The sequence below is a fragment of the Mustela putorius genome, unplaced genomic scaffold (assembly GCF_011764305.1).
Source record: "Mustela putorius furo isolate JIRA1106 unplaced genomic scaffold, ASM1176430v1.1 tig00000407_pilon_pilon_pilon, whole genome shotgun sequence".
Classification (NCBI taxonomy): Eukaryota; Metazoa; Chordata; class Mammalia; order Carnivora; family Mustelidae; genus Mustela; species Mustela putorius.
The window spans coordinates 6,147,122-6,664,553 of NW_025421373.1; the positions used below are offsets into that span (position 1 = coordinate 6,147,122).

Sequence of the window (517,432 nt, forward strand, 5' to 3'; positions counted from 1 at the left end):
CCATTCTATATATGGACCACATCTTCATCCATTCATCTGTTAAAAGGCATCTCGACTCTTTCCACAGTTTGGCTATTGTGGACATTGCTGCTATGAACACTGGGGTACATACAGCCCTTCTTTTCACTACATCTGTATCTCTGGGATAAATACCCAGTAGTGCAATTGGTGCATCATAGGGTAGCTCTATTTTTAATTTTTTGAGGAACCTCCACACTGCTTTCTAAAGTGGCTGAACCAACTTGCATTCCCACAGTGTAAGCGGGTTCCGCTTTCACCACATCCTCTCCAACATTTGTTGTTTCCTGCCTTAACTTTTGCCATTCTAACTGGTGTAAGATGGTATCTCAATGCAGTTTTGATTTGAATTTCCCTGATGGCTAATAATGATGAACATTTTTTCATGTGTCTTTAGCCATTTTTATATCTTCATTGGAGAAGTGTCTCTGATGTCTCCAAGTGTTCATGTCTTCTTTCCATTTTTTGACATGATTATCTGTTTTTTGGGTGTTGAGTTTAAGAAGTTCTTTATAGATCTGGGATACCAGCCCTTTATCTGTAGTGTCATTTGTGAATATCTTCTCCCATTTCATGGGTTGCCTCTTTGTTTTGTTGACTGTTTCCTTTGCTGTGCAGAAGTTATTGATCTTTATGAAGTCCCTATTTCTTTCTGACAATATTGAGCAGCATGGATTGTGTTGCTGAAGGTGTGGACAAACAGCACACTCACATACAATTGTTGAGAATGTGTAGAGGCAGTTGGAAAGGAGCTAGCAATCCTGAAGATGCATATCTTTTTGATCCAGGCCTTGGGAATTTCAGTTCTAGGAATGGATCCTGCAGATATTTGTGCACAGACTTCCATACAAGTACTTTCACTGTCATAGTCAAAGGTTGGGTGAAGGGCTCCTCAGCAGGACATGGGAAATTCTCATAACGCTCACGCAATGTCACCCATAAGGAAAAGGAGGGTCCTCTCCTGGATGGGAGCAGAAAATATAAAATGATTAACAGCATATACAATATATTATCATATTGTACATCTTGGGAAAGGAAAAGTGTGGGTCTTTCATCATGGTATGGATTGTATTCTTTATATGACTTTCTTTTTGTTCCTAGGGATTTGGGATACAGATGGAGACTCTCACCAAATGATAGACTGTGAAAATGAATCTGATGAAAAGTGACAAATAATAACAGAGCACAGCAAAGTGACTAGATTGCAGCTAGACATCTACAAATCGGTAGTTTTCCTGTCTTCCAGCAATAGACATTAGAAAATGTAATGGAAAGAAATTCACAACAGAAACCTTAGGTGTAAAACACCTATGAATAAACATTCAAATATTCATTCAACATTGTATAATAAATATACAAGATCTTTACAGGAGAAAAGGTAAATGTTATAGTACATAGAAGAAACCCTAAATAAATGGAGAATATTATTATCCATAGATAGGAATCTCAAAATTTCATGATGCCAGATCTTTCAAAATTTATCCACAAAGACAGCACAATCCCCAAAATATCCCAATAATATTTAGTATATAGTTTGACAAGCTTATTCAAGAACTCATAAGAAAGGCTAGAAGTGTATGCATAACCTAGACAATTACAGGGAGGGGGGAAAATAATCAGGAATCTTTTAAATAAATGTTTATTTTCCCTAGTCATTACAGACATGTAAACAAAAATAAGATGTAGCTTTTCACTGCATTATTGACAAAAAATAAAAAATGTCAATAATACCAATCAAGTGTGTGAGGAAATGGTATTCTCCCACACAGCTAATGGAAATAAATTATTTCATGTTCTCTCAAAAACAACTTGGTGGTAGCCATGAAAATGTTAATTATTCATTTTCAGTGACCCAGTGACTCCATTTCTCTTTTTCTATCCTACGGAAACATTCAAGGTTACCTGAGTGGCTCAGTCAGTTAAGTGCCTTCAGTTCAGGTTGTGACCCCAGGGGCCTGGGATGGAGGCCATGTCACGCTCCCTGCTCAGTGGGGCGTCTGCTTCTCCCTCTGCCCCTCCTCCCTATGCTCTCCTCTCCTCTCACTCTCAAGTAAGTAAAATCTTAAAAAAAAAATCAAAACATTAAACATGTATTGGAAATGGCATGCACAAAGATGTTCTTACCTGCATAGTTCGTAGTTACAGGGGAAAAAAAAGATAAAAAGACAACACCCAAATATCCACCAATACAGTAATAAATGGCTAAATAAACCACAGTAAATCTGTCCTGTGAAATATTATGAAGTAATTTAAAAGAATGATACACGGATGCTTGGGTGGCTCAGTGGGTTAAGCCTTTACCTTTGGCTCAGGTCATGATCTCAGGGTCCTGGGATCGAGTCCCACTTTGGGCTCTCTGCTCAGCGGGAAGCCTGCTTCCCTGCTCTTCTCTCTCTGCCTGCCTCTCTGTCTACTTGTGATATGTCTGTCAAACAAATGAATTTAATAAATAAATAAATAATAAAAAAATAAAAGAATGATACAAATCGATATGTACTGATATGAAAATAACTCCAAGACATTAAGAATGAAATGTAAAGTTTAGAATAGTGTATTCAAATAACAGTCCATTTATGAAAATATAAAATTCCCCCAAATAATATTGTATACATGTACAGGTACAAGTACCTGATCATACCTTTATTTTAAAAAAAGGATATTCACTGTCCAAGACAGTAGCCACTAAACACATGTGGCTATTCAAATTTGCATTTAAATTAGGTTTCACTTAGAATTCAGTTCCTTAGTTTCCCCAGCCATAATCGAGTATCACAGATACAGACCACTTCCAGTATTGCAAAAGGTTCTATTGAAACACGTCTAGCCTCTTAATATCTCCAACCTTCCTCATCAAAGAGAGTCTATAAACCAGCATCAGCATCACCTTGTTAGAAATGCAGAAACTTGGATCCCTCCCTAGACTTGCTGAACCAAAATCTGCATTTTAGCTAGAACCCTGCATAATTTTATGCCTAATAGGGCTTAAAAGCTCTACACTAGACTTCAATAATCATCATTAGCATCATCATTCAAAAAGCATCATTATCACCAGTGTTGAGAAGCTCCTTTCACTATTCTCCCTTTGTACTCGGGGAGGACTTTTCTCGTATGTCTCTGGACACATTAGTTTTACTGTGACAAACGAACTTGTACACTTTTAATGTTCAAAACTGAGCATCATCTTTCCAGTGAAACAAAAAGAATTTAAAAATAAACAGGAACAAAATTATAAGAGAATGTCAATTCCAAATAAGACCTACAGGTTCTGCTGATTCTCGCATAGAGTGACAGGGTGCAAGACATCATTAAACAGAGAATTTTGTTTTAAAGGGGTCACCTTAAACTGCAAGGGTGTCCATTAAACATCACAGTAAACATGCCAAAGGAGAAGCCTCGTTGTCAAAATGCCCACTTAACCCACCCAAACATCTCAAATCCACCGTTTGCTGACCTTGATGAAGACTTTTCATTAACAGAAGCTGAGCCGTCACTCGCTGATTATCAAGCAGTGGCATTTTTGCTTGAATTTTCTTAGTTTGATGAGTTTGAATAATTTTAGGTGCTTATAGGATGAACCAATTTTTATTTTTAAAAAGGAGGTGAAGGACTGTACTCAGATTTACTAATTATTCCTACAGGATGGCTTCCCAATTGCAAGATATTATAAATAAGATTTTTAAAAATAAATGCAGTAAATAAGGAGGTGCTTGAGGTCATTGAAAAAGGTTGGGAAGATGTCAAGCTGATACAGGAGCCAACATAATTGTATAAATATGTAATTGGGAGAAACAATGTCTCTTCCTTACCAAAAAAATCCAACTAATAAACATAAAAGGAGTGAGAGAAATAAAAAAAAACCACCCACCACAAGGCAGACACCACCATATTGTTGCAGACTTGACCAACTGATGCTTGCAATTAGTCATAAGTATTTGAGGAGAAATAAGATATTTCATAGTCTCAAAGTATCTGTTAAGATATTTGTCCATTACATAGAGAAAAAATATACCCTTATTGTGGAGAATTACCACAGATACCACCTTAGCCAAGTGATCAAGTTTAACATTACCAATAATAAATCACATTGATCTCATTATGCACTGAGATGGACACATTACTTTTGTGGCTGATAATCTTCCTAAAAATGTGAACTCCTAATCTGATCACAAGAAAACAGATGAACCCAAGTTGAAAGACACTTCACAAAACAATTATCAAGATTCGGAAGACAAGGTCTGCACTTGGTTAATAGTATTTACTAATGCTGTTTTTCTAAGTTTGGTAATTGCATAATCGTTAATGGAATTGTGAAAATCAGAGGAAGCTAGGAGAAAGACATATGTGAACTCTTTGGACTATTTCTGCAACTTTCCTCAAGTGAAAAATTATTTCAACAGGAAGAAAGAAAGGAACATGTGAGAAAAGGCATTGTTTTCAATACTCTTCGTCTTTGTATTTGCTGTTTTCAACCATGCTAGGGTGCTTGCATCTTGCTGCTCTTCTTGGCAGCAGAAAATATGACATGCTGGGAAATTTTGCAGATGAGCCAATATAGTTCTCAGGCATACTGACCTCATTCCCCTACTTTCCAATCTCATCTGAGCTAATCCACCTTAAAGGATTCTAGCGGAATAGGTTAGGTTGAAGTTGCCCGTGAAATGTTTGATTAAAATGGAATCACAAAGCATAACAGTGAGGGAAATCAGTACTTAAACTTCAATTTAGGACTGAAATAGCCAAAACAATCCTGAAGAAGGACAGATACAGAAGATTCATACTTCCTGATTCCAAAACTTACTACAAAGCTATAGTCATCAAAACTGTGACACGGGCATTTAGTCAAGCATATAGACAAAAGGAATAGACGAGAGAACCCAGGAAAAAAGCCAAGCAAATATTGTCAGTTGATTTTTAGCAAGAGCGCCAAGACCATTAAATAGTGAAAGAGCCTTCTTTTCAGAAAAAGTTGCTGAGAAAACTGGACATCCACATACAAAAGAATGAAGTTGGACCCTTACCATGCCATACACACAAATTAACTCAAAGTAGATCAAAGACCTAAGCTTAAGAGCTATAACTATAAAACTCTTAGACAAAAATATTGGAGAAAATCTTTAAGACATTGCATTTGGCAGTAATTTCTTGCGTATGTCACCAAAAGCATAGGCCACAAAGGAAAAATAGATATACTGTACTTCATCAAAATTAAAACCTCTTGTGCATCAAAGAACATTTTCAAGGAAGTGAAAAGATAGCCCAACGAATAGAAGAAAATATTTGCAAATCATATATCTGATAAAGGATGAATATCTAGAATAAATAAATAATTCTCTGAAGAAGATATACAACTAGCCAATAAACACTTGAAAAGATGCTCAACATCGTCTGTCATTAGAGAAATGCAAATCAAAACCACAATGAGATAGCATTTCACAACCCTTAAGATGGCGACTGTTTTTTTAAAAAGGAAAACAAATGTTGGAAAGGCTTTGGAGAAATTGGATCCTTCATTATATTCCTGGTGGGAATGTAAAAGCGGTGCAGCCACTGTGGCAAACAGTTTGGCAGTTCCTCAAAAAGTTAAACATGGGATTATCATGTGGACCAGCAATTTCATTCCTATGGAGATACTCACTAGAACTGAAAGGAGAGACCCAGGCACTTGCACACCAATATTCATTCTAGTCTGTTCACTGTCATCAAAAAATGAAAACCGAAGTGTCCATCAATGATGACTGGATAAACAAAATGTGGTATATATGTATAATAGGATATTATCCATCCATAACAAGGAATGATGCATGCTACAACATGGATAAAACTTGAATATATTATACTAAATAAAATAAAACACGAAAGGACACATATTGCATGATCCTACTTCTATGAGGTACCTAGAATAGGCAAATTCTTAGAGACAGAAAGTAGAATAAAGGTTACTAGGGGCTGGAAGGAGGAGGCAAATAGGGAGCTGTTTAATGGGCACAAGAGTTTCTGTTTGGGGTGGTAAAAAAGAACTGGAAATGGATGGCCGGGATGGTTGCACAATATTGTGAACGCCCTTAGTAGCACAGAACTGTATCCTTAAAAATGGTCAAAATGGAAAGTTTTATGAGCCATTTATTTAAAAAAAAACTCAATAAAAGCATTTGATTTGAAAAATCTATGTATGGGGTGCCTGGGTGGCTCAGTTGGTTAAGTAAGTGGCTGACTCTCAGTTTCAGCTCAGGTCATAATCTCAGGATCATAGGATCAAGCCCCGCATAGGGCCCAGCACTCAGTGCAGAGTCTGCTTAAGACTCTCCCTCTGTCTCCCTCTTCTACTCCCCCTACTCACACACACACACTCTCTCTCTCTCTCTAAAATAAATATATAAATCTTTTTTAAAAAGAAGTATATATGTATAATCACAGTAATTAACAACTGTAAGTAGATATTTTTCTCTCTTGTCTACCTCTCCCAAAGTTTATATAGTCTAATTGTCAAAGAAACATTTTGACAACTTGTCATTGGGAAATGAGGGATCTCCTAGGTATAGTCAGTGTTACCTGTAACTGTGTGTATGTACAATGGGAAATGGAAGAATAAAGAAGAGGGTGCTACTTCTTCATACTGAAAGATCATCCTTTTGGCTTGCCCTAGAAAATCAACACTGCCATGAGATACTTTGGCTGCAGACTGACCAGGAGATTAAGTAGAGAAAGCCTACATTACCAACATCACAAATGAAGGCGAGGATATCATTGCAGATTCCTTAAAAAAAAAAAAAAAAAACTTACGAAATGATACATAAAGAAATAGAAATCTGAGTAACTCTATTTTTAAAGCTGAAATGGTAATCAAACATCTTCCTACAAAGAAAACTGCAAATCCAGATGGCTTCCTTTGGGAATTCTCTCAAACATTTAAGAAGGAAATAATACCAATCTTACATGAACTTTTTTATAAAATAGAAACTGTTTCCAACTCATTTAAGTCAGTTTAACCCTGTCAAAAATTTGACAAGAGACACTACAAGAAAATTAGAGACCAACGTCTCTCACGATGCAACAATCTTTCACAAAATATTAGCAACTTGAAAGCAGCAACATGAGCTACATCATAATTAAGTGGGATTATTCCAGGAATGCAAGGTTGCCTTAACATTTGAAAATATATTTATGTTATTTGCCACATTAACAGAACAAAGGAGAAAAGCTATATGACTATATCAATAAATGAAAAAAAAGTTGCCTCTTACAAAATCCAATAGCCATCATGATTTTAAAACAAAACTTCTCTGCAAACTAGGACTAGCAGGGGACTTCTTGTTAAAGGCATCTAGGAAGGACTTGAAGATAATACAGTACTTGCTGGTGGGATATTGAATACTTCTTCCCCCAAGAGAGTGAACAAGGATAAATATTTACTTGTACCACTTCCATCAATATTCTCCTGGAGGTCCTGTCCAGTGTGAAAGGGTAAGACAAAGATATAAAGGTCATGCATATTATAAAGGAAAAATAAAACCATCAGTATTATTTAAAAGCCTTAACTTTCGCAAAATTTGAGGAAATTTAACAAAAGCTATGTAAAGCTTCTACAATGAAAACTGTACTACATTACTGCCAAGACTTACACTGCAATTTAATGACTGCTAATTTATTGAAATACTTTATAAGGAGATTCTGCTGGAGGCGTTTTAATGTTTTGATAAAGCTTTCTTCAAGCCAGGCAGAAGCCTTATATGGGCCCTGGAAAGATTTGCATTACCACTGGTTAGTAAAAATTTTACAACAGAAAAATAAGTCTGCAATTACTGTGTTCTTCCTCATTCTACCTGGATAATATTGATGTACCATTCCCATAACACACTTCATGTGACATTTCAGAAAGGGCAGGTGGAAAGCGCTATTGAAAACCCAAATTTTTTTAAAAAATTTTATTTTATTTTATTTTTTCATTGTTCCAAGAGTCATTGTTTATGCACCACACCCAGTGTTCCATGAATACGTGTCCTCCGTAATACCCACGACCAGGCTCACCCAACCCCCCACCTCCCTCCAGTCCCAAACCCTCAGTTGTTTCTCAGAGTCCATAGTCTCTCATGGTTTGTCTCCCCTTCCACTGTGCGCCCCCACTGGCAGGATTTCTAATGCATTGTTTAGTTTGCAGACATTGGCAAAAGAGGTGTTTTGTTTTTGGTGTTTTTTTTCCTGTTTATCAATTCCAAGTTATGAACAAGGGCAGAGAAACAGTTCAATATCTTGACCATTTGACTGAAACGTAAAAAGGACCATATTTTCATCCCCCTCAAAAAATGAGATTCTGTGGTATACAGAGTAATGCCCCCCCCAAAGAGATTTTCATCCTAATCTCCAAACCCTGTGAATATATTACATAGAAACAGAGAAGTAAAATTGCTGATAGAATGAAGTTTGCTAATCAACTGATTTTGAGACGAGGAGACTATCCTGGAATATTCAGGCGGGCCCTATGTAATCACCAGGGTGCTTATAAGTGAAAGAGGAGAGGCAGTGTCAGATTTATAGTGAGAATACTCAAATGGCCTTTGCTGGCTCTGGAGTGGGAGGTGGCCACCAGCCAAGGAATTCAGGCAGCTTTCAGAGTGTGGAAAAGGTAAGAAAACAGAGAGTTCTCTAGGGATTTGAAGGAACACGGCCCAGCTGACACCTTGGTTTTAGCCCACTGAGATATGTTACAAACTCATGACCTCCAAGATTAGAAAATAACAAATGTGTGTTGTTTTTAAGCCACTGGATTTGTGGTAATTTGTGACAGAAGCGATATGAATGGACTACAGGCTCCTTCCTGTTAAGTCACGCAATTGAGCTATTGGGACACAAGGTGGCACTAGATCACCAGATTTATCAAAAAAGCCCTTCGTTTTGTAATTCTGTATTACTAAGGGCCATGGTAAAATTTTCTTGAAATAAATTTTTAAAAATCATCTCCTCACATTTGCATGGAAGTATATTAGATATTGTTAGTAAATCCAGTAAATTGGCTTTGGTGAATTTTTAAGTTGATTTCTGGCAACGATTTTTTTTTTAATCTAGAAAGATGAACTATAAATAAAAAGAAGTTCCTAGAACACGTTACAAACATGAGAACTTTTTTATTCCCAGCATCTTGAATATTGACAACAGCCCATAGCAGACACCCAATAAGTTATCATTAAATGAAAGAACATCTCACGTCCAAATTGCCTATATAAATTGTCAAGTCTTTTCTCACATTAACCTGAATAGTCTGGAACTTGAAGAAAATCCTTTTGTTGGAGAATTTCAAATGTAGTTCTATTCATAGAGCACTCCTTTATTCAAAGATGCTTACAATGCGTTCTTCTTTGTGCTAGAAATGAAACAGCCATTCCCTGTTCTATAAGCCCTCTCTGCCCTCCACCCTGGCTGAGCTGGCGTGTCCAGTTCGAACTCAACAGCCTCAGGCTTCTCATTTTCTGCCCAGTGTGTGCAGGTGACTTTAGGGGAATGAGTGGTCAGGGCAACAAGGGACCAGAAGTTAGTCACCTTGCGAGGCAGAGGTACTGGGTACTCCGCATCTTTCTGTGCCCTTGGAGGCTTTGTGCCTGCAGCTCCCTTTGCCGAGGGCATTAGACTCTCTCCTTCAGCTTGTCTGACCTCCCAAGTCAAAGCAAAGTGTTCTCTTTGGAGAGTTTTTCCCAGTGTATGTTGTGTCCAGACACCCTGCAAATTCTGAGTCCTCTCTATTCTCCTAACACTTTGCTCTTTCCCTTTTCATATTGTTTTATACCTCATTGTGTGAAGTGGCACCAGACTGTAATTTCCCTGTAGTAAAGGTTCTATTTTATTATGTTTTGTGTTCTCAACACCCAGCCAATATTGGTAACAAAGGAGATGGTTTTGGAAAGAGGAAAGAAGGAAGACCTCTCTTCCTTCTTTGAAGGAAAGAGAGAAGATAAGAAGGAAGGCTGCTCCATCATTGGGCTCAGACTGCAGACGGGTACAAGGTCTGTTGTTGATTTCTTAGCATTTAAATATGGGTGTGTGCACGTACGTTTAATCCAGAAGAAAGAAGTAATCAGGAGTACATTCATCCTTTGAGTATAATTTCCATTTGCCAACTCTTGGGGTAGTAACTATAATGAGGCCTAATATCAATGTTGTCTTTACTCTTTTTTGAGAGATAAGGAAGGAATTTGAATGGAAATTATAATGTTTTTCTTCAAAGGCAAATGATTTGCCACTCTTTAATTTGATAAAGTTCTTTATGCTTCAAATACAGACTTTTAAATATTAATAAACCTCAGAAAGCAGGAATCAAATCCTCAACCCTTCATGAATTAATTATCACAATTTTAAAAATCCAATTTTACAACGCAAATCATAAAGTGCAAAATGGATTTCCCAAATTATATCTTCTTTTTTGGTATTAATTCACATGATTAAATAAAATTTTATGCATGTTAAATCGAGTATTAATACTATAATTTGAAGTTTCCTATTTTTTGGTATTACCTATTTTCAAATACACATTTTTTTGCTTTCAATAAAATGACTATAATTATCATTAAATCAATTTTTATTGTTATCAGTATATTATGTTTGAATAGTATAAAAGATCAAATATTACTAAAAGTAATTTTTACAAAAGAGTCCCTTCTCTTTACCTTCCAATCCCATCATCCCTTAAGTACACAATTTCAATTTTTTTAGCTATTTTCTCTGATTTTTCCTCTTTATTTCTAAATAATATGTATATATTACTATCCATCAATTCATCTGATTAGACTTACCCATTGATTTACAACTACAGATAATAAGGATTTTAATTCATTTATATCTCCTCTTTCCCTTCATTATCATCTAGCTTTTCTGTCATTTTCTTTTTTTTTTTTTTAAGATTTTATTTATTTATTTGACACTCAGAGATCACAAGTAGACAGAGAGGCAGGCAGAGAGAGAGAGAGAGGAGGAAGCAGGCTCCCCGCTGAACAGAGAGCACGATGCGGGGCTTGATCCCAGGACCCTGGGATCATGACCTGAGCTGAAGGCAGAGACTTTAACCCACTGAGCCACTCAGGCACCCCTTTTCTGTCATTTTCAGTGTGAGTTTATTTTAAAAACATTTTTTAATTAACATATAATGTATTATTTGTTTCAGGGGCCTTCCAACATCTTCTCAATAAAATTATATCTCAAGTATCTGTTAAATCTATACTCAGTGTTTTCATAATTTTGACCATGTATATGTAGCATGTGGTTAAAACAGTGATTACATTCCTTTCTCTTTTTTTTTTAAGATTTTATTTATTTATTTATTTGACAGAGAGTGAGATCACAAGTAAGCAGAGAGGCAGGCAGAGAGTGAGAGAGGAGGAAGCAGGCTCCCTGCTGAGCAGAGAGCCCAATGTGGGGCTCGATCCCAAAACCTTGGGATCATGACCTGAGCCGAAGGCTTTAACCCACTGAATTACATTCCTGATTACATTCCTTTCTTACATAACTTTTTTTTTCTTAAAGTTACTAATTGCCTCATTTTAAGACCTTTTCTTAATTTTCTTTGAACAACTGACTAAATATTCCCACATTCTCAACAGCTCTATAAAATGTCTCTCAATCCAGTTTTATACAAAACATGTTAGGTGCTTGAAGAATTAGACCCTTGCCTTCTACCTCCCACACCTGCCCACTCCAGTCCCAGGTCCAGAGAGTCCCCGTAGTGTCTCACCCTACTGGTCCGGTCTGGATAGTTCCTCTGTGGGTGCTCGGCTCCTCTTCTGCTGGATCTTCCATTTGCCACCACCCTAGGAATTCTCTTTGTCTTCAGTGGATCCCGTCTGCTCAGTCCCGTGTATTCCCACATCCCCGTATCCTTTTTCTAAGTTGAGCTCTTTTGTGTGAGTGTGTGTTTGTGTCTTGCATTTATCCACACTTGAGCACATCCTCAGATAGCTTCCCAAGAAAGATGATTGGGAAGTACATTTTATGAGGCTCTGTGTGTGTCGAAATTGTCTCTTTTCTACCCTCACACTTGATGGAGAGTTTGGCTAAATATAGAATTCTTGGCTTAAAATAGCTTAAAAATAAATTTGAGGGTCTAGCTCGATTATCTTCTACCCCCCATTTGAGAAGTCTGATGCCATTCTTATTCACAGTCTTCTATCCATTATGTGTCTCACCATCCTCCCCACCCCCTCAATCCCTACCAGAGACTTCTAGAGTACTCTGTTTGTTACCAGTGTTTGAAATTTCACGATAATGAATCTTTTGTTGTTTTTTTTTTTTTTTTTTTATTGGTTGGGGGATTTGTTTGCTTTTGTTTTTTGTCTTTTATTCAATGGCTGGATACCCAAAGGGCCTTTCTGAGAAGAAGCTTGTGTTCTTCAGCTCTGGAAAATTCTTTTAGGTTATTTTGTTTATTTAGTCTTTTCTCATTCTTCTCTCTTCTTTCTAGAGATCCTATCGCTTAGCTGTTAGGCCTCCTCAACCAACTATCTAATTTCTTAGGTTTTCTTTCTTATTGTCCAGTTACTCACCATTTTACTCTACATTTTGGATTCCCTAACCATGTCCTCCACTTTTCTACTCAGTTTTTCATTTCTGCCCTCCAATTCTTATTTTTCTAGTGTTGTTGTTGTTGTTGTTCTCTTCCAAATATTCTTTTTAAAACTGTCACCTTGTTCCTCTTGGATGGATGTATACCATCTCTTATTTCTCTGAGGACAGTAATGACTTTTTTCATTTTTCTTCTCCCTCCATAGTTCGTTTCTCTGAGTTCCTTTTTTAAAACCAGTTTATTGGGATATAATTCTTCTGTCATTAAATTCCCCCAGGTTAAGGGTCTAATTCACTGATGTTGGGTGTATTCATTAAATCATTCCACCATCTCTACAATCCAGTTTTAGAATATTTCCACCACCCCGAACAGATCTCACGGACCCATTTGCAATTCATCTCCATTCCCAACTAGTCCCAATCAGCCAATAATCTGCCGTCTTTATACATTTGCTTTTTCTAGACATTTTGTATAAATAGAATTGTACAAGATACGATCTTCTGTGTCTGCTTTCTTTCACTGCACATGCCGGGTTTGAAGGTTACCCTTGCTGCAGCACGCATCCTCTGTCCATTCCTTTTTTTTTTATTGCTGAAGAGTACTCCGGGTATGAATGTACCCCCGTTTTGTCATTCACCCATTGACTATAATTTGGGTTGTTTCCACTAAAGGGGAATTATAAACATCCTCTTGTTATTTTAATATTTTATGTTGAGCTCCATGTTTCACCATTTAGAGGGGTTTTACCAAATAAATGCACTCCCTTGCAGTTTGTTCATCCTTAGGCCAAAAAAGTTATTTGGAAACTGTATGTGTCCATGAAGGGAGGTGGCACAGTGGGGGCTTCATTGTTAATTCTCGATTTTTAAAAAATTTATTTATCAGATAGAGATCACAAGTAGGCAGAGGCAGACAGAGAGAGAGGGGGAAAGCAGGCTCCCTGCTGAGCAGAGAGCCTGATGTGGGGCTCGATCCCAGGATGCTGGGATCATGACCTAAGCCAAAGGCAGAGGCTTTAACCCACTGAGCCACCCAGGTGCCCCAAAGATTTTATTTATTTATTTGACAGAGATCACAAGTAGGCAGAGAGGCAGGCAGGGAGAGAGAGGAAGGGAAGCAGAGAGCTGCTTGAGCAGAGACCCTGTTGTGGGGCTCGATTCCAGGACCCTGGGATCATGACCTGAGCCAAAGGCAGAGGCTTTAACCCACTGAGCCACCCAGGCACCCCATTCATTGTTAATTCTTTGAGGAAATTCTCTTGTCCGTGTTTTTCATTCCTTTCTCTTGGACTGATGGAATTTTTCAGAGGCGACGACTCTCCTCATGCCTTGGCTGGAGGATATAATCCTAGCTTCCAGCGTTTCAGGAATTGAGAGGAAGGAGAAGGCTTAGATGTCACAAATTTTAGGACAAAAACTTTTTTTGATGCCCCATTTTCAGTAAGAGATCCCGTGCCTCCTTTGACTGTGCTTTGTGTACCTGAGTCCCGAGACCCTTTGTTTTCTTTCTCTTCTGCGGGGCTGGCTGCTCAGAGCAGATGAGATCTGGAGATGCTAGTTTCTAAAAAGACTTTGAAACAATCTCTCTATTTTTAGCCCGACCATTATCTCTCCTTCTCGCCTATTTCCACAGCTAACCGGTGCCCATTTCTGAGCCTGGGGGTTTTACAGTGTAAAGTAGGTTACCTCTCTGCTTTACCCACTGGCCCGTTTAGGATTAGCTTTCCTGGCTCCACTAATCCATCGACCGCTTTTCCATTTACTTTGCAGCGTCCAAAATGTTACTGCTATTGTTTTTGTTCCTAGTCCCCTAGGTCTGTGCCTCTATAAAAATCCTTCTGTTCTCATTCTCAGAGCATTTTCGTTCTGAGTACTTATTCGACCAGCCATATTTAATGAGAATCTCCACTTAATTCGGTAATGAAAAATACAACTTCCAATTTCAAATAATGTATACATTGCCCTCAAAGAAGTGCAGCATGACCCACCACTCCTTCAATGTGCGTTCCACACAGTGACTTCTTTTCAAGAGTCCAGAATGCAAAGGGACGGGGAAGATTAGCCTCGTGATGGAGAAACCTGCCAAACACTTCCTCAGCCAGGTGACCAACATCAAGGTTAACAGTGTAAGTCGTGTTCGTAGTGTCTACCCTGCATACGATGTGAGGAGCATGGCACTTCACCTTTGTGGTCTCCCTTCCCTGAACCCATGATTCCAGTATAATCATGAGAAAAACGTGTGACAAATCCCAACAAAGGGACAATTACAAAATACATGACCAGTACTTCTCAAAACTGTTGAAGTCCCCCAAAATGAGGAAAGTCTGAAGAGCTGTCACAGCCAGGGGGCGCCTAAGGAAACATGACAAATGAATGGAATGAGGTAACCTGGACAGGATCTGGAAACAAAAAAAGAACATTGGGCAAAAACTAAGGCAATCTGAATATTGAATGAGCTTTAGGTAACAGGAATGTATCAATATTAGGTTAATTGTGACAAAAGTACTACACCAGTAGGGAAACCGGTGGGCTGTGGGGTCCATGGCAGCTCTCTACTATCTCCACAACTTCTCTGTAAATCTAAAATTATTCTTTTAAAAAGTTTTTTGAGGGTGCCTGGGTGGCTCAGTGGGTTAAGCCGCTGCCTTCGGCTCAGGTCATGATCTCAGGGTCCTGGGATCGAGTCCCGCATCGGGCTCTCTGCTCAGCAGGGAGCCTGCTTCCTTCTCTCTCTCTCTGCCTGCCTCTCCATCTACTTGTGATTTCTCTCTGTCAAATAAATAAATAAAATCTTTAAAAAAAAAAAAAAAAGTTTTTTGAAAAAAATTAAGCCTCTTTCATTTTTCCTTTGACTGTTTATTGATACCTTCATGCCAGCTGAAATGTGCCACGATTTGGCCCAATTCTACCTCCTACTAAAATTACCAGCCAGCTATTCTAACTTGTGTATTGGAATAGTTTGTTCATTCTCTTTTATAAATGTTTATTGACAACATACCATGTTGCAGGAAATATACGTGGTGCTGGGGCTACAGAGATTAATAAAATACGATTCCTGTCCCACAAGACATTCATGTCTTGGGAATACAGACTGACACAAAATATTTTTCATATTCTTCTTCCCAAGAAACATACCATGAATACATTTTGCTATTTGTATTAAGAATATGAAGAAAATAAAGCTGAAATTCTCTAGTTCTTAAAAACTTTGGTTTAGGTGAGATGTGGAATCTCTTAGAATTATATCATCAGTTAAGAAACATTCAAGAAGGAGCACTGGGTGGCTCAGTTGGTTAAGTGACTGCCTTCAGCTCAGATCATGATCCCAGGGTCCTGGGATCGAGCCCCACATCAGGCTCCCTGATGAGCAGGGAGCCTGCTTCTCCCTCTCCCTCTACCTGCTGCTCCCTGACCCCTTGTATTCTGTCAAATAAATAAAAAAAAAAATCTTTTTTTAAAAAACAGGAAAAAATGCAAGAATAATTAAATATCTGGTGGAGAAGGGCGTGTTGACAACGGAGAAGCAGGACTTGCTACTTTTTGACATGACCACACATCATCCCCTCACCAACAACAATATTAAGCAGCGCCTCATCAAGAAGGTTCAGGAAGCTGTTCTTGACAAATGGGTGAATGACCCTCACCGCATGGACAAGCGCTTGCTGGCCCTCATTTACCTAGCGCACGCCTCCGACGTCCTGGAGAATGCCTTCGCTCCCCTTCTGGACGAGCAGTACGATTTAGCCACCAAGAGAGTGTGGCAGCTCCTAGACTTAGATCCTGAAGTGGAATGTCGGAAGGCCAACCCCAGTGAGGTTCCGTGGCCAGTGGTGGCCACGTTCACCCAGTGACGGTGCAGAGTGAGGTATTCTCCTTTCAGGAAAGTCGCTGGCTTCAACTCCATTGACTACTGATTATTTGTAATTCGTACTTTACCACACTATAGTTGGTTTTTGTTTTATATAATAATGGGTAGATTTTCTGGGTTTGTGTGTGAATGCAAGAAACTGCTGGTATGAGACACCTTTCTGCTTAGGATTAGAGAAAGGAGTTTTACTGTAATTGGCATTTCATACCTTGTTGATTTCAAGAGCATTGCCATTCTCACCATAACACGTTGGATTTCTGTTATGTTTGCTTTCAAACTACCTCCAGTTCCACACGCATGTCTTTTTTGTTATTTTAATTTTGTTTGGTAAAATATTTATTGAAAAAATATACTCTGAAAGGAGACAAAAAGATATTGAGGATGTTTCCAGTAACTGTGCTGGTATAGTTTGTATATTCATTTGGATTTTTTACATAAAAACAGTTATTTTTATTTTTTCTTATACATTTTGTTTCTTTAAAAAATTTTTTAAGTTTATTTATGTGATAGTGCAAGCAGCCAAGAGAGAGGGAGAAGCAGACTCCCCGCTGAGCAGAGAGCCTGATTGATGCAGGGCTCAATCCCAGGACCCTGGGATCATGACCTGAGCCAAAGGCAGACGGTTCACTGACTGGGCCACCCAGGCATCCGCCTTCTGTTTCTTTTATTCTTTTTGCCTTATAGCACTAGTATCTCAGAAATGGTGATAGTGATTATTCCTGTTTCAATTTTAACTCAAGCAAATGTTCAAAATTCATTACTAAGTAAAATGTAGTTGTTGATTTTTTTGAAAAAATCCTCTTGATGAAATTAAGGTAGTCCTTTTCTTACAGCTGACCATTTAACAACATGGGTTTGAACTGCATGAATCCACTTATACACAGATTTTTTTTATAACTGTAGTATAGCACTATAAATGCATTTTCTCTTGTTATTTTCTTTTTATTTTATTTTATTTATTTATTTGACAGACAGAGATTACAAGTAGGCAGAGAGGCAGTCAGAGAGAGGAGGAAGCAGGCTCCCTGCTGAGCAGAGAGCCGATGCAGGGCTCAATCCCAGGACCCTGGGATCATGACCTGAGCCGAAGGCAGAGGCTTTAACCCACTGAGCCACCCAGGAGCCCCTCTTGTTATTTTCTTAACAATTTCTTTTCTCTAGTTTACTTTATTGTAGGAATCAACTGTGTTATTTGTAAAGCTCTGGTTAAGAGTAGGATATTAGTAGTTAAGTTTATGGAGATTCAAAAGTTATATGAGGATTTTTGAATGCAGAGGTGGGTGGGTCCCTTAAACCCTACATTGTTCAAAGGTCAACTGTACTTTGTTGAGAGACAATTCTCTTCTTGATCATACTTGTTCTACATCTGTTGAGATAACTATATGTTCTTTTCCAGTGAGTCACATTGATTGAATTTTTAAAAAAGAACTAAACTCCTTTATTAACATTTTTTTCAGTTTTATGTATAAAATACCGTTATTCAATCAACAGAGCTAGAATGATTGGGGTTTGATAGTTGGTTTCTTTCCTAATAGACATGGCACCTGGAAAACAATGTTTTATTTTTCTGCTAACTAGACAGACTGATAAAGCTGTCGGTCCCATGGCTACCAATCTTTGTTTAAAAGAAGTACTGAACGATACAGAAGATTGAGAAGTACTTTTGGAAACGGAGTCTATCCTCTCCTCTTCCTCTGGGTGATAGAGGAAGCAGTGGGACTGCAGTTTCAGGATATTGGTCTCTCTTTTATATTTTAATTCAATTAATTAGCAAACAATGTATTACTAGTTTTACTAGTTTTAGATGCAGAGTTCAGTGATTCATCAGTCTTATGTAATACCCGGTGCTCATTACATCATGTTCCCTCCTTAATGTCCATCACCCAGTTACCCTATCTCCCCCACCCTTCTCCCCTCCACATGCACTTCTTTAGCATCTCCTCAGTTGGAAACTTTCCACAAGTACAGGTGTGCCTGGCTGGCTCAGTCAGAAGAGCACATGACTCTTGATCTCAGGGTTGTGGGTTCAAGACCCATGTTGGATGAAGAGATTACTAAAAAAAAAAACCCACAAACTTCAAATTAAAACATAATAAAAAGTAACCTTTCCACAAGTGCAGATTCTTCTGTGCTTTTCAGAAATTGAGAGAGAAATCACAAATTCTTTAACTCACCCAAAGTGGACTCTGTAATTAAGGTATTTTCTAATAGAGACATGTACCTTAAAAATATATTTTGCTGGCATTATGCTAAGTGAAAGAGGAAAGAAAGAGAAAGAGAAATATTGTATTCACTTATTTGCAGAATCTAGAAAAGCCAAACTCATATCAATAGAAGTATATATCTGAAGAATACTCAAGGATAAGAAGGTTTTTGTGCTAAGTCTCAAAAATGATGGTTACTAGGCACCAGGATGTGGGGGCAATAGAGAAATGCTACTCAAAAAGTACAGACTTCCAGTCATAAGATGAAAGCGTTCTGGTGATCTAATGTACAGCATAGTGTTGTTAAATGATCACCACACTAAGTCTAGTTAACATCAGTCATGCGTATTTTCACTATCAAATCATACAGGTGAATTGTTCCATCAAGCCATCCCATTTATACTGCATACAGTGTGGGCTTCCCATGACTTGCTTGTTGCTCTGCACACCACTCAGGAGGTAGGAAGGTACCAAGGGAATAGCTCAAAGACATCCAGAATCCTCTCTCTTTCCTCATTTTCGCTCTGTAATTCTCGGCATGTCGCCTTTTGATTCCAATGTTTTCTCTATTGCAAAAAGGACAGTAATTCCAAGGATCCAACTGTTCTACAACAGTTTCCAAACCCTGGAAGGAGTAAAGAGGCCCTGTCCTTCCCTCCTGTGACTTTTAAAGAGGTATAAGACCTTATTCAGAACATTTAGCAGGTGCTCCCTCATGTCTCATTGGCTGGATTTGCATCACATGCTCATTTCTAAACCAATCATGAACTAATGAAGACTCACACTTTGTGGCTCTTAAGAAGGACTCCCACAGTTATTGGGTGTAGGGGGAAGAGGGACAGGATAATCGGTTCTTCCACAGGCAATGACAATGAACATTTTTTCACATGGTTAGCTATTTCCACTGGTCAATTTTTTAAAATTATTCTTATTAACATATAGTGTATTATTTGCCCCAGGGGTACAGGTCTGTGAATCATCAGGCTTACACATTTCACAGCACTCACCATAGCACATACCCTCCCCAATGTCCATGACCCAACCACACTCTCCCTCCCTCCCTCCCCTCAGCAACCCTCAGTTTGTTTTGTGAGATTTAGAATCTCTTATGGTTTGTCACCCTCCATCTTGTTTCATTTTTTCTTTCCCTACATCCAACCCCCCCCACTGCCTCTCAAGTTCCTCATATCAGAGAGAACATATGATAATTGTCTTTCTCTGATTAACTTATTTCGCTGAGTATAATACCCTCTAGTTCCATCCACATCATTGCAAATGGCAAGATTTCATTTCTTTTGATGGCTGCATAGTATTCCATTGTATATATGTGCTACCTCTTCTTTATCCATTCATCTGTTGATGGGCATCTAGGCTCTTTCCATAGTTTAGCTATTGTGGACATTGCTACTATAAACATTCAGGTGCATGTGCCCCTTTGGATCACTACATTTGTATCTTTAGGGTAAATACTCAGTAATGCAATTGCTGGGTCCTAGGGTAGCTCTATTTTCAACTTTTTGAGGAACCTCCAAACTGTTTCCACTGGTCGATTTTTGTATTGCTATATCAACAGCCTGCTGTTCAAATAGCTTTATAGTAAGCCTTGATATCTGTGAAGACCTGTCCTTCCTCAAAATTGGGTTGGTGATTCTGAGCTCTTTGCTTTTCCATATGAAGTTTAGAAACAACTTAACCAATTTTCCTGAAATAAGCTGTTGGGATTTTTGGTTGATATGACATCATGCAGATTTATTTGGAGGAACTGTCATCTTTATGATATTGGGGCTTCCATCTAGGAAAATGGCACAACTTTCTGTGGTAAATATGGCAACAGATTCTTTGCACCTCCTTCTAGGTGGACCCTTTTTCCACACCTCTTGTGTCTGGGCTGGCTTTGCTGTTTGCTTTACCCAGTAGAATGTGGCAAAAATGATGCTTTGCAAGCTCCAGAGCTTGGAGTACATGAAGTGATAAGGTTTCTGCTTTCACTCGCCTGGAATGCTGCCTTGAGACCACCAGACCATAATGAAGCCCACGATAAAAGAGCATATGGAAAGAGAAACCCAGCTGTCTCAGCTAAGTTCAGCCCCCAGCCAGCTGACCTGCCGGCTGAATGCAGCTGTGTAGATGAGCTCAAGCGAAAGCAGCAGAGAATTGCTTAGCCAACCCAGAGAATTCGATGAAATGATAAACTGTTGTTGATGTAAGCCATTAAGTTTGGGGGTATTTTATTCCACAACGAGAACACTAGCTGAATGGGAAATTGGTACCTAGAAGTGGGGTGCTGCTTGAGGAACAACATAATACATGTGGCCTGGCTTTGGGACTGTACAGTGGCCTGAGACTACCAAGGCAACAAGGAGACTGTTAGCGGAAGCTTGAAAAAGCAGTGGGGAAACTACTCTTGAAGTACAGAAGGATGGTAAACCATGTTTTGTGCTTGTGAAAAACTTGGCAAAAGTGTTGTCAGCACCACATGAAGCAAAGGAACCAGCTGCCTACATGTAGGATCATGAGAAATACTGACTTATTATTATTGCATTGAGATAATGAAACAAGTTTGGGGATGGTTTTATATAATGCATAATTGAAACACTAATGAACTAGTGAGTCTAACTGTTACAGACTTAATTTTTGTCCCCTCAAAAATGCGTCTGTTGAAGCCCTAATCCCCAGTATAACTGTATGTGGAGGTAAGGCCTTTAGGGAGGTGATTAAGGTTAAATGAGGTCTAAGAATGGGTCCTTAATAGAACAAAATTGGTTTCCTTACCAATTTTGTCTCTGGGGAAGAGACACCAGAAATCTAGTAGCCTGTCTATAGATATTCTGGGGTTATTTTTCAAAAGAATTTACTTATTTATTTGTCAGAGAGAGCGAGAACACATGCACAAAATAGGGGGTGCATGCAGAGGCAGAGGCAGACTCCCTACTGAGCAAGGAGCCGGAATCAGGGCTTGATCCCAGGACCCAGGGATCCTGACCTGAGCCAAAGGCAGACACTGAACTGACTGAGCCACCCAGGTGTCCCTTGGATTTTTTTTTTAAACAAATAATAACATTGTCAGAAAGGAATGATATTCATTTCAAATTATTATAGCTCATTTATTTTTTCCCTAGCTAAGGCGGCAATATTTATTTATGATATTTTCATGTAATTTTGTAAAAAGTATTATGTTCACATGCTTTAAGAAATAATAAAAGGACTGTAGTAGGGGCACCTGGGTGGCTAGGTTGGTTGGTTAAGTGCCTGTCTTCAGCTCAGGTCATGATCTCAGGATCCTGGGATCATGCCCCTGGTTGGGCTCCCTGTTCAGCGAGGAGTCTGCTTCTCCCTCTGCCCCTCCCCCACCGTTGCTTGTTCTTTCTCAAATAAATACATAAAATCTTAAAAAAAAAAAAAAAGGAACACCAATTTTTTTAAAAAGGTGTGTAGTAAAAAGTTATGCTATATCTGTCATTCTTTCGTTTTATTACAATGGTAAATACAGTGTTGACCAATATGGCTGTCAGCAGGTATCTCTGCCTTCTAACTGCCTTTGATTAAAATGTTTCTAAGTTTTGCACTAAAAAGTTGATGCTTTCTATAGGCTTTTTAAAGTAGGTTTTTGAGAGAGATACTTTATTCATCATGTTAAAGAAGTGATCTTCCATCTTTATATTGTTAGTAACTTATTTATCATGATTATGAGTGAAATTTTATCTAATCTTTTTGTTTTTTAATATGAGGTATAACTTATATACAGTAAAATGCGCGGATCTTAAGTGTGTATTTTAATGAGTTTTGATATGCATGTGCCCAGGTAACCCGTACCCCTCTCAAGACAGAGAACATTTTCTGGGGTGCCTGGGTGGTTCTGTTGGTCAAGCTTCCAATCTTGATTTAGGCTCAGGTCATGATCTCAGGGTCATGAGATTGATCCCCATGTCAGGCTCTACACTTAGCAGGGAGTCTGTTTCAGATTCTTTCCCTCTGCCCCTCTCCCCACTTGTGCACATGCTCTCTCTCCCTAAAAATAAATAAATCTAAAAAAATAAATACACAGAACATTCTCATAACCCTAGAAAATTCCTTTGTGACCTTTCTCAGTCAATCCCGCCACCCCACTCTCTTGGGACAATGAATTTTCTGATTTTTACATTAGATTGAGTATGTCATTCCTAGAACATGATTTAAATCGAATCATTGATATATATCATCAATGTTATAAATTGAATCAGCAGTTTATTTCTCTTCTTTCTCTCTCCGTTTTAAATTGTGGGTAATATTCCATTATATGAGCAGGTATTACTACCTTTGCTCTAAACAGTCAAAAATTATAAGGAAATTAAAAAGAAAAGTCATTTATATTTACCCATAATTTTTTTTTACCATTACTGTCACTCTATGTTCTTCTGTGTAGATCTGCGTTTCCAGATAGTATCATTTTCCTTTAGCCTAAAAAATACTTTCTTCAACCTGTCTTATCATTTGGAAATGCTGATGATGAATTCGCTCAGCTTTTCTTAACAGAAAAATGTCTTTAGTTTGCAGTCATTTTTGAAGAAGATTTTTTTCTGACTATAGAATTCCAAAATTATAAGGTTTTTTTTCTTTTAGCACTTACAGATGTTGATCCTCCGTACTATAGCTTTCATCACTTCTGATTGAGAATTCAGTGCCATGTCATCACTGTGTCCTATATGTGATGTGTCTTCCTTCTCTGGCTGCTTCTAAGATTTTCTTTCTATCTTTGGTTTTTTTTGTCAGTTGACTAATGTGATAATAATATGCCTACTACAGGTTTCTTTGTCCTTATTCTGCTCAGGCTTCACTGAAATTCTTGAATTCGTAAGCTGGTATTTTTCATCACATTTTATTCTTCAAATATTTCTTTCTGTGCCATACTCTGTCTTTTCCTTCTTGGTTTCCAGTGGTTATACAGGACTGTGAGACTACTCATTTTTTATAGCCTACTGATTTTTCTCTGTTTCTCTAGTTTAGAGAGTTCCTACTTTCCTCTCTTTAAATGCACTGATATTCTCCTCTACGGTGAGTACCTTCAACATGCCTAGTAGATACCTTGCTGTAGGCATTTTTCTTGAAGAGACAGTGACAGAGATCGAGACTTAAGTTGGAGTGGAAATAGTAGTAGGCATCCTTCTTCTTGACCACCTGACACAAGAGAAAACAACCCGTGCTGATAACAGACCCCGACTTCCTTAACATCTTTTTGATGCCTCGTTTAAAAACATGAAGCGATCATCGAGGACCACCCAGACATCTGCTTTTCCATCACTTCTCTTTTCAGCCCTATTTCTCATTCCTGCCCTTTGAAATATGTTTAGTCTTTTGTCTCAAAGTTCTCTAGTTCAGATCTTCCATCAGGGCTGCCACTGGTCAGTGAAAGCCAGTTGTCAGGGGGCCCTGGGAGACATGGTCATCCTCCCAGGAGCCTAGAGCAGGGTGGAGAGCACATCTGCAGAAAGCAAAAAAGGAGAAGGATCTGAAGATTTTGCGCACTGTCTGTTGCATAACTTGCGAGAAATCAGAATGTGCCAACTGTCTAACAATTCTCAAGTAGTTGAAACAAAACTGCAAGCCATCCTGTAGAAAATCAAAACCAAAACCAAAGAGCTTCTTCATTTTCTCTTTGATGCTGGTCATATGTGGAAATACACGAGGATGGAAGGGCAGGCGTTTCAGATCAGAAAACAAGATTGTTTCCTATTGCATGCTTTTGCCCTAATTTATCGCTTTGATGATAGAACCAATTGCTACTTGGGGGAGAAAAAAAAAAAAAGGAGCAAAATAATGGACTCTGACTCAGTGGAACTGTCCAGGCTAAGGCATCTAGCGACTATTTCTAATGGTTGCGATTTCAGGAAATGTCTCAGTCTTGTCATGGATGTCCCTAAGGATTTGTTTAAAAATTCAAATGTCACATATTTATTGTATGCTGAGAAATCCACTGTGCCTTCAGCTACATGTTCTAGAGGACAGTTCAACATGATCCCGGGAAGGGGACTATTTACTCCTTGCATATTACCTAAAGCCTAATGGTGTGCCAGGCTAGTTTCCCTTTGGTTAATAAAAAAGCCTAATCGGTCTTTGATCCAAAATTATGCTTTACTTGGCAAAGCTGTAGCTGACATTTTGATGCTTTGTATCCAGTGTAAGTACTTATCAAGTAGTATGTCCTATTTCAGGTTGAAGACTTTTCCTACTAGGAATCAGTGGATGGGATTCAGGAACCCATGAAACCCCTAAAATGGGTTGCAGAATGTTTGACATGCATACATTTTTCTGGGAAGATCTATTGTTTCCACAAATCCTCTGAAGCTAAGCCTTCCTGTGTCCTTCTAAATCAATTAGCACTCCTCTACCTAGTTTTCATCAACAGGCCCTTCCACTTTATCTCATTGTTTGGGCTTACATATTTTCATTTATTAGCTATTATTATAGGGGATTCTCAAGAGACAGAAAGATAAACAAATGTGATCAGCTATTTTTAATGTTGAGAAGCCATGGCTGAATACAAATGTATTGAAAAGGAAACTAGATGAAGGATGGGAGAGCCATAAAAAGGTTTTTTCAAAATAGAGATAAGAATTTATTACAAAGATGCCCTCCCTGACAGTCTTGTTGGCTTGCCTTATGGTGCTTTAGGTGAGAGAGTTCGGGGTATAAGCCATAAAAAGTAAGACCATCCTTTCCTTGAATTTAATGAATTGCCCCTCCATAGTATTAACCTCATGGTCCTGGGTTGGGACCCATTCTCTTTTTGAGAATTCCAATTTGGAGTTTTACAAGATGGTGGGATAATCTTCTTGAGCTTGGCAGAATGATTATAAGCAGCTCCATGATAAAATATTTGGTACTCCCTCCTAGGAATGGTACATTGATATAAAGGAATTTCTGCCTGCTTTGGCAAGTATTACATAGATATGGGATAAGAAAGGGGTCTTAAACTCAATGTTTTTTAGGAGCTGGGCCTGTATGAGGTAGACAAGTAGTACTGGACCAAAGAAATTGTGTTCTATATCCAAAGGGGGCAGCCTTTACTCAACTCCTTTTTTTTTTTTTTATTGGGGATTAAAAAAAAAAAAATACAATTGTAGAAGTTGGCAACTAATTCAAAACATTTTAAAACACTGTGTGGGATGCACATATGTTTTGAGGGTGTATTTGGCCCCAGGGCTGCTGGTTTGGGATCTCTGGTGTAAAGGAGTCGTTCCCAAGCCTGGCTGCAGATCCGAATCATCTGTGGAGCTTAAAAAACACAGATGCCCAGTCCCCTCCCCAGACTTGCTGACTCGCATCTCTGGGGTTGATCCTGATGCACAGCCAAGTTTAAGAACCGCAGAGCAAAGAATTGGTTGATGGAACAGCACTGACCATCCTTAAAGCTACAAAATTTTAAAAAGGATCATAATAAAGGAAGTCAAGATAAATGAATAAACTGTCACCTCCATAGGAGAGCCAAAATGGTGAAGACATATAAGAATCCCTTTAAATGTGTTCTCCCGTATCTCAAATTTTGTTTTTCTGATCTTTTTCTAGAGTCCTGCATTCCAATGTAGTTGCCACTAGCCACATGCGGCTACTTAGATTTTAATTAAAATTAAATAAAATTTAAAATTCAATTGATTCGTTGCACTAGCCATATTTCAAGTGCTAAGTAGCCACATGTGGCTTGTGGCTTCTGTAGTGGACAGAGCAAGCAGATCTAGTCCATTTCCAACATTACAGGAAGTGCTATTGGCCAGCCCAGATACTATACATGAAAATCAAGTGAACTTTGTAGGCCTTTTAAGCCATTCATGTGGGATTCTGGTATTTCAAGGAAGTGGTAATTATCACTATAGAATAAAACATTTCTGAATTGGCCACATGGGTTTATGCCTTTAAATTGTGTGATGCTTACCCAAATGGAAATTAATTCGTAAATATAGAGATTTATTTTTAAGTGCAGAAGTATTCATGCAATCATTGGATAAATATTTATCCTTTTTGTGCCAAGCACTCTGCTCTTTGTGTTTTTAAATTATTCATGGAATTGAGTAAGGTTAAAAAATGGGCTTAGGCAGCTTCTAAGAGTTATATTCTCCAGTAAATATATATTACTCATAGTTTTCAGTCTACTTTTCTCTTTCAATTTTATGGAATTCCCTTTAATGCAATAGTTACATTAGGTTGAAACATGTTATTTGGAATATGTAATGTAGTTTGATGGTTAGAAGGAAGAACAGAAAGGCAGCACTGCTACTAGAAAAGAAATATTCTCTTTGCTGAAAAAGTATAGATGGCAGGTGATGAGTTTTGATCTGACCACAACTAGGCAAGGATGTGACACTTACCCACCAGTGTGACACATCTAACCAGAGCAGCATTCTACAAAGCCATTCAACCCCAGTGAATGCATGCTTCTTACTCCTACTCGGGCAACATTCAGTGTGATAAAAATCCAGAGAGGCAGACAAGACAAGAAGGAATCCTAAAGTTAAAGGTCTTAACGCCTTGGGGTTAAGAACTAACTTTTAAATTTGTACAAAAATCTGAACTCTTGGGAATCATCATAAATAAAATAAAGTAGAGTTCAGTTACAAAAATCACAAAGTGATTTAGGAGCAAACACTGTTGGGTAATGTCAAGAGTTGTTTAATCCAGGTTTATGGAGATGTTGATTAAGATAAGACCAAGTGATAAATAGTCACCAGGCACAAGATGGGAGTAAAGGTGACCCCATAGAAGATGGAATGGCTTGGTGCCTGGAAGTCTCTTCTGTAGTCATGAACAGTTAATGAATTCCTCAGGGACACTTGGATTGGATTTTAAAATGGTCCAACAAGGTAACTTATATTTTGTGTGTGGTATAAACCTGAGTATTTTATAGTCTCCATGTGGCTCTTAGAAAAATAATAAAGGCTGGGACTGCCTTTGGAATGCAGTCAATACTTGAACCCTTATCTTTGTAGTGGTTACGTGTCTCTGATAGTGTTAAGGAGTCAGTAGAAACCCTGGTTACCTAATCTTATCTCATAGCATGAGCTACCTCCTTTATGAAAACATCAGCCAGGCCAGTTGGTTCACCATCAATGAATGATTTGCACGAAAGTACCACAGTGACTTGAGTTTCTCTCTCTCTCTCTCTCTCTCATTTTTTAAAAAAGATTTATTTGTTAGAGAGAAAGAGGGAGAGAGAGAGAGAGTGCAGGGATTCTTGGCAGAGAAAGAAGAAGAAATAAACCTCAGCAGACTCCACGCTGTGTAGCAAGCCTGTTGTGGAGGCTTGATCTCATGACCCAAGACCACGACCTAAGCTGAAACCAAGACTCAGGCACTCAAACAACTGTACCATCCAGGCACCCCAAGTTTCTCTCTTTCAAACACACACATATACACCCCCATATTTATAATTCATATGACATGCCAGGCCCTGTGTTATGTGGTGGGGGAAAACGGATCAGTATGACACATACCCTACCCTTAAGGAATTTGTATTCTGGAAGATGAACAAATAATTACCATGTGTTGTAAAAAATGCAATAACAGAGACACAAAATTGGAAGTGACATGAATACATATAAAAGGAGATTGTCTAGGGATTATGGGTAAGTTGTCTTTTATTTAATGTTGACTTTACAACAAAGAAAGAGCAACAAAAATATTTTGATATGTTATTAGATCCAAGGCTGTAATATTATTGTTTTAATCTTGGTCATCATCCTGTGTTGAAACAGCCCCTAAACTTCCTACTTCCAGACAAACCAGCTGAAGGAAGAACTTGAAGTAAGGACAAGAAAGAACTAAATACTAGATGGGAAGCAGATTCTTAAAAATCTGGAAACGTCTGGGATATGAAACACCAAATAGGTGAGTCAATCGTTTTGGCCCAGCAAAGAAGGGCAAAGGTTATGGCAAAAGAGAGCCTTGGCTCAATGTCAGGAAGAGTTTGATAGATTTGTCTTTCAAAAGAACTTGTGTGGAGCTGACTGGTTAATTGTGAGGACCAGTGATCTGGAACAAAATGCAACTAGATCCACTAAATGAAGTTTACACCCATGTAATTACTTAGAGAAATAGAAGCCACATCTTGGGTTTTGGCTAAATTGCTTAGTGAACATTTACATTAGGTAGACCTGCCTATGAGAGAACAGTCATCTTTGTATCAACATTATGAAAACCAGAGCCATGAACTATCATTGCAAAATTCATTATGGGTAGGGTAATAAGTTTAAATAAATCTATAATATCTGAAAAGATCCTAACCCCTCAGATTGAGTTTTCTCTGGATGGAAACAAGAACTCTCACTGGGAACTATTTGGTCCCCGAATGATCTTATCCCTGCCCCAGTTCATCTGAGTTTACTGTGTAGTTTAAGATCAAGAGTACTTGAAGATGAGATTTGTCCGCCATCTGTAGGACTAGGATTTAAATATTCCAGCCGACTCAAGGCATGTGAATCCTTTTATCTACTTCACTGCCTGAGAGCCAGCCAGCAACCCCTTGCACTGTCTTCTGGCTGGGTCTGTTCCAATTGGTGGGTGCACTGACTGTACCAATTGTTAAATATTTTGAATATTAACAAAAGACAGAGATGTACATGAGGCTGAAGAATAAAATAAGGTGACTGATTTTAATAGCCATACTCGAATTAGTACTTTCAAGCTGACAAACTTAAAAATAGCTTTCTTGGATGAGTCCTCTTCAGAACATTTTAAAAACAACATCAAAATTTTTCCCTTCAGATATTTCTGGAAGGAAAACATTCATTTGGATGTATAAATTATGGCCTGATTGTGAAGAAATCATTTATGGTATTTAAAGTTGTGCCTGTGTGTGCGATCTCATATTAGACCACCACGGTTGGCTGGTGTCATTGAACAATGCAAATACTTTTCTTTCGAGCCCTGCTCACCACCCCTCATTGAAGATGGAAAACAAATCACACAACGTGACAATCTTAAGTTGCACCTAAATACAAGCAGCGAAATAAAACAAAATACCAGGAGAGATGAAAGCATGTAATTCTATGTCTTTGTGCCTGCCAGGGGTGGGGGTGAGGAGGGGTGGGGGTGGGGAGGTGTGAGGGTGGGGTTATCTGTGACTGAGGAAAAAGATGTAAGAAGCTGCACTAAGTCACTGCATAAGGTCAGATCTCTGCTATGTCAGGTGAAAATGTACCCTGAGTATCTGTACTCACTTTGCTATCTGAGGAAGCAAGCGTGGGCCCCATTTAGATTAAGAGAGGGGCAAGAAGAGGGATATTCAAAACCCTCATAATGGGGCTCCCAATCTGTCTGCCCTTGGTATTCATCTGTGTGGAAAATGTTATAAAAAGTGCTTGCCCAGGGACCAGACATGTATTAAATGACAGGATCTATTCAAGTGATGAATCTAGATCATAAAACTGTAGTTATACTGAGCTTGCACCGTGTTAAAAACAGTTCTCCATACTCTGTCCTGGTATGGGGCCCTGGATATTTTTCACCTTCTTTTTATAGACGAAGAGCGGCTGGCTCAGGGAGAATAAGGGATTTTGCTCAAGACCACACGTTCAGTGGGGAGTTGGAGATTGCTCTGATCTCCGTCATTCTACACTGTTCTCTATCAGTGAGCGAAGACTTCGAGGATGGAGAAGTCTGCCCTCAGGGTTCATCAGGTAACACGGCCGCTTCTACACTTGGTCTGTGGCTACCCTTGCAACCCGCTGGGCTACCCTTTGGTATGGAAGAGTCCCATTTGTGCCTGTGGGACTACTACCTACCTTGTGGCAGAATCAGGACTTAGGGCCTTCTTGGTTTGCACCCTCATTCCTAGTTCAGTGCCAGGGCATATGCAAAGCACCTTGCAGAGGTTGGATTAAAGACCCTGAAATGCTCCCAGGACATAAAGGAGAAAGCTGGCCTAGCTACTTGGCTCACACACTGAGAGTGGGCGACAATGACCATGTTTAGCTATTAATACTCCATTGGAAGACCTACTTCTTGCCAACTCAAGAGGTCTCCCTCCTTGCACGTAGGGGCAGGAAAGAGAATTTTCCTATTTAACCAGATGGGAGTAATTTTGATGTGCCTAATCACTGCCTGAGTACTGCCAGCCACGTGGAAAATGAAGGACATTCATTAAGTTTTCCCTCATTTGGAAATTCGGCTCTGTTGAGTCAGTCCCAAGGTTCTTATGGCACGTAGGAGAGGAGGGAGTGAGGCATCTCCAGGAAGTTCTTGATTGACAGCTGGCTGCCTGTGTGTGTGTTTGTGAGGGAGCCTGGGAATTCGACCCCACCCTCTGTTTTAGGGGTGAGCCTGTCCTGGCGGCTTCAGGAGCATCTGCAGCACCCACCGGCTTCCACTTCCGCCAAACTAACTCAGCAAGGAATGTCAAGTTCAGGGAATTTGCTCGAGCCAATGGGGAGAATTAATTCCCCACGCTTTGTCACATAAGACTCCTCTTTTTAAATCACTGCTCTGGTTGACTAACGAGTCCTAGACCACTGACTACCAAGCCAACTTGATAAACTAAACAATACCTGTACCACTAACCCAGCTTCCCTCTGTATAAGTAGGAAATTGCCCTGGAAAAGGAGCTGAAGCAAAGGGGCCCATTCCAAGTTGCTGTGCGCTCTGACAACCTTTCTACAGCTCCAACATGGTACCCCCTCCCACCCTTTATGTAGCGTGGAAAACTCCTTCACAAGACCATTTTTGTTCACGAGGCATTACCATTTATATCTTCAGACTGCAATAATTCTTAGCAATTACCACTGGCCTACAATTATTGATTTGAGCATCTCCACATAGATTACTCATTTCCTCCTTTTCTGTGTGTGTTTTAAATCCCCTGAGATGTGGAAACAATGGGCACAGAAAACACTCTGAAAGACTGTTATAGGAAATGGACAGAGGAAGAAATTGCGCTTTTTTCCCCCACTGCGCTCGTCTTAGTTTCTGGGTCAGTAGTTTTCCTTGAGGGAGCCTTAATTTTTAATTAATAGACTAGTATTAGCCTCAGCCAAGGCCCTTAGTGCATGCATGATCCACTGTGGGACGATCTCACGAGCATCAGCATCAGTGAATGTTGTAAAGCACGTGACCACCCAAGCAAACAACACGCTGAGGGCCACCCCCCTATTCCCCCGGAAAGCCAGGATCCCTGCCTCCTGAAGGGGAGAGATGCAGCTTCAGCCTGGCCTGGGTCCTGCCGCCCTCCACGCCTCCAGCCGCAAATGCTGCTCCTTTGTCCCTTTCTAGGACGGCTCTCAGCCTTGGCAACATCCATCATTTCACTCTTCTTCTAGAAGCTCTCTCAAAGTTCAGGAGCAAGAAAATCCCAAGGTTATTTTTTGAGAGAACCAAGAGCAAGCTGCGGTGCTGTATTCCTTGGTCTTGGTGGGAGCTGTGGGCATGATTCTCCTGGCCTGGTGTGCTGGGCTCTTTGCAGCTGGGGGGCTGCCAGAGAGGCTGGGCTTGGCCTTGTGTAGCTCACAGGAAAACTCCTTGGGGCCCGCTAAGGCCCCTTGAGGAGTGGGAGACGTCTCTCTACTTCCAGCAGTGACAACGGAGCGTGTCAGGGCTCAGCATCTCGTATTTGAGACCATTGACACCCTGACAATTGGGTGACACGAGAAGGAGGCATCTTGGCTGAGGCTGTCAGTAACAAGCACCTTGTTTCGCATTTGGAAGGTCTGTGGAGTTCTTTGTATTTAGAGTGCCTCTGAGGAGTTGGGGCACCTAGCAGAATTCCTCAGAGGATTGGGGTTGGGGAGGGAGCAGAGAAAGAAAGAAACTCTGTTTTGTGGCTTTGGTTACCAAACCACCTGACCTAGCCCACATCTCATCTTACTGACCTACCCCCACCCACCCCCACCCCCCTCACCTGCCGCATTCTCTTCCCTACCTCTGTGCTCAGAGCTGCCCTCACCTCCCCTCTCTCTCAGAGGCTGCCCTGACGTCCTCTCTGCTCAGTGACAATCTAGCCTCTCCTGCTTCTTGAGTTCTGTTCTTGTATCCATGTCATTCTGAGTCCCAGAATTTCCACAGGGTAGAAGACTGAGAACATAGTTTCTCTGGCCCTGTTTGCTCTCTTTTATCCCCATTGGAACTGAGCCTCGCAAAGGCAACCCAGTTGCAAGGTTCTCCTCTGACACCACTCCAGGCACTAGCCCCTGCTACATTTAGGCAAGAACAGAGGACCCACGGCTCTGGTTTGCTGTGCTTACTTGACACTGTTGCTCAGGTGGGTAGGAAGGCATCTTAGCCAAATACATACAAGGGAAGTTGCCTAAGACTCTGTGAAACTTTGGCCCAGGAATGACTAGTCAGCATATCCTGCCTGACACTAAAGTGAGAGCTGTGGGACAGGTTGAGTCTCAAGAAAAACGAAGTTCACATTGGCTCCGGATGGCTATGTATGGTGACAGCAGACAAGATCTTTCTTCCCTTTGGCAGATTGAGGTGGCTAATCATGCCTAGAGGGATGGGGGACTTTTCCCTGGTAACTGGAGGCCACAGGGACCAAGTACTCAGGATCAGTGGTCCTGGGAAGTCAGTGTAGGGAGGAAATGTCAACAGAGTCAAGAATTGGTTGACAAGAGGGCCATGGTGGCAGGCAGGGGATGGTGAAACAGAGAAGGGAATGTGTTGTGAGTTGGGTCTCGTAGGAAGCAGACTCTGAGTTGGGGATTTGTGCATAGGGAGTGATGCTGAGATCAACATCTGCGGAAGGAAGGGGAGAAAGCACAACTGGGCAGAGGGCGGAGTTGGCCTGTGAGACAATTTTAACAGAGGCCTTGGCCAGACCCATGAGGAAATCAGAAACTGAAATGACTCTGCAGAGTTGTCCTGAATTGGGGCAAGGAGCCTGGATCTTTATTTGCCCTAAGGCAATTCCCAAGGAGGGTTAAGAGCTGAGCACTAGCCCTGAGGGGAGACTGTAGGAAGCGGTGCACTGAGGAATCCACTTACTGCACAGTTTGAGAGACCAGAGGCAGGATGCCCAGAGAAAGAAATCTCCTGAAGGTCTGTGAAGAATTAACGAAAGTTATGGGTGTTTCGAGGGCTAGATCAAGGAAGGGTCATCACCCCTCTCCCCACCCTGCCCTCGCCCATCCCTTCTTTACCTTGGTAAACTCACAGGAGCACTGTGGTTTGGATGAGAGAGGACCTACCAGGATTTCAGCCCACCGAGGGCCAACAGGAAGTGACCAGCTCTTTTTGCAAAGGACTGGACCGCAAAGGTTTTGACTTTGCTGATACGCTGATCAGGAAGCCACTCCTTACTGTCCCTGTCCCAGTCTCTGACATTGGCCTGGCCCAGGTGTGGCACCTCTCCAACTGTTAGCACAACAGGTTGCTAGAAGACTGGCCAATTTTCAATTGTCTTGACAGTCATTTCGGGATAAAGATGAATCCGCATGAATCTACATGTACCCGCATGTACACTTGGAGAAAATGGTCATGCCCTGTTTCATTCTTGGAGACTAAGAGCTTTTCTCCAAAAGAGCCTCAGGTGTGATGGGGGCCAGTGACAAACTGTTAACTTACTATATTGCATTTTAATAATGACCTCACTGATGTCATCTAAGCTTCCGTCATGTGGGAGTACCTGTGTGTGTGTGTGTGTGTGTGTGTGTGTACACACATGTGTGTGCGTTTCACTCTAAAGCAATGTTCGCTCCAGATATTAGGGGCCCATTATAGAATATTTTCTCACGTGGCTTCTCCGAATTTCTTCCACCCATTCTGCACTTGCATCCTCTTACCCTTCACTGTAACTTAGTCATCTTCTGTCCATACCATTTGCTATTGATAGATTCAAATGTAGGAAACTCTTTCTTGATGATATATATCTCCTTTCTTCAGTCTTTCTAGCCTCTTCCAGTCTCATTTTAAATATCACAGCCCATCATTTTGAATAGTGCAAGCACTTCGAATGATTTCATTGGCTATGGTTTAGTTTTTGTGTTAATAATTAGTGGGTTTATTTAAAAATAAGTGTCATCTTTAACAGGTTGACAGTTCTTGGAGATAAAAGGTAGATATTTCACAGATGGCACACAGACATGACTGATCAAGTTCATCTGCTCATTCACGTCCATTCTCTTCTTTGTCTTCTGTTTATTTATGGCATTGCCCCGTCCTCAATAAATTCATAAAGAGTGTTAGAAAATAGAACATTCCATGGTGCCTTGTCCTTACAGAGGTCATGAAACTTGTTTTGGATAACTTGGAGGAAGTTTGGTCAGGTAGTGGAAACAGAGAGCCCCTCCCTTTGGGACAATGCAGAATGCATATTGTTACCGCATGGATCACCTAGTAAATGATGAGTGCACATGATACAAGGATAATCGAAGCTAGAAGAGATCGAAGTCAAGCCATTTCAGATGAACTAAAAATTTAAGTGAGGCTTTTTTAATCTAAGAAAATAGAGCTACAAATTATAAAAATAAAATTTTGTCTTATTCAATAGAGCATAGGTTATAATTGCAACTATGTGTTCATTCTTAGAATGAACACGAATCAATTTCATGTGGATATTTTGGCATAATTTTTAAACTAAAATGATATGTGGCATGGTAAACAGCTTTCATTTAATGTATGATTTTATAGTAGAAATTTTTTGGCAAACATACTAGAAAGCTCCATTCGTTTTTCCAAGGATTCTTCATAATTCCTTGACATTTAAGTCATTGTTTTTTGAAACCCACATCCTGTTACCAACCTTGTTGATTTCTCTTCTCCAAATGTTAACTGTTTTACCTAGTTTGTTGATGGTTTTTCATGCATTTTTAAGCAATATTTCAATACTTTTATCAGCTTCATAGACTCTTGAATCTTTTGAAATAAGTTCAGGGGTATTTATATTTTTATTTGCAATACACTATATTCTCTTATTTTTTATTTTGAAATAGTTTTGGACTCATGGAAAAATTGCAGAAGGAGTACAGAGTTCCTGTATACCCTTTACCCAGATTCCTCCTGCTGTTAACAACTTACATAACTAGGATAAACAGTCAAAACCATGAAGTGAATAACACTGGCACATGATTTTTTTTTTAAGATTTTATTTATTTATTTGACAGAAATCACAAGTAAGCAGAGAAAGGGAGAAGTAGGCTCCCTACTGAGCAGACAGCCCTATTTGGGGCTCGATCCCAGGACCTTGAGATCATGACCTGAGCCGAAGGCAGAGACTTAACCCTCTGAGCCACTCAGGCACCCCGGTACATGATTTTTTAACTGAAGTACACACCTTATTCAAATCGTACCAGTTTTTTTTCACTGATGTCGTTTTTCTGCATCAGGATCTGATCCAGCCCTGCCCCCCTCCCATTGCACTGATCTTTTACCTCCTTGATCTCCCCCTCCCCCACCTGTGAAAGTTCCTTGGTCTTTCCTTGTCTTTTATGATCTTGACATTTTGGAAAAGTATTAACCAGTTATTTTATATGCTAATTCTCAATTTGAGACACTTCTGATGCTTTCCCACAATTATACTGAGGTTATAGATTTTTGGCAAGCTCTCAAAAGTGAGATCTTCTCTGAACATCCTATCTGGGGTACATGATATTGATATGTCCTATTGTGAGGATGTTAATACTGCTCACTGTGGAGATGATATTTGCAGAGTTTCTCCACTACAAAGTTACTGTTTCTTCCTTTGAGATTCATAAAATCTTGAGAGATAGTTCAGAGTTTGCAAATACCCCATTTTCCCTCAAATTCTCATTCTCCAATTTTAGCATTCATAGATGGAACTTGCATGCAACAGTTATTACTGTGCTGTCTGACATGATGATTTCCTATTCCCCTCATTCTTTCTACATTTATTAATTGGAATTTGGATTTTGAATACTTAGTACAAAAAGCAGAATGTAATATATCTCATTAATAGCTTTTATATGGATTACATGTCGAAATGCCAATTTTAAAATACATAGGGTTAAAACATATCATTAAAATGAGCTCCTCTTGTTTCTTTTTACTTTTTATAATGTGTCTACTAGAAAACTCAAAATGGCATGTGTGGCCACATTTGTGACTCATGTGACATTTCTATAGGACACTGCTGCTCCAGGGACTCAGATAATGAACTTTTGTGCTCTCTCATAGGATGATTCTGAGAATAAATGAGAATGTTATGTAAAGTGTTTGGCATAGTGCCTAGCAAACAGTGAGTACTCAGTAAAAATTGTCCAGTATTACTGAGCTCCGAAAGGACAGTCACCCTCACGAACTCTTGACTTCTCAGGGGAACTGAAATGGTTTCATTAAAGACATCACTCCATCAGGACTTCCCTAAGAGGAGGAGAACCTGCTATAGACACTGAGCTCCTCCTCAGGCCTAGAGGACCTGTGTTTTAGTTGGGAGCCAGTTGAGAAAACCATAGCTTACTTATGGAAAACTGGGCTGGTTGCTGACTTCCAACAGGAAATATAAGAAGACAGGAGAAGAACACACACGAATTCAACCATTGAGAAGTGCAAAAATGTGCTACCTTGTGGGATGGAGACCCCAAGGCTTTTTTGTGAATGATGGATAGGGACTCACATCAGGCCTTTGGTTATCAGTGATGGATGGCCTGCTTAAAAGACAACCCATCAGTCTTGCATCAGGTAAGGCTGGGCTCCCCCTTCTTCTGAGGGCATAACTGATGAGTTTGCCAGGCTGAGTCATGTATCAGAATGTGCTTTTCCAATTAGTAGCATCCCAGGTATATTCTCTTCCTGACAGAAGTTAAGACACAAGCCAAATTCCCTTGATTTAATGATTGGCACAGCTAGCCAGCTTCGCTAGGATCTGTTATTTCACCCTAGAAGTTATTTGGGCCCCAAGCAAAAAGTGATGAAAAATCATGGAACAGTTCAATACTTCAGACGTATCTGTCTAAAGAAACATGGATAATTCCTGAAACAACTTTATTCAACTACCTTATATAGGTAGTCTTACTAGGCTCTATGCAAAATGCTTTGCTTATAATCACTCAAATAATCTTCATGTAAACCATATGAGAGAGATACTACCATTATTCCCATTTTACAGACAAGGAAACAGAAGCACAGAGAAGTTCGGTTAAGTTACTTTCCCAAGATCACACAGCTAGTTAGTGGCAGAAGTGGGATACGAACCTAGGTAGTCTGGTTGCAGAGTCCATGCTTTAAACTATGACTCATACTGCCCGTCTATGGGAGCTGCCTTCTGCCCCTCACCAAAGAGGAAAGTCAATAGTAGTTTTGTATTTGAGGCTTTAAAATTAAGGCCCATGGAGGTTTTTGCTCATGTTAATAGGTAAGTGCTCTCCTTTCTACCAATTTTCCAGAGGAGGAAACTCCATTTTCTGGGGGAGGAAACTGAGAGGTAGAATGAAGGGTTGTCTGTGATTTGCTCAAAGCCTTGGGTACTTTCTTTTAAGAAGAGGATAGAGAATCTTCTATACTGGCTGCCCCTTAGCTCCAAAGGGTGAATTAGTTCAGCTGGGTAGCTATGTCTCTCTACTCCTTTGGCTTTCTGTTTGTGTGCTATCATTTGCTAAAGATACAACAATGTGCTCTTTGCTTGGGTTTGCAGCTAGGAGACCTATGTGTGTTTTCCCACCTCCCCCAGGAATGCAGCCAGAAAAAGTAATGGCATCCAAGAGCCATCTGGGAATGCGTCCCAGACCTGCTCCAAATTGGGGCACAGAGCCAACTGCACACCCACCAGCTTCAGAGTTCACCTGGATTAGACTCACTACAGAGAGGTTTGTCACCAAGAATGATTTATAAAGGATCCTAGCTGTTCAGATTCTGGCAGTAATCTGGGATGGAAGTAGCCAAGATATAGCTCTGAATTTGATGTGTAAGTTTCAGAATTGAGGTGTAGCTTTGACTCTGCCATCACCAAGCTTTGGAACTGTGGATACATCTCTTACTTTGAGTGCTTCCAGACTCCTGCTGTCTCCCTGAGAAATGGGGAAAATGGCACCTAAGCTCATATCAGCCGAGCACGCAGACTGTCTGAGAGGTAGCTGAGAGATCTAGAGGAGCACATGAGCACCTCTTGATGTGATTTCATTATATTTATTTAGGCAACGGAATTGTATGAGTCAGGGTCCTATCAGAAAACAGACAGCGCACTCACACAGGAATAATTGGGGAGATTTTAATTGACAGAGGTGTGGACAAGTTAAGCAAAACAAGAAGGGATAATGAAGCATGCCAAGGCTAGCAACTGCAGGGAGCTGGAATTACTGTAGGCCAGAATAAGCAAGAGAAAGGAGTCCCTACAGAGAAAGGGTCTGGTAAGAGTTATAGGTTAGAGCAGTTCCCTGATAGGAGCTAGGAGCTCAGGCAGAAGAGCAGAGTCACTGTCAAACCACAGCCCCAATGAGGAGCCAGAGAGATCAATGCCTTCTTGCTCTCCTGCTTCAGATCTCCCATTGGTGGTGCCCTAGCCAGAAGGCAAGAAACAAGGAGGAACACAATAGGAGGTCAGCTTCCTGAGGACAGAGCAGAATAAATGGTGGGAAGTAGCTCTGGAGGACAAGCAGGGACTATCTAGCCTAGGAAACACATGTTAGTGGATGTGACTTTGGGCTCCCAGGATTGGATGTATTGGTTTGTAGAGGTCTCACACTATGAAAAGTCAAATATGTTTGTTATAAACAGCCAACAGGAAATCCATTAAAGAACAATTCATGTTACATGTTACAGGAATACAATGCTTTTTAGGTATCTTTTCTGTTGTTGTTAAATCAAGCAGTCCAGCAGCAATGCAAAGTAAAAGCATAATAATACAAATTTGCCAGTATAAGGGTGATTAACTAAATGGTCTGTGTATATTACCTCCCAGTACCATGAGCACCTTATTATGCTTTTGCTATTCATCCAACAAATATTTCCTGAGTACTTATCTTGTGCCAGGCACTACGTCAAGAACTAAATATTACATTTCTGAATCAGATAGACAAAGATTTTCTACCAGAATACCCACAGTCTATATTTTTAAATAGTTTTTTTTTTAAAGAAAATGTTAAAAAAAATTCACAAAGAATGAAGAGCAATCAAGACAAATGCTTTAAAAGAAAAATGCATGGTGCCATGAAATAGGGCACTCAACCTGGGAGAAAGGGAAGGCTTCCTGGAGGAAGTGGCGACGAGACAGAAACCTGAGGAACAAGGATGAATGGGATGAGGGGCAAATCGTGGAAGAAAAAGAGCCTCCAAGGAGGAGGAAACAAAATTTTCCAGATTCTGTAGAATGAAAGCACAGTGCGTGAATCTGAAAGGCAGATAGCACTTCTGGGTTTGGCAAGCAAGAGGCAGAGTGGTACAAAATGAGAATGACCAGTAGAAAGGGCCAGTCACGTGGGGCCAAGCAAACCAGGCTAGACACACTGCATTTCATCCCAAGCATGATGTTCCTGCACTGAAAATTCCAGGCATAGTGATAGGGGACTTTTTTTTTTTAAGATTTTATTTATTTATTTGAGAGAGAGAGAGATCACAAGTAGGCAGAGAGACAGGCAGAGAGAGAGAGAGAGGGGAAAGCAGGCTCCCCGCTGAGCAGAGAGCCCAATGCGGGACTCGATCCCAGGACCCTGAGATCATGACCTGAGCCAAAGGCAGAGGCTTAACCCACTGAGCCACCCAGGAAGTACCCCAGTGATAGGAGACTTTTAAAGTATGACCAGTTATACTAAGGGGCATGAGCCTGAAAACAGAATACCAGGCTTGGTGTGGGGTGCTTTCAGGAGGTTCCGGCAATAGTGTAGAACAAGGGTCACATTGGCAAACTTCCTCTGTAAAGGACCAGAAGGTAAATATTTTTTGCTCTGTGGGCCGTATGGTTTTTGTGGCAACTGCTTGATTCTGCCCTTGAAGTGCAAGCAGCCACGGACAACCCATAAATGAATGATCATGGCTGTGTTCCAATAAAAACTAATTGCCAGCCCCTGGTGTAGACAAAAGATAAAGGTGGCATGGCCCAGAGTGACAGAGCCTACAGGTACTTGAAAAAGAATTGAAAGGATGTGCTTTTTGGAGACTAGAAGTGAGAGACACTGAGGCACTGGGTTTGTACAAGTGGGAATATTAGAGCTCTATTTACCAGGATGGTTAATAATAGAAGAGAATTTTGGGGGGGAAGAGCACAAATTCAGTTCATACTTACATAGTATGAGGCACCTGCAGGATATCCAAGTAGAGGGATGACCCCTGAAAGAAGGAAGAGTAAGGGGGATGTTGATTTGGGGAAAATCTCTTAATCTGAAAGTAGGGAGTTAAGAGAGCTCCTATCTCATAACTGATTTTATCTGAGAATTAGAAAGGAAGGTCATCTTAAGATAAAGAGAAGGTAAGACAAGGATAAGGCAGGAGGAGTCAGAAACTTAACATGGTGAGGAAGGTTTGAAACACTTAGTGCATAAATAGGGGAATGGGCTGGCTAGAGACATTGTTTAGAGCTGGTTGCGATAGTCAACCAGGAATTCACTGTCTACCCAGGTATGGTTTTGGGTTTGGTTTCCCATCAGTGCTTCAGCATCAGGCATTGGTGCAGGGAAAGGCCAGTTGCATCCTGGAATGTAGTTTTCAGGTGGTTCCAACCAAGGCACAAAATAGTTTAGATAGGAGAGTGATGGAAATGATAGGCCAAAGACCCAAAGCATGGGGGTCCTCACACCATTCCTGACCTTGAGCTGTAAGGTGATGTTTGTTGTAACCAAAGCCTCCACTGGAAAGAGCAGCAGGGGAAGCTGTGTCTTCACTGGAGGGTGAGAGTCTGAAGGAAAGCGTGTTAGCGAAGAGGGTGAGGAAGGGGGTGCTTGTTGATGATTGAGTTGGGAGAGCCCATTGTCTAGAGAGAGGAAACTGCATTGGAGTGGGGACAGAATATCATAGATCTGAGAGCATGGCAAGTGGCAGATCACTAAAAAAAGGCTCATAGTAGGAATGGACTAATGCAAAGGTGAAGAAGTCGCATTTACACCTCCAGTGTGTCTTGGAGGCTGCTGAGCATTCAAACTTACCCCAGTGCCGTTGAGGTGTAAAAAACAAAAAGCGGACATGGTGGGGCAAGGCCTGCCTCTGCTGATGGTCTGCGAAGTGTTGACCGTTCTGTTCCGCAGCATGTGTGTGGTCATCCATGAGGCAGGAGGCAGGGCAGCGAGCATAGGAACCATCGCCAGGGCTAGAACGAGACAAGAGTGGTACCTGGGGCACACAATTAAGGCGCGCCTGGGATACCTGGGTGGCTCGGTTGGTTGGGCATTTGCTCAGGTCATGATCCTGGGGTCCTGGGATCGAGTTACACATCGGGATCCTTGCTCAGCGGGGAACCTGCTTCTCCCTCTCCCTGCAGCTCCCCCTGCTTGTATATTCACTCTTTCTCTCTCACTCGCTCTCTGGCAAATAAATAAATAAAATCTTAAAAAAAAATTAAGCTGGTCCTCACTGCCAGGGTTAGGCGCAGCCCAGACAGTGAGTGCCCAACCCTAAGAGTGAGTGTTTCTCTATATTTTGTACCCTAGGCACCTCTCTGACCTCACCCTGGTGGGGCCCACCAGAAACCAGAAAAAAATCCAGAAAAAAACTCCAGGGAAAAAAAAAAAAAAAAAAAAACCTCCAGAAAAAAAAAAAAGTTCGGTTTTGGAATAGATTGTGAGTCCTTGTTAGAGAAATATGTGCATGCCAAAGGAGCAAATGTTGGGAAACCCTGGTATACGACGCTCTGTATTACTGCATTTTCTGTGAACTTTTTTGGTCTCTAGAAGCACTTTCTTGCAAATTCATGCTGGAGATACAATATTGATAAGCCCGTGACATTCTGACTGATGGTACAATCTCAAAAGACTTTAATAAGAAAAACATCATTCTTTAAGGAGCATTTGGAATTTATCATAAGGAATTAATTTATAGGTCTGCTGCCTTCTGTGGAGAATATTTCCTCTACTCTGGCACGAGACAGAGATCTGTGTGCACCCTTTGAAGGGTGCACGGATGCCCACTGAGGGAACGTGGATGCCCTCAGTCCTTGAAGTCGGGCTCTCCGTCCTCAGAGCCCATTATCCTGAGATGCATCATCTTGATTCTGAAAAACCAGGCATTCAATAGGCAGAATTAGCATTTCCAAAATGATGGACAGATTTCCAAAGTAGGACAAGTTGATTCCTAAGGAGTCTCCTTTGGGCTCTAGAATTCTGAGCTCTTGTCCGCTTGTGTTGGCTTTCATTCTTTTGTTTCTTCTCAATTTCCAGGTGGTCTGATCGTCTAAGTTGCAAAAACAAATTATTTAAAAGCAATTTAGGTTATTTGTTTTGTTGATAAGTACATAGTAAAGCAGAAAAGAGGATTCACTGCTCCCTGGATTAATGAAAAAAATTTAACAAATAGAGAAAATGAGCATTTAAATATTTTTTAATGGTTTTCTATTAACCAGAAATAAGAAGAACCTTGTGACTTAAATAAAGACCAACCAAGATCATGATTTCTGGGCTTCTTTTCAAGAGCAGACTTAGAGGAACCCACTCAGATGGGCAATTAGAAAGAAGGAGATCACTATTAGCATCTGCTAAAACAAACAAAAATAAGCTGTTCTTATGTATTTTCCAATAGACAATGACTGACTTTTTTCAAGCCCATGTATTGTTTATTCAAAGGTTCTGCTTTCTGTGGCTTTCATTGACCAGTATATCACTGCTGAACCCAGCAGAGAGGCAAGATGCATTTCTTGTGTTTGGCCCTACTAATTCATACATCATGCAAATAAGTTGTTAATGATGATTTATCGACTGCCTTATCTACTGCCCTTGGTGATTCTTACTGTATACTGAGATGAAATGCAAATCATCTCAGTCATGTATTTTCTGTGACAAACTGAAATTGCCATCCAAAAGCTATTGCTCTCAACTTTTCTCATTTGGAGAGAGCTTTGATTTTTTCCAAGTATTTTTGCATCTATGGTTTCATTGGGGATTCAAAAAACTAATGAGATCTTCAGAGGCAGGTATTATTTTCCCCACTTGAGAGAAGTTTGCCTTAGGTAACCCCGCACTTTACTGAGTTACTGTGATTGGCCGCAGAACACAGCACTGATCTGTGGCTTTGTAGGCTGGATATCATTGCCTGGCTTTTATTTCCGTGTCCATTTCAGCTGTCCCAGTAAGACAGGTGCTGAGATTGACAAAAGAGACAATAAGGAGTGAACATAAAATTAAGAAAAAGAAACAACAGCAACAATAATTAAAAAAAAAAAACAGAGAGAGAGACTAGTAATATGTTTATTTTTATAATTGCTTTTTTGGAGATTATTAAATGAAGATATCTGGAAGTGGAAGTATCTGATGAAGTAAAAATAGCATATGATTGACTTAGAATGATGCCTTTTCATTAGTAAGTAGAGCAGAACCGAACAAGGAGAATAATCAGCAGGGGAGATAGGAGTTAGGAATGAGAATGTGTTGTGCACAAAATGAGGAGTTAGGAAATATCTTACCTAAATGGTCTACCAATTTAGATGCACGGTGATTTGACTGAATTAGAAGAGCCACAGGGGAAGGATACAAGCTTCCCAACTTCTGGGAAGTGTTCCAATATGATCGAAGCCCCAAGCCCCAAGAAGCCCCAAGAAGATCTCCATGTCCTGTCTTGTGTAAATTAAAAAAAAAAAAAGTCACTGGACAACTAGAAAACAAAACCTATGCATATGTGGAACTAACATAGCTTCTCTTCTCTTTAGATATGCTGATAGCACAGTACTGGTTATGTTAATCAAAGCTGAACCTCTCTCTCTTTCTTCAGTAGCCTGGTTTTACTGGTGCCCTGAGCATATAGGGTAATTCAGCACTGGACAGAATTATTGCATCATCTATATAAATTGTGAAAATAATAAGCAATATCTGGTCTGTACTTGCTAGTGTATAATTCATTCTTTCCTGCCAAAAATTTTATTAAAAAAAATTACCCTGGCAACCATGCTTACATAGTATAAATGAAAGCCTGAGTCAAAGATAAAAAAAATAGACGATTTAGCTGCCTAAATAAATAGAAGGAGAGATAGTATACTCTGTATGGGGCAGTCCCCTAGGAGAAATTCATAAATTCTGCATGTGCCATAATATTGTACAACACTGAAAACAACAAAACACATTTGCATAAGTACCAATGTCATGCTCGTGGACACAGTGAAACTCATCTTTTTCAATATACACAGGATGAAAAGTATTTGAATCTTTCCCCTAAACAAGTAATTGAAAACAGGATACATCACCTGTAGGTCCATTTTGTATCCTGGCTAAAAAATATATGGTCTGAGATGGAATAAATATTACAAAATTTTCATCAAGGTTTAAAATAAAATCCATCAACACTATGACCAAACTCCAGAGTATGATCTAACTCGGGCTCCTTCCCATTTTTAAAGTCACTCTATTTCAATATTTCTTTGAATATGTTCTGTGGGCCGCCCAAGTCAATCACAGGGTGCAGGTTAAATGCGCAATAACCAGAGCTGTCCTGCAGATTCAGCACATGATGACCTCAGGGGATGATGGTATCTGAATTTTCAAATCTTCTGCTGATCTTTAAACACATTCCAAATTAGGATCTAATGTACAGATGCTTGACTGTCATTGTTCCTTATTTGCTCTTCTTAAACCCTTCCTTGGTCAGGGGATGATGGCTCATTCCAATGTGAGCTCCTGAATGGAAGAGTTAGTGGCCAGGAATTTCCAGAGGAGAAAAAGGGAGGCTAATTAGTTGGGTAAACGGGAAGCTAGAATCTGTTTTGGAGATAAAATGAACCCACAGAGGTTGGGAGGAGGAAGGGAATTGAGCCAGTTGTTGACGAAGACTCCTTCTCCTCCCAACACACTTGGAAGAGCAGCTGGAAAGATGGGAAGCAACCTTCGAGATTTCATCTGAGTTGGTGATGAAACTTCCAGTTCAGTTAGAGCTGCCTGGTGGGGGGTGTTTCTTCTTCACAGAGAGGGAAACCAAATGCCGCTGCAGCCCTTGGTACTCTCCTTGGACTCCCCTAAAGTACGCTGCATTCTTTTACCTATCATTGATAGATTATGGCCCAGAAGAATACATTTTTTTTTTCTTGGTTCATGAATTTAACCTCCTCATTTAAACCTTAGATTTTCTAAATCCAACCTCTTCCTCCAAATCATGTATATTATGAGCAATAAATTAAAATGGCAACCTGGATAGAAGTACTAATCTGTGACTAAATATTTAACAAGGGGGCAGGAAAAATTTACATTTTGATCTTCAAACACTGGAAAATAAATGCCCTCAGTTGTGAGCTTTCTAAACTGGCAAGACTGCAAGGGCAAAAGAAAATTTCCATGCATTTGATTGACCCTTGAGAGCTGAGCTATTTTTAGCAGCAAGAACTTGCCAAAAACTATCTGGAAAATATTGGATGAAAGTGATTGAAACTAGAAATATTTTAAGCTGGCCAGCACAGCCATGTTTGAAAGAGACAGATGAGAAAATATTATATATGCATAAATAATATTTATATATAATATTTATGCCTGCATATAACACATATAACATATATATCTGTATATTTAATGATTCCTTTTAATTTAGCAAATTTTTATTGAGTGGCCATTAGGGGTTGTGCACTATGCCATGCCAGATTTGGGAACATGAATAGTAAGACCTAGGTTCTCTTTCCTTCAGGAACTCACAAACTGGAAATGTGTGAGCAAACACTATGATTCCTACAACTTAATACAACCTGACAAGGGTTATATCAGCAACTTACAGAAAGATTAATGGAGGAGAAGAAACCTGATGTTGGTGCCAGTGATCAGAGAAGGCTTCCCAGAATGGGTGACATTTAACTCTTTGGGATTTCAACAGACACAGAAGTGTGAGAATGTCGTTCTGGCAGAGGAAACAATTTGCAGGTTAGGAATGCATGGCTGGAATGAAGGAGCTAGGGATGCACTGGGTAAGGAAGAGCCATGCTTACGGTTGGAATGAGAAGTTCATTTACATATTCATTTATTCAGCAAACTTTCAGTGGGTGCTGAAGGAGGTAGTGCTGGGTGCAGAGGCTGAGAAGACAGGTTTTGCCTTTTTATGGTTCATGTGATAGGAAGAGAGTGGTGGAATGTGGGACTGAGACTATGAAACAAACTGAAAGCCCCACCCCTGTTTGATTCCAGAGGATTTTTCTTTGGTGTCTCAGTGGTACCTTCCTGGGTAATGGTTGTCATTTCATCGAGCACCTCCTAAGTGCTGTGCTGATTAGCTGTGTCACTGCCAATCCCTACAATCCTGGGTGGTAGGTATTTTCTTTTTACAGATAGGAAGAGAGAAGTTCGGTGCCCAAGACTGTACAGCTTATACTATAGGAAGCTTGGATTTATGCAGACATTGATCAGTGGTCTGATAATTATAAAAGCTGAAGAACAGCGATCCAAGCACTCCCCCATGAAAATACCATCTTAGAATGCCTTGGGACTCCCCTGGCCTCTGATGTTGTGGGACAGCTCTGCACAATCTGTGCAAATGATTTATGTCTGTTTGTTCTTCTGAGAGACCAGAGCTTATTGCCTTGCTGGGCACAGCTGCAGCGGATCCCTGCCCCACCCCATGCCCATCCCCATCCCCCCAAAGCAAAGATTTCCAATTACTGCTCTGCAGAAAATGTCAAAAGCATTATTCAACTATTCATTATCCCAGGTTTTGTAATTTTTCATATGTTTTTAACTCTTATCTGCTAGCACTTGAAAAAGACCAGCTTTTTCCTCTTAAGAGAGCTTAATTTGCAGAGCTGTGCAGTCTCCCTATTATGTTCTTATCATCCTCTCCCTGTGGTAGGCAGAATGACAAGGATGACAAAAAAAGAACCAAAAATATTTGAAGGGCTTCCTGAAAATCCACGGGAATGAAGGATCCAAAAAGCCTGAGCTTCTGTTCCTCGACTGACCTGGAATAAGGCCAAGGGCGATTGGCATTAGCTCTCACAGTCCACTCAGGCAGGGGCTCGTGGCTAGTTGTCCCAGGGACCAAAACCACCACACCAAGGCCATAGGACTTCGTCTCTGAGAATTTCTCTCAGGAGCTTAACTGGGGGATTAAGCAGCTCTGAGGTGCCAAGAGGGTCCCCCCCCCAATTTCTTGAAATTCCCATACCAGTGTTAAATCAACTTGGGTATCAGAAGAACCAGAGGCCAAACGTTTCTTGATGTGGGTGGTTAGTCCTTCCCCCATCTCCTTTGGCCTCCCCACCCCATGCTGCGTAGGGCAACTGACATTTTTCTGGACGCAAGGCAAAGGCAACTTCAAGTCCCCTAGCTCTCTCTTTCTCCACCTAGATGGCGCCCCAGGCCCCGCCAGCTGGAAATTCTGAGCTGCCATCTCCCCGGATCCTTTCCTCCCAGGATCCCCAGGTTTCTGAAGACAGCGCACCGGGACTCCGGGCTCGCCCGGAGGGACGCGGCACGCGGCGCGCCTCGCCCGGGGGAATCCCCGCCCACCCTGTCATTCCTGCAGGGGAATCCCCGCCCCCCGTCCCTGTCACTCCGGGAAGGGAGTTCCCGCCCCTCGAAGCTGCCAGAGGGAGGGAATCCCCGCCCATCCTGGAGGCTCGGTGGATCCCCAGCGCCGCGCAGCTGGGAGAGCTGGGCGAGGAGCAGGCTCGCGGCGCCGGTGCGTGCCGGCCGCGGGCAGCGAGACGCGGTGGGGTGGCGGCTGCGGGGACCCGCCGAGCCGCGGGCGCCGGAGATTGCGCCTCCCGCCGCGGAGGGCGAACCGCGGCGCTGCAGCTCCGGGCAGGCGCGGCGGCGGCGGCACCGGCGGCACCGGCGGTGGAAGCAGCAGCGGCGGCGGCGGCGGCGGCAACGCGGGGACCCACGGGGCGGCGCCTGGGTCCGCGGACGCGCGAGGAGCGGCAGCGGAAGGCTCCGCGGAGCCGCGCACAGGTGAAGCGACCGTCCCGCAGGGGCGGGGACGCGGGGCTTCGGATGGGCGGGGGAGGGGCGGTGTGACACCCCCCCCCCCCCCCGAGACCGAGCGGGCCCGGGAAAGTTTAGTGACAAATCCCGGTGCGGGAACCCCAGCCCCGGCGAGGCGGTGTGTGGGGCGCCGAACCCGGGCTGGGGCGGCTCGAACTCCCCTCGTATCCGGCCGGGGGCGGTCAGGACGCGGCCGCGGGAAGAGGGCCAGCGACAGCGAGATGACCCGAGCCGCACTGCCGGGCACACTCAGGACAGGGCCAGGCGCCCCTGCCTGGGCCCGCGCCCTGGGTCCCCCGTACCTGGGCCGTCGCCTGGTCCTCTCCCCCAGGGCGGAGGTACTCAGGTGCTCTGGCCTCAGGTATTGCCGTGGGGTCCAGGCTCCCGCGCTTCCTCACCTCTCGCCCGGGGCTCTGCCCGCGGAAGGGACGCGCGCTCAAGGGAATGGAGGGGGCGCGCAAAAAGCAAGGACATCTTTGGGGGGCAGTGTTGGCATCTCCCAGGGAGATGGGGAAACGTACACATGAGGAAATCCTGGTTTCCCTGTGAAGTCGAGTTCCTCCTAAAAACCTGGCCTTCTCCTTTCTCTCTCTCTCTGGCTTCTCTTCCCTTACCCTCTCCCTCTCAGGTTTGATGTTTCAGGTCTTCGGGTTGCTCGTCTTCCGGCAATGGTAAATTGAGTAGGGGGAGGGTCCAGGGTCCGTGGCTGGAGTTTGCCAGAAGACTGTCCTCAGAGGCCTGGTCAACGCAGAGACCTTGATAAGAGACAGTGGAGTGTAAAGAGGGCAGGTCTGGCATGGGCTGGTCGCTGAGGCAGGAATGGCAGGCACGGGGGCGTTCCAGAGCAGCAGCCCTGCCACCGTGCACGGGGACTGGAGGTGGGGGACTGCTGGGGGGGAAGGAGCCACATCCATCTCCTGCAGCTGGCCTGGCCGCTGCCTCCCACAGAGGTAGGTGTTTTGGGTGGATGTGTTTTCCCTGACAAAGCCTGATGAAGCTGGAGGGGGTCCCTCCGTGGCTGCAGAGAGTGATACTGTGGATCTGCTTCTAGAGAGAGCTCCCCGGGACTTTCAGGGCTGCTAGTCCTTACCCAGTGGGGTCTCCCACATCCTGCCCTGGACTTGGGCTTCAGGAGCCTGCTGTTCCTACGGGGCCAGCTTTTCCCCTGTCTGTGGCTTCTGGGTGGGGGTCAAGTAGGTCCAGGTTGACAGGTGTGGTGTGGGAGGGTTGCTTGTGGGGGCAGAATAGAATGTCTCAGAACACACCCCTGGCTGTAGGTGGTTGTTCTAGCTTCGTCAACTCCTTCTTCCAGTGGATGGGCTAAGAACTGGTGCTCCACTAACAACCACATAGTGGTATGGGGGGTGGGCAGACGGCGGTGGGGGGGGAAGCAGGGGGATGCGCTGGGAGGGGAAGAATCAGAACCATGGAAAGCATATAAATGCACCTTCCCTTGACATAGTTAATATGCTCCTGGAAAAATATTGAATTATACTTTAAATCTTTGTCATTAAAATTGATTTTGCATGCACTTAAGGCAGTTTACTATTTAAGGATACTTACGATAATTTCTCTATTCATTTCAACCATTTTAGTTTTGGAGTACCTGTGGTTTGCCTTGCATGGGCCCTCAGAGGCTCCTGGGGATACGCAGAGGCCCCCTCCTTGCCAGAGTTTCAGTCTGTCAGGAGAAGTGAGAAGAGTCTACTGACAGCTGCGACCCGAACCCACACACCTGGGGCATGTCACAGGCACCCCGAACTTATTGGGTGAAGGGTTGATTTCATAAGTAAGGCACCTGGAGAGTGGTCCAAACAAAAACACTTTAGAAGGACAGAGGAGAAAGAAGTCACTTTTGACTGAGGAGATCTGAAAGGCTCTGTGGGGGAGCACTGAGGGGCGGAGGGCTTGATCCTGAGTGTGGATGTGGCCCCGGAGATAGGACGGAAGAAGAGGCTGGCCTGAGGTCTTGGGGGCTCTTAGTTCTGCCGCTGGTAGGGAAATATTTGGGATTTTTGAGCTAGGGACTGTTGCTTTGTGCTTTAGGGACATGAATCTGATCTCTGGTAGCAAGAAACTGGGAGAGGGAGGAGGTGAGTCGCCCAGGGAGGAGGTTATTGTCATAAGGTGGGCCCAGGAGGTCTGTGGGAAGAAGTCTGGCAGCAGGCAGTGGGAAGAAAAGAAGAGTTCTTTAGACACGGCCCTGAAGTAAGGGCGCTACTTGGACTTGAAGAAGAAGCGAAGATCACCTGGAGGGGGGGGCGTGGGAATACACAGGTGATCCAAGTAGGGTGCTTGGAGTTTAACATTCCGCAAACCTGCGACAACCTAGAGAAACCCTTGCGGACCTCTCCTCCCTCTTCCCACTTCTCCTCAGTCTCCCGGGCCTGTCAGTCTCCTCCCCTTGTGAAACCTATCTGTGGCTCCCAGGATGCAGAATAAATTCCAAATCCCATGTGCCTCCCCAGACTTCTTTCCTGCTATGTCCCCTAACACCTCCCCCCATGCCCCCCCCCCCACATACGCACAGGAGCTGTAGACCTCCTGACCTCTTGTACTCTCGCCTCTATAATGCTGATTTGCCGAGGATAGCAGTGGGAGGAGTGAGGTCCTGGAAGATCCTTTCTTCCCTGGTCTTCCTGGTGAACCACTTCTCACTCTTCAAGATCCAGCTCAAGGGTCTCGGCCTCTGTGATTCTCCATCTTTCTTTCCCAGGTTGAGCCATCCCACCTTTGGACTTGGCTCTACAGAACCTCTTGGCACACTCCTCACGCTGCCCTGGGCTTGTTTCTTTAGGACCATATCTTACTCATGCCCGGATAAAACCTGCACCAGCCGCCTGCTAGCTTCCTCAGGAAGAGAGGCAGAGGCCACACTCCATGACCTCCCTCTTCCCACCACCTGCTGATTGGACTCAGTGTTGTCCCAGACCTGGTAGGACAAGATAACACAGAGCTGCAGATACTCCCCTGGCCTAGGTCACGTGGGCCTAAGTAACTTAGACTATGGTGTGAGTGTGTCGGGGGTGGAGGAGGTGTCTCTGTTGGAATGTGGTCTCAGGGCCCTCTTACTGCACCAGTCAGAAGGGGAAGCATCCCAAGGAAGATGAATCCACAAAAGGTCAGTACCAAACCCAAAGAGAGGCTGAATTGCTAGCAAGACAGACTTGGAGACTGGAGAGTTTTTAATCTTTCTTTTGCCTTTAGAAGTGTCTTCATAGTACCATGTAGGATGCGGCAGGCAAGCCCCTAGGGAGGTAGGCAGACGGGTAGAGGCAGGAATGTCTGAGAAGGGCCAGCCTTCACAAAGACTGAGAACAGTGTCTGTCAAGGATGGTCATGGGAGCCAGGTTCAAGGGATGATGGAGAGAGTGATTGCCAAGACGATTGAAGTCAGGTGTTTAGACACTGGATCCAGAAATGTACCAGTTAAAAATAATCTGGTGGGTATTTTGAGGAGGTGGTAGTGTTGTGGGAAGGTTTATTCAGGAATGTCCCCCAAATCCCCTTCCCAGGCATGTATGCTAAATGAAAGAGCAGTGAGAGAGAACGAAGACAAGATAAGGGGTGTTGGGGAGGGAAGAAGCCAGAGGTAAACAGGAACAGGTGCAAGGAAAGAAAAAAGCTGGCATCTCCCTTCCTGGGACAGTAGGAGGGAAGCAGAGGTTAGGAGAGGGGGTGGAGAGGGAGTCTGCATGTGGTGGAGGGAAGTGTCGTCTTGGTCGCCCAGGAGAGGTGCCTGCTGCTGGCAGCGGGTCGTGAACCTGGTGCCTGGCAGAAGTGCTGCTGGCAGCGGGTCGTGAACCTGGTGCCTGGCGCCGGCCGAGGCAGCCAAGAGGGAAAAGAAGGTTTCTGGAATTGGGGTCAGAGGCTTTGGCTGGAGTCCTAGCCGTGCAGAAAACTCACTGGTCAGATCACTAGAAATATTGAAGCCTCGATTTCCTCTTCTACAAGATTGGAGGAATGAGAAAAGATCCTGAGGTATGTATGCAAACCCCTCAGTGACAATGTCTGCTACCAAGTAGCGGGTCCTTCGGTTAGTGTGTCGAGAAATGAATAAGCCTCTTGTCAAATTCTGTGACAGCCCAGTAGTGCACAAAGCAGGACTTTTTAGCCGACCCCGCCGAAGCTTGCATTCAGCTTTGGATGAAAAGCTCTGGACTGCTGGGAGCAGCCTCTCACCTCCCTGTTCCCACTTTAAGGAATCTTTCAGGATGTCTGCCTTTTCATCTGTTCACTTGTTTCAGGTGATACATCTGTAGTTCACATGCAAGGTCAAGTTGCCAGGGCGCAAAGGAAGGAGATCCTGCAGAGTCTCCCCTCCTCTATGTTCTGGAAGGAGTGATGCATTCAGACTTGCTAATTCCACACTGGGGGAACCTGAGGCCCAGAAAACTGGAGAACTTGCCTCTTTCTAGCACAACTGGAACTAGAATCACATCTGCAGTGGCTAGATTTGCAGGACTGTTGTCCTCAGTGGCAATGGTGTAAGACTCAGGCGGGTGAGGAGGAAGATCTGTGTACCCCCTTGGCTTTTTGAATGAATCATGATGTACCTAGAAAGGTTAAATAAATATTCTCCCCTATTAGTAAAGAACAGAGGAAAAGGAACACTTAATTTGATTTCCTCAACACTCATTAGGCGTGTGCCAAATTAAATGATAGTGGGGGAAAATGTGTATAATGTTCCTTTAAGGAAATCAAAGTGTAAAAGTATTTTCTCAGATTATTCCTGATTTATTTATTGATTTGACATCAATTGTGTTGTTCTTTGGGCCTACGCATAAGTTGCATATACAATGATGGATCCTTTTATGGGATTTAAAATTTTTAAATTCCCAATTTTATACTATGTGTATACTAGAAATGGGATAAAGAGAGAGTTGGGAAGGAATTCCTTTCCTGTGGTTCTGTAGTGCTGGGCAGAGACAGGACTGAAAGCCAGGTAGGCCATTGGATTATGCTCCGAATGCCCATGGTCTAAAGAGCTCTGCATTCTGTTTACAAATGTGTTCAAGAAAACACTGGGAGCATTTACGGTTTGAAAAGTCAGTCGTTGAAGAGACCCTTTGTGGTCCGATAAGGCCACTGAGCCTGGCGATGGCTTGTTGAGGCACTTAGTGTGCGGAGAAGACACATTTGTCTTTCAAGTCTCTCCAGCTCCGGGAAGAGGCCTGCCCCAGCTATGGCCTCTCTCCGATGCCACTGGAGTCCTCTCCATCCCACATTCTCAGTGGGGCAGCAAACAATCCCCTTTCTTTTCTTTTCTATTTTTTTTTTTAAAGATTTTATTTATTTACCTGACACAGAGAGAGAGATAACAAGCAGGAAGAGAGGCAGGCAGAGATGGGGGGGAAGCAGGCTCCCCACTGAGCAGAAAGCCCGATGCGGGGCTTGATCCCAGGACCCTGAGATCATGAACTGAACTGAAGGGAGAGGCTTAACCCACTGAGCCACCCAGGTGCCCCAACAATCCTTTTACTCAGAGCACCTGGCTCCTGGACGCACGCATTACCTATGTGAATACATTGAGCGAACAGTGACTGGGTTATTAACTTGCAGAAAGTCAGAAACTTAAGAATTAGCTCTCCTTATGAAGCAATCCAATGAAAGCAGATAGCATTGAACATCTGGCTGATTAAGTTATTCTTGGATTATTTGTTTTTAGGTTTTAAAGTGTTTCTGTGGTTCGTAAAGCACTCTAGGACACATGAAGAGGTTTTGGAGAAGCAAGGCGTGGGGAACTGACTTCACAGCACAGAGGACTAGTTTGGCACACACTGTTGTTACAGGCTTTTGGTGAAATAATAGCATGGGAGTGGGCAAGCAGCCTGAAATGCGTAGCTATTCACTTGAGGATAAAAAAATCACAAACTCCTAAGGACTTGCAAGTTCTTGAAAGACCACTACCCAATCCTTTGCCTCCAGGTTGAAAGCAAATTTAGCTCATTTTAGGTAAGATCTACAGTGTTTTAACATCCTCCTGGTGTTGGGGGCGGTGGCGGAGAGTTCCATGGTATATGTGGCTCTTAACAGAACGTTTCCCAGGCTGTGTCCTTTGAAGTTTTTAGCAAGAGTGGAATTGGATTTGAGCTGAGCCACCAGTGGTCTCCTTTTTATCAACATCTGGACAGTTCTAGTACTTGGCTTTGCATACACTAGACTAAGTCTGCTCCTGCCACCAAATTGTGTATACATGCTCTGTTGTTCTGGCCTCTGAAGAGTGATCATCTGCTTTGCTAAAAATAAAGACACATGGATACAATGCAGAATAGGACCCCTACCCTGAACAGGGGCCTCCATAGTGCTGTGCAAGTCCAAAGTCAACCCTCTGGCAGAGATTTGCCTGCTGAGGGAATAGAAGTTGTGCTGGGCAGAGTAGGAGAGGGGGTATCTTTGGAACATGGTATAGTCAGGAGACAGTGTGGGGACTAGGCTGCCTCATAGGGAGGCCTCTAGGCATCCAGAGAAAGGAGATGGGTGGGGGAGCAGGTGCCTGGGAGCTTTGCTCTCTTGGGGCCTGGTCTGGCTACCAGGCACTCCTGACAAGATCTTGGCATACCTAGGGATAAGGCAGAATTAACGCTGGCTTTTTTTGCCCCTTTCACCAAAGGCTAGCACTTTACAGATGCCTGTCTGATGTGAACCTCCTTGTCCTACATACGTGTCCTGGGGTGATACTGTAATCCCAGTATTCCTCAAGTCTCTTTCCAGAGAGTAGAGAGGCACGTGTGTTTCAGATTAGCCATAGTATCTTGGGTTGGTGCCTACAAGTTGCACACTCAGGGAGGTTCCTCACCCTGACACTCCTTGTATTTGCATATGCAGGTGCTCACTAACTCTCTTCAAGTATTTGAATGTTTTTTTTCCTCTACCTATGAAGATGAGAACGGAGCAGAGTTTAATAAAGCAAGATGTCAATAAGCTCTTCACATTTTTGTGTGTTGGCCAACGGACACTTATAAAATGTCTGATTTCAGCTGTGTTTCAGTTGGATTCCCCCTCACCCGCCTTTTGGCACAGTGTTATTTTATAGAGATTTGGGTAAAACTAGATTGTGCTATACGGGTCTCTTGGTGAAGAAAATTAACTTCCCAGGCTAAAGCAGCCATGCAAATATTATTACAAAATCACTCAGTGTACAAAATTGGCATCATTTTCCTCCACAGTTTTTCACTGCCCACTCTCTACCCCCACCCGGCCCTGGTCACCCCTATTCCCCATATCATTAGGCTAGAGGAAGAGACAGCTGTCCCCAGAAAATCTGCTCAGAGTGTCCTCATCAACATGGGTTCTCATGAGAGAGCAGGCAATGAGACGGCGCGGGCTGAGGAAGATACTGTAAAAAATTGCATTAACCCTTCTCCGGACCTACTACTCCTCTTCAGAAACCTGAGCAGTTATAAGGCTTATTGATTTCTTTATTGGGGAATGCTGGGAACAGTGTTCAGCAATTTGTGGCATCTCAGTACCCTTCCCCCTTCGGGTACCTCGCCTGCTCAGCTTCCGGGCGCCATCTTTATTTTCAGAGTCTCTCAGCATGTTCTGTCTTTCCCCCGTTCCTCAGGATCTTGCATTCTCCTTCCCAGTACATGGATATGTCCAGTACATGGATAAAATTTAAAATTTAAAATCATTTGAATGTTCCCTATTTGGCAGGCACTGTTCTAGATGCTTTACGTATGTTCTCTCATTTAATTCTCCTCACAAGTCAGTGAGGCACACACTGTTATGATTTCCCTATTCATTTCCTGGGGCTGCTATAACAAACTGCCACAGACTTGGTGGCTAAATGACAGAAACTTATTCTCTCATAGTTCTGGAGGCCAGAAGTCTGACATTTAGGTGTTGGCAGGGTCATGCTCCCTCTGGAGGCTCCTGGGGAGAATCCTTCCTTGCCTCTTCCAGCTTCTGGAAGCTGTTGACATTCCTTGTAGCTGTTTCACTCCAGTCTGTATCTCTGTCTTCCCAGCATCCTCTTCTCTGTGTGTTTGTGTCTTCGCTTATGTCTGCATGTCTCTCCTTTGTGTTTCTCTTATATGGACACTTGTCGTTTAGGCTACGCAGATAATCTAAGATGATCTCCTCTTGAGATCCTCCGTGTAATTACACCTGCAAAGACCCTTTTGCCAAAGAAGGTTACATTCACAGGTCTAGGACATGGACATGTCTTTTGGGGGTTGTTCAACACACTACATTCCCTTTTGTAGAGGGAGAAATGGTACAATGTGATTAATCAAATTCTCTAAGGTTCCAGATGGAGCTGGGGTTTAAAGAGAAAAGTCTGGCTCTAGAGCTCACATTTTGACCGATAATTACATTGTTTTCTCTACTGTCACTCACGAATGTGCTCAGTGAGCGTTTATGGTATGAATGGATGGAGAGATGCCTGGGTAGATGGATGGATAAAGCAATGCTTATAACAATGATTGGCCAACATCCTCCTTCCCAGTGTACTGAAAATAATAACAACGACTAATATTCAGTGTTTTATCATGTTGCCCCAGGCCTTGATCTTGAGTCTTCTTCTCTAGCTATTCTCCCTCCTGGGGAGATCTTATCTGGCTCCAGATAAGATCTGTGTGCTATCTCCTGAATTGATGTCTCCAGCCTTGCTCTCCACAGAGTTCCAGACTCACACACCCCACCTAAAGGCTCATTCCAAAAACCTCAAGACCTTCGTTCTTTCTTCCTCGCAACAGCAACTGAGTCTGTAAGTCCTATGCCCTCCGTCCACCTGTGCGGCAGCTGACTGGTGGGAGACTGCTTCCATTTATTTATTTATTTATTTATTTATTTATAAGTTTATTAAGTGATTTATAAATAAATAATAAAAAATAAATAAAGACACAAATCAAGTCATGTCACCTAACAGTTCGCAACTGGGGATTTCTCACTGCCATTTGAATGTAACCAGGCTCTTTGCCCCAACCTGCCTCTCAGATGACCTCCTCTGCTGCGACTCATCGCCCTCACTCTCTGTATGCAGACATACTATCCTTTCTGTTCTGGGACATGCCAAGCGGTAGCCCAGAGTAGGGCCTCCCCTCTGCCTGGAAGCTGCCTCCAGACCTGCATAGGCCCTCTCCTCCCTGACCATATAATCAAAAATGACCCCTCACTAGGCACTCTGTTGCATTACTCCCATTCTGTGTGAAATAGAGTTTTGATTTATTTTTTTATTGGTTGTCTCACCAGTTGGAATGCAAGCTTTATCTGAGCCAGGACCTTGTCTCATTCACTGTATCTCCAGGGCCAACAGCAGTGCCTGGTATATAGTAGACACTCAATAAACAGCCATTGAACAGACTTAGCACTGTTCCCAGTTATCCTTTCTTTACAGATGCCAAAAAGTAGGCTCAAAAAAGTTTAAATTATTTGCCCGAGTTTGCATGTCTATTAAGACTTGGAGCAATTTTGAATCTGGATTCAATTCTCTCTGTCCTGTAAGCCTGTGCTCTTAACCTTATTCCACATAGAATCTCTGAGAAGCAGGAACTTCCAGGATCCCTGAATTCCCCACAGGTCTCCGAGTTTTCTGATTCATTTTTCTGCTCATAAACACATGACATAGATGAATAAAACACAGGGGGAAAAATATACTTACTCGGATTCCAAATGTACTATTTCTCTGAAGAGTTGGCCCTGGATTTAAGCTTGAAAAGCTAAAATGTGATTTCTTTGTTCTCCATTTCGGCATTTAGGCTCACGACTTTTTCGGATCTATCTGGAGACTTAATGGTTTAAACTTTCTTCCTTAAACCCATAGAGGAAGGGAAGAAATGACTATGTCCTTTATGTGTCCTTTATGCAAGGGTGAGATTTGCAGTCCTAAAAGCCCTACAGTATTCGTCCTCCTGGACACCAGCGTTTCCTTACACACCACCATTTTCCTCAGTTTGGTATTTCTGCCTCTGCATCTCTTCCTAGTTGATAGGACCCTAGGGTGAGAACATGGACTCCATTTTTAGATTGGTGGATAGCAAAACCCTCTCTGTTGGGTCTTGCTAAGAAACTGGTTCACTTCTCTAGGCCAGTCATGGAAGAGGCCAAAGGACAGGTTTGTGCCAGATGAGGGACTCAAAGGAACTGCGGCTAATGTTGCAGAGCGGAGAGAATGAAAATGCAGCTATTGGTTTCCTTCCCTGGTGTTGGACCTCCTTTGAAAAATAAGTTCCATCTTGCGCATTACATCAGCATCCCAATAAGTAAACATCAGACAGAAACTACTATTTCAGGCAAATAGTAATTGTAAGAATAGCCAAGACCCACAAATGTAGGTTGGGCTTTTATTTGCAGAAAGGGCTGTAGTGGCTGATTAGTGCATCTGGCAAATATAACCGCTCTCCTGCAGGAAGGCAGAACTCTGGCTATTTGATATGTCATGAGCCTTTTCTCTGCTGTCTGTCAGGAGTGGGATTTGCTGTAGTAACCAGAACTTTGCCCAGAGGGTTGTGCGTGTAAAATGTCACCGATAGGCAGTCTCCTTTATTTTTATCAGAAGCCATAGAGGGACAGCTCACTGCTCTTGATAACAGGCAGATGGGTAGTCCCAGTGAAGTCCAGGTTGAATGCTAAGTGTCGTTCCGCTGTGGAACCTCACCACCCACCACAGTTCGCATTTGCTGGATCAAGGAGCGCTTCTGTATTTCCACTGATAAAATCCATTCTGGAACCTGCATGCTAGGATAATTGGGCTTATTTATTTTTTTGTTTATTTAATTTTTTAAAACGTTTATTTATTTATTTTTAAGTAATCCCTACACCCAATATGGGGCTTATACTCACAACCCTAAGATCAAGAGTTGCATGTTCTTCTGACTGAGCCAGCCCGGTGCCCCAGACTTACTTATTGTGTTATGACTTTCTCAACTGCTGTTCTCAATTTTCAATTTGACACAGTATATGAAGTTTGCTAACAATGGTGGCGCTGCAGATGGAGGTAGGCAGCTGCCCATAAAACCACTAAAAACTGGGAGTGCTCAGCAAACATTTGAAGGAGGTAGTATTGTCAGTTATACTCAGTCCTCTCCTAGAGCTAGAACTTTGTCCTTACTGCTGCAGATTTTTTTTCTTTTTCCATTCAACTAATATTTACTTAGCATGTGCCATATATAGAGAGAAAAGATATGTACATTTCATATTCTATATGTAGGGAATAAAAATAAAAATAAATAAAATTCAGATTGCCTTGAATTATCAATCCTATCAAACTATATAACTGTCTTTTGGGACGAGGGAGAAACAATGGAGAAAGCATTGCTTCAAGACCATGGTGAACCTCATGAACCCCTGTTGGAGACATGGAACTGGCTTTCAAGACTATCAGGAGCACTAATGAGGTCCACATTGCTGAATCCAAGGACCAGTTCTCAGTCTTTTTTTTGTTCCTTCCAAATATTTGAGGTACACAGTCAATCCTTTCTTGAAATGCTTCCTTCCCTTAACTCTCTGGATACCATCATCTATAGGCATTCCTCCTTGTTTACTAGTCTGCATTCCTTCCCAGTTTTCTTGGCTGCTTTCTTCTCCCTGACCTCTTAATGCTGGAGGGCCCAGGCATCATCACTTAGCTTCTTGTCTTTTCTTTCTACGATTGTTATCTGTGATGTCAGTCATTCTCATGGCTTTAAATGCTATCCATAAGCTCAGAATTTGTGCCAGTATGTCTTTATCTTGCATATATAATTATCAACTTGAATGTCCACTGTCATGCTCATCTCTAACATTAACATCTAAAACCAAATTCCAGATTCCCACCCCTACCCCTCCCAGATACTTTGTCTCTGGTTAGTTCTCCAAAAGAGACCCACAATCTGACCGTCGCATACTGCCTCTCTCCTCATCCCAGTCGTACTCATCTCTCAATTGGACTATTTTTGAGAATGGCTCAATTGCTATTTTGCCCCTTCCCCCATAGTCTGTTCTCAACAGGGCAGCCAGAATGATGACCATAAAACTTTAAATCAGATCGAGTCACTTCTCTGTTCTCTGGAGTGTCCCATCTCACTCAATGTAAAAGCCAGAGTCATTATTACATAGCCTACTAAGCCCTTCCCATTCTGACTCCTTCATCTCTATTACTTTCCCTCTCAGCTCCCGCCACACCAGCATGCTTCTGCCTCAGGGCCATTGCACCAGCTATGTCCTCTGCCTGGTCTGCCTGGTGCGTTCCTCTTTCATGTAGATGAGTTGTTCCCTCGCTTCCTTCCATTCTTGATTTAAATGTCGGCCTTCCATGGAGTCTTCCGTGCCACCCTGCTCCAGCCTGAGACGTCGTACGCCCCCCCTTCTCAGCTTTATTTTCTCCTTAGCACATTGTCAGTTTTTTAACATGTCATATATTTTACTGATTTAATTTGCTTTTTCTGCCTGCTCGATTTCATTATAATGTCAAATCGTAAGATCTATGAGGGTAGTTTTTTGAAAGGGGGGGGATCTGTTTGGTTCATTCTCATATCTTCAACTCTTAGAGCAGTGCTGGCATATAGTAGGCACTCAGAGCATAATTTGTGGAGAGAATGAAGTAGAATATCACTGTTATTTTAAATTTAAATGCTGATACCCCAGAGATTTTGATATAATGGTAGGAGGTCCAGTGTAAGCATTAGTCTCTTCTGAACATCACCCTTCCCCCCCAGGTGGTTCTAGTGTGGAGCCAGTGGTGCAAACCACTACTTGTTTTTCTCCTTCTTGGGATTTTACCTCTGTGGTGTATGTTGCTGCATTCTTAACAAATCCATTAGTCTCAAAACTTAAATTGCAGTGGAGGATTTTAATGAAATTTATGCTGTGTGTAATCGTTTATTAGGGGTTTTCATAGGAGCATCTTGTAAGAGTTAATGTAGGGGACTTCCATCCCTGCATGACCTTGGCCAAGCTTTGATGGGAGGCACAGACCCTGTAGGGCAGACTTAAGTGTCTCTTTGTTAAGGTGAGCATCAGACTTTTCTCTTTATATTTGAGAAGTGGGAGGGAATTTGGATCTGACTTAACTTCTTTCGTCTACATTAGCTGCACACATTTATTCCACACCTCCTGCCCAGAAGCCCATCTACCCATTGCTTAAATTCTGTTCATCCCTTATGGGCCGAGTGAAGTCTCTTTCCCTTTACAAAGTGTCCTCCCCTCCCGCTGGCTGGCAGCCTCTCCCAAAACGTCTGGCCCACCTACTGCCTGGCACTTCACTTGGCATCCGGTGTGTGCTGCTTTTGATTGGTAAGATTTTGGGTGAAAGTGGGTTTTTTGTTTGTTTGTTTTTTTAACTGCATCCCAAACTAGACTGCAAATTCTCTGAGGGCACCTGACCAATACTCTTCACATCTTTGCGTCCCCAGCAGTGGGCAGTAAACAGATGTTGATGGATTGGCAAAATTCTTTCTGTTGACTGCATTGGCAACTTCTAAGGAGTGTCGCATAGGGAAAGGGGTGTCATTCTCCGTGTAATTAGGGATTATACCCTTCAAAACCGCGGTGGCATTTTTTACTCTGATTTATTATTGATCTCTGAGTTATATGTTTCTCATCTTACCATTTTCTTTTAAGTGACTGAATACATAGCTTGTGAGATTTAAAATTCCAAGATTTCAGTACCCTCTTTGAAAATGATGTATTCAAGAAATCTCAGATACAACCATACTTGGCTTCACTTTCAAAATGAGATTCAAGGAAATAAAATTTAAACTGCCTTTTAGGGCAGCTGGGAGGAAACTCCAACACAGGACAAAGGGGGCTCCCGTATAAGGGCCCCCCCTTTATTTGAAGGAGTTACTTTTTTGTTATAGTCTCATTATTAGGCTTATGCTCTTCATTTCAACTGCCTGGGAAATCAGGTAACCTGATATACTGGAGGAGGAGGAGGGTTTAGAGACTGAGTTCTTAACACCTTTGTGGCCTTTTGAAGCTCTAGGCTTAGTGAAGAGTGATGTCATGGTGAGACAGGAAATGTTATAAAGTCGTAAAATGTCATAAACCAATTTCCATCTGGTCGTAGGTGTATAAGACACAGCAAAGAAAAGCGCATTGTGTTTTTATCCGGTGGGGATAAGGTTACTAGACCAGTCCATCATGGGAAAGCTGTTGACATAGTGTATCTGGACTTTTCAGCAAGGTGTTTGGGTGATCCCCTGTGAGATCTTTGTGGGCAAGATGGAGAAACGTGGACTGCACAGTAGCTGCATTTGGTGATTCGTAGCTGACTGGCTAAATGCTGTACAGAGTGCTTGATGGATTGGTGTCCATTTAGAGAGAGGGTTCTAGTAATGACAGTCAGACACAGTTCTGCTTTGGATTTATCCTTCTCCTGTTCAACATTTTTACTGCCAACTTGAATAAAGATATGGATGACATGTTTATCCCATTTGCTCATGACCCAGATCTGGGAAGCACAGTGACCTCATTTCACACCAGTATGAGAATCTTGACTTACAGGATAGGCCAGATCTTGCAAGAGTCAGCCAATGGGCTCAAGTGAAGGTCCTGTACTTATGTCTGAGAAAAACTGTTGCATTTATTATAGGATGGTCAGGAACCTGCTTTAACAGGGTCTCCGTGTAAAAGATTTAGGTAATTCGTTCGACTCTACCATCAATGTGCATCAACACTAGGGTGTGATTATTAAGTAGGCCCAGAAACAGATGGTGGACCCTTTGTACCAGACCCATACTTTAGACTATCATGTGCTGTTCTGGGCAACACGTAGTGCCAAGCATTGTATCCCAAAGTGAGGATCCAAGATGGGGAATTTAGTGGGAAAGATCTGCAAGGAAGACAGTAGTTACCTTCAAATCCTTCTCCTTCCAGCCCACACCCTATGGACCATAGCTTTATCCACTCCTTTGCCAATACTCTAAACTCCCTTACCTCCTTCCCTTTTGGTGTCCTTACCCTCCAAGGTCCTACTCTAAGTATGTTCAATCACCTGCATTTTCTACTTCCATCTCCTGGCTGCCAAGCATGTCTATGAAGGAAAAACCCCTACCCATCTATTTGGATGGAGATGCAGAAAAATGGTCTCTACACTTGTCAGCTAGGTGGGCTGGCAGATCGTCTCTTTACAGGATCCCGCTCGCCTTCCCCTGCCCTTCTCCCCAGCAGTGTCTAACTCTTCTCTTCTCTTCATGACTTTCTCCCTCTCTCGGCACTCAGGATCATAATCTTTTCTTCACAGAGAGAATCAGTGGCATCTCCCTCTGTCTTGCTCCCTCACAAACCACCTATTTCCACATCCAGCCTTCACCCTTTTCCTTCCTGCCTCTGAGAAAACTCCCCCTGGTCTCTTGCATCTTTAATGACCATTCTTGATCAGTAGACCCTTTCCCCTCTGTCTTAAACCACTTCCCGTGTCCATAAGTGTTTTGCCTCTCCATGTATTTACCGCACCCCTCTTTAATTAAGACCTCATTGCCCCCATATCCTTAACAACCAGATGGCCTGAACACTTGGTCTATATCAGCTGTTTTCATATATTTAATCTCTCATTAATTCTTCAGTAGACTGTGCAATCTGATTTCCATACCCAGCATTCCGCTGAAATTCCCTTGCCATGATCACCAAAGGGCCTCTGCATCTAAATTCAGTAGACGCCTTTCAATACTTAATTCAGTTGACACTCTGACCAGTTCTTCCTTTATGAAACACTGTTCTCCAGCTTTTCTGACATGACTTCTCTCCTGGTTTTCTTCCTACCTTTAAAATAACTCTTAGTTATATTTTCTCTCTGAGCTCCTCTCTGTGGAGCCCTTTCATAGATTTTGCAGCCATTTTTATCCCTCTTTCCTTTTTTGCCTCTTAACATTGATGTTCTCATTTTGGTCCATTTCAGCTGCATTTTCATTCTACCACTACCTACATTCTGATCACTTCCAGATCTGTACCTTTCGATCCAACCCTTCTCCTGAGCTCTGGACTCACATGTACACCATCAACCTACCATCTCCATCTGGGCAACCCTCAGCTGCTCCAAAGCAGTACCTCCCAAACTGAACCCATCACCTTCCTTCCCCATACAGACCTGCCCTTCCTCCTCTGTACCCTATCTTGGCCAATGGCACCCCTCTCAACCAGCCTCCCAAATAAGAAATCTGGACCCATCTCTCAACTTCTTTGTGGTTCTGTATATTTGTACACAGGATGTTTGCAATTACAATCCAGTAGATGGCCAAATAAATAAAGTATTTTAATGGTTTTCTTGTGTAGGACCACTAAGACTTATTCTTGTTTCTGGTGCAGAAGCCAAAAACAAGAGCTAGAGCATTGAAATTAAGGGGAAGAGATGCAGCTCCATGCCAGGAATATTTTTGCAACCCTTGCAGTCTCAAAGCATCATGGACTGCCTTGAGAGGTAGTCAGTTTCCCTGCACTGCAAACAGCAAACAGAAGCTAGAGATCTGATATTGTAAGATTGGGCTGGGTGGCTTCTGATGCTTCTACCAACCCTGAGATTTAGCTCAGCAGCTAATAAGCCCCTTCTATATACTTTGCCCACATCATCGCATTTATGCTTCCTAATAGGTTAGTAGCTTCATTTTATGGATGAGAAGCCAGGAGCATGGAGGGTCAAGTAACTTTCCTCTAATGATACAGTTAGTACTAAGGCCAGGCCTCCAAAGCAGCCCTGAAGTCCCTAAATCTCACGGTTTTTGTTAAATCCTGGCCTTCTATTTGACAGTGGAAACAGACTTCAGCTCAGCAGAGAACAGTATCATCTGCTGTGTACCTTTGCTGGTAGCAGTAGACCTTTGAGGCTAATAGAAAGGAATAATTCTTTGAAATGGAGCTTAAATAAAGAAATTTGGAGCTTAAGTTCTTAAATATGTCCCCATATTTATTGGTATCTTACCCTTTCCTTCCATTTTGACAGATACCTGATTATTATAACAAACAATTCTAATAACCAAATGTAATTTTCTTCATTGATCGCCATTTCCATTTCCCACAGGCTCGGAAAGGAGCTAGAAAGGGTTAACTCTTCCATTAGAATGGCTTTGAATGAAATGCAGGTCCAGGAGCAGAGGGTCCAGGTTGCTATGTATTAGAGACTGAAGACAAAATCCCGGATTTTCTTTTCCAAACTTGAGAGAAAAGGAGATACCCCATATTGCAGGGATGGGGCGGGGGCAGGGTTGGAGTGGCTTGAAGTTTACAAAGACTTTATAAGCAAATATGGACCTCATTTTCATTTTTGCTTCCAACACATTGTCCTGGAAGGAACCAGAAGTCTGATTAAAACAGCAGATCAGCATCAAAATGGGAGGCAGTCCATCTAGGGTGACCTCTGGAAGGGGTGTAGGGGGACAACTGAGTCCAGGACGTGCAGTCCGGGCTGGAGAGCCTGGACTTGTAGATAAGCTGTGAGTGGTTATTTTTACAGTCCTCCTTCGCTGCCATTCCCAGAACCCTAAGGAGCACTTATCCTCTTAGGTGCTCAGAGGTCTGTGGTACTTCTCCATCTTTCCCGTGATCCGAACCTTATTGTTTGAGTATGCAGAGAACATTCTTCATCTGTGGGCTTGAGGGTTAGGGAAGGCTTGAAGATGTAAAAGCCAACAATACTCCTCCAGCCGTAGGACAGAATAACCAGCTCCTCTACCCGTCTTCTTTTCAGAGAGGCAAAAATGTAAATGCTGTCACTGCAGCAGGTGCAGAGCTGGATTGGGAAGGAGGGGGACAGTAGTAGACAGTGACAGGTGAGCAGCCGACACTCCGTTCTGGTCTAGATACTGCCGCCATCCAGCTGTAGTAACTAGCGCCGCTAGGTCCCACTTTCTCTGCACTTAGAGCTAAGCAATTGCGTTTAATGATTCTGAACGTCTCTTTTATCTCTAAAAGAAGAAAATGTCCTGACACTCAGTCATGGCTCACTAATGCACACATTGCCTGTTGCTTGAGAACGGATCATCCCATTCTTGCCTCTCACTCCCAAAGACCAGCTCATGTCTGCTGTGCCTTGGACCTCACATTCTGTCCTAAATGAATAAATTCCTCTAAATTAAGCTACCCATAAAAAATACCCTGTTTCTCTTAAGAGTAGGTTCCATGAATATGAAGAGACTTGCAAGACATGAAAAATTCAGTTTTTCTTCCACTGACTGTTATTTCTTCTGTGGACTGTTCGAGATCATCTATTTTAATCTCCTGTTTTATGAAGGAATAGATCTAGGCCCAGAGAGGTGGGGCAGCTTTCTGAGTTCACACAGCAAAGACTCTTCTGTAGGACTTTTCCCCCACTGCCCAAAATGGCAAGATGCAGATACTTTAAAAGAAAAGTATCGTTTCCTGTCCAAGAAAGTTATTCTTAAACAGGAGGCTGTTTCACCTAGAACTTTTTGTAAGGAAAAAAAAATAATAAACAAGTGCACTAGATTTGTCCTTTTAAGCCAATTTAAGAAGTGTGCCTTCTCTGTGCTGTTGAAATTGGCAGGCCGACATCTTGTAGACAGACTGTTCTGGTCTACTCGGTTAGTTGTTATCCCAAATGCAAATCTGACTCATGGGTGAGATCATGAGAAATCTGGACTATTTTTCTTGATGACTTTTTCTTTCCTATTCCAATTTTCTTTTGCGGTCTTTGGCCTTATACGTTGCCCATGCTGGGGAACAGAATCTGGAAAGGGTTGTTCCTAGGATCGTCTCTGCTGTCATATGAATCTAAAAACAGCTGGAGCAGTCTTGGCCATGAAGTGTATGTGGCTTTGGTGTGGAAAATCAGGTCTCGTGTGTGTGTGTGTGTGTGTGTGTGTGTGTGTGTGTGTGTTGGCCTTATGGCAGAATAAGAAGATTTTTGTTTACTGGGATTTGAGGGATTCTGGGAAGACCCTCCTTCTAATCAAATGAATTATTTTCATTCAACCAATGTCTGTTAGATACCCACCTGTGGCTAGGTGCTGACATCTAGAGAAGGTTACCAATAATTAAATGAGTAAATATTACCTAGTCTGTGTATTAGGGCCATGCTAGCTGCTGTGACAGTCAAGTCCCCGAGATTCAGTGGCTTGACATAACACCAAATTATTTCTCTCTCCTATGAAAGCCTAGTGCAACAGCTCATGCTCTCCTCCACATGGTGATTTAGGGCTGTGTGCTCTTTCCATCTTGGGTCCCCACAATTTCCTAGGCTACAGGGTCATCTACCTCCCAGTGGTAGAAGGCAAAAGAGGGGAGAAGGCACATTTACTTCGGAAATGCCTTGGTTTGCTGGTGGCTCACATCGCTTAGCGTATTCCACTGGTGAGAAGTAACCCCAGGGCCCCGTTCGGAGGCAGAGGGGACTGGAAAGTGTAGCCCATGACAAGTCTATGCTTTGGAAGCTTATGGAAGTCTGGTGTGTGGTTCTCTGTCTCTGCTGTTGTCTGGTAAGAACTTTATGGGGCAGAGCGCTCAGGGTAGGGCACCTGGCTGCATGTGATGTGGGAGTCCGAGCCAAGCATCCTTTCCCTCCCGAGCTTGAGTTCAAGTCTGCAGCATGCCACTCTGTGTCTCTCACACAACTCCCTTCCTGTCTCTAGAACTTTCCCCCCACCTCTCCTTGCCCTTGCTCTGGCCAACTCACTTTTCCATTGGGTACAAACGTATAGTGCCTTTGCCCGACAAGCTTTCCCTGGACCCACAACCCAGCTTCCAGGTATGTTTTCTGGCCTTCTATGAAGAGAGAGCAAGAAGATGACTATTCATTGGAATTTGATCACCCCCAGAAAGGCACTCCTGCTAATCAACTGGAAGTTTTACTGAGCATAAACTTCAGGGGGTCAAGGAGCATTTAGGGAAAAGAGGGAGGTAAGAAAGACATCAGATGATGATGGGAGGGAGGAAGGGACCGTTACAACCTCCCAAGAGCCTGGAGGTGAGAACTCTCACCCTTTGGAGGTAGAGGGGCAGCATGGGGCACTCAGATCCTACTCAGATCCTTTGCCTTCAGATCCTACACTTCAAATAGCAGCTTTCAGGAGTTCTCAAAGTTCATTTCTGAAGCATAAAGGAGAAAACTTTGCAAATGTTGGTGATGAAAGAATGGAACCCCCAACCATACTCTCCCTGAGGAAGCCTCCTATGTGACCAGGAGGGGAGGAGACGGTTACCCAGCCAGCCTCGGTCTCCACATGGAAGCCAGAGGGCGTGCAGAAACCTCCAGGGTCAGAGCAATCATGGAACGTATCTTCCTGTTCCGACAGGCCCAGGATCTTATAAAGGAACACAGGGTCTTAATTTTTGGGATATAAGAAATGGGCATGTTTCTCCTGCAGCTGAACTTATCTCTTTATTCAAAAAGTATTTTCTTATTAATTATTTTTAATGATCTCAAGGAAAAGTGCCTTTTGTGATTATCTTGACAAGCTCAAACATGCGAGAGCCCTGCTGATCCTGCATTTATGAAGTGACGGCTGCTTTACTGTTTAGGTTATCATTAGAGTGACCTAAAAATAAACTGGTGAGCTGGGTGCTCAGAAAAATACTTGGCGGGTTGGTTTAGGAGGGATTAAACCTCCCGCCTCCTCCCCCCAGCTCTCCACAGAGTGCTCTCCTTTTCTCTGTTCTTCCCCCGCCATGACCCGAAGTCTTGGTTTCCAGAAACCTGGGGCTGGGAATACTATGGGTGAATAACCGCAGATGCAGAAACTGGAGGCAAAGAATCCGAGGGATGGGGCAGACGCTTGAGATCGACTGAGCAGTAGTGGACCAGAAGGCTCTCAGGCCCGGGGAGACTCTGGGCCTCCCCGGTGGCGCGCTCTCTGGTGCTTGTGATTGCTCAGCCCAAGAACGGACAAGCCCGCGTTCAGCACGTATTCGTGGAGCGTCTACTATGTCCTCTTCTAGGCAGTAGAGACGTGGTGCGGTGAGGAAGGTGCGAAACCTCAGCCCCACGTAGTGCTTCCATTTAGGAAGGGGCAAGGACAGGCAGGAAACTCGTAAACTAAGGCATATGTCATGTAACTTCGGGAACCACATGCCTCTTGTAGTAGAACAATACAGGTTAAAGGGCTACAGGGTCGTGGAGGGGCTTGGCTAGGTGGTGTGGCCGGGAAGCCCGATCTGGGAGAGGGGACTGGAGCAGAGGCCCGCAAAACGAGCCAGCCGGGTGCTGATGTGAAGGGAGAAGGAACAAGTGCGAGGACCCGGCGGGAGGAAGAGGGCGGCGGCCAGGGGCCTGGTGTGGCGCATGTGTGTGGCAGCCTCACCTGCGAAGGCCGTCTGTGTCACCAGAGGGCAAGAGCAGTGGGGGTGAGGCTACGTGAGGAAAGTTGGAAGGTGAGGGCAATCTGCAGAGATCAAGTTCTCCAGCAAACTGGCTCCTGGTCACCCCTACATTCTAGTATGTGCCGACGTGGAGGTCTAATTTCCAATCTGGACAGGAAATTGCTTTTTGGTAAAAAGGAAAGAGTTGAGAAACGCAGTCTGCCTAGTTGCCCTCTCTTGGGAGAAAGCCGTTTGGAAGTGGGTAGAATATAAAACAACTCCTTTCTGTCCCTCAAAACTGTGGTGCTGCCCCTGCCTGCCTCATAAGGGGGTCCCGAGGTGGAGCAGAGAACTTTGGGTCTAATTGGCCCATGGCAGAGCAACTTCGACCGTGGCCTGGAAAACTCCCCAGAGTCGTCTAGTTAACAACAGCTCTGTTACTAATAAATCCTTTGAAATCTTCTGCCGTTGTTGGGTTTTTATGACACATTTGCATGTCGAGATCATTTGGGTTTTGGAGTTTAGGTCCCCTGCTGTTCCTCATGTCATGAACGGACAGTAATAACTGAGCCGGGATTGCGTTCTGGGGTTGCAAGTAGATGAGTTTTAAAAAACATCAATCTTATTTTCAGGCAAATATAGCTAATGATAGGCTAGAGGAAAAATAATTCAAAATCTGCAATGAATGTTTGGTGATTTCCAGCGGCCCTGCTTCTTAATGAAGTGAGTGGAGAATGAAGGGTTAGAGGAAGAAAAGGTAGAAATAGCATCTTAGGAGTTTCTTGGGTATTGGAGGGGTTTGTTTTGTTTTGGGTTCTTTTGAATTAAAAATAAAAACAGCCCAGCCAAGGCAAGGGGACAGTGTTGGAACCCCCTAGCTTGTGGAGAGAGGGGGGAGCTGAGCCCACCTCCCCCTCCCTGCTTGCTCTCACCTCCGGGTGTGCAGTGAGTGGCTCCAGCCATCCTTTCCTGGGAGCTATTTCATCGCCAAGTGAAAGGACTGGAAAGGGCCTTGGAAATAATCTAATACTAATCCAGGTTTTATGCGTAAGGCGTGCGGGACGTCAGACAAATTGACTTTCCTAAGTTCCTCCAGCTTTTGAGCAACCGAGGTAGGATTAAAGAACAGGAAGAGTTGTTAGCAGCTTTTGCCAAGAGGAGTGTTTGCAGGCTTTTTACAGGTTGTCATTTCTTCATTCTGGCAGTAGTGGACTGTTGAGTGTCCGTTGTGTGTGCCTGGCCCTCCACTACCATCCAGCACCTGAAGAAACGTGAAGACAGCCTTAAACAGGCAATACAATCATAACGATAATTACAGTAAATGTCGAGAACATTTATTGAGGGTTTATGCTGGGCCAGGACTATACTAAATCCTTCAGTAAATCCTTTATCTTATGAAATCCTCCCCCACAAACCTGCAAGTGGGTCCTATTATTATTCCCCGTTAACAGGTGACAAGATTGAGGCCCAGGCCACTTAGCAGCTCTCCAGGCTAAGAATTTGAACCTAGTCTACCAGACACCAGGGTTAGAATTCCCACCTGCTGAGCTCTCCTCTTTTTTTACACGATGATGCAAGATTCAGTTGTTACTGTTAGGTGACTGTTGTTTCTCAGTTGTGGCCAAAACTCAAGGAGAAGAAATGTAGATGCATTCTTCTGGGTCATATCACCCAGGCCATCAGTGGGTTTCTTTTTTGTTTTGTTGCTGATTTTTGTTTGCTGTTGTTTTTGGAATTTTCCAGGTGTATCAAGACTTTGACCTCTGTAAAGACTTACTTTTGTGAGTGCTGACCATATTAGGGAGGTGGCTAAGTACTGGGGATTCAGCAGTGAGCAAAGTATTTGTTTTAGTTTGGGTTCCCCAGAAGCAGGCTTGGAGACAAGGATTTGGGTGCAGGAGCTTCATGTGGGTGCAGAAATGGTGGTGAGGCATGAGGAGAAAAGCTGATTAGAGGGGCACCTGTGAGGTTACTGGTATGACAAGGGCAATAGCAGCTCAGGCACTCTGTGGGTCTCTTTGAGATGGTGCAGGACATACCTCAGAATTCTCCCATGGGGCAATAAATAATGAGGATTATTTGTCTATCAGCTCCCACTCTTATTACTTCATTGGGCACAGGTTGCTTCTGGGAGAGTAAACTCCCTGGCACTTCCCTCAGGCAAAGAATCAGAAGAACCCTAGAGCAGGTTTAAGAACTACGTAGGTGATCTCCAGGAAGGGTGGGCCAGGGACTGTGTCCCCAGCTTCTGCTACAGTCTAATTCCTGTCCTCAAGGAGCCCATCTTGTTGTGGACAGGAGAATTAGCAGAATTCACAGCATAGGAAGACCATGAGAAGATGAGAACAATGAATGGAAAATAGCAAGGAAAACAGATGATGACTCTCTCAGGGGAAATCAGGGAAGGCTTTCCAGAGGAGGTGACACTGAAGGGCTGAGAACATACTAAATATAATTCCCTGTCACCAACATCCTCCTTATTCCCACTGCTAGGACATGGTGCAGGATTGCCACTTTGAGTGTTATCTGGCCTTTGTCATCTGAGAGCTCTGAATTCTCCTTTTCCTGTGTGCCATCTCACTGGGGTTCTCTTGTGATCAGCATCAGGACCATGAGCATCGCACATTGCTCACAGCAGTGGCCACAACCTCTAAGCCACTTGTGTACCCAAGAGGCTGGTGCCAACCGCATCGCCCTCCACCACCACCAGAGCTGGCCTTCCCTCAAATCCTGGCCACAGTTCTTACTCGTGAGAATCTTGGACCAGTAGAGAACCTGTCTGAGCTTACCTTTCCTGATGGCCATCCTGAGGGCAGGGGCCCATGGCCTATACTAATGTTTCTCAGTGCAAAATTTGAGAAGCAAAAAGCATGTGTCCAGTTCCTATGGAGAGCTTGTCAAAACACAGATTCCTGGGCTCTACCCCCTGGAGGTTCGGATGCCAATATGGTGGGGGTCTGGTCAGAGATATTTTCAGTTAACAGCCCCCTGCCCTACTGATGCTGCTGGTCTGCAGTCCATGCTTGGAGTGGCAAGGACCTCTCTTCTAACTCTCTCCTAGACATTTTCATCCAGATTGGGGTTTCTTGGTGTCAGGTCTGTTGACATTTGGGGCCAGATTATTCTTCTCTAGCAGCATCCTTGGCCTCTACCCACTAGATGCCAGTAATTCCTCCCAGTAGGGACAACCAAGAATGTTTTCAAATGTCACCAAATTACCCTAGATTGAGAACCACTGACCTAGATGTTCCAGAACACTGCTTCTCAGACGTTAATGTCGGAACGACTTTGCTAAAATGCAGATTCTTATTCAGTAGGTCTGGGGAGGAGCCCAAGAGTCTGTTTCTGTTAAGCTCTGGGGTAATGTTGATCATGCTGGTTGGGGGACCGCACTTTGAGTAGCGGCCATCCCCACCCGCAGTTGGACCCGAAGGCTGAAAGGTGTCCCTGCAATTTCTGGGTTCTGTCCCAGCAATTTTGGTCTGTCCCTGTTGTTCCTAGTTATGCCCTCAGGTTGATTAAAGGTGTGGCAGTTGCGTCCCCTCCCTCCCCAGTCCCTCTGCCAGCCCAGGGGCCTCCTGTCTGTCCTGCTTGTCCAAGGAGAGTGAGCCTTCCTCTGCAAGTGACAGCACACCTGAGTTTGCCTTTGATACGCACAAGGACCTCACCAGAGCCTTTCAGTGTTCAGAGAGCCCACTGTGCACTTCAGAGTCTTTATTTTTAAAATATGAGTTCACAGGTGTTGGAGGGGGGTTGTGGGAGGAAGAGTGTTCTGTATGGAAGGTAAGAAGTCCAGGTGTGCCAACCTGAAATTCTAGGAGCTCCAGAGAAGATAGTCTCTGGGGTTAGGGTTTAGGGAATGGGTTTCAGAGCCAAAGAAGTATCTGCAGATACAGAGCAGAGAAGGCCTAAGGCAGATGGGGCTGCGAGGTGGGGAGACCTGCCTCGTAGGTCCCACTGAGCGCAGGAGTTAAGCTGCCGGTGAACTCTTGATAGACTTCTGGAAATGCTGCCACCTTGCCTATTGTTATTTTTACCATAGTCCATTTCCTGTTGTTGGTGATGGTAACAATTCTTGGGAGACCATGTTTTCTCCATGTTTTAGTGAGAAGGTTTGAGATGGGGGAGGATGACAATATGGCTGCTGCACCAGAAAAGTCACCCAAAGCTGGTGTTCCAGGGTCGGGAAAGGAGCAGCAGGGAGCTGCCATCCTTGTCTCTAAATTGGTGTCACGGGGGATCCCCCGGGGGCATGTTATGCGGGAAAGCTGGCTCTTTCCCCAGAGTAGCTCTCTCACCTGTGGCTGCTGGTCCTGGAGGGCTGTGAGGACAGGGCTGTGCTCCCTTTCCTACAGACCCTGTTGGGATACAGGGGTCTCCCCACTGCATGTTTCCATGTTTCTGTGGGAGAATGCCTTCCAAGGTATAAAATGCAAACTGTTACCCTGGGGACACACTCTGACTGAGCCTGGGATGTTATGTTCCATGCGCCCTGCCCCACAACAGCAGGGTAGGATACACTGTGGGAGGATTTGTGTGGAATAGAGAAGAGAGAGGTCAGTCCGAGCGGGGGACTGAATGTTTGCCTGTCGTCCCCCACCGCAGATTCACGTGTTGAAGCCCTAATCCCTGCTGGGATTGTAACTGACAGGAGGGTCTGGGTTGGTAATTAGGTCCTAGGGGTGGAGCCCTCAGGATGGGATTAGAGCCCTTAAAAGAAGAGCCCTTACTGTCTCTGCTATGTGAGGACAGAACCCGGAGGGGAACTGAATCAGCAGGCACCTTGATCTTGGGGTTGTCAGCCTCCTGAATGTGGAAACTAACTTGTTTAAGCTGCCCGCTCTAGGGCAGTTTGTTGTAGCTGCCCGAACCCAGTAAACTACCCAAACCCAGTCAAGAAGATGACTTTGACCCCCCAGGTTTCCGAACTTGTTCTGAAAGGTTCTGAAGGGCTGGAGCTGCTGGCATGTGCCCCCCCCCCAACACCCACCCCGCCTGGGGCAACTGAGGGGAATGCACCCCAAACCGTGAGTTTTTCTTAAAGCTGAGCATACTCATTTTAAAAAACAGCTTTATGCTGCATTTGTGGCCGTTTTACTTCGGAAGAGATTAAACTGTCTTGCCATTAATGAAATTATGGTGTTTCTTAGTGATATTTATTTATTTAGTATCTTTATTGGCAAAAGAAAAGTTAGAAATACTTGAGTAGTTCCGAAAATAATTTGTAAGCTTTTTATTGGCCTGTCAAGATGTCTAGACATCTTCAGATGTCTAGAAACGCTGAACTGGGCAATTATAAAAGGGAAGGCAGGAGCTGGTAGCCGTCTGCATGAGGGCGGTGGCCATCGGACGGGCAAGGACGACAAGGCAGAGCGCTGTGGCTGGGGGCCTCGACACCGGGGGACTTAACCAGCGAGGGTGGGAACTTGTAGAGGAATGTGGGGGCTGGGGAGGGAAGGAGTCTGCGACAGCTGAAATGTTTGGGATGCATAATCCTAAAACATTAACGGATGCAGTTTGTCGAGGGCACAGCTCTGTGAGCTTCATTTCCAGTATTCATTTAATCAGTGCGACAGCCCTTCAAGGTTGGTGCTGTTGTGGCCTCAGTGTAATAAATGGAAGCAGAGAGAGGTCAAGGAGCACTGTCATCTGCCAGAAGCTGAAAGGTGTGGAGAATTAGAACTCAGGACTGTGGGATCCTAAGCCCAAGAAAGCACCAAGCTATGGTGTGTGGTACCATTATCGATGTGAAACCCATCATCTATGTGAGAATCATCTGAATTGTGATGTTGGTTTCATGGATATATATGTATGTTAAAAGCTATCAACCTGTGTGCTTTATTTTTTTTTTAAGATTTTATTTATTTGACTGAGAGAGAGACAGAGAGAGCACAAGCAGGCCACCCAGGCACCTCTAGTCTGGGCATTTTATTTTATTTTATTATTTTTTTAAGATTTCATTTATTTATTTGACGGATGGAGATCACAAGTAGGCAGAGAAGCAGGCAGAGAGAGAGGAGGAAGCAGGCTCCCCGCTGAGCCGAGAGCCCGATGCGGGGCTCGATCCCAGGGTCCTGGGATCATGACCTGAGCTGAAGGCAGAGGCTTTAACCCACTGAACCACCCAGGCGCCCCATAGTCTGGGCATTTTAAATCGTGTTTCTTAGTTTTGCTTTTCAGTTATGTCTTAGGGAGAGTTAGCTATCGTCATAGGGAGAGTTAGCTATCGTCCTGCCTCATTAGGGAACTCTTTTATTCCCCCCAGACACTTGGAGAGGTCCTACCACATTGTTTGAGGGGAAGAGAGGGGGCAAGGTAGTGGCCTCTGGTTACCAGCCACTGTCCATTGGATTAACCAAGGAGAAGGCTGTCTTGTCTTGTGTGGGAGACATGCTTATCAGAATGTTATCTTCCTGTGAAAATGACTTTCCAGGTGCTTCTTCTTTTCTTTGCACTTGACTGAAAGATCCATGCTGGACTGGCACAGATTCCAAGTTTTCTTGTGGAAATCAAAATATTTTTCCACTTCCACAAAGCAGCTTATGCTTAAAGGCATTTCTAGGAGCTTATGCTTTCAGAAGTTTTCCTCTTAAAAAATGAAGATTTTAAAGAGTGGGTTAAGGCATCTGCTCTTTCATCTTGAGAAGTGTTGTCTCTGAGGACACTGAAATTCATCACAGCTATTTTGTGGGGTGTTTGTGACCTGATAAGATACTTGTCATTGTATTGTGGTGTCCTGAATTGTGTTTTTTATAACAAACAAACAGTGCCTACTATGTGCCAGGCATTATTTCCATGCTTTGTAGATATTAGCTCATTTAATTTAGTCTGTAGCATCCCAGTGCAATAATCATACCTTTTTACAGATGAGAAAACAAACGTATTTCTGACCTCCAGCTAATGGACTGAAAATTCACAAATTTGCGTGTTTATATCTACTTATCCATTTTTAATTTACTTCCTTTCAGGAATGAATGTTAGATTTCTGAAGGTTCCTTTTTTTTTTTTTTTTAAGATTAGATCCTGTAGTACTGAGACTACATCAACCAAGGACTGCTAAACTCACCTTCTCAAGGGCTCCGTGGATTGCCTAAACTTAAATAAAAACTCAGAGTCTGTAGAATTTGATCAAATCCTTAAATAGCATTATTCCCAAAATATTCAGCTCTAAAGGTCTTAAATTCATTTAACATAGCATCTGGCTTAGATATCAGATATGGTATTATTTTATGTTTCTGATACGCTTTGGACTCATGAAATGACTGAGACAGCTTGCCAAGTCCCTAATCATTCATTCATTCGCAATTGCGATATATATCATGGAAAAGCTGAATGGAGGATGAGCTTAGAGAGGAAAAGACCCTGCACTGGCCCCTTCTCTCCAGAATTTGTCTGGATCCTAGGGGACAAGTATGATGATGACTCCTGCATCCCTTCGCAGCAAAGGCTCTTGTCAGAAGGAACTAGTATAGAGGAGATATTCGGAATCAGCAACACTTTTCCAATGCAATGGAAAATCTGCCACCCATCCCTCTAATCGGAGAGGAAGTCCGAATAGTGCTGGGTACAAATAAAATCCCTGAGGCAGCTGCTCATGGGAGGTACAGTGGGCTGGCTCCGGATTCAGCCTCCTGAGGATTGGGAGCAACTTTGCCCTTTGAAAGCCCATTTTAAAAAACATTCCTCAGGGTGCCTGGGTGGCTCAGTGGGTTAAAGCCTCTGTCTTCGGCTCAGGTCATGATCCCAGGGTCCTGGAATCGAGCCCCACGTTGGGCTCTCTGCTCAGCGGGGACCCTGCTTCCTCCTCTCTCTCTGCCTGCTTCCCTGCCTACTTGTGATCCCTGTCTATCAAATAAATAAATAAAATCTTAAAAAAAAAATTCCTCATTCATGTCAGTCTCAGGAAGAGAAGTCTTCCTGTGCTGCCTGGAATTGACCTGCATGTTGCGCCCGTGTTTGTGGCCAGAGTCTTGGTGGTGAACACACACAGGCAGCCAGAAGCAAGCCTGGGGCTCTGCGGCCCTGGGCCTGCCAGGCTCCTCATCTGGACATGTGAGCTTAATTACTCTGCTGCTCTCTGGAAACGCTGCTGGCTTGTCCTTGAAATCCCTGACCAGGCGCCAGGTCCTGCTGGGTTTGTAAATACTTCCTGCGGTGGGCGTAGGGAGCCTGTGCCCAGTCTGGCAGCGTGTCTCTGGCAGTTTGGAGAGAACCACTGCAGACACTGGTCTAGCGTGTGCTTCTCGAGCTGCTCTTGGCTTCTCGGACAATCACTGATGTCCACTGGGAGGTTCGGCCAACTCCGAACTCTTTCGCAGGATTGCCCCAGCCTTCTGGTCCTCAAGGTCGAGCACCTGCAGAATAATTACCACCATATATGTCACTGTTTTGGCTTTTCCCGTGAATGGAGACCTTTGCCGGATTATCACTAAATACTTCTAAATATGGAGCCACCACTTGGGTGGAAAATAACTTGTTTCCTTCCTTTAAAAAGTGTGATAAACGCTAAAGGTTTAAGACTGTTGGCTTATTGACACACACACACACACACACACACACATGTGTATATATATATATGTATATATATATATATATATATATATATATAGACAGACAGAGTGGCAGGCAGAGGCAGAGGGAGAAGCAGGCTCCCTGCTGAGCAAGGAGCCCGATGCGGGACTCCATCCCAGGAAGCTGGGATCATGACCTGAGCCGAAGGCAGCTGCTTAACCAACTGAGCCACCCAGGCGTCCCGTGACATGTATATTTTTAATGAGCTTTCTTTTCTGTAGTAATTTTAGACAAGCAGAAAAATTACCAAGATAGTAAGAAGTCCTTTTTCACTTTTCCCTCCCTTTCCCTCTTTGTTAGCATTTACCGCAGTGCATTTGTCGGAACCCAGAAGCCAACATGGCACGTTTCAATTAACGGAACTTCGCACTTCGTTCAGATTCAGTAATGTCCTTTCTCTGTCCTAGGATCCGATCCAGGAGGCCACAGTGCATTTAGTGACATCTCTGTTTCATATCAGAGTATCTTCACTCAGGGCATTAAAAAAGCAAGATAGTGAATTGCACCGACTGCAGGTTCTCTTATGGGAATACATTTTTCCTCTCTAATGACAACTAAAACTTGACTGTCATCTGTCTTCTTGGGTTGTGAACAACAGATGCTATCAACGTATTTGATATCACAGATAGCATAGATTTTCCACAGGATTCATTGTCCAGCTTGGGTTTGAATCTTAAGAAACTAAAACACTCTGAGGTTCATGTTTCTCATATAATACATATACAAAATGTGGGTATAATATATAATATGTATATGTTTAAAATAGTTATGTGTGTATATCTACCTGCCTATCAGTCTTGCCTTTCCTACCGTACTGGATTGTAAAATGCTATGTGGAAGCTTCTTAAAACTATAAAACCTTTTCAAAGGTAATCCTTAGATAAAAAGTTTACCCTAAAGGTGTTCCATTAGGAGCACCTGGCTAGATCAGTCGGTAGAGCCTGCGACACTTGATCTCAGAGTCGTGAGTTAGGTGTAGAGTTTACTTTAAAAAATAAGTGTTTGATTAGACATTGTTTTAAGGTATTTACAGACTAATTTTAACAACTGTTTGAATCAAAGGGTTTATATTTTCTTCAGCTTTCCATTTAATTTTAAGTTCATTAAACCTTAAATCCTTGTTTCCGGGTCATGGGACAGTGCGGGTAAGCTTGAGTTCATTAGTGTTTGGACAACCTCCTCTTCTAGAATCCAGCCTACAGCTCTTCTCTGTTGCTCTCGGACTGGTCATGCTTTTCATGACTATGGAAACTCCATTTAAAAATCCCCCCTCCCCTGGATTACAGTCTCTCCCAAGAAGGCAGTAGCAAGTTTTAAAGGAAGAGTGCTAAGGAAAGCTTCCTTCTCCTAAATATATTGGAGTGACATAGTTTAGATTCCTTTCCCAGGGGGCAAAAAGTACAGATGATAGGACCAAAAGAAGGGTGTAATTTTTTTTTTTTTTTTGGAGCACCATATTCTTTCTTCTCCCCGAGACCCACAGAGATAATTATATGGTTGGAAAATGAGACCCGAGAGGAAAGTTTAAAGGAGCTGGGACCGGCTCCACCAGAGGAGGTGAGGGAGAGTGTGGATCTGCTGACCTGGGCAGCGGTTCTGCATTTCCTGTAGGACCAGCGAGGAGGGGCAGAGCTGCTCAAGCTTTCCCGGGGAGGTATAGGGAGGTATAGGTTAGACTTGGCGAGGAGGGGGATCAGCATTGGAGTGGGAAGCTCTAACGTCTGTGATCACTTCTGAAGATGTAAGGCCAATGCAAGCCCAGGGTACCATGTCTGCCAAGGTACCATGTCCACAGGGCAGACTGCCCACGAGCAGGTCTCCGTGCCCTAGTGATAGCTTTGGGGTTTCCTGCAGCCTGGCTTCCCACCAAAGTGCTTATTTGGAAGAGGGGGAATGGGATACTCTTGCTTCCAGTTAAAAATAAGACTTTATCACAACAAATAAGCCTAGCACTAACTGATACTGTTAACTTTGCATTTAAATAAGGCATATCATTTGAAAGGTTAAAGAAAGGTTTTTTCAAAAGGGCTAATTGGGTACCTTCTTTCTTCACTTAAAATTCTTAATAACCATTGAATTGAATTCTGGGTTTTTTCTCCCTTCTTCGGGGTTAAATACAACTAGTGCATTTTCAATGTTTAGGGTGTGTGTGTGCACGTGCACGTGTGTACATGTACACACACATACATGGTTCAGACATTTGGGGATCTCAGAGCAACTGAACGTCAGAAGCCCTGCAGGTGGGTCACACAGGCCAAGACACTCCATTTCCACCAGCAGCTGCTTTATTCCCTCGAATCTTCAGCTCCTGCCTTTCCCATCCGGGAGCTGCAGGAGAACCCCTCCTGCACTTCCCGGAACTCCAGGAGTCCCGTGATAATCTCCTGCTCTCGGAATCAGATGGGAGTCGAATCAGATGGGAGTCGTTTATCTTCCTCCGGACCCGACCAGTGCTCTGACTTGATCTCTTGGAGGCCATCTCCAGCATGACCCCTGCCATCTGGTGTTTGTGAGCAATTTGCATCGACCCTTAAGTTTTGCTCATTAAACACCCCTGGTTGGCAGCTTTGTAGCTCCCCTGCAACTTTTACAGCTTGCTTTGGGTACAGGCTGCTTCCAACAGATCCCGAAGGTACAAAATCTCAGATCAGAATGCCAAAAATAAAGAAAGAAAGAAAATAAAAGAGAATTGGAAAAGAAGGTCTTAAGATTTTCATGGAGATTTCAAGTGATTTGACTACAGTCTTAGAGGGTATGATGTGGGACTCTATTATTTGATTTTTTTTTTAATAACACTTGCTAGGTTGCTTTTTAAAAAAATATACACTGAAGTATAATGAAAAAGGTAACTGATAATTTTACTGTTCACATAATCCTTTAATGATAGGAAAATTGTGCACACAAAATTCAAACAGGGCAGAATGATAAAAATGTAGTTGAAACCTTTGTACATAGACATACACATATTTACACAGAAGGATAATAAAACACAGAGGGGCTAGACTTTGCTGTTTTTCATTTAATGTGTCTGAGAGATCGTTTGATATCAGCGCATAAAGTTTTCCTTCACCTTCTGTATCAGCTACAGATCAGGCCGTCGTGTGGACATATGATCATTATTTGCCCAGTCCTCTGTTGAGACACACTGCCTGTTGATCATTTTTACTACAGTGAGTCTGCAGTAACCATTCTTGTACATACAGTTTCTTCCGTGTCTGTTATATAAATTACTACAGATAGTCGGCTTTCTGGAACAAAGCAAACGTGCATTCTAAGTTTGATAAACAATGCCATATTATACCTAAGAAAGATAGCACAAATTTACACTCCCAGCTCGAGCGCAGGAGGGCCATTTTTCTGTCTACTTAGCAATTAAAAAAATGTTTTTGACCAATTTGGAAATGGTTTCACTCTGAGCTTGAATTTGAAGCTTTTTTTACAATTCCCAAATGCAAAGTTGCTTGTCCCTACACCAGTTGCCAAACACTATTTTTTTCCCTGTAGATCTGAAATGGTGCCCTCATTATTTATGCTGGTGATGCTCAAATATATATTTCCAAGGTTGAGCTCTGTCCTCACAGGGCAGCTGCCTGCCCATTGCCAACTGTCCTTGCATGTCTCAAATGCTAGAGAGCATAATGATGATCGAGTCCTTGATTTGCTACCATCACTGCCAAACCTACTCGTGCTCATCCTCTTTCTCAGTTAATGGCACCATCATCTCTGCAGTGACTCAGTCCAAAACAGTAAGCATAATCCTTGATTCCTTTCTTTTTTCTTCCTTCATTTTTGACCCATCAGTAGACTGGCACTAGTTTAAGACTATATCCCAAGTCTGACCACTCGTAACCATTTCCACCACTTCTAGCTGGTTTATGCCAACAGGATTTCTTGGGTAGACCATTGCTGGGGAAAACTGAAGACTGCATCTCCATGCTTGTCTTCATGAAGTCCTTTCTCTACGTAGTTAGCCAGAGTGATTTTTTTTAAATGCTAAAAGGATCATATCTGCAAACTAAAACCCTCTACTGGCTTTCCATCTCAATTAGACTAAAATCCAAATTCCTCACCAGCCCCTGTGAGGTTTGTCTAATCTGGCCCCTGCTTATCTTCCTGGCCCTCCTCTCCTGTCATCCAGTCCTTTTTCTCTTGAACACATGAAGTTCATTTCAACCTCAGGCTTTTTGCTTTTGCTTTCCTTTTTGCCTGGAATGGGTCTCTCCTAGATCGTCTTTGTCCTGACAAGTTTCTCAGGTCTTAACTCAAATGTCACCCTGCTCACTCTTTTATCTCATTGACTTGCTTTCTATTCTCTGCCTCATTTATGATCAGATGAATTCTTTATTTAAGGTTTTTTGTCTGTTCTGTTGGGGGCCATTATCCAGCTTCCTAAGAGTGCTTGGCACAGAGTAGGCACCTAAACCTACTTCTGGAATTTTATTTGGCATCATTGTCTTACTTGTTCTCCATCACTAAGTTGCTTTGTTAAGTTTTAGTGCTTGTAAGGCCAGGTTTTCTCTGCCCTAAACCCTATCACTCTCTACACTTTCATAATTTTCCTAACTATTTTTCCAGAGGAACTTTATGAACTTTATGAAGTACTCCTTCTTGGTATTTTAATTAAGTTCATATTGACTTTATAGTAAATTTGGAGGAAAACAAAATTGCACCTTTTTATTTAAAAGCAAGCTAGGTCTTAAAAATGTCTTCCACTCCTTCAATAGATTTTTAAAAACCTTTTTAGTATGTGGAATTTAGAACATATATACAAAAGTAGTGAGAACACTAAAATGAGCCTTTCTGTACCCATTAAACATCTTCTACAACTCTCAACCTGTGGCTACAGTTATCTATCCACACCCACCCTTTCCCCATTTTCAAATAAATCCCGGACATCATTACTCCATCTCTAAGTGTTGCGCTATGTATGTCTAAAAGATGAAGCCTTCTTCTTTAAAAGACTTATTTACTTATTTTAGACAGAGAAGAGAGAGTGCGGTGGGAGGGGCAGAGGGAGAGAGAGAGAGAGTCTTAAATGGGTTCCATCTCCAGCGTGGAGCTCAATGCTGGGCTCCATCTCACTACCCTGAGATTGTGACCTGCGCCGAAATCAGGAGTCGGTTGCCCAATGGACTGTACCAACCAGATGCCACAAAGACTTTTTTGGAAAGCAGTTATGATGCCATCTGTAATTATACCAAAGCAAAAGAATAATGTTTATCAGTAGTTTGAAAGATACTTTCGAATAGGCCAGATGTCTTTTTATTTTTTATTAACTATCTATATAGATAATGTATTTCTTACAGAATATCAATGTACCAAGGTTTTAAAAGTCTTTTTCAGTTTCTGTTGAAAGTGGAGATACAGACAGTCCCCAAATGACAATGGTTGGATTTATGATTTTTCAACTTTATAATGGTGTAAAAGCAACACATATTCAGTAGGAACTGTACTCCCAGTTCTGGATTTTGACCTTTTCCCTGGTCAAGGCTCAAAGTACGAGCCTCTTTCACGATGCTGGGCCAAATGGCCATGGCCAGTGCTATTTTTTTTTTTTTGAGGGGATTAAATGAGCCTTTATTAGAATGTTGTAGCAGTGTGTTTTGAAGAAGGAGGCCCTACAAAATAAGGATTTTAAATTAAGTCCCTAACTGCATGGATAGGAAAACTAGGGCTGGGGCTGAAGTGGGGAGCAAGAGTACCCCATCTCCACGTCGACAAACATGTGCGTGCACACAGGACACCCACGTACCTGCACGGAGACAGCCCTGTGCAGAGCACACTCATGACAGCTTCTGCCTATCCTCATGGAACCGATTTTTAGGAAGTTGGATAAACCAAAATGAAACACAAATAAGAGCAGACCTGATCCTTTGCATAAGACATTTCTGTAGAGTCGAAAGAGAGTTAAAACAACAACAACAACAACAACAACAACAACAACAAAACAACAAAACAAAACAAAAAACCAAAACCAAAACAGTCTGAAGGCGAACCCTGGCAGCATGGCCCTGTTTTAAGGGAAAGTTCTAAACTAGACCCAAATGAAAACCCTGAAGTCTTGGAAGGGCAGGGGTACTTCCCCACCAGACACACCTGACAGTCACGAGGGTGGAAAACCCACACTCTTCCAACCATTCTTCCTCCTGCTTTCCTCCTGCAGTACAGTACCCCACAAATTACATGAGACAGTCAACACTAGTATAAAGTAGGCTTTGTGTTAGGTGATTTGGCCCCAATATATGCTAATGGAAGTGTTCTGAGCGTGTTTAAGGTCGGCTAAGCTAAGCTGTGGGTTACGTAGGTTAGGTGTATCAAATCCATTTTTGACTCAGGGTATGGGTTGATTGGGATATAAGTCCATCACAAGTTGAAGATTTGTCTTGGTTTCCACTGTGTTTTCCAAACTTATTTTTGGATGTATTCGAACCAACAGCTTTCATGTATTAATTTTGTAATCTGCCATCTTTTTGTATTTTCGTAGTTTTTCTAAACTCTTTTGTTCTTCTCATGCCTGGAGTTGCAGGGTTCTGCAATCAGTGTGTTAAGGGCCAAACACTGAGGATCTTTGTATACCTGACATAGGCAGGGCTTTGGAGTTGGTGCAATGAGGCTAAACCCAATCTGGTAATTAGATCACAGAGGGAATTTAATTGATTTGATGATTCATTTGAGACACAAAAATGGGCAAAATCATATATACAGACTCGCAAATGCATATGAAGTTCATCCGCAGGTCCTTACTAAGTCACTGAGCTTCAAGAAAGGTTTCTGAGGACGGGAAAGCTCACAGCAAGATTGGGTTCATCTGTAATGTCTTCCAGTAGGTGGGGATCCAGTCTGGCAGAGCAACACAGGAGCACACTGGAATCCTCAGGGCTAGATGTGTTTCAGAGCTCAGTTTTTTTTTTTTTTTTTTTTTTTTTTTTTATCCTTGGAATGGTCATTCAGTGCATATCATACGTTATATGCCACTTGCAAGGGGCTCTGGAGTAAGAGCTCATAATCAAATGGATTGATAATTTGGCAGCAAAATGTAGGGATATTACCAGAGTAAGTTGAAGAAAGGCTCTAAATGGCCTCAAGATAGTGCACATCAGGCAATTTTGCTGCCAGATGCCTTACGAAATAAACTCAGTTCTCAGAGCTCTTTGGCTTTAGGAGTTGCAAATAGAAACTGTGGACCCTTGTAAGCAGAGGCCCTGGTGAGACTGAACAAGCCCCCTGGGGAGGCAATAAAGAGATGAGCAAGGCTGGCCCCTTTCTCGTTGGATGGGCTGCCATTGAATTAGTTGACCTCCAAGGTCCCATGCTCTAAGAGTTTCCAGTTACACATAGAATATGCCAGAACCTTAGGTTGGCTAACAGTCCATGCTTCTTACTGCCTCTTATTCTCCACACTACCGCCCACTCCACAGACCACTACTTGGTGGTAAAACCCAAGGGCTTGGCCGCTGAGCCTCTGGCCCACTTTTCCCTACCAGGTGGCCAGGGTGGTGCTGGATATAGAGAGCACACCGCAGGCACTGAGTGCCGGGACGTGGAGGGAGGGAGTCTTCAAGTTGACTTGATATCTGCTCCACTTGAGGGAACGAGGTTTCCTCCGTGCAGAGCAGGGGTAGTTCGACAGGTCATAGCGGGGCACAGCGACTCTTACAGCAGTGTTTGTTGAGTTTATGGGCCTCCCTGGGATAGTTAGCATTTCTGGTTACCCAGGTAGCAGTGCTGAAAGCATCAGGGCTACTGCTCTCTATATGGGGATGGGGGTGGGGGATGGGGATGACCGGAGACTGGGACTGAATGGCCCAGCATCTGTGGGATTCAGGAGCCACATCTAGCCACAAGATATGTTGTGTTCAAGGGAAACTGTGGGTCAGGCCAGCCACCTCTTCCCATGTGTGTGGTGTGTCTAATAAAAGCTTAAAAATATTGGTATGAGATTTAGTCCTTGGACCCCTCCCCCACCTTCTGACTGGATTCTGCTGAACCCTGTCACAGTTGAGTGTATTCCTGAGTGGAGTTAACCCTGACCTCTGAGATTCTCCTCTCCGTTCCTAGAGAAGATTCAGGAATCTTTTCTGGTGCTCAGGGGTCTGGGACAGAGAGACTTCTAGAAGGTTATGATGTTCTCCTTGTGTGTCCTGTTTATCTTAATCTCTGTTCCAAAAGAGGGCAAAGATACTGTGCTGTTTTTCTGCTCCAGTAGTCAGTGCTGAGGTATCTACTGGTGAGATCTTGATTTCAAAGCCCTTCCTTAGGAAGAACAGGAAATTCCCGCAGGCCCATCTGAGCTATGTAGATGCCAGCAAACTCATCAGAATGCCACTCGGGTCATATGAAATGTTGTCTCCTGGCCCCACACTTAGTCATCCCCTGACTTTTGGGAAGAGCCAGGCCTCAGTGATAACTCTGGTAAAAATATCATTTGGGGTGAAAATGAGCCCAACTCCCATGTGCAAATTCCTGCGGTGGTTGCAAGGAAGATGCTGTCAAAGCACTTATGGTGTTCTGGCTGAAAGAGCGGCCGGACAGGGCTGTGTCTCGGGGGTTCCCAAGTCGCTCTCCAAGTTCCTTATTGTTGTGATGCTTCAGTTTGCTCATCTGTTAAATGGAAGTAACAGAGTTGTTGGCAGCCTTGCAAAGCGCCTAACACTGCCGGAGCCTGGCCTGTGCTTTTGGGTGCTCAGAATGTGCTCAGTAAAGGCTGCCTGTGACGCTGGGGTTGTGGACCTGGGTGTCTGGGCTCCTGGCACTGCCCTAAAAATCGCCATACACCCGGTGACTTAGAGCAACAGACGGTTATTTTTCTCCCAGTTCTGGAGGTCAGATGTCCAAGACCGAAGTGTTGGCCGGGCTCTGCTGCCTTGGAAGGCCCCGGAGGAGAATTTTCATTTGCTTCTTGCCGCTCTTCTTGTGCATGTTTCTGGGCCGGGGCCACATCCCCAGGGACCTCTGCCTTCCTGGTCACATCGCCTCCTCCTGCCCTCCGTGTGCTCTCTGAGTGTTTCCGTCTAACTCTCCAATGCCTCTCAGCCGGAAAGGTCTGCGCGGCTGCATGTGAGGGCCCGCCTAGATCATCTAGGCTAGGTGACTTCTTTCAAGATCCTTGATCACATCTGCAAAACCCCAGTTTTGTTTTCCAAATAAGGTAACGTTCCCATGTTCCCAGGATTAGGATGTGAACATACCTTGAGGGGTGGGGGGGCATCGTCCAGCCTACTGTGCTCAGTAAATGGTTCCTGTGACGGTGGTGAGGACGATGACAGCGTCAGTGATGGTACAAAGCAGACGTAAAGGCAAGTGTAGGGGTCTGTGGGGGGTGGTCACAAGTGGTGCCAAAGAGGGGATGGGGCTCAGGCCTGACTCAGTTTCCTACCCTTCCCTGCATTCTAGGCAGTCCTCTGTGTCCAGCCTCGTGGCGTCCTGCCCCAGGTCTATCAGGCTCCTGGGCCAGCTCAGGTCAGCCAGGACAGGAAGGCCTCCAGCTGTTTCTCAGGCCAGGGCCCTGCCTCTCTCTTGAGAGACCCAGAGGGAAGGACATGGACTTCCATGAGGGCTTGGCGTGATGACGTTTCTGCAGATCTGGCCTGGCCTATCACTTGCTGCAGAGAGGAGCCCCGGAGCTGTGTGAGAGCTGGGGACAGGGTTCCGGCGGCCACAGGCCACTGCTCAGGCTCAGGGAGGACAAGTCACCAAATGAGATGGCACTCCTTCCAGCTGGGTGTGCTGCTGTCCTTGGGGCCCTGCTTGGCTTGGGTTTGGAGGCTTACTTGTTTTAAATTTCAGGATTGAGGCAGCTTTGGATCTGGGAACGACCTTGGTGTGAAGTGAAATCCTAGGTTGAGGAATGAGCGTGCCTGGGGCCGGGCGTCCTGTTAATGACTGGCCTGCAGGTTTCCAGGCTCCCTGTGGCTTCCGCACCAGTGGGGTGGTGGGGGGCAGAACCTGTAGGTCAGGTGGGAAGAGTGGGAAAGCATTTTGTCTTGTTCTCTCTTACGCGGATGAAGCTCTGGGGCTGGTCATTCTCCTGCCGCCCGCAATCCAGAGCTCAGAATGAACCAAAGTAGGCGGCGTGTGTTCAGGTTTGGCCGGATCAGCTTGAAGCCAGGAGCTGCCTTCTCAGCAGAGTTTATGTGGAACCGAAGGGAAAATGCTCTCCTCTTTGCTGGCACATCCCCTACACAAACCAGTGAAGGGACAGGAGGCAGGAGGCCTGGATTCTAGTCCCACTTCTGCCCTTATGCTCACAAAGCTAAGGAAGTTGTTGAAAGGCCATGAGTTTCAGGCTCCTCTAGGAAAGTGGGAGAGGAGTGAGCAAACGCTAGCCTGCTGCCAGGTTCGTGAGTGCAGCCCACAATCTCACCTGTGAAAGCCCTTGTTGAAACAGATCATTGCTCCACGACTGCCGTCAGATTGAATGTTGTTTTTAAAGAAAATGATATCATGTGGGCAGCTCCTAAATAACGCTTTTGTAATGATAGTAGCAATTAAAATGCCAAAGACAAAAACACTTACAGAATGTTACGGGCCAGAAATGACATAGGGTGTCTGGACTTGATGTGAGCTCTTAGAGGATGGAAGTGGCGTCTTCTGCATTTTCTCGTAGTTTCGAATCGGCACTAGGCTGCATGTAGGAGTTCCTCCCTAGGTGCTAAATGACTCAGTGGTCAACTTGCTGTTTTACCTGTGAGGCACACGACCTCAGAGAGGAAACCAGGCTGGGCACTCACTCCACGTATATGCTGCTGGTGAACCTTCTTCCCTCAAGCACATCACCTGCATAGGCTGTGCCTTTATTCTGTTATTTTATTCTTTGGCGTATGTTAGACGCCATTTATTCTTCAGAAGCCACTTGGAGTACTGAGTCCTCATAAAAGCATTTTCAGGCCTCGCAGGCCAAGCTGGTCCCTCCTTCCTGGAGGCTTCTTCAGAACCAGGACAAGGGTGAGGGGAGTGAGGCGCTCACCTTGGGCACAGAATATAAGAGCACCAAAAATGCACTAACCAAGATGAATGATATTTTAGTTTAATATTGCCAAGAAATTAAACTTAATGCAAAAAATATGTATGTAGATCTACCTTGAAGGGAATATCAGCATGTGGGGAAAAAGACAGAATCTGAGCCTACCTTGTATGAGCCCAGCTTTGTCCATGGATCTTGTCCTTATTCAGAATTTTGACAGTTTGTTCATCATGCATTTTTGCACTAATTTTAATTTCATGAGATGTCACACCAGTTTTATTATTCTTGATCACTGAGTTTTTTGAAGCCCCTTAAATATTGTGCCTGGGGCCCTGGGGACTCCCTTCTTAGTATGCATCGCCCAATGTGCTCTTGTCTTTGTAGTGTCTTCCCCAAGGGACCATGAGCTCTTTGAGAGCAGGGACAGCATCTCTTTATTTGGGTGTAATAGAGGCTGATTGAGCTCCCTCGGTCAGCCTTTGCTTTCAGCTGACAGCCTTGCCCAGAGCAACTCCAGAAGCACTTGGAGAAGGGTGCAGATTTTACTGCACATTTCATGGGGCAAGAGAGAAGACCACAATATCTTCAGAGTCCTACTTAGACATCTATTGCTTCTCTTCTCTGCAGTTCTTCTCTTCCACCAGCCGTCTTCTTGCTCCTTATGCTTCTTCTCATTTCCACATTCCCTTGCCCCCTTCGGCGTGTACACTCACTGAACAAAACAAACGCCCAACCGCTGTTGTTCCTTAAGATTTCCTCTTGAGTGGTGGTGGTGATGGGAATACTGGACAGATGGCCTCCGTTAATCATCCTGCCCCACACACAGGATGCCTGGTACCTAGAGGGGCTCAGTGAGTGACGGATGAGTGAGTCAATGAATGAGCAAACAAACAAATGAACAAAGCCTGGGCTAGCAGAGGAGTTCTTCCATACCTCTTCTTTTTTTTTTTTTTTTTTTCTTAATTGAAGTATAGTTGGCAACAATGTTATATTATTTTCAGATGCACAACATGGTGAATCCACAATTGTATATATTACACAATGCTTACCACACGTGTGGTCACCATCTGTCACTGCACAACTTTATTACAAAATTATTGGCTGTATTTCCTATGCTGTAGTTTTCATCTTTGTGACTTCTTTATCTTATAACTGGAAACTTGTACCTCTTAATCCCTTCACCTATTTTGCCCGTCTCCCTACCCCCTTATTCTCTGGCTAGCATCAGTTTTTCTCTGTTTAAGAGTCTGGTTATTTGTTGTTTGTTTGCCCACACCTCTTCTTTTGATCCAAAAAGAACCTTTACAAGGAACTTGAGGCGCTTTGGCAAGTTCCCACACTTCTCTCATTGCTTTCTTTCAACAAGGGGTAAAGTTCCCTAGAACCCTGTCCTGGGGACCGCCTTAGCCTCCACCACTCTCTTCTTCATTATCTCTCCCCAGCTCTGAGCTTCTCTTACCCATGAGCACTGACCATAGACACAGCTGTGGGTACCCTGAAGGAGCCTGCATCCTTTGTTAGGGGAGGACTTTCTTCAGCTCACCTCTTAAAAGCTATAGTGATTCTGCTTGATAACTGGAAGATTCCAGGGCCATCATCATGGTAGGAGCATCCTTGCACCCCAGGCCACAGAGTTCTGAACCTCCTATGTCAGAGATTCCAGAACAAAACTGAATATTACAACTTAGAGGTGTTCCCAGGGGCATAACTCACCTGGAAGTCAGGAAAACTGGCCCTTTAATGAGGATAACATGGGCATTATAAATGTTTTCAGACAAAAGAAGCAATTCACTATAGAGTTAAAAAATAAAAAGAAGATTAAGAAAATTAAAAAAGAAACACCTGGAATCTTACCCCAGAGGTAACAACTGTTAACATTTCCTGCTGTCCTTTTTCAGACTTTCTTGTTTCTCTTTGCAGAAAATGGTGATCTTTGAAGTGGGGAAGATGGGAAAAAGCCCAGTGTTCGATCTCTGTCCTGATCTGTTCCTCTGGCCTTGAATGTGTGTGGCAGGGCGCAGGGGGTGTAGGCATGAAGCCCCTTTGAGCTGCCTCTCAGGGGTGGGGACTCCTGAGATTTCTGTGTTTCAAGTCGAGAAACCCCAAGATGTTTGAACCCACTCTGGGTGTTGTGGGTTATACCTATCTGTTCCAGATTTATAGTCGGGAAGCAAGTCTTTGCCTCCTTCCCTATTTCTTTAGATTGAGTCTTGCCAGCAGGAGCTGCCTGTGTGTGTTGGGAACACAGATTTTATTAGGCTCTGACTCTGCTTTGGTGACATAGAAAGGAAGGGGGGCTGGGTAGGACCAGCTCCAAGTGCCTGCCAAGTACTAACAGTTTTACATACGTAATTTCATTTACTCCTCATAATAACATGGTGATATGGGATATTACTCTCCCTGTATGATGAAGTAGGAACACAGTACTCAGGAGGTTGTGCAGGTGGCCCAGGGCCACACTTTGCCCACCTGCAGAGACAGATGGCAGCTTTGGGTCATCTGCCTCCAAAGTCCAAGCCCATTCTTCCTTCCCACCATAGTTTGTGCCAGGGCTAGGAGAGTAAGAGGGGGATTTATCTTTGCTTGGAGTATTTTCTGTTCTTTCCATGGAGACGATCTGACTCCTGAATGTCAACCCTCTTTGGGTGTTGGTATTGTGTTGTATTAGGTGAGGCTTTTGGTTTTCACTTATTCATTCAACGGCTAGTAGAAGGGCCTAGGGTGTTCCAAGTGCTGAGCCACCATTAGATATGGGAAGTAAACTAGTATGAAGTCCCTGCTTTCTTTTGGTAGGTTTAAGGCCTGGTAGGGAAGAAAGACAAGTCAATACCCTGTACCTTGCACGGTGGTAGGAGCAATGGTGGAGAAGCCTGAGGTGGGACAGAAAAGCTTCTGAGTCCCTAGTGATCTTATGAAGATGGGAGTGGTGGTTAGGGATGTCTTCCCAGAAGAAGCTATTTTTGAGCTTAATTTTGAAAGCATTGAGGCGTGAAGCAGCACAGAGTGCCCAGGAAACTACACATGCATGTCTCCTGATGGCTAATTGAGGGTGCAGAGTGAGGGATGAGGGACAGCTTCCGGAAGGCTCAGAAGTTCCGGATTAAGAAGGAAGGTAGTGATCCACTAATTCTTCTGAGTGTAGCCCCCCAAACTTGGGCATCTGTGGACAGGTTTTGAGGATCAGCTCCATGCTTTATTAGAAAGACCACTTTGGCTTCTGAGCGGAGTCTGGTTGGAGGGGAACAGATTGGAGACAAGAGTCTGTTGCAGCAGCGAAGTGATTGGCCCAGACGACAGCACAGAGCTGGTGGATTGGGTTGAGGGGGACAAAGTGTGAGAGAGACTGGGAGGAAGACTTCTAGTTGCACAAGGAGGCAACGAGTAAGGTCCAGGGCAAGAAGAAGAGGAGAAAGCAAAGGTAAGACTTGATTTTAGACACGGGCCGGGGGGTTGATGGGGTCTTTCAGGAGATTGGAGGAAACGGTGATGGAGGTGGGAGCCCAGTATGGAAAGCAACTCGGAAAGAAACGGGCTGGTCGGCAGAGGAGGATGCGCTCGAGATGCCCATGAGTTAACCAGATGGTCTCTAGTGGTCGGAAATGAAGGGTTTTAGGGCCTTGCTTTGATCCCCCTCCTCTGTTCCTTTCCTATGTTCCTGCTCCCTTTTACCACCACCCCCCAGCCTCCAGCTGTCACTCCTTTTATTGTTTACCTCATTCCTCTGTGCACTTTATTTAAGCCGGGGTCGCTGCATTCCCTGTAAGGCCCTGGTAATATCCCCAGCACCCTTGAGAAGGGGAGTTTTATATTCTTTGCATTGTACAGATAAGGAGACTGAGACACTCCCCCCCTGAATTTTCAAGCTGTGATATATGTCTCCCAGCGAGGGATGGGCGGACCATTGTGCCACCAACGGGGAGAAGGGAAAGAAGACGGGATATGAACAAGGTGATCAACTCATCCTAGTTTGCCAGGACTGTCCTGCGTCACAGCCTTAAAGGTACCACATCCCAGGAAACCCTTTAGAGCTGGGTAGGCCAAGAGGGTTGGTCACCTTGGGATTGGTGGGGTAAAGGAAGTGAACTTCGTGCAGTGTTAGGAGCTAGGCATGCTCTCGGGGGGGCTCCTATCCCTCAGCGGGGCCACAGGGTCTCAGGCTCTAGACCTGTACTGCGTGCACAGTAGAGCCCATGTAAATATTTGTCCAGTGACTGAAGCCCGAGTTATATATGGAAAAGGGACAGAGTGAGGATATGCTCTTTCTTGACCAAACGGCAGACCTCTAGTATATACACAGGTGTCTTTTTGCTCACGATCCCTTCTGAAGCCTCAAAGATGAAAGTTTTCTATTTTATTTAGAAAAACCAGGGTGCCTGGGTGGCTCAGTGGGTTAAAGCCTCTGCTTCCGCTCAGGTCATGATCCCAGGGTCCTGGGATCGAGCCCCACATCGGGCTCTCTGCTCAGCAGGGAGCCTGCTTCCCCCTCTCTCTCTGCCTGCCTCTCTGCCTACTTGTGATCTCTGTCTGATAAATAAATAAATTTTTAAAAAAGAGAAAAGAAAAACCAATACCTGTTCTAATCTCCCTGAAACCCTAACTCTGTGAGGACCCCCCCATGCCCGAGGCAGCTTTGATGTCATGCATTTGCATCTGGGAACATGAGTCGGGTCCTCTAGCACGTTTGGAAACTGTGGGGATAACGAGCAGATGTTTTTCTAATAACCAGAAGATGTGCAGGGCTGACACACCAGAATAGTTTCCAGTCCGTAAGCTAATTAGCAAGCTGGGGAGCCCAGATAAATAAAGCTTTCTATTTCCTTTCCGGGAGTCGAAAATATCTGATCTGGAGGTTCCCTCCCATCATTCCTCTCCGCCCCAAGCCTCAGGATTTGGGGGAAGCATTGAAATGCCCGTGACTTGTGTGTATGGAGCTGGCTCAAAGCAGCCATATGGCCTGTGTTCCACAGAAACTCGCGCTCACAGACACACAGTCAGTGCTCAGTTGTTTGCTGGTGGATTATCTGTCTCTCCCGACCCAACCTTGGCTTATGGGTTCTTCATATTGACTGTCTCGTGCAGCAGTACTGTGGGGAGCAGGGGAGAGGCGTTACGGGGCATGGCATGCCAGGCTCTCTGTTAGTGGCCTTTTTTGTGTCCTATTAGTCATCAAGCAACCCCAAGAAGGAGGCTTCCTTACTACCCCTGTCGTATCAATGGGAAAACAAAGTCTTAGCCACCTTAAGCCACTCTAGCTGTTGAGTGGGGAAGTGGATTTAAAGGTTTTTGGCCTCACGGCAGAGCCCAAGTTCTTCAGCAGTGAACGGCCGTCAGAGTTCAGCAAATCCAAACCTTGCCTACGTGAGCGACATCTTTGTCGGCTCAGGCCGTTAACAAAATAGCATGGCCTGGTGGCTTATCCTACGCTTATTTCTCAGTTCTGGAGGCTGGAAAGTCTAAGATCAGGTGCCGGCAGATTGAGTGTCTGGAAAGGTCCCTCTTCCTAGTTTGCAGACGGCTGGCTTCTCCTTAATGTCCTCGCATGGTGTGTGAGGGGAGGAAGAGAGGCCCGTGTCTCCTTCTCTTTGTAGAGGACATGAATTCTGTCACGAGGGCCTGACCCTCATGACCTCTCATCTAACCCTAATGACCTCTCAAAGGTCCCACCTGCAAATACAGCAAATACCCCATCACACTGGGGGTTAGGGCTTCAACATAGGAATTTTGAGGGGACCCAAACGTTCAGTCCATTCAGTGTTTAAGCAAAACCCTTACTCCAGTCGGGATTTCTCATTGACATGTGTTGGCTGACAATATAGACCGAGGGGCTGACAACCTTTCAACTTTAGATTCCACTTGCCTGCTCTGTAGTTCATTAACGGTCTCTTTTCTCTCCGTCTCCTACTTTTAAAAAGTCTGCCCTATTGATCTGTCTTTGAGAATTGGTAAAAATGGGACAGTTATTGTTTTCAAGCAGATTGAAGAGTCTTTTCAAGAAGTCAGAGAGAAGGCCCAAGAGATTCTCTCAAATTTTATTCCAGCCAGAAGATCCTATGTTCTTTGTAAAAATATAATACTCGGAATTTGAGGCTTGGAGTTAAATGAACGTGTTCTGTTGGTTGATGGCGTGTTTACTGAGTATCAGTGGCTGTTGCTAACCATGCTTTGAAACAAGAGACATGTGTTTTTAATAGAATTGCAAGTTTTATGCCTTGTTAAAAATACCAACAGGGATATTGGCTGGAGGAATGAGCACTAGCTCTGAATTCTCTTTTCAGTCTGCTGGGCAGGGGAGAGGGACTGAGAGACGATGACCCATGCCCTCCATTGGGCTCATTTCAGACTGGGGGTCCTCCCTGTTCTCTCTTGGAAATGACCACTGGCCACCAGCTGGTCTTCTCACACGACACTCCTCCCTGCCCCCCCAACCCCCGCCACATACATGGGCTAGCCAAGGGCTTAATTCTTTCTGAATGGAAGGACAAAGTACTCATGTTTATTTCTGGAGAAGCTTTTGTCTTATTCACGAAAACATCCATTGGATTTTGTGGAAAGCCTTAATTACACGGTATTTTAAAAGAAATGCAACCTTATTACTTAAAGCTATACTTTCGGAATGCTAGGACCACGGGCCAGGCCCTGACCCCTCGCCCGGGGTTAACTGGCAATCCTCACACTCCCCAGGCAGGACCCACCCCTGAAGGGATGGTCCAAAATCCTTCTTTCACTGTAGATTTCAACACCGCATGCGTTCTTTTGGCTAATTGTAAAAGTAATAGCTCTATAGAAGATGACGTAAATTTTCATCAATAATTTCACCACCCACAGATACTTTTCATTTCTAAGACATTTCTGTTCAATCTTTTTGTCTATGTGTTTGTAGATATGTAAATGAATTATTTACAAAATCGAGCATGGACTCTGCAGTTTTGAACACTGCTCCCCCTTCCGCCACCTAAGAGCACATTGTGTACTTCTCCCTGTTTAATTAAAGTGCCTTCAGATGTTTTTTAATGAATGCATAATACTCCATCCAGTGCGTTCACCACAAATGATTTAGCCAGTGCTCTTTTTCTCCAATATTTTGACTGCAGATTTTTCCTATTATAGAAAACACTGTAATATTCTTGTCCTTTACTCTTAATTATATGAAATGTTTCTTTTGTTTGAAGTGTCATTGCTTCTTTCCCATGTTTAAATGATGGATGTGTTCTAGCAATGTAAATCAAATTATCTTTTAAATGCCTTCACCCCAATTAAAGAACCCTGTCTTGTTTTGTAAAGAGGGCCAGATTTAGGAATGAGAATGTTCACGCATTACTTCCTGTCTTATGTGAACCTAGATTGTATTGTGGGGGTTAAGAATATAAATTAAAAAATTTATCATCTATTCCAAGGAAATCCTGAATTATATACACAGGAAAGAATTAGAGAATATAACACTGTGTCCAACTATACAGTGGGTGAATAAATACTAAGGGAAGACAGTAAAAGAAGAGAAAATCCTTCCATTTTCTGTTACCATTAAAGACTTCTGGAGAGAAAGGATTTGAGGTTGGTCTGAAAGATTATCTGGGATTTTAAAAGATAGAAAGGTGCCTTGTATTTAGCCTCACAACTGTGCTTACACTGTGCTTAGGATGTTATACGGATCACCTAGTTTATTCCTGACAACAGCCCTACTTGGTGCCTGGGTGGCTCAATGGGTTAAGCGTCTGCCTTTGTTTGGCTCCTGGGATCAAGTCCAGCAGTGTACTCCCTGCTCAGCAGGGAACCTGCTTCTCCCTCTCCTTCTCTGCCTACTGCTCAGCCTGCCTGGGCCCTCTTTCTCTCTCATGCTCTCGCTCCCAAATAAATAAATATTAAAAAAATTTTTTTGAATGACCCAACTTTTTTTTTTTTTTAAGATTTTTATTTATTTTTATGAGAGAGAGAGCATGCACATGCACCTGTGAGTGGGGGGAGGGGCAGAGGGAGAGAATCTTGAAGCTCCCATCTGTTCAGGACCCATGAGATCGTGACTCCAGCTGAAACCAAGAGGAGGACACTTAACTGACTGAACCAACCAGGTTCTCCCCTACTTGTTTATTGTTAAAAGCAATTAGACTCTTGCAGAAAATATACCATGCAATAAGATTACAGATTTATACAGTATAATAAGATTGGAAATATTTGCAAATACAGTATGATTGAAATAGACACAGGACAATAAATATTTCAAAAGCAGAGGAAATCCAGGGAAAGGGAAAATATGAGCAGAAAGAATGTAAGCTCTACGAAGGAAGGATTCTTTGCCTGTTTCCTTCATAACTGGATTAGTGGCTGCATATATTTGAAGTTAAATAAAAATTTATTGAATGAATGAAAGAGTTGACCAAGATCTTTGCTCTATGGCCCTCACTAGCCACATGAAGCTTTTAATTCTGAGCTTTTTATAGACAAAGCACGTATGTTAACCTGTTCAGAAATAACCTCAACTTATAAATAAATAACAGGTTTTGGAGGCAGTGGGGATGGGGTGTAACCAATTATGTCTGGGAAGAGTGAGGGATCTATTTCAAGGAGGAGGACTACCATGGGTGGCAGTTTGAAGGGGTGGCTGGTGAGTGAGAGTAGCAGAGAAGCATCTTGGCAGGTAGACATAGGGTGAGTGAAGAGGAGTCTCCTACCTTGGGCAAAGGGCGTGGGAGGAAGCTATACGAGAGAGCTTGAGCAGAAAGCAGGTTTATTTAAAAGCAAAATAATCCCAGGGTGCCTGGCTGGCTCAGTCAGTGGTGTATGCAGTGCTTGATCTCAGGGTTGTGAGTTTGAGCCCCATGTTGGGTATAGAGATTACTTCAAAATAAATACAAAAAATAAATTAAGAAATAAAAGCAAAATAATCCCATCATTTCCATTTGGAAGGAAACGGTTAGTCCTTCCTTAGGACTAACAAATTGTGTCTCTCCCTCAACACCACCCTGGCCCCCAGTTCACATGTTGAAGCCTTCATCCCCTCCTATGACAGCATTTGGAGATAAGGTCTTTAAGGAGGTAATCAAGATTAAATGGGCTAAAAAGGGTGGGATCCTAATCTGATAAGGACTGGTCTCCTTATAAGAAGAGGAAGAGATGCTGGAGAACTCCCCCCTACCCCGCCAACCCACTGAGAGTGAGCAGAGAAAAAGCCATGTGAGGGTATGGTGAGAAGTCTCGTGTCTACACACCAGGGGTCTTCCCTGATCTTGGAATTCCAGCTTCCAGAGCTGTAAGAAAACAAATTTCTGTTGTTTCAGCCACCCAGTCTTGTATATTGTTATGGCAACGCTTGCAGACTAATTGACTGTCCATAGACAGGTGAACCTGGAAAAGGCAAACACCAACCTGGAAAAGGTGAACACTGCAAAAGTGAATTTTAGGTCCCAGAAGCCTGTGACACCACAGAGTTTTCCATCTTTAGATGAGAATTGAAACATCATCAATCTGCCCCTGATATCTGAGAGCGGTCTCATGCCCACGGTGGTGGTAACAGTGGCTCGCAGCAACCCTCATTCTCAGAAGGATGAAACAACACCAGGCTGTGGGTGGTGGAAAGGGTAAGTTCACAGTTTGAACCAGCTGAGTTCAGTCTCTTCAATTTTGGTCTGGCATTTTTCACTGTATTGTTTGCAAGCTATTTATCTAAGTCTCTTGGCCCCCGGTGGCCCCTCCCTGTCCCTCTCCGAGCAGAGATACAACTCATCCACAATTATAAATGAAAATTGCACATCATGGGTAGCTGGTAGGGGACAGCAGCAGTCACAGCATACCCCTTACTTACAGCATTTGGTCCCAAACATAAATGGACCAAGGGAGACTGGGAAGGGGCCACGTGGCTGGAGCCTGGACATGTGTTTATCTTCGGCTGTTCTGGGTTTGGGTTTTGTTTTGTTTCTCAACTAACTTCTTTGGCCCCCAAATCTATTTTTAAGGCAAAGGTGATGCTTCTGTTTTGTCATAAGAACAAATGCTATCTCTGAAGATCATTATTTGTAAGTTGTTCTGCCATGGACAGGGTGTGCACTGATCAACTCAGAGAAGCAAAAGTCAAACCCCCAGAATTATGCTGCATGATGGGCCTGAGTCTGGACTTTCATCCTGGCTTCAAGTCAAGGTCATTTGGGGTTGCCTACAGCTCAGGCCTAACCTCATGCTTCTTTAATGAGACATTAAGAGACCTCAGCTTGGAGCTTCTCCTTCCAACCTTCATTTTTTAAATTTAGGCCTGATGACTTTGGTAATTTTCACCAATTATTTTTATATCATTATAATAAATTATAGGGATTTCATGATGTTTTCCAAGAAGCCATAGGAATAACTGTACTAATTCAATTCCATATTCTAAAATGATGGGCTTTTAGGCAGTCATAAGACTTAGAAAAATTTAACTAACTCTTTTGCTTCCCCCTGATTTTTTTTTTTTATTTAAGATACAGTTGACATACAGCACTGTATAAGTTTAAGGTGTACAGCATAATGATTTGACTTACATATATCATAGAATGATTACTACAATAAGTTTAGTTTAACATCCATCATCTCATATAGATTAAGAAAAAAAATTTTTTTAAATATTTGTTCCTTGAGATGAAAACTCTTAGGATTTAGTCTCTTCGCAACTTTCCTGTACTATACCGACTCTTCTGTTGTATACTCTTTGGAAAGTATTTAGTGATCTTAAAGAAATTATTTAGGTACTAGAAAGATGTCTTCCAATGGCAAACCATTTCTTATCTTGCACTGCTGTTCAACAGACAATAGTTCTTCCCTCCCCTCACCTCAGACATTTTTGTTGTCCCTCTTAAGGAAGCCAGTGTACAGGACATAGTCCTGAGCTTTTTACAGGATTCTCACTATAGAGTCTGTCTTTGGAAAATCTATCAGTCAATGAGATACACAAGCCCAGAAGGTAAATATGACAGAACAGAAATTATTAATAGCCTGTATTTCCAGCCTTTCTCCCATTTTCCCTCCCTCCCCAGGAGGATTTCAGACCAGGCAGTTTCTGCCCCTGGCCTGCCTTCTGAGGAGGACCCTGCCTTGACTGAATAGTTCTTTGAGGCCTTTTCAAGGGTTAAGGTCAGGCCAGTTAGTCATCAACAGGTGTTTCTCTTCAAGAGATGTAAATCTAGGGCAAGGCAGCACAACTTGCCTGAGTGGGGAAGATGTCTAGAAAAAGCACCCCCCTCCATGCCTCTATGGCCTTGCTTTCCACTGAGCTCCTCTGGTATCTTTTTCCAAAGCCATAAACTCACATCAAAACATTTCCTTAAGAACTAGCTGAAAATGAGCCACTTCGGGAGAGTGTAGTGTATGCAAGGAAACAGCTGCTCTCCTTGAGTTCAGTTTCTATCTGGGAAAGGAGACTTGAGGCAGATCTTGAAGAGGGAAGTACAGAAGGTTTGGTTGGTGAAGGAAATGGTTTCAAGATCGAAGGAAGATTTTAGGAACACAGCTATGGCCTACAAAATTCCTCCATGATTTTGTTTTATTTTATTTTATTTTTTAAATGTATTTTTATTTATTTTTTTAAATTAATTAATTTATTTTCAGAAAAACAGTATTCATTATTTTTTCACCACACCCAGTGCTCCATGCAATCCATGCCCTCTATAATACCCACCACCTGGTACCCCAACCTCCCACCCCCCCCGCCACTTCAAACCCCTCAGATTGTTTTACAGAGTCCATAGTCTCTCATGATTCACCTCCCCTTCCAATTTACCCCAACTCCCTTCTCCTCTCTAACACCCCTTGTCCTCCATGCTATTTGTTATGCTCCACAAATAAGTGAACCCATATGATAATTGACTCTGCTTGACTTATTTCACTCAGCATAATCTCCTCCATGATTTAAAAAAAAAATGTGGGTAAAGAACATGAACCATATTTCTCAATATATACAAATAGCAAATCATTATGTTGAAACTAATTCAGTGTTATATATCAATTAAATCTCAGTTTAAAAAAAAAACACAAACTATTTGAACTTCCGTTTTTTTTGCTGGACTGTATTTCTATGATCTCTGTACCACTCTGAGATGGTTATATAGGATATAGTTTTATATATTTGACATGAATTGCATTAATGAACCATATGGAGGTTAGTTTATATAAATCAATGCAGTATGGTGGATCAGGTCATGGATTTTGGAGTTGGCTGGACTTCTGTCCAAATTCCAGCCCTGCAGCTTACTTGCTGGTCACCTTGAGCTTGTTTCTGAACTTCTTGAGTCCCAGCGCCCTCATCCCTAAGAACAGAGATAGTAGAGCCTACGTCATCACATCGTTTTGGGGGATTAAAAGAGATAACCAATCTGAGGGTTTTGAAGCAGCGGGGGGTGGGAGGTTGGGGTACCAGGTGGTGGGTATTAAAGAGGGCACGGATTTCATGGAGCAATCCGGATTGCGTGGTGCAAAAACAAGGAATACTGTTATGCCGGGGGGAAAAAAAAGAGAGAGATAACCCATTTGCAAAGCACCTAGAAGAGTGTCTGGTACATAAGGTATTTGATGTTCATTGAAACTACATGTTTGCAACAGTTTCCAACAATGCCTTGTGAAAATAAGAATTGTTTGAGGAGCTCTTCTGACCTACTGAGTCTCTGTGGGATGCCACCAAGCCTTAGTCTTCAAGTTAGGATCAGAGCAGGAAAGGGCATTGGTGGGCACCGAAGCCCCTGTGGAATGTTCATCAGTAGATGGATATGGATACATGGATATCAGTAGAGGTATCTGGGTTTACCCTTTTTGCTAAAACAGGAACCAGCAAGGTTCAGCCCTTGAGGCTTTGCAGCAAAAAATGCAATCCAACGTAATTAAAGGGCATAGGGTACATATGCACGGTATTAAATCAGAAAATATCCTATAACTGGAGGTACTGTATATACATGTTGTGGGATGGGAACGGAGCTAAAAATAAAGGAGAGGGTCCTTTGCTCTTGCCTATGGTACAGTTTTCCTTGGGCTTTTGGAGAGACAAGCCCAAGTGGAAGCAAGCTTGTGCTTGGCTTGTATGTGTGCCTTAAACTAAGAATGATTCAAAGGATGGTGCAGAAGCCACACACACACCAAAGGGTATGCAGAGGAACTGTTTCCCTGGGGTGTCAGCCTCTTCCCCACTACCGTCAGTCAGTACATGGAGACAGATAGTACTGGACTCCTGGGCTGTGACTGGGGGGACTAGGGTCGGGCTATAGGCTGTGTTGACTTCATCTTTGACCCTGAACAAACCACATCTGTTCTTCAAGCTTCCTTGTCCTTATGTGCCCAGTGGGCTGGCTGGACTCTGAGCTTTTGACCCACGATGAGCGTCAGTAGACCAGGATCAGTTTAGTAGACCCATCTGTGATTCTACCATGGCCAGAGCCAGTGAGGGTTATCTACACGCCAACTCATGGGCTTTCTTTGTAGGCTGTGAACCCACATGCTGTCTAGTCCTTGCCCAAGTACTGGCTGCAGCTTTCAAAGGCACCAATCTCAAAAGGAGGAGAGGTTTGCCCTTTGTATCCTTTAAAAACAGAATAACAAATAGAGAACACTTGGAACCTGTGAGTCTTGAAGTCAGTGATTAACTTGGGTTCTTCAGAAATTGTATATGGTGACTTAAGGCAGAAGAGTGGATGACAAGCTGAGGCCATGGCTGTGTGTGATCACAAGTGTAGCATCTTGATGCAAAACGCAGGTCCCTGACTTTTCTTGGGCATGCTCAGGCCAGGGGACCTGCGGGGGTCAGTGTCAGAACCTGGAGCTCTGAGAAGTCCTTAACTTTTGCCATAGGGTAGAGCTCATGCACAAATAGTCCCGGATATCTATTGCTGCAGGACCATCCACTCCACATTTAGTGGCTTAAGACAGGAACCATTTTATTGTTTATGATTCTTGGGCCAGGATTTGGGCAGAATTTGGGCAATTTTCTGCTTCATGTTGCATTGGCTTGGATCCCTCAGAGGGATTCAGTTCATGGCTGGGCTGGTCAAGAGGGTCCAGGAAAGCTTCATACTCTTGTCAGAGACCTGGCAGGGAAGAGCTGGATGGCTGGGTTCAGCTGGGGGACTGGGATGGCTGCGCCTTTTTCTCTCTCTCTCTCTCTGTCATCATTCTAGGGCTGCTCGCTCTCCATCTGGCTTCTCCGTGATCTCTTTAGCAGGGTCACCAGATTTCTTTCCTGATGGTTCCAGACTCCCCAGAGAGAGGAAGCAGAAACTGCTAATCCTCTTAAAGGCTAGGATCAGAATTGCCACAGTCGGTTCTGCCATGTTCCATTGACTGAGCACCTTAGGTTCAAAGGGATGGTGGAATAAACTTTACCTCTCAATAGGAAAATGGCATGTGTGCACAGGAATAAGAGGGATTAAAGGTGGCCATCCCTGTGGAGTAAGCTACGATAAGGTCCCTTTGGCAGAATTTGGAAGGATTTGGAGCCCGGGGTCACACTGGAGGTGATGATGCCCAGATGGTTCCAAGAGGGTCACCCTAACTACCCCTCAAGATCAAACCTCCTTCTGGCTCTGGGAGTGAGAGGTAATCAACATGAACCCTCTTTGCTTCTAATATCCAGGAAAACATCCTGACTCAGTGATCTGGATATGTCCAGCCCCAGAATTCATTGCCTGGACCAAGTTTACCCCATTCTCTCTTAGGAGAACAAAATGATTGTTATCGCAAGTGCTAATTCTGATCGACTATTAGTAGCTTCCTGGAGCACAGTGTTGGGAAGAATTTGGGGACCACAACAAGGCTCATCACTAGGACACATTGGTCATATCTGTTTTGGGTATAGAAAATGGAAGAGTGACATCACTTGTGCTGTTATTATAGATTTATTACCTGCGTTGACCATGTCATGCTGTAACCAGAGGGAGGCAGGTATATGGATTAGTCTCTAAACTTGCCCTGTGCTTTCCCACATCCCCTATTTGTAGGGCACATTTCCCTCCCAGTGGTTGTCTGCAACTTGCCTGGGCTTCTAGGTCTGCCCCCTCCTCCAAACTTTGCTGGACCACCCTAGTTTCAGGAGTTTAGAAACTTAGGCTGAGTTTCCACCAGTAGATACTGCCATGCATTATCAGTTGTCTTTTGTTCTGCGTATTAATTATTCCTGATGAGGCTATTAGGTAATTAAGTTCTTATATGCCTTGGTTTCCTGCCTTCCATTTTCCAGTAAGTTGGTGTTGCTCCTGATGATAGTGACTTAAAGTGAGCATCAGAAGAGGATTTGAATATAGTGAATCTATGTTTCCCTGCAAATAGCCATGGAAGGCAGAAAGGGGTTAATACCCATAGGTTCAGCTCAGTGGGTTTTGCCAGGAGAGTTTGCTTGGCTGGGAAACAAGGATAGGCAGCCAGGGCCGAAGCACAGCTGTTGGTCTGGTGGCCCCAGGTGCTGGCTCTGGCTAAGGATGCTGGGGGCCGGTGCTGCTGCAGAGGTAACTCCTCATGGCATGTCCTGGGTTCCATGTGTGTCTAGGCTCCTAAACACACATAGGACATAGGACAGAGCCTAGGACGACTAGGCTCCTAGTCATTGTTGTTGCCTGCTGTTTGATTATCAGTCTGAAAGGTTTTAAGTCAATATTCTGGTAGATGGATCAGGGATGTTTAAAGACTCCAGAGAGAGAAACTGTGTGACGAAGGAGGCAAGAGAAACTTTTGGAGGTCTTGCAGGGTTTAAGTATCCCTGTTTTTCAGTCTCACGGGTCCCAAGAAGAGTTTGTCCCTTCTTGCCCCTGGGGGGTTAGTGTTTATCTGGTGCTGATGCTCCTATATCTGGAACTCAAGACAGAGAAAATGGATTTGGCAGAATTCCTTTGTGTATTGTCTGTTTGGGCATATAAAACTCCTAGAGATGGGGCACCTGGTTGGCTCAGTGGGCTAAGCCTCTGCCTTCAGCTCAGGTCATGATCTCAGGGTCCTGGGATCGAGCCCCAAGTCGGGCTCTCTGCTCAGTGGGGAGCCTGCTTCCCCCTCTCTCTGCCTGCCTCTCTGCCTACTTGTGATCTCTCTCTCTCTGTCAAATAATAAATTAAAAAAAAAAAAACTCCTAGAGAAACGTAAAGAAATAGACATCATAATTTATGTTACTTATATATAGTACATGAAATATCTAAAACTGTAGAGCCTGGGTTGCTCCAGGATGAAGGAAAAGTCCGTATCTAACTTGGAGCCAGCCTCTTAGATGCCTCCTTATTGTCTGTTTCTCTCAGGTCTCTAGCAGAGAGGACTTTAGAGCATGTCTTCAAGATTAGATTGGTTCCTCCTAGAGATAAACACACATAGTCCCTAGGAAAGGTCCTAGCAATGCAGACGCCCATGGTTAAGTCATACTTCTTCCTGGTCCAGTGATGTGGTCTCTCAGCATCCCCACTGTGTCTCCGGTGTATGTGCAGGAACCATAATCAGGATACTTTTTAGGATCATTAACATACAGAGGTAGTTAATATTATTCATAACATATCAAGAACTGGGTGAGATCTTAAAGTATACTCAGAATCATAACAAACAGCAAAGGAAGATGAAATTGTATGTGCAGCCCAGCCATATGGTTGAATGAATTTCATTTTATTGTCCTTTTTTTTTTAATAAAGATTTTTATTTATTTATTTGACAGAGAGAAATCACAAGTAGGCAGAGAGGCAGGCAGAGAGAGAGAGAGAGGAGGAAGCAGGCTCCCCGCTGAGCAGAGAGCCCGATGCGGGACTCGATCCCAGGACCCTGAGATCATGACCTGAGCCGAAGGCAGCGGCTTAACCCACTGAGCCAGCCAGGCGCCCCATTTTATTGTCCTTTTTGATAATTGATCACCTAAATGTTGTAAAGAATCTGTTTTGCCCATCACTGAGAACAACAGCAATAATAGCTATGATTTGTTGAATGTTCATTTGATACCAGATGTTACACCATGTGCTTTATGTACCCATGATCTCATGTCATTTTGCATGATTAATGGGAGCTTCTGATGCCACCATTGAGAAATAAACCTCATACAAAGGATGCTTCCTTTATCCCTTTGAGTTGTTGGTTTGCATGGCTTTAATAAAGTCATTTCTGCAAAGAAGGGTTCTGTGCTGTAATGCGGCAGGTGTTAACTGGATGGTTCCGTGTTCTCCTGACTTGTGTAAGGCTCTGCAGGGTGTATGGTGAGGGCCATTCTTCTGCTTTTTCCTTGCTCTTTATTCTGGCTCCAAACCCATGAATTCACATTAATTGGGGGACTGCCTGGTTACAGATGTGTCCCTTCTTGTCCCCAAACTAGCTTTTTCTATCACTTCCATTCAGTCTTAACCTAATGATAGAACTAACACCTCTTGTCTGTCTTTTGAAGATGTACTTTGTACTGCTTCAAAGGAACCAGTTGTTAATTTACAGTTACCGAATGTTTCTCTACATTTAATCGTCTGTTTTTAAATGTACCCAGGATTTGTTTGCATCACGTGCGGTAGGACACACAGACACAGAAATGCCGGCCGTGGTGGGAGTTTCTACAGAGATCCCTAGAAGCAGGAAGCACATATGCCGCACAGGGCCACCTGGGAAAGCACCAGAGTTAGCCAGGAAGCAGAAGGAGAGTGAAGGGAAAGTGGAGGTAAGAGCCTTTGTTGTGGTTTTACCAGGAAGGAATGGGTGAGGCAGGTAGATAGGCTTTGGACTGGCCAGTTTGAATAATTTCGGTGGGCCCCAAGGTGTGGGGACTGCCCCAGGTTGTCTAGCCCAACTAGAGTGATTAGGATCTGGGGTGATTTAGGGCAGCAGTAGACATGTGAGGGCTCGGGAAAGGGGGTAGTTGGCAATATGGGCTCTGGACTGGTTGGTTTGTCTAGGAGAGCTTACTCTCAGGCCACTAGTCTGCTGTCGCTAAGAATCTGCCAGCACTGGGGTGCCTGAGTGGCTCAATGGGTTAAAGCCTCTGCCTTCAGCTCAGGTCATCATCTCAGGGTCCTGGGATCGAGCCCCATATTTGGCTCTCTGCTCAGCGGGGAGCCTGCTTCCTCCTCTCTCTCTACCTGCCTCCCTACCTGCTTGTGATCTCTAATAAATAAATAAAATCTTAAAAAAAAAAAAAGAATCTGCCAGCACTGGGAGTCACCAAGGACCCAGATGCCAGGGCATCAAGAATATAGAAAAAAATGAAAATACAATCACCATCTTTGGAAACATTTATTCAAGAGACAATAAATGTGGGTGTCTGGTACATGCAATTCTAGAGCCGCTGTAGTACATGCAATTCTAGCCGCTGGGTCCTGTGCACACAGTGGGCCCTCGGGTAGTGTTTGGTAGGTGAGTGTGAATGAATGCTCCCAACTTGTGCCTGCAGCGTGTAGGAGGGCCTCCAGTGTTGCTCTGCCCTCAGGGAGTGTACAATCTGGTTGGAGACAGAAACACACAAGTGTAACATGATAATTGTCATACTAAAAGCTCTAATTATCTTCAGACCTACTCCTCTGGGAGTCCCTGCGGCCAGAGAATGACCTCTCGATCTCTCCAGCCATTTAAGCCAGAACTCCAGTGATCCTAGAGTGATCCTGTTCTCCACCCCACCCCCACGAACCCCCGCAGCCGTCAGGTTCTGTTCATTCTACCTTCTACATCCATCACCAAGTTCAGCCCTGCCTCTCCATCTTACTGGCTGCAGAGAGAGATGCCACGTGGCCACAGGAAGGGAAACCACTGCCATTGAACTTTCTCACACGCCATCCCAGATGCCTCCTAGAGTCGGAGTGGGTGGGACACCCCCACTCCCGTCTGTCCCCAGCACTAATTCGGAGCAGCTGCGCACCCGCCGCTGCTGGGCGTCTGGGAGGGGAGCCGGGGGGGAGGGGCGCCTGGCGGGGTGAGGCGGGAGCCCTCCACCCCCAGGGGCTTAACCACCCAGAGAGGCTCTCATCCCTGTAAACCGCTGTCTCTGGCAGGCGCCCAGGGCCAGCCCAGGGCCAGAGACAATTTTGAGGTCCCTGAGCCCCTCCTATCTCCTCTTGGTGTGTCCCCTTCTGGAGGGGCCTGGTGCCCGGGGACGGTGCTGCCAGCCCCCATGCCTCCGACATGTAACTCAGTCAGGTGGCTGGAATTTAAGGGTCACTCCTCCTGTTGTGTTTGTGCCGTGAAAGAGCCGGGGAAGGAGCACAATGCAGGGCCGAAAGGGATGAGTTTCTGATGAGAGTAGCGAGTGGAGAGTCTGTGGGCTCGTGGAGGACATCCGTGCGTGCCGCAGATCGTGGTTATGATCGGCTCCCCTCCTTTCCAGCCAGCGGTAGGGGAACACACTGAGGGGGGAGGAGGGTTGACAGCCAGACGCTCTAGGCCACGTTCCACTGCACGGGTCTGCAAGCTCCGATGGCGGTTAGGAGGCCCAAAAGGAAGATGTATTCATTTGTTAGGGCCGTCATAACAGAATTCCAGACTGGGAGGCCCAGAACAACAGATATTTATTCTGTCACAGTGCTGGAAGCAGATAGTCCAAGGTCAAGATGTCGGCAGGTTTGGTTTCTCCTGAGGCCTCCCTTTGATCTGCAGGTAGCTGCCTCCTTGTGTCCTCATGTCATGTCTTCCCTGTTGGTGCATGTCCCTGGTGTCACTCTGTGTGTCTAAATTTCCTCTTCTCGGGACATCAGGCATACTGGATTGTGGCCCACTCTAATGGCCTCATTTTAACTAAAGCATCTCTTTAAGCGCCCTGATTCCACAGTCACATTCTGAGGTGCGGGAGGTGAGGGCTTCAGCATGTGAATTTCAGGAGGTCACAGGTCAGCCCAGGAGAGAAGGGTAGCGCGGCAGCAACTCAGAATGGCAATTCTCAAAAAAGGTCAGGCAGCCAAGAAGGCTGTCCGTTCTGTGCCATGTTGAATCAGTGGGTTCCGTTATACGAACCAAGAACAACTTCACCAGCAGAAAACGGGATTTGTATTAAGTGTGCGACCAACAGTCCCAGTGAGCAAAATGACCACGGGGAAAGGGGAAATTGTTGAACTAAGCAAACTAGCACTTTCGAGTTTCTGCTGCAGTCGTGGCTTACTTGCTCAATTACGGTTTCAGCCACCGCACCTGCTGACAAAACAGGAGCAGGTACCAGAGTTTTTTGAACTTTCTGAGTGAAAACCTGAAACTGACAAAATCCCACGTACTGAACACATTTTCTATATGTGTTTGGAGAAACTCCCTATTATTCAGTGTTCGCAGTGGGAACCTCATCAATCTTCCAGAGGAACATAGTTTCTTCTTGTGTATCTTCTCCAGTTAGTCTGAAGACTTATGGAACAAATAACATGTTCATGATCACCAAAAGGAAGGGGATTTAAAAAGGCTAATTATTTGCAGTCTGGCTTCTGCATCCAACTTTTCCTTTATTCCATAAGATGGATTGAACACCTTCAATAAAGATTAAATCAGTATTCTAGTAGGCAGAAAGGGAATGCAATTAATAGAAAGAGATTAATTGTGTGTGTAGTGATAGAGAAGTGAATGGGGTTCCATCCTTGCCTTGAGAGCCTCATGATACTGATTAAGACGTTAGGCTGGGGCACCTGGGTGGCTCAGTGGGTTAAGCCTTTGCCTTAGGCTCAGGTCATGATCTCAGGGTCCTGGGATGGAGCCCCGCATCAGGCTCTCTGCTCAGCCGGGAGCCTGCTTCACCCCCTCTCCTCTGCCTGCCTCTCTGCCTACTTGTGATCTCTCTGTGTCAAATAAATAAATAAAATATTTTTAAAAAAAGACTTTAGGCTGTAAACAATAATGCATTCTGGCTGGGTTAAAGCAGAGAAGCAATTTATGAAAGAAGCTTTAGCAGAGGAAGAACTGGCTTGGAAGCAAGGCAGCCATTCTGAGCAATGCACTGCTCCAGTGGTGACCTTTCTACTCCTACTGGCGCATGGGCACCAAGCCTTGACATTGGGCAAATGGCTAAAGTTTCCCAGCTGCTTTTGTCCTTGAGAATTGGGTGTCTGCAGCTGCCTTTACTAGAAGAGCTTCCACAAGGCAACCCCTGCTTCATGCTTCTTACGTCTGATTGGCAAGGGAAGCTTAGAAAGCAGGTTTCTGCCTTCCACCTTAAAGATGTGTGGAATCAAGAGACAGGAAATTCTGCAAACACAGGAAAGGTGTCAAAAAGCATTGGGAAGACAAAAAGTGTGGCAGATGTCTACCCTAAGCTTCTAGTCTAATGGAGGAAACAGCTGTATATTCAAAAAAGGGTGGGAAAGTGTTATAATTAAGACAGGTTTACGGCCATGATGAAGACCAGAAAAGGAGTTGTTAACAGCATGGAGTGATCAGAGAAGGCTTCCTGGAGGAGGTGAGCTCGCCTTGATGGATGAAGTAAGAGGCGGGGAGCTTGGAGCCAAATGAAGACAGGAACCCTCACTGTCTGACTTTAAACATGTCTCCACAGTGAGCGTGCCAGATTTTAAAAATGGAAACCTGCTGAAACAAAAAGAAAAGGCAGATTGGAATCGGAATGCGTTAGTGGAGGACTCACGTGAGAGTGGGCTGGGAAGTGCTCAGGGCATCCGGCATGGGGCTGTCTGCATAATCGGCTTGGCTTGTGTTCTTGTCCCTCCCACTCCACTCCCTTCAGATGTCCTAATAGGTCATGGCTTCCAGGAGGAAACATGCTGTGCATTTTCAGAGGGTTTGGTTTTGTTGTTTTTTTTTAAATACACATCCTGACTGTAAAGGAGGAACTCTTTTCTCTTTCTTAAAAAATAACAGTTTTTTAAAAGTAATAAGAAAAGTATAGAGTGGAAAGTGTAAGTCCTTTCATTTATATATTTATATAGTATCTATTAAAAAATCAGATGCACTATTTTCCCCCACTTTCTGTATCTTCGATTTCTTTCTTTTTCTTCTTCTTCTTTTTTTTTTTTTTAGTTTATTTGACAGACAGACATCACAAGCAGGCAGAGAGGTAGGCAGAGAGAGAGGAGGAAGCAGGCTCCCCGCTGAGCAGAGAGCCTGATGCGGGGCTCCATCCCAGGACACTGGGATCATGACCTGAGCCGAAGGCAGAGGCTTTAACCCACTGAGCCACCAAGGCGCCCCCCCGTATCTTCGATTTCTTAACAAGTGAGTCTTTGTTGTATTTGGTCAATAAATATTTATTAATGATGAGGCGGAGAACATGGGTTGTTTTAAGGCTGAGGTTGGTTTCGAAAGTTGAAATACGGGCCGCCACTCCTCCCTACATCGACTTGCCCTGCATTTCCCCATCTTGGTAAATGGCATCCTGTTGTAATTGCCTTTGTGTGGGAACTTGGCCACCAGCCTTCATTCCTCCCTCCACGGCCCCACAGCCTTCCATCAGCAGGTCCTGCCGGCTCGCCCTCCACAATCCCCTTTGCCCTGCCACCCTCGCCACACATGGAATCATCATCTTACACCTGGCCCAGGGCTTTCTAAGTGGTGCCCTGCTTCTGCTTACTGGTTTTCTCTAGTCCGTTTTTCACAGGATAGCCAAATGATATTTCAAAACAGAGGTGTCTCTCTGTTATATAAAAGTTTCCAGGGCTTCCCCATGGCTCTCAGATAAAATTCAAGGTCTTGCAGGTTACGGCTACTGACCCCACTGCACGCTCTTCTCCCTCTCGCCATCAGCGGGGACAGTGGTCATTCCTCAAGCCTGCCCTGAGTTTCCCCACACAGGACCCAGGGCCCCCCATCGTCTCCATGCTAGGGAGCTCGTTTCTTTTTATCTTTTAGGTCTCGGCTTAAACGGCACTTCCTCCAAGTGCATTCCCCTGATTTTTTGTCTAAATAATGCTCCTTCCAACCTGGTATTTTCTTACTGCAGCTTCCTGTTTATTTCTCTCTGGCACTTAACACAGTCATCTATATTTTTCTGGTTTACTTATCGTCTATCACTCTTCCTAGAATCTAAGTTATGAGGAGGTGGGGATCTTATCTGCTCTGCTGGCTCTGTGTCCACAGCCTGTGGCCCAGAGCATTCAGTAAATGCTTCATGAAGAAAAGAAACAATCTAGGACCTTCCAGCCCTCTGCCAAACTTCTTCCCGTTCTGCTTTTGAGGGGGGCTCGCTCTGTTCCTACCATCGGCCTCAAACTTATCCCAGGATGTCCCCCATCCCCGCCCACCCCCTACACACACACACACACACACACACACACACACACACAACCTGCGGCAGACCCTGGGGGATGCCCAGGCTTTGTGCTCCTCCCATCCTGTGCTCTGCTATGGCAGCCAAATACAGGTGCCCCACATTTCATCCTATGTCTTAGTGAGACCAGCCCACCCCCCAGGTCTCTGCTGCCTGCTGTGTGAGTAGTAGATGATCAAACACGCTCCCATGGCCTCCCCTGCGGGTGTGTGAGAAAAGTGGGAAGAGCTTTGAAAATATGGAGGCCACTGAGGTTTGGAGACCTGCTGCTGCCCTCCCTATAGAACTGGGAAACTCACTGTACCCTGAGCTTCCCTTTCCTGGTCTCTAGGATGTGAGCCCTGGTCCCCGTTCTAGGCTTCTTACAGAGCCACTGAGTGACATTTGTGCGTGCCTGTTGTCGGCTGTAAGCGTGTTGTAGCAGGAGCTTGTCCAGCACGAGTGGGCTGTCGTTGAGAATGAGGAGTGTAGACTTGAAGAAGAGAGAGCCAGATCAAAGCGGTTGACCGGACAGTTTCTATACCCTTCAGTGCCCCTTTAAATCACAGCGTACAGGGCAGGTGTGGTCTTGGTCCACTACACTCAGCTATGTTCCAGACCACTGGTTTGGCCAACAAAAATACCCACCATTAGAATAGCAAAGAACAAAAAGAACGCTTCCTAGCAAACAGACATTGGCTGATCGTCAATACACTTGGGCTGTATTTCTTCATCTGGGTGAAGAGTAAAGTTAGTCAGAATTCTTCTTTCTTCCAGTATGGTTTCTCACAGTGACTATGCAAGCCTGCACTCAATGAAGCTGGGCTCTTACTATAAGATCAACGAGAAATGGTCTCTCTGGGCATCTGCTCTAGTCACAGGGAAATCTGAGATTCCTCTCTGCCCTTAAGACAGGGTTTCTCAACCTCAGCACTACATTTTGTGGGGGATAATTCTCTGCGTCCCCAGGAGGGGACTGTCCTGGGTGTTGCAGGATACTTCGCAGCGTCCTCTGGCCTCTACCCACTAGATGCCAACAGCACAACACCCCCACCCCCACAGCACACACTCCTGGAAGCCAAATATGTCTCTAGACATTGCCAAATATCCCCTGGGGACAAAATCCCTCCCCTCTTTGAGAACCACTGCCCTGAGGGAAGTAATTGTCCCGTAAATGTGATGATCTTAAAGAATTCTAAAGACAAGTGTACTTAAAGCTGAATATAATACACGAATATACTTCATGCAAGTCACCTGACTGGGTGTTGAAAGGCACTTGATTTTGGACATGGCAAGTGCTAATCATGGTGGGGCGAGGGCAGCACTTGGCCACACCTGATACGATGCTTCTTTGTAGCTTTTATCTAGCCTAGGAATATTTGGGGATTTACATGCTGCTTGGTTGCAAAGATTAGTTTGCTTTAACAAATGCAATGTCCATAGAATTAAACTTCATTTATAAAATGACTCATAGTTGGGTTGTTGGGAGGATTGAACTAGTTCACGTAGTATACTCAGTCTCTGATTTGTAGCTATCTTCATGAATTATTATTAATTTCTCTATATTACAGCTATTGTAGAATGTACATCTGCCATGTTCTACATGTTCTGTTAACTTTATCTGTATCCCATGTGATGCTCAGAATGACCATACACAATAGAGGGCATGATGCCCATTTTACAGATGTAAGAAGCTAGGTTTGGAAAGATCTAGCATCTTGTCAGGGTCACACAGCCTGTACAGGTTGGAGACGGTCTTTGAACTCACATTTTGTACTTTCAAGGGCTGCATTTCCACTATACTGGAAGGAATGAGAGCTTAGGAGTTCAAGGTCTGTCCCCAACTTTTTTGTTCCATCTGCCAACTTAGGAACAGTCCCTTTACCTAAGGGTTGGTTTCAATATACGTGGCTTTTCCACCTGAACAGATTACACCTTCCAAGATGACGAAGAATGTATCTTGTAACTCTTTCTATCTCAAGCATCACACACAGACTTGATGCTTAATAAATATTTGCTGTTTGATTTTTCTTAATGCCTGCCTGCTTCTTGCAAGACTTTGTGGAAGAGAAGGAAAAAATCTTTGTGTTTCCTAAAGAATGGAAATTTGTTTTGCAAGTTAGCTCCAAGGATGAATTACTTCTTCTTACTCTCTAATTTTGGATGCCATGAGAAGTAGCTGTTTTGACAAGAGGAATAGAATGGTATTGCCACTTTTCACATACATCGATCACTCTTTCTGTAAGACCTGACTGCATTACTTGGGAAGGATGGGTGCATGTGATTCTGACTCAGAGTTCATCTCTGTTCAGCTGGGCCACAGGAGAGGGTCAGCTCTCTGTGTTGTCGTAAGGAGGACCGTTTAGCCAAGAAAGGAATAACTACTCTAGAAAGCCAACCTACCAAAAGGGGTGTGTGGGTCTGTGTGTCTGTGTGACAAAGGGAATTGGGGTTTGAGATGGGGGAGGAATCTCTACCTGGTAAATGGCTAACGGGTCTTCCTACTTGACAGATCTCAGGAATTCGTATTTTCAGGCATATTCTGGAGTAAGTCTCAAAGTAGGAAAGCCACCATCTTTGTCATGGGATGAACCATGAAATTATTTACATTTTGTGTTGTTTTGTAAGCTGAGGATGTCTTGAATATCTGGGTTACATTGATGTGTTTTCATTCCCAAATGATAAAAGAGCTTTTAAGGTGGATATTTGGGTGAAGAGTCTCACAGCCAGGCTAACAGCTGGATCTGCCTAAATGAAATCATTGATTTTTGAGGCCTTCAAATACTGTTGGGTCTTCTGGAGGTTGCACATATCGTAATAGGTCTAGAGCGAATGCCTTTGCTTTATTTCTAGGTTAGGGGAAAACACTATTCCAGCCTTTGTTTGAGCTCCTGGAATGTTTTTAAGCTTAAAATTCGTGGCCTTCTGGCTTGCAAGTGGTTGATTTCCATCCTAAGAGCCTTTTTCAGAGTGGCTGGAGTTTTTATTGATTTTGTTCTAGTTTATTTTAAATTCCCAAATCCAGGTAGTGAGTGTGGGTTGGGCATGCCTGGTTGAGAGGCCCAGAGTGAGGAGGCTGTCATATTTTCCTGGTGGCCTGGCTGTGCATGGCAGCCTAGAACCTGCTTACTCAGCCTTGCTTTCATTTATTTGTTTTTATTATGGTAAAATACATGTAACATGAATTAAGTTCAGTGATGTTCCATACATTCATAATGTATAACCATCACCTTTATCCAGTTCCAAAGTATTTTTATCCCTGCTCTGAAGGAGCTTTCATGCCCATTAAATGGTCACTCCCCATTTATTCCTCTCCCTAAACGTGTGTCAATGACCAGTCTATGCGCTGCCTGTGGATTCATCTGTTCTGGACATTTCAGGTAAGTGGAGTCATTCAGTCTATGGCCTTTGGTATAGACAAATATGGCTTCTTTCACTTAGCATCATGTTTCTGAGGTTCATCTTTGCTGCAGCATGTATCAGAGCCTCATTCCTTTTTTATGGATGAATAATATTCCATTGTGTGGATGTCCCACATTTGGTTTTCCATTCAGCTGTTTCTACCTTTGGGCTGTGGTGAATAGCAGTGGTATGAATATTCATGTACAGGTATTTGTTTGAATACCTGTTTTCAGTTCTTTAGGGTGTATATATATGAATGAAATTACTCAGTAGTATGGTAATTCTGTGCTTAATATCAGCTTTGGTTTTGATGGTTTAACTCCTAATTTGCTGTTGAGACCATTAGAGGTGAGTTGTTAGACTCATGGATTCTGATAGTTCAAAAGAGCCTTAATGATCATTTGATCTCTCTTCTTACCCATCCCAAGAAGTCTAACTAACAAGGAACATTGTAGAAGCCCCTCTACCCCCTCCATGCATAACTCTAGAGCAGAGGGGCACTAGCTCCCAAGAATGACCAGTCCATTTTTGGCCAGTGCCATCCATTGGCTTGTCCTAGTTCTGCCCTATAGAGAAAGTGTTTGTTTGTTGTTTGCTTTTAACCTGGAATCCAAGACTCTCGGGCTTTACCCACAGATAAACCTTGGTGTGGAGAGATGGGAGAACAGTTCAGCCACTGTTACTCTTCCGGGGGTTCCTGAGCCACCATTCTGGAGTGAGTGACCCAATAATGCCATCTTTCTCTTCTACCCATGAGCCTTCAAAAGCTTGTTGGCAGACCATCGTTTGATTGACAGCTTCCCTCTGCTCACCTCTGAAATCCAGATGCAAAGATCAGCAAGGGGTTGCTTTCCCAAATACCACCTGTAAGAGGACAGAGCCCAGGGTGGAAAGCTGTACAGAAGGAGCTGAGAGGTTGAAGAGCATGGCAAGTCCTTGGCATGGGTCCCTTGCCTGTGACCTTGGTCACTTGCAGTTTACTGCTGATGCATAAAGCATGTGCTATCTAACAGATTATTTTGTTTGGAGAGAAGGCCATTTCTGAAAAAGCTGAGAAAGTCCTTGAAAGTTACACAGTTGAGGATGTTCATAGGGTGAGGAAAATATAATGATTAGATCTTTTTAAAAATAAATCTGTTATTGACATATAATGTACATAAAGGAAGTACACAATCATAAGAGTACATTCTATGTGATTCCATTTATATGAAGTATAATAGCAGAATGTATCTATGGTATTAGAAGTCATGATGTTGGTTACCCAATGGTGGATTGTACTGGGAAGGGAGCAAAAGGGGTGCCCCTGAGCTGCTGATTATGTTCCAGTACTTGAATGGAAACAACTCCTCATCATTTATCAAAATCCCAAATAGTACTGAATAGGAAAATCCTGGGGCTATTGTGGTTTGGGCCTGTTGTTTGGGGATACCCTTTGTTTCTGTCTTCCTTGCATCCTTTCCTCATCTCTTTCTTTGGAGTATGCCCTTTCTCATTCTCAATCCATGGGTCACATGTGGTCTGTCCCCTCCTCTAGCTCCAGGGGCTGGGACATAATGCAGAGACTGGTTAAATGATAGGCACATGATCCAAGTCAGACAAAGAGAATCCATCCTGGGACTTTTGCTAAGACCACTGAGAAAGAGGCACATGCTCTCAGCTGAGGTCTCTTAGCCTGTAGAACATGAGCTTGGGCTGCTGGTGTCCATCTTTGCTACGAGATGCAGAGTGCCCACTGGAAATGAAGCCAGAACAGAAGACAGAAAAGTCAGGATTCCTAGTGACAGCATGTATGGAACCAGCCATGTTGAAAACTCTCTCCATTCCCCATGGACTTTCCATTTATATGTGTCAATAGATTCCCTTTTCTGCTTCTGTTCTTCAGATTGGGTTTCTGTCCCTGGCCTCTCATGGTTCTACTAATTGAAATAGATTTGCTTCTCTATCAATCAAAACCATTAAATAAGGGGGAGTACCTGGGTGGCTCAGTCAGTTGAGCGTCTGACTCTTGGGTTTGGCTCAGGTCATGATCTCAGGGTCATGGAATCAAGCTCCATGTCAGGCTCCCTACTTAGCAGGGAATCTGTTTGAAATTCTCTCCTTCTCCCTCTGCCCCTCCCCCCACTCATGTTCACATGTGCTCTCTCTAAAATAAATAAATATAATCTTTAAAAATAAAACCGTTAAATATACTTGTCCAAATTTGACTTCTTACACTTCGACACTCAGTCTCTCTGTGAGCCCCCCATGGGTGCCGTGGTAGCTCCAAATTGTGGGAGGTGGAAAGATTGGGGAAACTTGAGGAGTAGCTGTTGGGTTGGAGGGCTGCACTGAATGGGACTTGTTGTGAGGTTGTATTGCCCTAGGTCCCACACTATTTTTGCCTAGTGTGCTTATTTGGGATGGCCTGGGGGTTGCTGGTTGCTGTTCCTGGGTCACTGCTTCCTTCCATTCCCCTGGCCCCTGGCCCTTGATGGCCGTTTCTGTCCATTATGCATCTTTTTGAGGCTATAAAGACACACAAAGGATGTACATTTGTGTGAACTCTGCACAGCATCGGGACCTGCTTTTGACTCCATCTTCTCTCTTCTACCACAGCTGTCTCGGAGTTCCAGGACATGGCCAAGTCTCTCTGATCCCAGGGCGCCAGTGTCTCTCTGATCCCAGGGCGCCAGTGTCTCTCATTCCAGGGTGCCAGTGGGCACACTTTTGGGGGTAGGTAGCACCAGAGACCTGGAGACTAGCCTTAATCTGCCACTGACTAAGCAAGTCATTTCTGCGCTCTGAGACAATAAGGTGACTGAACTATAGCGGTGTCTATATGGTGTCTATGTCTAGAAGGTAGAGGTAACAGAGATGAGATCCCTTGACTTGGTGTGAGGGAGTTTATCAGCCTTCTGGAAATAGCCAAGAAGGATAGCCCAACAATGACCTTCTATTACCCATTTTATATAAACTCTGTATTTTAAAATATCCCAAACTATAAAGTACACAAAATAATTCTAAGGTGACAGTTTTGGAAAAAAATTGTTAAGGTCATCCTCTCTGGTGGGATCCGAATCATCTAAATTGGAGGTGTATCTAATAGTATCTTGTGTCTTGCTACTAGCTTTTCTATTATTAGCTGGGTGGAAAATATTCTTCAATAAAACATTTAATGATTTATATGATTTATGATAACTTTGTAAGTAAACGAAAGAATATCATTAATTAATGAATAGGCTTCCTTGCTTTTGGCTTATCTTCCCATTGCTGCTTATGTTCTGCCTGGAAAGCCATACAGGGCTGGTGGGCACCTCAGTACCACGTGAGGGTCTGCTACAGTTCATGGCTACGAGGGGCCGTTCAATAAGTATGTTCATGTGACCTAATTTGATGCTAGTGTTTTTGCACTGAATCTTCCAAGCCTACCAGCAGTTGCATAGCCTTATTTCAACTTGACATTCAACCCTTTGGCATATTTTCTCACCCTGATGTGAACACCTACAGTATAAAAGAAGAGACTTATAAGATCCCCAGGAAAAAGTACTTTGCTTAATTGCTTATGAGGCTAGAATCATATACACGCCTATCACTGAGAAGAAGTTTATAGAGATGACCGCTATAGTTCAGTCACCTTATTGTCTCAGAGCGCAGAAATGACTTGCTTAGTCAGTGGCAGATTAAGGCTAGTCTCCAGGTCTCTGGTGCTACCTACCCCCAAAAGTGTGCTCACTGGCACCCTGGAATGAGAGACACTGGCGCCCTGGGATCAGAGAGACACTGGCGCCCTGGGATCAGAGAGACTTGGCCATGTCCTGGAACTCCGAGACAGCTGTGGTAGAAGAGAGAAGATGGAGTCAAAAGCAGGTCCCGATGCTGTGCAGAGTTCACACAAATGTACATCCTTTGTGTGTCTTTATAGCCTCAAATAGATGCATAATGGAGACAGGAATAGCCACTGGTCATTTGATAATTTCTTTTTTAGAAGTTGTTACAAATTCCCCTTCCCATTAGGTGACTTACAGGGGTGGCTAAAATAATGCAAATGTGACTTTTAGGTTTCATTTCTTTTCTTCCTCTTCCTCTGGTGGAAAGGCTAGAGCGCAGTGGTTTCCAGAGGTAAAATGTGCCAGTGATTTATAGCTGGATAAACCTACTTTTGTACTGTACCATGACCACTAGCATTAAAATTAGCACTTCCTGAGGGCCTTTTATAAGCTAAGGGCAGAATTTTCACAGGATCCCTGTGAGGCAGATGTTACTATTTGGCCCGACTTTTCTGATGAGGGGACTGAGGTTTCAGAGAGGTTAAGTGATCGGCTCAGTTCTGCCTGACCCTAAACAAGAGCCTCACTCACTGTGGAAGACCACAGGCCTGAAGAGCAGGGGTGAAGACGGACGTTTTTGGATTATTAGACAGACTGCAAGGTGTGAAATCTACAGTGTATTTTTTAAGATTTTATTTATTTATTTATTTAAGAGAGAGAGAGAGAGAGAGCATGGGGCGGGGGGTGGGGAGGGGGTTGGTGGCGGGTGGGGGAAAGAGAGAGTCCCAAGCAGACTCTATGCTGTACGCAGAGCCTGAGGCTTGGTTCAGTCCCAGGACCCTGAGATCATGACCTGAGCCAAAAGCAAGGGTCCCATGCTCAGAAGACTGAGCCACCCAGGAGCCCCTCTACGATGTATTTAGAGTCTTGGGATTTTCCCCCAGCTCCTTTCATTTCAGAGATCTGAGAAGTAACAGTCCTCCCCCCTCCCCACCACTGCAGATGGGGGGCTCTCGGCTTTCACCTCAAACCTCTGTGGTCTGCACATCCTGATAACAGGAATTTGCCACTGCAGGGAGTGAAAATCTTGGCAGGCCTTGGAGAGACCTCTGGGCGGTCGAGTGTCCTTGCCCAGTGGCGCCCGGGGTGCCGTGGGGGTGCCTGTAGGGCGAGGCGCGTGTGCTGGCTGGACCAGCGCGGGGAGCACCGGCGATCTGGGGCGGCTTCCGAGGCCGGCTGTGAATTCCCGGGGAGAGGGCGACACCGCAGCACGGAGCACCTCACAGCCTGGCTCGGCACTTTCTAAAAATATTCCTGACCAACAGCTAATGGGCATTTCGGCCCCACAGCTCTGAGCTGCTGCCGCCGTTTGAAATGAACGCTTACTTCTCCTTCGGGCCTGCGCGTCTTGATTTATGGGATGGGGAGAGAGGTGGCGGTGGTGAGAGAGGTGGCGGTGGTTTCGTGGGACTTCATGACAGCCTACTCGCCGGAGGCCTTTTAAAAACAATAAAGAGCATGATTGCCTCTTTTAGTGAGGGTTGCGTGTTCCTTTGCTAGTCTGAAATGAAGCAGAATGAGATCAAAGCTGCTTTAGGAAGAAGACAGCTGCAGTATCGCCTAAGTGTGGCTTCAGGGCCACACGGTGGGTGGGCGGGGGTGCTCCGTGTCTCCAGAGGAGCCCTGGTTTCAGACTTGAAGAAGACTGAGGGGCAAAGGGTTTTCAAAACTGCACAATTGTAATGTAAATCACTACAGCCTTCTTGGAAAGCTCGTGGACGATATGCATAAAGCGGTCCGAAGTGGACCCCTGTCGCCCCGTAATGCCTTTTCTACAGATACCTTTTGAAGAACCGACTGGAAATGGGATCAATTTTGTATTCATTGGAGCAGCATTTATGAAAGCAACAAAAATGGGCTGTAGCCTAAATTCCCAACCGTAGAATTAGTCAAGTAAATTATGGTGATCTGTTTGTGCAGTACCACAGTTATGAAAATGTCAGTTTTTGAAGAATTATAATGATGTGGTAAAATGGTTAAGGTATAACAAGTGAAAATACAAGCTTAAAAACTGTGTAGAGTGTGGCTTCCAGGTCACCGGTGTAGGCGTGTGGACACACGCTCTGGGAAAAGACTGGAAAAAGAGTCCAAAATTGTGATCATCTCTGATTAGTGAGATTGTGGGTGACTTTATTCTCTTCATGTATACCTCTATTTTTTGTTGTTGTTGTTGTTGTTGTTGCAATGAAATGGATTCAGTTAAGAGTCATGATTTTAGCTATTTATTAAAGATTTTATTTATTTATTTGAGAGAGAGTATGCGAGCAGAGGGAGGAACAGGGGGGAGGGGAGGAGGGAAACGAATCTCCAGCAGACTCCATGCAGTGTGTGGACCCCGAAGTGGGTCTCGAACTCACAACCCTGAGATCATGACCTGAGCCAAAGCCAAGAGTCAGATGCTTAACTGACTGAACCACCCAGGCGCCCCACAATTTAATTCTTATTTTTTAAAGAAAGTCTCTTCCTCAGGATCTTCTCAGGGGTGTTCTACACAGACACCCATGGCTCTGTAGTGGGTCTGAACTGGGGCCTGTTAGGACAGCTCTCAGTTTTAGCCTGTGCTGGTAAGTAAGAGGCTGGTCACAAGCGAAATCGAAGAGGAAACCGAACTTGCAATCAGAATACTCAAGTTTTCACCCCAACTTCCCTCTTCTACAAGTTGAGAGTGCTGGGGAAAGCATGAGGCACTCCAAATTCCTTTCGTTGTCAAGGTCTCTTGGGAGAGGGGTGGGTCCCCCAGTGCCAGTTCTCAACAGGGCTCTGAAGCAGACCCATGCTTGCATGGCCATTTCCACAGTTTGTTGTTCTTTGTAGTGCTCCCGTCCTCATTCTCTTGATATCTGCAGCTCTCCCCCAAGGAAACCTGCTCTGTGGAAAGGGTCTGGTTCATTTGTTCAAACCCACATTTATTAAATGCAAGGGCACTGACTGGCAAATACTTAACCCATGACCCTGTTTATGGGCGGCTCCATTTTCATGAGGAAAGGGAACAACTGTGAATCAAAGGACAGCTCTCTCTCCAGCGAAGGGCACAGTGGGGCATGCTGACCAGTGTGGTGGAGCTCCAGGGAGCCCAGCTTTGCTCTATGTTGGGTCTAAGACCTCTGCCTGAACTTGTGAACAGGTATGTTTGTGGGAAAGACACGCGTCCCCTCTAAGTCGTCGTGGATTCTTCATGCCTGCCTCAGAAACAATAATACTTCCTCTACCAGATTCTTGTGAGAAGGGAAACCACCTCAGTGAAATGAGCCTTGGCAAAGTGTAAGGCAGAGGGGCATGGGCTAAAACTCTTGGCAGATAGCTATGCTAGGTTTGCTCAGTGGTTAGTTTTTGAAGACTGAGCTTGTTCATACTTAAAAATCAAGAGATTTCACATTTTGACGTGTGGATTTTCTTCCTTGGCGGGGCCCTGGCATTCTGACACTGCCCCCGTCTGCTGGTGCTCAGAAATGGATGTTCACCATCCTGGAAGCCCAAGCCTCAGCAGCCACCATGTCCCGGCACAGACTTCCATCCCTCCACAGCAGAGGTGGGGGGCGCCATGTTGCAGGGCTGGGGGCTCTGAAGGCTGAACCCCATTCCCCGGGTCTGGTCTCTGCTCTACCATTTGCTTGTTAATGTGGTTTGGGCCAACCTCGCAAAGCCTTAACTTTCTGGGGCCTCTCCTTACTTCATCTAAGTGGGGTAATATTTGTATCTTCCTAGAGGGTGGTGGCAAGGACTAAGTGACAAAATGCCTGTGAAACACTTAGAACAATGCCTGGTGCACACAGGTGTTTGATCACATTTATCTGCTGGGCCCTGCATTGGACTTAACTTCTGTTGGAAGATGGGAATCAAATAGCACTGTTTCTGTTACTTATCTGTTTATCCGTCCAATAATTTCTCTGCTCTATGTTATCTGGCAGTTCTGCAGGTTAAAGTAGGATTCTGAATAAATTTAAAACCTCTTAAATATTCTTTTAGGTTACCCAGTCTCTCCTTCCTTTTGAGGATGTTATCTGAGTAACGTTAGAACCCTTTTTCCCTCGGTGAGCGGTGCCCTGTTAGCCATTGATCTCGACCTCCTGTGAGTCTACGTAATTTGCTTTCATGCTTGATTTTATTCTGTTGCTAGTTGTTGCCCGTCTTTTATCTTCAACTAGAGTATGAGTTCTGTCATGGTTTTCTGTTCCCGTGTCCTGCATATTACCTAGTGTAATAAATTGCTGGTCAAATGAATGGTTGTAGTTATTGCTAAAAAGCGGTGACTAGCTCTACCAAACGTAGGCCCAGTGACATCTAGGTTCTTATAGGACAGATTTTGCCCCTTCTTGGTCAGAATCTCAGCTAGCAGATTAGTGCCTCTGAGGAAATGGAGGAGACATGCCCCATGGGAGAAAATAAAAGGCCAGGAATACATGATGTGAAGTTTGCTAACCCAGACAATGACTTTGCATTCTGAGAGGCTAGTGGGGAAGAGGATGTAATCGATAGTTCCAGGCTCAGGTGACATTAAATGTCTGTCCTTGTCTTTCTATTTCTTTTCTTTTCTTTTTTTTTTAATTCTACCTATTTTATAACCACAGGCACAAGCAACTTTTTACTTCCGTGGTAACAGCAGTATGCACAGCTGACCTCCAAAGTCCATGGAATTGGGTTTTTCTGGAACTTTCTGAGGTAGTTACTTTCTAAAGAGTTGATAGGTAGACATTTTTCTTGCCATAATTGAACCATCAGGCATGGACCATTTGAGGGCCAGGGCTTGGTTGTTGGCTTAACTCTGCTCCAAAGTGGTTTCCATTTCTAAATCACACTCTTGTACTAAGAATTCTATCAGTTCCTTGAGATCTGGAGAGAGTTGTTACTCTGGGGTCTTTGAAAACCAGGGCAGGACTTGGCTCACCCATGTTTACTGACCATTAACTGGAGGGTCAACAGGGGGTCTGCCACATCCTTAGTAGACAAAAAAGTCTTCTCCGTCACACCTGGTGTCCCAAGAGATGGTCTTAACTCACTTTAAAAATAAAAAAGGAAATAAAATTCCTTGCTTAAAGAGTAACTTTTGATATTGGTATCATTTGAATGAGTCATATAATCTTTTTTCTTTTGACATTTATTTTCTTCTCCAGTATTATCTTGATTCTAGTTCTAAAAAAAAAAAAAAGAAAAGAAAAGAAGATTTTGTTTCCCTTTGCAGTTTGAACAGGAAAGAATCTTATTGTAAAAAACACTGTGTTCTCCTTTTCCTTTTTTTGTATATATAATTTCTGAGGCTGAGTATATATTCCAATTATTTCAGAGGGCTTTAGTGAGCTCACTAAAAAGTTTAAAAGTGCTAAAAAGAAATTCTACTCCTGGGATATCTGGGTGACTCAGTGGGTTAAGTGTCTGCCTTCGGCTCAGGTCATGGTTTCAGGGTCCTGGGATTGAGCCCCGTATGGGAGGGGGTCTGCTCAGCAGGGAGCCGGTTTCCCCCTCTCTCTCTGCCTGCCTCTCTACCTACTTGTGATCTTTCTCTCTGTCGAATAAATAAATAAAATATTTTATATATATATAAAATATTTTATATATATATATAGAAATTCTACTCCTGGTAGGCTAAGAAGCTCTCTGTTAGTGTGGGTCTTTTCTTCTCCCTCCTTCTGTGCCTGGGGTACTCTTACGTCTGCATGGCTGAGGCTTTCCAAGGTCACTGGAGAGAGGGGAAGGAGTACTCTGGGTTAATTCATTCCTTGTCCTTGTCCCCACCTCCATAATTCAAATGAACAGACAGATACTAGAGTCCCTTGGCTGCCTATTGCCTTTCATCTCTCTGACTCTTGTGCTTAGTGTCTTCTTTTTAATATTTCATTTTAAGGTAATATTTTGATATTAATAGAGCCCCGTATCGGGGGGGGGGTGTCTGCTCAGCAGGGAGCCGGTTTCCCCCTCTCTCTCTGCCTGCCTCTCTACCTACTTGTGATCAGAAAATATGAATGGACCAGAAGGAAAACAAAGGTCAATAATCCCACTTCCAAATAAAGAAGCTCTAGGAACATCTGTGTGTATTTCAGCATGCATGCCTGTGTGTGGCAAGAGAGAGAGAAAGATGGAGATAGAGATGAAAACAGAGAGAAATAGACTTTAATCTCTGCCTGTTGAGTTCATTGTTGTACTTCCAGCATCTAGAATAATGCCTGATGCACAGTAGGTCCTCAAAAATATTTGCTGAAAAAAAAAAAATGGATTCAGCGGATGGTAGAAGTCTCCCTCCTCCCGGAAGCTCTCACACACCACCTGGAGAGACCCGCTTTTCCAGGTCTCACTAACCACATGGCCAGAACCACCTTCACTTACGCCTTCACTGTGCAGACCTACCTCTCACCTGTCCACACTGTCTTGTTCACAGGAGTCTCCTCTGTTCCTGGACACACGTGCCATTAGCCTTTTAGTCTTCCTATTTTCATACTTTACCCTCTGCTGAAAGTGAGTTCTTTGTAAAGCCAAATGTCTTCTGTTTCAAGTTAGATTTATGTTTCCACGTCCTGTCTTAGTGAAAATTTGCATTTTCTGGTGTAATGTTCATTGTGTAATTTTGTAGGAAGGTGTTCCCTAACCCCTGTAAATGAATGTTTTTTCTCCTACTACCAAGAACTATTAACGGTCTGTTCTAGGAAACTGCATGTTCAATTTCAGCAGAATTTGTCTGACTTGCGCCTTTTGCCATCGCCAAAATCTGGGAGGAAAAAAATAAATAAAACAAAAACTAGTGAAACTTGATCCATAAAGTCAAGAGGAGGGCCTAGCATTATAGCTAGCCACTGCATAGATTGTCCCCTGGAACAACCTAAGTGACCAAATGTAGGGCTCAAAATAGAACTATGGTATCTAGCTGGTTTGGACTGCTTAGAAGTCAGGGACCATGGGTTAGATTCTGGGCATCCTGGGTAGGAGTCCCTGCCAATCCTCAAAGAAATAAGAGAGTAGTTTTGGCTTTGGCCAAGACAAATGCCTAGGTGCAGCTGGGACAAGGCTCTTATGGCTTTGTCCTCATGGCCTCAGGAAGCTGCAGTTCTCATGGTTGGCTTCCTGAACAGATGAGATATTGACCGGCACGGGTAAATCAGCATCAGCTTATGAGTCAACTCATTTTTCTCGGCTGTCTGGAGGGTTGTCTTAAGATGATTTTATGGCCTTGTCTCAGGTCAGGGAGAAAGAAGGCTGTGAGTGATCCAATAACGATGTCGGTCAAGGGGATAGGAGCCAGAGAGGGGCAGGTCCGCCCGCCGTTTGCCGTCCTTGGCAAACACAAGGGATTGTGCTACAAACATGGCATTTTAAGTGATCACACTTGGAGAGGTGTGTGCTCACGGGCTCTGTGACAGGGTGACCATAGGATCTTTTTAATCAAATCAGGATACCTTTGAGAGTGGAAGGAGATGCTGTTGCCCTAGGAGTAAACGAAGACCTATGACGCTTCCTTGATTGCAGACAACGCTCAAATGGAAAGGTGCTCCCTCCTGTACTTGCTTCCCTGAAATCTAGGGGACACTCGAGGAAAATCTCCCCTTCTAATGTGCCCTGCGCTCTTTCCAGGGAGCCTTTGGGTTGGGACGTGTTTGTCTCACCTCTCCCACCTGACGAAAAGCGACCCAAACACCTGCCTCTTTTTGTCGTCCACACCTGTGCTGTGCAGAGGGGCTCATGGCGAGAGCTCCACAGCTTGGTGACTTTTCTGACGAGGCTGGCAGATATCTGGGGCAGGTTCAGTATTGGCTTTCCCTCCCCTGAAGGCAGAACCACCAAATCCATCTACCAGTTCTCTTTCTCCAAATGCCAGGGTTTCCCTTCCACTCCCGGTGGCGTGAATGGCCATGCAGCCTGATTTCGGCTTCCCAAAAACCCAGGCCCGGCAGCCTGCCCCTGAGACCTACCTGCTGACCATCATTCTGTACCCCAGAGCAGGGCCTGTGAGCCAACCGTGAAGGATGGTTCAGGTCTGTTTGCTGAGCCGGAGAGAGTTGACATTCCGTAGGTATGTTTTTTGTTTTGTTTTGTTTTGTTTTGTCGTCAAAAGTCTAGGTCTTATTTCCAAGAAGGCCTTCCCATTCCTTAGATTACCGTGAATAAACTCAGGTTGTATGGGTCTGAAATCACAAATTTGAAATAATGCAATGGGAGGCTGACTCTTGACTGCAGAAATAGCTTCTGCAAATGTCTGGTCGGCTCTATTCCTGGTAAGCTTGCTGACCTTGCTCAGACCTCTCTCTGCGGATAGAAGAGCAAGTCCCATTTCCCAGACTGAGTATCGAGTTATGTGATCAGACAAATGATGTCCTTGGCCTGCCACCATATCTTCATTTTCGGCTTTGTTGCTATTGTTTAGTTGCCAACATGAGTCACAACATGTGGATTGGAGACCTGACTGTGTCGCAAATGGTCTGCATGACTGTGAACACGTCACTTTCCCTCCCGCACACCTTTCTTCATCTGTAAAATGGGAGGTGGACCAGCTCAGTGGCCATCAAAGTGTTTTAGAAATGGTTCCCCCTTTCCAAAGCATAGCACATATTCCTGACATATAGAACCGAAGTTGCTCCAATTAAACCCAAAATAAGGCCCAGAGTGCACAGGGCTCCTGGTGCTTTCCCTTCCTCCTGGCCTCTGACCCCGGGGTGCTCTGCAGAGGGGGGCTCTGGGTCTTTCTAACTTCCCCTCGCAGGAGAATCTGCGACGTTTCTGTCCTGCTGCCTGCCTTCTGGTCATCTTTCTGGGTAGTCTGTAACCTGCTTGTAGGCATTCCTGGCAGGGGGTGGGCAGGGAAATTAAAAGGAGATGAAATTTAAATCTCTGCACTTTGCTGCTCATCAGCAGCTCTGAAGACACGCTTGGTTAGGATGGAGGTTGAAACCAAAGACTTAGAGAAGGTGTTAGGTTATCTGTGCCTCGTAATTCCAGTGGGGCTAGGCTCTCTGCTCCTGGAAATGACTGCTGTGGGTCGACTGTCCTATTCTTTATCTCTCTCCAGCACAGCCTCTAAGACAATGGCACTCAGGCCTGGAATAGCAATTAGAAGAACCCTGATCTTGGAGGCACCCGTCCCTTGTCAGCACTTAATGAAATTAGGGCAGCCCTAAGCAAGCAAGGTGGAAGTGACTTTGTTGACCCCATTTTATAGGGGCCCCAACTTATGTTCTCTCTTTAAATCCTTGTGACAACTCTGTGAGGCAGGGTTTCCCTGTTAGGCTGTTGTTCCCTTGCTTATCTGTCTCCTGCAGGAACTGAATACACCTGAGCACCAGGAATGATGTTTTATCTCTTGGTTTGGATCATTGACACCTAGTAGGCCCACTGACTTTTGTTTGTTTTCCATAAGTAGGATAGGTGAGTGAATGAGAAAATGAAGCCAGAGGGGTTAAGAAATCAGCTTGGCAGTAAATCTGGGCCAAACGTCTGTCTCCATCACGTCTGGCTGATTCAAGAGTTGAGAGGGTGACTGTGTGGGCCCACCATCTCTGTCATCTTGCTGCGCACCCACAGTCCCTTGGGTCCCCCCCCTAAGTGTCCCCAGGCCCCACAGGCTTTCTCCACCCTCAGGGTTCCTTCAGCTAAACCAGCGCTGTCTCCCTTGTTCTAGGAGAGTTTCTCAGCCAGGATGAGAAGATAAGACTGCCTTAGAAAATTGGCATCCTGCCCTGATGTTTTTCCCTCTTTTTAGGATTCCAGGATTCTCAGTACAATGGTTCCCAAACCTTTTAGAGATACAGATTCTCGGGCTGTACCCCAGGCTCACTGAATCAGGATTTCTGGAGATGGAGTGCTGTCCAGACAGGTGACTTTTAAAGCAACTGGCTCTTGGACACCAGGACAGCCTGTCCTGCCCTTCCTGTGCAACTTCATCTTTAGCCAAGAGCCCTGCCAGGAACTGACCTTGGGGCTCACACGGGCCGGTTTGTCTTCTCCAGCCCCTGCCACCCCAGGTCCCACTTCTATGCTTTTCTCCCACCTAACAAAGGTCTTTGCTCCTGTCCATCTTTATCTCTGTTGCAGGTGGTCCTTGGAGCCTGGCTCATTCCCAAGTCCCCGCTTTGCCTCCTGCAGCTCAGCCCTGGTTCCTCTTTTTCTGAATTCTGCTGGCTCATGTGGGCAGGGCCCTACAGTCCACCCCTCTTTCAGTCATTCAGCAAAGAGCAAGCAGTCGTGATGTGCCAAACACTTGTCCAAAGGTGGTGGACCCTGCAGGGGACAAAGTAGACAAAGACCCTGTCCCTATGGTCACTGTTCCTCGTGTGTTCCTAGCACCAGGGACTGCTGGGCACTTAGGAGGCCCTGGGTAAACCCCCGAATGACTGTGGCCGGAGTGGGGAGAGTGGGGTGGCAGATGAGGGGAACAGGTGGTCAAGGCTAAGGTTCTGCGGCCCTCGGAAAGCCACTGTGAAGACTCCAGCTTTTACTCCAAGTACAGTGGGATGCTATTTGGTGTCCTCAGTAGAAGAGTGGCGGGAGCAAACTGACCTCTCCTCCTGCATGGAGAATTGTCCCCCGGGGGGGGGGGTGGTTAGGACAGAAACAGGGAGGCCTGTGGGGAGGCTCTCGCAGTGGTCCAGGTCTAGGGCACTTGGGGTGAGATGACATCAGTGCCTGAGAGCAAGGATTTGGACTCGGGATGCATTCTGATAGCAGAGACTGTGGGTTTTGAGGATGGATGCGATGGGAAGTGAAGTCTGAATTCCAAGGGTTTTTACATAAGCAACTGGCTGGACAGATGATGCGAAACCCACACGGCTGCTCATTTTCTGCTTGTCAGTTTCCTTCTGATGAGGGCAGGGAGCCTGCTGCATACTGGGGGCCGAGCCCCAGCAGGGGCCTGGCTCCTGATGGGTGCTGCACTAAGTAACAGGCTTCACAAGCAGCTCACCATGCTGATCGCCAACGTAACCTGAACCCCATTCTGTGGCATCAGCATCTTGGGGCAGAGGGTAAAGTTGCGCATTCCTTTGCAAAAGACCGTGAGGGGGGTGCTCTGGGAGTTAAGATGGCACCTCTGTGTCCGCAGGGTTTGGGCCAGGGAGAGGAGGTGGAAACAGAATGCAGAAGTTCAGCACCCCAACTCCTCTCTTTCCAAGTTTGTATCTCTTTGGGGGAGGGTTAGTTCCTGTTCCCCACACAGGAACATAGTTCCAGGTGCTTCTCTGCCTTGGCAAAGGCTCACCTTGTGTCGATCTTTCTTGCTTTTCAAAAAACCCCTTCCTGAAAACCCATTCCAAATGCTGTTTCTTCCATGGAGTGCTTCCTGATGTCCTAGCCAGATGTGGTTTCTGCCTCTTCTGAACCCCATAGTGGTTTATGCCTTTCTAATGACATCATATTCTCCAAGGTTTTACCCAGTCTTTTGAGCTGGAATGCCCACAGGGAGATGATGGGACTTCATTATCTTTGTTCCTCCCCCAAGACCCAGTGCAGTCTCTTGAACCCAGTAGACACTTGATAAATATTATTCAAATTGCAATTGACTTTCTTTATGACTGATCCTTTCAGCAGCAGCAGGATGCTTATTTCCTAAAGGAGATGTCGGATAGGAATCCAACCATCAAATAAAATATGTCAGATGGAGACCACAATTCAATGAAGGGGACAAGTAGGAGAAGATTTTGGATGGAGATGCCGTTCTAAGAATGTTTTCACTTTCTTTCTGACCCTTTGTAGGATGATAGGATGCCATGGGGATAGGTTCTGTGCCAGGAAGCAGTAGGTGGTTCTCGACAGTCCTTGCCACAGTGTTCCTGGCTAATGTGCTTTGTCAGGAGAAGCTGCAGACCAGGACTTTTTACATGGAAAATCCTAATTTCTAGATGTTAGCAAGTGATTCAGGCACTGCTGGGAGAGCCCGGCTGCTAGCTCAGGACCTCTGATTTACATGACAGGCTTTCCCCCTCTGAGGGAAGTAAGTAAATTTATTTTGAAATCTCCAGGATATCTAACTGCTTTTTGGTAAAAGGAGGATGTTTGCATCTTGTTTTTCTTCTCCAGCATTTGCTTTCCATTGTTCTGCTTCCCTCTGAGGGGGAACCCCAGGGTTGTGATTATTCATTTGTGCTTGAATCCCAGCTTCGGGTGGCAGAGGCACTTCTATAGCTTGCCTTGAACTCTGTCTCACGAGCTCTTTATTTTCCTCCAGGAGCGGTTTAAATGGAAGCCACAGTCTTCTGCAAAGCATAATTGGTTTTAAATTGTCAGTTTAATAATAATGATGTTGTGCTTAATGCGGGAGCTTTCAGCCTCTGCTGGCAGCCCTTGCCAACCCGTCGGTCATCGACCCGCATGCTGTCCTCAGGAGGGGACAGCTGTTAGGGACGTGAGGCTCCCCACTCCATCCTTTTGTGGACTGCAGGGATGAGGGGGTCCAGTGCCCCCTGCAGCCACGGGCCACTGGAGGAGAGGGAGGCACCGGGGCATCCATTTGTGCCTGAGCCATGGTGTGTGGGGGGGTGGGGCGGGGGTCCGAGACTAGACTTTCAAGGTTCTTGGTTTTCTTTTTTTTTTTTTTGTTCTTTCTTCACCCTTGGGGCACCCAGCAGCTTATTAGGAATTCTACAGGAAGATGAGCAGAGGAATTCAAGTTCCACCAATCTGTATAGATGGCTTAATTGGGAAGATGCATTAACTTAATTGGTTATCATCAGGCTTCTGGCTTCTTTCTGTATTTTAAGTAACTTTTCCTCATTTTCTCTTACCATGGCCAATAGCGCATGCATTTAAAAAAATTAAATCTCGTACTTTGGTCCCTCCAAGTGGAAAGAGCTCTGGTTCAGCAGTCAGAGAGCCTGGATTCTGCTTATGACTCTTTCTGGAAAGATCTGAATAAACTTAAATGGGATACTTACCTCTCCTGGCCTCATTTCCATGCCTGATAGATGAGTAGGTTACATTACAAAGCCACAAGAGTCCCTTCCAGTGTGTGCAGTGGATGACTTCAGTGTTTCTGTGAAAGGACACCAAACTCCTCCTTGAACAACATTTGCAGTGTTTCAAAAGTCAATAAAAATACCAATCTACATATGTTATACAACAGACTAACTGAGGCTTGGACAAGGGAGGGCTTGTTCAGCAAAAACTCAGCATTATGTTATAAAAAGCACAGAGAAGGATGTTGGTGTTGTGTGATGTGGGGCGTCCCGCTGGAAAATTACAGGCAGTGCTGTCAATGACAGGGTGGCAGCACCCCCGGCCGCCCCCCCCCCACACCCCGAAGGCTTCCCAGGCCCCACCCGCTGGGCAGACCGCAGGCGTTCAGAACCTGCGGTCTAGCTCCTCATCCAGGATAAACAGCTCCTCATTTGTGTTGGGTTCCGAACTTCCTCGCTTCGACTACCGTTTCTGGGTGTTGTTTGTTTGTTTCTGTTGTAGACAGGAGCAGATTATGACAGGAGAAGGAGTTGGGGCAGAAATAGACACGTGAAGCCCGAAGAACTTTCTTTGGACTTCTCCAGTGGCCATTTGACCCGCATTTTGGGGGAAGCGCTGCTGCGCACAGGATACCCTATTTTGTGTAAACGCTGTTGGCAGCAGAGCTGGTCAGACAGCTGTATTCTGCTTCTCTTTCTTCTTAGGAGCCCTCTTCAGTCCTAGAGGCTTCACGTGCATGCATCTGTAGACCTGAGCTATCTATATATCCTTTTTTTTCTTTTCTTTTCTTTTTTTTTTAATCTTTAGGCAGTGTGTTGTATATTTTTGCAGGGGAAAATGGACAACAGACAACAGAAGTTAACAGGCTTTCTTCTCTCAATATAGACATTCTTAAAAAGGACCGAACCTAATGTGCGTGATAGCTTCACTGGGAAGGGGAACTGTACCCCCCTTTGCCAGAAGCAATTTGCCAGGCTGTCTGTGTGATGGACTAGCAACTTCTGAGTGTCGGCATCAGCAGCTGAGGAGATAGCCTGAGCCGACTGTGCAGTGAGGTGGGGAGGGGCAGGATGGGCCGAGCACGCAGGAATACCCATTGCTCTTAAGAATTCAATGTGGCTGGGATGCCTGGGTGGCTCAGTCATTAAACATTTGCCTTCTGCACAGGTCATGATCATAGGGTCCTGGGATCAAGCCCCACATCGGGCTCCCTGCTTGACGGGAAGCCTGCTTCTCCCTCTCCCACTCCCCCTGCTTGTGTTCCTGCTCTTGCTGTCTCTCTCTCTCTAATTAATTAATTAATTAATTAATTAAAAAAATCTTAAAAAAAAAAAGAATTCAACGTGGCCATATACAACTTCCTACTTGGACTTCTATTCCAAGAAATATAGCCGAATTTGGGGGTTCTAGATATTAGCTATGGAAGGCCGTTATCTTCGGGGTTTTTTTCTTAAGATTTTATTTAGTTATTCGAGAGAAAGAGAGCACAAGCCGGGGATGGGACAGGAGGAGAAGGAGAGGGAGAAACAGATTCCTTGCCGAGCAGGGAGCCTGACATGGGGCTCAATCCCAGGACCCTGGGATCTCATGACCTGATCTGAAGGCAGCCTCTGAACCAACTCAGCCCCCCCTCGCAGGTTTCTTAAAAAAAACCTTCCGATTTCTTAAAAAGCTTCGAGTATCAAATTCCTGGCCTCTGATGTGCTATTGGGTATAATTTAGACCTCCAGAGAAGCCCGGCGCTGTAGAGGAATGGGACACAGAGGAGCTTAATTCTAATGGAGAGAAGCAAAGCCAGCAGTAAAAGGAGGTGGGTGCAGGTGAAGCACTGTGGGGACAGGTGGCCAGGGGTCTTCAGGACCCGGAGTGCATCTCTGTGTGTCTGTGCAAGGCTTGAGGTCATGTGCTTTCTACCACTGACATAGACCCCTTTGAGAATGAGGCCAAACTTAAGATGGGATTGAGAAAATTCAGGATTTTTGTAAAGACCAGTTGTACACACAGAAAGGCTGTCAGCCCACTAAGGGAAAAGACTGTTCCAGGTCATTTGCCACTGCATCCCCCTCAACTACCAGCCAATTTGATTATTCACCACTATTTGTAGAATAATTAATAAACTGAAGAGAGAGAGGAGCTGGGGAAGACTCACACTGGTGCTGACCAGCCATTCTCTGGGGCCCACATCGGGTCCTGTGGCCTTTGTGAGGCTGTGGCCTGGTCAGCTCTGGGGACCACTCTACGGCTCGGTGGAGTGATAGAGCTTCTTTGGATGCTTGAAGCGTAAAAATAATTTATTGGATAGAAGAATGTAAGGATATTGGGCACCCCAAGGAGCCAGTGGGAGATTGGAGAAGGCAAGGGGGCAGTCCAGGTGGACTGCCGGGTGACAGCCAGGGTTGTTTCCAGGGATGATCTGGAGGGACACGGGTCTGGCTCAGCATCCATGGCACTGCCACGCAACCCCGGAGGTCCTGTTCTATTCTGGCCTCTCTGTGTTCCCCATCTGCTGAGAGCTCCCTAAACTACTCCTCATCTACACATCTTTCCTGAAGATCTCAAGTCCAGGATGAGAACACCCACGCCTCTGCTGGCTTGTGACCTTGGGTGCTGGCTTCCCAGCACTCTTCACCATAGCAAGCGTGGTGGGAGGTGGGGTACTGCCTTACACGTGGGGAAGCCACTCCTTCCTAGTCAATGGAGCAGGGCAGCCATGCTGGGTAGCCGAGCATGCCCTGGGGGCAGCCATTGAAAGAACTTCCAAATCAATGAGGAATCCAGTTCCTGAAGCAAATATGAAGAGAGAAAAGCAAAGCATGATGGTGACGTGCATTGTAGAATTTAATTTTGTGTCAAGTCAGAGCCAACAAGAGCCAACATACAGTGTAATAAGAATATGTTAATGGTGGTTCCCAGGGGCAAAGAGCTTTTTGGCTGAGGGGATACTCAGCACATTCTCAAGGACAAGTCTCAAAATGGAAGAGAATGGTCAAGGTGGTTGGTTTTTTTAATCAGTTCAACCCAGCCAGCACATCAGAGAGAATGTCTGTGGCCAGGCTGTGATTCACCACCTTGGAGGTCAGCCCTAAGTCTGTCCTTTTCCTTCCCATGCTGCTGCCCGCTGTGCTGGGCTGTTGTTCTGTGGGTTCCAAGTCGGGAGGAGGTAGCTGGAGCTTGTCAGCCCAGCCTCATGCCCTATAAAGTGCTCCCCGGCTTCTGAGGTGAATTAACTCTTGTTTTTATTACTCTGTTAATTCCAGCTCTTGTCTGTCTGTCTAATTCATTCCGCGTGTCTGGCCCCTTCTGCCCACAGCAGTCATGGCGCAGGCCGGGGGCCCATCTGTTTTGGGAGTCTTCTCCCGGATTCTGCTGGCAGCCCTGCCCAGAAGCGCTCTGAGTTCACGGGCGTTGTTCCCAGGGATGCCCGCATGGTGCCTCCCCCTGCGCTGGACCACAGTAGACTCTAAATGCTTTGAGAGCCTAGACCTTGACTCGTTTGTATTTTTTTTAAATTTACTGTTATCGAAGTAAAATTGACATGCAATATCCTATATTAGCTTCAGGTGTTCGGCACAGGGATTCAGTACTTAAACATCCTGTGGAATGGCCACCCCAGCCAGCCTAGTTAGCATCCCTCGCCAGGCACAGCTGCACAGTTTTTTTTCTTATGATGAGAACCTTTTAAGATTTACTCTTAGCAACTTTCAGATATGCAATACGGTGTTATGAACTAGAGTCACAGTGCCGGCCGTACGGTGTTACTAACTAGAGTCACAGTGCCGGCCGTTACATCCCCATGGCTTACTTATCTCGTAACTGGAAGTTTGTACCTTTTGACTCCCTTCTCCCATTTTGCCCCCCACCCTCACCCCTCCACCTCCGGCAACCACTGATCTGATCTTTGTATCCATGCATTTGTTTTTAGTTTTTCCTTTGTTTGTTTTTAGAGTCCACATATAAGTTCGAGCACACAGAATTTGCCTTTCTCTGTTCCACTTATTTCACTCGGCATAATACCCTCAAGGTCTAGTCATGTTCTTGCAAATGACAAGACTTCATTCTTTTTTTTTAATGGCTGAATACTAGGTTTTTGTATATAAATACCACATTTATATACTTTACTCACTGATGGACCCTTAGATGCTTCCATATCGAGGCCATTATAAATAATGCTGCAGTGAATGTGGGGGTGGGTGCATATGTCTTTTCAAGTTCTTGTTTTTATCTTCTTCAGATAAATATCCAGAAGTGGAATTGCTGGATCTTACGGTGCTTCTATTTTTAATTTTCTGAAGAACCCGCATGCTCTTTTCCACAGCGGCTGCACCGACTTACATTCCCACCAACAGTGCACAAGGATTCCCTTTTCTTCATATCCTTGCCAACACTTGTTATTTCTTGTCTTTTTAATAAAAACCATACTAACAGGTGTGAAGTGGTATCTCGTGGTTTTGATTGGTATTTCTCTCATGGGGACAGCCGGCTGGCTCAGTCGGTTAAGTATCTGCCTTCAGCTCAGGTCATGATCCCAGGGTTCTGGGATCGAGCCCTGCTTGGGGCTCCCTACTTTGTGGGGAGTTTTCTTTGACCTCTCCCTCTGTCTGCTGCTCCCCTGCTTGTGCTCTCTTTCTGTCAAATAAATAAAATCTTTTAAAAAAATGTATTTCTCTGATGTTTAGTGATGTTGGAGCATCTTTTCATGTATCTGTGTCTTCTTCAGAAAAATGTCTATTCAGATCTGCTGCCCATGTCTTCATCGGATTTTTTTAAAAATCGTTTTAAAATGTTTAATCTTTTTGCCATTGAGTTGCAGGATTTTTTTTTTTATATATTGGACATAAACTCCTTATCAGATATAAGGTTTGCAAATATTTTCTCCCATGTAGCAGGTTATCTTTTCATTTTGTTGATGGTTTCCTTCTCTGTGCAGAAGCTTTTTAGTTTGATACCATCCCTTGTTTGTTTTTGCTTTTGGTGTCAAGTCCAAAAAACCATCACCAATACTAGTGTCAAGGAGCTTATTGCCTGTGTTTCCCTCGAGGAATGTTTCAGGTCTTAATCTATTTAGTCAGGTCTTTAATCTATTTTGAGTTATTTTTTGTGTGTGGTGTGAATACTAGTCCAGTTTCATTCTTTCGAATATTATTGCCCACAACACCATTTATTAAAGAAATTGTCTTTGCCCCATTGTGTATTTTTGTCTCTTTTATCATAAATTAATTGACCATATATGTGTGGGTCTAGTTCAGGGCTCTCTATGCTATTTCTTTGATCTATTTGTCTGTTTTTATCTAGTACCACACTGTTTTGATTGCTGTAGCTTCATAATATAGTTTGAAATCAGGGGGTGTGATGCCTGCAGCTTTGTTCTTCTTTCTCAAGATTGATTTGGCTCTTCAGGACCTTTTTGTTTCCAAGCAAATTTCAGAATTATTGGTTCTATTTCTGTGAAAAATGCTATTGGAATTCTTTTTTTTTTTTTTTAAAGATTTTAATTATTTATTTGACAGAGAGCACAAGTGGGCAGAGAGGCAGGCAGAGAGAACGGAAGGGAAGCAGGCTCCCTGCTGAGCAGAGAGCCTGATGCGGGGCTCAATCCCAGGACCCTGGGATCATGACCTGACCCGAAGGCAGAGGCCTTAACCCACTGAGCCACCCAGGCGCCCCACCATTGGAATTCTGGTAGAGATTTATTGAATCTGAAGATTGCTCTGGATAGTGCAGACATTTTCACAGTACTGATTCCTTCAATCCATGAGCATAAACTATCTTCACATTTATTTGTGTCTTCAATTTATTTCATCAGTGTCGTACAGTTTTCAGTGTACAGGTCTTTCCTAGACCTAGACTTAGGAATTTATTCCTAGATATTTTATTCTTTTTTGATATAGTTGTAAATGGGATTGTTCTTTAAGTTTCCTTTTCTGATAGTTTGTTATTAGTGGATTTTCTATCCAGATTTCTGCACATTTTGTATCCTGAAGCTTTACTCTTTACTCAATTCATTTACTAATTCTAACAGTTTTTAAGGTTTTCTGTGTGTAGTATCATGTCATCTGCAAATAGTAACATTTGTACTTTTTCCTTACCAATTTGGATGCCGTTTATTTCTTTTTCTTGCCTGATCGCTCTGCCTGGGGCTTCTGGTATTGCGTTGAGTAAAAGTGACAGGAATGGGCATCCTTGTCTTTATCTCTATTCTGATCTTTGTTATTTCCTCCCTTCTACTAACTTTGTCCTTCCTTTTTGTAGTTCCTTGAGGTATAAGGTTAGGTTGTGTGAGATTTTTCTTATTTCTTGAACTTCCCTCTTAGAACTGCTTTACCTTCATTCCATGGGTTTTGGTATGTTGTATTTCCATTTTCATTTGTCTCAAGGTTTTTTGGTTTGGTTTTTGGTTTTTGGCTTTTGGGGTTTTTTTGACCTATGGGTTGACCCAATTGTTGTTCAGTGACAAGTTAGTCTCTCCTTACTTTCCAGTGAATTTTCCATTTTCTTTTTGTAATTCGTTTCTAGTTTCGTGCCATTGTGGTCAGAAAAGATGCTTGCTGTGATTTCAGTCTTTTAAAATGTTACAACTTGTTTTCTGGCCTAACATGTGATCTGTCCTGGGAAATGTTTTATTTGTACTTAAGAAGAATGTGTATTCTGTTGTTTTGGGATGCAATGTTCTGTGAAGTCCATCTGGTCTAATGTGTCTTTTAAAACTGATGTTTTCTTATTGATTTTCTGTCTGGATAATTTACCCATTGATGTAAGTGGGTAATTTAAGTCCCCTACTATTATTGTATCATTGTCTATTTCTCCCATTAAGTCTATTAATATTTGTTTATATATTACAGTGTTACTATGTTGGATGCATAAATATTTACAAATGTTGAGTCTCTTGCTTGACCCTTTTATCAATATGTAATGCTCTTCTTTGTCTCTTATGATGGTTTTTGATTTGAAGTTTGTTTTTTCCGATATGAGTATAGTTACCTTCATTTTCTTTTGGTTTTCATGTGCATGGAATATCTTTTTCTGTCCTTCACTTTCAATCTCTGTATGTCCTTACACCTGAAGTGAGTTTCCTATGGGAAGCATATAAATGGGTCTTGTCTGTATCTTCTGGAAGAACTTAGTATATTTACATTTAAAGCAATTATTGATTTACTAATTGTTTTTTGGATGTTTTGTGGTTCCTCTCTTTCTTCTTCTCTTGCTCTCTTCCTTTGTGGTTTGATGACTTTATTTAGTGATAAACTTAGATTCCTTTCTCATTTTTTGTTTATCTACTGTGGGTTTTTACTTATTTATTACCGTGATGCTTTCATATAAATAATCTATTTTAAGTTGATAACAACTTAAGTTTGAATACATTCTAAAGCTCTACGTCTTTTCTCCCCCACCAATATATTTTGTTTTTGATGTCACATTTTACATCTTTTTGCAATTAGTGTAGTTACAGTTATTTTTACTACTTTGTCTTTTAACCTTCATACTAGCTTTATAAGTGATTAACCCATTACCTTTATTATATATTTACCTTTACCAGTGAGATTTATAATTTCATATGTGTTTTTGTTACTAATTGGCACCTTTTCAGCTAAAAATAGTCCCTATAACATTTCTTATAAGGCTGGTTTAGTGGTTATGAACTCCTTTAGCTTTTGCTTGTCTGAAAGACTATCTCTTCTTCAATTCTGAATGATAACTTTATCAGGTGCAGTATTCTTGGCTGCAAATATTTTTCTTTCAGTAATTTGAATATATCATGCTACTCTCTTCTGGTCTGTAAAGTTTCTGCTGAAAAATCTGCTGTTTGTCTTATGGGGGTTCCCATGTATATAACAAGTTGTGTTTCTCTTGCCACTTCTAAGAATCTCTCCTTATCTTTAACTTTTGACATTACCACCATGGTATGTACTGAGTTCCTTTGGGCTCATCTTATTTGAAACTCTCTGGGATTCCTGGATCTGTTTGCCTGCTTTCCCCCCAAGACTTGGGAAGTTTTCAGCCATTATTTCTTCAAATAAGTTTTCGGCCTCTTTCACTCTCTCTTCTTTTTCTGGGATTCCTATAATGTAAATGTCAGTTCATTTAATATTGTCCAATAAGTCCCTTAAGCCATCTTCACATTTTCTCATTCTTTTTTTCTTATTGCTCCTCTGACTATATGAGATCCTCTGCCCTGTCATCAAGTTTACCGGTCTTTTCCTCTGCTTCATTAGTCTGCTATTGAACCCCTGTGGTTTATTTTTCAGTTCAGTTATTGTGTCCTTCAGTTCTATGACTTCTTTTTCAATCTTTTTAATATTTTCTCTCTGTTGAAGAGCTACCTCTCCAACTCTTAAAGGAGTAACCAGTTGAAAGAAATGAACCTTATTCTTCAACCCTGCCCCAGTTCTTGATGGTCTATGAAAATTTTTGTGAACATCCCAGTATTATTTTGTTTTTAATAGTCCTCAGTATTTGAGGTTGTGTCAAGACCCATCCAAGTCCCAAAGATGAGGATCTCAGCCAGTACCTAATTTCAGGCTGATTAGAAGCTAGATTGTGAGACAACAGATTCTAAAGAATGCAAATATATACAGTCTGATAAGACTGCAAGTGTAAGCCCCAGAGTGAAATGACCTGGATGTGTCCCTGTGCAGCAGTCACAAAACTGAGGCTCCAGATGAGTATACAAGTTTTTTTCTGTGAGATGCTGATGAGCTATAGTGAAGCAGAGGAACAGTGCAAAGATGGTGTTCCTGGTTGACATTCCCTGAGAGCACCTCTATAGCCTCTAGGTGTGTGTGGAACCTGCAGCCAGTCACTAAGGCCAAAGCTCCAAGACTAGCAAGCAGACCTCTTTCATGGAAAGGCTGGGGGTATGTTTCAGTCTGCTACCTGTGCGGCACTCCAGGGTGGCTGTCTGCCAAGAATAGTCTCTCTGATTGTTACAGTCCATGGGATCTAGAAACACAAGTCCCCTGTCAGGGCCAGGCAACCAAGGGATATCTTCTGAGTAGCAGCCACAAAAAATAGGTCACCAGATGTAAAAACTGGGTACCAGGCATGTAACAAGCTCCCTTTTGAGGGTTATTGGTGTCATAGTGCATGGCAAGGGGAGTACAAAGATAGTATCCACCCTCCAAGGTTTTAGGAAAGTTTTACAGTCAGCCCTTAGATGTGTGTTTAATTAGAAGCCTGCCCCTCAGGCTGTACCTATGATGATAAGCTAATAGGCTTCTTTCCAGAAAGACTGAGCTTCTTAAGTCTTTTGCCTCTTGCTGTGTGCCCTGGGGGTTATATCTGTTTAAGAATTTTTTCTTCATTGATTATAGTGTTATAGGACCCATGAGCATAAGCTCTGGGGGCCACCAGAGCCAGGTGATACAGAGGCATCCCCTGTTAGCAGCCACAAAAATGAGGGCCCAGAGAAGGCATGAACTCCCTTCTGTAAGATAGCAGCAAGCTGGAGTAAAGTAGATTGCATTTACCAGCCTTAGCTCCCTGAGGGCTCTGCTATGGGCCCTTATAAATGTGTCAAACCAGAACCTAAAAAAAAAAAAAATAAAAACAGAGGGGAAAAAAAAAAAAAAGAAGCCTGCCCCTGAGGCCAAGCTCCTAGACAAGCAAACTGGCCTCTTTCTCAAAAAGACTAAGCATGTTCTTCAGTCTGCACAGTGTCCTGGGGTGGTAGCCAGCCCAGAATGGTCTCACCAATTGTCAGTCCCCTGGGATGCAGGAACACAAGACCTTCTGGCTACCAAAGCCAGGCAACTGGGGAGCCTCTGGGTGGCAGCCACAAAAACAAGATCCCCATTTATAAAACCTGGGACATCAGACATACGTAGAACCTCTGCTCTGGGAGATACTGGTGCTCTGAAGTACAGCCAAGGGCCAGTGCAAAGATGGCACTTACCAAAAAAAAAGAGAGAGAGAGAGAGAGGAAAAGAAAAGGAGAAAAAAAGAAGAAAAAGGGGGAAAGGGCAGGGGGTGTTTGGAGAAGAGAGCGCGTGCTGGCTTTGGAAAGACAGAGGGAGAGTGTGGAAGATGGTGCCCACCAGCTTCTGCTCCTGGAGAGGATCCCAGGAGGCCCCTACCCCTCAGACCAATGCTTTAAAATTAAGAAATGAGTCTCTTTCATGTAAAGTCTGGATGCTTTTCAAAGGGCAGCTTTTACAGAGTCCCGGTGGGTGGGTCTGGGCACCCGCCTGTAAGGAGCCTTTCCTCAGATCACCACAGGCCCATGGGTCTTGTGGGCCTGAGCCCCAGGGGTCTTCAAAGCTAGATTCTGGGGGAGGGCTTGTCTTTCAGGCGCCGGTCTTAAACGTTTGGGTGACTAATGTGGGTTACAAACCCTTTGCTCCTCAAGGAGAGGCTCTTTTGAGTTCCCTCCCAGTTGTGGGTCACTGCATTGGGAGTGGGGTTTATGGCAAGACTATGTTTCAGCCTTTCCTCCCTGTGTGGTTTGCCTGGTATGAAGGGCTTGTTGCTCTGCCCATTTTTAGGGTGTTTGTTGGTTGGTTGGTTTGTTTTCAGGAAAGTGTTTCATAGAAATAGCTGTAGACCTGGTGTGTCTGTGGGAGATGAGTTCAAGGTCTTCCTACCTCTCACCATCTTGAACCAGAACCTTCAACTCTTTTGGATTTTATATCTTCTCTGAACCTGACACTTAGCAAGGGCTCAACAAATTTTGTTTTCAGTGAACAATTCCAACACCTTGGAAGGCCATCCACCCTAAGCCATGTTCAGCCACTGTAGGAAGCACAGCACCTGAAACTCTTCCCAATAGAGATGGAGTTGGGGTCAGGCTGCCCTTTCAGCCCAGGGAGGTGCTGAGTAAGGGGACACCGCAGAGCTCAGCAGATGCACGACACCGACTGTGAAGGAGTAGGCACAGGCTCTGAGCTGGAGGTGCAGCATGCCTGGGGTGACATCAGTATGGTTGTACAGTGCCTGGCTGCAGAGGTCTAAAGGGGGAAGAGGGGCATGATGGGAGGGTGATGGGCACTGGCGAATTAACTTTCCTCAGGTGTGGACCCTGAAAAGGTCTGCCAGATACCATCCCATAATCAGTTGTCATCTTCAAGTAGGCAGGGACTTTAGGGACCTTAAACCCTGTAATGTTGAGTTTTCTACAACATGTGCCTTGGATAAGTCTTCATTTCTCCCTCCTTCCCTCTTCTCCTTTTTTCGCCCCCACCTACCTTCTTTCCCTTTCCCCACTCCTTCCCTCTCTCATCTGAACATAGCCCCCATCTTCTTACCCAGGTGGGTAACTGTGTCCATTTTAGAATCTACCCATCTCCTCCTGAACTATGGAAAGCATATGGTCTCTGCCTTTAAAGCAAAATGGTAGAATAATAAAATGTCAGGGAAAGAATTCTGCTCTTCCCAACAGCCTCCCACCTCTCCCTCCCTACAGGAGGGAGGAAGAGTTCTCTCCCTCGTTACAGTATGTTCCTGGTCCTGCTCGACTGTGTTCCCCACTCCTTCCTCCTCCTCCTCCTCCTCCTCCACAGGTTCTCTGCCTCTCTGAGCCATTAGCTTTGCTCCAATTCTAATTCTAACCCCATTAGCAAGACTTTTTCAACCCACAAGCAGTGAGCCTCTTATACCAGCACTTCTAATCATCAGCCTCCACCTCTCTTTGTCTGTGCCCACTCACTCCCCCACCTTCTTACTCTATCATTTCCATTGTTGTTATTTCTGGGTGCCTGGGAAGGAAGAGCGTAAGCTCACTGCCAGAGAATCAGTGTGTATTGAGACCACCCTACTCATAGCCACAGTGTGTTTTTTAAAGGATGAGTTTGAACAGCTGTTAGTGCACACACATCGGGTTCTTTGAGGAGGCTTGAGGGGGAGTGAAGTTTCCTAGTATGGAATGAAAGGATCAGTTCTTTTTCTTTCACCTAAAACTTTGGCTTAGCCTGATTTGCTGGCCCTCTCATCAAAGGCCAGCATGTGGTCCATGGAATGTTGTTAGGTGCTTCTTAAAGGGGTGGAGGGTTATGAGTATGGTTTGGGGAAAACATGGTTAAACAAGCCTAAAATCTCTGTACCAGGGACTTCTCAGAAGTGTTAATAGGTATGGTTTGATGAAGACACGGGCTATGTCTTTGTTGTTCATTCCAATACTGAAAAACAGAAAATGATAATAAAATGAGTAAATGCATTACAAATTTCCAAGAGGGGATATGGCTTATGGCTTATGGTCTCTTTTAACCTCAGGACTCTGTGTTTTCAAAATACCTCCCATGGGAGGCAGGGCGAATGGTGAGGAGAGAGTTTCTTGGCATCTCCCTCAGGAAACCAACCAAGAGTAGAAGAGAGTTGCCCTTAGTGGCTAAGGTAGCCATTGGGTTGGTGGCTTTTATGTTGAACTCAGGTACAATTGCATGAAAACATACTTACTGAGCTTCTGGCATGTACTCAGTATGATTCTTAGGAAATGTGCAGGCAACATGCTAGGTGCTTGAATAGCAGTAAACCAAACTCAGTTCCTGGTGTGAAACAACATCAAGAGTTTCCTTGAAATAAGCCTAAAGGAATAATCATAGAACAGTACAAGGCAGTATATGATTATGAGGCAGGAGTATGATGCCAACAGTAAATGCTATGAGCAGTTTAAAGTTGGGGGGGAATGGATATGCCTAGGGTTATCATGAAGCCATTTTGGAGAAAGTGGGGCTAGAAGTGAATGTCAGTGAATGGAATGGGTATGGATTATAGAATAATAGAATCTAAATGTCCCAAGAGATCCCAGTGGATCTTTGTTTTGTCCACTCCTATATCCTAAGCACTTACTCCCAGCACACTGTAGCAGCAATAACATCGATTGAATGAATGATAGAGTCGAGCAAGGAGGGAGGGTACTTCAGAAGCCAACAGTAGAGCAGAAACTCTGAGGTAGGAATGTGTCTGCTCCATTGGTAGGGCAAGAAGTAGTGGGGAGGAGGTAATATGGTAGAGTGGTGCTGTTTAGGAGTTCTAGGGTGGTCAGGTGGGGCCAAATTACAGAAAGTCCTGAATAGGAGGATGGAAAGCTGAAATGTAGTGTAGATTCTTAATTTAGGGAGAAAAGATGGGGTAGCAACCACGAGGAAAGACAATCAAGAGGGGGGGTGCCTGGGTGGCTCAGTGGGTTAAAGCCTCTGCCTTCGGCTCAGGTCATGATCCCAGGGTCCTGGGATCGAGCCCCACATCGGACTCTCTGCTCTGCAGGGACCCTGCTTCCTCCTCTCTCTCTCTCTCTCCCTGCCTGCCTCTCTGCCTACTTGTGATCTCTGTCTCTCAAATAAATAAATAAATAAAAATCTTAAAAAAAAAAAGACAATCAAGAAGGGAAAATGACAGTAGCAGCAGTGCTTTAGTCTGGGATCTTAGCTTGGCAACTGCCTACTGAATTGGGGAAGAAGTCGGACTCTTCCAAATGGGGAGCAGAAAGAAAAAGAAGTATCTGAGAGATGATCCAAAGCAAAAAATAGAGCCTGGGAGATAAAGTAGAGGAAAGTAAAGACAACACCAAGAATCTGAATAATTAGAAGAATGCTGGTATCCTTGGAAAAAAGGGGGAGGCATTTCTAAGATTCCAGATTTCGGTGTAGTCTTAGAAATGTTAAGTTGGAAGATACGGGAGAGCCTATCTAGAGAAGTCGTGAAGATAGTTGGAAATATTATTTTGAAGTTGGCTTTAAATGTCTCTGAGAGGAAAACAAGAGAGCTAAGAGCTCAAGACTGCCTCTGGTGCATTCTCCTATCTGATCACTCTCTAGGGACAGTTTGGAGCAGGACAGAGATCCTGCAGTCATAGCTCTGAGAAAGCTGGAGGGCTAAGTTTGTGGACAAGTTGGAATTTATAATGGGATAGTTTGAAGCAGACACTAAAGAATCAGATGTAAAAGCCAAAGAGACCTTATAGAAACTTTCTGGATCAGAATCTCTGGGAATCTGGACATCTAGATTGAAAATAGGTATCTGATGGGATTCTGTGTACAAAAATGCCTTTGCTGACCGAATCTCATGCCAATCAATTAAATGTTATAGGAAAAATTCTAAAATTCTACTTCTTCTAATTTATGCATACTGGCTTAACGTGCATTTTCTTACTTCCTAGAGGTGGTCAAAATTTGTTAACTCATTCAAAATTTTTAATGGCACCAACAGATGAACTGAGTTCTGAGCAGTTGCAGTGGGACGCCATGGCCCATTAATATTCAGACAGAACTTCTGGATAGCTGTCATGCAACTTGATGATTTTTAATTTTTTAAGTCATGAGCAGAATAAAAAAATAGACTATACTTAGATATAAAATTTAAAAACCAGATTGACTGAGCAGCAGTAACATTAGGCTGAAGTGATGACCACATTGTCTTGGTTGTACATTGGGATGAGATGTGAGTGGAAGACCCTAACATGGGTGTGCTGAGGCCAGGGCCAGACTGGGAACCCAGCACTCGGAAATCACTGGCGCGACATCCAGACTATATAGTCTGGGTCTATAGAGTCCAAGAAGCACAGGCCATGGGCAACAGTCAAACGTGAACAGCAGCAGGCACAGGGACAAAGGCAGGGGCTGGATGTAGGGCGGGCACATAATTGACCAAGACTAATTCTTTAGTATGTGCAAGTGGCGAGATACAACAAGGCATAAAATTACCATTTGAATCATTTTTAAGTGTACAGTTCAGCGGCATTAAGTACGTTCATAATGTTGTGCAACCCAACCATCACTACTCTAATTCCAGAGCTTTTGTTTTTCTTTAAAGATTGTATTTATTTATTTGAGAGACAGTGAGCAAGAGAGAGAGCATGAGAGGGGTGGAAAGGCAGAGGGAGAGAGAGAAGAAGCAGACTCCCTGCTGAGCAGGGAGCCCAATGTGGGGCTCCATCCCAGGACCCTGAGATCCTGACCGGAGCTAAAGGCAGATGCTTAACCAGGTGAGCCACTCAGGCTCTAATTCCAGAGTGCAACCTCTAATTCCAGAGTTTTTTCATCATTCCAAGAAGAAACTCCATACCCCTTGAGCTGTCGTTCCCTCTTCTCCCTCCTTCTAACCCCTGAGTACCACCAATTTGCTCTCTGTCCATAGAGATTTGCCTATTCTGGATATTTCCTATCAGTGGAATCACACAATTTATGGCCTTTTGTAACTGACTTCTTTCACTTCGCATTATGTTTTTGGGATTCATCCACACTGTAGTAGGTATGAGTACATCATTCCTTTTTATGGTTGAATAATATTGCACTGTATGGATAATACCGATTTTTTTATTCATTCATTAGTTGATGGACATTTGGATTGTTTCTCCCTTTTGGCTGTTGTGAATAGTGCTGCTGTGGACACATATGTACAAATTCTGTTTACGCACATGTTTTCAGTTCTTTGGGGGTTATATACTTAGGGGTTATAGACCTCGGAATTGCTGAATCATACAATAATTCTGTGTTTAAGTTCTTGAGGAATTGCCAAATTTTCCTACAACAGCTGTACCATTTTACTTGGCCCCCAACAAAGTACGAGTCTGTTTCTCCACATCCTCACCAACATTTATTGGACCACAACTCATTCTTGTTGTAAGAGTTTCACAGCCATGTGCTTCTCTGAGGATCGGGGGTTGACCCCAGTGGGCTGACCTCCAGTAGTCTTAAAGACCCAGCTAGCTCTCTGTGATGTCAGCCTGACAATGACCGCCATGGTGATGGATGGAGAGAGACAGCCTCAGCCAAATGCATCATGTTTGGGTTCCCAAACTCAAACCACTACCTTAGCCCTCACACGGTCTCTGTGTTCCTGCTCAGTCACTCCTTCTGATGCCAGAATAGGCCTTTCCCTCCCTTTCGTGTGACCAGTCAACACTTGAACCAGTTCACAGCTGTGCGGCAACTTCGATGGAAGCCATGTGTCCTGGTGGTTGTTGAGTACAGCTGGCTGAGTGCAACCTCTGGCCACAAATCAAAGCTCATTAGGTAGACACAGTAAATAAGGATGGAGGAGATCTTAAACAGAGTGTTGAAGTCGAGAGATAGTCCAGTCCACTGTCTCTAGCGTCTTTCCCACTTGGAGGGTCCTGTCAGCTGTTTAAACTTGACCTGACATTTGCAGGCATTTTTCAACCACCTCTCCTCCCCTGCCCCTCCACCACACACTTCCCCTCAACAATGAGCAAACTGGGAATAATTTGACTAAAAATCAAGGTGGAGCTCAGTAGAGCAGATAATTAAGTATGTGATTTTATTTTTAGGGAGTTATGAGAAATCAAAGATGTCTTTTTCGTTTGAGTAAGAGTTACTGGTTCAGGGGGGCAGTGACTGAGACATCATTGTCTGTGGTCTTGGAAACTGAGGGCCTCTGAGAAGAGGCCTCTGTCACTCTTCGTGGGGGGGGTGAAAGTGGCCAGCGCCAGCATGACCCGGGCTCCTGCCTGCAGACGCCTCCGTGCCAGGGGCGACAGCCCCAGCGGGCCCGCTGCCATCAGGCTGTCAGGCTCTTCCTCAGGAAAGCAGTCCCCGGTCTTGTGGCCAGTCCCCAGCGGGCTGCCCGCTCCAGCTGCAAAGCTCTGCCCGACCAGCTGTGCGGTGTCTTCATGGAGCAGATCAAGAAGAATCAAGAAACTCAGCCCCTGGACAACCACCACCACCTACACCGAAGAGAGACTCATGTTTCCGAGCCCAGGGGAGGAACAGAGAGCGAAGGGACCACCGTGGCAGGTTCTTCATTTGAAACTTAGAGACATGTTTTCTGAAATATAATTTGAACTTAGGAACCTGGACACTTTAAGGAGCCCGAGAAGCAGGCAGGTCGGCAGGAGGGAGGGAGAGGAAGCCCCAGCCCCTCCTCTCCCCCAGAGGCATCAGCTCAACTACGGTGTGTGGACGAAGTCCCTTTGTGAGAAATCCAGAAACCAGGCCAGAGGCTCCTGCCACCCAGGCGAGCGTGAGAGCGACCACAGGGGAGCCGGTCGCCGGTCATCTGACGGAGTCACAAGTGGCTGGCAGCATGCAATCTGTCTTCAAGGAATTTGGAAATAAAGAGAAGGAGTCAGCCCTCTGGCCGTAAGATACAAGCTCCGCGTGGAGTGGGCCGCGGCAGAGGCCTCCCGAGAAAGGGAGATGGCGGGGCTGGGGGTCCAAGGAGGGAATCGTAGGGGCTGAGCCCCAGATCTCCAGGGCCAGGGGCCTCACCTGCCTCCTCGCGGTGACCAGAGAGCAGAGCCTGAGGCAGGAAATGACTCCTGTTCTCCCACAGGAGATGTTCTTCCCCAGCCCCGAAACAGCAGGAGCCACGCTCCCCTCGAGTTTGGAGCTTCAGCCTTCCACCTTACTGATGCCTGAAAGCGAAAATGGGACAAGGATTATTTATTGTTTTAAGTGAAGGATTTTGAAGACGGTGATTTAAGTTATAATAAAGATAAAAAGCCATTTCCTGCCCACCACGGCTCTCTCTTTGTCCTCTTCCTCCTGCCCTGTTCCCTGAAAAATGCAGTTAGAGAAAATACGACCCTGGGGAATAGTGGATGTGAGAAAGCTGTGTAGCCTGAGCTGGAAAGCAATTAGCTGTACCCGAGCAGTCTTGGAGCGGAGCAGAGGCTCGTCCCTGAGGCGGGAAGACATCACCATGATTTAGTCCTGGGTTTGCTGGTTTGCTGACAGCGTGCTGTGTGTCCTGAGGCCCCACAAGGAATGCTGGCAAAAACCGAGGTCACCCCTCTGCCCAGCTGGACTGTTTCTTTGTAGTGACCCGAGAGTCAGTGAGTAAGAAAGAGAAGACCCAGGCAAGCTATAGCTTTGAATATGTATCCAGCCATGAGCGGTTGCAAAATGGTAAATTAAGATTGGATGCTTCTTTATGGCTTTTTTTTTTAAATCCCAACTTCCTTTATAGTACCATCACCCATACTATGAAATGCAGATGTCCACATCTGAAGAGGGCTTGTAAGTAAATACAAAAAAAGCATTCCATGGTCAAATAAGTTTTAAAAGCTCTGTTTTAAGCCTGAAGCAGATTTCTACAGAGCAGGACTTCTCAGAGACTTCAGTAAGAATGATGCCTTTGAGAAGAGTATGTCCTAGACAACCGTGGTCCCATGTGTCTGCTGATGGAAAGCCTTCCCGGGAGGGTGGCTCTGGGCATGTTGTCTCATAGAATGCCGCCTGCCCTACCTGTTCCTCAGGTCAGAGGTCTTCACTGTCTCCGGTGATTTTTCTTGCACGATGACCCAATACTATGTGCTCGTTCCTCTTCTGCCCGGTGGAGTTTCTAAGAAATGGACCCAGTTTCATGAGAGATCTGCCCCCCAACGTGAACTCAGAGGACTGTTTAAAGGTCTCAGACCTCATCGGCAGTTTTAATGATGAGGAGATGATGGCCCAACGATGAAGAAGGCGCGCACAGCTACACCACAAGCCAGTCGGGGGAGGGCCAGGCCGTGGGGCAGTGCTTGACTGCTGGCTCCGTAGCCCCCCGCGGCCCCCCGTGGCCCCTTATCTTTCTGGGCTTGACCTCACTTGAGCCCCAGCACATGGCTTCTGGCTGGCTCCCTGGCTTGTTCTGCATCCGTCCTTCTTGAGGGCATTTATCCGGGCCCCTCCTGGCAACTGCTAGTCAGCCATTTTCACTCTGTCCAATTTTGAATAAAGAGATTCTTGCCAAATGTTTTTTGATCACATATTTAAAGGCAGAGTAATAAATTGGGAACGACCAGATCTACTCCTTTGGAATGGCTTCTTTCCTACCAGCCTACCTTTTTATCACCTGTGGGATCAGTGCTCCCTTCCCAAGCTCTCACCACGGCTAGAGGCCTGGCCCAGACAATGGCAGGAGGACGGGGCTAGCACTAGCTGGGCGGACCCAGGACCTGGAGTTAGGTCTTGCTCCACAGGGGAGGTAGGCAGGGTTTCACGTCAAAGGGGTTCGGTAGCAGCCCGCAGGGGTTCAGGGCGACAACTGGCACCAGAGTCTCCAAGGCCAAGTGAAGGATGGGCTGGTGGGCCCCTTGCAACATGCAGCCACCAATGCAAGAGACGAGCTGGTTTCTCAGATGCTAAGGTGGGAACCAGCGTGAGATGGGGGAGGATCTGGCGGTTAGAACTGAGGGCGTGACCAGTGCTGGACCAGGGATGAGGATAAATGGAGGCAGAGTCCAAGGGTGTGCTTCTGAGCGGCTCTCCAGTCTCTCCGGCCAAATGGAGCAGTTGTGCTAGAGATCGGTGTCGGCGCTAAGCCGAGACAAGGTGGGGGGCTGCGGGGATCACGTGGGCAGGCGTGTAGCAAGACGGGAGAGACAGAGACTGAGAACCGGTAGCGCTCTCTGCTTTCCCTGTCCTAACACTTGTAATCCTGAGCCTGGTCATCACCCTCATGAAATCTCTAAAGGTAGGGACGATGCCCATTTTGTTCACCTTTGTATGGCCTGAGCACAGTGCTACCCCAGACGTGCACAGTAAATACTGTGAATGAATGAATGAATGAATGAATGAATGAATTAGAGCTGTAGTGGAGATGAAATTACGTCTGTGCCAAGGCGATGCTCAGAATGCTGAGGGCTGGAGCGACTGGTGGGGCCCCCTGTGAAACACCGATTTTCCAGGCTCCTCAGGCTTGTACGGCTGGTGTTTGAGTCGGTGCTGACCACACAGCCTGAATGCAGCATGAAGCTGAACTAACCTGGGGAGAAGCACACACAGTAGGATCCTGGGGCTGCAAGTCTGTTTCTATTTTGAACAATTTATTTAGTAAACATTTAGTAGGCTCCGTTTCACCTCACTGAGGATAAAAGGGAAGCTTTGGATCGGAATCCAAGGGCCAGAGTTTGGGCCGGCAGCGGTATTTCTAAGGTCACCAAGCAAATGTCTCCAGCCACCAACTGTAATTTGGAGTTTTGACATCAAAAAAGGACGGTGGGTCAGACATTAAAACGTGTATGGCCTCCCAGGTGACAATAGCAGGGGAAAATCAATATCAACTTAATTTTGAGTAATAGAGCCAGGTTTCCACCCAAGCTGGGTGCTTGGGTTTATTTTTAAATTGTTCTCCCTGATATTTTAAAACCCTGTTGCATTCTGATTCACGGAAGAATCAGAAGACGCCAATTAATTTTTAATGCAAAATGCAGAGTTTGGTTGGGCCTGAGTGGGTTTGGGAGTGTGGCGGTTTTCCTGGCCTAGGCCAGAGCCCACTGTCCCAGGTCAAGGGTGGTGATGAGGAACTTGGGAGTCACATAGCTCATCACTAACATCTTGATTTTGCTGATGAAAATTTTCAGACGACACGCTAATGGCTTTCAAGGGGCCAGATCTGGATTTTGTTGTTTCAATTCTTGCGCTCAGTGAGGGTCTCTTACAAGACACCCCGCCCCCGCAAAGTCTCTGTAACTCATCTGTCCTCGTAGGTCATTTCACCAGGACGTATGTGTTCTGGCAGGCCCACGTGGACTCTTCGTTTCCAAAAGATGAAAAGCATGTCACTGAAAATATTAGTCAGGCTCAGGGAAAAGCTTTGTGAGTTCTGCATAATCACCAAGAAAGAGAAAGTAGGTCACATTTGGAGCCTGTTGTGTTTGTGGAAGAAAAAGGAAATAGGATGAAGAAGAAATTGTCAGATAATTTAGTTTTATCACAGCTTCTTAAGCTGAGCCGACTGTGTCGGAGGCTCTGGGTCACACACCATCCCCGCATTCTTGGGTCTCCCTGGGGTTTGCAGATCGCACCCCACCCCCGCTCAGTGAGCCTCGGCACCTCTGAGGGGTTCCTCTGCAGCTGAGCCACAGGCATTTGGGTGAGAAGAGAGTATTTAGGGGTTTCTCTGGGGTGGGGGAACTGAGCCTGAGTAGCTGCTATCTCAGGTAACCCGAGGGCACTCGGGTTAGGAATTGTAAATAGGGCTAGAACATTCCACAGGCCCAGGGGAGACACTAACTTCTTTGGTCTTTAGGGCTTTGGGAGGGTTTGGGTTTTTTTTGTTTTTTTTGGACCAGGTCAGATTCCTTGAAAGAGGTGCTAATAGCAGCGGTCACCCCAGAATAGCCTGATAAAAACCCCAGCCTAGCGGCTTGGAGAGCTCTACACACTTGCATTCAGAGCGACGCTTTCTGGGATAAGTACAAAACCACGGCAGTCTCTCTGCCGAAGCTTGTTTTCATAGATTCTCAGTGTTAGGAAAGAAGTCAGGTATGCTGTGAGTGGCCTCAGCTCTGGGTCCTGTCTTCTGTCTTTATCGTTCTTTCACCTACAGTTTTCATTTTTTAAAAAGATTTTATTTATTTATTTATTTGACAGACAGAGATCACAAGTAGGCAGAGAGGCAGGCAGAGAGAGAGGAAGGGAAGTAGGCTCCCCGCTGAGCAGAGAGCCCGTTGCGGAACCCGATCCCAGGACCCTGGGATCATGACCTGAGCCTAGGGCAGAGGCTTTAACCCACTGAGCCACCCAGGCACTCCCAGTTTTCATTTTTAAAGTACACCTCCTGTTTTGCAGGAGTTACAGTCTTGAAAATTTGCATTTTTTTTTTTTTTTTGGTTTTGTTTTGTCAAGAAGAGCATGTGGTTGAATCCTTAGGAAAAGCTTGCTGTTGAAGGAAGTGCCGCAGTGACGCAGTTTGTAAAGGGAAGAATTCTTGAGCGGGGCGGACAAGCATGACTTGGAACAGCTTGGGGATGAGCTTTGAATCTAATGGGTTTGCCGTTCCTAAGTTGGGAAGCTCTGTGACAAATAGATGAAGTTCTGCCACTCTGTATTCAACAAAAGAGAAAGTAGACAGTGATGTAGAGATTGCCTGTGACTATCTTACTAGTGCTGTCACTCTCCGGAACTCTGGGGGGAGAGGGTGTCCGTCTCTGTGTGGATGCCACAATGCATTTGGGGGCTTATCTTGTGTGGAACTGTCTTGTCATCCCTGAGTTTGTCATTGGCATCTTTAGTGACTGAGTCAGAGCAGACTGTGCACAGGGCACTGAGTTTATTGTAGTCTGTTACGTCCCAGGTTGATGCGGGTGTTCTGGCAGTTTCCAGGACCACCAAAGTTGATGCAGATTTGCACTGTATGGGGAGGCAGAGGCTAGAGAGGTAAGACAGGGTCTGTCAGGTCTGCTGCTGGATTGGCTAAGGTCCCTGGACCGGAAATCTAAGTCAACAAGGAGGTGAGTACAGATCCAAAATTGAAAACTATTAGATCATTTCCCCACCGGCAAGAGTAGGGCTGTGGTAGACCAAAAAGATAGGAGTGCTTCATGAGGCCAAGGTCAACGGCCTGCCAAGGCAAAGGATGGTTGAAGTAAGAGCGGGTATGAGTGTAATAGGAAGTCATGACTCCTCCACTCACTTCTGCCTGAACTTTGCCTCCCTGGACCTCAGTTTCAACCCTTTAACATGGTTCGATTAGGTGAGTAACTTTCAAACTTATTATTTTTAGGCACCAGAACTCTTTCTTAAAACAAGAGTGCAGTAAGAAAAAGCCCAGTGTGTAAATCAGATGAAGGTGGGTATGCTCCAGTTGGCACTGAAGGGAGGAACAGGATCAGGCACCTGAGCCCAACTACTTGGTTCCTGTCTTGTATATCAAGGTGGTTCCTTGGCCTGCCAGGAACAGCATTAAACAATACTGGATTGGATAGATTTTAAAATCCTGTCTAGCTCAGAAAGTTGGTCAACAGAACTTTGGGATCAGTGCTGCCTTTTTTCTAAAGCTGCTCATGCTTTCCTGGGCACTTGTGCCTGGAGGGCTGTCCCTCTTGTTTTTAGAAGGGTCCCATCTGCACAGGGTCAGACCTCTGTGTCAATTGTAGGCTGACCAGAAGTTTCTGCAGGCCAGGTGAGTTACCAGAGCCAAGAGGCTCTGTGGAGACCAGAGCTGGACTGTGCTGGGGACGCATCGTCCACTGGCTGCTGGAGGAGACCTCGTGGGGTGTGAGACAGCCCTTCCCGTGCCAGCCCTCATCTTCCTGTGAGGCAAGGGAATATGGAGGCATCCAGCAGGTCTTTGAGATTCACAGTCTATGGGATTAGGAGGTAAAAGGGTGGAAAAGTGACACCAGCAATAATGCCGACATTCAGCTCAGACTCAAAAGTCTCTTCTCATACAGGGAGTAGGAAAGAACATGGCGGACTCTTAACCTTCTTGCGGAGACCATAAACTGGTTCCAAAACCAAGTCAAAATGGAGTGAGCATCCCCTTTCCCTTTACTTGAAAGGTTGTCTTGGACTTCTTGAATCATGAGGAAATGGGAGCTCATTTCATTCAAACTACACAGTCCAAAATCCAGGGTCTTGTGAAGCACTCAATATAGTTGAGGGGGAAAACACGTGAGTATCAGTATCAATCCTGTATTGCTGCCCCAGCTCTGCTCTTGGCTGTGTGATTTCCGGTAAATCCCATGGGCTCTCCGTACCTGGGTTTATGTCCGTTAAAAACGGAGAACACCCAACTCTGGCAAGGATACGATGAGGTGTTAGATATGAAAGTGTTAAGTGGTCACCCGCCTTACAGAGAATAGGAGTGGCGAGTATGTAGCTGGTGAAAGCTGAGATGAATCCTTGGGGAAATGGCATTGCTCCATCCGCAGAGCCCGGGGTCACCCGGGCTGAGATTCCTGCTGTCGTCAGCTGGCCGTCGCTCCTTTGTTAATTTACCAATAACAGCTTTGTGCCCAGGACAAAGGTCCAAAAGCCAAGTCACCCCCACAGTTGAGCCTGACGTGGGCAGAGTTTGGGCTCTGTGCACCTGGAGCCCAGAGTCAGCTCACCTGTTCTCATTACCTGGCGTTCTGCCTGCCTCTGGTAGGTGAGTCATTTGGGATTTCAGCACCAGCCTAGGAAGAGAATAGAAACCTGTGAGGCCAGGAAGAGAGGGGATAAAAGAAGAGGAAGGAGAGGAAAAGGGTGAGTCAGAGAGCTCGGAAGGGAAAGGAACTGCTCCCTTTGCCAGAACATTGGTCATTATACAAAGAATATGCATTCACTGTAGAAAAAAATATATAAAGTAAAAGAAGATATAAAATATTATGTTAGTCTCATTAGCTAGAATTAAAACAGTTAATGTTTAATTACTTTACCTCTTAATTTACACACACACATACACACCACACATCAGTGTGTATATAGGGCTTTGCACGAGAAGAGGATCACACTCAGCAGAGTCCTGTGAATGTTTAACCAATGGCTAGGGGAGAGGCTGACCTGATTTGTAGCATTTGCCAATTTCCTTGGTGTAAATACTCCCTCTGTGGCTGATTTCAAATTACCAACCTGTTGTCAGCCAGCTCATGAGCTTCTGGAAAATGGAGAACGGTCAGCTTTTGGGAACCAGCAAGATTCAACTCCAGCCCACCACCAGGTTTTGTTTTCTGATTAGCCTTTCTCAATCACAATATAGTGCAAAGGTCTTTATGCCTAAACTTTTGAAAGTTGTCTTTATCACATCACTTTCCGAATCAAAATCATTTTCCTTTTGAAACATGGAGTCATGGCCTCGTCCACTGATTCTAAGTGCTGCCCTCTAGTTAGAATTTGCCTGCTCCTTGTGGCCTTTACACAGTGGCAAGTAGACCCACACTCGATTAGGTGGCAGGAATAGAAATGTAGCTGGGGCGGGGTGGGGGGGATGACAATTTAAAGTGATCAAGCAAAAGAGAGTGTGGTAGCCTGGAACTGATTCTACAGTCCATTATCCCCGGACAGATTTGACTTAATAGAGGCAATTTTCTCCTTTGCCGCTCCTTCTCCTTGGTCCAGCCAGCTCAGTTGTGTAGTTTTCACTCAATTCCCCTGGATTTTCTGATGGAAACTGGACCCCTCCTGTCTGTCAGATGAGAATGGGGCGGCAAGTGTTCGGCCATCATAAGACCTCCTAATCAGATCCACATTTTCCTTGTTGAACAGGAGCTTTGGGAAATTGCAAGGGGAAGGGGGAGTGGAGAGCTGCACGCACAGAACAGCTGTGTGTGTGTGTGTGTGTGTGTGTGTGTGTGTGTGTGTTCTCTCCTTGGCTCCCAGATAAGCTTGGCCTCCCTAAGCTGGTGGACTATCACATCTGCAGTAAGAGTCACTGGATGGAGGGCACCTGGGTGGCTCAATGGGTTAAAGCCTCTGCCTTCAGCTTGGGTCATGATCTCAGAGTCTTGGGATCGAGTCCCTCATCAGGCTCTCTGCTCAGCGGGGAGCCTGCTTCCCCCTCTCTCTGCCTGCCTCTCTGCCTACTTGTGGTCTCTCTCTTTCTGTCAAATAAATAAATAAAATCTTTAAAAAAAAAAAAAGTCACTGGATGGAAAAGTAGCTGTTGCCAAGATTCTCCCACACTGGAGTTTGAATTGCCCTAAAAGAGGCTGAGCTGCGTGAGCTTTTGATAACACACCTGGCTTTCTCAGGCCCAGGAAGTTAAGACAGGGAGTTTCCTCTAAGACTTCATAGGCATGGATAGCAGGGTGCTGTGGGTGACCCTGGGGGAGGAACAGTCCATTGCCACAGTAAGAAGGAAGGAGCTGGCTTTTCCCTCTACTTGCATAGCCAGTGTGACCAGAGAAAAGCAAGAAGTCTACTTTGGGTCTCTGACAAGAAGGCCATATTCGGATGCCTGGAGTGTGAGGCAAAGGACAGAACCAGTGTGAATAAATGGCCCCTCTGTTGGGGAAGCCCCCAGGCCTCACCAATCCCTGGAGTCATCTTTGACTCCTGTTCTTCTCCATTCCCTGGCCCACCAGCCAATTCGCATGGGGTCTAGACTTGTCCACTCAGCCTCTGAAATGGCCCAAGAAGCTGCCCCATTCCCACTGCTCTGGTCCAGGTGGTCATGATATCACGCCTGAGCTATGAGGATGGTCTCCCATCTGGTCTCCTTGCTGTCTAGTCTCACACAATCTGTAGACATCCCATCCGGATCCTTACACGCACATGCGCACACATGTATCCACACATGCATACTATTTTCTGAATCAGTAAAGTGTGTTCATAAACATTTAGAAATCCAGAAATTTAGAGGTGAAAGACCACACAGATTTACTTCCAGGAGATGAAAACAATGATCGTTTTCGTGACTGCCCTTCAGAGAGATTGTTTTCACTCTTTGACCCAATTGACATGCAATCGAAACTACTTCGTGACCTACTTCCTCTCCTGTTATGTGAGCATTTTCCCATGTTGATACTTTTCTAAAATGAAATCACCTATCTGGTTATACCATCCCCTCACTTAAACTATTAAATAAATAAAACCGCCACCAACCAAAACCTGTTGCCTCCATGAGGAAGGCCAGCGGATTGGGAAGGAAGGGTTCAGGAGGGAAGAGCAGTCATCTGTCCCAACCTTCACATTAATCTCTCTCCCCCACCCACCACCCAGCACCCTGGCGCACCCTCCACACCACCCCTTTTGCCTGTTGCATGAAAACACGACCTACATGTTTGCTCTGAGAATTCCATATAAATTGACTTGTATAAATGACTTCCACCTTATGCAAGTCCCACGTCCCACGTCGTGAATTCTTTCATTCCTTGAGATTTATCTTATTTAAATGTCTTTCCTTAGGAAAACTGGGAATGTCTGGAGGGCAAAAAGAGAACTTATTCAGTTTGTATTTTTAGCAGCTCGTGGTAACGCCTGGCACGGGGTGGTAGGACTCAATAAATATTTAGGGAATGAACTGGCCTTGATTTGGTATGTCTGTTTTCATCCTCTTGCCAGTTTCACGTGTTTGTTTTTATTAGTGTCCATGATTAATCCCTATTATATTTTCTTTTCACCCTTCACTCTGTTTCGGTCTTGACATCCTGAAATTAGAGCCCCTGGCTTGGAGCCATCCACTACTTTAGTCATGTCTTTGCTGGTAGATTGAAGATATTGTGAGTTTCTCGTGGCTCTACTGTACCATTTAGAATCCCTGAGAAGCAAGCTCACTTTTTCAGAGTCAACAGCCCAGAGTCCGGCCTCCAACTCTCTTCTGAAAAGTTGATTTATAGGTTTATGGAAATGTTTGCAAAAGGAGAAGCGAGCATGTGTAGAAAGTTTCCAGAGCAGGAAGTCTGCCCTCAAAGCCAGGGGGTTAGCTCAACCCTCCCTGGAGGGGAAGGTGGCAGGAAATGCAAGCACCCGAAGGTGGAGAGGGGAGGAGCTGGCCCAGGCTCTGCCCATGGGCTGAAGGATTCTGCACCTTCAAGGTGTCTGAGGGACTCTGGCCTCTACCTCCACCTCGGCCTGTGCTCCCCTCAAAAATGCATAAGGTAGTTCAAACACCATGTGCTGTTTCTTGGGGTTCTTAGGCTGCTTAAACAGGGAGATTTTGTCAGAGGGAGGAGTACATTTATTTTCAACACTTTGTCAACAAACATTAAACTAGACCTGTTTTTACTCAGACTCATAGGAAAGGGAAAGCTAGTTCAGTTCTCCTGTGCTGAGAAATAAGAACGCACACATTTCTGCCTTCTGGAATAGAAATAGAGGCAGGTACATTCACGTTTACTGCAGCAAATCTCCAAGGCTTACATCAGCATGTCTGTCTTTGACATTCCCTTTTACTCGAAGCCCTAAGCACAGAGCCACATCTCTAACAGGTTGTTTTCTGGATGCCAGTAACAGAAATCCAACCCAAACAGGCATCCATAGAAAGGGTATTCAGGGTATCCACAATGTCATCAAGATGTCAACTTCATTTTCCTTCTCAATGTGCCATCCTCAACATTAAGCTTCATCTTAGGCTGGTATCAAGAGGGCAATTCTGGACATTGGACTCAGCCCTGAAGACACCTAGAGGAAGGAAGAGAGACCATTGCGTCTGGGCACTTTCTCTTAGGAGTGAGGAAAGGTTTTCAGAAAGACCCCTAGAAGGCTTTATTTACCTCATGACCTTGAGCTGTGTTGGGTCACCTGCCCATTCTCGAAGCCACTGCTGGCAAGGGAAGGATGTTACCATTGATCAGCCCATCTTCAGAGCTGAGACACCTACTGCCCAGGGAAAGATGGATGAATCTCTGAGCAAAAATCAGAATTGTGCTAGGGGGTGAAAAAGAGGGAATAGATGCTCTGCAGACAGTTCACAGTTCCCTTTATAACTCAAAATAAGCCGTAGAATTGGTTGTATATATATATACACACTCTGGTGATTTTCAAACTGTTTTGAGCTATGCTATTCAAATAAAATTTTACCCAGAAAAAGAAGCAAATATGACTGATGAAATCAGAGCAGCTGTGATTGTAAACCCCAGGAGGCTGTGGCTCTAGGATCATACTTTGACAGTCACTGGTAGAGTACTCCTTGAATTTAGATCGAACAGTTTTCTGTTCCTTGTCTCTGTTCATCCTTATGACATCCTTTAGTTGTATTGTGTGGGACAAGAGGTCAGCTGGTGAGAGAGGGCCAGGATTCACAGAGTCCAGGCAAGCAGGGGCATTCAAGGAAGGGAACTAGGTTGGGAGTAGCAGATTTGGGCCCATGAGACCAGAGGCTGAGATGGCAGGGAGCCAGGAAGAGAAGCTCCTCCGAGTAGGGTGGTGAGCTCTGGTCCCAGGGCTGACTCATTCACTCTCTGCCTGCATGGTGTGGGTGGCCGTGGCCCATGGGTGGTATTTGCATCCAGGAGGAAGTGAAAGGCTTGTCGAGGCAGGAACACAGGTGCTGGGTGGGATTACTTCACAAATGGCAGACGGGGAACGCAGGTCAAAGGCTCTAAGAGCTTCATTTTGGGATGGGGTAGATGTAAGGTTACCACATACAAAATACACAACACCTAGTTAAGTTTGAATATCAGATAAACAATGAATACAATTTCAACATAATAGTCCCAAATATTGCATGCGACATACATGTACTACAACATCCTACAAAAGTCGAGATATACTAAAACATTACTCATTGTTTATCTGACACTTATATTTAACCGAGCACTATATATTCTTATTGGCTAAATCAAACACCCCTACCTGGGTGGGAAATGAGGGGCCTCCTGAAGCATCAGGAGCTTAGAGCTGATTTTGTTCCCTTGGTCTCCATTCTGAGTCACTGAGTAGCCAACACCTCTCGTTCTACCCAGTCAATTCTGTCATCAGAGAAGCTGGGTCCCAATGGAGGAACCTGAGACACTTGTTATCAGTGAAGATACCTGAATGCCCCCACGGCCTCCAGGGATCCTGAGGCTGAACCCAGCCTGGGAAGACTGCTTCAGCTTTAAAGTTCCTGAGGGTGAGGATGTCAATTTATTTACTGCGTTCAGTAAATATTTGTTGAATGAAGGAGTGAATGAATGAATGACTCCTCCCTGAGGAATCCAGTGTTTATCTAGTGCAACCCAGGAACCCCAGAAGCCCAGGCGTCTTTCTTTCTGTTTCTCTTCTGGTCTTGAGACCCGTGGGAAAGACTTGGGTGGAAGGTGTAATGGCAAGTCTTGGAGAACAGTGGGAGGGGAGGGTCATGGCAAGACAGGGCAGGAGAGAGCAGGGCCAGGACGGGAGCCCGCCACGCAGGGGGCGAGAGCATCTGCCCGGGGAAGTAGGCCAAGTTTTTAATCACCCCCTCGGGCAGAGAGACTTGCGATCTCAGGTTGAGAACAGGTCTAGTGATTTTCACAGGATTCCTTTACAGTCCAACTTGGCACGTGTTCCTTTGCGGAGGAACCATCCCAGACCTGCAGTCATCTGACCAGGGTGCTTAAAGCCTGTTGGAAATGCTTCAGTGGAACTTGGTGGGTGGCAGGTAATGGCCATTTTGCTAATCTTGGTAATTTCCCAGATCTGCAGGATATTGCCCACATCATCTACTCAGCGGGCCTAGCTGTGTAAAGACCAGATTGCTGTCCTAAAGCTTTAAACCCATAATGGATCCAACTGTCTAGTTTTCCCCATTTAGACATGCTCCAGTGCCTACATTTTCCCCAATACAGAGAACTATAGAGTCTTTTTTGAAAAATTCCAATTTCCTATTTCCCTAGCAACAGGCTCTGCCTTAATGGCCGAGAACCTGCTTCCAAGCTGAAGTGAGTTTTTGCCGAGTGACGTCATGGATGCCTAGTGCTCTGACTCTCCACTGAATCGCAGGTCCCCTCTCAATCTGTTCCCCCATCTGTGTAGCAGGGATGCTGCCACAGGGCCGTGGGGCTCTGGGAAGTGCTAGAGCTTTCTGGAATTCCAGCAGCATAAGGCTCCTCAGCAGGGCTCCAGGTCAGGAGTGGTAAGAAGAACATCAACTCCCCTCGGCTTTTCCTTTGTGATTTCAGCTCTGTCCCTCCCATCCTCGCCTCCCACAAGCTCCCACACACCGTTCTGAGCACACTCTGGAACCATGCATCAAAGCCATGCTGCCGAGTGCCTGCTTCGTGACCACTCTTTGGTCTCCTGTGGTTTTGTTAAATCTGGAAGGTGTCATTGGTACTCCGGGACAACGGCAAGATCATCCCCACAGCCCTGAACTTAGAAACAAAGAAGACAAGTTGATATGTGGAGAATGAAGCTAGTACACAGATCGTACGCCGTCGAATACCCAAGTTAAGAAACTTTCTGCAAAAACATAGAATCCAAAACTCGAATTATAGTAATCTTAGAGAGAATGGACCAAAATGTGATTAGGCCCGTAGTTCAGAGAATTAGAATCAACACTTGCTGAAGTTACAGTATACAGTTTGGAGAAAGGGACAAGAGAAGGAGAGTTAACGCAGAGAACAGAAAAGAAGACCTCCAGGAGCTGAAGTTAAGGATACCTCTTCGAGTGCTGTCTCGTGTAGGGGAGTCTCAGCTAAGCGAACAGGTTTCCTCTGCAGAGCCCCGGCTGGGATGGAGAGCAAGAGGGGGGCCAGCTGGGGCCCTCGTGTGCCCCCTGCTTCTCCTTGTTCTGAAGCTTGCCTTCCTTGGCATCCTATCCACAGGGAAAGCAGGCATTGAGCAGGTCAATGCCAGTACCCTGCCCGCATCATAATTGCATTTCCAGTTGAAAATTAATGAATTAATTCTCTCACTGGTAACTATTTATTTACACCCGAGAGGCAGACATTCTTTCAATGTGCAGACCGAACTCATGTTTCTGAGTCTGGAAGCCAGAAGACGTGAATGAGGGAAGTTGAACAAGATCAGGGTGACCTTGTGGCATCTCCCTGGCCTACTGGTGGCCTTCTCTGGCCACATCTTCTATTTTTGCACCTGCTCCCACACGGTGATGTTGACATGGCAACAGCAGGATGTTAGGAGACCGTGCGTTTATCCTTGTCCTTTCTTCTCCTCTCTCAAGGTCATCCCAGCAGTGCCCAGGTAGAACCTCCATTTGATGATTTCCAGGCTAGTTCCTTTCAATTTCAGCCATCTCTTGTCTTCTTTTCTCTCTACTTCGTTTCTCTCCTACCCCTTTTAACAGCCAAGATGGCACAGGGGGTCCGTTGAGAATGTGGGCACTGGTCTATCACACTCCTTCGAGCCTTCCTTCTCCTTGGTTCTGGTCTCCTGCCTGGAAGAGGACAAGTGAGGATTCTCTTTTCTCTCACTCCTATGACTTTGACTTGCTTCTCATGACCAACAGCTGAGTCCTTTCCCAAAGTGAGGCCCGGGGAAAGGGGATGCTCAAAGAGGAGGGTGGGCTGTGCTCCATGATCTTTTGGTTTCCTCTGAGAATACTGCCTCTGCACCAACTGCTCCAGCCCTGACTCCTGGAAGCCACTGGAAGGGAGGGAGTGGAGGCTGGTCTCTACACAGGTTAGGCCCTTGCCAAACTGGAGAGTCTGTGGGGCCTCAGTGGAAACACCGGATTTCCTCTTGTATCACCACCACCACCCACCCCCCGCCCCGGCAAGTTGCTTCCCCCTTCTTGAAATCTTGTGTGTTTGGGAGTTTTTTTTCCTGCTGTTCCAAAGAGCTTTTATTCAGTAGGATATATTTCTTCTTGTCTTCTGGAAGAGCTGAACTGTGGTTATAAGCACATGAATGTAAAACCACCCCAGGGCCCCCCTTCCTCCCTTTGTCTTGGCAGATATTCAAAATCTGATAAAGCAATTTGGCCCATCTCTTCTGCAGTTTAAAACTTCCATGTGTTGCCTATATGTTTCTACATGAGGCTAGCAACTCCCTCTTTGTCTTGCTAACTCAGCTCCAAAGTCCAGGAAAATGCTAGAACTGGAGAGAAAATTAGTAGAACCCCTTCATTTGGCAGATAAAGAAACTGAGGCTCAAAGATGCTACTTGACCTGCCTGGGGACCTACAGCTAGCTAACGGCAGAGTGTATTTCTGGCTATGATAAATATTTGAATCATTGCTAATTAATGATGAAGTCAGACCCTGTGCAGTTACATGCTAAGAGTTTAAATATAGTGAGTAGATTATTTACCCAAAACTCTAAACACTAGAAGCAGCTAAACAGAATAATTGTTCTGAAAGAAATAACAGTAAAATACTGTAAAATAAGACTTTTTTTTAAAGACTTTATTTATTTATTTGTCAGAGAGAGAGAGAGCACAAACAGGGGGGAGTGGCGGGCAGGACAGACAGAGCAGGTAGAAGAAGCAGGCTCCCTGCTGAGTGATCCCAGGACATGGCCTGAGCCCAAGGCAGGTGTTTAACCCACTGAGCCACCCAGGCACCCCATAAGTCTGCATTTAAAAAAAAAATAACTCAAGTGGGGCAGATTGGGAGTGGGAGATACAGGCTTCCAGTTTGGATAAAAGGCATAGCGTAGGGAATCTAGTCAGTGATTTTTGCAATAGGGTTGTGTGGTGACAGATGGTAGCTACACTTGTGATGAGCATAGTATAAACAAACTATAGGGAAGTTGAATCACTACATTGTTTACCTGAAACTTATGTAACATTGTGTTGTCAACTAGACTCAAAATTTTTTTTTAGGAAGCTCAAGTATAATCGAAGAACTTCTCATGCCTGCTGTATATTGGTAATATGGTCAGTAGAATTGCGGATGACAGTCATGGCTGCCCAGTCCATACAAAGTGGACATGATGGTCGCATTAAGATGATCACATTTAAATGGGCATGCACAGTGACTCATGATTATGGTGCTGCTATCATAAAAGTTGTGACAGTCTCCTTCAAATATCTATGTGAGATAGCAACTGTTTCAAAATATTAGATTGCCGTTTCACAAAATGTGGCTCCATAAATGTATGGAGTTGCATGTTATTTGCAAATTGAGATCCTGGGGCACCTGGGTGGTACAGTTGCTTAAGTGTCTGACTCCTGGTTTGGGCCCAGGTCCTGATCTCAGGGTCGTGAGATCGAGCACCACATCAGGCTCTGCACTCTCTGCAGAGTCCGCTTAAGATGCTTCCTCCCTCTCCCTCTGCCCCTCCCATTTGTGCTCTCTCTCTCTCTCTATCAAGTAAATAAATAAAATCTTAAAAAAAAAAAAAAGAGATACCTAAACTCCAAAAATATTATTAATCCAGAGCTGGCCACAGTTTGACATTCTGAGTGTAGAGTCCTAACTTCAGTTGTACAAACTTATTTTGGTATTTGAAGCCACCACGAATATATTTTAGCAGTAACAGAAATAATTTATGGTGTTCATTTTGGTTTTCTGTTTCCCAGATTTTTTTTTTTTTTTTGCATTCGTCATGATAGAAAACATGCATGATGTTTCATGAATTTCTGTTCATTCCTCTTTTTTGTTATTTGGACAAATAGTCCATGTTTGATGACATACAATATCTTCAAGTATTAGCTTCTCAAAATAGCTGCCAGATCAATATTTTTCCTTTCATTTCTTTTTCCTTTCTTCCTACTTTTCAAGGGTTATTAGACCCAGAAACCAAAGGATCTTTGTCTTGTCTTGATATGTATTTCTCTCTTCTTTAAAATTGAAGACTGAATGTGGTAGTCCCTGAGGTCCCATCTAGGTCCTCATCTTCTGCAATTTATATGGGAACATCTCTTTCATCCCCTAAGACCCCATGATGGGTCTTGTAAAGCCTCACTTTCCAGAATCCATCATATGCCCACAAATGTACCATTTCATGGCCCTTCACACACTTTAGTTAACAATCTTTTGCCCAGTGGACCACAGCCTCCACAGGGCTGTTCATCATTTCTTTTCTAGCTTAGCATAATCCCTGCCACAATTGACTCTTGTTGCATGAAATAAAAGTTAGATCAACTTCTGTCTCATAGGCACAGCCACTGGTGTAGAGTCAGCCATGTAGATAGTTAAAAATTAGCCACTAGCTTGTTCCTAGCAAACATAAGCCAACCTAAAGGAATCAAAATCATTTGTATTTTCAATGTTTCTCAGTCAGTTGTGGGTTTTTCCACAGCATCGGGGGCTGCATAATGGTGCTAGCAAACACTGAATGAATTCATGTGTGCTTTTAGGTCTTTCAGGGGCAAAAACATGCACTGTTGCTGTTGTTGTTGTAGTTGTTTTGGTGACCCAAATCAAGGTAGAAACTTAATGATAGCTACTAATTGACAGAGTAGCAGGGCTGAGGTTGAAACACTCAGGATTATATTCTGGATCTTGAATGTGAGAGTAAAGAGTAAATTAAAGCAATGTATTCATTAAGGATTTTGTTTACCTATAACATATTGTCTAATTAACAAGGCTTAAACAAGGCAGGGGCCCTTTTTCTCTACTGTAATTAGTCCATAAGGAGAATGTTTCAGGTTGGTACAGATGCTCAAGGCTGTTTGCTTTATGGTTGGTCAAAGATGGCTGCCAAAGCTCCAGCCATCACCTGCATTTTAAGCAAGAAAAAAGAAAGAGTACCCATTATGAAAGAACCCTTCTGAAAACCCTACCAAATGACTTCATAGGCCAAGACCGTAGGTTATGGTCATCCCTTTCTGAAGGTGCACTAAGCACCTATTTTTGTTTTTTAAATATTTTATTTATTTATTTATTTATTTATTTGACAGAGAGAGAGAACAAGCAGGGGGAGCAGCAGATGGAGAGGGAGAAGCAGGTTCCCTGCTGAGCAGGAAGCCCAATATGGGGCCCAATCCCAGGACCCCAAGCTGAAGGCAGACACTTAACTAACTGAGCCACCCAGGTGCCCTGAAGTATGGTTTTTTGACTGGATATTTGTTCCTTAAGCACAGATGGACTTTTGTTAGGAAGAGGAGCGAAGAAATATTATGTAGGCAGCTAGCCACAGTTCCCTTTTTTGATTACTCAAACATACCCTTCTTTCCATGCATGGGATAGATTCCCCGTTTGCAAGGGACTTGGCACCCAAACCCCATCCAGTTAGTCTATCAAGATTAGAGCCCTGGGTCTCTGGGTGATATGTGGTCCCTTCCATCAGTTCTGGATATAACTCCTGGTGACTAAGCCCTGACACATTTAACCTGCAATACTAGAAAAGATATAGAAGAACTATAACAAGAACTTACATTTTAAAAAGGAGGGATGGAAATAGAGCAGTTACTCTCCAGTAGCAATGACCAAATCCTCAGAAGCAAGAACAGCAAGAGTTCAACCCTCCCTCTTGTGGCAGGAGCTCCTGGTCATTGCCCTCCATGGCCCTCTTCTCTCTCTGGGAGATTATTTCTCATTCATTGTCTTCCATGGCCACACCTGTGGTAGGTTTGGAAAGACAGCCTTTCTGGGGGCTACACACGTTACCGGTTTCCTGTAGATGTGAATTGCCCAGGGAAGGGAAGGAGAACAGAGTTATGAGATTGCTGTGGGAATTGAACCATCCCAGGCTGTTCCAGACCAGGTTTGGGTTTGGCAGTACAATTCCCCAACAACTTCATAGGCTCCTGGTCAATTCCTAATGATTTGTTTTCTTTATTTCTAGCCTATGAGGTGTGCCCATCCCCTAAATTTTAATGTAACATATACTACTTAATGGGCACTGTTGGAAGAGTTGGAACCATGGCTTCCAGTGGGGAATCACACCTCTGGCAACAGGCTTATACAGCCTCTGTCCAGGTAGGGTACCCTCTACCCCTTCTGATAAAGCACGTTTTCTCAGCCTTGCAGGGTCCAGAATACCGGTCTTTATGGCAATTTAGATTTTAGACTGAATGTCCAGAGTACCTTCCTCAGGGGCACCTTGGTGGCTCAGTCAGTTAAGCATCCAACTCTTGATTTTGGCCCAGGTCATGATCTCAGGGTCATGAGATGGAGCCCTGCATCAGGTTCCATGCTCCGTGAGGAGTCTGCTTGAGATTTTTCTCCCTCTGCCCCTCCCCACACACTCTCTCTCTGTGTCCCTTAACCAAGTAATTAATTAATTAATTAAATGAGTCCCTTCCTTAGCAGAGTGGTATTTCTTCCCATCTCACTTGCTGGCTCAGAGGAGCTCTAGACTCTGCTGAGAATGACAAGTTATCTACCCATATTCTAAAAGTTTCCTACCATCTTCTCTAATACCACAGCCTCATCAACACATCAATGACTTTCCAAGGTATAGCAAGTGGCACTTTAACAAAATATTTTACATTAAATATCTAGGGTCACCTTTCCAGTCTGCAAATATCCAGGTTCTTTTTTTTTTTTTAAGATTTTATTTATTTATTTGACAGAGAGAGAGAGAGTGGGAGGGGCAGAGGAAGAAGCAGACTCCCTGCTGAGGAGGGAGCCCAATGCGGGGCCCGATCCCAGGACCCTGAGATCATGACCTGAGCCGAAGGCAGACACCTAACCAGCTGAGCCACCCAGGAGCCCCAATATCTAGGTTCTTGACATCTGCTTCCCTCCCTTCTTTTCTCATCCTATTCCATGTTTTAGATTCTATTACTTTTCATCCCTCAATTCTGGGTATCATGTTGTGTTATTTGTTTGGGGGTTAATTTGGCTAGTTAGCTGGATTTGGAAAAATCCAAATAACAATGATTAAACAACATGGGGATTTATTTTTTCTTTTCATTTCTGTTCTGCTCGTAAGTAATGCCGATGGAAGCCCCATTCAGCAATCTCTACTTTCATCCCATTGGCCAGAACTATGCTTTATACTATCGAAAGGCCGAGTTTTAGTTGAATATATCATGCCCAACAAAATGAAGGGAAAATGAGGGAATGGCTATTAGATAGAAAGTCACTGGCTTCTGACACAAGGTACCTATTTATTTGTTATGCGATGCCCATTGGTGGTAATGGAGCAGTGGTTACAGGACAGATCGAAGTCTACATGGCCAAATCTGATTAGACTTAAAATTAGCCTCTTGAGGCTTTAATTAGCCACTCTGATTTTGTCATTTATCTGAGTTTCCAAAAAAGGATATACTAATAATATCTCCCTACAGTATTGTTGTGGCAATTAAATAAGGTAATCCTTGGAAAGTGCTCATATAGAACAGTGTCTGAGTGTGATTATGCTCAGAAAACATTAACCATTATCGAGTGTTGGTAAAAGTACGGTCAGAAGCCTTTGATTTATGGAGAATGAGACAATAGGGAAGCATCTAGCTTAGTGGGGGCATTTCCTCCTTGTTCTCTCTTTCGTAGCCACGCCTATCCCCATGCCTATCCCTAGGCAGCCAAGCAGGCTCTCACCTTTACACTTGCTGCCCCTCAGCAGGGAACAGCCCCCCCTACAGAGATTCTCTCATCTCAGCCCTTCACTTTGTTTTGGTCTCTTCTCAGATGGCCTTTCTTAATCCCTTCATATCTCCATCATTCACCACGCTCTGATGCTACCATAGTTCTCTTCATAGTATCAATACCCATCTGACATGATAGTATTTTATGTTTACTAATTTGCCACCGTCACAGTATAGGCTTCATGAGGCTTTGTAGGAACATTGTTTGGTTTAGGACCCTGCATATGACAGGCACTCAATGAACATCTGTTGAATGAATAGTAAATATTTAATCAACATTAGTTTACTTTCAAAATGTGAGATTTTCTTTTACTGGACACAAATAAAAAATAAAATAAAATAAAATGTGAGATTTTTTAAAAGTCAAAAGAGGAATCTAGTCCAGAAGAAATGAAAACTAAGGAACTTGAAACTTAGCAGATTTCAGAATAGGAGGACATCGTGAATTCAGGAGGGAGTTCGTACGAGACAGCCAAATGTAAATCTGTCTTTGAATAAGGTCTGGATAAACCTGAGGACCCTTCTGTGCACCCCTCTGACAGTTTCAGGGTTTAGCCTTTGGGTTTCAGGTGACTCTGGGGATGACTTCGGTCAGATGATTGGTTTCACTTTGTTTGGTGTTTCTCCATCTTTTGCATTATTGTCCCATTCTCCTCACCCTGGAGCAAAAAACTGAATTTAAATTCTACTACAAAATATTAGATACTAAGGGGTAAGATTCTGTCATATAGAATTGAGTTATGCAGGCGGACGCTACCATTACAATATCTAAGACTTGTTGGCCTCCTCATTCCAGAACTACGTTTCACCCCCTCGTGGGTGATATTGCCCTGCTGGACACGCAGAGCGTAGCTGAAAGAGGACCTGAGAAAGATGGTAGATTCTAAACGCAGTATCAAAATCTGTTAAGAAGCATTCATTCTGAATTTTGAATGGCTAAGGCTGTCAGCTTCAGGCAAGTCAAATTTAATTTAAATTATCATGGCTGTTTGCTTTGAGATGGGACTCTAATTGGAGAATTACATATGATAGATAAAAGTGACCTGGAACATTCAGCGGATCTTCATGTCCACAAACTCTGCTCCTGTTGAAATTGATCTTCAAGATGAGAAGCATTTAGACCTCAGCACAGATCAGCCACTGAGGGATATTGGTACTCGTAACTATTTGCAGGTTTCTCGCCTGCTGTATCTTCTCTAGGTCAATGTTTTGTTCACTGGGATGTTTCCTTGGATGTTGTGAAAGAACCACTCATTTTATAGTATTGCAAAATTGTGTATTTTTTCTTATGGTCAGAGTCATCTCAAATCATTATAGTAGATTGAAATGCTTCTATGCCCTTGGTTACAGAAATAGGAGAAGGAGTTGATAGAACAGGGGGCTGGAAGGATTACTGGAAAATTCCCAATGACAGGTATGGAATTCAAAAATTATATAGCCCATGAGCACCAAAATAAGACTAGATGACTTAAAATAATTTTTCCTGTTCTCAAAATTCCTTCCCTGCCTCCACAACATTCCAAGCAGTCAGGATGATGTCTCCTGACCCTGGTCCAAGGTGAGCCAGTCAGCTCAATCAGCTATGAATCCCTTCAGGGCGAGGAATTGGCCTTATTGATGGTATATTTTCAGTGCCAAGTTCAAAGCCTGGTTCTTAATTGATGTTCAGTAAATATGTATTGAATGAATACAATTCGACAGCAAGAAGAAAAATTCTCTAGGGTTTTCTTTAATCAGGTTTATTTAAAGAGCAACTTACCTAAGATATTTACCCTGTTTTCATAGATATGGGACCATCTGAACTGTGACTAATAGCCTGAATCATTGACCATTAATATTGTGATTTAAATGATATTTTAAAAATTGTTTTAAATGATTGAGAGTGTAGAAGTTGATGGCACTGTGCTGGGGTAGGGAGTACACCAATGAATGGGACACTGTCACTGTGTTTGAGGACCTCACTATTGAGTTGGACAGACCTTGGAGGTCACTTAGCGTAACTTTCTCATTTTACAGATGAGAAAACGGAGACTCATAAAGATTGCTAGGCCTGATGGAAAATGTTTCAATTTATTCATAAGATTTTAATATGTCTGTGTGGAGTGACTTTGCAGTGAGAGGTGTTACTTATTTTGGCCAAAGGGAACATTCAGTTTTTGTACATTTATGGATTATCTTTTCTTTGATCTTACATTTCTTTTTTAATAGGCATATGATTATGTAGATGATATTTGCTAAGCTTTTGATTTATTTGGAACCAATTAATAGCCGGCACTCGAGTCCTTTGGAAGCTCAAAACTTGCTATATTGGAAATTTCTTTACGGTGACTGAGTAATAAGGTCGTGTATTATTGACATGGCTTCTGACACCTCACCCATTTATTATTATTCCTTGTTAAATCACTTCCTGAGAAGGCTAGAGAATGTTTTCCATTTTAGATGCCATAGTTTATATTGACTTTCTCTGGGAGAAAGTGAAATTCAGAGAAGAGAATGAAAAGAGTCATTTTTCTGTGTTTACGAAGGATGGAGCTGAAAGTTTCCTTTGGTGGATGGGCAGTGGAATTCAATTAGCCTTTCATTGTGGGGACGGATTGTGTGCCAGGCCCCGTGCAGAATTCAGGGGGCTAGACGGGTGCCAGCTCTCATAGGGGAGACCTGCCTCCCGCAGCTAGCAATGCAGGGGGGATGCATCAAGGGTGGTCAAGGGCGAGCTACGGGCGGGCCAAGCCTCCTCACCTAGAAGCATGGAGAAATATTTCTTTGGAGGAGATAGCTGTGGGGTTGGACTAAGAGTAGGTCAGTCCCAACAGTTAACCAAAAGAGAAGCAACTAACTGTACAGTGCATAGGGACTCAATCCCCTCTGAGGCTGCGTGATCAAGATGGAATGATGGCTGAGCTTAGGAGGGTCTTGTCCTAAGCCAGAACCTGAATCTCTCTGTGCTATTAATTGGCTCTTCCTCTTCCGAGCATCACTGTTAGTCCTGGAATGGAGAGACTTCCTGTGTATGCCATTGAGCTGATCAAAGCAAATGGACGTAGATTTTAACTTCCTAAAAATGTAACCTCTTACATGTGCCTTCCAAGGAGTCTTTCATTTGGCCTCCTGGGTGGAGATGAGTTTGATGGGAGTTGTTTTAAAAAATGTCCTCTTAGTTCCCTGATGATCAGGAAAACTTCCTGGAGAAAGTCATTGTTCCAGAGGTTTCTGTCTGGGGGAAGGGTGCGTATGAGTGTGTGTGTCTTTGTATCTGCGTGTCTGTGTCTGTCAGTACGTCTGTGTGTACAGGGTGGAGGGATCTTAGCTGGGGAGCGAGGAGAGGCATGAGTTCCCTGGCTCACAAAAGCAAACATAGGCCTTCTGTGTTACAGGAGGCCACGTGGTATGTATCAGAGGGCTCACTTTTGTGACCGAGATTTTTTGTTTTTTCCTCTTCCAGGCCTGAATGGGACCAGATGAGGTCATGCTGTGGCTGCTGGAGGAATACTGCATTTCCTGGTCGTTTGCACGGGCCCTGCTGTGAAGGGAGCCCCACGAGAACTCGTCAGACGCTTCCTTCCTTCTCTTGCAGAACGCTCCAGGCCCAGCGGCTGTTCCCCTGTTGCTCTGATTGTGTCCTGTCCTCCCCTTGCCAAAGCAAACAGCCCGGTCTCGAGTAGGCATCCTGTAGGCTCATCTGCCAGCCTGAACATGAACACAGGCAAAGCCGATGACAGCCAAGGTTCCCAAGGGACATGGGGCCTTCCGGGGTCCAGCCCGAAGGAGCAGGTCCTCTCATGATGTTGGCATCTGGGAGTGAGCACCATGCCCATCACCCAGGACAATGCCGTGCTGCACCTGCCCCTCCTCTACCAGTGGCTGCAGAACAGCCTGCGGGAGGGCGGGGATGGCCCCGAGCAGCGGCTCTGCCAGGCGGCCATCCAGAAGCTGCAGGAGTACATCCAGCTGAACTTTGCCGTGGATGAGAGCGCTGTCCCCCCCGACCGCAGCCCCCCGGGGATGGAAATCTGCACTGTGTACCTCACCAAGGAGCTGGGGGACGCAGAGACTGTGGGCCTCAGTTTCGGGAACATCCCTGTTTTCGGGGACTACGGAGAAAAGCGCAGAGGGGGCAAGAAGAGGAAGACCCACCAGGGCCCTGTACTGGACGTTGGCTGCATCTGGGTGACAGAGCTGAGGAAGAACAGCCCGGCCGGGAAGAGCGGGAAGGTCCGACTGCGAGATGAGATCCTCTCCCTGAACGGGCAGCTGATGGTCGGAGTTGATGTCAGTGGGGCCAGGTGAGTGGGGGAGCGCCAGTTGGCGCAACGGCTGGACGGGGGACCCCTGGGGCTAACCTACGTCTGCTGCTCCAGTCTGTAGCTACAGAGGGTTATGAGACCGACTCTGGTAAGAAGCCAATGGCATTTATCCTCTAAAGGGAAAGTATTGTGGTATTTGTATTTTTCTTTTTTGCTTTGTTCTTTCTTAGAGGACTCAGACTCACTTTTCTTTTTTCTTGAAACTTGGGTTAGAAATAAAATAAAATGGTGCATGACACAAGAGTATGTGAAATGTCGCTTTGCGTTAGACCCTCTTCCACTCAACCCAGCATCTCCCCCCCGGTTAGAGCACCAAAGGTTGGGTCCTGGATATATTTCTATCTGCCCATCGCATGCCACCTTATGGACTCTTAGTCCAGAAGTCCCTTGAGATGCTTAGAACTGTCTTTGGACCACCAGCCACCCCTGTCCTCGGCCCCAGTTTCCCCGCCTGGAAGATCCACTTGGGTGATGAGCATATGTCTGTTTTTCACCTGTGTGGCCACCCATCATGGCAGTAAGTCATGGCTGGACTCTTGTTCCTCAGGTGGATCCGAGTCCCCAAGACCACCCTCAGCGATTTACTTGAAGGATTCAAAGGACTTCTTGTACAGAAGGGCTCAATTCTCCCAGCAGTGACTTGTGACAACATCTGTGGAGTGTTGTCAACCAGGAAAGCACATAACCTTGGCATCAGGGTTTTTCTTGGGGGTGAGTCACCCAGACATGGAGTCCCATGTAGCTGGCCTTAGTTACTCAGTGTCTAGTTCTTCCATATTTCAAACTGATGCCACATGGCCAGTTGACCCTGCCATAAATCACATTATTAACATAAACTATCTGGTATCAGGCAGAATATTCCAAGGGTATAGAGGTTACCTCTTAGGAGTTAGTCAAGAACCAGTTCTTTCTTTGGACTGTACATGGGTTGAATATCCCATATTTGCTGTGTTAACCCTTTACTGCACACCAGGGTTTTAGAAACGGTTATATATGGAAGATAGAAGAAAAGAGAAGTTTGAAGATATTCTGAGATGCGTAACTTTTGTCAAGCCTTCAGGGGCTCATGTGGGGAGTGCTCCTATGTCCCAAGAGTAGAGAATCATAGAAAGAGGGTCACCTTGAGAATCATGGTGACCTTTCATTGAGGAAGAATCTAAACCAAGGAGACCCTGAGGGGAAGAAGCCAAAGCAGAAGTATCTTAAGTTTAATCTTCTCCTTCCCTTCAGTCTTCTACCAGAGCTTTACATTAGCAGAAACCAGCTAGAAGCCAATGGCAGGGGAACCCATTGAGACTGTCCATATTTGTCAACCTGGGCTAAAGGGCAGGGTGGAGAATGGTGGAGAGTGGACATGGAGGGGCAAGAAGAAGTCATCAGGCTCATATGCTGTGTTCTAAGTTGAAGTGAGCCAATGCGTGGAATAGTCCTGGCCCAGGGATGGCTGCCGTGTTGTGAGTACTTACTCAGCAGACTGCCATCAGTATTCTCTTTGGGTTTCCTCTCTGACTGAAAAGATATCCTGGCTTCTAGCTGGGTCCTGAACTGGTAGTTATTGGGAGAAGCTTCATTTTCAAGGAAGGGTGTTGAAGAGAAAGGATATTATTTAAAATTAGAAATTGTAGTTAAAAAAGAAACAGGACTGGACACTATAGTATTTGTTGGTGTTGAGAAGGTGATTCCAGTTACTGGTGGCTGGGTCCTCAGGGTTAGAAGCAGGGATCAACATGGAGTTTGAGGCAGCCCTCCCAGAGCTGCCCCTGAGAGCAACTGTCAGCTTTGAGGGGAGCTGCTTTGGATGCAGAGGTAGAAGGAAGATCAGGGAGGGGACAGCCAGCAGGAGAACATAATGGTCAAGAACTCCAGTCTGGAACCATACAGCTAGTGCTACCTCCTCGGGCTCCCACACGTACAAGCTGGTTGACCTTGGAGAAATCATCCCTCTTAGCATCGGATTCCGATGCTGTCTGTGACATGGGAATGGGGACACTGTTGATCCTATGACTACATGATGCAATAATGCATATAAAGGTCTCAGCCCTGTGTTCAGTACATAGCTCAGTAACACATTAGCTTCACAATGACTGTTCTACATGGACAGTGTTTGGAAAGACCGGGAGTTTCTGATCCAAGAGGTTGCTCGAGTCTTTAGGATTTAGAAGACTTTTTCCATACTGGATAAATTTCCTCATGTCTGTTGAGGAAGCTCTTCCCATTGCCTGCTTATGGCTGTGGAGTCTTTACGAGGCAAAGTTCTCTGTCCCAGGCTCTGAAAGCAGATGTGACCCTGAGAAGGCTTTCCAGCTGCCAGGAGAAGATTCTTTGGTGATTTTAATTTATTCCTTGGAGGGAGTGATAGGATGATATCCATTTTTTTTTTTTTCCAAAGAAAGAAGATACAGAAGAATAGAAAGGTGATGGGCCCGGGGTCATGACAGAAAGTGGGAGGGAAAACTAGACTCCTTAACGGAGGCTCCAAGGAGGGAGAAAATAGGTGTGGCGGGGGAAGCAGTAAACTGAGTCTGGGATTCTGGGTTCTCACCACGGGTCTTCTAGCCATTAGCTTTGAGACCTGTGTGTAAGTGCGTTGGGATGATGGACTGAGGGAGGGAGGGAGGTGGCCTGCAGCTGCCTGTGCTCACATGTTAGGAGTGAATCTCTGAAACATTTCATTTGACCCATCTGAGCTGGTTTTATCATTCTAGAAGCTCACAGAGGTGAAGCAATGTTACCGTGACGTCACAGTGATAACTGGCCAAGCTGAGAGACTCAGTCTCTCTCTTCTGACTCAGCTGGGAGTGGTACCTGATTCAGCACACCATTCCACTTCTGTGTGCTCAGGAAGAGAGGCTCAGATGGATGTGGTCAGCGGGCCTCTGGACTGAAAGAGCTAAAGCTGAGGAGCTTGGAGAGTGGAAATAGGAGAAAGGGTCGGGGAACAGGTCTGTAAGACAGCTAATTGTTATGCCTGGGTGTTGTCAAATGTAGAGCTGGGATTTGTTTTAATCAAGTATGGTAAGACATGCGGATAGGAAAATGCTGTTCATAAAGGGAGAAGTTTATACTCACAGATCCCTAGAAGCAGGAGGAACGTCACACCACACAGGGCTACATGGAGAAACACCAGTGTCAGTCAGGAGGCAGGGGGAGAAGCGGGGAGAGCATGGCCCAAAGCCTTTATTGGGGTTTTCAAGTTTTCAAGGGAAGGTTTGGGCGAAGCATGGTAGCTACTCTGAGCAATCTTGGGATTTGGTAGTTTGAATAATTACAGCAGGTTTCTGAGCTATAGGATGGTCTCTGGTTGTCTAGTGGCTCTCCCAGGGGGACTTAGAGGCAATAGTGTCTTGCTGTATGAGAGTCTGACAAAGGAGAGAGTTGGGGTGTGGGCTCTGGATTGGTGGATTTGTGTATCAAAGGCACACTCTCAGGGGAGTTGTTTGCTATTTCTAGGAGTTGGCTAAGTTCTAGGAGGGTCAGTCTCTCTGGGATCAAGGTCCCAAATGCTGGAACATCAAGAATACAGAAAACAAGGAAATAATGGTCAGTGCCCTGGGCTTCTGGAAATTTTCCACAGCTGAGGAAATAAATCTCCCAAACATAACTTTCTCACTAGTGAACAGTCCTGTCTCTGAAATTCCTCTCTCTGATGGTACAGTCACGTGTGATTACTGGATGGTGAAGATCTCCCCAGAAGCCACAGAGATGCAGGGGTGATAGAAGGAAAAGGCCAGGACCCACGGGTTGGTCTTCAAAAGAAGTATGAAAGTGAATCAAGTAATGAGGAAGGACTCCCAGAGTCCTGGGCTCCCAATACTCATAACAACCAAGAGGTTAACAAGACAGAAGGAGACTAAGTTCAGTTTTCCAAGGTTCCCTGCCTAGTTCTCTGGTGCAATTATAAGAAGTACCTTTGGTTAAGCAGTTGCTACCACATTCTGCCATCTACTTTCTCAGTTTGGACCTATCACAACTCTATAAAGGATAGCTTTAGATGAGAAACCTTGGCCACAGAGGCCATGTAACTTGCCCAAGGTCACCTAAGGAAGAGACAGAACCAGATCTGCTACCATGGTCTGTGCTCCTACCTCCTGTGCTATACTACCTCATCTCTGCCCCAGAGCTAGACACAGGTCCTTGCCACATGGTCTGGGGCTGAACTTCACAGATGGTATTCAGCTTCACAAAATACTCTGCAGTCTAATGGCAGACACCAGGGAAGAAAATGACTAGAACACTCCAAGGCTTAGCCCTACCTAAACTGACAAGGAAAACTGAAGCCCCTCCCCCAATCTTATAAAAGGAAACCCAATTTTAATATAGAATCTTTTTGGCAAACATATCTACGCAGAACTTTAGGACTAGAAGCACTTTGAGATTAAGTATCAAGGCATTTAAAGTGTTTTTGAATGTTCTCAAGATGCTCCTTTTCACTCTGTAACTGGCTAACAGTTTCCTTCAACACTAAATTTTTCCACATACCTGTGTAGGTTTTGTCATAAAAACTGGTGAATACAAATTAGGGTTTTGTAGAGACCCCAGTACTGCAAAAAGCAACCTCAATTAATGTGTATCCCCTAACTTGTAAGCATAAGATCCCAGGTGTCTGTGTACTAACATCATACCCCACCTACCCCACCCTACCAATACCATATGTTAGTTGTCCACACCATCACTTGGAATTATAGTATGAGGCACTCTTTTGGGCAATCCATTCTGTTCCTTCTCTTGAGTTTGATTCTGAATTCAAAACTACCTTAGATGATGTTGTGGTTTGAACCGTGTCTCCTAACCACACCCACCTACCCCCCACTGCTAAATTCATACTGTGAGGTCTTAAATCCCTGGTACCTCAGAATGTGGCCTTGTTTGGAAATAGTGCGATTACAGATGTAACTAGTTAAGATGAGGTCATCCTGAAAGACTAGTAGGACAAATCCAGTAGGGTAGTGTCCCACAACAGATTTGGACACAGACATGCCCCCAGAGAGAGCACCAAGTGAAGACCGTAGTTACGTTGCCACAAGCCAAGGGAAGGATCGGGAGCCAGGAGAGAGGCCTGGAATGGATCCTGCCTTGGTGCTTCAGAGGGAGCATGGCTCTGCCAACACCTCGATCTCAGACTTTTAGCCCCCAGAACTGTGAGACAAATTTCTGTCACTTGGGCCATTTGGTTCATGGTCCCTTCTTATGGCAGCCCTGGCAAAGTAATCCATTTGGCATTTTGACCCTTGTCACCTATGGCTAGTCAGTGATTTGGGCCATTTCCTCCCTGACAAGAGTCACTCTGGAAACCAGAGAGCATGGTGGATGTTTTCGGAAGAGGGCACTGAAAATTGTGGGTGTGTTACGCGTGGGAGGAGCTGGTGCCAAATGTGGAAGATGAGGTCGTGGCTTGCTTATTTTTAAAAATTAGCCTAGAGTCAATCTGTAAACTTCATCCCCGGGGGAAAGAGCAGAGAACTCAGAGCTACGGGTTTGACATCCTTCTGCACCCCAGAACCAGTTCCAAGAGTAAAGTTGTGACTGGCCTCAAAATCACAGGCCCCACTCTGCTTTCTCACTGGATGATTCTCCTCGGGTCTGGAGTTTGCCTCTCACCACTCTCCGCTGGCCCCTGCGGCTTTATTCTTTTCAGTGGTAACAGCCCCATCTTGCAGGCACAGCTGGTAGCACACAGAGGAAAGTGTTTGTTTGCAAGCTCTTATCATACCTACTCTAGGGAAGATGGGATTTTTCTGGAATGTTCTATTTACTTTTGTTTGGTGGAAGGAGAGCTGAGAAGGTTTTTCAGATGATTTCCTACAAGGAATACTTTGTAACCCCAGTCCCTCCCTCCCTCAGCCAGCTTTCTATAAGTAAACCAGATCTGTTCCCTGAGGACAGATTGTTCCAAATTGGTAACAAAATATGGAATTAATTAAAACATAACCCACACAACAAAACAAGTAGCCTTTTCTGAAAAGTAAAAGGGCCCATGTTTCACTTAAAATGTGTTTTCCAGGATGTGAACCATGACTGGACTTTTTTGTACATTAATAAACAGGAGAGGAGCACAGTGCAAAAGAACATGGAGCTCGGAACCATGGGCCTGGCTTCCAGGCCTGCGTGTCGGCTGTGTGACTTTGGGAGAGTTGCCTCAGCTACAGGAGTCTGACGCTATTTCCCCAGTAGGGTCATTTAGTGGATTGGATAAGATGATTTAGTTAATGTACTGAAGAGACATCTGGCATATGGTAGATGTTCAGTCAAAGCTAACCTTTAACAACCATCCTGGTCAGCCTCAGGCCATCTGAACCCAGAGCACAGCGTTCAACCGAGAAGATACCTTTGAGTTAGAGGGACAGAGGAGAGCTTCAGACCTTACCATGTACTCAGCAGGAAAGAGAAAGATCCACAGCCCCGAAACCAGGGTGATATCAAGTACTAAGCAACTGGGAAGGCGTGGGTACCCACCAGGCAGAAAGGGTGCTGATTCCTTGAAGGAACAGGGTTCTGGAGCCAGAGTGCCCCTTTGAGTTACCGGCACATGATAAGTCTTTGTGACCCCAGGAGACAGGTCAGGGTGCTGAGCTCGCTGGAGGGCCCAAGAGGCTGTGGGCAATCGGCCAGCTAGCATAGGAACATTATGTTACGTCCTGGGTGGGCTGAGTATCAGCCCTGACCACGAGTAACCTTCAGCACAGTACCCTTTGCCTTTAAATTGTGCCTAAAATTAAATTTAGGGTTGTTACAAGCTCAGGCTCTGGTTACCCATAGCAACCTTGAGTTCTCTCTAGGTTATAGCAGATTTTAAACAGAGTGTCAAATGCTGCTAGAAGGTGTAACTTGAGAAATGACTGCAGGTAGTGATGTAGGAGACACAGAAAGGAGGAATTGCCAATTATACCTTTATAATATGGTCTCTGGGGCCATTCAGCATGAGCGTCCTGCCTACCTGAATATGCCTAAAGGCACCGGTGCTCTATTCAGGACTGTATATATAGTAAGAGGTGACATCACGATGACCTAGAGACATTGAGGCAAGGTTAAGTTATATTCAGCTTCCTGTTGAAGAAGCTGAGAAGCGTGTAATAGACTTTAGAAAGATTTCCATTACAGACGGCTAGAAGGAAAACAAGTTTCAGCATTTAAAATTCAATTATCTGGAAAACTTGTCATGTAGAACAGCCCATTCCCCAAGGATGCCGTGGAAATGAAGCATTGCAGGACCTTACGTTTGTGCCCACTTCGTTCTTAGCCTGCTTTCCCCAGAAAACATGACTTGTTTCTGGAAGGAATCCCAGAGTTCATTCAAGTCCAACCAAGAAGGAAACTGAGGCTCCAGGGCATGGCTTCTTGGAGTCTAGGACCTTCTTCAGAGAAGAGCAAGGACTAGAATTCAGGGCTTCTGACTCAAATTCTAGAACTTTTTCTTCAGCATTGCAAACAGTAACCAATGAAATTAGATTTGTTTTTGTTTTTGTTTTTGCAGTTGACTGTTCACAGTAAAAACAAATAGGAAATCAAGTTTTTCTACATATTTCTATCCCATTCTCTAAATGGATGGTAATTATATCTACAACCTTCCGTCTCTCAACAAGAGTTTAACATAGCAGCTTCATGAATGTATTATTGATGGCCAGCTGTTGGATTGGACAGTGGGAGCTTGATTTCCCTCAGGTCTTCAGAACGATTTCTGGGCAAGACTGTGGAGAATCTTCCACTGTTGTCTGCCATCTTGTGGCTGAAGTCGAGCACGGTGCTGGGAATTTTAGTCAAATTCATTATTCATTAAGCTATGTGGGTTTCTCAGCTGTGCTGTTAGGATGGTGTTTTCAGGCTTTAGGGCTCTCTCTAGAATGGCAGCATCTGAGCCATCCCTGAGCAGCAAGTGACTCAGGTGCTATCTCTCTCCACTTGGTGCCTGGTGTCCTCATGCTGTCTGCAAGAGATACCCATCCCAGTTCCCCGTGTGTCCCCTCCTAACACTCCCAGCCCTGGCCCTCGGGTCTCACACATGAATTGTGATCTGACCAACCCACTGTGCTAGGCTCTTTGTGATGGATGGTGCAGGAAGCTGGCCTTCCCCAGTCTAACTCAACCCTCCTGAAATCAGAAAGCCTCAAGGAAAGTGAATAGCAGAGCCATGCCAAACACTACACTGGCCACGGGGGTGGATTTTTTGAGAAAACTGGCAACTTTGGCACATTCTCACTCACAGCCCACAGGTAATGAATGTCCAGAGCCACTTAGAGAGCAGCGTTTCAGGGTCTGCTTTGTCCTGGGGGGGGAGGGGGATTACACAAAAGGAGACACTTTCCATGATTTTTTCCAGAGCACCATCCAGAGATGCCTTCCATGTCACCCCCGTGCCCTATTCTCCTCTGGTACCCCCACCAGAGCCTCCATGGGGTGACTGACTTGAGCCGTGGGAGATGGAGAACCCAGATCTCTCACTTAAGACACCGGCTCTGAAACGTCTAGCATTACTTTTGGAAGTTGTCGTAATTGTAATCGTGTAAACCACAAAGAGAAAAAAGACAAAAGCATCTTAGTGTGATGGCAGTGTTACTGGCCTGACGTCAAGCCCGTTTCTACTCCCTGGGGGCTCCTGGGCCCTTGTCAGCCTTTTCTTGACTTCTACTCATTTTTTAGGTCCAGGTATTAAATAAGTAGTAAGCATTTTTATTCTCTCACTTTGAACACCAGATGCCCTTAAATGACTCTTGAGTCCTTCTTTTCCAAAAGGTTATTCAATTCCAAGCTTTGGCACCTGTTTTGGCCCTGGTCCCTTTCAGTCTTGTGACACAGATGCAGGTAACACATGGCTGGGCTCAGCTGTTCATAATCAACCTGTTTGCCATGTACAGAGGTTAAAAGGCTTGAAATTCCTGTCTTTTGGCATCACCTGTGGGTTGCTGCCTCCTCCTGAAAGGGAATAAAATCTGGTATTTTCAGGACCCAAGTATGTGTGTGTGTGAGTGAGTGTGTATATACACACTCACACACACACACACACACACACACACATCTTTGGTACAATTTATACTAAAACATGGGTTTTAATAGATATATAGGTTTCTTCGTGGGATTCTTCTTTGAAATCTGATCTTCCTCCAAAGATTTTGAGGGGTGAATTTGTTACCCTATATTTAAAATGGTTGTGAAGATGTGACTCCTAGTGGCTTTTTAGATGATCAGGCTTTACCTTTGTTGAAATGCACAAAGCAACATTCAAAGGTGTGAACATCCGGGTTCTTTGCATTTCACAGCCCTCGAAGCCTGGAGGCAGGGACGTCTGCTGTGATCTAATAGCCGACTCACCCCACAGTTACCTCGTTCAAAACTCGCTCCTCACCAGAGAAAGGATGAGTCTATCATTTACAACGTTTCCTGGACTGAAATTTAGCCCATTTTCTTTTGCAGAGGGGAAGGGAGACAGAGGGCCAGGCTGTTTCCATAGCCAAAGTGCATGTTTTCTCCGCCCTTGGGCCTGACTTGAGGGTTAGTCCATTTAAATGGGGCCAGGGTTAACTAAGAAACTTTTTTGACTTTTGTCATCACAGATAGACTTTCACAAACGTCCCTAAGGGAAGCTGAACTATTATGGGGAGAAGAAGGAGTGGGCGTTCTTAAAAATTCAGGCTCTGTTAAGTACAGGTCTCTGTCAAATTGCATGGCAAGTCTTGAGGTTTTTTTCTGACTCAAGAGCTTTATTTAGTCCAGATGTCCATTCCTGTGAAGTCCTTGTCTGACCCAGCAGAATGAGCGGAGAGGACTTGAATGGTAGTCACTGGAAGCGGTTCACGCTTTGGAAGATCTGTTGCCCAGTGGGATGCCCAGGAAGATCCATGAGATAGGTAAAAAAATTATGAGCATCCCAAGATACATTTTTTAGCTTAAAAAATAAGAAGTTGAACTTCACTAATATTTTAGATACGGTTGACACTGGCATCCTTATTCAGTTCATATATCAAAGGGTCCTGTGTCCTGTGTGGTAAGTGATTTGTCCTGAGGGAAGAAAGGATGATCCACAAAGACCTCCCCCCACCCCCCACTGCCACCCTTCACTGAGTAATTTACTTTTTGACTTATTTCAAGGAATGACAGTTTATGTAGTCTCACTCAGTGAAATTGGTTTATGGACAAAATTATTTCATTTTAATTAAATCAAACTTTACCAAATGGACAGGTAAACTAAAATTCTTCAAGGGAAAGAAAAAGAGTATTAAGAGTAATGTAGTTATAAGCCCACCATAAGAAAATGGCTGGGTTGACCCTTCTTACCACTGGTATAGGCTCAGCCACAGTATGTGGTAAAACCATGACAATCTACTCAGACTGACAAGAAGTCAAACAAAAAAATTAAAATTTGAAGCTATAAGAAACAATGTGAAATACAAATTTCTAGCCCCATCATTAAAAAAAAAATCTCGCTGTATGTATAGATTGAGTCTTGAGATAATACTTAATGATGGTATGAGGCCATCATAATTAGGAAGATATTTAAAATCATAAATTAGGAAGACCCACCACATGAATAGAAATAGTTTAAAATGTTTTAGCGATGTTTAAAATCATGCCATACTAAATCTAGTCCAGAATGCTACTAAACTGAATATTTAAAAGCCTATCTGGAATTTTGTTTAGTTTGTTTCGTTTGTTTAGTTGTTTTAAGGCAAAATGTAACATCATTAAGAAAACCCTCATTCTTCCTATTGCAGTCAAAATAGCGAAAATAACCCATGAGAAACAATATAACTGCAAAATAAAATGCCCGATTTTGTCAGCAAATTCTGTTGGAAGATGCACAGAAACATTGCTCAAATTTTAAAGAAACAGTGTGCAGTGTGGGAGGTTTGCTAGGCGGTTGGAGGAAAGTACTGCTGTTTCTCACATGTTCCAAATAAGGGTATTTGCTTGATTCTGTTTCAGTAATGAAATGGAACACCTACTTATTTGTGAGTCACTAAAGGAAAGAGATACCAAAAAAGATATATTTTCAAAAGTCAATGACTTTGTTAGTTAAAATAATGTTTTATGGGAAAATTATGTAAGGTAACAGCTGCTTTAACTAGAATAAAAAAGAATTCAGAGTAAGCTTACAAAAATAGGCCAGAACAAGAAATTGATTCACTTATTGGTCCTGGGAGAGTTAACACAGCAAAGAAGCTAGAAGTGAAGACAGAAGACGGAGATGCCGGCAAATGTCATCGGTATGGTTAATGTTATAAAAATAACGACCTTTCAAATCAGTTGGATTTTTACTCTTCTCTGTAAGGAGATGGGGGAGAATCATGAAAATGTTTTGCCAGAGAGAGGTCTGATGTTTATCTCAAGGCACAGCACTTAAAGTCCTCACACTTAAAGATGACAGTGTGCTTTCTCCTGTACAAAAAAAGACAAGTGTTTGAAACTGGCCCACCTCTTGTTTGAAAACAAGTGGTTTTCAGTGTCTTCTTTTCTGGAGGCTGTTTTTTGTAGACCAAACACTCATAACCCATTTCTCCAATATCAAGATAATGTTGTACCAATAAGAGAATAACTGCTATTTGAAAGAAACTCATGCTACAGAAAGAGCATTTTCAAAATGAAATGTTTCCCATTTATGTGACTTTTTAAAAAAAAAAAAGCTATTTGTCAACAAAATATTTCATATGTATATTTGAAATCTTTAAAGCAAAATTTTCTATTTTTTTAAATCTACCAAAGAATTTTCAAGAATTTATCTGTTTAAAAGCTATTTTAATAGACTGTACCTTTCGACGACGTTGCAAGAAAGCTCAACTAAGTCGAAAATTAACACAAAGTTTTGACCGAAACCTTAGTACAAGTGGTGGATAGGGTTGGAAAATAGATATTATCGCTGATGGAAATCCTGCCCTACTGTGATTCTTCTGTTGGGGTCTGTGTATCCTAGTGAGTTATCTTCAGCTAAGGGAGCCCTTAAAATCCACATCCATTTATTCCTAACTCAACCATACTTGTGAATGATCATATCCCAGAGTGTAAAGTATTTGACAGTCTTGAAACATATTTAACTATATTCCTTTTCCTAATAATAATATTTGCTTTACATCATTTATTTTACAAAGGTGAAAAAAATTTTAAATATTAAGTACTTCACATTAGATGTCTCTTTTAGAAAACGTCTTTATATATGTTTTATAATATATGTCATGTACTAGTACAATCGTACATGCATGCATTAAATAAATAGACACATCTATTGGATATAGCTAGCTAGCTAGCTATATATTTATCTATAGATATATAGTTTGTTTTCTTTTTGCCGAGAGGCTTGAGAAGTAAACACTTGTAGAGCAGTCAGTCATCTCACAGATAGAGTTTATCCCTGTCCTCCTAAGGAAATGTCTCCTTTGAGATTTGTGGGATCTAGATGCTTCTCATCAATCCCATGCCCACCATTTCTCCTCACTTGGCTCTCCAGAAGGCTGATCTCCTTGGACTCTGTAGACTGGTTCCCCTTCCTAAGCTCTCCTAGTTCCTCCTCCTCGCTTCCCAGGTCTGCACCCAGAGTAACACCATGGGGTGTTCTGGCCACCCCCCACCAAACACAGACACCCGGGCTTCTCTCCTCTCATTGCTCCTGCTAACTGCCTCCTCTCTGGACCGTTGGGTGAGCGCTCTTTGGCTCATTGTTCTTCTGTTTATTCGTTTCAAAGCAACATATTTATAAAGCTACTACTTAATTCCTCAGGCACCCAGTCCCTCCCCCATACTAATCTTTATTTATTTCAGTGGCAACATTAGAACACTGAAATAGCATTTTATTTTTTATTTTTTTTAAGACTTTATTTATTTGACACAAAGAGATACAGCGAGGGAGGGAACATAATAAGCAGGGGGAATGGGAGAGGGAGAAGCAGGCTTCCTGCCGAGCAGGGAGCCCGATGTCAGGCTCGATCCCAGGACTCTGGGATCATGACCTGAGCTAAAGACAGACGCCCAATGACTGAACCACCTGGGCACCCCTGAAATAGCATTTTAAAGGAACAACTTGCAGTTCTACTACACTAATTCTCAGTGAATTTGATTTTTCTGTGTTAACATCTCATCTATGACCATGCGGGTCTAGTCCCAACACACCAACACAACAGATCTGTCTGTGTCCATCTCATCTCTGTTCATCTGCAATATATTTTGTAGACTACCTTTCTTAATATTTATTTCCATTTTAGAGGATGTGTGCATATGGGGAAAGCACTCAGATAGGACAGAAGGACAGTGAGTGATAATTATCCCCAGTTCAGACCCCATCCTCTAGTTACTACCACCAGCTGCACCCCAGGGCCTCAATCAGTTACCAATTTGGGGGTATCTTTCTAGGAATTCTGTAAGCCTATGTAAGTTCTCTTTCTCACTTTCATATGGACGGGGATACACTATACACACTCTTCTGCATCTTAACATTTTTGTTGTTCTTAAAAGTCTTTAGAGATTGTTTCAAATCAGAACACACACAGTCATTCTTTTTTAAAAAAAATTTTTTTTAATTTATTTATTTGATAGAGAGACAGTGAGAGAAAGCATGAGCAAGGAGACAGTCAGAGGGAGAAGCAGACTCCCCGTGGAGCTGGGAGCCTGATGCAGGGCTCAATCCTGGGACTCCAGGATCATGACCTGAGCTGAAGGCATTTGCTCAACCAACTGAGCCACACAGGTACCCCAGTCATTCTTTTTAACAGTGGCATAATATTCCACCAAATGGTTCTAATATGATTTATTTAATTGGTCGTCCGTGGGTGAGCATTTTCATTGTACGATCTTTTATTTATGTCACCAGTTCTGCAAGAAATTTTATGTCGATGTGTCTTCATGTATTGTGCGTTCATGTACACATACATTTCTGTAAAAAAAATAAATAAATTCCTAGAAGTGGAATCCTCATGCAGGTCACATTTTAAATTTTTTAGTCATATGGCAAATTGTGTCACCCAAGAGGTCACACTAACTGGTATCCCCTCTGACAGAATATAAAAGTAATGTTTTTCCTACACCTTTAACACCATAGGAGTGCTTTTCACACATTGAGTCATACTACATGCAGGAATCTGTATTATCCTTTTTCATTTAGCACGTTTAAACAGGTTCCACCTTATTAAATAGTCTTAATAGGCAAAATCATCAGTGATAATTTAGGCAAGAATGGTCTCTCTGTTATTCTCAGTTTTTCAATGCGATGCATAACACTGTATGGAAAATGCTTGTGACCATGACTTGTTTTTGCTTTTGAATCATGGTCTGACGGCAGATTTCCTGGATTGAAGGTGCTAGGTCAAAGGATGTCTTGCCAGATCACACTCTCTCCAAAAATCTGTGAAAGCCAGTGTACCAGGATTATGTCACAATTAGGTATTATAATTTAAAATTATGTTTAATCAGTAGAAATATGGCTCACTTTTATGGTTTTAATTTCCATTGGTTTGATCAGGGAGCTTGGTCATTTCCCCCTAGTTGTTTTGTTTGTTTGTTTGTTTCTATTTTATCTTTACCTAAGTCTAAGTCATCTATTTGTATAGGTTACTTTTTTCTTTTGTAATTTCCTTTCACAACATTTTTTCAAATCTCAGCACATTGCCATTTTCCCAGAGACCAAAACTTTTCTCCTACCAAGTTTCCTGATCATATTTAAAATTTATCTTTATAATTTAAAATTTAATTTAGGTGACATTTATTTTGATGGATAGTGAAAAAAATTACTTATTTTTTCTAAATTGTGTAGTTACCCAAACACCGTTTATTAAAGTTTTGCTCAATTAATTTTTGAAGCTTGATTTATTAAGATACACATGCACATATATATACGCGCACACACACACACACACACACACATTTCTATTTTAGGGTGTTCTCTTGTTGTTCTGATCTATCTGTCTATTTATATGCTCATCACCCAGTCTTTTGATCATGCTATATCTAATAGATGCTCAGTTATCAATGCTCAGCTCACATTCCCCTCCATGATATCTTTCCTTCTTCCCCTCCTGGTAGTAGCTCTGACCTACACACACACATAATCAACTTTCATGGATGTTGTAGGCATATTCTAAGATGACACCCAGGATTCACACACTCCTACCTTGAGCACCCCCTCATAACCAGGACTGTAAATTTGATGAATTTTACTTCCATGACCAGGTTATGTCATAAGACACAGGTGACGTTAAGAAAGGGAGATGATCCAGGTGGGCCTGACCTAATCACATGAGTCCTTTTAAAAGTAGAAAGTTTTCTTTGGCTGGAATCAGAAGGGGCAGTGAGTGAGACATGCTCCAGGCGACCTAGAGAAAAGCAAACATCCATGCTGTGAACAGGCAATGGAAAGGTGCCATGTCTACAGAGCTGAAACCAGGCTCTATATGACATTAGCAAGACAGCAGAGAAACCTCAGTCCTACAACTTCAACAAACTGAACTCTGCCAACAGCCAGCGAGCTGGTTGGAAGAGGTCCCCTGGCCTCAAATGAGACTGTTAGCAGCCCAGCCAACGAATGCCTTGATGTCGATCTCAGGAAACACTGAGCAGAGAGCCCTGCCATGCTCTGCTGGACATCTGCCCTACCCAACTGGAAGCCAACAAATGGATGTTGCCCTCTACATTTGTGGAAATTTGTTACACAGCACTAGGAAACCAAAACAGTGGCAACACACAATTTTTAAAAAAAGATTTATTTATTTGACAGAGAGAGGCACAGTGAGAGAGGGAACACAAGCAGAGGGTGTGGGAGAGGAAGAAGCAGGCCTCCCATCAAGCAGGGAGCCCAGTGTGGGGCTTGATCCCAGGACCCTGGGATCATGACCTGAGCCAAAGGCAGATGCCTAACCGACTAAGCCACCCAGGTACCCCGCAACACACAATTTAGGACTTAATCACTCTCATGTCCTTTACTAATCATTCCACATGTAAATCTTGTCTCCCCCAATCAGATCATCAACTACCTAAGACCAAGACCCACTCTGGTGTTTCCTCTGCATCAGCCATGTTCCCTACCTCGTCTTCAGGGCTGCACTGGGAGGCGGAGTGGGGCTGGGGGTTTAGATTATCTAAAGCCAGGCTTTAGAATCACACTGCCCTGGCTTAAGTCTTGGTACAGACTCTCCAAGCATCAGTTCCTTCATCTTTAAAATGGGAATAAAATGCATGGGACAAATTATTGAATGATATTCAGCCATCCTTATCAACTTTTGAAGCGACTTTTGAACATGGGAGATGAAGACAGGATCAGATTACAAAGGAAGGTTGTAAGGATTAAATTAGATGGTGCTTACAAAGCTCTTAGTGGAGTGGGTGGTGCCTGGTGAACTCTATAAATATTAGCCCATCGTTATTAGAAAAATGGACTCTTTGAAGTGTTTTCCACAGTTCTGTATGTGCTAGATTTGTTTTGTACCATGTGATCCTGATCCTGCTTCCCTCCCTCTACACACACACACACATACACACACACACACACACACACACACACACACACACATTGGCTATCCTGCAAGGATAGATAAACTAAGTCCATCCACTAGACTTGACCGGTAATCATTTTGTCTCCTAGGAATTTGGAATCAAGCCAGGGAGAGACCAAGCTCCTTAGCTATGAGCTGCTTGAGAGGAACTGAAAGGTCAAACTGAGTCAGGTCGAGAATCATGTCCTGAGAGAGCCAGAGCCACATGCCTGAAGGGACAGAAACGCAGACATCGGGAGGAAGTTGATCCCTTTAGGGGAACACAGGGGGGGACGTGCATAAGGGGACAGGGCTGAGAGATAGTGTCCCCAGAGAGAGAGGGATGGGACAGGAGTTTCCGGGGCTTGGGGGCTTGCAGTTCCCAGCACCAGTTCCCACGGTGCCTAACTGGACTCCTTTCCAGATTTGTGTGTCCTTGTTTGTATCCCTTGCAAACGAGCAAGCCCTGCCAAAGGGCTGACTGTGGGTGACACGTCAGTCAGGTTCTAGTACGTCCTAGGACACCGAGCTTGGGTGCTGACTCTGCGTAAAGACACAAGAAAATTAAATTGTTTCTCTTTGGTCTTTTTCTAGACTTTTAACTGTCCCTACAGTTGAATTCCCAATGGCCTCTGGAGGGCACTATTCAATTAAGTTTATTCCACGGGAGTGTACACCCTACAGAGAGCTGTTAAGAAAGGGTGTTGGAAATAATAGTTACCATTTTCTGAGTGCCTGCAACTTGCTAGCCACATTGCTGGTTGCTTTACATAAATTGTAGCTTAAAGAATCACAGCTTTCCCTGCAACTGTAGATTATTCTGTGGCGCTGTAACTTGTTATGGTTATTCACAGGCATCAAGCACAGCGAAAACTTCTTGTTCTCTTTCAGTGAAGTTATAGCTTCTGATGGGAACCAGTTCAAGTTTAGTCAGCCCTGCTCTACTTTATGTGCTTGGACAAAATCTGCATTTTTATGGGCATATACTCTTTAATTAGAAAAAGAAAGAATTAAACATGGCAGCATTATAAAACAGGGAAAATATTTCGTTGACATGGATATCAGTTACCTGTGTCCCTCTTCTCTTCCATGGGTGAGGTACTTCCTGTCTCTTACCCTTTGCCACCACAGCCCCTGGATAATTATGTTGGGTTCAAGCCATGCTGATGGCTGCTAGCAAACTGGAGCTGTGGTAGGAGAGGGGTTATTGCTTTTCTCTACCTTCCTCAGTGCCGCCATGTTGATCCAGTCCTTTTCGGAGCCTTCTGACAGGTCTGAAAACAAGTATTGTCCCATTTCCATTTTCTTTCTTTCTTTCTTTCTTTCTTTCTTTCTTTCTTCCTTTCTTTTACAACATATTTGAAAAACCTGTTTGTTCAGTAGATGTCATCAATGTCAACAAAAGTATTTATCAACTATTATCCATATGGGCCATATGCATTACACATATTCTTCTCATTTAATTCTTACAACAACTCTATGAGGCAAGAAGTAAATATTATTATCTCCACTTGTAGATGAGGACATTTAGACTGAGAAAGATTAGGTAAACACACCTGCAAGAAACAGAGCCTGGAAATGAGCCCAGGTTTACCTGCCCAAATCCATTTTGTTATGATGCTGCGTTAGTTACTATCCATCCCCCAAATAGCATGTCTACTCCAATAGAGAGTGCTTTCATCCCCAATAGGCAGTATGTCCACTCCCCAGTAAGGAGCATACAGTAATAATTTCATAAGTGACATTCTGGCCAGGACATCTCAAGCTCCTTGATCATCACTATCTCCCATCCCTCTCTACTATAAATGGGAAGAATCAGAAATCAGGAAATCTGGTTCTAGACAGTTTCTTATTCTACTTTTTTTATTCATATGAGAATATCTGTTGACCATGTACAATGTTTTAGCCCTGGTTCTACCTATTGGGCAACTACTGATGTACGAAGACATACAATGTCCCTCATTATTTGGAGCATGCATCCATGCATTAGAAAACTGCCTTAACTCTTGGAGTGGGTAATATGATTAATAATAATATGAAGGAGATTTTAAAGTAAACTTTATTGTTATACAACATCTTTATTGAGATATAATTCATATACTATAAAAACCACCCTTTAAAAGTGTACATGCTGGGGGCACCTGGGTGGCTCAGTGGGTTAAAGCCTCTGCCTTTGGCTCAGGTCATGGTCCCAGGGTCCTGGGATCGAGTCCCACATCAGGCCCTCTGCTCAGCAGGGAGCCTGCTTCCCCTTCTCTCTCTGCCTGCTTCTCTGTGATCTCCATCTGTCAAATAAATAAAAAAAAAATTTTTTTTAAGTGTATAAGCTGGTGGTTTTATATATTTACAGAGTTGAGTATCACCAATATCTATTTTTAGAAAATTTCATCAATCCAAAAAGAGCCCCATATCCATTATCACTCATTCCCCATTCCTCCCATCTTCTGGCCCCTGGCATCAGTAATCTACTTCCTATCTCTAGATTTGCCTATTCTGGATATTTTGGTATGTGGTCTTTTGTGACTGGCTTCTTTCACTTAGCATAATGCTTTTAGTATTCATCTACATCGTAGTATATTTCAGAACTTCACTCCTTTATATTGCCAAAGTATAGCTATGCCAAATTTATACTCCCTAGTATGGCTATGCCACATTTGTTTAACTATCCATCAATTGATGGGTATTTGGGTCATTTCTACTTTTTCAATATTGCAAATAATGCTGCAAACATTGTTGTGCAAGTTTTGTATAGACTTGTTTTCAGTTCTCTTGGATGTATGCTTAGGAATAGAATTGATGGTCATATGGTAACTCGATGTGTAACTTTTTGAGGAACTGTCAAGATTTCCAAAAGGACTGTATTATATTACTTTCCCACCAGCAGTGTATGATGGTTCTAATTTCTCTACATTCTCACCAAAACTTGTTATTATCTGTCCTTATTATTACAGCCATCCTAGTAGGTGTGAAATGGTATTTCACTGTGGTTTTGATTTGCATTCCCTGATGACTAATGACATCGAGCACTCTTTCATGCACTTTTGTCCATTTGTGTCTTTGGGAAGATGTCTATTTTAATCTTTGCCCATTTAAAAATTGTATCAGTTGCCTTTATTTCTTGTTACTGACTTGTAAGAGTTCTATATATATTCTTGATACATAAGCATATGATTTGCAAATATTTTCTCAGGCAGCTATAGATGTTAAGCAGTTGTCACTGATTATTTTCAACAAATGACATAGGAATAAGGCTGCTCTGAAAAATGGAGATTTTCCATAGAGTTGCCAGACAGATCAAATACTGACATCTGGGGATGGGGATTTTTCAGGCCTTCAAACTTTTTCTAACCCAGTGGCAGCTAAGCTGCTTATTTCCACAGCCCCCATAGTTGTAAGGCTATTGATTTTCAAGGCTGCATAGAGTTGGGAAGAAAGGGATGGTAATAATGTACATTAAAATGCCACAAAACTCACTGTGCTTACCGAGATTCAGCCATTTTTCTAAGTGCTTCTTAGGCTGTGTCAGGTTAACTTTCAGAGCTCAAAAAGTTGGCTTTTAGTAAAGTTTTTTCCAGTGTTCTTGTCACTTTTATGGAGGAGTAGATTTGTAGATGTTTTTATTCTATCATTCCAGAAGGGTTTCCTCCAATAAACTTTTCTTTTTTTGGAAGTATAACATGCATAAAGAAAAAGGAACAAATCATAAATGTTCAGCTAGTGAATGTTTATATTAATCTTCACTTAAATGAAGCGGAAAAAAAACTTGACTAGCACCTCAGAGTCCTCCCTCACACCCCTTACCAGTTATTAACCACCTCTTACTTAATCAAAGTAAAGTGGTATCAATCATCACAAGATAACTTTCCTGGCTGGTACCATCAAGGTTTTTTCCAATGATCTCTTTTACTCAATTATTCGAATTTCTCCCCAAACTACCCCCTTAATATATTTAATCTAAGGCATTGTTCTTTATTTTACTTGTTCAATTTATTTTTTTTAAATTTTCAACTTTTTAAAAAAGATTTTATGTATTTATTTATTTGACAGAAAGATAGAGCACAAGTAGGCAGAGAGGCAGGCTGAGGGAGAGGGAGAAGCAGACTCCCTGCCAGCTGGGGAGCCTGACATGGGGCTCAATCCCAGGACTCTGGGATTATGACCTGAGCCAAAAGCAAAATGTTTAACTGACTGAGCCACCAGGGGCTCCCAATTTTTTATTTTTTGTAATAATTAGCCTACTTGAGCACCCACTTATCTCTGTCAAATCCCTCCTGCCTTCCAAAATTCTTCTATCAGTACAAGAGCTCTCCCATCACTAAACTAGCCCTGAAGTGCTGGCTGTCATTCTCTATCCCTTTTTTAAAGACTTGTAGACATACTTAATCATCCACATTAACACAGAAGGGTGGGAACTCTTCAGGATGAAGTTAGATGGATTTACATGGGACTTTTGCACAATGTCCAAATGTTCTAATTTGTACGGTGACAGGGGCAGTTTCTCAGAGGCTTTTGGGAGAAGTATATTCTTCCATACAGATATCTTTGCTTTTCTTGATCAACGCTTCTCTAGCAAATGCAGAGCTATTGTGGTACAGGCCCGCCTGTATTTATCTTGAGGAATTCATGCCCCCTGCTTGCCCTCAGTGGGAAAGCAGGGGGCATGAAGGCCTTTCTTGGGGCAGTTTTGAGGTGTGGGCACCCAGTTCATTTCCTTGTTTTCCATTATCATGGATCATTACCCAGTAGAAAAGGAGATGTACTGATGAAGACTGAAACAAGATGTTGTCTGTCACAGTGATATGGACATTCAAGAGTAATTGCTTGGGAAGTGAAAAGGGGTCAAGGTAGTTGAACTCAATGTTACAAGGAGTAGCCAAAGGTTGGGAAAACATATTAACTGAAAATGTTGGGCAAAAATAAAAGACATGAAATACCCAATAAAAATGATTAAAAACAAATTTTGTCTTTATAAGGAAATTTTCATCATAGTCAAAGATAAAAGTGCTTTAAAACAGAGGTCATATTTTACAGAATCAAAATTTATTTGTATATATTTATTTATTTTTATAATAGAATATATATTTTTATATTAAATATAATTTATAATATAAATATTATGTATTTGTATATATATTTTTATATTTTCTCTGTAATCTTTTGCCATGAGTGATGACTACAATAAAGAATGCAAAACAGTATGGTGCTCCCTCAATAAAATTAAACTAAGTCAATTTAATTTTGAAATTAGAATTATCATATGACCCAGAAATTCTAATTTTAAAGTGCCCGCCCAAAAGAATTGAAAGCAAGGACTCAAAAAGCTGCTCGTACACCATTGTTTATAGCAGCATTATTTACAGTAGCCAGAAAATGGAAACAACCCAGATGTCCATCAATGAATGAATGGATAAATAAAATATGGTACATACATATGATGAAATATTATTTGGCCTTAAAAAGTATACTTGTTTGCCAGTTCTTCCAAGAACCACAGACTAAATGGCTTAACGGAGAGAAATTAATTTTCTCACAATTCTGGAGGCAAGAAGCACTAGAAACTAAGCCATGTTTTGTTGCCAAGAGGAGAAAACACCTGAAAAAGTCTTCCTTTACCCCTTGCCTATTTCTCTAGTGATCCCTAGGTCTGGAGATGAATGTGCCCAGTTGAAGTAACTGCCCCCCCCCACCAATTGCTAGCTACCCACTTACTGCCAGGTTTGAAGATATGGAATAGGATATACTAATACCTACCATTTTTAACTAATATGCCTTTTCAGTCAAAGAAAATAATGGAGAGCTTCTACTTAAAAAGGGTTCCTGGAATTTAACACAGCTGCTTTCATGACAAGACATCAGCTTAAAGATGAAGTGACAAAGTTTCTTGAATTTGTGGACACCCTCCAAAAATGCTTTTGGACTATGCAACAGAATTAGAAGGTAGAAACATGGCTCTAAGCTATGACTTAATAGTGACATCTTCAAGCACATCTCTCTGCTCCCTGCAATTTACAGTACTCATTCCTGGTGATTTTTTCATTTTGGTATTTCAAGCCTAGAAGGTGGTGGGTGGCCTCAGCTTGTGGAGAATAGAAAAAGTTCCATGACTTGAAAATATAATTTTGAGACATTTATTTCATTCTGCTATTAGTTGTCCTAAGTAAGACGTGATCAAAAAGAAAAACCAAAACCTTGAAGTCTTCAGGAATATTTGCTTTTCAGAAATGTCTGCTGGTATTTCATACCTTTGATAGCCCAGGCAGATGGACTCAACGCTCACTTGCTTTTGAGACAAAGACAACTCTGTGTGTTTGATTTAGAGCAAGACAATTCATATCATTTTTATGCTTGCCTCCTTCCAGCGAACACACAATCCAAAGATAATACAACAGAATGGTGACCACTGGTGTGTGTCATTGAGCCAGTCATTACCACAAGAGACCATTACAAGTTATTATCCCTCAAATATCTTCTATACCTTTCTTCTTGGACTACTCTATTTAATCTTTTTTAAAGTTTATATTTTAGCCCCAGGACCCTGCCTCACTGACCAAGTGGTAAGAGTTCATCTAGGGACAGTTTCAGAAACAAGCTCATCTTCTCCTTCACTGATTTCTAAAGCTGATATTTAACGTTCCATCAATGGCAAAAACTAGAGCTTCAAGGTCTTGGGTGGAGTGGGTGTGCGTCTCTCACCAGCACAGCATCTAACACATCATGAAGGCTCAGTAATTGTTGAATAATATAAATTAATCCTTCTTAAAATGGAAGCCTTAGGTTTGTGCATCTTCTGTCGCTGGTCCTGAGTCAGCCCCATTATTTCTGGCAGAAGTGTCAGTCACTGAGAATGTGGTGTTAAACCCCAGGGGATCCAGATTTGCAATTTCCATAATTGTCCCCCTAAAAATAAATAGAAGTATTATATGTTGTGTGCTTTTTAATTTGCTGTGTTGGCAAAAGGTGTTCTCTGGTAGTGTTCCCAATTTACCAGTCTGACTTACATGTTTTGAAATAGATTGAAATGTATTCTTACAAAAAATAGTATGCTGGGGGTGCCTGGGTGGCTCAGTGGGTTGGGTCTCTGCCTTCGGCTCAGGTCATGATCCCAGGGTCCTGGGATCCAGCCCCGCATTGGGCTCTCTGCTCAGCAGGGAGCCTGCTTCCCCCCCCCTCTCTCTCTCTGCCTGCTGCTCTGCCTACTTGTGATCTCTGTCAAATAAATACATAAAGTCTTTTTTTTTTTTTTAATAGTATGCTGGTGGCATTTGTGTAAGCTTGTTTCAGTCTTTTCTCCATAAACAAGTAGTAATTTTATTGTTTTTGCAAAAACAAATGAGCATGATTTCTGCACATTTCCACAAGTCAGTCTAAACTCTGCTTTCTCTTAAAACTTCTTCTACTAAAATGGTGCTCTAATGACAAAAAAATGGAGGGGTAGGCAAAGGCTTTTATGATCACTTCTAGAAATTCCATTTAGAAAAAGCTATCTAGTCTCTCCAGGATTATTAATATCATATATATTCAGTTTTGAAAGAAGAAGAAATGCATACTTGAATTAATTCCCAGTAAGAATCTATATTTAACAATAATAATAATCGATATTATAAGAATCTATATTGAATTTTCAAACAGAATTTACTCCCCTCAAAATTCAGACTGTTGTGTCTTTGTTGCGCATTCTTGACGGTGACCTAGCCCAAAACACTCATTTTGCAGAGGAACGTCCAACCCCACTAGATGAAGTGGCTCCCTCTAGGTCCCAGGGAATTCTTGGTGGAGTCAAGAGAAGCAGCCTGGCCTCCAGACTCTCAGGCTGTGGCTCTCTTCCCAGGGAACAGCAAACTCTTGCCTGTCAGCTGAGGATGAATTTTACATTTTTAAAAGGTCGTGAAGAGAATGAGACAGATACCATATGTGGCCCACAAAGCCTAAAATACTTACTCTCTGGCCCTTTACAGAAGAGGTTTGCCAATTCCTACTCTATACCAATTTGGAGATAAAACGTTCACAGCTTCACTGCGGGGCTGATGCCCAGAGAATCTGAGTTCGAAGTGGAGGTGATCGTGAATTTGTTTTGGGTTGACTTAACTAAGTCAACAAAAGTCTTCCTTGCAGAGTTCTGCATTAGTGTGGGCTGTGAGAGGCCTTGGCATGGGATTTGGGATGTATCGTGCTGTGCGCACTCAGAAGACGTATAGAGTGCTGGGCACCATGCTGGTAATTTGCCTTTGGAATGGTACAGCGTCCCCACTCCTCCGGGCTTCCTCCCTCAGCTCCCTAACCCCCAGGCCAGGGCAGGGAATGTGGTTCCTCCCACCCCTGGTCTCCTCCTCCAGCTCCCCTAGTGCCTGGTCCCGAAGCATGTTCAGCTCTAAAGCAGGTCAGTGAGATCCATCTGAGTTGGAGGGTAAGGCAGGGAGGCAGGCTCCTGACCCTTCTCTTGGGTTCCAGTTCTTCCTTACGTGTTTCTGTGGGCCCTGGCTCCCCCCATGTTACTTGAGTATTTCCTTCTGGGTCACCTGCCCTGCTGGTTTCACGCTGAGTCTCAGAGAAGCAACAGCCTTCTGAGTACATAAACTGCCGAACCGGCTCCCACAGTTGTGTTGTCAAATCCCTATCACAAATCCTGTGTTATGTATGGGTCCTGATGGTTCTGCTTCTCTGATCGAACCCTGACTGATACAGTAGCTCAAAATAAAGTGAGTCATGAGTCAAAACTAAAGAAGAGAGGAAGAAAGGCTTAAAAAAAGAGAGGGTGAGGGAAAAAATATATATACATATGGTGTCTGTGAATTCTGGAAACATGGATAAAATGTACAAAATTCTGTCAAGGGCATCTTCAATCTATAAAAAAGAAAATACTAAAAATAATATTTTGTATTTCCAGACTTTATGGACTGTGGGTATATTTTAGACTCTGGAAACCTGTGGAGCTGGAAATGCTAACCAGAGCGATTTGCATGAGCATGTGGCCCTGTCAACACAGAGGGTCTCAGGTGTCTGGAATCAGAGTCTAGAAGACTTTGATCAGTAATCTCACTTTTCCACTTTGAAAATCACCAAAATTCAAAGAGGTAAACAGTCATGCAAATGCACAGGTAAATTCTCGAAAACTTATGTGGAGGCGTTGCTCTGTGAAATTAAAGAGAACAAAGGCTAGGCAGACAAGTTGTCTCTATTTTCTTCATATGTCCGTGGTCTTTAGCGGTGGTTTTTCACTGACGTAGTAGTCTGGTCTTGATACAAATTTGGCTCTCCTACCTCCCTGCCACCTTCATGTATCTAGCCCAGCCACTATACTTCTAGATAGTTCCAAGTCTGCGCATTCCCAGGAAGTCAGGTCTGTGAACACAATCTGGACATCTTGCTTAGTTGAACTCCAAACTCTTTGCTCCTGTGAGAGCCTCTAGGCCTCATTTTATAAGCAAGCTCCCGTGGGACAGAAGGGAGGGCACAGTCTTCATCTCCCTCAGCCTTCCTCTTGGCTTCTCAGCACACTTCCTTCTTATCCTCCTAGATCATATGGCCTAGGGGACCCAGCAGTGCTCTCTAAGAAGAAACTGGGGCCCCAGCTCTGGAGAATAGGTGACTCTCTCATGCTTCTCATGCACTATGGCCAAAAGAAGAAAAAGAGGAAAAAGTCATCATTTTTTTAGTTCCTTTGATTTGCTTTCAATTCCTCACTCTCCCACGGAGGTCATCGTTAAAGGCTAGCTCTGTTTACTGGGGGTACTGAATCTTATTTACATTCACAGTTCTCCTTGAAGAAGACTTTGAAGTTCAAAGCAAATAGTAAGAGGAATGTTTGCTTTGCTGATCTATCAGGATTGTATCCCTCGATAATGACCAGAGAAGAGAAAGGGGTTTGCTCATAAGTTACAAGTAGGAATGCAAAGGGAAAATGTAGTTAAAAAAAAAAATACTCTAAGAGCTTGTCGGTGATGTTATAAGTAATTGTAAAAGCTTTGGTTTAATATTGATGCTCAAACCATGAGCAGAATTAAGATTTAGAACTCAATCTGCTTGAAAGGACTGATGGAACCTAAGCTTTCTGGTGACAGGAGAGGAATATAATTTTTATTTTAATGAAGTTCATTTTTTTTCTGTGAAGGTTTTTTGGATTGAAAGAAAAAATTCAAAGTTGAATACAGTGGGTCCTGGTAAATGTCATGCCTATTTATATATCTCCTCTCCCCACATGTGTCCTCAGTCTGGTTTATTTTTTTAAAGTTTGTATTTGTTATCAAAATGAAAACACCTTAAATAGTAAAAGCAGTACATATTCAATTCAATAAGGCATAAAGAAGAAAATGAACATTGCCCGTAATCCTACCACCTAGAGGTAACCACTGCTAATATTTGGTGTATTTCCTTATGAACTTGCATGCAAGCATGCGTTCACGAATGGTTTGGTTGGACTACACATGTGTGTTTAAGAGCATGTTTAATGAGTCCTGATCCTACCACTTATAAAATATGGAACATCAGGCAATTTCTTAACCCCACTAAACCAAGGTTTCCCTGCCCGTAAATTGGAGTAAAGAAGAATAATACTGAAGTCGTAAGGTGATGGGAGGTAAGATGAGGATATCCATGTGGAGGTCTATCACGGTCTGACACACAGCAAGTGCTTGACAAATGTGAGCCACTATTAATTTGCAGCTTTCTCTTGTCACTTCAGAAGAACATATAACTCAACAAGTCTTTTGGTAGCTTTGAAAAACTACCAGTTTCGGGCGCCTGGGTGGCTCAGTTGGTTAGGCGTCTGCCTTTGACTCAGGTCATGATCTCGAGGTCCAAATCCCGCATCAGGTTCCCTGCTCAGCAGGGAGCCTGCCTCTCCCTCTCCCTCTTCCACTCCACCTGCTTGTGTTCTCTCTCTCAAATAAAGCCTTTAAAGAAGAAAGAAAACTACCAGTTTCCATCCCTTTCCTCCCTATCTTAGTGGGGATTTGCACATATTTGAACTCCTCTATGCAAGTAAGATTCCTGAACCTACAATTAGAGCCATTGTTAATAATAATGTTTGTGCATATTGTAGTTCCGTGCCAGGATTCCACACACATCAGCTCATTTCATAGCTCACAGCACCTCTGCGAGGTAATTGTCACGATCCCCATCTATAGATGAGAGAGCCCACGCTGGCAAGGAAGAGCCAAGATCCAAACCCAGGCCTTCCTCTTCCCACTGGGGTGCTCACTCCAACACAGCCCAGTCCCAAATCCCAGCACATTCTTCCAGAGGTACTGGGATGAGTCTGAAAGTGGCTTTTTGGCCAGTGTCTAGCTGGAACCTAATAGAACAGAGCAATACCTGCTAGGCAAGGGAGGCATCCTGGACCAGACGTCAGGAAACCTCATCTCTGGAAGTGTCATCCTTCTCAGGGTGTTTTCTTTCCCTGTAGTGTGTGTGTGACAATGATCTGTCTTATCTTCCTCATGGGGAATAAAGTGATAGTCAGATAAAAGTGATGATAATAATAATAATTTAATGGAAGTTTTAAATAGCTTGAAAAGCAATGACATGGCTCTCAACCACTGTGGCTATTTTTCATTTGTGGCCCTGGTCATTCAAAGTGGGTTTCCCTCTCGATGTATTAACAACTCCTTCTGGATCTCACTAATGTCCTTCCTTCCTAACCAGCCCACCCAAGGAGCACACATGACTTATCAGATCTTGTCAGCTGCACTGGATCCCTTGGAGTCTCACCTACAGTCTCTTACTTGGAATCTCAGTTACTCTCTGTGACAACTGGAAAGTCATAGTTCCCCTTCATGCCCTTTTCCCCCTAAACATGCATTTATAAATGGGTTAAACTCTCCATTTCTTGGGTTGAAGTTAGGCATATGCTTTGTGTGGCACTATTTGTAAATAGCATGGCTTTTGTAAACAACATGGTTGAGGAGGCCTCTGGCACCTGGAGAAGAATCCAGTCTTTCCTTTGTGAGAATATTGTTTGGAGCTTTATCTGGTCCTTTGTTTTTCCCAACTTTCTCCAGCTAATGGGAAGCAATGATAAACCAGATCAGAGCCAGGATTCGGTTCCTGGTGGTGCTTTTCTGGAAGGATTTCCCAGAGTCGGAGAGCATGAGGCAATTGGGAAAAGGAATCTGATCCCTGAGGTCAATTTGGAGGAATTGATTGGCCTTCCAATTACTTCCAATTACTAGACCTTCCATGTTTCCTTAATGTGGTTCACTGGCTTGTAAAGAGGAGATGTTTTGATACATCATCATAAGACCGAGCAAGTCAAGGTGAAGTACTCAATTGAATGGTAATTGCTTGGGAAAGAAAGAAGGGTCAAAGTGGTTGAACTTAATGATGCAAAGAGTAATCATGGGAAGAGAATTATAAACCAAGTGAGAAAGGTAGGGCTGAGAGGTGAGGGACTCCCAGTGAGCTATAAAGAGGATTTAAAAACCTACCCTTATAAGAAGACCTCCATCAGAGTGAGAAACAGAGCACAAAGAATATTTCTCAAGGGTCCCAAGTTCTAATAATGTATATATGCTTTGTTTTCTGGATAATTATTTATCTATTGATGAGTGTAGATGTGGTTTTTATAAAAACTAGGTAACATGGGACATCTGGGTGGCTCAGTTAGTTAAGCGTCTGCCTGATTCAGCTCAGGTCATGATCTCGGGGTCTTGCGATCGAGCCCTGCATTGGGCTCCCTGTTCAGGGAGGAGTCTGATTCTCCCTCTCTCTCTGCTTCTCCCCTTGCTCATGGTCTTTCTCTCTCTTTCTCTCAAATAAATAAATAAATAAAACCTTTAAAGAAAAAAAACCAACCCTGAGTAACAAGTACAAACTAGGGTGGTCAGATTTAGCAAATAAAAAATCCTATGCAATATTTGAGACATATTTATACTCAAAAAGTATTCATTTTCACCTAAAATTCTAATTTAGCTGGGTCTTTATGTTTTATTCGGCAATATTGATACAAACATGTTTGGAAAGAAAGGCACCAGAACCTGGTAGTTGAAGACCTCTGGGGAGAGGAAAAGTCCCTGGGATACTATCCAGTTTTAATTCCATTTAAGAGTCTATGTTGGCCCTTCTGGGTAACATAATGCTCACTATTAGGAAGCCAGATGACAGGGCTGACATGTGGACTAGGCCTAGAGGTAGATCCATCCTTGACAAGTCCCAGTTCTCAGGAGTAGGTCAAAGTGAAGACCTCTGTGGGCTGAAAGAAATTTCTTTGGTCCGAGGAACAGGGCAAGGGGAGGTCAGAGAAGGATGCTGAGTACAAGTACAGGAAAGGGAGTTAGAGACAAGGAAGTGAATCTGCAGTGCTCTGGTATTATGTCCTTGAAGAGAAAACCTAGAGAACCATCCCATCATATCCAGTTGACAGGAATACATATTAATGTGACTAAGTTTGAGTAGGGTTCTGTACCAGGTTAGCTGGAGTTCATGCATGCTTCTTGCAGATGGGGAGACCTTTATTGTTTCACTTAAATAATGAAATGGACTTAGGATATCAGATGGGAGGGAGCAGGTGCTCCACATAGGGGAGGTCAGCCCTGGGAAACTTTCAAGATTGTTGGAGAGGGACCTGTGTAAATTCTTGCCTGCAAAGCGTGGTGGGATGAGTTGGACCCCTGTGGGAGGAAAGGGCAGTGTGAGATATTTAGGAGGCTATGAAGACTAGAACCAAAATTTGGTTTTGATGAAGAGAAACAGACTCTACTTATCCTTTGGACCAACCAAATGTGAAAGGAGTGGTAGATGTGGAAGGGATGGGGGTGGGTGAGAGCCTGTAAATTGAGCAATGCCTGAGTTTTATCCCAAAGATGCCCTCAGGATAGGCACCATCTTTTCTTGGCTGGATTCATGGGACAGCTTCTTCACCTCTCTCTCTGCCCCTGCCCAGCTGGTCTTCTAGGATATTCTCCTCCTTGGAGCCAGCATGATCATTCTAACATGGAAATCTGTTCAGGGCACTCCTGCTAAAAATCCCTTCAAGAATGAAGCCCAAACCTCTGCCCCACAAAGCCATACTTCTCTAGTCACTGCCCAGTTTGCTGCTCTCCTTATAGTGGCCCTAGGCTGACCAAACTTGGCACCAGGCTGAAACTCTGTAGACCTCAGAACATGGCATTTCTGTCTCAGCCTCTGGTCCTCTGTTCTTGCCATTTTCAATTCCTGGAATCTATTCTTCACCTTGCTAATGTCTGCTTATCCTCAGGGCTCAGCTTATAGTCACTCTAGAAGCCTTCCATTGGCCTTCTAGGACTAATTAGGTCCTCTGGTGGACTTGTCACAATTCTCTGGACCTAGCAGTTACCCCATACTGCATTGTAACTAACGGCTTGGTGCCTCTTCCTTGTCCCACTGTGGTCTCTGAGCTCACTGGGCCCATGGTCAGTGCTGCTAATCAGTGTTTCCTCAGTACCTAGTGTGTCCCTGGGCTTAATAAATCACACTCTAAAATAAATCCACTTGCTAAATTTGGGCTTTTTCAGGATGTAGAAAGAGACCTGCCCAGGTTTTCTTTTTTATTATTATTATTAACATATAATGTATTATTTGCCCCAGGGGTACAGGTCTGTGAGTCATCAGGCTTACACACTTCACAGCACTCACCATAGCACATACCCTGCCCAGTGTCCATAACCCTGCCACTCTATCCCTACCACCCGAACCCCCAGCAGTTTGTTTCATGAGATTAAGAGTCTCTTAGGGTTTGTCTCCCTCCTGATCCCATCTTGTTTCATTTTTTTCCTTCCCTAGCCCCCACAACCCCTGCCCTGCCTCTCCAGTTCCTCATATCAGAGAGATCATATGATAATTGTCTTTCTCTGATTGACTTCTTTCACTCAGCATAAAACCCTCTAGTTCCATGGCAAGATTTCATTTCTTTTGATGGCTGCATAGAATGCCTGTGTGTGTGTGTGTGTGTGTGTGTGTGTGTGTGTGTACCACATCAGGTCTCTTCTGATTTGGTTAGTGTCTATTTTTCTGGGGTCTTTGCCTTTGTTCTCTCATTCATCTATTCTTATCTGGATAAAATGATAAGGCGGAAAAACTCACTACAAAAATAAATAAAGAAATAAAGAACAAGAGGCAGTACCGACCGACAGCTAGGGACCTAACCAATATGGACATTGGTAATACGTCAGATCAAGAGTTCAGAGTGACAACTCTCAAGGTGCTAGCTGGGCTCAAAAAAAGATAGAAGATAGTAGAGAATTTAATTTCTAGAGAAATAAAATCTCTTTCTGGAGAAATAAAAGAACTAAAATCTAACCAAGTTGAAATCAAAAAAGCTATGAATGAGGTACAATAAAAAAATGGAAGCTCTTACTGCTAGGATAAATGAGGCAGAAAAGAGAATTAGTGATAGAGAAGACCAACTGACTGTCCAGGTTATCTAAAGCCACTGGGGTTTATCAGAAGGATCTCAGCCTCATGCAGGCAGCCATTTCAACTAGATGATTCCTCGGAACTCGTGAGGGGAGATGACTGATCAAGACAGCCTTCACAGTAGAGAGGATTTTTTAACTTAGTGCTGAAAGATGAATGGGTATTTGCCTAGGGACCCAGGTAGGAAAAAGGGTGTTGTAGCTTGACCTGAGCTGACCATCAGGCTCTTTTGTCGCATATCAATAGCGATCAGGAAAGGTTGAGCGCTCTATACTTCCGGTCTGATAACCTCACTGCTAAGTGGTTGGTTACCATGAAAGCGAGCCTTTGACTCCTGCCATATGTAGAGTAGGCATTAGCAAGCCCACACAGAAATGCTCCCACAACCTTCTTTTATGTTTGGTGACCTCTCCACAGCTTGTTCAGGTGGGTGCTCCAGTGAGCCCCTTCCCAGCAGATTACCTCTCTGAGAAGAATCACCTGACTTCAATGTCAGGCTGTCACAAAATCCGCCATTCACTGAGGATCCCCAGACCAATGGAGTTCCACAGCTGAAGCACCAGTCAGAGGTGTCAGAGAGCTGGTTGTCCCTGGATTCCTGTCACTCAGCAGGGGAAGGCAGAAGGGGCTACACAAATCTTTCTAACCAACTTATCCTAAAAATCTCTCATTCCACAGAGGAAAAAAATATATATTTCTAGCCCCCATTTTGATAACAACAGAACTTTCTGCTACAGAGTTAGATGGTGATATTTCAAACTTGGACTCTAGTAAGTGTCCTTCAAACATTAGCTCACGGCCTCTAAAATGTAGACTAGGATTGTCATCACTTGAGGTACCAAAATATTTTAAAATAAATTTCAGACAGTATGAAGAGTGGATGGGGGCTTTGTAGGCAAGGGGACAAGACATCAACAGAGGTCATGGGTGAATGTACAGCAACCTTTTCTTAGTCGATGTGGGTTAGGCTCATGTAAATAGACATTGAGGAACATAAATGTCAGAGATTCTTTCACATAGAATCTGCGTGGTCAAGGGTCAAGGTCCATAGCAGTGGCTCAACATCTTTCTTCATCTGTTCAATGGGAATGATGCTTGTATCTGCCACGTGGGGTTTGGGTGGATAATTAAAAAAATATATTAGAAGAGCTTGGCATGATGCCTTGTGCATGGTAAATGTCCAATAAACTGTAGCTGTGATTGTTTTTACTGTTATTGTGATTAATATTAAGGTAACAATTATTGTTTTCCCGTTGTATAGCCCTATTTCTGGTTCACAGAAGGCCCTCAGTAAGTAATTGCAGGGATGAATGTATTTGGAAGTTTCTGATTTATAGTCATTCATTCAGCAAATATCCGTTGTGCACCCATGTGTGCCAGGCTCAGTGCTAGGCCCTGGAAATAAAATATTAAACAAGGCCATACAACCTTATCCTAAAAGAAGGGTAAGCAGTCAAGTGAATGGGCAGTGGGAATGCTACCAAAGCTTCAGGGGTTTAGGAGAGGGGCAGGGGAATCCCTAAAGAAGGTGATGTCGGAGCTGAGTCGAGAGAGGGGAGTAGGAATTAGCCAGGTGACAGTGATTAGAGGAAGGAGGACAATCCCAGTTTAGATGTGTTCAGGGGCCTGAGGTAAAAAAAAAAAAAGAAAAAAAAAAGAACCTATCTTGTTCCCACAGTTCTGGGCAGATAATTTAGTTCAGGTAATTAAATATCCCAGAGATGCTTAAAGATGACTGGAGACTAAAGTTTTAAACTTTCTCATCTACAACGACACAAAAATCTTTATATTTTCTGGCTGCAGAAGATGGAATGCCAGCAAATGTTGCCACCAAGTCTGGAGAATGGGAGATGAAAGGAATGGTTTCCTCTTGCTTCCCTTCCTTTCCCTGCCCTTCCCTTCCTGTCTCTCCTTCTCCCTCACCCTCTCTCTCGCTTCTGGTTTCTGTTAATGTGATTTATGCTCTATCCAGGAATGTAAGCTTTTCACTCTTTGATTTCTAGTTCTTGCAACCAATACTACTGAACCTGTTGAATGAAGGCTTCAAGTAATGGTTGCGTGTCCCTTTTTCCTTCTACCGTGTTTCACAGTCCATGGTCTTGATGTTCATTTGGTCGGACTCCAAATTGTGTGTGATTGTTGCAGGGGTGGGTGGTGGACAAGGGATGAGAGATTGAACAAATTCTTTCACGGTCTTCTGGCTCTCTTGCTGTACTATTCTTTGGAGTAGGGATTAGAAACATATGAGGGGACATTTTCAGGGTAATAGCAAGTCATTTGGGAAGCCACCAATAAGAAGGAGCTGGCCTTTGTCTAAGTTCTTCAGCTCTTCTAGGACTGACTTTGGCTTCACTTTCATTGGCCACAGGCTCCTGGTATTAGTTTGGATTTATTTCAGAATTCCTTTCACTGAGCATGGATATGGGAAATTTCTGGTTCTAAGTCAATTAACTCCCACCCAACCCCTGCCGTGGCTGGACCACACCCTGAAGTCAGATGTTTACTAGTAAAATGTCTTGGGATTCATACATTCACTTACCCGTTTATGAATAGGTTTACTCAACAAAGATTTACTGAATACCGACCATAAGCACAGCTCTGTCAAAAATAAGGAAAGGGAAGGGAATGGAAACATTTTTAATACATTTTTAATAGTGTATAGTGGGGTTCTCAATGTCAGCACTATTGCTATTGACATTTTGGACTAGATAATCCTTCCTTGCAATGGCCTGTCCTATACTTTGTGGAATGTTTAGCAGCATCACTGGCTTCTACCCACCAGATGCCAGATGCACCCCCCCCCCAAGTTATGACTATCAGAAATATTTCCAGACATTGCCAAATGTCCCTTGGGGGCCAAAGTAGCTGGTGATTGAGAATCACTGACTTATAATATTAGGCATCATCCTCAACACTTCATACACATTTTTTCATTTAAGTTCTCCTCCCCAATAAGCCCTTAAGGAATATGGTTCCAAAAGGAGTGTAAGAAACATTAAATGATTTCCTCAGAGTCGCATGGGTAATAATTATGGCATTTGGACTTTAAATCTAGGTCTTTCTACAGACTATATATCTCCAGACCTCCATACAACACACTGTCCTACCCCGGAAGGGACTTAACATCTAGTTGGAGAGATGTGATAGGAGCTAGGTAAGTTCCAGCTGCATTCACTGGAGAATAAGTGACGTGAACACTCAGAAGAGAGAGGTAACAGTGGGCTAGGGAGGTTAGGGAACACGTCCTGCAGAGATGAGAATGCTCTTTGAGTATTTGTGGATAAAGAGTTTGATTCGAATAGCGATTTTGTGCTGAGGAGTGGTGGGTGGTAAGACTTAGACAGGTAGCACTGGGAAGCGGTTAAGACCCATGTTCGTTCCAGGTGGAATTTGTTTGAATTCTGGCTCCTCCACATACTAGTCATGTGATCATGAGCTAATGAAGGAGTCTTTTAGCCCAGTTCCATTGCCTATAAGATGGGTTGATGAGGACAATACATATTCTTAAGATTGGGATAGGATTTAATGAGTTAATATACAAGGGGCTCAGAACAAAATCCAGCATCCAGTAAGTACTCAATAGCTGCTGGTCACTTGTGCTTGATTCTGTTGGACTTCAACTAGTTTAGAATCTCTAGAATAATGGGAGCTTTTGAATCAAGGTTCACAGGTACTGCAGTGCCCCTTTCTGTATTTATTACAGGGTCACAGATTGGCGTCTTTGGGTTGGAAACCATCTCTGGTTTCATCAACTGTTCCCAGAGTACCAGTGTTAAATTGTTCAACCCCTCTGTAGGGGTTTTGGGCTTGAAACCTCAGAGACCTCTTTCCAACAGACATTTAAAGGGGGAAAGAGGCAGCCTGGGCATCTGTTCAGACATTCATTCACTCTTCTGTACATTCAATCAACATTTACTGAATACTTTTTTTATTCGGGGCGTCATGTTTCTATTAACTACATCTGGAACACCAGTAAGGCACCACTCTACCCATATGTCAGCTGCACGTTTATTGGCTAGAATTGTCATTGTTTAGTTTTAAGACAATTCAAAGTTATTGCCGTGGCTTGTGTTAAAATCTTGAGGTTTCTTCTCATGCTTCACTTGGTGCCACTGCTGGGCTTTGTATTTATGGAGATCTGATGGCCCTGGATGTGGTTGGGGATCTTCTCCTGGGAATTTCCTCTTTCTTCCTCTCTCCAGCTTTTTATAGCTACATAAGGTTTAGATCTGTTAGCAAACACATGGATAATTATGCCCCTCTCTGTTTATAGACTCAGGATAAATTGTCCTAATGGGAAAATATCTGTCCTTTGTAGCAGTTTGGATCAAGGCATTTAATTTTGTGTGTGGTTCATTTGCCTTTCTAAAAATCATTTTGATGTTTGTTTCACTCATGAATCATCTATTGTTGATAAACAACAGCACTCAATAAACCCCATTAAAAATCTTTTCTCAATCTAAAAGTAGTTGACATTGGAAAAATATGTGACCCATCCATATGTTTTCTCATAGATGTTGAATTAAAGGAAGCAGTTGGATTTTAAGACTCAAGGGACCTCTGATAAGAGGCCCATAGAAATGATCCACTGGAGTCAGCCCACCAGCATGCTGGAAAGGCTCAATTCAGCTCAGTTTGCCTCAAAGCATCACTGTCATAATGCATTTGTATTCATTCTTTCAACAGTCACAGAAGACCTAATATATGCAAGATTAGATTATAGATGAATAGTGAAGTGTCTCTAAATAACAAAATAGAGATAAACCTTGCTTGGATTCTTCAGCTTGGTGAGAAACAGCAATGTATGCTTCCAATCAGAAGGCAAAAGTCAGTCCTTTCCTCTGCTATGCTGGGGAAAAATGATTGCACTCCCCCAGTGATGTAAATAAACCTCCAGAAGTCTTGATTTTTACTCAGTTTGGGCCAACAAGCATAAATGCTTCTTTTTGCTATGTTTCCTTTCTCCCAAGAGGTAAAAATACTTGGTGAGATGCAGAAGTGTAATTGGTAAGCACACCCTTTTGAGTCAAACTAGATGGGTTTGAATTGGGAGCTCCAGTATTTACTAGCTTCATTACTTAACCCTGTTGTGACTCAGTTTCCTTGCATTAGAATAAGGCTAATAATTATTCCCACTTCACAGGGCTCTTGAAAAAAAAACAAAAGAGATAGATAATCTACATAAAGTTGTTAACATAGTGCCCAACCTAATTATAGTAAGAGCTTAATAACTTATAGCTATTATCATTAACATCATCATCAACTAATATTTGTGTGCTCACTAAACAAAAAGTAACATTGCTTGTATGGAGAAACGAGAGAGAGGAGCAAATCTCTTAAATACACGTGTCACTTATTCTATATCTAAGAGTTGGACGTATTCCTAGAGATACCCACTCCAGTAAACAAAGGTCCAATGGGATGTGGGCCTATGTTTGTGGGGAGGATGACATTCTTGGGGTGCCTTGTTTGTAGGCAGAGAGCCTGGACACTCAGGGTCTTTGCTCCCACATTCAATGCTGTAAAGACCACCACTTGAGCCCTAGAAGGGAATGGAAGGCATTCTCTAGCCTGGCTCGTGCCTAGACACACGAGACTATCACTTATGAGGGAGTCTGATGGATGAAGATTGTCCAGTGATGTCAGTGTCCCGTCAATTACCATTAGCGTCAAGCAAGGCTTCATGTCTGACCCAAATTTTAATGTTGCATTTGTGTCTCTTACCTCTTTTGTCTCCCGTGGAGATGAAGAACAGCTGGTCGGTATCCTCTGTATAATAACCCTTCAGATGGGAGACGACTGTTAAGTTTGCCTTGAGGCAGTTTTTACTCTAGACTAAACAACTGCAAATCCTTTAACCTTCCCTCAAAGGTTCTATTTTCTGTCTCTTTAATCATTTTGGTTCTCCTTTGGAACCTTTCCAGTGTCTCCCCATCTCCCTTAAAATAAGGGGCCTCACACTGGACATACCACCCTAATAAGAGTCTTTCTGCTGCCAAATTCTTTATTATGGGGGAGGAAGTGGGGAGAGGCACTTCCCTTTCATGTCAACCTCCCGCCAGTGTGAACTCACCGCAGTGTTGTGTTGCCCATTTCTTATCTGTACAATACGCAGACTCATATTGGATACGTGGTCTGCTGTGATCCTCACGTCTTTGTTTTTCTCGAATCTAGATATTAAGCCCCATTTGTGCCTGTCATTTTGATCATCACCCCTCAGGACACTATTTCGTAATCAGCCTTCGTGCTGAAATCTAAACTGTTTTTAATGAACCATTTCCTTCATGTCTTGAAGCCACTTTGGATTCTCCTAACATACCAGCAGTTTCTGCTCAAATTAGTATTACTTATAGACTCTGGGTGTACACAAAGCAATTTTAAGTATTTAAACCAGACCTAGGGTAAAATTAGAGACACACTTTTTAAGCACCCCTTTGTTTACTGAGCCACTGATCTGTTTTCCAGTCAGCAGTGAACCTGGGGAGGGAAAAGACCAAGAACATCATATCTTTCTGGCCTGCTGATGAGAATGTCATATGCATTCCAAAGCTTTCCTGAAATTAAGTCATTATACAGATGTGCTCAAATTTTAATTCCTGGCATATACACACCCTAAACTGAGCTTAGACAACAAAGTCGGTGGGGGAAGGGGAATAGTTATTTGTATCAAACGTAAAATCCTGGATTTACCTTCAACAGCATTGGTTTGCACATCATAAATTACACACCAGATTGAAGGAGTAGAGAGCGTTAGAAGTAAAGCATTAAGAAACTGTCAGTGGGAAAAGCAATCAGAAGGGAAGAAGAGATGACTTCTGAAATTATTCGAAAAATCATTCCATTTGAACCTAATTCCCATAAAACGTATCAGATACTGAGATGCCACATAAAGGTATGCTAATCAATCTACCAAGTCTGCCACCCCAAAGCAGAAGAGAAAGAATAGGGAGGGGGGTAAAGATCAACATTCATGGAAGCCTTATAATATTTGTAAGCCGGACCCTCTAAGAGTTCTGATAAATTTGGCTTTTCCTGAAATCATAAGCTAACTGGCTTTGACCCAGGAATTGCCATATTTGAGGTGTGGCTTGCAAAGCTCCGTTTCACCAGACACCTGTAGCATTCTCCTAACCTCCACGTATCATTGCTGGTTGCAGTACCCACACCTCCTGGAGATACACTTTATCCTGGGGTTTTGTTTCCTTCTAGTACTTCCAAAGGAGGACCACCACCGCCTGGCATTCCTGCCTGTCTCTGGCTTTGCTGTTGTGCAACCTGGATGAAGCAACTGAGGGTAATTCCAGGACTAGTGATTGCGATGATTAGTTAGCAGGGCACTCTGTGGGCTGCTTCTGAAAGAAGACAGATTTCCAGCCTGACCTTGACACCGGTTGCCCCCTCCCAGGCTCCAGTTACCCTTTCCGGTAACAATAATGGTACTGAGAACTGAAGCCTTCTTTTGCCTCTTCCTTTCTAATAAAATCCTTCAAATTCCACCAGATCTATCCTTTGCAAAGCTAGTTTACTTTAAGGGGTTGTTGGGCTCCCAAGAAGAGAACCCTAGCTCAGAGACATAGGTTTGGGGCAAGATTCTGGGATGAACCCCAAGGAGTAGGATGCATGTGTGTCCATCTGAAGTCTCAGGAGGCACAGGGCTTCATTTTGTGCCTAGATTTGTGCCATCCAACCACAGGTGGTGTCGGTACCTCCAGCTCCCTCTGGGAGCTCTGCCCTGAATCCCTTTCCAAGCCAGGTGAAAATGTGAGCAGAAGTTCCTTAATGGTTTGAGGTTTGGCACAGCGATGCTTTCACTTTTCAGCAAGTGTTAAAAGTGGAAAAGTGGAATAAAATACAATTGGAGGTTTAAGAAAATAATCTCTTCGCGCAGTGAAATGTGGGGTGACTCCCCCTGTCTCCGAGCGCCCTCCCTCCGCTCTTAGAAAAGCAAACACTCTTTTCCTGCCTTATTTGTATTCCCATTAATTTAAGCCAGGAAGCCCTCGGTGGGTGTGATGTAAACAATTCAGGCTCGTGGGTCGGGCTTCCTCATCAGTTTGCAGCTGGAGCGATGGCTGCGCGGCCCAAGCCCGGTCCTGCCTCTCCGGGGGGATGACTTGTTGACTGAACCCCGCAGATGACGGGAGGGGCGCGGGCGCGGGAGAAGGTATAAAGGAAATGCTTAAGTTGTGCCGTCACCGGCGATTGTAATTCAGCGGTGGTAAATTTGGTGCCTGCAGCAGAAAGACTCTGACTGGAGGTTTCTGAAAAGTTTCTTGACATCCTGCCCGGTGTGATGGTTGTGATTCTGGTTTGGGGCTCCCCCACCCACCCCCTGTAGGAACCCACGCTGCTGCTGGTTATGAAACGGAGCGGTTATGAAATGCGCTGGTGTCGGGGAGGTGGAGCTTCTCGCGGCGGCTGGAGGGAGAACTTTTGACCGGGCGCGGGTCTCGGGGAAGGGCGTTTTCGGCTCCGGACCTGCTCCGGGTCAGGGCGGGAAGCCACGCTCCTCCCCAACCCCCCGATCGCTTGATGTCCACGAAGGTGCGCGCACCAGCAACCGTGGAGTCCCTGAAACCCACCCGCGGTTGGCTTCCCTCTCCCCGCGAGGGAGTGACCGGGGAAGGGGTTCTGGAATGCCGTGGAGTTCTGACAAGTGAGCAGGGGAGTGACGGGCCGAGCCGGGATCCCATGACAGCCTTTTCATAACCTCCCAGCCCGGGCTGCGCGCGGGCGGAGGGGTCCTCCCACGGCCATGGAGCGCACGGCGCGGACCGGTCTCCAGAAGGACGGCGCGGAGGCGCGCAGGGGGGCGGCGTCCCGGGCGGCGAGCCCGAGCTGAGCGCCCCCTCCCGCGCCCGGCCCGCCGCGGCAGGTGATTAGGCAGCGGCTCGCGCGCGCGGCCGAGCGGGGCCCCGGCGCGCAGGGTTAGCGCCGCCAGCTGCTCGCGACCCGCACGCCGGCCGTCGGAGGCGTCGGACTGGAGACCCCCTCGAGGTGACTTCAGAACTGGAGGTAGGAAGCCGCCTGGCAAACGGAAACCTCAGGCTTCCCCTTCCTCTCGGGCTGGGGTGCAGGTCGAGGCTGAATCCACAGATGTGGAAATTGAGCCACAGCCTCGGAAAAACGCCGCCGCCACCTGACTCATCTCGCAGATCACCTGGGTGTCTTGTTTTCGACTTGGGGGACTGGCGTGTTTAGAGACGGACTGTGCTCCTTAGGAGGAGTAAGCGACTTGGAACTGGCTTGTCAATTACTGACGGAAGGAGGCGCCTGGCGTGTATGATGGGGGGGGGGGGTGCGAAGGGACAAGTCTGGAGGGGCTCCAGAAGCACGGATCTCTCAGGCACCTCGGACAGGAGGTGCTGTTGAAGCCCACGGAGTGTGTGTGTGTCGGGGGGGGGGGGTTGCTCCAGCGACCCAGGCATCTGTTACACTGTCCTTATCCCGTGCTTCTCTCTGGCTAGCAGGGAAGGGAATCTGGCATAGAGCAAAGATGCGTCTGGTACCAGCGGGAACTTTTTTTGAGCCCTCAGGAGGTCATGATCTCTTGTGGGGACAGATCTTCACCCCAAACTACGAAACAGCCTGCTTAGACAACTGTCTCACCACTGAGGCACAGAATATTGTGCTGTAGTGTCCGCAAATCTAAGAATTTAAAGATGAAAGATGTTTGGAAAGAGAATGACCTTATCTATCATGTTGTTACTCCCTAGTAGATAGTTTATAAATACTAGGGGTGAAATTCAGTCAGTCTTGTCATGAGATGCCAGTAAATAAGAGATAACTACAGCTGTCATCCTGGGAACCATATCTGGGAGAAAAGTCCTGGATGTAAACAGTAAGCACTTTTCATAAAAACAGGTCCAGCTGAGTTCGGTATCATAAGGGGCAAGACAAAAACCGTAAATAATGGTATCACAAAGGCATGACATAAACGTCTTCAAATACACATGAAATATAGTACTTTCAAACTTCGCACGGCTAAACTGTTTTTGATTTTGCAGATGAACTGAAAAATAAGGTACACGGGCATCTTTCTACCTCCAATGCTAACCTGACTGCTATACACCCAGTAACCTACAGATTCACTGTGGCCCTTTCTTCAGCGGAGATATTAACAGTTAAAAGGATCTACCCACAGCTCATTGTTTTCAGGATCCCTAGTCAAATCCATGGTCCCTAGGATACAACCATAGCACTCCTAGGTAAAGTGGGCTTTGGGAAAGGAGGTCTGTGTCAGGTTCTAAAAGAAAAAAAGTTCTCAGAGTGGGCCACACACAGAAGAAACAGAAATAGGATGTACCAGGGAAAGTGGGGAAACCCAGGTGGACTCGGGATTTCAGCTTGCTCATGCTCTTCCAGCCTGGAGCTCTGTGAGCCTGCACAGCTGGACATAACTGTCTGAGGGAGGACCTCTCCTAATCTAGCAGGAAAGGAAGACCTCGCAAAAAGCAACAAAGTTTCCAGAAACCACCTTTCTGATGGCCTTCTCACTTCCATAAATTGCCTGACACTGCACTTGGCATGCACAGCTCCCTTTAATCCTCTGTTCTGACTAATCTCTATAAATCCAGGCAGGTCACACTTAGGAATTGTCTTCTTGAAGGGGAAGGGTGACCCCATTCTGGCTTGTTTCCTGGGACATTAAGTTCTCATCTCCTCTGCTTAGAGCTCTGCCCTGGCTCTGCCTAGAGCTCAGCCCTGGCTTCTTCATCAACTCTTCTGTTTCCCAACAGTTTCACCAAGTACCTTTGCTGCCTTCTAGACATGGGTTCTCATTCCGGAATCTGATATAGACCCCGAGTTTCCCTTTTTTCCTTATCAAAACAATACATGTATATAATTTTCCCAAAGTCAATATTTCTGCAAGGCTTATAACTAGAAACAGCAGTCACTTGCCCCACCCTCCATCAACCTCAACTCCTGTGCCCCAAAGACAACCGCTTTCAACATTTTGTGTGTATTCTTAAATGTACTGCTCCACTGCGTCTCTCCCTCACCTGCCCTCTGGCCTCCTGACCCCCCACCCCTCCAGATGCGCTGCTTTTGAGGCCTGCCGCACACCCGTCATCCGGAAATCTCCTTTCTTCATCCTACTGGGCACAGCTTCTTGCCTTTTTCCCACGTGGCATCCCCTGTGTTCGAGACCCACACCTTCCTCTTCATTTGTTTCTGTTCTCTTTCTGGTAAAACACAGCTTCTGGAAGTTTCTCAGAAGGTGTACCTGGGAAATCAGTTTTTTAGGATCTTCCAAGTTCGCGTATTTGATGGGGTATGAAGGTTGGAAAGGCTTTTCCCTCAGAATTTGGAACAGATTGCTCTTCGGGTTCAGTATTGCCATGGAGATGCCTGTCTTTCTAATTCCTGATGCTTTGAATGTCATTATTTCCCTCTCTCAAAGTTTTTAGGATTTCTCCTTGTTCTTTGTAATGTCCTTTCTCTCTGTAATGAAATTTCATTTTCATATATCTTTCTGTGAGTTGTTTTTTTTTTTTCCTCCATTTTACTTGGCTTTCAATACACCTTCTCAATCTGGAAACTCATGTTCTTTGGTTCTGAACAGTTTTCTGGAATTAAAAAAAATCATTTCTTTCCTCTTTTGGAACATCTATTTAGTTGGAAGGGGATCTTCACGGATTGAATTTCTAATTATTTTTTCTTTCCTTTAAAAAAAATTTGCTACTTCCTGGGAAATTTCCTCCTTTTATCTTCCAACCCATATACTGAATTTTTATGTCTGCCATCAAATTTCTAATTTCCAAGCGCTCTTTAAAAATCTCTGAAATATTCTTTTTATAACCTCCTGTTCTCGTTTCACGGATGAAAAGCTTTCCAACTCCCTGCAGATCTCAATGACAGCTTCTTTGAAGTGCTCCTCTATTCCCTTCACGGTTCTTTCCCCCTCAGATTTCCTTAGTTTTTGTTTTTAAGATTTTATTTGTTTGTCAGAGAGAGAGCACAAGCAGGGGGAGCGGCAGGCAGAGCAGGTAGAGGGAGAAGCGGGCTCCCCGCCTAGCAAGGAGCCTGATGCGGGACTCCATCCCAGGACCCTGAGGTCATGACCCGTGCCAAAGGCAGGCGCTTAATGGACTGAGCCACCCAGGTGTCCCCATTTGTGCTTTTAAATCTCGTGCTTGTTAAACACTTTCCTGTAATGTCTAATGATCCTGGACTGATCACTTAAAAGCTAACTGGCAGGTCTGCCTACATGGATGGGGCTTATTTCCAGAAATCAATAGTACCTTCTTTCCAAGAAAGACACCTAGAACGGTGTTCCAGAATCTAGAACAGTGCCTGGCACCCAGTAAACTTTCCATTCCCATTCCAAGCATTTGAATGACATAGGATCTTGCTAGGGCCCAGGTGGTAGCGAGTATTAGAAGCTCCCCAGGTGATTCGAGAGTGTGAATGGCCCTGAGCACCTGCGCTGTAACAGCTGTAACGGGATTGTCGTGCCAAGCAATTTCACTGGACAACGCCCACCTTTGATAGACGGTTGTTTCTCGCAGACAAAACTGCCCAGGGGAAGAGAAATCCCCATCCCTGTCACCGAGAGGACTGGGTTGACTGTGGCATTCTGTGAGCCAGATTCAGGTAGGAGACCAGAAGTCTAACATTTGGTATGGAGACTTTCTCTTCTCCCCCTGTTCTTAAAGTGGCACCCCTTCCCTCAGCTACCTTTGATGTTGGAGTCCAGAGCTGCTCTGATTTTGCAGAGCAAACCCGTCATGGAATGGAGGCAGTCACATGGAGCTAGGACTAAGGAGATTATGGGGGTCTAACAGCTTCAGGCATAGGCTCTTAGCCAGCCCTCCTGCTGTTGGCACCCCTGTCCGGTGTCCCCAATTCCAGAGATTCTCTGTGTCTGGGCTCTATCTCTCAGACTCTGCTTTCTCTCATCTGCTAAGTCAGTTACCACTGGACTGACCGCTTCCCCACTTCCAAAAATTTGTTGAAATCATTGCTTCTTCAGTTCTAAGATTTTGGCAAAACCTTCCCTCCATGCTTAAAAAAAAAATTCCTTTACTCGCATTTCAATCCATGTTTACTGAGGAGTGAGTCTCTCTGCCTCATGCCCCAGCTTTGCACTGGAACCCTCCTCTCAAATCTTTCTGTATTTATCCATGTCTACCACAGGTGCCCACTTGGAACAGAAATAGCAAATAGGCCACGTTGTGCCATCATTTCAGCAATAATCAAATAATCAAATAGTCATTAAAAATGCCCAAGCTCTAGTGTGCCTGGGTGGCTTCAGTCAATCAAGCCTCTGCCTTCAACTTAGCTCATGATCTCAGGGTCCTGGGACTGAGCCCTGCATCAGGCTCCCTGCTCAGCAGAGAGCCTGCTTCTTCCTCTCCCTCTGCTGCTCCCCCTGCTTATGTTCTCTTTCTCTCTCTGTCAAATAAATAAATAAAAATCTTTTAAAAATAATTAAATAAAAATGCCCAATGCCTGAATAGAGTGGTTATTGGACATTTGTACTGGGTATGTTAGCATCTTCCCCCTCAGATCGTTAACCATGGTTCTTTATATGTGTGGAATGTCTGGCAGAAGGCATTTTTGAACATGTTTGGTGTGGCTTACCAGAATTCTAACTGTAGAGCATGTTAACTTTTTTGATGTATATTCATGTTCGTTTCCTTTTTTAGGCCTCACCAAAAGCCTATTGGTGGTTTAGTGGTCATGTGGACTCGGGAGCCTCCATTTTCTGAGATGATTAGCACATTCTGGTTGTGGTACCCCCATTCCACACCCCAGAGAGGCAAGTGGATGGAAGAGTATGTGACCCAAGTCTGGGCAATGAGGTGTGAAGAGATGTCTCTCGTGGAGTGTCTGGGATAGGTTTGCTCATGACTAAGAAACAGACATGAGCCAATGATCCCTTTGCTTCTTTGGTACGTTGCTGTCTAGAACTGCTGTAGGCATCTTGTCTCCGACCTTAGGATGAAGTCAACACCCAGGAGAGAGCAGATTCCAGAGTATCCTCAGGAAGCACCAAGCTTTCTCTTGCAGGTCCCATCATGAGAGATGATCAGTTTCCTCCTTGTTCAAGCCGTCTTGTTTGGTTTGGTTTGGTTTGGTTTAAAGTAATGTGGGGCTTGAACTCACGACCCTGAGGTCAAGACCTGAGCTGAGATGGAGTCAGACACTTACCCAGCTGAGCCACCTGGGCAGCTCTAAGGCCATTTGGAATCAGGGTTTTGTATCATTTGCTGCCAGACTGATAGAGGAGGACATTTCTTTATGCGTGGTCTCCTTAAAAGAGTTAAGGCAGACATTGGGCTTCCCTTCCTGAAGATCTAAGCTGCCTGATTCCTTATTCTGGCTGTGAGTAGGAGTTCTCTCTACTCTCTTTTCCAGGCAGATGAAATTAATGTTATTCTCTCTTCCAACTTCAAAAGAAGGGATAACTGTGGAGACATTCCGTGGGGAAAAGAGGAGTCCTTGGGAGATTGTTAGCTGATCCCAGTGAGAGATCATCCTGGGGCTGTCACAGAAGTGAAGACTGTTCTTGAAACAATAGGCGATGAAACCCCATGCATCCCACCCTGGAAAAGCCAGGCACTAGCTTTCATTCACTCCTGTGGTTGTGGAGGATGTCATGTCTTGCCCGCACACTTGGCATCGTTGCCTCTGTCTTCCGTTGTCTTTGTCTTTTGGGCATCCCGGACTTTGGGAAGCGTTGAAGATGAAATATACTCTGAAAGTGTTTAGCGGCCTCGGTAGGACTGAAGGCAGGAGAAAGTGGCCTGTCCGTACCTGTTTGCCCCAGCCTGACTCCAGTGGCAACGGCATACCCTCTTTATTTTTATGAGTAGGAAGCCTCCCTTGTCTCTTCATTCCCAGTATAATGTTAGCCTAAAGAGAAGCCCTTAATTGCACTTAGCATTATGCTATCATTTTCCTGTTTGTATCTTTTACTAAACCTAGACTGTAAGGCTGGGAACTTCCTATTTAATACAGCTAAGATTTAGTGAGCACTTACTGCTTGCCTGGCACTGTCCTATGCTTTCCATGTGTGAACTAATCGGATCCTCACAATGATCTTATGAAGAAGGTGCCATGAGTATCTCGTTTACAACAGAGATCACTTGCGACACACCGTATTTAGGGAAATGGCTCAGGGTTGTCCAGCTTTTCGGTGCTGGAGCAGAGATTCAAATGTTGGCCGTCTGGTTCTGTGTGCTGTATAACATATATATGCCTTATGCAATACGTAAGTCATCGTACAGCTTGAACACCCTTACACCATCTAGTGTACAACAGGGATTCAAACGTTACTGTGAGTGAACAGACACGAGGCTTTTTCATGTCATTACAGACTCATTAATTTTAATGGCAGTGTATTTCCCCCAGGGACCCATCATTTGTGTAACTGTTTCCCAGAATTAGGTATGGTAGTAGTATGGGCTAGGCTCTCTGAGACTGGGACCATCCCGAGAAATCTCAGATATGTGGTCATTCATCAGGAGGTGGCCCAGAGACCTTCTTTAACCTCCTCTCCCTCCCTCATATGGTTCTCCCCACCCTCGGCCACCCTTCAAAGCGATCCCAGTCCCCGTCCCACATTGCCATTGCCATCAGTAGAACTCTGCATAAAAGTGGATGGTGTGGTAGAGGCTTTCATACTTCGGCAACTTTTCTGAAGGTCCCTGTTAGAGGGTAAGCATTAGCTGGCAGGGACTTTGCTATAAGAAATGCAGATCCCTGAAATGTTGCCTGGCAAGTGCCGTTTTCCAGGTGATTTCTCATGACCTGTCATTTTGCACTTTTGAATCCAGAGATGGTATATCTGACTCTCGTTTGTTAAGACTTTTGGCTGACCTCTGGGATTCTTGTTTTAATTGCCAAGGGATAGAAAATATAAATGGACAGTTGTGTTAGTGTGCAAGCTTTGGAGTTGTTTTATCTTTGAAAATTTGGGGGGCTGGTAGGGATAGAAGATTAAGGAAATTGATGAAACAATTTTGTACGGTTAATGGGCTATCTTCTTAATAGTGTGACTTGTTAGGCCCTAGGTAAATAAATACACCACGTATCAAACAATGTGAGCACTATGTAGAGGTTATTTGCAGTTAAAGAAGTTTGTTTTATGAATTAAATTATATCTGAGCTATGGTAGAAGACCTTGATGTTTAAATTTAGATTAGCCCTGGGGTGCCTGGGTGGCTCAGTAGGTTAAGCGTCTGCCTTTGGCTCAGGTCATGATCTCCGGGTCCTGGGATCAGTCCAGCCCCATGGCAGGCTCCCTGCTCAGCGGGGAGTCTGCTTCTCCCTCTGCCTCTGCTTCCTCCCTCCTGCTCATGTGCACTCATGCATTCTCTCTCTCTCTCTCTAATTAATTTAAAAATCATTTAAATTTAGATGAATCCTACGGTGAAACCCTTTTGTAGAACAGATACTTTTTTGAAAAGTCAAAGACGTACTTGTTCCAAATATAGCGCAAATGCATATGCATGTGTGTATAATTTCTGAGCGTGTGTAGGTACACATGGGTGTTGCCTTCCTTCCCCTGACCCCCTAATTCATTCTCTGCCTTCTTATGCAACAAGGGGCTTAGTGCTGTGAACTGACGACATTGGGACTCCCTTGTTTTATTTCTGCTTGGCTTCACCCAATGGGAGGCACAGGCAGGGGAATCAGAAGACAGGAGGAGAAGGTGTTGGGGTGTTTACCCTCCTCATAGCAGCCTGCACGGCCTTGCAGAGATTCTAACCACGGCTGGGTTGTTCTCAGCTCTCGGGGGCAGCTCGCTGTGTCAAGGTTCCAGTTTGCATTGCTTCCTCTTGCTGCCCTCAGACCTAAAGGTAGTAACAGTTTCCCACTAGCTAGTGGCTAGCCCGCGGGTACTCCATCCTGCCCACGTCTCTCCATAAAGTTCTCTCTCATTAAGCACTTTTGAGGGGTGTCTGGGTGGCTCAGTGGTTAAGCAGCTGCCTTCGGCTCATGTCATGATCCCAGGGTCCTGGGATCAAGCCCTGTGTCAGGCTCCTTACACAGCAGGGAGCCTGCTTCTCTCGCTCCCTCTGCCTGCTACTCTGCCTGCGTGTGCTCTCTCTGTCAAATAAATAAATAAATAACAAAAGAAAACAAAAACTCTAACTCCTTTTGCATATGTTTCCTGCTGGAAGCCTCATGATACAGTGTATGTTCATCTCTTTCTCATATAAAACCTTGTCATGTCTGGTTCTAAAATGCCTGTTACATGTACCTTAGTATATCGGAATTGGAGTTGTAGCTTGCCCTAAGAGTTGTCCTTTTATCCTTGTGTCTTTTTTATCTTTTCTATTAGCTCCCTAGTCCTGGGGAGTAGGGTAGGGGTATGAATCATTTTTGCTTCTCCCTACAATATCTGGGATGTTGTTCTGCAGACAGAGGTCACAACAGTAGGCAACTGGAAGTAAAATAACATATAAGAGTGCATGTGTGATTATGGTGCCCACATGGGTATGCTATACCTGGGACTTTTTAAAATAACCTTTATTTGTATCCTTATCAGCACTGGTGCATTCATTTATGCAATTAACAATTACCAAGTGCCAGTTATAGGCAACACCTTGTGTTAGGTGTTCACAAGGTCTCCTCAGAGTTCCTAGAGTCATAAAGGGGTTTCATGAAGAACTGAAATAGAATTTTCAAGCAGGAAGGAGTGAATCTGAGAGCGTATCTAATCTGGTTTTATCACTTCCCGGTGAAACTCAGGCTGAGCGGTTTGGTGCTTTGTTGTGGAGCACAGGTAGTGGGTTGTACAGAGGACCCGAACTCGGTGCCTTGACTCTTTCGGCGTGGGCTTCTTTTCCCAGCCTCCTCCTGTCATGCTGCCCACTCATCTCCAAGGTGCTTTGTGGTGAAAGGAACCTCCATAAGGTGTCCTTTAGAAAGCCTCTCTCCTGCCCCTTACTGCTTCCTCTGTGTTGCAAATGCAAACCAGATAGTCATGCTCTGAGCTCATAAAAGTGCCTAATAGGACGCAGACGGTGCTCCAGCGTCAGCCCCACGTGTGCACAGCTGGGGGAATATTTGGACGAACCCACAGCCACACTCAGACATCTCCCTTCACCAGCTGTGAATTCTGCAGCAACATTTCATGTGCGGGTAGGAGGTGTTGGGGGTGAGTTGAGAGGGAGCTACACATTCCGCAGCTCCTGAGCCACTCTCCGGCCTCACATACAGAAGATGCGATCTCCAAGTCAGGCCTGGGCTGCTCCCAGAGCTGGTCCCTCGAGGGCCTTTGCAGATTGGCACTTTTCCCATGACGATGGCCCTTTATGGGTCCACTTAGCATAAGGACCAGAGTACAGGTACTCCCTACAAAATCAAAAACATCTGACTCCATTATATTTACCTTAAAGTTGGTTTAAGATGGACGAGAAAAAGGCTTTTCTGAACAAAAACATAGCAGATTGGCCTAGGTCGGCATGTGATGATGAGTTGTAATGTTCTTTCACATATGCATGTCCGCTGGGGGGGCTGACAAATTGTTAGTCCTCACCTGTAAGGCTTGAGTTCAAGATTAAGGAAGAGGAAGGCAGGATAGTGTCTTTACTGAGTCCTGCTGTTAGTCAGGCTTTGTGCTGGGGCCTGTGACTAAAGGATCTCACACCCAGACAAGCTAAGTATTATACGTCCATTTTGCAGATCTGGACACTAAGTCTCGGTAGGGCCATGACATAGTCACAATTACAGTTCTCGGTTCTGACTCGCCAAATAAACCTCGTCCATGAAGTAGTGCCATTCCAAACCCAGCCGGCCCGGATGCATGCCGAGTGACACTGGGGAGAGTTGGCTAGCTTCCCCACATTGATTTTTTCAACCGTGAAGTGGGAATGAAGTGATCATCCCCTCCTGTTAGTGGTGACGGCTGAGACACTGCGCACAGCATTCATCCCAGCGCCGGTTAATGAAACTGAGCTCCTGGCCCCTGGAGCTGGGTTTGCCACTTCTCTTTTCTGGAGCTTTGTCAACTGTCAGCTGTTAACTTCCCTCAGTCGTTTCCGTAGCCATAAAATGGGGCTTGGGGTAAAGGTCAGTTTCTTAATGGAGGAAAAACCTGAGAAGAACAAGGCAAGCCTCCGTCTTTTGTGTTGTAACTGTCAAGCTTCCAAAAGTGTGCGGTCTGTGTGACTTCAGGGTGTAACCGCTCACGTCGGCTGTGAGGATGGGGACTGTCCGCTTCCCTGGACCCAACTTGTTGAGTCCAGCCAAGTCCCAGCCACACTTCCTCAGTTCCTACCACTCAGGTTTTCCTCTCTTTCATGACTCACGGTCCCTGTTGTGAAGAAAAAACTCCACTTGTTGTTTTCACTTAAGTTACACACAATACTCTCGGAATACTGCTTCACTTCTGGTCACCAAATGTGTGTGTGTGTGTGTATGTATGTATGTATATATAAAGGGGGGTTTTCCCCACACCAAACAATGCTGGGACACCAGCTGGGTATCCTCCAGTTCAGCCTAATTCGGATACTGTCTACCTGGAGGGACGGTCAGACCCCACAGGCTTAGGGCTCAAGTCCCACAGGACTGCCCCTCTCTCCTCCCCACAATGCACGCTCCCACTAAAGCCCAAATCATCGCTTGTGCTGACTGTAATAGGTTCCCATGACCCCACCTGTTAGTTTTTACCGTTAATTAATTGCATTTGATGAATTTGCTAGAGCAGCTCACAAAACTTAGGGAAATCGTTTCCCTAACCGGATTACTGGTTTATTGTAAAAGGATGTAACCCAGCCGCAGTCCTATGGGGAAGGCCATAGGGAAGGAAGTTCGGAAGCTCTCCAAACCCAGTCCTTTGAGGTTTCATGGACGCTTTGTTACAGAGACGTGCTTGATTAAATCATTGGCTGTTGGTGATTGAAAAGCTCCAGCCCCTCACCCCTCCCTAGAGGTAGAGAAGTGGGATTGAAAATTCCAGCCATCTAATCCAAGTCTGGGTCCCCTGGCAACCAGCCCCCATCCTTAAGGACTTTCCAGAAGCCACCACATTATCATAAACTCAGATGTGATTGAAAGAGGCTTTTTATGAGTAACAAAAGACACCAATTTCACCTTTATTGCTCTGGAATGATTTCAGAAACTAAATACCATGAGGAAAGATGTCCATATGGCTGTTATATAGGGAATTACAAGGGTTTTAGAAGCTCGGTGCCTGGAAGAGTGAAAAAAGACCAAATGTTATTTCTTATAATTAACCACAAATCAGACTGTTGCTGTATATTCCTTATCCCCTTTTCTCCTCCCGCGTCTCTCCCCAGCTGCTGAACTTTAAGGGCTGCAATTAACGCCTTTACAGCGTAGAGTATTGTCCATTGTTCTTTTCCACTTTGGTCGCTGAAATAGGTAATAGGCAGGGGCCTGGTGAAGTTCCTAAAGTATTTAGGCCGTTCCCTAGAATGTTCTGGAAAGTTCTCCCCATCTCTGGCTTTCTTTGCCATCAGTAAGGCTTTTTAGCAGCGCTAGAACCGGAGCTCAGAGTCTTGGTGTTGGAGCATGTGAGGGCAGGGAGGGAGGCTCCCACATCCCTCAGCAGGTAGTGGTGGAATCTGGGAAGACTCATGACCGCACAGCTGCCCGAGAGTCTCCCTGTTGCCGATAGTCTCCTGCCATCCTTAAAATCATCGCGCCACAACTGTATACGCTGTTTTTTCAAAAAAAAGAAAGACAAAACAGAAAGGCAGTAGCCCTCCCAGCCTGGCCTATGTGGCTGCCACCATCTGTGCTGTGGGGAGGCACCTGATTCTGGATTCCCCTGGAATCCCCCAATTCTGCCCTGAGGAAGCCCACCTGTAGTGCTAACTCCTGTTGCCATGGCTGCCTCCTGAGGAGAAAAGGCAGATGTGAGGAGATGTGGGAAATGAAGTTACACAGTTTACGTCATGTGCCCAAACGGAAGGCATGCATGGTTCCCTCACCCCTCAAAGAGTTATGAACAGAGATGAGGGAGTTGCCTTAAATTGAAATCTACAGATTTTCTTGTGCTGTGGGAGGGTCTCTCGATTATTTTATTTGGAACATCAAAGTATTATTTAGGGAGCACATTAGCCTGAAATGACTTTCATCAATGCTGATTTTAGATGCTTGGAGAGGTCAACTGAGGAAATTGTATTTAAAAAAAGGTTAAAAAAATCTAGTAATATTTCTGGGCATCTGACCTCACAATAACAAGTGTTGGATTTCTTTGTAAGCAAGACTTTTAAAGATCATTTAAAAATGGATCAAGTTAAGAACCTTATCCAAATAACTGGAAGTGAAGAGGACCATGGCAAACTCAGAATGGAGCCATGCTTACAGGAACAGATGTAAAAATGCCAGTGCCACTGCAGACTTTGAGTAAATGTTTTCCTGAGGTGTGAGGAAACCAGAAATATCTCTAAATTAGCGCACACTTATAGGGTTACATAATATCTGTGTATGTATTTATGCACATGCAGTTATGTAAATTATATTAGTATCTTAAATAGCTTAAAGTAAATGTTTTAAATGTTCAGTTTTTAATATCTTCGATGAAATGTTTACATCTAATGATATCGATTTTTCCATTTACATCATCTACATTTATCTAACCAACCCCTCCCCCCCAGTATTTTGACAGTTGTCTGATTGGGACAGTAGAGGATCACTTCTGTCTGAGCCATCTTTATCCAACTGAGATGTGTCTTGTTCCCCTCTAACTCTATAGGAAATGCAAACTGATGTCAAGAAGTATTTTTATAGTATACATTGTTTTCTCACCTTGAATCACTGCTTCAGTAATTCTATTCTTGCTTTTACTTAAAGTCTCTTGGTTTGCCAATGCCGAAACAAAACAAAGTGAACAGAAATGCAGAAGATTAAAATGGCTCAAATTTTCATATTGTCTCTTCAATCAGTAAGGGATTTGAATTGGGAAAGCAGTGCTGGCTTATACTTCGGGGTCCTTCTACCTAGACCTATGGTATCTGGAGATGCGTGAGCACGTGAGCAGGGAAGAGGAGGGCAGGCTCCTGTAGAAAGCTAGAGCATGTGACACTGTTGATGACCATGTGTGCAGAGCTGAGAGCCCGTCTGTGGAGAAGTAGCCTGCAGAACAGAGTCAATCTTGGGCAGCCTATCAGTTGGTGGTTTTGGTGAAACAAACAAGGAGAATTTCCCTCAGGAAGAATCACGGGCACAGGAAGAACAGACCTCACTCCTCTGGCCCTTTTTCACCCTCCACATGGGAGGATGGTTGTGTATCCTCCCTACAGAGTATCTGGCCAACAAGTCATCACAGGCCAATAGGGAAATTTCCACTCAGCAAGAACACATCTCCAACCAGAAGCCACCTTACAAAGAACTTTATCTCCTCATGAGATGGATTTTTCTAGAAAGTAAACACACCATGTGTTTGATTCCTTTAGGTCAGTGTTAACTGGTGTATCACAGTCCCATCCCTCCCCCAGAGCTGGCTTTTCTCCCCTTTGACATGTTAACAGGAGCTGTAGCATCATTGCGGTTGCTGAGAAACCATGGTTGCCCCGAAACTTGCAATGTTGGTATTAGTCAAGGTTCTCCAGAGAAACAGAATGAGAAGCGGTGATGTATGTATAGGGGCAGAGGGTGTTATTTTAAGAAGTTGGCTCATGTGACTGTAGGGACTGGCAAGTCTGAATTGGTATGGCAAGCCAACAGGCTGAAAATTCAGGCAGGGTTTCCATGGCACAGTCTTGAGAAGAATCCCTTCTCCTTTAGGAAACCTCAGTTGGATGAGGCCCACGTGCCTTCTGGAGAGGAATCTGCCTCACGAGAAGTTTACTGACTGAAATGTTGATCACGTCTTAAAAAATTACAAAAGCAGAATACCGTCATGGCAACATCTAGACTGGTGTTGGACCAAATATCTGGGTACCATAGTTTAGCTGCATCGACACATAAATTAACCATCCCATTTGGGATCAACAACTGCATTTATGTCTGCTCTATTTATATGCTGTATTTTGAAGTACGAGTAAGATTATAGATAATCAAGAAAATACTCTGTGGGTTGGTCGGGAAGTTTATGAAGAAAATCTAAATTGAACATTTGAGTTTTGAGAATTCTTTCTAAAAAAAACTTAAAAGAGAAAGAACATGCAAAAATAATCGAGCAAACACCCATCCATATTCCTGCCTCTCGGGTTTAATGGCTATTATTAGTATTTCGCCTTAGTTGTTTTTAGGGTTTCTTTTAGGGGGCAAAAATTTCTTTTGCCCCCTGCCCATATTTCCTATTTAATACATATCCTTCCAGACTAAATTTTAGATATTTAAATACTGTAATTTATACATAAACATAGGCATCTTAATGTTTGTCATATTGCATCTTGCTTTTTATACTCTTTTTTTTTTTTTTTTTTGAGATCTGGCCAGGGCAATGGAGTCATTCATTTTAACTGCCTTTTCTGTTTTAAGAAAATTCTCAGGGCACCTGGATAGCTCAGTTGGTTAAGTGACTGATGCTTGGTTTTGGTTCAGGTCATGATCTCAAGAGTTATGAGATTGAGCCCTGCATCGGGCTCTATGATCAGTGGGGAGTTGGCTTGAAAATTCTCTCCCTCTGCCCCTCTCCCTGCTCGTGCCCACTCTCTCTCAAGTAAATAAATCTTTAAAAAAAAAAAAAAAAGAAAAAGAAAAAGAAAAAAGAAAAAAAGTCTCTACCTCTGTTATGTTTCTCATCCAGTAATTTTTCATATTTAAAAGGTGGGCAGTTTTTTGGCTTTCATGTTGGAAACATATGATTTGATCATAAAGTCTAAAGAGAAAAAGTTAAGATGGATTAAAAATAAATTTCAAATGGGTTACAGGTCTAGCATGGTGATTAATATACCCCTATCTCACATCTATCCTACAGTCCCTAAAAATATGGCATATAGGTAGGTCAGTTTCACAGCTTTCTATTCTGTTCTCTTGCTTTGTCTATTCTTACATCAGTATCACATTGTTTTAATTACTATAGTACTTTTTTTTTAAAGATTTTATTTATTTATTCATTTGACAGAGAGATCACACATAGGCAGAGAGGCAGGCAGAAAGAGAGGGGGAAGCAGGCTCCCTGCTGAGCAAAGAGTCTGATGTGGGGCTTGATCCCAGGACCCTGAGATCATGACCTGAGCCGAAGGCAGAGGCTTTAACCCACTGAGCCACTCAGGCGCCTCACTATAGTACTTTTTTTTATAAACATATATTTTTATCCCCAGGGGTACAGGTCTGTGAATCACCAGGTTTACACACTTCACAGCACTCACCAAAGCACATACCCTCCCCAATGCCCATAATCCCACCCCCTTCTCCCAAACCCCCTCCCCCCAGCAACCCTCAGTTTCTTTTGTGAGATTAAGAGTCACTTATGGTTTGTCTCCCTCCCAATCCCATCACTATAGTACTTTTTAAGGCAGTCCATCCTCTTTGTACTTTTTCAAAATTGTCATAGTCAGTCTCAGTTCTATACTCTCCTATATAAATATTAAGATTTTTTCAAATTTCCTAAAAATTCTTGTTGAGATCTTAGTAGAATTTCACTGAAATTATTAATTGGAAAACACTGACTTCTTTAAAATATGTTTTTCTCCAAAAACAAGATTTATCACTTCATTAATCCAAATCATCTTCTATATCCTTCAGTAAAGTTTTATAATTTCTTAATAATGTTGCTTTTATATTTATCTCTCTCTACTTTATAGTTTGTCTTACTGTGGAAGCCAAATTTTTTCCTCCTATATTATATTCTCTAGTTACTGCTGGTATAAATAAATACTATTGATCTTTGGATTTGGATTTTTGTTCTTAGCAATCATGCAGCATGTCCTGTTAATTCTAATTGCTTAGTGTTTGACCTTGATAATTAAATATAAACTGACTACAGATTTTCACTGTCATTCTGCATTATAAATTTACAATTACATTGTCTGCTACTGAGCATAGTCAGTGCAAAGGACCTTGACTCAAAGAATTTGCACTGGGTGTCAGGGGACATAAAGGTGAAGATCGTGGGCCACCAGTTCCAGGTGGTGACCAGCCTCAAATTCAGTTCTTACAAAATTTTAATGTAAATGCAGCTTTTCAGACTGCTGAGTTCCGATGCCAGACTGTCCAGTTTCTTGTATTGTCACATCCGAATGGCACTGGAAGCTATCTGTGCCTCAGATTTCTTTAAAATGGAGGCAGTAGTATCTATCTATTCATGGCAGATTGTGTGGTGCTAATGAGTTATTGCATATGTCTGGCCCAGTTTGAACTTTCAGAAGTGTTACCTCTCTTACTATGAGATATCCTTAATGAATTTTTTATCTTCAGGTATTTTGGAATCTCTCAGATATGTAGCATAAGACTAGTATTAGTTTAGACTCAGTGATTTATCAGAATGTTGATTTTTTTTTCTCTTTTATAACTTGCTTTAAAATGTTTTGCTGGGGCGCCTGGGTGGCTCAGTGGGTTCAGGTCATGATCCCAGGGTCTTGGGATCGAGCCCCACATCAGGCTCTCTGCTCAGCAGGGAGCCTGCTTCCTTTCCTTTCTCTCTGCCTGCCTCTCTGCCTACTTGTGATCTCTGTCAAATAAATAAAGTCTTTAAAAAAAAAAATAAAATGCTTTGCTGTGTTCACTGCAATCCTATCACTTCCAGTAAGAGCAAGCCTCGTATCATACTGCAGGTCTCGGGGCTCCTCTTCTGTTCACTGCAAATGCTCTCTGACCCACACCTCCCACAGTGGCCTTTTTTCTTGGTCCCACTGACTAGCTCCATTCCTTCCTGATGTCTCCATCAACCACCCTGGCTTCTGAGACTTTTGCTGTAAAGCACTGTTCTTCTCTTCATCAGATCGTCAGAAGAACACCCTCAGAAGTCTGGAAACCTGGATGGCATTTCTTGCTGTAAGGCTTTTTGGGCCTCTAGTGATCAAATGGCCTCGACTTAGTTTAGAATTTGGTAGAAAATAGCTAATCCAGTGTCTAAAGATCTGCTTTTGTACATCCTGCTGTTGGCTGTCTGACACGGTAGAGACGTGGCCCTGTGGAGTGAGGAAGGTGGCTACTAGTTGGGCTGTGACATTGACCTGGTCATTCACTGGGGCTGACCACCCATTTATAGTCTAAGTCCTGTCTGGACGAGAGTGCCCCGGTGAGTATTAAGAGTTGAAGTTGCTCCTCAAGTATGACCCACTGAGTGGTTTCACACTCTGTGTTTTAGAGAACAAAGGCTGAGGTAAGGGCAACTCCAATTATTCTGAGAACTTTCTTCTGAGTCTCCTCTTAGCAGGAAGTGATGAGCATCAGGGTTAAGAATAGTCAAATCAGTGTTAGCAAGAGGCCAACAAGATTGATGTTTCATGCCTGCGTTTTTGTCGTCTCCTTCTCTTCCAGCCTCGGCAACATTCAGAGATTCAGAGATATGTAACAGTGGGGGACTTTGTTTCTACTCGGAGCAGATGTTAAATGTTTTTCTGCTAAGCACTACTCTTTGTCCTCAGTATCTTTGTTAAATATAGACAATTTGGGAGTCTTCTTCTGAGATGAGAAGAAGGGTGCCTCCAGTGACCAAGCGAATCGGGGTGTGATTCAGTCCCTAGATTTGACGTTGACTCCTCTAAAGGTGGGCTTGTGAGGTGACTCAAACTTTCTCCAGCAACATCTGACTTTAAAAGACCAGAGTAAGGTGGGCATTTTTATTTATGATTTATACTAAAATCCATGAAGGTTTGTCCTGCTTTGGCCAATTTGAAGACACAGATTGTTCCATTGTGATTTCCGTCTTTCAGGATGCGTCAAATTCTACAACACATTCTCCAGTCGCCCGTGTCTCAACATTCCGCTCTGAGATGCGCTTCCTCCCTGCTACAGTAACCACTTCTGTGAATGGGTAGGAGGCAAACATGTTCAGAATTCTATGAACAGAATGTTTGTTCTTTTTTGCTTTTCCAGAGTGGCGTTAGCCAGTGTTCTCATTGGCAGAGATCAGAATTTGATCTGTAGAAACCCTATTTTGATTGGCTGTAGGGTATTTATAACCCAGTAGCGAAATACCAATGTATGAAATGGTTATTGTTCCCTGGACGGGTGGGTCTGGGCCAGAACGCATTCTTTGTGATTGCTTGGGAAGCAGATGGGTGTAAAAGTCCCTGCAGCCAAGTCAAGTAAACAGGAGCTGCCATAACCTCAGACAGAGATAGAAAGGTAGCCCTCTAGCTATGGTTTGGTGTTTTCTTTTGTGTTTTTTTTTTTTCTTCTGGCTGTGGCCTGGACTGAGATTTCTAATAAGCTGGTTGGCATTTAACTGAAGTTCTTCAACAGTCTTCCCCTCTGTGGCCTAGCAGTTCCAAGACCTGCATTTAATATTTGCCATTACAACTTGCTTTGTAAGTTAGGGTTATCCTCTCAAGAACGTATTTTTAATAATATTGGCTCATCTCATCCCACTTCCTCATATTCAATAGTGTTTAGTCTACTATCCCCCCCACCTCATTCTGGGATGCAAAACCCATCCTACAGATTGACAGCTCTGCAGACCTGACAACTGGTGAAACAAACAACAGTGATTCCGTGTGTGTGGCGTCGCTAAGCAACTTACAGGCATTGACACTAAACCTGAAAACTTAAGAGGTTCAGGCCCTCTTACTGTGTCCACTTGACAGATGAGGAACCAGAAACTTGGGCTCTGTAATTGCTTAACCTCCTCAAGTTCCCACAGTCGGTAATTAGTTCTCCAGCAGGTGAGAGAAAGACCTAGGACTGGACCAGCTCATTCCATCTGCACGAGATTTTGAAAAGAGACCTCCAGGTGCTAAATGTCCTGAAAAACAGGCAAAATAACCAGAAGCCCGAAGAATTCCATAAGTAGGGAGGAGGAGGAGGAGGAGCATAGTCTCTGTTCTTGACAGTATTGCTCTCAGTTATTCCGCTTGGATTTTCATGACCCTGTCCGACCTCCTTCCGTCTCACTCTTTGGGCCACCTGCTCATGGACGGCTGTTCTAAGCAGCGGTTACATTGGTACATGCAGTTGAAATGTCTTAAAAGAGCAAATTGGATCACTTTCTGCTTATCTTTAGCTCTAGTGAATGGTTTTGGAGGCAAATATTTATTGAGACCTATAATTTGACAGGCCTGGTTCTGGGTCTTAGAGATCCAGGAGAGAAGGACAGACAGGATTCCTTGCTCTCATTTAGCTTATAGTCTTGTGGGGAGAAACAGGAAGTTGACATGAGCCTGTGTAACTAGAGGGCAGTGATAAATGTCTTTTTAAGTTGAGTTTCTGTGTGAAATTATCTCTGTTTATTTTATTAGCATCTTACTTTCTTTTCCTTTGGTGGGAGAAAAGAACATGGCTCAGGTGCCAAAGTACATTGTCAGATCAAATTGGAATGAATCTAGACTGAATTTAAAGACTGCACTGGGTTCCTAGGACCAGAATGGACACCTTAGTTCTGGTCTTATTTGTTAGGAGGCCTGGAGCTGCTCCATCTAGCAGCCCTTATCCTGTATTTCTTCATTTGTTATGTGAGGGGGTTGGATTGGATCTGTGATTTCCATCTCTGCTCTTAGAAGCTCTGAGGAGTCCCTCAAAATCCAGGTGGGGGAGTTGGTGGGACTTTAAGAGGCTGCTTCATCCTCAGCCAGAGCAGTTTTGCTGTTGCCTGTTATTGGGGGTTCCCCTGGACTGGAGAAAGGAACCTATTGCTGAAAAGAATAATTTGGAAGCCACTGTATTGTGGATTGGAAACCACCCTGGTTGTGGGAAAATTCCACGAGCAAAGTTAAAAAACAAAACAAAACTGAGAGAGATGTATAGAACATAGATAATAGATGGTGGATAATCAGAATATGTAAAAACCTATAAATAAGGGGGGAAAGCAAATGACCCAAAAGAACATGGGCAGAGAAATAGCAAATCACAGAAGAGAAAATGGAGATGACCAATAAACATATGACAAAATGCTTAATCTCTCAGGTAATCCAGGAAATGCCGTTTCAAGCAGTGGATTTTGTTCTAAAACTGTCCACCATCCAGTCTGGATCATGTCAGGCTTCAGGTGAGGCTTAGGCCATAATTAAGAAGATGGGCGAATCAGGGGGTGGGTAAGTTAGGGACATGAGCGTTCTCATACCGCCGTGGCAAAATGCCACTGCTACAGGCATTTTGTCAGTATCAAAACTGCGTATCTGCTTTGACCCAGGGATTTCACATCTAGGGTAATCTAGGGTAGTCTAGCAAAATACTTGCATTGGGACCTATATTCACTCCAGAACTGTTTGAAAGGCGAGGGGCTGGGGGGAAATGAAGATTAAACATTAGTGTAAGAATGAATAAATAAACTCTGGTAAATCCACATGGTATAGTACTATATGGCAGTTTTAGAGAATGAAATATGGGTCTCTTTGTGTAGCTAGAACGAGCTCTAAAACATCGTCAAACGGAGAGAAAAGCGCCGTGTAGAAGGGTAAGTGTAATATGTAGCCAATTGAGTGAAGCAATACATCTTTTCCCTATCTGCGTATAACAGAATGTAAATGCTGCCTCCAGAAGGTCTAGATGAAAAACAGAAAACAGTGGTTATTTTGGGGAATGAGAGTGGAATTAAGGAGGAAATGCAGGCTTAGCTATAGAGTTTGGGTGAGTGCAGAGACAATGTACCCATATAGACCCCAAACAGTTCGCAGCTTTGTTGAATGCCTGCTCTGGGGCAGAGGCACTGGGAGACAGGCGGAGGCTGGGGCGGGGTGGGGGGGCTCGCTTGGGTCGGCCCTGCCCTTGCCAAGTCTTGATGGGCCTCCAGCGGGTCTCTTCCTTCCCTGCCACTCCTTCTTCCCCCCAGCTCGCGGAGCCTGTTGCCCGACTCCCTTCCTTTCCCCTCCTGCGTTGAGGACCGGCCAGCTGAAGCAATTCCTCCCTTTGCCCTTTCACCCTTCTGAGAACTGTGGACTGGCCGAGGACCAGCACACTCGCTGCAGGAAACTGCTTCTGTGAAGGATCCTGTGACGTGTGGGCTCTCTGCCATGTCTCTTTGCCACGTCCCTGGGTGGAATTCACTTCTTGCATTTAGGACCAAGTGACTACCCAGGCGGGGCCCAGACGTACTAATGCTTCAGGTAGGTTCTGTCAAAGCCTGTGAATGTCCACTGGGTACAAGACTTTGTGCCAGGCTATAGGCTTATGAGTTCTTGAATGGGCATTTCCTTTCTGTGCCTAGTTGCTAAAATTTTGATATGAGCTGGACTCATTCTTCCTTTGGCTTGCCGTCTGTTGACCACTCCGATATGTTCTGGAAATCCTATAAGCCTGATGGAGATTGGGTGCTCTAAGTGTGGACTTAGTAGTTTCTAAATAGTCCAAAACCTGTGCCCCAGGGGCTAAAAATACATAACATGTTTATTTAAAAAAATTTTTTTAAATTTAATTTAATAAATGAATAGTCTAAAACACAGATGCATACACGCATACAATATATGGGGAGTGCAGGGGCAGTGACCGAGTAAGAATTGTATTAAGAAAATGACTCTTGCCTCGGAAATGCTTGGAGTGAATTTGGGGCCCTGGAGACTCTCAGGGGAGGGACTTCGGGTGTTCGTGGAAGGGATCACATTATGAATCTGTGAGCAGTTTTCACTCACCCACGCGCTCTATCTTGTTTCATTTTGCTTTCTGAGATTGGGAAGCCGACCTGAGGTTGGAGGGGATTACCGAGACAGCAGCTTTTCAGATAGGAACTGGGTTTTTTATTGTTTTGTTGTTGTTGTTGTTATAGGCTGCTTGATGGGTTTTTGTTTTTTTGGGTTTTTTTAATTTAAATTTTGTGAGTTGACACACAATGTGATACGGTTTCTGGAGTAGAATTCAGTGATTCGTCCCTTACAGAGGACACCCAGGGCTCATCACAAGTGCCTCTCTAATGCCTGTCACTCATCTCGCCCATCCCCCACCCAACTCCCTCCTCCCACCCTCAGTTTGTTCTCTGTCATTAAGAGTCACTTATGGCTTATTTCCCTGTCTTTTTTTCTCCTCCCTCCCCCCAATAGGAACTGTTTTAACAGCAGAAAAGTACCACCCCTGAGATCCAGGAGTCCGCTTCCCTTGTCTCGCTTTGCTTATTATCCTCGGTTGCCCATTGTTCTTGTGGAACAATGGGACTGACGTTTTCCATAGGAGTCTGTCACAGTTGAGTATAGTTGCACAGAGAACTGTCCTTTAGAAGGACGAGGTTGAGATGACCACCGGCACACACGTAGAGGCCCGCACACACCCGCGCTCTGTTTCAGAATGTTCACTTTTCTTTGATTTGAGCTGTCAGTTTTATGTTTTTTTTTAAAGCTTTTTCTAAAGGAAAAATAAAATATATTGGCTTACTGAGGGCCACACAGAGCTAGGAAAGGCCGCTTAGCTGAGGGCAGTGAGAGCGGGGTTAACACACATCAGAAGGAAACACGTCTATTTTCCAAGCCTGCTACTGTTTCGGCCCATCTGAAGCCTGGGATTGGGAAGGCGCCGCTGGTGCCCATGGACGTTTTCCTGAGCAAGAGAATAGGGTTGGGTTGCTCAAGACCAAAGAGTAGGTTGTTTGAGGTAGTGGTCTCTGTGGGTATAACTGTTAACTGGCTGGTTTACACTCCCGAAGGTGTGTTAAATTATTTCGGGGGGCGAGGGGACGAGTGTTTCCCCAAGCATGTCTAAAGTAGCCGGCACACGGCGTAGTCGGTAACCCACTGTTGATATAGCTTTCCTTAATGCTTCATCATTGACGGGGAGAAGTCAATAGCTTAACTGATTTGAATTGCCTCCTGCTTGGACATCTTTATGGTACAGACCATGAGGGATAGGAAGATGAACAAAGATCCCGTCGGTCTGGGATCTCGCACACAGGGCCTACGACCCCGCCATTGAGGAGAGCCGTCCCACTGGATGATGGATTAACAAATGTTGGGCGAAACAGGGATGTCCAGAGTCAAAATACTCTAATGCAAGGAGCTGGGGAAAACTCTAGACCAACCTCTCACTGCTTCTGAGTGCCTCTCCTCCCCGTGTCCCCCAGTCACACACATTTTGTGAATTGCTCTATTGTTTGTCTTTGAAAAGATTGATTTATACATTTGTACAGAAAATCCCAGAGCCTTTTCCTCTTAATGCTATAAAGTTGCCATTTAATGAGGCATTGGGAAGGCCACCCAGCCACTTGAAATCCAAAGTGTCACACTGAAGGATTGTTACCAACAAGTATTTACATTGGAGCCGTGGTTTTACTTTCCCTTGGCAATTGATTAATTTACTGCAAGAGCCAATAAATCCTTGGCCAATGAAGAACAGATTGGAGGGGAGGAGCTTCTGTTTCAGGCCCCTTTTTTAGGAATGCTTTTAACCCTTGGCGGTTGGCAGGACTGTGTCCTTCGGTTTTATAAAATAGTTGGAACTGGCCATTGGGGGGCGCTGTCAGGTGGGAACGACGTGCCGAGGTCTCCCTGGTCCCTGGATTTGCACAAACCTAACATTCCTGTTGAGAGAAGGTTTCAAAATGCATTTTCTTGAAAGTAGGACTGCGTAAATAATAGATTAGGTCTGAAAGAGTGATCTGAGTATAAGAGGCAGGGCAGCTGTGGGAGAAAAGTCCCCCACTGGCCTGTGCCTGTTTTACGTGATGGGAAGAAAAACTCAGCTGCTTTCTTTGGAAGAAAGCCTCGTTGTGGCCCTCCTGTGTCAATGTAAAGGGCTTCTCTCTTTGTAGGTGTGAAAATACATGTGGATCATTGCCTTCCTGAACATTTGACAGGGCTGGGGTGTTCTTTTCTGGGTTTTGTTTTGTTTTCATTTGGTTTGGGGAGAGAAATTCAAAAGAGGCTCTGGAGCAGAGCCGCCTGATAGAATTTTCTGGATGATGGCAGCATTCTCTTGTCTTTGGTGGCCAGCATGAGCCACTAGCCACGGGTGGCTATTGAGCCCTCAGAATGTGTGACCAAAAGATTGAATTTCTTATTTTAACGAGTGTAAGTTTAAATAACCTCATGTGATGAGTGGGTATCATTGGGTAGTGCCGTTGTGGAGGGCTTCTGTGCTTTTTCTGCGAAAACTCTGAGCTAATCCCTCTTTGACTTTCACAGTCGGCTTGGTGGGGGGGAGGAGGTCTTTGGTAGGTGGTCTCTTCCCAGTGGGGAAAAATGAAGAAATCAAGTCCCAGAGGTGCCAAAGGACGGGTTCAGGTCATCGACTAATGAAACAGCAGCGCTGGGACTAGCACCAGAGCCTCTCTCTGCCTTGAGTCCTCTAACAGCCCCTCCGAGCCCAGCTTTAGATGTTAATTAGAAGTACGACTTAGCAGGGGACCCCAACCACAAAGGGAAGCCTTGCACAACATCTGGAATCTTGGCTAGAGGCTGTGTATTTAATCTTCTTCTTTAAAATCAAACAGGCTTAATGAGCAGCGGGATTTGGGAAATGCCTCTGGGCCCTTAAATCCAGGGAGGAGTTCCTCTGGCACCAGAGGAAATGGGCCAGACAGGTGAAGCACTTCCCTCTTCCCTCAGGCCCCCTTTACGTGGCCCTGTCTGTGACGATTCCAAGTGGGAAAGGACCCGTGGAGACTTGTGGTTCTGGTTTCCTATCCTTAATGCGCTGTAAAAAGGCCAGACCCCAGGACAAATGGCATACACTTGGATAATCCTGATTTTATCCGTGCATCTGGCGGCCATGTTCACATGCCCCTTGCTGCCGTATAAACCAGAACCTTCAACACCAAGGCTGTTAATTGGCTCCATCCTCACCTTCTCCAGTTCCCGCTACTCCTCCATCCTTGAGGACCATTAGAAAAACTCGGGGATGTTTCTATTTTGAAGGGGCACCTTAGAGGGAGTGGTTTCATGGGTGGAATTCTGAGCCGTGGAGCACTGACATCTGGGTTGGAACAGTGAGCGCTTGTCAGTATCACCGATTCTCCGTGGTTCTGCACGGGACTTCGTGTCAGTGCGGCATTCTCTCTGCCCTCTGCAAGCTGGTACCAGCTGCACCAGCATCCACACTTGCCAGGGTGCTCAGAGAAAGCAAAGTCCTTATACTGTTATCAAAAGATTGACTCGGGACTCCTGCGTGGCTCAGCTGGTTGGGCATCTGCCTCCGGCTCAGGTCATGATCCTAAGGTCCTGGGATTGAGTCCCACATCGGGCTCCTTGCTCGGCTGGGAGCCTGCTTCTCCCTCTCTCTCTCTGCCTGCAGCTCCTTCTGCTTATGCGCTCTCTCTGACAAATAAATGAATAATTTGTTAAAAATTCCTTTCAAAGTGTTGACTAGATAATTAGAGGGGAAATCTGTGACAAATTAAACTTCCCTGCCTGCTCTCTACTTCTTAAACTGATACCTGGATTACCTGCTTCTCACTCAGTCTGTGCATCTGCCCAGCCACCAACCTCCCTGCCTCTCTACCTACAGCAAAACAGCAGATAGTGAGGAAAGGACTTGAAAAATATACAAAAATGAACAAACCAACCCCATAAGAACCAACAGCCAGCATCCATCAACTGTCTCTTGAGAGGGTAGTGATAGGATTTGTCATACAAACCCATGCACTTCTGTGAGTGCAAGGGGGCACTCATAATTATACTGGGATAACTGGTTTAAAGTAGGATGTCCCAAGGGAAACAGGACGGGTGGCGTATCTGCTGTGTGCCAGGCACTGTGCTAACCTGGGATACACACAGATAATGAAGACGTAGCTGCTTCTCACCAGGAACTCACAGTCTGGCAGGGAGACAGGGACATAAAGAAATGAAATATTGGGGCACTGAAATTGAAACAGGTGTGCACAAGGTATTGGGGCAGGAGGCAATGGAGAGGGCAAGGGAGGGCTTTCTAGAAGAAAGTAGGGACTAATTAACTATTGACTTTCCATCCATTCACCAGGAGGGATCTTGAGACCTGCCCTTGTTGGGGTTATTAGTGTAGGCCTTGATAGACTCACATATTGGTGAAGACTGTGTATTCCAGGAGTCATCCTTAAGATCATCCCATACCCAAATTACTGTATAGTCCAGGATTGACTGTGGCTTTTATTAAACTAAAATATGTGAATAATGAATTCTGATGGGTATAGGTGACCTTCCAGCAGAGTAATAGTAAAGTGATCAGTTAGGTCTGAAGTCTGTTTTAAGAATTAAGTTGAGCTGTGTAGGTTCTTCTGATACTGGAGGCTGTCGAATTCTTCAGCAGGGATGTGTGTGTCTGTGTGCTGCAGAGCTACTAAAAATGTCACACTAGTTAGAAACCATTGATTTAAGTATTTTTTAGCATGAAGTTACATAGACCCCAAATTCTCCAGTCTAGTTGGAGGTCAACAGCGTACACTCTAAGGGTGCTGCATGTGGGTAAAATTTGCATTTTGACCAAAAGAAATATAGCCTTGAGCCTCTCAGTCCCCTAAGATCTGGACTTGGTGGGCTGCAGCTCCCTATCCTACTGCTGAGAGGGTCAGAACGATGGAGTGTGTGATTCCAGCCGTGGTCTCATTCACATTTTCCCGTGGTTGTCTACGTACGAGGTATGGACGAGACTGGGCCGTTTCCTGACTTGATCTTTTTTCCCTTCCCAGCTTTTACATATTGTACTAATAAAATAACAATTTAAAAAATAATTTTTAAAAGGGAAAATTCTACCAACCCATGTGTATCAACTATCGGTTGCCTTTCCAGACTCCTGTCTGTATGTATATTTATAATAACATAGTTATCATTGTAGAGTATCCTGAATTTATTTTATTCTGGTTTTACCAGACCCTGAAATTAAGTTTGGGAAGAGCTGGCGTTACCTAAAGGATCTCAGGGTGGTGTCCTGAGAAGTCCTTGAATCTTTAATGATGGTTGAGGGAAGCATCCCAGAAGGCAAAGCGAAGGTTCTCTCAGATGCTGGAGGGTCTGTCAGCTTCCCGCCACGTCGCCTCACTGTTGGGCTGCTTTGTCGGTAACACAAATGCTTTGTAGCTACCATTTCTCTTTTCTATTGGCAAGTCACCTTCAGCTCACCAACAGGGCTTCTGTTGGGGTTTTTGTATTTGTCAAAAGGAAGATCTTCTCATTTGTCGGAGCCAATGGAATGACTTTAAGGTCTGCCTAGCACCCGACTGAACATGTGGTAAATCTGCTTCGTCTTTGTTTTCATTCAACCACAAAGTGAGCGCATGGCCCTGGATAGGGTATCTCTCCTTCTTCCCCTCCTCACTTCCACTTTGCTCCTAACCCGTCCCAGAGACTGTAGTATTTATGCCTGGCCTCGGGCCTCTCTCACGTCCTGAATTGTTCCTTTCTTCATGACCCTGGATAACAGGCTCTGTCCTCCTGTCCCTGTCAGGGAATTAGCTTTACTGACCACCGGTGGCTCACCGGGGACTTTTCAGTACATTCTGACACGTGCTCCTCCCGACAACACTGTGGCATATCTGCTCGTTCCATTTCACTAATGAGGAAACCAGAAGTTAGAATTGAAGAAACGTGCCTAAGGACACAGATCCAGTAAATGGTTAAGATCCAGAATTGGCTGATTTCAAACCCTGTCACTTTTCCATGGGACCAGGCTTGCCGCTGACCCTCACTTTGACACCTCCCAGGTACTGTGACAGAAAAGGAAGGAAAGCTCTGCGGCACTAGGCAAAGTTGTGTGTGTGTGTGTGCGCGCGCCTAAAGTGGTATCCATCGAGCAAGGAAGCTTTATTTGTCCTCATCAGCTCAGTTCCTGGTGGTAACCATAGACAGAGTTAGCCCGTGGGTAAGTCCTAGGTGACGCACTTGCCTCACCAAACTCCTATTTGATGATCTCTTGTGATTCTTTCTTTCTTTCTTTCTTTTTTAAAGATTTTTTAAATTTATTTGACAGAGATCACAGGTAGGCAGTCAGGCAGAGAGAAAGGAGGAAGCAGACTCCCTGCTGAGCAGAGAGCCCGATGTGGGGCTTGATGCGAGGACCCTGAGACCATGACCTGAGCCGAAGGCAGAGGCTTTAACCCACTGAGCCACCCAGGGCCCCTTTCATGATTCTTCCTTAACTCCAGCTGCCCAGGATCATGGTTCAGTGCTTGCCTGGGCTTGCCCATCCCAGCAGGGTTTTATGCTTTGGACTTTACCCAGCCTCTGCCTATAATCACATAGAATGCCTTCATTCTAAAAAAGTTTACTGAACACCAACTAGGTGCCAAAGCCCTGAGTTAGGAGCTGGATATTAATTCGATATAAACCATCAAGTAGTGAAAGCTATGATCCTCAAACAAGGGTTTCTAAATCTTTAGATGCATAAAAATTTTTAAAGTATTCATTACAATAACCTTTTTAAAAGTATTTTGCCAGTTAGTAAGGAAAAACTCCTCTTTTGCAGCAATGATTTGCAACGTAAAGATACAGCAATAAAAGAAGATTTTACACCCTTAACTCAGTATTATTCAAAATGACATCTGTGGATGTATCGTAGGGGTCTGGTAAGGTTTTTGTTTTCTTTTGAATTGGTGCATTGTTACCTCTGTGTGAAAAATGCAAGGTTAAAACATTTTTCCTCCTGCAGAAATGTACTCATATTTATTTTGTACATTTCTTTTAAGATTTATTTATTTATTTATTTATTTATTTATTTATTGGAGAGAGAGCAAGGGGAAAGGGCAGAGGGAAAGGGAGAGAATCTCAAGCAGACTTCATGACAAGCCAGACACAGGGCTCGATCCCATGAACCTGAGACAACCGTGACCTTAGGCAAAACCAAAAGTCAGACGCTCAACTGACTGAGCCACCCAGGTGCCCCAAAACATACTTACATTTTAAAAGACGTTCTGAAATAATATCTAAACTAGTGGATTAACTCACATTTTGGAATTTAGGGCCCCAGGATAGCATCAGACTGACGCAGGAGATATTTCTAGGAAAGTAAGTCTGGGGGCCCCTTATGGCAGCATGCAAACGGTGAGCCTGCGTTTGGAGAAGCCAGACGGTTTGGGCTGTTCTTCGTGTCCTCTGTGAAACTTCCCCAGCCACTCACTGTGATCACTGCACGGTCTCGGGGCTCCGAGCATCCTGCATGGCTCTGCTACGGCTGCTCTTGTTGTCTGTTGTTTGGGGTAAGTCAGGAGTAACACAGGTCGGGAGATGCTTTGGCTGAAGCCGCACTTGAGACCCCCGTTTAGGACTGACCTCAAGACTTCTTACTTCCTCTAATGTTACCGAGTGCTTTCCGTTGGTGTGAAGATGTTTTCTTTTCAACAACAATTCTCAATCTCGTTAAGTACAGGAAAGACGGGTAAGAAACATTTAAATGTTACAAGGTCTCATTCTGAGTGGTTCTTGATTCAGGTGTGTATCATTTGTCTTCACCCTTGGTGGAGGCGGTAGAGGTGGGTCTGGGGAGGGATTAGTCATTTGTTTCCTCCCCGGAGTTGGCTATATTATAGGCATTCTATCCCGAGAACTGAAATAGATCACACCCCAGCAGTATAGAGTACACCAGGACGCAGAGCTGGGTAGCCTCAAAGCCTGTTGCTCTGCCATGAGACTGGGCTAGCCTTTATGGACCTGGCCGCTGCTCTCATTTACCCTGTAATTGCACTAATGACTGACGTGAAAGTGTGGACATACAGGTGTAAGGTAAGGCTTCAGGGTTGTGAGCCCTGTGCAGTGAGGCCCTAGAAGGGGCAGTGGCAGCAAAGCCTCCTCCAGCCAGTTTTCAGGGACCAAGGACACTGGTGGAGTGGACAGAAGGCGCCCACACCAGGCTGCTGCTATCTGAGCTGCTGAGCGCAGGCAGGGGCTTCGCGGTGTTAGCACAGAAGTCCTCTCCGGGACCTGCTCCTGCAGGTTTCCTTCCAAGCGGAGTGTCCCCACTTTCCACCCCAGCTGTCTGTAAGCTCTGGGCATGACCACCCTCAGGGACTTGTTTCTGCTGGGGTATGTTGCTTGCTTGGAACTGTGCTCCCTTCTTCCCTGGGGAAGTAGGTCTGCATACATAACGTGGGGACACTGAGCCTCGCTGAACTGCCTCCCAGCCCAGTCCTTCTGGGCTCCATGGGAATCACCAACCTGCTCACCCAGGGTGGCTTTGGGGGTCAGTCCTAGGGATAGACAAAGTCTCTCTTCTCCACGAGAAGTCTATCTTCTCATGGAAAGGCAGCAGACTTCTTGCTTTTTGCTGGTAGGTCAACATCCTGCTGACCATCCGGGGGCGGGAGGATTCTCTCCTCTTTCCTGGGATTAACGGGATGGGCTCCAAGGGCCTGGGATCTCGTCGCGGCTCTATCGTGTACTGGCCACCTAGACCTGGGTAGGTTTCTTAGCTTCACTGAGTGGTTTTACATGTAAATTGAGAATAGGAACTATGCTTCCCGCTCAGATTTGCTGTGGGCTTACATGAAAGAATGCACATGAAGCCAGCGACACGCTGACCCACAGCAAATGTTGCAGGAAACGATGGTGGCCGGGAGTTGGAGAATGGCCAAGCGTTCTCCAATGGGATGGTGGTTGTGTGGCCGAACATTTGCCTCCTCTCAGTTCTGGATTTCAGGGAGGTGTGGACAGCCCTGGTGTACCCCCTTCCATGGTCCTGCAACTAGACAGAAATTACTCTTTAACACATGCAGTCTTGAATGAAGGGGTTTATGCCTCTGCTGACTCTGACTCTCCCTACACACAGAAAGCTGTCTGCGCACCGAATTGTAAAGGGCCTCCCCGGTTACTTGGTGCTGATGGAAGTCAGCTTGTCCCCTTGGCTCAAGGGGACAGGCAGAAGGGCCTGGAGGTGGGTCATCTCCGGACCAGCAGGGGTCTGCTTTTTTGAGAAAGGCGAGGCAGGGTAGGGGGCATGGACACAGGATCCTGCAGGGTCTGGCCAGTCTTTATCACTCTCCATTTGTTTCTGTTGTTGAGCATCTGTCTTCCTTGGCCTGAGGAAGCAAGATCCTGCCAAAACAGAATGGAACAAGAGACCATAATTAGGGAGTTTCACATGTAAGATGCTACTTGTTTATTTCTTGAACGACAGAATGTGGAAGGATATGGGAGCTCTGGGCGTGCTGAAGCTCTCTCTCTTAATTATGACCTTGAGGAATAGCTAGTTTTAGTTCCTTGAATGTTTCTTTCTTTATCTATATCAAGACTTACTGCATTGACCCCTACTTCTTAGAACAAGGAAACGAAATGTTCTCTCTCTCTCTCTCTCTTTTTTTCCCTGGGCTCCAAGGTCGGTGTGGAATGTGGACTAAAGAGAAAGGAACACCCAGCAGGAATGCTTTGACTATTTCACTTACTTTCTACTAAAAAGTGTCTTCGTAGATCTCCCTAGACAGATGCTTACTATTCTTATTTAAAAAAAAAAAAATAGTTGGATAATTTTGCTAGTTTTGCCCAAGCACTAATGCACTGCCAGTTTAGAAAAGAGGATAGGGAGTTGGAGGCAAGAGCTGATCTTCTAAGAACTTTGTGTCTGCCAAGCATCTAAAATATGCATTTGGGGGGAGCCTGGGTGACTCAATGGGTTAAAGCCTCTGCCTTTGGCTCAGGTCATGATCCCAGGGTCCTGGGATCAAGCCCCGCATCAGGCTCTCTGCTCAAGCAGGGAGCCTGCTTCCCCCTCTCTCTCTGCCTGCCTTTCTGCCTACTTGTGATCTTTGTCTGTCAAATAAATAAATAAAATCTTAAAAAAATAAAATAAAATATGCATTTGGGTTAAGTGCTATCAGAATAAATGACTTTATGTAACCTAGATCGTTTTAGTTCCTCTTGATTTTGCCTATTTGAAATCTGAGAAGTTAGGAGTTCCCCTCAATCAACCCTCAGTGCCTTCACGAGGACAGATAGTCTTAGGGAATACACTTGCCCACATCTGTCCTCCTAGGAGGTTTTTTTCTCTCTCTCTTTTTTTTTAGCCCACATCTAATTTACCTATTTAAAATGTACAATTAAATGGTTTCTAGTATATTCAGAGTTGTGCAAACATCATCACTCTCTAATCTTAGAGCATTCTCATTCTTTTTGAAACTCTGTACCGATTAGCAGTCACTCCCCCATTCCATTCAATCTCCTAACCCCTGGCAACCTCTAAGTGAGTTTCTGTCTCTATAAATCTCTGATTCTGGGCATTCCATGTAAATTGAGCCATACAATAGGTGGTCTTTTGTGACTGGCTCCTTTCCCTTACCTAGTATAATGTTTTCAAGATTCTTCTATGTTGTGGCATATATCAGAACTTCATTTCTTTTTATCACCAGTTAATTAAGAGTGAATCACGAGCTTTATCGACTGAGCCAGCCAGGTACCTCCATTTTTGAGTATTTTAAAGCAGTGTTCAAATGTCTGTTTTAATGCCTCAAAATACAAACAAGAATAAATCAGCAAAATGCAGCAAAATAATCAATAAATCTTTATCATGATATTTATTCAGCATTGACTTATACCATTTCTTACCAGCCTGATTGTTAATAGGATCGTGTTGCATCTTTCAACAAGTAAGAGCTTGGTCAGGGTTAACCAAGCTCTTGTGAGGGAAGCAGCCACACTGTTAAAAATCAAGTAAAAGCAGGACGCCTGGGTGGCTCAGTAGGTTAAACCTCTGCCTTCAGCTCAGGTCATGATCTCAGGGACCTGGGATCGAGCGCCGCATCAGGCTCTCTGCTCAGCAGAAAGCCTGCTTCCTCTTCTCTCTCTCTCTCTGCCTGCCTCTCTGCCTACTTGCAATCACCATCTGTCAAATAAATAAATAAAATCTTTAAAAAAAAATCAAGTAAAAGCTTATTTACTCAACGATAATTCAGTTAAACATTTATTGAATGATGACTATGGGAAAGGCTAGTCATAGTTGACACCCAGGAAATGTAACAGGTTTTTCTTTCTTGGGCCTTTTAAATGAACCTGTATTTGTAAACATGCCAGTACCCTGCCTGGAGAAAACAAGAAGCACTGTTGTTAGCATCACCTAGGAGCTACCATGTAGAAATTTGAGCCAATGTGGAAATTTGAGCCAAGGAACTTTAACTCAAGCAGTAGATGATGAATGGTATTAGAGAAGTCCAGATAAAGAATTCTGGGCACAATTACCCTGAATAAAGCTGAGGCTAGAAAAGGAGTAGGACATGGTAAATGTTGCTGCTGCTTGTCTTTTAAATTAGCCTATGAAACTAGAATTGTGAGTCTGACTTCACCTATGGGAGTAGGTGTGGGGAGCGCCCCTTTCCCCTTTTTTTTTTAAATGGAAGTAGAAATGCAAAGCAGACTTTTCCACTACCTTGCAGGTGTTCTAACTACAGCATAAGTGGTTTCATCATCTCTCCCCTCCTGCACCTAAACCCCAAGGATGCTGGGGAGCTGCTCTTCTTCCTGTTCCAACTAAACCAGGTCATGGGACCTGCATCCGTGTTTTGGCCTGTATTTCCCTCCTTTGGGGTTGAGTTCCGTCTACCACTGAAGGATGTTTGCATCTGCCAACCCAGCAGAACCCTGGCTAAACACCATTAAATATAGCCTCATCATGGCTCCGTGCATATTCTTTTAGTCAGAAATGTGTCGTCTTAAGACGACAGGGAGTTACACCTCCCTGCTGAGCGCTTCCCAGAGTAAGAACAGCTTTATTCAAAAATCGCATGTCTTCAGAGGATGCCAATTTTTGGCAGCACCAATTCATAGCATTTTAGATGACTTGAAAGGCTTGGAACAACTCAGTTAGAGCCTGGAGGACATGGCCCATCTGCCATGGAGTAATCTTTGGGTAATCTTTGAGTAATCTTATGTTACCAGGTTTGGGGGAGTATTGGAAAGTTTTGTCTGTTATTACATCTTGTGTTTCCTCAGTCCGGTTACACATCACCCCACTCTTTTATGTCAGCTCTTTTTTTTTTTCTTTCTAAGTGTTGGTTACCTTTAGTAATTCTTACTGGTTTTTAAGAGTGTGTGCATGTGTGTGTGTGTTGCTAAGTAGGAAATTGAGATAATTTTAACTGAGATTCCACACCAGTTGAAATATGCCTCATCTTACTGATGTCTTAATCGGTTTGGTTTTAGCAGTGATTTAGGAAATGTATTAAAAGGCTGCTTACAATATCTTGAACAGAAGGTTTAGATTTTTCCACATTTTGATAGTCTGATATCCAATAAGAACTATATTTCATGTTCTGTCTAAATTTTTGAGGACTATAGGAACTGATTGTGGGTAGAATGCTTGGTGAGCAAGAGTTTGTAATCACATTCCAACAGAACTGAGTACAAGGTCAACATAAAGGGGTTATTTTGTTAGGATGGACGGTTGTCTTTGTTTGACAGTTAAGTTATGAGCCCCTCTTGGCACTTTAAGTGGCCTCATTCCTAACCTTTGGATTCTCCTTCATACGTCATAAACATCATAAATGTTTGACAAGCCTTTCAAGGTTATCGTGTATCTCCTTCAAAGGAATCACTGAAACTGCATGGCGTGGAATATCTGGTTAAATTCATCTCTTCATTTCTAGTGAAGTAGAGATAAGACCCGTGAAATAAAATAGAATCTTTTCTGTGTATCACATTCCACGCTTCATGAATGTAGAAAATCTTATTATTTTCTTTGGATTTTTTTTTTATCCCCATCCCCAGGAAAATGAAAGGCATAGTGAAGGTATCAGATAAATACAGTTGGATAACATCTTTAACCATTTCAGAGGTTGTGTATATTTAAGACACATGAGGATATTTTATATTTCCCTCCATTTTATTTTAGTTTGGTTTGATGCTACTTATTTTTGTTTGAAATCTTAAAAAAAAAAAAAACAGGAATGGGGTCACGAGAGCACTAATTTTTTTTTTAAAGATTTGATTTATTTATTTGACAGACAGAGAACACAAGTAGGCAGAGAGCAGGGAGAGAGAGAGAGAGAGAGAGAGAGAGAGAAGCAGGCTCTGCACTGATCAGAGAGCCCAATGCAGGGCTCGATCCCTGGATCCTGGGATCATGACCTGAGCCAAAGGCAGAGGCTTTAACCCACTGAGCCACCCAGGTGCCCCACAAGAGCACTAATGTAAGAGAGCAGGAACATATGGTTTAAGATGTTTCTTGATATCCATTCGAATTTTCTATGCCGATGGGAAAAAAAAAACATTTTCTTTTACCACATGTAATGGAATATAAGCCCCACATATAAATACGAAGATCTACAAGAAGGTTTTTGGCCCACATAAATATACAGGAAATAGTATTTTAGGACACTGATAGATAGTATTCGGTATACCAGTAATATAGCAGTATGCATGAAATAGTCATGTCTATAGTATCTGCTTTATTAATTTAATTCACCCATATTTAAAATACCACGTAAAATGTTAATGGTCTATTAATTTTGAATATTCCTTCTCACACTCATATCTTTTATAAAGCAAATGTATTCAAACTCAGAGCCACAGTTTAAGTCCGGTAAGTCCGTTTTTCAGAGTGGAACAGTTACCTTCATTTCCATCATCACTGTTTGAGGGACAGCAATTTTTATATCTACATACAGTGCTGTCACTGGACCTTCTATCCAGGACCACAAGAATCCATGCCTATATACCCTTGGCAGCATTCTCCTGCCTTCATCCAGGACTAGCCTGATTTATGAGCACATTTGCTATGTGCTGAACACGGCATAGATGCTTTACCAGTATTACTTATTACTGTATTATCTCTATTACTTATTCCTCAGAACAACCTTGTGGGAAAGATACCATCATTATCTTATTTTACTGTGGGAATTAAGGTCCAGAGAGGTTAAGAAACTTGCTCAAAGTCACACAGCTCATGAAAGGCAGAGCCAGGATTCAAACCAGCTGTCAGATCTAGGAATTCAAGCTTTTGAACCAGCACCTACTCTGCTACAGAGAAATCCAGCACCTAAATTGTAAGGTCATTTCTCCCTGGAATAATTGTTCAGTTCACCATCGAATTTATTTTCCCCTTTTATTTTAAACCAGTTCTGACCTCTATAAACACCTAAATCAGCATCAATTGACCTGAGATAATTGTCTTCTCCAAATAGCACTTTACCACCCAAACTGATTGAGAGATTCATAATATAAGTGTATAGACTCAAATATAAGATATCTTCCTCTTTTTGTGAGGATAGGTTTAAGTAAAAAATATCTTATAGATTTGACACACATGGTATATTTCTCTATATTAGCATGTAAGCCAAATCGGTTAGCGAAGATTGTGGGGAAGGGACAGGCTAGCTGTATTATTTCTGGAACAACTGCTGGTCCTTAGGCTCTCCATCAGGCTGTTTACACATATTATCTAGTTTCATTCTCTCCACGACCTTATTAAGTAATTAGCTCTGCTCCCATTTTGTAGATGAGTAAACCGAGACTCAGAGTTTATGAGAAACTGGCCCAGCAGACCCAGAGATTGGGCAGTGGGTGGAGATATCAGCCCCGGTCCAGCCCACACGAAAGCCTGTGCTCTGTGGACGACCCCGTGTGGCCTCGCTGGGCACATAGCACTGGGTCGAGAAGCCCGGACTTGGCGCAGGTGGGCACCTGCTGCTCCTGCCAGCTGGCTTCCCCTGTCCTCCCAGCTTCCTTTCATTTCTCTGCTTTCTGCCTTGCTGAGCCCAGCAGGGCTTTTGGCTGCAAACAACCGAAATTCCTGTAGCTAGTTTAAGCAGAAAGGGATGCATTAAAAGATGTTAGCTAGGTGGTTCATAGGATTTCTAGGAGGGACCAAGTATCAGACTCAGATGTTGCAGAGCCAGGAAAAGAGCCAAACCACACGGCGGGACTGTTCTAGCAGAAAAAAAGCCCCACCACTCCAGGCCCAAGACTGGGCAGAGAATGCCAGAACCGTGCCCCTCTTCCACAGCACTCACCCCAAGGCCCGGTCTCAGTGCGTGACCACGGCCCACTTCTGCAGGCAGGTCTGGGAAAACTAGCTCCTGGGCCTGCACGCTGACTGTGAGGAAATGTGAGAAATGAGGGTTTTCTGATTCTCTGAACCAACAGACAGTTTCTGCCATGTTTAAGTCACACCGGTCCTAGCCCCAGCCTTGGCTGCAGCATGCTAAGATCAGATGGGCAGTGTCTGTCCCCAGTACCTGTGCCTTGATGGATACAGAGGGACACTTCCTCGCTCCCCGGAGTGCCGGGCCCAGTTCATCCTGCTCTACTGCTCTGACCATCGTTGGATATGACCAACAGTGGGGTAACTCGAGGGTCCCTGTGGAAGACTGGTCACGCCTGTGGTGGAGTCTCTCTACCACGACGGTGTCTCCCAAATTACATTTGCCTGTCAGAAGCCTTTCCTCTAGACTCCAGCGTCCTAGTTGAAAATCACACAGTGGGATGCTCAGGAAGGAACAGAAGCTCTCCTCCCACAGAGTGCCTCTCCTGAATCAGGGCTTTCATCCACTGAGTCCCACACCCTGAGCGCACTGATAACGAAAGTAACAAGTGACCAAAGAGTTAGCACCCTTCTTCTTTCTAAGAGCCATTTTGTGGACCCCTTTCAGTCTCCAGGTTGTCAGCTTCGGTGGAGAAAAGCATCAAGTGGAAGTCCAAGGTCTGAAAATAATGGACTTGAGGGGAAGATGTTGATGGGAAGACTAGTTTGGGAGCTCGAGGAACACAACCCCAAGCACTAGCTGATGGTCTGCTTCTCAACGGGGCTTGGTCAGACGAATGTAATTCGTGCTTCTGACTGGTCACCTAGTCTGTAAAACCAGAAAAGAAAACAAACATTAAGACCCTAAGAGTGATCATAAGAGTTAAATGCTCGACCTCTGGACACGGTGTCCGGCACACAGTTCTTTAATCTCATCCTTTCAGGAAGCCACAGTCTTTGCCCGTGAGGCCATTTCCCCCACTCTGCTTTTGCTTCCCATGAGGGTTTTGTCTTTCTCAGCTGGGAATTACGTGGGTAGTTTACGTTATCAAATGACCACATGGACTGAAGTTTAAGTCACTGAAGGTGACTGGGGAAAACAAATCTTCCTCCTCAGCACGGTTATTCACTGTGAATAGGGTTTAGAACTCACACATCAGAGAGAAAGTCATCACGAAAGATCTTGGGATGGTTTGCATTTTTTTGGTCGTCTTGAAATCTTGACTTGGCCATGGCTTGCAGTATCTGTTTTAATTTTCCTTCAGTTCATTTAGCAGCAACAAGCAGAGGAATCATTTGCATTTTAATTGGGTCATTGTCCTTCCCCTGTCCCTACCCCCAGCATTCTCAACTGCAGAGAGCTGGAGCCAGATGTCACTGCCTGCCTCTCAGTGACACAAACGTCAATGTCTGTAACTCTTCAGTGGCACGGACCCAACCACATAGTGCCTCCAGGAACTCCCCAGGGCCGGTGATCCCAGAATGGAACAGTTAGGAAAATTCTCCGTTCATGTGGCACATGCCCATGCACTTCTAAAACATTAAAAACTTGGGAGTTTGGGGGGCACCTTGTTGGCTCGGTTAGTTGTCTGATTCTCGGTTTCAGCTCAGGTCATGATCTTGTGGGTTGCAAGATAGGGCCCCACTTCGACTCCATGCTGAGCAGGGAGTCTGCGTGAGATTTTCTCCCTCTCCTACCCCCCCCTCCCTACCCCCACGCTCTGTCTCTCTGTCTCTCAAATAAATAAAATCTTAAGAAAAAAAAAAAAAACTCGTGAGTTTCACAAATGAAGATCACTAATGACAAAAATCTGCATGGTCATTCCCAGCAGTTCATACTCAAGGTTTTGGGAATAAGATGTAAGGATCTCATTTTGAAAAGGAAAATTTTCTAAGTGGATGGTGCACGTCTCATGAAACATGAGACATGGAAATTTTGGTGGACGGGGAAATCTAGGGGTTTTGGAAAAATTTTGGAAATTTCCAAAAATTTTGGAAATTTTTGGAGGACGGGGAAATCTGGGGGTCACCCAGTGAAATCAGCACCACTGCTGATCCTATTTTCCTAGATGAAGAAACTGAGACCATAACTCAGGGTCAGAGATGGTTCTGGCTCCAGCAGGAAGCTGTCTGCCCTGGGTTCATGCCACCCTTGGCACATAGCTCACGTGGAAAGCCAGTGGAATAAGCGTGCGCCCCGGTGAGCATGCGTCCGGGCCAGCGTGTGTCTGGGCGAGCAGTCTCTGTAATTCCGACCTGTGCCTGTAAGGGAGGAGGGGGCAGCATGAAATATTCACAGCAAGCCTGGCGGGGATCAGCATATGCAGAGGGTGAGTTGAATGAAAATGTAGGACAAGAACAAAGCCTTAAATGGTGAAAACGTGCCCTGTTGTTATTGGGAGAGAGGCAGAGTTTGAGATATGAATTCCTGTTTGTTTGGAAAGCCCTAGGGTGTCTTTACAGGACACCTTTACTTTCTCAAAAAAGGTATGTTAGATGTTTCCAGACCTGTGCAGGAGAGCATGGGGAAGACCAATGTTGCCTCCCCTCCTGTCACCTACGCTCTAGGTAGATGAATTACCTTTTACCGGAAATGTCCAGATTTTCTTAGATTACTGCTCTCAAGCCTGGGCAAAGGAAAGGAGAACGCTGGGCCCGTGACAGTTGGTGCTTTCTAGATCAGCTTCAACCTTGTCGCCTCCCCTAGATTCTGTTCCTACTCCCCAGCGGCCACATCAAGCAGCCACAGACCTTCTGTGCTGGGTGGTGGTCCTGCAGAGGCAGCACGTCTCCTGTGTGCCTCGGTGCTCACCCCCTGGGTGCCTAGCCGGAAGGACCATCTTTGTCAGAGTCTAGATGTTTCTGCCTAGAGGCAGGCCAGCTCTCCAAACTAGCCCTGCTCTCTCCTGAAGAGAGAGGTATTTCTGGGTTTGACTGCAAACTTTCTGACAGCTTGTGAGCACGCCACTTAATGTCTGCACAGCCTAGAAGGTTTCAAAGACCAAAGGCTGAAGATGTAAGAGAAAGGAACTTCTCATCTGCCCCGTGTGTGTTAGTGTGTGTGTGTCCACACATGTTCTCGCATGACTGTTAATTGATTTAAAAAATTTTTTTGTTTCAACACTTAGCCTGCTTCAATACAAGTATTAGTCTCAGACCTGTTTTTGAAAATAGATGAAAGGACCAGGCGTATGCAGACAGGTTAATGAGCTCTTGGCCCCTCTCTGAGCACAGTTCTGTTTTCACTCCGTCAGTGGGAAAATTTTCCTTCTTAGCTGGAACCTTTGGACCAGAAACCTTTTATTCAGAGCCTCTTGTTTTTAGGAGACTTTATTGGATGCTGCTCTGGCAGGGGCTCTATCCTCTCAACACACGTCGGGGCTGCTGTGGGGAGAGGGTAAGGCCCATATACGCTCTTACTGTTTGCAAATGCTAGTAAAAAATCTAGAGGCTGAATCCTTGGAAGGCAAACCACAGTTTGGGGGAGAGGGCTATGCTGGCATTTATTTTTTTCCATTTTTTTTCTCCCTGGACATGTTCTAGATTCAGCACACTGTGTTTACAAAAAACCTTCCTCCCCGGTTCATTCTAGAACAGGGTGTTGACATCCATGCCGGCAGCTGTGTTTGCATGGCTTGGAGCAGGCGTGTCTTCCTGGCGTCATTCAGAGACTGTCGGTCATGTCGGAGTGTCGGCTTCTCTGCTCTGGCTGCTATTGTAGTGAACGGGAGGCTACCTTTTGTGTGCCCTCAGCCAGGTGTGAGCCTGAGTTCTCCTCCTACAGGGTTCCTGATTGCCTTTGAGCAATCGGTGAGTGAGGACACCTGTGCCATTTTTGTGTCACTTTAGACTGGGGCCACCGGCTGTCCCAGCCCAGCAAGCAAACCATGGGAGCTAGGTGTGGCATTCCTGTGCTTTCTGATAGCATCTGATGCCCTCATTCAGGTGCACCTGTTTTTAGATGCGGCCTGCCCTGATGCGAGCATTGCTTTTGCAAGGCTGTGGCCTCCTGCAAGCATTCAGATGTTTTCCTCAAGGATCCCTGGGTTTTCAGTGACTCCCACTCTTTGGAGGCCTTGTAATCTGCCAAGGGCTTCAAGTGCAGAAACATGTTGCCTCGCTGTCCTTGGGCAAGAGTGTTTCGTTTGGCTAAAGATAAAACGCAGCGACCCAAGGCCTGAGGAAGGGAGGGAGCTCCAGGATGGACGGGGCGGTTTCCTTGAGTGTGAAAGAGGACAGAGGTGTGAGCCTCCTGTCAGAATCGGTCCTGGTTTCCTAGGGGTCCTTGGGTTCGTTGTCACCACGATAGGTATAGCTCGTGTGAATCAGTTTATAGACTCAGGAGCAGTAGTCGCAGACTTGGAAAGCATGTGGCTGGGAGGAAAAGGCTGATGAAGGCAGTCAGGACCACTTGAGTGAGGGGCGGGACACAGCAGCCTGCTCGGAGCGGCGCTGGAAACTGGTGGAGCTGGTGAGCAAGACCGGGTCTGCCCATCGGAGGGCTTGATGGCCACACTCAGGAGTCTGCATTTGCTCTGGGACTGGGAGGTGTACGGCATTTAATACCAGCCGGGTGGAGAATGCCACTAAACCTGCGGCCAAGAAGAGCTAGAAAGGAAATAAGAAACAGCATCGCCCTCCACTGGAGACTGTGCCGAGGAGGAGAGCCTCTCTTCTGAAAGGGTTCCCCGAGAGCTCAGAGTGGAGGTGCCCTTGAGGCTGGACGGGGAAGGACAGGGGCGGAGCCGGGGTGGGGGGGTTACTGGCACATTCAGCTGCAAGTGTCGACCCCCTACGGCTCTCACAGAACCAGGTAGAGTGAATACCCAGAGTTCCTGGGACTGAGAAGTCAAGTCAGAGAAAGAACCATCTGGAAATCATTCGTGGACATCATTCTGGGTATTTCAGAATCCCCCCCCCCACCCCGGAGGCATTTTAGAGAAAATCTATGGAAAGGGGAAAGCAGGACACCCACGGCTCTCCTTGGGGTTCCAGGGGCTCTCAGAGACAACGTTTCTCTTCAAGCGGCAGCGCTCATCTAGTTCAGGCTTCTCCTCTAATTTTGAAAGTGACCTTGGTCATTCTACTTCTTTTTTTCTTCCATTTCTTCATCAATTAAAAAAAAGAAAGAAAGAAAAAAAAGGACCTGGCTCGTGGCTCTCCTGACAGGAAATAATTCGGAAAGTTAAGGTACATGAAGCTCTTGGCGCCCCGGGAAGGCAGGTGCTGTGCTCTTCCCAGCGGAAGCCCCACTTGCCCGTGATACAAGCCGTTCCCCAGAAAGACGGCCACGACGTTTTTCGCTGGAACTCCACATGGGTGCTCTGTGTGGCTGTTCAGGAAAAACCTTGGGCAGCGTGTGGTCCCCTCTTTGCTCCTCTTGTCACGTAACCAGTGGCTTGATTGGGGCTGGCAGCCCTTTGGGGGACACTCAGCACGGGCTCCTGGATCTTTTATCACCGCCCTGCCCCGAGCCTTCCGCTCTCCCTTCCCACTTTCCCCCTTGTCGCTTTCAATTAAGCCAGGAACTTTGGGAACCAAGACAAGCCATGGATAATTTGGCTGGTGATCTAAATAAGTCAAAACAGTGGAGGGGAAACGTAGAGGTGAAGAAATAGGTCTGGAGTGAGTAGATTTCATACAAGAGTCCCTATAACCATGATTTCTTGAAGGCCACTCTGTGGTCAGTGCTGAGACGATCTCAGATATTAGCATCTCTCTATTTTAACAACAGCCCTGAAAACGCGTTGTACTTTTCTGAATGAGGGAGGCGAGGCAAGGAGGCACCTGATGAGTGTTCACGGAGTGAGTAAGCCGAGAACACTCTTAACCCGTGGAGGATCAGCGGAAGCTCACTCCTGGTTCACAAAATAGGCTGTCCCCCTTAGAGACTCTCTGTGACAAGTGGGACAGAGTAAGAAAACGGTGCCAAAAAGGAGAGAACAGAGGATTTAAGGAAGTAACGGGCAGACCTGGTTTGGTTGGCAATTCTCCCCGGATCTGTAATTTAGGAAATTACTTAAACCCTGAGCCTTTCCGCTCTCAAGAATCAGCCTCTGAGGGGCACCTGGGTGGCTCAGTGGGTTAAAGCCTCTGCCTTTGGCTCAGGTCATGATCCCAGGGTCCTGGGATGGAGTCCCGCATCGGGAATCTCTGCTCAGCAGGGAGCCTGTTCCCCCGCCCCTGCCTACCTGTGATCTCTTTCTCTCTCTGTCAAATAAAAAAAAAAAAAAAATCTTTAAGAATCAGCCTCTGAAATCCATATATTAACTATGTCACAAAAGGTTGTAGCTCAGTAATTCTCGAAATTCCTGAGCCCAGTTTATTTTCTATGAGGGTCTGAGAGTCTAGCTTATTAGAATCTTGAGGCCCTTCTGTGAACTCTTTCTCGTGAATCTTAAAAATTACACTTTTGGGCGCCTGGGTGGCTCAGTGGGTTAAAGCCTCTGCCTTCGGCTTGAGTCATGATCTCAGGGTCCTGGGATCGAGCCCCGCATAGAGCTCTCTGCTTGGTGGGGAGGCTGCTTCCCCTCTCTGCCTGCCCCTCTGCCTACTTGTGATCTCTGTCTGTCAAATAAATAAATAAAATTGTTTTTAAAAAAATCACACTTTAATGGGCTGGTGCTAGGAGGACCTCACTATTCTCAGTTGAGGACAAATCAAAGACACTTTGCCCCAGGACCCGCCCTCCTGTGAGGTACTGGGAATTTTGTGATCTGGCTGCTGTTCTTAACTGCCAGAGTCTTCATTGTTACAAGGCCAGTCAAGCACATTCTTAGGTCTTTTGTTTTTAAACTGTTCCAGATAACGTTTAAGACCTGGAAGTCACCATTGCCTGATTCTTCCCATGGGAAATCTCCAATTATTTAGAAAAATTCTTCTTGTGGGAAAAACCAGGGGGAAAACAAATAACTAATTGTTTGGAGGTTCCTAGAAAGAAATTTCCATATATGAACCGGCTTCCTCATCATTGCTTCTGAAAACTGTGGTTTTGTAAGTCAAATTTCTACCGCACGCAACCACGCATGATTCCGAGAGAAGTTTCTTTCTGATAAAGATGAGAAATAACTTGACAGTACAGCTGAGCCCAAACATGTCATCGAGTGTCATGTGGTTTCGATGGATTTCTTCCTCCAAGGGCTTCACCCACCCTTTCCCTGCCTGAGTAAGAGAGACTCTAATAGTTTTTAATCATAATGTAAACTTGGTAAGCTTAGGGGACTGCATTTTTTTAAAAGAGGAATTAGTTTCCTATCTGAAAATAACAGACTGGGTGCAATAAACCTTTAAAACTCCAAGCACCGGGGGGAAGTCCATTGCCACCGTTAGGCTTACAGAACAGCGGCAGCCGATGGGGGCGTGGGGGGAGGAGTTGGCTGGTTCTAGAAACTTCTCTGAAAAAACATATGTCCATTCACACGTGTCTCACCAGCCCTTCCGAGACATACCTGCAGCTCCCTTCCACAGTGTGGTGTGTGTGGAGTGTGCCCTCTGATCAGGTGACCAGAGCAGCACAGCATCCGTGGCTTCCCTTGGTCAACCCTTAGCACCTGGCAGAGTCAAAGTTAAGCTTATTGTCTTGCTGCAGGGAAACAATGCTGGGGACTCTGCCTGCTGCTCTGAGCCTTCCATGTACCTCTACGCTCTCCGTGTGTTTAGGGTGCACCTGCCTCCCTCAGTGGAGTAAGGAAACATCCACATCACCGTCAGTTTCTGCAAACCACGTGAATGGTAGCATCTTCCCTATTTGACCATATTGGTGTAGGGAAAATAAAATACAAAGGCTTGGAGACCCCAAACTCCTTTTGTCTATGGGGGGGGGGGGATTTTCCTTTTGTCTATGAGGGGGAGAAGTAGGGAACTGTGGGAAATGCCAAGACCAAGAAGCCGACTTTGAGGCTTTCCTTTAGACCCACTTCCTGGAAAGGTCAGTCTTGTTGACCCCAGCCCATTGTGGCACCTCCCTGGGGAAATGCTGGACCCTCCCTGGCTGCCTTTACCCATCACTTCTCCTGCACATGTGGCATTGCCATGGTGGGAATCTGTTCAAATGAATGGGGTCTTGCCAGCCCAGCACAAGTGCTCACAAGAGACTCTTACTAATTACTTGTCTGATTCTGGTCTTGCAGGGTAATCTTGTGGAAGTCTTTGGGGAAATGCCTGTAGGGATGCTCACAGGGCTGGAGAGCCCAGGCCGAGGAGAGGCATTAGGGAGAAGTCTCCAGCCGAAGGAAGCTGGTGGCATTGGCTAAGGAAATTGCTTGTTCCCTGTGCTCAGCTGGTGTGAGTTATCGACACTCACAGCCCAGTCCATGGGGGTCCTCAGGTCTGGGGCAGGAGTCCCAGGAATGAGTTGAAGTTGGGATGGGGGTGGATTTAAAAGTTTCCAAAACCCAAAATGTCTCCATTTCTTTTAAAGAAACTGTCCTAATACAAAAGATTGATTGGACTGACAAGCCAGGACAGAAAGCAGGGACCGAGCATTGCTATTGTGGCTGAGACCAGTGGCTAGTGGGTCTAAGAAGTTTGTCCTCAGCTGGGGGCCAGGAGGAGGTATAAATGCCTTGAAGCGAGGGCCTGGGCTGGTCCAGTGCTCTGGGGAGGAGCATGGCTGGTGTGGGTCTGGTCGTGTACATCCTAGAGACTTCTTGCTTCTCTGAAGTGAGGTTTTCCTGGTCCACAACCATTGGTCCTTTTCTCCATCTGTGTTCAGAAGAGACTTACTTTTTTTTTTTGAATGGACTGACCTAATCCTCATTAATGGGCCTTGATTCTAGAAAGATGGTCTTAAGAATCATGTGTCATTGTCTGAGACCTCAGGTCCTTGGGGCACACTGATGTGTACCCCCATTCACTGACAAGGGCCGACCATAGCAGAACTCTCATTTCCTCCCTCTATCTTTTCCTAAGACTGCTCCCTCCTGAAGAAAGCTGAGCAGTGGTGGAGATGTGGAGACAAGCTTGAAGAAGGGAAGGGTGAGGGGAGACCCATCCGAGCCCCAGAGACAGGGACTGAGTTAGGGGTGCTGACACGTCCCTGCGCACACGTGGAAATTTAAACCAAAGAGTGCCCCATCTAGAAGGGAAGACAAATCAGATGGCCAAGGAGAATGCTTGACAGTGCTTGAGAAGTCCTTAACACACGCGTTTGCTATTAATAAGTTATATTCTAAAAAGACAGGGGTGGTAACTGTTTGATCATATAAGATCTGGATGCACCAGTCAAAGGGAGCCTTCGTGTCAACACTTCTCAGGCGTATTGGACCGTGGAGCTCTTCTTCCATAGGGCATCTTCTCAGACTGGCATTTTATAGGATGTATTTGTGGGAGAACTAGAATAAGGTAATTAGGAAGATTACAAAGAAGGAACCCTTGAGAAAAAATATTCAAAAGGACAGCGAAACAGTTTTAAGGATCTGACATGAAGAGAGCTTTATCCTGTTTTTCCGTCTACTTACTAGAACTTAGGGGTATGCCAGGCTCCAAACGCAACAAGAGGGAGCTTTCCAGTAATTGTGGATCTAGCCCTTCCAATGGAGCAAGCGCCGAGGAGGTGAACACCTCACCCCTGCCCAAGAGCCTCGCAGAAGCCGCAATGATGCAGCTCAGGGTTTTCGGATGTTGAATCTGGATGCTTAAGAAAGAGATGGCTGTTCCAGTTCTCAGCATCCCCCACGGCTCTTGCTTGAGCCGCTGCTCTCGATCATCTACCTTTCTGCACCCTGACAACATGTACGCTTGCAGCCCGAGAGCGGGAAGCCGTCGTGGTCATAAGCACAGTATAGCCCAGCGCCATAAGAACCCACCTCGCCTCTGCTTTGCTGCAAGAACTGTCAAGGGCATTGTCGCATACTTAGCCCTATCTCTGGCCTCTACCCATCCAATGCCAGGAACAAGCGCTCCTCCTTCCCACCCAGGGATGGGATGGGGGGTGAAATTCCCCCTCTCCCGAACAACCCTGGTCTGTGTGAAAAGCGTAGACAGAGGAAAAGGAGCAGTAGCCAGTGTGTCATGGTGCAGGCGTTGGGGCTGGGTCAAGAGTTGAGATGTTTAGGCTTTATCCTTTGAGCGATGAGAGATTATCCAACAGATCTTACAGGCTTGCCAGCGGATGTCTCTGTGCGCAGGACAGATTGGAGGAGGAAACAACTGAGGAAGAGAGAAGAATTGGGAATCGAGGCCCCAAACGTGACCGAGTCCAGGAGAGGGGACATGGAAAGATGGACAGAGTCGAGCAGGCAGGACCCAAGAGCGAGTGTGAAGGGGAGAGGCCTGTGGGGGGTGACTTGTGCGCTGGGTGACCTGGGATGACCTCAATCACAAGAGGGGCTGGAGGAGGAGGTGCCGATCTGCGGGAGAGCATGATGGGTTTTGTTCAGGGGGAGGCCGAGTGTGAAGGCCGAGTGTGAGAGGCGGCGGGGTGTGCCGCTGGGGCAGGACACCAGACAGGCAAAGATCTGGGTCTGAAGCTCGGGAGGAAGCCGGAGGGTGAGAGAGAAACTGGAGGCACTGGCTTGATAGCCACTGCTGTGAAGGTGGGGGGCACAAGCCAGGGAAGGGGGGCGGAGCGATGCTGGTGCCTCTCCGGGTCTCACCCTGGCTGCCCGCGGGGAGGAGGCCAGTTGAGCTTGGAGACAGAGCCAGGCTGAGCAGAGAGCTGAAGGCAGTGGCATCCGCCAGATTTTGGTCTCATTGGTCAGATTCAGCTGCAAAACAAAACAAAACAAAAACCAGTTCCGTAGACAAGCAGGGACCAAAAACGCATGACGGCGTCCGTCCACGCTGCAGGGCTGAGGGCGGCGGGAGAGCTGCGTGGAGCAAAGGACAGCCGGCAGCCGCGTGGAGCTTCCCCGGGGCTGGTTAGGAGCTCTCTGCCTTGGTGGCCCGAGTTGGAAGGGAGCTGTGGGTTCACGGTTCCAGGCCCGGCTCCCCCTGCCTGCAGCGGCTAGAGGGGGTCGCCTGGCCCTATCACCACGGTCCTCTCCGGCACAGAATACAGAAGCAAACTGAGCGTGCTGTCCGCGTTCCTAACTTCCCTGGAGTTACTTCTGACCGGGGGTGGGGAGGAGAGAGGAGGAAACTTTAGTGCTTCCTGTTGTTTTCCAGTCATTGATGAGTTTTACTCAGGGTGGTCTTTTCACGTCATGGCTCTTAGTGACAGGAAGCATGATGGCCATAGGATGGGCCAACGGGCAGTTGCAAAGAAAGTCCAGGTTCCATTGGCTTTTTTAAAAGCATCTGTAATATAAGATTTACCATTTCAGCTATTTTTAAGTGTACAGTTCTGTGGTCTTATGTCTGTCCACACTGCTGGGCCACCACCTCCTCCGTCCGTCTCCTGGACATCTTGTCTTGCCAAACAGAACCTCTGTAGACGCTGTCCCCATTAAACACTGACTCCATGCTCCCCCTCCCCCCAGCCTCTGGCACTCACCATTCCACTTTGTGTCTCTGTGGAGCTGGCTACTCTTAGTGCCTCCTGCAAGAGGAAGCATCTGATAGTCACTGTTCGGTGACCGGTTCACTCACTCGGCATCATGTCCCCAAGGTTCAACCCTATGGAGCGTGTGTCAGAATTTCCTCCCTTTTTAAGGCTGCGTAATATTCCATGCTTGTCAGTTAGTGAGCCCTTGGGTTGCCTCCACCTTTTGACTGCCGTGAACGGGGCTGTACAAAGAGCCATTTGTGTTCCTGCTTTCGGTTCTGTGGGAGAGGGACCCAGAGCGTCTCGTGCCTCGTGTGGCACTGTTGCCTTCTTTCTCTATTGGGGGATTGCTCGGATCCCTTTCTAGCTCCCTGTCCTTCTTGTGCTTCCTTTGTGACTGGCTGGAGAGCCGTTCCTGAGCCCGGGGCCCATAGTTCTTGGCTCTGAAGGTCTGTCTACAGCGTGTCCCCCTAGCGCTGTCCTAGAATTTGAGCAAGGAAGACCCAAGTTCTAATCTCTAGTCTCTACTATGCCATAACCTTAGCAAGCTTTCTCCTCTCTCTCTCTGGGCATCTGTTTCAACACCTCCACAATGAGAAGGTGGAGCTAAGGGATGCTTAGAGCTCCTCCCAGGGCACAGTGGCGGAAGGCACGGTGGTCTCCTGAGTTCAGAAACCACCCTCCTAAGGTAGGTGAGAAGAACGCAGAGCTCCAGATTCCCACCTGGGGCAGTTTGACCCAAATCTCACCCTCCTCAGACCTTGGATGGTTAGAGATTTCTCACGGCTTCTGTACTTGCTGTGTCCTGGTACACGCTGCGTGGCTAGTTTTGTGAGTAAATGTAGCAGCAATTCTCCTTAAAGCAAAATTATATAATATATATTATCCGCCCTTTGTTGAGAGAATGGGGGAGAGGCGGAATAACTGGTTTCACCATAGATTTTTGGCGATCTCACAAACTAATACTGGAGAGAATATTCTACAGACAAACTTTACCTCTGATTAAGACCATAGTTGGTCATGGGCCAAGAAAACATTAGCCCCCCCCCCTTTTTCCCTCACATCTAAAATGTTTTGAAGAACAGACCTTCTTCTTCTTAGCTTAAACTCAGAGCAAGTCGATTGCCCCAGAACTGGAGAGGTGGATCCCAAAAGGGCCCCCATGTGATCAACTTTCAGGCCTCAGATTGCACGTGAAAATTTGGACAGGTCTGGGATTCCCTGCTTGGGCTTGGAAACTAGGAACTGACTTTCTCCTCAGCTCCCTCTCCACCCCACCAGTGAAACATCACGTATATGCCAGTGACCTCGTGTCTTGCTTTTCTTGTTCTCATCTGTAAAAGGCAGTTCACCTGCTTTGTTCAAGGGTGTGGTATTAGATTAGGCTAGACTAGACAACTAGAACCCATTTGAAACATGTGAAAAATGTATAGCATTTTCTTCTTAGGGGATGTTTTAACTTTTAACCATCTTATTAAAGAAAAACCAGTCTTTCTTTAAATCTGGATACTAAGTCATCAGGTTTTTAATATAGAAAAATTTCTTAAATTTTTATATTGAAGAACTTACCCTGCTGATTGGGACTAGCTTTTGACAACAGGAGATTCATAGAGGGAAATTCATATTGGATAAAACTCTGTAAATAAATAACGAAGGGATGCTTGGGTGGTTTAGTCAGTTACGCACCTGCCTTTGGCTCAGGTCATGATCCCAGGGTCCTGGGATCAAGTCCCGCATCGGGCTCCCTGCTCAGCGGGGAACCTGCTTCTCCCTCTGCCCGCCACTCCCCCAACCCGCCCCGCTTGTGTTCACTCTGTCTTTCTCTCTGACAAATAAATAAAATCTTTTAAAAATTATAAGAAAATAAAGTAAATGAACAGAGAAAAAGAGACTAATATTAGTTCTAAAACCTCACAGTTTTTCCATCTTTCCCAGAAGTATGACCTGAGACTGACTGCAGTCGAGCTTTTTTGCTCCCAACAAGTGTAGCTGCTAAAAGGCTGTCAGTATTTTAATAACAAGACATCACGCCCATTTTAATAGCTTTATGTAAATTTTCATACCCACTCTGAAGGCCATGAGGTTTCCAGACCTGTGTCTCTGGTTGATGGTACATGAATGACCCCTTTTGCTCCAGCTGCAAATAAGGCAAATTTTATGCATAGCGGGAGTCACGATCTATGTACGTTGGTTTGGTGGGGGAGGAGCGCCTATGTTTAAAATTTCTACTTCCTGATAAAATCTTACCAACTTTATCGTTGCTGTCATTCTAGCTAGGTAAGTTTTCTCAGGAGCTGGCTCATAATCTCCATTCTGGGGATCAGCGGTCTGGGATGGAAGACGGGAGTGTTGTTAGAGTAGGAAAGTTTAGATTTGGGATCATCATGACAATGGGCTTTTTTTTTTTTTTTAAACAAATGGTCTTTTACTTACCAATGGGCTTCTTTATAAGATCTTTTAAAGTCTCAATTTTTATTCCCATTTAAATGCAATAAGAAGGCCGGCCCTTTAAGAAGTGCAAACAAAAATAGGTCACTGGGTTGTAAGTTTCTCAACTGATGGTTCTAGCTTCATGTTTGGGGGTATTTTGGTCAAAATCTTCAGTGCTCCTCGGGACGTGGTGGTGTCTGTGTCGTGACGTTACTGTAGCCCCATCAGCCCGCCGTGGGTCCTCTGTGGATGGAAGCTGGCTCCGCAGACACCTGCAGGAGGAAGGAAACCACAGATGACTTCTGCCAGGATCTAATTCTCCCGCGTACTCCTGGCACATTAAAGCCGCGTGTAGCAGCGTGGTTCCAGCGTCCTGGCGGGGCAAGAGTTGGCTCATTCTCTTACAAACACAGTGTAGCTGGATGCACTCATAAATGAAAAATGATCTGAGTGCTGTGGGTGGGGCCCGGAGCTCCGGAGGTGAAGCTGGAGGAGGAGAGAGAAAATCTGCTCCTAAGCTCAGTAGGGCATGGGGAGCGGGCAGGAAGTCGGAGCACGCGCTGGCATGGCTCACATTTTTGTAGATAGCTAATAGCCCGGGACTTTAAAGAACGGAATGGAGAAGGGAAATGAAGCACAACAAACTCTGGAGCCTGTCCTGGTCAAGCGGCCGTGAAGCATAGCGGGGCGCGCTCACCTGATCTGCTCAGAAGCAGGTAAGAGGGGCGCTCGAGCAGGGCAGAGAATCGCATCTTCTCTCTGAACCCAGCTTCTTTGGTCTTATTATTATTTTTTTTTAAAGCACATGAGAAGTGGGTAGATAATATTGACATAAGAAACAGACCTCGCCTAAATTGTGTTGATATCTGCCCAAGCGAGAGTTTTTCTCACTTAGTCGCTTGATGACCAAATGACGGTGACGTTCTGGGGGTTTGCTTTAAAAACAGTCACCCAGGATCGCACAGCGGTTAGTGAAAACTGATTTTAAAACGGGCAGAGAGAAATGAACTGCAGGCAGGCCCTGTTTTAGAACACAGACTTTGAAGATAGCCAACCAGAAACTGATTTTCAGGCTTGACCGTTGCTGTGTTTTCATACTTCAGCGCCGATAAGGTGCTTGCTAATTTTTGCTGGCTTTTGTAAGAAAGGAGGTAGATGTATAACAGCTGGGAAATATCCAGAAATTGACTGGGATCCAGAGTGAAGCCTGAATGCACTAATGTTTTCTCCATTAAGGCAGCCGTTCTCTGCTCAGCTTCTAAGACAGGGAATTGGAAAGTGAAGTGTGGATCCTGAGTATTTGTCATGGGGGGAGGGGCAGAGGGTTGGAAACTGTCACGGTGACATCCTCACACTCAGAAGTAGAAAATAAATGAGGAGGGCCAAGGGTCCCAGCCACATGCAGGGAGAACTGGAAGACGGATCTGCGGCTCCTGTCGTAGCTGCGTCTCACAGCATCCTTTCCGTTGCTGAGGCTGGCCAGAGAGGACCAGAAGGGAATAAAGACCACCCCAAGCCTGGGTTTCTAAACCACTGCCAGGCCTTGCCTCTGCAAGGCGCCCGGATAATCTGACGTGGATTCCCCGCCCACCCCCCACAATGAAGTGGTCAGAGTCGTGGAGTTGAGCTGACCTGGGGAAGTCAGAGATGGTGTGTGTGTGTGGTCAGTGTGATAGGAGCACCAGAATCAGATCAAGAATTTAATATTTCGATGGATTAGTCCAGCCTGAATGTCGGTGATCTTCGGGTTGCGCTTTTGAGAATGCCCTGTTAGCCACTGGGGTGTGTCTGGGGAGGCCGGGGTGAGAGCTGCTTCACCTCCCAGCTGGCTGCGACCTCACCTGGAGCCCCAATCTTTCGGCTTTGCATTGTAGGCCTGGAGGGCTAGGAGATGGCTGTGCTCAGTCAGGGCAGCCTACACCTTATCTCTGGTTTCTTTTTCCCTCTGACTTCTCTGCCTTCCACAGCGAAGCCCATGGCAGTGGTGGGGTGGGAGTGTACAGGGTGTTCGACACAGCCTCTCTGTTCCCCACCACCCCCGACTCCTGTTCTTTCTGGCCCGCTCTCCAGAGGATGGGTGGGGCCCCTTTTGCAGTGAATTAAGGTGAGCTGGGGGACAGACTCTTTTACAGGGTCCATTCTGGAATCCGTCAGAGGTTAGCCAACTGTGCCTGTGGACCAAATCCAGCCTGTCTCAGCCTGTTTTTGTGGGGCTCAGGAGCTAAATATGTATTTTACATTTTAAAGGGTTAAAGAGATCAACAAAGAAGACTATAGGACAGGGACAGATACGACAGATACGATCTGCAGAGCCTAGGATATTTTCTCTAGGACCTCTTAGAGAAAATAGTTGCTGACCTCTGATTTTTTTTTTTTAATATTTTATTTACTTATTTGACACAGAGAGAGAGATCCCAAGTAGGCAGAGAAGCAGGCAGAGAGAAAGGGGGAAGCAGGCTCCCCGCTGAGCAGAGAGCCCGATGCAGGGCTCGATCCCAGGACCCTGAGATCATGACCTGAGCCGAAGGCAGAGGCCTCAACCCACTGAGCCACCCAGGTGCCCCTGACCTCTAATTTTTAACATCATTCATGACCAGAATGATCAATGGGTTGACACAGCTCAAGTCCTCCACAGCTTCCATGAGTTGTTGTTTGGAAACTGATTATCATTCATCAGTCTGTTAAATGGCATTATTGCCTTCAAAAGGGTTGATCCGGGAGCAGGGAAGCTGGAAGATTTTCTGCAGGGTCCGATCAGTGGGAAAGAAACGTCAGACAAACTGTGCAATATGGTTGGATTTTGCCCAGTCCCCTTGTTGGTGGACCTGCTGGCAAAGCCATCTACGAGACAGACCCACCATATTTGATCATGCCCCCCACTGGAAGGAACTGATAGGGAACAAAACACCCTGCTTACTTACACAAAAATGATCCATTTCCTTGTTCCTCTTTTGTGGACCGAATGCTGGCCAGAATTCTACGATCTGAGTTGTTTGGTATTGCCACTCTGGGAGAAAAAAAAAAGACATTTTCTGTAATAAAAAAAGATAGTGAACTATGTGAATGTCATGTTTTCTCATATCCAGAACAGTGTTCCTTTATTGCGCTCTAAGAAAGCCTACTATAGGTCCACCAGCCTTTCCCCTGAACATGCAATTCTCTTCCACCCAGCACAGTATTTCATTGTTAATGTCATTTCTAATAAGGGAAGAGGAAAATCTGGTGACCTTGCTCATGTTTAACTTGTGTCAAAACTGCAGGCCTGGATGTGGAGCAGACTTCTGTAAGAAGCTCATTGTCCACTGCAGAAATACAGAAAAGTTTCTCATAAGGAGATTGCAGTTTAAGAAGAAAAACAAAACAGTCAGTATTAATTTTTTCTCCAAGACACTTCAGCCATCTAGTATCCTGTATTTGGAAACTGGATGCTGTCAGTGGAGAAGAATGGGGGTGGGGTCCAGTTTGACAGATGAAAACCAATGATGAAGTATGAAAATATGTATAGGCTGGTGTCCCGTGGGGGTTCAGGGCTAGAAAACAAGATGGCGGCGATGCACTTGTCAAGTCAAATTGTCAGAGCTGGCAAGGGTGGGTCCTTTAATCTACCTTGTGAGCAAGGCAGCACCTTTGCCTGTGTTTAGAAAGGAGTTTGGCTCTGAATATAGAGATTAAGTAACCTGCTCTTCCTGTACGCGCTGGAATTTCTCAGACATAGTCAGAAACCTGATTTGCGTAACTGCTGAAACTCGACTAGAAGCCGAGCAGACTGAGGCCTGGACTCCCCAAGCAAGGAGCAGTTAGGAAGCACAGCACGTGAGGGAATTTATGAAGCTTGCCCAAGAGGGCGTAGTGCTGTGTGGCCAGATTTAATGGGGTAGGCTCTGGGGTGAAGGGTCAGCTTTGGGTTCCCAGCAGGCCAAGATTAGAGGGCAAGTCACGTGTTCGTCTGCGTGAGTGGCGATATGTATCTAAGAGCTCTAGAACTACCTGGTATCCCAAAGTGGCATGAGGGACCTTTTCATTTCTGAGCCATGTGACCAAGGTGGCTCATAAAGAGACAGAAACCGTCAAGCAAAGTCTGATCATGAGCTAAGCTGGTGGATAAGACACGAGCTGCACTTAATTAGCCAACTCATTTATAGCATATTGGGAGGGCAGGTGTGTCCGCTGGAAGCTAGAGCATCTGCCCCCTCCTTTTGGCTATCTTAACAGGGCTGGAATCTGAACTCTACTCATCAGCTTTTTCCTGATGGTGAATAGGATAAAAGACGGAGCTAAATGTGTGCCTCCGTGTGCAAAAGTATGAAAATCTGGAAGAGAGGAACAGCCAACCTAATAGAAGTTATGATTCTGAGCTAGAAAGGGAGACTTAGTGATCATGTCCATGAAAGGGAATCAGTAATTTCCCATCTCAGTGGCTGGCAGGGATCCCGTTGTGTGGCTTTGTGTTCACATACAGATTCTGTCCCTCTTAAGAACCTCTGTAGGCAATGCACCCAAATATCCTTCCTAGACATATCCTGCAGTGGGGGCCAGGGACACCACATTTTTCTCACCTTGCAAGTCCTCTCTGAAGCTCTGCTGTTTCTTTAGTGGCCAGGGAATAAGATGGCAGCATCTCTCTTCCATTAACAAGACACCTGCTCTGCTTAGCAAAGGAGGAGGCTGAGTGTGGCCTACTCGGACACCTTCTGATGGCTTTGCTCTCCCTGGTGGCCCACTCCCTTAGGTTACCATGGTTTGTTAAATCTGAGTGTGTGGGGGCATGTAGCCCCACTACACTGCATTCCATAGATGGCCTCAGTAAGGCACGGGTTGAGCTCACAGTCCCAGCTTAGATACAAAGTCCCTGTGCAATGAGTCAGGCTATGGCAGCAATGGACCTGGGCTCTAGATCTGTCTCCCTTTTCACGATCTCTTCCTGAAGAAGCAATGTAACTATATTCTACGTGCACCAGAGGAACTTGGCCCTTAGAAGGACCCAAAGTGATTCCTTTGGTAAAAGAGAAGCTTTACTTTTTACTTTTGGTAACGTTGAGGTTTGGAGGCTATCAGGTGTACCTAAAGCAAGATTTACTTGGACTATCTTCTTTGCCTAATTTCTGCTCATCTTCTTCCCAAATTAGAAGATGGAAATTGGCAAAATAGGGCAAGTCCACGGAATAACCGGAGTGGCCCTTGGGAAGCAGTTCAGTTAAAAGGCCTCTGTTTCAGTGGGACTCCTCAGACTTGGGGGGGCGGGGCAAAGAACATTTGCAGATTTCTCCCTTAAAGGGTAGATAGGTGGCCTTCTGTTTCCACATTATATCTTCCCAAACCTTGCCCTTTTAACAGAAGCTTAAAAATTCTTAGAGACTGTCTTCCCTCCCATTCAAAAAAAAAAAAAAATGGTCTTGCATTGAACAATTTAGAATTCCCACACAAAGCAGAACACAAATAGCAGTGCTCAAGCCAGAGGGAGGTGGGAGGGAATTCAAAGGCACCATAGTTGACCTTTATTTAAATAGCGTGAGTCTCCGGATTCATCATGGTGGTCTTAGAAGAGCAACCCTGTACCCATGCCTTTTGCTCTAGTTTCTGCTGCTTCAGATAAAGTGTTCCTTTCTCCTGCGGGCTGGTTCTATCACTCAGTGGAGGGTCTGTCTTCCAAGGAACCACGCCTTCGCCTTTTACTTGCCAAATTCTACCTTAGTCTTCATCTTATAACACTTTGCCTAAAGTTCCCAGACATCTGCCCGTGGGCTAAAGGGCCAAATGTTGGCAATAAGCTGCGGGCTTTGGAAAACATCGTAGGTATTTGATTGTAACCAATGCAAGGCAGTCTTGGCATGGGAGCAATAAAGACCTGGAGAGGAAACAGAAAATTGCCTCTAAGCGCTGCAGGGGAGAAGGTGGCAGAAATGAAGGGTACGGCTTGGGTTTGCAAGGCTAAGTCCTTTGCACAATCCTTTTACAGGCTAGAACTTGCTTGACTTCAGCTTCTCCCTCAACTTAGTCAAGGAATGTTGGAGGACAGAATGCTGGAGCGGAGTATGTACCTGGGGGCATCTTGGTGGGTGAAGATTTTATGAAGGTCCCAGGGGCCCAACCAGACATTGCGTGGTGGGAATCCTCCTGTTTTCATAATGGTGAGACCTTAGAGATTCTCCTGTCTCTAACTAATTAGACATTCTTAAGCATTTCTAATGGTAACAAAAATTCAACACTTCCTCTTGAAAGTGAGTAGAGTCAGTTATTTCAAACTTTCACTAGGAGAAACATGAGTCATCGCTCCAGCATTCTGGTGGCTTAATTAATTACATTCGTTGCCACTGGGATTTCTGGGTGGAGAATCTGCCTCAGCTTTAGTCTTTATGCTGTGGGTCCTTCATCCACTCCTCCGACAACGTCTAGCTTACTCCAGAACCAGAGTGGTCTCAAAGCTAAGATCTCAAAGCCTCCAGAGAGTCCCCTTCCTAGGCCTGATGACCGAGAATAATACAGGGCTGAATTTTATAAGCAGTTTTACGGTGATACGATTGACCGCGATAGACTCCTATCATCCGCAGGCTAGCCCTCAAAATCTTCAAGGTTTCTCCTGCTTTCAGCCTATTTTCTTTCTTAGAACCATATCCTAGGTCACCGGCCCCTGAGCCAGGATGGACAGGGAACTAGATAGAAGTCATGCAACTCATTCATCGCCAGGTGTTCAAAATGCAAAGTTTAGCCCTCTTTTTCAGATGAGCAGGCCAAGCTCAAGACAAACTAATGCGAGAGCAGTGTGTGTGTGTTCATTTTGGAGAAGGACAGCAAGCAGAAAATAATTCATGATACTCACGTGGAGCTGGAGACGTGGCTGGTTTTGAGCAAAAATCTTAGTGGGAGACTGTGGCTCAAGTTTGTAGGTCACTCTTCCTTTCTGTAAACGTGGCTGAAACATGCTCACTTGATTTGTGTTGGTTGGAGAAACGCCTCATTGTGTAGTAGCGACTTTTCTGTGAGAGTTCAAACGGAGTATCACATGAATTCCCCAGGGCTGATGTGCTCAGTTCCATTTTGCTTTCACGGCACTTTGGTTAGTGTGAGGGGGAAAGGCCTGCAGAGCCAGTGTAGATGGCTTGGATGTACAATTTTGAAATTCAGAGACAAATCGGTGTTGGCTTTTTCTGAAAACGGATCTTATTTTGAGAACCACCGTTGACATGGCTGTGGGAAGTGTTGCTTATACTTGGCAAGAAAACCACCTGGAAAAGGTGCCTTGCCTACAATCCAAGAGACAAGGAGCCTGCCCCAAGCCCTCGGGCAGAGCAGGGAGAATGTTTCAGAGTCAGTAATTTGTATTAAATTCACATTTGAATGGAAGTACCTATGCAGATGGAGAAGGCAGCTTCCTGCAAAATGGGATTATTTTAGTTACTCAGTGTGATGGTATTCAGAACGGAGCCTGGCCTTTCTGTTTCAGAAATATTTGGGACTCCAACCAAAAAGATTCGATCAAAAGAACTCCTGAGGGCGCCTGGGTGGCTCAGTGGGTTAAAGCCTCTGCCTTCGGCTAAGGTCATGATCCTAGCCTCCTCGGATCCAGTCCTGCAACGGGCTCTCTGCTCAGCAGGGGGCCTGCTTCCTCTCTCTGCCTGCCTCTCTGCCTACCTGTGATCTCTGTCTGTCAAATAAATAAATAAAAATCTTTGGAAAAAAAAAAAAAAAGTACTCCTGAAACATCTAAGCGCTCATCTTCTAGTAGGAACTCGCATCAAAGCTGGCAGACAAAAGCCAAAAAGGCAAATGCAGTTGCTATCAGAGAAGGAAGTGATCCAACCAGCTGTGCTCAAACTAAAATCAGACAGAGACAGATTTGGAGCACGACTTTTCTACCTCCTTTTGCCTGGGATCCTTAAGCATCTCTTACTTTTAACCTAGATTCTAATAATAGATTGTAGTGCAACTGTGAACCTGAAAGGAAGGACAATTTAATGTTTGTTGTCACTACCATTCAGTAATGGCTGTAGGGAACAAAGCACAGTAGTGTTAGCGGTCCCCAGGCTGGGCACCAGTAGAGATGAGGCATAGTTTCTGTAGCAGATATCTTCCAACATTCTGCTCACTACAACTTTGAAAATACATCAGTTAATAAACCTGTTGGTAGGGACGGCTGGGTGGCTCAGTTGGTTAAGCCACTGCCTTCAACTCAGGTCATGATCCCAAGGTTCTGGGATAGAGCCCCGCATCGGGCTCCTTGCTCAGTGGGGAGCCTGCTTCTCTCGCTGCCTCTGCCTGGCACTCTGCCTGCTTGTGTGTGCTTTCTCTCTCTCTCACTCTCTCTGACAAGTAAATAAATTAAATCTTTAAAAACTAATAAAAAAAAATAAACCTGTTGGTAGATCTTCTTATTTAGTGTGTTAATAAAGAAGCACAGAGACCCCTGGGTGGCTCAGTTGGTTAAGTGTCTGCCTTTGGCTCAGGTTGTGATCTCAGGGTCCTGGGATCGAGTTCCGCATCAGGCTCTGTGCTCAGGCAGGCGTCTGCTTCTCCCTCTCCCTCTCCCTCAGCCCACCACTCATGCTCTTTCTCTCTCTCTCAAATAAATAAAATCTTCTAAAAATATATAAAAAATTTTAAGTGGTATACATTTTAAGACATTTAGGGTTTTCTATTTCAACATAATTGGTTTTCTTTGTAATCTTAGACATTTTATGCATTTAAATACATTATTATGAGATGTCAGAGAGGTGCATGATGAAGGAAAGAAAGCCAGCCAGCTTGCCTCTCCTACAAGCTACCATTTGATATTTAGATGTTCATTTACCAGAAGAAAAATATTAACCCAGGACAGGAGGGTGTGTTCCAACCTACAAATCACCTGGGGATAAAATGCAGATTCTTAATGCAGTGAGTCTGGGTGGAGCCTAAGGTTTCTGCATTTCGTAAACTCAGGGTGGACCGCTGTAGCCCATAATAATCCCATTAAGGCCAATGTTTTCCAAACTCACTTCTAATGATTCAAGCGCGCTTTGTTATAGGTAATAGCTTAACTATTGTACCACTTATCTATGGGAAAAGATTTCCCAGGAGAGGGAAAGTGGGAGATTCTCATAGACCACACGTCCTTCCAAGTGTCCTACGCTCAGTCTTTGGGAGCCCAGGGTAGCTTCCAGGCTGCCGAGTGAACTTGGTGGAGGCTCAGCCTAGGAGAAAGAGCCAAGGTAAAGGGGCCAGTAGCAGGTGCATGTCTGCCTCGTGTCTCTGTCATGGAAAGGCTTCGTCTGGGGAGCAGCGGCCCTGTGAGGGGCTGTTTCCTGAGCTCCTGGGGCTGCTGTGTGCGAGCTGACCTTATGCTCTGCACTGAGGGGCGTAGTGGGTGGCCTTCTTCATTCCCCAACGGTGATTTATTACGTGTGTAATTAGATGATGCAAGTCGTGTATCTTTGTAAGATTTTCGTAGATGTTCGCAAATTAGGGAAAGGTCCTTTGGCCAAGTATGAAGGGGAAAAGCTCACTGAGCCTCCATGGCCCAAGCAATTTTCTTGAATAACCCAGGGCCCCCAGTCCTGACCTGCTGTCTCCTAAATGTGCTGCTGACCTTGGTCAAACCACATATGTCATTTAGCCTGCTGGTGGCTTCCTAGAGCTGCCACAGAGGTCTGGAAATCCAATTTTGTCCATATATCTGAGGTTATCAGCTGCTTGGAGACTGATCTGTGCTAATCACCGCCCAGGAGACTGGCATCCCAAACTCAATCTATTGACTGCTAGTGAAGAAAGGGGCCTCGCAGTCACCAAATATGGTCTGCCATCTTTGTCCTTTGTTCCTGCCGTCTTAGCCCTGTTTCACAGGAGAGAGGTCACCGAGCCTGAGGACTTCATATGGACTAAGTCTTAAGGAAGTTTCCAGGACCTACATTCAGTCTCTCTCACATGGAGGACCGAATAACCATACCACGATACCCTCAGCTTTTGGACTCACCTTGACTAGCATCCCTTGGGTCTACTCCTTCCCTACCCTGGTTCCAGGGTGGTGACCCACCAACTGTTCTGGCTCAGCTTCCATATTCCTGGGGCTGCCTGCCTGAGACCACCTCTGCCCCCCAGGCTGGGTCGTTTTACCCTCCCCATTCCTGGGTCATCCCTGAAGAAGGGTGTGTGTGTGTGTGTGTGTGTGTGTGTGTGTGCACGCGCAGCAGGTGGGACAGCACAGGTGCACAGCCATTACAAGGTGACTCGTACTATTTCTACTCTCTCCCTTTTTTTCTTTTAACTCTTTCTTACTATTTCTACTTTCAGGGCCAATTCCCTGTAGCCCCAAGTGTGGCGATCCCAGCCTTGAAGAAGCCTGGGTGACGCCTCCCGACCAGGAGACTGCTCCCTGAAAAACATGTTAGTTCATACCTGTCTCTGCAGGAAGACTCCTTATCTACTATCATCAACACCCTGGTTCCCAAAAGTCAGCCTGTGAATCTGGCTGCATCACAAAGAGGCAGGTTGTAAAATACTGCTGAGCCCCGATCTCCATTCTGAGTGAGGGTCGAGAGTCGTGCTTGTAAAACATTCTGCAGGAGTAGAAGAACCCCTCAAATGGTGGCCCCCTGTTTCAGAATGTTTTTGTGTCACGGCTGTCCTGTCAGTGATGGAAGATGATTGGAGATCTCTTTTACTTCTTACGTATACTTCTCTTTTTTGCTTAAATCTTTTTTTTTAAGATTTTATTTATTTATTTGACAGAGAGAGATCACAGGTAGGCAGAGAGGCAGGCAGAGAGAGGGGGAAGCAGGCTCACCGCTGAGCAGAGAGCCCGACACAGGGCTCGATCCCAGGACCCTGAGATCATGACTCGAGCCGAAGGCAGAGGCCTAACCCACTGAGCCACCCAGGCGCCCCTTTTGCTTAAATCTTTTATGTAATCAATGTGTGTTGTCTTACAGGGCAAGCTCTTTTTTTCTTCTTTGGATAAAAAGCTCCCCAGATGATTCTAGAATCAGAATCAGTCAAGCTTGAAACCATTGCCACAGACCTGTTGTCCCAGACCCAGAGCCTCATTTCATGGATGAGAAAGCCGAAGCTTCCCGCAGGAACTGGCTGTCTTGAGGGGGTGGGGGGCGGGGGAGGGTTGCCCTCTGGGTACATGTACATAGACCACGCCCAATAGTCTCCCTGCTCCTTGGCTAGAGCCACTCACTCAGCCCCAGTGGCCTTATTTCTGGGCTGTCTCTATAGAGCAACAATAATCTAATCCCCATATGTGCAAGGTGCCAGACCACATTTCACCCAAATATTGTCCCCAGTTCTAGCACTAAAATGTCAGTGACATCAGCCATCCTGCTGCTTCCACAGCTGACAGATGGAGGCCCCCAGAATGCCCAGGGGACCCCATCTCCTCATTAGATCTCTTCAACCTCCGGTGCCTCAAATTCTCCGTCTATAAAATGAGGTGAATTCTGTCTGCACTACCCCCTTTATGAACTTGTTGTGCAAATCAAACAAAACAATGTATGTGGAAGGCTTTGAGAGAAAAAATACAACGCACTATATAACCCTAAGGTGGTCTCATCATCACTGATATTATATTACCAGTCCTTCTCCCCCAACAAAGATGCTCTATTTCTGCTGACAGGCTTCAGATAGAATCACTCCAGGTAGAATAAGTGCTTTATTCTATTATAACCCAGCGAAAGGCTTACTTTGCGGGGTGGAGAATCAGGATTCCCACAGAAATCTATCACTTCTGAATTTCCTGATTAAAGCCGCTCTAATGGCCCATTAGTGAATCATTTCACACCCTCTGCCCGTCAAAGGCCACTTTCCAGCTGTACTGAGAGCCAGGAATTGTTTGGGGAAGCAAGTTGGTACATGTAAGTCACAGGATGTTTTTCTGTCTGCTCAAAGGCAGGGACTGTCTTTCATGCCTCTCCTGCTGTGCTGGGTGGTGAAAATGCTTCAAGATTTGTCGTTTTGAGAATGGCAGGGTTTTTGACCTTGTGTTCCAGACTAGATTAAGAACCAGACAGATTTTAGTATCTGTAAAACTGTTGTGCAACTGTTCCAACAGAGAGAAATCTCTAGAATGGATTAAACTTTACTCTTCTGCCTCAGAAATAACACTGCTTGGGAATGAGGGAGCTTGGCGTGTGGTAATGTAACCTTAGTGATATTAACCACCAGCTATGTCTCCATAGACGTGTTAGAAGAAAACGTAGGGGTTGGAGAAAGAAGGTATAAAAGAGACAAGGTCAATTGAAAGAAGGAGTGCCACGGTGGCTTAGTCGTTAAGCATCTGCCTTTGGCTCAGGTCAATCCTGGGATCGGGCTCCCTGCTCAGCAGGGAACCTGCTTCTCTCTCTCCCAGTAACCCTGCTTGTGTTCCCCTCTCTTGTTGTCTGTCTCTCTTTCTCTCTCTGTCAAATGAATAAATAAAATCTAAAAAAGGAAAAAAGAAAATTGAAATAAAATGTAAGAAATTAATTCTAAGAAAGGAACATGTGAGTTAATGACGTTACATAGATGGCATGTCCTTATTAGAGGACGTTCCAACTCTGAAATTATACAACTTCATTTGTACATTTATACAAATAGCCTAGGTTGGAATGGATGGGAAAGAGCTCATGAAAGAGGCCATTCTTAAATGGACCTTGACGCATAAGTAGGATGTGCAGGCAGAGAGAATGGGAAGTTCCCTCCCGGAGAGTGACAGTCCAGAGTAGAGGCTGGGTGTGAAGCAGGTGTTTGTGGAAGAAGTCATATGCTAACAAGAAGGGGTTGGGGGGGGGTGATGAGAGTCACCTTGTTGATGCTTATAGGTTAGTGAGACTTGGCTGAAACAGATGAGATTGAAAAGACTTTATAGTAAACCAGACAAATTGTTCAATGGTTCAACTTACTTTCATTTGCTTAGAAACCCAAATGCCAGACTCCCGAAAATAGACGATAGAATTACCTGGAAAACTTTAGAGAGTAGAAATGTGCTGGCTTCTATTCAGCCACCCCGCTAGCCCTGATTTAGTATTTTAAAACTTCGAAGCAATTAGGGATAGTGGTAAAGGTAGAGATTCTGATTTTTTTTCTTAAGTTCTCCAAATGCAACCAATAATATGAGCCAGTCATGTAACTTTTAAAGAGTTTCATCCTCATATATGACAGATGGGTAATATAAAATAGCTCTTAAATACCCACTCTCCTGGGATATCTGGGTGGCTCAGTCGGTTAAGCATCCACCTGCAGCTCTGGTTATGATCTCAAGGTCCTGGGATCAAGCCCCACACCAGGCTCCCTAATGAGCAGGAGCCTGCTTCTTCCTCTGCCTGCCACCCTCCCTGCTTGTGGTCTGTCTGTCTCTCTCTGTGTCTGTCTCTCTCTGACAAATAAAATCTTTAAAAAAAAATAAGAAAAGAAAAATATCTCCTTCCCCAATTTACGTGATCCTAACAGAGTTATGAGGTTGCAGGTAATAAAAACCAATTCTGACTCATTTACGCAGAAAAGAAATTGAGTGCCAGAATATTGGGTAGCTCACAGAAGCCCACAGCAGTGTTGAGGTATGGACTCAAGAGAATGGGCAAGGACCAAGTGGCCAAGAACACGCCCAAGGTCATGGCACAGGAACGCTCTGCTCCGGATACCCCAACTGCCACCACTACGATTACTAGACCCTTGTGACTAGCCTTTATCTGTCCCTGTGTCCTAGAGTGTCAGACAAAAGCCTCCAGTGGGCCAGATCTAAGTCATGTGCCTGTGGACTGGTTCCCAGGAGTGGAGACAGATAATAAATGTCCCTTCCCCACCAACCCTCATGTAATAGGAGCTTCTCCAAATCCAAAAGCTGATCAAATGACAGAAAGCCCCCTGACCATGCAGGCAGAATGAGCTAGAGAGATGGTCTCCTCCTTCACCACCTCCTTTCCAGGTGTCCACACCCTTTCCTTTCCCTGCCTTTCCTCTTCTCCTTCACTGCCTTTCCCAGATACCCTGTTCTCTCTCGGGCATTGGCACAGCTGGTAAACCACCAAACTCAGTGTGATTGGTTTAGTGCTGGTCACCTCTCTTCATGGAGGCCCTTTCACCCAGCTCACCACCACATCCACAGCCCTGCCTACAGCATCCCTGCCTCCGAAGGCAGCCACTCCATCACGGGGTGGTCCTAAGTGTTTAAAACATCATTGTCTTTTAAAGCCAAATATCTTCCATCCTTTATATTTTTCTTACAGGAACTACCCCTGTAAGTTGTGACACCTTGAAGTGGTCTACAGCTTTCCTCATATAACCATTCATGTATTTGTGTACAAAACCATTATATCCCTCCTACACCCCCTCCATCATCTTCTCCAGGGGAAGCCTCCTTAAGTTTCTTCAGTGGCTCATCGTAAGAGGATTGCCATCTTCTCATCCTTGAACTGAATCAAACTCTCTATGTGCAATCTTATTGGAAAAGAACTGTTGCCTCCTTTGATGTGAACAATATACTTCTCTTAGTAACAATGCCTCCAGTTGAAATGCCTCCAGTTAGTTCTGTTGTGAGATTGACTGTCCATGAAAACCTGTAGATTTGTATTGAAGCTCTGTGGGGCTTGTTTAAAATAACCCCATAGGATCAGATTCTGATGCAGGAGCCTAGGACCACATCCTGGCACCAGCGTTTAATACCGTTAAATTCATGTGAGAGAAATTCCACATTCCTCTATGGAAAGAAAGACTGAGAAGGTGAGTTCTAGATGCTGGAAAAATGAAGAGCACAAACCAGCAAGAAGACCCAGTGTTGTCCTCTTTACTTCTAGTAAGTAGATCCTTCCTACAAAAATAAATAGCTAACACGGTCTTGATGAACAGAAAATGGTATCAAAACACAAAGCTTGGTTTGCAAAAAAAAAAAAAATTTTTAAAGAGAGTGCACATGAGCAGTGTGGGGAGAGACAGAGGGAGAGAGAAAATTTTAAGCAGAATCTGTGCTGAACGCAGAGCCCGACATGGGGCTCCATCTCAGAACAGTTGAGGGTTTGGCCAGGACTCCGGGATCATGACCTGAACCGAAGTCAGATGCTTCACTGACTGAGCCACCCCGGTGCTCCTCTTCTTTATTATTATTAAGTCAAGTTTATTGAGATAGAATTTGCTTACACTTTTAGCCTAATGAATTTTACCCAATTCCAGAAGAAAGTATTAAATGCAATATACTTCAAGTACAAAACTGAGACATTATGCTAACATAACAAAGAAACTAAAGGAAGACCTTTCCAGTTGTGCCAGTCTATAAATTCTGACAAACATGAGTCATGTAAACTACAACCTCAGTCAAGAGAGAACCATTCAACGTTGGCTAATTGAACATAATAAATAAAAAATAAAAAAAAAAATTAAAAAAAAAAGAACCATTCCATCACCCTAGAAAGTGGCCCCTTATGGCCAAACCCTCTCTTCATCCACAGCTTCTGGCAACCACTGATATGTTCACTGTCCCTATTACTTCGCCTTTCCAGAATGTTGTGGAAATGGAATCCTATAGCCGGTAGCCATGTAAGTCTTTCATTAGCCTCACGCAGTTGAGATTTACCTTGTTACACGTATCAGTAGCCCTTCCTTTCCACTGGGAGGAGTCTTCCAGGGTTGTGCAAATGTGTCACAGTGGAAGGAGTCTTCCATGGTTGTACAAATGCGTCACAGTGGGTTTCTCTGTTTGCTCCTTGAATGTGTCGGTATGTCAGAGCGAGGTCTGTGTAATGTCTCAAGAAAGAGGTTTTGTGCCCCTTTGCTCTCACCAAATGCATTCTATTGGACAGAGAAATTGCTGCTCTCATATGTGATTTCTGTTCTTCAGTCATGCTAGATCGTTATCTTTATAATGTCTCCTGAAGCCTGGAAAAAAATATGGCAAGTAGACTAGACAGAGGATGTGTGTTTCCTTTTTCTTTGCCCACAAGCGTCAGTACTAGATTTTTGTCTATTTTAAATAGAGATCTTATTTCTAGCTCTTATTACACTTTCAAGCCAGTTTCAACTTTTCTTATTTTTTTTTTTTTTTGGTTTTCATTTATTTGTTTGTTTGCTTCTTTTTAGGAAAAAATCTGTTTCACCTTCTTTAAAGGAAAACTGCCACTTCTTTAATATTAGGACTTTCTTATTGAATTATAATTATTATATAAACAGGGATGCCAGAATTTTAAAACCTCTTTCAAAGTACTGTTTTCATTTTAAAATTGGACGCGTTCCACTAAATGTCTATGGTAATCATTTTGAGATATCTCTGCCAGGAGATATAGTATGTCATAAAGACTGCACTCTGAAATTCAGGTTAGAATGGAGAAGGGAGAGAGTGATTTGAAATAATTATGTGATGGGAACGTCTGAATTCATAACCTCTGTATACCTTTGATTTATAATTTTGGTAAAAATTACTTCTAAAGAAAGCCTTCTTGGATTTCATGACCTCAACTGAGAACTTATGGGTTGCTGATTACAGCAGGGAGATTTACTTGAAAGAGTCCAAGCTAGGCTGGCTAGGGTGAATTTGTTGTTTGCTTTTTAACGGGGGCGATCTTAGCTTACTGCCTCCTTAACTAAAGAACAATTGTTCAGATTATGTATCTGTAAGCACAGTTTTTAAGCTAACTACAGCTCTGGAGACAGCCCTTTAAGGATACTAGATGCTGCTGTCTTCCTTTCCTATCTATAACTAAATACACTTTCCATTAAAATCTGGAAAGTATTATTTTGGAACTTGACCGACGAACCTGAACTCATCTGGAAGGGGGAAAAGGGAGAGACGAGCTAAGAAATTTGGGGGGAAATCAGAGCAGTGAGGAAGGATGTGGGCTTTCTCACCAGAGAGCAAACTATCCTTTAAATTTAGAGGAATTCAAGCAGTATGGCACAGAGATCACCAAATAGATCAGTGGCACAAAGTAAGGAATCCCAGATAGGCCCATGTATGTCAGGAAATTTGGTGTGTGCAAAAGGATGCAGTTGAAAACTGGAGGATGGATGACAGTCTGCTTCATGGATTTCATTGCAATAATGAGCTGAAACTTTTATAGGAGACTGTGACGTTAAGTCCTGCCTTAAAAATCGATGAATAAATTCCAAATGGGGTAGAAAGCTACATGTAAAAATGAGATCTGGGAGGCAGCTGGGTGGCTCAGTGGGTTAAAGCCTCTGCCTTCGGCTCAGGTCATGATCCCAGGGTCCTGGGATCAAGCCCCACATCAGGCTCTCTGCTCATCGGGGAGCCTGCTTCCCTTCCTCTCTCTCTGCCTGCCTCTCTGCCTACTTGTGATCTCTGTCTGACAAATAAATAAATAAAATCTTTTTAAAAAAATGAAATCTGTGAACATATTAGAAGAAAATAGAGTATCAGCTAGGGCAGGGAAGCCTCCTAAGTAAGACCATGAATGCAAGAGGTTGTAAAGGAGAAGGAAGATTAAACTTATGGAGAGGCTGTAAGTTGAACATTATAGGAATGGTTTGGAGGGCGATATGAAGGAGCGACTTGCACGTCTCTCTCTCTCCCCCTTTGCTATGTGAGTTTTTGGAAGAGCATATTGACAAACTACTTACGTTTCTCAACGTGCTCACCGCCGTGTGTGGACTGTGGCACGTGCGTGTGTTTTTGGGTAGGTATTACTAGTTCTAAATCCCTTGCTTACTTGCAGTGATTCATGTTTCAAAAGTGTAGCTCCACGTCTAAGCATATTTTTGTAAAATTGTCGTATGTTTTGAAAACCATTGCCTTGTTGCTGATACTCGAAATGCTGTTTCTCCTCATTACTTCTCAGTGCCAAGGGTAAAGGATTCAGTTCTGTTATTAGATACGTTGTGGCTCTTGGCTTGCAGTGTGCTTGGGAATCCACTGCGTTCTCGGAGAGAACATGGGAGGCAGGGATGAGAGGTTGTAAAAGAGCCATGAACCTGCTTTAAGGTGTACACGGTCTTGCTGATCAACATGACAAGCTCGTGGACACAACCAGAGCACATTCTGGGGAAGTGTTATCATCAAATGCCAAGTTGGATGTAATCGGCCAGAGGCTGGGCACTGGAGGATGTCTTAACACCTGTGTTCTATGGAACCTCAGAGGGGACCAGCCTCTTGAGGGGTTGGGAAGAGGTGCATCAAGGAGCTTAACAATGGTAGACAGACATAACTGGAAATTTTCCCTGTCCTCTTGCTCCTTTGAAACGAGCATCTTTCTAACTGAGCCTGTACTCTGAGTTTGGGGTGATCCACATGTGACACTCTAGAATGCTCAATTAGAAAGCTGACATGCTCGTGGGGGCTCCAGGAAAGCCAACTTTCTCTGAGTATGTGGGGCAGAGCCCTAGGGCTGGTATCCACTTCCCCGCCATGTTCAACTTCATGTGGGTTTTCCTTCTTGGCCTTCACCAATGGGGATTTGTGTGTGTAGTTAGTTGATTTGTCTGCCTATGCAGCCCAGCGGGCTTGGATGTAGTCATTGTGAACATATTCCAGGTATTGCATGTGTAGGTGTCATGCTTTATATCTAAATATCATTTAATTCTCAAAGCAACCCATCTCAGATGAGGAAATGGAGGCAAAAAGGGGAAAAATGCATAATTCATTTTAAGGTCCTATAATGGGCAAGTGACAGAATCTGGATTCAAACCCAGATCTGCCAGGCTCCAAAACCTGGGTTCTGTCCAATGGGCTGCTAGGTCTAACCCAACCCGTTCCCCAGTGAGCATCACTTCTCCCTGTGGCACAGGAGATTTCTGGAAGATCTTCCTGACCATAATGCAGCCTGTTCCTAAAACAACAGCTTTACCATCTCTTTCCCTCTGTACAGAAGGAAGAAGGTGCTCTGGACCAGGAGTCCAGATGGGCTCAGTGCAGCTCCATCATCCTCATTCCTAAATTCTGTCCCTGATAGACGGGAGGCAGCGCATCTTCCTTACCCAGCTCACAAGTTTGCAGTGTTCGGATAATGATGACAATAGGACGACTGTTACTGACTTTGGAAAGATGTGGAGTTATACAAAGTAAGGAAGCATTAATGATGGTAGTGAGTGTCTGATGTGTAATCCCAGCTCTTTTATCCCTCCACGGATGTGCTTTGCCTGACACAATTCTCTTGACCTTCCCTTCCACTGTCTTTTCCACAGACGGCTGCGAGTAGCAAATCCAACTTTATTGTACAAGGAAGGGAAAGTAGTCCCATGAGATGAAGGTACCCATTAGAAATGTGGGCATGTTTGAAAGCAGATATGACTGGGGACTCCTCTCTTCACAGGAACTTTCAGGTGGGGTCTGAACAGTGCGAACAACTTGAATCTGTAATGCCGTTAGGTAGCATGCCTGTCTGTGCATGGCCAACAAGATGGCGGTCCACTTCTAGTGCTACAAGAAAAGGAAGGAGCGGCTGTCAAGTTAAAGCCTGTGTTCTGATAACCCAGTGCCGTAGGGGAAGGACACAGACAAAACCGAGCCCCTTCCAAAGTTTAGGGTCCTTTAGAAACCTGTGGGAAACATGGATAATACACGTTGACATCTTTATTGGGTTTGTTTGCTTTTTAAATACCTTCTGAAGCATGTTTAGTGAGGAGAGAAGCTGACATGACAGCAGTTAATGCCTGTTGGCTCCGACCCAGGAGGAAACCACCACTCAGTGGTTTGAGCTCTCTGAAGCTCACTGTACCACAGGACCCCACCCTAGGGCAGGAGGTCACACATTACAAACCTGTGACTGGGAACTTACCGAGAACTGGCAGTGGTGTTCCTGAGGTCATGTTGTTAAAGGTGATCATGGAGTCAAGTCCAGTGGCCTTGCTGAAAATCAGAAAATAAAAGAATTGCTTAAACATTTTCCCTCCAGCATGGGTTAAGAGTCTCAGAGCGTGGGGCATCTGGGTCAAGCGCCTGCCTTCAGCTCGGGTCATGATCCCTGCGTCCTGGGATCGAGCCCCGCATTGGGCTCCCTGCTCGACAGGAAGCCTATTTTCCCTCTCCTAATCCCCCTGCTTGTGTTCCCTCTCTCACTGTATCTCTCTCTGTCAAATAAATAAATAAAATCTTTAAAAAAAAAAAAAAAAAAGAATCTCAGAGCAGATTCTGAATGGGAAAACAGTTGGTGTTCTTGTGACTCAGAAACCCAGACAACTTCCTCTCACAGAGATCAGCTCTAGTCACCCTAGTGGTTTTGCCCATTGTATGGTGTTAAATCATTCCTCCTGCTTGGTAACATCCCTGTGGCTATGCCTTTTTAAAAAGTCGTGAAAGACAAGGAGTATAAGGGCACTGATGGTTCATATAAACAAGGAATGTCACAGTGATGATTCTCCTGAAGGTGACCTTCACCAGATCTTTGGGTTCCGCTCATCTGATCAAAATGCACACATAACCTCTGTCTCTTGCTATAGCGAATGTTGCTGCTGTTTGTTGGAGTAAAGACTATTCGCCCCCTAACGTATTACATAAGGAGAAATGATTACAAGTTGCAGCTGGAAATATCTCTCATGTTCTCATCTAAATACCAAACATAATAATTTTTAAAATAAACTAGGACATTTTATACAATTCAGATGCAAAATTCTAAAGATCAATAATTAAAACAGCAGGCTATTGTTTTTCCTATTATTGATACCACAACTATCCCATAGGTAGTTTTTCTCTGTATTTTAAAATGTATGTTTTAAATATTTTAAAATGATGCACGTTATTTAAATTCGAGTCAGTAAATTGTCTTTGTCCTTACGGATTAATCTGAAATAAATGACACAGCATACATTACTTGGGAAACAGGGAAATACACCCTGATATTTTTAAAGATTATATTAAAAGGGGTTTTAAAGCCCTTTAAGAGCATATTTACTGGATTTATTTAAAATTACTTGGTTATATGACCATGAAAAACATGATGAAATTATTTTAAGCAGGTCTTAGAGGTTTTACAAGATTTCATCCTATTGTGAAAGAAGTTCAAGAGTCAAAAAGTCTTGGGAAAGCTGAAGGGGGCAGAGGGAGGCTGTGTTCATTTCCTAGGACTGACACAAAAATAAATCACTAATGCGATGGCTTACAATAGGGCAAATGTCTTTTCTCACGGTTCTGGAGGTTAGCGATCCAGATCCAGTTGTCAGCAGAGGTGGTTCCTTCTGGAGTCTCCAAGGGAGGAAGCACCTCTTGCGTCTCTCTCAGCTTCCGTCTTTGCAGGAAGTCCCTGGCATTTTCTGGCTTGTGGATGCATCACTCCAACCTCCACGCCCAGCTACACAGCCCTGCCTTCTCTGGGTGTCTGTATGTTCTCTTCTGTCTCTTAGAAGGACACTTTCATTGGATTCAGAGCCCACACTGATCCACCATGATCTCCTCTGGATCCCCAAGTAATTACGTGCAAGGACCCTATTTCCGAGTAATGTCACATTCTGAGGTTCTAGGTAGATGTGAATTTGGGGGGCGGGTGTGGGGAACTATTCAACCCAGAGACTTGCCACTACTACTTCTCCAGTTTGAGGGAGAATTGTAATTCATAGTCAGCTTCCACCACAGGGCCTTAAACATGGTCTTAGTTTCTGCCTGGACCCTCTCTCCTCTCTCCTCAGTGCAGACCCCTCCCAGCCTAGCTAACGTCTGCTGGACCTCAGACCCCAGGTACTTCTGAGGGAAACCTTGTCTGTCCTCATCCACCCCCAAAGCAGGCCAGTCCCTCTTTTAGAAGATTCTGAAGTAACCTGTGCTTCTGTTGGAACATTCTTCATATAATTAGTATTTTTAAATGTAGAGAATATAAATCTACATTATATATCTTTATTATTTTATATCAATATTATTTTATTAAATATTTACCCAGTAGCTAATATATTTTATTAATATCTATTCATTTTTATTACTATTTTATATAAAATTTCATTTCTGTAATGTATTATTTATAATATAAATAATATACATATTAATATATGTGTTATATATGTTAATATATAGTATAATTTATTATAGTATAAATAATGTTAATGATATAATATAATATATATGTTAATGACATGTTAATTATATAATAATACAATATGTAAATAATATAACATGTCAATTTAATTCATAATACACTATAATAATTATATAAAGTTAATTAGAAAACTGACACATTAATTTGTAACATTAATTATAGGTTGACTGAAACTCTGTGAGGGCAGAAATCAGCTGCCTCATTCACTGTTTTGTCTGCACTGAGCCAGCAAGCCTGCACTCAGAATTTTGAACCTTATTCTCCTCATATCATCCCCTTAATTTTCAGAGAAAATCTGTTCCTTGGCACGAGTCTGACTCCCTTCTGGGTCTGCTTAGTGAATGCCTCACGGAAACTCCCCTTGTGAGTGTTGGGGGCTGGGGCAATAGTTGTGTGTTTTTTCTCTTCAGCCTCCACATTCACCCGTGGAAGCTGGGGAATGATTTATGGTTGGATTCGGTGTTGTGTGAGGGGTGTCTCCATATTGTCTTGAAATCCAAGGCAAGGCATTTTAAATACAGCTTTATTCATTGGCCCTGTTGGGATTTAAGACAAGAATGAAATCTGAAAACTCACTTTTCTTATTTGTTCTTCCCGTCAGTTTCTTTTCTTTTTTTTTTCCCCCTTCTATCTCTCATCTCTGCCCTAGGGAAAGAGAATTGGGACATCTCGGTTTTAAAAACCAGACATTTTCTACAGACCAGGTCTGGGGACTCTGATCTGGAACTTAAGCCATTTGAAAGAGTCGTGGAACACTACATCAAAAACTAGTGATGTACTGTATGGTGACTGACATAACACAATTAAAAAAGAAATAGTCTGTGAGAGGCCCCTTTGGACTTTGAAGTGTATTTACTTACAGGTTTTGAAGTTATTTCAAAGTGAAATTGGGCCTTGTAAGCTTTGTGCCTGATAATTTAAAAATCCTTCTTTTTTAGTTCTTGAAGAAACAGCAATATTGAAATTTCCACAGATCTGCTTCATCAGACTTAGCTTTTCCTTCCCTTAAGTCATCCAGGAGATCATGTCCTTTTGCCCAAAGCCAAAGTACGTTGTGAGAAGAGGTGATGCCAATATGTAAATCCTTTGAGGAAGTTGGACAGGGAGGGGTAAACAGATCTCATGTTGATCCTCTCAGTAGACCATAAAAGCAAATTTTAAAACTGCAGGAAGTCTCTTTAGGAGGAAATGTCTGAAGAGAGCTCAGGATGTAAGGTGTTAATAACAGAAAAAAAAAAAAAAAAGCGCTCTCCTAGTTGTGGAGAGTTGCTGTGTTCTCTGACAGTATGGTGTCCTGGGGCTTTCCCTGAGCCCATGTGGAGTTAAGTATCTGGTGAATTGGGTGCCCTGATCCCCGACCTGCGACCCCTGCCGGCCTCATAAAGCTCCAGTCTGTGTGAAAAGCTGTGGTTTGTCCTCACTTGGGGAAGTCAGAACAAGTGAAGGTGCCCCTTTATCTGTCAGAAATGTTTGAGTCTAAATGGAACAACACCACAGAGGAAAACTCTCGTGTTTTTTTTCCCTCAGAGATTTGAGAAGGTCCTCTGGTCAGTGCTTTTGTTTCTCCCACTTCCACAGTCTTCCAGATCAAGCTCTTCCTGGTGCGCAATTCAAGAAATAACTTTTTGGGGTGTTTGTTTTTCTAGGCGGCCCATGGCTCTGATTTTGTTTTCGGATGTTTTCCGTTTGCTTTGAGCTGGAGGGTTCCAAGTTTAGTGTGTACCGTCTGCCAGCTATTTCCTGTTGAGAATGCTTGGTAACAAACTGAGTTCCTCATATTCTAAGACATGCCTGTGACTCAAATACCCACACCTGTTTGCACCTCATACAAAAGCAGAGTTGGCTCTTCATGCCAGGGGTGTTTTCCCCTGGAGTTGAAACCCTGTGTCTACAGAAACCCTCTCCAAACATTTAAAAAAATGTCATAATGTTCACTAAGGGCGTTGTAACATGTTGAAACATTTAATATTAAAAGCAATTGGGCTTTTGAAACCCCTGCCTCAAAAAAGTGAAAGAATCCCTTTTAAAGGAGGTGGCTGAGCCAAAAGGGAGGGTTGTCCATATTTCTGTGAGAAATGGCAGAAAGGTGCATCAGGAAGGAGTGAGTGCTGAGAGAGGCAGCGTCTCTCTCGCACACATACACGTGCGTCTGATTTCGTCGTGGCAGTTGCTCCTGTCGGTGCAAGCAGCCCACGTGTTTTACAAAATACTAGGGGTCAGCTCATCTCACAGCTTGGGCTGGGCAACTTCCCAGGTTCCACCCGGAGGGCTGGGGCGGTTCCAGGGGCTCAGGGACCATCCTCAGAGTTCAGGTCAGGCCAGAAAGCTTGCAACTGCTCTGGGAGTTGCTCTGACCCCAGCCAGATGGACATGGAAGCAAAACAAGAGGCCACCCTTGGTCTGTGTTCTGAAAGACATGTGTCTCTTCTTTCTCTGGCAGAGAAGATGGCCTGCGGTTGGTGCTGGCTGCCTGTGCTAGCCTGATCCCCCATGGCACACGCAGGACACACACTGCAGTCCATGAGACCCTCAGAATGCCTCCCTGTGAGAGCTCTGTGTCTAAGACACTTGCCCTGCCTCTCCAGATCTTCAGTTTTGGAATCATTTCTGAGTCTCTGCCTGTCCCTGTGAATTTGATCTTTCTAGAGACTCCTTTTCCCTGGCTTGACTGTGGTTCTCTCTGCTCCACTCAGACCATAGAATCAGCTTTGATCACTCTCCTCTGTGAGTTGCCCTGTCCAGGATTTCAGACTGGACAGGGGCAACAGACAGGTCTAACTGGTCGACCTGTGATTACCTAGCAGAATTCTGAAAAGGCAAGGAGCTGACACTGGCATTTATTATGTGCCAAGCGGGAAACCAGCCTGCTTAGTCCGTTATCCTCTGCAATCCTCCCCATGACGCCATAGGTCTATGAATTGGAGGGGTTAGTCTCGGAGGTTAAGTGTCCTGCCCACAGGCCCAAGTGGAAATGCTGACACCTGAACCAAGCATAATCTTGCTCCAGATACTTGATACTGGGGTGAATTTTGGTGAAATTGTTTGGGTAATGAGTAAAGAGAGTCCTAATCCAAAAGAGCTCCTTTGCAGAAGGAGCCTTTTGCCGTTTGGTTTTTCCTGCTACTGGCCAACAGGTTTAAAGGAAATCTTTGTGAATTCCATTCATCTAACTTGTCTTCTCAAGAAGGCTCTGCTGGATGCTTCTATACCCGGTTAGCTGAGTCCTACCCATCCCTAATAGAACTTCTTTGGCTACTGTTGTTTTCCATCATCTCCTTTTGGGGACATATTTTGCTAGTATCATTATATTGCCTTCACTCACATTGAGTTCTCCAGGAAGCAGACGCTAAGTTAGAGCTAAGAGTGTGAAATGTCTGTGGGGATAACACCTGTGAAAGGAAACAGGAGGAAGCAGCACTGGACATGGGAGCCGCACACCCTGCTGTCCCCCTGACAAAGCCCGATTGTCCAACAGGGAGTTCGAGGCCAAGTATGCCTGGGGGAGTCCCACAGTGGGTGGAAATTATCAACCCTCATCTTCGCACTGTCAGGAAGCAAGAATATCCTATCTCAAGGTCCTTCTAGCCAGACTAAGAATCAGAATGACATCAGGCATAATAACAGGGGAAAATCAAATTTAATAGCATCCTAGGAATCCACACAGACATGTAAATTCCAAAGACAGGCACAATGAAGTATATATATCATTCTGAACTAAGCAGAAGGAAGTAGGGGTCTGGGATTTCAAAAGTAAGGAATGCAATTCACAGGAAAATGAAGAAGAGTCAATGGTAAGCAAATGTTTTCTGGGCCACTCAGAAACAATGGGACATAGAAGCTTTGATCAAACAGGCCTTGCTAGGTTCCTCCCCGTCCACCATATCTAGCTCGTAGTATAATGTAGTTATCTATGCTGATAGCTCTCTTCTGGGAGCAGGTCATCTATCTAAATTCTTTTTAGGTGGTTGTGGAGGAGGTAAGGAGCTTTTCCCGAATCTACGGAGTTTTAATTGTCTTTAACTCAAAATAATCTTCACAGCCAGGTTGCCCATCTCGGGGCACCCCGCCCTTGGCCCCATACCATCTCGTTCACCATTGGCCAGGAATTGCCCCAGCATGACCTTGACTTGAAAGCCAAGGTGGACTCTGATGAAGATGGCAGCTGGAGGTCCTGAGCTAACACACTTCACCGGCTGGACAAGTCCTTACTGAAGGGACATCTGAGCACTACTTTAGCCCAGAGATTTGCCTGCCTCTTCCGTATTCTAATCCGTGTCAGCTCGTCACCACTTGACTGCACATTATCTCCCACGAACAATCCACAGGGACAAAGAATATGGTATTAAGACATCTCTTGCTTTAGGGCCTGAAGGTGTGCCCAGACCGCCTGCGACCAGGAGGGGCCGTTCCTCGTGGAAGGAGAGGTGTCCAGTGCACAGTGCTGCTTGACAAGCATGGATCTAGAGTGAGGACCCCGTAGGGAGGGAGAGGGACGACTGGGCTCCAGAATGTCCCTGAAGGAGAGGCCGGCAAGGCAGGGCGTAGCGGGTTTAGCCATTTTGTTTGGCCTTGGCTGAGCTGGGGGCCAAGTCGATTCCTTAATCCTCTGATTCTAGCTAATGGAAGCAAGTATTGCCTCTACTTTTCCAGAAATCTTGGGGACTGTCTTAGCTTATACCCGAGAAATGGAATTAGAGCTGGCCACGTCTACCCACACCCCAAGAAACCACCCTCCCCCTCCCAAATACTAACCTGCCTTTTGGGCTTGCCTGGAAATACCTCTTGTTTTCCCCGGGGCCCTTTTCTTATGGGTGTAGCACATATTTGGGTGTTAACATACCACGGAAATGGAATCCCTTGTGATATGAAAGTCGGGAGAGGTTTCTCTTGGCTGTTAGAAGTTGTAGCTCTTTTCCTTCATCTACACCTTATCATAATACCCAGCATGAGGATGGGGCTTCGCCACAGGGAATCCCAAGGTCACAGACTGGGATTGTTTGTAGTCAAATGGGAATTTGAATCCCTGCCACGCCTGCCAGCTCTGTGACCTTGGGCAAGTTATTCTCTCTAAGCCCCCGTTTGCTCGTCTCTACAACATGACTCATAATGTCAACCTTACCAGGGTTGCTTTCCACTGAAACGAGGTCAAGTGTGTGTGTCATTAACCCCATACACAGCATGTAGTTACAACTTCATATTGCATTCACCCCCTTGTCTGTTGTAACTCACGTTAGTTTGGGGAACTTTTAATAGAAACACACCATTAGGGGTGCCTGGGTGGCTCAGTGGGTTAAGCCTCTGCCTTGGGCTCAGGTCATGATCTTAGGGTCCTGGGATTGAGCCCCGCATCGGGCTCTCTGCTCAGCAAGGAGCCTGCGAGAGCCTGCTTCCTACTCTCTCTCTCTGCCTGCCTCTCTGCCTACTTGTGATCTCTGTCAAATAAATAAATAAGATCTTCAAAAAATAATAATAATTTAAAAAAAAAAAGAAAAAGAAACACACCATTAGAAGCAAGTTTTACATTTTTGTATCAGCGTCGATGCTTGTACATCCAATAATTTAAGGTTTCTTTAAGGCTTAACTTGCAGTTATCTTTAAAATCTCAGTAGATAAGTACAAATGCCTCTGCATGTCCCTTGTCTGCACGTGAACTAAGAAGTGAGGGCCACAGAGATAGTCCGTTAGGCCACAGTTCGCATTGGTCGCTAGGAAGAATGCACGGATTGGAAGCCAAGATTTTTAATTGTTCTGTCCGTATCTGTAAGTACTTGGCTTATCTGTTTTTCTAGGCCAGGGTTCTGTTGCTCTGGCTTTCTTGCATTTGAAGTTCTCCAAACCAAAAGGAGTCCTAAAGGCTCATGCAGATGGATGAACAAGAGGGAAAATATCCAACAAACCTAGCTTCTTAGGAGCATCCCTTTGCTTAGCGGAGAATGTTGCCAAACTTACAAAGCCAATGTAAGGGAACTTCTGTAGATTATGAGACCTGTCCAGCCCAGCTCTGCCTGCCAGAGAGCGTTGGAAGAGGAAGAAAAAGAAGAGAAAAATCAGGCTTTAAAAAAGTCTCGGTACACTGTAGAGAAGAGATTGAAGAGAACACTGCGTGACATTCGCTGGAACACGCCGATAGAGGTACTCCTCTTGCAATTTCTTAAGTATCTCTTCTCCGCCGACTTCAAAACAGTGAACAAAACTTGGGAAAGAAGCCCACTATCTTGATGGAAGCTGTTTTGACATAAGCAAAACCAGCCTTGGCGTGGGGTGAGGGCAGGCTTTGGCCAAGCCCGCAGAACAGACCCTGGAAGGATCGAGGCAAGCGGAGGAAATTGGTTCAAGATGGAGCTGGAGCCCTTTGAAAGGGGAGGAAACTGGAGGGTGCAGACATTTCATCAGTGCTTGAATGAGTGTGTGAGTAGCTTCATGTGCATTGTGAGATGTGTAGAACCCTTCTTTTAGCATCACCTCTAGGGAAGGGGAGAAGGGTGGCTGCCTTGTGAATTGTGCAGTGTGGGAGTTTGAGGATGAGTGGCTGTTGTGAACGCGCCGATCCAGCTTGGTTTTAGGGAAGAGGGAAAGAAAGGGAGAATGTGTGTTACTAAGTCTCATAGGTTCCGGTGGCTTTCACCATGGAGGGACACGGAAGTGGCAGCAAGGGCAACATGGAACTGAGTCCCCGTGTCATCTTTTTCTTTTTTTTTTTTTTAAAGATTTTATTTATTTGACAGAGAGACAGAGATCACAAGTAGGCAGAGAGGCAGGCAAAGACAGAGGGGGAAGCAGGCTCCCTGCTGAGCAGAGAGCCCGATGCGGGACTCGATCCCAGGACCCTGAGATCATGACCTGAGCCAAAGGCAGCAGCTTAACTCACTGAGCCACCCAGGTGCCCCTCTGTGTCATCTTTGACACATTTCTTAGGGCTTGGTGGCCTTGAAGCTAAAAAAAACAAATTGAACATAATCTCTAGGACATGGTGTGGCTTCAGTATCCTTGTACCTTGATCATAGCCTCTTTCAAGGCAAGGCCAAGGGCAGCACCACACAGAGGGAAACATAGGAATTGCTCTAGGAAATGCACTGAGCAAGGCTGGGAAGTTGGAGGTCAGGCAAGATTCAAGACAGGCAGAAGCTTCCCTGTTTTGTGTGTGTCTCAGACCTGGCCCATCTTCGGCTCTCAGGGGCACATCCTAGCAGAGACCTCTGTGATATGAAATGTCTTTTGCTGGCCAGGGAGCAAGGAATAGCGAAGCTATGGCAGGCTTATTAGCAGCATTCCAGACAAAGGCAGTACAGAAAAGACTCTGGGTCTCATAATAATCTTGTGCTGGTAACCTGGCCTGGACAAAAATAGCATGGAGAAAATTAAAAATGAAATGCTATTGATGTGAATATGTAGTAACTTGAATATATTAACATATGATACATATTATATACTACTACATTAGCATGATATTTGGAGCTTTTGCCTAGTTACTGTTAATGAGGAAAAAAAAATTTTCAAGAGTTATGTATTATGTTAGAGAGAGTGGCAGGGGCGGGTAGAGGGGGAGGAAGAGGGAGAATCTCAAGCAGATTCCCCATCAAGCAGAGCCTAAAGTGAGGCTCCGTCCCATGCCCCTGACCTCATGACTTGAGCTGAAATCGAGAGTTGGATGTTCAACCGCCTGAGGAACCCAGGTGCCCTAGAAAGATTTCCTTTGAAGGCAGATCTGGTTTATGATATCAGTGGAACAGTGGGGAAAAGTCGAGGAGACTAAATGGGAAGGGGTACGTATTCAAGTGCAGTCACACGAGGGTTTTTAAAGATAGGAGAGGCTACTGGGGGGTTCCATAGTCTAAACTAGAAGGAATGGTGAGTATGGTGGGAGAAGATACAGGGCAGGGGAGGGGAGGTACTAGCAGGTCCATGAGGGCAATCTCCTCAGGACAACTGGGTATGATCTCAAGGAAAGGGAGAGAGATACCATCAAAAGGGCATGTCTACATGAATCAAGATTTTGTAAGGGGCAAATGGCAGAGAATGCATAAGGAGGTAGAGACTGGTGACTAAGAACCTAGTAAAAAAGGTAAAAAAGGAATTGTTTTTAAGATGCAAGACACAAAAGACCCCATATTATATGATTCCAGCTATATGAAATGGCCAGAAGACGCAGCCCTATAGAAAGAAAGTGGTGACTGAGATGGGGAATGAGCATTAATGGGTAGGAGAGGTCTTAATGGGGTCATGAAAATATTCTAAAACTGATTTATGGTGACGGTTGCACAACTTGATAAATGTCCTAAAAATACTGAATTGTACATTTAAAATGGATGAATTATATGCTGTGCAAAGTTGCCTCAAAGTCATTTTTTAAAAGAATTTTTAATAGAAATTCTCATTGACCTGTCATTTTTATTATAATGCTTATTAAGTGACAGCCACCATGCTAGGGGGGTACAAATATGAAGATTTTTTTTTTTTTAAAAAGAGGGCGTAAGTAGGCAATTTTTACAGAAGCAAGTGACTAATAAGAATTTTGACCTCACTAGTCATCATTTGCTAATTATGACATGAGGTAGGTTTTGACTTTCATGCTGGCCAAGATTAAAAAGTGACAATATTCAGGAACAAACAGTTCTCTAAGGCACTACTGCTGGGATTCTAAATTGTTACCCCTTTCAAGAGGACAGATTAGAATTACGTAGGAAACCCTTGGATATGCTTTTGTCCAGCAAGAAGAACCTCAGACCCAGAAAAATCTCCCTGAAGGAATTTATCTTCTGGGATCTTAAAATACTATTCATAGTCTTGCATCTCCCAAATTTCTCTCTCCAGACTAGTCCTCTGCTCCAAATCCAGATTTAGATATCATCTCAAGCTCGACATGTCCAGAACCCAACTCCAGAATGGCTCTCCGCATTCAGCATCGGTCAGAGAGCCCCCAGCCCCACAGGTGGCTCTACCAGCTCAGGTGAAGGCAGCGCTGCCCTTCTCGTTGCCGAAGCCAAACACTTAGACACCATCCACGACCTCTTGCTTTCTCTCACACCGTCTGTCAGTTCCAAAAGCGCAGGCTGTTGACTCGGTCTTCCAAACTGATCATGAGTCTCACCATTTCTTACCATCCCCGTGGCTTCTCATTGAGCTGTTGCTGGGATTTTGGAAGATGGTTTTCCGTCTGGTCTCCCTCCTTCTACCTTTGACTCTGTCCCGGTCTGTTCTCCACACAGGAACAAAGGGGAACAAAGGGGATCGTTTTAAAACAGAGCACATATCACATTACTCCACTGCGCCCCATTTCACAGGAAAGTCTTGAGAGCAGCGTATACAGCCTTCCCGAAACCAGTCCCTGCTCCCTTGTCTCCTCTTGCTCTCCTCCTCCCTCACCCCTCGTCTCCAACACCCCAATTCCTCAAACACAGCGGGCAGGCTTCCAGTGTACCACTCCTGCCCTGGCTCTTCCCTCAGTCTGGAACACTCTTTCCCCAGGCAGTGGCATGGCCAACGCTTTCATCTTTTTCAAGACTTTGCTCTGTGTGTTCCTCCCAGTGGGGCCACCTCAGGCACAGCCCTTAAAATTTCCACCTGGCTCTTCCAGCTCCTGGCATGCTTCATCCTCTTTATCCTGTGTTCTCTGTTTTCCAGAACATGTCTCACCTTCTCACATATGATCTAGGATGCTTTAACAGATCCGTTGTTTATTGCCTGTCTCCCCTACCAGATAGTAAGCGCTACAAAGACAGGCATCATTTTGTTCACCGCCGCACCCCCGCGTGCCTCCCGGCGTTTGGCATGTGATAGGTATTCGGCAACGATTTGTTGAATGAATGAATGAATTTGTAAAGAGCAAGTAGCAAGCAGCAACTTCATGTCATAAAAGAGAAAAGTGATGAGCTCCCATGCACACTTTCTGAGCTCATCTCTCCACTCATGAGGTGAAACTGACTCATTCATGCACAGCAAAGTCTGACTTTTCCCAGCATTCCTTCTGCCCCCCCCCCACCCTCTGGGAGTGGGGGGAATGGGACCGTCATCAGGATGACTTAGCCGAGCTATGTGGCTAGAGTTTTGATTTGATTCTGTATAGGCTGCAAGCTGATCTCATATAGTTATAAGAAGCCCTGATTCATTCACAGTAATTTAATAAAGAAATGCAATCAGTTGCAAAGAGAAGCCTGGAAGATCTCTTTTAAGGGCCAGTATCTCTGTAGTATGTTTTATTAGGTCCATTCTCATCACTGATCAGGCATTTTCTACTTAATTTAGCTTCTGAGTTTCTGTTTTCAACAAAGTAGATGGTGGCTTTAAAAAAAAAAAAAAACATTGATTTGTGCAGAAATAAGTTGCATGAAAACTTTTGAGGAAAACTGGAACTTCTTGTAAACCTGTTGCTATATGTTGGAAAGGACCACAGCTCTGCTTCCTTGCTGTAAAGCTACACTGGAGGTGAAAATGTGTAGCGCATCCTGGCCTAGGAGCTATTTCAATCATGCTCGTTAGTTTGAGATGTGAGTTTCTAAGATGAATACGAAAATCAATGATACCTTATTGCTGGGAAATCAGAACAACTTTTTCCATGATTTAGCTGCTTTTTATCCAGTGTTTTTCTGCCGTGTCTCTGCCACCCCAATCCCTTTATATCCAGAAGCTCTTAGCAGGAAAGAGAAAGAGAACCAGCTCTGCTTCCACACAGAAGTGGATATTGCAGCAAAGGGTTGCAGGAAATGTAATTCAAGTAGGGAAAGGGCAGAAGGGAGTCCACTTAACACGACTGGACACAAATGTGCTTCTACCTTTGAGGTGATGCACTGAATTTAATCAGCGTTTGTAGAATCAGAGGGTAGAACACCTACCTTTTCTCTTACTCCTCTTAGTATATTTCACCTGTGTCTGATATGCCTTCAAGAAAGACCCAGTATTGGTTTAAGATGCATAGTTATTTTTATTTCTTACTCACTGATGTCAAGAAAAGATACATCATTAAGTTCCTTCTCTACATTCAAAGTTGGGGAGCAGGACCAGTTATAAACTGACTTACTGTGTGGATTATCCCGCTGCAAAGCAAGAACCGTGATTTTACTTGACTGGGAAGCTAACCCAAGTTGTTCTGCCACAGTTTCAGGAATGCGGGCAGAAAGCATGAGATTCTGGGATCAAAGATGAAAGATCGTTTATTATTCATAGAAATAGCAGTAGCCAGATTCTCAGCATCTGTGGCCCAGTTCCCTTCAGGGCAACGTGGATCTCTGTCCCAGTGGATAGATGGGTATGATTTAAATTTGACCACTAAGCTCTATGGTGGTAACAAGTTCTGGCAGCTGATAATTTGGGTTGAGTTCGAATGTCTAATACTGTATCATAGGTCCAAAAAAATTCTTGAATAAATACTTATTTATATACCTATTATATACTTATATACCTAAGAATATACGTATTTTTCACTACCGACCTGTGTTTTGGGAAACAAAACTTGCATTTGGGAAATCTAAGTTGTATGATTTAAAAAAATAATTAAACACAGATTTCATAAAAAGAGGACAGATTCATGTGTTCATACTCTCTGTTCTTGGCCCCAGATGAGGGAGAAGAGGAAAGAGTTGCTGACCCCAGCTGTTTATGCTGGATGAGGAGGTGAGAATGAGCAGAACTGGGCAGTCACCTCCTTCATACAGCAGTTGGAATATGGTGTTCAGTCCCTTATGCTCTAAGCCTAGACTCTGGTCTATTTTCGGCGCCTTACTGGTGCCTGAGCCCCATCTTCCGCCACGTAATCGGGGCTGATTAGAAAGTGGCCATGTGAACACACAGGGATAGCAGTCACTCTTCTCAGCACTATAAACAGCCCAAACGTTCTGCCTACAGAGTCCCCAGAAGAAAGTTTGGCTCATTCCAGGGAGGGTTGTGGAATCGGGGAGAAGTAAGCCCCAAATTCCAAGTAGCTGGGAGGCAGCACCTGAGACGGACTGGTCTTGGGGAACTGATTCTCCAGGAAATGTTTCTCCTCCTCCCACCGCCTCTTACGGAGCTGTCCGAGCTCGCCTCCCCCTGTTTCCCAGCCAAGACTTCACTGGGAAATTAATCTGTATATATTTAACACTTCCTCTCAACCCGTTCTCCTCTGGGAACCTACAGATTTATAACCTCAGACAGCCCTCTGGGTTAATTAGGCTTAGCAGGTTTTCAAAGGACCACAAACAGCTTTTTAGCCTCCCTTTGCACTCTGCGAGAGGCAGTCGTGGGCAAGAACAACTGATCTCCGTTCATCCTGTGTGTTAGAGTGCCTATCAGCAGTTAGTCCCATTCTGTAAAACTCATAACTGATCCTAGGAACTCATCTAGAAATGTCTTGCGGCCGGTGTTTGCTCTCCTCTTGTCTATACTGGGGACCGGACTTAACTCAGATGAAGTAAGAATGTCTGCTTTGCAGAAAAGTCTGAGTTCTTGAATTCTTTTATGTTGTCTGAGTTATGTTGTCTGAGTTTTCATGACATTGTAGTACAGGCCAATGCCCAGGGGTGGCAATCCAACTTACTCTGAATTACACACACATATACACCAGTGGTTCTGCCTGGCAGCGCCCCTCTGTGGGTTCACATATGTTCCTGGCATCAGTAGTTGATGGCCAAATGCCCAAGAGGATTTTCAAAGGCAGCTGGAGATTGGTTCTTCAGAGGACATTGGCAAGACAGTCTAGAATATCAAAATTGCTCAGCTGCCCTAAGCCTTCTTTTGATAGAATTGGGGCATGGGTATATAATGTGCGTCATTGGCCTTCCAATACCTCTCTGTCTTTTCCTCTCTCTTATCTCCTGCTTGCCTGTCCTGGTTCTTCAGATTCCAGGCAGCTTTATCCTTCTAGCTTTTCCCAGCACCCAGCCTTCCCTGTGACCCTTCCTAGGCCTCCCATACCTAGAGAGCCCAGACTCCAGAATTAAGATAGATCATCAAGAAACAGGAGGTGCTCAAAAGTTGTTGTTTTTGTTTGTTTGTTTTGGTTTTGCTTTTTTTGTTTTTTTTCTTTTTGTTAAAGCACAATTTGAGGGGAAAGGGAGGTAGAAGGGAATTTAGTCACAAAACATGCTTGCAAAGACCAAATTAAGGAGGAAACTCAAGACATTTCAAAGGGAGGGCTCTAGGCTAGAATTTGGAGCTCCATTTCTGGATATGCTCATCTTTCCTCATTTATCTTAAGACCATCCTGGGAGGGTCAAAATCAAATAAATTTTAATTGAGTTGAATTAATAACTTACATGCCAGTAAACAGTTTTACATTTTGGGAAGAAACCAAAAAAAAAAAATAATAATAATAACAATTACATGGTAGAGAAGCCTACAACAGGTTAGTTTTACCTGTTGTTGTTGAAGAGAAGACCTAATTTTCTGGACCAGGATTGTATTCCATTTCTTCTTTCTCAAAGACTTCTTGGAAGTTTAAAGATTCTAATGGTGGGTAGGAATTCTTTTGAATAGAAACAGAGATTTGGAAGCATGAATTAGCTAAGAAGGTGCTAGAAAAGTTAGGTAAGTCATTTTGGTACAGATGGAGAGGGAAGCATTACATATAAGGTGATTGGAAGAATTGTAAAAAACTACCTCTGCCTAAAAAGTCTTCTCACCAATTTGCTGTGATATCCATAGTTCATTCATTACACTTTGTCTTTGGGATGACCTTAGAAGTCTCAGTGTCCAGGAAGGAATAAAATAGAGTTCCCTGTCTCCAGAGTTCCCTGTCATAGAGTTCCCTGAAGGTGTCAGAGCCTTATTTATTGCTAGGAAGTCTGGAGACGATGGGGAGATGGTGCCAAACTAAAGATAAACTCCTCTGGCTTTGTAGTTTTGTTGAGCATGGGCTCTGCAGAAAGAATAAAATAATCTCGGTCACAAGGCTCTTGAAGCTTCCATAAGAGTAGAAATACCTAAGATCCTATGCTTTGAGTCGATGGGCCTGCCTTTTCAGCCCTGAAAAAGAAGGTCTCTGCTCAGAACCCATCAAACTGCTCGGAGTTCTAATGCAAAAGATCGAATCCCTAAAGCAATTGTAAAGGAATTGCCTATCCAGGTGGGATTTTTTTCAGATTGATGGTGAGTGTCCAGGAGACCTAGGACAACTTGGACGTAAAAGGAATACTTCTGTTTTTCCAGGGTTCTGTTTTGTCATTGGCACTGGGTCAGTACCTTCAGGATGGCCTGCTACTTTAATCCCCAGAAGTCTTCCCAAGAAACTAGCATTTCACAGTTATTAAACTGTAAAAGCAACTTGGAGATGACCCGTTTTAACACCCTCGTCTTACAGACGAGAATACTAGCGTGACTGACACAACACAACTGCACAGTGCACGTGGGGTTTGGAAAGCAGGAGGGCCTGGGTCGACCACTTGGCAGTTATGTGAACCTGGGCACATAATTAAGTATTTCTGAGCCTCAGTATCTTCTTCTGTAAAGAATGTTCTTAAGGAGCACCAACTCAAAGAAGTAACTCAAAACTTGGCCAGAATTATTATATCTGCTATTGTTTTTTAATTGAGACATGATTCACATCACATAAAATTCACTATTTTAAGGTGTACAATTCAGTGAGTATATTCACAGTGCTGTGTGACCATCGTCACTATCTAATTCCAGAACATTTCCATCACCCCTAAAAAAAGCCTGTACCTGTTAGCAGTCCCAGTTCTTCCTTCCCCCTAACTCCTGGCAACCACTGATCTACTTCCTGTCTCTCTGGGTTTGCCTACTCTGGACATGTCCTATAAATGGAAAGACATACGGCCTTTTGTGGTCTGGTGTCTTTAAACCTAGCATCACTTAAGTTACAGTGTATACTAAATAATATTCCGTTACAGGGATAAACTACATTTTGTCTGTCTATTAGTAGGTTGATGGAAATTTGGTATAATCCCCATAGTTTTACATGGCTAGGCCAAAGCCAGAATGAGAACTTGGGTGTCTGACTCTCTCCCTGGCCCTGTTTTTACTACCCCAACACTGTTTTTCATAACCTCTGGCATATGTGTTGCATTAAGAGTAGTGATTTGCTCAGAGAAACCCTTACAGTCTGGCTAATAACTACTCTTAGAAGATTTTATACCTTTACGGAAATTTTTCCAGGGTGGGAAAAAAGTACACAACTCAACAAAACGAAATCTGAATGCTGTAGGAAAATTGTGCTGAGAACCAAGTTTAATTTTCATTTAGTAGACTCCAGTGGACTGCTTTTACCTGTTCATCTCACTGTATTACACAGAACAGCCTGAGGTCTGTGTGGTAACCTTTATCTACCTGGCTTTTACGTGTAAGTTCATTACCATGGTTTATAACCCAGGATCAAAGAAAGTTTTTATTGATTCTGGAGGTGGTTTGAGGACCTCTCTCTCTGTTTACTCTACTTCATGGTAAAAATTCTTCTTCAGTGAGACTGGCACTGTCATTGCATTAACCTGACCATTAGGTGTGGGCGATAACATGGCTTTGGCCCAGAATTTAGTACATTTCAAACACAGCTGATAACCTGGCTCCTTCTTGCATACGGACCGCCCCGGCTCTCAGGTCTGAGCTGCAGGCCTGGGGAGAGAGCAGCTAGCTTGGCATAGTTGAAAAAATTCTCCACTTTTCACTTATTGAGGACATTGGCATTTTCTTTGTGGGCACATGAAGACTGGAAGCAGGTCCAACTCATTAAGGGTTTGGTTGTTGACATTCTTTACTTGTGACCCGGTGATGTGTAGAATGTGGCAGCGTTCCATGGTGAAGGCATTTCCCTGGGTTCATCTGGGGTTTGCGTGTCCTTAGCTTGGGCAGCATGAGTGGAGGGTCTAGCCTAGCCTGGTTTCCTGACTTGGAGCAAGTGTGGGTTTTTCTGCTAAAGCTTTAATGGTCCTGAACACCACCAATTACTTGTCTCGTTGGGTGTTCTGTCTATGGTTATTCCTTGAGATCTGGAGCCGCTCTTGTGTGTCAGGCTTCACACGCTTCATCTCATTTGTGCGATTTCCTGCTTCTGAGCGTTCGCTGCTCCTCAAGTGCATGACACGCAACCCAAGCCGGGCTTGTCTGCTTTGAGCTAAGCATCCCTCTCCCCTCTCACTTTTCCTGGTTGACACAGTTTCCAACAGGCTTCTTGGTCCCAGTCATCCCATGTCTGCATGTTTCTCATTATGTCGGGGTTCCTCTTCATGCGATACCCCAACTGAAAATGACACTCCTTGTGCACCAGGAACCACCCGAACTAGAACAATTATCAGGAAGTGAACTTGACACACGTTCAATGTAGTGGACCGTTGCACCACTTGTTGGTTGCACCTTGATCCCAGCCAGCACCCTCCTGCTCTGCTCTCTTCTCGCTTCAGTGCTGTGAGGCAGAGGTCCTTTTTCTGCAGCTGATACTTTGATCCTAAGAGCAGAACCTCACATTTCTCCTCAGTCTGTTTCAGCTATTCTTTACCCCGGGGACTTGCAGAGTAATTGTGGCAAAAGCATGTGAATGGAGGAATGCCAGGCTGGCTCAATCCTTAGGGCCTGCAACTCTTGATATCGGGGTTATGAGTTCAAGCCCCACATGGGGCAGGTTCACTTAAAAAAATTTTTTATAGGGGTGCCTGGGTGGCTCAGTGGGTTAAAGTCTCTGCCTTCAGCTCAGGTCATGATCTCAGGGTCCTGGGATCGAGCCCCATATTGGCATCTTTGCTCGGTGGGGAGTCTGCTTCCTCCTCTCTCTCTGCCTGCCTCTTTGCCTACTTGTGATCTATGTCTGTCAAATAAATAAATAAAATCTTTTTTAAAAAATTTTTTATAAACTATGTGAATGCGAGGCTTGAGTAATTCTAGTACAAGATATCGTTGAGGAAATGGAGAATTACTGCTTTTTTTAATCCCATGTTACGATTGGCTCTGTGACTAGAAAAGTCCATTTCTGACTACCTACTGTAGGGTGTTTTCTTTAGTAATGTCTAGTTCATGGGGGTTTTGGTTTGCTCAGGGGTTCTTTTTCACATCAGCAATTATGTAGATTAAAATAATGGCATATTGAGCCTCTGTAGGAAGCTCAGTACCTCAGTTACCTGGGCAGGTGGTTAATCACATTAATCACACAGGTCCCGTGTGGGCTGCTGAGTGCATCAGCCCAATGCGATGGTCAAGAACGCTGTTCTGGGGGTGTTAACCGGCACGTCTGTGTTTGTTACAGTTACCTGGCTGAACAGTGCTGGAATGGCGGCTTCATCTACCTGATCATGCTGCGCCGGTTCAAGCACAAAGTCCACTCTCCTTACAATGGCAGCAGTAGCAACAGCTCTGAACCAGGAGAGACACCGACCTTGGAGCTGGGTGACCAAGCTGTGAAAAAGGGGAAACGAGCAAGAAAGTTTGGAGTCATTTCCAGGCCTTCTCCCCAGAAGACCACTGAAGAACCCAAGAGCGGTCCTGGCTGTGAGTTGGACAATGACCCCATCTCTGAGTCGGACAATGGCCCAGACCCTGAACTTGGAAACGGTCATGCTTTTGAGCTAGAAAATGGCCCAGAATCTCTCAAGGAGCTGGCCGGATCCCATCTAGACAGTTCAGAAGCAGACAGAGGGACGGAGCATAGCATTCCAAAGACAGATGCTTCTCTACCCACAAGCAATGACAAACACCGCTTCTCAAAATCTGGGAAGACAGACTTCCAATCGAGTGACTGCCTGGCACGGGTAAGCTTTGCTTTGATTATAGAGCCTGAATTTTAACAGAAATACTGTTGAAGTTGCTTTTAAGCCTCAGAAAATATATCTAAGATGGCCTTGTATTTAGAAGCCAAAACATTTATTATGATAAATGGTCAGAGGACAGAATAATAACAAAAAAAAAAAATTCAAGTCATTTTGTCCTACTTAAATAAAGAGCTAGTTGAGTGATGCTAAGTGGAAAATTCAAGCCTTCTGTGGTATAATTTGAGTCATATGAGCCCCAGATAAAGTACTTGAACTGCATCATTATTTATCACTACCGTCCCCAGTGGAATTGCCACAGCAAGGCCCAGAATTCCTGGTGGCAGCTGATAGCACGAACATTCAACCTCAGCACTACACAGGAAGGATGTTCACCATGCAGAGAAGCATCTGCTTTTCTTTTTAACACTTCAAAACCAGTGACATTTTTATGGGTTCATGTTATTAAATTGCTGAATTCCAGCGAAGTTTGGAAATTTCACAGAAGTCTCTGATACTATGATATCCAGCTGTGATGGTCAGGGTTAGTCTTCTCTAAAGGCAAAGCAGATGTGGTATACTCTGAATGGTGCTGGGTACACTTCTAGCCCCAAACCACCTCCTTCGTTATAACCAACATTCTCCCTTGAAGTGAAATAGCTCTAGCGTAAGCATGTTCCTTCCAAGATTCCTCTTGGCACATATTCTTGTGGGTTCCTAATGAAGCAGTTACTTGCTACGTGGTTTCTGATTGGTTTCCTCTCTGAGTCCCTCCATGAGACACCCTTTTGGGATGATAGAGAAAGTTGGAAAGATAGAAAATGGGCACAGAAGAAGTATCAAGTTCAGCTTTGCATACTGCTGAAATGGTGCCCTGGCAGTGAATAGAATTTCTAGTAAGGTTGTTTCATGCATATCTCTGTAATCACAGCTGATCTGTTTAATGAGAGTAGAGGAATTAAAATAACCCCTCTCTCGGGGGACCATGTTCCTTCATCGGAGGTTCTCAGTGATCTTCATAAAGCCTTACCCAGGGGAGGCATGATTTATAGGAGGAATGTGTAAATGAAGGAGAAGAAAAAAGTAATGTCTCTATCAATGATTTTCTACAAACTTTATGGTCCCTCTCAAAAAAGAATTAAGGGCAAGAAGATTATAATGTGTTTCTTATTGGTAATAATCTACTTGAAAATGACTTTTTCTCCAAATGATTAAATTATGAATACACAGAAAGCCTAGAGTGAGTAAGTTAGGGAGTGTTGGTTCTCTTAATAATTTTGAAGGTTTAAGTTCCAGAAGAGATTGAATCTCATATATAGTCCAAAGAACAGGATTTGGAAATAATTTAGAAATGACTTTAAAAGGGGAGAAAAAAAAAAAGCGTTTAAGAGGCTACTATTCTCTGCTCATCTTAACTAAAGGCTGTAACATAAAATTGAATTTCTGGATTAGACTATCTGAAGGCTACACATCAGAGTTTCTTTGCCTGGTTTTTGCACTCAAGTTCAAATGTCCAAGAAGATAAAAATGAAATGGTGATTTAAAAAAAAAAATACAACTAGGTCTTTTGCCTTTGGGACATTTTTCTAAAACCATGTGCCAACAGAAAGAAGACACCTGCCCTCTGGAATTTGCATTCTTCATAACTGTCTGTAATCTGTAGGCTGAGTATTGACCCTGGGTTATACTTCCCATCTCAGAAAGTCAGCATGGACCACACATCCTTGCAGGCATGAATATATTTTAGCACCCTTTTCAACCCCAGAAGCATCATCGTTTGATGCATGTATGCCGGATTGATTGAGTTGGCAAGAAGTAAGGCTTCACAGCTTCCCCCACATCCAGATATCACCCAGATTGGAACCAGTAGACCATCACAGAAGGTCCTGTAGGTTCTTGGGCTGAGGAGATTTTTATTTTTACTCTGGGATGAGCCCAAGGTCATACTAAAATGGAATTTCCAGGAAAACAAAAATTAGGTATTTACCTCTTAAACCCTTGGGGTAAAAAAATTCCATTCCATTTGAATAATGGGAGATTAAACATGTCAGCATTGTTCTGTTTCTGCTTTATTAATGATTTAATATATCTACAAAGACTTAATAAATTACAGAAAAGGCTTATAATCATTCAGCCCATTTTTATTTGTCAGATGCTTCTTTTTCATAGACTGTTATTTGTAACATGAAAATAAATCTTCAGTCTTTGTTTTCATATCCTCTTTCCCTTTAACAGAATTATAGGAAACATGTTTCCTATAATAAATATCTTCTTTTTAAAAAGCCATATGTTTCTATAAAATATTAACACATAATACTACATATGCAACCAGATTAATGTTTTAAACTATAAAAGTTAGGCCCATTGTCTAAAATGTAATCTCTTAGGACATAGATAAGAAATTTTAGAACTGAGGTCAGAGTTCCTTACTCCCTGTCTAGGGAAGACCATTGCTCATCCAAGGGGAAAGTTCTTGCAAGCCTGTTTACTACAGATGTGTGTTTCTATAATGCAGCATGGTCAAAAATAAATGTGACTTAGTCACATCACAGTGAAAAAAAGAACCCTGCTGTTTGCCAGCCAGACAAATTTATTCATAGCTGGTGTGTGTGTCTGTGGGTCCATTTGTGGGCTCCCCGTAACACTTGTAGTTCACCCTGTACAGTATCAGACCTCTTCCCTAGACCCTCAGCAGAGACCTCAGGAAGGCTGCCCCAGGTCTGAATCTGCAGGAAAAGGAAACTCAGAAAGCAAGTCACACCCAGGACATCTCCTGAGTCCTCCCTGATGTTTGCACCAAGCAGAAACAATATACGGATGGTCCTAATCTAGTAAGCCCCTCCATGGTCACGGGATGAACTTCTATCCTTCTATGTGGTAATGTCTCTCCTCAGTCCGCGTGGGCTCCTTCACCCCTCTCCTGCGCCCTCCACCCCGAGCTTTCCACCACGAGCCTGTAGTACATCTCCATCTTGTGTATCTCACATCGTGCCTAAAACTCGACGCATGACTTTTCCCACACCACCACACCGGCTCTGGTATTCCAGGTCCCGCCACGTGTCAAGTTACCCAAGCCAGAAACCTGAGATTCCAACTAGCAGTCTCTCACCTGGTGTCTAGAACTTTCCCTGGTTTTGTGCTGCCAAGCCCACATCCCGGGAAATGCCTTCATCCCAGCAAATTGGGACAGCTGGTATCCTACAGTCAACAGGAATGCTGCCCTCTTCCTTCCCCCCTGTCCGGCTGATCACCAAGTCCCGTCCGCCCCGGCTCCCCTTGGGGTCTCCCCGCACACCTCACTCCTCTCCCCCACTCCTGCAGCTCTCTGTCTGGGCCAAGCTGCTTTCATTTCCCACGTGGGTGGTCATAGCATTCTGCTGCCCATCCCACGATCCAGTGTCATGCCTTCATCCCCTGTCCCCACGGCAAGGCAACCAGAGAGCGCATCAGGCGTGCGCGCTCGCACACTCAGCCGCGCGTAAGCCCTCTGGGTGGGTCCGCTTCACCTTCAGGGTAATACCTGAACTCCGTAGACCAGTGAGGCTCAGGAGTTCTTTCGCTGTCTGATCCCTACCTAACCTTTAACTCTCACTGCTTTGTTCCTGCCCTGTTTGGGCTGAATTAGCCACAATTTTTCCCAAAAGACTGTGCTCACTGTCTCCTCTGAACCTTTGCTGCTCTTGCTATCTGGTTTCTCCTCCCCTCCCCCGTGCAGCTTAGCTTCTTCCATTTCTGGGGGACAAAACACCATGACACAGTCCTCTAGGAGGCTTCCGTGACCTTCTGCCATCTGTCCCGTCTCTAGATATCTCCTCTTTGGGCTCCTGCGGTGCCCCTTCTCGGTCTTCATCAATGCACGCATCCCACATACTCCAATTACCATGTGGCTTGTCGTGTCGCCAGTAGACTTGGAGGGCAAGGACCTTTTTGTCTTTGTGTCCTGGCTCATTGCCTTGCACCTGTAGGTGCTCTGTAGATGTTTATTAATGAAGGCATCTGGAAGCTCCGGGTGTGAGAGACGGGACACCAGGTTCTACTCCTAGTTCTTCCTCCCCCACTTGTGGCCATCAGGCTGCCCCGTTCTTCCTCTGAGCTTCCATCTCCTCACCCATAAACTGAACATTTTGGTCTGATGACTCCAGAACCACAGCTCTGACCTGGGTCACATATCTTTTCATTTCTGACTGATCGTTCTAAGTAAGAAGGGACAGGCAAACAGCCTCAGAATCTAAGTCTGCAACTAGCGCCAGACGATTTGCTGCAGTAAAATTCTAGTTGGATGATGTTTCTTCTCACATTTGGAGAAAAGATGCGATTGTGAAATATTATTTTTGGTTCCAGCAGAAGATGAGGTCATTTAAATGCTGCCGAGACAGCTCCCTTTAATGCATCACCTCTGTTTTGTAAATAAATCCCTTCTCTTTTTTTGCCTCTCTGAAGAGATGCCTGTGTAAGCATCACACACTAATTGGCGTTTTATAGGAAAGGGTAGCACTTTGACAGCATTAATACAAAAGTCCATGGCAACCAGTTTTGCGTGGTTTGGCTTATTCTCAACAGGCTGACAGAGTCTCATTGCCCTTTAAGCCAGTGTAAAAGGAAGCAAAGGCTTGAGCCATCTGTCTAGACAGGAGCTGTTTCAGAACTCAGTCGTCTCTACAACTGGATTGGGTGTTCACACGCTAAACATTGGCAAACATGCAGGTTTCCCATCTGGGCAAGCCTCTTAATGTCACTCTCAATAACTTCTGAAAAACCATAAGATTAATGTATAAACATCCTGTATTTGTTAATTCTGTGGCATTTATGCAATATTGTTATATGCTAGGCACTGTTCTAGTTGCTGGAGAACCCGTTGATAAATGAGAGACAAGGTTCTATCCTGGCACATTTATCACAGAGAAGGGGCCACAAGCAATTAACAAGCAAATAGCTGAATAGCTGAACCTAAACATTATGTGGTGACAACAGGTACTATAAATGAGACAAGCAGTAAAGTGAAAGGTGCCTGGGCTGTGTCCTGGTGGGGAGTTAGCAGAAATTGGCACTGGTGAAGACCTCCTTAAAGAGGCAATGTTTGAGCTGAAGCCTGAGTGTCAGGAAAGGGAAGCCTTGCAAAATCTGGGGGCGGAATATTTCCAGGGAGGAGCCAGCCCTTGCAGCTGTCCTAGGCAGGAGTGATGGAGTGTCCCCGGGAGCAGAGACTGAAGCACAGTGTGTGATGGAGAGAGCACAAGGAGGTGGTTTGGGAGCATGGACAGGACTAGATGGAGAGGTTGGGTGCGCCATCTCAAAGATTCAGACCCCAGTCTGAGTCTGGTAGAAGCTGTTGGAAGGTTTAAGCTGAGTGCATCATGATGTATGTATTTTATTTTTTTTTAAGATTTTATTTGTTTATTTGACAGACAGAGATCACAAGTAGACAGGCAGACAGAGAGAGAGAGAAGGAAGCAGGCCCCCTGCTGAGCACAGATCCCGATGCAGGACTCTATCCCAGGACCCTGAGATCATGACCTGAGCCGAAGGCAGTGGCTTAACCCACTGAGCCACCCAGGTGCTCCATGATCTATGTATTTTAAAAGTTCACCGTAGAGGGGTGCCTGAGTGGCTTAATCAGTTGAGCAGCAAACTCTTGATTTCAGCTCAGGTCATGATCTCTGAGTCCTGGGATCGAGCCCCACATCAGGCTCCATGCTCAATGGGGAGACTGCTTGAGGTTTTCTCTCTCTCTCTCTCTCTGCCCCCGCTTATGTTTTCTCTCTCCCTCTAAAATAAATAAATCTAAAAAAAAAAAAAAATTCACCCTAGATGTATAATGGAGAATAGGAGATTGTAGGCGAGCAAAAAATAAAAAGGGAGATCAGATTGGAGGCTACTGTACTAACCTAAGCTAGACATATTGATGGTCTTGGCAGTGGTGGTGGCCGGGGAGCAGTAAGTAGATGGATGTGCGTGTGTTTCACAAGTAGAACCCACAGGTCTTGCTGATGATTTGCATATAGGAAATGGAAGGAGGAATCAAGGATCGCTTGTGGGCTTTAGTTTGCATATCCTCCTTAGCTTAAGTAGATGATGGTGCCTTTCCCTTGGAGGTGGGAAAGCCAGGAGTGAGAAGGGGGCAGTCCTGTTTTGACCATTCTGAAGTGTGTATTAGATACCCAAGTGGGCTTGAAGGGGGCAGTTGGAAATATACTTCATATTATCATATTTAAGTTGGCCTTTTGATTTTTTGCCAGTGCCAGGTTTAGCCTCATAAACTTCAAACGCCGATATTATTTGTAACTGAACACTGCTTTTAGCCGTGGGCAGCTAGATTTAATGCCGACAGTTGGACAATTGAGACTGATAACATCTGCCTCTTTCTTCCTGTTTGTGCCTTCCTTTGTGTACCTCTGAACTCCTCCTTAGATGATCAAGAAATTCCAGGGCAGGGAAACTTGCATGGACTTCTTTGAACTCCCCGCTTAGAGTTACTACTTTAAGTTATGGAGGGAAAAACTCATGCTACTGGATAAAAGTGAAAACGAAGATCTGCTTCTTGACTAGCGTACTTGGGGGCTGTATTACAGATTGGTCATCCCTGCCCTCTGAAGCCATTTTTTTTTTAGATATGTGTTTTATTTTACATTCAGCCATTTGTGTGTGTTTGGGTATGAAGAGGGCATGTGAGTGCTCCTAATGAACACTGCCTTAGTTCTTTCATAACAAGGATACATTAAGTCATTACGCTTCCTCCATGATCATAGTTTTGCATGTTTCTTACCACAAGTTCTATTTCTAAAAGCATTTAAAAATGAGAAAGGATTGTGTATCAAGTATTGTCATACCCTCTGTGAACCATACGTGACATGTTCTGTTTAACGAAAAGACGGCAAGATGGGGGAGATGGTGGTGCAGCTTGTAATGGGATAGATAGGTTTTTACTAATTTGGGCAAGATCCCAATGGATTTGCTCATTTCTGGACTCCAATAATGTTCCCTGTTGCTTTGGGGAAAGGATTTCACAGCTTTTCTGTACTGGGCAAGGAAGGAACACTGTCCCATATCTTCAAGACCCTAGTAGAAGATATACCCTGGTATATCTTCCATGGAAAGAACAACTGAAGCCACCTTTATGCCCTAGTTTCTCAGCTACTTTGTTAGGCCCAGGGAGGCAGCCATAGGTCTGACCCCTGTGCTAGAGTGGGACGCCCCGTAAGCCAGGACGACAGCTAGTCAGCACATCCCGGAATTTGTTCCCTTTGGGCTGTCTACTCGGCCACAGCGCCTCATACACTAGAAGTGTTAAAATCTTCCATTTCATCAGTAGCACTGACTCTCAAGGATGGCTTTTTGGAAAGAGTGGAGCTGTGAGAGGCTTTGAAGGCCAGGGACGTTATTTCTGAATGGAGAAGAGAAAAAGGTGTTCCAGAGGTCAGAGGCAACAAACCAAAAACCATGGAGTCCAAAGTGAGGTGACTGGATGATATAGGGATTGTTGACAAGTTCATGAACGACTGTGGTAAGCCAGTGACTTCTGAAGTTACATTTGGCCAGACAGGCATCGTTTGTCTGTGGTCAGCAGATGAGGGAGACCGTTGGCACCACTGCACGTTCCCAGAGCCATGGACCCCCACAGAGCACGGCTGTGCTGGAGAAAGCGGAGGATCCAGCAGGTCTCTGTCTGTTAATAATTTCCCCAGACATTCATTCCTATTGCTGCACATCCGTGACTGTTTAACATCTGGTTTTTTTACTATTGCATAAAGTTTCATTTTAGTCTCTGACGGTGTATATTTCAGATTTTCTGAATACCTCACATTCTTCCTGTTTTGTATGCAGCTTAAATGGGAAGGTTGCCTCTTTCTAGGAGGAGGATGGCTTTGTCCATATTGGACCTTAATGGTTCCATCGGACCTTCGTGATGGATGAGGAGAGGATATGGTTTTTGTTTTATATGTTGAGGAATGCATTGTGACCAATACCCATAGATCTAGAGAGAAAAAGAACTTACAGGAGTTAGCCTAACGTAAGGACCCCCCCCCCCCACCACCAAAGTAAATCACCTTGGAAGGTTTTGCTTTCATTTCTCTGAAAAAGCAAGTATCTGAAGGAACTCAAACATTTTACATCAGCTCATGTCTGCATCCTCAGGGTAAAATGGGGAGTCAAGTGAAGAATTTAACCAAAGCAGAAAAACTACCAGCAGTCCAGAGGACTTAGAGACACGATGAGTTTTTTTAAAGAATAGATTTTTATAAGGGTTGAAGCATGTTTTAATGTATTTAAAGCATGTACAGACCAATGTCTATAGAAGCCAATAACAAGCTCATCAATTAATTTCCTGTTTTGATTTCTCCCACCAAAGATCTCATTTTTATGTTCTACGGAGGTTTGAGATTCAATTCAACATGATGGGTTGGTTTTTTTTTTTTTAAATGATATATAGTGGACACACAATGTTACATCAGTTTCAGGTGTACAACATAGCGATTGGGCAACTCCACATTATGCTACACTCACCGCAACTGTAGCTACCATTTGTCACAATGCAACACTATTACAGTACCATTGGATGTATTACAGTATGATGGTTTTACCATATGTATGTGCATATACAGATAATATATAACGTTACCAGTCAACATTTATTATGTCTCTACTAGGTGCCAGAAGCATTGCTGCTTCCATAAATATCTCATTTACTCCTAATGACAAACCTGAAACTATTCATAATTATCCCCACTTTAGAGTCAAGGAAAGGGTTTTAGGTATAAAGACTTTCATCAGTACTAAGTGGCAGAGCTGGGCTCAAATTAGTTGACATCTCCCAGCCCCAAGACCTTCCTTTCATCTTCTTTCATCTTCCTTTATTAATTAGTAGCTGTGTATAAATAAATGGAACCCAGACACAGCCAGTGTTTACACACACAGTGGTGTCCGTGTTTCAGGCAGAAGAAGCTTTATTTAACAGCATCCTGGTCAGGAAATTGGATAATCACTTTTGCCATCCAATATTATAGCCACTTGCCACAGGTAGCCATTTAATATAATTAAAACCAAATGAAGTAAAACATTTAGCATCTCAGTTGCTACTACCCACATTTCAAGCACACGATAGCCATATGTGGCTAGTGACTCCCTGTTGGATTGTGCAAATATAGAACATTTCTGTCATCATAGAACATTCTGTTAGACAGGACTGGCAGCTAGAGACTCCGATCCAGCACACAGAGCTTTTTCTTCTGCGGTCATCTGCAACACCTGTTGACAAATGATGGGTATTTGGCTTGACCTAACAGTTCCACTCTCCTGGGTCAATGCCATGTGTCTGTCCATATACTTCATAGTGTGCTCACTCTTTCTTCCAAGGAGGAAGTTGGCCGGATATGGAAGATGGAGCTGCTTAAAGAATCGGATGGGCTGGGAATTCAGGTTAGTGGAGGCCGAGGATCAAAGCGCTCACCTCACGCTATCGTTGTCACTCAAGTGAAGGAAGGAGGTGCCGCTCACAGGTGACTAGATAACTCTCCCTTTTTCTCTGCCTCCTTATCCTCTCCCTTCCCTTCCTCCGGGCGTAGGACTCTTCCACATGCTCAAAGCCCTGGTAATTACAGTTCCTATAAAATATGCTAGAGCATGGAAGAAAATCAGGCATGAGCAGTTCCAATTAAACACACCTCTGGGCACAGGAAGTGGGTAATTTGCTGGAGATGGTGCAGGCTCCTCTGAATCAGAAGAGATCAGATTTCTTTCTAATCTGTTTTGAGTTTCAAGTGATGGCTACCTATCCTAACTTTTGAGATACTGGTAATATGGGGTTCCCTATTGAGATCATGCTATGCAACAGAACACCACATTCCTGACATCTTAACCCCCATAAGATCGTGGCTAATGACTTGAGAAAGTAATTGCTTTTAAATGTGACCGCAGTTCATGTGCTGTGTCAGGTCCACCAGGATTCAACACGCAGTTATATACGTGTGTCATGGAGATGCCAAGGGGGAAAAAGTAAATGTGAATTTTTCTCCTTGTGACCTGAACAATTCATACTTTAAAACATGTTTTTTAATCTTAGCTCTCGTCTTCAGTAGGATAAATGACGGTGCTTAGGCAAAGCATGTACAAAGAAGTCCATTTGGAGTTACAAGGATGTAACTGTCCCAAACTGTACACATGCTTTTGCCTTGCTAGCTGATGGCTTCTGTGTATATGGGGTGTCTACTGTTGGCAAGGCACGCTGGGGTGGATGCACATGTGTGTGCCCTCACGAATGCAGTAGGTGTTCAAGTGATGGCTTGAAGGTAGAGTTTCCCAGATGAGGGAGGTAAACCTAGTTGGGAATTTGGGGTTCAGTCCAGGTAGCATCATTATAAGCGGGATAGGGCAAACCAGAGTGGCGTTGGCCTGCCTTAGACAGAGACGGCTTTGAAAAATATATCTCATAAAGTGGACCTAAAGGAACCAGAGGTAAAGATTGGAAGACAAAGGAGAGGTCAAGGGTACAAACTATCAATGTGTGTCATGTCCCAATTCTAGTCTCAGAGTAAGATGCTAGCAACTGGAGATAAGAATGACTGCACTTGTTAGTTACTGGGGCAGCAGTCGTTATGGAAGGATTAAGACCTTAGTTTTTATCCAGAAAAGCATCACTAAATTTCCCACATGAGATATGCTTTAAGGAACTCCCATCAGATAACCATTTTCCCATGAATCCTAGGTCTTAGGTTCTAGCATGTCTTTGGAAAGTTGACAATTGGGAAATTCCTGTGCCCAGAGATAAACTTATATAGAACTGTTCTTGTCTGCTTTCTATGTGAGCTGCTTCTAGTGGGTTTCACCATTTTCTCTTCACCCTTAGCCTGGAGTCGTGTGCATGTGTCTCTGTGCTTCTAGAGTATATAATTCAAATGTGGGGCATTCTAGCTAATAACAGGAGATGAGACGAATGGATTTGAAAAGGGAAATAAGAAAAAGGAAGGGGTTAGGGATGGTCTTAAGTAAATTCAAGAACACTGGTCAGAACTGTGCATTCTGTTTTAGTCCTGAATCCCTCTCTTTCTTGGTGGCCACCCACACGCCTCCTTGAGGTTCTCTGTCGGCTTCCTATTCCCCTTCTCTTCCCAGTCCAAGCAACTAAAAGGGTTCTTAGCATTTTTCTGCTTTAGGGATTGTTGAAGGACAGAAGTCAGAGGCTATCAGAAGTCTCTGATGCCTCCTATCTTCGTGAAAGCCTAAATTCATGGAAAAGATTATAATGCATGCCCTAGAGAACTGAGAGGAAAACGAACGAGGGAGGAAAGGATGGAGAGAAGCCGGTTGATTTGCTGAAAGAAAGCAAGGTGGAAAGAGTCGACGCATTGGAGAGAAAGCTGCGTGAATCTAGGAATACTGCAGACAGGCATAGGTCCCCGAGCAGCACCTTGGGTGTCGATGGAAAGCCTTCAGAGGGGATGGTAGAAACCTAGGCTTAGGGATCATCCCCCTCAGATTTCCTGTCCCATATTTAGCAATGGAGATGAAAGACCTTTGGCCCCTTTGGGATCATGGAAAACTAGACCATTGGAGGTTCAAGGGGAACCCGCTGGACTGTTGATCCATCGTGATTGAGGACACCTGCAGGGTGCCCTGGCAAGTGTGCCACCCCCGCCCTTGACCCAGCCTAGTGCAGGCAGCCCCAGCCCAGTGGGAAGGAAGCTTTAAGTTATAATTTACTTTGGAGGAATAAAGGAACACATTTGTAGACCAAGTCTGATACCTGCAATAGCAGTAAATTGGTCAGTCTGTTCGATTTGGTATTCATCCTCCTGAGGAAGCCAGGCTGTAGGATGGAAATGGCCATGAGAGGCTCGATCCTCAAGGCCCTATAACTCTGCGTGTATGTTGGGAGCGGGGGGACCGCAAGCACATGCACATCTGTAGCACGCCAGGTGCCACAGAGGAAATCTGTCCAGGGCCATGTCACCTGGAAAGAGAGAGGACAGCAGGTTAGAGAAGGCTTTCTGTTGAGTCTAAGATACCTTTGTCTGGGGCGCTTAGCTCAGTGACTCAGCTGCCAACTCAGTTGTGAGGGCAGGATGGCATTAGGATGGAGAATGGATGGAATGACTAGACTATCCAAAAACCTCAGGGTCTCAATTCCACTGTCATTGTGTCCCCTTGGACGGGAGGCATTTCATTAAGGTTGATGCAGGGAGTGGTAGTGACTTAAGAGCTTGCTCGCTGCCAGGTGATGGTGTGAAATCATGGAGCTTCCCTAGGTGGGCAGCGGGACCCAGCCAGACCAAAGGAAACATCCCAGCCCAAATTGTCGCTGGCCATCTCTGCTTTTTCCTTAGCCTGATTTTAACTGTGCCCTCTCGACCCTCCCCAGCTCCAGGAGAATGTCCCTTCTCAAGTCCAGAATATCTTGACAAGGGATTTTTTTCCCCCGTCTCCATTTCCTCAGGGACGGCAGACTGTCCTTAGGAGATGAGCTGCTGGTAATCAATGGTCACTTACTGGTGGGGCTCTCCCATGAGGAAGCGGTGGCCATTCTCCGCGCCGCCACTGGAATGGTTCAGCTGGTGGTAGCCAGCAAGGTAGGTAGTTTGTTTTTGGTTTTAGTTTTTAATATTTTTAATATTAAAATTGGTGGTGAATTTGGATTTGAGCCCTCCCCCCACACACTCACACACACTTTGTGCCACACACACTCACTCCACACCTACTTGCAAGTTTACCGGAGCCATTTAAATGGCCGTGATTCTCCAGGACAAGCCCATGTGAGCGGCCTTGAGCTGAACTATTTAGTAGATGGAAGAGCAGTAATAGGACTAAGGAAATGGGGCGGGGGGTGGTAGGGAGGACAGAAGGACAAGGTAGAGAGAGCAGCACCTCTTCCAGGGAGAAGCCAAAGAGGAGACATGGATGCCCACTGGGCGGCAGGGATGCGGGAAAGGTGGGGAGCGGCACCTCTCCCAGGTCCCGGAGGAGGAAAGGGTGCCGACGTCCTGGGCCCCCAGCCTCCACTTTGTCCCCTGGTGTCACCAGCCTCCGTGCCCTGGATAAAGGCTGCAGGCTTCTACAGCAGCGTGACCAGAAAGAAGAGGACCTGAGCCCCCTTGCCTCTGCTCCACGGTCCCCTCTGCTGCTGATAAGCCAGGAAAGCGCCCACAGGACTCAGGGGTTAGTGCGAGGGAGCTACGAGGCTTCGTTCTCGTGCATGGAAGCAGTGATGGGAAGCCACCCCAGTCCTAACCCTTCACAGCAACACACTCTTGCCAGTAGGACTCATTCTTTCCTCATTATTCCTAGTATTTTTTTGAACCTAACATCCACAGGTTTTTCTATATTTTCTCTCTTAGATTACAAGGTGTGTTGCCTAGTTTTGGAGTATTTAATAACTAGAATATTTTGAACTCTCTGAAAAATCTGTTTTCCTCCTTTTACACCTGTCACCAGTCCCTTAACCCGGACTCTCGGGCTTCCAACAGCAACCCAGAGCCTTGGCACAGACTTGGGAGGAAGGGTTGGCACTGAGGCCCTGGAGGCAGGGGTCGAGACCGTCTCCACTCACAGGCCCCCTCCTCCCCTCCCAGAGATACCATGGGGCGCCCTGGTGTCTCCTCACTAGGGACAGGAAGGGGAGCAGAGCAGGGACGTTCCCTCTCAGTCTGTTGAATTCCATAAGAGGGAAACGCTACAAGGGAAGGACAAGCAAGTTCCCTTTCAGCCAGAGGTGATGGGGTTTGAAAAGCACCATCGGGTCTTAAACACTCACACAGACTGAGGCCTGTGTTTGCACAGCCCACCTCCCCATAGTCTGTGGCTCAAGAATGGGGTGTGTGTGTGGGGGGGGGGGGTTCCTGCGCAAGCATACCATGGCCACCAAAACTTTATTTCTATACTGACATCTTTCTCCTGCTAGTTCAGAAAATGGGGAAGAGAAAACCTTTTCTAGGTCAAGCTGTTCCCCGCAAACACATGAACACAAAGAAATCATAAAATAAAAACAAAAAAAGTCCACTCATCACTTGCTTATACCGTACATAAAAATAAATTTAAAAAATGGATGAAAGACCTTAATGTTAAGACAGGAAACCATCAAAATCCCAGAGGAGAACACAGGCAGCAACCTCTCTGGCCTCGGCAGTAGCAATTTCTTACTTGCCACCACAGGCAAGGAAAACAAAAGCAAAATGAGCTATGGGGACTTCATCGAGATAAAAATCTTCTGCACAGCAAAGGAAACAATCAACTATTAAAAGGTAGCCTACAGAATGGGAGAAAATATTTGCAAATGACATATCTCATAAAAGGTTAGTATCCAAAATCTACAAAGAACTTCTCAAACTCAGTACCCATAAAGACAAACAACTCGGTTAAGAAATGGGCAGAAGACATGACTAGACACTTTTCCAAAGAAAACATCCAGATAGCTAACAGACACATGAAAAGATGCTCAACATCACTCATCATCAAGGAAATACAAGTCAAAACCATGATGAGATATTACCTCGCACCTGTCAGGATGGCTAAAATTAACAACACAGGAAACAACAGATGTCAACGAGGATGTGGAGAAAGGGAAACTTTTCTTATACTGTTGGTGGGAATGCAAACTGGTGTAGCCACCCTGGAGAACAACATGGAGGTTCCTCAAAATGTTAAAAACATAATTAACCTACAGTCCAGCAATTGCAGTAATAGGCATTTATCCAAAGGATCCAAAAATACAGATTTGAAGGGGAACATGCACCCCAGTGTTTATAGCAGCGTTATCAACAATAGCCAAACTATGGACAGAGCCCAGATGTTCATCGACTGATGAATGGATAAAGAAAATGTGGGCTGTGTGTCTGTGTGTCTGTGTGTGCGCACGCACAATGGAGTATTACTCAGCTATCAGAAAGAATGAAATCTTGCCATTTGCAACGACAGGGATAGAGCTAGAATGTATTATGCTAAGTGAAATAAGTCCTTTAAAGAGAGACAAATACCATATGATCTCATTCACATGGGGAACTTAAGGAAGAAAATAGATGAACGTATGGGAAGGAGGAAAAGGAAAAAAGGAGAGAGGAAACAAGCCATAAAATACTCAGCAATAGAGAACCAACTGAGGGTTGACTGAGGAAGATGGGTCGGGGGTGGGCTAGAGGGGTGATGGGCATTAAGAACACTTGTGAAGATGAGGCCTGGGTGTTGTGTGTAAGTGATGAATCACTGCATTCCACTCCAGAACCAGTATTGCACTGTAGTATTGCGCTACTTAAGATTTAAATAATAAAAAGTCGACTCATGGGTAAGCATAATTAAGGAGCATACAAGGGGGTTTTGAAAGCTGGTTTCCTGGATGATGCCTGATCTGTGATCTCACTCACTGGCTCAAAGAATGGACATTAACATGTATCAGGTATCCACAGGGTACAGGGGCTTTCTCCCTCTGACCTCATTTAATTCTTGAAACCCCATGAGAGAGGTATTAGTTCTTCTTATTCAAAAGATGACATTAACATCTAAGTGGTTATTTCATTTCCCTGGAGGTCACACAAGCAGTGGGGGACAGAAACAGGTTTCATCGTGGACCCATAAGTTTCATGCTTCTTCCCTGTATGGAAAGCTGCCTCTTATCAAATAAGATATGAAGGACACGGAGCCAATGGCATTAGAGAAGGATAATGTGTTCCTGCTGGAGGCTTTGACTTTAGGGACATGCACTCAACCTACTGCCCTTGATCAAATGCATTGAGGCCTAACGATGACCAGACCGCAGAGAGGCGATACCCTTCATTTCTTCCCATAGGCTCCGTTCACCGCTAGGCAATATGTTGCTATAGCAGCTGCCCACTGTTTGTTCCTAAACTGAATCCCCACCCTTTAAGACGCTCAGCCACCTTGGAGAGAAAAGTCTTTCCACACCTCTTGGCATCCGTGCCTCTTTGTTACCCAACAAGAGCACGCAATCCAGAGTCTTTGTTTTGTCTTCACATTTGAAGAGAGGAACCGGGGGGAAAGAGCATTTGATTTGCTGAGTACAAAGAATAATAAAAATGTAAATTATTATTGTAGGAAGTAGTCACTTTGTCACCAAACTTTAGGATATTGTTTTGAAAATATAACGATGACTGTCTTCAGGACAGGCTGTCTCATGTCTCCATACAAATAGGTTGTTTGCTTGTGCATAAGAGTTTAGAAAGGTTTTGTCAAGTGAATGAAATCAGAATTTCCCAGTGTGCTTTGCTGTCCCGGGGAGCACATGCTATCCATACAGATTTCTCTCTCTCTTTAGCACTCTCAGATTTTATTAGCAAGTAATATGCATTTATTTTGTCTATGTAGAAACCCTAGAAGAAAAGGAAGATAACATTTTCATAACACCACCAGTAGTTCTACCCATTACCTGATCTGTCTGTCCAGGCATGTTTTCTATTTTTAACGGACTCAAGCACAACAAGACAAAATGCCCATGGACATCAGAGCCAGCACAGCCCTTTAAAAGCTGTGTGTCTTGAACAAGTTGTTGCATTTTTTTTAAACCTCGGTTTTCTTGCCCGGACGGTGAGAATCAGTAACTACTTCATGGAATGTCAGGGAGATGAAGTGAAACGTAAAAGCCCGAACAAGGCAGCTGGTTGCAAGAAGCCCTTGGAGAAACAGTTATCACATATTACAACACCCGGCTAATTGTTAACGTCCATTAATAAAATGATAATACTGTTCTTCACCTGCTTTTCCACTAAGTAGCATGCTGTAAGAATCTTTCCACGTCAGAAAGTGCCTTTCTGTGGCACCATTTCTAATGACCATGGAGTCTTCTATCCTGTGGCTGTTATGCCATTTACTCACGAGCTGGGACCTTCATGTCTTTTAAAAACTCGTTTCCATTAATGGTCTAGTAGAGCTGACCTCACAGAAGAGGGCTGAACTCACTTTTTGCTTCATAGCTTTTTCCTTCCCTGAGGTAGAATCTAACGAGAGCATTGCCACTTACGGACCTGACATGAAGGAGCTTTGGGTGCCTCCAAGATGGGACGCGTGTCACACTAGTAACAAACGTCACTGTCACCAGGCGCCTGCTCACAAATGGTCTTTAATAACACCCGTTGTTTAAAATGGGTGTCTTCTGTTTTCCTCCTTTCTGTCAAGCCCCGGGGGAATATGGCGACCAAAGCTTTCCACAGGCTTCCTTCCTTGTAAAAATGACTGGTGTGGGAGAAGGGAGGACACATTTCTCTTCTTTTCTGGCCTCAGATCAGCCCCAGCCCTGGTCCCTGGCCTCCTGGGCTGTGCTGTTTCCCCCAGAGAGTTCCTGGTGGCCGAGTGGGCCACCTCTGCGGGTGAGGATTGTCACGTGGCCCCAGTGACCTCGCCTGCCTCCCACCAACCCCTGCGGCCTTGTCTGTGTGTGGGAAGGAAGAAGGGCTGTTGGTGGAGGCCTCTTTATAGCCTAATCTTAATGAAGTCTGATTCCATGTATTTTGTTGACCTTTAAAAATTGTTCAAGGGCTTCTTTCTTTGAAGAGACGTTCGTTATCAGTCTCCACTGGCGTGATTCAATCAACAGTCTAATTTCTTTCCAGTGAGTGTATGCTAGTGAGATGAGCCGTGAGGGGGGGGAGCGCGTGGATATCAGGGCTCTGGGCTGGGCCTGGGGACACGACGAAGAGTAGAAATGACATTCAGTTTGAGGAACACTCAGATAACCAGGAGAGAGAGGTATATTCAGACGTACGTGCCAGGTGACGAAAGAAACAGTAAAGGACATTCAAGAAGAAGGGAGAGGCGAACCGGATGCCTCTTGAGATGGTCCAGGAGGGGTTCCAGGAGAGAGTGCTGAGCCAGGAAGCTGAGCTCACTGGGCAGAGGGAGCTGCTGGTAGACAAGGAATCTGGGCAGGGGAGAGCCTGGCGTGTTGGAAGGTCAGTATGGCTGGACTGGAAGGTGTGGGTTGGAGGGGATACTGGAGGGAGGTGTGTTTGGAGCACTGGGCAGAGGCCGCAGCTCTAAGATGGTGGCCTGTACATGAGGTGCTTAAACTACCCTGAACGCAAGGCAGAAGAGGATATCAAAGGACCTAAAGTTCAGGGAATTTGGAATGCCTGCAGAAATATCTAAGAAACACGGATTTTTCAGGGAAAAAAAAATTTGGTTAGGGTTTAAATTGGGTCTCCAGCCCTGACATATAAAGTAACCTCACCAGCCTAGAAATGTGGAACCTACGTTCCCCTATGGTCTGTAGGTTCAGAGCCCACGAGCACTCCCAGTGGGCTTTGCTGGGTTTTCTTTGACCCAGAACTATTTGGTGCCACAGGGTAATTCACGACTCTTTAATTGTGTCCCCTTAGGAGAACTCTGCTGAGGACATCCTGAGGTTAACGTCTAAGAGTTTGCCTGATCTGACCAGCTCAGTAGAGGACGTGTCCTCTTGGACCGACAACGAAGACCAGGAGCCAAACGGGGAAGAAGACGAAGGACCCGGCTCGTCTTCTGTCCGGGGAGCAGTAAGTGTCTCTGGTTTCCCCAGCTGCTGTGCTGGAACGATGTTTCCCCAAAGATGGTGACGGCAGGATCAGAAATAATAGCTTAAGACAGTAGGATAGAGACCGGCATGGGAACGCCACAGGGCGTTCTTTTTATTTTATTTATTATTATTATTTTTTTAATCAGGATCTTCCCAGACAAACCTGTGAGGGTAACGATTTCCATTTAAGAAAAAAACGCTGAAACTGGAAATGAGATGAGCGAACAACTGTGTATTAAGTTCACTGCATGTATCAATTTTAGGACACTTAGTCATTCATATATACAGGAGGATTTTATTGCTACTTTTTGATGTAGTGTTTGAAAACGATTGGTTGTGAATTTAAACTTAGAGGGAGAGATTGTGGTCAAGAGTGGAAGGTTCCAAAAGCACAAAGCTCGTTCAGGCACAGAGGTGTGGCTGTGTCTTACGGTTTGAAGGAAACCAGGACGCTCGCCAGGCTCTTCTTTCACCGCCTGTGCGTTCACACCCCCGTGGTCCGCTGCGCCGGGCACGCGGGGTCCGGACGGCTTTTGGCAAACTGAGGTTGCAGTGTGGCTCCTTGTTTCCTCTCCGGATCCCAGATCTAACCGATGTGGCATTTTTAGCGTCAGCTCTTGTTAGCTCTTATTCCCCCCACCCAACCAGCCATGGGGTGGGGACTCCCTTCTGCCATGGGAGCCCCTTATTCTTTCCCACCAGCGCTAAACCCGGGCAGCACGGGTGAGCATCGGAAAATTCACTGTGGTTATAATTAGGTCTCAGAAGACCAAAAAATGCATGTTTTGTTACATTTACATAATATGTAATTGTATGGCATATGTAATATGCCGTAAAATGGCATAATAACATGCCATTTTATTTTAAGGAAGAAAATTTGCTTTTCTCCTTTCTTTTCGATTCCCCGGACATCCAGGGCCACCGAGCATGGCTGTGCGGCTGTGGGCTGCATGTGTGTTACCTCGAAGCAGCACCATTCGCTTCGTAAACATCCTAGGCTTTTCTGTTCATTAGGACAATTTTCTGAAAGATGGCAATAAAGAGTTTTGTTCTAACAAATTCAATATATTGGGATAATTTTCCAGTCAAGGAGGGAAAGCCTCACAAAGAAGAGATACCTTTTTGTAATTTGCCCACAGGCACTGTATAAGCCCATTGTTGATCTGAAACATTTTTCTAGCTGCTTTTCCTTCCAAAGAGAACTTTCTCAGAACAGTAACCTATAAGGTAAATAAATCAGAACTGAATGAAGGAGGTTAAGGTGAACAGTTTAAAAAACAACCGTGGCATTATTCCCATCTCTTTGTATTTTGACACCATTCTGTGGCTGCCCTTAATTTTTATGTTTAATAAGGGCAGAGACCAAACTAATTTTCGTGGCCTAGACTGCTTCTCTGACTCCTGCTTACTTCTCAAAACTTATTTCTCACTGAGCTCATTATTACTCCTAAGCAACCACCACACCACCCTTCCTGCGGTCCCTCTAGAAGGACTCCATGCTTTTCTGCCACAGGACCTTTGCAAATGCTATTCTCTCTCTCTCTTTCTTTCTGGAATCTTCTGCCTGAATAAGATTACTCCTATTCATCTTTGAATAGGAATTGAATCTGAATCATCTTTGATGATTCCTATTCATAATGTCATTGCCTCAGAGAAACTTCTCCTGAATACACCCATGTATATTAAATCTCTTTGCCCTCAGCATGAGTAGGTGGCTCTCCTGTGAACCACTTGTCACACTTGGGTTTGTGATTATTTGATTAAGATCTGTTTCTCCCAACCAGTTCTAAACTCCATGAGGTGACATGATGACTGGACTGGGGTCCCAATGAATCTCTAGAGTTTACCCACTACATCTGGTACTGAGTTATAAATAATGAAATGAATTTAAAAACAAACAGCAGAATAAGTGTTCATTGAATGCTAATGAAAATGACACCCAAATCTGACTGGATTTATCCACCATAAGAATTATGGTTACTCCAAGGTCCACAACTGACCGCAGCATGGCAGCCTCAAAGGGCCTTTGGGTTCCTATCAACATTCTAGCCCCTTTAGGCAGGAGATGGTCCTTGAATAAGCCTTGAACGGACCAGAGTACCCAGTGTCTTCTCCCCACTACCTCTTTGCAGATGACTTATCCAATAAAGGGTTAGTGTCCATATATAATGAACTTACACAACTCAACACCAAAACCATAAATAATCTAATTTTTAAAATGGGCAGAAGACATGAACAGACATTTCTCCAAAGAAGACCTGCAGATGGCCAAGAGACATTTGAAAAGATGCTCAACATCATCATCATCAGGGAAATGGACATCAAAACCACAATGAATTATCACCTCAACCTGTCAGAATGGCTGAGGTCGAAACAACACAAGAAACAAGTGTTGGGGCGCTTGTGGAGAAAGGGGAAGCCTCACGCACTATTGGTGAGAATGCAAATGGGCGCAGCCACTCTGGAAAAACGTTAAAAATAGAACTACCATATAATCCAGTAATTCCACTACTGGGTATTTACCCAAAGAATACAAAAAACACTAATTCAAAAAAAATATGCATTATGTTTATTGTAGCATTGTTAACAATAGATTATGAAAGCAGCTTGAGTGTCATCTGCAGATATCTTCTCCCATTCAGTAGCTCGTGTTTTAGTTTTGTTGGCTGTTTCTTTTTTTTTTTTTTTTTTAAAGATTTTATTTATTTATCTGACAGAGAGAGATCACAAGTAGGCAGAGAGGCAGGCAGAGAGAGAGAGAGGAGGAAGCAGGCTCCCTGCTGAGCAGAGAGCCCGATGTGGGACTCGATCCCAGGACTCCGAGATCATGACCTGAGCCGAAGGCAGCGGCTTAACCCACTGAGCCACCCAGGCGCCCGGCTGTTTCCTTTGTTGTGCAGAACTTTATTTTGATGAAGTCCCGGTAGTTCATTTTGGCTTTTCCCTTGCCTTGGGAGACACATCTAGAAAAATGCTGCTATAACGGATGTCAGAGAAATTACTGCCTGTGTTCTCTTTCAGATTTTTTTAGGATTGCAGGTCTTACATTTAGGTCTTTAGCCACAAATTTGTGTGTGTGTGTGCGTGTGTGTGCGTGCATGTGCGCATGTGCATGCACGTGTGTGTGTGTGTGTGTGTGCGCGCGTGTGTGGTGTAGGAAAGTGGTCCAGCTTCATTTTTTTGCATATTGCTGTCCAGTTTTTCCAACACCATTTGTTGAAGAGACTCTCTTTCCCCCATTACATATTCTGGCCTCCTTTGTCATTAATTAATTGACCATATAGTCATGGCTTTGTTTCTGGATTTTCTGTTCTGTTCCATTGATCTAGGTGTCTGGTTTTGTGCCAGTACCATACTATTTTGATCATTACAGCTTTGTAGTATATCTTGAAATCTGGGATTGTTGATCCCTCCTGCTTTTTACTCCTTTTTCAAGATTGCTTTGGCTCTCTGGAGTCTTCTGTGGCTCCATGCTATTTTTTGGGTTGTTCTAGTTCTGTGAAAAATGCTGTTGATATTTTGATAGGGATTGCATTAAATCTGTAGATAACCACATAAATAAATATATATATATATATATATTTTTTTAAGATTTATTTGTGGGGGAGAAAGAACGAACATGTGTGCATATGGGGGGTGAGGTGACTACTGGGTAGGGGCAGAGGGAGAGAGGGAGTCTTAAGCAGAAGCATCAACACAGGGTTCGATCCCACAACCCCAAAATCACAACCCGAGCCAAAACCAAGAGTCGGACTTAACCAACTGCACCCCCTGGATGCCACAGCCCATGTGTATTTTTAATTGATCTTATATTAACTTCTGAAACTTGGTAGGATCTCAGTGATATAATCATAAACATTTCCCCCATGTCATTAAAGGGGCTTCTGAAGCATGATTTATAATGGCTAATATTCCACAACATAGAAGTGCCATAGCTTATTTCACCAGTTTTCTACCAGAAATTCTGTTTTCATCAATCACAGGTGTATTTGATTTTTTCAAAGTTATAAAGAATGCTATACAGAATAGCTTCGCCCATATACCTCTGTGCACATTTTTTTATTTTCCTATTTTCTTAAATAGCTTAAGCAGAATTGCATAGTCAAAGGTTTTCTCCAGAGAGGTTATTTATTACTAATTTAGTGATCTAGTGGTGGCCAGTTCCCATCATCACCAATAACATTATCTTAAAAAAAAAGGTTTACCGATTAATCATATTGTTTTGTATGTTTATTGTAGTTCTGCCAAACGCATATCAGTGCGTTATGTGAGAACATAATTTATTTGGGAAACCCAGCACTAACTCTCCACAAGTCAGTGTTTCAGTGCCGTCCGTTAGGAGACCTCCATCATGTCACCTGGGGCTTTCATAGACAAATCCCAAATCCATTATCCGTGTGAAACCCACACTGATCCTGCCTTGACAGTTCTCCCTTCTCGGAGCCTCAACACCACCTCGCACACTTGGCCTTCTGCTCTGCTTCTCCGCAAAGCACTCCCCGAGGGGGGACACCTGAGTTTCTCCCTGGCTCCCCAGTAATGCCGCAACACCAGTCACGTGTCACCGTCCTCTTGAGCTCTGGCTTCAGCCAGGAGAACACAGGACGAGACAGAGCCCTGCAGGCTGGAGGGCAGCTGATGCAAAGTACTTTCTGGATCTCAAGGTGTGCCCAGGGTCTGCCCTGCAGTGCCTTACAAACGTACTGAACCACTGTGGGGAGAAAAATTATCTTTTCCCGTTCTATGTTTATAATCCAGCACCTCTGTTTTCATCATTTTTTAAATACGAATGCGCTATTTAAATGAAAGAAACCTGGTGCTGCTTAATCAAGTTCAAAAGCCTTTTATTTCACAGGTGATAATGATTAGACCTGCTGTCAGACTGCACTCAGCGTTGACTGGTTTTGCACCTGTAAGGCACGGTGAGCTCCAAGCACTTGGCTGAGCGAATGTAACACAAATGCTGAGGTTGTGTGATGAACACCCTTAGGATTTACTTTTCATGGCTACGATGGACAGCAAGGAGATTTTCCTTCCAAAACGGTCCAGCGGTGCTGGGAATGAAACCACGTGGTGGATATCAAATTTGAGGAGTAGAGGCAGGGAAAAGGGATAGGGAGCGGGACAGTGAACTGCTATGGTCATTTGCATAATTGTCATCTATCTCGGAGGGGTCTGGCTTCAGTGACAGGGCTCCCTCTCCACCATCCATCACTCACCCCTCCACATCCAGTGTGGAAGGCTGCCGCCTCCGCCATGCCGGCTGCCGTCCTGGTCCATGGGACTGGCCATTCCTTCTCAAGTCTGTCTTCCCCACTGTCTTCTGCTCTGCAATGACAATTTGTAAATTAGGATCTGACCATGTGGCTTAATGGTATAAAATTATTCAGGGACTATCAATCACACTGAGGTTAAAATCCCACCTCCTTAACGTGGAATACGTCAGCTCCTGCCTGCCTGGGCTGACGTCTGGACATACTCCCGGCAGCCATACACACACACACACACAGTCCTCCCCTAGCACGTGAGCTCCACATTCCCCAGTGTTCCAGAACTCTCCACTACTTTGTGCCTTTGAACCTCCTCTTTGCACTTGGAAGAGATTCCTCAGCCCAGCCCAAATGTTGCTTCTCCGCATAAGCAAATCTTTCCCTGAGCCCCCCAAAGTTCTTTGGTCTCTGCTCTGCACTTGCATGACATTATGAAAATTTCTTCCAGAGTGCTTACCCTCTTGCCTTCATAACTGATCTTTCTGTTCTTCTGTCTTCCTCATTATTAGACAGGAACATTTCAAGGGCAAAGACCATGATGCCTTAAGCATCTCTGTCACCCTAGAATGGTGGCAGGTCTGGGATCTAATAGGAGGTTGACAAGAGGAAGGATTCTCCTGTGATCTCTGGTCATTCCTTGACCACTTCTTATCTGTCCCTTGGTGCTCACCTGGTCCTCTTATGTCCTTGAAGTACAAGCCTGGGTCCACGAGCCTCTGACTCTTGGTTCTTTACTCCTCTTGCCCCCAACACATGCCCTTGCCTGCGCCCTTCCCCGTCTGCTCTTCAGAGGAATTCGCCCCTGCCCCTGCCTCTTCCCTCATTGAGGCTATCACACTGTGGGGCATCGCAGTGCTGCAAAATCTGGCCTTGCTGCTGGAGGGAGAATCAGGAAGAGTAATTCCCTTCTGGTCCTCGTGCCCAGTTGAGGGAGTCTCAACTCAGGTGCAAGTTTTGCGCACTTGGAACCAAGATGCAGCATTACACGTGTGTCTCATCGCTGCCAACCTCCCTGTATAAAGGCGAATCAATGTTGAAAGGAACTGAGATGCTTTGCTTTGAGGCATTACGCGTGTGTCTCATCACTGGTTATCTAAGTGCTAACCTTCCTCTCAAGGACCAGATCAAGTTCAGAGTTATCTCCAAGGCTGCCCTCTACTCAAAACATCTATCAGCATCTCTCTCTGTGCTGAATCTGCTGATCACTGCTCCCTGAGCATTTAGCAGGTGCTGTTGTCTCTTTACTTGTGGCTGCTTATCTCTTTAGGGAAGAAAGAAAATACTTGAACTTTGTAAACTTTTCTTTTTGAAGATTTTATTTATTTATTTGACAGACAGAGATCACAAGTAGGCAGAGAGGCAGGCAAAAAGAGAGAGAGGAGGAAGCAGGCTCCCTGCTGAGCACAGAGCCCGATGTGGGGCTCAATCCCAGGACCCTGGGATCATGACCTGAGCCAAAGGCAGAGGCTTAACCCACTGAGCCACCCAAGTGCCCCAACTTTGTAAACTTTTGAAGTCAGGTATATCTCTTTGGGCTCCCAGTATCCATTGGAGTACCCTGTATTCAGTACTTACTCAGTACATATTTCTCTTTTAGTAGGGACAAAGAGAGAGCGTGCATGAGCAGGGGAAAGGGGCAGAGGGAGGGAGAACCCAACATAGGGCTCGATCTCCTGACCCTGAGGTCATCACCTGAGCCAAAATCAAGAGTTGGACATTTAACTGACTGAGCCACCCAGGCAGGCACTCCTCAGGACATATTTCTTGATCATAAAGCTGTCCCCGGAGCAGTGGTTCTCAAAGTATGGTCCCCGGAGCAGCTGCCGCAGCATCACCTGGAAATCTGTTAGAACCACAGATCCTCAGGTCCCACCCTTGACCTGCTGAGTCAGAACCCTGAGGCTGGCCGCCAGCAATGCAGTTGAACAAGCTTTCTAGGTGATCTGGACCCAGGCTGACATCTGAGAACGTCAGGGCCCTCCAGTAAAAGGGGTGGCAACTGTGTTATTGGCTATTCCAAAACATATGTGTCCTTTCTCAGGTCTAGCCTCTGAGAAAGTGGCTCCTCTCTTTTAAAACAAAGAGAGGGAAGAAAAGTTTTGCTAGAACAGGGCATGGACTGGGGGATACCTCTTAAGGAGTTGGGAGCCTCTTTCTATTTCAACAAAAACAAAACCAGAAGTAACGATTGTCTTGCCAAACCTGCGATTGTCAAGGCTCAGCTGGGAAGAGTTCGTTTAGCACATCAATCAGCGGGCCTGTATCCGGCTTCCTCTGACATCAAGGGAATCAGTTCTAACATTTTTGGAATCACCAGTTCAGGGAAATCTTAGAGAACTTTTGGCTGAGGAGGGTTTAAGAAGAAAATAAAGGACTTCACCTTTCAGAAGGCGAGAAGAGCCCCACAGGATCTTACAATTCTGTGAGTGAAATTGGCCTTTGATTCTGTGTCGGTGGGGTAGTCAGGAGGTGGGAGAACCTGAATTCCAGTCTTCTGGAAGCATTGGTACCTTTGCGGGTAGGTATTAATCTATATATGGAAAGAAAGGACAGGAGCTCTTGTGCTTTGTTTGGATTGAATAACGGATAAAGTGTCAGCCCTTAGTTTCCTGAGCGTCCAGGCACCGAGAACTTGTACTGCGGTGTCTAGAAGTACCATTTCTGGTTGAGTCGAGCTGCCCTAGGTGGGAAACGGTCTCTTGTTTTGTGCCTAAGCTAGGTTTTTTCCTGGTAATGCCGAGAAGAGAGCCTTATGCAAGGAACCGTGAGCACCAACTATGTAAACTTGCAATTAGTATTAAAATGGGGAGACCCCAGGGGCGCCTGGGTGGCTCAGTGGGTTAAAGCCTCTGCCTTCAGCTCAGGTCATGATCTCAGGGTCCTGGGATCGAGCCCCGCATTGGGCTCTCTGCTCAGCAGAGAGTCTGCTTCCCCTCTGTCTCTGCCTGCTGCTCTGCCTACTTGTGATCTCTCTCTGTCAAATAAATAAATTAAAATCTTTAAAAATAATAATAAATAAATAAAATGGGGAGACCCCATATCTGACTGGAAATTGGATCTTCACAGAATAAAACTATTAATGCACAGAGACTGACAACAGGGTGCCCTGCCCTTTTTGCAAGGGGAGCAGATGTTCTTTCCCTAAAGCCTTGAGGAGAGGCTGTTAAGACAGTCTGCTCACACGGGCACAGGGGTCTGGGCTGCTCACCTCAGGCTGTCTCTGAGCAACTGCTTCGAGATGGCTCACTCCCCTGGGTCAGACATGACCTTCCCTTCTTTCTGGGCTTCCTCTTATTCCTCGTCTAACGTCAGAACTCACTTCTCCTTAGAAGTCTTCCCAGATACACTTATCCTTCATGCCTGGACCCCCAGCCTATAACAGGTCCTTAACACAGATTATAATGACGCATGCACTGACTTGCTTAATGTAAGACCCAAGTGGACAGGGACCATGTCAAGTTTGCTTCCTCATGTACCCCAGGGCTTCACTGCTGGCTCTCAGTGTGCACATATGTACGGGATGGAAGGGTGTTAGGACAGGTGGACAGTGGACGTCCCCCCTCGTCATGTTTGGTCATCTCCCACTGACTTGTCCACCTTCACCAGCACGTCATGAGTTTAAAACGGGCATGGCGCTTATTGTTTGTGCCTGCAAGCTAGGAAGCCTTATCTGCCTCTTCCTTCTGGATTTTCCACCTGGCATGGGAATATCGATGATAGAGAAATCATTTTTCTATGTATAGCATTGGGGAAAACACAGCATGGCTTCCCTAAAAATGGGACATTCATGGTAGCACCTCATTAACAAATGAGTAGATCTCTTTACTTTTTGTTCAGTTAAGGTTTGAAAGCTGCAGGCCAGAGATGGAATTTAGGATGTGATTTTTTTTTTTTTTTTTTAAGCAAATCAACAGTAACTACAAAAGGTTAAACATCCCAGGGGAGTTGGCGAAGGAGTGCGTGGACTGTATCAGGGAAAAGAGCGTGGAACGGGAGAGTCTCAGAGTTGGGGATTCTGATGAACAGAACTGCGAGGTGTCTGAGCTACAGGGAACCGTGGAGATCAGCTGGTCCAAACCATGTCTTTTATAAGCTAAAATGTGTGGTGAGAGAGAAGCCTGCTTAACTCTGCTCATCCCCCCAGACCAGTCATGTTGATGGCTCAAGGCAGCTACGAGGGAAAAGCAAAAGAGCTGGGAAAGAAAAGGTGAATGTCCTCAGGGAGGCGTTCACAGCCCGTCTCAAATATGCCAGGGGAATGGGTGTGTGTTTCAGACGCGTCAGTGTGCGGGGAAAGCCCCGCACTCTGTGTCCCCAGTGCACGGGGAGGGCGTGGTCTCAGCTGGTCCTCAGATCGCTGCAGTCCTGGCTGGAGTGGGGTAGGGTCCAGGAGTTCGTCTTCAGAAGCTTCCCAGTGATTCTGGTGCCCACCCAGATTTTGAAAAGCAAACTTGGGGGAGCAGGTGACTGCTGTCGGAAGCGGCAGGTTCGGATACAGCCTTTGTTGGCCACGTGGCCGTGTTCAGAGCCGGCTGCAAGGTGGCAGGGCTCCTGAGTCTCCCGGCTGGGGGCTGCGTGAACCCCCTGTGTGCCCGTGGCTTCGGGACAAGGGGAAGGTTTAGGCCCCCAACAGGCTCCCTCCTTTCCATAGTTTGGGATGAGGGAGTAAGGCCATGCATTTGAGGTGCTATGGGAAACCTGGAAACACAGACTTCCCCAGCCCACTCTGGATCCTCCGCGAGCAGAGACTTGCGCGCATCTCGTAGTGTTTCTCGTTGCCTTTGCAGACTTGGAGACGCCAGGTCCTGGCGCACACACCACGTGTTCCCAGCACAGCCCGAAGCAGGCAGCGACACATATACTGATCCACAGGTCGCGGAGTTGTACGTTTTCATTCCACGGTCGCAGAGAGTGAACTACCCTCTCTTTCCCCACCAGAGTCCGACACTTGCCCACACAGGTCTCCGCCTGCTCAGATGCTCCCTAAGCCAGACGTCAGCTGGCTCGGGCCACGTGTTTAGAGGCTGCACGAAGGCCAGTGCGAGGTGCAGAATTGCCAGGACAAGATGAGACAAGGCTGCAATTATTGCTGGTCTAGGGAAAGGAGATTTAAATTTGGGGGTGGTTTTTCGTTTGGTTTGGTTTCATGCTTAAGGAGATGAACTGATTATTTAAACGGGTGGGGGGAAGGAAGATAAGAGTAATGATTGGGCCTAGATAAATTGCCCAGAAAACGGCTGAAGTCTGCATTAGGCTGAGTCCCCGCGGTGCATTTTCTGGGGCCTGTTCCAACTCGTTACCTGGCTCTTGGCTGCATTTCCCAACAAGCAGTTTGCACTTCTCAAGGAAGTAAACAGCTCAAGTGATTTGCATTAAAAAAAGCAAATACTGTGTCTACCCTCTCTGCACAGCGGTCTCCACCGTGGGGTATACACAGCCAGTGGGGAATGCCAGACCATCCTGTGGAGCATAGGCGGAAAGTAGTAGAACGTGTATAGATTTTATTTCATTTTTAGGTTGTTTCGGGTTTTTACAGTGTACACACATTAGCACAGTAGCATAGGGTTATAATTTACGAATCTTAGCATGCAGTCAACGCTGTTATCGCCTTCTAACTTTGAAAAAGTCCTTCAAATTTCAGTGAAAATAGAATGTGGTCCATTAGAGCACGTAATACAATTTATTTGCCTTCTCATTAATTTCTTTTGTGAAAATAACACCCTCGAAGTCGTGAGGCAACTACAACTTCAGGCATGTTGGTTCCTGTCTTTGTGTATTCTTTCCATTACCGCAGTCCAAGATGCCTTTAAGCCCTGCCCCCCATTACAAATTTCCCTCTTATAAATATCACCCCTAATAATTTAGTTTTATATGTCCTCTGGGAGTTTAAATCTGGGATCCACACACTGCAATATAAAGCAGGTATATTAAGACTGGAGGAAGGTAGTCAGTTCAGAAATGAAACTGAAAGGAAAACTTTTTCTGCCCTAGCCAAAATGATGGTAGTTACACAGGAGGGGAAAATGGGGCAGCACGACTCATTTGTGCACCGTATACCTTAGGAAATCTATCTTATTTGTTTATGAGCTTCACTCAGCCTTGAAAGTAACAGAAATCCTTGAGATGTATGTGTCTTTTGAGACTGTAAATGGAGATCGTGCTGATACAGTCAGATTCTTGCTCTCTTAAGAGAAACAGGATATTCCCACTTAGGTTCAATTCCAGTAATTGTGTTGTTTTTTTTTAGGAAAATGACAAAACCACTTTGACAGTGCATAGATGAGTTAGACAAATAGGCAATGTATGCTAGGAAACACACACACACACATACACCCCTCACTTGAAGGCTTCATGAGCAATGGAAGATTTGGAGTTTGGGGGGTGCTTTTTCCTTTTTCACTATGTCTTATGCAAAACGGTAGTGCAGAGCCTGGAAATAAAAACATAGCAAAATGTAAGAGATCAGAAGTTCCCCTGTAGAATCTAGGGCAGACATTTCTCAAAGGAATAGATTTGTTTAAGTTTGATGGGGTTCTCCCCACCCCTATGGATACTGTTGTTTGCTTGCCTGACGTTTTATGTACTGGCTGATCTCAGTAAATGACATTTGCAGAAAATGAAAACCATGCCTCTCCCTTCTGGTTCTTTCTCTTATACCTTCACTTGAAATATCCTTCCTTCTGCTTCTGCCTATCAAGTTTTTGAAGCTCTCCTCCTCTTTCAAAGAGTCTTTTCTAATAGTGCCAGCTTCTGTCATCTCTGCTGTCTCTGATTGCCAATCTCATTTGTCTGTTTCTCATATCATAGCACTTAAAATCAGAAAGACCACTCCTGATTTATAAATGGGATAGGTGATTTTAAAATTTTTTTGGTAAAGCTATTGTGTGGCTCTTCAAACTTATTTCCTCTAGGAAAGACATATTTACTTAGTAGATACTTGTGGAATTGTCTTTTAAGGTAGTAGAGACAGACAGATAACCTATACGTCACACACACATGCGCATACCGCCTGTCCTCAGCTCCAGAAGCTGAGGACATCTCTACTCCTTCCTGACACTCTTTGCTCTGACACCAGATACAACCACAGAAGCTGGTAACCTGGCTGTGCGGGAGCCTACAGCCAGGTCCTGGAAGGGCCAACACTGGACTACAGCCAGCCTAACATTGCCATCCCCATGCTGCTGAGAGCTGTGCTGGGGATTCCAGGGGGTACAAAGAGATAACAGACACCGTCTTCCTCTCTTAACAGGATTTATCGTTTTCCATAATGAACTATAGGTATTACTAAACTTTTCATATTCCCCTCTTCTGTATAGTAAGAGCCATATCCCATATTGACCCAGAGGAGGGACATTGGATTTCTCCCAGGAATCTGGGAGGGTTCAGTAAATAGGGTGGTGTTTGACTACTCCATCTGTGGGGAACACCCACAGAAATGGGTGACTTTCTAGAGCAGAACAATATGCACAGTGGTCCTCAAATAAATTTTATGGCCTGTTCAAGAATCAACAAATAGGGGGCGCATGGATGGCTCAGTGAGTTAAGCCTCTGCCTTCAGCTCAGGTCATGATCTCAGGGTCCTGGGATTGAGCCCCACATCGGGCTCTCTGCTCAGCAGAGAGCCTACTTTCCCCATTCTCTCTGCCTGCTGCTCTGCCTACTTGTGATCCCTCTCTCTGTGTCAAATAAATAAATAAAATCTTTAAAAAAAAAAAAAAGAATCAACAAATAGTTTATGAAGCACAGATATTTAGTCCACGCTTTTAGTTGCAGACTAAGGAATCTGACTTATCTTACAAGTACTAGAGTCGGTGATGGTTTTCAAGTTGAGTGACAGAGTCCGAGTGTTAGTTTTAAGATTATTCCAACGGTGATGTAGAGAAACAGCGAGACTGAAGAAAAGCAGAGCAGGGGTGGAGGCCGACACAGGTGTGGAGGCCTTTGCAGTAGCCCCACCGGGAAGTGACCAGAGCCTGTGCTGCAGGAAAGGTGGCCATGCAGGTGGAAAGGCAGGAGGCAGTGTGACTGACGGGTCGGTGGAGGAAGGGAGCAGGTGCAGCCCACCAGGCAGAGAACTGGCCTCTGCGATCAAGGGGGTCCTTGGTGGTCGGAAGGAAGGATGAGAATTTCCTCTCCACCTTTTTTCGTGAAGGCAGGGCTAATCCTAAGCAATAGTTGGAACAGGATTTTGTTTACCTTCGAAACCTCAGCTTCCTGTGCTCTGCTCCTTCTCAGTTGCTAGTCCCTGTCTTCACAGGTTTCCTGAAGCCCGGAGCCCTCCTATTGCTCTCAGCTCCCCTACTGTGGGTACCCACAGCCTCCCTGGCCCCCAGGAGACTCCAGGACTCCAGGAAATCCTCTATCCTTCTTCTCCACACCATCTCCCCCACGTTCGCTATCAACATCAATAACATAAAAGGCCATCCAACAAGCAAAATCTTTTCTGTTTCTTCCAAGCGGTATGTTTGCTATTAAAGCAATCTGATTAAACCGCTCTCAGTGGTGGCCAGTGATTCTGTGACACTTAGCAAACTATGAGCATCTTAAAAAGAGAACCCTTGTTATTTCAAATGAGTTTCTTACCAATATCATTTTAAAATGGAATTTAAAGGGATGCCTGGGTGGCTCAGTTGGTTAAGCAGTTGCCTTCAGCTCAGGTCATGATCCCTGCGTCCTGGGATCGAGTCCCACATCGGGCTCCTTGCTCAGCAGGGAGCCTGCTTCTCCCTCTGCCTCTGCCTGCCATTCTGTCTGTGCTTGCTCTCTCCCCCCCTCTCTCTCTGATAAATAAATAAAAATCTTTTTAATAAATAAATAAATAAATAAAATGGAATTTAAAGATAAAATCACAAAGCATGGATGCCGAGGATGTCCTTAGAGGAAATTCTATGGTAGACTAGTGAGCCTGTTCTCCAGTAGCAGGTTCCTTAAGATGTCTCTTCCTGTTAGTACCTTCCCTGCAGCGGACTAAGTTATGTTTCCTTTTTTTTTTTTTTTTAAGGTTTTATTTATTTATTTGACAGACAGAGAGAGATCACAAGTAGGCAGAGAGGCAGGCAGAGAGAGAGAGAGAGAGAGAGAGAAGGAAGCAGGCTCCCCGCTGAGCAGAGAGCCCAATGTGAGGCTTGATGCCAGGACCCTGAGATCATGACCTGAGCTGAAGGCAGAGGCTTAACCCACTGAGCTACCCAGGTGCCCCTATTAAGTTATGTTTCTTAAAACTTCTCAGGTCTGTTCACAGTGACTTTGGTTAGGGATGGAGGTGGGCGGTAGAGGGCTAGGGTTTGAACTATTCCTACAGATGAGGGGTCAGCAGTTACAGATCATACGCATTTCAGGCTTTGCTGGCCAGTCTCTGCTGCAACCGTTTACTTCCACCTTTGTAGTGTAGACGCCGTCATTGGCGATCAGAAAACTAATGGGCATGACTGTCTTCCACTAAAACCTCACAGAAACAGATCTGGAGCCAGATTTGGTCCACAGGGAGCAGTTTGCCAACCCCTTGACAGATGATCATGTGTGAGCCTGGGGCAGCCTCTCTTCTAATTGCTTCCTCTGTGGGCTCCCATGAACACACCCCAGCTTTCCAGTCAGATTCTTCAATAAGTGCATACCCTTAGAAATAGACATCAGCAAATCAGCGTGACTTTGGTACCAGTCCTGGAGAATAATGAGTGGAGGGTACAAATCTGGTTGATCTGGAAGAGGCAGCAGAAGGCCGCAGGGTGACCCCCCCGGAACCTGCCAGCACATCAGCCCTTGGCGGCAGTGTCTACAGCCCAACCAGTTACTCTCCGTCTAAAACCTGCCTCCATGGTGGGTTCAGTAAAAATGATCTTCTATTTTTCTAAGTCAGATAATCATGTAAAACTTTCTCTAGAGAAATATTTGTAGAGAGAAAACATTGGTATGGGACTGTCTTAATTCATACCTTATTTTCTTTCCCCCATCCCTTCTACTTGCTTCTTGGGTCTCTTTGAACATACCTTTGTTAAAAATATTTTATTTATTTATTTGACAGGGAGAAGGGAAACACAAGCAGGGGGAGTGAGAGAGGGAGACTCACTGAGCAGGGACCCCTATGTGGGGCTCAATCCCAGGACCCTGGGATCATGATCTGAGCCAAAGGCAGCCGCTTAATGACTGAGCCACCCAGGTGCCCCATGCTTTTCTTTTCTGATAGCTCACCCACTTCTACCTTTTGTGTGTCTTGAGATTGTCCCCCCCACACACGATTTTATCATTCTGGAGTGGAGGATAAAGAAGATTAGGGGTGTCTGTGTGGCTCAGTCCGTTGAGTGTCCCATTCTTGATTTTGGCTTGGGTTGCGATCTCAGGATTATGAGATCGAGCGCCCCATCAGGCTCTGTGTTGGGTGTGGAGACTGCTTTAGAGTCTCTCTCTCCCTCTCCCCTCCTCCATCTTTCCCTCCCTTAAAAAAAAAAAAAAAAAAAAAAAAATTCATTGTCCTGCTCTCCAAGGAGAGCAGGAAGCCAGCTCCTGCTGAGAAATGACCCAAAGATCTGCCGATAGTAGCCAGCCCACAAGCCAAAGAAGAGCTCCCGGCTCCACATTTTTCTCACCCACTAGGTCATGGAACATGGAGAGAGTGATAGATTCCTGCTTTGTAGAGAGTGTCTGCACTCGCCTTGTCTGAGTTTGAAATCAGTACCAAGGAGGGACATGTACAGATTCCCCTTGCGATCCGCATCTCCTATTATTTTTGAAGAACTGAGTCACTTGAGGACACTGTCCTCTCCTTGGGATGGTGACACATACAAACCTGCCACGAGGGAGGCAAACGTGGACCAGTGCCTGATAACCTTCCAACATCCTAAAGGTGATTTCTTTGCCTCACCTTTCCAGGGGACTAAGAAATCTGTTTAACGTGTATGCATAAACACCATCCAAATAATCAGCAACCAAGCATGTTAAGCCCATTCAGATTGTTTGGGGATGATCAATGGGAGGAAACCAGAAACAGGCTCAGAACAAGGACAATATTGTTTCATTTTCAGGGCCCCAGCCCGAACGCCCGGGTCCCCCATCAGTTGCTGCTTCTCCCCAGCTGCCTCTGACGCTCTGCACACACACTGTACGTGTACTAGAACATTCTGGGGTCTGGCAAGTTTTACTTTTCAGTTTCACTGTCTTCCTCTTCAGTCCCAAGTCCGCTTTGTTGGAAAGCAGTGACTCTAACGTAGCAGCGGATTTCTGTTTGCATTTCTGCAGTCAACTCACAGGCTTCTTGCTGCTTTGGGCTGATTTATTGTTGTTCTGATTCCTGTTTTCTGAACGGTTATTCATTCCCAGCCCTGGCCTCTCTGATGGCCATCTGGTTCTCCTTTGGTCACTCAAACATCTGCCCCAGAGATCTGGAAAATGAGCTTCCTTTGGCAGCCTAAAAATAATCTGAGTGTGAGTGAAGCATAAAAGGGAAATCGCCACGCTCCACTGTCCCATAGACACAGACCAGGGGGATGAGCCAGCACAGCCTCCTAGGGATTTGGAGCTTGGATGTCTTCTGTCACATCTGCAGATTATTTTTTTTTCAAGTGCTGGGAACTGTAAAAACATGGCATGAACTGGGTGCAACCCGTCCTCCTGCAGTTTTCCTTGGGATCAGATTTGCTTGCGCAATGGAGATGGTTGGAGATGAAAGCCACACTTTGCATGGTTTGTTTGTAAGGCTTCAAAAGTTTGCTGAGAAAGACAGATGATGCTCAGGAGTCAACATTGTATTAGTCACAGTGTGTTTAAGGAGATCTCGTAAATGGTTTGGATGGCAGTTATAGACCATTCCTAAGTACTAGACTTTTAACTTGGACCCAGGGGACCTGTCTCTTAAGGTAACGATGCTTTGCTCCTTGCCTCCAGAAGACTAAAGCTTACCAGAACCTAAAACTCAATCCTAGGCTATTTCTCCTACAAAATTATTCCTAGCCTCACTGTTCAGTACAGCTTTTCAGAGGGGCTACAAAGAGAGAAAATGTCAACACAATAATGATATTCAAATCATTACCATCCCCTCCTTGTAAGTCATAATCCAAAGACATTAAAATCGAAAGTCATTAACATCCAGTCTTAAATTTCCTTCACCTTTTGAGTTAAAAACCAAAGCACTTAATGGCCTCCTTCAATTTCTCCTATTTTTTTCTTTTGCCTGAGCCGTTTCTCACTGCAAAACAAATACGGCTCTTTCAGCTCCGAGAAAGTTGCATTTGTCCAACAGCGAGTCTCTTGTATGCTTTCTCTTTTAGTGAAATGTGAATGGACAAAGAGTAAATGGACCTACATCCTTGACATTTAGAAAAATGAGCCAATCCCTCATGCCTAGATAGTTGTCCCAGGCAAACTTTTGTTCCCAGGACCTTATTTAATTTTGCCCAAAGACCACATCAAGAACTGTAAAACGTCTGAGATTTCCCACTACAGTTTCATGGCTGCTGCCACAAGACATGAGATTCCTGGGTCAGAGACAAACGACTTCGTTACTGATGGCACAGCAAGTAGCTTTTGGCTTTCTCCAATCCCGGTTTAGGATTCAATCCCGGTTTAGAGCATCGTGTTTGCACACTGTTCCCCTGCATCCCCAAGGCCAGAAGGAATGATGCAGAGGAGCTCGAGCAGATGCACAAGCAGTCGATTTGTATCGCAGCTGAGGAACCTGGATTGCCGGCAACCCTCGTGCTCCATGACAAACTGCAAGCAGATCTGACTGCTCCGCGCTCCAGAGAGAGACATTATCTTTGTTCTACTGGACAATAAACAAAGCTGCCTTTTCCTCCAGAGACACTAGCTCTGACTTTCAAGGTGCTTTAGCTTTGAAAAGATAGATAATCCAGAGTAAAAACAGCCTGTGCCTCAGTTCTCAAGCCACATAGAAATGGGAGAAGCCCTTGGAGGATGGTCTCCCGGCAGCGCATAGCAGAGTCCCAGTCATATCAAATAAAGGAGCACTGATGAAAATAGTCCTGTCTCCTCAAAATACAACTCAGTCTGTGGTGGTTATTTAGAGTCCAGGACCATGAATTTAAACTCAGCTGGCAGAAATCCTCCTCCCAATCTGGAGGGGGGAAATCAAGTTGGTTCTACTGAAAGTACTTTTCATTTATATTCAAAATCTGCCTGATTTGCATTTGCACTTTGAGACGAAAGTAGCCAGCCGCCTGCTACACTGCGTGGAGGGGGGCGGTGTGGACTATGCCTCTGACAGAGGCTCTGTGTTCTCTGGGGCAGCCATTTTCGGTCCGGGGGCCCCCTTTTTCCATGTCCACCGTCTCTTAGAAATGCAGAGAAGCACTTAGACTAGAGAAAGCTGCGTTTCTCCTCCCCTTTGATTCAGCTGGAAAAACACCGTCTGCAGGTTCATGGAGCAGACCTGCTGCTGACGCTTCTGAGGCTTCCACCCCTAATGAGCTCGGGAGGGCTGCGACTTCTGCCACCTGCTCCTTGAGATTTGTCTTTCCTCCGGGTTTTGAATGTTCCAGGGGTTGAGGAACATGGCTTTGGGCTACATATTTTGGAGCAGCAATCGGATATGTCTCTAGAGTTTCATCTGCATCTCCTCTTGGGAAGACTCCCTCGAGTTTCTGTTTCATCTGCTGTTTAAATGGACTCCTTCCTTCTTTCCCAGCCCTGCCTGCTGAGTCTGGATGGGTTTTTGTTTTGCTTTGTTTGTTTTTTAAACTTCCCCTGTTTCTTTGCTTTCTGGCAGAGACGTGTTTCCTAAACTACTATTCTAGATTCTGTCACGTGGGGTTCATCATTGTGCAAGGTGTGTAATCAATGAGTTTTCTGTTTCTAACGTATCCGTTGTTCGTATGCATCTAGACCACCACCACTTCTGAGTTGGTTAATTCGAGCCAGGAAATTTGCTCCTACCTGACCGACATCAAGTTCTGGCTTGTGATCATCCTGCCTAGCTCCCCTTGGCAGGTCTCGTGTTTACTTCCTGTCCAGTCGGAATCCCATACGTTTCTCAGGCCACTTCCGTCAGGCCAACAAAAATAACTGTGTCCCTTTCAAATTGACCCAGGAATTTTTTTTAAATCTCCTCGTGGGCTTCTTTACCATTCACCTTCAAATCTGTACAAACTTTCTGATCCCTCTCAATCCCTTTCTGATCCCAAATCCTCTTACTCAAGCTCTGCTGTTCTTAAATCACCTCTCATTGTCTGCTGAGCCTGAAACAGCCGTCGGAGCCTCATTGCATTCTGTTCCTGTGGTTTTGCCTCCTTTTCTGGGGTGGATTTCTTGAGTCCCCAGTCATGCCCTCCAATCTAGTAAAAGCTAAAGTGTCTCCCCATTCGTGTGACGCCCACTTTCACTGTGGTCGGGCACTGGCCTTCTAGACCTCACAGCCTCCTCTCCCCTTCAGACCTGCACGGCCTGTTGTCTGGGATCTCTGCTTTTCCTTCACAGAAGCCTCGTTCTTCCTCTGGTTAATCGCCGCACGTTTCTTGACTGTCTGTCTGCCCCTGCTTCTGCTCAGATTGAGGCCAGAGTGTGTTCTCAGGTCATCCTTGGTGTCCCGTGCAGACCCGGCTTCCAGGAGCATACATTTCCAAGAACATGCATTTGAAACAGTTCTAAGCTGTTAGGTTTGCAGTAATTTTATGGAGTTTTTTTTTTCTCATCGTGAATACAGCAAGATGGCATATCCATGCTGGGTCACCGTTTGTCTTGCTTTGTTCATTCATTAAATGTGTTGCCACTTATAGGTAGGAAGTGGAAATGTTTATCTCTGCAGTCTAGAGCTATAATCCCGGTAGGCATAATCATCAAATCTAGAGGCACCCTGGGCCTTGGTGGGGAGAAAGCTGGAGAGAGTTTTGTTTGGCTGAATCTTCACGGTACTTCTGGGGTACAGTTAGGTACTCTGCTAGTACTTTCAAGTGCATTGTTACTAAGTCCTCATCATAACCCTGTTAGATCATTACCAGATAATTTTAACACCTAAACCCTTTCAACCCGGCTCTGTTTGGACCAGGGCAATAGTGAACCACGAAGCCCCAAGCCCTGCTCCACTTCCATCAGCCTGGGCCTCCACGTTTGTTATTAACTTTCTGGGTGATTCTGTTGCACACCAGAGTTTGTCCAGGTCATTCCCGATGCCTGGACAAAATCAGATCCTTTCTAAATACCTGTGCCAGCCACTTTCCACTCTCACCATTGCCACATCCCTACTTCCAGAGACCCTTTATGGGCAACTCCTGAGCTTTGGGACATGGGGGCCAGGGGAGACTTTTCTGTTCAAACTGGGTTGCATTTCAGCTTTCTCTGACCCCAGCTTAGAATTCCGTTTTCTCAAGTTGGATCCATTACCACATATTCGTCTGCTTACTGGTTTCCAGAATTTTGTTGCTGTTGTCTTCAACATTTTGTTGCTGTTCTCTTTGCCTGTGGGATTGTCTTTCATTTTAAAATCTCTTCTCTTCCATTTGAGTGTGGTTTCAAATGAAGGGGGGGGGGGGAAAGGAGGGAAATCGGTCATCTTTAATCAGAAAACTATCACGTAGGGACGCCTGGGTAGCTCAGTTGGTTAAACATCTGCCTTCAGCTCAGGTCATGATCCCAGGGTTCTGGGATCGATTCCTGCATCAGGCTCCTTGCTCAGAGGGGAGCCTGCTTCTCCCTCTCCCTCTGCCTACTGCTTCCCCTGCTTGTGTGCTCTTTCTGAAAAATATGTAAATAAACTTAAAAAAATAAAAAACCAACTATCGCTTAATTCTTTTTTTTAAGATTTTATTTATTTATTTATTTATTTATTTGACAGACAGAGATCACAAGTAGGCAGAGAGGCAGGCAGAGAGAGAGGAGGAAGCAGGCTCCCTGCTGAGCAGAGAGCCTGATGCAGAGCTCAATCCCAGGACCCTGGGATCATGACCTGAGCTGAAGGCAGAGGCTTTAACCCACTGAGCCACCCAGGTGCTCCTATCACTTAATTCTTAAATCAAACCCCATCTTTCATATGAGAACACTGAAGCTCAAGGTGGATGACTAATGGGCCTAAATTGCTAAAAACCAGAATTTGTGTCCAGGCAGCAGGATTCTTAACCATTCTGCTCTACCACCTCACTGCAAAACCAGAAGCTAAAGATTCTTCTTCAGTGAGAGAGAATCTCATAGGCTACATGTGTAGAAAACTGCTCAAACAGAAGGGCTCTAACTTGGAAATTGGCAAATTATATTAGATTCCATTAATTTAATGGCATTGTTGTATAACACATGCATTAGAAATTGATCATGAATAATAGATTATACCAGCTGAACCAAAGGCTTTCCAGGAGAACTTTTTGCACATTTCATTTTCGAACAACTAAAATGACATCATTTCCAGAACAGTTTGATTTGTTCTGTGCATCTGAAAAAATAAAAACACAGCAAAGGGACTCTTTAGAGTGTGGACATTTTCAGACAATAGTGCAAAGACTGAAGAGAGGCACATTGTAATCAGAATTGCAATTTGGATGTTGTTACTTTCTGTTCCTTGAGTTCCATACCGCCTCAAATCATGACAGACTATTTTCTGTTGCAAGAGGGAAAGAATCTGTTTAAATTCAGAACTCTGTGCAGACACCTTCCAGGGGTTCTGAAATCAGATTGTGCTTCTGCCTTGAGCTCAACAGTGTACATTTGCGCCTCTTTGCAGCGCCTTTAGGTCCATTCTGACTGGTTTAATCTTGGGCTTTCGGTGATCATGTAACACATACCATCTTTTGCGTAAGCTTTCCTTGGTACAAGGAATGGTATCGGTATTTTATAGATCACAGAAACCAAATGTCGTCTCATTCTTTGGCACATTTGAGATTTAAAAAAAAAAAAAAGAAGAAGAAGAAGAAGGTTATTCCTCAAGGCTGTGATTCTCTTTTAAACTGCCTCTCTCAGATTCTGAAAATAAAGAAGATTTGGCTGCGGCTGGGCTCGCATCACAAGAACACAGATTTTGACACAGCGCATGTTCGCTCTTGTAAAAGTCCACGCTCCATCCCTGCGTACATGATCCAGCCCAGGTCTCGGATATATGTTAGACCCAAGAAGGTATTAATTACTTCAGGGTCTCCATTTATTTCCTCATCTGTCTATGGAGAAAACATTTTTTTTTACCTTGGGACACATGTTTGCTGCCAACATTAAATGGGAAAAATGTCAGGAATACAAACTACACAGTATGGTGCGGTATTGATCGCCCAACATGTTAACTCAATTAAAATGCATCTAAGGATGGAGGAAGGGAAAATCCTCGTGACGCATGAAGCTGGAAATCAGGAGACAGAGGAGTCTCAGCCTTGCCTGTAATGAGCTGAAAAGCCTTGGGCAGGTCACTTTCCTTTCGGTTACTCATATGAGGGCTTATGTCATCTCCAAAATTCCTCCGATTGCGAGAACTGGAGCCATGCTGGGAAAACAGAGGAAAAAATGGAAGAAGGAAACTTCCGAAGTCTGGAAACAGTGGGTCGGGATTGTTTTCTTCCCTTGACAGGAGCTCCTCTGACGTGCTTTCTGATGGTCTGGGCCTTGGCAGCTGTGGAGTAACCCACGCCCTGACTGGGCACCGCGGAGGTAATAACCTACAAGCCGAGCCTGGGTCAGGTGGTCCGAGAGAAAGAACCAGGAACTTAACTCCGTCTCCAGTAATTGCTGTTTATGCTCCAGAGACAGGTTTTTTCCATAAAGCTTTTAAATTAAGCAAAGGGGGAGGCCCCGAGGCTTCTCTCCGGATTCTTCTCATTTGCATGTCTCCTCCTGTGCCTCAGCTCTCTGGCCGGTCTCCAAGAGGGTTCTTCTGCACTGGGTATGAATTAAATGTTACCGTTTGGGGTTGGGAAAGACCTCCCTCTTGAGAATCTCTAAAATCATCCTCAGGATTCTATTCTTGTCTTTACTTCATAATTTAAACCTGGAGACCTGCCAATCCCCAACATTGTAATAGGGATTCACCAAATTTATCTTTGTTTTATGTATCGGGATTCATTTGCTTTCCCACGGCCCCTTCCTCAACTCGCCTGCATCTCCTCATTTCTCAGACCTTTTTTTCCCCTCTTTCTCATCTGGAGAGATATTTGAACGTGAAGGGGAAGAGGGAATTTTGCAGATTTCCTATATTATATGTAAGATTTACATATGGAGCGCCTGGCTAGCTCAGACTGTGGAGTGCGGCACTCTTGATCTTGGAGTCATGAGTTTAAGCCCCACGTTGGGTGTGGAGCCTACTTAAAACACAAATAAATAAATATATAAATATATATACATATATATATATATATTTTTTTTTTAAATAAAGGTTTCCATAGGAACACTTACATCTTAGAAGGAGGTGGAGTTTACCTGGGAGACTACTTTATGCATTTTCATATACTGAATTTGAAATAGTGTCTAATTTTTATTATCAGTTAACATTCAGGATTTGGGGTTTTTTTACATCATAATTATGTGACTTTTCAATGACTGTGAAATGTTAAAGGATATCTTCGGTCCTTTTAAATTCATGTATGTTTGTTCATGTGAATCCTACCTGTTGTTAATTAATATGACTTTTTCCCTCCAGAACTGCCAAGGAAAAGGAAATTTCAAATGGGAAAACTCTTTGTTTGATCTCATAAGGTTTATACATATAGATCTACTTCCCAATTTTTTTAAATGAACTCTTAAGCACGTACGTCACCTTTTCTTTTCTAATAAATGTAGTTTGTTGTTGTTGTTGTTTTAGCATTTTTGGCTTTTCTACAGACCTTGGGACTTTTTCTGCCCCACGCCTAAGGGTCTGGGAGCATCGGCGTACAACGCACAGGTGTGCAGGCTGACTTTCTGGGGCTCCCTGCACGTGGCCCAAGCAGTGCTAATTAGTACTCAGGAATGTGGCACACAGTGTGGCTGACCCAAGGGGTGTAGTTATTTGGCTGCCCCCAAATTAACGTTTTACTGTATTTCAGAATTGAGTTTAAATTTCTGGTTTCAGGGCGCCTGGGTGGCTCAGTGGGTTAAAGCCTCTGCCTTCGGCTCAGATCATGATCCCAGGGTCCTGGGATCGAGCCCCGCATCGGGCTTTCTGCTCAGCAGGGAGCCTGCTTCCTCCTCTCTCTCTGCCTGCCTCTCTGCCTGCTTGTGATCTCTGTCAAATACATAAATAAAATCTTCAAAAAAAAATAATAATAATTGTTTTTTATAAAGAAATAAATAAATAAATTTCTGGTTTCATAGTTCTTGCAGCTCACACTGTAGGAAAAAGCACTAGCCACAAGCCAAGAGACCTGGGCTGTCTTTGTGGCTTTGTGACCCCCTGGGTGACCTTGACCAACAAGTTTCCTCCAGAAATGAAGCGGCCTCTGGGGCCGTTTCCACTTTGAAACCTGCTGTTTCTGCGCTGTGCAGGGCTGCTCGCTGAGGAGGAACTTGCCAGCATAAAGCTGTGTGGTTCCAGGTTATCTGAGGGGCTGTGCTTTGATCCCAGGAAGCCTTTTTCCTCACGTGATACCCGTGTTGCAGCTCTGCTCCTCGAGCCTGGCGAGAACTGCTGGGAGGGAATCTCATCCGCGATCGCTGGTCCGCCTCCCCCGTCAGCTCCGTGTTCTCTGCATTTCAGATGCCTGGGACAGAGGAGTCCCAAGATTCGGGTGGCCCCGAGGAATCCAAGGGAAACCTGGAAAGTCCCAAGCAGGGCAGCAGTAAAATGAAGCTCAAAAGCCGACTGTCAGGTGAGTGGAGCCCCGTGCCTGATGCGGCCTGCCCGAAAGTGAACTTCCAGCCTCAGGAGTTCGAAGATGAGCGTCATTAACAGAATGAGCGCCTCCCCTTCCCCTTACAGCTTCAAACTTATTTTCCCTTTAGATAGTGCACGCCCCAAGCATAAAACTGCCCTCAGCCTGGCTGCCTAAGTGAATATTTTTGTTTGAGTCATAATGAAGTGAATGTCAACATCTCCGTTTGTCTCTGCTCAAACCTAAATTTCCTGTGTGTGTGGTTCATTGACTTGCACAGAACTTCAGGTGACCCGTGCCCTGTGAACATTCCTAGTGGCCTGTCTTCCCGGCAGATGGCCCTCTCCCTCAAGCTCTTGGTCGACCAGAACGAGGGGCAAAGAGTTACTGACTTAATATGAAATCTGCATCTCAACGAAGCAGGCGGAAAAATGGGGTGGGAGCCTCAGCTCTGGAAACAGATTTCACATTTCCTGGGTATAGCCTCATAGCAGCTGGCAGGTGCTCTGAGATAGAAAGTTCTTGTTGAAAGCAGAGACCGCATGGGGTGCCTGGGTGGCTCAGTTGGTTAAACGATTGCCTTTGGCTCAGGTCATGATCCTGGAGTTCTAGGATCGAGTCCTGCATTTGGGCTCCCCGCTCAGTGGGGAGTCTGCTTCTCCCTCTGACCTTCCCCCTCTCATGCTCTCTCTCTCTCTCTCATTCTTTCCCTCTCAAATAAATAAATAAAATCTTTAAAAAAAAAAAAAAAGAAAGAAAGAAAGAAAGAAAAAGAAGAAAGTAAGCAAGCAGAGGCCACATACAAGATTACCTATTATGATCCAAGGGTCCTAGGCACCCACTCCCTGATGGGCTCTTTCTCCTATTAAACAACAAACAAACCAAAAAACCCTGAAAGTTACATTTTATGTCTGCATTGGTATAAAAGTACAAGCTGGATTCTTTATTATCTCTTCATTACCATGACGTTTACACTTAAAACTTTCTTATGGGCCCTCTATGTGTCTGCTGGCCTGACGGAGAGGCCCGCCCTAGCTACCTACCCATGAAAGGTGTCTCATGAGACCTTGGGCCACTGACTTCAAGCCTCTGAACTTCCTCTCCCTCACCTGAGAAAAGGAGATAATAATCCTGACTTTGAAAGGGTGAGCAGATTAAGAAACAAACAAAACACATACAGGAGTGGCCAGCCAAAACACAAGGTGTTTTGTGTCTTAGACACAAACCCATGCGGAGGGGTGCTGTCTGTGCCGCCACCCAGGACCCCTGCCACCCCCGCCCCTGTCGCCACTGCCTGGCCCTCTGCTGAGCTGTTCTCAGGTAAAGCGACTGGTATAGGACCCTCAAACAGATCTGTTTCTTTTAACAAACCAGAGTCACAAAGTGAATTAGTCTTTTCGTAACTCAAAATAGTTAGGCAGTGTCTATCAGAACGCAGGGTGGTGACCAGTGAAATGGCCAGAGGCTGATAAGTTGGAGGGGAGACATCGTGAGGTCCTCACGCAGAGAGACCGCCCAGCTCCCCCAAAGCCCTGAGAACAGCAGAGAGAAATGCATTTCATTCCTGTGTGTGTTTGGGGCCTGGACGTCACAGGGGCATAGCAGATGAAGAGCTTTAGGCCAGCTGTCTTGGCACAGTTAATCAACACCTTATCAACAGTCCCCAGGAGGGCCACAGGGCTCTGGGGAAGTATTAGGGACCTTTGAAACGCATACGGTCACATTCCTCATTTTATGGATGAGACCAGAGGCGTTAAGGGAATCCCAAAGGTCACTCCCTCAGTGCCGGCAGTGCAGCAAAAAGATCTGCCTCCCAGATAGTTCTTCGCCACCCTGGCTTCCTGAGAATCCTGATGGGAATCCTACTCCCCAGGCTGGGGCTATAGGGTTACAGACATGGGGACCGGGAGATAGCTGGGGACCTTCCAAATCATAATTCTCTAGTGCTGTTTATGCTATTAATTTAGAACAAGCAGCACATTCAGCTGAGTAAAATCCACAGCTGGTTGTTGTTTGCCACAAATGGAGGTCACCCTCTCTTCCTGCCCTTCCCTTTCACCTGGGGCCATAATAAGCAAATTTGTGTAACAGGCATGAAGCCGAGGAGAACTGTGTTCACTTCTCAGCCCTGCTGTGACTTGACCTGAGACCAGTGACTTGACTTCTCCGAGTCTTCGTTTCTTTGGGTGTAGAGTGAGGATTATACTGTACATTTATTCTGTATATCAGTGCCCCATCTCAGTTGAAAGATGGAGTTGAGAGAGGGAATGTGGCACTGCCCCTGCAGGTATGGCCGCGATGGCCCGGCCCACCCCACCCCTGCAGACGTTAACATCACATTCGTCACTGTCGTTTCCAACTTTGTCATTGTTGTCTCCTCTTTCCCTGTCAAGAGGGGAAGATGCTTGAATAGTTTCAGACAGGAATATTCTTAAGAACTTTAGGCGGTGATAAGGCGTGCGACAGGAGGTATGAAGATGGAAGTCTGTCCGGGCCGTGATGCTCTGGGGAGGCATCCAGAGGACACAGGATGAAGCAGGGCCAGGGCCTTGGCAAGATTTGACAGAACCCAAGAGGAAGCCAACGGTGGTCTGGACAAGGGAGAAAATGCACCAGAAATGTTTAGGGACAATGAGGGAAAAATGGTTAGAAACACAGTTAGCAACTGTTTTTCCTCCCCAGCTTTCCGAAAGATCCAGTAATCCAACAGGAACCACGATTGAGTCCAGCAGAGCTTGTCAGGGAGGTTAGGGGTAAGGAGCCCCTCGGGGAGGGAGCTGATGGTGCCGGCAAAGTGAGGCAAAATGTCAGGCGATATTGATCGGCTCCCCGGTTTTGGAAAGGATGCGGGAGGAGGACAGACCCTCTCCTTTGAGAATCAGCAGGCCAGAGCCACGAAGTCATGGAGCAGGGCCGTGGGAGATACGGCTGGAAAAGTAATTCGAGACCTAGGAAGGCGGCTTATGGAGCTGGGTCTTCATTCAGTGCCATGAAATATGTTCAGCCTGAAGACATTTGAATACAGGAGATTTTAATGTGATCACCTGCTAATTTGTCTGTCCTGTAAACTTGGATTTTTATTTCCTAGTTTCTAAAAGCGAGTCACTCTGGTATTCGTGTGTTGGTTATCACACTACTGTATGTGGTTTCTCTTCTATTGAGGCAAGTGCCCCCCTGTCAGCTCAAAAGGCACTTTCTTCTAATAAATCTTTTTCAAATGAGTAAGCCTGCCAAGATGGAGTGATCTGGCCATGAATTAGTAAGTCCTGAATTATTAAGGAGGTTCTGTAAAAAAAAAGTTCCAGCCTTCTCCACTAAGATTTTTGCCTAGTCTGGCTCCAGAATGACTAAAGTGATTTTATAGAACATTTTTCCTGATATCCTAACCTGAATTTTCCTTACTTCATACTGCCCTTTTTGCCAGCAGGGTTCCCTTTTAATTTTAGTATTTTTGATTTATCTGTGTTAATATCCTACACTTGTGATCTTTTTAAATGGAATTTCTCTTTGATTGCAAAGAAGTCTCAGGTGTTTGAAAACCTGTATCACAAAGTTAATATGTAGCTTTTGAAACACCAGGCTTTTAGTGATGTTCATGTTAATATAACTGTATCAGCACTCTTCCAACTTTTCATCACCATTAAAGACTCACTATATTATTTTTAAAAGAGTACAGAATCATCCTGTTTTATTCCATGAAAAACTTTCTGAAAAACGTTTAGGTAAATTGAATTTTAGGTCATCAAATAAAACATAGTCTAGGAAAATTTGATATTACAAAGAATCTGTATATGCATATAGCTATATACACACATGTGTGATACATTCATAATGTATCATGTAAACATTGTGATGTGATTATAGCTATATTCAGTGTAATTGAGCCATCATTTAAAATAATTCCCTTATTTTAAAATAGCATGTAATATAAACTAAGTATTGATAAAGGTATCTTTAAAAATTACTACAAAAATTTCTTAAGACACAAAGTTCTAAGCATAAAAGGAAAAATCAATATATTATACGTTAAATTATGAATTTTTGTTCATGTGAAAATACCAGTAAGAGTGAAAAAGGCAAGTCACAGACATGGAGAAGATACTTTCAATACATAGATCCCATAAAGGACTCAAATCTAAAACATTAACAATAGAAAAATAAAAACTCCTATAAATCAACAACAAAAAGACAGAAACCCATTACAAGAATAAGCAAAACAGGCACTTTACAACTTTATTGGGGAAAAAAAAGCCACTGTACAAATTTACAAAAGTTAAAATAGCCAACGAATTTTTGAAAGAAGTTCAGTCACATTGGTCATCAGTGGAATGTAAATTAAAAACCACGAGAGGGCCCCTGGCTGGCTTGGCTGGTGGTGTGTGGGACTCTTGATCTTGGGCTTATGAGTTTAAGCCCCATGTTGGGTATAGAGATTACTTGAAAATAAAATATTTAAAAAAAAAAACCCACAGTGAAATGTCATTATGTACCTATGAGATTGGCTGAAATTTAAAAAACTGGCACCACCAAGTATGACGATGATGTGGGGAAACTAGGACTCCCATATGGTGGTGTTCCAGCATTGGGAAAGGTGGCTGTGTAACTCGAGGCTCAGCAGCTCTGCCTAGGTCTGCACCCCCCCACACATGGGATTCCTATGAGAATGTTCCATAATAGTCTGTTCTAGATCAAGGGTCGGCAAACTACCACCCACAGCTGTATTTGTATGGACCACAAGCTAGAAGTACTTTCTGTATCTTCAGTGGATTTAAAAAAAAAAAGAGAGAGAGAGAGAGAATATGCAGCAGAGATCATCTGTGGCCCATAGAGTCTAAAACATTTACTATCTGGCCTTTACAAAAAAAAAGTTGTTGACCCTTGTTCTAGAACTGAAACCGGAAACAAAACAAGTGTTCATCAGCAACAGAGTGGATAGCCAAACTGTGATAACTGTGGTGTGTTTATACAATGGAGTAGTATACAGAAATAGGATGAACAGACTATTAGCACCAACATGGGGACTTTCGCAAATAGATGCTAAGAGTGAAGAACCAGATGCAAAAAGTACATATCTTTTTTTTTTTTTAAGATTTTATTTCTTATTTGACAGAGAGAGGCAGGCAGAGAGAGAGGAGGAAGCAGGCTCCCTGCTGAGCAGAGAGCCCGATTCAGGGCTCGATCCCAGGACTCTGAGATCATGACCTGAGCTGAAGGCAGTGGCTTAACCCACTGAGCCACCCAGGTGCCCCAAAAAAGTACATATCTTATGTGTTCATTTATATAAAGTTCAAAAATAGGCAAAAGCCATCTCTGATGTTGGAAGTCGGGATAATAGTTACCATGGATGAAGACTGGTTAGTGGTGCCAAAGCAGCTTTTGAGTTCCAGAAATATCTGTTTCTTGGTCTGACTGTTGGTTTCTGGAACATTCACTTTGTGAAATTTCATGGAACTGTACACTTAAGACTTGTGCAAATTTCTGTGAGATTTTATTCTTTAATAAAGAAGTTTATTTAACAAGTCATTACATGGAAAAAAAAAAAAAGAAAGAAAGAAAGAAAGCACCTGCCCCAACAATGGAAGTGTACCAAACAGAGTAATGTTCCTCCGTCACTAGAAAACCATCTATTGGTAGCTTTCTCACTGTTGGTTACCACCTTGTCAACTCTGGCTACCTCTTACTTAGATGAAATGTGTACATTTTCCCATATCCAGTTTGGTTCCTTCAAAGACTGGCACTTGCTTCATTATCTGGCATTAATGGCCCCAACAGACCCCCAGCTTAGGCAGAGCTTATTGGTAGAAAGCAATGAGCTACTGAGCTCATCTAATACTTTGAAAGTACACCAGGCTTCTGAAGACCATACAGTGTTGAGGTAAATCCAACAATGTTATGCCTGTGATGCTCATAACATTCTTTCCATCCCATATCACGCCATGTTTTTCTCCATGTTTTCACCAGGGGGTGTACACCGTCTGGAGTCTGTTGAAGAATATAATGAGCTGATGGTGCGAAATGGGGACCCCAGGATCAGGATGTTGGAAGTCTCCCGAGATGGCCGAAAGCACTCTCTTCCCCAGCTGCTGGACTCTACTGGGACATCACAGGTAGGACAGTACCATGGAGCCTTTCATTTTCTCTGACTATCAGAGTTGCCTGGTTAGGGATGTAAGAGCATGCTTCCACCCCTGGGTATTGAGGCTTTCTTTCACTCTTTCAGACACCAATAAGAGCATCCTTCTGGGGAAGAGCTGCCCACCTGTGTGGGCAGGGTTGTTTGGGACTAGAGATGTAGCACAGAGAACAAGGTCCATCTGTGGAGGCTAGGAAGAAGTCAGCCCAGGATTTGAAAACAGTAGAGAAAAATAATCCTTTGTTGGATCTCAACATCTTGCTCCCCTTCCTACTGTGTGTTTTGGACCCAAGAGCTGCTTTCAATGCCAGGAGACAATGGCGCCTCACGGTCTGTGGTCAACCACCATCGCTTGTTCAATGGGCGCGTCAGGTGTCAGCGTAACCACTGGGTGGGCGGGTGAGTGTTGGGTCATGTGAAGTGGGGGGAGTGCATGTGTGTGCCTATACCATGTCTAGGATTTTACCTGTTACTTAGTAGTGGTTCAAATAGACAAGGTCACAGGACTGCAGTTGGGGGTAAAGGAGGCAATGATGTTAATATTCCAGGACCCGCCCCACAAGAACTCAGGGATCCCTAATTCTTCACAGGGCTCTTCCGCAATTACATTATCCTCAGTCCAGTTACAAGTGTGTGAGCTCCCAACCTAGTTGAAGCCAGGCTCAGTCTCTGGGGAACTTGTGGAGTGTTCTTGCAGTCCTGGCACCGTCAGCCAGAGGGCTCAAGAGAAACCATTGGCATCTTGCCTACAGTGAAGCAGCCATGGAAATGGAGGGTGGAGCAGTGACATCCATAAGTGCATATAGACTCATGAATCATAGAGATGAAAAGGTCCTGGGGCAGGTCATCTGGGTCAAGTCATTCCTTTGGGTGTGTTATCACCATTTTACAGACGGGCCAGTGAATCTCAAAGAGAGTGAGTATTTCACTCAAAGTGATTTGCCAGAATCCCTGGGAAGAACATTTTACCTAGCCAGGCAAATAACAAGCACCTGTGTTCCAGAGGCAGCTGCTGATCAGGTTATTTTGTGTGGAATCTACCCAAAGACAACTTGAGTTGGGACATGGAGAAAAGGCAGAGCAGAAAACCTGTGTGGGTCCTGGTTAAAACTCCTCCAGACAAGCCTGTGACCTGCTCAAAATGATCCAGCTGGACCAGCAGTCAGGAGGTAAACCGGAAAGTCGTAGGAGAACCACTTGTCAGGCTGTTTTAGTTAGTGCAGAAAGTAACAGAAGGTTTCCTGCCATCACAGCCAAGGAGGCCTAGCTTGAGATGATTTCTTAAGTGACCTGCTGAGAAGCCTGACCATACTTATAGCCCAGAAATACCTATTTCTGACGAAGCTCCTAGAAAGCACAGGCTGGTGAGATTTTAGAGGAAAGATTTTTTTTCCCTTGTCAAAATGTCCTTTTTCTTTTCTTCTTTTCTGCTCTTTTCTTTTTCTACCAGGATTCACCCTTCTTTTCTCTTGTTCTCTCTCCCTTCCCTACAAAGCATTGAGGAGGATAGAGCCACCCAATACATCTTTCCACCAGGATGGAAATATCTTATGTCCGTCCTGTCCAGTATGGTAGCCATTTGTGTCTACTGAGCACATGAGACATGGGCAATGAGACTGAGGAGTGTATTTTTAATTTTAATCTTTGTTTAAATATAGACAGCCAGAGGTCACTGGTGGCTGCCATCTTGGACAGCGGAGGTCTAAGAAGTGCAGTGGGACCCCTAAAGCTCATCAAGAGAATAAGTCAGTGTGCAGGCCTCTGGTTCCCACGGGCTCCCAAAGGGGAGATGGCAGGAGGTGCAGCTGGAGAGAGAGTCCCTTACAAGTCCACACATGAACTCCATATTTGAGGGCTGGAAACCCATAGGCTGTGTCTGGCCATCTTCATGATGGTTTCAGTAAAAGGGCAGTAACCCTGCCAAGCCAACATTTTTTAAATAAATTAGAGTCTGGGAGGCCAGCATAGCTAGCAGATATTTTGTAAAACTGCAAAATAGAATTGTTCTAAGCTGCCAGGAATACAAAAATATCATTAGCAGACATCTCATTTCTACCTTTGGATGTAGAATGTACTCATTAAGGCTAGAAACTATTTTCTGATGTCTCTTTTCTCAGATTAAGCACAAAGTTATTTTTTCTTCTTTTTTTGCTTATGCTGGACTATCTGTCTCGTTTCAGAGATTTATTGTTCTAAGAAGAATAGCAAGAAGATAGATTGTAGAAGTGCTTTAGCAACAGATTTGCTTAAAGTCTTATTTATGTTCTAAACGGTGAACCCTGCTTGCACACGTGTACGTGTGGGTGATGGACAACAAAGGGATTGAGATGTGAGCCCCTGCGTGCCAGCACAGGGGGAAAGGGCAGCTGATGGGAAAGTATTTTATTTTCCAAATATGAGGGGTTAGAACTGAAACTGCTGCCCTTTGTCAGTGGGGTGTTTTATATGGAATAATAGTTGTCGGGGCTTGCGGTTTGGGTTTTAATATGAAACAAGGGCTTGCTACGTTTTTAGTTGAGTGAATTCAGCTTAAAATGGCAAGATACTTTCGAACCATGATGGTGAATGGGGTGGCGGTAGGGAGCAGCTTCCAGGGAGAACCTGACCACAGGATAGCCCTCCTACGTCTCTGAGGCCTCTCGGCTTCCGGTTCCTGACTCCATTCCAGAAAGCAACTAGGAGGATGTGCGGGGTACCATCAAAGGAAGGGCACACTGGGCGCCTGCAGCCTCCAGGCGGCTCTTTCTGCGGCAAGGGCAGCACCACGTGGCATGTGACAGCAGGGGCTGGTCCTCTAATGGTGTCCATCGCAAGCTCCTTCATGCTGCTCGGCCAGAGATGGAGCAGGGAGAAATGGCTGTCTAACCCAAAAGACAACTGAGATTTTCAAAATCTGAATATATTTCTATGCCAGAGGCCCCAGAAGGGTACATGCGACTATCCCTGACCTTGCCTTATGCTGACTTGTAGGAATATCACATTGTAAAGAAGTCCACGCGCTCCCTAAGCACCACCCAGGTGGAGTCCCCGTGGAGACTCATCCGGCCTTCGGTCATCTCCATCATCGGGCTTTACAAAGAAAAGGGCAAGGTGAGCTCCTTTCTGCTCACTCTTTTGGTCCAGGTGAATGTTAGCATCTGCTTCTTACATGGTTAGCTTTATTACTGTCTTTTTTAAAATGTTTGTTTATTTATTTATTTATTTTTAATTTTTTTATTTATTTGACAGACAGAGATCACAAGTAGGCAGAGAGGCAGGCAGAGAGAGGGGGAAGCAGACTCCCCGCTGAGCAGAGACCTCCCCCCCCCCCCCCCGATCTGGGGCTTGATCCCAGGACCCTGAGATCATGACCTGAGCTGAAGGTAGAGGCTTTAACCCACAGAGCCACCCAGGCAGCCCTGTTTTTTTTTTTTTAATGTATTTTATTTTATTTATTCATGAGAGAGAGAGAGAAAGAGAGAGAGGCTCCCCAAGGAGCAGGGAGCCCAATGCGGGACTCGATCCCACAACCCTGGGATCATGACCCGAGCTGAAGGCAGACACTAAACCTACTGAACCACTCAGGCACCCTAGCTTTATTACTTTTTTTAATGGAAATAAAACTAAAAGGTACAAAGAGGAATAGATTGAGTGGCCTCTCCCAGGGGCTGCTGAGTGAGACACGCCCTCTTGGCCTCTCAACAGAAGGAGTCACCTGCTCCTGGGAGCCAGGACACAGGGTGGGGTGGACTGAGTGCTCCAACATTTGCGACTATTGAAAGAAAAGCCACTCCTGCAGCTACAGGGGATATATCCCTCATTATCCTTCTGAATGAATTTCATAGCATTGCCTCTATCACAGAGAGTAATACAAATAAGTTGGTATTATACAAATACCAAACCATCCATTTTGATATTACACAAAACAGGAAGACCGACACCAAAGAATAAAATAAATATGGCACCCAAATTGTACGAAATGACTCTCCTGAGCTATTCATTGATCCATGCAAAATTAACGTTTTTGAAGATCATAGGTTGTCAAATACTGGCAAGTTCACATGTTTCAAGCTAAAACTTTCTCCCTTTAATGTGATGTGCAGCTAGTACAATGCAAATAGATCTGAGGAAAGAAGTGGAAAAGAGAATGCAAATTTAAATTTATAGCCGGTTAGCTTAACTCTGAGCCTACCTGGGAAGGAGGTCTCAGTTAAATAGAAATAAGAGCAGATGCCCTCGGTTAAATACTGCCTTGACAACCTTTCTGCTTGGGGTGTAGGGCCTTGGCTTTAGCATTGCTGGAGGTCGAGACTGCATTCGAGGACAGATGGGGATTTTTGTCAAGACCATTTTTCCAAATGGATCAGCTGCAGAGGATGGAAGACTTAAAGAAGGTAGGAGAAAGCCTCTCAGTGGCTCTCAGTGGTGGTGGGCTCTGATTCCATCACCTTTGCAAGATGTGAAGCCGGTGGCACAGCAGCTAAGGCCATGGGCTTGGGGGTCAAGTAGACCTGAACGGAATCTAATACTTACTACATCATGACCTTGGACAGTTGATGTAACCTGAGCTTCACTTTCCTTAGTTTGTGAACTTTGGAATATTAGTACCTGTCTCGAGGAGTCATTGTGGGGATTAAAGGAGATGATGAGCGGAATGATTTGATATTTTTTATTTGGGTCTTTAAATGTCTGTCTTGTCCCCTTGGTTCTTAATCATGTTCCTTGCCTTGAAAATTCCTAAGAGCTTACAGGCCATTTTTGCCTCAGGGCCAGAGTGCGTGTGTGTGTGTGTGTGTGTGTGTGTACCTTTTATATTCTCCATAATCCCTGACATTTTGCCATTTTGCATAAACATACTAAACAAGTGCATTTTTTCCTCCCAGCTTTATTGGGATGTAATTGATCCATAACATTGTGTAAGTTTAAGGCAGACAGCATGATGATTTGATGTGCACATATATTGCAAAATGAGCAGCACATTGAGCGAGCTAACACCTCATCACATCACATAATGACTGTGTGGTGGGGCGGGGTGAGAACATGGGAGGTCTACTCTCTTAGAAATTTTCAACTGGACAGCGCAGTATTGCTAACCATAGTCACCGTGCTAGGCATTAGATCCCCAGAAACTATTCACGAGTCTTGATTTTTTTTCCTCCCTTTTTAACACACTTCCTTCTTGAAATGACTAAATCACACTATTTGTAGTTACCCTCAGAAATTCTCTAACCGCTCAGTTCAACTGACCCAAATTGTGGGTACTCTTATATTCAGCTGGCTTATTTTTTTTTAATTGATAAGAATCCCCTAGAGTCTCCTTTTTCTAGGCAGAGCTACCCTAGGAGCCTGTATGCTAATGTTCAGACATGACCGGGCTTATGTAGAGGACAGAATATTTATTTCTCTCTCTTAGAGGAAGGATTAACTCCCAGGTGATATTTGTAGCTAGTTTCAGAACAATGGAAAATTCTAACAGAGCATTTTTATAATGGATGTGCCATGTGTTCATTTGATTGAAATTCATCCTACAGTAACAGGTAGAATGGAGAAAAATGGAGGAAAAATCAATGGTAAATGTTAATAGCACTTGATTCTCCTAAATACTGTTTTTTCATACATGTTCATTTACCATAAAGGTAAATCATTGGAATGTATTTCCAATGTGTTGAATGGTCTTTTAAAAATCTTACATAAAGATTTTTAAGAGCATGAGCAATCATTTTAATGATCGTATCCTTTTCCCGTGTGGAAGCAAACCAAAAACCTCACCTAGTTAGGTGATTATTTTTAAACAGATTATTTCACTTCTTTTACAACCTCTGTAATTGCATTAGAGAGAAGGCACATGAATGCCTGGGCTACTGCTACATTTTCAAACTCACCTACAGGATTCCTTAAATGGAGTCCACAGTCCATGAGAAGGGAAAAAGGTATGTTTTGACGCTGATTTACACTTTGTTATAGGTAAGGGAAGTCCCTCTTTTGTCCTGAACTGCTGTACAAAGTTCATCTGTTCTTCTCTTGGGGGCCCCTTCGTAGTGTTTTTGACGAACTGTTATTCCAAAACACAGACCATGTTACAAGAGTACAAACCAAAACCAAACTCTGATAAGTCAACAGGATGTCCAAGTTCTTTTCTATTCCCAGAAGACACTCTCAACAGCTGGAAAAATGACCTGACTGTACCTTCCTGGGCTTGAAGATGAGGATGAATCCAGGATAATTTGGGAGAAAGAGAGAGAGAGAATGAATGAGAGAGCGGTTTGGCATTAACCCACGATAATGTCTTAGATAGAAGCATGGAGTGATTGACCAACTCCATGACTGGGAACCCGGAACAGCATCAGTAACCCCCAGCATCCAGACTATTTCTGGAGTCAGGGCTGCCATTCTTAAATAATATCTCAAAAGTTTTTTGTCTCTGTTGTTAAAACCATTGTCCACACCCCAGGATGGTTCTCCAAGCTCAAAAATCTTGTCTTCTGCAAATACAGAAGTGGCTTCCTCACGTGTTGTGTGTGTTCATGCTTTCTTGCCGGTTGGCTTACGTTTTTAAACAGATACTATGAGGAACGACTTGGGCCTCATTATTGTGTTTTGATCTCTAACCTTGGGACACTTATTATCAAACTCGGCAATGACTAAACAATAAGGTCTGGGTACTTCCCCTGGTTGTTTTCATTAAAGATGGAGATGGCAGAAATACTGAGAAAGGATATGCATTATTCGTTGTCCCATTTTGTGAAGTTCCCGGGAGCTAAGCTAATGGAAACACACTGGAACAATAAAAATCATCTTATAGAATTGTAAATGAGGTTCCATACGCTGTCCTCTTCTGAAGCTCGATGTTAACATATGCCTGTTTGGTCACCAGGGGATGAAATCCTCGATGTAAACGGAATACCGATCAAGGGCTTGACGTTCCAAGAAGCCATTCACACCTTTAAGGTAACAACATTCTTATCTCTTTTGTCTTTCTTTATTTTTTTGTCCTTTATTTCCTTCTGGTTTTGGTTTGAGATTTTTTTTTTCCCCCTACCCTTTGATCTCGGAACAGTCTGAATGTTTTAGCTCTCCTCTCTTCTTGTCTTTCCAGCAAATCCGGAGTGGATTGTTTGTCTTAACAGTGCGCACAAAGTTACTGAGCCCAAGCCTCACGCCCTGCTCCACACCCACACACATGAGCAGATCCAGCTCCCCGAACTTCAACACCAGCTCGGGCAGCTCAGCGGCAGGCCCCGAGGAAGGCAGCTCTTTGTCCCTGGGTCGGAAGGCCCCCGGGCCCAAGGACAGGATCGTCATGGAAGTAACACTGAACAAAGGTGATACCAGCTCTTCCCCACTTTCATCGTATTCTCTTGAGTAACAATTGGCAATCTGGGCTTGGACTAACTTTTTCTATTTTTTCTATAAATTGTTCTTTTGGAAAAATCTGCTGCCAACAACATATGGTATTCTCTAAATGGACAGTGGGATCAGAAGTAGAGGTTTTAGTCCTTTCACTGAAAAAAATGAAAAGAAGTTACCACTAGCACAAAGTCTTTTAAGCTCTCCCCAGATGAGTCACTGTGTGTTAGAAACCTGTGTTAAAAAAAACAACAAAAAAAAACAAAAGAACAAAAAAATCACAGACTGGTTTAATTCTATGGCTAATATAAAATTTTAAAGAACAGGGGCGCCTGGGTGGCTTAGTCGATTAAGCATCTGCCTTCGGCTCAGGTTATGATCCCAGGGTCCTGGGATAGAGCCCCTCTTGGGGCGCCCTGCTCAGCCAGGAGTCTGCTTCTTTCCCTCCCAATGCCCCTCCCCCTACTCGTGTGCTCATTCTCTCTCTCTCTCTCTCTCTCTCTCAATTAAATAAAAAATCTTCAAAAAATTTTTAGAGAACCAAAGATTATAGTTAAGAAAACATGTAACAACAACTAAAAGTTGTGGGTCTTCACCAAATCTTACTGCTTTTCAACTTTCTTTACTTTTTCTTTACACCTACTATGGAAATATGGTTGGCAGTTAAATACTAGGAGATTAGTTGCTGGGGAAAAAAAAAAGGCAAATTAAAGAAAACCTAAAGCTGTGTATCCAGAATAACAAATACTAGGGGCCCCTGGCAGGCCCAGTTGGTGGCGCGCACGCCTCTTGATCTCAGAATTGTGAGTTGCAGCCCTATGTTGGGTGTAGAGATCACGTAAAGTCTTTTAAAAATATATGTATTACTTTGACTCTCCCTATTCCCAATAACAGATTTGCGGAGGTTCCTAAGACAAAGCAGAGAATGGACCACTGAATAATTCACACGGCCCATAGTTAGCCCCCCGGTTCTGCTGCGGACTCATTTTATTTACAGACTAGGATGATGTTGACAAAGAAAAGCAGGATTTCCGTTCTGAGTCTGATCACAAATAAATGGTTATTGGTCTGAATATACATTAATGCAGCTTCAGATCACTTATACTTTTTTTTCTTTTCTGTGACCGATGCCTCTCACAGAGCCGAGGGTTGGGCTAGGCATCGGTGCCTGCTGCCTGGCTCTGGACAACAGCCCTCCCGGGATCTACATTCACAGCCTGGCCCCCGGATCCGTGGCCAAGATGGAGAGCAACCTGAGGTTCGTTGTGAAGCCAATCGTACGGGCTTCTCGAGTGTTAATGAATGTACACGTGAGGTACCCTGCCCTATTTAACATCCTTGTGTGAGCTCCTCAACTTTTGTATTATTGGCACTAATATAGCCAAGATTACAATTAATAGCATTTCCTGAAAGATGAAAAGGTAATCTAAATGAAAGTAGTGTTGACGTAGAGAACTCTAGATCTTGGCTTGCCTATTTTGGTCTGTTTGGACTCGGAAGCTCAGTTTCAGAAACTTGACAGAATACAACTCTGTATAAATATCTATGATTACCTGAGTATTTCCTTTCATGTTTATATTCACTTATGCAAAATTCATCTGTGATGCCGGGAACCGCTCCTAACAGTTCATGATCGCTAAGATACACAGAGTCCCGAAATCCTGCCCTTCCTTCAGCAGGAGGCCTTTGTGATTGAACATGACCTCTTGAGGCTTTCCTGTTGTTTCACTTCTTTTTGAGTGATGTTGTCTAGAAGCTTATTGTCTGAAATCACTGCGTGTCTGATTTCTCAGTCCGGCTAGTAGATCGGTAGCCTGGGTGTGTGTTTGCACAAGAGATGTCTAGGTGTTCTGTCTACAGTAATTGCCCACCTAAACTTCACAAGAAGTACACACATTGCACAAAGCGTCCTGTGCAAACAGTATCACCTTTCTCCCCTGTAAGCTTCCAAGTCCTTGAGCAGTTGAGGAATTGTCCAAAATGACATTCCTTGAGGTTGCCATTCTGGGGCCCTGTCAATAGATTATATTTTTAGTTAATCATCAGAGTGAATTTCCATACCAAAAAAAGAAAAAGTTAGCAAATCATCCAAAGTACATTAAAGAAAATATACTTTTAGAACCCCAGGAAAAAAAATCCTTTAATGACATCCCAAGATGATGTTTCTTTCTTGAATGGTTCCATATGTCTGGAACCTGCCAAATGAACATTCTTCAAATCCCACATAAAGAGTCTTTGTTCTCTCATACTGAGTTCTCTGCCTATAATTTCAAGTCAAAATGGGCATCTTGTCCCCAATTTCTCATTTCTTCAAATTTAAAACATTTTTACAAACTCTTGGGTAACCTTTGAGCTCCAGATATTTCCTCCTCGAATTATATTACAATAATCATTTCAAGATGTCAGGAAAAAAGAAAATGATGGTGGTCAAGGGGCTATCTTGTGATGAAAAGGGAGACAGACCTGACTTCAATAGTGTGTGACGTCAGGGTGACCTCTCTGAGCCTCGGGCCTTATCTAAATAATAGGAATAATAATACGTAGTCCAAGTAGTGTTATGTGAATTGTTCGTAGGGGCACCCGGTCTACACCATGTGCTCAAGAAATGAAAACCCTTGTTATCGTCCCATTATCAATTTATTTAACTCAGATATGCATGACTCCTTTGCCAGCTTAATATCCAACATGCTTTATGAACGTGTTGCCTTTTTACCCATATGCAAAGACAAAAGGATGTCATTTGCTTGCTTAAGGTATTCAGAAAAGACTTCATGTTATAAACCTCTCCTGTAAGACCCTGTAAAAAGCTGTTACCTCAGAGTGCTGGTCATTTGCCTTCCCTAGCCGCGGTGATCAAATCCTGGAAGTGAACTCGGTCAACGTCCGCCACGCTGCTTTAAGCAAGGTCCATACCATCCTGAGCAAATGCCCCCCAGGACCCGTTCGCCTTGTCATCGGCCGGCACCCTAACCCAAAGGTGAAGTATTTCATATCGTTCTGAGGAGGGGCAGAGGGCGTGGCTGTTTGTGCAGCAGCAGTGGGACCCGTGCTATTATGATGACGCACACTCTTTGGTGAGACAGTTTACCCAGCTGGGCACGGTCATCAGTGGCTTGTGGTCACATGGCGACCAGGGTAACCGATACCCATGGGAAACAAATCACGGGTCTGGACTTCTTCGTCTTCACGCTCGTAGAAATTTTATGAGGAAATTTTGATATTGTTATTGGTGAATATAAAATATGATTGATAGGGCGCCTGGGTGGCTCAGTGGGTTAAGCTGCTGCCTTCAGCTCAGGTCATGATCTCAGGGTCCGGGATCAAGTCCCACATCAGGCTCTCTGCTCAGCAGGGAGCCTGCTTCCCTTCCTCTCTCTCTGCCTGCCTCTCTGCCTACTTGTGATCTCTCTCTGTCAAATAAATAAATAAAAATCTTAAAAAATATATAAAATAAAATATGATTGATAGAAGATAAGAGTACTGGGTTCCTAGGACGTCCCAGCTGGTGGTTTGACCTCTGGTGAGATACTGAACCTTTTTGGGTTTCTGCATCCAGAAAATCTGAGAGCACTGGACTAAATGGTCTGTCCAGGCCATCCTTGACCTGAGCAGAATACTTCTATAATTAAGGCTTAGGAGCCCACTAATTTTTTTTCAGCATCGATATCACATTATTGAACTTGCAGACCATCATAGCCCCTGTTTCCTCGGACTTTGCTGATATGTGATTGTATCTTCTCTATACTGAAGCAGTTGCTTTGAATGTTTTAAGGTTAACCAGAGGCCTTTAGCAAATTGGACTCTACTGGCCTTGAGCACTATTATTTTGTTGTTTCGAGTACTTGATGTAAAAGTGTTTTTAGGTTAGCTTGTCTCTAGTATTACAATCGGATGTATCTTTATGAAATTTAACCTTTTCTTCCAACAACTCAAATGCTCCTTAAGGACATTAGCCCTTGTCGTGCCTGTCCTAGGTATCATTTGTACTGTTATGTCCTAAATGGGCCCAGGCCATTTGATGGACTCACATGCCATTCTGAGAGTGAGACGCCTGTTCAGAGAGACCTGGCGGGTCCTCCCATGTGTGAGATTTCTTCAGTATGTAAATTATATGGCATCATGTTTCGTGTCTCAGTGGGGTCCATTGCACTGGCTTTCCACAGTGCTTGGTCAACCATTAGACTGATTCAAAGTCAACTCCACTACTGTTTGTTTCCCAGATTGTGTTCTCTCGTCTACATGCATTCTCCTAGATGTCGTAAAGAAAAACTTCTTGAATATCATTAATATAAAATCAAGTCCTGCTCCTACCTTTTTGCATTTTGTCTCTTGTCCCTTCCTATTTTTCCTCCTTTCTACTTTGTAGTTTTGACACTTTCCCTTAAAACCTATTCTCCTTTGTCTCCTACCTGCCCCCATGGCTCTCTTTGGGTCATTTTTAATAGCATTCTGCCTCCTACCCACAGCTCGAGTGGTCTTGGCTCCTTCCTCCAGGGTCCTCTCTTGGATTCCATCACCTGCATGGCCTTACCCCCTACCCCCTTCCCCCTTCAAAGCATCCCAATAAGCTGGGGCTGACCTAGTACGTCCCTCAGCAACTTCATAAAAAATTCAGTTCTCACGGTTTGCAGTCACTGACTTCAAGGCATTTCTGACTTCAGAATCCATTCCAACGTAGCACAGGTCACGATTTGTGTGGAGGTCTGCTTCTTCTCAGCCCAAAAGCATCTGCCAATTTAATTTGCCAATATAATCAAACATCAAAATGGCATTTCAGTGCAAAGCATAATAATCCTGATGGACTGGTGGTCTGTGAGCCTGTTGAATCCAGGTTGATTCATGCCTCTAGCCACAGTAAAATGGTCATCATGACGGCGCTAGAGATACATCCCGCAAAACCAGGATTTTAGTATTTGTTTGACTAGATCTCACATTTCTTCATAGGTAAACATGGTGTTCTTAGTTGTAACATCACCCTGTATTTTCCTTTTGGTCAAGATTCCACTTTATGTTTAATGTATTTTTATTCCACTCACCCCAGTATTTCATGCCAATAGTACATTTTGGTTCTAAATGTATGTGCTTCCTTAGTTTTCATGCTGTTCCAATAGAAATACCACAAGGATTTGCTTTTCTTCTGTTTCTCATAATGACTGGAGCAGTGGCTGCCCAATTGGGATATTCAAACCCTCCAGGTCTAGACAAGCTAAGATCTTGGACTTGCCAGAAGAAGGTCAGGGGGATCCATTTTTAGCTGGTACTGGGGCTCTCAGCATGAATAGACTTACCCAGGAAGTCTTTCACTTGTTTCAAACCCTACCATTTTTTCCCACTCAGAAAAACAGTTGCAAATATTGAAAGTTTAATGTCAAGAAAAAGTAGCAACCACTGTCTAAGCTGGTATTTTTTCCTGACTCATCTATACAACATTGCTCTTTGCTTTATGAAGTGTGTATGTGTATGTGTGTGTCTGTGTGTGTATTCAAGTTATATCCCTGTGTGCATGTATGTGTGTTTGTTGTTATTATTTCCTGTAAGGCCCACCAGAAAGTATTACATAAACATGATGCGATTATGGTTTATCTGTTAGGTTAAAATGTAATGCTGAATCCTATATAGTTTTATGTCCTATACAGATTGCTATGCTTACCCAAATGTTATTATGTACAAATGTTATGTACAAATGTTATTATGTACAAATTGCTATGCTTATGCAAATGTTATTTATGCTAAATGTTATTTTACCACACAAAATTACCATTCTAAATTTACAGTATTCTTACCTTTAAAAAAAAGAAATTCTATGCAAGTTAGGTAATGGCCTTTTAAAATATCTCATAGTTCAGCATACCTCAGGCTTTTTAAAAATCTTTTCTATGAATAAGAACAGTTATGGGTAACAACTGATGGGGGGAAAATCCATGAATCTACCATGATAACAGTAAATATAGAAAGAAAAAAAGTTAGAAAATGACTATTTTGAAAAGTTTATTGTAAAAATTGATCCAAGTAAAAATGATCAATAATGTTAAAACCGTTGAGTAAAAACATACTGGGAGCACGATATGGATGCTGTTGCAAGCTGTCTCCTCACAGATCACTCACTGATGACCAAAAAAAAAAATAAAAAACAGTGGAAAGATCTGGTGAATTCCATCCTAACCAAGTGGTCAAAGTTATCACCAGTCATGAAACATGAGTCATTGACCCCAAATACCTCTCTGAAGCCTGAGAAGGAAACAGTTTTAGTAGTTTTTCTGCCCCCCAAAAACAGTGCATCATCTAAATCTCAGCATAAAGAAGCTATCACACAAATCCTAACTGAGGGTTTGATTGACCTGGGTTTCTTCCAAAATATCAGCATTGTGACAAAGAAAGGCTCAGCAATGTTCTGGCTTAAAGGAGTCTAAAAAGACATGGCAACTAGACCCTGAATTGAATTCCGGATTGCCAAAAAAGAAATTTCTCTGAAGCATTACTATGCAAGGGTGTTGGCTGGTGACGGTCTACTAAGATCCATGAGATAATGAGCTTGTACCAGAATGCAAATCAGTTACATCACGATGTACACCGCTCAGTTCAAGGGACACTTTTGCCCAGCAACACACTGGTGGTGAAAAACTGAGTGTTGGAAAGCATTCTAGAGGAAAAACCTGTCTTGTTGCAAGCTGGCATCAAACTTCTTAGGAACTACTTCCATCTACAGACATTTCTGAAGGATAGTGTTAGGACAGTTGGCTAAATTGGAATAAGAAATGTAAACTAGATGGTCATTTGTATCAGTGTTACATTTCCTAGAATGGCAATAGTGCCAGGGTTATTGAAGAGAATGTTCTTGTTTTGAGGAGACACATGCTAAAATATTTCTGGGTGAAGGTTCCTGATGTCTGCAGCTAACTTCCAGATGGTTTGGTAAAAAGTGAAGCAGTGTGTGTGTGTGTGTGTGTGTGTGTGTGTGTGTGTAGAAAGAGCATGAGCTGGGCACCTGGTGGCTCAGTTGGTTAAGCCTCTGACTCCTGGTTTAGGCTCAGGTCATAGTCTGGCGGTCATGAGATCGAGCCCTGCACTGGGCTCTGTGCTCAGATTATCCCTCCCTCTTCCTCTGCTTCTCCCTCCCCTCCTGTGCCTTCTCTCTCCCTCCCTCTTTCTCTCTCTGTCAAATAAATAGATTTCAGATAGATAGATAGATATAGATATATCTCAAATCAGTCTTAAAAAAGCATGAGTGTAAATGTGGCAGAATGTTTAAAACCAACAACCACAAAGAGTACCCTCTTTTTACGCTACTCTTACAAGCTTTAGGTAGGTTGGTGATTGTTTAAATAAAATCTAGGGGAAAAAAGAATTAGAAGTGAAAGTTCCAGAGAAAGGCAGGTTTTGGCCCATGGTTGGTAACTGTGGCACCTGAGCGTTAACGACGCTGGGAACAGCCTAAGACCTTGTTCCAAACACACCGTCGGAAGCGATTGGCTAACCCGGTGTCCTTATGTGCCCTGAGTCATTGCTTCCGAGGGTGGACATAATCACGGGCTTTGTGGTTTCCTTCCTTATCTGCACTCAGCCTCTGACTCAGGTCCTAGCTACTTTTATTGGGGGGAAATAAATAAATAAAACCATCTAATTTGTGCTTTCTGCTGAAAATCAGATTTCAGAGCAGGAAATGGATGCAGTGATCGCACGCAGCACTTATCAGGAGAGCAAGGAGGCCAGCTCCTCTCCTGGCTCAGGTACTATAATAGCCCGTCTTCATTCAGTGTTCAGCAGGGCTTCTCAGGAAGCTCCCCTGGGGGCCCTGCCCCATGTCGGGTTACTGGATTCTTTGTCATCATTGGGTTTGCCAGAAGTCATTGTCAACCAGATCCTGTGCTTTCTCCCAGCTGCTGTTTTTGATTTCTGCTGTTACTTAATGCGCTTTATTAAAGTTCTAATCATGCATGCTTCTTACACTATGAGATAATTTGCAAAAGTGAGTTAACAGCATTTCACGTGTTTATGTGTAATTCATCTGAAATAGCCGAGGAGGAAAAGTAATACCAATATATCGGTTGTTTGGTAGACACAGAGTGTTCTCTATCCCAAAGCCTGGGGTTTCTTCATGTGAACTAAAGATTTCCACCCAGTAAGGCAACCTTCCTTCAATAATAAGTAGATATTTTTTTAGATTTCAACTTAGGAAGGGTAACCATAGAAGCTCCCCAAATCATGATTTCCGCCTTCTTAAGTGGAAAAGTTCAGGCAGAGAAGGATTGAGATAGTAAGAATTTCCTATGAATTTCAAATGGGAAACATTGCGTCAAGTTTTAAAAGTAATGTTTCCGGTAGAATGGAAATCCAAAGGGACTCTGCAAACATGTCTCAACTCAAGATATTGCCAATGTCAAGATTGATGTCAGGAGAAAAAGGAACTGAGCTATGAGTTACTGGTTGTCAGAGGAAAAGGAAGGCATAGGATTTTTTGGCAGCCATGTAATACCCTGATTATTTGCATCTGTAATTAATATATTTAGAGTGGCCACAGCCATAATGGGCTCTTTATTCGGCCAGCTCCTTCTCCTGACCTGCCTGCGAGCTGTCCCCTCATAACCTTGGCATACCCCTGCCATCATTCATGAAAGATTTTATTAAGCTGTGAAATTCATGCACAAGATCTTTTTGCTCATGGCACATAATTTAAAGTGTTGATGCTAAATCTTTTCATCCTTCTACTGAAAACCAATATAGGTATTCAACCCTCCTCCGAGTTCCTTCGTGAGTTTCCTGAGTGTTGTTTCTCTGTTCGTTGATCCTTCAGTCCACTCAACAGATAGCACTGAATACTCCCTAGATCCAGGTGCAGTGCTGAGCACTGTGCGGTCAGATCAGTGAAGGTCTCAGTGAAGCATTACATAATTGAGGAAGGGAGACGAGGGGCATCCACTTATAATTAAATTATACTGTGTGTATGGAAATGGCAATACAAAAGACTTTCAAGATTCAGAAGTTACTTCTGACTGGGATCATCCCATCATCAGGGGCTGAAAATGGGAGTTGGGATGGAGTAGGGATCGGGTACCTATGCATATGCACCTGGTCCATCAGTGTCAGTGAAGCAAAGGGGGTGTTAATGTGTTTGGCTCCTTCTTTTGTGGATAAGAATGTAAAATATTTGCAAGGATGTGAGCTTTGCTGTTTTGACAGTCTGGTGAATTTTCTCTCCAACAGGTACCCCCTTGAAGAGTCCCTCTCTTGCAAAAAAGGTGAGTCAAGGCGCACTGCTGCCTCACTCCGCTGGCTCATGAACCAATTCCTGGAGCCCTTAAGTCAGCCCTGAGGGTTTTGGCTACTTCACAGATGACGGCAACAACGCTAATTTGAGAAGATACAAAAATGGGTGTTTCTTTTATTAAATACTCAACTAAGGAAAGAATAGAGCAATAATAAAAGAACTGAGCTGCAGTTTAAGAAGCGGTTTTCAAACTGCTCCACAATAGAGGGGTCCCCAGTTGGTTTTCGGGGGGACCTGTGACTTTAAGGAGACTGGAATCTTTCCCAGCTGGCGATGGCTCAGTCCCAGTGGATCCGAGCACAGGACTCAGACTCCCCTCTTTTCTATTCCATCACTAGGCTGAACCAGTGGCTTGGAATGGCGTCCCATTTTCCTATCTCTTCCCCCAGTGTTTTTCCTGGGTTGGTTGATATATTGCTTCTGTGGCTTTTCTGGTCATCGCTAAACATTTGGCCAAAAAAAAATCTCTTAAAAACATTGTCTGGCAGCAGCTGTTGCCTTTTTCATTAGTTGTTTAATTTAGCCGTCTTAGGGTCCACGGGAGTGGGTGTCCACTCTCACCACTGCTGCAGACGGCCACGGGTGAGAACAGAGTATTCTTGGGAAGCCGGGAATTACTGTTTCAGATAACCGCCTTCTGGCGTGCCTTCCTCCTCATCCCGCTCCGTCTCCTCCAACAGGACGCCCTGACGTCTGAAGCCGAAGCCTCCCCATACTTTGCCCACAGCGTCCCAGGCTCCCTGTCAGACTTCGTGGTGGCTGCTTCTGAGGATGAGGACCCTCCGGGCAGCGGCGGCAGCACCTCCGAGGACGGTGGCCCCCCAGCCAAAACCTCCAGTAAACAATGCTATTCTCTGACTCGGGTCCCATTGGTTTATATAGCAGGACAGTATAATGTCCGGGGGACATATAACGGGGACCTGGAAACCATGGCTTTGGTCGCCTAGAAGCCAACTTTTTACCCTGACTAAATTCTGAATTTATTTTTGGAAAATACAGCCCCCGTCCCCCCGCTGACTGGCCCCTTGGTTCTGGGTCGAAGGGTCCAGGCTCATGTTCTGTACCCGAGTGTTGGAGGTGGCTCACCTGGTCAGTGTTCAGATCTTACTTACGTAGCATCATCTTGACATTTATGGCATGAAATCAGCGTGACCACCTAACAGCCTTCTGTTTTAGGGATTTCTAGCCAAATCCCAGGTCCCTTCCCTCACCAGGCCCAAACTGAATTGATTTAAGAAGGCAGCTGAGTGAAAGATTCAGAACTCGTAAGAGATTGGTGTTGTCAAACAGTTGTTTGCTTCTAAATCTCCTTGATCACGCTCTCACTGTACTGTGAGAGAATGATCTGATGCGAACCGTACTGATTCCTCCAGCTTCTGCTGGTGTGATTCGCTTTTTTTCTTTTCTTTTGTTTGTTTGTTTCTACTGTCTGCACCAGAACATCCCTGTCTTAGGATAGGCAGACTTGACCACTCTGGCTCTCATTTGGAACAGCTGACAAGCTTACTCCTGTCTCTGATAGAAGCTTTTTTTTTTTTTTTTTTTTTTTTTTTAAGATTTTGTTCATTTATTTGACAGACAGAGATCACAAGTAGTCAGAAGCAGGCAGAGAGGAAGGAAAGCGGGCTCCCTGCCGAGCAGAGAGCCCGATGAGCCTAGGATCATGACCTGAGCCTAAGGCAGAGGCTTTAACCCACTGAGCCACCCAGGCACCCCTGATAGAAGCATTTCTCTCACACGGTGGAAGCACATGTAATTCGCCATACATTTAGCAAGCCCTGGACGATTTGCTGAGCAGCACGGGCTTTCCCTGTCCCTGCTTGGAACTTACATAGATAATATAATCTCGGGCTTCCCAGTACCATGCTCTAGGAGCTTCTGTGTGCCGCACCCCTCTGCCCCCAGCCGTCTCTGCAAATGAAAGAAGGGCCTCGTGTGATCAGAACGTGCAGGGGTGTGGGGCTGGCTGGTCTCCGGGCATCATCCCAAAGAGGACTTCCCAGCAACAGCATCTGGTTTGAACCCTAGCAGTGTGTTAGGCATCCTGGACGTTGAATTAAACATTTCTGTCTCTAGGCAGCATACAATCCAGAGGTTGAGGTTAAGAAAATAAATAAAATAAAACTAAGCAAACAAAAAGGGAGGCCATTAGGAAAAGGAGAGAGAGAAGCCGGCTGTCTACTGGGTGCAAATTGCAGGAGGCCATATCCTTGAATCTGGGTGGTCAGTGGCCAGAGGCTGAATGGCCAGCAGTTTTGAGGGTGGGAATGCTCCTGTGTAATGAGGGGGGATTTATAAAACAAGGCCAGACGGGAAACCCTATTCATTTGACTATTTCTTTCCCCATCCCCACAGCTCACAAGGAGCCAGGAAAACCCCGAGCCAACAGCCTTGTGACGCTAGGAAGCCAGCGGTCCTCTGGGCTCTTCCACAAGCAGGTGACGGTTGCCAGACAAGCCAGTCTTCCTGGAAGCCCGCAGCCCCCCCGGAACCCGCTCCTCCGCCAGAGGAGGGTGGGCTGCTATGACACAGACGATGCTAGCGATGAGGAAGAGTTTGACGGCGAAGGGGACTGCATTTCTCTCCCGGGGACCCTTCCCGGTCCCAGCAGGCCTCTGACAGAGGTCAACTCAAGGCACACCCTGATGACCTCTTCCAAGGTCATGGGTATCAACAGCCGGGGGGAACAGCCCCAGAAAACCGTGGTCAGCAAGGCCTCCTCAGTGCCTCTCCTTGGCAGCTCACTGGACTTAGAGGAGAGTGTCCCAGAGGGCCTGGGGGACACTCCTTCCCGAGCAGCCAACCTGTTGGCCTCTGCGGAAGCCCACAGGGGTGGCCCTGGCTGCTCAGGGAGGAAGGAGCTCTCTGGATCAAAGAGTTCCCCCAAATTAGAATACAAAGCTGACACAGGCACCCAGAGTCTGGGGAACACAGATCCCCCCAGGTCTGCCCAGCAGAAGAATGACAGCCTGGGGTCCAGGCACAAACCAGTGGCCAGAGTCAGCCCACATCACAAAAGGCCCGAGGCTGACGCCAGGCCCAGCACCTCGGAGACGGTGCATCTGACCGCTGGAGCCGACGTCCCCTGTGTCCGGGCCACTTCCAGCAAAGAGACCAGGCCTGGTTTTCATCCAGGGGGAATGGCGGAAAAGGTAACTGATCTCCTCTTTATAACTTGGGACCTGAGTCACTACCCTGTGAGTGAGGATGGGGTGTGTGAGAGCGTGACCCGCCTGGAAGAGGGTCAGTGGCTGGCGGCTTCTCTTGTCGCGGTCATTCGTTGCCGTCCATGGGCTGCTCGGGAGCCTGCCTGCGTATCAGCAGGGAGGTGGGGGCCCGTGCCCAGGGATCCGGTCATCGATCAGCCTGCCGGACGATGAAATCCCTCTCTTGCCTGGACACGGGGCCATGGTGGATGAGGGAAGGGGGGCGGGAGACTGGCGAAGAGCACCGGCTCTGCTCCGCTGGCGGGTGGGGGACCACGGAGGCAAGTTTTGGACCCAGATCGTCTCCCAGACCTGGGCTGACCATCAAACACAGCCTAACAGTGCTTCCCTCCAGTTGATGAGGTTCCGAGCGACCCTTTTCTCTCCCAGACTTTGGGGATGATGTGGAATGATTCTCACCCTCGTTGTGAGAATCACATGAAATAATGGGCACGCTAGAAACCGATCACACGCTGGGCCGCCTGGCTGGCTCAGTTGGGAGCGTGTGACTCTCGATCTCGGGGTTTTAAGTGTGAGCCCCATATTGGGTGTAGAGATTACTTACATATAAAATCTTAAAAAAAGAAACTTATAACACACTACTTTAGATGCAAGTCAGTATTATTTATGTTACAGCTTTATTGCACATATGCTACAACGATGTAGAATTGTCAAATTGCTCATTTGTAATCAGTAAACTTCCACTTAAGCAAGGAGAGTGTGAGAGAAACGAATGTTGTTTACGATCTCAACATAAATAGTTTCTCTCTGAGGTGATTGTAAGACCGTGTTTATAAAGATGCGTGTTCGAGTGCTTTATACAAACATACGTGTAAACAGACCCAGAAAATATGAAGTCATAAAAACTGTATTAGGCAGAAGGGATTTTTGTTAACTGTATAGAAAAAGTAGAAACATCCATCCTTCTTCATCCTCCTAAAAAGTGTTATTGGTTCCAACTAGCATATGTTCTTTTCTTCTTTTTTTTTTTTTTTTAAGATTTTTTTTATTTATTTGAGAGAGGGGGAGAGCGCAAGCAGGGGGAGGAGCAGAGGCAGAAGCAGGTCTCCCGCTGAGCAGGGAGCCTCATGCGGGGCTCAATCCCAGGACCCTCAGATCATAACCTGAGCTGAAGGCAGAGGTTAACCAACTGAGCCACCCAGGCCCCCCCTACCATACGTGTTTTAAAATGCAAAGTTAATAGGTTTCAAAAAGTATCCTCAGCCCGTTTTGGATATCTATATAAATCAGGGGTTTTATTCATGATAGCTTATATAGAGCTTTTGTCATTGTGAATGAGTATTCCCAATAAGAATTTCGAGATGCATTTAAAACTTTTGCACAAAAGTTTAACTCTTCTTGGTTGTCTTCTACTGTTTTCATTGAATACTTTTTAAATTGAGACCAACGTCATATAAGAAGATTAAACATTTTAAAATACAGTTCCGCTCTCTCCTCTGCTGCCACCTTTGGGCCACTTTCTGACTACTTAACTCAGAGGGTGAATTTTAAATAAAGCTGATATAACTTCATAGTGAATTTTCTCTTTTTATAGTAGGTTTTAGATAGAAGAAAGGTAGATAAAATAATTGACACTTGGCTAAAGTGAAATTTTGAAATATTAAATGTGAATTTCATTTATTCAGATAAGTCCTAACCCTAAGTGCTAAACTGAGGAGCTGCTCTTATAGTCTTGGATATCATTAAGCGAGTATAAAGACAATAATGTCTTACATCTAGAAAGCCTTTTGTGGGCTGCATGTGGTTTCTATAATGGTTCACTTAATCCTCTTTTATTTAAAACTCTATGAGGGTGCCTGGGTGGGTCAGTTGGTTAATGTCCGACTCTTGATTTTGGCTCAGGTCATGATTTCAGGATCGTGGGATCAAACCCCGGGTCAGGCCCTGTGCTGCTCGTGGAGCCTGCTTAAGAGTCTCTGTCTCCCTCCAACCCTCCCTCACTGTACGTGTGCTCGCTCTTTCTTTCTCAAAAAAAATTAAATAAATAAATAAAGTAAAAAAAATAATAAAATAAAACGCTATGAGTTAGACAGGGCAAGTCTATTTTTTTTAAAACATATAATGTATTATTTGCTTCAGGGGTACAGGTCTGTGGATCATCACTCTTACACAATTGACAGCACTCACCGTAACATATACCTCCCCACTGTCCATAATCCAACCACCCTATCCCGCCCCTGCCACACCCAGCAATGCTCAATTTGTTTCTTGAGATTAAGAGTCTCTTATGGTTTGTCTCCCTCCTGATCCCATCTTGTTTCATTTTTTCCTCTCCCTGCCCCCTGCAACCCCCTACTCTGCCTCCAAAATTCCTCATATCGGAGAGATCATATGATAATTATCTTTCTCTGAATGACTTATTTCATTTAGCATAATACCCTCTAGCTCCATCCACATCATTGCAAAGGGCAAGATTTCATTTTTGATGGCTGCATAGTATTCCATTGTATATATGTACCACATCTTCTTTATCCATTCATCTGTTGATGCACATCTAGGCTCTTTCCATAGTTTAGCAATTATGGATATTGCTGCTATGAATATTTGGGCCCATGTACCCCTTAGGATCACTACATTCGTATCTTTAGGGTAAATACCCAGTAGTGTGATTGCTAGGTTGTAGGGTAGCTCTACTTTTAACTTTTTGAGGAACCTCCCTGCTGTTTTCCAGAGTGGCTGCACCAGCTTGCATTCCCACCAAAAGTGTAGGAGGATTCCCCTTTCTCCACATCTGTGCAAACATTTGTTGTTCCCTGACTTGTTAATTGTAATCATTCTGACTGGTGTGAGGTGGTATCTCACTGTGGTTTTGATTTGTATTTCCCTGATGCTGAGTGTTGTTGAGCACTTTTTCATGTAGACAGGGCAAGTCTTATCTCCATTTTGTCCCCAGTTTTTTAAAGATTTTTTATTTATTTATTTGACAGATCACAAGTAGGCAGAGAGGCAGGCAGAGAGAGGAGGAAGCAGGTTCCCTGCTAAGCAGAGAGCCGGATGTGGGGCTCGATCCCAGGACCCTGAGACCATGACTTGAGCCAAAGGCAGAGGCTTTAACCCACTGAGCCATCCAGGCGCGCCTGTCCCCAGTTTTTTGACTGTGGTAAAATACACCTAACAAAAGCATGCAGTTCAGGGGCAAACATTCATAATGTGCAATATCACCGCCATCTCCAGAAAACTCTGTGCCCGTCCTACAGTAACCCTCCATTCCCTCCCACCAGCCCCCAGAAACCACCACTCCACTGTCTCTCTGATGTCAGCAACTCCTAGTACCTCATCTAAATGGAATCAGACAGTCTGTGTCTTTCTGTGACTGGCTTCCTTCACTTCCCATAATGTTCTCCAGGCTCATCCCGACTGTAGCATGTGTCAGAACTTCCTTCCTTTCTAAAGCTGAGTAATATTCCATCATAGGTCCGTTCCACATTTTGCTTGTCCATTCATCTCTCAATGGATACTTGAACTGCTTCCACATTTTAGCTATTGCAGACAGTGCTGCCATCAACACGGGAGTACACATATCTCTTAGAGAACCTGCTTTCGATTCTTCTGGGTCTATACCCAGAAATGTGATATCTGGATCGTATGGTATCTCTATTTTTATTTTTTTGAGGAATGTCCGTACTGTTTTCCGTAGGGGCTGCACCATTTCCCATTCCTGCCAGCAACGCACGCAGGTCCCTTTCCTCTCCATCCCCGCCAACACCTGTTATTTCCGTTTTGGGTCACAGCCACCCTTGCGGGTGATTCTCCACGTGATTCTGATTTGCATTTCCCTGATCACCCTCATTTCAAAGTTGAGAAAACCAAGGCTTAGGCAGAGTGACAAGACCGTGTAATTTCTAGCGGCCTTACCCCCAGAATCTCGGAAATTTCTTAAAGCAGAGCTTTCGTGTGTGATGTCTTAGGGCGCAGGAAACCTGAAAGCTGTCAACAGTGACTTGTGGTTGTCATTGTGTCAGGAATCTCTGGGGAAGCTGTCCATCATCGGCGATGAGCATGTCCCTGCCAGCTGGGAGCCTGCTGCTGCCCTGTCCCACCCAGATGCCAGCCGCTGCCCAGAGAACCTGCTCGAAGCTGCACCAGAGCAGGGTCAACAACCCAGGACAGGTAGGATTATTTCATTGCTTGTTAAGCTTCAAGATGGGAGAGCAGCCCTTACCCTAATAAAAATGTTACATGTGGAGAAATTTGAGGGGGGAAAAAAAACCCTCTTCCACAGATTAGTGATATTTACAAGCTGCCTGCATTTAACTTTACTAGATCATCATGCCTGAACTCATAGTTTTAATTCCACATCAGAGTGGTCCATTTCCAGCCACTTGACACTCCTTACTCTTTTGTGATGGGTGCCTTCATGAATGAGACATAAGATGACATAGAGGAGTTCCTGCCCTTCAGAATTTCAATACTCAGCTCACGTGAAATCAATTGCACTGAGAAATATTTTTTACTTCCTGCATCTGCAGAATATAATGTTTGAGCGGCATGCAGAGAGGTCAGTAAGATGCTTTTGGCCTGGGTGACTGGTGCTGGCCCCAGCCAGCCGTCCTGAGCACTAATGCGTCTGCCTCGGCACCTCTGTGACCAACTCTAGCTAGGAAACTGCACCCACGTCTGCCGTGGCCTTCCGCACCTGCAACATTGTTTGCAAAGGCTGCCGGGCCCTCTTCCCCTTCGTGTGCCATAAGTGAGTCATTGTCCTTCCCATGATGAGATTGGGGAAGGCGGTGACATCGAGAACTGCTTCTGTGTCACGTAACCTCCGTCAAAAACGCTCTTCAGTTACACACTTTGCAATAAAGTCAAATTGTTAATAAAAATTTAGGGTTTGCTCAGCAAGTAGATCCGAAGCTAGAGAATAACCTTCACATCCCCTCCTTTTGTCTCGTTGTGACTGTTCCCCATGGCTGGCACCAGCAGAAGCAGGAAAGTCATTCTGAAGGGAATTCAAACGGTTGAGCAGAGGACAGGAGCCCAGAGATTCAAGTCTTGGCATGTCCCTCACCTTTCACGGGGGCCGGGGGAAGTTATGTACAGTCTCCGCAGAGGTCCTGATGGGCCTACCTTGCTGTGGCCAGATGCTGTCTACACAGAGGTCATGCAGTCAGGGTTTAGGAGTAGGCTATGGGACTGACTTCCCAGGTGACCCCTGGCTGTACACTCTGCGGTCCTGCACCCGTTGCTAAGCCACGCTGTGCCTCATTTCCCTACTGTTCCAAAGCAGAGGGAGACCAGACCCACCTCATGGTGTTGGGAGGAAAACTAAGTGCATGAGAAACTTGTAGCACAGTGTTAATAATTAGTCCTTCATTGTTGACACAGGGACTTCAGGAGGGGAAAGGCATATGCAATTAAGATGACTAGCGTGGGAGATGAGGAAGGAGTGTAACATTTGGGTAGACAGTCTTCTCAAAGCAGGTGCTTCCATTGTGACTGCATCACTATAACTCCTGGTTCCTAAGAAAATAGCAAATTTACTGTTCTCTCTTATGCCAGTTTCCCCTGATTATCCGATGCCATGGGCCAGAGGCACACAGATTAGCCTGAGGGTGTACAGAGCCTTGCAAGGAGGTACCCCCAGGACAGAGGCTCTCCGGGACCCACCTCCTGGAATAACCATGTCCTGCCGTCCCTGGCATCGGCACCTTTCCCTGCACCCGTCCCATCACATGCCCTTTTCTCCCTGCTTTCATTCCATTTTCTTCATCTTCCTCCTCATCACTGTGTGGCCACCTCTTCACCTGGGACCCCTGTCAGGTCCCACCCCTTTTGTCCCCGCTTCCCAGGTCATGTGGCCTCGCAGTTCCCCCCGGGCCTCTGAACACACCCAAGACCCGGTTCAGGCGCAGGGCCAGCTTGCATCCTTCTGCAGCTCCCCTGTGTCTTCCCAAATCAGCCTCCTCTCGCCTCTCCTGCACTGAGCCGCAAGTCCCCACACCCTGAGGCCAAACCCACGGAGAGCAGCAACCCGGAGACCCCAGACCTCCGCGGAATGAACCACAAAGTGAAAGGATGAAAGAACCTGACTCCTGAGGCTTTTGCCATCAGAGCAGATGGTGTCAAGAGACCGAGTGAAGGATTTCTGATGTCCCCATCCTTGAAGATAACCAAGGGAGAAAGGGGCAGAAACAGAGCTTTATCCTGCCAGCCAGTCTGAGGGGCTTCAGAGCACCGAGCGCAGGGTAGAATTTGGTAGATGTGAGTGCTCTGTGATTTTAGAGGCAAGAACAGAACGACAGGAAGGCTACATTTAGGTTGTGGAAGGTCTTTCTGGGGAAAAAAAAAAAAAAAAGATTAAGTTTTCCTTTTTTTTTTTTTTAATAGTTTTTCTATTTTCTCACTTTCTATTTTCCCCTGTCTCCCCCCTACCCCCCACCTTTCCTTTATATTCTCACCCCAGGACTGGTGGGCCCCCCAGAACTCGTCCCTACCCCAGGGCAGAAGTGGGCAGCTCATCCTGACCCCAGCAAGACCTCCGTGGACACAGGGCAAGCCAGGCGGCCTGAGGACCCCAGAGAGCCAGTGGCACCCAGGGTTCCTGAGTCTGAGGACAGATGTCAAGTGGGACCCGGCCCGGAGCGCAGCTCATCCCCCAAGAAGACGGCAGCGGCTCGGCATGACTTCAGCAACCCTCCAGCAGCTCCAGAAGCCAGCTCGCCCAGGAAGGCAGCTGCCCTCGGGGGAGGACCTGAGGCAGAGCGAGCATCTCCAGCAGGCACCGCCCTGTCTCGAGACCTCACGTCCCCCGAGGAGAGACCCAGAGTTCCCGGCAACCACAGCAAGGCTCCACAGACAACAGCAGTCCTCGTGCCCGAAAGCTCCCGGGGCTCTGCTCTGCTCAAGGGAACAGACTCTGGGTCCGAGAGGGCCCCGCAGGCCAGCCCCACCCTGCCGTCTCCTGCGGACAAGGCTGGCGGGGGGTGTGGCAGTGTCTCGGGCCACTGCTGCCCCAGGGAACGTGGGGGCAGTCCGGTGACCGACATCGACAAACTCATCAAGGAGCTGGATACATCAGAACCAAGACTCCGGTCTCCTCACGGAGGGGACCAGCTGACTCCAGAGGGACATTCCCAGGGCCAGCCTCCAGCAGGAGCGGGAAGCGGAGGTTCCCGCCCTGCCGAGCCAGTCCTGGGCAGCCAGACCCCCACCCCGGGGAGGACCTGGGCAGCTGCTGGCCAGCCCCCTCACCCACACTGGGCCTCCCAGCCTTCCGTTTTGGATTCCATTAATCCCGACAAACATTTTACTGTGAACAAAAACTTCCTGAGCAACTACTCTAGAAATTTCAGCAGTTTTCACGAAGACAGCATGTCCCTGTCAGGGCTCGGCGACAGCACAGAGCCATCCCTCTCATCCATGTATGGTGACGCAGAGGACTCGTCTTCTGACCCGGAATCGCTCAGCGAAGCCCCACGAGCTTCCAGCGGGGACAACTGGTCACCTCCTCGTTCTCGCCGCTCTTCTCACAAGGAAAACACTACCGAGTCTGAGGAGGAGCAAATCGAGATTTGCTCTCCAGATGGTTCCCCCCACGCCCCCCCAGCTACTGCTCCCGCCCCCGCCCAGCCTGCACCCTGCCCGGTGCCGGCCAGAGTGCTGCGGCTGAAGCACAGCGCGCTCCGGCAGGTGGTGGGAAACCCGCGCGAGAGAGCGTCCTTTGTCCCTGGCACCTCCTGCCCTTCGATTCCGGACTCTTCCCAGCCGTTTTCTCTCTTGGATACAAGCTCTCGGGAGCATGAGCTTCATGCAGACCGAAGGCCGTCACAGGACCCCAGGCCCTCATGTGAAGAAGAAACCCTGCAAGACCCCCGCGCGGGCTCCGCTGTGGAGAGCGGCCGGCCCCCTAAGGCCCCCGGTCATTTCCACAGCCTTCCGGTCACTCTCCGCAGTCTGAACGTGGTCAACGGTCTAGAACATGACCTGCTCGGTGACAAAACCCCCCATAAAAAACAAGACACAAATGTCAGTGACGCTGAAAATCCATCCCCCTTCAGCACGGATGTCCCTAAGAATGGAGAATCCGTTTTGACGACTCTGCACATCTCCGAAAGTCAGGACGTGGATGACCCACTCCAGAAACCAAAAATGATCTCCCGGAGGCCCATCATGGCCTGGTTTAAAGAAATAAACAAAAATAACCACGGCTCAGCCGCACAGGGCAAAACAGAAAAGGAGCAGCCCGTGGTGCCCGCCAGGAGTCCTGACTCCAAAAGTCAGGGGTCGAGTTCCTGCCACAAAAAGGGGGTTGCTGGGCTTCAGAGCCCCCCACAGCTGAAAGTGAGCCTGGAAAATAAAGACCCACCTAAAAAGGGTTCTGTGGAAACACCGTTAAACAACGGTCAGAAACCCAAGTCCGGCCCTAAGCTGAAGAGACTGAGCATCAAAAGCAAGAGCAAGGTCACTTCGGAGACCCCTGTTGCTCCTGGGGCCAAGGCCAGTGGGATGGACCCCAGGAAACCCCTCATTTCGCCCCAGACCTCCCACAGAGCGCTTCCCAAGGGAGCAGCCCCCCGGTTCCACACCACCGAGCTGGAGGAGCCGGAGAAAAGCGCCACAGCAGCCCCCAGGCCCCCCCAGTGCGTGCTGGAGAGCAGGCCGCCTGCTGCCTCGGGGTCGCCGAAGCCCCCCGCGGCCGAAACGAGCGTCCCAGCCTCCGTTTCGCCCCACACCTCCCCCAGGACCCTTCCTGAGCAAGGCGCATGCCGTAGATCGCAGGCGGCTTTCCACCCCGAGCCCGATGGCCCTTACGCAGCCACCCCTGGGTCTCCGCGGTGCAGCCCGGAGAGCAGGGCACCCGCTGCGGCCTTGGGGAGCAGCGCGTCCCCAGCCGCCCGCGGGCAGGACGTCCCGCCTCCAGGGCCAAGCACGAGGCGCGGGTCCAGCCAGACGGATCCAGCGCCGCAGGCAGCCCAACCAGGGGTGACTTGCGACAGAGGAAGCAAAATAGTTGCTGGCGATCCCCTAGAGAGAACCAACCAGCTGAAAATAGTGGAAATCTCTTGTGAGAGAATGCCAAAGAATGGCTGCAGTGACAAGCCTGCTGAGAGTGACAGACTAGGAGGGTTCTGGGCCCAGAGCAACTGTCAGGACAAGAGTGAAATTAGACCCTGTCACCAGTACCTGGAGCCGTCCGCACATCAGCCACCATCGTTCCCATCTCGTGCCTCCCAGGTGGAGCCGGAAAGCCAGCGACCATTCGGCGTGGCAAAACTGGCCTCTTCCTCCTCCTCCCCACAACTCCCTGCGAAAAAGGCCGATTCCTCCCAGGCGAAGGCAAGCCAGGCGTCAGGCTCCCTAGGGATGCCCAGGAATGGTGCAGCAGGGGGCCCCGCACCAGAGGACCATCCGTACTTCACACCAAGGCCAGCGACCAGGACCTACTCCATGCCCGCCCAGTTTTCAAGCCATTTTGGCCGGGAGGGGCATGGCCTGCCCAGCCCAGGTCGCTCGCATCGGGACAGCCAGATCCTTGCGACAAGTGGGGGCCTCCCTGAGGCCAAGGCATCCAGAGGCATTGTCCTTGGCCTGGCTAACGGACAGGGCGTGTATAGCGTAAAGCCCCTTCTGGAGACATCGAGGAACCTTCCGACCACCGATGAAGGGGATGTCCTCTCAGTGCAAGAAAGGAGCTCTCTAGTCACAGACAAAATCAAAGTCACCAGAAGACATTACTACCCTGAGCAGAACTATGAATCTACCTCATTTTTCTCTGTGAAGCAGAGGATCAAGTCTTTTGAGAACCTGGCCAATTCGGACCGGCTGGTGGCCAAGTCTGGGGCGTCCCCCTTTTTGTCAGTAAGCTCTAAGCCTCCCATTGGGAGACGGTCATCTGGCAGCATTGTTTCGGGGGGCCTCAGCCACCCTGTTGACGTGACAGCAAGATCACTGAGACGCAGCCTGAGTTCCTGCAGCGAAAGCCAAAGTGAAGCCAGCACCCTCATCCCCCAAATGAGCAAGTCCCCGTCCAGCATGATGCTGACGGTCTCCCGGCAGAACCCAGCAGAGGCTGGGAACAAGGCCGCCGACCTGGACCCAAAGAAATCACTCGGTCCTTCTGGAATTCCCACCCACCCTGTGACTCCAGCCTCTCCCAGCAAGAGGAACAAGTCCTCCGTGCGCCACACCCAGCCGTCGCCCCTGTCCCGCTCCAAGCTCCAGGAGCTGCGTGCCCTGAGCATGCCAGACCTGGACAAGCTCTGCAGCGAGGATTTCCCGGCAGGGCCCACTGCCGGGCTCTTCAAAACCGAGCTGGAAATCGTCCCCAGGAGGTCGCTTGGCTCTCCCGCTGGAGGCCTCAGTGGATCCACCGCCCTTTCATGCCCCATGAAGCCAGGGGATGGGGCCTGTCCAGGAAGAAGCAGCCCTAAAGCCAGTGAGCCTGAGGGACCCAGTGCAGCCCATCATGTGGGTGAAACCACCGGGGATCTGCCTTCTGGAAAAGGCTGGTCGGTCAAGTAAGCATCTGCCTCTCCCCTTTTGTTCAAATAAACGTTTTAAAAAGAATTACGAACTAGCTTTAGGTTTATAGGAAGTTGCAGAGAGAACGCAGAGAGCTCCTGTGAAGAACCCCTCACCCAGCGCCTCCCGATGTGAACATCTGACGTAATCATGGTTCAGTTGGCAAAAGGAGTTAACACTGGCAGAACACGATGAACTAAACTACAGACTTCATTCTGATTTCACCGAACAAATTCCACTAACCTCCTTTTTCTCTTCCAGGATGCCACACTACGTTTAGCCCCTTTGTTTCTAATGTCAATACTAGAACACACAGTGCCTGCAGAGAAAGTCTTTGCCAGATTGTAGCCCAGGAGAGGAGCCTGGAAGGGACTTGGCACCTACCACACACCTCGGGGGAGAACCTGGGCCTTTGAAGGTGACCAGAGTTCAGCAGAAAATTTCTAACATATTTTAAAGAATATTTTTTAGTGTGTCAGAAATTTTCTTCTAAGCTCCAGGATTGGTTCCCTAACATTCTGGAGGGATCCCAGAAGCCAAAGTCCTTCCCCGGAGCTGTTGGCTGCGAATAAGTTCCTGTTAGAGCTCTCAGGATTCCCCCTTGGTTTGCACGACGAGTTGTTAGGACCGAAAGAGAGCATGATTTGGTAGAAAGGAGATCTTTTGAAATATGTCCTTATGAAATGGAAAAATCGCTCTTTTTCTTTAATGTTCTTCAAATATATTTATATTCATTAGTTTGGATCAGCTTCTCATCTCAGCGGGGGACCAGCAAAGAGTGCAGTCTGTTCTGTCATCAGTGGGGTCCCCATCGACCGTCCTCACTCTCATTCAGGAAGCGAAAGCACAATCAGAGGTGAGCGAAACCCGACAAGCGGGGGCGAGGGAGCGGCGGCCGCGCGCATGCGCACGCAGACTGGGCCCCCGCGAGCCCCGAGAGCCCCGGGGACCCGCCGCAGGTCAGGTCGGTGCCGGGAGCTCTTCCGCGGGGTCTGACTGCGGTCTCCCTCCGCGGCTCGCTCCTCGAGCTAGGTAGGCCTTGTGGAATCCCCGCGCAGCTGCTGGTGTGACTCCCCAGGACTGACGAGCTGCCTTCCTCACCCCCCCGCGTCTGGAGTGTGTCCCCCGAGGCTCCTCAGAACGGAACTCGGGGCTTGGAGACGGGAGGGAAGGACCTCAGCTCCTTGTCAAGGGAGCCACCTGCTGGGGACGCGGGTTAGCGCGTGTGGGGAGCCCGGCAGCCCGGGCGCTTCTGAAGCCTGGGGTTCGAGACACGGTGGTCCTGACAGATGAGGTCCTTCAACAAACCGAAGCCATGGGTTCATATCTAGAATATGTCGCTGAAGAACATTAATTTCTCAGGACGACCCATAGAGATTTGAGCCCTAATAAATAGTTGTTTAGAGGGGAAAAAAAGTAACTATGAACAAATCTTCTCGACTGGTAATAGACCTGGTTCTCTGAGAAGTCCTAGAACACTGTTCCAGAAATTCTCATATTACCCAGGAGGGCTGTGCTGTTGGCATCTACTGAGGAGTGAACCAGGATGGGGAGGAGACCGGTGGCCCTGAGCTTATCTATACTCCCGCTGGTCCTCAGCCCACTGGTTTGGGTCTGTGCAGTGAACCTCGAGACACCCAGCATTTTCACTTTCAGTAAAAGGGACTCGTCTGTCATCTCCCTTCTTCCTTCAACCTGTGACAATAAGCACGCGTCGCCCGCCTGCAAGTCTTGTTCTGGCATTTCCAATCCAGGTGGCACGGTGGGATCACGGTTCGCTGGGTCCCTTTTCCTCCAGACTAAATGACAGTGGTCGAGGAAATGGAGGCGAAAAGCAAAAGGTCTCAACCAGCTCACAAACGGGATGCCGTTTTCAGGGACCACAAACAAAAGGGGAGACTCTTTATGTGGACAGAATGCCAAGTGCCACCAGGAGGGGTGGGGGGCATCCTCTGGGGCCTCCCACCTCCCCTTTCACCCGGCTCTGGTTCCACACTTCGCAGGAGACCATACTGTGGTTTGCTGTGGAAGGGCAATCCGGCCTGGGTCAGAACACGGCTTTTCCCCCTTATAATCCTGCAGTCTTCACTTGCTTTCACGTGAGCAGAGATGTGCTCAGGCTACCAACCCCAGAAGTTTCCTGCTTGCTTTTGTACTGAGTGTGCTTTGTGGGGACGCTAAAAATGGAACCGGGCACAGCAATTCCTGCGGCTTCCTAATGGGGGCGCTGTGAGAGATCGGAGGCAGAAAATCAGTTGGACCCCTCTGACCCCAGCACACCCAAACCTTGGGGAGCTCTCAGTGCGTGTAGCTTCCCTGATGCTGTGCTGAGCTACTTAGAGATGAGATTTGGCCTGATAGCTTATAGAACACTCATATCTTTAAACAGGAATAGAAAATAAATCTGAGTAAATTAAAATTTTGGTGTCATGTCCTGGAATGCAAGAGAATTCCATTTTCAAATATTGTCTTTGCTCCCATAAAGGCATTTAAGTATCTGAGAAGTACTATTTTAGTATCAAGCATCACCTCCCAGAAGCTACACAGAAGTCATTGACCGGACCACATGCTCCCATTTTCACTGAGAAAGCCTGGTCTCATTCCCTCCACTGAACAGGGTCTGACTGCAGAAACGGCTGGACTTCGCCGTCAGTCTGCGCGATATTCTAGTGTCCACCTGTGGGGATTTGGGTTGAATGAACTTCTTTCAGGAGGTGTAAAATGCTTGGGGTTGCACTTTAGCACACACTAATAGGACTGAACTCTTTTTCTTTTAAATACTGGGTTCCCTCTCTAGCACACTATGGAGATGGTTCTCTCTGTTCAGTGTTTTCACTCTTTCTCATCAAAGCAAGCCTGAAGGGTTATTATTATTAGATTATTTTCTCTTGCTGGACTGGGAACACCTTGAACTGACAGATTGTGTATCACCTCGTGGGGAACCTAGAAATGCAGACCTTTAAGATGGTGCTTCATCAGATAGTGTGTGAGTGAAGGAAATCACCATTCAGAATAATTAGCCCAACTCAGTTATCTGAAGTATTTTATTTCTAAGTTTTTTTGTTTTTTTTTTTGTGCTTGAAACATAGGACAGTCTTTTGCTACTTAACCCTAGGACACTACTAGGAATGTTCTAGTCTCAATAAGAGTTGCTAGTTTTAAGGTAGTTCATATGTTTTAACATATTTTGTATTTTATGATAGTTCCTTACCTGCACCTGAAATCCAGTGAACTGAACATGGCAGGGCAAGGACATAAATCAGTGGCCTCAGTGTCTCTCATCCTGCCTCCTCTTGGCACTACTTCTCTCTGTTCTTGTTGACATGGGCTTGGCTTGACTGTAGACGTAAACAGCTGTGCGATAAAGAATCCCCTTCGTGATCAGATGACGTGCTCTGCTCAGATTTGGGAAGGCATACTCCGGTGCCTGGAAGAGCTCCTAAATTGTCCGCTGCCCTTGCACCATCCTAGTTCATGTCCACCCTGTGGGCCCGCAGCTACAGGGTGTTCCTCAAAACACCTTCCTGTCAGCACCACCCAGGAGGGGTGCAGGACACTTGAGATGAAGCTCCTCCCATTCCAGTGTTGTGCGAAAGCTCCCAAGTAACCACCGGGTTTGTGCTGAGCAGCTCGACGGCCCTGCACCAGGACTCACTCCATCAGAGCTTCCTAACCCTTGGCGCAAGGAACAGACAGCCATCTCGAACAACACAGGTCCACTTATGCACCAGATTTTTACAGAATTATTAATGTTTCTCCTATGATTTTCCTTCTTTTTTTTTTTAAAGATTTTATTTATATTTGCCAGAGAGAGAGAGATCAATCACAAGCAGGGGGAACAGCAAGCAGAGGGAGAAGCAGACTCCTCACTGAGCAGAGAGCCCGATGTGGGCTTGATCCCAGAACCCCGGGATGATGAGCTGAACCGCAGGCAGACGCTTAGCCCACTGAGCCACCCAGGCACCCCTTCCTTATGATTTTCTTAATCACCTTTTTCTCTAGCTTTATACAACACAGAAAACGTGTACAACATGCATTAACCAGCTGTTTCTGTTCTGAGTAAGGCTTCCAGTCAACGGCATGCTATTAGTGGTTAAGTTTTAGGGTCGGCATTCTCTGCAGATTTGATGGAGCAGAGGTCGGTGAGCCGCCCCCTGGGTTATTCAGAGGTCAACTGGACTTTTTTCTGTTTCTTTTTACTAGAATAAAGAAGATGTTTGCTTCATAGTCTTGAATAAAAAAGAAGGCTCAGGTCTGGGATTCACTGTGGCAGGAGGGACAGATGTGGAGCCAAAATCAATTGTGGTAAGTGACCACATCAAGATGCTCTCTGGGAGGTCACTCCTGATGCAGCCTCAGAGGTGACAAGGACAAAATCCTGTCCGTGTGTTCAAAGAACGCTGGTGTTTGTTTCCAAAAATGGAAAAGTAGGGGACAGACATTACTAGCCACTGGCACAGATACACATATTTACCACAGAGTGACCTATTCGATGCCAATATATATAACCACAGTTTTCTGGAGTTTCCTCATATTCACCTGAACATTTTATTTAAGCACTAGAAAACACTAGAATTAACTGACCAAATCTGCATATGCTTCTGAAATTACTTCCTTCTCAAGAACCACCTCCAATTTTAGATCACTTGAAGGCCTCTAAGATCACCCGTGAGACCAGACCAGGTCCTATTTGTTTTTGTGACCTTTCTGCCCCACGGAGTGCCAAGCGCAGATTAGACGCTAGCGAGAAGTTGAGGGAAAAATGTATTGTGTTCAGATGCCAGCACTGACATTTTAATTCTATCCCTCACACCGCATATAGGCTTTCAGTGAACATTTGTAGGATTTTGCAAACTTGCCAGTAGAAAGTTCCTCTACTACAGATTTGCATCTACCCTCTTGCTTTTACTAAAGGTTCCAAATACTTTGGCTTTTGTCATTCCTCTCCCCAGGTGCACAGGGTGTGTTCTCAGGGGGCTGCTTCTCAGGAAGGGACTGTGAACCGAGGGGATTTCCTTCTGTCCGTCAATGGTGCCTCACTGGCTGGCTTAGCCCATGGGGATGTCCTCAAGATTCTGCACCAAGCACAGCTGCACAGAGATGTCCTCGTGGTCATCAAGAAAGGGAACGATCAGCCCAGACCCTCCAGTAGGCAGGAAGCCAACGGGAAGGGCTTGCTCTCCAGAAAGACCAGCGCCCTGGAGCCTGGTTTAGGTAAGACACCAGCTCAAAAGCTGGCAGGGAGTGGGCAGCTGGCAGAGTAGATCCTGGCTGGACAAAAAGGAACTACTGCCCTCAGGGTCCGCAAAATCAAATGGAGGGGCCCCTGGGTGGCTCAGTTGGTTAAGCGTTGGACTCTTGATTTTGACTCAGGTCATGATCTCAGAGTTGTGAGACTGAGCCCTGCATCAGGCTCCACACCGGGCTTGGACCCTACTCGGGATTCTTTCTCTCCCTCTGTTCTTCCCACTGCCCCCCAAATCGTCCCCCTCCCTCTCAAAAAAAGAAGAAATAAGAAATCAAATGTAGTAAAGTCTAATGTTTGTGGATGCTTCTTGAAAAAAGTGTTCCTAGTAAGTTAGAAACTACCGCCCCGTGTAGTTAAAGCCATACTGTTGACGACTTAACGGCTGCTTGACGGTTTCTCCGTTTGTACGAAGAGGGAAGCCCTTTCACAGCTATATCCTCTTAGGACCTAAGTGGCCAGTAGGTAAAACACGAAACTCTTGTGATAAGGGGCATCCTGGAGAGTAGCAGAAATTGCAGAACTGCCATTTGTCCTTGAAAACACCAGGGTTTATATTCTTTCCGGTTTTAGAAGAACATAAGGAAATGAGGAGGCACAGATGTTTGAAAACGGAGACTCTAGCCTTAACCAACAGAGCTTATAAAGAGTTTCGGAAGTGGATTTCCTAAGCGATGTCCATCCTGTCATCACAAGGCTCACTGGGAAGGCATACGAGCTATTTGCTCAGAACTAAGTACCACTTCTATTTCTGAAGCACGGGGCTGATTGCGGCCTTCAAGAGAACTACTTCAGACCTCCGTGGTGGTCTCAGGAGCAATGTCTGCAGTCCGGAAAGCAAGAAGAGCCTGTGGAAGCTCAGGGCAGGGCACTGCCTTCTGAGGAGGCCTTTGTTTTTTTCTCAACTTCTCTCCCTAATAAAGTCAAGGGAAGCTGAATTCCTCTGTTCAACTTGGCCTCAATGGTGGCCTAGGCTATCCGTGACTGCTTTGCTGAAAACAACACTCATTTCCGCCAAACAGGTGGGAAACTCTTCTTGTCCAGATGCCTCCACGGGCCTGGAGTATTCTCACCCTTCTCCTCTGTTGTCTTGCTTTTGCACTGCTAGAAGACTGAAACCCTTCCCAGTATTGGGAAACACCTTAAGTCATCAGACCATGTCACGCTCACCTTTGCCCCAGCGCGGTCTCCATTACTTCGTGTGTTCTCAGTGGATCCGAGAAACTTAACGTCACAGGAAACCACTTGGCGCTTAATCCCAGCAACTTCCAGAATGTTTAAGACTCATGTACTCAGGATATGGAAGGCTATCCTGTCATTTATAATCATTAAGTATTCCTGGACACCTTCAAAATATCTGGTCTTGAACCAGATTCTACATAGTCACCAAATCGTAAGCACTTTCAGGGCTTAAACTTTATTTTTTCATATTCCTATTCCTTAAAATTCCCCTGCCCAGGGCTCCACCTGAACCCAAGGAATATCCTTTCACATGCCCTGAGAGTATCCCACTTGGAGACGGAGGCAGGAGGTTGCACAGGGCCATCTTCCTGCCCAGCAAATTCACCTGCTCAATGAAACCAGAAACCCTGAGGGGTGAGAGGGTGGGGGCCAGGGTCCTGAGTCACTAACTTTCTAAGGTTCCTAGGGGATTTCAATAGAACTGGGCCAGAGTTGAGAGCTACTGTAATAGGCCTGTTCTGTTTAATAGCAAGCGATTCACCTACTGAAAACCATGCTGCTCCTGTCCGCACGTTGCCTTCAGACCCCACAGAACGTGGAGTGACCTTCTCTAAGCCACACTAATGGACTGCCCTTTCTGTTCAAAGGCAGGGATGCTGGCTACCTTGGCCTCAAGCCCAAGGGGGCAGTTCAATCTGTGGTCCCTCCCCTGCCTCCCAGAGAGCTCGGCATGCCTTTCCACTCACCTCTTCAACATCCTTCACCAGCGCAATGTGTAAGGAAGAGGAGTAAGAGGCAAGCTCACCGTCGCTACTCAGACCTCAAGATGGATCCCAGCCAGGCCTCTCCACACCAGCACACAGAGCAGGCACACGTTGGTTGCAGTGGAGGACCCACTGCCATAGAAACGGGCCCCCCACCCACTCCACACCCTGCGGTGGAGAGAGGCGAGGGCAGCTGGTGCGCGATAAGCACGCATGGCCGAAGGGGGAAGGCGCGGAGCTCTGGGGTCCACAATCACAGTCTCCTGCGAGGGTGCTGCAGGCTATCAGCCCCGGCCTGTGACACACGGCAGGAGATCGGATCTGATTCCCCAAGCATGGCTTCACCAAGACACACCACCGCAGTGCATGGAGCTCACCAGGAGCAGTCTGGCCTTTGAGGGTTTCTGCCTGGGCACCAGAGCCGCCTCCAGGCTTCCAGAAAGCGCTGAGGGAAGCCTGCGTGGCTCAGTCTGTGAAGCGTCCGGCTCTTGATTTCGTCTCAGGTCATGATCCTGGGGTCCTGGGATCGAGCCCCGCATGAGGCTCTGCACGCAGTGGGGAGTCTGCCTCTCTCCGTCTCTCTCTGGCCCTCCCCCTGCTCACGTGCACATGTTCTTTCAAATAAATACATAAATCTTTAAAAATAAACTGCCTTGAAGAGCAAATGGTGCAGGTAGAGCAGGAACACAACCACGAGGTCAGCTCCAAATCTGAGAGACCCATCCTGATGCTGGTTTCAAAGGGAAATGGGACGCGGATGCCGGGGGAAGACACGTGGGGGACGGGATAGGAGGCGAGGAGTGCCCTTGTCATTTCCATCCTTCCAAATGTCGTTGCTGCAGGGAGCAGCCTTCCTTCACACGATGCGCTGTGTGTCGAAGTGCTGAAGACCTCCGCTGGGCTGGGATTGAGTCTGGACGGAGGGAAATCCTCAACAGCCGGAGACGGGCCCCTGTTCATTAAGAGAGTATACAAAGGTAACGCCCTGGAAAGGCCCGTCGGCTCTCTCCTGTGTGTGCCTGTGCCTTCCACTTAGAAAGTGTTTGCGTTCTGTCACATACGGGGTGTACTGTATGTCAACCCTGTTGTATTTTAAGTGTCTGAACTCCTGTTGCCTCCCCGCCAACAATCCTATCAGATAGGTACCGTTCTCCTTGTCTCACAAAAGACAGAGTGTGCCACGGGGGAGTTACACAAGCACCGAAGGTCACACGACGGAAGGGGCAGAACGAGGCTTGGACCTAGGCAGTCTGGTGCCAGGGTCAGCATCCCTAACCTCTACACCAGAGCCCAAACTCCGTGTTTGTAACCAGTTATTAGCTGGGATTGATATAAACATACCAAGCCAGTGCCATCAAGAACTGCCTGTCGGGGTGATTACCATGGACCGAGATAGTATTCATTTCGAATACTAGACTTCAACTACTGGACTTCAGGAAAGCGCGCTGAGAGCAGTAAAGATGATTGAAACATGGTAGACAAGAGGTCTCTTTATGAACTTGATCAGTCATTTTATGATCTTGGACAGTTCTCACAAATCTCTTCAGGTTCTCAAGCTAAACAATTATATTAAAAGTATAATTATCCTGGGGATGCCTAGGTGGCTCAGCTGGTTAAGCATTTGACTCTTGATTTCGGCTCAGTTCCTAATCTCAGGGTGGTGAGATGGAGCCCCCTGTGGGGTTCCACGCTCAGCAGGGAGTCGGCTTGCAAATTCTCTCTCCCCCTCTGCCCTCCAGCACGCTCACACGTGCTCATTCTAAACAATTTGGATAGAAGCGGAACCTGTTCTCCTGCGTCAACTGGCCATCTGGATTTTGATTATATATGTTGAAATTTGCCTTCTCCTAGTCCATAGCGTATGTGTTTGAGGGAATTTGAGTATCTTTACGTAGCTAAATTTCTTTTCATGGGTATATGCTTTGTTTGTCTTAAGGACTGTTTCCCTTTCCTAAGAATTATGGGCGTGTCGTTCAGAGATTTTTCTCATTTGAGTTTTTAGCTCGCCTGGAATTTATCTGGAATCCCGCAAGGTTGCCCTGGCATTGCTGTCTGTTTATTCTCACAGGTGGAGCAGCAGAACAAGCGGGAACAATCGAAGCCGGAGATGAAATTCTTGCCATTAACGGGAAACCCCTGGTGGGGCTCATGCACTTTGATGCCTGGACTATTATGAAGTCAGTCCCGGAGGGACCCGTGCAGTTGCTGATTCGGAAGCACAGGAATTCTTCCTGAAACAGGCACCAGGAGTGACCTCACAAGTGGGGCTTGTTACATTTTTTAACAAGAATCTTCTTTTCTCAGTTCCCTTACTTTAGCAAATCAGAACAACTTCTTTCAACACTGGGTTCCTAAAACAGCACAGGAACCTTGGTATAGGCAAGGACTACAGAAATCTCCAGGTTTTTACTTCTTTGTGGAACTGACCTCTTGTGTGCGCGACGGCAATGGCGCTGACCTCTGGAAGCCTTCCACCCGGACAACCGAGGCCAGGAGGGATCCTTTCGTTCCGGTGCCTCTTCCCTCCCTTTTTGTGTTTATTGATGGGGACACAAGATGTGGCATGCCCTTCTTCATTCAAAACATTTACTTAAGATCTTCGTGTCCTTCCTGCCTCCTCCCTCAGCAGACCTAATCCTGGCCATGAGGGAGCCAACCAAGTCTGAGGGGTGACACGAATGTCACAAATAAAGGACTACAGTTTTATATAATTTTGTAAGTAAATAAGAGAATGCTTTTAGGCACATTCAGTGGAAGGAGCTGTAGGTCTGTACATTACGGTGAAAAGAAAGTGAGACTTAAAAGAAAAAAATCAGTTCTGACCTAACAGTTAAGCTGAGCTCAGGAATTATCCAAAAATGAAAAAGCAAAATCCGGAAAGTGGTATTTTTTTTAGTGAGTGTCCTGTGCACTGTGTGGCTGCAGGGTTCACTCTGTGGGTTACGGATCATCATGAAGTGTTGATCGTGATCTGAAAGTGTAAGTCGTAAGGCTATTTTACAGAAACGCTGTTCTGATAAACCATACGAACTAGCCATGAACTCTGCTGCTTAGAACAAGCAGCGGGTTCCAGCTCTGAAAGCACCTTGCATCTGGTTCGGAACTTGTCTTGAGTAAGTGCTTGCATTCAAGACCAGTCAACACAGGAGTGGGCAGAAATACTATAGTCACTGGGTTTCCATTTCTATATTTCATGCACTCCCAACACTGAGCTAAAAATTTTTAGTAATCTTTTTAGCATCCTTGGATTTATAAACATAGGCATTACATTTACAATCCAAAGGGCGGAGCTTAAAAATCATCCTTTTGGGACTTTGGTTGGTTGGTTTTCCCCCTGACCAACAAGCTTAAGAAACGGCCCCTTTCTAAGCACCGGCCCACTGTCCTGACCTGGGTGTGACCATGCCCCTGCAGGGACCGCTTGCTGCTGGTATTTTCCTGTTTTGCAAATTCTTCCTTTGGCCCAAACTGTTCCCTGCAGAAGACTGGTGTGACTCACACTGCCCATGAAGCTGGTCCCGGCTGCTCTCCTGTCAAAGCATGACTTCTCCCCGTAGCCGCTCCCAGTCAGTGTGCTCTTGCTCCCGGTCCCAAAACTGGCTCTTCTCCTTCGTATTGCACCTTCTTTTCTTAAATTCCAAACCTCCATCAGCTTCACTTACCAAAATGTAAAAAGAAGACAATGGGGAATGCGGGGGAGTCACTCTTTCAAGGTAAAGAAACAGAACTGTGTTGCATAACCCCGACCCGAGAGGGACCCAGACCAGCTGCTCCAGTCCTGGGAGTACGGGTGAGGACACCAGAGCTGCGCGCAGGACGACGCCCATGTTTTGTGCTGGACGCTTCCTTCAGTAACCTGCAGCCTGGATCTGTGGCTTAGAGAACGTAAGTGAGGTCACTGTACACCCGCCCCTGCCCCCATCATGGAGATGCTCGCACTGTCACCTTTGTACATCGTTTTCCGAGGGACTCCTCCCTTACCATAAAATCTCTGCCGAGTTGGCCCACAGGGGTCTCTCAGATGAGAATGAAGTATCTGGCTGGTGTGAGCCCAGACTTTTCATTTTTTTTAAACAGGTTATACAGAAGAGGATGTAGTACAAGAGTTAGCTAGAAAGACATGACTCATGTAGCTTCTACTTTTCACTACACTTCCTGGTAGGATTCTGTAGGCAGTCAGTGCAAGGTGCATGCTAGATTGTTTTTAAGTCTCTGGGGTCAGTGGTGTGGTTTTTGCTTTCTTGCCAACACGGTAAGAATATTTGCCTCGACTCTTCCAGCTGTGCCTCCCAGTAAGAAAGTCACAGTCCTATGTGAACAGACCGGACTTTCTAGAGCAGTTCGGCGCAATGGAACAGTCTCCTTCCGAGTCTCTAATCATCTTATCTGAAAAGTGCAAGGGTAGACCTTTCACTCACTGAAGTAGGCTAAAGTCATCACTTCTAGTATATCTTGCCAGAAGGGTTTCGCTGGCCAACAGTTGGAACTTAAGGGAGAAAGCAAAAGGCTAAACTATCTCTGACCCTCAGATCGAAAGTTACTTATTTGTCCTCAGTGTTCAAGGCATGACTAGTATTTCTAATGAGTCTAATCCCCACACTTCCTGAAGTGAGCACTAATGGTATTCTATTATCCTACTAAAACTTTCATTGTTTCAGTTTTCTAATGCATCAGTCATCCACAATAAGCTATGAGGGTAAATACGTGTTGTAACAAGTAAATTGTAGTTGCAAGGATATTCTGTGAAGATTGAAATAAGTTGGATTGCATTTCTGTCCTCCAAAACACATCTCATTTAATTTTATGGTTGACTTAATTGGCACCACACCTGTTGTATGATATTCCACATTATCCTTTATTTATGTAAAATAAAATGCCTTATATATTATGGAAGAGTAAGTGCAATAATATGAAATAGCCTGTACATTTTTAAAATGTTGTCGCCAAGTTATGTAAATCCACATCTCTGTAAACAACCTTTTTTAAGTAATTTTAAAAAAATAAACACTCTGCTTACTACTTTTTTTTTTAATTCTGCCATCTATAAAGTAACCTTGTAAAATCTTGAGAAGTGTTTATTATTACCTTAATTGTTATATCAATGAGTGAGCGGTCCAAACGCAACAGAAAATCAACAGTTCTTACAGGGCCACACTGAGGATGGGCCCAATCTAAAGCCCTTCCACTTCCTTCAGTCTTACATATCCCATGCCTTCGCAGCTTCCTCACCTCCTGGATCTTACCCGCACCCTCCTCTCACTAATACTTACGTCTTCCGTTTCAGCAAGCCCTCTAATCCTCGAAAACTATCCGTTTTCTCCCCATCAGAATCCCCACCCTTTCATTTCTACTCTGTTCAGACTAGACCCATGAGAGAGCACCAGCCCCACCCAGCCCAGACTCCGCACCCTCGTCCCACTTAATCCAAGATCCTTCCTTCCAGTGACCCAGCTTGTTGGTTCCTACAGTCCTATTCCTGGAGAAAATCCAACCACCACACAGAAGACTACTACTAGAAATTCATGGTTCCCAACTACAGCTGGACTCCCCATGCTACTCAGCAATTGTTCCTTGTCAGTTTTTTCTCTCACTTCTTTATAATGACTGCAATTCCTCATTTTTCTCAAAACCGCGATCTACTCACCTTCCCCCACCACATGCATGGGTGGCATGGGATCCTCCTTCCCAGAGTAAAATTCAAAGTATCTAGTTTCCTTAGGCTCTTTTGATTTTAAGATGCAGTCACCGACCTTCTAGAGTGGCACAAGGAAAAAGACAAGATGGTGTCTCGTAGAAATCAAAGACTGGGACTCGGCATGTGACCAGGCCTCTGAGAGTGGAGGAACAGTGGGGTTCGTGCGTCACTCAGTGCCCTCCGCTGATAAGACTCCCCTGCTTTATGTGGGTCTGTTTCTGTAGACCCACTTCTCCCTCCACCAGTTGGTGGCCTTATCCTCCAACTCTTCATGCCTTTTCTTAGAAAACCTTATAAAAGTTGTCATAATTTTGGCCTCTATGACAGAATTTCTCAGGACATACCAGCTGCTGCCTGCCTGATTTTTTTCCCATATATACCCCAAAAGTAAGATTCTGACTGGCTCACTCCTATTTGGGTAGAACTACTTCTGGGAGAGGGTGCACTTACTTGTTCACATAACTTCACTCTAAAACCCAAACAAAGAGGGAAATTTGTGTTTTAATACAATATAGAAATCACCCATTCTATGCATGTTGGAGGCTACATACCAGGTACAGTAAGACCCAAGACAAAACCGAAAAACAATGAAATGGGATACAATTCTCTCTAAATGAGAGAAAGCAAAGGAGGTACAAAATGAGAGTTCTGAAGAACGCCACCGATTCTTAACCTGGAGAAAGGGGATTCCAGGAGAAAGGGTACCCCAGAAGAAGCAGAAAGCACTCATAACTGGGGCCATTAACTCTCCTCAGAATGACGGTGAGGTTGAGGTTGAAGACAGGGGATTGTTTTACTTTTTCCGGGTACCTGGGTCAACCTAGGCAGGCAGAAGAGTAACACACGAGGAATGGTCTGAGCTGAGAGGAATCCCTGCCAGACGGGACCCTGCCACAAAAGGGATCAACTAATTCAGTAAGAGTTTAGCTGCCACAACTCAGCCACCCCATAAAGGCTACAGCAAATACCATTCCACATGCCCTCCTCCCAATCCCCTGAAACCTCTATCTAAAGCAAGATGAAAGTGAGACGCTGGGGGCACGGTCAGTGAAGCAGACACCTCTTGATTCCGGTTCAGCCCCTTGATCTCAGGATCCTGACATCCAGCCTTGCATCGGGCTCATGCTCAGCCCAGAGTCTGCTTGTCCCTCTCCCTCTGCTCCTCCCTCCTCATACTCATACTTTCTCTGCTCTAAAATAAATAAAATCTTAATATTGGCTGCTATCCAACTTTCCTCTCTCGTGCTAAAGGAGGAACTGAACATACGTAAGCACAGAGATCTAATATATCCTCAACTGACCAATTCCGGGCAAACAGCAGACTTAGACCGAACCCTCATCTCTCCCAATTTGTTCAGCAAGAGTCCCCCTCATGAAGGCAGAATTGGCACAGGTGGGGGGATGATGCTGAAAGAGATTATGCAAAAGGCAGATAAAAAAATATAACATGGAGGGCTACCTTGGGCATCAAAAGAAAATTAACACACAAACTGTTTCGTATTCTCAATATAATTAAAGAGAATGTAGCTTCTAAGAAAGGTAAGATTAAAGAAGAAATAAAATCATATGAGATTAATATGGATCTGGTAGAACGAAGAACAGAAACTGAAGAGACCACCTTACCAAACTAAAGGCATATCAGATGCATCAAGTCAAATCAAACTGCAGAAACCCAAGTCAATGGCATTGAAGATGAACTTGAAAAATGTTTAGAATACAATTAAAATTAGCAAAGCATATTCATCAATAAAACAAAAATCCTGATGAACTGTTAGACAGTAGACTCCAGCAATACATTAAAGAAAATACCAAGTCTCGGTGATATTAATTCTAGTACATGAATGGTAGAAAATTAAGAAATCAGGTCATGATCTCAGGGTCCTGGGATCCAGCCCCACCATTGGGCTCTGTGCTCAGCAGGGAATCAGTTTGTCCCTCTCTCTCTGCCCCTCCCCACTGCTCATGCTTGCTCACGCTCTCTTTCTTGTAAATAAAATCCTTAAAAAAAAAAAATCTTTAAGAATATTATTAAGTTAGGACCCAAAAGAAAATGTACTATGAAAAACATGTTTAAAAACATGTTTTTAAAGTGTGTATCATATTGTTTTTTTGATCATACAGTGAACAAGAGTCTTAATTCAGAAGCTATAAAACAACAGACTCATAATTTAACCCAGACTACATCCAAACTAAACACCAGTGGCTATCGCAGCAAATTCAGGCAAGATGGCAGAACAGTGATAATTTTTCAGTCTCTTCACATCCCACCCCTTCTCTGCTCCCCGCTACCACCATACACAGACACAGCAACCAGCAAAGGAAAACCAAGGTAAACATCTACAACCAAACCACGTATGAAAGTACCCCCCCAAACCCCATAATACACAAACAGGCAGGGACAAACTAACAATAAGATCAATTTGGTATTGGGATCTGTGCAAGGGAAGCAGAGGAAGCAACAGGGCATCTGATTGCCAAGGACACCCCGCCATAATCAGCATCAGCAATAGGGGAGCAGAACCAGATCTCAGGTAGTAAGCTGCCCTGTTTCTTTAGTCTCCACCCAAAGAGAAGAGGAAGGTATGGAGAATAAATACAGTTAGAAAAGCTGCCCTGACCCACATCCCTTGTAAAAGAACAGCGAAAGTAATTTCATATAAAAATAGGCAAGAGGGAAAAAAAAAAAAATAGGCAAGAGAAGGGGGGGTGGCTCAGTGGGTTAAAGCCTCTGCCTTCGGCTCTGGTCATGATCCCAGGGTCCTAGGATCGAGACCCACATTGGGCACTCTGCTTGGCGGGGGGCCTGCTTCCTCCTCTCTCTCTCTCTCTCTACCTGCCTCTTTCCCTACTTGTGATCTCTGTCGAATAAATACATAAAATCTTTAAAAGAAAAAATAGGCAAGAGAAGATAATCTATATAAAATCCCATACAACATTATAAGAAAAAAGCGCCTGAGTAGCAAATACAATTCCCTACAGGCAGCAAAGCATACCAGAGAGATATGCTCAGAAAACCAGTGAAAAGTGTAACTGAATACCTCAAAATAAATTAGAATACATCAAGAAAGTGACATAAAATATGATCAAATGAAATTAGAAGGAATACCTGGGTGGCTCAGTCGGTTAAGCGTGTGCCTTCGGCTCAGGTCATGATCTTCTCTCATGATTCATCTCAGGTCCTGGGATCGAGCCGGGCATGGGGCTCCCTGCTCAGCGGGGAGCCTGCTTTTCCCCCTGCCCCTCACCCCGCTTGCGCTCTCTCACTACCTGTGTCTCAAATAAAATCTTAAGAAATAAAAAAAATGAAATTAGAAGATGGCAGAGAAGCAGCAGGCTGAGGTGACATCAGGTAGCAGGAGATCAGCTAGATAGCTTATCAAACCATTGCGAACACCTACAAATCCAACAGGAGTTGGAAGAGAAGAAGAACAGCAATTCTAGAAACAGAAAATCGACCACTTTCTGAAAGGTAGGACCAAAGAAGAAGAAGTGAATCCAAAGCGATGGGAAGATAGACCGCGGTGGGAGGGGCCGGCTCCCGGCAAGCAGCGGAGCAACGGAGCACAAAATCAGGACTTTTAAAAGTCTGCTCCACCGAGGGACATCGCTCCAGAGGCTAAACCGGGGTGAAGCCCATGGGGCGGGGGGGGGGGGGGGAGGTCAGCATGGCCCCGGGTCCTGCAGGGTCACTGAAGGACCAGGGGTGTCTGAATGTCGCAGAGCTCGCAGGTATTAGAGCAGGGAAGCTGGCTACAGAGACAGAGCCGAGGAGTGAGCTCTCAGCTCGGGGTTACCTTGAGCCAGCCACAGGCTGGGAGAGCTCGGAGCTCGGCCAGAGGCCAGGGAGACGGGAGTGGTTGAGTGCTTTTCTCTGAAGGTGCACTGAGGAGCAGGGCCCCCAGCTCTCAGCTCCTCCAGGCCCGGCCGGAGATTGGGAGGCCGCCATTTTCATTCCTGTCCCCCGGAACTCTACAGAAAGCGTTCAGGGGACAAAAGCTCCTGAAAGCAAACCCGAGCACAAACCCAAGCGGATTACTTAGCCTGGCCCCTGGTAAGAGCAGTACAATTCCGCCTCAGGCAAAGACACATGGGAATCACAACAACAGGCCCTTCCCCCAGAAGATCAACAAGAAATCCAGCCAAGACCAAGTTCACTTACCAAGGAGAACAGCGGATTTCCAGAGGAAGAGAAAGCAAAGCATGGAACTCATGGCTTTCTCCCCATGATTCTTTAGTCCTGCAGTTAATTAATTTTTAAAAAACTTTTTTCCTGCTAAATATTTTTAACCCTTTCCTCCTTTAACGTTTTTTAACTAGTTTATCTTAACAATACCTTTCATTAAAAAAAAAATCTTTTTTGAAACTTCATTACTATAGTCATATTTTATCCTTCATTGTATCTAACTTTATTTTTTGTATACACGTAAGATTTTTTCTTCTAAAAAATTTGGGGTACAACTTCTTCTAATAGATCAAAATATTCCCTAAATCTAGCTCCAGGCTTGTTCTAGTCTCCAGCCCGAGCAAATTCTCTCCACTTTCTTTTTCTTTATTCTCCCAACCAACTTAATCAAATCCTTTTTTAGAAATTAAAAAAAATTTTTTTCATCTTTATAGGTATACTCCATCCCTTCACTGTGTTTACCCTCATATATGTTTTTCATTCTTTAAAATTTTGGGAGGTAGTTCCTTCTAAGAGACCAAAATACTCCCCAAATTAAGTGGGTGACCCTGTTCTAGTCACCAATCTAATATATATATTTTTTTCTTTTTTATATTTTTCCTTATTTGTTTCCTTTTTTAATTTTTTTTCTGAACTTTTTTTTTTTTAAGATTTTATTTATTTATTCGACAGAGAGAGATCACAAGTAGGCAGAGAGGCAGGCAGAGAGAGAGGAGGAAGCAGGCTCCCACCAAGGCGAGAGCCTGATGCGGGGCTCGATCCCATGACACTAGGATTACAACTTGAGCCGAAGGCAGAGGCTTTAACACTCTGAGCCACCCAAGCGCCCCTTCTGAACTTCTTTTTATCCCCTTTCTCCCTTCTACAATTTGGGGGTCTCTTCTGATTTGGTTAAAGCACATTTTCCTGGGGTCTTGGCCACCCATTTAGTTATTTTATTTGCTCCTTCATATAACCAAGTTGAAATTAAAAAAGCTATTAATAAGGCACAATAAAAAATGGAGGCCCTTACTGCTAGGATAAATGAAGCAGAAGAAAGAATTAGTGATACAGAAGACCAAATGGCAGAGAATAAAGAAGCTGAGCAAAAGAGAGACAAATATTGGACCACGAGGAGAGAATTCGAGAGATAAGTGACATCATAAGATGAAACAACATTAGAATAATTGGGATTCCAGAAGAAGAAGAAAGAGAGAGGGGAGCAGATGGTATATTGGAGAGAATTATTGTAGAGAATTTCCCTAATATGGAAAAGGGAACAAGCATCAAAATCCAGGAGGTAGAGAGAAGCCCCCCTCAAAATCAATAAGAACAGGTCCACACCCTGTCACCTAATAGTAAAATTTACAAGTTTTAATGACAAAGAGAAAATCCTGAAAGCAGCCCGGGAAAAGAAGTCTGTAACATACAATAGTAAAAATATTAGATTGGCAGCAGACTTATCCACAGAGACCTAGCAGGCCAGAAAGAACCGGCATGGTATGTTCAGAGCACTAAATGAGAAAAACATGCAGCCACGAATACTATATCCAGCTAGGCTATCATTGAAAAAAGGAGGAGAGATAAAAAGCTTCCAGGACAAACAAAAGCTAAAAGAATTTGCAAACACCAAACCAGCTCTACAGGAAATATTGAAAGGGGTCCTTTAGGCAAAGAGAGACCCTAAAAGTAGTAGATCAGAAAGGAACAGAGACCATATACAGTAACAGTCAGCTTACAGGCAATATAATGGCACTAAATTCATATCTCTCAATAGTTACCCTGAATGTAAATGGGCTAAATGCCCCAATCAAAAGACACGGTATCAGAATGGATAAAAAAACAAAACCCATCAATATGCTGCCTACAAGAAACTCATTTTAGACCCAAAGACACGTCCAGATTTAAAGTGAGGGGGTGGAAAAAAATTTACCATGCTAATGGAAATCAGAGGAAAGCTGGGGCAGCAATCCTTATATCAGATCAATTAGATTTTAAGCCAAAGACTATAATAAGAGATGAGGAAGGACACTATATCATACTCAAAGGGTCTGTCCAACAAGAAGATCTAAGAATTTTAAGTATCCATGCCCCTAACATGGGAGCAGCCAACTATATAAACCAATTAATAACAAAATCAAAGAAACACATCAACAATAATACAATAGTAGGGGACTTTACACTCTCCTCAGTGAAATGGACAGATCATCCACACAAAAGATCAACAAGGAAATAAAGGCCTTAAATGACACACTGGACCAGATAGACATCACAGATATATTCAGAACATTCAATCCCAAAGCAACAGAATTCACATTCTTCTCTAGTGCACATGGAACATTCTCCAGAATAGATCACATCCTGGGTCATAAATCAGGTCTCAAATGGTATCAAAAGATTGGGCTCATTCCCTGCACATTTTCAGACCACAATGCTCTGAAGCTAGAACTCAATCACAAGAGGAACTTTGGAAGGAACCCAAACACATGGAGACTAAACAGCATCCGTCTAAAGAATGAATGAGTCAACCAGGAAATTAAAGAAGAATTGAAAAAATTCATGGAAACAAATGATAATGAAAACACAACAGTTCAAAATCTATGGGACACAGCAAAGGCAGTCCTGAGAGGAAAATATACAGTGGTACAAGCATTCCTCAAGAAACAAGAAAGGTCTCAAATACACAACCTAACCCTACACCTAAAGGAGCTGGAGAAAGAACACCAAAGAAAGCCTAAACCCAGCAGGAGAGGAAAAATTTAAAGATCAGAGCAGAAATCAATGAAATAGAATACTGTATGTGGAAAACCCAAAAGACTCCACTCCAAAACTGCTAGAACTTGTACAGGAATTCAGTAAAGTGTCAGGATATAAAATCAATGCACAGAAATCAGCTGCATTTCTTTACACCAACAACCTGACAGAAGAAAGAGAAATTAAGTCAATCCCATCTGCAGCTGCACCCAAAACCGTAAGATACCTAGGAATAAACCTAACCAAAGAGGCAAAGAATCTATACTCAGAAAACTATAAAGTACTCATGAAAGAAACTGAGGAAGACACAAAGAAATGGAAAAATGTTCCATGCTCCTGGATTGGAAGAACAAATACTGTGAAAATGTCTATGCTACCTAAAGCAATCTACATATTTAATGCAATCCCTATCAAAATCCCATCCATTTTTTTTCAAAGAAATGGAACAAATAATCCTAAAATTCATATGGAACAAGAAAAGACTTCAAATAGCCAAAGGAATATTGAAAAAGAAAGCCAAAGTTGGTGGATTCACAATTTCGGACTTCAAGCTCTATTACAAAGCTGTCAACATCAAGACAGTATGGTACTGGCACAAGAACAGACACATTGATCAATGGAACAGAATAGAGAGAAATAGACCCTCAACTCTATGGTCAATCTTCAACAAAGCAGGAAAGACTGTCCAATGGAAAAAAGGCAGCCTCTTCAACAAATGGTGTTGGGAAAATTGGACAGTCACATGCAGAAAAATGAAATTGGACCATTTCCTTACACCACACACGAAAATAGACTCAAAATGGATGAAGGACCTCAATGTGAGAAAGGAATCCATCAAAATCCTTGAGGAGAACACAGGCAGCAACCTCTTCAACCTCAGCCACAGCAACTTCTTCCTAGAAACATTGCCAAAGGCAAGGGAAGCAAGGGCAAAAATGAACTATTGGGATTTCATCAAGATCAAAAGCTTTTGCACAGCAAAGGAAACAGTTAACAAAACCAAAAGACAACTGACAGAATGGGAGAAGGTATTTGCAAACAACATATCAGATAAAGGACTAGTGTCCAAAATCTATAAAGAACTTAGCAAACTCAACACCCAAAGAACAAATAATCCAATCAAGAAACGGGCAGAAGACATGAACAGACATTTCTGCAAAGAAGACATCCAGATGGCCAACAGACACATGAAAAAGTGCTCCACATCACTCGGCATCAGGGAAATACAAATCAAAACCACAATGAGATACCACCTCACACCAGTCAGTATGGCTAAAATTAACAAGTCAGGAAATGACAGATGCTGGCGAGGATGTGGAGAAAGGGGAACCTTCCTACACTATTGGTGGGAACGCAAGCTGGTACAACCACTCTAGAAAACAGCATGGAGGTTCCTCAAAAAGTTGAAAATAGAGCTACTTTACAACCCAGCAATTGCACTACTGGGTATTTACCCTGAAGATACAAACGTAGTTATCCGAAGGGGCACATGCACCCAAATGTTTATAGCAGCAATGTCCACAATAGCCAAACTATGGAAAGAACCTAGACGTCCATCAACAGATGAATGGATACAGAAGATGTGAGATACACACACACACACACACACACACACACACACACACACACACACACACACACACACAATGGAATACTATGCAGCCATCAAAAGAAATGAAATCTTGCCATTTGCGACAACGTGGATGGAACTAAAGGGTATTATGCTTAGCGAAATAAGTCAATCAAAGAAAGACAACTATCAATGATCTCCCTGATATGAGGAAGTGGAGATGCAATGTGGGGGGTTTGGGGGGTAGGAAAAGAATAAATGAAACAAGATGGGATCAGGAGGGAGACAAACCATTAGAGACTCTTAATCTCACAAAACAAACTGAGGGTTGCTGGGGGGAGGGGGGTCAGGAGAGGGTGGTTGGGTTATGGACATTGGGGAGGGTATGTGCTAAGGTGAGTGCTGTGAAGTGTGTAAACCTGGCGATTCATAGATTTGTACCCCTGGGGCTAAAAATACATTATATGCCTATAAAAATATAAAAAAATTTAAAAAAAAATTTAATGAAATTAGAAAAATATTCAGAAATTGGTTATTAAAACTCAGAAAAGGCAATTTCAGAAAAAAATAAATTAGAACAAGAATTCCCAGATTCCTAGTGAGTAAATATAACATCTTAAAAGAAAGAAGATTAAAAAAAAAAAAAAAACCGTGAGAGGTTTAAAGATCAAACATAGAGAGAAGAACCCAAGCAGAACTGACAGATGTGAAGAGCTATAAACACAGTCTCCAAAGGAAAAAACCCAAAGGGACAGAACACTAAAACTTTAATTTCCCTGAAACTGAGAATAAGAAAAGATCTTACACTACATATTAAAGGAACACACCACGTACTTGGGAATACTGATCCAGAACAACCAACACCCAAACAGTATGGTGATGCTGAAGAGAAATCAGGGGGAAAAAAATCCCATAGGCTCCAGACAAAGAGAACGAGGCATTCGTGAGGGAAAGAAAACCGTGTTACAATCAGACATTGACAGTAATGCTTTATGCCAAAAAGAAGATACTTAAACACACTAAAAAACAAGACATGACCTAGAATTTTATCCAAATGGACTTTAAAATAAAGGGCTGCTGATAAACTGTCATCACTCACTCAGGGACTATTACGCTCACAAGCCCTTTCTGAATGATCTACGAGCAAATGAGCAAGACAACCAAAATGACAGACAATAACATAAGGAATAGTAGTGAGTATTAAATATGCATTTCCCTGAGGAGTTCAGACTAAGTAAGCGTTAAAAGGCAGACTGCAGCATACAATGGTGTTCTTACAGTGCAGACACAGCTCAGCTACACAAAACGGGGCTCTGAACTGTACACTTAAAAATGGTCCAAATGGTAAATTTTGTATTTTACCACAATACAAAAGGAAGAAAGTATCTCATAAGTTTACACTGATACTTCCCATTTAAACTTAGAACTCCAAGGTTTTTTTCTGCCTCTGCCTTAATGCTGTACCTCCAACTTTTCCATTCTTATCAAGAATCATGGCTCTCATCAAGGAAAATGATGATGATAAAAGAATGTTTATTTCTGTAAGGTCACAATACTTAAACTAATCAGTTACCTTTGGAAATGTTAAGGAACCAACTCTATTTTGAAAATTGATAAATAAAACAATTGATCTTATCCTTCTTCCATAAACTATATTAATAGGTAATGGTATTAATGATCTAAAGTGAAATTCTTCTTTATTCAAATTCTCTGGATAATAAACAAATGGTTAACAATTAAAATATCAACAAATGGTTAACAATTAAAATATCAGGGCACCTGGGTAGCTCAGTGGGTTAAAACCTTGGCCTTCGGCTCAGGTCCTGATCTCAGGGTCCTGGGATGGAGCCCCGCATTGGGCTCTCTGCTCAGCGGGGAGCCTGCTTCCTCCTCCCTCTCTCTGCCTGCCTCTCTGTCTACTTGTGATCTCTGTCAAATAAATGAATAAAATCTTTAAAAAAAAAAAAAAAGAATTAAAATATCACCACTGTGCAATCCCAATAAATCATGAGATGTAAGAACTGACCAATAAGGTTACTAACATCAGGGAGATAACATCTAAGCCTGGATGGCTTAGACGGTTAAGGATCTGCCTTCGGCTCAGGTCATGACCTCCAGGGTCCTGGAATACAGCCCTGCATGTGATCTCTTCTCAACAGAGAGTCTGTTTCTCCCTCTGCCTCTCCCCCCCACTAGTGTGCTCTCTTTCTCAAATGAATACACCAAGAATCTTAAAAAATAATTAAAAGGTTACTAACATGAAAGACATCTGAGCTTCCTGATGGAAGAACACACCACCACCCATCAAACAGTGCTGCCCAAACAAACCTGAATCTGACAGCCTCTAGATCAACTACCAATACCTGGGAAATACATAAGTCAGAAAAACACATTAAACTACACCGTGTAGATAAAATCAGCAAAATCCAAACTTCAGAGAAGTCTACAGGATAAGTGATCCAATTTCATCAACAAATATTTTGCAAGGGATAAAGCGGGGAGGGGGGTGCTATAAATTAAAAGACTTAAAATCACATCAAATGAAAAATGAAACAGGACAAATTATTAGAGAAGCATTCTGGGTCAAACAGTGATCGCTCTCAAGGGTTAGGAATCATAACTGGGAGGAAGCCTTAGATTCTGGATAGCTGGCAAGATCTAGCTCCTGACCTAGGTGATGGTTCAAGTGTATGTGCCTTAAAATAATTAGTGTAGGGGTACCCAGCTGGCTCAGTCAATAGAACGCATGACTCTTGATCTCAGGGTTGTGAGTTTGAGCCTCACATTAGGTATAGAGTTTCCTTAAAAACAAAAATCTTAAAAAATAATAATAATTTAAAAAATAATTTATTGGGGCGCCTGGGTGGCTCAGTGGGTTAAGCCTCTGCCTTTGGCTCAGGTCATGATCTCGGGGTCCTGGGACTGAGCCCTGCAACAGGCGCTCTGCTCAGCAGGGAGCCTGCTTCCCCTTCTCTCTCTGCCTGCCTCTCTGCCTACTTGTGATCACTCTGTTAAATAAATAAAAATAAAATCTTGAAAAAAAATAATTTATTAGCCTATACATTTGCTTATGTGATTTTCCATTTGTATTTTAATCATGAAAATTACATGTTTACATAATACACATTCACAAATTATGTATTTATGTGATTTTTAGATGTTGTAGTCATATCCCCCGAATTCTTATGATATATACATATCCCAATCTGATACCAGGCAGATCTCTTTAGTAGGACAATTAAGGTGTACACACATTCCATGTCTGAGCACTGTACCATACATTTTCCCAAACTATTTAAAAAAAAAAAAAAAAAGGCCTTACAATATACCAACTCGAAAGATGGGGGAAAACCAACTGAACCACAGACACAGGGTTAATATCCATGATATATGAAAGTCCCGATGAATCAGTACAAAAATCAGGTCAATGCCCATTAGAAAAAGAAGGAAGAACATGATTAAGTAACTCACCAAAAAACAAAAAAAAAAAATACAAATTACCAATAAAGATAGTAAATGATAACCCCTCAGTAATTAAAATAAATTGATTCTTCTCCTGTATTAGCTTGGTTGGCAAAGACCAGAATTGGTGATACCCGCTACATTACTGGCTAAGGTATAAAGTAACCAGCTTCACGTTACTGGTGGAAGTGTAAGTTAATATGAACCTTAGAAATCAAACTGGTTTTATCTTTTACATTTTCAAGGCATGCTCTTTGAGCAAATTCACTTTTATGAATTCTTCCTATGGAAATCAAATATAAAGACATACGTACCAAAACATACAATACTGTTTGTAGTAATAACAAATACGAGAATAATCCAAATGTTCATTACTGGGAAAAGTTATACAATGAAGCCAAAAATGCTAAGAATGATGTGTGCTTATTCTGAAAGCTCTCCACAATGTAAATGGAAAAACAAAGTTGTCTATTACCATATGATGCTCATTCTAACACTGGACTGAGAAGGTATGCATTATCAGTTTAACTATATTACCATCCAGACCCTTTTAAAGGTTGCCTGCAAGGTTATGACACTAATACCACTACCTTACTGGTGTGGTTAAAGAATACAGGAAATTTGTGCAAAATTCACAAGAGCCAGGATATTGTCTCGGGACTCAGTGGGCTACAATGAATTGGAAATTTTCTCAGGCTGTCAATCATCTTGATCTGGATGAAAGTGAAATGGAGCAACACTATCTGTAAATATATTTAATACATTAATACAAAATGGAGGCCATCAAGTTGGGATTAAACTTCACAAGGTAAATACCTCACACACACTTGTGACTACTGGTTTCCATGTTCCTGGGGCAAGGATAGCCACGTTTGGCAGTCATGGACCCTCGTCATCATCTGGCTGAATGTCATTACTTAATGGTCCTAGACTGCCACTGAACCAAACCACCAGCTCCTTTCACTTTACTTTGGGTGTTGACCAAATTCAGAGGTGCAGCCATCTGTTTACAAACAGGAAGAACTGAAGGATGGAACGTGCCTGAGACCACTGGGCACTGAGACCTGCTTCAACAAGTCAGGTGCTTTCTTGACCAACATCTCACAATGTTTCTTTCTTCTAAGAACATATACAATTGACCCGCTTTCTCATCCCCAAAAGAAAATTTATAGACGTTAGACCAAGATATTAGAAGAAGGCAAAGATACCTTTTTCATTGAATTCTGTACCACCATGAGAATTCTTCACATGCCTGCAATTCTATTTTTGTCTCTATTAGAGAAAAGAAGTCACCTCCTAGTGCCAAAACAAGAAAGGAAAAATTGTAGTTGAATGCCACAACTACTATTCAATCACTCAGGGTTAAAAGTTCAAACACTTACCAGGTAATGTGAAAATGGGCAAATCATCCTTTCCAATCTTATTCTTCATTAAATGAAAACAGTAATTGGAATTTGGGAAGGTCAAAACAAGGTATAGACTACTTGACTAGACACAGAGTGTTAAGTAAGTACCCTTTCTCCTTTCTATTGAAGCACAGTTCTAGATCAGGTTAGAACATTGTTAAAGATCAGGTTACTTTAAGGAACACTCAACAATTAAACAATATATGAAGAATTTAAAAATCAGATTCTTTACACAACAGGCTTTCATGTAAGTTTTATTATATTAAAATTCACTGCCTGGTTCTTGGATCGAAGTGGCATAAACCTGTGGAAGAACTGCTCCTGCCACACAGCACAATTACTTCCATGAGGTCCTACCATTTCTCCTTTAAAGAGGCCTATATGCAGTAGCATTTTTTAATAGGAGAAAGAGTTCTAGGAAACGCCCCCAATCCCGCCACCTCCAGATCATACTCTTTTCCTCCCCTCTAGCTACAGAAATCCACACTAAAGCTGTGGCCACTCACAGGTTAAGAGCAGGCTGGGCACTCAGCTCTGAAACACACACTGACAGAAGTTCAGGCAAGGCCCTTCCCCCTTGCTTGAGAACAGATGCTGGTGATGAAGTGAAGAATACTCTGGAAAAACATCCATTACCTCACTTCTAAAATCTTTTCAAGGGAAAAACAGTAAATCTTCACCTGAAAAGAAATTCCAGGATAGAATCAGTTATCAGTTGAGTATTCACTTTATGGAAAGAAACAACAAATTAACAGTTTCCATATTTAATTTCTACCAGTAGTGACATTTTTAGAGGTAAAGGAAGTTAATTTTTAAGGACAGAATATCTTTTTCCATGTATTAAAAACAGAGCCTTAGGGCACCTAGATGGCTCAGTGGCTTTAGTGTCTGCCTCGAGCTCAGGTCATGATCTCAGGGTACTGAGATGGAGCCCCACGTGGGGTTCCCTGCTTAGCTAGGAGCCTGCTTCTCCCTCTCCCTCTGCCCTTTCCTCCCTGCTTGTGCTATCTCTCAAATTAATAAAACCTTTTAAATTTTTAAAAAATAATAATAATAAATACAGAGCCTGGCAAGGGAGCACCTGGCTGGCTCAGTTGGAAGAACATGTGACTCTTCATCTCAGGGTCCTCAGTTCAAGCCCTATGCTTGGTACAGAGATTACTTACAAAAAAAAAAAAAAAAAGCTTATATTTTAAATTTATTTACTTATTTTAGTAATCTCTATATCCAGTGTGGGGCTTGAATATATATAGAGTGCCTGGGTGGCTCAGTTAAGCATCCAACTCCTAATCTCACCTCAGGTTTTGATCTCAGGGTCATTAATTCAAGACCCACACTAGACCCATACAGGCTGCGGAGCCTACTTAAAAAAAAAGAGAGCGAGCGAGAGAGAGAGAGTCTGGCAAACTATTACTAATGGCCAGCTGTCTGTTTTTGTAAATAAAGTTTTATTGGAACACAGCCTCACCCATTTGTTTGTATTGTCCATGGCAACTCTCATTCAGCAGAGTTGAGTAGTTGTGACATCACATATGGCTCATAAAGCCTAAGCATTTATTATCCAGTCCTATGAGAAAGTCTACTAGCCCCTGCACTATTTCAAAATATTACCACACTATACCAAGTTAAAACTTAATTAGGAAAGAACACTATGGTAGAATACAAAAATACAAATGACATGCTTGCTCTGATTCAGGCACTTTCAAGATCATAGTTTATTTATTACTTCAGATAAAAAGATAGAATACATATTAAGGAATCCCTTAAAATTCAACTCTAAAGTTATACACCATCTAGTACTTTTGCATTGAATGTTAACCCAAAAAATCTCTAAACACCTGAAAGCCCCACTATCAACATGAACTATGGTAATAAAAAATTTGACATTTAATTTGTTCAATATATAGTATTTACATTATGAAACCAATGCTGATACCATAAACAGTGATAAAGAAATAGTAAAAATAAACTTTAAAAAGCAAAGGTTTATATTCTTACAATGTGCTAATCATAATTGTATATAAAAATTAAAACATAGCAGAGCTTTCTGTTACAAAATTCTTAATCATCTGAGTTGTAGTCATTACTTGCTAACAATTTACATGCAACATCTGCTAAAATTGACATCTGATTTTTTTTCTCCCTAAGAAAGTGTGAGTAGATAAATGACATTTAAGAGCAGACATTAATTTACCTGTGGACAGAAAAAGAAAAAACTGTACTCAAGATTAGTACTGGTCACAAGCCTCTTCCCTATAGAAATGATAAAAAACAGTTAAGACCAAAAATAATTCCAAAAGGAGATGCATAGGCAAAGAGTACCATGAATGGCACAGCTCAAAAACTCTTGGAATCAGACATATCTTTTCTCTTTCCTTCAATGATGAGAGGTCTGTTTTGTCATCAAATAATATTAACTGAAGCTGAGGGGCACCAGGTGTACAACTAATTAAATCTTGCAAAATACTAAGATGGAGGCAAGAGTGGCCAGAAGGGGCAAATTATATTTAATTCAAACTATATACAGCATAACTGGAATGCAGCCCATCCCAAATTGGCTCTGTGAAACAATTGGACCTTTATGATTTAATAGTTAAAATTATAGCAAGTGTAATAATACAATAGATTTACATGGGAAACAAAATCCAAGGGGCATTTTATATTATTTACTGTATTGTTTCAATTTAAAAATAATTTCGCTAAGTATACATCTCAACTGAGGTCTATGTATAAAATGTCCTAATAGATACAGATATTTACCTTTGGTGAGTTAAAGGCCTTTTTGTGACTTCTGTCTGAATTGTAGGCAGAATGCTAGATATACATGCACATGTGGGGAAAACTCAACCTGAGGTAATCCAAAAGATGTGCATGTGGGGAGACTGGAGTTACTCTGAAAGTCAAAGCATCCCAGCAACCCAAAACAGGTTAACAGTGAGAATGGCAACAAGGAATGGATTGCCAATATGGCAGTAAAACTTCTTTTTTTTTTTTTTTAAACAGAAAGAGGAAGGCCTCTCGTACCAGCAGAATCCTGCATACATACAAAAAAGAAAAAGCCATCCACCACTTCATAAAACAAAAGCCAATTATAGTGTGGAAGTACAAACTGCAGAAAACCAGAAGTCAATAGAAGAAAAACTACTGGTTTACATGAGAGAAAGGAACTTCATTCGGCGCAGTCACTTGGTGAACGCAGCCACCACTGCCCACAGGACCTCACTGGTGTTGGCCTTCAGACATTCCACTTCAGGATCTAAGTCTAGGAGCTGCCGCACTCTCTTGGTGGCTAAATCGTACTGCTCGTCCAGAAGGGGAGCGAAGGCATTCTCCAGGACGTCGGAGGCGTGCGCTAGGTAAATGAGGGCCAGCAAGCGCTTGTCCATGCGGTGAGGGTCATTCACCCATTTGTCGAGAACAGCTTCCTGAACCTTCTTGATGAGACGCTGCTTAATATTGTTGTTGGTGAGGGGATGTGTGGTCATGTCAAAAAGTAGGAAGTTCTGTTTCTCTGTTGTCAACACGCCCTTCTCCACCAGGTTTTTAGCTAACCGTTCCCGCACATTTCTTAATTGATAATGCAATTTTAATGGATTCCAGGTCTCACCTAAACAAAAAATTTCAGAAGTTAGAAATGATAGGTATGATTTCTGCTAATTTTATAAAATGTACAATTAAAATAAACAAGAAAATTTGGGGGTTTATTCCTCCCTCCTAAAGAAAGAGAGGAAAATCCAACTATTTTGCTTGCCAACTAAACCATGAACCCCTTGAGGGCCAGGCCTTTAGATCCTAAGCACCTAGCACATTTTCAGGCACAACAGTTACTTAAAGGACCAAACTGAAAACAGTCTTCCACAATTATCCTAATATGGAAATCATAATTCTAATATTTAGTATTTAAATATTAAATATACTTGGCCTCTCTCCAACTGTTACCAAAAAGCAACCAGAGCAAAAGGGTTTTTTTTGGTTTTTTGTTGTTGTTTGTTGTTTTTTTTTTTTTTTTTTTTTTTAATTTTTTATTTTTTATAAACATATATTTTTATCCCCAGGGGTACAGGTCTGTGAATCACCAGGTTTACACACTTCACAGCACTCACCAAATCACATACCCTCCCCAATGTCCATAATCCCACCCCCTTCTCCCAAACCCCCTCCCCCCGGCAACCCTCAGTTTGTTGTGAGATTAAGAGTCACTTATGGTTTGTCTCCCTCCCAATCCCATCTTGTTTCATTTATTCTTCTACCCACTTAAGCCTCCATGTTGCATCACCACTTCCTCATATCAGGGAGATCATATGATAGTTGTCTTTCTTGTTGTTGTTGTTTTTAAGATTTTACTTACTTATCTGACAGAGAGAGATCACAAGTAGGCAGAGAGGCAGGCAGAGAGAGAGAGAGAACTGACTCCCCACTGAGCAGAGAGCCTGATGTGGGGCTCAATCCCAGGACCCTGAGATCATGACCTAAGCTGAAGGCAGAGGCTTAACCCACTGAGCTATATACAGGTGCCCCAGGTTTCTTTTCTATTAAAACACCAACGTGAGACAAACAAAACTAAAGCTTCCTGATTAATATGCTATTCTAGAAACTGCTACATATACCCACCCTACGAAACTAGGAAAGCCTATTTAGACAATGTTTTTTTTTATTTAAAGATTTATTTATTTGACAGAGATCACAAGTAGGCAGAGAGAGAGGGGGGGAAGCAGGCTCCCTGCTGAGCAGAAAGCCTGATTCGGGGCTCGATCCCAGGACCCTGGGATCATGACCTGAGCCAAAGGCAGAGGCTTTAACCCACTGAGCCACCCAGGTGTCCTGACGATGTTATTCTTTGATGACAAATAATACAAATCTAATTCTAGAAGGGAAAAACATTTTACCATGTTAATCCTGTCTCCTATGTACATTTCCTTTCAAAATAGAAATATTTAAAAATAAAACCGAAATTTTTTCACAAAGATAATTTTTTTTCTCTACAGCAGACTGGAAAGGAATATATCAAATTATTAACCTTGGTGTTCTTTGGGATTATGTGTGACAAATTTCCTTTTTCGTACTTTCTGTATTTTCCAAATGATCTCCAAGAAAGGTGCATTTTTTTTAAAGATTTTATTTATTTATTCAACAGACAGAGATCACAAGTAGGCAGAGAGGCAGGCAGAGAGAGACGGAGAAGCAGGCTCCCTGCGCTACTCAATCCCAGGGCCCTGGGATCATGACCTGAGCCGAAGGCAGAGGCTTTTAACCCACTGAGCCACCCAGGTGCCCTGTATTTTTTTTTTTTTTTTATTTTAAAAAAAAATACTCTAGTGATTCTCTAAACTGGAACACATTAAAGATCAACCACAGACACTTTCATTATATGCCAATGCTGTAAGGTTGAAATTTTGTAATATTGAGAGAAAACAAACTATATTGTCTAACCACTAACCACTATGAAATTTAAATAAATAAGAAATTCCATTCCTCAGTTCTACTAGCCATGTTTCAAAATATTCAACAGCCATGTATGGCTACTATCTACTGACTGGATAGCAAAGAAATAGAACTTTTTTCCATCATCATAGAAAGTTCTAGTGAACAGTGTTACTTTGAACTGTATTTACTTTTCAGTTGGCCATAAACAAGAGTATTTTACCATATGACTTAACACTAAAGAATACGGGGGTATGGTAGGAATCCTCAACTTATACAATTAAACCCTTTGACCTCACACAAACAGAAACCTGGATAAAATATATGAAACAACTGTCTACCAGTGCTAGTCAAAAGGCAGTCCTGAGCAGTGACCCCGAGTGAAAGTTAAGTGAGCCATGTTGCTGCCTAGGCTCACTAGCTAAAAGCACACCCCAGGCAGCAAAGCAGGAGCAAAGACCTCAAACGGAACATGGTTTTCAAAGAGGCAAGGGGAAAAAAATTATTTAAATTTAAAAATTTAAAAAGAACTTTCAAACTAAATCTTGAAATCCCTCCGAATCAACATCCTATGAAAGAAAGTGGAGGAGCCCCTGGGTAGCTCAGTAGTTTAAGTGTCTGTGTTTGCTTAGGCCATGATCTCAGGGTCCTGGGATACAGCCCCAGTGCATCAGGCTCCTGGCTCAGCGGGGAGTCTGCTTTTCCCTCTGCCCCTCCTCCCCCCTCACACTCTCTCTCCAAGAAAGACAGAAAGAGAGAGAGAGAAGCCTGCATACCTGCAAAAGAAACAACAGAGTGGATATGCAGAAAATAATGAGCCCTGGAAGGAGTCACATACCTTGCACAGGTGCTATGATTTCCATTTTTTTTTTTTAAAGATTTTATTTATTTATTTGACAGAGAGAGATTACAAGCAGGCAGAGAGAGAGAGGAGGAAGCAGGCTCCCTGCTGAGCAGAGAGCCCGATGCGGGACTCGATCCCAGGACCCTGAGATCATGACCTGAGCCGAAGGCAGCGGCTTAACCCACTGAGCCACCCAGGCGCCCTGATTTCCATTTTTTAAGTTTGTACGAGCCCATTATCTCCCCAACAAATGCCTGTCTACTCTACCTTTCACCAGACAGTTTGGGGTTTGTGTTTTCTCAGATCACTGACATGTGATAGGCAGCCTAGCCTAATACCCTAAGCTAGAATTGGCTAGGTTGTGTTTTCTGACATCCTTCTGTCTTTTGGAAATTTAAATAGACATAAAATAATCAATAGCCAAATTTATATAAATGCCCATAAAAACAGTTCAACTTTAAAACTAACTATGCTATAATCTGTCAATTATCAGAATAGTACTTTTCCCTGGCAACTCACTAGTTAAACAGAAGGGTATTGCATGCCTCAGAGAATATCTTGGCTATCTAATTCCAAAAATGGGAAGGGCGAAGAGATCAAGATTATTCTGAGAAGTCCACAGTTAAACATCTCTTTGCAGGGAGCCTGCGTAGCTCAGTAGGTTAAGCCTCTGCCTTCAGCTCAGGTCATGATCCCAAGGTCCTGGGCTCTCCGCTCAGTGGGCAGCCAGTTTCCCCCCCTCTATCTGCCTGCCTCTCTGCCTACTTGTGATCTCTGTCAAATAAATAAATAAAATCTTTTAAAAAATTGTAATAATAATAACATCTCTTCGCAGACCTAAAAATACAAAATCCCTCTAATGTTGCTATACAATGATTTCTTTTCTCATGGGAAATGAATGGGATTAGCAATTTATAACTTACTGTTTATTGTACTGAAATCATACTAATGTTTACCCACGCTCTCCATAATTAAATCTTATAAACTAAGTTCCTATGAGAAATTTATCAATTTCAAAGTACGCTACCTCACAATTTAGTGTTGCTCCTAAGAATGAGTAAAGCCTAAACACAGGCCTACCTTCAAATAAGGTGTTCCGTTTATGACTGGCCCTTCTTATGGGTTGTAGTTTCTACCTCAGAGGAAGTAATAAAAAGGGGCTCAGACATCATCTCCCTTTGCAATAATTCCCTCAAAGAGGGCACATCTCACCTGCTCACTCCAATACAAATGTTATTCAGACCTCCTCAGATATTTGAAAAAATGAAGAAATCTCATATGCAGAAGGCTGAAACAGTGGAGGTAAAACGCAGTGTTTAATACTATTCCTGGCTCCCAAAAAAAGGTACAATGAAATAACTTGGTGCAAGTGTCTTGGCATCCTGACATTTCTGCCTTTTGTTTAAAAAAAAAAAGAAAAGAAAAGAATAAATTAAGCTAAATCCAAAGAATAAAGTCACCTCTGAAATGACATACTTTAGAAACCAGTATAAATTGGGATGGAGGGTAGCTGGAAGAGTGAATATACAATAAATGTTTAAACTAGCACAGCTATTAAAGACTGAGCTGCTTCAATTTAAGCAGAATATCAGATCCTTGTTAACTATTTTGTAATAAATGCCTGATGACTTAAGTGTTCAAAACTCTAGATTAAAAGATGTTACTGTGGTCCATATTGTTATTCATCAGCCTCTAAATCATTCATCATGTGAAAAGATTTAATAAGCTATACAAGGAAACTAAAATGTACAGAATGTATTGTAGCTCACTATTGTAAAGGAAACGGTGAGAAGTACACACGGAGAAGAAAAGGTTATTTACGTCCACAGCCCAACAATTACTTCAGTGAAAATGTATTGAGAGGTACCTTAATGATTTTGCTGAAGGAAAAAATAAAAAAACTTCCACTATTCTTCTGGATGTGTTACAAAACCAAAAGCAAAAGCAGCCTTATTCATAAATCTGGCAGCCTAGTGACGCCTTGTGACCAAACTGATCAACTACACATCAAGATTTCATGAAGTCAAAAATTAAAAACAGTAGTCTTTGTCTCAAATACATGTATATTTATTATTTTTTTAGTTGAGATATATAAATGCTTAAAATATACTGGTAGTGTTAGCATGTACAAATGTACAGTGTAAATAACAGTAATATGAAACCTTAGGTACCACCACCTCAGGTAAACAAGAGCCCTCTGTCAGATCCTCTGTTAGACCCCTGTGCACCTTCTCTACCTCACCAGTAACCACCAGACCAACATGCTCTCTTCTGCACACAGACTCTCGCCTCCTCTGCACATATCCGCCAACACTACAGCACAGAACCACAGTCCTGACAAGCAAGTAGCAATCCTGGACTTAGCTACATGAGGAGAGAGAAGCCCACCAATTTTACTACTCTCTCTAGCCCCTCTGAACAAGAGCACTTAGTGCCAGCTCCATCTCAGTCTTACCCTTCAAAGGCCTACCCCAAGTTCTGCTTCCTCTTCCAATGACTAAAGCTCCCAGGACTTCTCTTTTCTCTGAGCTACTGGACTTTGAGAGAACCACACTGTTAAACCCTAATCTGTTATCAAATTATTAGAAATAAACAACTGTTGGGGAACTTGGGTGGCTCAGGTCATGATCCCAGAGTCCTGGGATCAAGGCCTGCTTCTCCCTCTGCCTGCCGCTGCTGGTACTATCTCTCCCTCTCTATGACAAATAAATAAAATCTAAAAACGAAATAAACAAAGGAAAGAAAGAAAGAAAAGAAAGACAGACACAACTGTTACCCAAATGGACTTTAAGACGCTTGCAGTATGGAAGCACTTCAAGTTTCACAGCCTCTATGTCATTAGAGCAGCAAGAACTAGTATCTGATATTACATCACCAGGAAGCAACTTAAGACATTCTAGGAACTTACAATTCAACAAGTTAGCTGCAGAACTGAACATCTAAAAAGTCAAAATGGTAAATGCTATGTTGTGTGTTTTCACAAGAAAAAAAATTATTCAATAAATCATGAAGCTGTGGCTCAGTGGGTTAAAGCCTCTGCCTTCGGCTTGGGTCATAATCCCAGGATCCTGGGATTGAGCCCTGCACTGGGCTTTCTTGCTCAGCGGGGAGCCTGCTTCCTCCTCTCTCTCTGCCTGCCTCTCTGCCTCCTTGTGATTTCTGTCTGTCAAATAAATAAATTAATTAAAAAAAAAAATCACCAAGCTATCGGCACTTTCATTAGGCAGGAAGTAGATGCTTTCTTAATTTAAAATAAGTTTGCTTTATTTCCTCCTCCCATTCTAGATTCCCTACTTTTAGGCTAAAATTACAGGTCATTCCTAATGTATGTCAGGAACACATGACTAAGGTATACAAGTGATATTCAAGCATTGATGGCCATCCTAAACTTCACAGAATACTGCCTTTTGTTTGTTTGTTTGTTTGTTTGTCAGAGATAGAGAGAGCGAGCGCGCGCAAGAGAGCGAGCACGCGAGCGAGCGAGCACAAGCAGGCAGAGAGGCAGGCAGAGGCAGAGAGAAGCAGGCTCCCCGCTGAGCAAGGAGCCTGATCTGGGATTCAATCCCAGAACCCTGGGATCATGACCTGAGCCGAAGGCATCAGCTCAACCAACTGAGCCACCCAGACACTGCTTTTTTTTTTTTTAAGATTTTATTTATTTGTTTGACAGAGAGAGATAACAAGTAGGCAGAGAAGCAGGCAGAAAGAACGGAAGGGAAGCAGGCCCCCTGCTGAGCAGAGCGCCCGATGTGGGACTCGATTCCAGGACCCTGAGATCATGACCTGAGCCGAAGGCAGCAGCTTAACCCACTGAGCCACCCAGGCACCCCAGACACTAATTTTTAAAAAAACAAAACAAAACAAAACAAAAAACTGTTCTAAGCAATTAGCCTCACAATTTACCCAAATTCCTAATTCAAACAGACACTCTGAATTCCCAGTCCAAATGGACACTCAGAGTCATTTACTGAGAATGAAGTGGCCTATGACAGACTAACAGCATGAGTGAGAAGTCCTAAGGCTTCTGAACCTAAGGCTTCTTTGGGGTGGCTTGTTTCCATAGCTTAATGTAGCCTATGCGGTATAATGTAGCATGAGATAATTTTTTTTTTAAAGATTTTGTTTTATTTATTTGACAGACAGACATTACATGTAGGCAGAGAGGCAGGTAGAGAGAGAGGAGGAAGCAGGCTCCCTATTGAGCAGAGAGCCCGAAACAGGGCTCGATCCCTGAGACCCTGAGATCATGACCTGAGCCGAAGGCAGAGGCTTAACCCACTGAGCCACCCAGGCGCCCCAACATGAGATAATTTTTGATAAAGATTTTGTTTCACAAACTCGTAAGCTGCATGACACATATATAAACAGTCAAAGGAAATCTGGTTGTCTAACATGAATTAGTAAACCAAATCCCAATGTGCCATCAACACGTATGATGTAAGCTTGTATAAAGAGATCACTGATGGACAGAGGAGTGTGAAAACATCTCCACAGCGGTAAGTGGTACCAAAGTGGTACATTCCATAAAGAAAAACACTCTGACCTACCTGCCAAAAAAAATTAACTACAACTTTTAAAAACCCTGCTTTTAACTAGTTGAGAACTTAACTACAAATACCAATTACTACCAGAAGTGGTAATGGGCCAATGTGAGCAAGACCCAAATATTGCTTAGGTGATCTCCAGAGAAAGTACAAAATGATTCATCAGCATACAGTAAGAAATTGTGAGCACTTCTGTTTTTATCTGGAAAAATATTTGTTAATATTTAGCATATGGACTTAACATTAAAGTCCTCAGTGAGTCTCTGTTAAATGGCCATGTGTCACCAACAGGCATTAGGTGGAAGACTAACCCAAAGAAGGTTGACAACATGCTGGGCAATGAGACAGAGTACTGGTAGGTGCTAAGCAAGAATCTAGTTCAAACCAAACCGACCCTGATCAAATGGGCAACGTAATTTTAAAAGATTCCTGCAGAAGAAATTATAACTGAACATAGCACCAAGGGGGAAAAGGGCTGGTTAAAGTTTCTTTTACTCAGTGAAGTAAAAAGAACCTTTACTAGAAGATTTACAAGAGGGATGGCCACAAGAGAAAAATTGCAGAATTCATCAAAACTACCTTGTGAGTAAGTTTGTTTTCTACCAGTAACAAAAAGAATGAACACTGCCCTAAGTATAAAGTGCCACTGTTGCTCTGTTAGCTAAGAATGGAGTGTGTATATTCAATTTTTAAACAAAGATGCAAAACTCAAACTCTTTTACTGAGAGGATAACAGAATGATTTTTAGAAACTGTAAGTTAAAATAAAAACTGTGAGGGAAAAATGACATTTAATTACCAATCCAACAACATCCAAATGCTTTTAAAAGTTCAAGAGCAGCATGTCTGAACATGAACTAATACATGTAAGTAGAAGCAATGTTTTACATACTTAGTAAAGAGGAAGAGCAAGAGAACCTTCATCCTATACTCTACACTTAGGTCCTATACTCAAAGTTCTCTATCTGGATTAGACAAATACACAAATAAATGTAAATGTAGTCACCAGTGCTGTCAACCAAGTATTTCAGGTTCTCCTTCCTATGGCTGCACTTTTCTTTCTCCTTCAAGTTAAGGGAGGCCACCTGACTTGCTCTGACCCATGAAACTAGAACCACATGTCCTTTCTGAACAGAAACTTAGGAGCCTGAACAACTGGCTATACTCATCTTCCCCTTACAATAGCGACAGACAGTGCGCTCTAGACGGTGGCAGCTCTCTCTGCCTGTTGGCTGCCAGAATAAGAATGAAGTGGCCGGTGACTACTTAGAACATGAGTGAAAAGTCATCTGTTGTTTAAAGCCAGAGGTTTGGGGGCTGTCTGTTATCACAGCTGAACTCAAGTGTACCCCGTGTAAGGCAACATGAGGTAATTTTGATAAAGAATGGTGGAAGTTCTAAGGAAGAATATTATGTTTCACTGAACCATCTATCTGCTCCATCTTGTTAAGAGGGAATGGAATTTTAAAAACTATTTTCCCCATTCAGTGACTAATAACTTTCAAGTCTGCCTAAATAACTAAACAAGCTTTTGGCCATTTTGTGTAAGTTCCTCTCGAAAGAATTCTCAGCTTTTACAGAAGTCTTTTAAACAGAATTCACCCTTTAGTTTATACACAAAAGCTTACCACTAAGTAATTCAATCCAGTTCTGAACCGTTTCTGGAGGCTGCGTCTCCTTAACATGCTTTAGAGCTTCATCAAGAAGAACATCCCCTGTTGGAGCGTCTGACTTACAGATCACCTAAAATGTAAGCAATAAGAAGGAAATGATCCACTAATTCTTTCTTCCTACCACCCCTTTAAATGAAAAACTTAAACAACTACACAAATAGTTCATTATACTTCAAGTCCCCAATATGTACATGCAGTGTCAAAGTTCTGATTTTAAATTAATTCTATATTAAGAAATCCAACATTTAAAAAAAAAAAGAAATCCAACATTTAAACTTAACCAGATTAGCCACAATCATGAAAATAAAGTTACTGTGCAAGAATTAATAAAGCAAAAGGCTAGAACAGTTTTTACTTACTGTTAATTCTTTTCATTGCTAAACCTTGGGCTATTTGATCAAGAAATTCACTTTTTGAACATTTATTAGTTAAAGAAACAAACTCAATCACATACAGTTATATATTCAATTCGGCATATGATAAAGGTAGCATTTTACAGCAGTGGAGAAATAATTTTTCAACAGATGTTAATGAAACAACTGGCTAACCGATTAGAATTAAAAATTAAGTACAACTTGGCTCCTCAGAGCTTATACCACAATGAAAGATAAAGATTTAAATACAAAATACAATCTGGGGATAAAATTTTTTTCAAAATAGTGGCAACTAGCAGAAACCTTGAAAATACCAACAAGCTTGGTAACAAAATTTTTTAATGCTACAAAACTTTTTAAAGCTAAGATGGATACAGAATCCATCTAAAAGTGGAAAAATAGAAAGCCGGGAAATGAGGGAAGAAAATGCTATAGGGGTGCCTGGGTAGCTCAGTCGGTTAAAGGTCTGCCTTCAGGTCAGGTCATGATCCCAAGGTCCTGGGACCCAGGTCATGATCCCAGGGTCCTGGGATCCAGCCCCACTATGAGGCTCCTTGTATGGGGCTCCTTGCTCACCATGGAGCCTGCCTCCCACTCTGCCTGCTGTTTGCCCTGCTTGTGCTTTCTGTCAAATAAATAAAATCTTTAAAAAAAAAAAAAAAGAAGAAAAAGAAAAAGATAAAGAAAATGTTATATACTACTTTAGCCAAGTATTAGCTTTCTGCAGACTTCACTGGAGTTCTTGGCTAAGCAACACGTTTCTAGTTAAAATTCTGTAATACTGAATTTTAATCTATTACTTTGTTAGCTATTAAAATGTCATACAATTTTAAAATACTATTTTTTAAATGCAGCAGTTCTCCCTTAAACTTGTCTTCAACATGTGCCCTTTCCCTTCTGCTCAATCTTCTGAAAAACTAAAATACATACAACGGTATGTCTTTTTCTGAGACAGCATGACCCAAAAGAAATATAACCTGAGTAACAAATGCATGCCACAAGCTTTTTAAATTTTTGTAGTTATATTAAAAAAGGAAAACAGGTTAAATTGATTTTAATATATTTTACTTAACCCACTACAGTCAAAATATTAACATGTATAAGTATTTTTAAATTGAGATATTTTACAATCTTCTTTTTTCACGGTAAGTTTTCAAAAATCCATTATGTTTTTATTTACAACATATCTCAATCTCACTAGCCACTTTTCAAGTATCTGGCTCACAAACACATGGCTAGTGGCTAGCGTGCTGGCAAATACAGAACATTTTCGTCATCACGAAAGTTCTACTGGACAGTACTACTCTGGACCATGCTTTTAGGAAAAGAGAGTAAGAAAAAAGGAGGTTTTGTTTTTGTTTTTTAAAGATTTACTTATTTATTTGATAGAGGGAGAGAGACAATGAGAGAGGAAACACAAGCAAGAGGAGTGGGAGAGGGAGAAGCAGGCTTCCCGCCAAGTAGAGAGCCCGATGCGGGGCTCAATCCCAGGGCCCCGCGATCATGACCTAAGCTGAAGGCAAACATTTAACAACTGAACCACCCAAGTGCCCCAAAAGGAGGACATTCACAGGAAAAAGTTGTTTGTTCATATAATGTGGTCACACCACCACTTCTGACCTTAAATTTACTGCCATCTGGCCTCAACACCCACCTCATGCCTACCCTCAGAGAAGTGTCTTTTATCAGGTTACAATAACCTGGTTTGGGGAAGATCTTTTTTCTCATGAAATCCTGTCCCATCTCTTGCAGATGGGACTACTCTTCTCCATCACCTCTGCAGTTATTCCACTCAATCTAGTAATCTTTCACCTGGACTAAGATTCCTAACTAGTTTTCCCAAACTACTTTCAATCCATCCTCCTCACTGATCTTTTTAAAAGGTTAGTCTTACCATGTTATCTCACGGTTTCTGCTTAAAACTCCTCAGTGCCTCAGAACAGTACTAAACCCCTTAACAAAATTCAGCAATCTGTGGCACACTAGTTAAGTATGCTCTGCCCACACTTTAATTTCTATTTACTGCACTGCACCTTAAGAATGATGAGAGCCTCATTCTTAAAATATGAACAGTTAACCAAGAATGACAAGATACTGAAGGAAAACCTTCAACATCAAAGAAACCAAAAGACAGCAAGTAAGAACTTGAAGACACAGATAAAAGAAATTTTCAAAAGAGCCGTAATAGTCTTAGAGATTTATTTTTTTTTTTAAAGATTTTATTTATTTGTCAGAGAGAGGGAAAGAGAGCGAGCACAGACAGACAAAATGGCAGGCAGAGGCAGAGGGAGAAGCAGGCTCCCTGCCGAGCAAGGAGCCCGATGTGGGACTCGATCCCAGGACGCTGGGATCATGACCTGAGCAGTGCTTAACCAACTGAGCCACCCAGGCGTCCCAGTCTTAGAGATTTAAAAGAAGATGTTATGGGGCGCCTGGGTGGCTCAGTGGGTTAAGCCGCTGCCTTCGGCTCAGGTCATGATCTCAGGGTCCTGGGATCGAGTCCCGCATCGGGCTCTCTGCTCAGCAGGGAGCCTGCTTCCTCCTCTCTCTCTCTCTCTCTCTGCCTACTTGTAATCTCTCTCTGTCAAATAAATAAATAAAATCTTTAAAAAAAAAAAAAAAAAAGAAGATGTTACATCCATGAAACAGGAGGTCGTGATAAAACAAAAACAAAACACAAGAAAAAGTTCCTGGAAATCAAAAATATTAGAACCACATAAAAGAAAAACTGAAAAGAAGGTTAAAAAAAAAGGTAACGAAGACCAATTGTAACTTAATAAAGGTAAGAAAGTAAGAACAAGAAAAAAGACTAGGTGAGAGGTGCACATCAAACTTCAAGTTCTAAAAAATGGAGCAAAGATGTAAGAAATAGACGAAAACTTTATAAAACCAAAACTGAACAGTTCTAGATTGAAAGAACCCATGCACAACAAATTTTAATGTATGTGCTGCCAAAGTGAGCACAGAATAATAAATTTTAAAAGACCCACATCAAGGCATATTGTACAATATCAAAACACAGGGATAAAGAGAAGATCGGAAATCCTTCCAGACAGAACAGGGATTGCACAAAGAAAAGTCAACAGGGCTCCAGACTTTAACAGCAACTCTATATACTAGAGGACAATGGGGAAATGACCTCAAAATTCTGTGGAAAATAATTTAAATCTAATGTTCTATTCCCAAACTGTCAAATAAAAATGAGGTACGGTAAAGAAATTTTCAGGAAGTCTCAAAACACTTTCTTCCCAAAAGGATAGAAAAAAATATTAGATCCAGAAACAGGAGGTTTAAAGCAGTAAAAAGAAACCAGAAGTCTCAACAGAACCAAACCATAACCAGTCTAGACTGAAGAACAAGGCAAATTCTAATGGAGTTATCTAATGTATCTGAATATTTGAAAATTAATAATGCTGTTTTTCTCTGAGAGAGCATTTAAGAGAAAAAGGTACAGAGAAAATGTTTTTTAAAAATAGAGTTATTAAAACTCTGGGAAAAAAAAAAAAAGAGGGGTGCCTGGGTGGCTTAGTTGGTTAAACGTCTATCTTTAGCTCAGGTCATGATCCTGGGGTCCTGGGACTGAGCCTCAAGGCAGAGAGCCTGCTTCTCTCTCTTCCTCTGCCTACCACTTCCCCTGCTTGTGTGCTGACAAATAAATAAAATCTTTCGTAAAAAATGAAAAGAAGGGAGCGCCTGGTTGGCTCAGTGGTTTAAGCTTCTGCCTTCAGCTCAGGTCATGATCTCGGGGTCCTGGGATCGAGCCCCACATCAGGCTCTCTGCTCAGTGGGGAGCCTGCTTCCCTCTCTCTCTCCTCCTGCCTCTCTGCCTGCCTCTCTGCCTGCTTGTGATCTCACTGCGTCAAATAAATAAAATCTAATAAATAAATAAATAAAATTTAAAAATGAAAAGAAAATATCATAGGATATAACCAAATTCTGCGAGGTTTTAACATAACTGTAGCAATATAAAACGACCTTTATGGTTTTGCAAAAAATTATGATGTAACTCTATCAGGAACGCTGCAGGTGGAGATAAGTGGTATTAAGAGAGCCAAAATGTTTAACTTATTTTTCCCCCTCATCTTCTCTAACAGAAAGTAAACAGCATTTCAAAGTGATTTATCAAGAAATGGCAGGGGCACCTGGCTGGCTCAGTTGACAAAGCATGTGATTCTTGATCTTGGGTTTGTGAGTTCAAGCCCCAAGTTCGGTCGTAGAGTTTACCTAAAAATAAAATCTTTAAAAATGAGAGATGGTGGGACGCCTGGGTGGCTCAGTTGGTTAAGCAGCTGCCTTCGGCTCAGGTCATGGTCCCAGCGTCCTGGGATCGAGTCCCACATCGGGTTCCTTGCTCAGTGGGGAGCCTGCTTCTCCCTCTGCCTCTGCCTGCCATTCTGTCTGCCTGTGCTCGCTCTCTCCCCCTCTCTCCCTCTGATAAATAAAAAAAAAAAAGAAAAAAAAGAAAAAAAAATCTTTAAAAAAAAAAAATGAGAGATGGCATGGGATGCCTGGGTGGCTCAGTGGGTTAAAGCCTCTGCCTTCGGCTTAGGTCATGATCCCAGGGTCCTGGGATTGAGCCCCGAGTCAGGCTCTCTGCTCAGTGGGGAATCTGCTTCCCCCCTCTCACTGTCTCTGCCTGCCTCTCTGCCTACTGGTGAGCTCTCTGCCAAATAAATAAATAAAATCTTTGAAAAAAGAGAAAAATAAAATAAATAAAAATGAGAGATCGCAGCATAAGCTCACTTAGAAGTATGGATATAAATGCCAAAAGAAATAACTAAGAGCTATAGCAAGCTGAACAGAGGTCCCCAAGAGGGACCCAGTTAATTTTTGTAAATGAGATTATGTTAAATTAGATATAGAGATGATGGGGCACCTAGATGGCTCAGTCAGGCACTGGACTCTTGATTTTGGCTCAGGTCATGATCTCAGGGTCAGGCTCCATGCTTGGCAGGCAGTCTGCTCTCTCCCTCTGCCCCTCCCTGCCCAAACATTCTCTTTCTCTCTAATAAATAAATGAACCTTTAAAAAAAAAATGAGATACAGAGATGAGATCAACCTGGATTATCGAAGGGGCCCTCAATGCAATGAAAACACCTTTATAAAAGACACACAAAGGAGAGACAACAGGAGAAGGCAGTGTAAAGACAGAGCATAGAGAGATGCGGCCAAAAGCCAAGGAAATCCTGAAGCCACCAGAAGCTAGCAGAATGAAAGAACAGAATCTTCCTTAGAGCTGTCTATGAGAACACAACATGTGCTGGCCTCCAGAACTGTGAGACTATACTTATTAGCTCTTTTAAGCCATCAAGTCTGTTGTAATTTGTTAAGGGGCCTGCAAAACGGATACAAGGATTGAGAATGACCCCCTCTCAGGGAGAGGATTAGGGAGTGGGGAAAAGTGAATAGAAGACAGTTATTTTTTGTTATAAAGCTTTTACAATTTGATTTTACAACTATTATATATATATTATCTTAATGAAAGCAATAATTATTTTATGTCAATAAATTAAATGATATTGGAGCATTTTTCCAAAGGATGTGTCAACAAACATAGTTAAGGGCACACAAATAGACTAAAACAGAAAGCCCATGCAGGCAGGGAGCATGTCTCTTGGTCTCCACAGTATCCCCAGGATTGAGCACAGTATATGGTAGACTTAAGCATTAAATAAATATAAAGAAATAAATGAACAAAAGAACAAATAATTTGCCAATAGCCAACACAAAGCTGGTTCCTGTTCCCATAAAAAAAACTATTATCAAAATCTTTTCACTTTAAGTCAGGGCTTGGTAACATTAATTCAAAAATTTTTATAATTACTCTGATTAGTAGCAACCTAAATGTATATTTCATTGATAAAAGCAACGAAGTGTTAAAGTTTTTTTCCCCTCCATAAATCCATGGTTGCAGAGTAAAATGGAATAAAAATTGTATTCCACTTTATGATCTAGTTCTCTAAAAGTAAATTTTTACACCAACCTCATACCAACTCACTTACTCTACTCTGAATGACTAGATTAAGTTTTAAAATCGCATAAGGAACATGTTCTGCTATACAATGTTTACTCTGCACAGAACTTTCGAGAAAGCCATTAATGTGGCTTTCTTTCCTGTAGGATTATAGCATATCAGGCAAGAAATATTCAGTTCTGGGGCACCTGGGTGGCTCAGTGGGTTAAAGCCTCTGCCTTCAGCTCAGGTCATGATCCCAGAGTCCTGGGATCGAGCCCCACCATCAGGCTCTCTGCTCAGTGGGGAGCTTGCTTCCTCCTCTCTCTCTCTGCCTGCCTCTCTGCCTACTTGTGACCTCTGTCTGTCAAATAAATAAATAAAATCTTTAAAAAAAAAAAAAGAAAGAAAGAAATATTCAGTTCTGACCTAAAATTTTGTAGATTTCATTAAGATGCTGTATTTAAGGGAAAAATCAGTTTTGAAACGCCATGGCCCCAAGAAACACAATGACAGACTAGAAGAGAAACAGTCTTGAATATCTGAGGTTGAGGCTGGAGTTAAAATTTTAAAAACTAGCCAAAATTAACTCTTTACACAGACCTTTCAAACAGAGAAGGTAGAGATCTAAAAAGTGTTCATATTCTGCTAAAAACCCCAACAGCCTATGGATAGTTAACTTGCAAAGTAAGAACTTTGAGTTTTAAAACAAAGTTATATCAAGTCTCTCCGAAGTATGGCTTTCAGAAGCAGCAAATAAGGTATGGAGTCTTTCTGAATATGCAAGACGCAGAGACCAGTGAATCTAACAACGAGTTACACATTAATCATTATGTACAAAGATTCAAGAAACCAAAAATGCAAAAAAGACATGGAAACACAATTTCCAATAAAGTCTTAACTTTAAAATCAACTTTCTCTTTAATTCTTTCAATCTATTAGAAGAAACTTTCACTTTTAGTCAGCGCAAACTCTTAGTGCTTATTAGCACTCCTCTTACCTTTCTTGTTAACAGACTTTTCCGTCTCATTCCACACGCCTCTAGTTGTAACCTTCCTCTCAGTGCTAATTCAATTAACATACAGCCACGTAATCCAGACGATATACAGTCATTCCAAAATGATGTGTAACCCTAGTTGAAATGGGGGGAGAGAAAACAAAAAAAAGCTAATTTACTTTGAATTCAGATTCAAAAATAGAAATATCCTTAGCCAAAGTTATTTTTGGTGCCTTTTACCTTTCATATCATTTTGTAATTATAATTTTAAATAAAATTCTGAAAAATTACAATTATTATACATTACTAATCCAGATTTTTCAGGTGTTAATTGTCTTTTCACCACTAATCCTTAATGCACATAAGCAAGTAACTTTGGAAGTCAGAGGTTTAAGAAGATAATGTCTTTTTTCTTAAGTTACATGCTTACAAGGCTCTTTCAAATTGCCAGAACCTGGATTCACTCACTCACTTAACTCCTGAAGATAGCAGTTTATTATCAGTACATGTGGGCAAGTTCAAAAAGCTTAGGAAACACAATCTAGCCCAATGTAGCCTCACAGAGAATTGAAACATCACTCATTCAATCCTTTTTAGTATAAAAACACAAAGCTAATTTTGGAAGAATTTATGGGAAACTGATGTGAGGGCCCATGCCTAAAGTTCTGAATAATACACCCCCAAGAGAAATTTAGGGGCAACATCAAGGTGAAAGAACCACCAGAGAAAATGAAACTGACAGACTTCTAGAGATCTGGGGACACTCAAATCAACTGGGTGAAGTCAGGGCACTTTTTCAGTGAATAACTGTAGTTCTTCAAAATAAGAAGCCATGAACTCTGCCATCTACTAATTTAAAGTATCCAACTCAGGAAAAAGCAGAACTTGGTTGTCAGAACAAGGTAACATATGATCTTGGTAGGAGGGAGAGTGGCCAACTGATTCTGTGAAGAACAGAGGGCCTAGGATTTGGAAGGGGCCTAGCCCCTTGATTCTGTCACTCTCTCAAGGTCAATCTTGGTACTTTGCCAGGTCACAGTGGTCAGCCTGTGTATCTGAAGATGACCAACTGACCATCAAAGTCAATGGGATTCCACTACTGACAAAGGGACTTAAATTAGCCTAGTAAAGCTACCACTCCTAAGGGACTAGGCTTTGGGAAAGTGAGAATCCACCTAAGGGAGCCACAAAAGGATAAACAAAATATCAATTTAACGAGGTCAATTTAAATATGACAGGAGACTGACTGAATTTGAGAGAATACTCTTAAACTTAATAAATGGTAGGGGTCTGATTAAAGTAAGACTGCCATGGGGAGCCTGCTTCTCCCTCTCCCTCTACTCCTTCCCCTGATTATCCTCTCTTGCTCTCTCACTCAATAAATAAATAAAAATCTTTTAAAGTAAGACTGCCAGGGGCGCCTGGGTGGCTCAGTGGGTTAAAGCCTCTGCCTTCGGCTCAGGTCATGATCCCAGGGTCCTGGGTTCGAGCCCCACATCAGGCTCTCTGCTTAGCAGGGAGCCTGCTTCCTCCTCTCTCTCCCTTCTGCCTGCCTCTCTGCCTGCTTGTGATCTATTTGTCAAATAAATAAATAAAATCTTAAAAAAAAAAAAAAAAAAAAAGTAAGACTGCCAGAGGTTTAGCAACATGGTTAGTGAAACCAGTATGTTACAGAAGTTAGGTAAAATCCTATGGCCTGTGTTCCCATGCCAATTAAAGTCCTACGAAGCCTGGGAATGGATTCCACATATCAAAGTTTCAGATGTTGGTCTCCTACTGACCTGCACATGGAGCTGGAGCTCCCAGGTAAGCCTTTACAAACTGAAAACAACAGAATACACCTCGTGATACAGTAATGCATGTGGACAGCCACCACACTCTGTCTCTGTCTACAAGCCGGAAATTCCGGATGAACAGTATGGAAAAGCTCACATCTGCTAGCAGAAGATGAAGTATGTCTCAACCTCAACTGCTCCCAGGGTAATGGTATAGGCTTAGCAAAATGCAGTTTTTAATAGTAGACCTTAAACAGCTACATTTATGTGAAAAGCTTCTGGGCATTACAATCAAAAGACATATACTTAAACAGAATTAAATTCACGTGAGAAAGCTGACAAATGAGCATGGACAGTAAAAGGGCAAGATTAATTTTAAAAATCTGAATGCGTTAACTGGACCAAGATGACAATGCCGTCCCTGAAATTAAGTGTATTAGAGGAAAAGCAGTAGACTGTACAAAAGTCAAGTGAATCTGGCCATGACATAGACCAGCAAGATTCTGCAGTAAATTCGTGTCCCAACACATGTATGACAGACCAGCAGTGGTGACGAAATTACTCAGTTACAAATGTTAAGCAGCCCTTTAATCTTTTCATCTCTAGTGCTAATCTTAAAACTACATCAATCCCAAAACACACATTTTAAAAGCTTACAGTCTCTATATGGATGATGAATATTAACTAAATCTATTTGGGTAATAAGCATTTCACATTATGTGTAAATCAAGCCATCATGTTCTGCACCTTAAATTTACACAGCAATATATTTGTCCATTTTATTCTCAAAAGGGGGAGAAGTTAATTATCTCTAAAACTGGGATGCATTTCAAAATAAGACAGTACCTTAAAGGAAATGTCATATCATAGCTATTTAGCTAACTAAACCCATGGAAAAGAGAAGAAACATGTGGCACAGGTCCCACACATACAGGGCAATGTAGTAATGAATTACGGTCCTACCTGTCAGTTACCTGGAGTACTTAAAACTTGGTACAAGACTGGATAGCCATATCTATACATCCCACCAATCTACCTATCTTCCTTGTAAAAAAATTTTATAAGGGGAGGTCAGTAACTACCCCTGCCCAGAGGATTTTGTCCTTGAACCATTACCCCCTGAAACAAATTCCAAGAACCTGTAATCCAGGCAGGATGGTTATATATTCAGGGCACGCGGAGTTTGTGGGCCCTTAAAAATGTACCCCATTTGTTAATCAGAGCAAGCCAGGCACATTAAGAGTAACAGTTAAAACAGGTGAGGAAAACCTGGCACTATAACGCAGTTTATGATCTGGCTCAAAAGGCACAACTTCATATATTTTGCAACCATGCTGTGAGAAGGTAAAGAAGCCCCGATAATGACTAAGTCATTATCAGTGACACCACACAGCTCTTGTACTTAGATGTCAATAATCACTTCAGATCCCTAAATGGGTTTGAGATTCTATCCCCAGCAAAGGAGTATCTTCATGCCTATGGCTGGTCTAAAGAAAGGTACTCCAAGTTCAGGATCACACTTAGTGAGGACCACACAGCCACACACTCCACTTACTGATGAAGCAGGGGCAGCTGCACTAAGAATACCAACAGCCATAGGACCCTGAGGATATCCTCTACTCACTGCGGAAGAAACAACTAGAAGTTAAAAGACCAAAAGAAAACTATTTTGGGGTCCGACAAGATTGTGATCAGAAATCAGTTCCAGTATTTTCCAAACACAGGGATGGAAGAGGCAGCTATGTCAGAGAGGTTCTCATAAAATCCAGAGAAACATGACTTCATTAGGGTCATGGGTCCAAAACAAGAGGGAACATACAAGAATAGAGAATACATTAAGACCCCAATATGACCATGCTGATGAGCTGGGATGCTAGAAAATTAAAAATGGGCACATTTAAAGATACCATGTGCAGCTCACAAGGCCTCCAACAAAACTAAAAATTGAACACAAAAGACAGGGAATCCAAGGGCCCTGGAAACTAATTCAAAGCATCTCTACTTGAGTAACAACAAATAAGAACCAAATAAGTAGAAACTTTCCCAATGGGATACCAGCTAAATTAATTCATTAACCATCGAGTCCTCCTTCAGTCAATCTTTTGTTGTTCAGAATCCCTGACATCAGACTCATTCAGACAAATGGCCAAACTTTAGGGCAGACCTCCTGAAGGTTGCGGAACATAAACTGAAATAAATTACCTTTATCCTATAGTATGCCATTCAGAAGCTAGGAGCCAAGCAAAGAATGAATGGTACAAGGGCGCCCGGGTGGCTCAGTTAAGCAGCTACCTTCAGCTCGGGTCATGATCCCAGGGTCCTGGGATCAAGCCCCACATCGGGGTCCCTGCTCAGGGGGAGCCTGCTTCTTCCTCTCCCTCTCCCTCTGCTTGCCGCTCTGCCTACTTATGTGCTCTGTCAAATAAAAAAAAATTTTTAATCTTAAAAAAAAAAAAAAAGAATGGTACATAACGAATGAGGCAATGATCTCGGGGACATGCTCTGCAGACACAATTCTTCCCTTGGTGGGCAGTTCCAAGATCTAAACTTAGGGGAGACTACAAAAAGTAGTCTACAGGGGCGCCTGGGTGGCTCCTTGGGTTAAAGCCTCTGCCTTCGGCTCAGGTCATGATCCCAGGATTCTAGGATCGAGCTCCACATCAGGCTCTCTGCTCAGCAGGGAGCCTGCTTCCTCCTCTTCTCTCTCTCTCTCTCTGCCTGCCTCTCTGCCTACTTGTGACCTCTGTCTGCCAAATAAATAAATAAAATCTTAAAAAAAAAAAAAAAAAGTAGTTTACAGAGACTACAAAAAGTCCTATGCTAGCTACTACATGTCTAAGCAACAATCTCCAACACAGCTTTTTCTCAATGATAAGATGATATTTATTTGGGTCTCTGGTTGCCTGATTCCCTTTACTTCTCTCCAATGGCTCAATTTGAATGGGGAAAGGGGTGTTCTTTTATTGGGCCCCTAAAAATACAAACACTGAGTCCTCACCATTTGAGTTACAAGCTCCAGAAGCACTTAATGAGAAGCTTTTTAAGAATGAGGAGTGTCTGGGTGGCTCAGTCAGCTAAGCAGGGGCCTTTGGCTCAGGTCATGATCCCAGGGTCCCAGGATCAAGCCCCACATCAGGTTCCCTGCTCAGTGGAGTGCCTGCTTCTCCCTCTCCTGACTGCTCTACCTACTTGTGCTATTTCTCTGTCAAATAAATAAAAATCATTTAAAAAAAAAAAAAAGAAGAAGAAGAAGAAAAAAAGAATCAACTCCACAGGGGCGCATGAGTGGCTTAGTCAGTCAAGCATCTATCTTCTGTATAGTGTTGAATTCTGGTGTGATCAATCTTTTTATAAATGGCTTTCTAAACAGACTTTCCTCCGCAAAAGAAAATATCAGGTTACCAAAATATTTGGTGTTTACTACCAAACCCAATCCAAAAGTTGTACTATTGAGGCCACTCCTGGTTCACATACACCCTATTTTGAAACTCTGCCCTCACCTTCAGATTCTACAGAACGAGGTGATTGTACCCTGTCACATCTATTTGGACCAGGATGGGCAAACCACAGTTTCCCTCCTGGGAATCTAACTTGGAGACACAGAGGCTGCATCGGTCATATGGTCGGGCATGGGCACTGGCATATGAGTTCTAACTGATTACGTGGCTTGCAAAGCCACCGTCATTTTGTTTACAGTCTGAGAATGAAGGTAAACAGAAAAGAAAACAGAAGAGGAAAAAAATAAAAAGAAAGGAAAACAGAAGAGATATGCAGAACAAAAAATGAGAGAATACACAACGCTGAGGCAAACCAAGACATACAGAGACAGACATACAGAGACAGACGCACATTAGGAATAGCCTCCTAGCAACAGAACCTTTCCTATGTGTTTGGGTTATACTCCTGAACACCTGCATCTCCTTATCTTCAACTACTCTGAAGGGATTTTGGTACTACAAAGCAAGTAACTTCTAATAAAGCTAAAAGAAATTTAATGAGTTGACATTATGTATCTGACAAAGATCTCAAAGTATAGAAACTACAGCTGAAAGATTTACATAGGCCAACAAATATTGTGCATGGCTAAAAAATTCAAACTTGCATGCACTTAACTAGCCTGGTTATGATAAGGGCATTTACTTATTTCATAAATAAACAGTGGTCCAATTCACCCATATTATCATTTGTAAGACAGCAAATTAGGACCTATAATCAAATAAATGCCACTTATAACTTAAGTCCACATTCCAATTAATCTCATCTAATTAGAAGCAAATTAAATCCTGATATTCCCAACCTTACAAAAGTAAAAAACACACTTAAAAAAAACACACTTAAAAAAAAACACACACATACACATTAAAAAAGTATTTGTAGTTTACTAGTTAAATACAATACATGACTAGAAATTGAAAAGTAAAACTCAAAACAAAACTACAAAAGTGATTTGACAATAAATTTGAAAATGTCAAATATATTCTTTTGCAAAAAAGAATTTGTACTCAACTCAATAAGAAAAAAAATGAATAAGCCATAGTAATTAAAGAAATTATTTGATAATAGAAACTACCCTAAGTGTGAATCAGTAGACCTGTGAGACTTACTAAGTTACTGAAGAGGCTGAAATTGCTAGTGACCCAGAAAAGTTGTTTTTGTTGTTGTTTTTAATTTGTCTTGTAATTCCTTCATATATTATGTAATAAATTCAGAAAATAAAGTCAACACAGATTTTTGCTTCTAAGGTTGTAGGATAATTATGAAAATAAACACCAACAAAAATCAAAACTAAAAAAAAGGATTTACAAAACAGACAAATCCAATTTGAGAGACAGTCTGTTAAGTAACTGATAAGAATTAAAGGAAATCAAAATTTAAACAATTAAAGGAAAGAATGACAATAACTCATTAAGAAAGAATGATTCATCAAATACAGAATCTCAAGAAAGAGTCAAAAATTCTGTAGTTAAAATTAATAACTGAAATGAAAAGTTCACTACAAGAGCTCAGCAGATTTAAAATTAAAGAGAATCAAGCAACTTGAATTTGAAGAACAGCAAGAAAAAAGAAGAAAGTGAGGAATGTCACAGATACTTCAGTTAAAAAGAAGAAGAAAAGAAAAAGATAATGAGGAAAGCCTCAGAGACTAAGGTCTTCAAAATTCCCAGAATAGGAGTAAAAGGAGTTCTCAGAAAGAGAAAGAGCAGAAAAGTAACAGCTGAAAATTTCCCAAACTAGGAAAATATTCATCTAAGATCCAGATGCTCAATAAATTCCAAACTGGATAAACACAAAGAGATCGTCAAACCTAGACACGTCAGAGTCAAACTGTTGAGAAAAATCTTGAAAGCAGCAAGACAAAACACCTTCTCACATGTAAGGGAGTAACACAGTTACCAGTGAACTTCTCACTACAAACTCTGGAGACTGGAGATTAGAAGACACTGAGATAACATACTTGAAGTGCTGAAAGAAAAAATACCATCAAGCAAGAATCTATACTCAGCAAAATTAACCTTCAAAAAGGAGCATGAAACAAATAATGAATCGGCTGCTAGCAGATCAAACTGATTAGAAATTAACTAAAGGAAGTCCTGCTGCTGAAAGTCATATGGTATTTCAAATTCATATAGAAGAAAGGTAGATGCAAAAGGTAAATTTTAAAAAACCGTATTTGCCAATGCGGAAATACAAATCAAAACCACAATGAGATACTATCTTACATGACTTAGAAAGGCCAAAATCAACAAGACAGGAAACAAGTGTTGGAGAGGATGTGGAGAAAGGAGAACCCTCTTACACTGTTGGTGGGAATGCAAGTTGGTGCAGCCACTCTAGAAAACCGTATGGAGGTTCCTCAAGACATTAAAAACAGAGTTATCCTAAGACCCAGCAACTGCACTACTGGGTATTTACCCCAAAGATACCAATGCAGTGAAAAAAAGGGCCACATGCACCCCAATGCTCATAGCAACAAGGTCCGCAACAGCCAAACTGTGGAAGGAACGGAGATGCCCTTCAACAGATGCATGGATAGAGAAGGATATTACTCAACCATCAGAAAGGATGAACACCCACCATCTGCACTGACATGGACGGAACTGGAGGGGATTATGCTGAGTGAAATAAATCAAGCAGAACACAATTATCATATGGTTTCACTCAGATGTGGAAATATGGAATAGAGCAGAGAACCACAGGGGAAAGGAGGGAAAACAGAATGGGAAGAAATCAGAGAGGAAGACAAACCATGAGAGACTCTAGATTCAGGGAAACAGAGGGTTACAGAAGGGAGCAGGGAGGGAATGAGGTAACTGGGTGATGGGTATTAAGGAGGGCACACGTTATGATAAGCACTGGTTGATATATATAATTAATGAATCTCAAGGTCCTGGAATCAAGACCCATGTTGGGCTCTCTGCTTGGCAGTGGATCTGCTTATCCTTCTCCTTCTGTGATCTGTCTTGCTCACTCTCTCAAATAAATAGTATCTAAAAATAAATAAGTAAAATTAAAAATAAATTAAAAAAAGATAAAAGACTGTAAGGCTGGATAAAAAACCTGACCATATGCTATCTACAAAAGACAGTTTAAATTCCAAAACATAAAATGGTTTATAAGAATGAAAGGAACATGCAAACGGGAATCAAAAGAAAATTGGAACAGTTTTCTTGTTAAAAGACAAAGTATACTTTGTTAATAGACAAAATATACTTTAGAGTAAAGAAAATTAAGAGGAACAAAGGGGTCATTTTCATGATAAAGAAGTTAACATTTAGAAAATACAATTATAAACAAACATATACACACCTAACAACAGAATCCCAAAATACATGAAGCAAAAACAAGAGAAATACACAATACAGTAACAGTATTTAACTACAATGACAATAAGTGATAGAACTAGACAAAAAAACAAAGATACAAAACTGAACAACACTACCAACCATGTCAACTTAAATGGCATTTATAAAACTCACCAACAACCAATAGTAAAATATACACGATTTTCAAGCACACTTGGAATATTTTCCAAGATGGACCACATGGTAGCCCATAAAACAATGACTTCAAAAGGACTGAAATCATATGAAGTATGTTTTACTCCAAGGGAATTAAATTAGAAATCAACAGAATGAAATCTGGGAAATCTCCATTTGGAAATTAATCTATGACTTCTAAATAATGCACTGGTCAAAGAAAACAAAAAAAAGAAAAGGAAATATTTTGAACTCAATGAAAATAAAAACACAAATTATCAAAATCTATGGGATGCAGCTAAAGTAGTATTTAGAAAGAAATTTACATCTCTATTACATACCTGTATTACAAAAGAAGAAAGGTCTCAAATCAACCTATTCTCCCACCTTAAGAAACTAGGAAAAACAACAAACTAAATCCAAATCAACCAAGGGAAGGAAATAAAGATCAGTACAGAAATCAATGGAATGCAAAATACGAAAATGGGAAGTAGGGGATCCATGAAGTCAAAAGTTATTAAAAAAAAAAAAATCAAGAATCAAGTTTAAAACAGGAGAAAGGAGGACAGGAGGAAAGGCAGAAAGGCAGAAAGAGGACAGAGATACGCAAATTACCGAAGTCAAAAATAAAAGGAGGGACACATCACCGCTAAACCTACAGAAATCTAAAGGACTACAAGGGAACACTATAAACGACTATATGCCAATAAATCAGACAACTCAGATGAAATGTTCAAATTCCTGGAAAAACACAAATTACCAAAACCAACTGAATAAGAAATAAAAATCAGAATAAGCCTCTAACAAGAAACAGAATTATGTAATAAAAACCGTTACACAAAGAGTGTCACTGAGATGTAGAAGAACTAGGCTGGACCATATGTGAGAAATCCGAATACCAGCCCTGGCCATAAGGAAAATGTTTTACAGGATTTTAAAAAAGTCATTTAATATCCTCTCTGTGTCTCCATTTTCTCATGTACACCATGAAAGAGACAGACTTCAACCATTCTACAAGTGTGAGTCTAAGCAATTAAGAATTCCCTAAGGGGGTACGTGACTTAGGGCAAAACCAGATACTTCATCATGCTGAATTCCAAAAAATCATTTGCAAGTCAATCATCAAGGGTATTCTAAAAAGACCCTTAATTCTTTTAAAAAGATTTTACATATTTATGAGAGAGAGAGAGCAAGCGAGCAGGAACAGGGTGGAGGGGCATAGGGAGAGGGAAAAGTAGACTCCCTGATGAGCAGGGAGCCTGATACAGGGCTTGACCCCAGCACCCTGATTCTGAAGGAGACACTTAACCAACTGAGCCACCCAGACACCCCTTAAAAGCTCTTCAATAGGATATAAAGAACTGTCTGAAGAATAAAGTGAACACATCTCAGGATAGATAAGCCTTTATAATGAGGTACCTGAAAACTGGTGTCTGGCCCTGCTATACATAAGCCTAGAAGAGGACAAGAATTTCAAGTTCTCAATTGGCAATGTGATCTTCTCAAATGTCAAACTGGTAAGAAAATTGGGAATATACTGCCAGACCAGTAAGTTACAGAGGCATGGCAAGTTATACTACATTTAGATTTTAAGAATTCAAATTAAACTCACAGGCTGAGAGGACCCAGAGTACACAGAAACCTAAATATCACCACTACTGCCTAAAAACCATACATCCTGCTATGTTGAGGTAACTAATGAGCCCTAAAGAAAGTAGCCTATCATCAGAAAGAATATGGGTTAAAAAGCCAAAAAACAGGGGTGCCTGGGTAGCTCAGGTTGTGTCCAATTCTTCACTTAGGCTCAAGTCATTTCTGCCTGTCCCCCTCCCCTGGCTTGTGCTCAACGCCATTCTGCTTATGCTCACTCGTGCTCCATCACTCTTGCCTGTTCTCTCAAATAAATAAAATCTTTAAAAAAAAAAAAAAGCCAAAAAACAAAATAGACTGCAGAAAAATTAGTTATCCTATCCTTGTACAGAAGCAGCCCCTAAGAAAGGCCCCAATATCCCCTGCCTCTTGGCATCCATACCCTTATATAATTCCTCCTTGTGAACCTACACTAGACTTGCTTCTAACAGAGTATGACAAATATCAGGGTACGTCACTTCAGAGGTCAGTCACAAATACACTGCGGACTTCCATCTTGGGCCTCATCCCTTGCTCTGCCGGCTGCCATGCTTTGAGCTGTCCTACACAGACACGCCAGGCAAAGACTGAGGTGCTCAGTCCCTCAACCTGCAAGAAACCGAATCCTCCTCCAGTTGAGCCTTCAGATGAAACCGAAGCTCTCTCTGGCCAACAACTGAACTGCAATCTCATGGAAGACCTTGATTCAGAGCCTCGCAGTTAAGCAATGCCCAGATTCCTGATCCACAGACAACTATGACAGAAAATGGCCTGGTTGTTTTGTTCAAACTGTTAAATTTTGCTACAGAGTGTAAGATAACTAACATAAGGCCCCCTAATATTGGACAGACAGGAAAAAAGGGAGATAATGGCCAAAGGGTCTGAGTTTCCCTTTGGGGTAATGAAACTGTTCTAAAATTGACTGTAATGACTGCTGCACAACTCGGTGAACATACACAAAACCCTGAATTCTACATTTAAAGTGGGTGAACTGTATGGCATGAGAATTCTATCTCAAAGAAGACAACTAACATACTTTGTATATGAAATTACTTTTGAAATCTTGTAAGAACTTTTAATTATTTTGAAAGAAGTGTGAAAAGGTTCTTAGCAAAAATAACTAAACTGATTGAGAGAAGGATGGTGACTTCAGATAAAGACAGACTTCAAAGATTAGGCAAGAATAAGCAAAAAGAGACAGAAAAACTGGAAAACTACCTACGCTTGCAGGTGATATAACTAGATACCTAAATAAATAAATAAATAGATAGATAGATCGATAAATGGATACCCAAAAAAAACTGAAGTGTAGTGCTACAATAAGAGAATTTAGAAAAGAACTAGGACGATAAAATTGACAAACATCAATAACTGCCATAAACAAACAATAAAAAAGAAGTAAAAATAAAAATGATAAAAAGTTATCCTTTCAAAGACCTCATTTACAATATTAACCAAAAAAAAGAAAATACCTAGGCAAACCTATACAAAGAAAGCTTAAGGGGTGCCTAGGTAGCTCAGTGGGTTAAAGCCTCTGCCTTCAGCTCAGTTCCTGATCCCAGGGTCCTGGGATTTAGCCCCACACTGAGCTCTCTGCTCAGCAGGGAGCCTGTTTTCCCTTCTCTCTCTCTGCCTCCCTCTCTGCCTGCCTCTCTGCGTACTTGTGATGTGTGTGTGTGTGTGTGTGTGTGTGTGTGTCAAATAAATAAATAAATAAATAAAAATCTTAAAAAAAAAAAAAAGAAGAAGAAGAAAGCTTAAAACTTCCCTGCAAGACTTAAAAACAGACCTGGAAGATGGAAAATGTCTCACTCTTGGTTACAGAAACAACATTATGTTATCAGTTCTTCCTAACTTATAAAATTAGTATCATCCTAATAAAAATAGCAAGTTTTGCTTTTATCTAGAGCTATAAAAGTTAAAAATAAAGTTCATAAAAATAAATAGAGGCCGTGGGACCCAGGCAGAGGCTGGGGTTGTGTGTCAGAGAGTGAATCTGCTCCCCTCCTCCATGTGCTGCCACCATGCCAGAGAGCTTGGACAAGGACACATACCCCACCCCGAGATCTGGAGACCCTGCGCCGTATGCCTGTGCCCGCACCACAAATCTCACTGCCCAATCCCATAACCTATCTGACGAAGGCCTTCCACCTCCTCATCGACAGGCCGGTGAACCTAGCAAGAGTTTATAGAGCAGTGGCATGAGAAGAACAAGGTACCACTATTACCACCAGGAGTTCTGCCATGTGCCTGACATCACCAAGTCCCAGGAAAAGGATATCTTAATGCATGTTTGAAGCAGAAATGCAATAGAGAAGAGACCGTAAAGTTGATCAAGAAATTGTCAACATTATCCAATAAAGGCGGAAGGCCTGTCAGCAGAGGGAATGTGAGAGCTACAGGCAGAACTGTGCCAAGGAGCTGGCTCAGTTCACCCAGATGGCCAAGGCCTACCAGGACCACTACCACTATCATGGGGGGCCCATTATTCTGCCACAAAGTGCCTGGCAAAACAAAAGTAGTGGATGCTGTCTAAGAGAAAGGCAGCTAAAGAGACTACCACTGCCTAAAGCAGCTCCTTGAGCACCTTCACAAAACTAGTACTACTAAAAGGAAGAGTAATCAGAAACCTGTTTCTGTCATCATCTTTGGTCCCCAACCTGGACCTGTTGACCTTACTAGTCCCATCTCCCTTTAAATCCAGCTACAACTAAGCTCATAAGAGAAATAAACGAAAGAACCTATTAAAAAAAAAAAAAGATAAATTCAAAAAAATAACCAGGAAACTGGGGAGGGAGAGGGAACAGTATGTGAGGAACAGAAAATGAAAGTGCCCTACTAGACAGTAAAAGAGATTTAAAGCCTCTTGAAATTAAATGTTAGGATACCAATACATGAACAAATGACCAAAAGAATAAAACTCAGTTAGAGACTCAAGAATATATCGAGGGGCACCTGGGTGGCTCAGTGGGTCAAAGCCTCTGCCTTTGGCTCAGGTCATGATCTCAGGGTCCCAGGATCAAGCCCCACATCGGGCTCTCTGCTCAGCAGGGAGCCTGTTTTCTCCTCTCTCTCTCTCTGCCTGCCTCTCTGCCTACTTGGGATCTGTCAAATAAATAAATAAATAAAATCTTTAAAAAAAAAAAGAATATATTGAAATCTAATACATGATAAAACTGTTACCTCAAATCAGTATAAAATGGGAAGATGGATAGCCACTCAGAGAAAGAAAACTGTATCCATACTTCATATTATACTTTTTTTTTTAAGATTTTTTTTTTTAAAGATTTTATTTATTTATCAGAGAGAAAGAGAAAGAGAGCGAGGGAGCACAGCCAGACAGAATGGTAGGCAGAGGCAGAGGGAGAAGCAGGCTCCCCGCCGAGCAAGGAACCGGATGTGGGCCTCTATCCCAGGACGCTGGGATCATGACCTGAGCCGAAGGCAGCTGCTTAACCAACTGAGCCACCAAGGCGTCCCTCATATTATACTTCTAAATAAAAGTCCAAATGGATCAGGGACTGAAATGTAAAAAGAAACAATGTAAATACTAAAAGAAAAAAGGAGTGAATACTTTCATACCCTGGCATGGGGGAAAAAACTACAGCTATTACTTGAATCTAAAAGAAAAAAGAGACTGATAAATTATACAAATTTTTCAAAGGCTGCATGGCAAACACCGTTAAGTCAAAAAACAAAGGGAAACGTAGGAAGTTTAAAACATATCACAGGGGTGCCTGGGTGGATCAGTCGTGAAGCGTCTGCCTTCAGCTCAGGTCATCATTCCAGGGTTCTGGGATGGAGCCCCATCAGGCTCCCTGCTCATTGGGAAGCCTGCTTCTCCCTCTCCCACTCCCTCCACTCCACTGTTTGTGTTCCCTCTCTCACTGTCTCTCTCTGTCAAACAAAATCTTAAAAAAAAAAATCACAGATATAAGGCTAATATCTCTAATATACAATTATTAAAAATTAAAGGAAAATAAGATGAATACTCAATTTTTTACAAAAGCAAAAGATACAGGGGCATCTGGGTGGCTCAGTCAGTTAAGCATCTAACTCTTGATTTCAGCTCATGTCATGGTCTAAGGTTCTGTGCTGGATATGGAACCTGCTTAAGATTCTCTCTTTCTCTGCCTTTGCCCCTTCCCACCACCACACTCCCTCTTCAGAAGGAAAAAAAAAAAAAAAAAGGGCAAGGGGAGCCTGAATGGCTCAACTGGTTGGGCATCTGCCTTCAGCTCAGGTCATGGTCTTGGGATCCTAGGATCAAGCCCTCCATCAACCTCCCTACTCAGCAGGGAGTCTGCTTCTCCCTCTCCCTCTGCCCCTGCCCCTGCCTCTGCCTCTCTACTCATGCTCTCTTTTTATCAAATAAATAAATAAAATCTTTTTAAAAAAAAAAAAAAAGGAGCAGCAGCAGCAAAAGACATAAACAGAAAAATTCACAAAAGGACTTAAACATATGGAAAGATACTTTCTCTCATTCGTAAGAAAATCCGTGCTTAAATTATGTAAGGATCCAAAAAAAAAAAAAACAGTTCAAAAAGAAGCCAGTATCCATCACCAGATGACCAGATAAGCAAAATATGGCATATACATACAATGGACCATTTTAGCTTTAAAAAGAAATTCTGACACATGCTACAACATGGACAAACCTGGGTGACATTTTATCAAGTGAAATAAGCCAGTCACAAGAAGGCAAGCATAATGATTCCACTTATATGAGGTACCTACAACAGTTAAATTCATTGACAGAAAGCAGAATGGTGGTTGCCCAGGGCAGGTGGGCAGGGAATAGGGAGCTATTTAAAGGGTAGAGTTTTAGTCTGGGTTGATGTAGTGCTTTTTGAGGTGGATGGTGGTGAAAGCTACATAACAATGAGAATGTCCTTGTGCCAGTGAACAATGGTTAAAACAGTAACTTTCATGCTGTATTTATTTTACAATTTTTAAAGCTACAATGCTTACCTATCAAGACTAGCAAAAATCCAGTAATATGACAACATACTGTGTTAACAAAGATGAGAACAATAGGCACTCTTACACACTATGATGGGAATGCAGAGCTGACACCACTCCTACCAAGGGAAATTTGGAAATCTAGAAAAACCATTATGTACCCTTCAACCAGACAATCCTATTTCTAGGAATCTACTGTGAAAAAAAATTCATAAATACAAAACAATATATGCATATAGTCATTAAATGTGACATTATTTGAAGTTGGGAAAACTTGGAAACATCCCATAAATCCATCAGTAAGGGACTTGATGAATACAGAAAGATACACACATAATAAAGTAATACAGAGCCATAAAAGACCTCTACATAATGATAAAAAAACAATCTTCAGGCTATAACATGAAAAAAGGAAGACACTAAACAACATATATAATAGGCTACCCTTTGCATATGGAGGAGAGGGGCAAGAATGAATATATATAATTTTACTAAGAAACACTGGAAAGATAAACCCCAAACTATTTTTTTTAAAACTACCAATAGATGGGGCACCTGGGTGGCTCAGTGGGTTGAGCCTCTGCCTTAGGCTCAGGTCATGATCTTAGGGTCCTGGAATCCAGCCCCACATGGGCTCTCTGCTCAGCAGGGAGCCTGCTTCCTCCTGTCTCTCTGCCTGCCTCTCTGCCTACTTGTAATCTCTCTCTCCGTTAAATAAAGCAATAAAAAATCTTAAAAAAAAAAATTACCAATAGGGGAAGGAAGGAATGAAATAGAAAGAAGGCAGCATTTTAAATGTACATCTTCAGTAAAAGTACTAACAGTAGGGCACATAGGTGGCTCAGGGGGTCAAGCATCGGACTATTGATTTTGGCACAGGTCATGCTCTCAGAGTCATCAGAGCGAGGTTTGGCTTGCACTGAGCATGGAGTCTGCTCCATGAGAAGGGGATTCTCTCCCTCCTTCTCCCTCTGCCTCTCTCCATGCTGTCCCTCTCTCTAAAATTAATTAATTCATTCATTTTTTTTAAAAAAGTACTACACAGAAACTTAAGGCTGAACCCAACAGTCAATTAGTAGTAATACTGACATTATTATTATTTTTTAAAACATTTTATTTAACATTTTATTTATTAGAGAGAGAGAAAGAACAGAGGGGAAGAGAAGAGGCAGAGGATGAGTGAGAAGCAGATTCCCCACTCAGCTCAGAGCCCAATATGGGACTCAATCCCAGGACCCAAGATCATAACCTGAGTCCAAGGCAGACTACTTAACTGAATGAGCAACCCAGGTACTGCTGAAATTATTTTAATACATACAGTAAGCCAATACAAATATGTTAATACTTTAGAAATCAAGATTTTCCATGAGAAAAGAAGATAAAGTATAAAATCCAGTGAGTAAAATAAAAATCCACCATGTTAAATTTGAACCAGAAACTATATAACTGATTTTTTTCCCTCCCGAAAAGTGTGTGCTAGCTCTGTCCCCTGACGAAAATATATTCTAGGGGCACCTGTATGGCTCAGTCAGTTAAGTATCTGCCATCAGTTCAGGTCATGATCCTGGAATGCACGGATTGAGCCCCAAGTCGGGGATCGAGCCCCCACATCAGGCCTTCTGCTCAGCAGGGATCTGCTCCTCCCTCTGCCCCTCCCCTGCTTGTGCTTGCTCTTTCTCTAACAAAAATCTTAAAAAAAAAAAAAAGAAAAGAAAAGAAAAGAAAAAGAAAACATATTCTCTGTGCACTAAAAAGTCCTAGAACCAATCACAACTCATTAACACTGAGTATACCCAGTAATCAGTCTACTTCCCACAAATAAAAACTAGCATTCGCTAAAGGAATGATGGATTCTAGGTCTGAAATAAGGCATCTATAAGAGAAGCCTGGGACAGTAGTTGGTGTTGACAGAAAGCAAGTTATCAAAGGTCAATAGGTCATATCAAAAGAATACTGAAGCCAAAAGAAAGGAATTCCCACAGGCCAAAGGTGGGACAATATGAACATCCAAAATATCAAAATAAGTGACAGAAACACAAGAATATATTTAAAAAGAAAAACACAAGCCATAATTTAAAACAAAACAAAACAAAACAAAAAACCCACACCTCACAGGAAGTAATAACAACCTCCTTTATCTGAAACCTGGCCTTAAAAAGAAAATTAAGTATTTACCCTGTTGAGTGCATTTAAAAAAAACAGGATTACAATGGAAACCAAATCACTGACAGTTATGAAAATATTAAAAGTAAACAAATTTGTGATGTGTGCTTTATTAGCACATTAAACAAATTCTGGTGGCAAGTCGAATAACTACTATAATTCCAATGTAGTGATGAGCACATAATGATGTGAGGGGTCTACAACAGCTGTCTTGTGATATGAAAATTCTCTAGTTTCTACTGATACCAAACTCAGACACTGCTAACACTTTAGGTTGTTGCCTGCCTACATTCATAACTGAAGCAGAGGTTAACTTTCAGTTATAGATCCTTACAAAAGGTCCTTTTCCCCAGAGTTCTAAGAGGAATGTTTACAGTAATACAGGCCTACCTAAAGAAACAAGAAATATCTCAAACAACCTAACCTTATACCTGAAAGGACTAGAAAAAGAACAAGGCCCAAAGTTTGAAGAAAGGAAAGAAATTCTAAAAGATCAGAGCAGAAACAAAATAAAGACTAAATATAAAAAAATATAAAAAAGAGCTGGTTCTCTGAAAAAAATAAAACTGATAAACCTTTAGACAGACTAATCAAGAAAAAAAGGACTTGAATCAAATCAAAAATGAAAGAGAAGTTACAGAACACCACAGAAATACAAAGGATTATAAAAGACTACTACAAAGAATCACATGCCAACAAATTTGGCAATCTACAAAGAACAGATAAATTCCTAGGAATACAGAAGAAAGAGAAAATTGAACAGACTGATTACTAGTAATGAAATTCAATCACTCATCAAAAAATTCCCCACAAATAAAGTCCAGGACCATGTGGCTTCATCAGTGAATTCTACAAAATAGTGAAAGAGGGGTGGGTGCCTGGCTGATTCTGTCAGTGGAGCATGCACCTCTTTAACTCTGCATCATGAGTTCAAGCCCCATGTTGGGCACAGAGATTACTTTAAAAAAATAAAAATAAAATAAAAAAGAATTAATACCTATTCTTGTCCAATTATTTCAAAACTAGAAGAGAAATGCGAGTTTCCAAATTCATTCTCTGAGGCCATCATTACCCTGACACCAAAACCAGATAAAGACACTACCAAAAACAAAACAAAAAACACTACAGGCCACTATCTCTAATGAATACAGACATAAAAACCCACAACAAAATATCAGCAAACTGAACCCAACAATATATTCTAAAATAATCACCACAATCAACTGGGCTTTATTCCTGGGATGCGAACATGGTTTAATATTCAAGATACAACACCACATTATCAAGTATAAAAACAACCACAGTATCATCTGAGCAGATGCAGAAAAAGCATTTAACAAAGTATAAAATCCACTCACAATAAAAACCCTCAACAAAGTAGGTTTAGAAAAAACATACCTCAACATAATAAAAGTCACAAATGACAAACCCACACACAGCTAATATCATACTCAAGGGTGAAAAGCCTTAAAAACCTTTCCTCTAAGATTAGGAACAAAACAAGGATGTCTGCTCTTGCCATTTTTACTCAAAACAGTGCTGGAAGCCCCAGCCACAGCAATCAGACAAGAAAAAAAATAATAAAATAAAATAAAAGGCATTCAAACTGGTAAGAAAAAAGTAAAACTGTCACTATTTGCAGATGACATGATACTATAAAAATCTCATCTAAAATCCTAAATACCCTCCCAAAAAACTGTTAGAACATGAAATGAACTTGGTAAAGCTTCAGGATACAAAACTGCTGTTTCTATCCACTAATAACAAGCTATCAGAAAGACAAAGTAAGAAAACAATCTCACTAACAATTCCAAAAAGAATAAAAATACCTAGCAATAAATCTCACCAAAGGGATGCCTGTTTAAACCACTGCCTGCGGCTCTGGTAGTGATCCCAGGGTCCTAGGATCAAGTCCCGTATCAGGCTCCTCGCTGGGCATGGAGCCTGCTTCTCTCTCTGCCTCTGCCTGCCACTCTGCCTGCTTGTGCATGCGCGTTATCTCTCTCTCTCTCTCTCTTTCTCTGTCTCTCTCTCTCTCTCTCTCTGACAAATAAATAAATAAATAAAATCTTTTAAATACATACATACATAAATACATAAATCTATCTCACCAAGAATGGAAAGACCTGTATGCTGAAAACTAAAGACACTAATGAAAGAAACTGAAGACACAAATAAATGGAAAGATTTATCATGCACTAAAGGATTGGAAAATTAGTATTATTAAAATACCCACACTACACAAAGAGCTACAGATTTAATGCAATCCTTATGAAAATACCAACAGTATTTTTCACGGAACTAAACAAACAAACAAAAAATCCTAAAAGTCATATGAAACTACAAAAAGACTAGAACCAAAGCAATCTTGAGAAAAAAGAAGGAAGATGAAGGCACCACAATCCCAGATTTCAAACTATACTACAAGCTATAATAATATCACAACAGTATGATACTAGCACATCAATCAATGGAAGAGGACTGAGAGAGAGTCCAGAAATAAACCCACGACTTTAAGGTCAATCTCACTGCATCTCTGTCAAATAAATAAATAAAAAAAAAAAAAAAAAAAAAAAAAAAAAAAAGGAAAGAAAGAATGTACCATAGGAAAAACAGTCTCTTCAATAAATGGGTGTGTGAAAACTAGACATTACATGCACAAGAATGAAGCTGGACCACTTTCTTACACCATACACAAAAATGAACTCAAAACAGATTAAAGATATAAATGTAAATCCTGAAACCATAAAACTCCTAAAGAAAATATAGTAAACTCATAGGCGGCAGCCTTAACATTTTTCTGGATATGTCTACTGAGGCAAGGGGGGAAAAAGCAAACAAAATAGGGACTACACCAAACTAACAAGCTTTTGCACAGCGAAGGAAACCATCATCACAAGGAAAGGCAATCTGCTGAATGGAAGATATTCAGAAATCATGTATCTGATAAGGGGTTAATATCCAAAATATAGAAAGAACTCAAAACAACATCAAAATAATAACCATAATCTGCTTAAAAACAGGCAAAGGGCCTGAACATTTTTTAAAAGAAGACATACAGATGGCAAACAGATACATGAAAAGGTGTTCAACTTCAGTAATCACCAGGATCATCCAAATCAAAACCATGAGAAATTACATCACATCAGTCAGACTGGCTAGTGTCAAAAAGACAAGATATAACAAATACTTGACAAGGATATGGAGAGAAATGAACCCTCATACGCTGTTGGTGGAAATGTAAACTGGTTACAGCCACTCTTTTTTTTTTTTTAAGATTTTATTTATTTGTCAGAGACAGAGGGAGAGAGAGAGAGCGAGCGAGCACACGCAGACAGAGAGGCAGGCAGAGGCAGAGGGAGAAGCAGGCTCCCTGCCGAGCAAGGAGCCCGATGTGGGACTCGATCCCAGGACCCTGGGATCATGACCTGAGCAGAAGGCAGCTGCTTAACCAACTGAGCCACCCAGGCAAAACAGTATGGAGGTTCCTCAAAAAACTAAAAATAGAATTATCATACAATTCAGTAATTCCACTTCTGGAATTTTACCTAAAAATAAGGAAAACACTAATTTGAAAAGATATATGCATCCCTATGTTTACTGCAGCATTATTTACAACAGCCAGGATATGGAAGCAATCCAAGTGTCCAACAGCAGAAAGATGATAGAGATGGCATATATACACAATATTATTCAGTCACAGAAAAGAATAAAATCTTGCCCTTCACAAAATGAATGGGCCTAGAAGGTATGCTAAGTGAAATAAGTCAAAGACAAATACTGTATTTCATTTATGAGTGGAATCTATAAAACAAACCAACAAGAACAACAGAAAACAGAAAATGACTCATAAGGAACAAACTGGTGGTTGTTAGAGGGGAGGAGGGTGTGGGATGGATGAATAGCAATTAAGAAGTACAAACTTCCCATTATAAATAAGTAACTCAAAAGGATAAAAAAGATAGCATAGGGTACATAGTACCACTGCAATAACCTTGTATTATGACAAATGACAAATACACTTACTGTGGTGAGCATTTTGTATGTAAGTGTTGACTCACTACATTATACACCTGAAAGTAATATATGTCAACTCTTGTTTCAATTTTTTTATTTTTAAAGAAATTCTTTTTTCCCCATTCAAGTGTCTTATCCTGAATTCTACCATTGACTCCAGAATAAGAATCCCACTCCCTAAGAACTTGGATACTGGCCTCAAACCCCAAAAACCTCTGTTAGAACCCAATCCTAGTAATAAATTCAATCTACATCCAATTCTTCCTTAATATGGGGGGACTCCAATCCCAAGCCTCCCTCCTTTTCCTCACATCAGCCCCCTCCATTTTTACCCTCACCTCCAGTAAGCACACAATCATTTACTGAGCACTCACATGCCAAATATTATTCTAAATACTAAACATGCAGTAACTCATTTACACCTCCATAATAACCTTCTGAGGTACTATGATTATTCCCAATTCAAAAATAGGGAAAACGAGCCAAGAATACACCACTTCAACTACACCCTTGCTAATTTCCTAAGTACATTTTCTATTTTTCTTCCACTGCATTTGCCTAGCAAAACTCAACCCAGACAATGCAACTGTCCACTGTCTCCTTTTCTGTGCTTCTGAACTCCTAGTGGGGGAAAAATACCTTGCAATCTCCATACAACTTCAACTAAGTCATCAATGATACCTGGCAAATCCCTCTATAAGCTTCCCTCATCAAAGATCTGACCATTCCCTATGGCTGCTGTTTCAAAATTCCGTTCTCCTCAAATCTCTTATGTTTATATTTATGCTTCCGTTTTATGAAACAGATGACTTCATAAGAGGTAAATGCCATCTGATACGAATGGCCTCAACTTCTAGCAATGAACCAAACCAATAAACTCAACTTTGTCCATCCTCATTCTTTTGTCTGGTTACAACAGAAAAACTGCCTAAGGCTCACACATTACCCAGGCTCCACCATCTCAAGAAGTACCTTTCCTCAGGGCCCTTGGGTGGCTCAGTAGTTAAGTGGCTGCCTTTGGCTCAGGTCGGGATACTGGGATAGTCTCACAGCAGACTCCCTGCTCTATAGGGAGCCTGCTTCTCCCTCTCCTGCTCCCCCTGCTTGTGTTCCCTCTCCCGCTGTGTTTCTCTGTCAAATAAATAAAATAAAAAAAAAAAAAAAAAGTACCTTTCCTCACAATTCCAGTAGTTCTAAAGTATCTTAAACCTCTTACCTTCCTATTGATATGCAAACATCCTCCAGACGGCCCGCTAGGAAGGCATGGACCAGTCCTGCCCTACATCCTCTCCATTCACCACAAACTCCTTCAAACTACAGGTGACCCCAGGTGCCTGGGTGGCTCAGTCCATTAAACGCCTGCCTTCCACTCAGGTCACAGCCCCAGATGGGATAGAGCCCCACAGGCCCCAAGTCAGGCTCTCTGCTCAGCAGGGAGCCTGCTTCTCCCTCTCCGTCCACCACCCCCATGCTCGCTCACTCCCTTTCTCTCTCTCTCAAATAAACAAACAAAACAAAACTACAGTTGGGGCGCCTGGGTGGCTCAGTGGGTTAAAGCCTCTGCTTTCGGCTCAGGTCATGATCCCAGGGTCCTGGGATCAAGCCCCGCATCGGGCTCTCGGCTCAGCAGGGAGCCTGCTTCTGCCTGCCTCTCTGCCTACTTGTGATCTCTGTCTGTCAAATAAATAAATAAAATATTTTTTAAAAAACTACAGTTGACCTTTGAATAACATGAGTTTGAACTACACAGGTCCACTTACCTGCAGATTTTTTTCAGTACAGTACAGCACTGCAAATGTATTTCCTCTTCCTCAGGATTTTAGTAACATTTTCTCCCTAAGATTTTATTGATTTATTTGAGAGCAAACGAGGGCACAGTGGGGATGGGAGAGGGAGAAGCAGACTCCCCACAAAGCACAATGCGAGGCTCGATGCCGGGACTCTGAGATCACGACCTGAGCCAAAGGCAGACACTTACCAGAAGAGCCACCCAGGTGTTCCTTTTCTCTAATTTAAAGAATACAGCATATAATCAATATACAAAATTGTGATAATAGACCTTACATTACCAGTAAGGCCTTCAGTCAACAGCAGGCTATTAGTTGTTAAGATCTAGGGAAGTCAAAAGCTATACATGAATTTTCTAATGCACTGGGCAAGGGTTGGTGTTGGTGCCCCAACATCCACACTGTTCAAGGGTCAACTGTTAAGTCAAAAAATAACTCTCCATCACTTCCCTTTCACTCTCAAACCCATGCAATCTGATACAACTCCCAACGAGCCTTCTCTTAAATACCTGCCCTGAAACGTCTGATGCTGCAGACACTGCCCCTCCTCCCCGGGGCTTCCACACCACCACTCTGCTGTGCTGCTCAGCAGCTGCTGCTCAGGCTTCTCCCATCCACTCCCCAGGTATAATGCTCAGTGATCTCATCCTGTATACACACTTTTTTTTTTTTTAAAGATTTTTAAGTAATCTCTATATCCAACATGGGGCTCAAACTCACAACCCAAATATCAAGAGTTGCATGCTCCACCACCTGGGCAGGCCAGGCACCCCTTGTCTTATTTAGACACCCTTCCTGAGACAGCTGAGTCACTCTCACTTGTTTAAAAATTGTTCTCAGGGCACCCGGGTGGCTCAGTCAGTCAAGCATCTGCCTTTGGCTCAAGTCATGATCTCAGTGTCCTGGGATCAAGCCCCATATTGGGCTCCCTGCTCTGAGGGGAGCCTGCTTCTTTCTCTCCAGCTCCCCCCATGCTTGTGTGCCTGCTCTCTGTCAAATAAATAAATATTTTAAAAATGGGTAAATAAATAAAAACTTAAAAAAATAAAAATTGTTTTCAAATAGAAGTATACAAGTGAAAATTAAAGTCCCCACCCTCCCCTTCCATTCTCACCCAGTCCTTCAAGGGCAACTTACTATTAACATTTCAAACATATCCTCCCCAAATCCTTTTTTTCCTCAATATACACATAGTCAGAGTCTACTACTACTACCAAGTGCCTACTATATGCTAAAATTGGGCTAAGCATTTAGTGGTACACGAAGTCTAACCCTTAGAAGACTTTTATAAAGTACGCATTACTGTTCCATTTTCGCAAGATAGTGAAATGGAGGCTCATGGTAGGTTCTACCACAGTCACTGATGGCAAAGCACAAGTGAAACTGGTCTCTCTAGCTCCAAAACCCTGGCTCTATTATTCTTGCCTTCCAAGACCTATTTGTTTAGTGGGTAATCTAGGTGTGCTTCACTTGAGCCCCATGAAAGTGAAAGAAAATATTAGCGTAACCCCTCCCCCCCCCCCAAGTTTCAGTTACCCATGTTCAACCACCTTCCAGAAGCAGACAATCCTTCTCACTTTATTGTCAGGTCAACAGTAGTCTAATACTGCATCACAATGTCCCTACTCATCTCCCTCACTTCATCTCCGCATGTAGGCATTTTATCATCTCATCATCAAAAGAAGGGGTGAGTACAGTACAGTTAGACATTTTGAGAAAGAGAAAGACCACATTCACATAACTTTTACTACAGGATACTGTTTTAACTGCTTAATTATTAGCTGGTAATCTCTTACTGTGCTTCATTTATAAATTAAACATTACCATAAATATGCATGTACAGGAAAAAACACATACACACACACACACACACACACACACACAGAAGAGGGTTAGGTTTTATTCAGGGTTTCAGGCCTCCACTGAGGGTCTTGGAACTTGCTCAGCGTTGTTCAGTCCCTGTGTTTAACGGAGGACTATTGTACTCACTTTTCTTTCCACACTTGCCACTGATCACTTCAAACCGAAAACACAAAACTAAGTGTGAGGACAAACTGACTTCCTCTCAAAAAAAAAAAGAATTTTTTTTAACAGATCCTTCGCAAAATGTACACTCATTTGACCAGTGAAGTTTTAAAAAATGTATTTAACAGCAGATTATTAAGAAAAACCTAACTATAAAATAAACACAACACAAGAACAATTCAGTTTGCAAAGTTTGTTTTCACATATATAAATTACCTCAGAATAACCTAGGAAAATACTATCATTTTACATTTGAAAAATCTGAAGTTCAGTTGGCTGGCTCAGTTGGTGGAGCAGGCAACTCTTGATCTCAGTGTAGTAAGTCCAAGACCCACGCTGGGTATAGATTAAAGATAAAATCGTTTTAAAAAGAAAGAAAAGAAAAATCTGAAGTTTAGAGGAAAAATATACCCATGTTCACACTGCGGAACCAGCACACATCTAACTAAAGCCCAGTGCTGGGACCCTACAGTGCTTTCACCACTACATCACACTGGCAGTATTCTAAGTTGAGGACATTTTGAAAAGTATATACAGTAATGAAAGCATGTTAAGCTTTCTACCAAGTCACCATAAAACATTTGTTTATTAGATATTGGTTTGTGTGTGATTTTCTAGTAGTAAATCAATCTCATCTGGGAGACAGAGACACAAAGTTACATACAATAAAACCTAATTTTTAATTCTTAAAACGGGAAAATATAATTTGAATTCAAGAAACATCTCCTGAGTGCCAAAACACTGCTAAGCAGAGGTTAAGATAAGACAGAAGGCACAGCATGGAAATAATATTATAATTCAATATGAATACTAATATGAATAAAACAGCAACCTTTCATTCCTTTTCTCCAAAAACATGTTGCTATGAACTGAACTGTATACCCCAAAAATTCATATTTTCAAGCCCTAGCCCCCATGTGATGTTACTGTAGATGGGGTCTTTGACCGATAATTAAGTTTAGATTTAGTCAGGAGTGTGGGGCCCTCATCAGAAGAGACACCACAGATTTTGCTGTGCCTCTCTGCCATGTGAGGACATTGAGAGAGGAATCTCACCAGAGTCCAATCAAATCTTCAGACTTCCTGCCTCCAGAACTGTGAGAAACCTTCTTCAAACCAATTCTCAGGGCACGTGGGCGGCTCAGTCAGTTAAGTGTCTGCCTTCTGCTCAGGTCATGATCACAGGGTCCTAGGATCAAGCCCCACTTGGGCTCCCTGCTCAGTGGGGAGTCTGCTTCTCCCTCTGCTCTGCCCCCTTTAGCTCAAGCATGTATTATTTTCTACATCTTTTTCACAAGGAGCACAGACTTGTACAAAAAAATAATCAGGATAGTATTACTATCCTAATAGTTCCTTAAACCAATCATCTTCTTTCCTCTAAGCTTTAATGGTAATTAAATCCTATTACTTCTATAAAAATTACCTTTCTGATCAAGACTGTGCTCTCAGTATCGAAGACCCAGGCACTAAATACCACAAATTTTAATAACCTCAAACCCATTAGCAATATTCCTGCCTCCGGCTTCTCCATCTACTGATTCTTTCTTCACTTAAAGGAACCGCCTTTCTTAAAATTCAGTTTACAGCATTACTTTTATCTTTAAAACCTCCAACTGCCACCAGTATCATTTCAACTTACGTTTAAAGGTCACACTGTACTAATTACTTTTTGTGTTCCCTATTCCACACAAACTACTCCTTGTAACTTCTCATTATTAGACAACTGATTTTCTTCGTTAGCTGTGTAAAGTAACATCATTTTTAGAAAGTTTTAGACTTTCCCAAATAATTATTTTCATCTATACCCTGTCAACAATATATCCTGTTTAGAATGCTACTTTCCCATCAAGTGACAAGCTACATCTCATTCAATATTCTGCTCAAAAGTGTTCCCTACCATTTCCAACATTCTTCTCTGGGCACACCCCCCTCAACTGAAGGTCTTCTTTACCCCCACTCCCCACAGCACTCAGCATCCCCACACTCTATACCGGTGATAAGGGAATCACTTTTCCTTTCCTCATTAAAATCTGGACAACAGCCCACAGGAGGAACTCCTCCCTTCAAAGGAATTGTCTTACTAGCTACTAAGATGGTAACATGTTTTTCACCATAGGAATAAGAAAAGGCTGCCACTGTTCCACAAACCAAGCAAAAGCATCACCCAAAATGTGATCTAGGAAATCCGGAGGTTAGAGAAGAGTCACTTCACACAATGAACAGAGAAAGAAACCACATAAAAAAAACAAACTCTAGACCTTCAATTCAATGCAATTCTACTGAAGGTTAAGTAAACTTTCTAGTAACAAAGTTTATAATCACATCTACAAAGCTACAGGGAAAATAAAGCCATGATGACGAAGGGTAATGTGCACTCACTGGAGGAGATGGGTGGATGGAGGAAACGGAGACCTAAGAGCTGAGGGGACACAATTCCCAAAGGAGGAGAATATACTGACCTGGGGAAGGGGGTTAATTTTAAGTAGAAGCCCCTCCCCTTGTAACAGAAAGGAGTGGTAGATAAAGGTAGATGGGGGAAGAGAGGTAAAGGAAGACTCTTTATACAGACTCAGAGCAAGGAAGGAGTAAAACAAGAGACTTTAAGGGAGTGGTGAACATTTTAAACAGTCACTGGGGAGAATCAATCTAGGGGAGAATAAGTGAGGACCAGAAGTAAGGCAGTCACCTTGAAAATGGGAGAGGAGAAGACAAATTCAAAGAATGCAGACTGAGTTACCTACTGGATGTGGACAGTGAAAGAGAAGGGCTATGGAGTGTGACCTAAGCAACTGTGCGGCTGGAGGAGAACGGACTATGACAAGGAGTACAGGAACAATCTTAGGGGAAAGAGGCAGCTCCAAATCTCCATTTCCAGAAACCCAGACTTGCAACTGCCTACTGAAGTACTAAGGTGAACACACATAAGGTTAAGTATAAATAATTGGATACTGGACCTCTCTTTCTGATTCTTAATTTCCTTTTTCTTTTTTTTTTTTCCTCCTGAATTTCCTTCCCAACCCAGGACAAATCAGCAGTTTATATAAAGACAAGTCAACACCTTCCCAACCCAGGACAAATCAGCAGTTTATATAAAGACAAGTCAACAGACTTTAGGATACTGTCCAAATCAGACTTCTGAGCTCCTTTCAAGGGCTCTAAACTTTTAGGCAGATCGATGGGTTTTCTAACCCATTTTCAAAAACCTACAGCTTGAACAAAGCTGAAGGATTCACAATTACGGTTTTCAAAACTTACTACAAAGCTACAATAACCAAAACAATGTGCTACTATCATAAGAACATACACACCCATGGACTACATTAGGGCCCCAGAAATAAATCCTTGAGTGTATGGTCCTGAGATTTTTGACAAGCACCCCACATTCAATGGAGAAAGAACAATCTTGTCAGCAAATGCTGCTGACATAACTGGGTATCCATATGCAAAAGAATGAAGTTAGACCCTTACTTTATACCATACACAAAAACTAACTCAAAATGATCAAAGACCTAAACAAGAGAGTTAAAACTATAAAGCTAATGGAAGGAAACACAGCAGAAAAGCTTCAAGACATTAAATTTTGAAATGACTTCTTGGATATTCCACCAAAAGCATAGGCTACAACAACAACAACAAAAAAATAAATAAAGCAGACTTAATCAAAGTTAAAAACTTGTAGATCAAAGGACACTACCAACATAGTAAAAAGAAACCTACATAATAGAAAATATCTGCAAATCATGTATTTACTAAGGGATTAATACCCAGAATATATAAAGAACCTCTAAATCTCAAAAACAAAACAAACGGATTTTAAAAAACAGGCAAAAGGGGGCACCTGGGTGACTCAGTCAGTTAGACATCTGCCTTTGGCAGGGGTCATGATCCCAGTGTCCTGGAATTGAGCCCTGAGCTGGGCTCCCTGCTCAGCAGGAAGTCTGCTTCTCCCACTTCCTCTGCTGCTCCCCTGGTTGTGCTCTCTCCCTCTCCCCCTCATTCTCTGTCAAATAAATAAAATCTTTAAAAAATAAAAGCAAAAAATAAAAGCCGGCAAAAGACTTGAATGGGGGGGACCTGGGTGGCTCAGTGGGTTAAGCATCTGCCTTCATCTCAGGTCATGGTCTCAGGGTCCTTGAATCAAGCCCCACATTGGGCTCTCTGCTCAGAGGGGAGCCTCCTTCCCCCTCTCCCTCTGCCTGCCTCCCTGCCTACTTATGATCTCTGTCTGTCAAATAAATAAATAAAAATTAAAAAAAAAAAAAAGCCTGGATGGCTCAGTGGGTTAAAGCCTCTGCTTTCAGCTCAGGTCATGTTCCCAGGATCCTGGGATCGAGCCCCCTATCGGGCTCTCTGCTCAGCGGGGAGCCTGCTTCCCTTCCGCTCTCTCTGCCTGCTTCTCTGCCTACTTGTGATCTCTGTCTGTCAAATAAATAAATAAAAATCTTTATTAAAAAAAAAAAAAGACTTGAATAGGTATTTCTCCAAAGATGACATACAAATGTCCAGTAAGCACATAAAAAGATGTTCAACATCACCAATCATTAGAGAAATACAAATCAAAACCATTTAACACCTGTTACAATGACTATCATCCAAAACAAACAAACAAACAACAAATGTTGGCCAGGACCTGCAGAAATTACAATCCTTGTGCACTGCTGCTGGCAATGTCAACTGGCCCAACCACTGTTGAAAACAATATGGTAGTTCTTCAAAAAATTAAACACAGAATTACCAGATGTGCTAGCAATCCCTCCTCTAAGGTATATCGCCAAAAGAACTGAAGCAGGGACTCAAAGGAGATATTTGTACAACAATGTTCAAAGCAAACTTACAATAGCTAAAAAGCAGAAACAACCAAAATGCCCATGACCAAATGAATGGATAAACAAATGCAGTACATACATATAACGGAGTAAGATTAGCCATAGAAAGGAATAAAATTTTCGATACACACTATATGAACAAGTGTGAAAATACTACGCTAAGTGAAACAGACACAGAAGGACAAACACATGACTTCACTTGTACATGGTACCCAGGATAGTCAAATTCAGAGATAAAAGAAGTAGAATACAGATCTTCCTCAACTTACATATAATAAACCCCAAGTTGAAAATATAATTGTAAGCTAAAAATGCATTTAATACACCTAAACTTATCGAACACCTAAACTTACCCAGAACACTTAAAATTGGCCTTTAATTGGGCAAAACTACTAACACAAGGCCCATTTTATAATAAAGTATTCAGTATCTCATGTAATTTATTGAAAACTGTTCTGAAAGTGAAAAAACAGAATGGTTGTATGGGTTCAGAATAGTTCGAAGAATATACAGTTGTTTACCCTGGTGACCACAGGGCTAACTGGCAGCTGCTGCTCACTATCCTCTGCCCAGTGTAAAGGGAGAGTATCACCAGCCACATCGCTAGCCTGGGAAAAGATCGAAATTCAAAGTGCGGTTTCTACTGAATGCATATCCTTTCCACATCATCATAAAATCAAAAAAATTTAAGTCACAACACTACAAGTTGAGGATTATCCGTAGTGGTGCCAGACGCCAGGGGAAGGGGGAAACGAGTTAGTGTTTAATGGGTATAGACTGGAACAATGAAAAAGTTCTACAGATGGTTAGTGCTGACGGTTGTACCATCACAACTATCTGAATGTCCTTCATGCCACTGAATTATACACTTTAAAAGGGTTCAAATCAGGGACGCCTGGGTGGCTCAGTTGGTTAAGCAGCTGCCTTCAGCTCAGGTCATGATCCCAGCGTCCTGGGATCGAGTCCCACATCGGGCTCCTTGCTCCACGGGGAGCCTGCTTCTCCCTCTGCCTCTGCCTTCCACTCTGTCTGCCTGTGCTCGCTTTCGCTCGCGCTCTATCTCTGACAAATAAATAAATAAAATCTTTAAAAAAAAAAAAAAAGGGTTCAAATCAAAAATTTTGTGACATATATTTTGCCACAATAAAAAAAAATTAAAAATCAAGAACCTACAGCTTTCCTTTTACTCTTTCACACCTATCATTCACAATTAAGACTATGGAGACTATGGAATTGAACCATTTTAATGTTTCTAGCCCAGCAGTCAGGACACTGCCAGGTTCATACAAGATCCTCAACTATTTGAGAATGAGAGATGGATGATGGATAGACAGATTAAACTCAAACTTACACACAAAAATTTCTAAAGAGATCCAGTATTTTATGAAAATCACTCCAATTTATGTTAAAACAATTTTCTAATTTAAAATGTTATAGGTGGGCGCCTGGGTGGCTCAGTGGGTTAAGCCGCTGCCTTCGGCTCAGGTCATGATCTCAGGGTCCTGGGATCGAGTCCCGCATCGGGCTCTCTGCTCAGCAGGGAGCCTGCTTCTCTCTCTCTCTCTGCCTGCCTCTCCATCTACTTGTGATTTCTCTCTGTCAAATAAATAAATAAAATCTTTAAAAAATAAAAAAAAATAAAAATAATAAAATAAAATAAAATGTTATAGGTGCATGGGACACCTGGTTGAGATGCCTCCTTAAAAGATTATCTATGACAATCAAAAGAAAGTTAATCCCAAAAGCAATTCCCAGTCAGCTTCAAACTCCTTCGTGAATAGAATTCTGTTGCAAGCCCCAGATCCCCCTCCTCTCCTAGAATGGAATGCCCATCCTTCTTTAAGTAGTGGAATGCCCAGCTCAACTCCCCTCTGCTCCTGACACCCTCCTGGACAGCCTCAGCCTAATTCGCTACTTCCTCGGAACTAAAAATGCACTATCTCCACTACCCAAGTGGCACTCAGGATGGTGCCGGTACCTTAATTCACACGTTTTGTTCCTCCAGGACTAGACTATAAACTTGTGAAGACCAAGACTTTTCTTGTTACTTTACTCCTAAACTCATTAACAAAAAGCCTCGTACGAAGTACAATTTTGTAATCTAGTGCAACTTTGGAAATTGCTGTTCCCACTTCTCCCCACTCTCAGCCCCCTCAGGGAAAGGGCCTTGGTAGCCAAACAATCTACAGTGAGGGAAAAAAATGAAAAATAAATTAAAAGACAGGAAGGAAATAGGAAAACCTTTTTCAATGAAATAAAATACCAAAGAAAGGACTGTGGGTCAATACCTTCTCCAGAGAACCCAGCCCTACCATCCTAAAGAGAAGGTCCTGGCTTTGAAGTCAGGGAGCAAGAACTCCCCAGGGGCGGGGCAGAGGGGGGGCATCAAAAACCCCAGTAGGACCACAGAAAGGTGGGAAAAACGGTGATCACAAGGGTTAGAAGAGGAATGTTCTACTCAACCAAGCAGATGAAGTACAAGAAGATCAAGAAACAATAAAAATAGGGAAATATTAAATAATTATCAATACCACTATAAATTTTAAGTCACTTCTGAAGGCTAGGTAATTACCCATTTGCAATTGTTCGGCACTTTGCAGGTTTATTTTGTTTTCTTTTTTTCTAAGATTTTATTTATTTATTTGACAGAGAAAGTACAAGCAGGCAGAACAGCAGCAGGAGAGGGAGAAGCAGGGTCCCCAATGAGCAGGGAGCCAGACGTGGGGCTCGATCCCAGGACCCTGGGATCATGACCTGAGCCCAAGGCAGCAGCTTAATCAACTGAGCCACCAAAGCACCCACTTTGCAGTTTTCAAAGCACTTACACATATGCCACTTCACTGGGTCCCTATAATCTATAGGTTATGGAACAGCCCACAAATGTAGGCCCATTTTGCCCAGGGGAAAACTGAGGGTCTAAGAATTCAAATCATTTATCCTAGTTTTTCTAACTAGTCAAGGGCAAGGAGGGAGCCAAGAACACGGCACAGTGTTTTCGCTGCTGATCCAAGGCATCCCCATTATGTCCACACTGCACTTAATGTGTACTTCCATTAAAGGCAGCGATCTTTTTTATGGACATCATTTGCACATATGTCCTCTACAAAGACTGAATGCTCCTTGAGGGTTAAGAGATTTTTCTCTGAAACCCCACCACCAAGAAGAGACCAACATACAGAATGTGTTCAATAACTGGATTAACTCTCAATATTTGGACACTAAACCTGCTTCCATTTTGTATAATATAGACCCAAAAATTAAAGGATAAGCTCAATTCAGTGAACAAACTGAAATTTCAGTTCAATTCTTTTTTTTCTTAAAGTATAATTCTTAAATGTTATTTTGAGCTTATTTTGTTAATAGAGCATAAAACCTTAACAGCTGTGTTTAAGAAACTGAAACCACAAAATGAAATCAGAGTAAAAATAACCATTAGGAATTTATATGCAGTCCTTTAATTTCCAGCCCCTCCTAGGGGATACTGGGGGATAAGGGGCAGAGGGATGACACACAAAACTTTATCTATACATTATTAACCACCAAAAATAACTTTGATCTTAAAATTCCACTCACAATCTTCTATAACTGTATGCTAAAATTGTTCTTCCTACTATTGAACTAGAAGCCAAATTCTATTACAATAAAAATTCCTAGGACACCTGAGTGGCTCAGTCAGCTGGGCGGCTGCCTTTGGCTCAGGTCGCTATCCCAGTGTCCTGGGATCAAGTCCTGTGTCCGGCTCCCTGCTCGGCAGGGAGCCTCCTTCCCCCTCTGCCTGCCACTCTGCCTATATGTGTGCTCTCTCTCTGACAAATAAATAAAAATTAAAAAAAAATTTTTTTTAATTCCTAACAAAATTTTCTAAACCTCAGGTTAAGAGTACAAACAGCATTTTCAACATTGATTCATTTCAGTGTTTCTCAACTTTTCTCAATTTTTGCTCCCTAAATAAGCTTTTTCAGACTTTTTTTCCCTAACCACTGTCTCGCCCATGAACTTTTAATAAGATAGATACACCATCTGTTTATATGACCTATGTATATTTATACTTATATATAAAAAGAGTAAGAACTTTTCACCACCATCCCAGAACCAACTGGGATCCCTAGGGATCACAGTACCCCCATCAGAAATACACGATTTACTTAACATTTATTGAGTAACAGTATACGCCAGGAGAGATATTCACTACCAAAAAAATTATAGAACAGCAACACAATTTAGTTTCGTAGTTTACTATGAGTTTTGACACACAGAACTAAGATAAAATGGGTCTGAAATTAGAGATCTTCTTTCTAGTGTTTGTACCTAGTCAAGGGTCTGGCTCAGTAAATATCTGACAAATGCATGAACATTGTTAGAATTTTAGATGTGGTAGCTACACAGCTTGTGAAGTCATTCAACAAGATGACCAGGGTACACAGACATCAGCTTCCTACCTCGAAACTTTTTTAAAGATTTTATTTTTTATTTGACAGAGATCACAAGTAGGCAGAGAGGCAAGAAGAGGAAGGGGGGAGCAGGCTCCCTGCTGAGAAGAGAGCCCAATGCGGGGCTTGATTCAGGACCCTGAGATCATGACCTGAGCCGAAGGCAGAGGCTTAACCCACTGAGACACCCAGGCGCCCCCCCCACCTCGAATTTCAACAACTCAAATCCAACTCACTGCAAACCTAAAACCTGGAATTTTCTGTAGTAAGTTTTCAGCAAGACAAAAAAGACAAGGGGCCCCAGGGTGACTTAGTCAGTTGAGCACCTTAAGTTTCCACTCAGGTCATGATCTCAAGGTGGTGAAACAGGACCCTGCTTGTACTGTGCTGGGAGTGGAGCCTACTTAGGATTCCCTCTCCCACTGTTCCTCCCCCACTCCCGCTCTTAAAAAAACAAATAAATGAAGTAAAAAAAAATTTAATATTTAAAAAAAAAAGCAGGGCCCTTGACTGGCTCAGTGGGTGGAGCATTCAACTGGATCTCAGGATTGTGAGTTCAAGGCCCATAAGAGGTGTACAATTACTTAAAAACAGAATCTTTAAAAAAAAAAAGCTAAACCAAAAAATTAAACTAAAAATCAGTATTATGATGAAAGCTATGTCCTCTTTCTTCAGAAAAATACAGAATTGCAGAGTGCTCAGTTTCTAAACTCCCATCTGTTAACTCCAATTTAAGAACTTTTCCATTAATGTAATACATAAACCAAGTAGTTTATTAAATTTAAAAATAAATTAACTTTTTAAAACTTAAGTTTAAGCTTAAAAATGTATTTACCATAAGCATTCTTTCTAGTAACATAATGTACTTTAATCATGATGGTATTCTTACAGCTCAGAGGCTTACCAAACAAAAAGAGAAGCAGACTATTTTCTACATATACCTGTAACACCTAAATTAAAACCCCAATATTGGGCGCCTGGGTGGCTCAGTGGGTTAAACTGCTGCCTTCGACTCAGGTCATGATCTCAGGGTCCTGGGACTGAGTCCCGCATCGGACTCTCTGCTCGGCAGGGAGCCTGCTTCCCTCTCTCTCTCAGCCTGCCTCTCTGTCTACTTGTGATCTCTCTCTGTCAAATAAATAAATAAAATCTTTAAAAAATTTAAAAAAAAATTTTTAACAATATTTACTAAATTGCGTTATAATACTGCACATGCTACTGAAACCGGAAGCAGTCTTTCAATCTTTGATTAAAGAAACCTAAAGCCACAGACATCAATTCAAAATGAAACCAAACTCTCACCTTTGGCACTTGTATTTATACTTATTAAATGGAAGAAACATGGGACAAGCACAATCTTTGTGTTGCTTTAAAAGCAGACTCTCATGAAAACAGAATGACCTAAAAACAAAGACTACAGCAACCATTTACTGATTAATACCAGAAAAATTATGCTGATAGAAAGTAGGAATAGTTTGCATGGATATAGAGGAGTATTGGGCTAAAAATGTACCATGACTTAACAGGAAAAGCATGATTAAGTCTTTGAGACTTACATATAAGCTGACACTGTAACAGTGCAGTGTATTTCTTTAAATACCAAGTATGTCAAACTTCAATCAAAATAATTTCAAAGTAAAAAAAAAAAAAAAAACCACACACACACAGTAATTCTAAAGTATATCAAATACTTGGAAATATCGTATATCATGTATCAAATGATCCACACAGGGTCCATCAGATGGTTTAAAATTAACTAATACATTATCAAATATTAAGATGGCTTATAAGATTAGTGAGTATGTTGCCAACTGTGAAAGAACCCCAAGTACCAAAAATAATTTCAATAGCATAACATTTTTTTTTTAAGGTATAAACAGGGGCGCCCGGGCGGCTCAGTGGGTTAAGCCTCTGCCTTCGGCTCAGGTCATGATCTCTGGGTCCTGGGATCGAGCTCCACATCGGGCTCTCTGCTCAGCAGGGAACCTGCTTCCCCCTCTCTCTCTCTGCCTGCCTCTCTGCCTACTTGTGATCTCTGCCTGTCAAATGAATAAATAAAATTAAAAAAAAAAAAGGTATAAATGGGGGGCAACTAGGTGGCTCAGTTGGTTAAGTGACTGCCTTGGGCTCCGGTCACTGGTCATGATCCCAGGGTCCTGGGATCAAACCCCACATTAGGCTCCCTGCTCAGCAAAGAGCTTGCTTCTTCCTCTCCATTTTCCTCCTGCTCCCCCTGCTTGTGCCCTCTGTCAGAGAAATAAACAAAAATCTTAATAAAAAAAAAAAAAGAGAAAAGAAAGAAAAAGGTAAAGATGGTTCAATGAACTCTAAAAACTAATTTCTGAGATCCTGTGTGTCTTATACTGTCTACCTACTCTTAAATACACCAGAAAAAAATGAAAATTCAATCTTTTAAAAATAGGAATAAAAGATTATTTGTACTAATAAAGGAATCATGAAATTCCAAAGCTCAGAAGCTTTTATTAGATTTTAAGTTATTAAAATCTTAGCACATGTAGAAATTCTGAGTATCTGCATAATGATTTCTAGTTAACAAATTTAAAACGCAAAGATGGTATATATCACTGCATGCAGAGAATGATTTTTGAACAAAATTATACATCTTGATGAGTACTGTATTTCAAAATACTGACCTTAAGAACCTTATTCCAAAACTGGAACATCTCTGTGATCAATCTTTGGAGCCAGTTTAAAGGCCATACAAAAGTCAATTCCATCACTTTAGTTATTTAACTATTTTATATTAGTGTGTATTACTCAGCTGAACCACCTACTAATTTTTCAAGATACAGGATGAATTATTGCATTAAGGTTCTTTTTTTTTTTTTTAAGTAATAACTGTTTTAATTTTTTACCTTATTTTTTTTTTTTTTTTTTATTTATCAGAGAGAGAGGGGGAGAGAGCGAGCACAGGCAGACAGAATGGCAGGCAGAGGCAGAGGAAGAATCAGGCTCCCTGCTGAGCAAGGAGCCGGATGTGGGACTCGATCCCAGGACGCTGGGATCATGACCTGAGCCGAAGGGAGCTGCTTAACCAACTGAGCCACCCAGGTGTCCCAAGGTTCTTATCTAGAAGCATTAAAAACATTAATAACAGACTATGGCTGGGCACCTGGGTGGCTCAGCGGGTTAAGCCTCTGCCTTCAGTTCAGGTCCTGGGATCTCAGGGTCTCAGGGTCCTGGGATGGAGTCCCGAGTTGGGCTCTCTGCTTGGCAGGGAGCCTACTTCCTCCTCTCTCTTTCTGCCTGCCTCTCTGCCTACTTGTGATCTCTGTCAAATAAATAAATAAAATCTTTAAAAAAAAAAAAAAAGACTTTAATGCAAGGATCTTGAAGATTACAAAACTAAAAGGTGCCTGAAGGGGTGCCTGGCTGGCTCAATCAGTAAAGCAGGCAACTCTTGATCTTGGCTTTGTGAATTTGAGCCCCACGTGGGGGTAGAGTTTATTTAAAAACAGACCAAAAAAACAAGTAAAAACAAAACAGAAAACTAGAGGAAAGGTACATGGAAAACCAAGATGGAAAAGACAGCATCAATGGGCCAGGGAGAAAGAAGCTCAAAGAACCATTTCAGATAGTCTGATCTCAAGGAATTGAGTCAGAAAACATTCTGATCCACCCACTGGCACCACCTGATAGGTCTTCAAAAACCCCACAGCCTGTTCCACTATCAAGATCCAAAGCCCTGGAAGAAATTATCTGAGTGGAAAAGCTTAGGTATGACTGCACTACAAAAGGGGAGGGGTAAATGCTTCAATAGGGCATCCTAAAGCTATACACAATGGAGGAACCCCTATAAAAGGAAGTGAAGGAGGGGTAAGAAGAGAGAAGGGACACAATGTGGTAGAGAGTAAAACAATAAATGTCTACAACAGTCCAATCAGAACCATGGGAGAGAATTATTTCTCCATTTTAAATAATTTTGAGGGTCAGGGGGCTTAAAGAATATATGTAAAACAAAAGATACATCTCAGACAAAGACTACACCTCTTTCTACTTCTACTACTGCATAGGCACACTCTAAATTATACCTGGCCACTTATAATAATTAAGTCCAACATTAAAGCACTAAGATCTGCCATCAATGAAAATATTTAAAAGTATCTAACACCCGGGACACCTGGGTGGCTCAGTTGGTTAAGCAGCTGCCTTCGGCTCAGGTCATGATCCCAGCGTCCTGGGATCGAGTCCCACATCAGGCTCCTTGCTCAGCAGGGAGCCTGCTTCTCCCTCTGCCTCTACTGCCACTCTGCCTGCCTGTGCTTGCTCTCTCTCTCTCTCTCTTTCTGGCAAATAAAATCTCAAATAAAAAACTTAAAAAAAAAAGTATCTAACACCCAAATAAACAAAAATAGAAACACTCATAAACACAAAGAACCAACTGGTGGTTGCCAGAGGACAGCGGGGGGGGGGGGGGGGGGGGGGGGGGGGTGAAATAGGTTAAGGGTGACTCAGTTACGTGTCAGACTCTTGATCTCAGCTCAGATCTTGATTTCAGGGTCATCAGTTCAAGCCCCACATTGGGCTCCACACTGGGCATGGAGCCTACTTAAATAAATAAATTAAAATTTAAAAAGTCAAGGGGATAGAAGTACAACATAGGGATTAGTCAATAATATGGTAATAACTTTGTATGCTGCCAGATGGTAACTGAACTTACCAAGGTGAGCATTTTGAAATGTTTATAATTGTCAAACCACTGTTACACACCTCAAACTACTATGTCAACTATACTTCAATTAAAATTTTTTAACAGGGGTGCCTGGGTGGCTCAGTCAGTTAGGGATCTGCCTTCCACTCAGATCACAATCCCAGAGTCCTGGGATGGAGCCTCGCATTGGGCTCCCTGCTCAGCGGAGTCTGCTTCTCCCTCTCCTGCTCCCCCTCCTGTGCTCTCCCTCTCTGTCAAATAAATAAATCTTTAAAAAAAGAAATAAAATAAAAAATTTTAATACATATAATACAACAATGATGTCCTATGGAAATAAATAAAGTGAAAAAAAAAAAAACATGACACCACATATTTGAGGTAATTCTCCATGAGGCATTCTGAAAATTCTATTGGAGGCATCTATGGAAAAATCAAAGTCAGGGAAAGGAAAATATCTGGCTCATCAGATGCCCTCAGCCTTCAAACACAGGGGAAGATTACAGGAATTTTGCTAATTTGGAAGTTGAATTCAAATTTAAACCTATCAGCCATCCTTAGTGCGGCCTCTGAAAATTTACTATCTATGTCACTGATGCTCAATCCAGACTGAGCACTAGAATCACCAGAGAGACCTAGCATCTGATTTTAATAAAAGCCACAAAGGAAAATCATTGGTAAAAAGGGTAAAATGTGTACCTAAATTCAAGAAAGAAAAAATTCCTCACAATGACTTTAGATTCATTCCCAATAGGTAATCTGAGGCCACACCATCTGTTTGTTAGCGAGCTGAGCCTTCTGTTTAGTGAAGAGAGGACAGGAGGGACACTAGATTCAGGATATAAGTCAATGTCATTTTTTAAATATTGTAGATTACAGATGTATTAAAGACTGATAATTCAGAGAAAATGGATAAATGACAACCTATACAACATGGATGAATGTCACAATCCAAAGCAAAAAATGCAAATGGAAGTACAAAAATGATCAAAAATTGGGGCGCCTCGGTGGCTTAGTGGGTTAAGCCTCTGCCTTCAGCTCAGGTCATGACTTCAGGGTCCACGGATCAAGCCCTGCAACAGGCTCTCTGCTCAGCAGGGAGCCTGCTTCCCCCTCTCTTTCTCTGCCTGCCTCTCTGCCTACTTGTGATCTCTGTCAAATAAATAAATAAATAAAATCTTTTTTTAAAAAATGAACAAAAATTATTCTATGCTGAATTCTTAAGTAAAGCTAGTGGCTACCCTTGAAGAATAGGCAGTAACTAGAAAGGCACTGAGTGGGGCTTCTGGAAAGTGGTCATGTTCTGTTTCTTGACCTAGGTGCTGTTTAACAGTTGTGTTCAGTTTGTGAAAATTCATCACACCTATGTGCACTTTCCTGCACACATTACTGAACAAAAAGTATTTTTTAAAAAGCTATAATGTCTCAGTTTTTGGTTTTGCTTTTTAAGTCAAAGTAAGGGGCACCTTGGTGGCCCTGTGGGCTAAGCGTCTGCCTTAGGTTCAGGTCATATCCCAGGCTCCCAGCTTCTGCCCCTCCGGCCCCTCTTGTGCTCTCTCTTGAGTGCACTCTCCCTTCTCCCATGAGTAAATATCTTTTAAAAAAAAGTAAAACTAATATTCACCACTTTACAATTTCTTTATACTTCTTCTCAACTCTCTGAATACAAATACAGTAGTTCACACACACACACACACACACACACACATCATCTATCATTAATAACCTGCCTAACCTTAAAATTTAGGTTTTAGTACCTTAAGAGTACCCAAAGACAACAAAGATGGATGTTAAGCTAAAGCAGTGTATTTATGAAGCTATATATTGTGCCTAAAACTTGGAACTTAGTATTAAACATAAATTAAAATCTAATATTAACAAGCATAAATGCCTAGACTCTCAGTAAGAATAATTCCTGACCTCCTAAAAAGAATGATAATGGGGGGGGTCTCCCAAAACTTATGGAGAAGGTGACAGGTTTAGTTATTAGTATTGTAAAGATGTGACAAAAGAAGTTATCTAAGTTAATGCCTAAAACCTAAATCTAAAGCAATGCCAAATCCCAAGCCCACCTACCTCCACTTCAATTCCCTGCCAGCAAAAAGGGAAATAAAAAATTTCTCTATGTGGGCGCCTGGGTGGCTCAGTGGGTTAAGCCGCTGCCTTCGGCTCAGGTCATGATCTCAGAGTCCTGGGATCGAGTCCTGCATCGGGCTCTCTGCTCAGTGGAGAGCCTGCTTCCCTCTCTCTCTCTCTGCCTGCCTCTCCATCTACTTGTGATTTCTCTCTGTCAAATAAATAGATAAAATCTTTAAAAAAAAAAAAATTTCTCTATGTGACTACTGAAATCAGCAAGAAATAGTCAGAACTGGCTTGTGTCTATATTAGCCACAATATAGCAAAGTACAGTGACTCCTGACAGGAACACAACACATGGTTTCAATTACCTGCCACCAAAGAAATTTAAACTGTCTACATTTTTTAAGTACCATTAGGCTTCAACAAACTCTTTAGATTATCTTCATGAAAACCAAGCACAGAAACATAGCAAGTTAATATGCTTTAGCTTCACCTTTTCCAGTAACATATACTTGAGGGAAAAAAAGGGACTTTTTCACTGTAATTTCTCACTTAAAGTGACTCAAATCCAAAAGCTAATTTGGGTTTTAGTTGGGGTTTTTGTTTCTTGGTTTTCTTAAGTTTTAGTTTTATGCACAGGACGTATTCCTTCAGAAAACTATCATAAACCAAAATGTTCATACAGGAATATAGATGACTTGCTTTCTTCATTTTTTCTGTATTTTCTAAAATGCTATTTTTGTTCCAAAGGAAAAAGATAAAAAGAGTTAAAAGAAAAATGTGAATTACCAAGATTCTAAATTGTGACGATTCTAAATTGTGAAGCAGGTTGAATACTTCCTAGAATCACACTTCTAGGACACTCTACATCGACAGACCATCCCCAACTGAACAATTTTTTAGCTTTATGACGGCACAAAAGTAATACTTTAAATTATGGTATTTTCCTGAGCTGGTGATATGCATACAATTTGCTAGGCGCAACCATGCGATCACAAGCATAACTAACGATACACTTAAAACCATTCTGTTTTTCACTCTCAATATACCATTCAATAAATTACATGAAATATTCAACATTTCATTGTAAAATACACTTTGTCATAGAGGATTCTGCTCAACTGTAGGCCAACGCAAAGGTTCTGAGCACATTTAAGGTAGGCTAAGCTAAGCTATGATGTTTGGTAGATTAGGGGTATTAATTAAATGCATTTTCAACTTAAAGTATTCAATTTATGATGGTTTTAGCAGAACATAACCCTATCATAAGTTGAGGAAGATCTGCAGGTTGTTTTCCCACAGAACAAAAAGGAATTTCAGAGTCTGCTTCCAGAACTCAGTAATTACTAAACAAACTGAGCCCCTTTAACACCAGAGGGACATCTTTTCAAGTGATCATCATTAAAACTTGCAAATGGGAAACCTTGGTATTGCAAATATTCTAGACACTTCCATCAAAGTAAATTTTAATTCACTAAATTATTAAATACTAGGAGGCCACGGTCCACAGAAAACTCACCTGTATCTAGTAAGTTTTGGTGAAATAAGACTAAATTGTATTACAAAGACTAAATTTTTTGCCCACCTTTGTGAATTGGGAAAACTTTATTAAAAATCGAAACAAAACTTGGATATTTTGTATTTTCTGTATCTGACTCTCAGAATGTACTGTTTGTAGGGGCGCCTGGGTGGCTCAGTGGGTTAAGCCCCTGCCTTCGGCTCAGGTCATGATCTCAGGGTCCTGGGATTGAGTCCCGCATCGGGCTCTCTGCTCAGCAGGGAGCCTGCTTCCTCCTCCTCTCTCTCTCTCTCTCTCTCTCTCTCTGCCTGCCTCTCCGACTACTTGTGATTTCTGTCAAATAAATAAATAAAATCTTTAAAAAAAAAAAAAAAAGAATGTACTGTTTGTAGATTTCATGCTGAGATAAAACAAGCTTCTAGAACTACCAAACCATAAGTGATTTATAGAATATCCATTCACCTGGCTGACTGGCTGCAAATCTCTAATAGTCATTTTTTAAATAAATGTATATGGGATGAAATAAACAGGAAAACGTTAATGACAGAACCTAGGAGAAGAATATAAATATGTCCACTTTAGTTTCCTTCAAGCTCTCTATGCGTGAAAATTCTCTTAAAATACTAAAGTGAAAATAACCTTTCGAAGTCACAACATGAAGACAGATCTATAGCAACTTTAACCTACCTATGGCTGTGAGACCTTTCTTCAAATCAAAACCCAACATTTTAAGCAGCCCCCCCAAAAAAGTCCTTCCTTAAGACGTCAAGATTTTCTGCAGACTAATCAACTGAGAAAATATAAAAGTGGTACTAAAAATAATCTCTTTCCCAAAGCAAGGTTTACCTAAGAAGTCATTTTCCAGAAGGTGTCATGTGGATTTTGTTGGACTTTTAACTTTATTAGATGTAAAAAAACACTTTTGCCTCCATTACCATTTCACCGAAATTTTTCAAAATTCCAAATGCTACACCTTAAGTTTGATGGGTTTTTTTTGTTTTGGTTTGGTTTGGTATGTTGTTTTTTTCCTAATCTCCCGTAAAGCAGATCCGTGGAGCCCTCGCAGATTCTAAAACCTGCAAAACCCAGGAGAGTTCGGTTCCAGGTGTTTCACTCCAACGGGGCAGTCTCCGGGTGGAATCGCACCCTGGGGTCTACACGGGTGAAACACGCGGAAAAAGGAAGGAAGACACACAGACTGCCAGGGAGTCAAAATGAAAGGAGTGACTGTGTGAGGAGGAAGGGAAATCCAAGCAATCGGTGCGGAGAGGACCTGGAAGCACCGGGCCGGCAGGGCGCTCAGCTCAGGAACTCCGGAGGGCAGACGCGCAGAGCCGGAGGCCGGGCTCCCGCCTGCGCCCGGGCCCAGCGCCGACCGCCAGACTCCGGCCGCCCCCGCCCTGCCCGCCGCGCCCGCACCTCTCGGTCCTTGAGGCCCAGCAGGAGCACCTCCTCCATCAGGGTCAGCCGTGTTTCCTTGGAGTCGCCCTTGTCGTCGTCGTCCTGCTCGTCGCGGCGGCTCTGCGCGTCGTCCTCGCCGCTGCCGCCGCCGCCGCCCGCCACCCGCTCCTTGTCGGCGGCGTTGCGGGAGGCCTCGGTGCGCCGCTGCACCAGGCCCGAGCTGCGCTGGGTCAGCGAGGTCATGGCTCCCGCCGAGACGCCGCGCCGGGCCGAGACGGACGCGGGACCTACCGGGTCTCCCTCCTCCTCCCCCCGCGGCCTCTGACCCGGGCTTCCGTGTTAAATCCCGGCTCCGGGGCGACGTCCGTCGGCAGCTGGGCGGGGGGCAGTCATGGGGAGACGGGTCGGGGCGAAACGGGCGGGCCAGGCGCCGGCGAAGCGGAGGAAGAGCTCTTCCCTCCTGCGGTCGCGGGCCCCCAGGCAGCCCGAGCTCCTAGGTAAAGAAGGAGGTGGCGGCGGCGGCTGCGCCTTCCCAATATGGCGGCGCTGACTGACGTCACCGGAGGATGTGGCACAGCCGGCGCGAGGCGGGGCTGGCCGGGAGAGCACCGGAAGCGCCGGGAGGCGACCAGGAGGCGGGGGTGAGGGCGGGAATCCGCCGACGCTGACCTTCTTCCCGGGCTCTGGGGTCTCCGCCGGCGCTCGCCCTCGCGTGGGCGCGGACCCCGCCGTCCCCCCCACCCCCCGCCGTGGCCCGTAACGTGTTCTCCCTTCGTCCGTCTCTCCCTTCGCCTGTCGAGAAATCCGTCCTGCAGCCAGAGACTGGCGAGGCCCCCCCCACGAATGGGGGAGACGTGGCCTTGCGGCGGTGGACACCGCTCTGCCCCAAGCCATGCCCTTACCACCCCAGACACCTCTGTCCTCCGAGCAGGCCGCGGGCGAGGGGGAGGGGCGGGGGAGCTGGAGTCGGGGGGGGGGGGGGCGCGGGAGAAGCGGGAAGGACTCTGCTCGCCGCGGTTGGAGCGAGGACAGAGTTCGCTCTCTGCCCACGCGCCCTGACCCTTCAGGAGGAATAACTGCATTTAAATGGCTTGAAAGCGGGCTTTTAGTGTTGACTACGTGTATTAAAGAGAGGTTAAAACTTTCTCCTCGCCTCGCGACTTGTAAAGTGACCGGGCGCCGTGAGTACAGTTAGTGCTGTACGCGTCGGTACACTTGACCTGAAAGACCTTTTTATAGAGACAATAAACCCGTTGGGTTTCATGCCACGTCTTTGTCCAAATTAAATCTCCCCCAATTTTATCACCAGGTGAAATCCTCTCGTCGTGCTTGACCGTTGATGCAAGTTCTGTGAGAGCGTCGATGTCAGACCTGACGGGGAGTTTGGGGGGCCGGAAGGGTGGAGCTTAGAAACAAACCATCCAGAAACGGTATTGGATGCCATGCGGTGTTTTTAAAAATCAGCAATGACCACAGGCCATGGCTGCAGAATGACTTAGACCGGAGAGATATTGTTGTAACAGGACTTGGCGCTCAAATAAATGATAAACGCCCACAGTAAAACTATCCCATAGAACATTCTCGCTACAGAGTTCCCGCTCCTCTACAAACCCATTACCCGAAACTACTGGCCGCACACCCTCACCACCTCGAACCCTAGAAAATGAAAATGCTAAATCTGAGGTGGGAAGAGAGCAAGGTGAGCACAAAGTAGACCCTCTCTTTTTCGTATCTTACAGACCCCCATTCACATCCCCTTCAAACCCCCTTTTTTTTCTTTTATTTCTCTCCCAGTTCTTTACCAAATAGCTTAAAATATCTCTTTTTAAAAGATATGTAATTAATAATTTGTTTTGTATAGTATAAAAATAAATATAGTGGAAAATCTTCCTTCCAGCCCTGCCACTGTTCACCCAGTTGTTCTCTTCTCCTCCCAGGGTGGTTTCAAAATACTTAAAATTCTCTGATACTCCTCTGAAAAGAGAAAGCCTAACTCTCCTTCCCTTGTGTGTGGGCCTGACTCTGCCTCTTCAAATGAGTAGACCGTGGCAGGTGTGACTGTGTGTGTGATTTAGAGTAAATCATAAAAGTCTGCAGCTTCTTTTCTTGTGCTGCCGCTCCCTGTCCCTCTCCTCTGTCTCTCTCTCTCAGATCATTCACTCTGAGAGGCCGGCTGCCATATCGGAAATATTCAAGCAGCTTTATGGAGCGGCCCAGCTGGGGACGAGCTGAGGCCTCAGGCGCAGAGCCCTAGGAGTGAGCCGTTCTGGGAAGCAGCTCTCCCGGCCCCAGTCAAGTCCTTCGCTCACAGGTGATTGCAATCTCATCAAAAACTTTGAGCCAGTTAGTACCACCCAGCTAAGCCATTCCTGAACTTCAAAAACTAAGTTTAGTTAGCATCTTATGCAGTTATGCCTTAATAGGTATTAAAATATTTGGGTGCTTATACAAACAAATAGGTGACAACTAATAACATTGCTATGCAAATCAGGGTTGTGAAGCTGGCTTGATCAGTAGACCATGCAGCTCTTGATCTGGGGGTTGTCAGGTGCAGCCCCAGGTTGGATGTAGAGATTACTAAAAATACATTAATAAACTTAAAAAAATAGATTTTTTTTTTATTTATTTGACAGAGTGCGAGAGAGCACAAGCTGAGCAGCAAAGGGAGAGGGAGAAGCAGGCTCCCCACCAAGCAGGGAACCCTACTCCGGATGAGCCAGGCTCAATCCCAGGACCCCGGGATCATGACCTGAGCCGAAAGCAGGTTTTTTTAACCAACGGAGCCACCCAGGCACCCAATAGCACTGCTATAAAATCAATACAGGGAAACGCCACTAAAGTAGAAGTCAGGAGGCTGGAAAGGGGAGGCTACAAGATACAGCCGTAACTATTGTGCATTTCTTTGGTGTTTCCAAATAAACCCATTTTTGCTGGTAAAATAACTGACTTCTACTAACCCTTTCTTGGCTATCCTTCCAGAGAATATGTTTTTATGTATATTCAAGCAAGTATGAAGATGGTTTCCTTCCTTTTTAATGCAAATAATAGCACATAATACACATTATTTTGTATCTTGATTTTTTTCACTTAATGTGGGAAAACATTCTGTATCAGTGCTTAACAGCTTCTTCATACTTTGGTCCAGCTGCATTGTATTCTATTGTAATGTACTTTTTTCTTGAGTCACACACACACCACACACACACACCCCTCCCCCACCGCCATAGAAGGACATTTAGGATTGTTTCCAATTCTTTGCTATTACAAACAATACCATAATAAATATAATGAATCGCCACATGTATTTTGTCCACAAAAATGCATGGTCATTAATGATTAATTAATGAGATTTTTACATAACCTCATCATTTGTTTTTTCAGAGGTTTTCTACCACTTTTCCATGTTTATTCTCCACAAGCTAGACTTCAAAATCACCTTACTTGGGAAGAAGGAAAAAAGGAAAGAAAGATATGGTATTTTGGGAATCAAAATATATATCCCTAACAACAGTGACTGTTTATTTATGACTGTTGAGCATGGGGCAGGCATGTTCCCCAGTAACGGCCACCAGAATCCTGTAGACAAGGTAGGGCTCCTCCAAGGAAACACCAACCACCCCAGCAGCAAAGCCCTTCAGCATGCTTCCTGCCCAAGAGGAGGAATCTGGAAAGACACAGGAAATAGCACTTCAGGTGGGTAGTTGAAGTTCCCCTTTCTCTCCTCAGATGGGTCACTGAGATCTTTTCTACAATTTCTCAGCAGCACTTAGCTGTGCAAGTTCAACAACACATTCCTGATGTGTCTCTCTGCCCTTTACCCTTCCCCTCTTCCTCGCTCCTGTTCTTGGGAGTTAACACGCTCTCTAACAAAATAGTAGCACAAAAGCCTTTGTCTGAGACTCTGCATTCGTGAAATCCAGGATTAAGATACTCGTTTTACTTGTGAAGAAACTGCAATTCAGAAAAATTAAGAAATCTGTCCAATATGCCACATCTGGTCAATTGCAAGCCTGCATTAATGGAAAACATTTTCATTAGAACTCCGGTCCTTAATTCAATCATTAAACAAATATTTGTATCTGTATATATATATATTTGCCATATACCAGGCACTGTGCTAAGCAATGAGGATATTATAAAAAAACAAAAGAGATACCAGTCAATTTTCATGAGGCTATGTAGTGGAGGGCACAGATATTAAGCAAATCATCACACATTAATGTAAAATGGAGAACTGCTTTGAATATGTTTGCATGCAGAAGGAATATAGTATTCTGAGAGCATATATTCTCAAATATATGAGAAACTTATATTTTAACTGGGACTCAAGGAAAGCAACTCTGAGGAAGTCGTAAGCAAAAGAACGAACAGTAATTACTAAACCAAACCTCATTCCTGAGGGAAAATAGCACGTGCGAAGGCCCTCTGGCAAGGAGAGATCATGGGATGATGGAGAATGAAATAGAAAAACATTTAGGTGGACTCCTAGATGGCTCAGTCAGTTAGGTGTCTGCCTTCCGCTCAGGTCGTGATCCTGGGGTCCTGGGATCTAGTCCTGCGTCGGGCTTCCTGCTCAGGGAGGAGTCTGCTTCTTCCTCTCCTCTGCCCCAGCTTGTGTTCTCTCTCTCTCTCTCTCTCAGAAATAAATAAAAATCTTAAGAAAAAACACAAACCAACATTTTGGCTAGGCTAAGGGGGAGAGTGTTGTCAAAAACAGTAGTGACAGACAAGGATCAAATCATGCAGTGCCATAAGTCCATTTAAAGATTCAGGTCTTGCTGGGACGCCTGGGTGGCTCAGTTGGTTAAGCAGCTGCCTTCGGCTCAGGTCATGATCCCAGCGTCCTGGGATCGAGTCCCACATTGGGCTCCTTGCTCCACGGGGAGCCTGCTTCTCCCTCTGACTCTGCCTTCCACTCTGTCTGCCTGTGCTCGCTTTCTTTCGCTCACGCTCTATCTCTGACAAATAAATAAATAAAATCTTTAAAAAAAAAAAAAAAAGATTTAGGTCTTGGAGCGCCTGGTGGCTCAGTGGGTTAAGCCTCTGCCTTCAGCTCAGGTCATGATCTCAGGGTCCTGGAATTGAGCCCCATATCGGGCACTCTGCTCAGCAGAGGGCTTGCTTCTCCGTCTCTCTCTGCTTGCCTCTCTGCCTACTTGTGATCTCTCCTCTCTCTCTGTCAAATTAAAAAAAAAAAATTTTTCTTTTTAAATTTAAAAAAAATTAAAAAATAAAGATTTCAGTCTTTTTCCAACCAAACACAATGAGAAGCCGTCAAAGTTGCTTTTAAATACCTCCTTTGTGGGAAGCCTGGGTGGCTTGGTCAGTTAAGTGACTAGCCTTGATTTCAGCTCAGGTCATGACTTCAGGGAGTCTCTCTCTCTCTCACTCTCTCTCTGTTCCTCTCTCTCTCCCCCTCTGCCCTTCCCATTCACTCTCTCTCTTCCTCCAATTAAATAAATAAAGAAATACCTCCCTTTTAGAGGGAAGGAGGGAATAGGTGGGTATGTAATATGACCAGATTTGTATTTTGAAAAGCTCCCCCGATACAGGAAAGAGATGGTCACAATGGATACCACAGCCAGTTAGTTTGCAGTAATCCCAAAGAACCTGATAGCAACTTAACTATGACCATGGAAGAAGAGATAGAAGTGACAGTTTCCAAGAGATGCTTAGGAAGCAAAATTAATGAACTCAATGGAAGATTGATTATGGAGTGTGTTGGGCCACAACGAAGAGAGGTTTTCAGGGATGATTCCCCTCATCCCTGGCTTGTGTAAGAATGCACAGGGCAGGGGCACCTGGGTGGCTCAGTGGGTTAAGCCTCTGCCTTCGGCTCAGGTCATGATCCCAGGGTCCTGGGATGGAGCCCCACATCAGGCTTTCTGCTCTGCAGGTAGCCTGCTTCCTCCTCTCTCTCTGCCTGCCTCTCTGCCTACTTGTGATCTCTCTCTCTGTCAAATGAATGAATAGAATCTTAAAAAAAAAAAATGCACAGGGCAGCCCATTCACTGAGATAGGGACTACTGAGCTCTAACCAGGTTTGCATTTGAGTTTATTTCAGTTCAGTTTTTGAGAAACACATGAAACTTCCAAGAAGGGATGTTGTATAGGCAGTTGGATGTACAGGAGGCTCTTTCTGTTTCAATCTGATAAAAACTTCAAGACACCTAAAAAACAGAACCGTAAAAGCACAAGAAGAAAACTATGAGTGAACTCTCTTATAACCTTGGAGAAAAGATGTCTTTCTTCACGTGATCCAAAATTTGAAAAAAAAATTTTTTTGAAATAATTATAGATTGGAGCACCTGGGTGGCTCAGTCAGTTAAGCAACCAACTCTTGATTTTGGCTCAGGTCACCCATGATCTTAGGGTCATGAGATCAAGCCCCATGTTCGACTCTTCACTGGGGTGGAGTGTGCATGGGATTCTATCTCTGCACCGCCCACGGCCATTTCACTTGCTCTCGCTCTAAAAAAAAAGATAATTATAGATTGACAAGAGGTTGTAAAATTAGTATAGAGAGGTCTTGTGTAGTCTTAACCCAGTAGTCCCCAGTGGTAACATCTTATATAACCATAGTACAATACCCAAACCAGGAGAGGAATATTGGTATAATCCATAGCATTATTCAGATTTCACAGGTTTTATATGTGTGTGTGTGTGTGTGTGTGTGCACATGTAGTTCTATGCAATTTTACCACATGTGTAGTTTGTGTAACCACCACCAATCAAGACAGAACACTGCTCTCTCACTACGAAGGTCCCTTATGTTACCCCCCATAGTCCCACCCCCCCATCTCTAACCACTAACCACTAACCTGGCAACCACTCATCTGTTCTATCATTTTTGTCATTTGAGAAAGCCGTGTAAATGGATTCATATGCTAGGTAGCCTTTAAATTGGCTTTTGTCACTCAGCATTATTCCCTTGAGATCTATCGTGTGTATCAGTAATTGGTTCTTTTTTATTGTGGAATGTAGGGAGGTTCCACAGTTTACGCACTCACCCATTAAAAGACTCTGGGTTCTTTCCAAATTGTGTCTATTACAAATAAAGCTGCTATGAACATTTGTGCACATGTATTTGGGCGCACATGGTTTTCCTCCATCTGGGATAAATACCCAGGAGTGCAACTGGGGCCTTATGGGGAATGAGTGTTTAGCTTTTTAAGAAACTGCCAAAATGCGTTCCAGAGTGGTTACTCCATTTCACATTCCTACCCCAGCTTTGCTCTGAAGCACAGCAATATTACTGACATAACTAGCAAACCTCTTAGAAGCATTCAATAACGTTATTTCTTTTTTAAAAAATTCCGTGCGGGGGCACCTGGATGGCTCAGGTTGTTAAAGCCTCTGCCTTCCGCTCAGGTCATGGTCCCAGGGTCCTGGGATCGAGCCCCGCATTGGGCTCTCTGCTCAGTGGGGAGCCTGCTTCCTCCCTTCTCTCTCTGCCTGCCTCTCTGCCTACTTGTGATCTCTGTCTGTGAAATAAATAAAATCTTTTTTAAAAAATTTGGTGCAATGATTACAGAGATTTATTGAGCATTTATTATATTCCAGAGATTGCTCTAAATGTCTTACACATTGATAACAGGGTTTTTTAAGATTTGTTTATTGGAGAGCGAGAGCCCGCGCATGTGTGTGAATGGGAGAAAGAGGAGAGGGAGAGAGGATCCTCAAGCAGACTCCCTGGGGAGCGGGGAACCCCCTGGCTAGATCTCAACATCCGTGAGATCGTGACCTGAGCTCAAACCAGGAGTCGGAGGCTCCACAGACTGAGCCACCCGAGGGCCCCTTTTGCACATTAACTTTAGACCAAGCTGTATACTTCATCACCCCTTGCCACTGGGCTTGACCTCAGTCTCCGCCTTGGGGCTGGCCCGGATGTTAGCCCAGAGGAAGCGAACGGAGGCGTGAAATAGGCTTTGGCAGTTGTGCTTTTCCTTTTAGGCTCCTAGCCGCTGGCTTGAGAAGAGCATCTTTTGTGGCCGTGCAGACACTTCCTCTGGATCGGCTGCTAGCCCTGGGAGAATGAGAAGGAAGTGGACGAAAGCAAACACACAGCTTGGAGTCAAGCCTAGCCAAGCCCAGCCCAGATCCGCCGGGTCATGCTAGCCGCCACGCCTGCTGAAATAGATGCTTACTCTTGTTTGCCAGTAAGTTTATGCGCTGCGGAAGCAAGCACTGCTGTCCGCCACTCAGATTTTGTGTTAACAAGTAGTTCACTTCGTGCTCCCAACATCCTGCCTATGGGGGATAACAGCCCCATTTTGCAGAAAAGGAAATCTAGACACAGAGAGGTGAAATAGCTTCCTTAAAGTTCCACAGCCTGACCCCAGAGGCCGGGTCTTACCGGAATCTCCCAGTGACTTGATGAAGTTAGAGCAAAAAACTACACGGAGTGATCTCTGTCATAAAAGACATAAAACTCCCATGCAGAGTTTCAAAGATGTAAAATTTTATTTTAGTTTTGAATAAGAAACTCACTTCACAAATCAAAACGATAAAAGGGATGTATACGAAGGAGTTGCCCTGTTGTCTCTGAGCCATCAGTCAGAGCCCTAATTCCAACACAGCCCTCGGGATTCTTGCAGCCCTGGTATGTGCCTTTGTGTGACTCCGTCTCCTTGAGTGTGGGCAGAAGCTGTGACTTGCTACCAACTACTAGAATATGGCAAAAGGGGAGAGGGTGTTGCCCATGTAGGTAAGGTCCCTAATTAATTCACTCTGAGTTAATCAAGAGAGGGAACCCCCTGTGCGCCTGGTATAATCAGGTGGTCCCTTTGAAGGCAGATCCAACCCCTTCCTAATGAGAGAGACTTGAATCAGCTGAGACATTATCTTTTTTAAATATTTTATTTATTTATTTGACAGAGAGAGATCACAAGTAGGCCAAGAAGTAGGCAGAGAGAGGGGGAGGAAGCAGGCTCCCTGCTGAGCAAAGAGCCTGATGCGGGGCTCCATCCTAGGAACCCAGGGACAACTGTGTATTCACATTTAAAAAAAAAAAAAAAAAGAGGAAGAAGAAAGGATGCCTGGGTGGCTCAGTTGGTTAAGCACCAGACTCTTAGTTTTGGCTCAGGACATGAGCTCTAGGTCATGGGATCAAGCCCTGAATCCGGCTCCGCACTCAGCACAGAGTCTGCTTAAGATTCTCTCTCTCTCTCTCTGCCCCCCTCCCCGCTTCTATGCATGCACACACCAGCTCTCTCGCTCTAATAAGTAAATAAATAAATAAAATCTTTTAAAACGAAATGAAGATGAACCCTTATCTTATATCATGTATAAAAATCAACTCAGAATGGATCAAAGATCTAAAGGTAAGAGCTAGGTGGCACCTGGGTAGCTCAGTTAGTTAAGCAACTGCCTTCGGCTCTGGTCCTGATCCTGGGCTCCCAGCATTGAGTCCCCCATCGGCTCCCAGTTCAGCCAACCCTCCCCCCTCTCATGCTCTCTCTCTCAAATAAATTAATAAAATCTTTTAAAATAGTAATAAAAAAATAAAGGTGAGAGATAAAAAAATATAAGATGTTTAGAAGAAAACAAGGAGGGGCACCTGGGTGGCTCAGTCAGATAAGTGCTGTCTGGGATCAGATCATGATTCCAGGGTGCTGTGATTGAGCCCAACATTGGGACCCCGGCCCTGCAGGAAGCCTGCTTCTCCTTATTCCTCCGCCTGCCGCTCCCTCTACTCAAGTACTTATGCTCCCTCTCTGTTAAATAAAATTTTTTTAAAAAGAAGGAAAGAAAGGCATAAATCTTCATGATCTTGGATCAGGTTTCTTAGCTACAAGACCGAAAATACAAGTGACAAAAGAAAAAAAATAGATAAATATCATCAAATGAACACTATTTAAGAAAATATGCTTCAAAGGACACCACCAAGAAAATGAAAAGATAGGGCGCCTGGGTGGCTCAGTCGGTTAAACATCTGTGTTCACTCAGGTCATGATCCCAGGGTCCAGCATCGAGCCGCACATCAGCCTCCCTACTCAGCAGGGAGCCTGCTTCTCTCTCTCCCTGCATCCCACCCCATGCTTGGGTTCTCTCTCCCTCAAATAAATAAAATCTTAAAAAAAAAAAAAGACAATCCATATAATAGAAGAAAATTTTTGTAATTCATATATCTAACGATGGTCTTATATCCAGAATATATAAATAACTGACAACTCAATAATAAAAACACAAGTAACTCAAATTAAAAATAGGCAAATGTATGAATAGATACTTTTCCAAAAAAGATAATGAAATGGCTAATAAGCACATGAAAAGAGGCTGCAAATCATTAAGGAAAAGCAAGTGAGAACTAGGAGATACCACTTCACACCCCCTAGAATGGCTGTAATGAAAAAGACAGGTATTATTAACAAGTGTTACTGACAATATGGAGAAATTGGACTCCTCACAGAGTACTTATGGGTGTATAAAATAGCGCGCTAATTCCAGAAAACTGTTTGGCTTTAAACAGAGAGTTACCAAATGATCCAGCAATTCCACATAGACCTATATACCCAAGATAAACAAAAATATATGTTTACACAAAAACTTGTACATGAATATCCATAGCAGCATTATTGATAAGAATGAAGAAGCAGAAACAGCTCAAGTCCCCAGCAACTGGTGAATGGAGGAGTAAAATGTGGTGTATTCATGCTATGAAATATTATTAGATTAAAAAAGGAGGGGGGGGCGCCTGGGTGGCTCAGTGGGTTGGGCCGCTGCCTTCTGCTCAGGTCATGATCTCAGAGTCCTTGGATCGAGTCCCGCATCTGGCTCTCTGCTCGGCGGGGAGCCTGCTTCCTCCTCCCTCTCTCTCTCTGCCTGCCTCTCTGCCTACTTGAGATCTCTGTCAAATAAATAAATAAAATCTTAAAAAATTAAAAAAGGAATGAGGTAGTGATAAATGAAGACCCTGAAAACATGCTAAGTAGAAGAAGCCATCACATAGACCACGTTTTGCACAATTCTGTTTATAGGAAATGCTCAGAATAAGCAAATCTACAGGGAAGGCAAGTAGATTAGTGATTGCCTTGGGCTAAGGAGGTTGAGGATGGGGGGGAGAATGGGGAGTGACTGTTAGTGGATCCAGAGTTTCTCTTTAGCGGTAATGAGACTATTCTAAAATTGGTTGTGGTAGTGGGTGCACAGCTCTGAATATACTAAAAACATTGAGTTATATACCTTAAAAGGGTGACTTGAATGATATGTAAATTATATTTCAATAAGTCTGTTAGTAACAAAAATTAGGGATTTTTGAATTAGGTTTGGCTAGGAACATGTCCTAAGATACTTTATTATCAGTGGGGAAAAAAAGGTTTGGCCCTCTCAAAATTTACTTTTTATATTATGTGCTTTTAATTTTTAGGTTAAAATGTTTTGAACAAGTTTTGCTCATAGGGAGAGGAAAAACAAACGTACTTTCAGGATAATAAAACTCTCTATTTACTATACTCATATTTTTTAAAACCATTAAGTTTGGACTAGGATTTAAAAAACATTTTTTTTAAGATTTTATTTATTTATTTGACAGAGGGAGACACAGTGAGGGAGGGAACACAAGCAGGGAGAGTAGGAGGAGAGCAGGCTCTCCACAGAGCAGGGAGCCTGAGAGGGTGCTCTGTCCCAGGACCCTGCCTGGGATCATGACCTGAGCTGAAGGCAGCCACTTAACAACTGAGCCACCCAGGCGCCCTAGGATTTAAAATTTCAAACAAATATAGAACAAAGCATTTTTATTTATTTTCATTGAGAAAACACATACTGTAAACATGGAAAGAATACAGACACTAGATAAGCTATAAAAATCATTCTAGTTCTAGTTCTTTGTTTACATAGCAATCTGTCACAAATTCTAGAATTACAAAGTTTAAGGAGCTCTCAAGATATCAAACAATACACATTTCTGACACTTTTCCAACAGCCTACTCGTTTTTCCTAGAAATCTAGAAAGGCAAGATTTCAGGTTTTACCAAATAAAGTATGATGTCTTCCCACCATGGTCATCAGGAAATTTTCTAAGCGTTTAAATTAAATCCTTAAGTTTCTCTATATGAGGCGGGATATGGGAAGCAGTTCGCCTGGAGATAGGGTATCTCCTGACTTAAAAGTAAGGGTCTCTAACTGTGACTGGAAGTTACAGTTAGACGGGCCAAAACCATCTTAGAATTTTCTTCAGGTTTGGGTAAAACCCTCTGTGCTTTTTTTGCACTCTACACCCTTCCCTTTTTCTTCACTCAGTGCAAATTGGAAGCTTCCTAACTGTTACACATAAAATTATCCCTTTCACAAGTATACAAATTTAATTTGTTCCTGCCCCTCCTTCTCTAAATAAATGATCCTCGGTTCCTGAGTCAACCATGAAAATAAATGTCTTGCTGCCAGGATTTCTTTTTTTTTTTTTTTAAGATTTTATTTATTTATTTGATAGAGAGATGATCACAAGTGGGCAGAGAGGCAGACAGAGAGAGAGGAGGAAGCAGTCTCCCTGCTGAGCAGAAAGCCCAATGCAGGGCTCGATCCCAGGACCCTGAGATCATGACCTGAGATGAAGGCAGAGGCTTAACCCACTGAGCCACCCAGGTGTCCCAGGATTTCTTTTTTTTTAAGATTATTTATTTATTTGAGAGGGAGCATGCATGCTTGATCTCATGGGGGCAGAGGTGGGGAGAGAAGCAGACTCCCCACTGAGCGGAGATCTCCAAGTGGGCTGGATCCCAGGACTGGCGGTGGATCATGACATGAGCCAAAGGCAAATGCTTAACCAACTGAGCCAACCAGGCGACCCTGTCTTGTCCAGGATTTTAAAAAATCAGGGTGTGATAAGAAAGAATTGACCTTCTAAAGCTGTAAAATGTCTTCCTCTTAACAAACCAGAGTTTTAGACTTCTAGGAACATAGGTTGCTTTCCCATTAAAGGATTGCGTGCTGACGCTCTCTGAGTATCTGAGTATCTGTATTAGTTTTTTGTGCTATGGACTGATTATCCCACAGTTTCCATGAGCCAGGCGTCAGGCCCAGCTTACCTGGGTCCTCAGCTCTGGGACCCACACGAGGATATCGAGGTGCCCGCTGAGCTGCATTCTCTTCTGGAGGCTCAGTTGGGAGAAAATCGCCTTCCAAGCTGGCTCGGATTATCAGCAGAATTCACTTCCTGTAGTTGTAGAACTGAAGGTTTCTGTTCCTTCCTTCCTTCCTTCCTTCCTTCCTTTCTCTCTCTCTTTCTTTTTAATAAGATTTTATTTGCTTATTTATTTGAGAGAGAGAGAACATACATGCATGAGCTGGGGGAAGAGATACAGAATCTCAAGCCGCACTCAGGGCTCAATCCCACAACTCTGAGATCATGACCAGAGCTGAAACCAAGAGTTAGAGTTAGACCTCAACTGACCAAGTCTCCCAGGTGCCTCAAGGGCTTCTGTTTCTTGTTGGCTGTTGTCTAAACATTTCCTAAAGGGCCCATGCTGTTGCTTGTCAGTGACCTTCTTTGACAGGGCTGCTTACCTCCTCAAGCCAACCAGGAGAATCCCTAGTGCGAATCTACTAGAATAATGGACTTTTACAGACGATAAAATAATCATGTGAGTGACATCCCATCACCAGGGATGTTTCTACTAGAAACAGTCGTTAGTGTTAGCCCCCAGTGAAGATTATAGAAGACATAAATACAGAAGGCAGGGATCACCGGGTCCGCCCACCACGGGCAGTATCAAATCCTTCCTGCAGATCATAGACAGGATGGGAATGAACAGATTAATGAAAGAAACTGTCCTTCAGTATTTTGTATTATCGTATTTCTTTATTCATAACTCCCCAGAAAAACGTGTGTATGAGTTATTTATTGCTGTGTAACAAACCAAAGCCTCAAAACAGTGGCTTGAAACGGCAACCATGTCGGGGTGCCTGGCTGGCTCAGTCAGAAGAGCGTGCAACTCCTGACCTCAGGATCATGAGTTCAAGCCCCACATTGGGTGTGCAGCCTACTTAAAATAAAAAAATAATAATAAAAATTAAAAAAGAACACACAGCAACTATTTGCTCATTATTCTGTGCTTCTGCTATTTGAATTGGGCTTAGTGAGGCTGTTTGGCTTATCTCCCATGCAGTTACTTACACGTCTGTAGTTAAATTGGAGCTGGCCTGGAACTCGTTCGGTGATTCAGCATGATTCAGCGCGGCCCCACTCACATATGTGAGAACTGGTGCTGGCTGTGGGCCAGTCCACATGTCTCCCACGGGCTGGCCCAGTCCTCTTCGCTTGGTGTCTGAATTCCAAGAATAAGAGAAGAATTCATATATTATTACTTCTGCCATGTTTTATTGGTCAAAGTAAGGTCTCAAGGCTAGCCCAGATGCAACGGGGTGGGGAAATAAACCCCACCTCTTTTCCATTCTAGAATTGTGCAAAGTTCAAACCAGAGAATTCTTTTTTTTTTTTTTTTTTTTTTTGAGATTTTACTTATTTATTTGACAGGGAGAGAGAGAGAGCAAGTACAAGCAGTGGGAGTGGCAGGGAGAGGGAGAGGGAGAAGCAGGGTCCTTGCAGAGCAGGGGAAGCCAGATATGGAGCTGGGTCCCAGAACTCTGGGATCGTGACCTGAATCGAAGGCAGTGGCTTAACCAACTGAGCCACCCAGGTGCCCAAACCTGAGAACTCTTTAAGACTTACCTGGTAACTGTTCCAAAATATCCATCTTTGTATACAAGTGCATTTCCTAACTGGTTAAAGTTTTATTGGCATTTAATGTTTATTATTATTAAAATTGTTAATCTTTGCTTATATAAAATAAGCTATCATCTGTGGATCTCTTCACATGTTAGTCTTAAATATTGCTCGCCTTAAAAAAAAATTTTTTTTTAAAGATTTTATTTATTTATTTGAGAGAGAGAGAGAGAATAAGCAGGGGGAGTGCCAGAGGGAGAAAAAAGTCTCCCAGAGAGCAGGACCCTGGGATCATGACTGAGCCAAAGGCAGATGCTTAACTGACTGAGCCACCCAGGTGTCCCTGCTAGGTTTATTCTTGGGAAGCATTAGTCTTCAATATTGCTCACTGCTTTCTTTTTCCTTTCAACTCTTTATTTAGGTAAAGATTTCAAAGCACTTAGTACATGAGTCATAAAAGTACCAGAGAACACCATGAGTGGATTCTTCCGTGACCTTGGAGAAGAGAAGCCTTTCTCACCATTACCCAAAATCTAGAACCATGAAAGAAAACACTGATAAACTTGATTACATAAAAATCAAAAACTTCTGCATGGAAAAAAAATAACACAAAGTCAAGATACATGGCAAATAAGAAAAAAATGGTCACAGAACATTGACAGTTCACAGAAAAATAAATACAGTTGGCTCTTAAATATGAATAAAAAGTTTGGCTCTGGGGCACCTGGGTAGCTCAGTCAAGTGTCTGCCTTTGGTTCAGGTCCTGATCCCAGGGTCCTGGGATCAAGCCCCACCTTAAGGTCCTGCTCAGCTGGAAGCCTGCTTCTCCCTCTCCCACTCCCCCTGCTTGTGTTCCCTCATTCGATGTCTCTCTCTTTGGGGCATCTGGGTGGCTCAGTGGGTTAAAGCCTCTGCCTTAGGCTCAGGTCATGATCCCAGGGTCCTGGGATCGAGCCCCAAATCGAGCCCCACATCAGGTTCTCTGCTCAGCAGGGAGCCTACTTTCCTTCCTCTCTCTCTACCTGCCTCTCTGCCTACTTGTGATCTGTCTGTCAAATAAATACATAAAACCTTAAAAAAAATTAAATTTTTTTTTAAAAAAAGCTTGACCTCATTAATAATAAAAGCATATTAGAACTATGTCAATAATACCACTTCACCAACTGGATAGAAAGTTTGGCAACGCAATATGTAGGCAACTGTATGGGGAAACTAGAAGGATTATACATTGCTGGAAGGGGTCAATACACTGACATCTATCAAAACAGAATCAATATGCTGATACCTATCAAAATTATGAATGTACTTACTTTCTCATCCAGTGATCTCACTTCATCTCCCAGATTTGTCTGCTAATATATGAAATGACACATATATGTGGTTGCTCATTATAACAACCCAATAACCCTAAAGGGGGCACCTGGGTGGCTCAGTCAGTTGGGCATCTGGCTCTTGGTTTTGGCTCAGGCCATGATCTTGGGGTCCTGGGATCAAGCCCTGCATGGGGCTCCGCACCTAGCATGGAGTCTGCTTGAGATTTTTTTCCTCCTCTGTCTCCCTCCTTCTCTGCTCCTCCCCTGCAATAATGCTCGTTCTCTTGCTCGCTCTCTCTCTCCCTCTCATAAATAAAATAAAATAAAAACATGGAAATAACCCAAAGGTTCATCAGTGGAATACGGGCTAAATAAACAAAATACCCATCCACACAATGGAAGACCGTGTACTGTGAACACGAATGAGGATGTTCTCTGCTAACATGGAAAGATCTCCGATATATTTTGCACAAGGAAAAAAAAAAGAGCACAGCAGTTTATACAATTGCTCTCTGATGTGCAGGAAAGGAAAGAACAAAAGAATATATGTTCATATTTGCTTACATATGCATTTTTAAAGCCCTGGAAGGATACAGAAGAGGACAGCAAAAGGTGTTGCATGATTTGGGAGAAAGAATAGGGACACAGTGGTGAACACACAGCTGGTGCATTTGGGTTTGTTTGTTTGTTTGTTTGTTTCCAAATCTACAATATATGTTTTTTTATTTATATTCCATCTTAGGTTAACTTTTTCAAAATGTCAGCTCTATTGAAATATAATTCATATACCATAAAGCTCAACCACCACCAAAATCAATCCTAAAACATTTCATCTCCTCTTCCCCTGCAAAACACTGGCCACCAGCAGTCATTCCCCTCTAAGAGATCACTTGTCTATGCTTTGTCTCTCTAGATTAGCTTATTTGCCTGTTCTGTGGGGGTGGTGATTCTTCTTTTTCCTTCTCCATGCACAGATTTAGTCCATTTGTTCACTTACACCCACCTCTGCTTACTTTGCCCCAGTGCCAGTCCAAATATCGCCCTCACTACCTGCCACTATATTTCACTTAGTTTATTTCTATAAATGTTCACCATAATCTTAATAATGACTGTATCTACTTTAATTCAAAATCCCAGTAAACTTTTGCCTTGCTCTTAATAAATAAGGTAATGGGATATAACTCTCTATTTCCTTTTTTATGAAAGATAAGTTTAGACAAGTCAAATATAAATAAGTAATACATAACCCTAAATTTGATATTGAAATTGGGTTGAATATCTTTTTTTTTTAATATTTTATTTATTTATTTGACAGAGAGAAATTATAAGTAGGCAGAGAGGCAGGCAGAGAGAGAGAGGAGGAAGCAGGCTCCCTGCTGATCAGAGAGCCCGATGTGGGACTCGATCCCAGGACCCTGAGATCATGACCTGAGCCAAAGGCAGCGGCTTAACCCACTGAGCCACCCAGGCGCCCGGTTGAATATCTTTTTTGAAGGGTTGCATGATTGGTTAGGTTTTGTTTTTTTTTTTAAGATTTTATTTATTTATTTGACAGACAGAGATCACAAATAGGCAGAGAGGCAGGCAGAGAGAGATGGGGAGGCAGGCTCCCTGCTGAGCAGAGAGCATGATGTGAGGCTTGATCCCAGGACCCTGAGACCATGACCTGAGCCAAAGGCAGAGGCTTTAACCCACTGAGCCACCCAGGCGCCCCTGGTTAGGTTTTTTAAAAATTGCTATTCTTTCTTCACTTGCATTTGGAGTCAACTGTTCTTGTGGGCTTTGGAAAATTCATAATCAACCAAACAACAGAAGATCTGATTGAGGGAGATCTGGGAAGATCAGTTTCTCAGTCTTCACGTTTGCCTCACTGCTTTCGTATTCTACTTCAGATCCCCTATCAACTCTGCTATCTCTCTAAACCAAGGTGTGGCCAATAGATGGTCTACAACCACCCCTAATCAAGAGATAGAGTCTATACCCCCTTCTCTTGAACAGGAGTAGGCTTGAGACTCTCAACCAATAGAGCATGGTAGAATTTACATGATGTAACTTCTGAGGATAGGTCATTAAAATATCGTGCACATCTGCTTTGTTCTCTTGGGATGACTGCTCTTGGAATTCAGCTGCCATACTGTGAGGAAACCCAAGTATCCTGGGCAGAGACTCACATAGAAAGGAACCAAGGCCTCTGGTCCACAACCCTGGCTGAGGTCCCAGTTAAGTAAGCTCCGATATGCCAGCCATTTGAGTGAGCCATCTTGAAAGTGAATCCTTCATCATTCCAACTGAGTTGTTACAGCTGATGACTGGGGGAGCAGAGACGAACCATCAATTCATGAGAACTGAAACACAGATTAAGTAGAGATTCATTGGCTCAATCTTCTGTAGAGCAGAGTCTATTCTATCTTTAGACTCAAAGGACTTCCCTCTTCTTGAGGTAAAACCACCAAGCCAGTAATCAAGAGGAATTGTTAACTGCCGGTAGAACTCTGAACACTGAACATTTCATCAGCTTCCTTCATCCAAGTAAGTAATTTAGTGAAAGCTGAACCTACACCCCTTTTATAGGCTAGAGACTTTAAATAGGAGGAGGTAAGCCATGTTGGACACAAAAGTCAGGGGAGCCTGACTAAGAAAAATCAAGTTAAGGCAGCAGTCAAGAAGAAAGAAAGTAGATGTGCCCTGAGAGACAGGGAGAGAACCCTCTAATTATGACGGTAGGATAAAAAAAAAAGTCAAGCCAGTTAAGTGATCTGATCATGAACTTGAGGAATTGTCACAGAAATCATCTCTCTTGTTTTTAGCTCTTGAAGGGGAATGGTAGGATGAGGTCAGATGTCAAAGAGTTATACACACAAGGGGTTCAACATACATTATGTATTTAGTACTTCTTGTTTTCGGGAAAGACTGAATCCCTCAAATGGTGTTTTGAAAATTGCACAAGTGAAGGACACCTGGAAGGCTCAGTTGGTTGAACGTGACTCTCAATTTCGGCTCTGGTCATGTGCTCAAGGTTGTGAGACTGAATCTCTTGTTGTCCGTGCTTAGTGGGGAGTCTCCTTGAGGATTGTCTCTCTCCTCCCTCTTCCCCTCACCGCCCCACTCTCTTTCTCAAACAAATTAATAAATCTTTTCAAAATTATACAAGTAACATGAACACATTGTTACTAAAAAGATTCAAGCAGGAATCTATTCTAGTAAGCAAAAATATAAAATATATAATATATAAAATTTTTATATAAAATATAAAAATTGCATCCTCATTCCCATTTTTCCATCCTTCCTTTAAATTAGCCAGGACTGGGGGCACCTGGGTGGCTCAGTGGGTTAAGCCTCTGCCTTCAGCTCAGGTCATGATCTCAGGGTCCTGGGATCGAGTCCCGCATCCGGCTCTCTGCTCAGCAGGGAGCCTGCTTCCTCCTCTCTCTCTGCCTGCCTCTCTGCCTACTTGTGATCTCTCTCTCTGTCCAATAAATAAATAAAATCTATAAAAAAAAAAATAAAAGGGATGCCATAGAGGTAAATGCACTGATGTGGGGAGATTCCCAAGGCATATTATTAAGAGGCAAAAGCAACTTGCCTAACAATGCATATAGCATGACCCTTTTATATTAAAAATCTGCATAATGGATGTACATGTAAATGCAAAGAATGGGAGCAGGAAGGGTGACCACCAAACCACAGTCCTGGCTAATTTATTTATTTATTTATTTATTTTTAAAGATTTTATTTATTTATTTGACAGAGAGAGATCACAAGCAGGCAGAGAGGCAGGCAGAGAGAGAGGAGGAAGCAGGCTCCCTGCTGAGCAGAGAGCCTGATGTAGGACTTGATCCCAGGACCCTGAGATCATGACCTGAGCCAAAGGCAGAGGCTGTAACCCACCAAGCCAACCAGGCGCCCCTATGTCATGCCTTTTAATAGTTGCAGAGTATTTCATGGTACCAGCAAACAATTCACTTGATCAGTTCTGTCATGATGGGTATTTAAGTTATTCCTAAAAGCTCACTACACCAACATACAATAAAACCCCCTTGTACAAACATCTGTGTGCGACTGCAGTAAGACAGATTCCGTGTCTTAAGCTCATGTCCCCATGTCCCCCGACACAACTCACATACTCTCTGATGTCCCTTTTTTTCTGTGCCTTTCAGAACTGTTTCTTCAGTGACGTCTCCCAAGGCTCCTTAGAATGACCACTCACTGAGGAAACAGAAGACTCCGGGGCAGGAAAATTAAGCTACAGAAGCTGAGGTTAACTAAGACCTAAATTTCAACATGAATACCTAGAAAGCAGTTTTGTTCTCCCAAAAAGTTTCTTTTTTTTTTTTTTTAAGATTTTATCTATTTATTTATTAAAGAGAGAGAGAGAGCACATGCTCACGATTTGTGGGGAAGGGCAGAGGGAATGAGAGAAGCAGACTCCCCACTGAGCAGGGAGCCTGATTCGGGGCTCAATTGCAGGACCTGGAGATCCTGACCTGAGCCAGAGGGAGATGCTAGACTGACTGACCCACCAAGGCATCCCTCCTAAAAAGTTTCTTAACAAAGATGGCTTTGAAAAATGTTTACCTTTCTTGTTACCTCTACTATTTTTAGTTTGGGGGGCAAAGTTAATACTTGATTATAAATACATGCTTTTAAAGTAAAAGAAAGGAAGCCTTATAAAATAAACCTAGAACATTTCAACTAAAATTAACCATCTCCTCCCACTGTAGATGCCCACCTGAGGGTGAATGACGTATAAGCTTCGAAGCATCATTAACTTCTTTATTCCATTAGGCTCTTCTTGGGCAGATACATTTGCCTCACATACTAACTGTCCTAACCAGAGCCTCATGACCCTGAAACCTCAATGTTTCTTCCAACCATCATTTAGCCAAGTCCACATCATAGCTATAGTCAACCCTGTGGTTTTACTTTTACTTATTTGTCCCAAGAAGCACTGGGGTTGGGAAGGAGAATGAAGGGCTTCGGTTTGCCTTTTACAAAGGCCAGCCCAGTGGGAGGTTTGAAAGGCAAAGCTAAATATAATACACCTGTTCATTGCTGTATTCCCTCTACTTTGGTGTGTATTTGAAAGTTCCCATAACATAAAAGTTTTAACATTATGGCAATAAATAATAAATATAGTACGTCCTTTTTGGATGGCCTTACGTGGTTGAGTTATATTCCACCTGTCCTGTTGGTAAGGCCACAGCACTTCTTATACCCACGTCAAAGGTGACCTACCAGTGGGCCCGTGGACCTGTCTCTTGCTTCAGCAGTGTTTGGTTAGAACAGACCCAAGGATACCCCTTTCTTCCAGCCTCTGGCCCCCTCCAACCTCTTTTCCAGATGCAACTTTCAGAACTATCTTCTTGGCCATCTTGGGCCAACCCTGTAGGTTGAGTTTAGCTCCTTACTACTGGTCAACCACGTGCTTCCAGATTTACCAGAATGATTCCACCAAGGTATGGTCCACCGTCAACCACCCCCCTCCCCAGTCAATGCATCTGGGAGCCTCCTACACTTACCTCCCTTTGGGCTTCCATTTCCACCGTGAGGCTGTGGCCCTGGAGGAAGTACACCGCTTCCCTCACAGTTTGGCTGAGAAGCATGTGTGTGCTGAGTATGTTGCAAAGAGGCAAAACCAGTGCAGCAGCTACATCATCTTCCATGACTTACAGAAGCCGTCCCAAGATGAGTGGGGGAAAACCCAGGACACCACAGAAGCCACCATGGGTCCAGAGGAGAAACTGAAGCAGGCCCTGCTTTTTAAAAAAAGATTTTATTTATTAATTTGAGAGAGAGAGTAAATACAGAAGGTGCAGCAGAGGCAGAGGGAGAGGGAAAAGCAGGCTCCCCGCTGAGAGGGGAGCCCGATGCAGAACTCGATTCCAGGACCCTGGGATCGTCACCTGAGCCAAAGACAGATGCTTAACTGACTGAGCCACTCAGGCGCCCCTTCACTAGGTAGCTTTTTAACCCCCTGGAGCCCTCTCCCACGCTGTGGGCCCAGTGGAAGCAATAAAGCTTTCTACAGGGAAGAAAAACAAAAAGAGAAACAAAACAAAAGAACAAAGATCACCTACCATTCTAAAATGTGTTTCCGTCTGTAACCATAACTCCAGCGAGCTATGACAGTTTTATTCCTGTTACCACAGGCATCCCCGCCTTGTTCATTTGAGCAAGTTTGCTCTTCCATGGTGGTCTTTTGACTTGTTTATTGACAGGCAGTGTTCAAACTGTCTAGTTTAAAAAATATAGAAGTTTTTTAGTTTGTTCACGATAGAAAAATAAGCCTATATGAGCTATTGAAATACAAACTAAAACTCGAATCTCCAAACAGGAGCTCGGTTTGGAATTAAGATTAAGAAGAGATGAATGATGATAACCAGTGTGCTGGCTGATGGGGTTTAGTGGCTGAAACAAAAGAGCCCAAGTATCTGCGTGGGAACTGGCCGTAGTGTTTCATGTTTCCACAGGAGGAAAGGAAAGGAGACTAACAATGATGTGATATAAACAAGGAGGTCACACCATCTTGCACTTTGTGGGTTTGTTGTTGTTATTTTACTGTGAAGAAACCTTATTATTTTTTAAAAATTTTATTTATTTGAGAGAGAGAGACAGATGGAGTTGGTGAGAGAGAGCACAAGCAGGGAAGAGATGAAGAAGCAGCCCTCCCGCGCCCCCGTGGGGCAGGGAGCCTGGTGGGACTCGATCCCATGATCCTAGGATCACAACCCAAGACAAGGCAGATGCCTAACCAACTGAGCCACCCAGGTGTCCCAGAAGAAATCTTATTTTGATAAAAGAGTTAGGAAGCCTCTAAGATACTTCTAGATTTTATCTTCAGTGATGATCCTTATCTTTCTTTCAGGTAATATTCAGCCCCTACAGCTACCGCAAATGCAACAAATCTCCCACTGGATGCTTTAAATAATGCACTAGCAAAGGACACGTTATTTCCAGAGCTGCCCATGTACCTCCAAGTCTCATTTCGACCCCGTGAATCCCATATCCCTCATGCACCCATCTTCTCCTGGGCAGTTTCTAGAGGGACATGCCCATACCCTCCCAAATTAGCCCTCTTGTTACTCTCCTACCCCAGATAAACTACTTCCATGTATCTCAGTTAAGTGTGTGAGTGTGTGTGTGTGTTTGGGATAAAATAATTCAAACCAAGCCCACAACGACGACTATGTGCATTATTATTATTAAACTTTAAAAAAAAATCCAAATGTAAAGAAAAGTTGTAGGATTACCTGGGTGGCTCAATGGGTTAAGCATCTGCCTTTGGCTCAGGTCATGATCCCAGGATCCTGGGATTAAGTCCTACATCCTACTCCTTGCTCAGCAGGGAGCCTGCCAATCCCCCTGGTTGTGCTCTGTCTCTCTCTCTCTCTCTGACAAATAAATAAATAAAATCTTTTTTTTTAAGTTGCCAAAATTACAAGGAACTTTCATACTGCCTGTATCCAGAATAATCATTTGTTTTTTATTTCATCACATTTATTTTCCTTTTCTCCCTTGGTAATGATGTATTTTCTCAGAACCATCTGAGTTTATGTAGCTCAGGCCTTTGTTATACTCTTAAGACCCATAGTATTGTTCCTAAGAACAAGTATATTTTCCTACATAACCACAACACAGTTTCAAATCAAGAAATGTAACCTTGATGCATACTTTTTTCCATTCGGCAATCCGTATTCCAATTTTGTCAGTTATACCAATAAATTCCTTATAGCATTGTCCCCTTCTGGTACCAGCTTTAACCAAAAGATCACATATGTGTTAAATCGTCTTGTTTCTTTAATGTTCTTTAATCTGGAACAGTCCTGTAGCATTTTTTGTCTTTCATGACATTGGTGCATTTAAAGAACATGAGCCAGTTGTTTTGTGGAATGTTCTTCAGATGGACTTGCCTGGTGGCCCCTGATGACTTGATTCAGGCCTTGATTCTGTCTCCTGCCAGAAGGGCACAAAGGTGATGATTTGTTCTTCTCTGAGTATCAGATCTGGAAACATACCATCTCAGTCTGCACCCTGTTTGTTAGGTTTTTTTGTTTTTGTTTTTTAAATTTTTTATTTTTTTCCCATTTTTTTAATTCAAATTCAATTAATCAACATATAATGTATTATTGGTTCCAGAGGTCTGTTGGTTAAAGTGGTCCAGTTTCTCCACTGTATAGTCACTGTTTTTCCCTTGCAGCTAATGAGCAATTTATGGAGACATAGTTTAGAACTAAGTAAGTATCCTCTTCTCCATCAAACATTTCCCCGCTAGATTTAGCAATCATTGCTATTTCTTTTTTTTTTTTTTAAGATTTTATTTATTTATTTGACAGAGAGAGAGAGAGATCACAAGTAGGCAAAGAGGCAGGCAGAGAGAGAGGAGGAAGCAGGCTCCCCGCTGAGCAGAGAGCCCGATATGGGGCTCGATCCCAGGACCCTGAGATCATGACCTGAGCCGAAGGCAGAGGCTTTAACCGACTGAGCCACCCAGGCGCCCAATCATTGCTATTTCTTGCCCAAACCATTCTTAACTATGATGCTTGCAAAACAGGATCTTTCAACAGTGCCCCTCCCTCCGCATTTATCAACTTTTCACTGTAAGGAAGGACTCTCCCTGCCTCAGCCCCAATTATTCGGTTATCGATCATATCATATCATATCATATCAGCATGAATTGGCGGATTCCTATTTTATTCAGTGAGTTATAATCCTTTACTGTCCTGGTTTATCTTTAGCTCAAAAATTGTCCCAGACTTAGCCACTGGGCTGCCCTTGAAACTAGTTCTATGTTCTTTCAACATGTTCCCATCTCTCTTTTTTGTTTGTTTTTCATTTCCATACTTGCTGTTATATCAAAATGTTCCCATGTTCCTGGTTCATCTTGTGCTTTCCTCGGTCATTTCTCCAAGGAACCCTGATTCTTTTTAAAGATGAAACTGGGGGCACTTGACTGGCTCAGTCAATACAAAACACAACTCTTGATTTTGGGATTGTGCGTTCAAGCCCCATGTTGGGCATAGAGCTTACTTGAAAAAAAAAATCATATTTAGAAAGATATGGGCACTCAGTACATCTTTTGCATTTTAAATGAAAAACAACCTCCAATGACATTGCTTATGATCGAATTGTGGGTATTCTGTTAGGTTATTTGGGATTAAATTTTTTATTTCTATCTGTTGTTACAAAATAATACAGAAATACTTTTTGCTATATCTTCCAAAAATAAAAACAATATATACTGTGAAAATTTCGGAAAATGTCTAAAAGTTAAGAACATATTAAAAGAAATCTCCTGTCAGGACATAATTAGAAATGTATTTTTTTTAAAGATTTATTTATTTGACAGAGAGCGACACAGCGAGAGAGGGAACACAAGCAGAGGGTGTGGGAGAGGAAGAAGCAGGCTTCCTGAGCAGGAAGCCTGATGCAGGGCTCGATCCCAGGACCCCAGAATCATGATCTGAACCAAAGGCAGATGCCTAATGACTGAACCACCCAGGCACCCCACAATTAGAAATATATTAAAGTTTTGTTTAGAGGTTAAAAAAAGTCACCCACCACTCTACTCCAAAGATTAACCACCATCAAGATATTAATAGTAATTGTCAGTAGATAACCATATCTCATAGTTTAAATATATCAAAAATTTGGTATGTTTAGAATACAATTCAGAATACAATATTCAGAATACAATTATTGGATAATTCAAAAGTGTGTGTGTGTGTGTATAGGCATATGTATTTCTTCAGAATAAAGCCCTAGGATTAAGATTGCTGAATTAAAAATGTATGCATATTTATAAGCACAGAAAATGTACCCAATATTTTAGTCATCAGGGAAATGCAGATTAAAACCACAGAGAGGGGGCCACCTGGGTGGCGCAGTTGGTTGAGCGTCCAACTCTTGGTTTTGGCTCAAGTCATGATCTCAGGGTCAGGGGATCAAGCCCCACGTTGGACTCAATGCTTGGCGCAGAGTCTGCCTAAGGATTTTCTCTCTCCCTCCCACTGCCCCTCCTCCCCTACAATAAATAAATCTTTAAAAAAAAAAAAAAAAGACCATACGGGGTGCCTGGGTGGCTCAGTGGGTTGGGCCTCTGCCTTTGGCTTAGGTCATGATCTTGGGGTTCTTGGATCGAGTCCCACGTTGGGCTCTCTGCTCGGCGGGGAGCCTGTTTCCTCCTCTCTCTCTGCCTGCCTCTCTGCCTGCTTGTTTCTGTCTGTCTGTCAAATAAATAAAAAATCTTAAAAAAAAAAAAAAAGACCATAGGGAGATACTTAAACTACCGAAATGCATAAAAACGTTTAAACTGACAATACTGTTGGCGAGGATATGGAGCAACTGGAAATCCATAAATCACTCATAGAAGTGTTAACTATAATAACCACTTTGGAAAACTAGCATTGTCTACTACGGCTGAACAATCTTTAAGGGTAGACCTTTGTTGTTACATATAAAAAATATTGACCTAAATTTTCTTCTTGCTTTTTATGGTTTTACTTCTTATACTCAATCCTTAATCTGTATTGACTACAGGTATAAAGTAAGAATCTCCATTTTATTTAATTTTTGAAAAGGTTAGACTGTTGCTCCAACCATATTTATCAAACATTTTTTTTTTCCTTTAGAGAGACTGAGAGCCCAAGATGGAGGAGCAGCAGAGGGAGAGAGAGAGAATCTCAAGCAGACTCCCCACTGAGCATGGAGCCCAACGAAAGGCTTAGTCTCACAACCCTGAGATCATGACCTGAGCTGAAATCAAGAGTCGGATGCTTAACCAACTGAGCCACCCAGGCACCCCTTGAAAAATCTTTTTTTTTCTTCAGATTATATTTGTTTGAGAGAGAGAGAGAGAGAGAGAGCAAGAGAGAGCACAAGGGCGAGGGAGAAGTAGGCTCCCCACTGAGCAAGGAGCCTGATATGGGGCTCGATCCCAGAACCCTGGAATCATGACCTGAGCCCAAGGCATATGCTTGACTGAGCCACTCAGGCGCCCCTTGAAAAATCATTTCTAACTGAAAATGAGTTTACTGATTGAAAACAAAGTCCTAATATTTTAAATTCCTATATCTACTTGAATCCATTCTTAAACTTTTAAAATCTGTTTTTAGAGAGGCAGAGAGAGAGATAGGAGGGGCAGAGGGAGAGAGAGAATCTTAAGCAGGCTCCACATCCAACACGGAGCCCAACATTGGGCTCTATCTCCCAACCCTGAGATCATGACCTGAGCTGACATCAAGAGTCAGGCACTTAACCAACTGAGCTACCTATGTGCCCCTCATAAACTTTATTCTTTTTCATTTACCTGTCTTTTCTGTTTTATTTTTTTCTGATATTTTGTATTCAGATGTGGTAACTATATCATATCCCTTTTTATCTGCAGGGGAAATCTTCATTTTTCTTTCTCCAAAATGTTCTTCAGGTGTCATTGTTAGTCATTCCAGACCCCCAGCAGTAAGATTAGCACCTAACAATAGCAGGTGCATTCAGTGTTGGTTAATCGGATGAATGAAGAGCTACTTTGAATGCTCAAATTTCTCCCTCTTAAAAATAATCCACATACTCTTAGAGCTCCTCCACTTTAAGTGTTTTAAGATCTTAGGGGATGTAGAAAGTGAAAACAAAGATAAAAAATTTCCTTGATTCGAGTATGTAAAATAATTCTGCTACTATGAGTAACAAGAAATATCTAGTGTCTAAGTAAAATTTGAAGAATTAATTTTTTGAAGAATTTTTATAAAGATTTTATTTATTTATTTGACAGACAGAGATTATAAGTAGGTAGAGAGGCAGGCAGAGAGAGAAGAGGAAGCAGGATCCTCGCAGAACAGAGAGCCCAATGCAGGGCTCGATCCCAGGACCCCGGGATCACAACCCAAGCCGAAGGCAGCGGCTTCAACCCACTGAGCCACCCAGGCGCCCCTGAAGAACTTTTTCTGAAAAAAATTTTTTTTAAATTTTATTTTTATTTATTTGACAGACAGAGATCACAAGTAGGCAGAGAGGCAGGCAGAGAGAGAGGAGGGGAAGCAGGCTCCCTGACAAGCAGAGAGCCCGATGCAGGGCTCGATCCCAGGACCCTGGGATCATGACCTGAGCTAAAGGCAGAGGCTTTAATCCTCTGAGCCACCCAGGCACCCCTGAAGAACTTTTTCTAATGTAAGTTCTATGCCCAATGTGGGACTGAACTCACAACCCAAAGATCAAGAATCACATGCGCCACTGAGCCAGGCAGGCACCCCAAGAATTAAGTTTTATTAGCACACAAATACCTGATTTTGCCCTCCAAGGAGCAGCTACACTTATGACTCATACTTATTGTTTTCTTTCATGAATGCAATGCTAGTTCAAGAGAGATTGTTGCAGTAGAGGAGACCAGTCACTGGGTGGAAATGTGTGTTTAGAAATGCTGATGATATTTCAGGGAAATCTCCACTGACCCAGCCTTGAACCAAATCCATGTGTCATGCAAATAGGCATGGCTCAGGGAAGAGATCTAATCTGAATTATTTAACCTCTTCTGTAATGAAAATTGCATGGTGTAATCTTATGTCTTTTTTCAAAAACATATTTCAACTTGTGTGACTAAGTAAAGCCAGCCAGTTTATTTTATAGGATACAAACTTAGATATGCAAAAACATAAACTTGTCTGTAATTGGACTTAATTTCTATCTAAAGCCCTCATTCTGTTTTTGCCTGAAAACTTAATTTGGGTCGACCTGTCAATTTAGGAAGTTCTCAGTCAATTTGGGGGTTTCCCACTTCTTCTCGGGGTTGTATCCAGGCTCCAGGGAAAGATCATCTTAAAGTCTATCAAGATGTGGCCATGGGATAGGAGGAGGTGGCTCTATCCCGACCTTTGCAGCCATGTGCTCTCCTTCCTACTTACAAGACCCCTCAGATCCTTGACCCTCTTTCTTAGCTCTTCAGATCATTCTTGATGGTGTGTGTCTTAGTCTATTCACACTACTATATCAGAGAAATTCATAAACAACAGAAGTTCGTTTCTCACAGATCTGGAGACTGGGAAGTCCAAGATTAAGTCACCAGCAGATTCGGTATCTGGCGAGACCCTGCTTCCTGGTTCCTGGTGCGTCTTCCTGCAGCGTCCTCACATGGTGGGTCGGACGAGGGATTTCTCTGGGGTCTCTTTCATAAGGGCACTAATCTCACTCACGAGTACTCCCCCCTTAAGACCTGCTCACCTCCCAAAGATCCCCACCTCCTCCTACCATCACAGTGAGGATTAGGCTCACACATGAATCTGGCCAACCATTCAGTCTAGAGCAGCCTGAAAAATACCTTGCCCTTCTTCCCTGCCACCCTGGGCTATCTCAGGCCTTTCTTCCCACATGGCCCAGCCAACCGTCTACTCTATCACCCCCTTGATGGTACTTGGAGAGTTCCCTGAAACATGCCTCTTCCCAGAGCTCCAAATAGGAGTGAGACACAGGTCTCCTTTACTGATCCTCTAACTCAATGTTGTGGATTGTGGGGTCCTAATATTCCTCTGCTCACGTTTAGGGAACTCAAGGTGGGGGGAGAGGGATAGGGAGCTGGGTGCTCCCCATCGTTCCTTGCTCTCCATGGACTCGTCTTCCTAATCAAAGGATCTTTAGTCAACAGAGGTTGGGGAGGAGGGCCTGGGGAAGCGGCAGCAGGTGCCATGTCTGGCCACGTAGATGGCAAGAAGCAGCCCCCAAAGTAGCCCAAGAAGCAGGCCAAGGACACTGATGAGGCAGACGAGGCATTTAAGCAGAAACAGAAAGAGGAGCAGAAGAAAGTCATGAAGCTAAAAGCAAAGGCCACAGGGAAAGACCCCCTGGTTATAGATGGAATTAGGAAATCTGGCGAAAAGTTAGCTGTTCCTTGTGCCTGAGGTCATGGTGCTCCTCAATTCCATTCCTGTTTAAACATCTGGATTCCCTCTCCTCGCATGTGTTGCCACCTATAGTGGGAATGTAGTGTCTTAGATCCTGTTGTACATTTAAGAATAAACTTCTGTAGGGGCGCCTGGGTGGCTCAGTCAGTTGAGTATCCGACTCTCAGTCTCAGCTTCAGTCAGGATCTCAGGGTCATGAGATTGAGCACCGAGCTCAGCAGGGACCTGAGATTCTCTCTCTCCCTATGCCCCTTCCTCAGTGCTCACTCATTCTCTCTTTCCCCCTTTAAAAAAAAATAGAATAATTTAAAAATATATATTTTATTTATTTATTTGCCAGAGAGCGAGCGAGCGAGAGTGAGCACAGGCAGACAGAGTGACAGGCAGAGGCAGAGGGAGAAGCAGGCTCCCTGTGGAGCAAGGAGCCCGATGTGGGACTCGATCCCAGGACGCAGGGATCATGACCTGAGCCGAAGGCAGCTGCTTAACTAACTGAGCCACCCAGGCGTCCCTTGTTTGTTTTTTTAAAGATTTTATTTAGTTATTTGACAGAGACAGCGAGACAGTGAAAGAGGGAATATAGGGGGAAGTAGGAGAAGCAGGGGTCCTGCCAAGCAGGGAGTCCAATGCGGGGCTCGATCCCAGGACCCCGAGATCAGGACCTGAGTCGAAGGCAGACGCCCAACAACTGAGCCACCCAGTTGCCCCAAGAATAAACTTTGGTAAAACAAAAAGTAAATCAATCATAAAAAAAAAAAAAAAAAAAAAAAAGAGGTTGGAAGGGTGTGTGGGTGTGTGTACACCTTTATGATGGTGTAGGAATAACAACATTGAACAGGGAAAAGAACATATCCATTAACTATTTGAAATACTAGCCACCACATTTTCTCCCATCGTTTGGATCAGACAAAGCATGGCGTATACCCTGTGCAAACAGCTGGTCCCGGTTCGCCAGCATTTGGAGTGGGAGCATTTGCCACACTAATTTTCACACCATGGTGCAGCGTTCCAGGGGCGTGTACTGCAAACTGCTTCACTGAACACCCTTTCTGACCTCCCCTAAATTGCAAATACTTACACAGCACTAACTATAAGCTACACACTATTTTAATTGCTTTGTATTCATTAATTTGTGCCATCTTCATAAAGCCCTCTGAAGTAGATACATTATCCCCATTCTTCAGATGCAGGAACTGAAGTAATGAGAGTTTAAGTAACTTCCCAGAGTCAGACAGCTGGTAACTCAGTGGGGCTAGGGTTGGAACCCGTGCCGTCCGGATTCAGAATCTGATCACTGCACTATGCCACCATGGGTCCCAAACAACAGTGTTGGCTGAAAATGGGGGAAATCCATGTTCCTAAATATTAAGTGATTTACACTCATAAATATTTTACTGCATTTTAGTGACCAAAAATATCAGAATTTGTAATGCACACTCATTTCCTTAAAAAAGAGCCTTGGGGCACCTGGGTAGAGCAGTGGGGAGAGCATCCGACTCTTGGTTTTGGCTCAGGTCATGATCTCACAGGTCCTGGGATGGAGCCCTGCATCAGGCTCCGTGCTCTGTGGGGAGTCTGCTTGAAGATTCTCTCCCTCTGGCCCTCTCCCCACTCACTCCCTCTTGAAGATTCTCTCCCTCTGGCCCTCTCCCCACTCACACTCTCTCTAAAATAAATAAATAAATCTTAAAAAAATATAGAGCCCTGTTTTCAAAAGCATCATGCAAAAATAAAAATATATGACATGTTTTATTAGGAAATCCTTGGTGATCTGCTAATAGTACTAGGGCTAAATCCCTATCACCAGTTTTATAGGAAAAGCTCTACTAAAAAGATATATCAGCTCTTGTAAGATCTTTCCCCTTTAAATTTCTCTTTCAGCTTGTGCATCTAGAATGTCTCCAGCTCACCAGTGAGTAGACTTCATTTCATGAAATGTCTGATGAGTTCTCAACACGAGGTAGCTTCCCACTGAGTACATTAGCCAACTATTGCTCTGTAACAAATTACTCCCAAATTGAGTAGTTTAGAACAAAAAACCATTTTTGTCACCTCACAGTTCCTGTGGGCCTGGAATCTGGGCATGGCTGCTTTGGGGACTCTGGCTCGACATCTCTTACAAGACTGCAGTCAGGGTTTCTGGTGAGACTGTAGTCACTTCCACGTTCTACTGGGACAGATGTTATTGGCTGACCTTAAGTCCTTATGGCTCTTGGCCAGAGATATCAGTTTCTTGAGGTGTAGACCTTTCCACTGGATGGCTCACAAAATGGCGGCTTGCTTCCCTCAAACAAAGGGCTCCAAACATGAGAAAGAGAGAGAGTTCAAAGTCACAGTCTTTTGTAACCTAGTCACTTTTGCCAAACCCTATTTGTTAGAAGTCCCTAGGTCTAGCCTATACTCAAGGAGAGAAGATTAATAAAGACACGACTGCTGGGAGCCATTTTAGCAGTTGCCTGTCAGCCTGGACCACTTTCTGGTCCACCCTGGACCATCCTGTCCATTCCTGCTCTTACCATCATCCTGCCCTTATAAGATGGATTAGGCTATGTGATATGGTCAATCAGTCAACCTGGACCTGATAGTTCATACTTCAAGCACACCCTACATTCTTCCACTAACACAATGGTGTGCTTTAAAAAAAGATGAATACTAATGGAGGTGGGGCCAGGGGTGGGCCTTTCGCAGCAATCATATTGTTCGCATGTGTTCTGGTACTTAGACTCCCAGATCAACAATCCGTAACATTTAGAGGCCTGAAGCTCCTCACCTCAGAATGTGCCTATCGCTTTGGTGGTAAGTCCTTGCAAGCTCTTTGTCCTACCCATGTTCGGCTGAATGTCAGGGAGTTAAGATTAATTATGCAGGGAAAGACTCAAGGTTTTCCAGTCTGTGTTAGGGGCTAGGACACACAGCTGGGTAGAGGAACACAACCACGGGACTGTCAGGCTTGCTGTCCTCCCGAGACTTTGTTCTCCACAGACTTAGGGGCACCTATGGGCACAAGCTCAGCTGTAGGGAGGGCTTAGGAGGACAGGTGATTTGGGCAGAGAAGAAGAAAGGGACTGGACAAGAAAGGTGCTGAAGAGGGCATTCTGCTAACCCCCTGAGGGAGCTTATCAAGTCCTGTCACCCCTCTTGGCTTGAGTTCATCTTCTGTAAGATGACAGGATCGAAGCAGATACTCTCCACTTTTTATGGGTTAATGACTAATAGAAAGAATAATAAAGAATGAGGTTAGCTGTTGAAAGAGAAAGGGATAAGTCAGTGCTGATTTACTAAGAAGCTACAGAAAACTATGAGACTTAAAAATCACGATTTTTTCGATCTTAACAAAATACCATGTTCTTGTGAAGACTATTATTTTGTAAATACAGAGCTCCTTTTCCTTTTGGAAACAACTACTTATTATTCTTCTCTACAACATTTACCCCCACTACACACACACACACACACACACACACACACACACACGTAATTACCTCAGAAACCACCATGTTCGTGCATCGTGATTCTTTCTGTCTGCAGGTGACTGGGCCTGGGTGGTGTGTTTGTCTAAGCGGGGGCAATCTCAGTCACCACCTGGAGATTTAGATCAGGAAACAGGTGATATCCAGTCTTTCTTAAGAATTTCAGGACAAGGGATGCCTGCGTGGCCCATTTGGTCGAGCTTCTAACTCTTGGTTTCAGTTCAGGTCAAGATCTCAGGGTTGGTGGGATCGAGCCCTGTGTCACGCTCCACATTGAGCATGGGAGTCCTTTGCTGACTCTCCTTCTCCCCCTGCCCCACTCTCTCTTTCTCTCTCTCCCTCAAATATAAATCTTTTAAAAACATGAATTTCAGGACTAAGGGGGTGCCCAGCTGGCTCATTCAGTAGAGCATGTGATTTGATCTTGGTCATGAGCTCGAGCCCCATGTTGGGTATGGAGATCACTTAAATAAAAACTTTAAAAAAATACTCAAATCACCATCTAATAAATAGGTATTTCAAATTCCTCTCTTGATACTAACTGCAAGAGAAAAGACACAGTAATATAATCCTAGAAAGGAATAGATAAAAGATTTATAATAAAATGGGTATTAAGTTAATATAAAAGTTGCAGTGAAGTATCCAGGTGAAAGCCTAGGCCTGGTTAAATTGCTCACCATGCGATTGTTACCGACTAGGGTCCTTGGGCTCTCCAAGCAGAAGAAATTTACTGGAAGCCAGACTAGAGGTTTTAGGCTGTTTTTTTGTTTGTTTGTTTGTTTGTTTTTCCCAAAAAAGGCCCCGGAAAAGTTTTCACAGAGAATGAGGTGGGGAAGGAGTGACGTCTAAGCACATAAGGGCAGGAGAGAGACAGGAAGTTAGGAACGCAGGTGCAGTGGACGGAACACGCTTCCTCTTGCATCTTGTGTCTCATTAGCATGTTCAATCTCCTCCCCTGTCCATGATTTTTAGTGTCATAATGAAGTAAAAGGTCAGCAAAAGGTCAGCTCTGGAGTCCTCCTTGGCACAGACTGGTTTGGTTGGGTCTTTACCAGTCTTTGTAGTTGAGTCTCTCCTTTGCTTGGCATCCTGCTTCCGCGTTCCTGCGAGATATGCTACTCAAGAGGCATAGGGTTTCAGCTCTCAAGGAATGCTGGGCTTCGTGGTCAGTGTTGCAGGGACCCGAGTCCAGTCCTGTTCTGTCTCAAGACTAGATTTACATATCTGAAAACTAAGTGCTGAACAACGTGGTCACAGCTTCTGTCCTTGGGTCCTTTCTCAAACTTGTATTAGTCATTGCTTTTATCATGTGGAGGCCAGCCCGGGCCAGGTCATGGAGGGCCTTGTGTAGGGGGTTAAGGATTTGTATCTTCACCCTAAGACCATGAGAAGGCCTTAGAGAATTGTATGTAAGTAAGTGACCCAATCCAGTTGACATTTTAGAAAGACTTTGACTGCAGAGTGGGTATCACGTTGGAGGGAAACATGTGGAAAAATGAGAGCAGAGACACCGAGAGAGGAGTCCGGGGTTCTGCCTGTGCAGGTTAATGCCAGGGTGGTGATGGTGGGGGTGGAGAGAAGTGGAAGGACTCAGTCAACACATAGTAGGTAGACTCAGCAGGCACTGGGTGCTAATAAGGGTTGGGGAGTAAAGCGAAACAAGGCATCTAGAACAACTCTCAGATTCCTGGTTTGGACAACTGAGTGAATGGTACAGTCATTTTACAAAAACAGAATTCTGAAGGAGAAGCCAGTTGGGAGGAAGTAAAATGAGCTTAATTTTGGACATGTTCAGTTTTCAGCGCTTTGTAAACATTAAAATCTTGACAAATGAATCAAAGCTTGAGACAAGGATTTGGAGATCTTTAGGGGCATCTGGCTGGCTCAATTGATTGCGCATTTGACTCTTGATCTTGGGATTGTAGTTTCAAGCCCCACCTTGGGTTTAGAGATTACTTAAAAATATACTCTTAAAAATGGGGCACCTGGGTGGCTCAGTGGGTTAGGCCGCTGCCTACAGCTCGGGTCATGTTCTCAGGGTCCTGGGATCGAGTCCCGCATCGGGCTCTCTGCTCAGCGGGGAGCCTGCTTCCCTTCCTCTCTCTGCCTGCCTCTCCGTCTACTTGTGATTTCTCTCTGTCAAATAAATAAATAAAAATTAAAAAAAAAATACTCTTAAAAAAAGATTTGGAGATTTTGCATATAGACAGAGGATAAGGATTTGAGGGTCACATGTGTCCACAACGTAATTAAATCCACAGGAATAATTATCACCCAGGAAGAGGGTTAAGAGTGAAGAAACTTGAGGAAGATAGAGGAAACGATGTCTGTGAGGAGACTAAGGAGCAGCCAAAGGGGAAGAAAACTAGGGAAGCATAATAATGTGGAACCCCAGAGAAGGGCTATTTCATGAAGGAAGAACTGGCCCATATCACTGACCACTGAGGGAGTCAAGTCAAGTTATTGACAGTTGCCTTCCTAATGTACATTCTTTCCTTATTCTTGGTTTGTTATGCTTAGTCCTCACTGGTGGACAAGATGAGAACCTAAAAGTCTTCAGTAGCATGGAGTTCATTGGGGCCTTGGTATAATGGATTCAGAAGTTTGGAGTAGACTGAGAAGTGAGTAGAAGGTGGCACAGTGAAAACCTAAGTGAAGATGACTGTCTCAAGGAGTTGGACTGGCTGGTGGAGGGCAGGGCATAGAGGTAGGGGGCATAGGTTGAAGGGGAAATTGGGATCAAGGCATTCAAGTCTAGCAATAAGCTAGAGCATTAAAATACTGATGGGCAGGGTCAGTAGAGACTTAAGAACCAGAAAGATAGAAGTTAATAGAGAGCAAAGGTTCCTGCGCAGATAACAAGTGATGGCAGCCAGGGCACAGGTGTGGGGACTCTATATAAATAGAAGAAGGCCAAGTCTTCCACTGTCATGGGAGGGACAGAGGGAAAATAACAGGAAAAGAGCAATGGGAAGCCAAGGGTGGCAGGAGTAAGAACCAGGAGTTACAAGCTCCCTGAACAATGCTGAATTAGATCCACAGAGCTAGGGAGAATTTTCCTTCCTGTCTTATTAATAAAACTGCCTATTTCATCTCCAGTGATGGCTTTAGTCACAAATACCAAAGCCAATCTTTTATGATAATATAAAAGATCAGAGACCAAATAGTCTAAATATATCTCCTCCTGCATCAGCTTCTTTAACATGTACTGACTGGGTTAAAATGAAACAGTGGAGTGACAATGCCTAGGCACATCACTTCTGTATCCTATAGGATCCCTCTAATCAAAATAGCCTTAACTACCAGCAGCCAGAATGAAAAGAGAGGGTTCATAAAGAAACTCACATGGATATCCACATGGAATAGAATGAAGTTGGACCTTTACCTCACACCATATACAAAAATTAACTCAAATGAATGAAAGTTCTAAATTATAAGAACTAACATTGTATAAGTATAGTAAGAAAACATAGGGGTAAATCATTGTAACCTTGGATTTGGCAATGGATTCTTATATGTGATATTCGGAGAACAAGCAACCAAAGAATAAAAAACAAATCAGGGTCACCAAAATGGCTCAGTCAATTAAGTATCTGATTCTTGATTTCAGCTCAGGTCTTGACCTCACAGTCATGAATTCAAGCCCCATGTTGGGCTTTACGCTGGGTGTGGTGCCTACTTTTAAAAAATAAATAAATAAATTGGACTTCATCGAAATTAAACTTTTGTGCTGCAAGGACAATCAAAAAGGTGAAAAAACAAGCCACAGAATGGGGAAAAGTATTTGTAAATCATATATCTGATAAGGAACTTATATCTAGAATATTTATAGAATCCTTGACTCAAAAAGACCATACAATTAAAAAATGAACAAAGGATCCCAACAGACATTTCTCTGACCACAAGCAAGACAGACAAATTGCCAAAAAGCCCATGAAAAGATGTTCAACACCATCAGGGAAATGCAAATGAAAAATAAAATGAATGCCACCTCATCCCTACTAGGATAGCTAAAGTAAAAAGTCAGGTAATAACCAGTGCTAGCAAGATGTGGAGAAACTGGAACCCTCATACATTGCTGATGAGAATATAAAACGGTGCCGTCACCTTGGAACAGTCTGGTGGTTCCTCAAGAAGTTAAACAAAGAGCTCCTATTTGACCCAGACATTCCATTCTGAGATTCATACTCAAGAGAAAGAACACATGTCTACACAAAAACTTGCATACAAAGGTTTGTGACAGCATTATTCATACTAGCTAAAAGGTGGAAATGACCCAGTTGTGCAGACCGATGAATGGATAAGCCAAATGTGGTATATCCATACGAGGTTATTATTATTAAGCCAACAAAGGAATGAAATTTTGATACAGGCTACAGTGTGGATAAGCCTTGAAGACATTATGCTAAGTGGAAGAAATCCATCGCAGAAGACCACTTATGTGATTCCATTTATATGAAATGTCCAGAATAAGCAAATATAAAGAGACAGATTTATTAGCTTGGGGAGCAGGGGGGTTGAGGAGTGAGAGCTAAAGGGTATGGATTTCTTTTTGAAGTAATGAAAATGTTCTATAATTGATTGTGGTGATCGCTGTGTGACTGTGAATATATTAAAAGCTACTGAATTGTACACCTTAAAGGGATGAATTGTAAAGTATGTGAATTAGAGCTCAATAAAGTTGTTACCAGAAAAAAGAAAGAAACTTGCAATTGTTAAGGCAGATTCGTATCATGCAGTGTGTTGTCTTTGCAAGTCACAAATATCCTCAACCACCTGGTCTAAGTAGAGGGGTACCCCAAAATGTGGGCCCTTGGGACACAGCCACAGAACTGTATCTGTGAACTGAGCCGCCATCACGTCAGGCCGGAATTCATGTGCCTAAGTTGCCTTTTGTCTTGACAACTTGGCTCCTGTTTGCCTGAGTCAGTCCAGGATAAGTTCTCCTTGTGCCTCCAACACACTGAGCCCTTATTCCCTGTGCTATGTTATTGCGAGGAAAACCAACAAGTTTTGAATATGCTCACACAGAACTATACTTCAAACTGGTTATGCAAAGGCAGGAAATGGTATGTGTTACATTACGTTTTTCTCACCACCTACTACAAACAGAAGCTGTTTAATTTCTTGGCTTTTAACTTTTTTTTTTTTTAAATCACAAAACATTTCTTTCTTGAATTCTTGCTGTTCTTTCCCCTTGCTCTGTAGCTTGGAGGATTTGGGGGCTGTGTCGCTTGCTTGAGAATGCTACTGCACTCGGAAGGGCTGTCAGGGATTCTTGGAATCGGATGATGAATACAGAGGTACTCTATGAGTTGAAACACTGTGATTTTTAAAATAATTTGATTTGATTAAATAAAAATTTCGACTTTACAGTAAGGATTGAATCACATAATCACCGAGTTAATTCTACTGTTTCCTGTGAGGCCAGGGAGACAGTGCAGGTCAGATCTTTAAGAACTGTGGGAACCCGGGTCCTGTCACCAGAAGCTCTGAGGCAGGATAAACTCGACTTCCTGGCAGAAATAGGAAGGGCTTTTAGAAGTGTCCACAGGGTTGAGAATATAGAAAATGGTGCTCCTTCATAAAGAAGGGAGGCACAGGTAGTCCCACACTTGGAATTTGGGGGAGAAATCAGGGACTTTTTATGGTGGGGATGCTTTCTGAGCGGCTATTATGTAAGAATGCACTGAACTCTACCACCTGATCTAGAGAAATTTCCATAAGACAATGTTGAGGGACGAGTTACGTTATAACCAACATCCCCGCACTCCATTGCTATGGTCTCTCAGAGGGTACTTGGCAGGGTTGCGCCGGTTGCCATAGTGACAACGTGTTCATTCAGATACTCTGTGTCCTGTCGCTTTCCTGTCCTACTTCCCCACTCCCTCTGTGCTGCCCAGGACCACTCAATTTTTTGTCTCAGAGTTGGTCACGGGGGAATGCAAACTAGGGCCCAGGCTAGGAGCCCCTGGGTGGCAGCCATGATGGACCAAAGGCCAGAGCAGGCTTCCCATACCCTACGACTCCTGTACTACTGCAAATGAGGGAGGAGTCTCCTCGATTTAACTATGGTTGGTTATCTGGGAAGTCTAACTACAGAGTTGCATTTTCAGTCTGGCGGAACGTCATGAGTTGACCCGTCAGTCTGGTTATACAGAGCAACTGTGATGCTCTCCAGGTACTGAGAGCCAAATACCATCTCTCACCTAAACCTTCAAACACACACACTATTGCTCTTTCTGGCTTAAGTTGTTGCAACCCAGAGTTCTCAGGGATGCAGCCATGAAAACTGCCCAAGCCAAAAAAACCACATGGTTGCTCCAGGAAGATTCACTGGCATCAAGAGAAGGGACTGCAAGTGGAGGAGGTAATTTGTAATAATGATCCAGGCAACAGAGAATGACCCAGAGGGACAATGGAAATGGAAAAGGGGGACTCAAGGCCGGGGAACATGAAAATTCCAAATCCTTCCCCGAGTTCCATTATATCCTGGTGACCAGGTAATTTGTTAAAAATAGGGTTTGTCTTCTCCCATAAAGGACCAATACATGGAATATATGTGGAATTTCATATACATATTGTTTATAATTACTTCTTGAACAATTAAAAAAATTTCCCAATATTTATTATGTTTCAAATACAGTAAAGTTTAAGGAATTCTGTGACTACCCATAGCCTCACGTACCCAGCTTTAGCTCATCTCACTGGTATTTTGCTCTACTTTATCACACACCAACCATGTCCATCCCTCTACTCATCCATTAACCCATCTTACTGCTTTTGCCATTCAAAGTCAGCAGCAGACAACAGTACGCGCGTCTCTCTAAATAATTTGGTGGCAGTATCATTTTTTTTTTTGTGGCAGTATCATTAACTAGAGGTCAAGATTTGCTTAGGTTTTTTCTTGCAATGAAAATTCAAACACGATTAAACACAACTACATTTTTGCATATTCTACATTTTTGCATATTTGCAATTGTACATATTCCCAACTCTTATCAAGTTCCCGAATGTTGCAACCACCTAGATAGAACTAGACGGTATGATGCTAAGTGAAGTAAGTCCAAGAAAGACAAATACTACAGGATTTCACTTACACGTGGAATCAAAAACAAATGAAGGAACAAGAAAACAGACTCTTATTAAATACGGAGAACTGGAGGTTGCCAGAAGGGAGGTGGGTGGGGGATAGGCAAAATTAAGGGGATTAAACAGTACAAACTTCCAGTTGTAAGAGAAGTCACTGAGATGAAGAGTACCAACATAGGAAATAGTCAATAATATTAAAAGGACGTTGTATGGTAATAGTGAAGACACCAACTTAGGGAGCAACCAGCAATTCACAGAACTGTAAAACCAGTATGTTGTACACCTGAAACGAATACAGCATTGTAGGCAGTCACCCTTCAAGGAAAAAAAAAAAAAAAGATCTAGAATGCAACCTTCATTTCCCAGAGGCCCCCTTCCCAGGCTGTCCTGGCCCCACACCTGCCCGCCAGGGGATAGGCTGTGTTCAGCTCTCCTTGGAGAGACTGCAGTAGCGTTCCGAGCCCGGTCCTCGGGGGCGGTCTGAGGGAGAAAATGTACTCCATCTGCATTCCTGCCCGACCCAAGACTGGCACACACTGCACCCTTTCAGGGCCGGGGATAGGCACCACATTCACCGGCCCCAAAGCTCCGTGAAATGATCATTTGAAAAGTCCTCCATTCTGGATTTTGGGCTTGGGGGTGGTGATGCGTGGGAGGGAGTGGAAAGTAAGCCACATGACCTTTTATAAAAGTAATACTTAGATCTAAAAAAAAAAAAAAAAAAAAAGCTAACTGCTTTACAAAGACTGGACTAGCTAGCCAAACTGGAAACTTTTCTCAAGGGAAGGCCAAAAAAGCTTACTGTGTGTCTTTCCAGCTGATCATACACTTCATATCCTTTAATTACTCGAGGCAGACAATGTAATAGAAGGATTAAAAAGAACGAACCTGGGCCTGAACCATAAAATTGGCTGAGATGTCTGTGTTTTTAAGACACAAAAGCACCACTCCAACAAATGATTCTCCTCTGCAATTGATAGATGGTATTTAAAATGGTATTTCCCCATGGCTAGCCTGCTTACCAACATACACAGCCCTCCTTACACTGGAATCCACACCACGAACAGGATTTCCCCCACCTACTTCCATCCTAATATTCTTTTTTTTTTTTTTAAAGATTTTTTATTTATTAATTTGACAGAGAGAAATCACAAGTAGATGGAGAGGCAGCCAGAGAGAGAGAGAGGAGGAAGCAGGCTCCCTGCTGAGCAGAGAGCCCGATGCGGGACTCGATCCCAGGACCCTGAAATCATGACCTGAGCCGAAGGCAGCGGCTTAACCCACTGAGCCACCCAGGCGCCCCCCATCCTAATATTCTTAAGGGCAGTATGTGGTGCTGGGACGCTGTTGAAAGGGCACGTGTGGAAGGCCATGGTCACTGCAGACTGTCCCTGCAATGGTGCGGGGTAAAGGGTCCTGTCCGGCCCCGCTGTCCTGCCCCGCGGCTGGCTTCAGAAACACTCTAGAGCCCCAGGTGGGGCATACTGGCACAGCACACACGGCTGAGGAGACTTTCCCTCCGTGGAGCAACTCTGGCCACAGCATAGGAGGGGTCAGAAAAGAGGCTACAGTGCAGCTCCCTCTGCCCCCCGGTTCCCTTCCAGCACAGGAGGGGCCATGAAGGCACAGGAGCCAGGAGCC

General features: G+C 43.9%; 3 protein-coding genes and 1 long non-coding RNA gene across 13 annotated transcripts; 2 read left to right on the plus strand and 2 right to left on the minus strand.

The window, feature by feature from the left end:
* Positions 1 to 16,088: 16,088 nt before the first annotated feature.
* On the plus strand, positions 16,089 to 16,409 carry LOC101673974 (Golgi phosphoprotein 3-like). Its single transcript, XM_013053711.1, has one exon. It carries the CDS (start codon positions 16,104 to 16,106, stop codon positions 16,407 to 16,409), a length of 306 nt encoding a protein of 101 aa, XP_012909165.1. The 5' UTR covers positions 16,089 to 16,103.
* A 31,755-nt stretch (positions 16,410 to 48,164) lies between these two features.
* Positions 48,165 to 397,326, plus strand: PDZD2 (PDZ domain containing 2). 10 transcript variants are annotated; one of them, XM_045079441.1, is made up of 25 exons: positions 48,167 to 48,533; positions 173,311 to 174,151; positions 304,703 to 305,204; positions 314,553 to 314,695; positions 317,629 to 317,761; positions 323,510 to 323,665; positions 348,541 to 348,652; positions 354,617 to 354,762; positions 357,759 to 357,878; positions 359,047 to 359,161; positions 361,642 to 361,715; positions 361,864 to 362,089; positions 363,255 to 363,372; positions 364,959 to 365,091; positions 369,760 to 369,841; positions 371,316 to 371,350; positions 372,060 to 372,216; positions 373,735 to 374,531; positions 378,569 to 378,716; positions 381,010 to 385,063; positions 385,806 to 385,923; positions 389,271 to 389,372; positions 390,020 to 390,281; positions 393,101 to 393,235; positions 394,327 to 397,326. In XM_045079441.1, exons 2-25 carry the CDS (start codon positions 173,676 to 173,678, stop codon positions 394,491 to 394,493), a joined length of 8,511 nt encoding a protein of 2,836 aa, XP_044935376.1. In that variant the 5' UTR covers positions 48,167 to 48,533; positions 173,311 to 173,675; the 3' UTR covers positions 394,494 to 397,326. The 10 variants fall into 10 exon arrangements, with proteins under 10 accessions (XP_044935378.1, XP_044935377.1, XP_044935376.1 ...); XM_004738069.3 differs by lacking the exon at positions 48,167 to 48,533 and adding an exon at positions 161,449 to 161,577; XM_045079443.1 differs by lacking the exons at positions 393,101 to 393,235; positions 394,327 to 397,326 and adding an exon at positions 390,886 to 392,780 and having other exon boundaries at positions 48,165 to 48,533.
* LOC123391914 lies at positions 284,719 to 286,766 on the minus strand. Its single transcript, XR_006606586.1, has 3 exons — positions 286,622 to 286,766; positions 285,301 to 285,371; positions 284,719 to 284,942 (listed from the first exon to the last, which is right to left on the minus strand). It is a non-coding gene; the product is annotated as an uncharacterized LOC123391914 (long non-coding RNA).
* A 15,667-nt stretch (positions 397,327 to 412,993) lies between the features above and the next one.
* Positions 412,994 to 475,912, minus strand: GOLPH3 (golgi phosphoprotein 3). The gene is made up of 4 exons (XM_045079447.1): positions 475,390 to 475,912; positions 431,116 to 431,247; positions 423,744 to 423,858; positions 412,994 to 414,914 (listed from the first exon to the last, which is right to left on the minus strand). Exons 1-4 carry the CDS (start codon positions 475,612 to 475,614, stop codon positions 414,490 to 414,492), a joined length of 897 nt encoding a protein of 298 aa, XP_044935382.1. The 5' UTR covers positions 475,615 to 475,912; the 3' UTR covers positions 412,994 to 414,489.
* Positions 475,913 to 517,432: the final 41,520 nt, after the last annotated feature.

Coding starts and splice junctions, on each gene's coding strand:
- LOC101673974 (XM_013053711.1), top strand. CDS start 16,104: ATGACCACACATCATCCCCTCACCAACAACAATATTAAGCAGCGCCTC.
- PDZD2 (XM_045079441.1), top strand. CDS start 173,676: ATGCCCATCACCCAGGACAATGCCGTGCTGCACCTGCCCCTCCTCTAC. Junction 365,092..369,759: donor GCCGGCACCCTAACCCAAAG/GTGAAGTATTTC, acceptor GCTGAAAATCAG/ATTTCAGAGCAGGAAATGGA. Junction 389,373..390,019: donor TGGAGCCAAAATCAATTGTG/GTAAGTGACCAC, acceptor TCCTCTCCCCAG/GTGCACAGGGTGTGTTCTCA.
- GOLPH3 (XM_045079447.1), bottom strand. CDS start 475,614: ATGACCTCGCTGACCCAGCGCAGCTCGGGCCTGGTGCAGCGGCGCACC. Junction 431,248..475,389: donor TGGGCCTCAAGGACCGAGAG/GTGCGGGCGCGG, acceptor CATTTCAACTAG/GGTTACACATCATTTTGGAA. Junction 423,859..431,115: donor AAAGTCTGTTAACAAGAAAG/GTAAGAGGAGTG, acceptor CTTACATTTTAG/GTGATCTGTAAGTCAGACGC.